At 43.4% G+C, this 576,716-nt stretch overlaps 7 protein-coding genes and 4 long non-coding RNA genes across 28 annotated transcripts in view; 4 read left to right on the top strand and 7 right to left on the bottom strand.

The window, feature by feature from the left end:
• The first annotated feature begins 8,040 nt into the window (after positions 1-8,040).
• On the top strand, positions 8,041-64,253 carry LAMC2 (laminin subunit gamma 2). Its single transcript, XM_059145198.1, has 24 exons — positions 8,041-8,282; positions 8,446-8,649; positions 26,773-26,961; positions 35,062-35,197; positions 38,450-38,548; positions 40,999-41,135; positions 42,131-42,253; positions 43,071-43,260; positions 44,309-44,421; positions 45,406-45,624; positions 46,244-46,426; positions 47,581-47,826; positions 49,897-50,042; positions 51,093-51,249; positions 51,511-51,716; positions 52,825-52,904; positions 54,006-54,152; positions 54,656-54,800; positions 55,509-55,658; positions 56,399-56,513; positions 57,684-57,883; positions 59,572-59,730; positions 59,823-59,922; positions 62,509-64,253. The coding sequence occupies exons 2-24, from the start codon at positions 8,571-8,573 to the stop codon at positions 62,760-62,762; spliced, it is 3,573 nt and encodes a 1,190-aa protein (XP_059001181.1). The 5' UTR covers positions 8,041-8,282; positions 8,446-8,570; the 3' UTR covers positions 62,763-64,253.
• On the bottom strand, positions 23,597-24,897 carry LOC131814366 (uncharacterized). The gene is made up of 2 exons (XR_009347289.1): positions 24,302-24,897; positions 23,597-24,192 (listed from the first exon to the last, which is right to left on the bottom strand). It is a non-coding gene; the product is annotated as an uncharacterized LOC131814366 (long non-coding RNA).
• A 5,818-nt stretch (positions 64,254-70,071) lies between the features above and the next one.
• Positions 70,072-220,251, bottom strand: NMNAT2 (nicotinamide nucleotide adenylyltransferase 2). Of its 2 annotated transcripts, none has more exons than XM_059145199.1 (12): positions 220,034-220,251; positions 100,327-100,415; positions 99,528-99,595; positions 97,392-97,470; positions 93,758-93,884; positions 92,239-92,319; positions 91,001-91,045; positions 86,753-86,829; positions 74,243-74,344; positions 74,028-74,095; positions 71,025-71,361; positions 70,072-70,609 (listed from the first exon to the last, which is right to left on the bottom strand). In XM_059145199.1, the coding sequence occupies exons 1-11, from the start codon at positions 220,116-220,118 to the stop codon at positions 71,259-71,261; spliced, it is 924 nt and encodes a 307-aa protein (XP_059001182.1). In that variant the 5' UTR covers positions 220,119-220,251; the 3' UTR covers positions 70,072-70,609; positions 71,025-71,258. The 2 variants fall into 2 exon arrangements, with proteins under 2 accessions (XP_059001182.1, XP_059001183.1); XM_059145200.1 differs by lacking the exon at positions 220,034-220,251 and adding an exon at positions 219,900-219,942.
• A 10,838-nt stretch (positions 220,252-231,089) lies between these two features.
• LOC131815169 (uncharacterized) lies at positions 231,090-259,317 on the bottom strand. Of its 2 annotated transcripts, none has more exons than XR_009347599.1 (4): positions 258,729-259,058; positions 257,900-258,077; positions 256,592-256,724; positions 231,090-231,174 (listed from the first exon to the last, which is right to left on the bottom strand). It is a non-coding gene; the product is annotated as an uncharacterized LOC131815169 (long non-coding RNA). The 2 variants fall into 2 exon arrangements; XR_009347598.1 differs by lacking the exon at positions 231,090-231,174 and adding an exon at positions 233,119-233,240 and having other exon boundaries at positions 258,729-259,317.
• SMG7 (SMG7 nonsense mediated mRNA decay factor) lies at positions 259,312-352,756 on the top strand. Of its 13 annotated transcripts, none has more exons than XM_059146837.1 (24): positions 259,312-259,690; positions 296,438-296,529; positions 312,594-312,625; positions 314,910-315,027; positions 316,728-316,860; positions 325,542-325,713; positions 326,891-326,962; positions 327,828-327,978; positions 328,357-328,492; positions 332,637-332,799; positions 333,489-333,645; positions 334,699-334,769; positions 336,428-336,488; positions 339,142-339,261; positions 340,079-340,505; positions 342,354-342,498; positions 342,993-343,372; positions 344,002-344,373; positions 345,147-345,296; positions 347,275-347,355; positions 347,819-347,978; positions 349,255-349,425; positions 349,541-349,686; positions 350,300-352,756. In XM_059146837.1, exons 2-24 carry the CDS (start codon positions 296,477-296,479, stop codon positions 350,411-350,413), a joined length of 3,585 nt encoding a protein of 1,194 aa, XP_059002820.1. In that variant the 5' UTR covers positions 259,312-259,690; positions 296,438-296,476; the 3' UTR covers positions 350,414-352,756. The 13 variants fall into 13 exon arrangements, with proteins under 13 accessions (XP_059002820.1, XP_059002825.1, XP_059002830.1 ...); XM_059146842.1 differs by having other exon boundaries at positions 340,079-340,367; XM_059146847.1 differs by having other exon boundaries at positions 340,079-340,367; positions 343,050-343,372.
• Positions 352,757-353,897: 1,141 nt separating this feature from the next.
• Positions 353,898-384,345, bottom strand: NCF2 (neutrophil cytosolic factor 2). Its single transcript, XM_059146852.1, has 15 exons — positions 383,967-384,345; positions 382,170-382,252; positions 374,974-375,082; positions 370,428-370,562; positions 369,678-369,785; positions 368,156-368,215; positions 366,773-366,816; positions 364,969-365,110; positions 364,675-364,743; positions 363,695-363,770; positions 361,953-361,978; positions 361,403-361,554; positions 361,174-361,285; positions 356,645-356,822; positions 353,898-354,378 (listed from the first exon to the last, which is right to left on the bottom strand). Exons 1-15 carry the CDS (start codon positions 384,138-384,140, stop codon positions 354,266-354,268), a joined length of 1,581 nt encoding a protein of 526 aa, XP_059002835.1. The 5' UTR covers positions 384,141-384,345; the 3' UTR covers positions 353,898-354,265.
• Positions 384,346-385,065: 720 nt separating this feature from the next.
• LOC131815165 (uncharacterized) lies at positions 385,066-391,316 on the top strand. The gene is made up of 3 exons (XR_009347597.1): positions 385,066-385,317; positions 389,009-389,090; positions 390,627-391,316. It is a non-coding gene; the product is annotated as an uncharacterized LOC131815165 (long non-coding RNA).
• A 16,940-nt stretch (positions 391,317-408,256) lies between these two features.
• LOC131814675 (uncharacterized) lies at positions 408,257-415,720 on the bottom strand. The gene is made up of 2 exons (XR_009347416.1): positions 415,065-415,720; positions 408,257-414,153 (listed from the first exon to the last, which is right to left on the bottom strand). It is a non-coding gene; the product is annotated as an uncharacterized LOC131814675 (long non-coding RNA).
• Positions 415,721-418,747: 3,027 nt separating this feature from the next.
• On the bottom strand, positions 418,748-426,634 carry ARPC5 (actin related protein 2/3 complex subunit 5). Its single transcript, XM_059145855.1, has 4 exons — positions 426,308-426,634; positions 423,889-423,960; positions 421,902-422,078; positions 418,748-420,123 (listed from the first exon to the last, which is right to left on the bottom strand). Exons 1-4 carry the CDS (start codon positions 426,449-426,451, stop codon positions 420,061-420,063), a joined length of 456 nt encoding a protein of 151 aa, XP_059001838.1. The 5' UTR covers positions 426,452-426,634; the 3' UTR covers positions 418,748-420,060.
• Positions 426,635-426,922: 288 nt separating this feature from the next.
• Positions 426,923-576,716, top strand: part of RGL1 (ral guanine nucleotide dissociation stimulator like 1) — a 258,932-nt gene continuing 109,138 nt past the window's right edge. The window contains exons 1-4 of one of the 4 annotated variants that reach the window (XM_059147082.1): positions 426,923-427,310; positions 453,166-453,316; positions 520,262-520,425; positions 557,976-558,086. In XM_059147082.1, coding sequence (XP_059003065.1) covers positions 520,294-520,425; positions 557,976-558,086 — 243 coding nt within the window. In that variant the 5' untranslated portion in view covers positions 426,923-427,310; positions 453,166-453,316; positions 520,262-520,293. Of the gene's footprint in view, positions 427,311-453,165; positions 453,317-520,261; positions 520,426-541,735; positions 541,793-556,743; positions 556,929-557,975; positions 558,087-576,716 lie in introns of those variants that run through there. The other 3 variants (XM_059147085.1, XM_059147083.1, XM_059147084.1) reach the window with 3 other exon arrangements.
• Positions 436,548-444,575, bottom strand: APOBEC4 (apolipoprotein B mRNA editing enzyme catalytic polypeptide like 4). The gene is made up of 3 exons (XM_059147086.1): positions 444,350-444,575; positions 443,467-443,761; positions 436,548-439,971 (listed from the first exon to the last, which is right to left on the bottom strand). The coding sequence occupies exon 3, from the start codon at positions 439,939-439,941 to the stop codon at positions 438,841-438,843; it is 1,101 nt and encodes a 366-aa protein (XP_059003069.1). The 5' UTR covers positions 439,942-439,971; positions 443,467-443,761; positions 444,350-444,575; the 3' UTR covers positions 436,548-438,840.

The raw sequence follows: 576,716 nt of genomic DNA on the forward strand, positions 1-576,716 counted from the left end.
GTCATAAGGGATTGGGGAATGGTTGAAATCTAGTCTTGTTTAGCAAATCCTATAGTATTAGAACCAGGGACAATTAAGAGGTCTTTTTAAGAAAATCAAGGAATGTCTGTCTTCTATAGCAGTTTAAAAACTTTTAGAAAAGACAGCTATTAAAAAAAAAAATTGGCTAATGTTATGTATAAAAATCCCTTAATGTGTTAATAAGAAAATCTGAAGATATTTTGGATTGTTTTCCTAAACATTTAAGTTAGTGTCATGGAAGCAACCTGTTTCCTGTGAGATACAGCTTGGTTCTGTGTAAGGGGACGGGATGGTGACTAGAATCAGCATGGCACTTGATAGGTTATCACTACTTTGGCTCTGTCTGTGGTCCAGCGGGAAAATCAACACTGTGCTTGACTGGTTAGACAAGATCTGGTTCTGAAAGGAAGCTCATTAAATTAATTTTTATTAGTATAAATTTATAAAGTTAAGAATTCTTCAGAAAATTTCAAGAGGAAAGATGCAGTCTGGGGATCACACTGAGACAGTGACTTCCAGGATGGGTTTTGTATCAGGCCCCAAAGGGCCAGAAGATTTAGAATTGCCCTTTTCTTAGAAAATACTGAATATAGGATTAAAACCTAACAAGCAAACCGACCAACAAAAGTCCCAAAATTTTACTCAAAGGCCTTTTTATGAAGTTGTGTTCATTTTAATTCCAGAATAGTTAACACACAGTATATTAGTGTCAAAATACGATGTAGTGATTCAACAATTCTATTCAAAAGATTTTTCTGTCTAGAGCTCAGGTAATATATATTCATGTCTGTGCACGTGTGTGTAGAATTTTTAATGTGTGTAGAATTTTTTTTTTAATGTGTGTAGAATTTTTAATGTAGGCACAATCCATGTTAAGTTTGCCAAAGGCACATAAAATGTATCTGTTGGGGACGCCCGGGTGGCTCAGTGGGTTAAGCCTCTGCCTCAGCTCAGGTCATGATCTCAGGGTCCTGGGATCGAGCCCCGCATCGGGCTCTCTGCTCAACAGGGACCCTCCTTCCCCCCCACCCTTCTCTCTCTCTGTCTGCTTCTCTGCCTACTTGTGATCTCTCTCTGTCCATGAATAAATAAAAATCTTTTTAAAAAAATGTATCCGTTGCTACATAAACAATTCTGCTGCTAAGCCAAGTAGCCATCCTCTGTTTTGGCTGAGATTTTCTAAATTACTTCCAAAGGTTTTATGAATAGAGGACCCCACGATAAGAAAGCAGCAAAGGCATCAGCAGCGTTGGCAATTAAAGTTTGTTTTGCTGAGTATTCCTATAATAAACAGCAGAACATCAAAACAATTGTCTAAATAATTCAGTGTATTATGTATAATATATAAAGTTTATTCACCTAACACGGACAGATCTTTGAGGGAATTGTGTCATTTTGGTTTAAGTTCTCTGCATCAGTGCATTAATTCTCCTCCTGGATCTAAGCAGACATATTGAGGCTGTGGGAAATTTTTAGGCTAGTGGGGGTTGTCTCCAGACTTCTCAGTGAGTATTGGTAGCTCTCTCCATGACTGCGATGGCCTGATGGTTCCACCTTGTAACCAAAGTTGCATCCAAACCACAGGGTTCCTGCAGAAGAACCACCCAGGAATGTTTGGGGATTTCTGTGTAGCCTGGAGAGACCCACTAAATTCCGGATCTCTTTCAGATTGTTCAGAGTCAGAGGAGGCCGAAAATAATTTCCAATTATTCTGAGGAGTTTAAGGACTAAGTTACTCAGTAAGAGAGATCTTCTACTGGATTAAAGTATCAGACCAAGAGGAAAGCATCAAGACCTGGGTGGATGATACAAAAGGATGTTGCGTAAGACTCTGAAGTCATTGTCCACTGATGAATTGCAAAAGGTAATGGGATCAGGAAATGCCCCCTAATACACCTGTCTGGCTGAGCTGCAGGGGAGGAGTCCTGTAGAATATAGTTTACGTTATAAGATGAGGCATTTTATTTTTTTTTTAAAGATCCAACTCACTTTTATTTTTTTTAAATGGAGAAGTGTGTGTTTATTCAGTGAGAGGTTTAATTTGTTTTTATCTTGTAACTGAATAATTACTCTAGAGAGCAGTATTGGCAAGGATTGTGAGGGAATTTGAGTAACCTCGGAATGAGGATAATAATAGCACCTGCTGCAGAGGCTGGTGGTGACGAGGGAGTTCCCTGCCCCCTGCGAGGCTCCCTGCGTGGAGCTGGACACGTGCTGAATGTCCAGTACAACCTCACTGCTGTATCCTGGTTGTCAAAATTATTATTAGATGTTTATGGGTTTTTATTTTTAAAGATTTGTTTATTTATTAGAGAGAGAGAGAACAGGAGGAGGGGGAGAGGTCGAGGGAGAGAAACTCAAGCAGACTCCCAGCTGAGCATGGAACCCGGTGCGGGGCTCCATGCCATGACCTTGAGATCATGACCTGAGCCTAAATCAAGAGGCAGTCACTTAACCAACTGCACCCCCCAGGCACCCCATATCAGATGTTTAAAATGTGTCCAGAGTTTCCTATCTAAAGAAAGAATTCGACCCTATATGCTATAGGGTTTTTCAGACTTTATAATTTACGTTATTCAAGGTGGAAAAGTTCCAGGTTGAAATTAAGAAGCATGTTTATGGATTCATTTCTCATGTTTCATGGACTCATTTCTTCCTTTGGGACGGCATATGGGTGAGGATCTCTGATCTCAGGGTGGCTGCCTCTCCCTTCCAGCCTGTCATGTCATGCCCGCAGCCCTGGACCCCCACCAGTGCGATCCAGGGGAGAATCTTCCCTGTGTGGGCTCCTTCACCTCTCATTCAACCCCAGATATCTGTAGATCAGGGATTAGTGTGGCCAAGGAACTGTGGGCAGCGCGTTTACTCTAAGAATCAGACATTTCACAGTTGGGTGGGTGACCACATTTCAGACTAAGGGAACACAGCAGCTAGCACCCCCCTAAGTGTACTGACGTTCCCGAAATTTTCACCCTGTCATTTCCTCTGTGTTCGGAGCATGTGTCCCCCTTCTCTCTGCTCTTCATCATCTGTCGTATCAGTAAACAAAGGCTAGATTAGAATGTTTCTGTCTTTAATAACTACACCCAAAAAAGAGGCCCATGAAGTCATGCTTTGTGTGGAGCTGTTCATTTCCTACTGCATTCCCTGCCCAGGTGTACCACCAGGCAGCCACAGGAAAAAAAGACCATCTGCCCTTAAAAATGAAAAGACATTCCTTGGGCTCTGGCCTGGCTTCTCCTGCTCCCTGGGAGCGAGCTTTGGGAATGCTATATATGTTTCTGCATAAAATGGAAGCCTGCCACTTCAGCCAGAGTGCTTGCTTCAGAGAACATTGTTTTCTGGAGTCTGGCCAACCTTCGAGAATTTACCCAGATGGCCCAGGAAACACTGAACTACTTCCATTTATGGACATTTTCCTTTAGCAATTAAGAACAAAGGGGAGTTGTTTTTTTAAGGGTTTTCCCCCCTTGAGTGCTGTATTTTACATTTAAAATTTATCTGCACATGCTGACATCATGAGAACTTTCTGGGAAGACACGGGGCAGGGAATCGAGCCCTACAGTCCCATCTGTTGCCGGCATGTGAACAGCTAGTGCTTCAGTTTTATCATAAGTGAGTTTGAAAGTGGGTGACATGCCAGACATTCCTTCGGAAAGTGAGCTAAGGTAATGATGGAACTCAAGGCAAAAATCAACATGTCACTTGCAATTCTCTTTGGGAGGTTGGGGCTGGAGACATGACGGTTCCATGAGGGATTTACAGAGCACTGTGAAAAGAAAAGTCCCCTGGGTGATGACTGAGCTGCAGATAAAACAATGGACCTGGGGACTTCCAGGGCCTCAGCCTTCCCAGCCACGCCCCCAGGAAGGGCCCCAGCACCTTCTCCAAGCTCTGCAGCTGGAGGCTTCTGGATGGACGGGCCCTTTGTTGGGGGGTAGGGGCGTGGGCAGAGGTGGCAAGACAAGGACAATCCAAGTGCTCACTTCCTAGAACAAAAGTCCAGCTGGGGGTTGAAATTTGTGCCCCCCAAGTAGACATTTCATTTTATCTCTTACGAAAGGTAAGAGATGCCCCAACCAGACAGGTTTCCAGCAAGAGGGGTCCCCCTGCACTCTAAGGTGGTGTTTCTGCCTGAAAGCTCTTTAGAGCTTATGAGAACCAGTGGGGTGTTAGGGCCGGACTCTGCTGAGACCTTGCCGCAACGTGTGCGGATAGTGGTGTGTTTCTAGTCCTGGGTCTGGGTTTGCACATTTGAACTGAATAGCATCTCACTTATCATATTGATTTTTTTGAGATTTTCTCTTATTGTTTTATACCAGTTTTATTGAGGTATAATTTATACACAGTCAGATTTGCCTATTTTAAGTGTACAGGTCGATTGCTTTTTTAAAAATTCGATTGCTTTTGACCATTATTGTATATCAGAATATTTCTTTCATCCCCCACAATGAGCCTCAGGCCCCATTGTGGTCAGTCTCCTGCCCCTGCCAACCACTGGTATGTTATTTCCTTGCAGTTTCACCTTTTCTAGGATTTCATATAAATGGAACTATTTAGAATTTGGTCCTTTGTTGTCTGGCTTCATTCACATAGCACAATGCCTTGAGACTCCTCCATGTTCTGTACATGTCAGCAGTTCTTTCTTTCTTTTTTTTTTTTTAATTTTATTTATTTATTTGACAGAGGGAGAGAGATCACAAGTAGGCAGAGAGGCAGGGGGAAGCAGGCTCCCTGCTGAGCAGAGAGCCCGATGTGAGGCTTGATCCCAGGACCCTGAGATCATGACCCAGGTGCCCCAACAGTTCTTTCTTTTTTTATTGCTGAGTAGTACCTAATGATTTTTGTCTGGATTTGGAAAAGAAAGATTTATTTGGGCCACATGGTAAAGCAAGTAGACTTTCCCTAACCTCTTCAAAAAGCATGTGTTCACTGAAATTAATAAGAAGAATTCTTTAAACCCATCTTACCCTTCCATTTTCCCTAAGATATAAGATCTTCCTACCCCATATTTAAAATGAAGTTCTAAATGCAAAAATCTTAAAACATTAGGCAGGAAGAGCTGAAGGTGAAGGAAATTTCAAGATATGTAGCAAAAATATAAATTAATTAACAACTTGCAAGTAAATGTTGGCAATTGGGACAGGAAACGGGATTTAGACCAAGAGTTTCATGGAAGTTTGAAATTATTATTGAATTGTCACGTAGTAGAAGGACTGAAGCAAAACCCCTCATCTTTCTCACATGGTATTTGTTAGTAATTATAATAAGGGAAAACCCATGGTGCTTAGTGACAACAGCAAGAACAACTATTATTATTATTATAGCTAACTCTCATAGTGCGTATTATAGATTTGGTACTTCCCCTGAGTACTAGCTAGGTTATTGATGCATTTAATTTTCCTAGCATCCCTACAGGGTAACTGTTCTATCCTTATTCCCATTTTATAGATGAAGAAACTGAGGGTTAGAGAAAACTAAATAAACTGCCTTGATGAAAGGGCAAGCCAGGATCTGGCTCTGGGAATTCAAGAACCTTCAAGAAGCTTGACTTTTGACCGGTAGAGCACTACAGAAAAATCCTCAAATCGGCAAAGGGGGTTGGTATTGTCCTTGAGCAAGGTAGAAGAGTAAGCCAGGGCTGGTTTCTCCAGCCTGAGCCAGACAGGTTGTTGAGAGGTGTAAAGAGACCCAGAGTAAGGTAATGAGAAGGGGAAGGAAAGGAGAAACACTGATGTGTAGCATTCCCATAAGAGGCTGCTGGTTGGCCTGGTGCCCCGGTCCCTGCTGCCTATTTTCTACCCCAGGTCCAGGTGACCTCTGGGGGGCCTTTCAGAGCTCACATGGTAGGAATATCCAAAATGCTTGTTCAGAGTCATTGTGACTTGGCTCTATCGATGTGGAGCAAGAGTCCACAATTTGGTTGCGTTGTTGTGAATGTTGATGAAAAACCACAGGCTGCATAATTGAATTCATTTAGTATTGTGAATTTGTCTTTTTATGGGGCTTTTTCATCTGACCTGTAATGTCTGGAACGATATTCCCGAGTTTTGAATCTTGGTTGCCGCTTACTAAGCAGTGCAGCTTTGAGCACGTTACTTGACCATTCCGTGCCTCTCTTTTCTCATCTTTGGAACGGGAAATTAATAGTACACCTATCCCGTAGCATTGTTTCAAAGATAAACATTTTGTTATGTATAAAGGATTTACAATAGCAGTTACAAATAGTAGGTCTGTATATGTGATCGCTTTTATTCCTATCACCATCCAAAAATGATGGCAGGTGAAAAATATGTATTTGTGTATCTGTATGATAAGCTATAATAAGCTGCACTAAAATGAAGTTTACATTCAAGACTTTATTTTGCAGGGATCTGTTCCTTGTTCTTGCAGAATTCTGCAGGACTGCACACCACTGATGGGTAGATGTGCAAGGCTCAGGGACCCAGAGACATGACTTCAGCCTTTACAATTACAACTACAATTATAATTACAGCCTCCACAACTCTACTAGTTACTAGATGGGAAAACTATAAATACCTGGTCTCCAGGAACTGAAACTGTAGCAGTAATTGAGTTTCGAGAGAGAAGAATTTTTATGTTATTTGTTTAAATCCTAAACAGAGTAGAAGAGAAGAGTGGAACCTTGGGATGAGAAAAACTGGAGTTTCCTTTCTAGTCCTCGTTTTTGTTGTTGCTGGAGATTTTAGAGTAGATGGTGCCAGTTTGCAGTACACTCCCCCCCACCCAACCACCCTGCAGTCCTTTGGTGCTGTATTCAGATCCTGATTATTCCTGAACACCTAGTTCATGGTCCACGTTTTGTACAAAACCCTCCCTAGCTAACCCAGCCAGCCCATACGGTTCTCAATTACATGCATAAACTGAAATCCTTACACCTTTTGATACATAATCATATACTATATTGTCTTGTTTCTTGCCTTTTATTATCATCTATGGAACTTCTAGAGAACATTCATTCCTTCAGTCAGTGAACAGCAATTTTTAAAAAATATTTTATTTATTTATTTGACAGACAGAGATCACAAGAAGGCAGAGAGGCAGGCAGAGAGGGGGGGAAGCAGGCTCCCTGCTGAGCAGAGAGCCCGATGCGGGGCTCCATCCCAGGACCCTGGGACCATGACCTGAGCCAAAGGCAGAGGCTTAACCTACTGAGCCACCCAGGCACCCCAGTGAACAGCAATTTATTGGGAGTCTTTGCAGACCTTGACGATGAAAAGTAGGAGGTGTTTTGGACAGATTGAGCATATGTACTGAGTACATATAAACCTCTGGTGATTTTTATTTAGTTAGTTAATTCATTTTTTAAAAGATTTTATTCATTTACTTATTTTAGAGAAAGAGAGAGACAGCATAAGCAAGGGAAAGAGCAGAAGCAGAGGGAGTTTCTGACCTGAGCTGAAATCAAGAGTTGTTACCTTAACCCACTGAGTCCCCCTCTGAGAATTCTTAAGTCTCCAGTAGGAACCAAAGCCTTCTGACAGAGGCCTCGCATTTGACCCCCAGCCTCCTTAGGGATGAAGACGATGTAGGATACAGCAAGTTTTGGTTTCCTGGAGATCACTCCCTTCACTTAGCACAATGGACTTGGATGACACTCAAGGTGAGCCGTGTCAAACATTTTCTGCGGGCCCACCGAGGGCTGTCTGAGAAGAACGCTCGGAAATGTAGAAGGAACATGAAATCTGGGTCTTCCTTTTTACTCTACTCAACAGAACATTGCCTGAGCACTGACCTGGCGCCGGCGACCGCACCTGGCCTTGGTAGGGAGGCCAACCCATGAGCAGGGGACTTCGTGCTTTGCAGGCCCAAGTGATCAGGAAATTAGGGGGTCCCAGGAGAGGAGCCCCCCCCCCCCCCCCCGCCTCGTGCAGCCTGGTGATGGGGAGGGAAGGAAAGACGTGTTAGCAGAGCAGGTGGGGTGGGGGAGGGCGCTGTACTTCCCAGGGTGGCGAAGGGCAGGCCAGAGGGTGGCGAGCTCCCTGTTAGGACTCCCCCACCGGCCTGTTCTCGCAGCCTTTCTGGCCAGAGCTGATCGGGGCCGCCGACTGGTTTCCGAGTTTGCGCACCTGCGGCTGGGGCTCCCAGTTGAGAAAGGGGCCGGCGGCCGCCTCCCCACCTCTGCGGATCGGGCCGCGGACCACCCCGGGAGAGAAGGAGGGCTGTGGGGGAAGCGGCACATTCCTCCGGGCAGGATCCCCGGGCCTCAGCCTCCGCACCACACCCTTGGCCCAGGCCAGGTGTGCCACCTTCGGGCGGCGCGAGGGGGGAGCCCGGCGGCTGCGGCGAGCGCCTGTGCGCCCGGTGTGCGCGGTGTGTGTGTGTGTGTCTGCCTGCGGAGGGCTGGGTCCTCCTTATTCACAGGTGAGTCACACCCTGAAACACAGGCTCTCTTCCTGTCAGGACTGAGTCAGGTAGAAGAGTCGATAAAACCACCTGATCCGGGGAAGGGAAGGCAGAGCGGAGCGCGGAGCGCGGACTCCCGGCGGCGCGTGGACTCCGCGGCGGACGGACGGCGCGGCCCGGCCATGCCCGCGCTCTGGCTGAGCGGCTGCCTCTGCCTGGCGCTCCTCCTGCCTGCAGCCCGGGCCACCTCCCGGAGGGAAGGTGAGTCGGCGTCCCCCTCCCTGGGAGGACCTTGCAGCCCGGGGCGGGTGACTGGCCTCGCTCTGCAGACTCTGATGGCCGAGCGCACCTCTGAGGATTCCCTCTGTGTTCCAGAACTTCTTGGGAGCTCCCTCCTCCTTCCACATCTGGGGCTTCTCGCCAGATCGGGTTTAACATAAGACTAAGATTATATACGGCTGTCTGAGTTTCAGATGGGAGGCCGGTAGGCTGTGCCAAGCCAGGATTTTCCTTCCTTTTAAAAATGCACCTTCTTGGTTGCGTTTTGGGTCAGTGGGCCCCTGTTTGATCAGGAATATCAGTAATAGGTTGGCATATAAGTTATTTTCCTATGGTGTGTTTTCGTGGATGGGATTTGGGTGGGAACGTTTTCTGTGACAATGAACACCACGAAGATGGAAGAGGAGCCTCTTTAATAATCCTTCTGGAACTCCTGGTTCGTCTTTGGGAGGGAAACTGAGTCTTAGAAGTCTTGGCCATGCTTTACTTCTGCATAATGTTACTTCTGAGGGTATGCTCACACAGTATTCATTCAACAGGCATTTATTGGGCACCTGTGTCATAGATCATTTGATCTTAGCTCTGTCATGTCGTGAGAAGTTCAAATCACTCACGTAAACAAAACTTGCTGAGAACCTAGCAACCGTTTGCTATAGGCATGTGTCACCTATGACAACACCTAACGGGTGTTTTCCTTGTCACTTAGTTTTACCGATGATATCTGCTTGTCTCATTACCCTGAATTTTCATATTTATATTGATTGCTTCCTGCACCTGATGGCATTTCAGTACTCATTGCAATAGGTCTAAGAGTCATTTTCACACAAGTGAGAGTGTGAACATGAGAAGTGTTCACGCAGGCACAGAATTATCTTGGACTTTGCCTACATGGCTGGCCTGAAATCTGTTTGAATGGCATGGATAGTTCAGCATGTGTTTGAATGCACTGATACAGTCCTCCCCCCGCCTCCCGGAATTAACCTCCAACCCATCATCCCTGACTACCCTGTTAAAAGTCATTTATGAAAATGGTCACGTGGTTAGATTTCCTTAGAGTTAACCAAGCAAGAACCATCAGTAAGGAGAGTCTGCTCCTAAAAGTAAGGGGAGTCTCCAAATATTAGAATTCAAAGAGACTACTTATGGATCAACTACCATATCCCTTGGCTTAAAATACGAGAACGCAGAAATGGATCTGCACAAAGCCACACACCAGCTATTGGCAGAGGTCCATCTTGCACTTGATCCGGGGATTGTGAGGCTGGAGCTTCTGGGACCACATTGTAAAAGCAATAAGGGAGTTTGTACATATATTTTACATAATGGGTAATTATTGAAGCAATTTTCCCATTGGCTATAGTTGAGTATAGGTATGTTGCATTAGCATTAGATAACGGAAATAAATAGGTAGGATTGGATCAATTGTTTAATGAATCCAGACTCAGGAGGGCAGAGCTTGGACTTGCACTTCGCCAGGATAGACAAGCTCTGAGTATTCCATCGAGACCAGTAAGTCAGAAGCTGTGTTCAGTCTCATTTCTAGACTTTGCCTTTCCTTGAAGATGGACTGCTTGAGATATTGGGCTCCTTCCTCAAAGGGCTTCATAGAGCACCCACGCTCTTCTGTTCACGGGATGCTGGGAGGCAGTGTAAGCTGGACTGAAGTTTGGGACTTGCTGCTTCCCAAAGTGACGGCCACTGGCACCTTGGGGGCTGCACCGATGAGAGCCTAAAGCAGTGACATTGCTTCCCACTTGTTCTCTCGAAGGTGAAATTCTGGTGGTAGATATCATCAGCGAGACTTGCCGGGCAGGTCTCAGCTAAAGCACAGGCTTTAGAGTCAGCCTGACCTGGCTTCAAATTTTGGCTGACCCACTTACTCATTTCTTCTTAGTAACCATTCAGGCTCCTCAGCTTCTTGGAATCATCTTCTTTGCCTGTTACCTGGGAGCTGTTGTACTGCGCAGCCTTGCAGAGTTGTTGAAAGGATGAGGAATTATTGTAAAGTGCCTTAAAAATGTCTGGAACCACATTTCTTTAAAAAGTCTGAAGCCAACAGTGCAGGTAGAAATAGTGAACGTGGATCAGCAGAGAGCACTAAGCAAGATAAGGACTTCCCTTCAGGAGCTCCCCACTAGTGTGATAGACTGTGGCACATAGCTCCATTGGTCTGGATCACAGTTCATATAGATCCCATGACTGGAGAAGGGGCAAGAAGTAGATAGGAATGAGACTAGAAATAGAGCCAAGAACCTGGTTGAGGAGCCTTATGTGCCTGGTAATGCAGTGAGGGTAGTGCCCCAGAGGTCAAGAAGAGTTGTGGATGGTTTATAGCCAGGGGTGGGCATGGTCAGATGGTCAGATTTCTTAGAAATGTCACTCACTGAAGGCCTTAGAGGATGGAGTTGAGCTAGGAGAGGGCTGCAGGTGGCCATTGCAATAATCCAATGAGAGGTGATGAAGGCTTTCATTGTGGTGGTGGAAACAGCAAAGTGGAAACATGACAGAACATTTAGAAGGTAACATTGAAAGAATCTGGTGATCTGATGAGCATAGGTTAAGGATACAAGTGAGGGGAAATCATGAGGAATAAAGAAGAGTCCAGGGTGTGTGTGAGGCTTCAGGCGAGTATGGCTGGTTACACAGTGAATGCCATGAAAAGAAATGAGAACTGTAAGGGGAAGACCAGTTTTGGGAGCAAGGTTGGGTCGTGGATGAAGAGGAAGGAGTGAGTTCCTGTGGGCATCTGTTGAATCAGAGACACAACTGGAGATGCCCCCACAGTCTTGGAGAAGTGCTGGAGCCATGATTTTGAAGTTTGGAACAGTTTGAAATATAAAATAAGGAGCCCAAGAGTGGAAAGCAAAGCCCTGACAACAGATGAGATTACTGGGACATCGAGCTAAGAGAAACCTCAACACTTACCAAGGAGATGAACGACAGTGAAGGAAAACAGGGAGGAATGAGCCTGGAGGTTAGAGGAGAACAGTATCCAAGAGGAGTGTCTGGCTGGCCCAAGGAAGAGCTGCAGCAATGTAGGTATAACAAATGGTATTTAGATATAGAAATGTGAATACACAAAGAATGAAGACTAAAATGTTACTGATGGGTTCAGCCATCAGGTGAGTTTTGACTCCATCATTCTAGAATGATGAGCTCAGTCTCCAGGATGATTACAGAACACAAATCTGGATTTCTCCCATGGCCTGACATGGGAAGAGAGATGCTGTAGACAGTGGAAGGGACCCCTGGAAAGGTTTAGACTCTCTCATGGATTCTGTTACTTAAACTGGGGAAATGGTACAGCATCATGCAAACACGTGCAGGCCTGGGTTCAAAGCCCAGCTCTGTCATTTCCCATTTGTGGAGTTTTGCAAGCTCCTTCCTCTGCCACGCGAGTTCCTGATCTCTAAGATGAGGAAAATAAATATTTTGCACAGTGCCTAGGAAGCACTCACTATGGGTTCAATATTATTGACATAACTAATTGCCTTGCCTTCTGAGTTTTAAGGGGTAAAATTTTTTCATTAGCCCAAGAAAGGTGATGAGGAGCCCTTCTGCTCAGGCTGAAATGAATCCCAGGTTTTACCCAATGAAACAAATAGAATTCCTGACAAGGACCCCAAGCAGATTGGAATTCCAAAATTAGATTTTATAGCATTTCTGTCCTTGCCTTTTGTCAACCGCCAGATCACGTCACATATAGATTCATCAAGTCAGTTGCTCTCAAGATCATACCCAGATACGAAAGGATCCCCACAGAAGCTGGTCTCTCGCTTCTCACTAGGGGAATCTCCCCTATGACCCACCAAAAGGAGGGTTGGTCAACCAAATTATGAAAACATTTAGCTGTGTAGATGCAGTGGTCACATGTCCTTTTATGCTTAATTTGGCATATTAATTCACAAACCCATTTAAAGTCACATAGTTTATAAAATAATAACTTACAAGCATTAATTTGTAAATCCATGAACTTGTAAATTTCACAAACTAACTACATTCAGATTCCACCTGTAGCATCGAATGCAATTTGAATACAGTTTCTTCTTTACTTCGGACCCGATGGCTTGAGATACAGCTCGATTTGAATCTGCTTTTGATGCTGTCTCTGGAAAGTATACCATTTTCAAAATGTCCAAAAGATTTAACATTATCCTTCGATGCACATTGTAATCTTCACAGCCTAATCATCATGAAAGACTTACTTGTGACAACTTTAGGTACTCTTTCTTACTGATAAGTATCCACAACATTGATTGATGTCGTGTCAAATTAGTGTGTCTTCCCCAAATAATATTTTAACAATAAAAGCAATTCAGAAAGTTCCCCATACTAGGAAAGATTTCGAAAAGACTTAAATGTGACCTCCTCCCACCCCTGCCCCAGAAAAATAAAAACCTCCACCTCGGGGCGCCTGGGTGGCTCAGTGGGTTGAAGCCTCTGCCTTCGGCTCGGTCATGATCTCAGGGTCCTGGGATCGAGCCCCGCATCGGGCTCTCTGCTCAGCGGGGAGCCTGCTTCCTTCTCTCTCTCTGCCTGCCTCTCTGCCTCCTTGTGGTCTCTGTCTGTCAAATAAATAAATAAAATCTTTATTAAAAAAAAAAACCTCCACCTTATTATATTCAAGTATGTGTAATAAATCAGGAGTACAGAGCTAGGTTGGAGTATATGCCGGAAATTCCTATGAAGGCTTAAATTCTGGTGTCCTGAGCTGGGGGCAGCCATTAGCTTAGCTCCACTGGTCCAAGGTGTTGAGGAAGAATGTTGGTTTGTGATCCATGTTGATGGGAAAGTCAGGAGCATGAAATTAAGTTGTTGAGGCAATCTTGGGAATATTTTTCCCGCATAAGTTCTTAGTGGTTCAACTATATAGACTTCTTTATTTTCCTAAAGAAATTTCCAACGGCAAGTCTTGAATAATCTGTTACAGACTCGTGTAGAAATAGGAGTGCCATAGGTTGTGGAAGACTCTAATTTAGTCACAAATTAGGCCTAGCGGATTACTGCATCATGACTGGGCTGTGTTCTAGTAGGATAACCCCCAGGTATGTGATGTAATATTTGAATCATATCCAAAGCCCAAAGCTATAAGTCTTCTCTGTTTCCGTGGGTGACTGTATGTCTGTTTATCTGCCTGCGCAACAAACATGCGCTTCCTTATGTCCCAATTCTGAACGAAGAAGAGCATGGTGCTTCCTCCAGCACTGATCAGTGGAGGGGCTCAAGTCTTTCCCTTCTGCTGTGTCAGAGGAGAGGTGCAGATCACCTGGCTAAAGGCATACGCATCCTGGCCTCCTTCGGCTGGTTGACCACTTCTAGAATTCCAGCTGCTGCTTTTCCAAATTTTATTTTATTTTTTTTAAGATTTTTTATTTATTTATTTGACAGAGATCACAAGTAGGCAGAGAGGCAGGCAGAGAGAGAGGAGGAAGCAGGCTCCCCACTGAGCAGAGAGCCCGATGCGGGGCTCAATCCCAGGACCCTGGGATCATGACCTGAGCCGAAGGCAGAGGCTTTAACCCACTGAGCCACCCAGGTGCCCTCCAGATTTTATTTGTGTTCATTGTTGTCAATATTCACCTTCTAGAAAAAATTAAATTGCAGCCCAGTCACTTCCCACACCAACTTAAACATTGGAAAAGTTACTTGTCTTTAGCTGCGTGTAAGTGGGACATTTCTTACACACTTCCCCACTTTTTTCCTCTCTCTACAGCATCGTGGTCCTAAATAAGAGTGGTCCTTTGAGGTTCTCGACACAAGCCTCTCATTTTGTAGGTGAGGACATGGCACCTGGGCTCCAGGTAGAGGAACGGTGCAGATTCTCACAGTGAGTTATCGCAGAGCTGGGCTCTAGCATGTGTCGTCCTCCTTTGCAGACGGGCCAGCTGAGGCACAGAACAGTGATTGCCTTGGCCGGATCCACGCACTTAGTAATAGGACCAGATTTCAGTTGCTAGTTTAATGTTCTTTAACAAAACAACTTCTTACCTTATTTCTAATTCTTTCTTTTTTTAAAAGATTTTATTTATCTATTTGACAGAGACGAGTAGGCAGAGGCAGGCAGAGAAAGGGGGAAGCAGGGTCTCTACTGAGCAGAGAGCCCGACGCAGGGCTCAATCCCAGGACCCGAAGATCATGACCTGGGCTGAAGGCAGAGGCTTAACCCACTGAGCCACCCAGGCACCCCCTTATTTCTAATTCTTATTAAAACTTTTCATTTAAGTTAATTTCTGGACTTGATGGGATTTTTTTTTTAACGTTTTATTTATTTATTTGACAGAGATCACAAGTAGGCAGAGGCAGGCAGAGAGAGGGGAGAAAGCAGGCTCCCCGCTGAGCAGAGAGCCCAATGCGGGGCTTGATCCCAGGATCTTGAAATCATGACCTGAGCCAAAGGCAGAGGCTTTAACCCACTGAGCCACCCAGGTGCCCCTGGGCTTGAAGGAATCTTGATCTAAGATGAGAACATCCTTGTGTCTCTGGTAGGGACTTCCGTGTCCCGTCTATTTAGGAGTTTCTGTTTGTATATGTGACTCACAATAGTGGCCTTTCCTTCAAAAATGTCGGGGGATCACAGGTTACAGCCAAACATAGTTCAGGTTTGTGGGAGCATTGACAAGAGAACAGATTTTGAATGACTAAGTTTTTTTTCTCTCTCTCTCTTTTCCTTTTTTTTTGTTCAACTTTGTTGTCAGATTTTCATGCAGCTTGGAATTGACCAGGGGGCTCAGTTAAAAAAATAAAATAAAAGGACAGTTGAGGGAGAGTGATACTTTGTTCTACTAGTCATTGTTCTCCAATAACTGTCAACATTTTGACTCCATACATGAATATTTACATATGCAAATAGGCTATTTTACTCTGCCTGTTGGAGACCATTGGTCTCTCCATGAGGTTTAGGGTCTTTCAAGATCCAAACAGTTCCATGGCCGGAGCACTGACCATGAACACTTTACACTTACTATTTCAAATCATCACCCATTTTGCTTTTGATAAAAGGGGATTCCGAATGTTAAAAGATCCTTTCCCATCACAGATAGACTGGTCCACTTTGCAGCGGCACCGGGTCCAGCAGTAACCCAAAGCTTCCGCTCTTGCCTCATGGGAGAGGGTGGTTCATGGTAGGAGGGACGTTCACATGCTGAGGTCCAGGGACAAAGAGGTGAGGCCACAGCTGACCTGGCGTGGGAGGGGCTGGTGGAGGGCAGGGTGTTTGTCCTGCTGAGATGCAAACACACGGCACCTGCTCCCTGGTGGATGCTTCGTGGCCCAATTTCTTCTTGGCACATTCGTTACATCTTTTTATGGATAAGTACACAATGGCTGGACCCTAAAAGACCCTTTGATTCATTCTTCTGACTTTAAGCAGTACAGTTTTAATCTACGATTTTCAAATGGATTTTCTTTCAGAAAAGAATCTCTAAGGAAGCTGCTATGAATGTGCACTCACATCTTCCCAACATTGTAAATGTACATGCATTACTATCGCTCTCTTGTCAGACCGAGAGCGATAAGTGGGCACAGGAAGCGCGCACAGCCCTGCACGGGAATATCTTTGTGAAGGGCTGCAGGGTTAGCAAAAAACCTATGGCTAATCTTATACAATAATATATTCTTCCTAAAAGCAATGCAAGGTTTAAAGAGGGAGTATTTATTTGGTAACTTTTTTTTTAAAGGAGCCAACAAAATATAAATGTAAATGATTGAAAAACTGTATACTCTGAAAACCGGTTCCATACAAATCAGAATTTCCTTTTTAGCTTTTCTTTACCCAGACTCCTTCTACACAGTTTCCCCTCCGCCTTTGGTCCTCATTGCTTTGTGTCACCTCTAGCTGTCCTGAACACTCTAATTTTCTTTATTTCAGCTGCTCTTAAAAGGGCATAGGATACCTTGTGTTGAGTCATGCGGAAAATGCTCAGTGAATACCATGCTCTTTGAAGTTAGTCAAATATGCTTTCTATATTGACATGCTTGTCTTTTATCGATTTCATAAAAATAGAGACCGCTCTTTGTGTGCTCAGAAGGATCTAGGGGTGTTGAATATTTGCATATAGAATCCTTACCATGCATACTCACTTACGGAGTCTCCATACTGTAACTGACACCAGCTATCTTGGAGCAGAGCCCTTGCAGGTGCCAGATATAAGAAAATGGAAGAGTCTTCTGTTTCTCATGTCCTAATCTCCTCTTCCCTTTCACCTTCGAACTCATTCGGACCGAGCCATCAGCCTCCTCCTTCACCGTGAAGTCCTTTGCTGGTTAGAGGACAACCCGTGTCCCCAATCTCCCTGTTGGCTGAGACTTTCTCTCCCTCTCCCTGCTGTCTGCCTGAGCCCTGATGAGGGGTTAGGGGAAGACATCTCCAGATGGGGTCTCTTGGCATAGGCCTTAGCAGGCCAAGTGAGCATCTGTAGTCCACATGGGCTATATCCAGGTCTAGGTTGTAATATAATGTGCTGTGAACTCTTAGTGAAACTAAAATGACTCCTTTTAAGCTATAATTAGTCAAAAGGAAAATGTGGGGATCTGAGTTCCATTGACTCTTGATGACTTTAGACCATTGAGAGTACAGGGAGCCCGGGTGGCCCAGTCTGTTAAGCATCTGCCTTCCACCCAGCTCAAGAGTGGAAGTCCTGGGGTCTTCCCAGGAAGATCGAGCCCTGAGCCGCGCTTGAGACTCCCTGCTTGACGGGGAGCCTGCTTCTCCCTCTGCCTCTGTCCCTCACCCCACTGCTTGTGCTCTCTCTCTCTCAAATAAATAGATCAAATCTTAAAAAAAAAAAAAAAAAAAAAAAAGACAGCTGTGAGAAATGTAAGAGAAAAACTGAATTCAGTTTAAAACCTCTTTAGTGAGGGAAGTGCCATTTCAGTTTTAAATTTTAATTAGGACACATGTTGTGGCATGCCTTAAAAAGAAGGATGAAGCTGGAGGCAGACATTCACACATTAAACCATAATATTTCACGATTAGTTTAAATGAAGAAATCTTCAGACTCTCAACCCAACCCGAGAGACGTATTAGATCTTGGAAAGAAAAATCTCATGAAGGAGGTTTTAAAACTAGAAAATACTTACGAGCATTTTCATCATCACATGTAAGTGTGATAAAATAAAAATACACCTCTTGTCATCTTGAGTATCTCAAGTTTGGAAGCTTCGATTTTGGCAGGTAGGATGATCGCTACCAATGCCTTTGGTATCGGCCTAACTGATAGATGTCAGGTGTATCTTGCTTTAGGCTTTGTGAGTAATGTGCAATTTGTGCATTTGGAAAAATAACAAAAAATACATTAGAATAGATTGCTACTTAAAGGACACTTTCAATAATTGCTTTTGTTCTGAAGATAACATTTGCCAGGTTTGGGGTTTTTAAAAAAATGTGAGTCTGTTATTCTCCACATTACTTTTATTCATCACTTTCAGTCTAATGCTATATATTTGGACTTCCCGTTGAGTCTTGTTACAACTGACTTCATGGAGGTGCTGGTCCCTATCTTCGAACGTAAAAAACGTTGTCCATTTACGGGAGGCCAGTTCTTTGACTCAGAGGTAGGGAATAATATTCAATAGGACAAATGAAGGTTGAATTCTTAACGTAATTGCTTTGAACAAGCAAAGGAAAGATGGCGGCTGCCATGTTAGCCCAAACCGCCTCTCCCCACCATGATGCTTTTCCTTTACAAAGCAAGAATTATAAGAAGCAGGGGAACTGAGGCATAAAATGAGGTATAAATGAAATGGGAGAGAGATGAAGATGTCCCATGGGGGAGTGTTATATGAAATTAGGCTGGAAAAGTAGGTAGGATTAGACTATGGAAGTCTTTGTAGCAATGTTAAGGAATTCTGGTCTTTATCCTAAAGGTAAAGAGCTGTAAGCACAGAGGTATTGGCAGAATTTGTATTTGGAAAGGTGTTCTGACTGCTGGATGGAGGCAAGAGAAGTTGTGGGGAATTCAGTTAGGAAGTCTTGTGAGCAAGAAGTGATGAGGTTTGTGCTAGAGGGCTATTTTGGACATAGACTTGGATGGGCTTGGGCTATGTAGTGGTTTACGTCAATAAAATTTGGCGTTGCATGGACTGTGGACAAGTGAGGATGGAGAACCTATAAGGATAGCTTCCAGCCTTTTCACTTGAAGGGATGACAACCATGAGCTTGGTTATAACATGTTCTGTGTAAAGAGCTTGAGAGGCCACCACTGGAAATGTAAACCCATGGCTGATCTGAAGTTGAGAATGAAGTCTGGCCCAGGAAGGACCTTGCTGCCCAGTCAGCATCTGTCTCTGTTATCCAAGCCCTTGGCTGGAGGGGAGAGTGAGGCGTCCTGGAGGTTCAGGACTGAGCCTGGAGCAACCCAGACATTTAGAGTTAGTGTGAGGACAGGAGCCACAGGGACTTGGGTGGGAATAGGGGACAAGGTCAGAAATGGCCTCACAGTGTTCCAAGGAAGACCATTTCAACAGGGAAGGACAGAAACAGATTAGGCTTCTCCAAAAGGGAACGAGGGGCACAAAATGCTGGCAAGGGCACACGCCTTTCCTCTAAGTAAGGAGGAGAACGGAGCGCCATCTCCACAGGCCATCACGGGGGACTTACTTCACTGTGTGTACCTGAATCAGCACAAGCGCGCCGAGCAGCAAAGGGAGGCGAGGGCGGCAGAGCTGTGGCTGAGGGCAGCGGGCACGCACCGCCAGGTTCCAACATGACGCCCGGATTCCTAGCCCCTGAGATCGTCCGGTGCAGCAGCCAAGTGCGCTGCCTGTCAAGGCTGCCCGACCCCTGCACGCTGATCTCACGGTCTCGGCCGGCCTCACCCTGGCCCCTCCGCCCGCCTCACTCTGGCCTCACCGCCCTCACTGTCAGCAGGCGCGCAGGCCGGGCGTCAGGGCAGCTCCGGGCCCCCGGACCACCACCGGTGTGCAGGCGGTCTGGACCCGGGAGTAGTTCGACTGGCGTGAGAGCAACCTGAAAGTCTCAGACGCTGCTTCTAACCTATGCTATCACCTTCTTCTCACAATTCTTTCTGTTTCCATCACACCGTGTTTTTATTTATTTAATTTTAGGTGGAAAGAGTAGTTTTTTAAATTTATGCTGAATGCCATATATGTAGACAATGAAAATTTGATGTATCGTGTTGGGAAAATTTCATACGGGGTCCCTGGACTCCTGGGAGACTTCAGGTGCCTTTTTGGCTTTTCTGAGAGTCCAGCTGCCTGCCCGCCTTGCATTCCCCCTGGGTCAGAGTCCCACGCCCTCTCTTAGAGACGGTGGGGATACCTACGTGGCAAAGGCTGGAGAGGAAGTCAGTCATGTAGGCAAATAGAGAAGGCACAGGACAGAAAGTGATAAATAATACCAGGCCGGAGGTGAGGACGGAGTCCTGTGGGCACTCAGAGGAGGGAGAAGCTGGGGAAGGGCCGTGAGCAGGGGCCCTGCGCCACCTCACTAAGGCTCTGAAAAAGATCACTGGGTGCCTTTAGGGAGGGTGGGCGCAGGTAGCGCTCCTGGCAAAGGAACTGGCAAGCCCAAAGGGAGGAAGGTGGTGCTTTCCAGAATTCCTGCAAGCGTCTGTGTGTTGGAGCCCAGAGAGAGACAAAGAGGAAGGAAAGTTGGAGAGGTCAGCAGCCCCCAAGCTGCAGGGTTTTGAAAGGAGCTTTGGATTTTTAAATTCGCCATTACTTGTTAGAGCCCTAAAAAGCCCTGTGATCCCATGAATTGTTAGGTCAGGCTGGTGAAAAGCAGAGCACGTTTTTAAGTTTAGAACAATAGAAAGAAGATGTGCTTAGACACAAATGATCTTATTAATGCCAAGTTGCTAAAACTTCTGGTAACTGCCTGCGGCGTTTCCTATGGGACATTTAAAATGCCGTCTCGATGAATGGCCGCCACCGAGGCTGATTAGTCCAAGACTTTGCGACAGCACAACCCTAGGAAGTTATTTTCGGTTTCCTTTCATTCTCCCCAGGACGCAGCTTGGAAACAGCCTTTGCCCTGTGCTTCCTGTCTCAGCCTGTCGGAGCTGTGTGTTGGAGTGAGGGTGGGAGTGTTGTAAGTGAGCCTGAGGGGCTCTGCACACCTTGCTGCATTGTTTGCAGAGGGCTGCCCGCCTCTGGGATCTGTGTCTGGGAGCCGGAGGGGGGGCAGGGGGTGGGTCAGCCTGTGTCTGGCTGCCCCGCCAGCTTCTCTAAGAAGCACTTGAGGGTCAGCGACGGTATGCTATTATAGTTATTATTATAATAAATACTTAAGTGCCAACGTTAGCAGCAACAGCACAGACACAAAAACCACCCACACGTTACTAGACTGAAAGCAGCATGTGCAAATCTGAGGAAAATGGCTTGGTTTCCTGTGTGTTTACACAGGGCTTGAGGTTAACCTGTTGAATCTCATTCCTTTAGCTGTGGAGAGAGCCCTGGCTGACACAGACCAGGATGCGGGGCAGCTGGAGGAGGGCACCGAGAGAGGACAGCACAAAAGCGTGCAGAGCTGGCCCTAGCTTAGAAAAGCACAGCGCAAAGGAATAGTCAAATAAAACAATGATGGGACCTGGCACCTGTGATACCGAGTTCACTGAAAGGGAGAAAAGAGTCCCCATCTTGATTCCGATGCCCTGTAAGGCTTTGGGTCTGTTAGGGTCCCAGAGTGACTCGGTTCTGGTTTTTTTTTTTCTGCTGCGGTGATAGGCGAGTGCCGCGTCCCAGACCTGCGCCTGTCCATGGTGAAATGAGGAAAAAATGTGGGTCAGGGGTTTGAGGAAGCCCAATATGTTTATTAAAAGTATACGCATTTAATCTCATATTTGACAAAATAAAACATTGGCCTCTCCCTTTTTTGAAATCACGCTGGCTCAGGGAGTCCCGGGATCCCAGCGCCCTCCCTGTCAGGCGGGACGTGGTGTTTATGAAATGAATGAAATCAGCGCACGTCTCCATGAGCAAGGGCGGAAGAAGGAAGGGAAAAGGAGTAAGAGTCAGTAAAGCAAAAAGCTGCCAGTGAGGTGCTTTGGAGAGAAAGGAGATTTGTCAGGAGGGGTGAAGAACACTTGTAACAAAACGGGAGGGGAATAATTTGGTGCATTTGTTAGGTAAATAATTCATAATTTTTAAGAAAAACATCACGTCTAGTAGATAAATGTATAAAGCTCATGGGCAGACCGGCATCAAAATAGAAATAAAATAGTAAACCAGGGGCGCCTGGGTGGCTCAGTCAGTAGAGCCTATGACTCTTGATCTCGGGGTTGTGGGTTCAAGCCCCACGTTGGGTGTAGAGATTACTTTAAAAAAATAAAATCTTAAAAAAATAGTCAACCAGGTGATGGCACTTTCAACTTTCCCCTCCTCCTCACTCCCCCTCCCCTTGCAACGTCCTTGAACGGACATCACTATCCCAGTATTCTCTCTGTAGTGCTTACCTTGTTTACTTTCCCCTGCCTCACATGAAGACTCCATGAGGGCTGGGACATTGATTAGCTTTGTTTACCGCTATATCCCCAGTGCCTGGAACAGTGCCTGGCACGTACTAGGTGCTCCGTACATATATGCTGAGTGAATGGGCCCTTGATAAATGCTTCCCAGGCAAATGGAGAAATGTCCCAGACCCCCATCTTTATACTCCCATCACTTGTCTTTGTGTCAAGATTCCCTGATGGAAACTAGACAGCCTATTTATGAAATTTGGGAGGATAGCAGGTAGATTATAAACTAAAAGTGGGAAGAAAATTCTAGACATAAAATTGAACAAGGCTAAATATAAAAGAAGGAAAATATAATAAACATTTTAAGAATTTCTTCCTGTGAGAAAATGTAGCCAAAGTTTATATTTAGGTCTAGTAAATAAAACATTGTATCATAAGGTACCAAGAAGGGTTGTTTTCTGGACTGTGTCTCTGTGGAGAAAAGCATCCTTTCGAGGAATAGGGAAGAGAGTGACTGCAGGTATTAGTATTTGTACTTTTAGGGCAGGTCCAGACATGCAGGGACACATGGAGTCCTTTCAATGGTAGAAATACACCTAGGGGTTTCCTGAAGTTCAAGAGAACAATCATTCATTTGTTCATTGAAGACATATCAAATAGGGCACCTGGGTGGCTCCATTGGTTAAACATCTGCCTTCGGCTCAGGTCATGATCCCCAGGTCCTGGGATCGAGTCCCACATCGGATTCCCTGGTCATCCGGGAGCCTGCTTCTCTCTTTCCTTCTGGCCCTCCCGACCCTCCATGTTCTCTTTATTTTTCTCTCTCAGATAAATAAATGAAACCTTAAAAAAAAAAACCCTAACAATAATAATAACAAAAAGCATTAGATACTCACTATGACCAGGCCACTGTGCAATAGACGAGGGCCCCATTTCTCCTTTTTGCAAAACGTGACAGTGTTTTCTGCCTGTTAGAAGAGCAGAGTCAAGTGCAAAGGTTTGCCCTTGGACACAGCTTTATTTCTTTTCTTCTTTTTTTTTTTTTTAAAGATTTTATTTATTTATTTGACAGACAGAGATCACAAGTAGGCAGAGAGGCAGGCAGAGAGAGAGAGGAAGGGAAACAGGCTCCCTGCCGAGCAGAGAGCCCAATGCGGGGCTCGAACCCAGGACCCTGAGACCATGACCTGAGCCAAAGGCAGAGGCTTAACCCACTGAGCCACCCAGGTGCCCCGGACACAGCTTTATTTCAAGCAGAAATTAAAAAAAAAATTTGGTCCTATTTTAAAAAATCAGTAGATGTCATATACAAAGCCAGATTTCTGTCTTCTTTAGAAGCCGACGTGGATGTGCAGACCGCAGTGGCTGCGTCAGGCGGCTTCCCCGCAATCCCTTCTGGCAGAGTCATCACTGCTCCCCACATCCTCGCTCCCAGCTTCGCGGTGCCCTTCTGTAGCCGCTGTGCCGGGGCCCCTGGCTAGGCAGAAATCGGTCACAGAAAAAAAAGGACCAGGTCCAAGCTGTAGGAGCTGCATTTTATTGAGCTGATGGCAAGAATATTCTGGAATTTAAAATAAAAAGATTCTTTTTCCCCCAGCAGTGAGCATGAACAATAATTTGTTTTAGGGAAGTGAGTCTGAATTCGGGCGATGATTTGAGAGCGATCATGCTTCAGGGGCATCAGGGACAAAGGGCTCACCCCACTGCAAAAGGAGCAAACTGTCCGCCCTCCTCCCCTGGGCATGAACGTTCCGAAAAGTCAGTATTAACAAAGGGCGGTTCTGCTAAGTGCTGAGCTCCCTGGAAACCTCAAAGCCCTGCAGGCGAGCCTGGGGAGTGTCCTCCCAAAGGGCTCACATCATGCAACCCCAGGAGGCCCATACACTCTGGGACACATGGCCTCGGCATCCCCAACTCCAGTCAGCACAACCCTGGGCTTTTGCAGAAACTCAGGTGACAGAGAAGGGAGATTCGGCCATGGGCGATTCCAGATTGGCGCTGTGGCTGCTGAGGTCCCTGGAAGTGTCCTGCCCCTCTGCAGAAGGCTGGGGGTTTGAAGGAAGAACACAGGCTGTGTGTTTGTTTGTTTGTTTGGTTTTCCGAGTAGAGCCTGAAATGAGCAAGGACAGAAGGGCGAGAGGTGGTAAAAGCTAGATGATAACCAGGCTGTCTATTTTTAAAAATATTTCATGAGCTCTCCTTATCCAGTTAACTCTTACCTGCAAAGAGTTTGGTCTGGGTGAAGAGAGGCACAACGCAGATGTCAGGATTGCTTGGAGATTGCCCTCGAAAGCCATCCAAGGCAGGAAAGGGCACTGGCTCGCTGTGCCATCCAGCTGGGTAACCTCTCAAGGGTTGTTGGCTCCTGGATTTAGCTCCTGTACGTGCCTGACGATGTACTTGGTGATTTCACAGCCCGTGACAGCTGCGTGGCACATCTGTTCTGGATCCAAAGTCAGTTACACAAGCATTCGTTGGGAAAGATTCATCTTGGCACCAGTTTGGCAAAAGAGATTTGGGAGTCTGAATTGAGTGCAAACTTAGTGTGCTGTAAGTTTAATGAAATGTTAAATTGCATCCCTGGAATTATAGTATCCAGTGGTGTTGCAAGCTGAGCTGTTCAAACCACACTTGGAGTGCTGTCATACGTTCTGGCCGTTTCAAGAATGGCCGTAGAAGTGAGAGTGTGTTCCCTGGAGGACAGTCGAGAAGAATCTAGAAATCATGACACAGGAAGTGGCCGAAAGATCTGGGGTGAGAGGTCTCCAGTGTGACCAGAAGGAGAGAAGGCTAAAGAGAGAGACACTGTTACTGTCTTCAGACGGTCAAAGGTTTGGCTGCTCCCGTGCTTGTAAAACAGTGTCTGAAATAAAATAAATGGAGAGGAGAGTAGGGGTGTGTGTGTGTGTGTGTGTGTGCGCGCGCACACACACGTGCGTGTGTGTATGTGTTTTCTCCACGGAAGAACAGAAACACATAGTAAACATTACAGGGAGGGAGACATATTTTAAAATTTTTAAAAACTTATAATTTATAACAAATTAATTTATAATAACCAGTGCTGTCTGTGGAGGGACAGGATTTGAGTAGGGGCTGAAGAAGCCTGTGTGAGGGGTTTCTAGAAGGAATGCCTCCACGCCAGTGGTAACCGGATTCTTGAGAAGCAGGGGTAGAATGGGAAGGTGAGGGTTTTGTGGTTGGACAGACCTGGGAGCAAATGATATGGTTGCCATTTAGCTGTGTGACTTGAAGCAAGATACCTATTCTCTCTGAGCATTCGTTCTTCCTCCAGTCAACGGGGATAGTCAAGTTTGTGTTGAAGTGTTAGGGACGCGTGTGAAATGCTAGAAATAGAGTGGGCTCTGGAGACGTGCTAGTTCCCTTTCCCCAGATGGGAGAGCGTGTGTAGGAAACGTGTGTGGTAAGGAAGTCGCTTAGGAAGCTCATGGGTTTACTTCATCACCTCTGGGCCTTCAGAGCCTGGCGAGGCCCACACAGGACAGCTGCTCAGGACGCCTTGTTGGCCAGTTTGTCAACTCTTTATCGGTGCGTTGGGTAAGTTGTGGCCGTAGGCTGTTCTAGAAACAGACTACCATTGAGGCCACACGGCAAACGGAGACAATGGGCCTGGTGAAAAGAAAGTGGGTTTTGGCATCAGACACAGGTTCAAACCCCAGCTGTCCGCTGGGTCGAATTACTTAACCTTTCTCAATGGCATTTTTCTCCTCGGAGGCAGCACCGGTCTCGTCACTCAGTTGTGTGAGTGAAGCAACAGATATGAAGGACCGGATGTTCTTTCCTCAGTGAGATCCTCTCACCGATGAGGGAGGCAGGCAACGTCTTCCGCATTTATGAGAGAGAAGTAAAGAGATTCAGAGAAGTGAAGGGATTTGCCCAAGAAAACAGCAGAACTGGTATTCACTAGATCCAATTCTTTCAACCTCAAGACTTAACATCCTTCTTTTCTCAGCTGTGACTGAAACATTTTTTGAGGGTCTGCCCTGCGCCAGGAACGATGCTGAGTATCTCTACCTGTTACCTCATTGGCTTTTAGGTCCCCCATGGAGATGTCACTCCAGGAGTGTCTCCAGAACATCAATGGGGGGAACTTTCCTAGACGCTTGGGAAAATGTATTATTCATAAAACTGTGGTTCTCTTTGACACCGGGCTCTGGAAGGGCCACCCAAGGCACAGTGAGGGGCAGAGAGAGATCCCTGCCTGGACACTCATCTTAGCTCCTCAGCCTTGACCATCCCAGAGGGATAGATGACACCATCAGCCTTTTGACCGTTGTGCCGGGGCACACATGCTGGCGGTCCTCAGGTCTTCTTTAGCCCGTAGACTTGTTCTAGGGAATTGCACAGGGTTTTAAAATTGAACACCTTGCAAATAGGTAAATCAGGAATTTTTACATAAAAATACATCATGTGAGATTGTTGGTGTCTCTAAAGGAATGGGACCTTCGGGCCACCCAGAACGCACGTTCTCTCTGACAGAAACCTCCCCTCTAATCCCAGTGGATCTCCTGCTTCCTTTAGGTGGGCCAAGGACTCTCGCAGCCCTCAATCGGCCCATGTCACCCTTAGCTTCCTCCAAGTTGTTTAGGACGCCGTGCATGGTTTATAGGAATCACAATAATATCGCCTCCGAGCTTTTTACCAGCGATGTCCCCCGCTTCCCACCCCCCAGTGTGTGACTGCAATGGCAAGTCCGGGCAGTGCGTGTTTGATCCCGAGCTCCGCAGACAGACGGGGAACGGATTCCGCTGCCTCAACTGCAACGACCACACGGATGGCCCTCGCTGCGAGCGGTGCCAGGACGGCTTCTACCGGCAGAGGGAGAGGGACCGCTGCCTGCCCTGCAACTGCCACACCAAAGGTAAGCGTGCGACGTCACGGCTGTGCCAAGAGGGTACGACGCTAAGTGGAGTAAGTCAGACCAGGAAAGACAAGTACGTGTCATTTTGCTCGTAAGTGGTACGACAAAAACAAACCCCACGAATGAAGAAACGTACAAAAAGCAGAATTGGGGCGCCTGTCTGGCTCCGCCAGAAGAGCATGGGACTCTTGATCCTGGGGTCATGAGTTTGAGCCCCGTGTTGGGTGTGGAGATGACTTAAATAAATAAGTAAACTTTTTTTTTTTTAAGATTTTATTTATTTATTTGAGAGAGAGAGAGCGAGAGCAGGAACACAAGCTGGAGGAGTGGGAGAGGGAGAAACAGGCTTCCTGCTGAGCAGGGAGCCCGATGCGGGACTTGATCCCAGGACCCTTAGACTGAGCCACCCAGGTGCCCCAATAAATAAGCTTCTAAAAAAAAAGCAGAATCAGACCTATAAATACAGAGAATAAATGGACCCTCACTGGAAGGGAGAGGCATGGGGGGGGGGCGACATGGGCAAAGGGGAGTGGGAGATACAGGCTTCCAGTTAGGGAATGAGTGAGTCACAGGAATAGACTCCGTGATAGCATTGTAGGGTGACAGACGGCAGCTACACTTGCGGGGGCACAGCATAACCTATGGGGATGTCGCATCACTATGTTGTACACCTGCAACTAATGTAACATTGTGTGTTGACTATACTAAAAAGAAAAAATTGGAGGAAAAGGACGATGAAGGGACAGGGGGAGGATGGGAAGTGGGGGAGGGAGGGAGAAGCCAGCAGGGCCAGAGAATGGTGTTCAACATCCGGCACAACAGAGAATCTGCTAGACACTGGTGGTGGTGGTGTCTTACTGATTTCAAGCAGAAAGGACTGTTTTTCTTGAGTTTGGGTTGTAGGAACCAGCTGGAGTCTTTAGGATTTGTTGGCTTGAGTTCTAGTCACGAGAGGGATGTGGTCACTTTTCCTGGCAGGTGACAGTTTGACCTAGGGACAAAAGAAGCTTGTCAGCTTCCAGTGATAGTTCCCCTTTTCTGCAACTATGCCTTTGACCAACCTCTCAAAAAATAAGGGATAGAAAGATCTGTTTCTGGTGCTGTGGTAGGTGCTAACAGTATAAGGAGGTACTGGTCCAAAAGACAGCCCGATTCATGGGCAGATTAAAGTCTTTCCCTCCCTGGGTTGTTAAGAGAAAAGAGAATCAATAAAGAGGAGGCACCTACAGGATGACTGGTTAATGCAGGGCTCTTTTTTGGTGTTTTGGTTTTGTCTTTTTAGGTATGTCACCCAATCTTACGTTCACACAACTGTTCTTACAACTGTGGGATTCATACGCACACAGACGCACGCGTTGTGCTGTGTTCATCATAGACAGTAAAGACAAGTTAGTGCATATAAAGAGGGAGAGACAAGTGGTTTTTAAATAAGCTGAGTTGTTTTTTTTTTTTAACTACCTTATTTGTGTATTCTCTTTTTTGGCAGTATGTTTCTCCTCTTTGTTAGAAAGTGTTTAATGGCGTAATATGATAAATATTAATCCACTTAAAGAGCGTAGCCAAAGCGCGTGGCCGTGACTCAGCGCTCCGTGGAACGAATTCACAGCTGCGCTGAACGCATGTAAAGATGGGCAGGTTTGGTCCAGCCATGGGCTGGGTGGAGGGTGTTGGAGAGCCTGGGGAGGACCCCACGGTGATAGAGACGCAAATCCCTTCAAGCACTTCCAGATTCACCAGGTGCTGTTACAGCGTGGTTTGAGTCAGATTGGCTCAGCTTTATGGCACAGAGTCAGCATCCAGAAATCTTTCGGATTTAGCAGCTGTCCCTGGAATTGAAGAGCTTCATAAAGGAAAATCAAAAGGCAAATGACTCCATCTCAGTGGGCTTTCTGTCCTCGCGAAGAGCGTGGACACCTACCTATCCCGGTAGGTTATATGCAGCCTCACTGTGAGTCACTGGACTTGGGTCACCCCGGCAAATGATCAGTGAGAATATAACGAGCAATTTAACTGGCTTAGCTAGAAAGCCTGGCCCCAAGACAAGGTTAATAGTCTTAGAGCAGACAAGGAACCTGCGACTTCTCAGAGAGATGGGAATGAAGGATTTGACACACTGTCTCTTCTTCTTCACTGTGTGGTCCTTGGCTCGCCCAGCACCCATGAGCCTGGTTTCTTCTTTTCTTTCGGGCCATAGACATCCCAGGCTCCTTGTGAACAGCTTGGTCGGAAGTGGTGGAGCCCAGCAATGATTTCCAGCTTATGAAATAATAGCTAACACGCATTACTCGCTTCCTCTGTGCCAGGCACTTTTCTGGATGCTTTCAGCCAGGAATGAACCTTCCCAGATCACCATGTGAAGGGGATGCTACTCTGAGTTCCGTTGTGCCAATGAGGTAGCAGAGGGTAAGCAAGGGGGAAGGAACCTGTCGAAGGCTGTAGAGCTCGGTGCTAGCACCAGGTGCCCTGACAGCCAAGGTCATAACATGGAGACTAGTGGCGAGTTTGGGAGCCACACAGTTTTTTCAAGCCTGGGCACTTCCACTACTGCTTCTGTGTCACTCTGGGCATGTCCCTTCGCCTCTTGCTGTCCCAGGGTCCCCATCAATAAAAGCGTCCCCATCCTCATGCTCTTGATATCACAAGTGAGCTTGGTCAAGCACATGGTGGACAACTCAGTAAATTGTAGTTGATGGAGTTGTCTTTCTTATTAGGACAGAGGTCAGTGTTGCAATTTCCTGGAACACCGGCCTTTAAAAAAAATCACATTCCAGTTTAGAAGGAAGCCTGTAGAGGCCATATCTTTGGTCTGAAACTGTTTATTAACATTTTATTTTTTGTATTAATATCCTGAAATTGGCAGTGAATTTTTCAAAAATTTTTTTTAAAGAGTGGGGGAATGGAGCCCTGGAGGAGTGGGTGGATGGCCTCCCGTCGTCACAGCGAGCCACACCTCCAGTCTTCACAAGAAGCCACCGCAAGGGCTGAAGTTGTAATCCCAGGTCCTGGGGGAGGACTGTTCCCTCTTATTCCTTCCACCTGAAGGAAAAAAGCATCAGAATGGTGCCTTTTTATCCCCAACAGCAGACAATTAGATGTCCGGGAAAAACTTCACGGATACTATTTCCTAAGATCCGGCTAATGCTTTCTGTTTTCCCAGAATATTTCCATATACTATGTCTTCTTCAGTACTCATAGCAACTTGACAACCTGTACGTGTTCACACGCCTCCCACCATTCTAGAGACGGAGAAAGGGAAGCTGAGCCCGAGCTCCCAGGCTGAGTGGTATGTCAGTGACAGAGGCTGTCCCCACCCTGTGCCGTCCCCCACTAGATGCTGGCTGCCCAGATTACTAGCCAGGTGGCTCAAGTTTAATTCCCCATGTGACTTCTCAGTCTCCCAATCAACCGGGAGATATTTGTCACTTTCAATGGAATCTATTGTATATGCAGTCTCAAATGCAGAAGATCACATCTTAACCAAAAAATGCAGTCAGTCCTTGTGTGGTAAGTGAAGCCAACAGCAGTAATAATCCCGAACGTGGTCACAGATTCTGGATTTCACATCAGTTTCTCATAGATCTAGCAGCCAGGCTTATTTTGAGAGGATGACTTTGGGGGTTCAGTGACAGGGGTGAGTTTCCTTTAACTCTTACAAGCACATGTGTAAGCCCGGAGAACCTTTTGCAAATATTTTGAAATTCACTGTGTATACTTGTGTGTTTTTTTCCTCCCAGGACGGACATCAATGATAACTGGGCTTGTTCTCTTAATTTTATTGTTATTCTTTACATATCTACGACCACGACAGTGAATTACTCAGACTATAACATTTGGGTTATTAAAAGTTCTTAAATAATAACTTACCATTATTAAATATAATTATACATTTATATTATATAATATTTTTATAAAAATATAATAATATTGTGTTTAAATACAAGCGTAGATATGTATTTAAAGGGTTCCCAAAAGGATAGACCCTCTTTTTGTTTTAATTTTTATTTATTTTATGTTAATTTTACTTAGGAATTTGAGAGAGAGGAAGGAGGGGGAAGGGCAGAGGAGGAAGGAGAAGGACAAGGGGCTCCGCGCTGAGCACAGACCCCGATGCAGGGCTCGATCTCAAAACCCTGAGATTACGACCTGAGCCGAGACCGAGAGTCTTGGATGCTTTAACCATCTGAGCCACCCAGGTGCCCCTGATTTTTAAATAGTACTCATTGTAGCACACCTTCCTGAGCCCTCAGATGCCCATAGACCGTATCTGTAGAACCCCTGAAAGAGCTTATGGGGACACAAAGCCGACACAGGGAGCTGTTTTCTGTTCTCTCAACCCCGTTGTCCACAATCCCTAAGAGTAGCTCACGAAGTAGGAGATGGGACACGTGTTTTTATTTCAATGAGAGAGTTTGAAAACCCAGTGCCATGACTTTGGACGTTTTGGAATGTGACACAAAGTGGTCATGCTTGTGGCAAGGACCCGTGCACGTCTCCACGTTTACTTTGCAAGGTTTGAAGGAGGCTGGCAGTCCCAGTGCAAACTACATTCTTTGAACGCCCATGACGTGTGAGACACTTGACGAGGCACTTTATATATTTTAGTCCCAAGTCTTGCAACAGCTCTGTAAGGCATAGGTGGTTACCGTCCCTTAGAAGAACTGATGAGTAAGGCGTTTGCCCAAGGACATGCAGCTAAGTGGAAGAGCTGGTTTTGAAGGGAGATTTGTTGGATTTCAAAGTGTGGGCTCTTTTTTTTTTTTTTTTTTAAGATTTTCTTTATTTATATGACACAGAGAGAGAGAGAGAGCATAAGTAGGCAGAGCAGCAGGCAGAAAGAGAAGCAGGCTCTCCGCTGAGCTGGGAGCCCGTTGTGGGGGTCAGTCCCAGGACCCTGGGATCATGACCTGAGCTGAAGGCAGATGCTTAACCGACTGAGCCACCCAGGCACCCCAAAGTCGGGGCTCTTGGACCCTCTGGCTTTTAGAGCAGGATTCTCTAGATAACATCCTGTAGAACACAGCGCTCCTCAAGATAATAATAGATGTGAACTGTAAGAATGTCAAATAATGTTTAGAAATACGAGCATTAAAATTTAAACAAGCTCCGTGTGTGCTGAAGGTACTATTACGTTGTAAATCTCAGAGGGATCAAGTGAGCACCATTTCCCAAACTTCTCTCGACACAGAACGCCTATTTTCATGAGGTGATTTTTGATTTCTCTCAATAAGCTGTTTCGCAGGGTAACCATTTTGATCTATGTGGGCCAAACCCAAGGCAAAGTGCAATCTTTTCCATTTTCTAAGAAGGATTCATTTCTGAAAAACTGTAGGGAGAATTTTCTTCAGTTGAAAGTGTAATTTCCATTAATGGGAACGGGGGGAAAATGGATTTCTGGGTCCCAGATAGAACCCATTTGTGTTGAAAAAAACCAACAACGAGTGAATTGATTGAAAGAGAGAAGTCTTCTGTTGAATGTTACTTATCAGAGCGTAATTCAGAACGTTTCCTTCTTGGCTCTGTTGGCTCCTGCCTACAGGGCAGGAGCATGGCGGTCCACGCACACCAGCCCCAGGAGGCCTCTGTTCACGAGCTCATCTCATCAAATACTCCCTTGCCTTAAGTCCTGCAACTCCCATCCTCATCCTCCCTCGAGTCTCAGGACTCTGCTCCCTTGGCTTCCAGGGTCCTGAGACTTCTTTCTGCTTTGATTATGAAAAGCCCCTTGATCCGTGGGGTTCCATCTGTGTCGGAGGCTCCTCCTTGTCCTCGCTCTGTCTGCCCCCTCCCAGGGTGGTCTTACGCCTGCTCTCCCTTCTGCTTGGCTGAAGACTCCTAGATCTCACCCCCAGCCTCTTTCTTGAGCTCCAGATGAAACATTTCCACCTTAATACGCCACCGGAAACTCAAGTTCACAATGTCCAGAACGAAACTCATGATCTTCCCTTGATGCTTTAACCTGAGATCTTGCTCCTTCTTTCCCCTTCTCTGTGGTAAAGAGCCTCCTTTTTGTCTCGTGGTGCACGTTGGGACATTGGTGTCCTCATGTGATCCCTACCTCCTCGTCGTCTAGCTCCTAGGAGGGGAAGGCTGATCATTCTGCCTCCACGTGGCTGTCTCGGCGATTCCCTCCTGCCCTTGTCACCCAGACGCCTCCAGTCCAGGTCATCCTGTCACAGCGGGATGCCTTTCCCAAGGAATGCTGTTCCCTTCCTGGAAGCAACCCGCAGATCGCCCTCAAGATGCCTTTCCGAATTGTGGGTCTGCAGTTCCTGAGCCTCTGATCTTTCCCTGCTACCCACAGATGGATCTGCCATTCTTCTGTCAGCTCTTACCTCACCAGGAGCTAGCATTTCCTCACATGTATCCAGAGTGCCGAACTCCGCGTCTCACGCGTGATCGATGCTCAAAAAATGTAGTGTATACCATTATCACTGAGGGCCCCTTCAAGCCTTGCAAAACTGACATGGCATCTGTCACCGGCTCTGTGAACATAGCTAATATAGTTCAGGTTCCACATGTGGCAAAAAAGCCTTTATATCGGCACAGAGCCAGTATCTTTATTGATTGGTATCGTATCTACTAGTGAGTCAAAAATTCACAGAATAATTGATCAGAAAGAAAGGAGCAACTGGCTAGCGTTCTCTTGGCTTTATCGATGCTGGGAGGCCTGCTTGTCACAGTTGGTTCCATACGTGGATTATTTGATAATTCTGCCAGCACAGGGCGACTGTGACGCAGGTGAGGCACCCCTCTCACCACCTTCCTGCTCATCTTTTGCTCCCCTGCCTCCCCCGACTCTTTCCCAACAACCCTGACCTCTTTCTTGGCATATGTGCATTCCTGCAACAGATTTCTGGGCATCCTCTTTGTGTTGGGTTCCACACTGGGGCCTTGGGGCCAGAGCAGGGACCGCAAGCTGAGGTCATCGTGAGTCAACAGGACTGCAAGAGCAGTGGGACAGCTATTTGAGATTTGGGAGTTCGAGGAGATTTCCGTAGAGAAGTCATATTAAATCAGGACCTGACAGCTGAGGTTGGGCCAATGAGGGGGAAGTTCTGGGGAAAGAGCCTTCCAGGCCGGGGGAGCAGCAAGTGCAGTTGACCAAAGGAGAGAAGTGGCCTGACACATGCTACAGACAGGCTGGGGGAGCTGGGAGCTGGAACAGAGGGCAGGAGAGCAGGCCACGTGGTAGGAGAGGTCGAGTTCTGTGCACCACGATACAGAGTGCGTTTTCTTCTGCTTGTAGTGGGGAGCCACCAGAGAGAGAGACAGCTGAGCCATGTGTCCTGAGTTCCAGTGTTCAAGCAGCATGGGAGGAGGGAGGGGAGGGGAGGATGGAGGCAGGGACGAGAGGGGGAGGCAGGGTCTGGGGAGAGAGGACAGACTTGAAGCAGGTCAGGGGAAGGGAGGGAGCCAGACAGCGGAGGCCGGGCTCCGGAGGGGCGCATTTGCTGCCCTGAGCATTTCTGGTCTCTCATCAACTCGCGATCCGAGGGGGCCCGCACACCAGTAAGAGCGCGGCTCTGCAGAATCAACCACTGGACTAGCGCTCTGTGCAGTACACCGGGTGAGATGCGCGGGGAAGGGGCGATGCCCCAAGGTCGAGAATGTCTGTCACTCCAGGTAGGGAGAGATATTTCCAGTTAGGAGGCCTTCCCATAGTAAAAATAAAATAAAATAGAATAAAAATAAATCACACTGGCTCTTAAAAGATGGCTTTTGGCTGCCAGAAATAAGGGAAGACGTTGGTCGCTGTGTCATACTCTCTTCGAGGAGGCTGATGTGCTCGTGCACACGCTGTCCCTCTCCTTGAGGTCTCAGGGACCCCACAAACTTCTTTTAAACAGCAGTGGTGGACATGCTACTTAATGCTTGCATCGGAGCAGGTAGAGAAGTACACATGCTTCCAGGAGCTCTTTCCGCTTCTCGGCGTGCAGAAGCCCTGCTCGGCGGTGAGCACCGGCCCCGGGCTGGATGCACTCAGAGATGGGACAGCTCGCTAGAGGCCACTGAGCTCCCATGGGGTTTCAGCGGCTTCCGAACGCCCTATAAACAGGATTTCCTTTTCTTCTTTCCTTCTCCCTACCCTGCGGGTTACAGGTTCTCTGAGCGCTCGCTGCGACAGTTCTGGCCGGTGCAGCTGCAAACCCGGTGTGACAGGAGACAGGTGTGACCGCTGTCTGCCCGGCTTCCACTCGCTCACCGACGCCGGCTGCACCCGAGACCAGAGGCTACTGTAAGCACCTCCGCCGCCGCAGCTTGTGCCGTGAGGGGTGACAATGACATTATCATCTGTGGTCACTTACTTCACTGAGCACCAGCTGTGTGCCAAGCGCTGCTGGAGGACTTGACATAAGCCTCAGCAGTTGGGATTAATGTCACACTCATGGGGGAAGTCAGAACTGTACACCCCAGGGGGTTAAGTTTACCCGATACTACTGGGGAGCGGGGACTTCATATTCAGGCCCCATGTCTGGGCTCTGAAACCCATGTTCTTCACCCCAGTGATTGCCCACCTTTAGACGAACAAGGATGGAAGTAAAGTGCCCTCCAGTTTCTCACCTGGGACCCACTTCGACCCAAATGATGTTGGACTAAAAAAACTTCTCTGCACAGTTGTATTCCCCTTTAGTTTGAAGCATTCTCCTCCCCTCCTCGTGTTCTTTCCTGGAAGAGGGGTGCCTGGGGGTCCCAGTCAGTTAAGCATCTGGCTCTTGATTTCGGCTCAGGTCGTGATCTCAGGGTCCTGAGATCGAGCCCCGTGCTGGGCTGGAGCTGAGTGTGAGTCTGCCCGAGTCTCTCTCCCTCTCCCTCTGCCCTCCCCCGACTCACGCACGTGCTCGCTCTCTCAAAAAAAAAAGAAAAAAAATCGTTCCTGGAAGAAGACGGGACATACATTATAAATCACATAAGCAGTCTCAGGGGTGCAGAACTGGCAGGGACTGGGTTGGCTTAGGAGAAAGGGAGCTCGGCAGGAAAGCGGTTAGCTACGAGGTGCCCTCAGAGGATCACTTCCCGTTGCCCCCTTTGCCAGCCCCTTGCCCACTTTGTGGGCCGGCCTGGCTGCCACTGTCCCAAGTTCTCTCTCCCTTAGGCCTCTGCACAGACTGTCTTCTTCCAGGCTTCCCTGCCCCCTTTCAGACTCTCCCCTTCCTTCGACCGCGTCTGCCTTTGAAAATGCCTCTAAAACTGAGTCAGACCATGTCCCCTCTCTGCCGCAGCCCTCCAGCAGCTCCCTGTCCTCTCAGAATGAGGCGGAGACTTCTTTTGCAGACCTGCAGGGCCTGCAAGGTCCTCTGCCCTCTGTTCCCTTATCAGTGGGCTTCCGCTGCGTTTCCCTTTCCCCCGACCCCCTGCCCTTGGCCCCACCAGCCCCCCTTCCCTTCCTCAAAGGAGCCAAGGCAAGGGACCTCCGCCGTGGCTTCGAGCACTCGTGCTTCCTACAGGGCCACGGAGAGCCTCACAGACGCCATCCCCACCTCAGCCACTCCTCACGGGGCCCTTCCCTGGCCAGTCCCCATCCCTCCGAGTTCTGACTGATGTTACTTCCCATCTCTTGTTTTCTATGTGTATTTGTTTGTCGGTCTCTCCCACCAGAGTGGAAGCCCCTTGTTGGCTTGGCCTTGTTCATACTCGGCATCCCCAGTGCCCAGTGGGGAGAGGCACACAGGCAGGCCCCCTGCTCAGTCCCAGCTGGCCTTAGGCTTTGCTGTCCTCATTGTTCATGTTTCTGCCCTGCCTGGAGACTCCTAGAGATCAGGATCTTATTTCTTAATGTCCTTGGTGCTTAGCAGCCAGTAGATGGTGCCTAATGTTTGTCAAAGGGTCCAGACCAGCCGTGTGGAGGGGCTAGGACAGGAGGAGAGCCTCCCAAGTGCGAGAAGAGGGCCGGGAAAGGGATCCTTCAGGGAGCCTGACAGGATGGGGCTCTGACTGGATGTGAAATGTGAGGGGGAGAAGGGAGCCCATTCGGGTCTGGGCAGGATTTGGATGGGGTCAAAGGGCAGTCAGAGGAAGAGCAAACAGGAGGGAGAGCACAGATTTGGTTTTAGACCCATGAGATAGATGAGATCCATGTGATCATGTGAGTGATACTAGTCATAAGCCGGAACACCAAGGGCTTGTGCCCAGACTAGATCATGGAAATACTGGTGGATTCCTTCATTGAGAAAGTCCTGCACCCAAAAAAAAAAAAGCAACCCCCCCCCCAAAAAAAAAACCCAGCTAAACTCAGCAATCCCACTCCTAGGAATATACTCAAGAAATATGAAAACATACATCTCTGATAGAAATATGTACACAAATGCTCGTAGCGGCATTACGCATAATACCTAAAAAGTGGAAATAACCCAGATGTCTGTCAGATGTTGAATGGATGAGCAAAATCTCACCTATCCATGGGATAGAATTTTATTCAGCCCTAAGGAGGTGAATTAATGATACTTGGATGAACTATAACATTGGATGAACCTTCGAAACATACTAAGTGAAAGAAGTCAAACCTGAAAGGCCACAGATTGTATGACTCCCTTTACAGAAAATGTTCGGAACAAGCAGCTCTATATAGACACGGCAAGTAGATTAGTGGTTGTCGAGGATGGGGGTTGGGGAAAGGGAAGGTGATTTCTGCGGGCACAGGGTTTCTTTTTGGAGTGATGAAAATGTTCTACAATTGATTGGGATGATTGAGAATATTTTAAACTCTACTAAATTCTGCTACTCTGAGAATCTGCTAAAAACCAGCAAATTGTACATTTTAAATGGGGGAATTGTTTGGTATGTGAATTGTGCCCTTTAAAATTTTTTAAATCTTTTTTTAAAGATTTGATTTATCTATTTGTGGGAATGAGCGAGCATGAGCTGTGGGGAGGGGCAAAGGGAGAAGCAGCATCCCTGCTGAGAGGGGAGCCAGAGGCAGGGCTCAGTCCCAGGACCCGGGGATTGTGACCTGAGCTGAAAGCAGACGCTTCATCAACTGAGCCATCCAGGCGTCCCTGAATTGTGTCTTGATAGAAGTGTTACCAAAAGAAAGCATTAAATGAAAATAGCAAGTAGATGGAATCCATCACAAGGAAAGCAGTCATCACTGAATTAAACAACAGAGAAGCAATGATAAATTAAAAAAAAACAACAAAAAACAAAAAACAGGCCATTGAACCAGACAGCCAACCAAACTAAACCAAACCAAACTGAATTGTTTAGTGATAGATTTGGTTCACATCCTGGCACAAGACCCTCTTCTCCTCAGGGGAGGGTAGCAGATGGTTTGTGGACCGGCTGTCACCCTCAGAGGAGCACAAGCCTGGACAAACCAGTCCTTAAAGGGCCCGTGAGAGGTGAGCGCGGACAAGGCTAGCGGAGAGGGGCCTCATTGAAGACGAAGGCTTTGCTCAGGCCGGTGACGTTGGTGTACGAGCTCTTGATCTTTATGTGGATAGCTGAAAAGCGTTTGGAGACACATCCCTAATTTTTTTTTCTTCTTTTGCAGAGACTCCAAGTGTGACTGTGACCCAGCTGGCACCTCGGGGCCCTGCGACGAGGGCCGCTGTGTCTGCAAGCCAGCTGTCACCGGAGAGCGCTGTGACAGGTCTGTGGGAACTGTGGCCCTGCAGACACAGCGGCCAGCATGAGAAGTCACTCTCTGAGTGCAGTTGTGGAAAAGGGACACTTAACAAATGTACACCACTTCTGTCCTGTCCTCTGTCCTCAAAAACTTAGCTCTTTAAAAAAGACAGCTGAGCCCCCCAAGTCTCCCTGGACCCCATGCTTTTGCTGGGGGCCCCCTTCCTTTGTTTACAAGAGGTGCAGGGCCCCAGGGAGTCTCCTGGCCAGTGGACTCCGAATCCCAGGTGCTCCCATACGGGGTGGCATGCGATAATGAGGTCACATGACTCAGCTTGGCCCCAGAAAAGTCCTGGTCTAATTAAGCATGTTGGGAAAATGCTAGTAAGAGGGAATGTGGCCATAAATAACCATCCTGTGCGGCAGAGGAACCGCCCAGGGATGGGACGGTGGTTGCATGCACACACATGAGCCGGGAGAAGATGCCATGTGGCCCCGAGCCATGTGGGGGCAGGTGGCCCCATAAACAGCCATCCGGCCTCTAGCGCTGCTTGTGGACCTTCCTTAAGGACACATGGCTCAGACTTCAAGCTCTTCCCGCCTCTGTGATTGCTGGCCCCAGAGGTAAAGGTGTTCCCCTCGTTTCCTTGAAAGTCAGAAAGCAGTCCGTGGGCAGCCTGACAACCACTTACGCCTGGGCAGAGAAAACACCAGATCCATTCCCAGCGTGTGTTTCTGGGGGTTCTTGGCTGCCGAGGGGGAGGAGGGGAAACACAGCTTACGTGTTAAAAGAGGAATCACTTTCTGGAAAGGTTTTTAATTTCACGATGTCACACAGAAACAGAAAACCACATAAAACTCATGTCAGCACCGCCCCTTCTAAGAAAGAGACCTTCACTAGGAATGTACCATCCCAGTGACAACAGCCTCCCTCCTTTTCGAGAAATGACCATCATTCTGGCGTCTGTGTCATCACACCCTTATTTTTCTTCATAATTTAGTGCCTGGTTCCATCCCTCAGCACTGTGCTTGAGTTGTGCCCGATTTCCCTCAGTCCCTCCCCTACGCTCTTTCTCCCTCCCCTCCCCTCCCCTCCCCTGCTGTGTCCCTCCTCCCTCTTTCTTTGCTTTTTAATCCCTTTTAATCTGCAGGTTTCTTCCAAAGAAACCATCATGATTTTTTTTAAGCCCTTGCTCTAGAGAGAAAAACCAAACCAGACCAATGTTTATTTATATACAACTTTTCTCCAAAGCATTTACTGTTTACCGTGAACCTGCTTTTCTGTGATTTTGCCCGATAAGCAGGCTCCTGTCATGGGGGACAGTGGACTAGACCACATGACTTAGAGGCAGATGTACCTAGTTTGAAAATCTTGTCTCAGTCACGTACCAGCTCTATGACCTCAAACAAATTTCTTAACCTCTCTCTGGCCTGGTGTCCTCATCTAAGAAAATGGGAAATTTGGCTCAGGTGGTTGAGCATCAAACTCTTGATTTTTGGCTCAGGTCATGATCTTGGGGTCCTGAAATCGAGCCCCTCCTCAGGCTCTGTGCTGGATTCTCTCTCTCCCTCTCCCCTTCCCCCTGCTCACTCTCTCTCTCATTCTCTAAAATAAATTAATTTAAAAAGAAAAAAAAAAAAAGAAATTTGGAAATAACAATTCCTATCTCCTGGGGTTGTACCAAGGATTAGATTGGAGAACACACATCAAGTGCCCGGCACAGCATCTGCCCTAAATAAATGATCAGTGAAACTATTATTATTTCATGAAGAAGGATGTAGTTAACTTGAACGGAGAGAAACAAGTCCTCCCCAGCTTCTCCTCCTTCTCTGTGACCCCAGCATCTGAGACCTGCCTGGTAGCTGTGGTCCTCAGAGATGTCACTGGCCGGTGGGCACCAGCCTACATTTTGCTTTTGTAGGGAGCCTCCAACCATCCATCCTTGTCATGTGGCCGCCTGTCCCTCTCCCCTCAGAGCAGAGCAGGGCTCTAAGGGGCGGGGACGGTGGGCAGCAGCTGGTGGTGGTGTGCGGGTCAGTACAGCTGAGCAGGGGCTGGGGCTGGGACACTTGCTTTCCCTCTCCTGGCTCCGCTCCCCCACTCGCTTGCCCCCATTAAACACTTGCTCTAAGACAGGACCACCTCTGCCTCCCCCTGCCCCAACTCTTTTTGTCCTGCTTATGGGACTTTCAGTTCCTCGCCAAGGATGGGGAAATCACTAAGGGCCCAGGCCACCGAGTCCTTTGTGACCACGCTCTAGCACAGGGACAGAAAGTGAACGTCCGTGCTCTCTCAGTGGGGCTGTGACTGTCCAGTGTGTCTCCGAGCAGGGCTGGTATGTGTGAGCTAGTATTTCCCAGTTCTGGGAATGATAGGGCCAGGTAGGAGAGATAGTAGGAAAGATCAGTCATCATGTTCTCTCTACGAAACAAATGACTTCTAACATCGTCCTGATCTCGAAAATGCCTCTGCAGGTGTCTACCGGGTTACTATCACCTGGATGGGGGAAACCCTGAGGGCTGTACCCAGTGTTTTTGCTACGGGCATTCAGCCAACTGCCGCAGCTCGGGAGACTATAGTGTCCATACAATCACCTCTACTTTCTATCAAGGTAAAGTGTTCTGTTTCTAGAAGTTTGTTTTTAACATTGTATCGTGCTTTATGCTTACAGACAGCTTCCTCCTCACCACAGCTTGGCTTGGCATGATCTTTAGCAACTCTCTTCTAGCTTTTAATGGGCATTATTTTGTCTGGGCAAGAAGGGGAGCCTAATATCTTGAAAAAGTCAGGGGCACACCTGACTCCTACCGGTATATGAGTAACTTAAAAGAATAACTAAAAAGAGACCAGATTTTCATCTCCTTGCACTTCACATCTCCATGTATTTTAAAACCACAAAAGACTCTTTCATTTGGTTGGGTGGGGGTTATGTGAGTCTTCCTGAAATTCTCATTCATTAATAATCCTGCTTTCCGGGGAGCCTGGCTGGTTCAGTCGGTTGAGCGTCCGGTTCTTGGTTTCAGCTCAGGTCGTGATCTCACGGGTCGTGGGATTGACCCCACATCTCTGCTTGAAAGACTCTCACTCTCTGCTCCTCCTCCCACTCACATGTGCCCTCTCTCTCTCCCTAAAATAAATAAATGAATCTTTTTAAAAAAATACTCTTTCCACATTCATTAAGTGAGTTAATGTATGTGAGATTAGTAACCAAGCTACAAAATCCTAGATTTTTAAAATCTAGGGGAGTGACATGATTTCAACTTCTAGTTTCTCTTTGAACTGGACCCTCTCCACTCACAAAGGCCAGACCCTGTTTCTGTAAATAAAATAAAAGTATGAGCTACAGGCAGATGAAATCATGCTCTCTTATTACGAGAATCAGACTCCTAGAAGTCAGAGCCACTATGGGGTGGGAGCCGCTGAAGTTGAGACCCAAGTAGAGAAGGGGCATAGAACATTTTGAGGGCTGCACATCAATGTGGAACTAGTAAGAAAACCCCACTAGCTGTTCACGTCTAGGAATTTTTGGCAATTAAGTCTTGCCTTATTTAGCTCAATAGATGATGAGCTTTGTCTGCATGCAGAGGGGTTTTCTTTGTGTTCCAGATGTTGATGGCTGGAAGGCTGTCCAAAGAAATGGGTCTCCTGCAAAGCTCCAGTGGTCCCAGCGTCACCGGGATGTGTTCAGCTCAGCACGACGATCAGACCCTGTGTATTTTGTCGCCCCTGGTATGTATGGTGTTTTTCTTATAGAAGAAGTCAGGAGAGAAAAATGAAGTTAGCAAATGTGAAAACACCTTACATGGCAGTCAGAAAAGCAGTGTCTCTGGAAGACAGAGCTTCAGCCCTATTGACCGATTCATGATACAATAGAACAGGACCGTGTATCCTCGCAGACGGACCCTGTTTGAGGTTCCTACTTTCATCAAAGGGGAAGTTTCTAGGTTTCCCATCAAGACAAGAAATAAAGACAGAGGTCACTTCTGTGGATCTACTGAGAAGCAAATGGAGAAGCGAAAATAAGGCATTCTCTGTTTTAACCACTTGTACATCAAAAACAAATGTATTAGAGTTCATTTCGTTAGCTCATATGTGATGTCCAGGTAAGTTGTCCTCTTAACCTTTCCAAATTTCAGTTCTCTCTGCTGACGACTGGGGTGATAATACCTCCAAGGATTGTTAACATCAAATGTCATGATGTCTGTGAACTAGAAAGCCTTATGATACTATTAGAAAGCAAATGATACTATTCCCAACATACCTGGACCTTTACACGCCAGTCTGTTGTCGGGGCCATGCTGTGAATCATCGCGTAGAGGGAATTGTCTTTCAACGTGGCCCTTCTAGCATGTCAGTCGCTAACTCTCCTTTGTAGCCAACAGCAATATGGCTGCCTCCATGAACGGGTTCTTCTGGAACAGTGGTTGTGGGCCAGGCTGATGACACGGAACTCCAGCAGAAATCACCAATATTAATGCAAACTTGCTAGCTCATTTTCTTCTCCAGTTTCACACTGATCTCAATCTTTTCGAATTCTCTTTCACAGCCAAATTTCTCGGGAATCAACAGGTGAGCTATGGGCAAACCCTGTCTTTTGACTACCGTGTGGACAGGGGAGGCAGACACCCATCCGCCCATGATGTCATCCTGGAAGGTGCTGGTCTACGGGTCTCAGCTCCCTTGATGCCCCCGGGCAAGACGCTGCCTTGTGGGCTCACCAAGACTTACACGTTCAGGTAAAAAGAGCGACTACAAGTGGGTCAGGTGACTCAAGTCCACTTCCTTTGTTCATGCATTCAATCATTTGTTCTTTTCATAAGCTTTTCCGAGCACCTTTCATCTACCAGATGCAGTAACGTGTATAGAAACGGGGCAGGCTAGTGGGAGAAAAAATAAAGAATATTATGGTGTGGCTTGTAAATGACAAGATACACAAGGTGGGCACAGGTATTTTGAACACACAGAGGAGGCACAAGTGACCCACATTGCAGTGATCAAGGGAAGCTTCCCAAGAAAACATGACAAGTGGGAAGAGTTTCCTAAGGATGGAAATGGGCGGAGAGGAAGGTTAGCAAAGCAGGGGAAATAATCATGCCTGAGGACATTTTGTACTTTGGGAAATTCTCAGTAGTGAAGCCTGAGCGAAGTGTGGAGTGGGAGAGGGGAAGAAAGAAGTGAGGTCAGTGAACTAGAGAAAGGAAGTTAGGTTGTTTCTGGAAGTACTCCAGTAAAAAAACAAAACAACTTTTGAAAGACTAGCACAGGGATGGTGATACGATGTGGTAAGAAGTTATAAATGCTGAATTCGGAAGTATTGGACATGTCCAATGTAGAACGTGAAAATGGACTTTTGAAAAGAGTAAATGAAATTGTGCTCAGTTTAACAAATCACGTAAACAACAAAACCAAAAATTAATGGTAGCTCTCTTGAGGGTCAGAACTCCTTGAACTCGGCCATGTTCCTGGGAGTGAGTTTTGTGTGGCCAGGAATAGAAGGTGGTTTCTGTGGACCTGGACCAGCACTGGATGCCATGACCCCTGGGGCTGGGCTTCTCACACTGGGACTCCCTCTGTCACTTCCTGTGGGGCTCGTGCTCCCCGCGCAGTGAGCAGACTCCAAGCTCCAGGCTATGACAGTGCGGTGACCCGTCCTTCATCCCGTCAGGCAGGGCCATGAAGGGGCTTAGCGTTTCCCACCTTCTTGGGCACAATTTATATCATGTATACAAATTATAAGACTTGATAAGAGCTGTATTGTTAAGCTTTGGGCTTTAAATCCTGCAGATTAAATGAACGTCCAAGCAGTAACTGGAGCCCCCAGCTGAGTTACTTCGAGTACCGGAGGTTACTGCGCAACCTCACGGCCCTGCGGATCCGAGCCACTTACGGAGAGTATAGTAAGTGACGGATATAGTAAGTGACAGAGGGAAGTGAGTTCCTCTCTTGGGTTTGAGTGTGTGTCTGCTTCCCGAGGCAGTGACAGTCTCCAAACAAGTAGGTAAACTGCTTGATGGTTTTGATGGAGGGTCTCCGATTAGGTCTAAATTCTTATTTCTCTTATTTTCTAGAAGTTTCTAGAAAGCCTAGAAGTTTCTAAATTCTTATTTTCTAAAAGTTGCTTTTCCTCTAAAAAGGGGCTAACACCAACAAAGAGCTAAGAGTCTTGCTAAGAGCCTCCAAATTTAAATGACGCTGATTATTTGAAGAAGATAATCTACAACAAATGGGCTTGTGCCTTTAGCTAGAAAATGGCGTCTTCGACTCAGCCCTGTAGTCCTTGAGTTGCTGCACCTTGGGGACTGTACTCATTGTTACCGTATTCAGACATCACCTGAACTCTGTTAACTCCTTTTGTTGAACTTCACATGGGGGAGGGGGGACACTCTGATCCCAATGGAATTCTGTACATGTGAGTTCCATGAGCTTTTTAGCACTTACGTGAACAGGAAGCATCGCTCACTGGCGTGCCTAATTTCCACATCACTAACGAAGCAAATCAAGCAGGATGTAGAAAAGGTGCTTATTAATGATTTTATTGAATCTTTCCTTTGAGCCAGGCACATTAGCATGTATGCATGGTCTTATTTTCATTTCACAACCAGCACAGGGGGTCCGTGCCCCTGTTACTTCTCTTCCACACTTGAGGAAACACCATGGTAGAAAGTTATGTGACTTGCCCGTTCACACAGCTAGCGAGAATGCAGCCAGAATTTCAACCCTGACTTTCCCGACACTGCAGCCTGTGTGTCCGTCGTGAGGACATAGTGAGCGAATGCCACCTGCCTTCCTTAGCGAGTTAAGAAAATAAAAGCCAAAGAGGCCTGCGTTTAGATCTGTCTACCTCCCCACTTGCTCCTTCTAATCTGATCTCCATGTGGCAGGCACCGGGTACCTCGACAATGTGACCCTGATCTCAGCCCGCCCCGTCTCTGGAGCCCCGGCGCCCTGGGTCGAGCAATGCGTATGTCCCGTTGGCTACAAGGGCCAGTTCTGCCAGGACTGTGCTTCCGGCTACAAAAGAGATTCGGCCAGACTGGGACCTTTCGGTGCCTGTATTCCATGTAACTGCCAGGGGGGAGGAGCCTGCGATCCAGACACAGGTGCGTGAAATGACACCTGGCCCAGGTGGCTGGGGGTGGTCAGGTGACGGGCATCATCCACGGAAGGGACAGAGCCGTGTAAGAAAGACGCCGCCTGAACTCATTTCGGAGATGGGGAAGGATTAGAGAGGTAGGGCTGGAGCCAGAGAAGACGGACATGGTGCTTTATTACACTCAATCCTTTTCATTATGGAAAATGCCGCAAGGTTGTGGGAAAGGTACCGGGTTACAGGAAACGGCTGTCATGGTTCAGTGCTGCGGGTGTCGGTGTCGAGTTTCAGGAATTGTCTGGAGAGATCAAAGGCAACCTCAGGGACTGAATGAATGTGGACAAATGGTGTCAGGCCACGGGGACCAGGGGAGCAGTGTTAGGTGATGGGTTGGAAAGGAAGCTAGGTCTGCTGAGTGTGGGAGAGCCACGTGAGGGTCAGGGTCGTGGCAGGTTTAGAGTTGGTACTAGGGCAAAGGTGAATGCCAGTGCTCTGACACTTTGGGGAAAGCTTTGGAAAGGAAGGTTCTGGTTACGGGAGCTCTGCCTCCACGCATCACCCCTGGTACAGGAAGTGGATCATTCTACCCTCCTCTCTTCTCTGCCCTCCCTGCTTCCTCTGCCTCCCAGGAGACTGTTACTCGGGGGATGAAAACCTTGACATTGAGTGCGCCGACTGCCCCATTGGTTTCTACAACGATCCACACGACCCCCGCAGCTGCAAGCCGTGTCCGTGCCACAATGGGTTCAGCTGCTCTGTCATGCCCGAGACAGAGGAGGTGGTGTGCAATAACTGTCCCCAGGGCGTCACCGGTAAGGCCCCCGGCCTACTGCCTCTGTGCCATGAATTCTCAGGAATGGCTGCTAGTCCACACAGTCTCTAGGAAATTCTGATGACTCCGGGTCACTGTAGATGGGCTCATTCGAAAGACGGGGATGCGCTGGAGAGGTGCATTGAGGAAAGACAGGGTGTGGCTCGTAGGGGATGTACAAATGGTTAACGCTGGTGTAGATTTGTAATTAGGAGATAAAGTTTTCAGCTAAGGGGTGCCTGGGTGGCTCAGTGGGTTAAAGCCTCTGCCTTTGGCTCAGGTCATGATCCCAGGGTCCTGGGATCGAGTCCCACATCTGGCTCTCTGCTCACAGGGAGCCTGCTTCCTCCTCTCTCTCTGCCTGCCTCCCTGCCTGCTTGTGATCTCTGTCAAATAAATAAATATTTTTTAAAAAAAGTTTTCAGATAAGATACATGGTTTATTTTATTTTATCTTATTTTTAAAAAGATTTTATTTATTTGAGGGATAAGCAGAGATAGTGAGAGAGACCTTGAGTAGGGACGAGAGGGAAAACAGTCTCCTGCCGAGCAGAGAGCCTGCTGCGGGACTGGATCCCAGGACCCTGGGATCATGACCTAAGCCGAAGGCAGACGATTCACTGACTGAGCTACCCAGGCGCCCCAAAATATGTGGTTTAACTAAGTTTTAGAAAATGATCCAAGGTATAGAAGGGAAACGTAGTGACATTTTAAATGTTACACCTCTCTCTTGGGGCGCCTGGCTGGGTGTCCGTAGGACATGCAACTCTGGGGCTTGGGGTTGTGGGTTTGAGCCCCACACTGGGTGTGGAGATTACTTTAAAAAAATAAAAAATTAAAAGAGTCAATGTCACATCTCGCTGCTGGTCAGTCTGAAAGAAGTTAATTCTTTAACACTAGCCTCAGTGGTACTGCTGCTATAAATCTGACTTTTCCCCGACTGTCTAGTTAACCGATAGGAAGCCTCTGAGTAGGGATGCTGTGTTCTAACATCTGGGGCCACCATGCAGTGAAAAGAGCCTAGCCCTTGCCCTGAGCACCTGCCCCTGAGGCTATTGTTCTGGAGCCCCGGGTGACCAGTGGGTGACCCGTGTCCCCATGCCGGCTCTTGCTGCCCGTGGGTGACCACTCAGGCTTGGGCATTTGTTCCTTCCAGGCGCCCGCTGTGAGCTCTGTGCCGACGGCTACTTTGGGGACCCCTTCGGGGAGCGTGGCCCGGTGAGGCCTTGTCAGCCCTGTCAGTGCAACAACAATGTGGACCCCGGGGCCTCCGGGAACTGCGACCGCCTGACCGGCAGGTGTCTCAAGTGCATCCACAACACAGCGGGTGTCCACTGTGACCGGTGCAAAGCAGGCTACTTCGGGGACCCGTTGGCTGCCAACCCAGAGGACAAGTGTCGAGGTAGGAGTGCTTCTCCAGACTGGTCGGACAGGTGGGGGGGGTGTGCGTGCACGTACATGTGAGCTTGCTAGTGTGCACACAGGGAAGAACACACCGGTCAGCGAGGCCAGCTGTGGGTGAGAGGAAGCCGCTTTGGTTTCTCCGACCAGTGGGCCCACGAACGGTCTGGACTTTCACCTGTCAAAGGCTTTAAGACCCCTTCAGCAGGATTCTGGAAGACAGAGCTGGAGGATGTTGGGCGGGTTAAAGCTGGGGGGCTGGGGGGGAGTGGAGAAGGTCAAGTTTACATCCTGAGCACAGGAGGAGATGAAACGGAGCCCGGCCATCCGCCTCCGTCGGGGGCTGGCAGGCAGGGACGCTGCTGAGCTTGTTAGAGGACAGCCGTGAACGGTGCAAGACTGAGTCTGAACAAAAGCGGGGGGCGTTGGAGGGGTGGGCGCCGTTTAAGAGACCCTCTCAGGAAGTCAGTGTAACTGAGGGCAACGAAGGTACCAGTTCCGAGTCCAACTAACGAGACTTGGCTTCAGAGCCACAGCTCTCCGGGCGCGTTCCTCCGGCTGCTTCAGATCAAAGCACGAATGTGCACATCGGTCCTCCTGCTCGACCCTTCTATCAAGCCTCTGTCCATGTTACATCCCGGAGGCAGGTTTAGCTCTAGGCAAGTTCACATTCAGTTCTAGGGCGCTGGCCTGCCCCACAAAATCATCCCCCGGTCACAAAGGTCCCAGACCAGCCCTGGTGCCCAGACCTCCACAGCTTGTTTATTATAACAGAGCCCGAGGGGGCCTCTGGGCACCCAGACAGGAGGGCTCCTGGTTCCCCAGGAGGTCCGCAGGGAGTCAGCATCTCCCACTCACCCCAGAATCCCCAGCCCTGGAAATGCCTCAGGACTTCCGTGCAACCTGAGGCTTCCACCCTGCAGCACGAATCCCCCCGCCCCAATCCCAACCTGTGGGTTAGCTCCGATGTGCTAGAAAGTGCCCCGTGACCGGAAGAGCCCACATGCTAGGAGCAGTACTGAGTTCCTGTCTAGCTTTTTACCACACCCGTCATATTGCACTGGTTATGCCGCTTCATCTCTCCGAGCTTTTTTCATAGGGATGAATAATATGTAACTCAAAGTGGTTGCAAATATAAAATAGCATCTGGGAAGTACACTGTCAAGAACACTAGCTCTAAGGTGCTGGTAATGGAGATCTCACTGGCTTTAGACCATACATTCCTTCACTTCACTATCTGTTGGCAAGCTCCTACCAGGGACCCCACGTGGGGCTACAGACTGAGGCTGTAAGTTAGTTCCAGCCCCCAGAGAGACTGTATGCTAATAAGGAAGACACACAAGTGTGAAAGCAATAATGACCGTATACTTCGACATGTGATCATATCACCGTGTGCCAAGTGTTTTATGAGCGCCGTAGAGCAGCCCAGAGGGTCACTGTCCACTGTACATCCTCAGCTCCTAGAACAGTGTGGCACATGGCAGGTATGCAATCAATATTAATGCATAAAGGCACTGCTCTTTTTCCTGTGTTTCCTACGTCAAAGGTAGCAGAGCAAGAGGAAAAGAGCAATGCCTCTTTCCAAGGTCTCATTCTGGCTTGCCATTGACTTGCTGTGTGACTCGGATAGATTGCTCCACCTCTCTGAGCTCATAGTCCTCATCTGTAAAATAAGGGGAGATGACATCCGGCATGTAAGAGGCCCAGAGGATATGTTGTTTCCCTTTGGAGCAAAGCTATAGAGTGCCTACAGAATATCCAACAGGCTCACAATTTAATGGGAGGAAAAAAAAAAAATAAGTGCTACCAGAAAGCGTGGACTGTCGGAAGAGCCCTTTATCCACAGCCACAGCAAACAAACTTCTAGATGATTCCTAAGATCTGTCTGTATTAGAAATGCGCTCGGAGACACAGGCAAGAGATGTACCTAGCCCAGTGTGAACTGACAAGGGCAAAGAAGGACTCTTCGCCATTGGGGATTTGAACTTCTTCCCTTTATCTTTGCTACATCTCCAGTTTCTAGAACTAGCTTGATAGGAATGCTTTCTGTTTGTCCGTCTTTTGTCTCTAGCTTGCAACTGCAATCCAGCGGGCTCCGAGCCTGGGGAGTGTAGAAATGATGGCAGCTGTGTTTGCAAGCCCGGATTTGGCGGCCTCAACTGTGAACACGCGGCACTAACCAGCTGTCCCGCTTGCTATAATCAAGTGAAGACTCAGGTGTGCCTTCTACCCAACCCTCAGCCCCATGAGTAAAATCGTTAGGTGTCTACTAGCTGCGTCCGTCACAAATCTGGGACCCTCCGAGTCTCCCAGGGATCAGGGTGGAGGTTACTATTTCTTTCTTTTAAAATTGCCGTATTAAAAAAAATTTCCGTGCAGTCATAATAATGCTACAGGTTTTGGGTCTTATATGCACCATCTTCAAGATCCCTTTTGCAGATACTGTCTCATTTGGTTCTCTTGAGGATTTAGTCAATTTGCGAGACAGTATTTTGATGTCACTCCCTGAGCAAAGCCGCTACAAACATTTGCAATTTTTCCATCACGTGGCCACGTGGAACCAAGAGTCCCACCCAGAATTCTCTGGTTCCACCTGGCCCCGTGACGGAAAAATTGCAAATGTTTGTGGAGACTGCTCAGCTCAGTACCCTTTCCACTTACAACATGCCACTTCCTAGCTGCATTTTTTCCAAGAGATTTCTAAAACAAATGAAGAAAAACATAAATACGGAGACGATATGAGGAGTCCAGAAGGTGTCAAGGCTGCTCAAACAAGACTAGCCTCCAGAAGTTTCTCATTCACGTTCCAGAGAAGAATGAAACTGATGTTGTTGTTAATTATTCTTTATTAGTTTGCTGGGGTGGAGGGTGGAGGAAGAAAAGGCCCAAACAGAACCCCAAAGGTAGAAAAAACTCAACTTGTTTGGTTTTTCTCATTTATCTCTTTAGCCTGCCCTCTGTCGTATTTTCTTCGTTCCGGACACTGTTCCAAGTACTATCCCAATACTAGCTCACTTTGTCCAAGTAATAACTATGAGATATTATGATTATCCCCATCTCATGGGTAATGAAAGTGACTTGCGTAAGGTCATGCTGATGGCTAATGAGTAGTGGGGCCAGGATTCAAACTCGGCGGATCTAGGCTCTCATGCCTTTAACGATTGTCATGTGCCAAGCATCTCTGGGTTTTAAGCTCTTCTCTCCTGAGTTCCTGCTATCAGACTGTGATCACCCTCTGTTCTGATCCTCTTTCCTATGTGGTTTCAGATGGACCAGTTTCTGCAGCAGCTCCAGAGCCTGGAGGCCCTGGTCTCCAGGGCTCAGGGTGGCGGCGGAGCGGTGCCCAGCCCAGAGCTGGAAGGCAGGATGCGACAGGCTGAGCAGGCCTTGCGGGACCTTCTGAGAGAAGCCCAGATCACAGAAGGTGATGAAAGGAATTTATAATCTTCTGTTGGGTATCAGTTCAGGGGGTGTCTTTGTCCAGCACTTGCAGAGATCAAAGGACCGTCTCTGACTCTCCTGGGACCCGTGTGATGGCGATAAGAGTGTGGCCGCCTGCATTCACTGACTGGGCTGTCACCCTTTTGCCATTAGCCAGTCGAAGTCACTCGTCCAACCCTCCCGCCTATCGATTCCCCGCGCTGGCTCGGAAAGGGCTCATCCTCCTTTTCCTTCTTGGTACCAGGGGCTAGTAAATCTCTCGGTCTCCAGCTGGCCAAGGCAAGGAGCCAAGGGAGCAGCTACCGGAACCGCCTCAACGACCTCAAGACGGCCGTGGAAAGAATCCGGGCCCTGGGCAGTCAGTATGAGAACCGAGTTCAGGATACGCGCAGCCTGCTCACGCAGACGCACCGGAGCCTGCAGGAGAGCGAGGCCTCCCTGAGAAACACCGTAGGTGCCCCCGGGTTCCGGGTACTGAGGAGCGCGGCCGCATCGGGAGACCCGCCTGCGGTCGCTGACCTTTCTCGGTCTCTCCGGTAGAGACTGGACTTCTCTTCCTTGAAACGTCTGTTCCGTCTCTCTCGTACCTGTTCTTCGTGTTCTTGGGTTTTCTGCAATTTCCCATTTTACTGCATTTCTGTTCTTCCCAGCGCGTTTCTTGCGAACCATAACCTCATGTTGGCCGCCTTTCCTCCCCCTTCCTGCTGCGTATCTCCTCGCTTCTGAGCTCCGAGCGGGCAGGATTTGGTTCTACTCATGTGTGTGTTCTCGGCTCCCAGCCTGGTATGTGGCTGTGACACGTGTTTGCTGCATGAGCGAAGGAACAGACCAACACATGCACAAATGAAGCGGGAGGGATGGTGGGAAGAGGAAGGAATCCAGTGAAGACAGGATTCTGAAAAGGGGAAAAAATTGCTGCCAGGCTGATTGTTCTTAATGATGTCATTCGTAGCGTGGTAGCAGGGCGAGATCTGAGTGAGCGCTCGTCTCTTTTTCAGTAAAGAAGCCGATGGCGACAGTAATGTGAGTGGGTGTGTAGAAGACAGATAAAGGAAACTGGAAGACAGTCAGATATTATGCTGATGAAATGAAGGATTGAAAGAATGTCCCTTATTACAAAAATAATGTTTGTTGTAGAGAACTTGGAAAATAAATAAAAATTCCCTGGGATCCCGTTATTAGGAAATAAACATCATCCAAACTTAGTCCATTTTGTTAGAATAGAATACATATGAATAGAATACATATGAATTCTTTAAATACATATGAAAATACTACTAGCGTGTATGTATTTTTAAATGACTATGTCTATTTACAGAAGCTTTTTAAAGTTGGATTTTTACCTTATTCTTTTTTTTTTAAAGATTTATTTATTTATTTGAGAGGGAGAGAGCTAGCAAGAGGAAGGGCTGAGGGAGACAGGGAAAGAATCTCAGGCAGACCCCCGCAGACTGGGGAGCCCCCCCATAGGCTCAGTCTCACAGCCCTGAGATCCTGACCTGAGATACCTACTCCGGGGCTGAGTGCAAAGCTTTAACCAAGTCTCCTCTTTCCGCAGAACATTCCTCCCCCAGAGCGCTACGTGGGGCCAAATGGTTTTAAAAGCCTGGCCCAGGAGGCCACAAGACTGGCAGATAGGTAAGTGGACCCCTGCTTCAGACTATCTCTGCAAGGCCAGACTTGAACAAGACCGTAGGGTATTCAGGACCTAAGCAGCATATCATTACCTCCAGGACCTTTGCAGCCATTTCCTTGCTTTGAAGCCTTTTTTTTTTTTTTTTTTTTTAACCTCTTGGCTTTTAGCCTATGTGAGTATGTGAGTGGCCACTGGGCATGGTCACTTGGCAAGTGTCTGGGGTGGGGGTGTTTTTTAACTCGGATTTTTCTATGACTCACAGTATGGCTCTGCTGTGTGTCAGATGGGATTTTTCGGGCCCTGTGAAATGAATCAGCCTCTGGAAAAGAACATTCTGCAGCTTTGAGGGACTCCCAGGCTCCAACATGGAGCCTGGGAACAAGTAGCAACCCGTTGTTTGCTAGCCTGTGGGGGCCAAGGCGGCAGAGAAGGAACCTCCTCCCCAAAACCGGCTCTGCAGAGCCCCAGTGGTAACTGGCAGCTCCCTAGTCCTTGCCTGACTGTAAATCCCACCATGGAGAAGAGGTTGGCTCCCAGCAGGGTGACGGGCTCTGCTAATCCCACATGGAATTCAGTCAGTGAAGGAGGCGGATTTGTGTTTCGTGGAATAAACTGCCTCCTGAGTTTGTTTTTGGTTGCTGTGTTGTTTTTTGTTTTTATCACTTCGTAAGCATTTGGGTGACCTTCATGGACAGGCTCTGTTCCCCCTGGTGGTGGACCCAATGTAGGGTTGCAGCAAAAGTGAAGGGGAGGCTGGGTCCTGGACGAAATAAGACCTAGGGGTTTCTCCCGGCACAAAAGACCTTATAAATGCAATACTTCGTCCCCCTGAGACTGCTCACACCCGTCTCCCCGCCCCACGTCCTGCTCCCTCGGGATACCCTATAGACCGAAAGTTCACGAGCTAGGATCTAAGACAAGAGCTCCATCTCCAGAACACCTCCTGCTTCCTGACAGCTCCTCTAATTCCGTCCAGTCTGGGTCAATTCTGTTTGGCCTTTCTTGGCAATCCAGTTCCCCGTACTCTCTCTTCCTTCTGACCAAAGACCTAAAGGAAGACCTTTGCTAAGAAAACTCAAATTCTTTGTTTTGAATCCTTTCAGCCATGTTGGGTCAGCCAGTGACATGGAGCGGCTGGTCAGGGAAACCCAGGATGACCTCAAACAGGCGCTGTCGCTGGCCCACAACGCCCTGCGGGAAGGAGGCAGAGGCAGCCTGGACGGCTCCGCGGTGCAAGGGCTCATGGGAAAGTATGTTTGACGGGTTCTCGCATGTGCCAAGCTAGTCCTCATCTGCCTGCAGAGCACAGGCCATGTCTGAGGGGCACCGTGCTTCCTTTAAAGAAATCAGTCCTAAGGGACGAGAGAACGAGATTGTTAATCTCGGGGAAGGGACATGTCTTTATGTCTGGAAGAAGGAAAGACTGAGTAAAACTTGGGTTTTGACCGAGAGATTGCAGTGCTTGGAGAAGTGGTGGTTGGAGGATGTGAGTAAATCCATCTGACAAAAGGAAGCATGTGGGAAGAATATATGATCAAGGATTATCTGCATCCTTCAGACCCAACCTGAATATACTTTAAGGCTTATGTTTAGCTTGTGGAGAGGGACGCATATCTGGCACAAAACCTCATTTCGGTTCTTCTGATAACTGCAGCGACATACTTTTTACCCAACAGGATGAATGCTTTTAATAATAATAATAATTTTTAAAAAACAGTCGTTCCTCCAAGTTCTCTTTTTGCCTGCCCTGCAGGTTGGAGAAGGCCAAGTCCCTGGCCCAGCGACTGTCGGGGGAGGCCACTCAAACTGACGTTGAAGCAGATAGGTCTTACCAGCACAGTCTTCGCCTTCTCAATGCCGTGTCTCAGCTGCCAGGAGTCAGTGATCAGTCTTTTCAGGTAAGGGCATGTAGTGATGCACTGGATGGACAGAAGAAGGGCCACATACCTGCTTCTCTGGGCGGGGGGGCGGGGAGGGTTCCATACTATGGTTCAGTCCTTTAGCTTTTCCTCCACGGGACCCTTTTATGTTAGATTAGGAAGAATATTCTTCTTGTTAACAATTTCCTTGTTCTGAAACTCCATTCTTTGCCTCCGAAAAAGCCTTAGCCCACATCCTGAACCTATTAGTGGATAACAATTTTATATCTCCTCCTTAGTTTTGGGGACTACTGAAACTTGTGGGAAATTATTCAAGCTAAAGCTTGGTATTTACATTTAGGTCCGAACTACAGTACATTTCTATGTACAGCCATTCGGAAGACTTCCGTTCTTCTCAGAAGTTTTACATTGTTTCTGAGGTTCATTTCTTTAACTATCAGAAACTTACTAGATTAAGAAGATGCAGCTTTCTAACCACACAAAAAGCACTCACAGTGATTCCCACAAAAATGTTTCCACGCATGTATAAGCCAACATGTAAAATTTTAAAAGAGAGAGAGACGCTTGGGGAAACTGCCGTCTGACTATCGATAGGCACTTTCTTTCATTTCTGTTAGGTTTTATGTTGGGATTGCTGTTTTCAAACAGTGACACCAGCTCCTAAGAAAGCTGGTGTGGCAACTGCTGGGCAGCAAGTCTGACTCCTGCATTTCTTTGGACTTACAGCTAGAAGTGAAGAAGTTCGAACAAAAAACTGGTGCTCTCTCAAGCCTGGTGACTCGGCATATGGATGAGTTCAAGCATGTGCAAAGCAGTCTGGGAAACTGGGAAGAAGAAACCCAGCAGCTCTTACAGAATGGAAAGAATGGGAGACAGGTATCCTTTTTTTAACTCACTCACTCCACAAACAGGGAGTGGATGCGTACCGTATGAATGAATATGGCAAGAGGCCATCAGTACACAACCATAGAAAACTCTCTGAAGGGCTCAGTACTCAGTGGAGTAACTGAGATGCGGACAGCTTGATCTAATAAGTTCTGGTCCCGCCCACTGAATCTGCCCTCAACCTAGGAATAGGACTCAGGCCTCTGGAGTTCAGTTGTGCTCCAGCTTCTTCTACTAGCTTGGCTTTAGGAAGTATACAGAGTATAAAATTATTTGCAGGGACTCCTGGGTGGCTCAGTGGGTTAAAGCCTCTGCCTTCGGCTCAGGTAGCGATCTCAGGATCCTGGGATTGAGCCCCGCATCGGGCTCTCTGCTCAGCAGGGAGCCTGCTTCCTCCTCTCTCTTTGCCAGCTTCTCTGCCTACTTGTGATCTCTGTCTGTCAAATAAATAAATAAAATCTTTAAAAAAAATTGTTTACAAAACTGCACTTGTCCTTGATAGTGGACTTGAGTTTGAGACTGTTCTGTATACAGGCTGTGCCGTTGGGTTATAGAGCTTGCTCCGTCCGGGATTGTGGAGGGCTTTGCGACAGCACCCCTAGACCGTCTGGGGAATCACAGCACTCTGTTGTCGCGAAGAGAAATGTGTCTGAGTCATTCTGCCAACTGGAATGGTCTTCCTGAGTATGTGTTACATTTACTCTAATCTTACTCTGTCTGCCTGTTTACAGACATCAGATCAGCTGCTTTCCCGGGCCAACCTTGCTAAAAGCAGGGCCCAAGAAGCACTAAGTATGGGCAATGCCACTTTTTATGAAGTTGAGAACATCCTGAAAAACCTCCGAGGTAAGCATTTCATGGTTCAGGTTGCTTAATATGTTAAAGGAATAACCACAACTTTATTTTGAATCTCTGTGTATTTCTTGAAATGATAGCTACATTGGGATAGTTACAGACACTTAATAAGTATCTTCCTAAAGAAAGAAATTGTATTAACATTTGATTGTATTAACATTTAGCTCGATGTCAGGAAGCTTGAGTTCTGATGGAACTTGGCTGGGCCGCATGACGGCTCTGAGCGCACTGTGTGACCTTAGGCCAGTCCCAGGCTTTCCAGACCCTAATGTCTTCTTCTTTAAAGAAAGAAGGTTGAGTTAAAGGATCTCTAAGGTCCTTCACAGATCCAGCATCCTACTACAGACAGTTTTCCTTTTCTCTGGTGGCCTGGTTGGTTCCAACGTAGAGTCAATGTGGTTTCTTTGTGGTGAAGATAGCGGAACTCTCAACAGCACCTGCATCCCAGGAAATGTGGGTCTGTGCCTTGCAGAGATTTGGTTACAATTTAGGTTTCTTCACTCAAGAACAAAAAAGAAGCATTTCTAAAGTCTTGGGATTTCTTACAGGAAGGTCCTCCCTACTATCCATTCTGTTCAACCTCCAGCTTCCATCACTGGCAGCTTTGGGTTCAAGGCTCTGGCTTGAAACTTTGGGCTTCAAAGAGTTTACCTATTTCTGATCTACTTTGGGGTCTTAGGTGGAGACCCAGGGCAGGCTGATTGTCAGTTTCTCTAAGCAACAATCTAATCATGGCCCTTTCAGTGCCTTCTTTAAGATGCTTTCTGCTAGGTGGCTCAGTCAACTAAGTGTCTGCCTTCAGCTCAGGTCATGATCCCAGGGTGCTGGGATCGAGTCCTGCATCTCCTGCATCAGGCTGTCTGCTCAGTGGGTTGGCTGCTTCTCCCTCTGCCTCTGCAGCATCCCTTGCTTGTGCTCTAGCTCACACACACTCTCTCTCTCTCTCCAACAAATAAATTATATATATATATATATAATATATATATATATATATTATATATATATATGGCAGTAACAGTCAAATCTTCTCACACTCTTGCCCCCAAGCAGTAATAACTCTCTTCCTGGGATTTTTCTTAAAAAGCCCCCATTCAATTTCATTCGTAAGTTTCATAAGTCACTTTGCATCTTCATGGCAACTTTTTCTTGTCTTCATTTCAGAGTTTGACCTGCAGGTCGAAGACAGAAAAGCAGAAGCAGAAGAGGCCATGAAGAGACTCCCCTACATCAGCCAGAAGGTCGAAGATGCCAGTGACAAGACCAAGCAAGCAGAGACAGCCCTGGGCGGTGCTGCCGCGGACGCCCAGAGGGCAAAGACCGCAGCCAGGGAGGCGCTGGAGATCACTGACAAGATAGAGCAGGTAAAGAGAAATTGAAATACAGGTTGGCACGAGCATCCACAAACGCAAGGGTCATATGGGAAAGGAGAGAGCTTCGGGGTTATTTTGACGCCTAGATCTCAGAATCCCGAGGAGTCCTCGGTCCATGGCAACACCAGAACCACTTACGTGCCCCTTTTGTGGGTTGATTCACGAGGCTGTCATGGACTGAGAGCTAGGGCCTTCATTTTCAGCTCCCTTTTTGGACAATACCAGGAGAGGAACCATCCAAGATTGTTTTTTTTTGTATCAACTCTTGCATGAGTTTCCTAGAGCACCTGTAACAAGGGACCACAGAGGAGATGGCTGGAAACAAGAGAAGTTTGTTCTCTCGCAGCTCTGGGGGCTAAAAGTCAGAAACCAAGATGTCAGCAGAGCCACAGCCCCTTGGAGGCTCTTGGATAGAAACCTTGCCTGCCTCTTCCTAGCTTCTGCTGGTGACGGTCACTCCTTAGTGCTCCTCGGTTTACAGCAGTGTCACTCCAATCTCTGCCTCTGTCATCACAGGGGGGTTTTCTCCCTGGGTATCTCTGACCCCTCTTGTGACAACACTGGTCATTTTGAATTAGGGGCTCCCTGGGCTCCAGTATAACCTTATCTTAAGTAATTGAATCTGCAACAACCTTACTTCCTAATCAGGTCATGTTCTGAAGTCCTGGGGTGTAGGACATCAGCATATCCTTTTGAGGACACCATTCAACCCCATAACAATAATCATCAGTGTTGGAGTCCAGATTATGAAATTCTGGAGTCCTGGTTCCCTTATGTCTATTTTCTATGTCTAAGCGTGGCGTGTTCATTTTTTCCCCTTCCACTACGTGCCAGCACTGTGCTTGGTGCTGGGAATATGAAGCTGAGAAAGACCCAGGCCTTCTCTTCAAGGAACACCCCGTGTAATGAGGGGAGGTAGACTAGATATCCTGCAACCCCCACGTGAAATGCTACAATACAGTCTGTGCTTCTCGGCTAGGAGAGAGCTTCGTAACTCTCATTTAGGCATGACTTCAAAATGCTTATGCAACTCTGGAAAGCCCGGAGGGAACTCTTTGTATCTGGACTATTTGACCTCACTCTTGGACCACGTAGTAATTTGCAAGAATGATTTCTAATTTTAAGTCCCTTGAGGGTAGAGACCAATTTCATGTGGCTCTCTTTATATAGCTTCTGGCACAGAGACACCTGCAATTTGATGTTTCGTAACAGCTTATGGGTGTAAAGGTATTGATAAACTTTGTCCTAATTAAAAGAAAAGTGACAGCTGTAGCCCATTCCTTCTCTGCACCTTGAACTCAGCTGTCTCTCAAGGATCCTAGAAAAGTTGCTTCAAAAGACTGTGGCAGCAAAGAACTACGACAGGAAGTGATGTGACTTTCTCACCCTCTGGGTTTTCCCAAATCGTTTTTATGGCATTCACTTTTTGATAAGCGTTGACCTGAGAGGAAATCAGCGTCTCACTGCTGATGCTCCTAGTCCCCACAGACATACCCCCACTTAATTCGTTGGAAGCAGAGCTTGGGCACGGGTGTGTCTCTGAGTCTGACTCTTGTTTGTCTAAATTACTGCATCGGGCTCTGGCTACAGCTGTTTATTTTTTCCTCTCTTTGTCCCTGGGATGTTTTTGTGCCTCACCCCTCGCTCTCCTCCCGTCCTGGCTCCCTTTCTTTTCCCAGGAGATAGGAAGTCTGAACTTGGAAGCCAATGTGACAGCAGATGGAGCCTTGGCCATGGAGAAGGGACTGGCCAGTCTGAAGGGTGAGGTGAGGGATGTGGACGGAGAGCTGGCGAGGAAGGAGCAAGAGTTTGACCTGGATACAGACGCAGTGCAGATGGTCAGTTCCCATCGTTCTCACGGGAGATTCTTTTAAACCTGCCAACATGAGAGACACCCTTTCAAGACTGCCTTGTATTTCTTTTTCTTTAGGTAATTACAGAAGCCCAAAGAGTTGACAACAGAGCCAAGAATGCTGGAGCTACGATCCAAGACACCCTCAACTCACTGGACAGCATCCTACACTTGATAAGTATGTGGGCTATGCCTAAGCTTCCAGCTGTGCTCCTAGCCCTGCTGAGCAGAAGCCATAGGGTACCCACAAGGGTATCGGAAATTTGCTTTATTTCTGGGCCAAGATGCTTCAGGCACACAACGTCACATTTTCTGGACTCGATTTTACCATCTAAAGATGGGTCACTGAGTACCTATTGCTCTTGGAGGTGAAGGTCTGTAGCTCAGAGATCTGGGTGCATTTAGGGAAGGTGCCTTGAAGCGCAAAGAGGTTGACCATGTCTCGCCCATCCCACAGCAGACTGTGGAGGAAGTATTCAACCTTCACAGCTCAAGAGAAGACGGGACAGTCTGACAGGCCTGCTAAGGGTTCTGACCTTGTTCCTGGGAAGCTCGTGGGCGGTTGTGGGCAGAGAAGTAACATCATCGCTGTAGTCTGCAGAAAGGCCACGAAGTGGAGGGTGGGAGTGAGTGGAGGAGCCTTGGTTAGGCAAAAGGTGGGGTGAAAGGGGGAAAGGTGGGAAGGAATGGAGGAGGCGGGTGACAGAGCCTGAGCCCTGAGGCGGTGGGGGTGGGGCGTGGGGGTGGGGGCAGATTCTCCCACAGCCTGTGAAGTCCAGAGTTACTTGCTGGTTCTGCTGTTTATCCCCAGCCAGCAGTTATACCTTGTTACAACCAGTTGTGGGAACTTGACCTGCCTGGTTAGGAGCCCAGAAGAAATGTAAAGGTTGTAGGTACCTGAGATACTGCAAAATTTTCAGACAAAATAGATTTGATGGCACAGGGCAGCCAGAATTCAGTTTTACAGAACCCCTCCCCTGGTGGGGGGGGGGAACGTGATGAGGATTAACAGGCTGGATGAGGGTTTGCCATCAGTTTTACCCATCCAGAAGACAGAGCTGAAGGCAGACGCTAAACAACTGAGCCCCCCAGGCACCGCCAGCTGAAGGACTTCAAAATCTGATTTTTCTGTGGAGTACCGTCCTCACTCACCTCGGGAGATAACACTGTTTTGTTAAACTGATGACTCTGCTTTGTGGTCCAATAAGCCCCAAAGAGTAAAGACCCTCTAAGGGTTAAAAACAACAACAACAACAACAAAAAAAAAAAAAAAAAAAAAAAAAAAAAAAAAAAAAAAAACCAAACCCTACTCCCCAGTGGAGATTTTAGCAGCGTTGTTTCAGTTCTGAAAAAAGTAATGAAACCAATAGGGCCTTTCAAGAGAAGCTGCGAGTGTGGGGAGTGGTTGGTGGGAATTGTGAAACATTTACCAGGCATCCGGGGCTCTGCCAGGTGTTCTCTGGTGTAATATCACTTACACCTTTGAAGGGTCTTTTGAGATGGGTTTTATTTATTTATTTTACTATTATTATTTTATCTCACGGAGCTGTCCACTGAGGCTCAGAGAGGTTGATCATGTCCCAGGAATCACATAGTAAACTGTGGAGGTGGGATTCGAAGTGAGATCCTTCGTGGCCAGTGCTCCTGCCCTTTCTGTGAGCAGCTTGGGCTGCCCCTCCGTGGACATGGTTGTTGTGTTCCCAAACTTCCTTAACTTTCTCGGCATGGCACAGACCGCCGCCTGCTGGTTCCGCCCTGCTCCTCGGAGAAGGACCAGTGCTCTGGATCTCCCTTTTTGTTATGCTGCTGTTCCTCCTATTGCACCCTGGAGTCCTGAGCCCGTCACCATGGCGTCACCCCAGGCTCCATAAAGCCGGGCGGGCCAGTGCGATCACTGCAGCTCAGATGTGGAGGCAGCCTGACCTTGAGTTTGAATTGACCAAAGGTCACACAGGCCCTATTCACATCATACAGGTCTGGCCAGGGGCCCTTCATGCTGACGTTAGTTTTAGATTGTGTGTGGGTAAAACATACCTGTACAAATACGACTGCATTTCATATGGGAAATAAACGAGCATCTAGCTGGATTCCCACGGACTCAGGCCAGAATGAAGTCTCGTGTCATTTCCAAACAGCTGGAATCTATCCTCCAAGTAGCAAAGCATACCTTGGCCTCTAGAAACCCAAAAGCCCAACCAGTCTCTAAAGGTCTTCTAATGGAAAATAGCAAGATATTTCCTAAGGGTAGTTCGGTAAACATAGTTGGGAGTTGGTCTTGATCTCAGGGTGAGCTGTATTGGGCAGACACCTTGGACGGTGTTCAGTCTCCTGTGACCTTCAGCCTTCATCCCTCAGAGCATGAACAGTGGGTACCAATGTGAAAGGAGAAATCCAAGCTTCCTGTTTCTTAACTATAGAGCTCAGAGGCTTGAACTGGGCTGTTCGTAACTTGTAACTAGGCTAGCACTCTCAGAATATTTTCTATATTATTCCCGATGCAAAATAAGTCTTTTTTATTTTATTTTATTTTAGATTGAAGTTTTTTATTTTAAGTAAACTCCACACCACCTTTGGGGCTTGAACTCACAACCCTGAGATCAACAGTCACATGCTTCACCACCTGAGCTAGGCAGATGCCCCTAGAAAAGCATGACATATGGTTTTCTCCGGGCCCACCACTTAAGGGTCTAGAGGGCCCACGCGTGTTCTAGGAGATCTAACCACAGCCCTTCTATGTTATCTCCTTTCTCATGCCCTCAAATAGGTCAGCCTGGCAGTGTGGATGAAGAGAAGTTGACCTTACTGGAGCAGAAGCTCTTCCGGGCCAAGGCTCAGATCAATAGCCAGCTGAGGCCGTTGATGGCAGAGCTGGAAGAGAGAGCCCGTCGGCAGCAGGGCCGCCTCCATGTGCTGGAGATGAGCATAGACGGGATTCTTGCTGACGTGAAGAACCTGGAGAACATCAGAGACAACCTTCCTCCGGGCTGCTACAACACGCAGGCTCTCGAGCAACAGTGAATCTGCTGTAGAGACTGCTCACGGAGGCTTTTGGGATACAGAACTCAAGAGCCACCTCCTGTGGCTAAGGGTGGGATGGAGAGACATTTGAGCATGTTGAATGGGCATGTTCAGGTCCACTGAACCTGACCCCATCCCCGAGAGCTTGGCCAGATCAACGTCTTCTTTCACCAGTGTGATACTGCTTGTTTCCTGATGCTGGGCAGTGGGCAGATAGCAATGGGTATGAGACTGGCCAAGGGCCTGGACCCTGAAGGGTGGACTGGATGGAAGGACAAGCCACACGGCCAGGTGTTTGCCTCAAGAGAGTCTCAGACTGAGTCCTGGAGTACGGACAGGTGCTGCTGGGCTCTAGTCGGCTTATTCTTCAGGTAATGTGACCAGAGGAAATTTTTTTTAACTTTGCCCACCCATACAATTCTTAATGTCTGAGCAGAGAGTGAAGCCCAGTCACACTGTGGCCAGTAAAATAATGTTGACTTATAGTGTCCAGTGCAAGCTTCTTGTTGACTGGAGTTCCTCCCACTTACCACCCAGTGTGTCAACATGTGTTCCACTTTCAAGCTGGAAGAAGTGACTAGTGATGGAGTGAGAGTCTATAAGGCTGGTCCAATTGGACCAATGGTGCCTGCTTGCGTCCTGCCACCTTTGAGTTCTTCTGGGACCTGGAAGTGACATCCTTTCTCTGATGATGCCATGACTCGTTAGAGACTACATTTTTATTAAAGCATTTCTGACCGGCTAAACAAACACTGGGAAGGTACTTACTTTTGGGTTTCAAAGTGATAGAGAAATTCAACTTGGGCATTGAAAGAAGTACAATTATATAGAAGAGTTATTAGTCCTAAATCAGTCCCACTTTTCAAACACTAAAAATTGTGTCTATGTGTTTTATTTTCTCACTCTCTCTCCCTATAGCAGAGAATGTTGCTATTCACACTGGAGCTGGGTAGACTCCATCCTCCTCCATCCATCCTTCCTTCCTTCCTTCCTTCCATCCATCCATCCATCCATCCATCCATCCTTGCAACATGTATTTATTGAGTACCTTCTGTGTGTCAGGCTGCGGTACAGTGGTGACGTAGTCTCTGCCCTCACAGAGTTGATTGCCTAGTAATGAAGACGAACACTAAAAAAATAAATTTAAACGTACAACTCTTGTTCAATAGAAGTGATTTTTATTGCAATAACCCCCTGGTTTGCAACCTCATTTCTCAACAGAACATATGTTGCAAGATACTCCCATGGGGGCAGTTGGGATTTGGCAAAGCCGGGATGGCTCTGGGTTGTGCACACTTCTCATTCCAGCTGTCCCTCCTCCCCTTTCCACACCTGATTGCAACAAACTGTTGAGTCATGACAATACCAATGGGAATTGCTGGAAAAACCAGAAATGATTCCATCCCGGGTTGGAAGATGTTGGTGCAGACTCGCCTTTGTACTTCCTTGGCTTTTCGTGGATTTGTTTTTGAATAAAGAATAATTCTTAGATGCCTGTGGTCAGTTTCTCATTTGTCAAACTTTAAGGTGGAGGTACCAAAGCATTGGAAACTAAAATGCCACAGAAACAGCAATGAGTCCTACCTAGAGTTCACATTTTTTGAACATCTTGCTTTGCCCTTTCCAACCATTAAAGCCTTTATGAGAGTTAATTGGTGCTATCTCCTAAGCATGAAGAAGGATTTATTTCTGTAACAACCTGAACAGGGTGGGGTTTTAATTAATATTTTTGTCGTTTTTTCTTTGGCTATGAAATTAAGGTGAAATCAGTAGTTTGTGGTACATTGTCATGTTTTTAAATAAATAAAAATCTAATAAATTAAGATCCTGAATTGGCCATCTAGCCAAGTGGCTGAGGAAAAGATTCCATTCCTGTCCACGTTAACCCCACAAATTCTGAGAGGTCTGATCCCTTTGCTTTACCTTCTGTAGAAGTGAATTTATAATCCTGTCTTGGCATACTAAATCATATATCCTATAAATCTCTCACCGTAATTAATGACTAGTGCCCAGGAAATGTGTATTTATTAATTAGGTTAGATTAACCGCTGTTACATAGACCTAAAAATGTACATCACTCAAACACAGTAGACATTTTTCTTGCTCTTGTGATGAATGGGGAGAAGGTCGGTAGGATGAACCTCCACATTCCAGAATGCTTCCATTTACAACGTGTGACTTCTAAGGTTGCCCTGGGAAACATTTCCATTCCAATGAGTGGGAAGGGAAGAAGACACAGAAGTGGGAGACACCTGGAAGATTTTCAGGGGCCAGGCCTGGGAGGAGATGCACGTCACTTTCTCTCACGTTCCATGATCCAGAACCCAGTTTTATGACCACATCCGACTTGCCAGGGGTCTGGGAGATATAGCCCCTTGGTAAGAAGCCATGTCTCAGGGGCAGTCTTACACTTTGAAAGGGAGAATGCGTTAGAATGCGTAACTAGTGATTGGCGTCTGTCTCTGCCAAGTATGAGATTAAGCAGTACATGTTCTAGGGAAGTTGGTGTGGGATTCCATTAGTTAATACCATGTGATCATAAAGGGATTCCTCAATGAGATAAATTGTTAAGGAGGTAATAGACCTTCTTCCCTGACAAATGGGAGATGATTTCTGAAAAGAGATGGGAATTGGAAAGTGACTCATGTGACTCCCTTGGTATAGACATGATTCCCTCATTTCTGAGGACCTTACAAATTATCCCTTAGAAGAGAGAAAGGGTGTGTGGCTGAAAACCCACCCAGGACTTGGCCTCTGTTGCTGGTCTTGTCCTGACCCTGTCAAGTTAAGGGAGCTGTCCTCCCTGGTTCTCATCCATATTTCTAATTGGTAGTGAAAACTCTCTGTACTTCTCCCCTGAGAGCTTTCTGATTAATTGTGCTGGTAAGTCATTATGGCTATCATCATCTACTTTGACTCATAGGGATTTCTGTTTGGGGGGAAGGGTAAGGGATGAAACTGCGCATAGGCTATGGCTTCTTAGCAGATGTATTTCTGATCTTATCCCAGGATGTGGTTTCTTGTCAGTAGTCTTGGGAGGCCAGAGGAAAGGGGAAGACGATACTCAGTAATATCCAATGTTTGGAATGAGGCTCAAGGACCGGGATATATTTATTATGTCTTCTTTCAATATTTTTGCAGGGTCATAGGAGCATTGTGGATTCTTGCTGTAATTCAATTTTGCCACCTGGAAAGTAGAGGTTAGATTTTTTTTTTTTCTGCTTCCTTTATGGGCTACATGGAGCTTCCTAAGAAACTCCAAGATCTGAAGCTTACTTTTATGGGTCATAAGAGAAGAAATGTGTATGTACATGAATATTAATTCATAGTTAGTACATATATTTTATAAGTTAATGTAAGTTAGCACTAAACCAGTGTTTATGCCCAATTTTAAACAAATTTTCAACATTACATACTCTCAGGACAGAGGAAAAAAGTGTTTAGGTTTGTGGCCAGTATAGCAAACATAAACACAAGTAATCAATTTACAAGGCATATCAAGCATCATTACGGTGGGCCACCAAACCCAGATGGACACACACGAAGCTAACTAATTCCAATCTTAAACAATAACAACAAAATACATAGTAAGAACCAAAATGATTTTTTTTAAAGCACAACTAATCTGACAATCAAGTGACTAAGCCCTAAATGAGGGGTCTACAGGGGAATTGCTATTTTACCTTCTGAATTGTAACTGATACTAGCTAACGACAATCACCATTTGGATCTATACCAGCACACAATGCATGTCACAACTACAAACGAGATAAGAGCAGAACTGAGAAATTAACAATTATTCTTTTTTTTTTTTTTTTTTTTTGCTTGTTTACACTGTCAAAACGGTGAGTTTAATGATTTTTCTTATTTAGGCTTTTTTATACCAAAAGTGAGTTATACAAGTTTAGTTTTTGCAAGTACATTTTTGTTTCATAAAGAACTAATTTCATTAGGGAGCCAAAGCGAATCAATAAGAAACCGAAGATTAGGTAGGTTCTAAGACTCATTTTTTTTTTTTCATTGAAAACTCAGGTGCGATTCACAAGTTTGCTAATTGTTCTTCCCTGCTTACAACCCTTGGGCGTGGCTGTATATGCTTTTATATCACACATGTGGCATCAGATAAGCCAGGCAGAAAATCTGCTCTAAGAACATTTTTGCAACTGTTGGCTCCCGTCAAGTAAGACTATGACAAAAAAGATGACTAATTCTGCAACTGGCAGAGAAGATTCTGGACAAAGACACAAGACTAGTAGCATTGTCTTATTTATTAATGTAATTCAAACATTTTGCTGATAAAACTTTTGTCCATGACTATCCTAGCAACAAAATTTTACTCATAATATTTCACTATGAAATGGTGTTGCAACTTCAGTGTAGTTTTTATGAATGGAGTGATTTTCATAAAGCAAATCTTACTCTTAAAATGGCAGATTCAGTGACCAAAAGTGATTAAAAAAAAAAAAAAAAAAAAAAAAGCTTCCCCCTCCCCATGCTAATCCATGAGACCGTTTGGATCAAACTGAGTTTTGGACCTGGGCAAGATTGAAGAAAAAGAGAGTAGCTCATTCCTAAGTACCTGGAACAGGCGAATAGGACACCCCAAACTGACACAACCAAGAAAGGCCATGAAGAATTGCATTCACCCAGAAGCTCTAGGAAGGTGTAGACTGGATGAATCTGACCGAAAGCGTGTGCTCCTTTACCACAGTGCTATTCCTCGGGTGTCCTAATTGCAGGAGCTACAAAATCAGTCCCTGTTTCTATCCTCCCCCATCTCACCTGTCGGCCTTCCTGTGGTAGCCTTGGGAGAGATCCTGAGCTTTTCGTAGTCTATGGATTTATGATGAATGGAATAAAATAACATGCTTTTCTCTCTTAGTCTCCCAAAGTGTGTTTATATCAGTTTGGGAGAGGAGATTGGGTTGTTAAAATACAGTCATGTCTTCCTAAAATTCTCTGCCTTTTGCTGCAGTTTGATGACTGAGTCTCACTTTCTACTTAATTAGAACAGCGAGTTCTTCTATTCTTTCTGAGAAGCTGAAGCACGAGACCAGAGAATGCTGGGGGAGGGTTCTCCACGCGGAGGTGGGAAGAAGAGCGACTCTAGAAGCTCTAGTTCTGGGTTTCAGGCACTTCAATAAGAGACTTTCCTCCCCTGTTCCTATGTACATTCAAGGAAAATGAAAGCAAGAAGGACCCAGAGACTGCCTGGGGGAGGGGATGGCGAATGAGGTACCAGGTAGCAGCACAGAGCTCCCCAGAGGGCCACTCCTCGAGGAGAGTCACTGGCACAAAGGGTTTCCCTCCTGCCTGTTTTTACCCATATCAGACACTTTCTGCAGAGCAGGAGAGATGTTTTTCACTGGTAGGCAGGAAATGAGGCTCCTGACCCCTCTTAACAAGATCATTGCAGCCCATGCCTTTCTCAGAGCCATTCCAGCCTTGAGTTGGCCTTTGGAGGAAGAAGGGGGACCCCAAAGGGGAAATCAGGGCTAGAGGGCATCCTCATGTCACCTGGGGCCCTACTTCAGACTCTGAATCTTTCTGGTGCTAGCCTTTGCAAGATCACAGGCACAGTGTCCTGCCCTGGACTGAGGGGGCCTCTGACCTCCCCCCAGCAAATGACGAATGGCACAGTTTGGGGAATGGATAATTCTACCCAAAAGAAAATTCACTTTTTCTTGGATTTAAGGAAAGCTATTTTAATACAATCCCTGTGATCCACCAAGATCAGATCTGCCCCCTTTCATTCCAGACATCTTCTACTGCCCCTGTTCTTTTCCTTCCTGTGCACCATCCTACCCCACACCAGCCACGCACAGCCAGTCCCACAGGTTCCCTCTCATGGGCTGTGGACTAAAGGGGGCCTGACCACAGAGCCCATAAGAATAATGGGGTGCATCAAACAGACAAAAGATGTTTGTTTTCTCTGTTCTGCTCATGTAGATCCTCATAACAAATTAAACCATAGATAAACTTCACATCCTTGAAAATGTTTTCTTTTCTTGGCTTAGGGCTGTTTTGCCCAAAGGCTCTTCTGTCTCTTTCTCTCTCTCTTCAGTGTCATCTTGAGCATTTGAGGTCTTTCCTAGCTTCCATAGAGCATCCTTTCTTGGATTCTGAGGGTCACTATTTTGGGATTTCCTCTAAACTGCTGAGATCTCTTGATTTCTGAGCTATAACCTTCCTCCCCATCACACCCCTCGTCCCTCAAGACTGGCATACGCTATGCGATATAGAGGAGCACCTGGGTGAGACATGATTTAAGAGAAAGATGCCTGGTAAAGGCTGAAAAGAATAGAAACCACTCATTACCTGGTCAGTATCATGGGGAATTGGGGGGACAGAGATCATGTGGTACAAAGTCCTAAGGGTCAAGGAAATAATACCCTTTTGCCAGGCTCTACACTTGCTGTATAAACTTGGACCAGCCATTTAATCCAGAAGATCTCTGCTCCCTCATCTTTTAAAGGAGAATGTTGAATCAACTAATCTCTGAAAGTTTTCTTTTTTTTCATTTAGCTTCCATGGTCCTTAACCAAACACTGAGACCCAAGAATAGGTTCTTCATTTCCTCCCCTGGAGATTATTTCCAAAATCCAAAAGGAATAATACCTTCCTGGATGCTACCTGAACATGTTGTTCTGTTGCATCCAGTTCCTTTCCCTGGAGGCTATGAAGACTGTCACAGACGTGAAATGGGTACTGAAGAATGGTGTCCCTGATGTCAGGTCTCAGCTCACCCCTCCGGGGCCATAACTGATACTAGATTTTGATTAAAGCATCCCGTTGCTTCATTCCATGAAGACAACCAAAATCCCAAGAGCCAGGGACTAGATGAGAGAGAGCATAAGAGGATAATTTCCTTTTGGCTCTCAAAACAGGGCATGAGCGAGACCTGAACAACTAGAACAGTCTGTCAGAACGTTTTGCAGGAGCAGCAGAGGAAGGTAAGAAGTTAGAAAAAGGATGAAACCATCTAGTGGCTCTTAATGCCCTCTCCCCCATGATCTCTGCTCTGTGAACCCACTCCCCTGTCAGACAGATTTCCTCAGGCAATGACTGTGGTTCTGGGCTCTGCAGGAGATACGACCAGCTCCAGAAACAAGGCCGAGGTACTGCGTCTCAAGAAGAAACTGACCTTGGGCACCACCTGGGCCACTGCAGGAAGAGAAGGTGAGAACCATCAATTCCCTTCAGGGCAACAGGCCTCTCTCTCCTTGGTCATCCTGGATTTGCATCATGACAGAAAATGTTCCCAGCCAAACAGGCAAAAAATAATTCCAATTAGCAAAGATCTCTAGGGTTGAGTGAATTCCTAGCATATTTTATTTCTGAAATGCCTGCATTGGTAGGATTTGGCCTTGAATAGGTGATTCTTCTCAGAGGCAGGAACGTGGCCAGGTAGGACCTCCAAGGGCTTAGTGGTGACGTGAAGGATTCTTGGGAACGCTGGGCTGGCAGGGAACCCACTCTGCCATCACTCACAGCCCGAAGGAGGAAGCGTACAGATGCCACCTGGATATAGGGATGGACTGGCTCTGTGTGATCACAGGGGCTGAGCATCGGACAATGGTCTTCTGAAACTAAGGAAATGGACACAAATTCTTCTGAGAAACCCTACTCTTCCCAGACCTGCCTTCCAGGTTTGGGAAACTGAAAGCCTCGGTCCTGAGCCTAGTCGGCAGCTGCTGTGTGTGGGGGGGTGTGGGGCGTGAGGGGGCAAGTGGGGGTGCCGGGAAGGTGGAGGTGGTTGGCCTTCTTCACCGGGTGCGGCTCTCACGCGGAGGCTGGCTACGGTGTCCCGCCCAAAGGGACGTTACCACCGCAGGAAGGCATCAAGACTACAAACATAAAGAACCACGGACACGGATTTCATCCAAATTCTATGAGGAGTGAACAACAACAAGAACAACAAAACAAAACAAAACAAAAAACAAGAGAAGAAAGGAAAAGAAAGAAAAGAAAGAACAAAATAGCCCTTCGTGGTAAAGGGCATGCTGGGAAGGCGAGAGCCAGAGCCGCCTCCCCAGAGCATGCTGGGAGGACGGGCCCGGAGCCGCGCTCTAGAGCATGCTGGGAGACAGACGCCAGAGCCGCCTCCCCAGAGCATGCTGGGAGGACGGGCCCGGAGCCGCGCTCTAGAGCATGCTGGGAGGACGGGCCCGGAGCCGCGCTCTAGAGCATGCTGGGAGGCAGACGCCAGCACGTCTCCGGCGACTGCACTTCCCCCCGCTCCCACCCCATTCCCTCACCCACCCCCAACCCGGAGACGAGAGGAGAGTCTGTCCGAAGATGACTGCTGAGGAGGGTGTGCGGTGGTTCTCTGCAGGTCCCCCACACTCTGGACGGTTGAGCCAGCAAGTGCGGGGAACAGTCAAGAGGAGGAGATGGAGAAACAGAGGCAGGAGAAGAACGGGGGGACTGACAGAGGTGGAGCGGCCGGTGTGTTGCCGGAGGACGAGGGGAGAGCGGAGCGGAGCGCGGGGGCTGCTAGCCCGAGGTGTTGATGTACAGCTGGCTCTTGAGAATGTAGTCGATGACCGGCTGGGACAGGTAGTCCACCACGTGGCCGTCCCCATGCTGCAGGGCCAGCCTGGGCGAGAAGACACAGGAGTCAGAGGACGCCTTCCCTGACCAAGGCGGAAGGACGCGCCCGCCTGCCCACTCTCCCAGGGAAGGGGTTTGCCCGACACCCCAGTCTCTGCCTTTGCTTAGGCTCCATGAATGGCTTCCCTCTTGGGACAAAGCTCGCCTGCCCCAGAATTCCTCCCCGCCCTGAGGACTCCCTACCACCCTGGCTCTGCCATTTCCCAGCAGAGGGACCTTAGGCAAGGTACTTAAGCCCATCTGTTCTTCAGTTTTTTCCTCTCTAAAAATGAGGCAAATATTTGGGCCCACCTCCTTCAGTTATTAAAAGGATTTAAAAAATAAAAATAAAAGGCTTAAAGGAGTCATGCAAAGCCTTTAGAACAGCCCAAGCACACAGCAGGTATTTGAATGTGTTGACTGTTATCTTATTCCTTCGTGTTTCTCCGCATCATGGTCTCACGACAAGGAATCTCCTGATGGACCACTTTTCCCTCCTGGGAGCCCTGACAGAGGTGATCTCCTCTGAGGGAGGGAGGAAGAAGGAAGGCACTGCCGGGTACGAAAGGTTCCAGTGAGGCACTTGGATTCTTCACAGTTGCGTGCGCCAGCCTTGGCCTGGCTGCTTCCCATTCTCTGCTCATATGATGGTCTTGGGAATGTCAGGCCCCAAGGAGCTATTTGTAAAAAACTGCCCATACTCCTCCAGAAATACAGATTCTGGAAGGCAGTGAGCCCTGCCCTGTGAGACCCCCTCAGAGGCTGGCTCATGGCCTCTTTGGTCTGTCTTGATCTTCCAAGCAAGCCAGGTCCCTACGTGCCTCCCTGCATGGTTCACAGGGAGACTTCTGGAGAAAGTGGCCTGTATTCTTGGTTTCCAAGTGCCAATCCCAACTTGATCAGAATCCCCCAGAGGGGCACCTGGGTGGCTCAGTGGGTTAAAGCCTCTGCCTTTGGCTCAGGTCCTGGGATCGAGCCCCACATTGGGCTCTCTGCTCAGCGGGGAGCCTGCTTCCCCCTCTCTCTCTGCCTGCCTCTCTGCCTACCTGTGATCTCTGTCTGTCAAATAAATAAATAAATCTTAAAAAAAAAAAAAAAAGACTCCCCCAGAAAGCCGACCCCTTGGCTCATCCACCACAGATTCTGATTCAGTGGGACTGAAGAGGACACAGGAATTTGTGTGTTTGTGTAAGTTTGTGGGGTAATTGTATCACGCAGCCATGTTTGGAAACAAATCCGTCCCCTCTCCCCCCGGTGGCCCTTGTCAGTTGGGCTCCGGCTTTCGCCTCACAGTTTGATGCTCCTCTTTGAGTTGTCTACGGAATCACCTTCCAGGGAGGAAGTCCAGCAGACCTTTAAAAATGCTGGGTCCACCTCATTTCTTGGAAATCCGTGACAGAGACGACAAGGCTCTCCATCTTCGCACCCTCTCTCGCCTTGGTTCTCGGGCCAGCGCCGCTGCTGGTCTGAAGGCTCCTGAGCCTTCTAAATGCTTCTCAGGGACTGCTTCTCCCTGGGAGGTCAGCCATACTCTTAATGTAGTTTACACTTCCGTGCTCAAGGCTTTCCATCCATTTCCACTCCCAGACCTCCATGTTCACAGATCTCCCCATTCCCCCGGACGTCTCCACTTGGAGTTGGTGGCGGAGCTGTTACCTGGCCCTCAGCATCCATTCTCTGTGCTTCTGTTCAGTAATAGAACCTCCCGAGTGTAAGCTGGGCACATCAAGTCCGTTTGCTGGCCTCCCTTGAAGCAAGGTGTGGCCACGCGACTGGGGCTGAGCCCGGGGGCACAGGGGGAACTGATGTGTGCAACCCCGAGCCACCTTTTTAAGGACAAAGCTCCTGCCCTTTCTAGCGGCCCCAGCAGCAGCTGTGGACCCACAGATAGAAGCTTCACATGGAAGAGGTCAGAGATTCAATCTCTTCTGACTTCAGTAAGAGGGAAATAAACACATCTTTTATTGAAACCATGACTATTTGGGCTCTTTTTTGTTAGGACAGCTTAGCCTATATGCTCATTAATACACTATTTCATAAACACCTCGAACTGAAGAGTCTCAAACTGAAAACATCCTCTTCCTCCCACGAACCAGCTAAAACCAGCTAACAACCCCCCCCACCCTTAAAAGAAAATGACTGAGGGGTGTCTGGGTGGCTCAGCTGAATGTCGGACTCTTGATTTTGGCTCAGAGCCCAATCTCAGGGTTGTGAGATCAAGCCCCATGTCAGGCTCTGTGCGGGTGTGGAGCCTGCTTCAGATTCTCTCTCTCCTGGGTGCCTGGTGGGCTCAGTTAAGCATCTGCCTTCGACTCAAGTCATGAGCCCAGGTGCTGGGGTAGAGTCCCACATTGGGCTCCTTGCTCAGCAGGGAGCCTGCTTCTCCCTCTGCCTGCTGCTCCCCCTGCTTGGGCTCTCTCTCTGACAAACAAATAAATAAAACCTAGGAAGGGGGAAAAAAGATTCTCTCTCTCTCTCTTCCTCTAACCACCACCCCACTCTTAAAAAAAAAAAAAGTAAATGATTGGGGACAAATACGCGAGGTCCCCAAAGAAGGCTGAATAACAGGCAGCAGGGTCAGCAGACATAAGGGTCCGCTTGAACCGAGGAAAGTTGTATTAACGCTTGTCGGCCCATTTGACCAAGGCCTCTCTGGCTGGGCATCAAACGTACCTGCTCTTGGTTGAGCTGACGACAGACATGGGATGGTTGATGTCATCCTTCACCACCATAATGTTGTTCTGGGGACAGAGCAGAGGAAGCAGGTTGCCCACCCCTCCCCCTTAAAGTCCTCAGGTGCCCTTCCTCCTCCTGCCCCCCTCCCCCTCCCCCGCAGCAGGCCCCTCGGGGAAGGAACAGGCCACAGAGCTAGGAGATGGAGAACTCACTTTGTATTTGCGGAGTATTGAGGAGTGATTCATGATTCGGTCTGTGTCCGCTGCGTCCCGGGGCACCACCACGATCCCGAAGTCCCCGACGATCACCTCCATCTGCGAACACAGAGAGCAACCTTGGGTGAGACCACGCCTCCAGCTCCTTAGTAGGTGGACTGGTCTGCCCTGTGGAAGGCCATGCTCTGGTCCTAAGCTTGCCTTCTCAGCCCTACCAGTCAGCTCTTTCGGGTAACAACCTGTCACCGTGTCACTGGAACGAGTGGGGACTTCGCCTGCCACCACAGAAGACGGTTCACAAATACCTCTGGACGGAAGAACAAAAGTGCTCCCGCGTGATCTCTCTGGGAGAGATCGCCAATTCCTGAGGCTCTGGCTGGGTCCACTGTGCCGAAGGAGAACAGGAATGACACACGGTCCTCACGTGGCGGACCCTCTCCCAGGCGACATGGGTCCGGCTACCCAGCAGGTGTACCCCAGTGCCCAGCCGGACGCCTAAGGAGGGCTGGATGCTCCCCGCCTAAGCCACGTCAGAGCTGCTGGGGACTCAAGTGTGACAAAGAGCACGGAAGGGCCTGGAACACCTGTGTGCCCACAGGCAGTGACTGGAAGAGGACTATGGGGTCACTTCTGAGATCAGCCTCTGCACCATGCTTGCTGCGCTAATGAGAAATGAAAACTTTCCATAAAGAAAAAAAAATTTTTTTTCTGGTTATACACAGAGTACAAGCTTGGGAAATTCAGGGGGAAAAAGAATCAATCACGATCATACAATCCAGATAAACTACTCTTAACGTGGTGCCTTCTGTCCACGGCTTCCCTTCCTTGTATATAACTACAAGTTTTCTCTGTATTTTTTATTTAGCATTTTTTATTAGCACTTATTTAGCATTTTTGTCATTGTCTGATTATTTCATTGTACTGTGATATACATGATATATTAAACCAATCTTACAGAATGTGTACAGTTACTTCTGATTTTTTGCAAGTATACATAACACTTTGTTGAAGATCTTTATGTATAAATCTTTTGCCACATCTTGGACTATTTCCTTAGGATAAGAAGTAAAATAATTAGATGAAATGATATACACTGAATGGATTTCAAAGTCTTAAGGCTTATTACCAAGTTGCTTTCTGGAAACTAGTGCCAATTTTTATTTTCAAAAAGCCTGAAAGTTATGGCATTTAATAGACTTGGATCTCGCCCAGGCATATTGCTGTTTAGATCTTGCCAATTAAGGATCCCAGATGGGGAGAGAAGGGAGGGGGAGACAGGTTACTTCTAAGCGGGAAGCTCATTGTGCAAGACCTGCTCCAGTGGCAAGGGACCCAGGTCTCTCCTCTATAATAAATGCCACAAAAACAGACATTAGGGAGCACTGGGGCCCCTTCATTTGTATCAGACAATTTCAATACGAACAGAATCCCACTTCTCAGTCTCATTCATTGATTGTGTTCACATACGTCTGTGTGTGCTCAGGCACGTGTACACATGCCCATGGGTGTTTCCAGCCACCTTTCCCCTACTTCTGCCACTGCTTACAAGCGGGGCTAGAGCGGCAGCGGGAGCGCTGACGTTGCCAACACAGAAAGCTGGTGGAAGGTGCCCTAGGAGGGAAGCTGCGGAGAGAAGTTAGAAGCTATGTAGAGAGTATCAGAGTCCCCACCGGATCGTGTCACTTATTAGGGACACAGCATTATAGGGCAAGCTGCAGCTGTCGGCCGTGCTCGGCTGGGGCAAACTGGCGCCAAGCATTTGTCCTGGAAACCAGGAATGTCAGGGAGAGGCAGGGCCAGGCGCTGGAGGTAGACCCAGCTCCTCCCTCCACAGCTTGAGAGTATTGCGCTGGGACCCACGGCTCAGAAGGTCACCAAGGCACTGGTTCCCAAACCTGGCGGAGCATTAGAATCCCCTGAGGAGCTTTCAACACTCTCGAAGCCCAGCCCACACCCAAGAACAGTGACATGAGAATCTCTGAGAGTGGGACCCAAGCAGCAATAGTTTTGTTTTTTGTTTTTTCACTTCCCAGGAGATTCCAGTATGCAACCAGCTTGAGGACCCGGGGTCTAAGTGCTGCTTAAAACTCCAGGGGAAGTGGTGGGGTGCAGAAACAGAAATGAAAAGGGAGAGGAGAGGGGGCAGTGAGGGGGGAGGGAGAAGGAGACGAGGGGAGGGAATCCAAGCTGGTAGACGCGAACATTCCTCAGCTGCCTGTCTCGCCAGAAGACTCAAGATGCCTGGTGCACATGGCCTCATGCAGGGTCTGCCTTTGGTTTGATTCCGAGAACTGGGCAGATGTTCCGCAAGCGATGAATGAAATACAGGGGCTAGTTAAAGGGAACCTTCTCGTTGAAAGCATGCAAACAATGGTTCAGACTGGAGTCTGGCCTCCCCGGGGAAGTCACCCTATGGGTGACACGAGTGCAGCTGGTGCTTCCCACGCAGGAACGAATGATCTGATTGTTCAATCAATAACAGTTCCAGGGGGTTCAGTGGGTGGCAAGCAGAGGGAGACCTTGTTGCCTACCTAAGGTGTTTTCTTTTTCCAGCAACAGGTGACAGACTTGCCCCCTGGGAATCGCAGATGGAGCGAGGGGGACAGGGTCTATAGGACAAGACATAGAGCTTAACCGCATCCGAGCTGCACGTCTGCGGGAGTTTGGGTTGGGGACAGCAGATCTTTTCTGCTCCTTTGCCTAGATCCTAGGACACCGGGCTTGATTTCCATGCTAGAAGGTATTTGGGTTGTGTGTGTGTGTGTCTTGGGGTGGGGAGAGATGCCATGTGCTAGATTGGTAAGGCGTGCCCTTGGTCCTACAGGTATCCGTCTCACGCAGGGACTTAGCTGTCCTTCCCACTCCCCCCGAAACCCCATCTCCTGCCTTCTCCTGGCCCCCAGGGACCAGTGTCTCCTGGTTTCCTCCTATCTCAGCACGTGCAATTTTTGCTGTCCTTGTGCTGCTTCTTTCTCATGTCCCTAACCTTGTGCTATTGGAGTCCCCCCCGACCCCCCACCCTCAGTCCTTGGACCCCTGGGGTGAGCAGATTCCACGCTGAGCAGAGCCAGACTCAGGGCTCGATCTTACGTCCTTGAGATCATGGCCTGAGCTGAAACCGAGAGTCAGAACCTTAACCGAACGAGCCATCCAGGCGCCCCTCTGTGACACCTTAAGCCACCGACCTGCAGCAACAGAAGATGAATTCATGCCCATCACCTCTCACTTAGATGGCCCTGGTCTCCTTGTTTTTCTCTTGCCCTTTTCAGTCTATTCCCAACAGCCAGACTGATAATATTAAAATAGATTGTGCTACTCCTGGTTCAAAAGTCTTCACTTAAATGTCACCTTCTCAGTGAGACCAGGCTGTTTCAAGTTGAGGGCCCGGCATGCAGACGCACTCGAGACTCGCACCTGCACAGCCCCTGCCCCTTCCTGGGTTTTGCACTCCTCCTTAGCGTTCATGTCTGTCCAATACCATACATATTTTCTTTGTCCAGCCTGACTTTTGTCTCTTTCTCTCTCTACTATAAAGGTAACCTCCATGAAGGCAGGGAGCTTTGTGTGTTTTGTTCACCGCTCTGTCCCCAGGGGACAAGGACCTGGTGGCTCTTATGTGCTTAATCGGTGCTGTTAACAAAGGAGATTTCTTCCGAGTCTCGTCTGGCAGCTGTTGTCGAGGCATTAGCTGACACACTCTCCCTGTCTCAGGACCTGGCAACAGGCCCACAGGACCTCATGGAAGCTCTGGGAGACCCAAAGACGTTACTCAAAAGATAGACTCTCAGGTCCCATGACGAGTAAGGGGGAAGCTTCCTCTGGCAGGTTCCCAGATTTGATCTGATTGGTGAGTGGAAGCATCTGGGGCAGCTCTAAAACCAGCAACAAAGGAGAGCCCCCAGACCTCCCCCCGAGGGATTTTGATCCGACATGTCTAGGATGGGCTGGAGCCTCTCTCTTTACAAAGCTCCCTAATCCTTCTGCTGGGCACCAGCCTCTGGGGAATTGTTGCTTTCAATCATGGGCAGTTGCCTAAGCTGCTAATTCTCTGGCTTGGTTTGGGATGAGGTCAAAATGAGATACTCGTAAGACAAGCCCCTTGGAGGATTCCAGCAAAAACAAGAACAAGGATGTCACCCTGTGCCCTGGGGAGTGGGGGTAGGGCATTGGGGTGGACATGTGACCCCAGGGAGTAGGGCGTTGGGGTGGACATGTGACCCCAGGAAACAAGAGGGTTACTCAGGCTCTCCCTGCCCATAGAGACTGCAGGAGTGTGCGCCCAGGCCCCTGGGACGGAGCTGTTATTCTGGTATGAGGGGTCCTCCTCTCCCGCGTGTTCATGAAGAGTTCTCCGCAGGTCCTGCCTCAGGGCTGGGGAGGGGGGTGAGTAGCCAAGGTAGCAGAGCTGTTCCGCTTGGCAAGTCCTTTTCCTGATGCTGACCAATATGAACCATACTGCTCTGCCACAATTAGCGCAATCAGAGTAGAGTTCCCCAACCCCTGCCCCCGCCACCGCCACCGCCCAGCAAACACTGGTCCTCTCGCTTGGGCTCTGGCCGGTCATGCCTGGGGTGGGGGTCTGTGACATTCATCCTGTTTCAGCTTCCTGCTCACAAGCACCATGTTTTGATCTTATCTTTTCATCCTCTGGTCAAAAGCTCCCCGCGGGAGGCAGGGGTGGGGATGGGAAGAGGAAGAGGGAGGGGGTGGACTCTGCTTCCCCAAATGTGGGGAATCTGAAGGAAGGATATGAGACATGTTGAGGGAGGAAGCAACTTGGCCTTGAGAACGAGAGAACACTGATGAGGACCCAAGCGGCAGATCGGGAAGGAACGGGAAGTTACCACCATCTTTCCAGGAGGCTGAATTTCAAGAACTGCACTGTGGGAATTGCGGGATGCTCTGGGCTGGGGATGCCCTGTGCTCTTAGCCAGGTACTTTCCTGGGCACCAGGGACAGAGGGTTGAGCAAGACAGAAGCGCTTCCTGTCTTGGATCAATCACTACCCAGGAGGAGGCATTAAACAAATGATTAATTACTTCAAGTGTGTCTGCTGCTGTGAAGGAGAAGGGCAGGTTACTATTAAGTAGCTGATACCTTGTCGTGGCTAATCCCTTACAAGTAACTGGTGAAAGTCTGGGCCACATTTCATGGTGTACTTAAACTCTCTGATGGGCTAAGCTCCTCCAACCAAGGAGGAGATACTCTTTCATCCCACAAACTCTCATGTCGTGTGTATGGCAAATGGGGCACTGTCCTGGTGCTGCCAGATAAGACGGGCAAACCTAGTGTACTCGTAGCGCTTACCTGCCAGGAGGGAGAGACCATAAACCAAAGTGTAAATAAGAATGCATGCGGGGGGCATCTGGCTGGCTCAGTGGGTTAAAGCCTCTGCCTTCAGCTCAGGTCATGATCCCAGGGTCCTGGAATCGAGCCCCACATCGGGCTCTCTCCTTGGCAGGGAGCCTGCTTCCCTTCCTCTCTCTGCCTGCCTCTCTGCCTACTGGTGCTCTCTGTCTGTTGAATAAATAAATAAAATCTTAAAAGGAAAAAAAGAATGCTGTGCTGGAATTAAATACAATATTGAATATAAAACACAATGACCTTCAAGTTGAAACCAAAATGACAAGAAGGGGCCAGACACAGGGATATCTGGGGTAAGAGCACTCCTAGTTAGGGCAGAGCTAGTACGAAGGCCCTGAGGTAGGAAAAACTACTAAAAAACAGAACAGAACAGAACAAAATAGGTAGGACTGAAGCACAGAGAAGGAAGAAAAATAGACAAGGACCAGCTCGAAGATGGGGTTCATTCCAGTTGTGAACGGAAGTCATCAGAGTGTTTTAAACAGAAGGTCTGACTTCCATTGACAGCCGGATCCAATATACACTGATTTACCCAGGTGAGCCTAAGTGGTGAGATCTTCTGTAAGATCATTCTGAAATCAGGATTCAGGATCCTGACCATGTCCCCCGGACCATGCTCTCTTCTCTAGTTGAGGATGTTCGGGAATGGACAAGGGACTATCAGTAAGGAGGGAAAGAAACAGGTATTAAGCCATCTGTTATGTGCCAAGCACAGTACTGGGAGCTTTCCTGATTATTACACTTAACCCTTAGGACAGTGGTCTTCTGAGATAATGGGCCTCGGTCCTCCCTTCACAGATGGGGACATCAAGACTCAGTGAGACAGACTAGCTAGTTAGTGATTTGAACCCACTCTGGTCTGCTTCAAAGGCTCTTTCTGCCATATCAAACCCCTTCGAGATCTGTTTCTTCAGATTCACATTTTAGTGACTTGAAACTTTTTTGGTTTGAAAGTATTTTCTTTTTTCTCCAGGTTTATCGTGGGCTTCCTCTGTTCATTACTCCACATCGCCCCCTGGAGGATATAATTTTGTCTATGTCCAGCTGGGTTGCAAAACGAGCGAGGAAAGGTGTCCAGCCGGAGCCACACAGTGGGTTAGGGGCTTCTGAAATATGCCCCACCCATTTCAGCAAAAAATCCCCCACCCTTGTTCTGGCCTCTGTCCCTCTCTGGAGGGAAAGCAAGGCAAGAGGTTAGTATGACCAGCATTGAGAAAGCGGGAAGGCATTTCCAGAATGGCTCTTGTAATTGCAAATAAATGATCCTTCAAAGGGGTTTCCCAGAGGAAATTACCCCCATTCCCATTTCCAGTTTGGGGGGGGTGTGAGAAGGCAAGAGATTCCAGACTCAGACAAAAGCTTGAAAACCAAACCAACAGTATCTTTCACACGAGAACCAGAATCTTCCATGATAGGAGCTAAGCCTCCTTCCCTAGAGCCTGTAAATTCGACATTGGTTTTATCAGTGTGGGGGCCTAATCCCCTGGGGTGGAAGTGTCCACTGGGCTTCCTGGCTGGGGCTGGACTGTCTGATAAAAACCATCTGAGCCTGAAAGACCAAATGTTTGTCTTTGCTCTATGAGCCCTGGAGCCCTGGGATTTCTTCTGGAGTGGCTAGTGCCCCAGGCTCTTCCTTTGTTTATTTTCTTTGGTGGTTTTCCCATAGCTGGTAGATGTAGGAAGCAGTTAGCCCATGGCTGGTTGGCTGGAAAGATGTAGGGTACAGCCAATTAGAGCCAGCTTGTGGAATGCTGGGTTTCAATAAGTACAAAAAGAAAGAAAAAGAAAACACAATTTCCTTACCCACCCATCTCTGGTGCCTCCAGTTCTGCCTTTAGATTTTCATTCCTTTGGGTTAATTATTGCCCCTTGCTCATTTGAAATGCAAATACCATTTGAAAGCAGCTAATACATTTAATCATTAAACTGGATGACTTTGCCTATTTGCTGAAAAGTCAAAAGGTTCTCAAATAAAGACCAAGATAAACTATCTATTTCCACCAGCCAGAACCATCTCTGCAGAACCTCTTACTCCCACTATTCCATCTTTCAAAGTCTTTTCTGGAACCAAAAAGCCCATCTTTCCATCCACTTACCCCAACCCTGCCCATTACTCAAAGCCCAGCTCAAGAGCTCCCCTCTTGCAACCTGCTATGAAATATATAAATTTCTCATTCTTCTGTCTTTTATGGATGAGATCTGAAGACTGGTGCCACCTCCACTTTCCCAGGAGTGTGCTAGGGGTTCACTGAGCTAATCCACGAACAACATCCAAGTCTTTACTATCTCTCTCCTCCACTAGAAAGCAAAGTGCACACAGTGGGAAGCTTTGTCTATTTTGTTCTCCCTACTCAGTCAGCCCTAGAACAATGTCTGGCACTTGGTAGGTATTCAACGATTATTTTAAAACCAATAGATGAATAAAGGCAACATTTTTGAGCGCTTATTAGTTTCGGGAACTCTTCTAAACCTTCCGCAATTTTATTTTATGCACTATAAAAAACTAATATTAAAAAAAAGATATTTTTAGATTGCAAGTGCCTTAAGGACAAACAACGTGCTTATATTCATCCTGGGCTCGAAAACTCAGAAAGTATTAGCTGAAAGATTGACTGAAGGAAAGAATGCTGGAATCAGAATTAATTTGCAAGACTGCCTTCCATTATAATATGATGGATAAAGCTAGCTGACAGCGTAATAGCCCTAGACCACTGATTTTATCTGTGGGAGGGGAGTGAGTGTAACAGCTTCCGGCTTCAGCAATGTGTGTCCATGGCCGACCCTTTCTCTTCTGGCCTTGACTTCCCACAGAGCCTGCTCCACGCTTGGATACGAGCTTTGGTGCCGGCGCCAGGATGACGCACAGCAAAGATCAGGTCCCCTAGGGGAGACGAACTCTAATAAAAACCCAGAGATGGTAAGGGCTGGCCCCTCGCCCCCAACCCCAGTTGCTGATCTCCAAAGCTAGCCCAGGAGCCTGGGTCTTGACTGCTCTCAGGAATCAAGAATGAAAAAACCAACTGCTTGGCCACACAAGCAGCTCTTTTGTATCCCCTGGAGAGAATCTTGATGAATATGTATGGAATTTTCTCCCCCTGGAATGTAAGGGGAAGGGTGTGTCATTGGTCAGAGGAGGTCAGAATTCATTGTGGGCTAATGGATCTTTGTGCCTAATAGGAAATGCCCAAGGGATGAGTTAGGAGGTGGGGTTGTTCCTTTGGCTGTGGTGTGAGACTTCCGGATGGAGAGCACTGATTCAGGAGTCCTGACTGCAAGACCTAGATGGACTCTGGGGAATTTGTGACCCGTTGGAGAAAGCCCACTGGGGGACAGACCAACTCAGCTGCTTCCTGGCCCACTTTGAGCTTTGTCTACAAAAGGGTGGAGAGACTCTTGTTTCTCTCCATACCTGTCTGAACTAGTGCGGCTTTTCTCCTTCCGTCAGAATCCTCCAGATTCTGAAGAACATGGGAGGCTGGGGTGCGGGTCCAGGGCATGTGGCCTTCCCAAGGAGCTTTGCTCTTCTCCCTACCTCCTGTCCCCAGTCGCAGGCAGATGCGGGGGTTTGGGCTCATGGTCACTAAACAGAGGACTGTGGCCAGCAATTATCCCGTGGGCCATCAGGTAATGAAGAAATCTGGGATAGAAATAGGTCTCGTATACCTCACCCCTGGTAATCTCATGGGCAAGAACTGAAAACCCTAAAATGGAACCTTGCCAGGCAAACTCCAGATGGTAGAATTTTCTGGTAGGATAAGCAGGACTCACCCTGTACCTAGTCTTTAAAGTCCAACCTTCCTTTTCCAGACCCCGAGAGATCCACCCATCCCCCAACAAGCACGGTGGAATCTCTGCCGAGTCACTAACTAGTCGTGCGCTCGCTACATCCCCCTCTGCTCAGCCCAAACCTATTTCTAGCAGAGAACCGGACCCTTCACCAGACCCTGCTCTCTAATTTTCAGGGCAGAAAATGATGCAGTCAGTGGCTTTAAACTCACTGAAGAGATTTCACTAGATGTTTACAATGAGAGAAAATAGGAAAGACACCTTTCGAAAAGAAAGAAGAGGTTCCATGTTCTCTGCCTCCCTCCCCCCACCTTATCCCCCCTCCACACACACACAACTTCCACACTAGGAGGAAGCTAGAGATCGGTGAAAACCACGCCTCTCCTTCCACCCCAGCAGCACCCTAGGGGTTAAAACCTCAGAAGAAGACGAGTCCTGGTGATCATGGGTGGGTGGGGCCCAGCGCTGGGCTTCCAGACTTGGCCAGGGGCCCAGCAACACCCCACCACCTCCAAGTGACCACGAATGTCCAGACAGAGACGGCGTCCGTGGGGACCCCAGTGAACTGATGTTCACGTTCAGGGCCCACAGAAGCCTTCCAGGTTCTGCTAGTCGGTAATACGATAATTGAGACTCACTTCCCGTCAGCCCTGTGGAATAGATTTGGACTTGAATTTTAATTTGATTTAAATAAATCGAAGGTGATATTTCTAGCACACCTCTTCTGTGGGTTGAGATTCACACTCGTTATGTAAGGAAAGAGATCCTTGATCCCCCCCCCCCACCTCAGGGGCCATGATTCTAAGGACCCACAGATTCGCTGTGGGTTAAATCAGGGGCCAGAGCAACTGACTGAGTGGGGATGGGGCAGCAGAGCCCTACCTACACTTCGGAGAGCCTTTTGGAGTGAGCTTTGAGCCTCTGCTCTACCCAAACCCCTGCTGCCTGTGCTGGGAACTGGAATTCTTACCCCCGACAGGAAAGTCCGACCCCCTTGGCGTGCTCCCTGAGGAGCCAGGCGGGGCGGTCTGGGTCTTCAGAGTAACCAACCAAGGGGGAGCACTCATGAGGTCTTGCTCTCCCTTCACTGTCAGTCCCAGTAAATCAACAGCTATTGGTTGCTCTAATTTTTTGTCTTAACCTGTGCTGTTGTTTCAACACCAGAGCCCAACAGGAAGAGGAGAGACCTGGGGCTCCTCTTCTTGGTCTTCAAAGGTCAGATCTGACAACAGCAAGAGCGGCCATTTTGGCGAGAAGTCGGAGGACCTGAGGTCGGCAATCTAACCGGGAGGAACAGAGAGGGACTGGCCGTGCTTCCAGGGCCCCAAATGCTCTAAGTTTCAGGCTCCAGAGAGCCTGGGTGGGCCCCTAAGAGGGGGCCCTAGGGATTCCCTGCTCCTGTGAGTGGCCCTCCAGGCTGCTGCCCCAGGGGCTGACTTCATCCTTCCTGGACTGTCTGGGCCTGTGAGTGGGATGTGTCCCCTCCCCGCCCCCAGCGGCCCCCATCCCCGATTTGCCTAGATTCTTGAAAGAGCTCTGCCGAGATCTGGAACACAACTTTGGCCGTCTTACTGTTTACATTCACAGCACTGTGTGAAGGAGAGAGGAAAGTAAAGGTTAATTAAGCCAATTCATCCAGAACTGAAAGGAGGTTTAGAATTTCACCTGCAAGAAAAGGTCCAGGGGTAGAGGTCAAAGGCCTACACAGTATAATTCACCTCTGGGGAACTCTCCCTCCCCTCCTGGTCCTCCCACAGCGTGTGAGCACTCACCTTCACCTAGAATATCTCTGTGTATGTCTGTGAGTCTGTTTAGGTAAATTCGCTTATGAACGTTTGTTGTATATAACTGTGTGTCAGGTACTAGGCTGGGCACTTCATATACACCATCTCATTTAATTTCCCCCACATCCTATGAGGTAGGCACTATTATTATACCCATTTTAGAGATGGGATAAACTGAGGCTCAAAATAGTTTTTGTCATGAGCTATGTTCGAATAGAGCTGGAATCTAGAATCTGATCCTGAAGGTTCTCTCTCTCTCTCTCCAGAAACGTACATACATGTACCTGAAAAAATTTCCTATGTACATGTCCTGCCGCCTGACACTTGGGGGACTGTATTGCCTATTTTTGTAAATGTCAGAATGTGATAGATAACATACTATAGATTTTTTAAAAGCACAACCAAGTTGTACTATGGGATGTTAACTAAACTTGTGATAATATTTTGCAATATATACAGATCTCAAATTATTGCAATGTACACCTTAAACGAATACCGGGTTACATATCAATTATATCTCAATAAACTGGAAATAAACTGAGGCCCAGACCATTGAGTGATTTGTTTGGGGTCTCACAGCAAGTTAATAAAAAAAAAAGTACTAGGTTTGGAATTACTTTCTTGAGAACCCAACTTGCATAGGACTGTGGAACTGGGGCGGTGGGTGGGGGGCCTGGGTGGCTCAGTTGGTTAAGCGTCTGCCTTTGGCGTGTGTCATGATCCCAGGGCCTGAGACAGAGCCCCACATCTGCCCCCCCCCCGCCCAGCTCAGCAGGGGGTCTGCTTCTTTCTCTGCCTCTCTCTTGCTCACTCTTTTGCTCAAATAAATAAAAATCTTTTTTAAAAGTGGGGGGCTATGGAATTGGGAACTAGCAATGGCGCAGGCTGGAATGAATGAGTGCAATGACTGAATTAATGAAAGAGCAAGAATGAACTTACAGACCAAGGGTGAGGAACTTGTGAATGAGCGGGTTTAAGACCATCACCACCAGATCTGGCAATAAAAGATGTCCACTGAGCTTCTAAGTGGTGTAAGTTTAACTTCCTGTTTCTATCCCCAGTCAATTGCTGGACGGATTGTACTGACCTTCTGCCACAAATGCCTCCCCTACTGACCCTTTGTTCTTGTTGAGGGAATTCTAGGGTGGTATTTACTACCTCTTCAAAAGGAATCAAAGGAAAACAAACCACAATCTCAAAAGGCCGCTGGGTTTTTTCTTAATCCCTCCCCTACCCACTGTCTCTGCCTCCACCACACACAATCATTCCAGGTACTACTCGGAGAAGGTATCCTCTGACTCAGATTGCTTTCTTCCCCAGGGGCTTTCCAGGAGCAAGCCCAAGGGGGAACTGAGTATAAAACTGCAGTCAGAGCCAAAGCTTGGGATCGGTGAGAATTTCTTCCATAGTCAAGGGGAACGGATTGTCCTCTCGGGAGCTCATAGGAGATGGGCCCCTTGGGTTGGGGAGGGGAGGTTGTGGGGGGAGGGGAGAGCAGAGGCCGAACCCAGGTGCCCCCTCCCCATCTTTCCCAGGCACCTGTGTGCAGTGCTGTAGGAGCCTTGTTACTCACATCCGCCTCGTTCCAGAGCCCGGGGATGCAGAAGGATTCCAGCAGGTCACTGCCACACAGCAGCAAGATCCGCAGCTCTGGGGAGGGGGACAGAGTTGGCACAGGGGTGAGTGGAAGCCTGGAAAACATTCAACTCTCAGCCTCGCCCCTGATAAATACAGAAGCCTCCCATTCCTGGGCCTCCAGCACCCAGCTCCACCAGGCTCCCCTGCACCGTGGTGTGTGCAGTGTAGACAACTTTGCCTTGCTGGGTCATCTACAGACCACTCTTATGCCCCTGTGGGAGGAGTTTCTCATGCAGGGCTGGGCGGGTCTTGGTTTGCCTGGTACTGAGGGTTTCCTGGGACAGAGGTCATTCCCTGCTAAGCCGGGAGGGCTGCTCATCCCGAGAGAGATGGAGCCGGCCATGTGGCTTGTCTAAGGTCTGTGGGGCTCTCTCTCCTGCTCCATATCAAGGTCAGGTGCTAACAGAGCTCGGCTCCTCTGTTGCCGTGCATTATCCACGCTTTGTCCTTTATGCGGACATGATGAAGGGTCTGGGGGGACACAGAGTGTCTCCATGCAGTCACTGAGTTCACTGGATGTCCTTTCTTTACCAGGCCACTGTCCTCAGCAAGGAGCCTGAGAAGCGGAGTTGAGCCCCCCCCCGCCCCCCTCCCAGGTGCATGTCCTGCTTGTCCTTTGTTTTCCTTCCCTCCCGAAGCCCACTCTGCATCACCCCAGAGAAGCCCCTTCAAAAAGGACTGACTGACTTACTAAACCGGAGCAGTGCGGGGGGGGGGGGGGGGGATCCTGGGATTCTCCAAACCACAGGGGGAGGGACACCTGCCAGGTGTGGAGCGTCTGGTTCCCAGGCATCCTGGGCCCTCCAGCGAGAGGCTGTGGCTGTGGGCATCTTTTCCAAAATGGGAGGGATGGCCCTGCCCCGAGACCACTTCCAGAGACCACTGCCACCCTGCACCAAGGCTGAGATGCGGCCGTTAGGTCGGCCTACCTGAGACGCCACAGTTCATTTGGGGAACCTGACCAGGATTCAGACGGTGACCTTGTCCCTGCTGTGGAACTCTTCAGATGGTTCAGAAAAGGCAGGCCACTGGGCTGACGACAGTGTCAGTATCTGTCCCACCCGTAGCCCGTCCTCAGGGAGCCCCGTGGAGCCCTGGGTCCTTTGCTCCTAAATATTCCTGCAGCCTCTCCCCCCCACCGCCCCAATGCCATTCTGTAGCCCAAACATCTGCTCAGGGGCAGGGACCTTAATTTAACCTTCTAGCCCCTGGCCTGGCAGAATGACCTGCACACAGTAGGTGCTCGGGACGTACCGAGTACGTGAACAACAGACAAGTTGCCCGCAGAGGCCATGCAGGAGAGTGGTCTAAGAGCCTTCTAGGCCATCTGGGATGGCTCTGCTGGGGCCATCATGGCCTTTCTGTTTGCAGTCTGGGGGGCCCTGGGGGAAGTGGTGTCTCCCTCCTTTCAAGTTACGCCATGGGACTTCTGTCCCAACTCCGCATCTGTGGGGAGAAACCAGTCTCCCTATGGCTGAGAGGAGCCACACTGGGCTCCCTCCTGGGATTCTACGGCTCCCCACCTCCCACCTGGAACCACCCAGGGCTCCAAGTGTCCTCGTTCTGTGGAAAGAGATTGCCTGTAACTCTGTACTATAACTCAGATTGCCTAAAATTTCGGTCAGGTGCCACTGTCCAGAGGCTGTGCTGGCCCTTGGATTTCTCTGTGTCGGCAGACCCTGAATTAGACAGTGCCTGGAGACATCTCTGGGTGCTAAGACCAGGGGGAGGGCATGTGCTCCTGGCATGCTGGGGAACGTCCTACGAGACACGTGGCAGCCTCCAAGACACAGAATTGTTTATTTCCAAATGTCAATAGCCCACAGTTGAGAAAGCCTGCTCGATAGCCATGAAAATAACTCTTTTCTATTCTTGAGTAAGGAACTCCCTTGAATACAGTGGGTTTTTTTTTTTTAAGCCAAAGCACAGAAAGTTAAAAAGTGGGGTGTCCGCCTTTTCTTACAGGACCAGAACTGAGGCATTTGTCACAGCCCAGAGGCCCCGGCAGAGCCTGGGATCCCATGCATGGCCGCTGGAGGGCAGCAGCGATCTCTCCTGGTTTGTTGCCGGAGACTAAGGCAAGCATTTCCAGCTCCCAGAGCCTTTGCTCGCTAGCAGCCCCCAAGAGTGGCTTGGTTTAAGAACATGGAAATGGAGCCATAGGCGCTAGCTAAGCTAGAACAAGGCGTTTTCCTTCTTGCAAGGTGCAAGGGGATTTCAAAAAGGGGACTAATGAGCCAGAGGGCCCCCTAGCACACAGTCGGGAAGCAAGGCAGCTTCCTTTCACCTCCTCTGCGCTCCACCTCCCACCCGGGTTCACCCTCTTCTGAGGATCCAGGGCCAGGAGGTAGAATCCACACTGTCCCACCACACACCCCTCCCAGGAAGCCAGGCTCTGTGAAGTCCAGGACCCCCGGGGCCATTTCCAGTTCCCACTGCCCTCTGAGGCCACACCACCAGGACCACACCAGGCCCGGAATGGATCCTGACAGCTTCCCTTTCTTGGAAAGAAGAGTAAGATGGGGTCAGGCTAGTGAGATAAGGAACTTGCTGCAAATTGTGCAAACACTCATTAGCTCGGCCTCCCTGTGGGCGGGGCGCTCCCGCAGGTACGGCCTCCCGCACTGGCCCAGTGAGCCAGGAAGGTAAACGAGCTTGCCACGGTGAATGCTTTTGGGAACAAGGAATGAGAGAAACACTCATTGAATACAGTTGCAAATGCAATTCCTGGCCAGGTGCAGAATTGCTGGAAGTGGGAGTTTAAGGCTTGCTTCTCCTCCCCCTTGGGGTGCTTGGGAATTGGGGAACCTGGACCCAAATACTTCTGCCCTGTTTTGGGGGAGCAACCAGGAAGCCACGCTGCTGCTTTCTGTGGCTTCCAGACGGTGAAGGGTGGGGAAATAAAGGACATTAAAATACAGGAAAGTGGGGCGCCTGGGTGGCTCAGTGGGGTAAGCCGCTGCCTTCGGCTCAGGTCATGATCTCAGGGTCCTGGGATCGAGTCCCGCATCGGGCTCTCTGCTCAGCGGGGACCCTGCTTCCTCCTCTCTCTCTCTCTGCCTGCCTCTCCGACTACTTGTGATTTCTCTCTGTCAAATAAATAAATAAAATCTTTAAAAAAAAAATACAGGAAAGTAACTCAGAAGCGAGTTTTGAGTACTCAGGATCTTTGTCGTTAATACAGTGAATTTAATTGTTGTTTAAAATGACTTAATTTTTAGTATTGGCTACATTTGACAACCAGTTTGCTTACTTCCTGAAAATCTTAGACAGGGTTCTGACAAACCAGTAGGAGTCAACTCGGTTACACCACTGCTCCTCAGATCAGAAGCCGGGACCCAGGGAGGCTCCTTGAATCGATGTCACATGTGCCGGGCCTCCTGGCAGAGGGGCTCCCGGCATCGTCCTATGCTCCAGGACCACAGCACCCACCCCCAGCCCTGGGGATGGCACCTTCGCAGCTGGGAAGGCAGACTGGGCGGGTCCACCGGACACCAGGCTGCCCCCCACACTACCGTTCCAAGCATGCCAGTTGTCACTGACCCTCCTTGTCACCTGGTACCGCGCCAACTCCAGGTCCACTCTGAGCCATCTGTCCCTTCCTCAGCTTCACACACTCCCATCTCTCACCCACCCTGGAACCTCAGTTTTCTGGTTTGCTCCCCAGGGTTCCACAGGACTGAGCTCATTTCCACAGGTGGGTCAGCTCCTTCCCATCCCACGACTGGTGGGTGGAGCCACGGTCCGTCCACCTCCTCCCACAGTCCCGGGATGCCTTAGCCTCCGCCCACCCCACGGCTGCCGGCTGCAGGGAGGTTGTGGAGGTGGCTTTCGGCTTCCTCTCCTCCTTGCCCTCCAGCCCAGAAGTAAGGAAGAAGATAAGGAAGACGGGGAAGCTTCTCGGCCTCACACAGTGTCTTGGGCCAAAGAAAGGTCTTGGGCTGCGGCAGAAGCTTAACTTCCACGTGTCTGGGATAAGAAAGACGAGGCTCTAACGGGAGCACTGCCAAGCCGGCCAGTCCTACCTCCCAGGAACTGGCCTGGTGGAGATATCGGAGAATCTGCTCTAGTCTGGAGCCGGTGTTCTGGGAGCCAGCACTGTTGCGAGCACAACACAGGGTCTCCAAGCCTCTCCCCCCGCCCAACTCTGCCCCCGCGTGTCCCCGCTTTTCCGGCCACTTACCGATCTCTTCGTACCGCATCACCGTGCCCAGATTGGCATTCTCATCTAGGGAGGAGAGAGGGAACGGAGAAGCGTGAGGGGACGGACTGACTGCCACCCGTGCACAATGTCGGCCAGGGGCCTTCTCAGGAGTGTGTGAGCAGGGGGGTGGGAACGCACGGGATGGGGGGGGGGGGGTCATTGCCTCCCTGCACAGAAGGCATCTGAGTAGTGATGGAGAGAAATCCGGCCTACAGTGCAAAGGACGTAGCCCCTCGTGCTGCACGGTGGGAATTCACATTTCTGGGCCTTTAAAGAATCGCACAGCTTCGCTGGGAAGCCGATGATGAACACACATGAACACACACACACACACACGCTCCTGCTAAGCACCTTCTGTTTCTGTCTGTATTTGTGGGAGGTAGTCCACAAAAGCAACGTCCTCTAAACACAGAGAAACGGCTCTCAGCATCACCAGGAGGCAGCCCCAGCCCCAGGGGGCTGCCTGGTTCAGAGAACTAGCATAGCGGAGCGCATTGAGATGGCAGGTACAGCAAGAGCCCGTGAAGGACGAGAGAGACAGAGGCTGGGACCGTGCTCTCGAGTGCTCCTCAGCAGTGCCGGCACGGGGGTTCACGGTGTGCACAAAACCACAGACCTGCCACCTTGGTCCCCTGTCTCCTTTCCTCCTCTGCTACCCCTCTTAGTTCCTTTTGGAAAACTGGAAATCTCAGAAGTGGCAGAAGTCAGCCCCAAAGCATCAAAGGAATGAGGTCTAGACCTTCAGCAGTTCTGCAGATTTGAACTGGGAGGCAGCGACTCGGACATTCTCATCCATAGAGTCCTCGAGGGAACAGCCAGAAACAGGGAATTAAGGAAGGAGCATGGGTGTTGGTAGCCTATCGGAGGGGTGCATACACTGCCAGAGCTGGGAGGACCTGAGGAAGGATTCTGGGCCCCTGAAAACTCTTAGGCATGTGACCTCATTCTGTGTGTGGGGGCGGGGTGGGCGGGGTGGGGGTGGGGAATCAGCACAGCAATGCTGCGGTCTAAGGTCTAGGCAGCTGCAGGCTAGGTGGGTCACACCCTCGGGACTCTTGCCCTGCAAGCCTGGGGACTTTCCTGTTTACTTTGTTTTCTCTCCACCTTGCTCTTTCAACTGTCATCCCACAGCAGGTGCTGGGAGGTGTTTGCGGAAGGAATGAAGGGAGGGGACAAGGAAGAGACGGGACCGGCAAAGAAGGTCGTTGCTTCCTTACCCACAAAGGTGAAGCGCTCCACTGGTGGGCGGACACAGCAGATCCGGCTTAGACTTTCTCCCACCTTCCCCAAGATCTTGGCTATGAGAGAGAGCAAGACAGACAGGGACAGAGGGAGAGAACCACTCACCACTTACAGCCGGGCCTGTGGGCCACTTAAACAATAGGGTTGCCCTGGAGCGGGCAGGGGTTGGGTAGTGGGAGGCAGGAGGGTAGAGAGAAAGAAGAGAAATGTGACAGCAAACATTCCTTCCCGTTCACAGTCCAAGGCGCAAGCATCGTGAGCCACAGACTGGAATCTGTTTTCTGCTTGTGTTTATTATACTGTCAAAAACCGGAAAATGTAGAAGAGGAAAATATATAAAAAGGAAAATAAAAAGCACCTGTAATCCCACCCCAGGAGACAACCACCACTAACACATGGGTGTACTATTTCTTTTCCTCCACTTAAAAAAATAGGCATTACGCAGGTTTGTTTGCACACCATAAGTTGGCTCATATTACGTGTTTAAAAGACATATGGGCTATTTGCTCCTTTTTAAATATGAGCCTTACCCTTCATTCCTTCCCATGAAGATGGATTTGATCATAATCAGACACCTACTTGGGCTGAGAGGGATCTGGTTTTTGATGTCCTCTCTGAGCTCTAACCCAGAAAATCTTTCTGAGCCCCCACATGTAGCTATATGAAAACTATGAAATTCTGGCTCCTTGTGAACTACCCTGTTTCGAACAGACTAATAATCTAATAGCTTATGGTCTCTAGGTTTGAAGAGTATGAACAGGATCCGCCTCTTGCAATGGGTTGGTAAAAAAATGTTGGAAAAAATATGGACCTTGGAATTGAATAGTCCTGAACATGACCTCTGACTCTTCCACTTTTGAGCTGTGTGACCTTAGGATAATCACTTGCCCTCTCTGAATTTCAGTTTTCTCCTTGTAAATGGGAACATAATATCTATATCACAGAATTACGGCATAAAATGCGAATCCATGTAAAGCACTGGGCATTGTATGGGCATACAGTACTCGGTGTTGGGTAAATGTTGGAGCCCTCACTTTCTGCCACTGAAGAGGCGGCTGAGAGTTTGGGATTCTGAATGCTGATGCCTGGGTTTGACTCCTAGTCCTGCTACGTCTTCACTGTGTGACCTTGGGCAAGACTGTCAACTCCCTTGGAAGAGGCAGAGAAAAATGCTGCCTTCCATATTTTTAATTCCCAGGAAGACAATTATAAATAGAATTTGTAAATATGATTTTTAATTATAAATTTATAATTATAAATATTAGAAAAATGCACACCATCAACCCCGTCTCTCTCTCACTGTGACTGCTTCTCTTTGATGCTCTATTTTAAGGACTAGAGCATCAGTGTCACCTTGTTAAAAGTGCAAATTTTCCTCCCCCTCCCAGACCTACTGAGTCACATTCTGGGGGAGGGCCCAGCAGTCTGGATTCTAACCAGCGTCCAGGTGATTCTGAGGTCTGAGAGCCGCAGCTCCCACCAGGGTCCCCCTACCTGCAGTGGGTTTGCTGGACACGTTGCTGTTCTGGTAAATGGGCTGGGGGGTCTCATTTTGGGGCTGTCCGATCACTGGCGTCATGGAAGGTGTGTTGACGTTGGAGAGGATACAGCCAGTCACCCGCTGGGGGAAGGGAGAAGTGCAAGGTCAGTGGTATTAGCCAAATAACTTATGAAGAGTATTCCTAGTTATCGTCAACCGCTCATCTGTTCACCCATCCCGGGGAGGCCACTGGGCGCTGAGCTGGTGGCAGGGGCGGGTTCTAGACCCAGCGGCGTGGCGTGGCTGTGTGAGGCCGGCAGGAGGCCAGATCGCTAGCTCAGTGCTGGGAAGACATGACATGTGGTATTGCCCTGGTTCAAGTCTGAGCTCTGCCCCACTCTGGCTGCGTGACCTTGGACAGTTACCGTCACTTGAACCTCAGCTCAGGAGTTTGACATGGACAGGCCTGGTGGCTGCCTTTCTGGGCTGTAGTCTGGCACCTGGCCGCCGATGTTGTAACCTCCCATGTGACGTGCATTCCTGCCCTCCCTGCCCGCCGCACGGGCCGCACACGAGGTCGTGTCTGCAGAAGGGCTGTGTACGCTTTGGAAAGGTCATACGAATACCAGGCACTATCACCACCTGTCGCGTCTCCAGGCCAGGGACGCCAACGGCAAGGCCAAGGCTGAGAGTGGGGCCAGGCCAGCGGGATGTGTTTGTGTGGCAGGAAGAGGCGGGGGGCTGGGCACTCTTTCGCCTGCTTGTCAGTGTGGACGCACATTCCAGAGCCAAACGGATATTCTCCGTGTATATTCTATTGTGCTGGATTATCTGGCCTGCTGCTTCCCTCGGGCCGCAGAACTCATGGAGCTGATAAGGCCACGTCCTGCCCCGCTGACCCAGATACCCACCCCCTTCCCTGCTGTGGGTGCGAGAGCTCCAGAATCCGTTCAGCTTTCCAAGGGCCGGTGCTTCTGCAGGTCCCTTTCCAGATAGTATCTCACCCCCATGCACCCCTCTTTCTGGATTTCTGAGTCCCGCTGCCAGAGAACCCCAAGCTGCGGGGCTGCTGTGGCCCTCGTGACCTCCGGAAGGTCTGTCTTCCACACAGAGGGCAGAGAGCGGCACTGATGCCTTCTGAGCCCCAGAGGACAGGCGTTTGTTCTGTGGAGTGACCTGTCCCCTCTGTCATGTTCTTGACGCAGGACGGTCCCAGCAGCAGCCAGCCCCATCTGGGAGCCTGCCGAGGCCCCCCAACAGGCTCTTCTCTGCCTGCTTGTGGCTGCTGGAGGGGAAGGGCCGGCCTGCCTCCTTTTTCATTATTTCACCTCCGGAAACAGAAGCGCCACATTCTCCTTTAGCTGAGGAAATGCTTCCTCCCGCTGCCTGCACGGCGGGTCCCAGGGGACTTGTTCTAGGTGGAGAAGAAAAGGGCTGGCTGTGTGCCCCACTCTGCCCTCGTCACCCCTCCGCGGGCTCTCACGTTCGCAGAGACCCTTCCAAGCATGGGCTCGGGTCACCTCTAAGTAAGCCCTGCCTCAGTCTCTCCAACAGGTCTGCCGTCCACGCTGGGAACACCGGCCTGATGGTAGAACAGGAGCGATGGTGTGTCCCCCACCGCCATTGTAGGCAGGGGTCCTGGGGACTCACATTCTCTACCGGCCTGTGTCACTGGAAGGGCTGAGCTCCTGGCTGTGCTGCTCTGGCCCAGACTCCCGCCTCCCGGCATGAGTAATCGAAGGAGGGTTCGGGAAGCCCAGGCGTTTGGAAGGAAAACAGTGGGCAGACTTCATGGCTGGTACAGGCAGAGCGCCAGCACGTCTGCAGGGTCCCAGATTCCTCCTTTCCATCACGGAGCCCGAGGCTGCCGTGTGATCAGAAGGCACACAGGCCCCCACGGACCCCCAGCTGATGTGTGGTGTGAGGCATAAACTGCTGTGAAGTCCCCAAGATTTTAAGGATGTTTGTTAACACAGCGTATCTTAGCCTCTTCTGACTGATACTGTAGGATAGGAGGGGATGCCTGCTATTACTGCAGGGGTTGAGACCAGCACAGGGAGCTGGTGAGTGCCCCTCAATGGCAGAGTCCCTTCAAGGGGATCAGAAAAGACTCCGGATGCCTGTAAAGGATTCTGAAGAGGGAAGGAAGGGAGGTTCGCTGTGTCAGTTCCAAGGGGGACAAACCTAGCAGATGAGGCAACAGCTCGCTAGAGCCCGCCCTCTTCCTCTTCCTCTTCTTCTGGACTTCCTGGAGGGTCAGGAGCCCAGAGCTGGCCCCGTTGGTGGAGTGTGATGCCGACGGCTCCCCAAGGAGCGGTTGCTGACACCCACTGATGCAAAACACAGAAGGGCAGCCGCGCCCCCTGTGTCGGAACAGTGCCGTCCAGACTGCCGCTTGCAGCTGACAAGGGCACCGTGACAGGGTCAGGGTGCTGACTCTGGTCTTGGGCAGTCAGGCTTCTTGCTACGGTGGCTCTGCTCTTCCTGCCGTCGCTGCCGAGACCGAGGGGCCGCTGTCAGTCTGGGAAGGATGCTTTCCTCACACTCTGGCCAGTGGGGCTGGGGGGCATGGCTCTTGTTATAACCTGGTCACCAGCTCTTCAGTGGCTGCAACCTGAGCACAAGCCACGGGCTCCCATCCAGGGGAGACACAAAACAATGGCTGTGTGTCCTCAGGTAGATTGGCTTACCTCTCTGGGATTCCTTTTTTTTAAAAAAGATTTTATTTATTTGACAGACAAAGATCACAAGTAGGCAGAGAGAGAGGGGTGGGGAGGCAGTCTTCCTGCTAAGCAGAGAGCCCAATATGGGGCTCGATCCCAGGACCCTGGCATCATGACCTGAGCCAAAGGCAGAGGCTTTAACCCACTGAGCCACCGAGGTACCCTTCTGGGCTTCCTTTTGTCCACTCATATAAAAAGGACCAGAACATTGCCTGCCTTGGAACTCATGAGAGGACCAATGAGAGTGAACAAAGGGACAGCGTCTGGCAGCGGTGAGGGGGTCTCGGCCACAGCACCTAGTGCTGGAGTGAGGGGACTGGCAAGTCCATTATAGATGGGGGTGGAGCCCCCGGATGCTCATCCCCTCACTCTCCCCAATGCTCCTCTGTGCTCCGCCTTCCCGGGCCAGGTCTCCTTCCCTCCCCACTTTCTTTTTTTTTTTTTTTTTTTTTTTTTTTTTTTTTTTTTAAAGATTTTATTTATTTACTTGAGAGAGAGACAGTGAGAGAGAGCATGAACGAGGAGAAGGTCAGAGAGAGAAGCAGACTCCCCATGGAGCTGGGAGCCCGATGCGGGACTCGATCCCGGGACTCCAGGATCATGACCTGAGCCGAAGGCAGTCGTCCAACCAACTGAGCCACCCAGGCGTCCCCCCTCCCCACTTTCTGAAGTCTGTTCTCACTCCCACCCTGGGTTTGCTGTCAGAAGTTGAAAACCAGCCCCTGTCAGATTGAGCAGGGGGGCAAGGTGGGGGGCAGGCTCTAGTCCGACTCCTTAACCGGCTGCTCTCCTTCCTGCTGGGGGACCTGGTCTCCCACCGCTGCCCGAGAAGCCGGAAACCAAACCAGGTCTGTAGGCCAGCAGCACTCTTACCGGGCCTGCCTGGTTTCGGGGGCACCCGCCCCCCTGCCGTGGCCCAGCTCACCTTCATGAGGTCCCGATGGTGCTCCAGCACGCTGCACGTGGTCTGCCAGGTGTCCTGATAGCACTCCCAGGGGTCCACCCTAACAGAACCAGAAAGAGGCTTCCCACGGTTTCCATTCTCACACTCATTCCTCACTGGTCATTTCCAGAGCCTGTAGCTCAGGGAGCTCAGCAGACTGGCCTCTGCCGCATACTCAGATCCCAAATCAGATCAAACGTGGGTGTGAAACACCTTCCTACCCCTCAGTTTCCTCCTCTGTAAAACGGGAGGAGTACGGGGCTTTGGGAAAGTGATGTTTTCTTCCTGTGCCACTTTTCCCACCTGTAAAAATGACGATGTGACTCTCTTGTGGGGTTATTAGAAGGGCTGGATGAGTTTCATAAACAAAGTGCTTAGTACAGAGCCTTACTCTGATGCTTCCCCACACAATGGAGATTTTCCTCTGGGCCCTCGAGGATTGGGGTAAGGATTCAAAGCCAGGCCCTCATCGAGTAGCGAGTAGCGGCTGCAGATACCTGAATTGGGGGATCCGCCCCTGTCTGCCTCCCTGTGCATGGGGGGGGGGGGGGGCGTGCCTGTCAGACTGAAGGGCACAGCCCCGCCCGCTGGCCAGCCCCTCCTGTGCAGGGGGATGTGAACCGAGCCCAGAGCTGGCCCAGACCAATGCCTTGCTCAGGCTTAACTGGCAACTTAATGAGCTGCTAAACTGGGAGATTTCTCAAACATTTTCTTAGCAGTTGAGCATTCCCTGCCCACCTCCCACCAGGCGCACACACCGAAGCTTCCCAGAGGTAAGAGCTCCTGGGCTGAAAACCTTGAGAGTCGGCTTGAGCGGCAGGCCCTCCCCCAACCTCTGACCACCACCCACCTGCCCGCAACAGGCTCCCCCAGGGCCGGAGGCCCCGCCCCTACCTCTAGAACCACCTGAGCTTCCCTAGTGACCTCAATTCTCGGAATTCTGACCTTGCCCAAGTGCTTGGAGCAGTGCAGAGTCAGCAGGAGGTGCTGGGGAAATATTTGTTGAATGAATGAAGCAATTCTTTCAGAATCTTCCAGTCACATCCAAGCAGGAACAACTCCTGCCCTGTGTCTTCCCCCACTGGTCCCCATTTTCCCCAGGAGATCCTAAGCCACAGTGTTACAAGGCCTTGTTTCTTTCCCTGACGGGACCGTGGACAGGCTGTTCACACTCAAACCCCTTGATTTCTCTGGGCCCGTTTCTCACCAGAGAAAAGGCAGCTGTGTCTCCCTGTATCTCAGGGGTTTGAGAAAGTCTGAGGTACAAGTGTTTCTCACACAAATCACTGCTCATGACCCGCAAAGATCCCAATGCGATTGCGGTGGTGGCTTCCCTTCCCCGCTCTCCTTCCCGCCCACCCCACTCCTCCCCTCACTGTGAGGTGAGCTTCCCTTCACATCCCTCCCTTCAGAGAAACCTCTAGGTGCTGCTTATTTTTCCGTGGGGGGAAATTACAGTACAAATGGTGTGCCATTATTTTTTTTTAAACGCCATTTTCTCATGCAAATTATAACTGTGGGAACTTGGGGGAATGTAATTAGCATAATTAGTGGAAGCTTGCTTTAATTACACGGCCAGCGCTGCACATAACGGTGTCTGCCATCTTCGGGCGGCCGGCGCCCAGAGTCTGCGGGACGGGCAGTGCCCGCTTGCTGGGAGCCCCTCGGTCCCACGCTCAGCCCGGAGCCCCAGGAAGCCCGAGTTCAGGAATGGGAAATAAGGAAACCCAGAGAATGGTTCCTAAAAGGAAGTTTGAGTTCACAGGAAGTAACGGGGGAGAAAAGTGGAGAGGCATTTCGGATTTCCTGGCCAGGCCTCACCCCAAATCCAATGATGTCCAGGAATACTCCTGGATCCAAATGTCCCAGAGCAGAGAAACACTGCGGCTTCCCTCTTGGGTCTGCTGGGCCCTATGGCCTGGTTATAAAACCAAGCGGGGTCACCTCCGAAGGTTTGCGTAATTATAGCCTGCCGGGGACTAATGCCTCTTCTGACCTCCCCACCCCTGTGGGATCCAGATGACTGAGGGGACCCCTCCTCTTCCTCCCCTCAGCCCCAGTGACTCCCAGGCCACGCCCCTCCGCCCCCCCCAGGGGCAAGGGCCAGGCCAGCCCTACCTGATCCAGTCGGAGTTCTGCACCGCCAGCTGACACATGATGAGGCGGTGCCGGCTGGACACAAGGCCCTGGGGAACAACAGAGCATCAGTGGGAGGCTCCCTGCAGCCTCCGGGGACCCCACCCCAAGCGGGCTTCTCATTCAAGGGCAGCCTTTCCTCAGCCACGCCGGGAAGGAGAGTGTGCCCCCCACCCCGCCGTGTGTGCACCTGTCACACTGACGCCCAGAGCGTAGAGGGGACGGAGGTCGGGATGGGCCACTCACGACAGGATCAGGAGATGGGCCCCTGGGAGGAAGCAGCCGACCCTTGCCCAGCACAGAGACTTAACCCTGCAAACGGGGCTTCGTCTCGAGGCTCGGGCTGCTGGGTGGGCGACTTCCTCGGAGGCCGCTGGGGATGGAGGGGAGATGGACAGCCCTTCCCTTTCGTGTGGCAGGGAGGGAGCCGCAAGGAAAGGAATTTTAAATCCGATCGTAAGAGGCATGGGCCTTTTCCTCCTGAAATCCGGGAAAGATCTGTAACCCGCCGCATGTGTGGCACCGGAGCTCGGCCGTCCGCGGGGGTGCGCGCTCGGGCTAATGAGCGCTGCGGGCGCAGCTGTTCCTCGCCGCTGCCGCCCGCACCCACCTGCGCAGGGCTGAGCCTGGTCCAGAGCCCGGAGCAGGACACCTGCTACCAGGCATGTGTGTTTCCAGGAAGTGTAGCCCAGACGGCCTTGGGGCAGCTGTGTGCCCTAGGAGCCATCCATGGGGTCAGAAAGGGAGGGTAAAGGAGCAGAGAGGCAAAGGACCAACCCACCTGTTTTCCGTAGGAGTCGTGGACAGGAGAGACAATCCCACCAATCACAATAAACCTTCCAGTTTTGTGCAGATAATCCCTGGCTCTTTCTAATTAAGAGAAGAAAACCAAACGTTATAAAGATTCGGAAAGGTGTGGATTAAAGGTGATTGATGAAATCAATACGTTCTGCTCTGCAAGGTTTATTGCCTTACAGCTCTCGCCATTTACATGGAAAGTGCCAACCTTCCAAGTTACCTTGGTGATTCAAAAGGTTATGGGATGAGATTCTGGCCCCCAGAGCAAAAGGATTTAGAACCAAGGGGATTAATCCAGTTTAAAAGGTCCTCTGCTGGACAAGTCAGCAGCTTAGAGGGATTTAGAACAAGCACCTCACTAGAAGCCGTTTGAGGGACAGACTGGAATTTACGCCTATGATCACATGCGGAAATTCTAAAATGGAGGAGTGACTTAAAAGGAAGAAAACAAGGAAGAAGAAGAAGCAGCCGCCACCTTCTTATAATATCAAAGGTGGGCTGATTGCCTCATCTCAGAAGAGAACCACCAAAACAAGTTTAAAGGCCTTCCATGTAATTAAGGAGAATTAACAGGAAAGCCATCGTTATGGTTGATTGAGAGAAGTTCAGTCACAGAAAAGCCTTTTTCCCTTTGGAAGGAATTCGTGAGGCTGCTTTTTCAAATTTACCAGACAAGCCCGATGTCTTTTCCAAGAGAAAATTTAGAAAACTAGGAAGGGGAGGAAAATTTTAGTTCTCATTTGAAGGGGTTCAGTGTCAAACCCAGCAGGGCCTGAGCTTGTACCGGGGAGGATATGTGGTATGGATTTATTTCGCAGGCGAGGGATTCTGTTCACGAAGGGGGTCTTGGGGAGCAAGGCTGGCTGTGTAGTTTACAAGCAAGTGCCCAGGACTTCCTTGCTCCTCTCTTAAAACTTAAAAATAATTCTCATCACATTTGCCTTTTTTTTTCTTTCAATGCGAAATCTCTCCATTTCTTAAAAAAATAATTAACACACTTTATTTTTGAGCATGGTTTTGGATTTAAGGAACAATGGAGCAGAGAGCGCACAGAGGTCTATACATCCAGCCCCCACCTTCCTATCTCCCCCCGCCCCCCACCGTTTTTCCTATTATTAATATCTTGCATTAGTACGGTTCATTTGTTACACTTGATGAGTCCATACTGACACATTACTATGGATTAACTATAGGCCATAGTTCCCACGAAGAGACACAGTGTTGTACAATCTGTGTGTTTTGACGAACGTATAATGTAGGCACTGTTGCAGTTACGTTGCAAACAGTTTCTCTACACAGAATCCACTGTGATCCCGCTGTTCATCCCTCTGCCTGGGTGCAGAGCTGCCGGTAACTAGGGATCTTCCTACCATTTCTCTGGTTTTGCCCTTTCCAAAACACCGAGTGAGTTGGGCTCATACACTACGTAGCTTCTTCAGACTGGCTTCTTTCACTTAACGGTATGCATTGTGGCTTGATAACTCAATTTGTAAATTGCCGAATAATTATCTGTTGTCTGGATATGTCACAATTTCTTTATCCATTTGTACTGTTTATCCATTCAGCAACTGAAGGGCGTCTCGGTTGCTTCCAGTTTTCACTGATGATGAATCAAACTGATAGAGCATTCATGTGCAGGTTTTTGCGTGGACCTAGTTTGCGACTCGGCTGTGTAAACATCTAGGAGGGCAGTGGCTGGGTCAGACGGTGAGAGGACATTTGATTTTGGAAGAAACTGCCAAATTGGCTTCCAACGTGATCATTCCATTTTACATTCCCACAAGCAACAGATGAGCGTTGCTGCTGCGCCACATCGTTGCCAGCATAGGGAATTACCAGGTTTTTTGGATTTTAGCCGTTCTAATAAGGTGTGTCACCTTTGCTTTTTTATTTTTTATAAGATTTTATATGTTTATCTAAGAGAGAGGGAGAGGGAGAGAGGGAGAAACAGGCTCCCCGCTGAGCAGAGTCCAATGCGGGGCTCGATCCTAGGACCCTGGGATCATGACCTGAGCTGAAGGCAGATGCTTAACAACTGAGCCACCCAGGCGCCCCTAACCTCTGCTTTTTTAAAGCATGATATTACTTTACTTGTTTTCAAAAAGTCTTATTTTGAGGCCAAGGACAAATTGAAATCCTTATTAAAACAAAACAAAACAGGGGTGCCTGGGTGGCTTAGAGGGTTGAGCCCCTGCCTTCGGCTCGGGTTGTGGTTTCGGGGTCCTGGGATCGAGTCCCATGTTGGGCTCTCTGCTCAGCAGGGAGCCTGCTTCCCCCTCTCTCCGCCAGCCTCTCTGCCTACTTGTGATCTCTCTTTCTGTGTCGAAAAAATAAATAAAATCATTAAAACAAAACGAAACAAAAACCCTTTTATTGGGACGCGTTCCATGCCACCCCTCTCTTCTCTTGGCCCTTCATACTCTAGTCTTCACTGAGATCATTTACATCTGGCCCTTAGCTGTCGCGGAGTCCCTGCTGTAGTAAGTCAGAGCCTCCTTCCTCCCCCATCCTACAAAAAAGTGGCCTCTCCTTATTCTGCACCCCCAAGCTTCTCACTGGAAGCCCCACTCTACCTCACCTCTACCTCGGTCCAGCCTGCCTGCGCTGTCCAGCAACCGCCTTGACTGCACTTACAGCTCTGCTAGGCCCCTGTGCATCAAGTTCAAGGGGCCTGGCCGGAAAATTGTTTCTGAAAGTGTATGCCTTCACTCCTCTTCTGCACTGAGTTCTTCAAAGCCAGAGATTTTGTTGTAGGAGGTCCCCAACTTACAGCTAACAGAGATGCGCAGTTAACATACATGTGAGAAGCAAGCTCGGTATAAGATGATTGGCCTTCAAACAACCTTGACTGGACACATTGCCATCTGAAACACCGCTGCCTTAAGAAAAAAAAGCTGTAATCCACATGTGGTCCAGTCGTCACCCATCCGAACACATCTTGGGTTCTTAAGAGCCTGCATAGTGACTCGTTAATTGACCAGTGGATGCTTAACACACGTTTGCCTAGAAGACTCATGTAACTATTTCCTCTGCTCTTGTCCTTCTAGAGTGTCCTTTCACTGGGCCATCTTAAGTCAGAGAGCCGCCCACTCCATTCCTCAGACTACACTCTAGACTCTCCATAGGAAATACATTGCCCCGAAGAACCTCATCACCTTACAAATGTTACCCTTTGCTTCTGGCCAACGTGAGGGGCCACTTCTTCTGGCAATTGATGAGGGAGCAGGAGGCTGGTTGAAGACAAAGCAAAAGCTGGCACCTTGCACCCCCTTTCCACCTGCTCCCCTCGGTAATGTGTGTAACATTCCTCCGGCACCTCTGACCTCCATAAACAAATAGTTAACTTGCAGAGATCACAATCCTGCAAGACAGTCTCCCTGGGTTTATGAATGTCCTAGAGATCTACAAAGAAGTAACCTTCTCAATAGCACAATTTCCAGAGGCAAATAACTCAGTTCCTCAAGCCCTAAATAAAGTTAAATTTCTTCTAAAACCAAATCTCAATAACAAAGACGCTTGATAGCAGGAATGTCATTGGCTTGCCAAAAGACAACATTGATCAAGCCTCAAGTCCTCTGGTATCCCAGCACCTTATAGGCCCTCGTTAGCATATGAAGCTCCGTTGAAACCTCCCTTGCCCTCACCTTCCCCCAACCACAAGGTACCTAACCTACCATCTCTCATAACCCGGGCAGCAGCTCTTCCTGCCCATGGGTCCTGTCCCTGTGCTTTAATAAACCACCATTTTGCACCAAAGATGTCTCAAGAATTCTTTCTTGGTCATCGGCTTCGGACCTCAGCCCACCAAACCTCACCTAGGTTCTAGAACTTCTTCAGCAATGCTCCAAGATTCACTATCTCACAAAGAGGCAAAATTTTTTTTTAAGATTGTATTTATTTATTTGAAAGAGAGAGCAAGAGATGGGGTAAGAGAGGGGCAGAGGGAGAGGGAGAAGCAGGCTTCCCTTGAGCAGGGAGCCTGACATGGGTCTCAATCCCGGGTACCAGAGATCATGACCTAAGTCAAAGGCAGATGCCTCACCGACTGAGCCACCCAAGCACTCCTCCAGAAGAGGCAATTTCTGAAAGGAATAACCCTAACCCTATACCCTAGAAGAGGATACTTGATCTGAAGTAGTTAAACCCAGAAGAGGCATGATTGTGATGATGTAATCAAATCAGTTCAGTTGTTGAGTACAAAATACCATGATCAATCCTGGAGGAATAAGAGGATAAAGGTGGCTTTATTCATTATTCCCCAAAGTTTCACAATAATGGAGATACAGAAAGCCATACTGATTGATCTAATGAGAGAGGAGTTCTACAGTGGCTTTCAGTGTTGCTGGAGTACAAGCCACAGTGAGAAACACAGTTCATGTCCCGACACAATACGCATCTATGTATACAGGTAATTAACTGAAACAAATGTATTACAATCCCCTTAACTACAGCAACGCACACTGATGGTTTCCATATATTCTATTCTAGGAATCATAAATTTAAATAAGAACCTGGTCAAAACCTACTATTGGGTGGCAACCTATAGTTTGAACAACGCTGTGCTAACATTGAAGTGCTAAGGGCAGGGGGAAAGGGACAGGAGAGATTAATTCTGCCTTTCTGAAGCGCGCTTGCCAACTGGTTTAGTCTTACCCACTGGGTTGGTCTGGAGGTCTGGAGGCCTGGTAGTGGTGAGGATGAGGGAGGGGTACTAGTCACTAAGCATGCTGGAATGGAACTTCTCAGGGCCTGAAAGCCAGGCCTGGGACTATGGTCTTTATACCAGAGATCAGTGTTTGGTCAATGTGTATTCTGTGGACGGCACTGGAATCACCAGGAGGAGGCTATTAAAACAGATTCCTAGGTCTCAGTCCAGAGTTACTGAGTCAAAATCTCTGGGGTTGGGATTTAAGACACTACATTTTCAGGTAATGTCTCTGGGTGATTCTTTTCTTCTCTGAAGTTTGAGAACCCTGGACGTACATAGACGACAACCATAGAGTTGAGAAGTAGAGACAATACAGAATCATTGAAGGCTATTAACAGGGAAACGACATGATCAGAGCTGGGGGGAGGGGAATCACAGAAGGGGGTGCACCTGGGTGACTCAGTGGGTTAAAGCCTCTGCCTTTGGTTCACATCATGATCCCACCGGGGTCATGGGATCGAGCTCCGTGCTGGGCTCTCTGCTCAGCAGGGAGCCTGCTTCCCTTCCTCTCTCTCTCTGCCTGCCTCTCTGCCTGCTTGTGATCTCTGTCTGTCAAAGGAATAAATAAAATCTTCAAAAAAAAAAAAAATCAAAGAAGGGATAGTGAGGGTGATGAAAAATCCTATCTTAAGTAAGCTAATCATTCCTGGTGGGAAATTTGGGGTCAGGTAATAAGGGATGGAGGAGAGAGATGACCCCTCCAAACTTCCCAGAGTATGTCCAGGGGCCACAAAATAATAGGATTTCCTTTTCTCTTGAGACGGTTTTGTTTGCTTTGCTTCTCAGGTTTTGCAGTTGGATGTGTCAATGCATGTGTCATCAATCTTTCGAACTGTACCTTCATCATGTACGAACAGTACTAGGTTTTATACTCAGTGATTCACTGGTTGCCTTGTTACCCTCTAACTTGAATGTGATGTCCAGCAAGAAAGAACTGGCACCCAGCTAAACAAAAGTGGCCAGGAACAGCTACAATTATTCTCTTCCTTGTTTCCCATAGAGATTCCAAAGGACTGAAGAGTCAGCCTAATGACATCTAACTCAGGAAGTGTGGTTTTGTGGACTGAACTTGGAATCAGAAGATGTCTAGATCTTGGGTAAGTCACTTCATTTCTCTGAGCCTTAAGTTTCCATACCTGTAAAATGCCTTCTTTGCAAGGTTGCTATGAGAATTGAATCAAATTCTGAATATTAAAGTGCATCACACCCACATGGTTTCACTGGGGAATTGTCCTAAACATTTAAAGAAGAATTAAAACTAAAGCCATGGATGGATCTAATGTAAAACATGGTGACTGTAGTTGATAACTGAAATGATTCTAACCCCCACTTCCAGTATGTGTGTGTATGTGTGTCTGTGTGTCTATTTCCCACACCACAAAGCAATTCTGAAGACACTAGCAGGCATCCTACAATCCAACTAAAGTCTGACACTACCTACCTAGAGATAGTATCCACTCCCACAGGTTAAGGATTCAGTCCTACAAGACTGCCTCCTCCCTTTCAGCTACCAAATTGCAAGGCCAGGTTGGAACCTGTACTTCTGGCCAAATGGCCACCTCTATTGGTTTGATTAATTTGTGACAGCAGCTCACAGATCTCAGGAAGTTCATTTACTCACTAGATTACCGATTTATTACAAAGGATATTAAAGACTACAGATCAACAGCCAGATAAAGAGATACCTAGGGCAAGGACCTAAACAAAGGAGCCTCTGCCTTTGTAGTTCTGGGGACTCATGGAGTTTGGGATCCAGAATGAAGGTATGTGGAAGCGTCTGTCTCCCCAAACCAGAAGCTCTCCAAATGTCTTCCTTTTGGGGTTTTTATGGAGGCTTCATTATATTGGTGTAATTGATTAACTCATTGACGGTTGGTGATTGATTCAATCTCCGGCCCTCTTACCTCCCCAGAAATCAGGAAGTAGACTGAAAGTTCCAACTCTCTATTTATAGATGGTTCCCCTGGCCACCAGCCTCTATCCTTAGGTGGTTTCCAAAAGTCACAACATTAACATAAACCTCTTTGTGGTGGAGAGGGCTTTGTTACGAATAACAAGACACCCATTTCACCTTTATAGCTCTGAAACATTTTTAGGAACTGAGAAAAAGAGACCAAATATTATAACAAAAGATGTTTTTCTCTTCTTGCTCAGGGAATTTCACAGGTTTTAGAAGTTGTGGGTCAGGAACTGTGGATGAAGGTCAGAATATATATTTTTTACAAATCACAATATTGCTATAACATTGTATAACTGAAATTTGCTAAAAGCGTAGAACTAAAATGTTCTCACACACAAAGGAAGAAAGACAGAAGAAGGAAAGAAAAAAAGACACAGAAGTAAATATGTGAAGTGGCCCATGTGGTTTATGAACTGGATGGGTAGAGCCCTTTCACAATGTACATGTTTATCAAATCACTGCACCGCACATTTTAAATATCTTACATTTTATATGTCAATTATACCTTGGTAAAGCTGATATTTTAAAAAGTGACACAATTCTAGGGTCTCTTGCAGAAGATTAAAAAAAAAAAGGGAACATTTTCCAATTTATTTCATGGAGCTGGTGTCACCCTGATACCAAAACCAGGTAAAGAGACTAGAAAATACGCAAAAACCAATAGCAAAATATTAGCAAATAGAATCCAGCTACACATAGAATAATACACCATGACCAACGGGCATGTATTGCAAGGATCCAAGGCTGTTTCAATATCTGAAAAATCTGGGTGCCTGGGTGGCTCAGTGGGTTAAGCCTCTGCCTTTGGCTCAAGTCATGATCCCAGGGTTCTGGGATAGAGCCCCGCTCCCTGCCGTGCAGAGAGCCTGCTTCCTCCTCTCTCTCTCTCTCTCTCTACCTGCCTCTCTGCCTACTTGTGATCTCTGTCTGTCAAATAAATAAATAAATAAATAAATCTTTTTTAAAAATCTGAAAAATCATTTAATGTGATCCCCCATATTAACAATCTGAAGAAGAAAGGCACATGATTCTATCCAAGGATTCAGAGAAAGCAGTAGACAAAATTCTACATGGATTCATGATAAAAACTCTGAAAACTAAGAATAGAAGGGAACTTCCTCAACATAAGGGACATCCTTAAAGACCTATAGCAAATATCACACTTAATGACAAAAGACAGAATGCTTTCTCTCTAAGATCAGGAACAACACAGGCCCATCTGCTCTCACCACTGCCATTCAATATGGCACTTGAAGTTTTAGCTAGCTCATAAGGCAAGAAAAAGTAAAGGCATAGAGATCAAAAAGATTAAAAAGAAAAACTATCTCTATTTGTATAAAAGTCTACTTAGAAATCCCAAGAAATCTACAAGGGAATTCCTAGTATTATTAAGTGGGTTCAGGGGGTGCCTGGGTGGCTCAGTCAGTTGAACGTCTGACTCTTGGTTTCAGCTCAGGTCATGATTTCATGGGTCATGATCTCAGGGGTGGTGAAATTGAGATCATGTGTGTGGGGGGAGGGGGTCTCTGGGGAGACCCCCACAATCTGTGGGGAGATTGCTTGAAGATTCTCTCTCTCTCTGCCTCTTTCCACATTCTCTCTCTCTTTCTCAAATAAATAAATACTTTAAAAAATGAGTTAAGTAAAATCATAAGATCAACATAAGAAAATTAATTGTATTTTTTAAAAAAAGATTTTATTTATATATTTGAGACTGAGAGAGAGCACTAGCAGAGGGAGAGGGAGAAGCAGCTCACCCACTGGGGTGGGAGCCTGGTGTGGGACTCCATCTCACTACCCCAAGATTAGGACTTGAGCCGACACCTAAGGCAGACACTTAACTAACTGAGCCATACAGGCACCCTTTATTAATTGTATTTTTATGTGCTAGCAACAAACATGTGGAAACTGAAATTGGACTACTTATAATGACTCAGAAAAAAATGAAATACTTAGGTATAAATATAATAAAACATATACAAAATTTGTGTTAAAAACTACAACGTGCTGATAAAAAGAAATCAAGGAAGATGTAAATAAATGTAGAAACACACCATGTTTATGAATTAGAAGACATAACAAAGAAGATATTAACGGTCTCCAAACCAATAAATAAATTTAATGCACTTCCTATCAAAATTCCAGCAAGTCATTTTTGGTGTAAATACTGACAAACTGGGCACCTGGGTGACTCAGTTGGTTAAGCGACTGCCTTTGGCTCAGGTCATGATCCTGGAGTCCCGTATCTGGCTCCCTGCTCAACAGGGAGTCTGCTTCTCCCTCTGACCCTCCCCCTTCTCATGCTCTCTCTCTCTCTCATTCTCTCTCTCAAACAAATAAATAAAAATTTAAAAAAGATACAGACAAACTATTTCTAAAATTTATACAGAAGGAAACAGAATGGTTAAAACCTTTTTTTAAAAAATAAGAAAGTGGGAAAAAAGAAAATAGGGAAATCAGCCTATCCAAATTTCAAGTCTTTTTATATAGCTATAGTAATCACGACTGTGAGGTATTGGCAGAGAGGCAGACACATAAATCAATGAAACAGAATAGAGCCTAGAAATAGCCCCACATACAAACGGCCAACTGCATTTTGACAAAAGTGCAAAAATAATTCAATAAAGGAAGGATAGTCTTTTCAACAAATGGCACTGGAGCAATTGGGTGGCTATAGACAAAAATAAACAACAATAAAAAAATCTAAATCAGGGGCACCTGGGTGGTTCAGTGGGTTAAACCTCTGCCTTCAGCTCAGGTCATGATCTCAGGGTCCTGGGATCCAGCCCCGCATTGGGCTCTCTGCTCAGCAGGGAGCCTGCTTCCCTCTCTCTGTCCACCTCTCTGCCTACTTGTGATTTCTCTCTCTGTGTGTCAAATAAATAAATAAAATCTTAAAAAAAAAAAAAACTAAATCAACCTAAATCTCTTATCCCATAGAAAATTAATTCAAAACGGATCATAGCTTTAACTTATGTAAAATATGAACTTTCAGATGAAACTATGGCAGAAAACTGGGCAGAGGGCTTGGTGAAGACTCTGATATGACACTAAAAACATGATGCCCAAAAGAAAAAAAAACCAATAAACAGGACATTCACAAAAGCTTTTGAAAGACCCTGTTAAGCCCATGAAAAAATGAGTTATGGATGGGGTGAAAATATCTGTGATCCACATATCTGAGGCCTCATATCTAGAATATAAAAAAGACCCTCGAAGCTCAACGGTAAAACAAAACAAAAAGAACAAAACCCCTAAAGATCCAATTAGAAAATGGGCATAAGACAGGAGGAGACATGCCACCAAAGAGGACAAACAAAGATGGCAAACAAGCGTAGGAAGCGATGTTCAACAGTACTAAGCATCACGGAAATGTAAATTAAGACCGTGAATTCACCAATCAAAATGACTAAAAGAAAAAATAATGACGACATCAATAGCTGACAAGGGTGTGGAGAAACCGGATTCCTTCTACACGGCTGGTGGGAATGTCAGACAGCAAGCGACCCTGAAAAAGAGTTTAGCAGTTTCTTTAAAAAACTAAACTTAGGGGCGCCTGGGTGGCTCAGTGGGTTGGGTCTCTCCCTTTGGCTTGGGTCACGATCTCGGGGTCCTGGGATGGAGCCCGCTTCAGGCTCTCTGCTCTGTGGGGAGACTACTTCCTCCTCTCTCTCTGCCTCCCTCTCTGCCTGCTTGTGATCTCTGTCTGTCAAATAAATAAATAAAATCTTTAAAAAAATAAAATAAAATATTTAAAAAAACACAACTAAACATAGGCTTTATCACATAACCCAGCAATGGTACTCCAGGGTGTTTTTCCAAGAGAAATAAAGACATGTCTGCGTAAAAACCTGTACATGATTACTCATATCCGCTTCATTTGTAGTATCCAAATGCAGGAAATAAATGAAACGTCCTGCTTTAGGCAAACTGTTAGACAAACAGTGGTATATCCCTACCCTGGAATACTGCTACTTAGCAATAAAAAGAACAAACTAACAATTCATGCAACAATTAAGATGATCTTCAGATCATCATGCCCCCGTGTGAAAACCAATCTCAAAAGGTTGACTATATGATTCCATTCACATAACCTTCTCCACAATGATATAGATAAGTGACGGCCGAGTGTTAGGGATGGGGGTGGGGACAGGGCAGGGAGGTGGTGTGACTCTCAAGCTATAGGGCTCCAGGGAGAGCCTTGCAGTGAGAGACCAGTTCTGTAGCTTCATTGTGCTGGTTATGTGAATCCACACGTGTGATGCAATGGCATATAACTATATATCCACTTTATACCAATGTCAATTTCCTCACTTCTGTATTGTATTGTCAATACATATCATGTAACCAATAGGGGAAACTGGGTTAAGTTCGGTACATGGGAACCCTCTGTACTATCTTCTCAACTTCCTATAAATCCATCATTATTTCAAAATGCAACATTTTTAAAAAAGCTTACAGTGTACTACAGGGCACTGTACAATTGTAAGGTGGCACTGTGCATATCCAGGCAAATGACAAGCACACTCGTGGGGCTGGATGCTTCTGGAATGTCTGGAATCTCTGCTCATCCTTTCCCATTCTTGTTGCTGTCTGGAGTCCAAGATTTGGGGTTGTGATGGCTTTGGGGGGACTGTCCGAAGCAGTGTTTCTCAAACTTTGATGTGCCCCTGAGTCTTCTGGGGATCTTGTTAGAGGCAGACGCTGATTTCCGTGGTCTGAGTGGGGTCTGAGATCAGGTCTGGGATTAGGGTGAGTTGAGAGGGGTAGGATCGTTCAAGTGTAGGGTCAGATCCTGTCTTCATTTCAAATCATTTTATTTTGTTCATCATAGATTTTTGGCATTAATTTTGCCTTTAAAAAATGTTATTTGTCTCCATTACTGAGTTCTGGGGGAACTTTTGCACCTGAGGGAGGGAGCTATCGTCTTTGGCCTCACACTACTCCCAGCCCCGCCCGAGAGTCAGCATTTCTAAACAGTTCCCAAATGAGACCAGTGCTACTGGTCTGCAGACTCTATTTTGAATAGCACGGGACTAAAGACAGGAGGGGCAGCCCCTGCAACATTAGGGTACCCACAAAAGCAGCTGTCTTCCCTCCCCAGCTCCACCATCACCTCCACTTAGCATGATGAGGGCATTTCTGGACACTGGCAGGTAGTTCGCTGGCAGAGCTTGGCTAGAGCCCTGGAATTTAATTTCATGCCAGGTTTCCCAAGATGTGATCTATTTTTGTCCCTCAGCTCTGCCCTAGGAACAGAGCCAAATCCCTCTAACATTTTCTACTCAGGTCCAACCCGCCCTCCATCTGGTCTACCTTCCTTGCTCCCGTACACACACAAGGAGGAGCCCAAGGCCATTGGTGGCATTGCCGTGTCTTGCCCTCAACACCCTGAGGACCCACCATGTCTCCCAACTCATTCCAGGCCACTTTGAACCAGGTAAATCTCTGCTCCTGACAACCTGTGATAGACATCCCCCCAGCCCCGGACAGACACAACCCAGATGATCTGTCCATTAATAATAATTCAGGAGACAGACATGTCTCGTCTGCCTCCTGGCCACTCAGTGAAACCAGCTGATGTGTGTAATCTACTCTCCTCTTCCAGAGAGTTAATGGAGGAAACACTGTGGTCAGGGCATCGATACTAACTCAATTTTTCCTTTTCAGCTGCAATTAGAAATAACCCTTTCTCAGTTGTATTCACAACTGGAGCTGCCTGAATTTTTCCTCATTTGTGCATTTCACAAAGGTGATCTCAGTTTGTAAACATTCTAAATTTTAGAACACTTATTGGATACTAAAGCAAGGAATCAAGTAGGGTTATTCCTGCCCAGGGCTTGAAAATGGTTCTTCTTTTACAGGAACCACCTCTGTGGCCTACCATACTGAACCCTGGGAATTCCTTAACACAAATTTAGTGAGAACTTACTGAGTTCAAGGCTCTGTGCCAGGTGCTGTGGGGCACATAGAGAAGTTAGACACAATCCCCACTTCCAAGGATCTTGGGGTTTTGATACAGGGACACAGGGTGCTCTGCTTAGATGACAGGTAAAAGCTGAACGAGCAGCACCAGTGAGGGCTATGGGACTTCAGGAGGAGGGAGTGGTCCCAGTGCGTGGCCTGGGAAGCTTTCCTAGAACTTGGGAGACTTGAGCTGTGTCCTGAGAGCAGAGAACAGGAAGTGTATTAACTGGGTCTTTTTACGTTTCTGTTTTCTGAGGCTCTGACATCTGGGGCCATGCTGATCCTGGAGGGGCCAGCCCTCCCTGAGTTAGCCAGTTTCTAGAAACTGGACACAGCTCACCCTAGAGCACGCCTTTCAAATACAAACTAACCAATTCAGAGCCCATACCCCCATGCTCAGGGCTATTACATACTTGCCCTCATCACCCCGAGGCCAGATACCAGACACCTAGGGACAGCTTCTATGTCACAGAGCCACCGAAATTAATCAAACTAGCCAATCAAAAGCCTGATGACTCTTCCTCTGCTTCTTCCCTGCAGTAACTACAATAAAGCTTCTGGCCCCTGTTTCCGGACTCCCTCAGCCTCCTGACCGGTGCTTCCCCGTGTGATCCCCCTGTAGCATGGACTGTCCTCTCCTGGGATCTGTGAGTATCACTATCTTTTCAGGGACGCTCATCTCCAGATCTGTTGGCTTTGCCACACCCAAATAACAGTAAAGCCCATATTTTAAAATAGAAGGAAGATGGGGCCCCTGGCTGTCTAGTCAGCAAGTATCTCGCTTCAGCTCAGGCATGATCCCAGGGGATCCTGGGTCTGAGCCCAATGTCAGGCTCCCTGCTCTGCAGGGAAGCCTGCTTCTCCCTCTCCCCACTGCTCATGCTCTCTTTCTCTCTCCCATCTCTTTCAAATAAATAAAATCTTAAAAAAACAAAAACAAACAAACAAAAAAACAACCAGAAGGAAGACACCCATTCTAGGGAATGGGAGCAGATGGACTGAGTCAGGCATGGAGCCTCCAGGCTCCGCTGAGCTCTATGGCTTGACTTTCTTTGCTTGAAAAGCAATGATACCATTTCCATGCCTTGTCACGAAGGGTGTCTCACCCTCCCGCCCATGACCGGAGCACCTTCCTGGATCTCCTCCTACTCCCAGACCCTCCAGTCCCAATGTGTTTGGGAAGCAGGGAGCTGGGTGATCATGTTCCCCTTGGTCGGTGAAACAGTCAGTCATACCAGGTCCTCTCTCTCTGAGATGTCCAGCCTAAGCCATGAGTGTTCAAGTGAGCAGCCTACTTGAACCTGAAGCAAGTATGAAAAGGAGTATGGTCCCTGACCTTGATCCATGAGTAAGACCATGGGAGCCCATCGGGTCATCCCTGGGTCACCACTGGCGGAGTAGGCTGCCATCTCCCTCTAATAAGTTCAGGCTGGTTATGGACTTAGTGTCCATAGGGGGCAAGTGGCTTAGCCCTTCCCGGAGTTGGCCAGCCCTGTCCCCAGCCAGCCCTGTCCCCAGCCAGCCATCTGCGAATGCTCACCATCATACCTCAGCAGAACTGGCCGGCGGAATGTACGTTCGCCAGCACAACGGCCCCTCCTCTCCTTCACACCCAGGACCCAGGACTCTTAACTATAAAAGAAGCAGTAAAATATGGAACCTCTTGGGATTATGAGAGCACAGCTTTTGTTCTTCGCCTGCTTCCTCCTGGTTCTCTGGCTCAGAAAGGCTACCTTTCCTAAGCCCCAGTCCGGCACGTTCTGCCCGGTGGCTGACCAGAAGAAGATGTGGGCTGCGTGTGGATGCATGCGAGGGTCAGACCGAGGCCCCTGACCAGATTCAGGTGCAGAGTAGCCCTGCAAATCCCAAGAAGCTCCCCTGGACACAGAGAATCCAGTTCTCTCCACCATCTATCCACTCCCACCATCTGCCCCTGACCACGGGGCACGCACCTCGGCCTGTCTTTACTCACCAGAGAAGGCAGTGCTTCCCAGAATCCCTCACCTACTGGGATTTCCTCTAGTCCTGGATTTTCATCCATTTGTCTGGCTTTTGCAGCTACTTGGACTTGCAAACCTGAGCCCTGTCAGGGAGTCACGCAGTGTGGCACAGTTCCTCCCTCATCCCTGCTTATCCTATTGGCTCCACGACCTCTAGCTGGGAGACCGGGTATCCCTTTGCCTTCCCCGCTAGGAAATGATTCACGAGCATCAGTTCCACAAGCATCACTTCGGACAGACCGTGCCGGGGCGAACCTCTCATGTGTCCCGGCTGCTTTGTGCCACCTCCGAGGTCTGGCCTCTTCATCCGACTCTCCGCTGGAAAATCTCCCCAGATCCCCATCCCTCACTCTTTCCAAACCACGCTTCTTGGAATTCACCTGTTATTGAAAACTATTTTTTTCTATTTATTTCTCCAGAAATAGAAAGCTAAATATATATATATAAAAATACAGCATGAACTGATTTCTCCTTCAGTGAGACTCATGAACACATGGGAGAATTGTTTTACAAACCCTCCACCTGTAATACTAAATAGAACTGGGGGGTGGGGGGGGTGAGGGTGGCAGAAAGAGGGGAAAGTGTGGGGGAAGGTAGAAAGAGAAAAGAGCACACATGATGTAACCCCCCCCCCAAAAAAAAACTACCACCGTGGCTTCCCATTAGTGATGAATCTGACATTCACAAGGAATCAGGCTCTAATTTTAACTACACGTCTGTGATTTCACACCGGACAAACCATTAACTTTTTTAAATACAATTTCACCATACAGGCTTCTTATTTAGGGGGAATTCAGCCTCTGAAGTAGAGTTTATCCAGGAAATTGCTTTGTCTTTATCTAGTAAAACAAGTGGAAAACATCAGGCAGAGAATCTCACTTTTGGAAAGATGCGGTCCCGCAGAGGTTCTGGTGCGGGGAGCACACGGGATGGAACGGGACGGCTTAAAGGTTAAAGGTGTTGCTTCCCCCCTCAGAATAGGACTGGGGAAACACTGCTCCGTCTCCAGCTTTCTTACCTGTGCTCATCCTTCCTCTCTACTTTCCCAAGAATCAGTAGAAATATCTTCCTGGATCAAGGGTGCCCCGGCTAGGGCCAACCAACTCTCCACGCTTGCCTAGAACTTTCCTACTTTCAACATGGAAGTTTCCACAACCTGGTAGGGTTCGTAGTCCCCCTCAAACTGAGATGATGGGTGTGGTGTGAGGAAAAACAGCCTTCCAAAGAAGTCCACGTCCTAATCCCTGAACCTGGAAATACGTCACCTGAACATGGCAAGAAGGACTTTGTAGGCGTGACTTAGATTAAAGTCCCTATCTCAAGATGAGAAGATGATCCTGGATGTTCCAGGTGGGTCTGATGTGATTACAGAGAGAACGCAGGAGGGTCAGACTCAGAGAAGATGTGACAATGGAAGCAGAGAGCAGTGACAGGTTTGAAGATGGAGGAAGGGACCACGAAACAAGGGAGGTACCTGTCCTCTGTAAAGCCAGGAGAGGAAAGGAAGCAGATCTCCCCTAGAGCTTCTAGGAAGAACTATTAAGATAATAGTTTAGGACTTGATAATAAATGTGTATTGCTTTGAACCAGTAAGTTTGTGGTAACTGATTGCAGCAGCAGCAGGAAGCTAATACTGTGGTCACCCTACCCGTCGCTTGAATCAGCCTGCCCAGGGAATGTGAGTCACTCCATCCTCTACTGCACGCACTGAACCAAAGAAGAGGTATCAATTCCTACAGAAGTGGAGAGGGGAAATAGGCTCAAAGAAAAGGTATCCTACATTGGACTTGTTCACGGTCGCAGAAAGGACACGGTTTTAAAGTCATTTCGTTGGTATTTTAGAATTTTCTCTTTGAAGAGACCTATAAGTAAAGAAATGTAAGATAACCTAGGAACTACCAAAATCAAGTCTTTGAAATTCCTGAAATTAAGTCAGAGAGCCCACCTCACCGGCCATAGAGCATAAGCTTATAGATCCTAGGTTCAAATCCTGTGCCAGGCATGACTAGCTGGGTGACCTTGGGTTAGTTACCCAACTGCTCTGGCTGCAGACACATCTTTAAGCTAGAGATAATATGATCCAACTCACAGGGTTATGGAGTAACAGGTGTGAAAAGCAGCGTAACATCAGCACCCAGGACACATTGGCCATGCTTTTCTTTCTCGGGGAAGTTCAAGAACTCCTTTGGGGAGGAAAGTTATGAGATAATGGAAAATAGATATATTGGTCTGTGCCCCTGGTTCCTGGCACAGAGCTCCTAAGACCCTTGTAGGCTGTGCCTACTGTTCTTGTATTTGCTCTTTGACCCCCATTCCTGACACACAATTCCAAAACCTCTTGGAACTTCCTGCGTGAGAGCAGCGTCTTTTGTTCTAAATGAGATGACTCTTGGTGTTCCTGGATGGGTGCTGGTCACCAGAAAGACCAAGCCATGATCAGAAGCCTGAAACTTTTAGCCCCTTATTCCCGGCCCCTGATCCTCTAGAGAGGGAAGAGGGGGCTGGAAATGGAGTTAATATTTGATCATACTGGTGCGAAGAATCCTTCATAAAATCCCAGTCTTAGGGGCTTCGCAGAGCTCTGAACACAACATGGGGAGGGTGACACACCTGGACTCCGTGGGGACAGAAGCTCCTAAGCTAGGGACCTTCCCAGACCTCACCCTGTGTCTCTCTTCATCTGGCTGTTCTGTATCCTTTACCATATCCTTTACTAAGCTGATAAATAGAGGTAATTTCCCCCTCAGTTCTGGGAGCCACTCTAGCAAGTTAATCAAACCCAAGGAGGGGTCTTTAGAACCTCAGATCTATAGCAGGTTGGTCAAAAACCCAGGTCGCAAACCTGGGCTTGCCCCTGGCTCCTCAGGTGTATGTGAGTAGTGGGAGAGGCGCCCCACTTGCAGGACTGAGCCCCGACCTGTGGGATCCAGTGCTATCTCCAGGCAGATACTTTCAGAATGGAGTTAAATTGTAGGACAACCAGCTGTTGTCACAGAGAATTGACTGTCTTGGGGGAAAAACCTCCACATGACAAGTGACCAGAAATGTCAGAAGCGTGAGCATTTTCTACAAGAAGTAAAGGAGATACCCGGGGAAGAGACTCCCAGTAGGAAAGAACTGAGTTTTTGTTTTTTTTTTACAAAAGCGAAGGTGGGATAGGAAAAATTGAAAAACTCTTAAAAAAAAAAAAAATGCAGCTTGCCATTGTGGGGGCATCAAGTATAAGAAGGCTTCCTCAGGTCCTAATGCTCTTGGTGTCCCTAGTGAGATGTTTTTTGTGGTGCTCACTGCCCCTTGTCCTGCCCTCCCGTAGAGAGAGGACATGTGGCCCTCTGGGCTTGAAAAGCCGTTTCTGGAGACTGGGTGATCTCCTCTCGTCCTCAAGTGCAACCAAACAAAGGGTTCTGAGTAATGCCAGAGAAGCCAAGATTGGGGGTGGGGGCCTGCAGCACCCAGGCAGATTTCGACTCTGTCCAGCCGGAGCTGTTTGGATGATGGATGGGGGAGAAAGCTGCATGCAGGAAATGTCAGGCTGGCTCACGGCTCTCCGGGCTATCGATCGCGCTCCGCTGGCGGCTGGACAGAGGGGCTTTCTGCCGGATGGAGGAGACCGCTTTCAAAGGTTTCATTGGTCTTCGGGAACTCTCAGAGCTCACAGACGGTTTCACTGCTTCTCCCGAAGCTGACCTGGAGGCAGGACTCCAAGGGACAGCAGCAGGAAACGATCCTAAAATGGGCTTCAGGCTCGTGGCATGAAATCAGATACCTTTGCTGCACATTCCTTAAGGCAACGTTTTTATAAAAAATAATACTAATTAGTGTCAGTAAGAATGAGGGGAAGTGTGCAGCCTAACACACCATTGGTGAGAGTTAAATTGATTGCCTTTTAGGAAAGGCAATAGATGGTAAGCATCTATGAAAATGACCAATGCGCATAACCGTTGACCTGGCAATTTCACTTCCAGGAATTTTTACTACAGAAAAAATCTGCGCATGCGCAAGGAGATGTGTCCAAAGGATGTTTCACTTCAGCGTTAACTGAAGTGAAGCCCATCAGACAAATTATGGTATATACACCTACAGACTATTATACAGCCATTAAAAAGAATGGAATAGTCATATTCAGTCTGATATGGGAAGATTTCTAACACAGTGTTAAAAAAAAAGTCAACAATGCATTTTGAAAAAAAAAATTAAATCACAGAACTCTACCTATAGTATGGTGACATTTGACTAAAGCTATATGACTGTAAAATCATTTCAGATAGTGATGATAAGAGCAGTGAAGAAAATAAGATGGGGAGAGAGGGTGGAGATTAGGTGGTTATGGGTGGGCTTCTCTGTGGAGGTGACGTGGAGGCAGAGAAGTGAATGACAGGGCATCAGCCACACAAGGGTCAGGAGGGAAAGTGTGGCAGACGCGGGGTGCGGTGCCTACAAAGTGCCGAAGGCAGAAAAGTCAGGCTGGTGCTACAGTCAGGGAGGTTGGAGGGAGACGCACTCGGAAGGGCCTTAGGAGCACGGAAGAAGTTTAGGATTTTATTTTAAGCCCTTGGAGGGTTGCAATGTTTGAAATTTTGACTATTTTGCAATTTTCAAAAATCTGAAAGCTCGTTTATCTGTTGGGTGGAGAATGAATGAATTGAGAGGGAGCAAGAGTAGGGGGAGTGAAACCACTCAGGGGATCCCGAGTCCAGGAGAGACATGACAGTCATGAACCTGCAAATGGCCAGGCCTCCCATTATTTACCTCTGAAGGAGCTACAGTAATCGATCAGCATCTTATGAAAGTGTTGGATAACTAGACATTATTTTAAAAAGTAGAAAGGCCTACATGAAGGAGAGAGAGATATTATAATAGAATTAAATTTTGTGATAACTGATTAATTACGAAGATTATTTTGTGAGGACCATGTTTGATCTGGTCAAATTCCTATGTTCCCCAGAGCATGCCTATGTATTCAACAAACTGATATTACATCGTTAGTTAATGAAATGAGTAACAGGTCTGTTCCTCCAAACCTAAGAGTTGAAAGGAGACCCCAAGAATTACGAAAACCTGCGCAAAATTCCTAAGGAAGCAGAAAGTCCCATACTCTCGAGCCTTTAGATGTATCATGCATGTGTTGAAGCATACTTATCTCTCTGGTTTTCTTCCTTTTTTTTTTTTTAGCTGAAGTTACAGTGCCCCCTAGAAGACCAGATTTGATATTCTCATTCTGATTTTAGGTCCAGTAAGTATTTTTTCTTGGATGAACCTCCTTCTCAGCACTTTCCTGAAAGTACCGGGTGGACACCTGAAGAAGACTCATGGAAATTCACCCAGGGTGGTCCACACAGCCGCTCTTGGAATGTGCAAGATGAGCTTTGTGACCTTCTACCGGGAGGGCTGTTCTGATTGCAAAGAGAGAGACTGCCAGCAGCAGGTAAATCAGCAGCCAACCCGGGAGGGGCCCAGACAGACGCTCCCAAACATTCTTAAGATGCCGTATTTCTACTTATTCAGAGACCTCAGCCAGGCAGTCTGGATCTTACTATCTCTGGGTCTGCTTCCCATACTGCCCTCATCCTGAGACCGCTCTCAAAAACTCCTGTGGCAACGGCCAGTGCAGAATACGACAGTCCTGTGTCCTTAGGTCTAGCACCCAGAGAAATACTGCAAAACACATCTTCCAGAATGTCTCACCTGTCAGGTCACAGCTGTTTCTCTTTGCCCCATCAGCCCAAGCTGAATCAAACGCCTTTAGCCTGTTCTGGTTTCCCAAGAAGACCAGGAAGACCCCATATGGGTAAGGCAGTTCTAGATCAGTTCACACGTGATCTGATTTTGCTCTCGGGGGGACACTCGGCAACGCCTGGGGACAATTTTGGTTGTTGTCATTGGAAGGGGGCTGCTACTAGCTTTTAGCCGGTAAAAGCCAGGATGCCTGCTTAACATCCTACAATGCTCAGGACAACTGCCACAACGAAGAATTATCTGGTCTATCAGAATTATCTGGTCTATCGGTGCCCAGATTGGGAAACTAGGTTCCAGATCAATGAAACAAGGCCTTCGTCTGAAAGGTAAAATGAAACGAATAAGGCTACTACAGGTGGAAGTATTGAAGCCCCAAGAGAAGAAACACCAGGGCATTGGGATTTCAGAGCCCACCTTTCCACTCCTTCTAGCACAAGGAACTGTTACTGGGAAAACTGACTAAGTCAAATACCATTGTGGCCAGAAGCCCCACAGGATGGAAGGATTGCCAAGAGACCCAGGAGGGTTGTAAGCAATGGATCCTACGGTTCCTGCTCGCGGAGGAAGAGGCTGCACGTGGAGGCGTCGCTCTGCTTGAGTGGAAGAGGGTGATCAGCACAAGCTCCTGCTTATAGCCCTTTTCTCTGCTATCTGCTCCCTTCCCTTTGCTTTTATAGCCTTGGAAGCCATGCATCTAAGCTTCAAAAATCCCCCTGAGCTGACAGAATGAATGGTTTCTGTGCACAGTAGTTAAAGCATACAGGATTTTGGAACGAGCAGACTGAGCGATTTAGGGAATCCTTGGCCGGAGATCAAGGGAGACCCTTTCTCCTGGCAGGCCCTAATTAATTCATACTCCTTGTGAAAAGCTGTGAGGGGATAATTCAGACAAGCAACAGCGAACGGCTTTCTCAGCGGTCTATTTTCTAGGCCCAAAGTAATATTATATAATAATCAGGTTAAAAAAAAACTGCACTGGTTTCTTGGCACTCTGCTGTAAAGATTTTTTTTTTCCTTCTGGAAGTTCAAATGGCAGGGACCTGTTTGCACGGTCTTGGCAGGAGTGGACAGAGAGGCTTGTCTCTAGCCAAGCTCCCTGGAAAGATCTGCCTCTGGCCTCTCGGGTCAGTGGATTGGAGGGTCTGTTTTATAACCCAGTGATTAAGAGCCATGAGATGTAGTTACTACGTTTCTCATGAAGAACTTGAGAAGTGGGCTGCTGCTCTGAACCGAGTATCACACTTCTGGACCCCTACACACACACACACACACACACCACGTCTTGGTGTATACCCAATTTAATCCAATAGATTTAGAAATTTGGAAGCATACTCTGAAATAAGAAAAGGCAGAGAATCACATTAGTCACAGATTTGTATTGTTTTTAAAAATAGTTTTATGTTTATATAATTTCAGACTTAAAAACAAGTTGCTGAACTCCCATATACCATACCATTCACCCAGATTCCCTCTTCCTTAATATCCTACCACATTTGCTTTATCATTTTTGCTTTCCCTATATTCACATTATTATTACTTTTTAAATTATTGGATAGTAAGTGGCCTCTTGGCTCCTAAATACTTCAGTGTGTGTTTTCCAACAAAAGGGCATATTAGTGACAGTTTATGAAACTCGTCTGGCAAAATGGTTTAAAAGTCTGGACCAGCAGAACAGGATTTCCCAAGGATCTCCCGGTATATCTGGGTTCAAATCTTGGCCTCACTACTTGCCAGCAGTGTGACTTTGGACACCTTCTCAGGTCCCAGTTTCTCCATCTGTAAATTGGGGGAAATGCTAGAATCTCTTTCATAGGTCTCTGGGAACAACCAAGTGAACCAAGTCACCAAATAAGTCTATGCAGGGACAAGTTTCACACATGTGTAAAGCAATATCCACTAATAATAGTCTTCATGTTGGCTGCTGTCCCCCCCTTTTTTAAAATATTTTATTTACTTATTTAATAGACAGAGATCACAAGTAGGCAGAGAGGCAGGCAGAGAGAGAGGAGGAAGCAGGCTCCCTGCTGAGCAGAGAGCCCGATGTGGGGCTCGATCCCTGGACCCTGGAATCTTGACCTGAGCTGAAGGCAGAGGTTTAACCCACTGAACCACCCAGGTGCCCTGCTGTCCCCCTTTCGTTTCACTTCTCATTTCCTTGTAATTTTATAGGATTATTATTCTCCAATACTTTTCCAGTCAGAGCCCTTTTCAATGAAGTCTGGTCCTCCTGTTTTCATTGGCAGAGCTGGCACCAAATGGGCCATCTCCCTAACTTCTTTCTCTCCCTGCCAGGTCCCCTCCCCACCCACCAACACCAGTCTGTTCAATTAAACCACGACAGACCTAGAGATCTACAAGCATATTACAAAATAGAAAAGAGCAAAACTTCATTTCTGTGCTTTAAACTAGGACAACACCAAGAGCCCAGGGTGCGTGAGATCACATCTCCTCCTAAGCAACGGGGCAGGGATTTGAGTATCTACCACTGGAGACAGGGAGATAGCTGGCTCCTGGGTATTTGGGTCAACCAGTTGTACTTTTTTCCCTAGGCATGGATAACTGGGTATCTTGTTAGGAAGAAAAAAAGAAAACTACTGTTTAAAATATTCTTACTATGTTGCCAGTGCTTTCACAAGATGTTTAGGTATTTCTACTTTCAAGCATTTCTTTGGAGAAATACACTATCTATTTATTTATAAAAATTTTATTTATTTTTATATTTTTTAAGGTTTTATTTATTTGACAGGAAGAGACACAGCGAGAGAGGGAACACAAGCACGGGGAGTGGGAGAGGGAGAAGCAGTCTTCCTGCAGAGCGGAGAGCCAGATCTGGGGCTCGATCCCTTGACCCCAGGATCATGACCTGAGCCGAAGGCAGACGCTTAGCGACTGAGTCACCCAGGCGCCCCAAGATTTTATTTATTTTGAGAGAGAGAGAAAGTGCAAGCAGTGGAAGGAGCAGAGGGAGAGAATCTCAAGCAGATTCCCCACTGAGCATGAAGCCCAACACAGGGCTTGATCTCATGACCCTGAGATGGTGACCTGAGCTGAAACCAAGAGTCAAACGGCTTAACCGACTGAACCACCGAGGCCCCAAGAAATATACCTTTTAAAATCCAATGACAACAGCACATATCAGTTAATCACTAACTACCATCCAGACGCAGCTCCCAAGGCAAAGGCTGGAAGCAGTGCCTTGAAGCAGAAAGCTGAGGTTTGGCCCTAGCTGTAGCTGGGTTTTCTCTCCAGGGACCTGCCAGGCATGTAGCTGCTGAACCACAAGCCTCAGGCCTGATGTTTAGTGGGTAGCCTCTGCCAGGAGCAGTTGCAGCTGAAAGACAAGCATGTGGTCCCATGTGGAATCTTCTGCTTGTCTCCAAGGGCACCTTTCAACCCTCCCCCATGCCTTTAAACCTTCCACAGCTCCTTGCCTAGAGGATAAGGCCCAGACTCCCAAGCTGACCTCTTTAATTCTGAACCCTGAGGCTCTCTCCTGGGCCCCGCCACAGCCTCAAGCTTGCCCTTTCCCCCCAGAGACAAGGATTCATGCACACTCCCCCAGGTGCCTTCACCCATGTGTTCCTTCTCCCTTGGATGCCCTTCCCCGGCTTGGTAACACCTGGAGAAGGACTGTGGTCTGCTCTTCTTTGCATCTCCAGTACCCGGTCCCTCCTTGTCACTTAGACATTGGGTAATATGCAACCAGCACTCTCGAAGCTTCCAGCTTTGTGCTGAATTACAGCACACGTATGCGTAAAAGTGCAGGTACCCTGAGAAATGACCAGTCTGGAGGGGGATTTTCCACATACAAATATAGTAACTTGTCAGTAAAAAAAACAAACAAACAAGTTTTGTGGATTTAATATCCTAACATAACCCCATACAGATTTCAAGAGATAAAATAATAACTAGGTCCAAAAAAGTCATATTAATACATCAACTGAGTATGCCAACCAATTTTTTTTTAAAGATTTATTTATTTATTTATTGGACAGAGAGATCACAAGTAGACAGAGAGGCAGGCAGAGAGAGAGAAGCAGACTCCCCGCTGAGCAGAGAGCCCGACGCGGGACTCGATCCCAGGACCCCGAGATCATGACCCGAGCCGAAGGCAGCGGCTTAACCCACTGAGCCACCCAGGCGCCCCTATTTTTTTCTCTTATTATCTAGAACATTGGTTTACCTCAACAAGAAGATGGTGATGATGATTTAAAAAAGAAGAAGAAGAAGAAGAAGGGCATATTCAATGGAACTACCCTTCATGCCATGATGGCGATCTGTACCTGATCCTAAAATCACATGGGGAAGACATACAGATCGAAATAAAATATTCCATACTTGCTTTCATTAATTTGTTTGCTTGTTTATTTAAGTGGGCTCCATGCTAGGTGTGGAGCCCAACATGGGGCTCAAGCTCATGACCCTGAGATCGAGACTCAGACTCTTAACCGACAAAGCCACCCAGGCACACTCCCTACCCCATACTCAGTTTTAAAAGGGTTCATGTATATCTCAACTGTTCCAACAAAATAAAGAATAAGTCCCAAAGTTTCCCAATGGCACAGCACTTCCACCTTGGTGAGCACAAAGGCACATCACACACGTTCGGTAACACACGTAGTCACTAGTCCAACACTCCTTTAGGGGGTACGGTCTGCCCAGAATGTGTGTCGTACGTGTGGGGCTGTATGCTTAATTCAACCCAAACTAGAGACAACATGTCCAAACTGCTTTTGAAAATGAGAGGACCCCACAGACTGAGCAAACCACCGAGTTCAGAGTAACCAGACTTTGATTTGTGATTCAAAGATGTTTTTTTTCTCCTTAATGACTACTGAAGTAAAACACCACCTTGTTGGGAAGGTTCAGCCTGTATTTCTCTTCTTGGGCTCAGTCTGTACCTATCCCAAGAGCATCTACAGACTGGGGTGCTTGAGGCAGTGAGGCAGGTTTCTTCAGAAATGGGGGGGAAGGGGCATCGGGGTGGGTTAGTCGGTTTATTTATTTATTTATTTATTTATTAAAGATTTTATTTATTTATTTGACAGACAGAGATCACAAGTAGGCAGAGAGGCAGGCAGAGAGAGAGAGAGAGAGAGGGAAGCAGGCCTGATGCGGGGCTCGACCCCAGGACCCTGAGATCATGACCCGAGCCGAAGGCAGCAGCCCAAACCACTGAGCCACCCAGGCGCCCCGGGTTAGTCGGTTTAATGTCTGACTTGTGGTTTCAGCTCAGGTCATGATCTCAGGGTTGTGAGATCCCAGTGCAGAGTCTACTTAAGGCTTTCTCTCCCTCCGCCCCTTCCCCACTCTCTTTCTCTAAAAAATAAATTCAAAATATCTTAAACAATAAAAAAGAAAGAAAGAAATGGTGGGGACATCATAGTTCCAGATTCCTTGCCCCCGCCCCCTCCCCATGCGCTTGCATTCTCAGGAAATTTCTCTCCTGGGATCTGGAATTTATTTTGAGACACGTCAGAGAGCCATGTGAACAATGAGGAAAGAGCCGGAGGCAGGACCCTGTGTCTGTGTCACCTGGGCAGGGGAGGGAGGGAATCTGTCTCTCTGACTCCTCCCTGCTAGCAGGGGCCCCTGGGGATGTGGATGGGGAGTGAAGGGGGAGGGGGCGGTTCCTCCCTCCCCTGCAGGCTCTCTGGCTTGAGAAGGGGAGGATTCATTCTCCACAGACACTCTTTCTGAACCATTTCTCTCTGTGTCTGAGAAGATCATGATGTGCCGAGCCAAACAACAATCTCAGATTTTCTCCCAGTCGGCAGGAGCCCCAGCCCCAGAGTCAGGGCCAGCCAGCCCCGGCCTCCCAGCTGGCCCGCGATGGGTTCCTGGTGGGCTGTCCAGGAGGGTTGACATTTCGTGTTCTGGAGGGCAGGGCTGTGTCCCACACAGCTTGCTGCCTTCCCCACTCCATCTCCAGCCCTTAGCGAGCATCTTGAATATTACTGCCACTCGACGGAACACTGAGTGAGGGAGTGACTGGAAGCAGGCCAATATTCACAGAAATATTGCATACTAGGCAAAATGTGTGGAAATAGGCCCTCATCTGACTCCCCTTCTTCCCACTTGTGGAAACTGAGGTCTTTGCCAGCAGCCCTGAGTCCTCCTGCTCAGCCCCTGTCCCGCATTTTGGAGCTCTCATTCAGCAGCTTTGACAGACTGCAGGGGTCCCAGGGGTCAGCCAGATGTTACTTAGTATCCTGACACCACTAATCACTGGACCTGTGTTTGTTTTATAAATGTTGCCTAGTCGGAGTCTAATACATATATTTCAATCCTCAGCCTGCCTCCCCAAAGGAATCACTTTAAAACGATCATTTCAGGGTTTCCGGTGGGGCTCAGTCGGTTCAGCGTCTGACTCTTGGTTTCAGCTCAGGTCATGGTCTGAGGGTCATGGAATGGAGACCAAGCAGAGATCCCCGCTTCTTCCTCCTGCTCCTGCTCGTGCACACACACACACACTCTCTCTCTCTCTCTAAAATAAATCAGTCTTTAAAAAAAAAAAAATCCCCGACTCTCCCCCTTCGGGTAGGCAGTGTAAATAAATAAATAAATGCATAAAATGCTCGCTTCAGCGGTCTCTGTTGAAGTAGGGTAGATCCCTCTAGATTGGAGCTCTCAGGTCGGACCTCAAAAGTGGCCGCCTTAGGGCACTGGGGCCAGGCTGGTCAGCCCTTCCACCCCAGAGGGGAGGCCCAGCTTTACCCCGTCTTATCTCAGACTCCCATCTCCTGCCCCTCCCTGGACGGGAACCCTGGTCCTCTAGGCTTTTCCTCACCTGGAGTCACGTCACCCCTTCCGTCTCTACAAGCAGAAAAGCCCTTTAGAGTTGACTCAGTTTCCCCCTCACTGTACTGACAGAGAGGAGAGGGCCCAGAGCCCGGCCAAGCTAACCTGTTGTGCTGGAAAGGGATTCACGACCCCCCACCCCCAGCCCAAGGCCATTAACTGCAGGGCTTTGCTCGCTGGTCAAGAGACAGGCCCCCACCCAGGCTGATGACAGGAGTCTCGAGTCCAAAGTTAAAAAAAAAAAATTTTAGTTCAGAGCAGCCGCGAGCTGGATCCTGTAACGAAGCCCCCCAGACGGCGATCAGGGTGAGGGAGACGCGGAAAGCGACAAGTGCTGCAGCGCCAAGCCTTGCGGTCACGGTCAGTCCGGAGTGCGTTTCCGTGCTGGACACCGCGCTGCGGACTTCCCGGGTCCGAGCTCTTCCACAGACAGAGGGAAGCTCCGAGTCCCACCGCAGGAGGCGGGAGGGCAGCCTCTGACCCCGGGGTACCGGGTGGGGATGCTCAGCCGCGTCTCTGCCTCACCTCCCCAGAGGACCCGGCATCCCAGCGGCAGAGCCTGAGCCCCCGGCTGCTCTCACTCTGGCTCCACGGGGCCTCTTCTGGGCCTCAGACCCGGAGCTCTCGGGGCCTGTGTAGGGGCCGTCGCCTGGTCTGTTGGAGACAAGCCCGGGCCAGATGGAGAAACAGGGCTCCGGGCTGGAGCGGGAGCGAGGATGGGGAGGGGATGCCCACAGGGAAGGAGGAACTGAGCGAGCGCTGTCCTTGGAAGCGGGGTCAACTCCGGAGGATTTATTCCCGCTCCGTCTTGGAATTCCGAAACCAGAGCCGGGTCGTCTCCCGAGCAAGGAAATCCCCCGGGGAGGGAGGTGGGGGAGCAGCTCGTGGGGTGGCTCGCGGGGACCTGCGCTGGGAGGGGAGGGGCCCAGAACACTGCACCACCCTGGGAAAGTCCTATGTCCTTTCCGCCTGGGGGGGGGGGGCGGGGAGCGGGAGGCCGTGGGCTCCGTCTGCGGACGCCTGCGGGCACACGCGACCCACGTGCCCCGAGCTGCTGACCTCCGCTCTGGCCTCGGCTGCCGGGGCAGACGGGGGCAGGGACGTGCGTGTCTACCGTCACCTTTTGTTGTTACTTTTCATTTAACCGTCGCGCCAGCTCTCCCGGGGGTGCGGTCTTTAATCCCAGTTGACAGATGCGGAGCTAAGGACTTGCTTAAGGGGGCAGAGTCCGGGATCACACCGGGTCTGGACTCAGAAGCCCCTGCACGGGGGACACACGCGTGTGCGCCGCCCCCGTGATGCACCCCGGGCTGCCGCGGTGGAAGCTTCCCTGAAGTAGAAGTCAGACTGGTAACTGAGAGAAACCACAGTGGAGGGTTGATTTCCTCCGAAAAGTAACTCCCTGAGTTGTTGTTGGAAGAGAAATAAACAGATCCTGAGTGAGATGAGAAGGGAAGAAGCATGCGGCATTCTGGGCTGGGGGACTTTTTGGGAGTGTGGAGGGAGCTGACAGTACTTGAGGTAGCTGTATTCAAAGCCTATGTGGGGAGAGAGAGCATTTTTTTAAAAGCCTTGCTCTATTTTAAGTAGAACACCCTTTTGGTCTTCTTTGAGAGCTTTTAGCAGAGATTAGAATTTCTTTGTGAATGACTTTTTGGCTATCCAAAGATTGTTTCTCTGAGGACATCACCGTTTTGGGACCGGGTTAGAGGCGCTAAGCTTTGTGTGGGTCACACCAACACTCCTGGAATTCCATCCAAAGTCACCTAACCCCTTCTTCTTCTTTTTTTTTTTTTTTTTTTTTGAAGATTTATTTATTTATTTGACGGAGATCACAAGTGGGGGTTGGCAGAGAGGGGTGCAGGCTCCCCGTTGAGCAGAGAGCCCATGAGGGCTGGATCCCAGGACCCTGGGATCATAACCAGAGCTGAAGGCAGAGGCTTTAACCCACTGAGCCACCCAGGTGCCCTTAACCCCTTCATTTTATTACAGAAAAAGAAACAGGTAGGAGCCAGACAGGCCCTAGTTCCTTGTTTCTCAACTAATTTCCTGTCCTGTCCTTGCTTCTGAAAGGGAATGAGGGGACATGGGGGGGGGGGGGATTGTGCAGGGGAGTGGGGGAGAGAGATCAAGAGAGATCATCTCCCTCCATTTCTCTCGGTGGCACACCCCCATCCCCGTCTCAGCCACCTTCATGCTGGCAAGAAGTTCCCGTCCTCTCCCTGCCTTTTAAGAATTACATGGCTCTGGGTGATCCAGCGTTTCCCCCTCTATAGCATCAGACTGATGAGAGCAGCTACTCCGCCAGGTTGTTGGGAAGCTGGAAGGAGAGCACGGAAGCGTCCATCGACCTGTTAGTGTGCGAGGAAACAAAAATGTCCATTCTTCCTTCCCACCAGAGAAAGTCGCGTCATTCCAACCTCCTTCCCTAAACCTCCTTCACTTTCAGAAAGGATGCATGCTCTCCTTCTGGGAGGGAGGCCGACACATCCATGATATCGGGCTGAGAGGGCAGCAGGGCACGGAGGGAGGCACCTGGAGAGGCTGGCATGGAAGAGGGTTTATTTACGAGGGAGGGAAAGCCGGGTTGGTCCATGGTGGTGCCTGAGCAGCTGTGGTGTGTAAATCACATGAAAAGAAAGAGAGAGATTTTAATTACCATTCCCGGGTCTATGCATGTGAGTGCCTTTAACATCCTTGACGGTAAAGATGGAATCATCTTTAAATTTCGAGTGAATGCTACGCTGACTTTCCGGAATATGACACCCTCTGAGACTATATTAAGTGGGTTTATGGGTTCAGAAGGGGTACACATATGAGGGATTATAGTATCATCTCTCCGTGAGAACCCTGAGGGAGAGAACATGTCCAGGCGTACGGTCCCAGGCTGTCCTTAGACCTGAGCACAGTGGGCCTTGAATTCTCCTTCTTTGCCATCCTGGGCAGCACCTTCCTGGAGCTCCAGGAATAATCGCAGGCACTTAGGGCAAGGACACCTAGACTAGAAATATTCTAGAAATATCCTGCCTCACCCACCCACCGCCCCATCCAGATGGCCAGACCTCTCCCTGCTCCCACCCTGACTCCTCACAAGCTGGGCCTGTCCCAACCTCTGTCCCCAGCTGGGAGCTCCCACATCTCACCAGACTAACGGAGCCTGCAGAGTTGAGTAGTAGCAGCTGTCAGGGGATCACGGATGCACCACCTGGCTCCCCAGGGCCCCTGGAACAGCCATCTGGAGCCTAGGCTCTTCTTACCCAAATCACGAGGTGAAATGCTCAGGACCGCACTACTGAGACTACTGAAGGTCCGCTCCCGTGGTTTTTAAATACCATCTGTCTGCGGACCACTCCCAAATTTCCATCACCTGGCAGACCTCTCCCCTGAGCTTTAGCCTCAGAAATCAAATGATCTGCTTGCCGTCTCTCCCTTGGGTGGCTCTCACAAAGATCTTACCCTTGATACATACAACACTAGATTCTTGACATCCATCCTCATATCTGTACCATCACCACACCCCACCTGCCTGGCCCCTCCGTGCAACAACACCACTATCCAGGACTCGGTTGCCGAAGCCAGCAACCGGGGAGTGTCTTGGTTTCCCCCTCCCATAACCTCCCCACCCCCATCTGACCCATGAACAGCCTCTACACCCCGCCAGCTTCTTTCCGTCTTCACTGCCACCACCATCCTCCAAGCGACACTCATCTCTTCTCTAGATGACCAGGGGGTGGAGCTTAGAGGCAAGAGGGACTGGAAAGAAAGCACGGTTCAACCGAGGCTGGAACCTCGCCCACTGCTGCCCTCCTCCCTCATGACGGTGGCATGAGGAAATTGGAAAACTGGAAAAGTTTGAGGATCTGAGAATGGAAAGAACTTGACTCCACTAACTGTCTGCAACTCTGAACAAAAATTTCAGCACCAGTAAGGGACGCACTGTTAATGGAAGTGAGCAGATTTCGGCAGAGAAAGGGACTGAGATGCTACCTTCCGGCCATCTTCCCCTGCCCTGCCCCGTTCTCTTTGCTTCCTGTAAGGTGGGGAGATTAGATCAACGCCCAGGTGCCAAAGTGGGACAAAGGTTAGCCTGGGGGCCTGATGGGAGATCGTCATAAAATGTGTAAAGCGTCCCAAAGTCAGAAGCTTCAGGGCGGGTGCTGGACCTGGGGACCTGAGAGGAGGCAGAGAAGTAAGGGCAGAGATGAAGGCAAAACCTGGACGGGGAGACTCCTAGAGAAGTTAATTCATGTTGCCCAGGGCAAGAGGACATATGCCAAGCTACATTAACACAGGAGATGCCAGCAGAGGACCAGCGTGGGTCAGGTGCCCTTTCCTTCAGCATCAGAAAGTTACATATGCCCCCTGGGAATTTTGACCAAATCCAGGGAGAAACAGAGAGGGAAAAGGGAGGGAGGAATTCGAAAGTGCTGAGACGGTATTAAAAAAGAGTACCAGAGCCTACCGTGTCACCTGCCCTGGCAAGGGCAAAAGGACTCTCCTTAGCTGAGTTTCATCAGAGGGAAATGTATAAAACTGTCTGTACACTGTACAGTTCAAGTGGGAAATCTCACACTGGTGACATGTAAACCCAGTCACACTATTCACCTCCTCAAAATCCAAATCCAAGCCTCTTACTTTGACCCAGAAGGCCCCGCGTGGTCCAGCTTCTACCCAGAAGGCCCCGCGTGGTCCAGCTTCTACCCAGAAGGCCCCGCGTGGTCCAGCTTCTACCTTCTTTACTACCTTTATTCCAAGCCTCTTCCTGGACCACTGCGTGCCAGCTTCCCTGGCTTCCCTTGAGTTCCTCCATCCTCTAAGCCTTTTCCTGCCTTTGAACAAGGTTTTCTTTCCACCTTTTTGATCCTTCAAATGAATGCCACCTTCTCTGGAAAGTCTTCTCTGGCCCCTTTCCCAGTGCTTTCCTGGGTCATCCTCCACCTCCGGCCCTTGCTTCCATCCTCTTAACAGGTCACATTGTACTTTTCATTTATTTATTGAATGACTGAATCTCTGGACGCCCCCAGAACCCACCCAGTAGAGTGTCAGTGTGGTTCCATGTGGACAGAGTAAATGTGGGTTCAATGACTTTGGCCCAACAAAGAAATCCTCGGGGTTTCCCAGGAGCCAGAAGTCACACTAAGGCCTCCCTCTGGATACGGAGAAGATGATTAGGGCTGCTTGCCCAGGGTCTCCCATTTCACCATCATCCCTCCATCCTGGCCTCTTGCCCCCTGTAGATCAGGACACCTAAGGGAGTCCAGTCCCTTGACTCTCCAAGGAAGAAACTTGAGGCGCCGGGAGATGTTACGACTTGGCAGTTACTTCGTGGTAGGACTGACCCCACCATCTGAGCTTCCCAAACCCTAGCCAGTGCTCTCTCCCGACCTCAGCCAGCTCCATTCTATCGATTTCTGCCCTCTCTTTCAGGTAAAGGATTTTATCCCCTCTCTTTCAACAATGCAAACACAGTTACCTTGTAAAAGGATTAAAATCCATAAATACTCTGGAGAGATACTCACATTTATCTGCATGAATAAAATGGAAAGATGAAAAGTGTCATGTTCTTTAAGAGACTCAGGGAAATCTTTATGGCTTTCCTTAAGCTAATTTAATGCTTGATGGTTTGGGGAAAGTGCATCAGAAGCCTCTAAAGAATATGTCTAAATAGGCCCAAAGTATGACAGCAGGGCTGGAGCTACTTTAAATAAAACCTTTCACCTTATATTATCCCCCCAGTGGAGCAAGCCAGATCAGTCTGTTGCTATTATTCTGGGTTTTTTAATGCAATTGCAGTGTGGACTAGATATTGAAAGAACCATTACCTTTCCCCTCCACTTATACTCAAATAGTTAATCATGTGTTATGACCGTCAGGTCTATGTGGGCAGTTTATTTTACTTCATCACTCTTGGCCCATCACATAGTACAATTTTTCACACATACCATAGATGCTCACCAAAGAAGTAAATAGATGTTTATTTTTTATAATGATTTTTATTTATTTATTTGACCGAGAGAGATCACAAGTAGGCCGAGAGGGAGGCAGAGAGAGAGGCAGGCAGAGAGAGAAGAAGGGAAGCAGGCTCCCTGCCGAGCAGAGAGCCTGATGCGGGGCTCGATCCCAGGACCCCGGGATCATGACCTGAGCCGAAGACAGAGGCTTAACCCACTGAGCCACCCAGTTGCCCCTAAATAGATATTTATTGAACACCTGCTCTATCTTGGGTACCCTGCCTGGGTGCTGTTGGTCAGAGGTGAACCAAAGGGATAGATCCAGGCCCTCATGGAGCTTATAACCTGAAGGAAGGAGACAGAGAAGACTTGTATTTATTTTGAAGTATACACATAAACGCATAAATGCAAACTGAGAAACAGGAACGGAATGAAATAACTAGGTAATGAACAGAATGGAGTGGTCAGGAACACACGGAATGGGGGAAGAGCGCTACTTGGCTAAGGGTTGTCAGGGAAGATAGGTTGGAAAGAATAATTTTCATCTGAGGTATGAATGAGGAGGAGGATCCAGGGGTAGAGACTTAAAGGCTTAGCATGCCAAGTGGAGGCAACAGCATGAGCCAAGACTCTAAGACAGGCTATAACGTTCAGTGTGTTCTAGAACATAAGAAGTCCAACATCACTGAGGGGTTCCGCAGGCAGCAGACCATGCTGGGTGTACCCTAAGGGGAAATCGATGTCATTGAGGGGATTTAAGAAAGTGGCATGGTCTCACTTTCGTTTTAGTAAAGCATTCTGGGTTGCAAGGGGAGCGGACGGAGGAGCTAGAGAACAACCGCCGCGGGAGAGGTGAAGGGTCGACAGCTGCCGCGGGAGAGGTGAAGGGTCGACAGCTGCCGCGGGAGAGGTGAAGGGTCGACAGCTGCCGCGGGAGAGGTGAAGGGTCGACAGCTGCCGCGGGAGAGGTGAAGGGTCGACAGCTGCCGCGGGAGAGGTGAAGCGTTGACAAGAGACAGGGAAAGAGGACAGATTCAAGATACACATTGGAGGACAGATTACCAGGGTAGCTGAGGGTTTGGCTCTGGGGGTTAGGGAGGGGCTTGGGGAGCCAGGTGGTTAGAAGAAGACTGGGGAAGAACCAAGATGAGGAGATGAGTGGAACGAGTCTCCAGTCATACCACACCCGAGCGAAAAGGCTTGGGACGGCTGCCACCATTCCCACTTCCCCGCCGTGCTCATGGTTTTGTTTTGTTTTATTTTGCTGTAATAGGAAAGTGGAAACAGAAATTGGTGAGATAGTTTATCTCCCCGTTCACACAGCAAATTATGGAAATGCGTTGGCATAAGAATCAACAATCCAGCGAGCCGAATGGGCCATATTTGCATGCAATCCCCCTCGTTACCTCGACAGCTCATGTGGACCAACGCCTCTTTCTGTCTGCATTCCAGCAACTCTTACCAGTTCAGAAATCGGCACACTGCACAGAGACTACATTCCCAGAATGGGTTTGCCATGGAGGGGGTGGTAGGGGTGAGTGGCTGGAGAGGGGAGGTTTATTCAGTAAGCACAGAGCTCTCTATACCCACATACCAGGTGATCGCTCTGTGCACAAGGACATTCATGAGTCACTCGGCACATCTCCTGGGAGTCGTGCCTGGAGAACTGGAAATAAAAATAGTCCTTTTGGCTGCTGGTTTTCTTCTTTTGCCCTGGGAGGCGATTGCTTTTCCTCCCAGCTCTTGCCTGCCCCTCTCTGCTCCCTCGCTCCCCAGAGTTTCAGGGTAGCTACCACTGAACACTGCCTTTTCTCACTTAACATCCTTTCCAAATTAGCAAGCAGCTCTCTTGCCAAATCTCTGCTTCGGCAGCTTCCATGGCAGACATGGCGGTTGCTGCTGCCAAAGCTTGGGGCCAGAGAGGGGAGAGGCAGGTGTCCTCTGAGGGGTTCATCATTTGGTCCTGGAACTGAAGACCACACAGCACTGCAGGCGGATCCCAGCCACTGAAGCAGACTGAGTGGACAGGTCCCCGAAAAAGGTAAGGGGTCAGACACCACAGCTTGGGATCCCCGCTTCCTGGCTTCCACTCCACCCAACTGTCCCACCGCTCGTACCTCCAAAGACTGTGGAGGGGCTATGCTTTCTTTGGATACAGCCTGGAGATGAAACCAGCAAATCTGGACCCTCAGAGAGCATTTTGGAGAGTGCCTCTGTGGTGCTAATCTGAAGGTCAATGAGCCTTTTTAGAAGGTCTCTTTCTTGTGATTTACCATCTCTGCCTCCCTGCCACTCCTCAGATGTTCTTGGACAACCATCCCTCTGTCCTTGAGTCCTTCCTGAGGGAGGCGGAGATCTGTACAAAGCCTTGGGCAGTCCCGAGTGAGCCAGCATGGCCATTGCTGATCTGCCCACTGGATTTGCCATCAGATCTGCAGTCCCGATTCTAGTCTTAGTGACTTGTCTCCTGGTGCCCAGCCTATGGTCCTTCTCAGCTCCAACGCATGGTGCCACTGGAATGATGTTCCACAGCAGTAAACTTCTGCCTCCTGTGGGGAGATCTTAAGGAATGTCTGTCCAATTTTAGAGTGTCTCCCTATACTGACCTGCAGAGACAGGAAGCGGGTGGCCATTTGGAAAATGTGGCCCTGTTCTCCACTCCACTCGCAGTTGATTGGACTAGAAGGACAAAGAGAAATTTCCCCCTGTTAGGACTGGAGGAGAAAGAGACAGAAAAACATGGAGATGGAAAAATTTGGTCTTTCTGTGAGGCTGTGGTTGGCCATCTTGTGCAGTGAATTTTGAGGTATAGAGGTCACAAGTCAGCAGAATGAGTGAATGATGAATGACACACATGGAAGAGGGAAAGATAAGAGATGACTATATTTTAAGGAATCCCCACAGTGTTCTGAATTTGAGTTTCTAGCCTCCCTGAGGCCCATTCTTGTCCACAGGGGTTCATGATCGTCAATAAAGTCCCTCTTCTTGCTGAAGTGATTTCTGTCCCCCACTACCAACATAGGCTAAAGCAACAATAATGCTATTATATTTCTTTTAATTTTAACACGCACCACGAGCATTTTATAATTTGTGTATATGTGTGTTTGTTGGGGGTAAGAAACACTACATTAAAAATAAATTTGTAGGGGCGCCTGGGTGGCTCAGTGGGTTAAGCCGCCGCCTTCGGCTCAGGTCATGATCTCAGGGTCCTGGGATCGAGTCCCACATCGGGCTCTCTGCTTAGCAGGGAGCCTGCTTCCTCCTCTCTCTCTCTCTCTCTGCCTGCCTCTCTGCCTACTTGTGATCTCTCTCTGTCAAATAAATAAAATCTTTAAAAAAAAAAATAAATAAATAAATAAATTTGTAGGGGCGCCTGGGTGGCTCAGTTGGTTAAATGACTGCATTTGGCTCAGGTCATGATCCCGGAGTCCCGGGATCGAGTCTTGCATCGGGCTCCCAGCTCCATGGGGAGTCTGCTTCTGCCTCTGACTTTCTTCCCTCTCCTGCTCTCTCTCACTCTCTCTCAAATAAATAAATAAAATCTTTTAAAAAAATAAAAACAAGTTTGTATGTATGACATTCCAATTTTAGAAACGTTCAACATGAAAAGCATGCATCTTACTTAACATTGAGGAAATAGGCTACTTCAATTTTCAACTCTCTGATCCTGACTCTTAATTAGGTAAAATGGTCCATTTAAATGCAATTAAAGTGTACATGGCTCCCAGTCATTAAGGAGTAGCTGAAATCTATCTGTTACTGCCTGCGTGGGAGATCTACTTGAGTTAGCCTTTGGCTGGTGGGGCATAGCCCTTGGCAGTTTCCTACTAACCCTGCCGTGAGGCCCATAACCATGGTCATCATCATGGGGATCATAATCATAAGAGGATCTTCCTGCTAAGATCATTACCCAAACCTTTACTATCCGCCTCACTGAGGGACACTGTTAGAAGCCTCATTAAGGTATCCATATTTCCAAAGGAGGCTGCCTGCCCTGCCCCCGCCACTGCCTTCCTGCCAAGTGTGTTTGCTTTCCTCCCTGCCTCCATCTTCCTCTGGGGAGCCCCAGGTGAGCCCCAGGAAGCTGCAGGGATGGCTTGGCCCAAGCAGAGCTGAGCGCTCTCTGAGAGCCTTGCAAGCCTTCAGGGGTAGGTAGAGAGCTGTAGAAGTCAGCTAGCTAAAGATGTGGAACTGGGGGGCAGAGAGCTCAGGCCACATGCCCAGGGACACTTGGCCAGATAGTGAATGAACCCAAACTAGTACCAGGCTTATTGACCTCCAAGCTGTCTTCTACTCACTCTACCCAACTCCTCTTCCCACCCAAAGCATGGGGGCTGGGCACGGAGCAGGGAGACAAAGGGAGCCGGCATAAGTGGCAGCATAACCGGAGACGAAGAGCATGAATCTGCTTCCAGAGGGCCCAGGTTCGAATCCCAGCTCCAACCTTCCCCAGCTGCACTGGCTCTGGCCAGCTGCTTAACAGCTCTATGCCTCAGCCGTTTCAGCTACAAAATGGGAGGTAAAAACAGTATCCGTCCATAGGTTTGCTTCAGCATTATTATAATTAACGTGAGTAAAGCACGTTGAACAGTGCTTGGCACGTGCGGTGTGTGCTAGGTGTGTGTCAGATACAATCAAGCAGCCTCTGGAGACTGGAAGTCTGATGAGGTGTCTGGGGGTAGAGCCAACTTGAGACGTCAGGTGGACAGAGCCCCTCACCACCAGGGGCTGGGTTACAAAAGCAGCGGGGCGGAGACCCACAGGAAGTGGGGTAGGAAGGTTGCTGGTTTGTGGCTTGGGCTACCTTAACATGTAGCCCATCACCTCGCCCACCACCTCCCTCCTCAGGAAAGTTCCGTATTCTTCCTAAGAGTGCTTTAGCTAGTGGTTCCCCTGAGAACATGGCTGGTGGCAGTGGGACTACCGGCTGGCTGGCCAAGTCCCTCCACCTCAGAACGCAGGACCTGGGTGGGAGGAGAGGGTTTCAGAGGCTCCTGCTAGAGGAGGCTGTGTGCGCTTCCTGAAGTCTGCGTCAGCTTGCCGCCTAGAGAGCTGGGGTGCAAAAGGCACTCTTAAACAAATGAGGCATTTCTTCCTCTCTCTCCCTCCCTCTCTCTCTTTCTTTCTTTCTTTCAAATTTTTATTTATTTATTTTTTATTATTTTACTTTATTTATTATTTATTATTATTTTATTATTATAACAGGATTGAGAGCAAGAGACATCACAGAGGGAGAGGGAGAAGCAGACCCCCCCACTGAGCAGGGAGTCCGACACGGGGCTCCATCCCAGAACCCTGAGATCGTGACCTGAGCTGAAGGCAGATGCTTAACCAACTGAGCCACCCAGGTGCCCCCAAATATTTCTTATTAACCCCCAAACATGTGGGGGGTGGGGTTTTTTGGCCAACCGGCATTTTTGAGGATAAATCCAGACAGCAACAGAGGTCTAGAGTAAAATATGCAGGGCTCAGAGCTCCCAGTCTCTGTCAAAAAGATCCCAGGATCTCCTTTGGGTCTCCATCCAACTTCTCAGAAATGTGGGACCCCTCTGTGAACCTTTCTAGGATGTTCTCTCTTTCCCTCTCTCTCTTCTCTTTCTTTTTCCCCTACCTCCCTCCCTCTCACTTCCCCAGCTTTGTTAGAGGTCCACCTGGATTTTCAGGCAGAGGCACAGCCCAAGACTCAGCGAGGGTCCCCTCCACCCTGAACCCCTCAGGGCAATTCCAGTGACAGGACAGAAGGGCACAGAACCAGTGCGGGGTTGGCAGGGGGCAGCGGCGCGCTCACACGGGAAAGAGGGCTGATGTAGATCACAGCTGCTGTCATAAAACGGGAGGGCCACCAGGGCAGGGGGCTGGGTGGAGGGCTGCCAGAGCCTGTTTGCAGCTCCAGCTGGGGAAGAGGGGGGCAGGAAGGCGACGGGCAAGGATGAAGGGGAGGAAAAGGGAGCTGGAGGGCGAGCTGCTGGCAGGGAACCCTGCTGCACAGATGAGATGAAAGGAAAGCAGATCCCCATGAGGCTGAGTGGCAGAGGGAAGCAGAGGAAGGCTAGGCCCAGGGCTGGGCCAACGGAATGGGGGGGACGGGGCCTGGAATGTGAACACCTTCTCCCCATCATGCAAAGCCATTAGGCTTTCTTTTCAAACCCCCCTCCTTGCTGGAGGGCTGCCCACTCTCCCTGCTGGGCCCTCCAGGCCTCAGCCTCTTCCGAGTGCTCCAAGCACATGGCTGACAATTCAGGGCTCCCCTTCCCAGGGCAGCACAGTCTGCCCCTCACTCTCCCAGGCAACTCTCTTGCCAGCAGCACGCCCCACTCTGCACCCCTTTTACAAACTCCAAATGGAACACGTGTTCTCTGAGAAGAGCTCTGCCCAAACATTGCCTGGGCCTCCCAACCAGGAGTCTGGCTTTCCTTTAGAGAATTTTATGGGAGGGGCGCCTGGGTTGCTCAGTAGTTAAGCGTCTGCCTTCGGCTTGGGTCATGATCCCAGGATCCTGGGATCCAGCCCTGCACTGGGCTCGCTCCTAGGCCGGAAGCCTGCTTCTCCCTCTCCCACTCCCCCTGCTTGTGTTCCCTCTCTTGCTCTGTCTCTCTCTGTCAAATAAATAAATAAAATCTTAAAAAAAAGAGAGAGAGAGAGAGAGAGAGAACTTTATGTGACTGCAAACTAAGGGCCAGTGGGCCTTTTCTAGAATTTGAGTGCAAGCCCAGATTCATAAAGTTAAGCCTACTCTGTTCTATATTATCTGATCTCACCGGTAGGGTTCCCGCCACCCTCTCCCCCGCCCCCAGACAACTTTATCTTATCTGTCTTTTGGGGACACCATAACCTGGAGGTACAGCAAAGTTAAATGACAAGAGGCAGGATATGGTATTAATCACTGAGAATGCTCAGTGTAAAAGGCACCCAGTACTGAATAATTTAAAGTGCTAGTCATGTGGGCTAGGACCAAAGGGAGGGGAAACTGAGGGCGACGACAATGGAGAAAAGACTTGAAATGAGCTCTGGGACCCGCATGAGCACGTAGGATGGAAGTGAAGTGCAGTCAGGTCCTGTCACCAGCCAGCCCTGCACCAGACTGGGAGAGACATTCAAAAAAGTCAAAAAGATCCTGGCCTTCCTTTGAGCCTGCCTGAAGCACATGCTAGCTAAGACCAGGAAGGCCACCCAGGGTTACTTTTAAGCTATGCTGGACCAGAAGGAAATTCCACGACTTCCTTGGATGTAACCATTTCTCTGGGGATCCACACTCACCCCGGAATTCCCAGGCTCACGCAGGTCTGGGCGCCTGCCCTCCCACCCTCCCTGCTGGCTTCATGGCCTTTGAAACCTCTGCATGTTTCCCCTCATTTTGTTTGCAACAGTGACGGCCATTAGCCTATCAGGAACCACAGGGTGATGGCAAATGAGATCATGATCCAGGGAGGTGGCCCTTGGTCTTATGGCTTATGTGATGTCCGTGTCACTAGGCAATGCTGGCACAGAGCTGGGATGCATTGGGCCCCCACTAAAAACCCCACAGAAAAAGACTGTGCCCAGCTGTTCAAAATTCTTTGGGAGGAAAGAACAGATCCTAGGAGGAGGCCAATGCCCAGAGAACCTTCCAGAGGATATTTAAAGCTAGTGAAAGTGAATACTCCATTACTCAGAGGTGTTACTGAACATCTTCAGATAGACCCAAAGATAGGCCCTTTGGCCCAAAGAATGTTCAAACTGGGAGTGGGTTGAGAAGGTCATCTCTTCCTTGATAGGCAGAATAATGGCTCCCCAAAGATGTCTACATCCTAATTGCCGGAACCCATGAATATGTCACCTCACATGGCCAAAAGGACTTTGCAGTGTCATTAAGTTAAGGATCTTGAGATGGAGAGATTACTCTGGAGAATTCGGGTAGACCTAAGGTAACATAAAAATCCTTACAAGAGGGAGGCAAGGGGATCAGAGTCAGGAAAGGTCATGTGATGAGGAAAGCAGAGGTTGAAGTAATGGGACACCATGAGCCAAAGGATGTGGTAGTTTCTAGAAGATGGAATGGACAGGGAAACAGATTCTTCCCTAGGGCCTCCAGAAGGGAAAGCAGCCTGCCTGACTGATTTTCGACTTCTGACCTCCAGAGTTGTAAGCTAATACCTTCATATTGTTTAAAACCATCAATTTGTGACAGTTTATTAGAGCAGTAATAGGAAACAAGTAGACGCACTAAGCTATTTGACTTCCCCACAACCCTAACTGTTTCTGGGGAAGCCTGAAGCATGGCACTCCTCTTGGCTTTCTTCACAGAGCATCTATGGCTTGTGCTTCCCTCTCCTGCCATTAATTCTGTCATTTCTGGCTGTGAATTTGTTCTCTCCAGCTATCTCAGGGATCTGCCAGTGCAGTCTAACTGTTCCCAGCAGTATGAGAGCTGGAAGGAGGAAATGACAAATGCGAGTCCAGAGGCTTTGAGAAACGTGCATGATGACTTTTCCTCACTGAAGGAAGAGGATGCCAGGAAGGATCCCCTCCAGCAGATGAGCTTATCAAAAGTTTCTTCCCACCACACTCAGAGCAATGCATTTCGTGACCATGCCACGCGGACTGGGGTTAGCCTTCACTCAATACCGTCCTGGGGATGTGCAGGGCCCAGAACCTCTCCTGGAGGGGTGCTAGAAAGACAAGTGGGTTATGTATCTCCGCCTACCCCATCCCCAACATCCCATGGGCAATCTGGTTAACAAATGTCAGGGAGACCTTCCTAGCCTTCACGCAGCCTCCTCAAGGGGAAGGTATTTGTCTCTATACCCCATGGCATGGCACATGTCAAGATTTGCTGAGCCCCAGTTGGAGCAAGCCTTTCTCTTCTGCTCTAACTTTGCCACCATAGGCAACAGCTCTCAGACCTTAGGGCCCCACAACAGAATTGCTTCCTGTTGCATTTCAACACACTCTGTGCTTTCCATGAAAGTCAACTGAGGCTGAAAGCAGCCTTTAACTACATTACTGTCAACACACCCCCCAAGAATGTATCTGGGCCTGCTCTTACCATAGACCTCAGAGTGGGCTGCAGAGGTGAGCACAAGAAAACTAGAACCTTAGGTCCTACTCAAACAGCCATGGAGACTGAGCACTTGTGTTTGGGAAGCTCCAGTGGAGAGGCTCTGGGCCCACTTCCTGTTTGCTCTAGTCAATGGGTGAGGAAGAGGTCACATGATATTGTCCTGAGTGGAGAGAATTCAGGAACAAGACCACAGGTTGGGATTAGGTTATCACAAAAGTGTGATTCAATCAGGTCTCCCAACTCCTTACCATATTGACGAATAATAGTTACCAATAGTTAGCCTAACTTACCAAGTACTTTACAGATGCTTTCTCATTTAATTCACTCTACTGTCACGTTTTTCTCATTTTACCAGGCTTCTGTGAAAGATCACCAAACAAACACAACTGATAAAACAACTACCAACACAACAGGTTTCCTCCTCCTTATTAGATCCCGTTTCTGTTAATAGCAGTATCATCCATCCAGATGTCCAAATAGCAATGTCTGATAGAAACCACATGGTCTTGGGGCACCTGGGTGGCTCAGTGGGTTAAAGCCTCTGCTTTCAGCTCGGGTCATGATCCCAGGGTCCCGGGATCGAGCCCCGCATCGGGCTCTTTGCTCAGCGGGGAGCCTGCTTCCCCCTCTCTGTGCCTGCCTCTCTGCTTACTTGTGATCTCTCTCTGTCAAATAAATAAATAAAATCTTAAAAAAAAATAAAAAAGAAAGAAAGAAACCACATGGTCTTATCTTACTCTACCCTTCTCCAGTTAATTCATCCCCATGTTCTGGGAAAATCTACATTTCTGGCTACTGATGCAGGTGGGAAGAAGATAGTCCTTTACACATTAATGTAAGACGTGAATGAGCCATCACCACAGTCATCACCTCCATGACCCCTTCTGTAGTGAGGCGCTTCAGGGTTGAAGGACTCTTTTTCTGGTCCATGGGTGTTTTTGCTGCACCAAGTTTGAAGATGTTTCTGATCAGGTCAACTTCAGTTACAGCACAGCTACATCTCCTTAGGATGGATGTTTCTCCAACCTGTATAATGTTTTCCTGAAGCTTGTGAAAAAAAATATAACTTCCCAGAAGAGACAACACATATGTTCTCTGGAAGCCTCTCCTTGTATTCCAAGATGAACTTGATCATACCTCTCTCTCTGTGCTCCCATGCTACCTCAAGCATGCCTCTTTCCGTAGTTAACCCTAAGTAAGATCATTTATTTCATTTTAGTATTTTTATGTTTTTTCAACTAGATTGTAGGATCTCAGAAATTAGGAGGGGGATCAACTTATTTTTTTAACCCCCAGCCTAGTCAGTGTCTGGCACATTACAGATACTTACTAATGTTTGTTGGATAAATAATCTGTGAATATAGGGGCGCCTGGGTGGCTCAGTGGGTTAAGTTCTGCCTTTGGCTCAGGTCATGATCTCAGGGTCCTGGGATCGAGGCCCGCATCGGGCTCTCTGCTCAGCAGTGAGCCTGCTTCCCCCTCTCTCTTCCTGCCTCTCTGCCTACTTGTGATCTCTCTCTCTGTCAAATAAATTAATAAAATCTTTAAAAAAAAAAATAATAATCTGTGATTATAAAAGTTGGACCGTCCTCTATGCACAGGATGTTCTTAAGAGATGAAGAGGTTTACAAGGACATAGGAGGCCGAGACCGCCATAGCTAAGCCCCTGAACTCTATGAAACCTGCTTCTGGGAAGAACTAAAGCCTAGTCAGAAATTATTCCCTGAATTTATGTGATTTCCTCTAATACCAACTTTATTCCCTGGCAACAGAATTTAATGCCTCCCTATATCGGTACAGGGAACTTCTGTTTATTGGTTTTTTAACCAGGATCAGCACTGTGGTGTTACTAGAGCAGTGCCATGATTAAATCTAAGCCTACTGGACTCGATTCAGAATCAAGCTGGGGGACTAGATTAAACATGGTAACTGTCAACACTATGAGTCATTGTCCCCTTCACTTTTCATTTAGTCCTTACAGCAGAATTCTGTTGCACATGGCTGACTGAACATACACATTTATTTCCATTCTCTTAAAACCCCACTAAAATGGCAACACCTGGGTGGCTCAGTTGGTTGAGCATCCTGACTCTAGATTTCACCTCAGGTCATGATCTCAGGGTCATGGAATCAAGCCCTGCATTGGGCTTTGCACTGGGTATGAAGCCTGCTTAAGATTCTCTCTCTTTCCCTCTTCCTCTGCCCCTTCTCCACTCACATGCTCTCTCTCTCTCTCTCAAAAACAAAACAAAACAAAACACAACCTATTAAAATAAAAGTAAAGGAATAAAAAAAAAAATAAACTGTTAAGGACAAAGAAAATGGGAGGGAAGGTAACACCAAACAAAAGATAGCCACATATTTTTGGAAGGTGAAAAACAGATGCATGAGTAGTAATTGACAAAGCAGAGTGGAGAAAGTAAAACATAAATGTCCAAAGCTAATTCGCATGATTAAATCTAAGACTGGGGATTTGAGGCAACATTACCTTAGAAAGCATGGAGCTGAACACAGAATAGGTAAAAATAAAGGACCATTAGACACCCGCCCCCCCCCCCCCACACACACACACTCTCTGACCTCTTCCCTGTAATGTGTTTGTTGCCCCTCTCTGATCCTGGCAGGAATTGGGAATATTTTCCTCTGGAGCAAATAACCCTAAGAGGTTCTGGACTCTGAAAATGAGCCAAAGTGAAGGGCAGAGGGGAAGTGCTTTCTGGAACACAAGGGGATTACATCAAAGTATCCATGCTAAACAGTGAGGTCCATAGCTTCCTTTCCCATGAGGCTCCCAAAACACTAACAGACTAGTTTATGTTCTTCAAGCAGAAGATAGAGGACTTCTCTTTGGGGAAGTTGAGTGGCTCAAGAGAAAACATGGGTGGATATTGGTGGAGCCACCCTGACATGTCCATAAAATCTGCTAGACAACAAGCTCCATCTCGGATTCAGCAAGGACCAGTTTGTGAATGAACAGTCCAGGATCACCAGTCACGTAGAAAGCATCCAACATAAAGGAGGGAAATGAAAACAAACAATGGGGGTCAGGAAAGAACACTCAGAGAAACAGAGGAAACGCAAAACATAGGGGAAGAAATTCAAAGATATTATAATATCCTCAGAGAGATGTAAGATTTTGCATCCATGAAATAAGAAGAAAATGCTATAACAGATCCCACTGTTAGTTCATCTGGTAGATATTTCCCGTGCCTAACTGTGCAAGATTCTAGAAACAGCAATAGCAATAGCACTAGTACAGAACATATTTAAACAACCCTGTCCTAGGGGAGCTTTCATTCTAGGGGAGAGAGATAGATAACAAACAAAAATAGGTTAACAATAGTATACCAGCTGGTGGTAAATTCTATGAAGAGAAAAAATAGCAGGTAAGGGAGTTAGGCAGAGCTGACAAGGAGGGATTACATAAATTTAAACATGATAACCAGAGAAACCTCACTGAGAAAATAACATTTGAACACAGAAATGAAGGAGTTGAGATAGCAAATATGAGAACACAAAAAGACTCTTGCCAATTGAAAATACTACAACCAGAAATTCTAAGAAAAGTTGGAAGATTAGATTGAAGAAATTACATAAAGTAAGCCATGAAGACAAAGAACAATAGGAGAGAAAAAGAAGGTAGAAGATGAATCCAGGAGATCCAATCTGACTAAAAGGTTTTCCAGAGACCTACACATGTATGGTCAATTGATTTGCAATAAAAATAGATCAATGGGGGAAAAAAGCCTTTTCAACAGTTGGTTCTGAAATGACTAGATAAATGTATGGGAACCCCCACCCCCCCGAACTTCAACTCCTACCCACAACATTCACAAATATTAATTTGAGATAAGCACAGCACATTTATCTAAATATAAATGCTGAAACCATAAAGCTTCTAGAAGAAATAGAAGATAATAAATTTGTGACCTTGGAATATAAGCAAAACTTTCTAAGGACAGAAAAAGTATTAACTATAAAAGAAAAAGTGATGAATTAACTTCCAACAGAATTTAGAAGTTGTGCTTATCAAAAGATACTTTATTTATTTCTAAGATTTTATTTGTTTATCTGAGAGAGAGAGAGAAAGAGAGAGCACCAGTGGGGCGAAGGGGGGTAGGGAGAGTGACAGAGGGAGAAGCAGACTCCCTGCTGAGTAGGAGCCCAGTATGGGTCTCGATCCCAGGGCCCTGAGATCATGACCTGAGGGAAGTCAGTGGCTCAACCCACTGAGCCACCCAGCCCCCCAAAAGATACTTTAAAGAAAATAAATAGGCAAGCAGCCAACTGCAGAAAATATTTGCAACATACGTAACTGAGAACTTACATCTAAAATATGTAAACAAAAAAAATAAAATAAAATACATAAACAACTCCTACCACTTGATAATAAGAACATGAACAACCAAATTAAAGGAAAATATATGAAAACTTGAACACACATTTCACAAAAGAAAATGAGCAACCGAAGCTGCATGAAGACGTATTCACCATCATTGGGAATCAGAGAAATGCAAAATAAAACTATAAGGAAATACTACTCCACACTTGTTTTTTGGGAAAAACAACAACAACAACATATTTTTAAACCTCTTTATTTTGAAAATAATTCTAGATTCACAGGAAGTTGCAAAGAAAGGGGGTCTCCTATATTCTTTCAACCAGTTTCTCTCATTGGTTATATTTTCCATTACTTTATACCAGTTTGAAGACCTACAGTTAAAAGGACTGACGAAGCCAAATGTTGCTGGGAATGTGGAAGAACCGGGGCTGGTGGGCTTGCAAGATGGCAGCCATTTTGAAAAACTATGAGGCAATTCTCTACAAAGTTAAACAGACATTTACTGTATGACTCAGCAGTTTTACTCCTAAATGCTTATCAAAGAGAAATGAAAGTGTATGTCCACAAAAGTACTTCTACAAGAAGGCTTTAGGCAACTATGTTCACAATAGCCCCAAACCAGAAACAGCCCAAACGTTCCTCAACAGATGGGGTAAACAAATTATGGTGGACTCTGTAGAATGCGAGACTACTTTGCAGTTTAAGAAGGATAAACTCTGTTACTCTCAAGAGTACAAATAAATCTCAGTAACATTATACTGAGCGAAGAAATCCAAATGCAAAGCAATGTAGAATAATGTTAATAATGTAATTCCATTTATGTGAAGTTCAAGAATGCAAAATTAATCGACAATGACAGAAATTGAGACAAGTTAGCTGTCTGGGAGGGGTAAGGGCTGCATGGACAGGGGGGCACGAGGACACTTTCTTGGTTGGGGGAAATGCTCTATATCTTCTCCGGGGAGTTGGTTACTTGGAGATATTTACTTATTGAAATTCACCAAATTGTACATTTAAGATTGGAGCTTGCCGCTCTGTATAGACTTTGCCTCAGTTTTCAAAACTGACAAGAATGGGGAAGAGAGCATTTCCACAATGACAGAGAGAATGAGAAAACGGTGGGAAGGAAATAAGGAAAAAATACTAATTATAATTTTTTTTACTTTAAAATCCTCACATCCCTATTTGATATGTTATTTAGTGTTATTATTATAACATAGATTTTTAGAAATAAAACCCTGAGATATAAAAAGCTTAAGTAATTTGTTAAAATGTAGGTCCTGAATTCAGTTTTCCCTACTACCCCTAATCTTAACCACCTCCTCTCTGCAGCAAAAAACACCATATATTTGAGAAGCATCTCTAATGGAGAATCACTAGCAGTTTGTGGGCTATTATAATTATTCCTTCAAGAGTAATGGACCGAGGATTCAGCTGAAGCTTCGTTCTGTTGGCAACAAACATTTCCTGCTCCATTTTTAAATTCTTAATCACTTAGATACCTTGAGCCATCAATACTCTCTCGATCCATTTGCACTATTATTGCCATTTTCCAGAGGTCTAAATGCCTCATAGATGATGCCAGAAGATGTTACAGACCAGGCTTCTTTATGGAGAGAGGCTGAGCTGCCCTCAGAGGTTTAATGTCCAAGTACGGGGCTGCTCAAGTGCGCACGTACACCCTGGCTGGGGGTTTCTTTCGTTATTAGCTAGTGCAGTCTGTAGGAATAAACTATAGAAATACTATAGGAATTACTATAGGAATAAACTAGTAATTCTCTTAGTATTGGTTGCAAATAGGTCCCCTCCCTGAAGAAAGTATATTCCATGAGCCAGGAGAACGGCAGTGTTACAGGATACATACAGCCAGCAGAGCGGGAACAGGCTGGAAAGATCACAACCCTGGTACAGGTATCATAAACGGAATAAGGGCGCATCAGAAAACTCAAAGACACTCGATTCTGTTTGAGTTAGAAGGGACCTCCGAGCTCGTTTATTGCACACTTTGAACTTCACGCATGAAACTCTGAAGTTCATGGTGTGGGTCCAGGGAGAAGGAAGAAAAGTGACAATAGGGACATACCATTGGGATTGCCACTGGGCTCTCGGCTTCATGTCCTGATTTTCACCTACGAGAGGCCCAGTCTCCATCAGGCTCTTAACCATACCTCAGGTTCTCTTCTGTAAAATGGAAATCAGAGAATCTGTCCTGATCGTGAATACGCAGTCTTAGGAGAATTAAATAAAACTGGGTTGGAGAGGCTGTTTTGTCGATGCCGTCTTAGTGTTCGTTATCACTATGGCCCAGGTTGGTAAATGGAAAAGCTCAATGTAGGACTTGGGTCCCCTGAGTGCACTCCACCCATCAGAGAAACTGCCTCTGGACTACTCAGCTGCCCTCAGGGGGCACTGTCTTATTCACTAGTGACCTAGGAAGCACCACGTGGCTTCAGGGGGCAGCTGCAGAGGAGAGAGCAGCTGACCATGGCAGTTCTACGAACACTGTGGCCTCGGGTTACGGTAAGAAGTAACTAGAAACTGTCCCACATCGGGGAATTTGGCCAGGCAACTTTTTTGTAGCTGGCCTTGCCAGTCCTAGGCTAACAATTGGGGTGAAGTGGGGCAGGGCTGGGAAGAGAGATGGAAATATCCCAGGGGATCAGAACCAAGCACCTCTATTTCACTGTTGGCTGAGTGCACAGCGTCCTGCTTGGAGCCCTTCTTCCCCTGGTGCCTACACCAGGGCCCGCCTGGGGAAACACATCTCATTATGGCAGACGCAGCAGGTCTGGTACCTGAGATCACAGTTTTAAGTCCTCAAGGACTGATGCCCAGAGTAAATGTTTGGACAACTCTGCTTTAGTCCTTTCCAGCATTTTTGGACAGAGTCAGGGTGGGAGGAAGCACGGCTCAGAGGAATCCCGAGTCCAAGTTCGGAGGACATCATTCACAGGCTGAAGCTGCCTGGGAAGAGAGCCATCTTTTCTGAGCTCCATTTCCTCCTGCTTAAAGTTGTGTTTGTAACAATACTTTTTCATAATGTATTGTGAGAAAGGTAATAACGATGACTAATATTAACTAAGCACTGTGTGTGTGTGCTGGGCACTGTTCTAAGGTTTCGACGTGGATTTTCTCAGTTGTCACACAATGCATTTTTGATAACTGCCCTGGCAACTGGAGAGGTACCCTGTGGACCAGGCAAGTGGCATTGCTTTCGAGACAGCACCTTTATCTCTGCCTTCTGGGTGGCCCAGTGAGGCTCTGACAGGGGCATGTCTGCTGGGGTTGGGGGTGGAGAGGAGGGTCGGAAGCATTCATTAATGCCCAGGACACAAAAGGAGGTGGGGCCATTACTGTTACTAAGGATCAGCATCCTGAAAACCCAAACATGTGAAAGAGGCACGGTTCATCAAAGAGCCAGTTTTGGGGGCGCCTGGATGGCTCAGTGGGTTAAAGCCTCTGTCTTCGGCTCAGGTCATGATCCCACGGTCCTGGGATCGAGCCCTGCATCGGGCTCTCTGCTCAGCAGGGAGCCTGCTTCCCCCTCTCTCTCTACCTGACTCTCTGCCTGCTTGTGATCTCTGTCTGTCAGATAAATAAATAAAATCTTAAAAAAAAAAAAAAAAAGGAGCCAGTTTTGACCATCAAAAGAGCCAGGTGGGCTGATCAGAATGATTACAATGAGCACAGAGCTTGGTCCCATCACCTTCCTTAAGGTTCATTGCCAACTAGCCTTGCAAGGGGCCTCAGGCCAGAGCATCAGACTCCCTGACTTCTCCCTTCCCAGACGCTGCCTCCCTGCAGGGGGCCAAACGATGAAGAGCAAAGCTCCTGGCTCCCCCAGGAGGCACATCGTCAAATATACATAGCTGGCTGGTACCCATGTCCATTTGGATCCCACTGTTTCCTCGGGCTAGCTGCTTCTCGTGGACAGCCAGCCTGGGGACTTTTCCCAGATACCTCCTTGACTTAGGTGTGACGATACCTGCCTGGATGTGGGGAGGTGTTTGTCCCTCCAGGCCTGCCAACCTGGGCTGAGGAAGCATAACCCAAGGACAATCTGCCACGTTGTTAGTTTCCTTGCAGCCTCTGGCAAGTGGCCCAGTGGCGGGGCAGCCACACCACTGTGACCCCACCTAACCACCTGGATTTTTACTGCAGGCCGGGAGTAGTTACTAGGATATCGTTTAGTGGGGGTAGGCTGTCGTTCACAGAGCCCCCCCCCCCCCTCCGTGTGTTATTTCATTAGATGCTGAGGACAAGCTGCGGGTGAAGGCAGAACTTGTCCTCATTTTACTGCTGAGAAAACAGGTTCTGTCTAAGTGACTTCCCCAAGGTCGCGCAGTTAATGGACAGCTGAGCTAGAAGGTGATCCTGGCTATGTTAACCCTGCACCCTTGGCCCTTTCCTCTCTGGCACACCGGACTGCTCAGGTTGCTAGAACTGAACGCTATGACTCAGAAGAAGGCATTTCACTGTGGTTCACGTCAAGATTTCAGGAATTCAGGGTCTCTGTTATGTACCCACCACTCAGTCGCCCTGATTCTGAAATGGCGACCATAATGTTTTCAAATGGGGTAAGTGAAGCGCTTTGGGACAAATGACCACACGTGGCAGGCACCCAGTAAACGTTGATTGCTGTTAAATATGATAAACTATTTCCTTCTGTTCAGATTACTTTTCAGACTCATGCATTTATGATTGATTTCCATCAAGAGTACACAAAGGAAAAAAGTCATCTCAGAAGTCCACTGGAAATTATACCAATATACTTATGTTCCCTCAATTTTGTTAAAGTACTTTTTGTCTGTACACACAGATACCAAATTAATTGATAAAAACCAAGCTCCATTTCTTTTGGGCGGTTTGAGTCAAAGACCATCTCTGAATTTGGGGGGGCCCCTCACAGACCAGTTGCATCTCTAGGATTGTTTTCTCTTCCTCTCCTCTCCTCTCTGCTGCCCTTGTGTCGCCCAGCACCCCTGCCCGCCCCTTCTGCTGTGGCCCAGACCTGCGAAAGCAGTGTGTCTGGTGGAGAAACCAGCCCCTCTGCCTGAAAATCTCACCAGCAACGGCTCCATCCTTCGCTTTACACTCACAGCCCCTGAGAACAGCTTCAGAAACTCCTTTCTGAAATAGGCTGGAGGAAGACTGCAACCACTCCGACACGTAGTACACATCCTAACTGGTGCGTTAACTCTCAGAGGGGCACATCTTTAAGACATTTCTTTTTCTTTTCTTCCTTCCTTTTTTTTTTTTTTTTTAAGATTTATTTATTTATTTGAGGGAGAGAGAGAGTGCACAAGTAGGAGAGAGAGAGAGGGAGAGAATCTTTAAGCAGACTCCCTGCTGAGCACAGAGTCCAAAGTGGGGCTTGATCCCATGACCCTGAGATCATGACCTGAGCCTAAATCAAGAGTCAGATGCGCAACTGGCTGCTCTACCCAGAAGCCCTTCCACTTGTGTCTTATTTGCTCTAGGTCTATTCCACTAGAAGGCAGTCTCTATGATATCAGAGATTTTGTCTTTTTCATCATGGTATTCCAATCACCAAGAACTTAATAAATGCTCAATAAAAGTTACCTGAATGAATGGAGATCATGTTTTGAGATAAGGCATTGTTGTATCTCCCTCCTGGGTTTTCGCAAAAGTCTCCTTATAGGTCTATTGGTTCCTTCTAATCTACCCTACGAACTTCAGAAAGAGTGAGTTATTCTTCCCATCTCCCAAGTCTGATCTTGTCACTCTCCCATTTTAAATACTCCAATGGTTCCTCACAATTAACTGTGCAAAAGCTGAGCTCCTTGGCACTGAATAATAGGTACTTCATGATGGGGCCTCATTTCCCTACGCAGCCTCTCACCTTAGTCCCAGCCAACACCCCTACTTTCTGTAAACTTCAGCAGTACTGAGCTATTTGTAGTTCTTCAAACAAGCCATGATATAATCTCTCTCAGGGTCTTTGCCCATGATGTTCTTTGTGTCCAAAATGCCTCTTGTTGCCTACCTAGAAAACGTCGACTCTTCCTTCAAGCCTCAGAGTAAATGCTACTCTGCGACGCTTTCCCCAGTCTTGAGGCAGGCAAACATCATCATCATTATCAGCAAGGGTGCTGTCTTCATCATTACCATTAGTTGCCCTTAATTGATCAATTATTATGTGTTAGCACTGGCCTAAATTCATTTAATCCTCACAGCACAATCAGGTCAGCATAATTATCTGTATTATAGGTGAGGAAACTGAGATTTATAGGGGTTCAGTAATTTGCCTCAGGTGATATAGTAAGAAATAGAACTAGTGATGTGGAAACAAAGCCAAAAGAAAAATTAAATCTCTTTATTACCTATTGCCTACTGGCAAGTCCCTGAAGCAAGCAGAGTGACATTCCTCTAGGAACTCAGCTGCCTCCATGTTAATTCTTCGCTCAGGGCCAAAGCTGATCTACGCCCAACACCCAGGATCCTGTGAGTCTACTTGAACATATAAAAATTCCTTTGGACAAACCATAAGTGACTCTTAATCTCACAAAACAAACTGAGGGTTGCTGGGGGGAGGGGGTTTGGGAGAAGGGGGTGGTATTATGGACATTGGGGAGGGTATGTGCTTTGGTGAGTGCTGTGAAGTGTGTAAACCTGGTGATTCACAGACCTGTACCCCTGGGGATAAAAATATATGTTTATAAAAAATAAAAAATTATATTAAAAACAAACAAACAAACAGTATTTTGAGTGCTGTTTCCAAATGAAGTTTACACTTTCACCCTTATCACTGTATTAAAGGTCATGTTGGAGGGAAAAAAAAAAAAAATTCCTTTGGAAACTTCCTTTATCTCTACACCCCCAAGATAGATGTCAGCAATCATCCCCCAAGCATATGACCCACCAATATACATCTGGAGCGTCTCATGACTCAGGTTTTTATTAGCTAGTAATAAACGATCTTTTCCTAACAATAGCTAGCCCCTTGAGGTCCTGGAAACCTTACTTCCAAAATTCCTCAGAGACTTACGCATCCCTAATGCCCTCCCAACATGAAAGTATACAGTGAGACACTCCTCATGACCCCGGTGCAGCTCTTTGTGCCCACGGGTCCTATCCCTGTGCTTTAATAAAACCATCTTTTTGCACTAAAGACACCTCAAGAATTCTTTCTTGGCTGTTGGGCCCAAACCCTAACATCTTTCCTATATCACTGGGACTCAAATCCAAGGCCGACCAACTCCAAAAAGACTGCTTTTCCAGAAGCCTGGGTGGCTTAGTTGGTTAAGCGTCTGCCTTCAGCTCAGGTCATGATCCCAGGGTCCTGGGATTGAGTCCCACTCAGGCTCTTTGTTCAGTGGGGAGCCTGTTTCTCCCTCTGCCTGTTGCTCCCCTCTGCCTGTGTGCATGTGTTCTCTCTGACATATAAGTAAATAAGATCTGAGAGGAAAAAGCAAAACAAAAAAGCCCCAAAGAGACTGCTTTTCAATCACTATGCTGGCTTGCTTTCTTATTGTTCTGGCTGGTCTTTGTATGTACCCCCATGATAACACACATCTTATTTCCATATCATTGTGCACTTCTGTCCCTCAAAATACTCGAGAGCACAAGTTTGCCTTTCATCTGTATACCCTCAGCTCTGTGCTTAGAGCTGGCTCTCAGTAGGTGCTTTATGAATAATAAGTAAATGCATTAATGTAAGCTTTCTCAGCCTCACAGTGTTGATACTTTGGACCAGAATGCTCTTCATTGTGGGGACTGCCCTGCGCATTGTAAGGTACATTAAAAAGAAACAAGAGACCCAAAATGGGGTCATCTTTGCTAAACTTTACCAAGACTTAATCCCTGACTCAACTGCACTTCCAGCCTCTCCCAGGAGTGGAATCTTACACCAGTTAGTCTAGAATCTCCTGATGGGCAGCAGTGAGGTCATCTGCATGGTAAGACCCCTTGCATGTTACCATCCTTTCTTTTCGTTTGCTGATAAGCTCCTTATCCTGCCCCAGTTTCTGCCTATAACATCCTTCCTTTCTGTACCACTGTCCATTAGAGGGGAGGTTGCCCGAATTATGAATTGTTGAATAAAGCTAATTGGATCTTTACATTTGTCAGCTGGTTTTTTTTTGTTTTTTGTTTTTGGTTTTTTGGTTTTTTTTTTTGACCAATGTTTAGCAGCATCTCTGGCCCCTACCCACAAGGGAAAAAGCCCAGGGTTCTCTGGGTGAACAATGGCCTTTGATGAAGGACCACCGTGTTAGGGTAGGTAGAAAATGAATGGCAGCCTAGAACCTAATCCTCATTAACTCACCTGACTCAGCAGCCTAAATTGTGAGCAATTCATGGTCTCAAGAGAGTCAGCTTCTGTGACTCGGACATCAAAATAGATCTCAGAGGTATACCTGGGTGGTTAAGCATCTGACTCGTGATTTTGGCTCGGGTCATGATCTCATGGATCCTGAGATTGAACCCGCTTCCCTGAATCCATGGCTCTGTGCTCAGCAGGGGGCCTGCTTGAGCTTCTCTCCCTCTACCCCTCCCCGCACTTGCTTAAATAAAAAAAATAGATTTCAGAGTTAATAGGTGATCCTCTCTTGACCTCCATACCAATCCTAATGGAAATGAAATAGATTTTCCATACTATCTGACTACTACCTACCCTTAATAAAACCAAACTGCGCTTTCATCTGGCCCTCCTGTCGCCAAAGATCTCCAGCATAGCAGAAGAAGGAATTCCTTTCACCCACTCCGATGCTACCTCCTCCGTGAAGCCTTCCTTGATCTACCTAGTTGGACCTTTCCTTCTTACAAACTACTCTAGCATATCCTTTGTAGCTTCTCCTCTGGCATTTTATCACTTTCTCCTGTGACTGTTTTGTCCTTGCTGTAGAGCACCAACTCCTGTTTCATAATCTATAAAATGAAATAATACCTCCCTCTTGGGACTGTTGAAAGGATTAAATTAAATCAATTATTATATGAAAAATGCTTGGGAAATTTCCTAATCCGTAGGAAAATACATTCCAAAAATGTTGTTATTAATTATAGTTTTACGTCTTTGAAGCCCTTAGCATGGTGCCATGGATGTCGGAATTTTCACAAATACATTTGAATCTACAGATGGCTGCCACAGCCCTGCTCTCTGAAGATCAATAAGACCGTGTGGCTATAGCAGGGGTTCCCAGTCCGTTGCGGATCTCTGAATGGAAACTATTTGTTCTTCAGTGCCGCTGTTCTCCACCTGTTAGGGGGGCCCCCAAACCTTCCTGCTCCTTTACATCAGCTGATCTCAACCTTTTCATTTTTATGCCGCCGCTCAGACAGATGCACACACACTCAGAAGCGTGGCTGGGTTCAACAGCGGCCCAGGGTGGGAGGAACGAATGAGAACACATTGAAAATCGTTCCCCAGAGAATACCTGCTCTACCTCCCTTCACCAGCCCTGCCCTGCTTTGAAAAGAGGCACTCACCTGCCTCTCTCGAAATGACGGGACCTGGAGATCAGATGCCCTCCTCCTTTATTTTCCCAACAGGGTGACACATTCTCTCCTTTTCAGTCCAGACTGAGGTTAGTAAAAACGGCGGCGACACAATAAAGCCGTCTTTTAGAGGTTTTTCGGTCCCTTGAAACAATAAGCCACGTGGTCTGCTTGGTCTTCATCTGCGTGTGTGCAAGCATGCACCGAGTCTAAGTGCCCACAGCGGCGGCGGGGGGATGGAAGTAATTTATTCTGGCAATGCTGAGTGAGTGAGGGCTGTTAAATCACTTCTATCTCTCTCACTAGAAGTGTCTATCCAGAGAAGCACCCTGGATGGAGCAGCACCAAGGGCAAAAAAATATTAGTTATGAAGACCATGTATGCTCTTCGCTGTTAAGACATGTATATTAATGTGAACGCCTGGAAAACAAAATCGAGAAGGACATGAAGGGAGAATGATAAAGAAAATGTCTATGTGTTGCCTAATGCACCAGACCAGCCTTATAGCCTGGACCACTTGGAGATTTGCTGGAACAAAGGGTCTTTCACCGTGCACTGCGTGAGAACGGGGCATCTCGGCAAGGTCCTTTTGCTTTAATGAAACAAAACCCGAAACTGTTCTCCTTTACTTGTTCTGGCCACACATTCCAGGCACAAGGAAGATACTATGCTTTCTGAGGCCGTGGGTTTTGGTGAGATGTGGATGCCAGACTCATCGCTATTTGAGTCCTGATCCTTACGTCAGCCAATGAGCACAACTTTTCCTCGATAAGACAGCCTCCCCAAAAGAGCAGGATGTGAATCATGGGACTTCATTACAGCTTCTCCTCATATCTGCTTAGGAAAGCCGATGACGCAGGTTAGTGAGGTCCTTGCCAGGAGAAAGGAGCCCCAGTGTGAATGCTGGGGAGGGGAGGACTCGTGCTGTGCTGTCCTGGGGACACCTGCTGTGAAGACCAAGGCAAGCAGTGAGAGCACACCCATGAGACCCCAGCCAGGTTTGGGTCCTGGCTTACTGCTTCCTGGTCTACACTGTCCTGGGCTCTGGTTTCTGGTATTCAGAAATAGCTCAAGTGAAACCTGTCGTGCAGATGACGCTTCCCCCAAAGGATAGAGTTCTGCTGGTTTGTGATCCTGAATCATCAACTTCTAACACCATTCTACATGGCAGAATGGAAAGCAGGCTTAGAAATGCTCACTGCCAAGGTTAGGTGCCCCTGCTCTTTCAGGCAGCCGGGGAGGAGACCTAGGAGGCACTGTCCACACTCGGGGCCAACAGCTCAAACCCTCTGCCTGCTCACAAAAGGACCAGTCATCCTTAAGTGGTCATCCAGACAGAGAAGGGGCAGGACAGCTCTCAGGCAGCTCTGAAGCAGAAGGCAAGCGAAGAGAAAGAAATGAAAAGACTTTAAAAGCATTCTCTTTCCAGCCCCCGCTGAGAATTTTAAACGCCTTCTCCTCTGACATTTTTGAAGTCTGCATTTTATTGTCTGTTTAACTTACCCAGCAAGTCTCTGGGGCAGGCAAGAGCTGTGTCATTGCATGTTTGTGTCTAGTGCTGAGTGTGCTGTTGGCACTCAGAGAAGCAGAAAATAACATGCCTAAAATCTGCAGCAGTGGGTGGCCTGGGCCCAGAATGTAAAAGCCAAGGGAGAAACTTCCTATCTGTGAAGAGGACATGACATGGGATTTCCGAAGTTGCAAACGTAAATGCTAGGGAAGGAAGGGAACATCCAATACTGACTGGGAGCCTGGGGTTGGATGAGGTGGGGTAGGGAGAACCGAGAGGCTTACTTCAGGGAAGAAGACACAGAAGCTATCCTAATGCTGAACTCGCCTGAAGATACAGATCTCAGTCCAAAATAGGAGGCCCTTGGGGCACCTGGGTGGCTCGGTCGGTTAAGCATCGGATTCTCAATTTTGGCTCAGGTCTGTGACCTCAAGCCCTGAGTTGGGCTCAGAGCTCAGCGGGAGTCTCCGCAGGACTCTCCGCAGGACTCTATCTCCTCCTCTCCCCCGCCCCTCCCCCTGCTCTCACTCTCTTTCTCCCAAATAAATAAACAAATCTTTAGGAGAAGAAAAAAAAAAAAAGGAGGTCCCAGTTGCTGCGATTGGCAGTTTTCCAGACTTGCCTTCTGAGCCCGGCCCATCAAGCCACAATCATACACACTCAGGCCTTCATTCGCTGAACGTTGATTGAATCCCTGCTCTGTGCCGGGCACTGTGCCAACACCTAACACATAAAAGTATCTGAGATACACAGAGTCTCACATGGAGCTCCCGTTCCAAGGGGCATAACTATAGAGGATGGTAAGTGCTATCAGTAGATAAACTGAACGACGCGATTGTTAGGGTCCTCCTTCCTTCCCCGTCCCGCACCCACCAAGCAAGAGTCATGGCCTAGAGCGTCCAGGAGAACGAGGCAGTCCCCTTTTCTCGCCAGCTGACACCAGGAAACTGTCCTGGTCAGCCTTGGTCAGTTTGGGAGGGAAAATTGAGATAAATCCACTCAAAGACATCCTGCAGCTCGAAGGTCTTGATGATAAAGGGAGGAGAGAAAGAAAGAGGAGCAGGAAGACAGACGGGAAGAATGGGACCCCCTTTTATTACCACAATTTTATAGCTCAAAGTCTCTAAGTTATCGTAGGAAGGAATATTCATGTCTGACTTCCCAAGACCAAAGCTAATTTGTTCAAATTCACTTTTGTTATTAGGTTTCATCGCAATTCAGTTCCTGGAATGAATGATTGTACATCTGGACAAGACTTTTGGAAGTGGAGTAGAAGGAATTCTTTATGGACACATCAGAAGGAGCTGCTACAGGAAGTAAGAGGAGAAATAATTATTTCCATTTACTGCATGTCTACCACATGCCACACATTACATGTAATTTCATTTAATCTTCCCCAGGCAGTCCTCCTGGGTGGGTATTATTTTCTCTTTTTTACAGCAGAGTGAACTAAGGCTCAGAAAAATTATGTACCATATATAAGGTCACAAAGCTATTAAGTGGTACAGCTGGGATTTGAACAGTAAGCTAGTTTACTGAGTTCAAGATAAATCTGGAGGGAAAATTCCCCAGTTCCAGAATTGGGTTGACAAAAAATAGCGATGAAATCTCACTGTGGAATCTTGGTTTGAGGGTTGGGGTAGGGATGCAGGTCCCCGGGAGCCATGTCCCATCACTGTGTGCAGCCAAACTCTCATCATTCAAAATTTCCATTTTCCCCTTTAGAAGTGTGCGCCATACTCCAAATCAGTGCTCCTGCACCTGGGTCCCATTTTGGAGGGAGGTGGGGGTCTTGTTCTATGCTCAGTCACTTACGTCATCATCTGTTACTGAATTCATATAAAATGATTTGCATTATAAAGGGAACCTTCTGGAGACAATGCTATAACTAAACAAGGGTCTAAAACTCTGATGGGAATTTCAGACACTCGGGACAATCCTCATGGGGACCTTAGTAGCAAGGCTACTCCCTTCATAAGCCCCAGGGTTCAGCTTTCTCCATCAAAATAGCAAACACCTGGAGTCCTGGATAGAAAGGAATAATTCCAAGTGATTGAATGACCTCCAAGGGTGACAAGGACACAAACTAATAAGTCTGTGCCTGTCTGGACCCTCCTTCTCTGGAACTTTGGAAACAGGCCAGCCATCCATTCCTGTTGTCATTTACTCTTCTCTTGTATCCCCAGAGGCACATTGAGAACAAACCTCATCCACAGGCAGGTGCTAGACACGCAGGACATGGACAGTATCTTCTCACTGATTCATCCTTTACAGCCTACGGTCTTCATTGAAAAACTAAGCCCTTAGAGGGTAGTGAGCTCTGCAATGCTGGCAGTATTCAAGTCAAGGTGGCCTGGGGATATGGCATTGGGAATTGGAGTGTCAACGACTTACTTATTTATTATTTGAGAGCGAGAAGGGGATGGAGAAAGGCAGAGGGAGAGAGAGAATCTCAAGCAGACCTCCCCGTTGAGTACAGAGCCCAATGCCCCGGGGCTCGATCTCACAACCCTGAGCTGAAATCACGAGTTGGATGCTTAACTGAGTCACCCAGGTGCCCCAGGGGAGTTTGTGTATTCAAGTGTTGGACTGGCAATAATGTTGGTCCTTCTACAGTCCAGAGGAGGCTCTAGTGGCCTCCCTATAAAAATATAGAAGTTGGGTACCCTTGGAAAGGGAAACTGCTCACAGTCAACCCATCCAAAGAGGACATCAATAAATCAGGAGACAAGGTGACCAGGGTGTGATTTGAGTGGACATAGTTGCAAATGGTTTTAGCATTGAGACAGTTGAAACCCAGAGAAATGTAATATGTTATTGACAGGGAACTGATCAGTATTTACTTTCCCAAGGCTGTCCTTGGAAGGGAACGGCAGGCTTAGGAGCATCTGAACATTCTCTATAACCCCAAGTGTGTGTTGTTGGGCAGGGATACTGCAGCAGGAGTTTCTGTCCCAGACGAAAGATCATTCAAGGTCATGCACGTCACTTTGCCCTAAAGCTTTAATCACTGAGTAAGCTCCTGATTATCAGTCCTTTCTCTTTCATCCACTCTGACACTGGGTAAGAGACCTGAGAAATCTGGTCTCTGATATGGGATATCCCCATTATAAAATTTATATAGAGACACTTGAGTTTATATGTTAATTTACGGCAAACCTGGTTATTATGAGTCAGTCTATGAAACCTGGACCTATAAAACAAATGGCTGGTCTCAGGAGCACAGTGACCACACCAAGGTGAGAGACCTCACCTGAACGAAGTCTTAAAGTCTCAACTAGTTCCATGCTCACCCCTTTCTGACTGAAGCCCTTTCCCACTTTGTTATATTCTGTGATTCAAGACTTGTCTGACTCATCCTGAGAAAGAGCCCGAGGGTGCCTGTATGGTCTGGGCTTGCAATCTGACCAGAAGAAGGGGGCTTGGAGAAGAGGCCTTCGCCATCTTTTTCCGAACAAAACCTCCTACGGAGACAGAAGAGCCAAAGCAAAGGTTCTCAGAGATCTTTAGGAAACAGCAGGATCTTTTCCATTCATCCTTCCCTTCTTGATATTTCTCAAAATCAGAAAAGTTGGAAAATGATGTAACGCCCTGAGAAAGACTGTTAAGCTAGTAAAAAACCTCATACCATTAGATCTTTAAAGTCCATTAATCCCTGGGGATGGTGCAATGGACAAGGGGAAAGGCGCATTATGAGATGGTGCTTCTAGGCTTCTAACCTAAGACCACATCGCCATGTGGAAAACCATTTGAAACTCTGTCAAATGCCTGTGAACCAAGTCATTACAGATATTTCCAATCTAAGACATGAAAGTAGAGAAATACAACAGGTTTTCAAAGTAGCAGTTGCCTCACCCCCATATTGCTAGGTTGCTGGTCTCAAAAAAGAGATGGTATTACCATTGCCATGGGAACCTCCACTTTGACTCACTGGTGTTCAAACCTCCAGCTGGAAACATCCTGTTCCTGTCCCTAATTGCAGCTCATGACCTACTTCTACTTGCTCGAGCAAGAGGCCCTGCTGAGATACCTGGGAGCCAGGAAGCCCCAAACCTTCACGCTGGAATTGGCTTCCTTCCCTCTCTGGCAGACAGCAAGGCATTTTGCTCCATGGTTCGGGGTTGCCCCAGTGAAATTAGGATGACAATATTAAGCTTTCTCTGATGAATGTTTTAGAGTTTTACGGAAGAGCTTGAAAGGGATACAGCAATTGTCTATGGGGACAACCCTTTCTCCCCGCTGTGTGTGTTAGATTGGGAACCAGTGCCCACAGATTTTGATCAAACTTACCAGAGCCCTTACCCTCATCTTCAGACAGCCTACTGCCACAGAAAATAGCTTCACTAGCCCAAAGAAATGGCAGATGGGTAGAGCGTGGCTTGATGGCACAAAGATGAGGGGAAAAGGGGAAGAAAGTTGGGAGGGAAGATAAATAAGGACTGTTAGTGGATGTGGACACAACATTTTCTTCACTTTCTTAAGAAGATCATCAGATCCATCCCGCTACTGTAATTTCTCCCTGCTTACCTGTACTCATCCTTAACTGTTTTCTTTTCCTCTCTCCTATATCCAAGCCATCATCAAATTTTAGCCATAGTACCTCCAACAATATCCCAGATTTACTTACTTCCTTCAGTCCCTACAGGTGCCATCGATATCCAAGCCACTTTTTTTTTTTTTTTTTTTTTTTAAATCTTGGCCTGGACTTCTGTAATAGTCTCACCAGTCTCCTCCTACCATTTTTTTACTTTTATGCAATCCATCTTTCATACAGTGGCAAGATGTTAAATCTTAAAACTATAAATCCAGAACATGTGACTTTTCTGCTCAACAGAGTCTTCCCACTGTGCTTAACACATAAAGCAGAGCCCTCCTGCTCATCTGCAAGATCCTGATGATCTGACTCTTGGCCCTTTGACTTTGTCTGAATGGCTGTTGTCCCACCCTCCATGGTCCTGCCACACTGGCCTCGCTTCTCGGGTTCACCATGCTCCCTTCCTCCTCAGAGCCCCCATGCTCTTTCCCCCACTCTTTTCCACCGGTTCAGATCTCGGTTTAAATGCCATTTCTTCAGGCAGGACTTCTAAGACTCTTCTGATCTGAGTTAGGATCCTCTGATACACTCTCCCAGAACCTTCCATATATGTGCCCCAGAGAACCTATCACAGTTTGTTATCCTACATTAGTGGTCCTCCAAGTGTGGTTCCTAGACCAACATCACCTGGAAATTCATTAAGAACGCACATGTTGGGCCCCACTCCAGACCTCTTGAATCAGAAACTGTTTTAACAAATCTTTCAGAGGATTCTGATGCCCACTAAGGTGTTTTTTTTTTTTTAAGATTTTATTTATTTATTCATTTATTTATTTGACACACACACACACACACACAGAGAATAAGCAGGGGGAGTAGCAGGCAGAGGGAGAGGGAGAAGCAGACTCCCTGTTGAGCAGGGAACCTGACCTGGGACTCGATCTCAGGACCCTGGGTTCATGACCTGAGCCAAAGGTAGACACGTAATGAACTGAGCCACCCAGGCATCCCGCACATTAAGGTTTGAGAATCAGTGCTATATTGCTATTCCTGTGGCAAACTGATTGACACCTGTCTTGCCGGCTTGAATGAAAGCTCCATGAGGTCAGTGGTTGTCATGGAGCAGGCACTAAATGAGATTTTGTTGAGTGACTGAATTAATAAATGTGCATTACCTGGGTTCATTGGGAGAGATGCTACTGTTGCCAAGATCAGAAACATAGCCCTTGCGTGGGCTCCTAAAGCTTGCTCTGCTCCCCAGACTTTGATGGCTAACCTAGACAGGTCCCAGCCCAGGTTCTGCTCACAGCATGTTTCTAGGCCATACAGGTTATGCTGCTATTCTAACCCACAGAACCCTGACATAGAAACAGCAGATCTGCCCCCTTCTCCCAGCCTTAGACGCTTGAGGAAAGGTGGTTTGTTTGTTTGTTTGTTTGTTTTTAACATTTTATTTATTTATTGGGGCAGGAGAAGCACAGAGGGAGAGTGAGAGAGAGAATCAAACTCCCTGCTGAGCAGGGAGCCTGATGCAGGACTCGATCCCAGGACCCCAAGATCATGACCTGAGCCGAAGGCAGATGCTTAACTGACTGAGCCCCCCAGGTGCCCCAAGAGAAAACGTTTTTGACACCTAGAGTTGCACCATTATTCTCTCCATCTTTTAAATCCTTCTGGAAATCCCAGGGTTGCACTGAGGGTAGAGTGGGTTCAGCTTCTGAGAGCAGCACTTCCTGCTTAAAAGCCAGAATTCACAAGAACTGTGGCCAGAGAGGCTGGTCCTCTATTACTAAGCATATGGGAAGAGTCAGCTCCCAACAGCTGGCAGGTACTGAGCACTGACTATGCGTCTGAAACCACAGAGAAATGCACGATTCCATATAATCCTCAAAACAATGCCATGAAGTGGGCTCTTTCCCCACGTATTTTTTAAAATAAGCCTTAAATAAAGAAGATGTGGTATATATATATACAATGGAATACGATGCAGCCATCAAAAGAAATGAAATCTTGCCATTTGCGACGACGTGGATGGAACTAGAGGGTATTATGCTTAGCAAAATAAATCAATCAGAGAAAGACAACTATCATATGATCTCCCTGATATGAGAAAGTGGAGATGCAGTGTGGGGGGTTTGGGGGCTAGGAAAAGAATAAATGAAACAAGATGGGATCAGGACAGAAACAAACCATAAGAGACTCTTAATGTCACAAAACAAACTGAGGGTTGCTGGGGGGAGGGGGTTTGGGAGAGGGGGTAGGGTTATGGACTTTGGGGAGGGTATGTGCTCTGGTGAGTGCTGTGAAGTGTGTAAACCTGGCGATTCACAGACCTGTACCCCTGGGGCTAATAAAACATTATCTGTTTATTAAAAATTTTTTTAATTATATATAAAAATAAGAATAAGTGAGTTGGAAGGAAAACATTTTTTCTTGAATAAATTAATGTGATTAAAAAAAATAAGCCTTAAAGAGATTAAGTATCTTACCTTCCATCACTCCTTTAGTAGTGGTTAAACCAGGACTTTAGTTCTGTCCAGACACGCCTGGTTCTTAACCATTACACTATATTAGTCCCCATTAGAGAAAGCTATGGAGTCCTAGAGCCACTTCTAGGGCAAACAGCCAGCTCATGGGCACCAAAGTTTTCCCACCTGGTGATGCCAAGGAGTGCCCTGCTGGGCCAGCAATCTGCTTGGCCAAGTGTGTAGTTTAGCACATACCTGCTACATTACAGAGTGCAAAAATGTAGCATCATCATCGTATTTATTGGTCCTGGATCTCAAATTCTTTGTTCAAACTTGTGCTCGGACCTGACTCCCATTAGCCTATGGACCCCATTCACACCAGGCCAGAGAGACAAGACCAACCAGATAAACCGTGGGCTTGAGTCAAGTGGTTGTGACTGTGTTCACAGTATATAAACAAGCAGAGCTAACTAGCAAGGAAGTGAGAAATGTTCACCTTTGAAAGGTGCTAAAATTCCTTTGGGCTGCCAGGGGCTATTTCTGGTAGTGGAAGATGGATTTTTCTAGATTAAACTGTATTTGTCAGAAAATGAGCCTCTAAAATCCAAACATTTCACTAACAGAATTAGGTCTACCGTTACAATTCACAGCCAATATTCTATTCAATTTTGGTACCCACAGTGGTCTGGGTCTGTGCCATGTGCTATGGATAATATAAAAATTAATAAGACACACATTCATCCTCAAAAAGCTTATAATTGACTACATGGGATAGCTATTGTGGGGAGGGGTCTGTTGAGTGTTTAGGATGTTAGTGAGGAGTGGAAGTGCAGCAAAATAATCTATGGCAGAAGCTCGGTACTAAAGCCAATAGCTCAGTGAAAAGAGGCATCAAATTCAATAGAATATTTCAGGGGTGCCCTCATGAAGACCAGGCCTTTCTGAGCTGGGCCATGGGGGGGGGGGGGAGGATAGAGGGAGGGCTTGAACAAAGGTACAAAGGTGAAAATGTTGAAAACACATTTGCAACATCTTTTTTTTTTTAAGGTTTTATTTATTTGTTTGACAGAGAGAGCGCACAAATAGACAGAGTACCAGGGAGGGGGAGAGGAACAAGCAGGCTCCCCGCCAGGCAAGAAGCCTGATGTGGGGCTCGATTCTCAGACTCTAAGATCATGACCTGAGCTAAAAGCAGTCGCTTAACTAACTAAGCCACCCAGGCACCCACTTGCAACATCTTGAGCTGAGTGACCAGGCTGAGGCCAAAGACTGGGAAACAAGCCCAAGCAGAAGGGGGAGTGGCAGCTCCCAGAGAGAACGGTGGGGTATACAGACCTCATCACTTACCCTCCCTCATCCCTTGGTCTGGGTGATTTCAGTTACTTCAACATGCTGAGTCTAAACCATTTCTAGAGTCTTCTGGCATGCCAAGAGTGTGCAGCTGTCCTCTTTTTCTGCCCTCTCATCTCTTCTCCTTCCTGGATGGCAGCACATTGAAAGGTGCAGGGCACACACTAAAGCTGGTTCATGCCCCCTTCCAGACCTCTCCTAATTCACTCAGGCTATGGAGTAGGAGGCAGAGGGAGAGGGAGAAGCAGGCTCTCCACTGAGCAAAGAGCCCAGGAAGGGACTCCATCCCAGGACTCTGGGATCATGACATGAGCCAAAGGCAGTTGCTTAACTGACTGAGCCACGTAGGTGCCCCTCCATTGTATCATTTGACTTCTCTTTGAAAGGATTCAATCCCTTCTCCCTGAAAGGAAGCATCACATAATCAAAACAAGATTTAATGGGACAGCATAAACAAAATGCTTAAGGATTGGGAGCAGAAGGGAGGAGCTTGAATTACTTAAATATAATAGTAACAGGTCAGTCCCTGACTGAAGCAGAGCAGGGATGTGCCTACCTCATATACAGAACTTGTGGTGTTCATGTGAACAATGCTAGCAGAGGACAGCTGGACAAAGACGGTACCATTAAAGTGTCACCATTTGTTGAGTTGTTCAAATATACTTCTAAAATGTTCTATCTTGATTTTTCTGATTTCATTATATAATTAAATTTATTGTGTAATTTTAATAATTCCATTACATTTCCAAAAGTGTCCTTTCGTTTTTGGAATGGGGGGTAAGGCATCTCCCGGTTCCTTCAGGCCTCCTCAGTGCCACACTATCAACAGATTATGTTAGGAAACACACATAGAGTACTGTCATTTAGGAAACTTTCCAGAAGGAGACAAAAGACTCTCTGGAAACAGAAATCCTCTCTTTCCCCTATGTCCCACCCAATAGAAGGTTAAGGGAAGAAAACATAGTGGTATGTGAACCACCAGATTCATATGGAATGAAAGCTCATCTTATCTTATACTGTCTGGTTGCTCTGCAATGAGAATGGAAGAACAGCCTTGGGAAGCTGATGCCAGTTGTCTTTGTTTCTGAATTTCCTGGATCACTTTGTATTTTCAACCATGTGAGTTCTGAACTCTGTCCTTCCTCTGTGTGATGCCTCACTGGGCAAATCTTTTTCCAAGTATGGGAGAACAGGACAGAGAGCATCTGAGTCATGTGTAAGGGATGGAGATGGAGTCAGCTCAAGGCTGGTGGGAACATGTCCCCTGGGGCTGTCTCCTTCCCATTGCCAAGATCTGGCTCGGCAGTGGGAGAGGGACAAAGAAGAGATGTGTAAGACAGAGTCCAGTAGAGATAGGATACAGGTGTGGCTTAAAGGCAGGAAGCACTGGAAGGCATTTATTCTGGGAACTTCAGCCTGGATAAAAATTTTTTCTAGTTATTCTTTCTGCAGAGAGACCTGCAAAATAATGACAGTGTTTTTGCTTACAACATTCAAGCAGCTTTTTTCCTGTATCCTTACTGTCTGTCCCAAGCACACCCTTATCCTTATGTAAAGTTAAGTGTAAAACATTGAAGTTTTGCTAGTTTGGGGCTGTTTCCTGATGGGCCATTAAGTTTAAATCCTCTAGTTACTCTTCCTGTAGAGAGACAAACCGGTGATGAGTCACTCCATTGTCCCCTGTCCTTATTTCTGCATCATTTCTGCTTTGCTCCCAGAAGCCTATATGATACATTTCAGGGCAAACCTAATCTGATTTCCAAAAACCCCTGGAAAACAGGAAATATGAAACCCATTTCACAAATGAGAAAGTCACATTTCAACCAAGGAAAAATATCCTGGTAGGGCTGACATGGAAAATTTGAGGCTAGGTAAGATGAAAGATGCAGAGCCAATCTTTGCTCCCTGGGGTGAGATGATGGACATTACTTGCCTTTTCACATCTGGGAAGATGGGAGTGCTCGCCTCTTCTTCTTCCTTCCTTTCCTGAGCCCCAGATCCCATCCACGACTGACATTCTCAGACTCCACATCAGCAGACAGGTCTCCCATCACCTTCTAATCTCCTAGAGGAAGGCCCTGCTGGTAGACTCCTGTAAATATCACCCATCCGGGGAGTACCTGGCAGGATGGAATCAGAGAGATGCCCCCTGCAGAGCTGAGGTCTAGAAACACCTGCCAGGTCATCTATCAAGATCAAATTACAGCAAATTTGCCCATAATGGAAAACAGGCTGAAGGAGCAAGGTAATGAATCTCTAAATTTGGCACTCTGCCTTTCACTGCAAAGACTCTAATCTGTGAGTTGCATATAGAAGACTACTTTCTGGGTTTCCCAAGAATCAAAATAAATACAGATGTCCCTGGGTTTTGTTTTGTATTTTGTTTTTGTGGGGTTTTTTACAAGTATTCTTTTATGAGTGAATGCATTATTAGCAGCATTTTTCTTTTGTTTTAAAAAGTAATGCATGATTGCAAAAAATTCAAAACAGACAAATAAGGGAGAGTAAGAACATCCTTCCTCTTTCTCCACACTCCCAGAGATAACCATTGTTTCAACTGTAAATCTGTGAGATAGTCCCTAACCTCAGAGCCATGACCATGTGTGTGTGCACAGCAGTGACAATAACAATAATAATAATAAGCAAATGCTCTGCACATTGGATGTTCACTATACGCCAAACACTGTTGTAAGCATTTTTGCATTCATAACTTATGAAAGCAGTACACCAAGCCCGTGAGATGGCAGAGGCAAGATTCGAACCCAGGCATTTGACTTCAGGGTCTGGGCTAGACATCACTCACTCCACCACCGTGCTCCTTCTCCCCAACATCGATATTGTCCATGGATGGCCAGCCACTGCTTGCTTGCTACTCTCCCATCCAATCCTCTAGCTCTTAGCTCTGGAGTCAGACCAATCCTGGGGCAAATTCTGTCTCTACTGCTCACTAGATATGTACCTTTGTGCAGTTTTCTTAATCCCTGTCTCAGTTTTCTCATCTGCAAAATGGGAGGCCAATACTTTATGAGAGGTCTATGAATATTAAACGTGATAAATTCTATCACAAATAATAAAGGACCTGATACATTCCAGATGTTGGATAAGTACTTTCTAATAAATGAACAAATGAAAGTAGCGATAGTGGTCCTAGCACTAGTTGACCTTTATTTTACTATTGTATTATAAACGATGGGCTAGGTCTCCTACTGGCTGTATACTCCTAGCACCTCAATCTCTGTGAGATATACCATTACTGTAATGAGTGACGTATCTCACACCAGAATCAAAAGGGACATTCCTTCACCTTTTTGGTTGTTTTTCAAGAACTTTATTTCCAAGGCTGTCACAGATAGACACTTCCTGCAAGCATTCTGTTGGTCATTTTATTGTTAAACCCTAAATCTTGGTAGCATGTGCCCAGTGAGTTAGTGTTTTTCCCAAGTGTGGTTACCTGACACCAGCTTAAACCAACCCTCTGGCCTCACATATATACTTATAACAGCTTTGTTGAGATTCAATTTACGTATGATAAAGTTTACCCTTATTTTTAAAGGGTACAGGCAAGGGGTTTTTAGTGTTTTCACAGAGTGGTGCACTCACCGTCACTATCTAATTCTAGAACCCTTTTATCATCTGAAGAGAAACCCCATACTTCCTAGCAGCCACTGGTCATTCCTCCCTCCTCCCAGCCGCTGGCGACCATTACCTCCTATCTTTGTGGATTTGCCTGTTCTGGACATTTCATATGAATGGAATTATACAGTATGTGGCCTTTTGTGACTGGTTTCTTTCACTTAGCATCCTGTTTTCAGGGTTGATTTATGTTGTAGTATGTGTCAGTATGATAAAATTCACCCTTATTTTTCAAGTGTATTTCATTTTTTTATGGCTGAATAATATTCTGTTATGTAGATATACCACAATTTATTTATGTATTTATCATTGGATGGACATTTAGAGTTGTTTCCACTTTTTGTCTATTACAAATAATGCTGCTATAAACACGCACGTACAAGTTGTTGGGTGGACATATGTTTTCTTTTTTCTTTTTTCTTTTTTTAAAGATTATTTATTTATTTATTTGACAGAGAGAGATCACAAGCAGACGGAGAGGCAGGCAGAGAGGGAGATAGAGGGAAGCAGGCTCCCCGCTAAGCAGAGAGCCCGATGCGGGACTCGATCCCAGGATCCTGAGATCATGACCTGAGCCGAAGGCAGCGGCTTAATCCACTGAGCCACCCAGGCGCCCCTATGTTTTCTTTTTTAAAAGATTTTATTTACTTGAGAGAGAGAGAGGAAGGGAGGGAGAGTTAGGAGGGGGGAGGGGCAGAGGGAAATGGAGAGAGAGAATCTCAAACAGACTCCCCACTGAGAGCAGACCTCGATGCCAGGCTGGATCCCCAACACTCACGACCTGAGCCGAAATCAAGAGGGGGATGCTTAACCGAATGAGCCACCCAGGTGCCCCTGGACATATGTTTTCAATTCTCTTGGGTAGATACCTAGGAGTCATATTGTTAGCATAATATGGTAACTCAATGTTTAATTTCTTCTTTTTTTTTTTTTTTTAGATTTTATTTATTTATTTAACAGACAGAGATCACAAGTAGGCAGAGAGGCAGGCAGAGGGGGAGGAGGAACCAGGCTCCCTGCTGAGCAGAGAGCCCAATGCGGGGCTCGATCCCAGGACCCTGAGACCACGACCTGAACCGAAGGCAGAGGCTTCAACCCCCTGAGCCACCCAGGCGCCCCTCAATGTTTAATTTCTTAAAGAACTAACAGACTGTTTTCCAGAACGGTGTGGCACCATTTTATAATCCCACCAGTGATGTACAAGAGTTTCAATTTCTCCATATCTTCACCAATACTTGTTACTGTTGGTCTTTTTAATTATAGCCATTCTAGTGAGTGTGAAATGGTACTTCATTGTGGTTTTAATTCACATTTCCCTAGTGACTAATAATGTTGAGTTTCTTTTCATGTGCTTATTGGACATTTGCATAACTTCTTTGAAAAAATGTCTGCTCAAGTCCTTGCCCCTTTTTAAAAATTGGGTTATTTGTTGGCCTCAGATATTTTTATAACAGTTGTTGAATGAATTATATGTTGGAAGGATCACAGGTCTACCTGTATTTGACCTGTATTTGATTCTAGCTCCACCACTTAGCTATGTGACCTCAAGCAAGACTATTTTATTTCTCTGAACCTTAGCTTTATCATCTGTGAAAAAGAGGTCAAAGAGGTTGTTAGGAGGAACAAATGAGATGCAAAAGCAAAAACCACAGATTAAAGTGCCCAACAGACCCTCAAAAATGTATTAGACTCTCTCATCACTCCATCCTTGGTGCAGACATCTTTCCCTTAAGAAGATGTATTTGACCCTGGTGGACCAATTACAACACAGCAAGTGGAATGGATTGAAGTCCAAAAGGCAAGGCCTTCAATTTGAAGAGGTCAGTGAGTTTATTATGAGGTCCCCTACACACACACACACACACACACACACACACACACACACCAATGCCTCTCCTTTTGGGTGAGGGGTAACATGGCCCGGCTAATCTCTGCATGAGATCATCAGAGCAAATATAAACCATTTCAGCAGCCTTGAAAAAAGGAGGGCAGGAACTGTTATAAAAGAGGGATTGTAACCCCTTTTTCTAGCACCAGTACTCTTTACAGTCTTAGCAGTTTTGAATAGCAAGACTCTAAGAATGGGTAGCTTGAGAGGACTCGGTAACATGGCATTCAGAGTCTGGCTTTCCATAAAAGCAAGTCTGGTTCTTGCTTATTAACAGTCTGGTAATGCACAAGGCCTGTCATTTGTTCCTTCTCTAATGAATGGATAGGCTGTTTAATTTCCTGATGAACAACCTAGTAAGTTTAGTCTCCTGCTCCCAGCCTTTGTCTGGCTTCTTCCATGTGCATAAAGACAACCTTCTTCCTGCTATCATGCGCTGTCTTTGCATTAAAGCTCAGCTTGAGGATCATTTAGTATCTAAGTACTATTCTTTATAAAAGGGGGAGTCAAAGCCCCAAATGAGTGGCCAGACTGTTAACTCCATTCAGCCATCATCCTGCAATCATTTATTGAGCACGTACTATGTGCAAGACATTGTGCTATAGTGGGAACACAAGAGATGACAGTCTATGCTTCCAAAGTGCTCATGATGTGGTGGATAAAATGGGTATATAAATGATATTTACCAATAACATTGTTTTTCAGTGACTGCCCTCAAGTGATTTTCATCATGGGAGTACACCGTGTAAAGCTTGCAAAAATATTAGACACTGAAGTTTTGCCCCTCTTTCGCGTATCTTATGGCAATCCCTCCCTTTGTATATATCCACTAGGAGGGAAGAGAAGAAAACATACACATGCTTTCGTTTTTCTATGTCAAGGCTTACTCTGGAGAAGGCAACCAGCAGAGAAGAACTGAAACGTGATAGATTCTTAAAGTTATTTTTCTAAATAGAATTTAAAGGTGCAATCACAGGGAAGAATTAAAATCAATTTACAGTGTAATTCTGTCACATAAGTAGAAGCTGCAGAGAGGAATCTGGGCAAAGGGAGAATGCTTTCTTTCTCTCGCGTCCCCTGACAAGGGTTTTCATCTAAACGGTGCCCCACAATAGGATCCTCAACCTTCTCTAGATTTCTGTTTGCTCATATTTAAAATGAGGACATTGAACCAGCAGGTCTTGAAGATGCCTTACAGTTCTGACAATCTGTCAGAGTGGGCAGTTTATTCATGTGTTTATTTTTAGCTGGGAGAAAGGAAGAAAACAGGAATAGCAGGGAAAATGGAGGTGTCTTGATGTTTATTTGGTTGTAGAGGGCAGCCAAGGAGGGAGAAGGACCCTTTTCACTGCTTTCCTTTCTCAATGGTCAGGGCAGAACCACAGACATGCAGCACCAGAGCACTCTGAACACAGAAGGGACGCTCAGGGAGGGTTAAGAACCGGGGGAGACAGCAAACAGGTCCGGCAGCACAATATTCCTAGAGTATAAAATGGCCGGTGAATAGTTTTGTGGTAACCAGGCTTCAGTGTGATAGAGGAGATGGGGGTATCAAGAATGAGTTTTTTAAATGAGCAACAGTGACAGGTGACCAGCAGCCCCCCGTCGATGCCCAGGACGCTGTGCTATAGAAACCCCCAGGAGAGGGCTCCCTGGGGAATGCTGGTCACGATGCTTGTGCAGCAAGGGCTGGATGAGGCAAGAGGCCAGCATCACTCTGCAGGCACAGACTGTAGATAAACCACCCTGACTCCTGCCTCCAGCTGAAATCAGACCTTGGAGAACCAGTTTCTCTTCCCTCTTCATCAAGAATGTTTTGTCCCCTTATTTGTCTTGATCACATATATCAAATTCTTATTTTCTCTGATGTGCTACTCTACCCTGGGTCAAACTACAACTGCCAAAACAAACATTTAGTGCCTCCTTGGAAAGAAACCCAAGAAATGGCTTCCGGCCTACCAACAGACTCACGGCATAACTCACCATTATGCAACTCAGCCCCTCTTTCTGGCCTTGGACATTTATTTTTCTCTTGTGTTTTCATTCATTCATTCATTCATTCAACATGGAGCCTCTATAAGCTGTGGCCCTTAGGCAAGATGCTTAACCTCTCTGTGCCTTCGTTCTTCATCTGTAGAAAGAATAATGGAATGATAGAGAAAGAATGACCTACCTCACAGGATGCTTGTTAGAATTAAGTGAAGTATGATCTGTGAAGTGCTTCGAACAGGGCCTGGCATATATCCAGCACCACGGTAGAATTAGGTCATCATCAGTTGTTAATCTCAGTACTAAGCAGCAGGCTCAGTATTCTGCTAGCTTGGAGATTCCAAGATCAGGAAGAGCACACAGTGGTGAAAAATAGTAGCCTTATAAAAAGTATTACCCTTACTAATATTGAAAGGAAATGCATTTGAGACATAGAAAGGAGACATAGAATTGAACAGATATGAACAAAAGAGATGCCAGAGGTGAGAGAGGGGAAGAGTATGATCGTGGTACAAGCAAGATGCTGATGCCGTTGGTACACTGAGTGTGAGCAGACAGAGGGACAGTAAAAAGATGAATATCCAAGTCTTAGGCTAAGAGGAGAGATCTGGAATGAGACATCAGTTTGGGAGTCACTGATATATAAACAATAGCAGGAGGGAATGAGAGCCAACAAGAGGACGCTACAAAACACAAGATGGGAACCCGAGTTGGAACCTTGGGAAAAGATCCTCATGAAGAGACAAGAGAAGAGAAGAGAAGAGAAGAGAAGCCAGCAAAGGAAACCGGGATGGAATGAGGAGTAGAGAGAAGGCAAATCAGAAGAGGGACACCAAAAAAATGGAAGGAGAGTAGAGTTTCAACAAGAAGCATGTGGTTAATAATGTCAGAAAGACTGAGGAGTCCGTGGGACTTAGCACCAAAGAAGCCATTGTGAGCCTTCTCGGGGGGTGGGGGGGAATGTGTCCAGTCTTCAGTGAGTATGTTTATGTGTGGAGGTGAAGTCGCTGCACAGAGGTATGGATATAAAGCCTGGCAGTCCAGGGAGGGAGAGAAGGGAGTAAGCATCTAGAGAGACATAGAGGACAGAGTAATTGTGTTGTTTCATTTTCAGCTGGAAGGAACATGGGCACCTCCTACTTCTCCTCCCTCCCCTCCTCGCAGCTTATGGTCCAGCCATAGTCAAGCACAGAAAATGCCATGTTCTGAATACACTGTGTCATCTGTTACTTTATGCCTTTTCTAAAAAATGGTGGTAAGAGATATAAAACATAAGATTCACCATTTTAACCATTTTTAAGTGTACCTTTCAGTGGCATTGAATACATTCACATTGTAGTCCAACCAAAACCACCACCCGTCTCCAGAAGTTTTTCATTTCCTTTTCCCGCAAATGGAACTCTGTACCCATTAAATAACTCCCCATTCCCTCTATCCCCCACCCCTAGTCACTCCATTCCACTCTCCATCTGTAATTTTGACTCTTCTGGGTACCTCATATAAGTGGAATCATACAATACGTACGATTTTATGACTGGCTTATTTCACTCAGCATGATGTGCTCCAGGTTTATCCACATGGCAGCACGTGTTAGGATTGCCTTTCTTTGTAAGGCTGCATAATAGTCCACATTTTGTTTATCCATTTGTCTATCAATGGATGCTCTGCCTGTTTCCACCTTTGGTTATTGTGAATAATGCTTCTATGAATATGGGTGTACAAATATCTGTTTCAGTTTCTGCTTTTGATTTCTTTGAGGTATAACCCCAGAAGCGGAACTGCTGCATCATACGGTAATTCTATGTTTAATTTTTGAGGAACCGCCATACTGTTTATAATAGTGGCCGCACCGTCTTACATTCCTCCCCACAGGGCAAGAGGGTTCCAATTCTACATCCTCGCCAACACTTGTCATCTTCTATTTTTTAAATAGCTATCCTCATGGGCATGCTGAACTCTATGCCTTTTTGCATGCTAATATGACCCAAAATGTCCCCTTCCCGCCAGCCACGCGTCGTCCCGCGGCCTGGTCACCCCTCACTATCTTCTCAGGTATCCGCTCTTCGGGGTGCTATCTGAGAACCATCCCCAGTGGAGTTATCCACTCTTCGTGCCTCAAGTTTGTTACCGATGCATGTTGACTCGATTGCACACCTTACACCGGAAGCAATTATTCATTTGTAAGGTCTCCGCCCTTAACTCGGATATGTACATCCTAAAGAAAGGGGACCAGTTCCTGGCCATGTTTACATTCCTGGATCCCAGGACACTGGTCGGAACCGCATGCATACTTTTCTCAACTTAATCAACTTAAATAAGGCATAGTTCCTGCCCTCAGAGAATTTATAATTTTAGGACAGGCATAAATATATGACACATTAAATAACAGAAGCCCTTGGGGTGCCTGGGTGGCCCAGTGGGTTAAAGCCTCTGCCTTCGGCTCAGGTCATGATCCCAGGGTCCTGGGATTGAGCCCCACGTTGTCGTGTTGTTGGGCTCTCTGCTCAGCAGGGAGCCTGCTTCCCTTCCTTTCTCTCTGCCTGTCAAATAAATAAATAAATCTTTTAAAATAAATAAATAAATAACAGAAGCCCAATGCAGGATAAGCAATGCCCCCAAAGTGGGATCTCAGTAATGGTCACACGAGTAGCTGAAGCGAGTAGACTTCAAGTGTCTTTGATCCCATAAATCAGCAAAAAGATTCTGGGTACAGCCTGCCTTTTTTTTTTTTTTCCTATAAAGCTGATGTGTCTTATTTTACAACTGTTATGTATGTTAAAAATATACACAAAAGTAAAAATCAGAAGATGGAATAAAAATATAAATAGGTTGGCAATATTTTTTCCTGTACCCCAAGGGATGGTCTTGGCACACCACTCGGGAGACCAGCGATTTAGAACAATGCCATTCAAAATCGGGGTCCCCCGACTAGGGTGGGGGCACAGGCATTTTGTTACTGATCTGTTCACGATAAGCACCAAAATGGAAAATAAGTATCTAGAAACTTTTACAGCAATTTGACTAGACAAATTCATGTCTGCTGGCTATAACAACTGTAAAAGTGGTCTTGTATTTTTTATCTCTTTCTTACTTCATTTTTCCAAATTACTTCTTCATTTATTTATTAAATTAGTTTAGTAATTTAACTGTACCTTATCTACCCACAATGGATTAGAAATTTTTTAAAAAGTGAATCAAAATACAAACCTGGTCTTTTACCATAGAGGGGCTACAAAGTGCTTCAAAAGACAGTAGTAGGGGCGCCTGGGTGGCTCAGTGGGTTGAGCCGCTGCCTTCGGCTCAGGTCATGATCTCAGGGTCCTGGGATCGAGTCCCGCATCGGGCTCTCTGCTCAGCGGAGAGCCTGCTTCCCTCTCTCTCTCTCTGCCTGCCTCTCCATCTACTTGTGATTTCTCTCTGTCAAATAAACAAATAAAATCTTTAAAAAAAAAAAAAAAAAAAGACAGTAGTAAGTCCTAGAGCCCTGAGCTAGAGGAGCATTGGAAAACGGAGCATGTGGCAGGGTCCTCTGGGTTCAAAATCTGGTGAGCCTAATGGCCGCAGTGAATTAGGAAGGGTCCTCTGGGACCCAAAGAAGGACTGCCCCCTGCCCTGGCCCAGGTTGTAGCAGCTTACTGAGTTCTATACACCTGATAATAAATGTTATTGCTCTGAACGGAGTTGCAGCGTCTGGGGAGAATTGCACGCAGGAAGTCTGAAGGAGCTCCTGTCCCAGATTTGACACAGGGGTGTTCAACTGTGTGTGTGTGTCTGCTCTCCCTCCTTGGTTCCATAACAACACCTCACTAACTATTTCTGGAGCTGAACTCTAAGAACTTTGCTTTCCCCACCTCCCTCCCATTTGACACACCATAAAGATTTGTGGGTAAGGCCACTGACAACGTTGAAACACCATTCTCTTCTCAGACATACTGTGTTGCGGCCATTTAATTGGATGTTGTCCTCAGTGGGTTCATAATTCTTTTGTTCTACCTTAACCACCAAATTCAGACGGACGTCAGAGCCAGCAACTCATGGCATATGTGCAAAATGGGGCAATTTAGCAAGCAGTGTTCCATTTATAACCTTGGTGCTCAGCACGGGCAGTGAGAGCTCTTCCATTAAAATGCACAGTCACCAGCCCATCCTGACAGCTGCCGAATTATGCACAGGGAGCTGCTCCAGACGCTGGCCGCGAGATCCCCTTCTCATACAACCCTGAGCCAAGAGACAGGTGTGTGCTACAGAGCTATACCCCTGGCTTCAAGGATCTCCCAGGAAAAGGCAAGTTTGGAGCCCAGAAGTGCTCTGTTTATGAAGCATTTACCATAGCTCTGTTCTAAATGCATTATCTCATTCAAGCTTTCCCCAAATCCTTTGAGGAAGATACTCTTTTTTTTTTTTAAATCCAAGCAATACACCTATCATGGGGATTGAATTCACGAACCCGAGATCAAGAGTCACATGTATTACTGTCAAGAGACATGTGCTCTACCAACTGAGCCAGCCAGGCAACTTTTTTTTTTTTTTTTTTACTATTTTGGTAAAACATACATAAAACTTACCACTGTAACCATTTTTAAGTGTACAGTTCTGTAACATTAAGGATACTCACATTGTTGTGTAACTATCACCACCATCCATTTTCATCTTCCCAAACTGGAAGTCTGTACCCATTAAACAATTAATTAATTCCCCATTCCATCCTTCCACTACTCCCTGGCAACCACCATCCTACTTTCTGTCTATGAATTTGACTACTCTAGAGATGCGGACAGTATTCTTATTATGACCTTCTTTGCAGAAGAAGAAACTGAAGCAGAGAGAGTTGAAGTACTTTGCCTAACATAACACAGCCAGCAAACAGGAGGGGGTTAGAACGCAGGCTCTGGAGCCCACAAAGCCATGGGAAAGAAAACAGAAGTCCTGCTGGGAGACAGCCAGAGACCTCGTGTCCTTAATGCCCCATCTGTCCAAGACACGCGGCTGCACTCTGAGCTGAAGCAGAAGACTGGCCAGCCTCTCCAGCTCCAAGACTCATGGTGGGAGAGAAAGAAACTGGGATGACCCAACTGCCCTGCTCACTTTGGTCTCTCCCTGCACCGCCCCTCACATGCGCACACCTGCACAGAGCCTGTGGCTGCGAGATTCCGGCTTTGGGATTCAGAGAGACCAGGGTTCCGGGCACAGTAAGTCAACAGGCAGGTGCAGTTCCTGACCCAGAGCAGAAACCCAGTCATCGTGAGTTCCCGACCCCTTCCTTTCCCACTTTACCTTCTGCAGAGAGAAAACAGAAAACCCTCCATGAACAAACACACGGGAGCCCTGCCAGTCTGGCTGCTCAAGTTTGCCAGTGTGCTGGGAAGAGGAGAACGAGGAAGAGGAGGTATGGTTGAGAGCAAGGAGTGGCTGGGACTTGTTAATCCTGGAGGAATGAAATAACATCCCCAGAAAAACAGGTGCCGCCTCTTACATCTCAAGTATTAGCAGGAAGACTAGAACAATGGGATGCTGGAGAGCTCACGACAATCCTGCTGCTGCTGCGAAAGGCCAAATCCCTGCCTGGACTTGCATCCCTCCTCCAGCAGGCAGGCTGGACAGCTCCTGCAGAGCCCAGGGTGCTCTGCACGGATGCCCAGAGCGTCAGTGGGGTGCGGGTGCACAGGCGGTGCCAGTACATACCGTCTGGATCCGCCGGTGAGCAAGTGCGTGGCACCTGACTGCAGTGCCTAGCACGTGTTTTTACTTAGGAAGAGCAAACGGTCTGGAAAAATATTTTAGGATTTCCCCCCATGCCTTCCACAGGGTGGAGGTGGGGGAGAATCAGAGGGTGGAGAGAGAGAAAGAGATTTTAAAAGTTTGATTGATGCATTCAGTCACCTGGAGCATGAGACAAACTTCCTGAAACTGTGAATCCAAGGAGCTGAATAGGCCTGAAACTCTGGGGTGCTCTGAGCTCTGCTGAGTTTGCTGGCGGCTGGAGGGCAAGGAAAGAGGGAGCTGGGCTCCCCCAATTTCTTCTCTCCTTTGCAAGGAATTGCGAGATTAACGAAACAAAAGGCGAACTAGGAATTCTCCACCTGCTTCTCCGGAGAAATAAGGGGCAGTTCCGGAGGACATCTGAAACAGATTACAGAACCATGCTTCTCAAGGAACCAGGCTGCTGGGCATTGGCTCGTGAAACAAATTAGGAGAGAGATGCTTAGGAAACCCGAAAAACAGAGATAAGGCAGAAGCAGCAACAGCGATGACTGAGAAATGAACTCCACATTATAGAAAGCCAGGGAAGAAAGTCAAAGGAGAGAAAGGAACAGCAAGGCCGGGGGCTGGACACTGATTGAGGGAATGACAGCAAGGCGTCCCGACAGAGCTGGAAGAGCCAGACAGAGAACAAGCCTTGGCCTTTGAATACAGAAAATGCAGGATCATCTATGTGGGGCCACCTGTGTCGAATGCCAGATGGAATGCCAGATCCTTCTTGTGCCTCCAAATAAAATAGACTTTTTAGTGAGACTGAAGTTCAGAACCTACTGCAAAATTGCTTGGTTCCTTGTCCTTTCCTTGAAATAGTTTGCTTCTGCAAACAAAACAGCCCCCTCCCTTTCATGTAAGGGCCAGGTAATTTCCAAGGAGATGTTGGACGTCAAAATCCAAAAGTGTCATCCTGGGAAATGACCAAGCTGAAGAGCTGGGTTTTAAGGGATGTTATTATAGGGACAAGAGACTCTGTGATATCAATAAAGAATTTGGCCCCGATGATGTCTGAACAACTCAGCCTGGCAGGGAGGCAGGAATGAGTCTTGAAAGTTAATTCCCCAGGTTAGTCCCAGAGGTAGAAAGACCCTCCATGGATCCTTCTTGTGAAGCAGAGGGCACAAATGTCTTTCACTGTCTGGATTCCGTACGGAAGGAGCAGCTCCTCTGGGGAGGTCAGAGAGTCCAGGCCCAGATGTCCTATCCCTGGAGCTGACAGACTCTAAACAGGGCTACTGGGCCTGAGCATCTGGGATGGTTGCTGAGGTACCTGGCCCTAGGTTGGGTAAGAAGGGCCCAGGCCTTCTTATTCCCTCCAGCTCAGAATAGCTTCTCTGCTCACCCCCATTGCATACTTCAAATTATCATTTCCTGGGACTCCTTGAAGGGACAAGGTCAGGTGACATTGCCCAAGCAAGCACCTGGCTCTCTTCTTCTTTCTTTCTTAAATCAGTACTCTCTATGTGAGGCAGGTACCTGATGTCTCATCTGTGGGTCTGATTGCAAAGGGACACTTGACATGGGCTTAATGCACCACCAGATTCTTCCCTCTTCTCCCTCCAGGGACCTAATGGGAAGCCTGAGTGAAGATCTCACAGGTTCTTTCTGTCTTGGAGCAGCCCCAGGGCTGACCAGCCCCCAGTGACCTCTTCTGCATTAACTGCTGAGCGAAAAGCTTTAGAACAGCCACGAAATTCCAGAGTCACCAAGAAAAGCACAAGTGTCTAGAATAAGGATCTGCGATTTCTTGAAGACTTCTACCTTCTCCTTCAAGATAGCTGAATTTGACTCTTTATTAATAATAAGAAAAAGCTATCTTTTGTTAAGTGCTCACTATGGTCCACTGTGCTAAATACATGTCATGGATTACATCATATAGCCCTCTGCAAATATGCAGGTGCTGCTAGGTGTTATTGACCCCAAATCATAGGGATGGAAACTGCAGTTCAGAGACTTTAAGTAACCCTTCCCAAGGTCACACAACTAGGGATGAGGGTCTGAACCAGTTCTCTATATGCTACAGACCACTGAAAATGTTACTGAGAAGCATTCACAAAATTAAAAAGAGGCACAAGTGATGGGTTCATCAAAAAGAAATGTAGACTCCGCATGGGTCTGTTTTTGCTCCCCTGGCTTCAGGCTACCTCACCTGGGCAATTCCACATCTGGCAGTTTGCCCACAAGAGGCCAAGGCCTGAGCACCTTCTACCCCACGGAGAAGAGCCTCTCCTCCCACACTTGCAGGGATCATCTGCTTAAATTAGGTCAGAGTCATAATCATTCATTCCAGAAGGGGCTGTGATTTACATCTGAGCTTTGGAAAATAGTGTTAGTTTAATTTAAAGGGGAGAAGAAAGAAAAATAAAGGTTCAGATGCTGACAGATTTTTTCCAGACCTTAATTTGCATTAGTTTTGCTTTCAGAGCATTTAATTTGTTTTTTTATTTTCAAACTGTGTTGTACCACATGTAAGGAAAATAGATTAACTTAATCTGAATCCTGTGATTTCATTGTTTATTGATGTCAATACCGAATAGATGAGGAGTGCTAAGAAAGGAACATCAGATGGCTTTCCATCTTCCCTCTAGGAGGCAAGAAAGGGAGAATCATCAAGCTTAGGACATTTAGAGGCTTGTACAGACTTCAAGACCAACAGTCATGCTACATCTCACCTCCCCAGATCCTCCCTGGGAGCCAGGCCAACCCTGACATAAATGCAACAAGGGGATCCTTAGTCCCCTCCCTGGGAATAGGATGTGTGTTGATGTTCCCAGTGTCTGTTTAAGCATACCCTGCATTTAACTTGAGCCCTACATTCATTGACCCATAAACATTTCAAAAGAGGGAAGCATTCCAGCCTAGCGTCTCACAGAGGCAGAGAATAGGCCTTCCAGGAGTGGGGGCAGAGAGGCCATTTAGGACAATCACCACAGTTTCCTAAATTTGGTCCCGCCCATGGTTGGCCTTGTCTGTCCTGTCCTCCACAGAGCTGCCATGATAATGTGATCATACCACTTCCCTATTTAAAATTCAACACCATTGGCTACTGCAATAAATAAGCAAACAAAAAAACAACAACCCATGCCATTCTCTTATCCAATCATTTGACAAGTATTCATTAAGCACCTGCTCCCTGCCAGCCACACTCTGATTCTGGCCAGCCTCTCCAATCCTACCCTCACTCCATACACCTTGTTCTCCCTGTTAAGACTTTATATTTCCTGATCCTGACCTATACTTGTCCTCTCCTATGCGTCTGCCCAGGCTGCTCCTGTGGGATCAACTCCCCTCCTCCATAACCAGACATCCAAGTTCTGTCCAGCCTCAAGGACAACTCGAGTGCCACTTCCGTTATGAAACATTTCCAGATTTCCCCAAGTCAGCATTAATCACTTCTCTGACCACCTGCCATTCCTTCATCCCCAGGAAGAATTAGCTGTTCCCCTCTCTGTGTTCCTTGCCCAACCATGCTCTGCCCACATCTGTTATTTCTTTATACCTTGGGACTATTATTTCATTGCAACCCTCCCTCAAATCAAAACTCGTGCTTTTTCTCCTTCCTCCACCTTAAGTCTAAAACAAAGTAACCACTCAGAGTATTTATGAGTAAAAGGGCACATGAACATTTTCTTCGCTGTTCCCATGGCCCTCTGTACTCATAATTAGTCCATTGATCACACTCTGCTTAGTATTTTAATAACCTCTGTACATAATAATTATAACCCACTTAAGAGCAAAACTCTTGTCTTGTTTATCCTTTTATCTCTTACAGCATCTTAAAAAAAAAAAACAACCTCCTTGCTCAAAGTGGGCACTCTCTAAATGTCATTAAGATGAAAAGAAATAAAAGTAAATATTGTATTCCTCCAGGTGGGTTTAGGGTTAGGCACTGGAAGAGGATCTAAGGAGTGCTAGAGAGGGCATGACAGGCTGTCAGTTCAGTTCAGCTAACATTTATTAGCAATGTATATACATACATGTATATGTATATTCACACACATACATTCTATATATGTATACACACATATATTAGGGTACTAATAAGTAATATCAATCATTATCTTTAGCTGAACACCTATTACATAGGCTACATTTGAGGGTCAAGTTAGAAAAACAAATGGGAATGTGACATGATTCTGCTTTCCAGGAGGTCCCAACAAAGATACAGAAACAAAGAAAACAGAGCTACATGAAAAGGCAGCTAAGCTCTGCAACAAGCCCATGAGCACTAGGCTGAGGGCTTGTACTGGTCCATAAACAAGCATCCATTGATCTATGATGATAAAGACAAAAAGTTAAGTTCACCATACTGAGTTTTTCAAAGGGTTAAATTCATCCCAAGTAAAGGATTGGTCACTATTCCAAGACTACATCGTTTGTAGCTTGAGGAAGGGAGTGGTATTAAATGTTCTTTCATACTGAAATGATGTGATAGCAGAATGAATGCTTTCTGGTCTGAAAAATAAAAAGCTGAGAACCTGACATTGATTCTCTAAATTTTTTGTTGTTGTTTTAATTTTACTGTCCCATGAAATCCAAACCTGGAATCCACTGTTGCCCATTTAGAATTTTATGATCTTGGGCGCCTGGGTGGCTCAGTGGGTTAGGCCGCTGCCTTCGGCTCAGGTCATGATCTCAGAGTCCTGGGATCGAGTCCCGCATCGGGCTCTCTGCTCGGTGGAGAGCCTGCTTCCCTCTCTCTCTCTCTGCCTGCCTCTCCATCTACGTGTGATTTCTCTCTGTCAAATAAATAAATAAAATCTTAAAAAAAAAAAAAAAGAATTTATGATCTTGAAGATGCATTTCATTGCATGGTGGCGAGAGTGAAGGTAAACCTTGGAAGATATTTGCTAATAGATATCATGGCCCTGTCTACAGGGGCCCTAGCAGCCCCTTCCTTCCATACTGAGGTAGAGTGGCAATCTCTATGGGTCTAAGAACTATTTGGAATCTTCAACTTTCATAAGAGTACTCAAATTTTGCTCAGTTGACTATCAAAAATAAGGTTTTCCTTATAAATTATTTTCTCTAGGAACCCCACCAAAGTCTTCCAAAGAAGATTAGGGAGAAAGCACCTCTCGTGGTGCTGTCTGAGGGAGAATAACAACCGCTGCTGATATTCTACGTCCCTCGTATTCTCCAAGGAAGAAAATATTGCAGGAAGTACAGCAAAATAATAGTCTCAGAGCACAGGTGGAAACTCACAAAAGTTGTAAGGAAATAGGGAGAAAGGGAACACGCTGCCTCTGGTAGAGGGGCAGAAATGCATGCTGGCAGCAGCATTGTATCTGGAGGGGGAGTAAGAACACTTGAGAAAGCTACTGCCTTGAGTCCCAGATGAAAAGTGCCTGCCTACAGCTGAAGCTTAATCAGGACATCAGAGAATGGCCTCCACATACCCATCTTCTCCACAGTAACAAGCATCAAGTTAAAACAAAACAACTGGAATATAGCTAGGAGAGCTACAAAAGGCAGATTTCTCTAGGTAGCAGTACAAAGGGAGACTCAAGGAGTACAAAGGGAGACTCCAAGCAAGATTAAAAGTCAAGCAGAGAACAGACATTGACCAAAAAACTCCATTCCATAAACCATACCATACCATAAACAGAAGTTATCATTAAAGGGATTTGAAGCCTTTGGTGCAATAAGAGTAACCACAGCAACAACAAACCCAGCTCAACTTCAAACCATGCCTAACTTCTGTGTATGTTAACATTAATTCCCTCCCCTACAGGTCAACCAAAAGGGAAGGTGTGTTCATCTTCAAGCATAAAAAAAATATGAACGCATCTCATTATCTACTGTATTATACAACAAATCTGACTTTCCACAAAAAATTACAAAGCACACAAAAAAGAAAAAAAAAGCCAAAAGAGAAAAAACAATCATTAGAATCAAATTCATAAATGATACAGATGTTGGAGATATCATATTAGGAATTTAAAATAACTATGATTCACATGTTAAAGGTTCTAATGGAAAAACCAAACAACATGGAAATTCAGATAACTTCATCAGAATTGAAAACTATAAGAAAAGAATCCAAAGAAAATACTCGAAATTAAAAAAAAAAAAACAAAAAACAGGAACAGAGATAAAGAATCTTATCAATGGGTTTATCAGTAGATTTGACATAGCTGAAGGAAGAATCAGTAAGTCAGTGAACTTGAAAATATATCAAGAGAAATTACCAATACTGAACCAAGGAAAAAGAATAAAAACAAAAACAAAAAAACAGATTAGAGAATCTGAGAGATGTGAGACAATATTAAATATACAGTATTAAATATATGTGTATTTGGAATCTAAGAAATAGAATGGACAAAAGAAACATTTGAAGAAATAATGGCCAAAAATTTTCCAAATGAGTGAGACACACCAAATCATAACAGATACAAAAAGTTCAAAGAGAAAATCCTGAAGGCAACCAGAGAAGAAGATACATTACCTCATTACCTACACAGGAACAATGCTAAGAGTTACAACACTCTTATTGTCAGAACCATTTAGGCAAGAAGACAATAGACTGCTATTTTGAAAGTGCTGAAAGCAAAGCAATTATAAAAATAGCAAAACCAAACCAAACAAACAAACAAACACCGACAACAAAAACCCAAGTCTTAATTCTATACCCAATAGAAATAGCTCTCAAAAGTGAGGGAGAAATACAGACTTCTTCAGATAAACAAAAGCTTAGGGAATTCACTATTAGCAGACCTACTCTATAAGAAATGTTAAAAGAAGTTCTTCAGGCAGAAGAAATATAGGTCAGAAATTTTATTCTACAGGGATGCCTGATGGGCTCAGTCAGTAGAGTGTGCAACTCTTGATCTTGGGAGTTGTTTAGCTCAAACCCTGCATTGGGTGTGGAGATTATTTAAAAGTAAAATCTAAAAAGAAGGAGGAGGAGGAGGAGGAAGAGAAGGAGCAGGGAGGAAGAAGAAGAATGGGAATTTGAATCAACATACAGAAATGAAAAAGGAAAACCAGATTTTTTTCTTATGTTTAATTGTCCTAAAAGATATCTGACTGTTTAAAGAAAAAAAAAGTAACAATGTGTTGTTACAATATTTTTAGCATAGGTAAAAGTGAAATATATAACAATAATGGCACAAAGAATGGGAAGGAGAAACTGGGAATATACTGTTATAAGGTCTTTATATTCCAATTGAAGTGGTATAATATTATTTTAAGGTAGACTTGGATTACTTTAAAATATGTATTATAAGTTCTATGACAATCAGTAGTATAAATAAGTCAAGAGAGGAAATGAAAATAGAATTTCAAAAAAATTCTAATTAAACCTAAAGAAGGTAGAAAAAAATATATAAGCAAAGAACAAGTAGAAATGAAGAGGAAAGATAGTAATTTGGTAATATTGTTTTAATCCAACCATATCAATAATCACCTTAAATGTGAGTGATATGAGGTACCTGCCTGGCTCAGTTATATAGCATGCAACTCTTGATCTCAGGGTTGTGAGTTTGAGCCCTACACCAGGTGTAGAGATTACTTAAAAATAAAATCTTAAAAAAGAAAAAGAAAATAAATGTGAGTGATGTAAATATAACAGTTAAAAGATATTATCAGATTGGATTTTTTAAAAGACCTAATTCTATACCATCTCCAAGAACTCCACTTAAAATATACTAAAATATAAAATATGTAATATAATATATATATATATATATATAAAATATAAAAACATAGGTTAAAAGTAAAAGGATAAAGAAGAATTATGTAAACACTAACTAAAAGAAAGTTGGAGTAGCTCTATCAACTTCACACAAAGTAGACTTCAGGCCAAGGAATATAATCAGGGATAAAAAGAAACATGACATAATGATATAAAGGCCAATTCAACACAAAGACATAACAACCATAAATGTATATGCAACCAACAACAGCACAGCTTTAAAAACAAAGGTCTATCCTTGATTGATAATAGAAATCACCAACTGTAGTTTTACCCTCTCTCAAATATTAACAAAAGATATATTCATGCTATATTCATATTAATTCAAAGGATTTCTTTAAGGATAAGCAATTCATCCATTTCTGTAGTTCTTTAAAAAAGTTTTTTTTAAGATTTTATTTATTCATTTGACAGACAGAGGTCACAAGTAGGCAGAGAGGCAGGCAGTCAGAGAAGAGGAAGCAGGCTCCTTGCTGAGCAGAGAGCCTAATGCGGGGCTCTATCCCAGGACCCTGGGATCATGATCTAAGCGAAAGGCAGAGGCTTTAACCCACTGAGCCACCCAGGCGCCCCGTAGTTATTTTAAATTTTATTTCTTAATCTAGCCAAACCATTAGAGAGCTGTGCACTTGAACTGCACTATTTTAATCCCTTATGGGACGGTTTTCTTAATTGCACTTTGCTGCTCTGCCAGCAACTTAAACTAAGAGATGTTATAAGAAACAGGGTTATTCTTGAGAAAGCTGTCCTTTAGATCACAGTGTTCTTTTCATAAGAAACCAGGAGAAAGATTTTGCTCAAGTTTCAGAACTAGGAAAATCTCTATTTCTCTAGTCATAATTCTCTATTTCCTGGGGCTGCTGGGAAATTTAATCGGAGGCAAATTTATAGCCCATGGAAATTTATGACATGCGTGTTTATACTAATTTTACCCCTAAATTTATTTTATGTTTCCATCCTTATTTTCCCTTCATCCTAACTTTCCCATGTGTTTATTTTTATTCTGCTTTACTTTCACTGTATTTTTCTTTTAAAATCAATTTTATTGAGGTATGCTTTGCATGCAATAAAATAAACCCATCTTAAGTGTACAAGTGAATGAGTTTTGACAAATATTTACCATGTCATTTTTGTTAGCCACCTGAAAACGGTTTTGAAATAAGTAAAGGTAAAAATGAATATCTCAAGCAAGTCTGTGCTAAGCATTATCATAGAGATATAAACAAATTACTGTGGTAGTATGAGAGAGGATAAAAAATTCTGACTGGGGGGGTAGTGGGTGAGGGATGTGGGATCTTGGGGGAAAATCTCATTTTATTTATTTACTTTTAAAATTTTCATTTTTTTAATTTTTAAATTTTTTTATAAACATATAATGTATTATTAGCCTCAGAGGTACAGGTTTCCACACTTCACGGCACTCACCATAGCACATACCCTCCCCAATGTCCATAACCCCACTACCCTCTCCCTATCCCTCTCCCCCTGGCAACCCTCAGTTTGTTTTGTGACATTAAGAGTCTCTTTTGGTTTGTCTCCCTTCCAATTCCATCTTGTTTCAGGAAAATCTCATTTTAAAAACTAATATCTCACCTTAAATTGTATTTATTATATATATATTTATTTATTTTTAAGATTTTATTTTTAGGGGGCGCCTGGGTGGCTCAGTGGGTTAAGCCGCTGCCTTTGGCTCAGGTCATGATCTCAGGGTCCTGGGATCGAGCCCCGCATCGGGCTCTCTGCTCAGCCGGGAGCCTGCTTCCTCCTCTCTCTCTCTCTGCCTGCCTCTCTGCCTACTTGTGATCTCTCTCTGTCAAATAAATAAATAAAATCTTTAAAAAAAAGATTTTATTTTATTTATAAAATAAATAAAGAGAGAAAGCACACAAGCAGGAGAAGCGGCAGTCAGAGGAAGAAGCAAGCAGAGGGAGACACAGGCTCCCGGCTGAGCAAGGAGCATGATGCAAAACCTGATCCCAGGACCCTGGGATCATGACCTGGGTCAAATGCAGATGCTTAACTGACCAAGCTACCCAGGCGTCCCTCATCTTGAGTTTTAAAGACGGAAATTCAATATATAGAAAGTAGCAGAAGTCATTTGGAAAAGGACATATCTTGAGTAAAAAAAGGAAGCAGAGATACAGGTACTGGCTCCTTCTGGCTGGAGTAGAAGGTGAGCAGAAAAGGAGCTTGAGGAAATGAGCCTATTATAGACATGTCATAGAGGGTTCTGAAAGCCAAATGGTGTCTTTTCACATGATTGTGCAGGTAATAGGGAGCCACTGAAGGCTTTTAGCAGAGAAGAAACATAATGAGACTTGTTTTAAAAGATCACTCTGGAAGCAGTTTAAGGATGGGATGGGAAAGTTGGAACTAGAGTCGGAGAAGATGGTGGGGAAGCCTCTTTAATGGTACAGGAGAGAGATAAAGAGAACCTGGGCCAGCCCTTAGGAAGAATGAGAGGGAGAGGAAACGGGATGCCCAGTGATAGGAAATCTCTACGAAAGGTCAAAGGATTAGTTGTAAGGATGATTGATAAAGAAATTGACTATGTAAATAACTAGGGGGACAGGCATCCACATGATTCCTGTTCTGGATGGAAGATTTACAGGCCCTGGTATTCCCTTCTCCAGCCTCTGCAAGCAGAGAAAGTACAAGTTACCAATGAAAGTTTAAGCCCTACTTTGCAGGGGAGGGGGCTGGGGAAGGATAACCCAATTTGGGCTGGTCATGTCAGTCAGTTCCTTTCCAGATGACCAGAGCCAGGATCATATATATAATAACAGCTACTATTTTAGCTCAATAAAAAATAAGTATATAAAATGACAGTAACTCACATTTAAAATTAATGGCTACTCTGCATAGGGTATTGTTCTAAGCCCCTCACAGAATTCTTAGGAGTACGGACTACTGTATACCCAGCCAACAATGGGAGAATGGAGACACAGAGAGAAGAATAAGAGTCTTGCTCTAGATCACATAGCTGGTCAATGGCAGAATCAATATTCAAACCAGGCATCTGATTCTGGAGTCTGGGCTCTATGCCATTATGCCCTAATGTTGATGCTCTGGACTCTGTAAGAATACCCTAAGTCACATCCCCACCCGGAGAGTGAGTGTCCCTCACTGCTTTGAGGTGGAAAGCACTGACATTCCTGGCTGAGAATAGCAGAAACGGGAAGGAAGGCGTTGGAGATGAATGTCTACGGTATGTGTTTGGTACTGTGACAACCATGAGGTCCGCCAGAGCAGAGCACCAGACAAGACATAGTATATAGACTGCGACCAAGACCACAGCAACATGAAATTGATGCAACAAAAATCCCATGAGAATCAAAGTCCCTGGGTATCTATGTGCGTGAGTGTGGCTGCGTGTGTGGAAACCATGAGCAGTGGTGGCGGAGGTTGGCTGATGCAATGGCCTACAACCCACGGATGGCAGAAATTCCTGAAAAACCATCCACCAACAACCTAACCATCTAAAAATACACCAAAGGAAGGCAACCTTAGAAGGAGGCGGGCGAAGGTCTAGTTGAGATAAAACAAACTCAAAGCAGATTACTGGTCTACAGATAGGGTGAATGGGCACATCTTCTGTGAAGACAGGGGTGTGGCCTGGCTCCAAACCAGCGCCCTGTGATATAAACAAACAGGCCAAGCCTGGATTTTTTTTTTTTTTTTCAGAGAAGCCTCTCCATTGAAGATGCAGGCCTTGCCTGTCCTCCTCCATCACCCCGTGTATGAGATTTGGCCACCCAGACATTTAGACGACAGATGGGAACTATCTGAATGTGTGTACATAGTTGGAATCAACAAACGTGAAAGTCTGCATATGGTATCATCTGAAATTTGAACCAACTCTCTAAGATGTTGGAATGATCCTTCATCATGGGAGGATGTGTGACACGTACTTATTCCTTCAGGCACTGTGCCAGGGACTGAGGTCGTGAAGAAGACAGTCTCTGCCCTCAAGACACCTAGTGGCTAGTTAGAGACCCAGACAAGTCAATGGGTGTATCTGAAGCCAATGATGGGGTCCTGGAGGCAAGTCCTGGGTACTGAGAGGACAGAGGGAGGGCACCGAGCCATTATGTCAGGGAAGCTCTGGGAAGGAAGACACATACCTGATGCCCAGTGTGAGAACTGCTCTAGAGAAAAGAAATTATTTGATTTTTGTTTGTTTAACTCTCTGTTGCAGTTTGCTTCCTAAAGGACTATCTTTTAAGCAAAAAACTATACCCACTTTCAAGAAAATCCATGAGCAAAGGGATCACAAGATGAGACATTATCAATGGGAAAAAAGAGACCACATATGCTCAAACATGTGGTATCCAAAAATATCCTTAGGAAAGAGAATGCTGGGGTACCTGGGTGGCTCAGTTAAGTGCCTTGCCTTCAGCTCAGGTCATGATCATAGGGTCCTGGGATCGAGTCCCGCACTGGGCTCCCTCCTCAACGGGGACCCTGCTTCTCCCACTCCCTCTGCCTCTCCCCTGGCTTATGCTCCCTCTCTCTCAAATAAATAAATAAAATCTTAAAAAAAAATGGAAAGAGAAAACTATCTTATGCATAGATCAATACAAAGTCTCTAGCATTTTGAGGCACCCCTTATTTTATCTTGAACAGCTATGTATTAGGGAAAGTTATTTCACCTAAAACAACCATAGTCTATGCTAAGTTTGGGTGTCTTCAGAAAACATTTGATGATACTGGTAAAAAGCAAGGCAAGGAAATTTTTTTTTTTTTTTAAAGATTTTATTTATTATTTATTTGACAGAGAGAGATTACAAGTAAGCAGAGAGGCAGGCAGACAGAGAGAGGAGGAAGCAGGCTCCCTGCTGAGCAGAGAGCCCGATGCGGGACTCGATCCCAGGACCCTGAGATCATGACCTGAGCCGAAGTCAGCGGCTTACCCCACTGAGCCACCCAGGCGCCCAAGGCAAGGAAATTTAATGCATGTCTAGTAATTAGGTCTGGGCTTATAACTTCATGATACCTGGGGTTGGATATTGTATATAAACTTTTAAAAAATTACTTCTTAAAAGAAATATAATTGTTTTGGTTTTTTTTTTTTCATAGCTGAGGTCATACTATATTTTTATAATTATGTATCCTTCCTTTTCCAGTAGACCTTATTGTGTCAAAATATTGCACTAAATTAAAAATTCTTTACCAATAAGAAAAGCAATACAGTATTAGCTATTTCATGGAAATCATGTGCAGCTAGCTAGAGGAAAAATGAAAAATCAAAACCACCCTTATGTTATGCAAATGGACACTTGTCGCTTAGGATAAAATTTTATTACACACAGATGCAAAAAGGGCTTTATATCAAATCACTTAGACAAACATGAAGATATTGTGTTCTGGAAAACTACTGGATGATTCTAAAATTCACTTAGGAGTGACAAAGACGTGGTGGCTGATGAGTTTGAATACCCATGATGAATTTGAATAAAACTGATGAAATATGCATGAAGACAGGTGATACTTATAAATGAATATACTATTTCATATGGTATATAATGTTAACTAATGCAAGAATAAATAGGTACATGAATTAAGTGTTTTAAATGTCATCTATAGCCCTAAGGGTTTGTGTATGGAAAAGCCTTATCTATTTTTTACAACTTTTTTTTTTTTAATGATTTTATTTATTTGAGAGAGAGTGAGAGAGAAAGATCAGGAGTGGGGTGGGCGGGGAAGTGTAGAGGGTGAAGCAGACTCCCCGCTGAGCAGGGAGCCCGATGCGGGTCTCCAACCCAGGATCCTGGGATCATGACCTGAGCCAAAGGCAGATGCTTACCCAACCGAGCCACCCAGGTGCCCCCATTTTTTACAACTTCTTACTGAGAAAATATGGAATACCCTTGATTTGCAATATATATTGTAGGTAATTAATTCACCCAGGTTTTCTTGACCAACCCCTGGGGAGCATCTAATAGATAAAACTAGTGAGGAGAAAATGAATAACTCAAAATATTACAGTAGCTTTGGGTTATTTAATGTTGGGGTGAACAGTCCTTATATCTACACACCTACCTTATAGCAGAGAATAAATGTGGCTTCCTAAAAATCCACAATAGTTCCCTGTTCGCCTGCAGGGTTAAGTCTAACACTAAGAACCTTAATGTTCACATGCCTCCACAATTTCTCTGCTAATATGTCCACACCTATCTCTTGGTCTTGACCTCACGCACTCAGTCTTCAGGGAAATCATCTCCCGCAGTGCATCACTGCTTCCCAATATGCCTGACTTCTGTTCTTTTGCTCATGGAGTTCTCTCTGACTAGGCTAAGGTTCCCCTCCCCTTCTCTGCCACTGCCAAACACCTACATCCTCCCCACCTCCAGGGTCCATCTCAAATACCACCGCATTGTCATTTCATCTGTCTCAAGGAAAAGTAGACCTCCCTTCTAAAAATCTCCAGCGCCAAGGGCTCAGTACTGGCAGCCTCTCTGCTCTGGGAGGTGCACAGTGGTCTTGAGGGGAAGCGAGGTCAGTTTACATAATAATAATAATTGAACACTTAGATAACACCGGAATAACGTTTGCTAAATCTAATTCAAAATTTGCTATGTGCCAGGCGCTCTTTTAATTCCTTTACATAAATTAATTCATTTGATCTTCAGGAGCACCCCACGAAGCAGGGGTGACGTTATCCATAGTTTACAGATAAGGACACTACGGCCTGGGGACACAGCTCTAAGTGTGACAAGCTGAGAACCATGCCCTCCATCATTATGCTTTTCCACCTTAACCAGAAGTACCAGAAAAAAGGAGACCAGATGTGGGCAGGGAGACAGGCCTGTAAACTGGGTGACACAGAGGCACACATGTTTATTTGGGTGAAGCAAAGGTCGAGCATTAAAAAGGTAGGGCTATAGCAGAGTGAAGGCCCAGAGTGGAAGGCTTTCTCCCACTCTCGGTCAATTTCAGGGTCCTAAAGAAATGCACTCCTGCCAACTGGACTGGAAAGTTTATAGCAATCAGGCTACCTCATCGCCTTTTAAATTACTTACAAACCCATCTCATCTCCCCTATTAACCAGATGCTCCTTGAGGATCCAAGTTCAGTCCACTTACCATCTAGAGCTGGACTTGGGGCATGGTAATTAATCAATACAACTTTGTTAAGCAAATGTCGTAGACCATTAGTTCTCGATTCTCAGGTCTCTCTTCATGAAGCAGACACGTGTTAAAAATATTTCAGGAAGATTTTTATCCAACACTTTAAGAATAATTCTCTGTTGTATTTTTTTTTCCTTATAGCACTTCCTCATTTGTTTTTTTTATTATCTGCCTCCCCCTACTAGTGCACAAGCTACATAAGGGCAGAGACTTCATTCTTGTTTTTGGCACCCTAAAACAAGCCTGGCTCAGAGAAGGAACTCAGTAAATATTCATGAAGTGAATATCTGAAGAAGAAGAGCCTTTGAGAATGTTCACCAGACCCTTGTGGGCTGCCTTTACCTGTGCCAGCCAACCCGGAGTTAGTGCATCAATAGGATTCCATTACCCTCGAAGCAACTGCATGTCCTGGAGCTCAAGGAAAAGAAAGTGTTTTGCTGGAGGGGGTTGGGAGATGGAGGAGAGAAGCAAGCTCACACGGAGCACAGCATTTTGCTGCTTCCTAAATTTCCACGGCGCATCTCTGGGCACAGCCAGCCCCCGGCCTGCTAGCCTGCCGTCCCTCTACCCTCGCACGCTGCCCCCGCCAGCACTGCAGGTCCCCAGCTGTCCTTCCTCCTGGATCTCTGTGCTCCCCTTGGCCCTGAACAATAAAGGGTCTGCAGGGTAGCTCCTCACACCTTGGCCCCTTGGATCCATGCTCCGCAGAAGGAAACATGGCAATTTAAAAAATCATTTTCCCGTTTTTCAAGTATCTTTATTACTTTTTTCTATCAGGGGCCAAGACCTGAATTTGAACCCAAGTCTTTTGATTCTATAGCTGTGCGACCTCGATCAAATTACATAACCTCTTTACCACCTGGGTCATCACATCTCGTAAACACGGGGATAAAACCAACTCTACAGGGTCACTGTAATTAAATGGGACAAAACAGAAAAAGCACCGGGTACAGAGTAGGTATTAAAGAAAATGTGACTTCTCTTTCTGTCCTTGAAGTAATTCTCAACTATCCAAAAGGACTCACAAACCAAGGAGAGATGAGGTTTTACAGAATCGTGCATAGAAACTCATCACTATTTAGAACATTGTTTCTGTGGTCCCAGGGACAGAGGGCACCTACCGCACAGGGTGGTTTCTGTGGGCAGTGGTGGTGAGAGAAGGTGGTGGCACATTGCTGCCTTCTCTGTGTGTGTTGCTTATAAATCAGAGGTGATGTACATCACTATGAAAACAGCTCCTCAAACATGCCCATGGTACCAGCCAGCACTGAGAGGGAGACGTGCAGGTTTCAATGACCAAAATGTCACAGGCCAAGGTCATCTTCCCACCCTGATCCTGTCAGCATTCCCTCGTCCTCAGTTTCCTTATTATGAGATGGCTGAGCCTGAGAAGGCATCCCGTCCTGCGTTTGTTGGCATATCGTTAATGCCAAGCATGGAAGGGCTATCATTGTGCATTGTGATTTCCCGGCTGGTACATCATAATTGCCTTACAAATACTTGTGAGCTGCTTGATTCTAATGGTAGTTATACAAATTATGCTTAAAGTCAAAACTGAAGAGGCTCTTGGCTGCTGTTGAAAAGGTAGTGATTCGAGGGAGCATTTAGAATTTTTAAAAAGATGAAATAACTCAGGCTAGGGATGCCCGGGCAGATCAACCAAAGTCACTTCGGCAGGGAAAAATGCAAAGGATAGCACATTTCTCTAAAACAAAAGAAATAAAGAATTCCTCTCCCAGGCCAGGATTGACTCCCTAACTAATGATGTGAAGGAAGAGTTAAGCCATGCATGCTGCATAAATTTGGAACAGTCTGAAGGTCAGCTTGGGTTGGAGTGTACCACTTTTCCTTTTTTCTTTTTATGACGTCCATTTTTTAAAAGACCACGACAATTCTGATATAGTTCCCACCACCTAGGATCATCTGAATGATACACAAGTGAGTTTTAATTTCAAAAATTGATAGAAACCTGACGATGAAATCTTGAAGGAGGGATAGGGACAGCAGCACTGAGCTCCTCTCACACAAGGGCAGGGCCAAAGCCCTTGGACAAACACCTGCCCCCCATCCTTCCTGTTCTGACTCTGCTCCTGCTGCATTTTTCTCTTCTCTCCTCAAACCCCGGGGCTTGCTCCCCCTCCTCACTCTCACCTGAAGATCTTTCTCCTGATTTCACTGAGAAAGTAGGAACTCTCAGAAGAGAATCTCTGCACACTTCCACCAGCAGATTTACCCACCTTCCTGCATGTGACTCCACATTCCCTGCTTTCTCTTCTCCTGTGAGTGAATTTGCAGCACCCCTCTGCAAGGCCAACTCTACCATTTTGCCTTGACCCAACATTCTCACCTAATCGAGACCCTTCTTCCAAGATTTCTCACCTTTCTTGTGTTATTGGTTTTTCCATAACCATTGGATGATTCTCAACAATATACAAGCATGACGTTAATAATAAAAAAAAAAAGACATTCCTTTGACTCGTGTCTCCCTCCAGCCATACCCTCTTTCTCTGCTCCCTTCTAAAGTAACACTCCTCAAAAGAATACCAAAATTTGCTCTCTCCAGTTATTCTCCTCTTTCTTTGTTATGGTCGCTCCAACCAGCTGCTGCCCCCACCACTCCCAACAAATCTGCTCTTGTCAGTCTTCAATGGCCTTTGCTTTGAGACACCAACAGTTAGTTCTCAGAGTTCATCTCTGATGATCTCTCATCAATGTTTGACATGGTTTATCTTGCCCCCTCTTGAAGTACTAGCTTGACTTGGCTTCCAGGACCTCATGGTGTCCTGATTTCCCTCTTCCTCTGTAAAGAGCAAAATGGAGTCACTCATGTCAAGCAGTGACTTATATCAGACCATGACATAAACAGTCAAGGGTACTACAGCAAAGACCAGATATCACCAGAACCAGTAGAGGCTGATGGTACCCAGGACTGATACCAGCAGAGCTGGAGGAGGCCTGCAAAAGCCCAAGGCTGGTTAAACTCCTTTAAAAGGGGAGAACTTCTGCAGCAAATGGTAGACTCTCTAGACATTGGCTCTCTCACATCTGACCACATCAAAATGCAACTGCTGCTAAATGCTCTGCCCAGTTGATCTCAGAACATCACTGAGATTCTCTACTGTTTGAATAAAACACGCTAAACATGTCAGGAGCTGACCTGGACTGTGGCCTTGTCCCAACTGTGTACTCAGGGACTGACGTCACATTTGGTTCATTAACTTCCTACCCTTTGTTGACTCTTGTTGGTTGTGTGACTTTGTATTGTGCTTTGCTTTGTGTGACGTGAATGAAGCTAAGTTAAATGCGTAGCGAAATGTCAATGTCAAGGAGTTTGGAATCCTGAACCTGCTTCAACCTTGCTTTTTGATTGAATAAAACTGACATTGTGGAAAGACACAACTCATGTGCGGGCCTTCATAGCATGCTTGCATCAGCTTCACTGACTTTTTTTTTTTTTTTTTTTTTGACACAGAGAGATCACAAGTAGGCAGAGAGACAGGCAGAGAGAGAGGAAGGGAAGCAGGCTCCCCGCTGAGCAGAGAGCCTTGAGAGACTTGATCCTAGGACCCTGAGATCATGACCTGAGCTGAAGGCAGAGGCTTAACCCACTGAGCCACCCAGGTGCCCCCTGACTGTCAATGTCACTGCCTCTTCCCCACGTACTGCCCCCCCACCATGTCCCCAGTCCCTACACACTGCAGTGCCACAGTACTCAGTCCTTGACCTCTGCCCTGGGGACACTCACTCCCTCAGGATTCTCAGCCAGTCTCATGGCTTTAAATACCAAGTATGTGCTGATGACTTTCGAGTTATTTATTTACTTGTATTTTGGGCTCCTGCGGATATATGCTTACTCACCATCTTCATTTGAATATGTAATCATCTTCTCAGAAGTAACATGCCCAAGGCTGGGCCCCTGATATTCCCAAACCTGCTCCTCCCAGAGTCACACCATATTAGTAAATGGCAGTTCCATTCTTCCAGTGGCTCCCACCAAACACCTTGGCTCACCCTTGATCCCTTTTTCTTTTTACCAAAACAGAACCATTAATAAATACCCATTAATAAATTCTATTGGAACTTCCTACAAAATACATCTAGACTCTTATTGCATCTTCCCACCTTTACCTCCTTGGTCCAAAATACCATCGGTTCTTTTCTAGATTAAATGGATTAAATATATAACTGGCTTTCCTGTTTCTGTTTTCATCCCTGATGGTTTAGTCTCATCCTTGCCATCAGAATAATTCAGGGAAAGTCAGATAATGTTCCACCTCTCTTCCAGACCTTCAAATGGCTCCCCTTCTCCCTTAGAGTAAATTCCAAAGTCCTGAAAATGTCTGTAATGACCCTATACAATCCGGCCCCCCAGTATCTTTCTAACCTCATCTATCACTCCATCTCTCCCCACTCCAGACACACTGATTTCCTTATTTTTCTCTTGGGCATCTGAGAGATGCACTCACCTTAGGACCTTTGGACTTGCTGTTCCCTCTGCTTGGAATGCTCTGTTCCCAGCATCCATATGGCTGAATCCCTCACCTCCTTCAAGTCTTTGCTTAAATGTCACCATCTAGTGAGATCTCCACTGACCACCCTTTAAAACTGCAACCCGCATCCCTGGTACTCCCTGTTTCTCTATTGTGCTTTTTTTTTTTTTTTCCTCTGTTGCACTCCATGGCACTTATCAACCTAACACACTACATAATTATTTATTTTGTTTATTGTCTCTCTGCCTCCTCTAGACTGTAAATGCCATAAAAGCAGGGATTCTTATCTGCTTTATTCTCTGATGTACCTCCAGCAACTGGACAAATGGTTTACACCTAGTAAACACTTAAATAAGTATTGGTAGTGAGGATAGCATGTTGCTATCATCCTAAGCAAAATCACAAAGAGCATCTCTAAAAATTAAATGATCCCTAGCTGCTCCAGAAATTAATTCATCTCAAAAGCGAGATAAATTCATTCTCAGACTCAATATACTTTGACTATATGGAGATTATACATATTCAATTATAATAATCATAACAGTAATAACTCATATTTACATTGGGCTTTCCAGTTTATAGAATTCTTTCTTGCATATAGTTGTATTTCATCCTCAGACAATTCTGAAATTGAACAAAGCAGAGAGTGTCCATCCTCTATACAGATAAGGAGGAGAAGCCCTAGAGCAGTTAAATATCAGCTTAAGGGTCCTGCAGCCAATGAATGCAAAACTGGGATGAACCCAAGTGCCCTGAGTCCAGGGTTAGGACTATTGTATCTGTAGCAGTCAGTCATGAAAGAGACAATTTGTCCTTCACCAGAGTGCTCAGATAAGTACTGAAAGGATCTGGGACCTTCACTATCTTCCCTTGGCTCTTGATTTAGTCCCACAAAGATTGAGTTCTTCCTATGTTCCAGCACTGTTCTAAACACTGGGCATACATTACAGGCCAATAGAGACCAGGACAAGGTTATGTTCTCATGGAGCCTCTATTCTTAGAGAAGAGATGTCAATAAGCAAATAAACAACTAAACACCCCCTAAAATACGTCAGGGGCTGATAGCTCTTAGAAAGGGAAAGGGATTGAGGTTGACGGGGAGCAGAGCAGGTAAGCTAATGTTAGAGATACCCAGCAATAACTCATTAACATGTTACCCATGAATTCTTCCTCTGGCCAACGGGTGGACTGTGCTTCAAACTGTTAGGTGAAGAGCCTACAAAATTATACATTTGAATTACAAAGATATGCAATTTTCCCAATCTAGATGTTAGGTAATTTGGGGTGCTCTTAAAGCTAACGGCAGTTTCAGAAGATAGCACCAGGACAAATAGCCCCAAGTTATAAGAACACCACTTTTGTTCAAGACAAAAGAGCTTTCTAATAAAAAAAGTTGCCAGCAATGAAACAGACTGGAAACAAGCTCTCTGCCACAGAAAGTATCCAATAAGTAACCGAATGACCTCTGAAGTCTCTTCCAACTGCAAATCTGATTATGTTCCATTCTCTCTACCCTCAGTCACCATTAGTTCCAGTAGGTGATGGGGTGAGGACAGGCGCAAAAATCTGGCCCCAAATCCTGGTTCTCTTGCCAGCCCTCCCAGAGGATGAGCAGTCACATGACTGTTGGCCTTAGATCTTTCCAGCAGCAGCAAAAGCTAACTGTTCTGCAGGGACATCAGGGGCGCAGATCCTCACCCTGCAGGATCTACCAAGGTCTCTCATCTAAACGAGGTGCTCTGCCCAGCAGGGACAGGCAGGATGCCTTCAGCGCTTGCTCTGTTCTCACTGACAGGTAAGCCACTAGTGATTACAAAAAGGAGAAGGGCAAATCGCGCTGGACAGGCGGCTGCCTCCCTGATGACTTCTGGATGCTCACTGGCAATGTCCACACTTCTGCAGGCCTCTCTTAAAATCTCAGCCCACTCACAGCATCCACGGATGTCAATCATCCACCCTCTTTTGCCTTTCTGTCATTTCCCAAATCCCCCACTAATACTGGCAAGCAGACCTCTGGGCAGACTGCGTGTTGGCCCAGGCAAGACATCACGGAAAGACACTGAAACAATTGCTAGTATTACCCACATTTATCCATCACTTACTGCGGGCCAGATAGTTTGTTAAAAACTCTGCATGTGACCGGATGGGCTATAATCTTTACACATGGTGTTGGGTCCCCCAATAATGGGTCCATGATTAAAGGAGCGAGACTGATACAAAGCAAAGGTCAAGCAAAGCTTTATTTCGCGCCAAGCGTCAAGAATCAAACCAAGTGTCAAACAGACTGGTGGGAGCCACCCCTTACAGAGAGGGCGACCCCTCTCTGTTTCACAGACTAACTTTTATAGAGCAAAGGCCATGTGGTTGGGCCTGGCCACACACAGGTGGCCAATGAGATTGTAACACACAGAGAAAGCTGCACAGTCATGCTAGGTGACCAACTGAATTACAATTTACCCTAGTAGACATTTGAACCAGCTTATCACCTTGGTCAGAATTGGCGCCTAAAAGGTGCCCAAAGGGCGGGGCCCATCTCCTTGGTAGCTAGGGAGACAGTATGTGTCCCCACTGATTGAATACCTCCACCTGGCCTGACCCACCCTGTACTTGGACTTTGTTACCTGGGACTTGTTTTTAAGTAAGTTCCCCTGTGGGTGGGGGTGGGCAGAGTGGATTGTTTTACTGCATAAACAACAAAATGGCAGTTCAACCGGGGTGCGGCTGCTCTGGCTGAATAGGCCCTTACAATGGCTGGGACCTGCTTGGAGCTGGGCAGAATCTGACAAGTAGCTTTTGTTTACTGTAGGGTAGTCAGGCTGGCCAAGGGATTGAGAGAGGTGGGAAAGATGACGGAGGGGGAGGGGCGGCTGAGCCAAGGAAGCTGAGAGCCGGATGGGCAGGGAGGAAACAAGGGCATTTTGTGGGAAGGACATGGGGAGGGCCGGGGTGGGGCAGGGGCAGCTGCTGGCAGAAGGGAGATGGATCTACTACCATAGGGGAAAAAACAAATTTCCTCTCCCTAGAACTTTGTGTGACATTTTAGAAATTGTTGGTGATTTACTGCAACTCTTCTATCTCTTTGTAAAATACAGAGTAAAATCTGTTACACTCAGTCCTTAGGGACTGGATTTGTGATTTTCCAAGGGCGAAATAGTGCACTGGGCCCCATAGTGAAAGCCAGGCAGTCAAAGAAGGTGGTCTTACAATATATTCATTTTATTTCATTTAATGCTCACTATTATAGCCCAATAAGATAGGTATTTTTATACTCATTTTATAATGCGTGAGGGGAGATAGGTTCCTGAATTATCTATGGACACTCTTGCCAACTTTCTATCTGTCCACTCTGACCCTGAACCTTTAAATTAGCAGAAAGATGAGTATGGCTATTTCACTCTGTTCATAATCATCACCTAGGGCCCTTCTTGAAGGCTCCCAGTCTTCTGTTTCCCTCTAGTGTCTCCGGATTCTAGGCTGAGCCCTTCTTTTTGCTCTTTTCACTGTCCTCTGGACTTGTCCATGGGTCTCCTTGGTGCTCTGCAGAATCTGCACTTGGCTGCCTTGGCCAGGATCCCCAGATCAACACCAGCCTCTCTGCACACGATCCCTGGCACTGGCCACTTGGTAGATGCAAGTGGCCGATGAGGCCTAGCTCAATTCTGCACTGTCACAGCCCCTAATACAGTGCTCAGCATCCCTTCTCACTCAACAAATAAGCAAGGCAGCATCTTGCAGCCCTTAAAACAGTGACCAGAGTCAGAGCTTCTGGGTCTACACATCTGCCCACTAGGTATTTGCTGTGTGGCTTGACACAAGTTACCTAACTTCTCTGATCATTAGCTGGATGGGAATGATAATAGGATGGTTGTAAAGGGGTGCTTGGGTGGCTCAGTTAGTTAAAACCCATCAGACTCTTGATTTCAGCTCAGGTCAAGATCTCAGATTCAGGAGGTGGAGCCCTGGGTGGGGCTCCACCCTCCTTGGGGAATCTGCTTGAGATTTTCTCTCTCCCTCTCCCACTGTCCCTCCGTACCTCCTGCCCTCACCCCTGCTTGCCAACGTGCACTTTCTCTCTCTCTCTCAAATAAATAAAGTCTTTAAAAAAAAAAATAGGATTGTTGTAAGGATTAAAGGAGATAAGACAAGAAGAGCATTAAAACAGTGCCCAGGACAAAGTAAGTGCTCAATAAACCAATAAATGTTAGCTGACGTTAGTTTATAGTGATAATTTCTTGGAGAGGATGAAGAGGGTCGGTCACAACATGGACCCATTAGAAAAATTCCCTGGGGTTAGACACATCATGCCACTGTTGCTCCCTGCTTCCCCAGGCCAGGGAGAATATCTGTAAGGGGATTCATTTCCCATGAAGGCCTTTGGTCATGAACCCTTTTGAACTAACCCTCTTAGTTCAAGCCTAAGGGGAAGGAAAGAAAGGAAGCTGAGAGATTACCTCATTGATAAGTTAGGTTTTCTTTTTTCTTCCCCATTCTTTTAATTTCCAAAGTTCGGAATGTACCCCAAAGCCACTGTCAGAGAGTAAAACAATTCCTCATCAACCATTCATTTCTTATTCCTTTTCCCCTTCCCAGCCTTTTTTCAAGGACAATGTGTTTCTACATTTCTTTAAACAAACAAACAAAAAATTTTTTATCACAATGGACTGAAATAAACTCATTTGCATCTAAAAGAAAAGCATATATGTAAATGACTGTGGGTTGTATTGAGTGGGGGATGGGAGCAAGTAAAGGGGAGCACTGCCAGAAAAGCATTAGAGTACCCTCATGGCCATATTTGAAAGGCCCCAATCCGGAAACTGTCTTTACCGGTTCCCCATCATTCCTTCTCTGTCCAAGGTCATAGCTCCATACAACCACAAGTGAAACCAGGAAGAACCAATCTTAACAAAAAGAGTGCAGGCCAGAGGAGCAAATACCATATGGAGAAGTCATTCAAGCCCTCTTTTATGAATATTCAGAGCTGCTTGATTTACTGGGCAAACTGGGATTTGGGGCTTCAACATTCCCCAAGGGATTCAGCTGGGAGTTCTTTATTCACTACATTTAAATGCAAATGGTAACAAAACTGCATGACAATACACTTTGAAAAGTTGATTTAAAACAGCAAGGGAAGGATTAAGGCACCAATAAGAAGGATTTTATTTTAATTTTCTACAAAGGTTAAAGGCAGGCCAAACAGAAGCCCAGAATTCAAATGCTATCCCAGGAGCAAAACTGTCAGAATTTGGTCAATTACTTTCCTCCTCTTATGAAGAAGTGGAAGAAAAAAAATTCCCCCTGCCTTTTTTTTTTTTTTTTCATCAATGACATCTGTAACTACCAAGCAGGACTCCTGATCAGTATGAGGCTTACCTCACCAAACTGGTAACACTATAAGCAAAAGCCCAAAAACTGGATGCTTAGCTTCTGCCATATTGAGGGTGAATATACATGCTTTCTGGAACCAGTTCCCAGACCTCTTTTCTGATTTATGAGAATCCCTGGTTGTTCAGAGCCCCCAAGGTTGGGGCCCACTGATGTAGGAACATCTCCTAACACAGACATTTACGGATTTGAATGACCAGGGATAAAAAAGTCTGAAAGTTGTATGTCATGGAAGAATGGCCCATTGTGTTCAGTGGGAACTCAACCCTGGAGGACAGCCTTCTGGGCCCCACATGATGTGAGAAAGATGGGAAAGGCCATAAATCCCTTGCTGTAAAGGCAATGCCAAAGATAAAGTGTCACTGACTGTTGACTGGGGTGGAAGGATTATTATGTCTGTTCAAAGATGGAAATTAGACATTGTCCCCCTACTTGCCCATCTGCCACTCGAACTGTCAAGCAAACATGAACCAGGGAGGAGAAAGATCCAATCAGTTAATGGAAGTCATATAGACAGAGATGCAATTATGTACTAGGTGAATAGATCTCACCTTGAAACAACAGGATGTCTGGGATTTGCTTCAAAAGAATATGGGTGGGAAGTGAGCTGGGATATCAATGAATCAAGACTGGCAAAGAATTGATAATTATTGAAGTTGGATGACAGGTACTTTGGGGATATCACTGTTTACTTTTGCATGTTTGGAAATTTCCAGAAGAAAAATGACCTTTTTATTATTTGTTTTTGAATTCCACCTGCCCAATTAAATGTGACACTGCCTACCTCTCTTGGGACAAAGTCACCATTACTGGGAACAAGAGCATTTCTACCACTCTTATGGGAGCCCTGGGAATAGGGCAGTGCCCATGGCATAACCATGAAGGGAAGAACTACGAGACAAGACAGGAAGAAAGTTCAGAGGCTAGTTCCTAAATCAGGACTTTTAAACATGGATGAGAGTTTATTTGGAACTCTCAACAGAAGCCATTAAAAAAATAACATACCCTGCAATGAAATGTCAAGAAACTTGATAATTCAAGAATTCAGAGACTTCTGGTCTCAGCCCTGTCTGGGAACCAGCAAAGTTTCTTATTCTAAAGCAGCTTGTTACTCCCAAGGTATGACTGACATCTCACACAGCTAAGCACGTGCACTGACCTGCAAAGTTCCAGAAGATACCACATCTTGACAATATGCCAGTCAGTTGTTTGTTTGTTTGTTTGTTTTTTAACCAGAAAGATCTTTAAATAAACTGGACTAGTTTAGCAGCTCAGTCCACCAAATCGATTAATTATTCAGGACACTTTAGCATGCAGGTAGCAATAGCTTGCCTTGCCTGATTTAATGAGAGAGAGAGACAAGAGTGCCATAAATAGAGGGAACGTCCAGGAAGCTAAGTACAATAATAGACTAGACAGTATGCATCAGGCAACATTAGAATGCTGCATCATGAACTGGATATAACACTTCAAGAGGACTAAGACAATGAAGTTATGACCAAAGAAGACAAGCCATGGTGGTATGAAGACTAGAAACAGTAATGGATGCCCAGCGGAAGGAACTAGAGCTTTCTAAGCCTAATGAGAAGTGTGGTGAGGAGGACAGAATTGCCGTCTTCAGTTATTCAATGTCTCACAAGTAGAAGAAGACAGATTAGACCTCTTCCATGAATCCCAGGGAAAAAAGATAGGAAAAGAACTGTCAACTTAGGAAAGTCTCAGGAAGGCCAATGTCAGCCTAAAAGAAGGAACAATCTTGAAAAAAAATAAAATAATAATAATGCCAAGCACTATTTGGCTGCTTTGGACAATAGTGTGTTCCCTGGCCCAGGAAGCTCTCAAACAGAGTTTGGGAAAACACCTGTGAAGATGTTTTTTTTTTTTTTTTTTTTAAAGATTTTATTTATGTATTTGACAGACAGAGATCACAAGCAGGCAGAGAGGCAGGCAGAGAGAGAGGGGGAAGCAGGCTCCCTGCTGAGCAGAGAGCCCGATATGGGGCTCGATCCCAGGACACTGGGATCATGACCTGAGCCGAAGGCAGAGGCTTTAACCCACTGAGCCACCCAGGCGCCCCTGTGAAGATGTTTTAAAGGGAGGATTTCAGTACTGAGTACCTGCATGATTTTTGAAATCTCCTTCAAATGGAGATTCTGTGATTTCTGAAGATGAAAACTTAACAATCAACAAACCAGGTTTTCTGTTCATTTTGTTGTTTGAAGTAAACAATATACAAATCTTCCTTTGCCAGGTGCCTTGTGCCTAAAATGTGTTTCAAACTGGGAATAAATAAAAATAAAACTTAACCCCTCTGACATCTTCCAACCCATTCACCTCACTGAGAAAACATTCCCAGAGGTACTGTGCATCTGATGAAAGCATCTAGGGGTCACCTTCATCCTTGACCCCACATTTTTCACTCCTGCCAAGCTACATACTTAATACCTCCCCAAAATGACCTGCAGGTTCCTACTGTAGAAATCTGGAAAAGCTATATGCTGGGGTAGGATTCCACGAGGACACATGAGCCTTCCCATCTGGGGACCACAACCATCTCGATTTAGAAGTCCCTAAGCATTTGTTATTTGCCCTGCTTCCTGACTCTGTCATACTTGAATTTGTTTTCCCATATTTGTTGGTTCCCAAATTCTTGTCTGATTTCTGATCACCTATTTTACCTAGAGAATTCTAAATATTCCCAACGGAATATCTTTCAGATATTTGGTAAATAGTTATAGTACCTTCCACGTGCCTAGAGCACTGTGCTAGGCACCCTAGCAAATACAAAACGCCATATGACCCTGGCAAAGACCTACATCTCAATCTGATAGAGAATATGAAACACGCACAGAAATAGCTATACCCCATGGCACGGTGTGCTAAGTGCTATTAAGAGTGGTAGGAAGCAAGTGCTGTCGGAGTTCACAGGGAGGTGAGATGCTGCAGAAAAACGAGATGTGACTTCAAGAGCGCTCTGCAAAGGCCTGATGCAATTGATGTGCTAATCTTCTAAAACCCTCAACTATAAAGTATGTAAAATATTAGGTTTAAAGAAGGATGTAACTGTGAATTGGGAAAAGGATGTTCTGGAAAACTACGTCTAATGTTCAACAGCAAATCAATGTCCCACGGTAGCCAGAGGGGTTAATCAATGTCCAGTGTAAACCACACACCAGAAAATCATCCCTACTGTGAACACAATCATTTACTCAGTCAGCTAGAAAAATTACAATTATGAAATTGAAACTACATTTACTGCTTAAACAAGTCTTTTTGGAGATGTAGTTTAGGTGAAAATTGTTCATTAGAGTTCCTTTGGGTAATGCACTTCAGTGGCACTTTATATTTTTGGAAACCTTTAGATTCTCTGCCGATTTCAAATCTCAGAAGTAGGGTATATCAGGGATAGGCAAATTTCTTCTATAAACAGCCAGATAGTAAACAGTTTTGGCTTTACAGCTCCTAAGTTTTCTATCGCAACTAACTGCTCCAGTCGGCTGCTGTAGTATGGAAGTAGCCATAGATAATACACACATGGATGAGTGTGGCTGGATGCCAATAAAATTTTATTCATAAATACTAAAATTTGAATTTTGTAAAATTTTCACGCATCACAAAGTATTACTCTTTTGCATTTTTTGCAACCATTTAAAAACATAAAAGCCATTCTTAGCTTGTAAGCCACATTTGGCCAGCAGGCTATAGCTTGCTGACCCCTGGGTTGTCCAATCACTCTATTTACAGAGGAAAAAACAAAGGCTAAAGGAGACTAAGTATATTCCCAAATCAATAGCAATTCAGTTTATTAATGTCCACATAGAGAGCAATAACGAAGCAAGAGGAAAAACTGAGACATTTACCCACTCTCTCTCAACATTATTCACAGCATGGGAAAATCACATGTTATCTATAAATTTTGATTCCCAGGGCATAACAAGTAAATAATTTTTAAACTGTCCTTAGGCAGATTGGTTCCTGGTAAATGGAGCAATTATGGCTTAAATTTATATATATATATATATATATATATATATATATATATATATACACCCTATTTTATTGTCTTTCTTAATTTATACTGGGTAGCAATCTCTAATTAACAACAACAAAAAACATTTGCCTAAAGATCTTGTAGTTCATGTGATGAACCACACACTGCTAAATATTTATGAGTACATAAATATTTCAAAAGAAATGTGAATAGTTATTGATGTTGTTTAATCTCAGGGCTGCATGGAATAAGTACTCCATGTCACTGTGGGTACCAAGATGAAGGGTTAGGAAAATGTTGAAGAATAAGGCATTGGGAAACCCAGCCCCCCACTGGAATGTCACTTACTTGAGGATTTAAAATGATAGAATACTAAATTTCAAAGTCATGGAAACCCATAGTTTTATAGCAAGAACAGAAATATAGTTGTTCAAGACCTCCTAAAAGGATATGAGCTAAAAAACAAGTGTCAAGGAAAAAGATCTCTATGGTCCTTACTCTTCTGACAATTAGGCCCGTGGAAAAGAGAACAATTACATGATCCAAATTCTACAAAATTATGGAAGATCAAACTAGGGTGAACTGAGTTTGCCAAATCTGAGAGTATTTGAACAATGAGAGGCCATCCCATTGACATACAGAAGACATACATTTAGAACGCAGGTGAGAACAACTTCCAATCAGGAAAGAGGTTGGTTGTTTGGTTGGGTTGTACAGTAGTAGTATTATTTTTCACTTATTTATTCCTTGAGTAGATATGGCTTGTGCAATAGACCATGGTTCCTTTTTGGAAAATAATAAATAAAATAAAAAGAAAATCCCTACTTATTTCCAAGAGTGATACAGAAATAACTTCAAAATATTTCGAAAAAAATCACAGTGACAAGGACATGGACATTTGGGAGGCAAGGCCCCACATGCAAAATGTATTCCCTTGCCTAGCACCCATCAGGGGCTCACTAAAAGTGCTGGGTAAAGTCTGAACCATTTGGAACTAGCCCCTCCACTCTCCACCCAACCCTGTGTTCTGGCGGTCTCATCTCCTGCCCTTCCCTGTCCCCACCCACATTCAGCCATCTAGCAGGCTCCTTGGGGGATTCCTCAGTGTGCCATGTTTTTAAAAGCCTTTACACAGGGATGCCTGGATGGCTCAGTCAGTTAAGCATCTGCCTTTGGCTCAGGTCAAGATCCCAGCATCCTGGGATGAAACAGAGCATCAGGCTCCCTGCTCCATGGGAAGACTTACTCTCCCTCTGCCTCTGCCTGCTGTTTCCCCTGCTGTGTTCTCTCTCTCTCTCTCTGAAAAATAAGTAAGTAAAATGCAAACAAATAAATAAATAAATGGCTTTACACATACCCTGTGCCCTGGGCAGCTCCTCCCGTCAAGCTCAGTCTTACTAACACCTGCTCTGAAGGTCTGTGCTCCCTCCTCTACCTCCTTTTTGCCTCTTTCATAGCACTTACGACTTGAATGCTCTGTTTAGTTTGTTTGTCTCCTGTATGGAAGATGATCTCTCCCAGGGCATGGGAAAGAGTGCCTTTATTTTCATATCCCTGAGGCCTAATGCAGTGCCTGAGGCACATCCATAACTCATTAAGCTGTTATCAAATGAATCCACCGCCCCTGAGTCCTCTCCTGACTCTGCCCTTCCGGCCACAAGACTGGAGGTGAGGATGAGAGGATGGCGGGTAATTCTGACATTTCATTCACTGACAGACATTTATTGAGCCTCTATTGTGTGCCAGGCAATCTTCTAGGAGCCTGAGATACATTAGTAAGCAGAGCAAATGAAGATCCCTGCCTTTGAAGATCTCACATTCTAGATGGGGACATGAAAAAACAAACATAACAAATAAGGAAATAACATGCTTTGTTAAAAGGTAGTAAGAGGTGGGGCGCCCGGGTGGCTCAGTGGGTTAAAGCCTCTGCCTTCAGCTTGGGTCATGATCCCAGGATCCTGGGATGGAGCCCTGCATCAGGCTCTCTGCTCGGCATGGAGCCTGCCTCCTCCTCTCTCTGCCTGCCTGCCTCTCTGCCTGCTTGTGATCTCTGTCTGTCAAATAAATAAACCAAATCTTAAAAAAAAAAAAAAAAAAAGGTAATAAGAGGTAAGGGGAAAAGATATAAGAAGAGCAGAATAAGGGGGACTGGGAGTGTGTGAGCTGCAATTTAAATTATGTGATCAGGGGAATAGGATATGCTAAGTAAATAATGAGAAAGTTACAGTTGGGCAAAAACTTTGAGGAGGGTGAATTAGACATGGGAATATGTGGGGGAAGGGCATTCTAGGCAGAGAGAACATTCAGCATGAAGTCTCTAGGGTTGAAGCAAGGAGTTCAGTAAGTCTCATTAAGAAGGAGGTGGAAAGAGCTGTGTAGCGGGGTGAAGGGGAAAGGTTGCCAATCATGGAGACCTTGCAGGTCATTTTAATGACATTGACCTTGAATGAGATAGAGAGCCATTGGAGGATTTTGAGCAAAGGAGCAACATGATCTGACTTAGATGTGGCTTACATTTAGAAAGGATTGCTTTGGCTATTTTTGTTGAGGACTGAGTATTGGGGCCCAGGGTAGAAGCAGGGAGATCAGTTAAGAAGCTATTGAAATAATGCAGGTCAGAGATACCAGTGGCTTATACCAGGATTGTAGATATGGAAAAGTGGTTGGTCCTACCTGTATTTTGAAGATAGAGAGATCCAAAATCATTTGCTGACATAGATGGGGGTGTCCAAAGAGAGAAGGATCAAGAAAGTTCACGGTTTAAGACCTAAGCAACTGGAACAAGAGCAAAACCATATGCATGTAGTCTTATCTAGGGGCTATACTTCCCTCACCCTCTTTTGACGGTTTGGTAAATATTAAAGGAGGTCGACATGTAGCAGCATGGCTATCCATGTGGAGGTATCATGATGCAAAGGTAAGCAGGAAAAAAGAGCTATTTAAGCTGTCACCCCGTCCATAGGTTAGCCTCTAAGTCTTGCTCTTTTCTACTTCTTCCTCCTACTCTCTTATCCCCAGAATTACAACAACCTTCCTGAATGGCTCACTTGTCCAGAACTAAAGAGAACTGTGTGATAAATTAAACAGAAAACAGTTTAATGGTAGTAGAGTTTACAGAAGCCCTGGATGAAGGTAGCTCCACTACCTTTAAACGATAATGTGGAAAATGATGATGCTGGTAGTGGTTATAATATTTGCTTTTGCTGCAGAGCTCATAGATCATGGAGATATTATCCAGTATAAGAGGTGGAGGGAAGATGCCAGTGTCAGGGGATGGCCTTGGTCAAACTATGTAACTTTTTTTTTTTTTTTTTTGGCTAAAATACTTCTGAGGCTATCTGCCAAACTGTATCCAAAAAAAGCAAATTTGTTCCTTGCAATGGAATGTTTATAATGGGAAAACCTCTGGCAATGGAAAACTTCGTTCCTTGTAAACTCATGCTGCATTTACATATGCTGAGATATGGAACATGTCCATAAATAAATTTATATAATTCTCTCAAATAAATTCCTATATCCCAGTTCTTAGCCTGTTACATCGAATCTTTAGGAATTCCTTTAAATGCCTTGTTTAATCAAAATTCTGTGTGTTTAATATTGTTTTTTAAAAGGTGGTATTAAAAAAAATTAAAAAGGTGGTGTTGAAAAAATATTTAATGCATTTCTTTGTGTCCTTAGGATCTTCTTGAGCAGTTCAGGATGATTTGAAAACTTAAAAAATGAACAAGAGGGGTGCCTGGTGGTTCAGTCAGTTAAGTGTCTGCCTTGGGCTCAGGTCATGATCTCAGGACCCTGGAATGGAGCCCCTCATCAGGCTCCTTGCTCAGTGCGGAGTCCGCGTCTTCCTCTCCCTCTGCTCCTCCCCCCATTTGTGTTTTCCCACTCTCTCTCTCAAATAAATTAAAAAAAAAAAAAACTTAACTAGAATGTGTATGTTTTACAGTGTCATTAAATATTCATTAAACACTGTATCTGTGGTGATATTGTAAAATTTACACTTGAATCTTTTTTTTTTTTTTAAAGATTTTATTTATTTATTTGACAGACAGAGATCACGAGCAGGCAAAGAGGCATTCAGAGAGAGGAGGAAGCAGGCTCCCCGCTGAGCAGAGAGCCCGATGCGGGGCTCGATCCCAGGACCCTGGGATCATGACCTGAGCCGAAAGCAGAGGCTTTAACCCACTGAGCCACCCAGGCGCCCAACACTTGAATCTTTTCTAAAGAAACAATTTATTTCTAAGATTTTATTTTTAAGTAATCTCTACATCCAGTGTAGGGCTTGAATTTACAACCTTGAGATTAAGAGTCATATGCTCTACTGACTGAGCCTGCCAGGTGCCTTTTAAAAAAGCGGGTATGGGGGGCGCCTGGGTGGCAGGTATGGGGGGGTGTCTGGGTGGCTCAGTGGGTCAAAGCCTCTGCCTTCAGCTCAGGTCATGACCCCAGCCCGCATTGCATCAGGCTCTCTGCTCAGCGGGGAGCCTGCTTCCTCCTCTCTCTCTCTGCCTGCCTCTCTCCTGCTTGTAATCTCTGTCTGTCAAATACATAAATAAATCTTAAAAAAAAAAAGCAGGTATGGGTATCCTGGGTGGCTCAGTTAGTTAAGCAATGCTTCGGCTCAGGTCACAATCTCTTAGATCCTGATATCAAGCCCTGTGTCATGGCTCCCTGCTCAGTGGGGAGTCTGCCTCTTTCTCCCTCTGCCTTTCCCCCACTACCCCACTTGTGCTGAATCTCTCTCATAAATAAATAGAATCTTTTTTTTCCCCAATCATCCATATACTACTTTCACAAATATTGCCTAACAATAGAAAAATAACAGAAAAGATAGATAATCCACCCAGTTTTGCATTCTCCTCTTATGTCTGAGAATATCTCTGAAACAGAGGAGTACAAACATGAGGGTCAGAAGGTTTTGTTTTTTTTCGTTTGCCTCCACACTTCTAGGCTGTTCACTAGCCTTGGTCTAACATTGGAAATGTGTATAGAAATGTTTCTCTTGAGATTCATAATATTTTTTAAAAAATTTAAAGACTTTTATTTATTAGAGAGAGAGAAGGAAAGGAGGGTCAGAGGGAGAAGGAGACTCCCCATTAAGCAGGGAGCCCGAAGCAGAACTTGATCCAGGGACAATGGGATCATAACCTGAGCTAAAGGCAGATGCTTAACCGACTGAGCCATCCAGACACCCGAGATTTGTAATATTTTAAAGGATGTTCCTACTAAGTAATAATTCAAGCTTCTTCCTAAAAGGCATATGAACGAACCCTCTATTTCTGGTAGTTCTAAGCATATCTTCTAATAAAAGGCTTAGACAAGTAGAATAAAATCAAGTAAAACAAAAAGAGGAAGAAACTGAAAATGAATATTTCTTCATTTCAAAACTGTTGGAACATCAACCCTCTTGGTTTTATCTTATTCCTTGGTTTCGGATGAGTAATAGATGGGATATTTGCCTCTCATAGCTAGCTTGTTCCATCTGAGGCTCAGTTAATCAATTCAGCAGGAGAAAGTAAATAAAACACCTGTTCATGTGAGCAAAAATGTCCAAATTTTCTTTTTCAGGCATTATTCTCATGTTATGAGCAGACAGAGCTCCTGCCAGTGAAACTACCGTGATTGACCCATGAGTTTCCATTAATGGACTTTTAACTTATCAATGAATTAGAATGCCCAAATCCACCTGAAAAATATATTACAGCCATTATCACAGTGGTGGGCATGTTCTAGAATGATCTTTTGGACTATTTTGGACTATTAACTATTCCAATTTCACAACCTTAATATTAAGAAAGAGTCAATTTTAGGACCTTGATTTTCTCCAAGTCCATACTTTTTAAAAAGGCAGTATACCCTTTCATATCTTTTTACTTCCATAATGTTAATGAATTTCAGTATCGTTCTCATAAGAAGAACTTTGAATAATCCAACTAGAACCTACTCGGAGCTTTTATTAGAAGATTAAGCTGTCCCAGCGACAAAGATACTTTGAATTTAAGTATTTTCTTTTTTTGCATCAGTGCTGGGTTAAAACACATATTTCCAAAATTTTAGTATAAGTACAAATCTTCACTTTCCCCACCAACCCTAAATCTACTTCTCTTCCAGTGTTCTTTATTCATCTACCTTGGACAGAAACCTGAGAGTTACTCTGGCCTGCTTTGCCACCAACCACCCATCAAGTCTCCAAATAATCATCCCTTTTACATTTAAGTGACAAGTGCACTCACTCTCCATCCCAAATACCACCGATCTGTGTGAGCTGACCATCTTCCCTTACATGACCTCTGTGTTGCTGAAATAGGTGCTTAGCTGGTCATTACATTTTTATCTTTGCCTTTCACCAATCTATATTCAAAATTTGATTAATTCATAACTTTGGAGATATGATGATGACATTCCTTCACTTTAAAAACTATGCAATGTTTTGTCATTGCCATAGGGATAAAATTTAAATTCCTTAAGATGACTTACAAGCCTTCATAATCGATCAGACTTCCATCTACCTTTCTAGTATTATCTCTTACTCCCCTTCTCCTTAAACCATCCTTTGTTCTAATATGTCATGGTTTTCTGTCTCACTACTCTAGCTTTTGTGCATGGTTGATTCAACTACCTGGAACAAGATTTTGTAGACTCATTTATTTTTTATTTACTCAACAACTGTGATGGAGCAAAGACTTGCAACTTGCAACTGTTATTTATATTATACTATTACAGAAAACCTATTCCATGCTAGGTACTAGGAAATAAATCAATAATGAAACCAGGCATGGTTTCTGTTCTAACGGAACTTAAGGTCTAGCATGGAAAACAGTCATTAAGCACATAATGAGATGAGAGTTATGTCATGGAAAGTACAAGGAAATATGGGATCAAATGCCAGGGTAACCATACTTAATTTATAAGTCAGTGGAGGTTCCCTGAGGAAGTACCATTGAAGCTAAAATCTGAAGGATTAGTAGACATTAGTTGGGATAACAGAAGAGTGGGGAAGAAGGAGGAATTAGGGAGTGGTAGAAAAAAATGTTCCAGCAACACAATTATATGGGAAATATTTAAGTACTATGAAATAGCTTTTCCTTGTTAGGTATAAGATGTTGGGAACAGATACCTTTGTTGAATATATTTTGTTGGTTGCCCGTGTTACCAAGAACAAAAATTCACAAAGTTCTCATTACCCTTTGTTAATAACTAAGTTCAGGTGATTCTTCCTTTCATAAGATTATTGCAATTAAAGGAATAAAGAGGAATTCTGGATGAGAGAGAGTCTAGATATCAGAAAACTAGTTCTATCTTGACTTTTGCATACGACCTTGACCAAATGACTTACATCTGTACCTCTCCTTTGTCATTTGTAAAAGGGAGACGATATTATCCAGTTTAACTTGCAGGGTAGGATCAAATAGAATAATGGTGCCAAAAGTATAAAGTACCACTTTGTGCTTAATGTTCTTTTTCTACAGGCATTTCAAGCATATTAAACAGTTTCTTGATTTCTGACAGTTCTCTATATCAGTAGCAGCTCAAATTCATTTTTCTTACAATTTCCAGTTGTAGCAATAGGGGCTGCGTTTCTAATTCCACAATAAATTAAAAGCCCTCTTCATCAACCTTCAAGAGGGACAGAATTGGATCATATTTCTTTTCAAAAGACCCATTTGTTCAAAGTAAAAATATTTTGAAGTAGAGAAACTGAAAAATCCTGTTATTTTGCAATCATCAAAAAAATACATTTCTGGGGCGCCTGGGTGGCTCAGTGGGTTAAGCCGCTGCCTTCGGCTCAGGTCATGATCTCAGGGTCCTGGGATCGAGTCCCGCATCGGGCTCTCTGCTCAGCAGGGAGCCTGCTTCCTTCTCTCTCTCTCTGCCTGCCTCTCAGTGTACTTGTAATTTCTCTCTGTCAAATAAATAAATAAAATCTTTAAAAAAAATAAAAAAAAATACATTTCTGCTGTGATCAAGTTCTTCAATTCCTTTATGGCAAAACTTATCTGATCAGTCCCTTTTTACTTTTCTATTTAAACTTTTTATCTTATTTCCCAGGGGTGAATTTATTGACAAACACAGCAATATAAATGCAAAGAAAGTTATATATAGATATAAGATATAATCTCTACAGAAAGATATAGTCTCTACATACTCAATAAGATCTTGTGAGTTAGAAAAAAAAAAAAAAAAGACTTCTAGTGTCTTGTTAGTCTCTTAGGTAATAAGGCAGACCCACAAAATAAAACACTGCTAGTTTATGAATTTATTTTGCCAAATATTCACTTATCCCTGAAAACATTTTAGCTAGAGTTAAGTATATAAGTGTCAAATACCTCCATCACAAACATTAAATTTTTCTATGTGTTTCTACAGCCACAATTAGGAATATCAACTTCCCTTTCCTCAAAGTAAAAGGAAAAGCTCATTCTAAAATATTTTACAAATACTGAGAACTGTGTAAGTATTACTTTTCAGAGATGAAGAATGAATTATTAGTTTTTATTAATTTTTTAAAATTTATTTGACAGAGAGAGAGAGAGAGATCACAAGTAGGCAGATCACAGGGAGAGAGAGGAGGAAGCAGGCTTCCCGTTGAGGAGAGAGCTTGATGTGGGGCTCAATCCCAGGACCCTAAGATCATGACCTAAGCTGAAGGCAGGGGCCTAACCCACTGAGCCACCCAGGTGCCCTGAATTATTTCGTTTTGAACAACACATTTCTTTTTGTTTATAGTCTTTCTCTTTTTTCTTTGGTAAGCAGTTGGATTTTAAAATACAGGAACTTGGGGCACCTGGGTGGCTGAGTGGTTTGGGCTGCTGCCTTTGGCTCGGGTCATGATCTCAGGGTCCTGGGATCGAGCCCCGCATCAGGCTCCCTGCTCCGCAGGAAGCCTGCTTCCCTCTCTCTCTCTCTCTCTGCCTGCCTCTCTGCCTACTTGTGATCTCTGTCTGTCAAATAAATAAATAAAATCTTTAAAATAAATAAATAAATAAAATACAGGAACTTTGTTAAAGATGTCTAATTTCAAAGTCCTGTTCCTGTCCTTAAAAAAAATTCAGTTACAAATATCAGGCACCTTAAAGAAAGCTTGATAACTTTATCGAATTAATTATTTCTGTACTATTGTGGAGGAGATTTTAAAAGCCATTTAAAAAGAGAAAATAGTTCACGGATAACTGATTTTGTTAGAGATGGAAAAAAGCTCTTAAAATGCATATTCAAGAATCTCATTTAGTTGATGACCAATTTAATTCTAATCTCTGTTAGTTTATGTTTGAAGGAAATGGAGTTCATGGAATTATGCAGCCAGATCAGTGAGCACTTGTTCCTGCATTTGGTCCCGGGCAAAGGCCTCTGCAAGAGGAATCAAGAATGTGGGCTTTAAGTCTCCACACGGCCACCCACTCTTCATTTCACCTAAGCCTCTTAAGAAAGTCACTTCACCTCTGAACATCAGCTTCTTATTTGTAAAATGGAGATAATGATGCCTTTTGGGTGAGCTTGTTTATTAGGAGTAAGTGAGATGAAAAGACTTTGCAAACCAGAAACTACAGAAGTAAATCACAAAACTTATTGTGAGCTCAAAGATTCTCATAAGAGATTCTACAAAGAATAGTTTTAATATGTATTTTGTGTTCTTGTTCTTGTTTTCTTTTCATATGTATATATGCTAAATCCTTCATTAGGTTATAAGCTCCTTAAAGCTATCCTGAACATCCCATATCGGCTTTCCATGTTGCTCTTTGGATTACACATAAGTAATGGACGATCATAAAGCTTTGTGGACAGATAGTCTCTCTTATTCCTCAGTTTCAATACCAAGAAAATAGTCACAACTGTCAGAAAGTCTTCTTCTACCTGTTCTATGTCTAAACCTGCTTGCTGTAATCCATGACTATTTCCACATATTCTACCGTCTAAACTCCTGGGGAATTGGTGGGTCAACACCGATTTAACAAAAGCCTTTATACTGTTAGCAAACTCTTTTCAGCTGCAAGACAGAATCCTCAGCTCTTGATTTAAATCCACCCCTTTTTGCAATCTAAAACAAGTGGAGTTAACTACTTTAGCCCCAGGAAAAAAGGAGTAGCTCCCCGCTCACTAAAGATTTCTAGTGCCAAGGAGTTCCAGAGGAAAGCCCAATCCTGCCCTGTCAACAGAGAGGAATAAAGTAGAGCGACAAAAAATGGGTAGAGGAAATATGGACAGGGAAGAAAAGCAGGACTCTGGTAAAGACCTCTGTGAAAGTAGAGTGTTCCTAGGGCACTGATACTCCCTTAGATGAATGAAGAGATGCTTTGGTCTATTCTGATGCTTAAACAAAAGTCTTTATTTAGTAGGTTGGTTAGCTCCTAGTAAGACACTTTTAAAAGTTAAAGGGATGGTGAGGAAGGGATGGCTACCTCTCCGTCTCCCTCCTTGGATCCTATTAAAGTGCCTATTTGAATCTGCCCTCAGCTCAAAGTAGTTCGATATTCTTTTCATGAGGTTTTTAATAAGCGGGCCCAGTTCAACGCACCTTTTAGGTTTAACAGAAGAGTATTTTTAGTCAAAGCCACCTCGCCCACTCTTTACCGGTATGATGTGACTTTCATTAAACAGCCCTAGGAGGGCTCACGCAATCCTCCGGCTCAGGGTAAACACGTGTGTCCAAAGCCAGCTCCGGCGCGCCCTGAGCTTCAGCACCGCCGCCTCTGGATAGCGCCGCGCTGGCCGGCTGGCGCAGGGCCTCCCCGGTCTCTCATCCATCTCCAGCCCACTCTCTCTCCTCTCTTCTCCTTTCCTTCAGCGCCAGAAAAAAAGCACCCCCCCACCTTCCAACCTCTACTCTATGCCTGCTTCTAAAGTGACCTCCGCGTCCCTCCCTCGGTGTCCAAACGCGCACGCCCCCGTGCCGTTGGGTCCTACCGGAGCAGCAGAGAAGCCGCGTTCACCGGTGGCGCGACATCTCCAACAGGCATCGATCACATTTCCCTTGCCCCTGCTGAATCCCAAACCAGCAGCCGGGAGCCACCGCTCGCTCCCTTTCTCTCCACGCCCCAAAGCCTCCAAGAAACAAACGCTCAGAGATGCGCGCTTCCCCCGGCCCCAACTCGCGCGCGCGCGCGCACACACACACTCACACATTCACACTCATACACACTCTGGCACGCCGCAAGCCTTCCGGGTGCCATCGCCGCCTCAGAGCCTCAGCCAACTTGGGCCCGGATCCATCAACACCGGCTTGAAAAGGGCTACCCGCAGAGGCCGCCCCGCCCCCCCCCTCCCCCGCAGCGGGTCCCGGCAGCCAAGCCCAGGCTGGCCCAGTCCCCCAGCCCCTTCACTCAGCCATCCACCTCGCGCGGGCAATACACGGTTCACAACCCTCAAACGTTCGCCCCTGGGCCGCCCTGAACCATTAGTCAAAACCTAAATTAATCTCTTCGAAGCCCCAGCCCTGCTAGTGTGTGAGTGTGTTTGTGCCTCCAAGGCATATACATCATTTAACTCCTTCGAGCTTTCCACCCATCCTAAACAAACAGCACGTTATCTCCAACCCCCTCTTGCCTTCTCCGCGACCCAACCTCTAACCCCACCCCGATCCTCAACAGCCAAGTGGCCAAACTACCACACCACCGCACCCCAGTTCTGGAATCTCGACCTCCCACCCGGTCTTAACCCACAGTCACCTCGGGCCCCTCCCCTCCCCCACCCCTCGGCCCCCAGTGAGCCGGGTCTGGCCGGAGCAAGTGACGCCTGGGAAGCGCAGTCAACGTCCCTTCCCAGGAGCCGGGAATAGAGGGGCTGACCTCCCACCAGTGGGATGAGCCGGCGCATCCCTCCAGAGGGGCACACGCCTTACTGTTCTGTCGCCCTGGAAAATACAGGTGCCCGGGAAGGAATGAGGCGGAAGCAGCCTCCGGGGGTGGGCGGGAGGACTCACCGAACATCTGAATGTGCCCTTTGGTGATGGGATTGAAGCTGCCGCAGGCAAGCAAGATTACGTGGGTCTTGGTGGTCTCGGTCATCGTGCGGGTGGGTCCCTCGCGCTGGTCCGGGGGTCGCCTCTTTTTTTGTGTCTCGATAGGTCTGCAGAGGGAGAAAGGAAGGCGAGGCTCCGGCGGTGGATGCTGTGGACTCCAAGGAGCCGCTCCAGACGCAAACCGCGTCACTCCCCGCCTCCCCTTAACGCTTGCAGCTCCGGCAAGATCCGAGGCTGCTTTTGTGTGGCTCCGCTCCGTCCTTTTTTTTAGCATTTTTCGCGTCTCTAGTCCAGGTCTCCCACTCCTCCCTTTTTTCGCCCCCACCCACCTCACTCCATCACGCCCTTCCTTAGTGTTTATGTACAAGGCAAGACATGGTACCCAAGCCCAGAACCATGATACTCAGCATGGTGTGAGCTCTTTCTCTTACCTCCTTCTGACTTCTCCTCCCACACGCTAACATTTTTCTGTCCACATCTACTTTCTCTAACATTTTCGACTCCGAAAGTGTTTGATCTTAAGAATTGTGGGTTGTTTTTTTTTTTCTTCCTCAAAATTTTGAGTAAGAAATGACAATGGTTCATGTCAGGAATACTAATTTGTCTTTCTTTTCCCCCTAATCTAATGATGGTGAACTGTTGAACTGAGTCTAGATCTTCACCTAGTGGTTGCCAAGAGATAGGGGGAATCTGAATCCCTCATCTGGAATCATGGACCTTTTTGTAGGGTGAGGCAATGCCGAGAACATGTATGCGGCAGAGTTACTCAAGTTGTATTAGGAAACTATGTGATCCTGTCAAATAAGCTGTCAAAATTGAGACAAAGGTTTACCCACTCAACAAGTGTTTCTTGAGTGCTCACTAAGTGTGAGGCCCTGTTATAAACCCTGCTGGTAAAGCAAAGTCCTCGTCTTCATGGAGCTTACATTCTAGGGGAGGGAGATGGGTGTGATAAGCAGAGGAGGAAAATACCAGAAGGCAACTGTGCAGTGCACTATCAGTGGATGGCATTCATTCTCTGGCAGAGCAAAAGTTGAACTGGGGCAGGGCGGGGGGCACTTTAAATCAGGAAGTCAGGGAAGGCCTCTCCAGGGAGGTGAAATTCAAACTGCAACAAAATGACAAGGAACTGCTAGTACACATATTTTGGGAAAGGGAAGGGCGTGTTGTGCTCATAGACGTGAAAGGCCAGCGTGACGGAGAGTGCATGAATAAGGGGAAAACACTAGGAGACAAGATTGGGCTGTCCTGCAGGTCAGAATGGAGCAGGGCTTGGAGGCTAGGAAAGGATTGGGATGTTTTTCTAAGTGGAATAATTTAGAGAGGAATAACAAAAGGAAACCACTGAAGCTTTAAGCAGGGGAATGATGAGTAATTTACATTTTTATAAGATCACTCAGTTGGTAGGCAAAAAGTGGAAGGGCAAGGCAGCATTTAGGGAATTATTTTATTTTATTTTATTTATTTGAGAGAGTGAACAAGCGGAGGGGAGAGGGAGAGGCAGAAGCAGGGCCCACACATTGAGCCAGATGCAGGGCTCAATCCCAGGGATCCAGGGATCCAGGACCACGATCTGACCTAAAGGCAGACACTTAATTGAGGGAGCCACCCAGGTTCCCGAAGCACTTAGGAAATTTTGCTGGTAGCCTAGGCTAAGTGGAATTGTCCTTGGACTAGGATTTATAAAGGTAAAGTTGATGAGAAGCAGATGGTCTCAGGGCAAATTTGGTAGATAGAATTTATTGTTTTTGCACAAGGATTGGACATGTAAGGTGAGGTAAAGAGAAATCTAAGAAAATGTCTAGAAATTTGGCTTAGGCAAAGAAGTGGGCTTGATTGAGGGTCAAAGATTGAGAAAATGGGGGAAAGAAAGTTTGAGGGATAACCAGGTGTTCTATTGTGATACCTATTAATTCTTATTTTTTAATGGCCTTAAAAAAGTTGAGGTATAATGTATTAATTTTAGGTGTACATAATAATTCTGAACTTAGAGATCCACAAATACAAATATTTACCTTTCCCGGGCTTTGAGATTCTTGAATAAATTGCTACCCTATATTAGTGGGTTGGTTGGTGTTTCTTATCCAAGATCACATAAATATTTGTGCAGTAAATATTTGCTAAATTATGCTGAATAGCAAATCAACCCTAATGTGCATAAGATCTCCAGTTGAGATACAAAAATCCTATGAATTGATGTACACTTACAATGGGGTTTATGTCTTTCCTGGCATGGGATGCAGGTTAGTGGGGTAGAAAGAGCAAGAGATACTGAAGGGAAACTGACTTGGGTATGAAACTCTTGACACTAGCTGGGCAATTAGCATAATTATACTTAATCAATAAATATTTATGGGGTGTCTGCCATGCGCCAGGCACTTGCTTTAGGGACTGTGAATAAAACAAAGTCCCTACTTCAATGGAGCTCACACACTAGAGGAGAAAACAGACCATAGAAAAATGAATAAGCATAATGGCGATAGATACCCAGTGAAAAATAAAGCAGGGTAAGAAGAAAAGGAAAGGAAAATACTCCTTTCTGTAAGGTGGTTAGGGATGGCATCTCTGCTAAGATGGTATTTGAGCAGGGGCCTGAAGCAAGTGAAGGCATATAGCGCTTGCATGGGGAAGAGTATACACGCAGAGGAGCAAGAGTGTCAGGGAATGTTCAAGAAGCACATGTCACGTTATTGCTGGAGAAAAGACAGACAGTGAAAAGTGGTAGGAGGCGGATTACAAAAGTAGGACAGAGACATAGGGCCTCGTAGGCCCTGCTAGGGCTTTGACTTTTCCAGAGAGAGAAAGGAAGTTGCTGGAGGGTTCTGAGTGGAGAGGGGACGTGAGCTGACTTACACTTCAAAAGTATCAGTTTGGCAGGAGATATGAATTCTGGAGTCATCAGTATAGTTTATATTTAAAACCATAGGATTAAATGAGGTCATCTAGGGAGTAACAGATATATAAAGAAGAAAAGAGTCCCTCAGATTTAGTCCTGGGGTACACCAAATTTAAAATGGTAGCTAAGGTTCATTGAGTACCACTAGAAGCCCTGGAACTATAAGCTGTTTACAGATGTTAATTCATTTAATACAATAACCTAATTGTGAGTTCATATAACTCTACTAAGTTCATGTAATTTGTCCCATTTTAGAGATGGGCTTAAAGGAGAACAGAGAAATGGCATCAGTGATCCAAGTTCAGAAAACTAGCTCGTATGGAGCCAGATTCAAACTCTGGTAGTTTTTGATTGAAGGACCTGCTGTTGATCCAAGGCTACTATCTCAGTGTTTCACTGCTATGCTATACTAACCACATCCATAAAAGTAAAGGTAACTATACCCTCTAAACTACAGAGATGTGGAGATTACCGATAATGGATGTAGAATATAGTAGATAGTCATTAAGTGATACCCATTTTATAAATGAGAGAATGGAAATTTTTTTTTAAAGATTTTATTCATTTATTTGAGAGAGAGAGAGGTCAGCAGGAGAAGCAGAATCCCTGCCCAGCAGGGAGCCCGGACCTGGGACTCAATCCAGGGACTCCAGGATCATGACCTGAGCCGAAGGCAGTCACTTAACCAACCGAACCACCCAGGTACCACAGGTGAATGGAACTTCTTAGCAGAGACATGAAGAACAGACTGAGAATTGTCTTACCACATCTTCAGGTTTTCCCTTCCTTATCCAGGAGAAATGGGAAGATGGAGCAAAATTCAACGTTAACTTGCTGCAATGAAGGGACACTCACTCAGTGCTACAAGTTAATTTTACTAAAAAAAGAAAGAGTCAACTCAGTGGTCAGTGACTATTTACTGATGAATTAAGATGAAAAATCTTTTTACCAGTCCAGTGCCCAGAGGGTAACAATGAAACATGAATGTGTATTTTCAGTCTTGTAGGTTATGTCTTAAGTGATTGTTTAAATTCCATTGATTAATTGATTGTGATTCTAATTGTCTCTTCTAATTTTCCTTATGTTTATATCTAATTTCTGCATCCACAAAGAGGGCTCTGGAATTGGGCTAGAAAAACATGGAGAGGGGTGCCTGGATGGCTCAGTCAGTAGAGTATGTGACCCTTGACATGAGTGGTCATGAGTTCAAGCCCCACGTTGGGCAGAGAGCCCACTTAAAAATAAACAAACAAACAAAGTAAATAAATAAGAAGTAAAAAACAAAACATGGAGTGCAAGCCCTTGTTCTGTCACCTGCTAATTATTTGGCTTTGGGCAAGTCATTTATTGCTGATTCCATAGTCAATGTGTCCAACTTAATTTGAGGGCTGCTATATGGATCAAATAACACCACGTGTGAGTCACTGACTTTTTAAAATGCATAGTGTACTTTTTAAAATGCATAGTGTCAGCTTTTGGTCAAACTCCATAGTTGTTACCTACAAGACACCTATTGTTTTTTAAGTGTTTAGTTGTTTCTATTGACGGCTTTGTCAGGAAGATTTTTGGAAGTGCTAATCGTAAAGGGTAAAGAACTTGGGAAATGTGCTAGTAATGTATATATTAACCAACAAAAACAGATAGCCAAAAAGATACTAACAACGAATTTATTTTCAGGGAAGATTCCAAGGCTGGTTCATGAGATATAGAAATGGGAATGTCAACTCTTATGTAATACAGGTACCTTAATATATGTAGTGATCTATTCTCAGGAGTGCTTATTTTAACTTAGGTAATATAATTTGATCCAATATTTCAATTTTCCAACAGCTGGGTAATTGCTTTAGGCTGAAAAGGAACCAGAGTCATTCTCCCATGGCCTACATCTTGCAATCTGCTCTAGCCAGTTTGGTTTCCAAATGGCTCAAGACAGTCCGTCCAACCCAGAACTTTCCCTGCTGTAAATATCTGTTCTGATGGGTAAGCATTAGTGTCTATTGGGTCTGATTTGAAATGTGCACATGTAAAGTCTAGCATAGTAGGTATACATTTTCCTTTCTCTTCCTAATCACCTAGTCCAATTTAATCACTCATTTATATCACAGGTTGGGGGAAACCATTCCATGTTTATAAAGCTGGTTCCAAAGTATTAGGGGCCATCCTTTATAGGAAGAGTAAAAAGGTACACACATAGGTGTGGCTCCTTTAGTGCTTGTCATAAAGTCAAAGAGTGAATATTTATTTTATGTTTGTAAAAATATTATTCTGAGTAAACCATGACTCTTTGGGATTCTCTGTAGGCCTCAACATCTGTACAATTCTCTTTTCTTTGCTTTTTCTACTTTTCTTCAAGATAAGCATCTTCAGGGATACAGCTGCAATGACTGGCATTACTCTCCCCATCTTCACCACCAGCAAGTATTTTACATCTGTGAAGTAAAAATGTCCCTAGATCAAGATTCCCCTTCCTCTAGCTCTAAATCCCCAAAACCTCACTCTGACTTATAATTTCTCTAATCATTCAAATCATATTTCACAAGTGAAAAGTGTTTCTAAAATATAAAGCCTGGTTATCAATTACAAACATAGTAATACTGCTGGCACCCCAGGTCTTTATAATCAATAAGCATTGGATACATTTAACAATAAATTTCTTCAGCCAGCTCAGATATTTGCTGATTTATTCATCATGGTTTCTTTCAGATGGGAGGGGGGAAGGAGAAGCATATAAATCATTATTTTCATCTTGAGATTCAAGATCTCACAACTTATCATAAAGTTTTCCCCAGAGCAGCAATAGGAGAAGAAAAATCAGTTCTAGATTTAGATTTAGAAAGAAGTATCCTTAAGAAGGATAAGTATTGGGTCACTTGGGTGGCTCATTAGGTTGAGCATCCGACTCTTGGTTTTGGCTCAGGTCATGATCTCCAGGTCCTGAGATCGAGCCCTGCATCAGGCTCTGTGCTGAGCTTAGAGTCTGTGTGAGATTCTCTCTTTCCTTGTCCCTCTGCCCCTCCCCCCACTCATGCTTTCTCTCTATAAATAAATAAAGGATAAGTATTCCCTGAAATGACATCTGAGAATATCTCTACTTCTCTCCTTTACATCACTCAAATGGAAAACACATTTGGCTCAAGGGAATGTTAAATAAAGGATAGGCAATTGAAAATACAAAATATTTTTTCCCATTATGTCAATACCTCACAGTTTGGTTCAGTCAGATCGACCTAGAATTTCAGTACCATGAACCAAATGTGTCTGGATTAGTTTTCCTATCAAAGTCAGGCTCTTTGTTGGGCACTTTGCTATCTCTTAAGAATTGGCTAGCTCAGGGTAGAGTAGTCTCTCTCCCCCAAAAGAGAAGGTTTTTTAAGATATCAAAATATCAGAATATATCATCCACATAATAGAAACCTGAAGAATAGACCTAGCTTTGAGGAAAGCTGTATCCAAGTTTTTGAATAATATCATCAAGACTCCATTTTTTTCTCTTATCATCTCTGTTTATTTTCCTTTGTGACTGCTTTCTTTCAGAAGGGGGCTCTTCACATCAAAGCTAGGTGGCTGCTGGCAACCTCAAATGACATTGTCCTTACAAATCATAATCCCACTGAAAGAGGGCACATCCTTCCCAGCAATGCCAGTAAAGTCAGTGAAGTCCTAAGGAAGACTCTGATTATCTGGCACTGAAAGAGAAGTATTCCAACTGGCCAAACCTGGGTCATTTACCCATGCTGGGTTCAAAGGGGAAAGGAAAGAGGAAGGAGGCCAACTCCATTCAACCTGCTTGGCTGGGCAGGATTGTTCTAGAGAACTGTAAAGAAACTTGGCAAAATTACATCTCCAACATTGCTATAAGAAGAAAACACATAGGGTAGATCTGAAAGTCGATAATCTAATTGAACCCAGGAACATGTCTTGTTAATATTCAGAACTCCAGTTTCTTGCAGGGAGTGAGCTGAGACTTACTGATTGGTGGGAAGGTAGAAGCTGGTGGGAAAGGAGCAGAGCATGCCAAGGTAAACATAATCCTAGATGAATCCAGGATGTTTGTGCTGGAGTTTCAAGGATTGAAGAGAGTGATGGAAATACTCTTTTGAGGATGAGAACTAAATACTCTCTAAGATGTTCTTGCCTGGCAACTAGAAGCTCTAAATTCCTTCAGTCTCTCTCCCTCTCTCCTCCTCTTCTCCCCCACCTCCCTGCTCCACGCCGCACCCCCACCTTGCCTGTGCCATGCATCGACATCATCCTTTTCTCCGTACACCAGGTTCTCTGAAAGCTTCTTGGTTACTGCTGCTCTGTAAGAATGATCTGAATTTTCATGGGCCAAACTATGGTTTGACTTCCAATTCCCAATATCCACTACCTCAGTTTCTGTGTCTCGGTACAAACCGTAGAGATAGAATTCTATTAGCTCAGCTTGAGTTATGTAACTATCTTAGTCCACTCAACAGGGGCCAAAAAATAGGTCTGCATTTGCCCATTTATTCAGTTGGAGCTGTAAGGAGGCACTGGCCTGCTTCTACTACCCCAAAAACACCAAAGCAAAAACCAGATGCAAATATAGTCCCTGTTACATTTTTTTTTCCCATATGACCTGAAATTTACGATATGAACATCTGTACTATGTTAACTAATATGGGGCATGCTTCTAAGGGCCACTATGACAGCACTGATCTGTTACTTAAGAAGATAAATTAGTTAAAGGATTTTAGTTTCCTCATGGAAATTTATAAAGAAAGCCAAGGAAGGAGGAGAATGGTGGGGGAAAAGTGCGTACCTTACTTTCTAGCCAATTGCTTCTTAAATATCTCCAGAACTGTTACATTTTTCTTTATCTTTCTGCTACTTCCCCAGTTTGGACCACCTTTCCCTCTCTATTTAACTAATCCAAAAAATTCTGGACTTCCTGCCAGTAATCTTTCCCTCCTCTAAACCACTGTCTATATTCCAGCTAAAGGGATTTATCAATCAAGTCGTATCACTCTGCTTTGAATCCTTCAAACAATTTCCTGGTGCCCTCAGATGAAATTCAAATTTTTTTTAAAAAAGATTTTACTTATTTATTTGAAAGACAGAGAGAGAGCATGAGCTGGGGGGAGGGGGCAGAAACAGAGGGAGAGGGAGAAGCAGATACCCTGCTGAGCAGGGAGCCCCACACCCAGGTTCAATCCTAGAGATCATGACCTGAGGTGAAGGCAGCTACTTAACTGACTGAGCCTTCCACATGCCCCAAAATTCAAACTCTTAAAAATCTTACAAGTCCCCTCATGATCTGGTTAACTGCCTTCAAACCTCACTCCACTCCCTCTGCTCCAGCCACAGTGAACTTCCTTTAGTCATCAAATGTAGAATGCTCTCTCCTAGCCAGCAAATGCTAACCCAGAATTTATTTCCTGAGGCTTTGGTGAGACCCCTAGGTCTGAGTTAATGCCTCTCTTCATACGGGCTCTTTTTCTTGTATCTTTGCATTATTACAGTGTCCTGTACTATAACTGCCTTTTGATTTGCTTATACCCTTCACCCACATTTACTCAGACCCTACAACAATGTACCAGGCAGTATGCTTAGCACTCTACATGCGTTATCTCATTTTATTTTTACTATATCTCAATTAAGTACGTTCTTTGATTATATCTGGCTTACACATGAGTAAACTGCAACTTGGAGAAGTTGTTCAAGCCAGACAGCTAGTAAGTGGCGGAGGTAGGCTTTGAACCTGGGCAGTCAACCAGACACTTCTAATATCCTATCTCTCAACAGGAATAGCTTCTGTCTTGTTCACCATTCTGTCCCCACTTAACTACCACAGCGTGGCATTTAGCAAATGTGGAATCATTTTTGCTTACAGCTGACTCCACTCTTCATGCATAATTTTTATTCTTTTTTTTTTTTTTAAGATTTTATTTATTTGAGAGAACGACACACAGAGAGAGGGAACACAAGCAGGGGGAGTGGGAGAGGGAGAAGCAGGCTTCCCGCTGAGCAGGGAGCCCGATGTAGAGCTCAGTCCCAGGACCCTGGGATCATGACCTGAGCTGAAGGCAGACGCTTAACGACTGAGCCACCCAGGCATCCCATAATTTTTTATTCTTAATCTGAGTTACATGACTTAAAAACCAAGAGGCCTGCCTGCCCCAAATAAATCCCCACCAGTATTTGTAAAGGCTGCAACTATAAGATCTGAGCCCCTTTTCTTCCCTCCTCCCCTCAAACTCTCTTTTAGGCCATCATGGTGGTGTTTACTCTGTAAGGAGTTTGAAGTCACTGTCTTGAGCAGGTTATTGTCAGATAAAAGCAGATATTCATTCCCAAAGCCCTGTAGGCACATTCCTGAACTTTTGGCCCTCGGAAGTCAGAAATGACACTTCTTAGACTCCTTTGCAACTATTTCTGGACAGTAATTAAATTCTCCTGGGGCAACACGCTTGCCTGAGATTTGGAGGGCAGCAGTGAGGCGAAGGCCACCTTGCTATTTCTCTTGCGGCCAAGTAATACTCCATGTGAGTTTGAAGCCAGAGCCCACATACCAGTAGTCCCCAGATTCTAGTCACAGAAGTCCTGGGCATTGAGAGGCAGTTTGGCAGCTGACCTCTGGACTACGGCTACTGTGGTGTGCCCTTAAAAATCTAGACCCCAGTGGTGGCCCGTAACTTCCCCTTGTTTAGCTCTTCCTGCGAATTTCATAAGCACCGAATTCCTTGTTTTTAATCCCTTTCTGCTTAAAATACCTACAGTTGTTTCTGTTTCCTGAATTGAAATCGACACACCCCCTTAAATGCCGTATCTAGCTGTACCCACTTTTCTGTGCGGGCAAGAGAAAATTATATGTAAATGCAGTTATTTTGGAAATGTAAATATGCAATGAAAAAGAAACTGATTGACAGGAGTTAGAATAATGGGTGAAAGAATTATAGGTTTTGTGCATGTGTATTTCATGAGTAGGGGAAGGGAGAACGTGGGAGGGATGAATCAAGCAGAATGACAGATAATAACTGGGGAAACAAAGATGAGCAGAGGACCCCAGGGCTCTACAAGGGGCTAACAGAGCACAATTGTAATTACTATGTTATTATTATGATGAAAAATTTGATCCAATAATTGCTTACATGTGTAGGGCCATCTAGTACACACAGTGCTCTCACATATGTTATTCTGTTGGATCCTTACAATGAATGATTCTGTGAGCTAAAGCGTTTACAGGCCCTGTTCTGAATTTTTCATCTGTGGAAAGAAAGCAAGTTTCAGGAAGTTTAAGTGACTTCCTCAAGGCTGTAGCTAGTGGAAGTGACTTCTTCAAGGTTGTGTCCAGATCAGAACCTCAAGGGTGCTGGATACAGAAATTAGTTTGGCTTGAGAATGAGGGAGAATTGAAGATTTCACACCATCAAGGAGGACAGACATTCTATTTTAAATCTGAACACAAAGGCTGCAGAGCCTACTTGTAAATATCCTTGCCTTTCTCAAGACTAGAAGGTGCCTCTTTCTTCTTTCTTAGCCACTAGTTCCTGGGAGGTGGAACCTGAACAGCCTGGCAGTGGGACCGAGGAGCAAAGTGGAGTCAGTCTGTCTATTGCGTAGGTAAAGTTCGGTATTCCGTAGGTGGTCTTTGACTTGATGCTCCCATATTGCAGTAAAGTCATTCTTGCACTTAAAAGTCTGACTGAATTCTGATTACTCATCATGGAAAAAGGCACTAGGGTGAAGTTAGAGACTTAGTTTTGGCTGTAGGTAATATGTAAGAGAGAACACTGTTGGAGCGCTTGGCTAGCTTAGTAGGTAGAACATGTGACTCTTGATCTCAGGGTCATGACTTCAAGCCCCACACTGGGCATGGAGTCTACTTAACAAATAAATAAAATTGGGCAGCAGCTCTTTCTGCCCACAGGTCCTGCCCCTGTGCTTTAATAAACCACCATTTTGTTAAATAAATAAATAAATAAATAAATAAAATTATTTAAAAAAAAAAATCAAAAAAGGACAGAATACCATTTGGTTGCCCCTATCAGAGCTTATGGTAAAGGGAACACAGAGGGCCCCTGGTGTTTGCATACACCTCCCACTCATTTCCCCTTCCGCTCTCACACTTTCTGTCACATGAGTCAAGCCTACCTTAAGATGCAGATAAGCAAGGGGTCCTGCTAGGAGACAGAGCTATTTCCATGAGGGCAGTAGGATACATATAGAGCTGCTCAGAAGTGGCCTGGGAGAGGGAAGAATGAAGAAACAGTCATCCAGGGGAACCTAAAGGAGTTGGCGCCATGATTTACTTCTTCTATCTGGAGGACGCTTTAGTATCTGGTGAAAGGAAGATAGATCTGCATCCTGGGGTAGACTGGCACCACGATAAAACACAGATGCTTCTGATCCTGACCTTGGAATTTGTGGAGAAAAGGAAACACTGTCTTAGGAAGACTACAGAGCTTCCCCCACTTTTGCCAGGTCTGACGGCATTTGCCCTAAACTAGCCCCTGTCTCAGCAAGTAGAGGCAAAAGTCACTCTAGGGTTAGCTGGGCCTCTAACTGCCTTGGGTAGAAGAGAAAATGAAAGCAGGAAGGGAGGAACTCACCTTCTCTGTAACTGTCTGTCAGGAAGGAGGACCCAAAGGGGGCTCAACGAAGGAGAAGGGGAGTCTGAGACTGAGAGCTACCGTACGTGGATACGAGTAGGTAGACATTTTTTAAAATTACAGGTAGACACACTCTAGAAAGCCAAGTGCAAGGACATTATAGATCATTAGGAGTCCATAAAAATATACTATCAGCCTTCCCCCACCAAGCTTTGTTGAGATAGAATTAACAAATAAAATTGTGTATATTCTAGGTTAACAACATGATTTGATATATGTACACAGTGTAAAATGATTACCACAACCAAGTTAATGAAGACATTCAGTTCACCCTCAGTTTTAATGCTGACAGATGGCCATGTAGCTCTTTGAACCAAAGGTGGAAAGATGCATTTAGAGGTCCCAAGCTCTGGAAGGTCTGTGATTTCACTTTGCAAAGGTGGGGAGGGTGAATTCTATGATGCATCTTTATGGCTGCTTGTGGTTAATGTTCTCTAGAACTGCCCTTGTGCACATGTCTATCAGCCTACGCAGGCTACAAATTTTTCTCCTGCCATCCCTCTGGATGGGGAGCTCTTCTCACTCTCCACACCTTTTATTTTTAAGTGAAGGGAAGAAAGGAAATTTTGAAGTGAGTTTGAAAGTCATGTTTTCTGACTTTTTACTCTAAACCTGGGTGTGTGGAGGGGGTTAGAGGTTGGCAGAGACTATGATCACAATTTTCCAAATGAGAAAAGAGTCATGGGAATCAAATGATTTGCCCAAGATCATTCTTTCATGATCATGGCATGGCCAGGATTTGAACCAGTGCTGTCAGAGTCCAGGGTCCACTCTCGTTTCAAGGCTTCAAGCTGCCTTTTTGAAGGGAGACTGTCGGTGGGGGTACACACCTTTCTTGGTCAACTGCAGGACAGTGAAGTAGGTAAGGGTCTTTTGGCTCTCAAACATGATATCTAGGACTAGAAAAAGATGGAAGGCTATGCCAGCCGACTATGCCAGCCCAGTGACATTTCTAGCTAAAGGCTGAGCACACTAACCTATCCAGAAGCAACTGCCAGCCAGAGTCCCCAGAGCTGGAATTCCAGTGATACATGGGGTAGGTAAGACAGTACTCACTGCTGATAATCACCAGCACCTTTGCTCTGCTTCCTCCCACACCAGCCCTCCTCCGCTGAGGCCTCCCTTCCCCTTCAGCTGGGAGACTTTCAAAGTGTTCTGGCTCACCTGGTCTTTGAAAGCTCTCCTACTTAGAGGATCTCTTAATCTCAGGGGACAGCTCTTTTAAGGAAGACTTCCTGACAGAAGGAAACCACCGGCTGATTTTGGTAAAAATGCTTTAAAATCTTCCTATAGACCCATGACTCAAGGCTATCCATGCGTTGAGGTGGTCTCCAAGAGGATGTGAGCAAATTCATCCCGTAGAGGAACTGTTACTTGTGAATAGTAAAGGATTCTTCTCCTCAACTAAATGGCACCAAAAGGGTTCTCTGAAGTAATCAAACTTTGTATAATTAGAAAGGATGGGTCTTTCACTTTCTTAGCCTCTCTGGAAAAATGCAGGAGCCATAATGTGGATTAAAATGATGTATGCTATTGAAAAGGAGGCAGTTTCACAACACAATGAATAAGAAACTGCCTTCGAGGCTGCAACGTTGTTTTCTGTTCTCTTACCATTGTGCTCCTCAGCAAACCCAGGACACTGAAAGAAAAGAAAGCACTTTTCACAAGAGAATGACCTAAATCAGCTTTAATTTCTCAATCTTGGGAACAGAAATCAGAGGGGGGAAGAATGAAGGTTGCTCACGCCTTTTCCTAACAGCACCTCTAAGGAAAAAATAAGCAAGTTCGGACAAGATGGGCCTTTTTCTTTTCTTCCTTTCTTTCTTAAGATGGAATTTTTCTAAGTTTAAGGCGGGGTTTGGTATATTTGTTTGAGGTATGTGTGTGGGGACAGGGAAGTGTCTTGCTTGGGGAGCATAAAAACAAGAGTTTCCATAAAAACTTTTGTTATGAGAGATGTGAATACTATTGAGAATAATATAACTTAAAGCTTAATATGTATAAATCCATGTTTACATGTAATTAGGCAGTAGTTATTTGACTATTGACGGATTTCTTGTCTTAGAGTCGCAAATAGGATTTCTCTAAATACCAAGATTCCTCATAATTTAGGAAATTAAATTGAAAAGCCAATATTGTATTAATTTGCCTATGTTTCCTTTAGTTGCTCCCTTGATCGACCACTCCTCCATCCTGTGTACACAAAAAATACACATGCTAAAGAAGGTTGCAGAAAGAAATGTTTATGAAGCTTGGTAGATCCATTGTATACAAAGAATGTTCATTCCTTACAGCTTGTCTGAATGATTCATTCTTGACCTTGGCCAGCTAGCCCAATTTTTCCTGAGAAGATGTGATTTAAAGTGATAGACATTCAAGTTACTAAAATTATTCTATAACTATTTTTATTTCAAACTAACTAAGACTTACCTTCTTTCTACTTAGTCTGAATGAATGTGATAGTATAAAGATTATAAAGCGATTCAAGAAAAATTCCAGTCAAAGAGAAGGGTGGTTGATTGAGATGCTTTTTACTTACTAGATTTGGACCTTCCCTTTGAAACAGAAAGTAAAAAAGAGCCTTTTCTTTTATGGGTGTGGTAGACACTGTTGGTTGCCAATTCTCTTCCTTTTTTCAGGCAGTCATTCCCACCTCTCTTCAAAGCCAGTGTAGCTATGTGACCCAGTTCGGGCCAATAATACATGAGGGGAAATTGGCTCAGGTGGGAGGATGGATTTACTTCTGCCAATAATTTTTATTTCTGATTAAAACAGAGGTGGGGGTTTGATAAAATTGTATGAAGATGTGGTCTTAGAGTTGTAGCAGCAATTTTGTTACCATCAGATGACCATCCAAAGATAAACATTCAACACTCAAGGATGTCAGAGTGGAAAGATTTTTTAATGGCATCATCGAGACCCTTCCCAACCCTGGAACCATTTATCTCCAGATAAATGTACTCTTGGTCACACGCTCTCTGACTTGCAGCTGTATGTATCCTGACTAATACAACAAACTTAGCAAAGGAAAGGATTCTTCAGCTAGGGCGCCATTTACCCCATCTGACATCTCTGTGTAAATTAGAAAGATATTTCTTCCTCTAGATGAATTTTAGGTCCCACTTCCTTTGCCAGGTGCCCTGGTCCCATTATCGATCTTGCCCCCTTATGAGATACATGGGAGGGCTGCTTCTGCTCAAAGGACTCGGGTTGACGTTGCCAATTCCAAATAAGGAAGAGAGGGCAATGAGAGTTCCTTCTGTTTTCTGCCACTTGTTGACTTAATTTGATTTTTAACTGAGTGGCTAAATTTCAGGCTGTTGTTATTGCTATTACTTTCCATTTTAAACAATGAATTTGTTTGTAACTCCAAATCCAACATTAAACTGTCCATTATTCAAAAATACAATTCTGGGAAAAATACTAGTTAATATAAAATTATTTTTTAAGTTCATACTATCATACTTCGGCTAATAATCTGTTAAAATTGGGTTGACAAAGACAATATTGAAGCAGTATATCACTTGCAGTATGAAACTGTGATGGTGCAGATTAACTCTCCTATTCCTCTATTTAAACTACTAGAGGCACTTCTTTTGCATGAGAAAGAGAGGTAGCATGACATAATTTAACTTTCACTTGATGCAAATAAGAAATTTACATACTAGGTCAGCTACTACGCTTTAGCTGGCACTAAGTCATCATCATCATTTTTACCCCAAAATTCAAGTTATTAAACAACTTAAGTCAAATTATTTTTCTATGACAATATCTTTCCAGCTATTATTATCATTGCAAAAGCTTAGTTTTGTCTACATAACTGGTAAAATTATTTAACATAACTACAACAGTAGTTATGCAGGAAAATTATTGCTGTTTTGACTTTAAGACATGCAAATTTACAGGAGTGTGACATGCTTTTCCACTCATTAAATATTATACACTGTTAATTTAGATATTCACTGGTACAAACTCAGCTAGAAACAAACATTAGGACTAACACCGTATGACAAGATCCAGAATAATCTCATATTAGATGATCATAAAATATAGACACAAGATTTTTAAAATCCTTTTTGAACTTACAGATGCATTTGAAAACTCTGAGATAACGCATTTAAAATGTCTAGGTTGGGTGCCTGGGTGGCTCAGTGGGTTAAGCCGCTGCCTTCAGCTCAGGTCATGATCTCAGGGTCCCGGGATCGAGTCCCGCATCGGGCTCTCTGCTCAGCAGGGAGCCTGCTTCCTCCTCTCTCTTTCTACCTGCCTCTCTGCCTATTTGTGATCTCTCTCTGTCAAATAAATAAATAAAATCTTTAAAAAAAAAATGTCTAGGTTGGCAGCTGAATGGACAAAGCCCTCATCATAAGTAAACTCAGATATGACAGAGATGTCAAAACTAGACCAGGGAATAATATATATGATACATAATATATGTAAACATATTTACTTATATATATCATCCATATATTTTACAGATAAGTATACATTTGTATGTTTATAGTTATATATTATATATAAAATATGTAAATAAATATAAACAAAAATAAATATATGTATAAATATATATTTATATATAAGTATATATACAGAGAGAGGAGTCATACAACTCAACTTAAGATTTACTATAAAGTTCTAATAATCAAAATAGTATGGAATTGGCAAGAGGAGAGACACATAGATCAATGAAGCAGAAAAACCCTGAAACAGATTCATCAATATATAGTCAACTGATTTTTGACACGGCGCAAAGTCAGTTCAATGGAGAGAGTATGATCTTTCCAACAAATGCTGCTAAAACATTTCAACATAAATATACAGGAAAATAAGGAAAAAAATAACTTTAACACATGTTTCACAACTTAGGCAAAAATCAACTCAAACTGGATCATATACCTGAATATAAAATATAGAACTATCAAGCTTTCAAAAGAAAATACAGAAATTTGCCTCCCCTTGGGTTTGGTAATTAGTTTTTAGATATTTAGATATGATACCACAAGCACAATCCATAAAAGGAAAAAAAATGAATAAATTGGATTTACTGAAGTGAAAAACTTTGGTTTTGCAAAAAAAAAAAAAAAAAGGTTAAAAGAATGACAAACTATAGAGGTAGAGAAAATATTTGCAAATCACATGTCCAGTAAAGGACTTGTAGCCAGGGGCGCCTGGGTGGCTCAGTGGATTAAGCCGCTGCCTTTGGCTCAGGTCATGATCTCAGGGTCCTGGGATCGAGTCCCACGTCGGGCTCTCTGCTCAGCAGGGAGCCTGCTTCCTCCTCTCTCTCTGCCTGCCTCTCTGCCTACTTGTGATCTCTGTCTGTCAAATAAATAAGTAAAATCTTTAAAAAAAAAAAAAAAAAGTATTTAAAAAAAAAAAAAAAAAAAGGACTTGTAGCCAGAATATAGAGAACTCTTATAACACAGCAAAGCATAAATAACCCAATTTAAAAAAAAAAAAAAAAAAGATGAGATACTTTTCCAAAGAAAACAATACAAATGGAGAAAAGCATATAGAAAGATGGACTAAGTCATTAATCATTAGGGAAATGCAAATGAAAACCACAATAGATACCTTCATTACAATGGCTAAAAAAATTTTTTTTAACTGACAATTCCAAATGCTGGTCAATACATGGTGCACGACCACTGTCAGTCATTGCTCATGGAAATACAAAATAGTACAGCTAGTTTGGCAGTTTCTCAACAAAGTTAAACATACATTTTTCACATGGGTCAGCAATCTGAGTCCCAGGTAATTATGAAAGTGAACTGAAAACTTGTATATACAGAAAGCTATAAATGAATATTTGTAGAAGTTTTATTCATAATTACCAAAAACTAGAAGCCACTCAGATGTCCTCGGGAGGTGAACAGATTAACAAGTTGCAATATGTCTATGCAGTGGAATATTATTCGGCAATTTTAAAAAATATGAACTTTGGATTCACACAACAACAAAGATGAATCTTAAATGCATTTGCTACGTGAAAGTAACCAAACTGAAAAGACACACTCTACGATTCTATTTATGCAGCATTCTGCAAAAGGCAATACTATAGAGACAGAAAACCCAGATTGGTGGTTGCCAGGAGCTGGGAAGGGTTTGACTGTAAAGAGGTGCACAGTTTAGATTTTAGGTGATGAAGGTATTCTGTGTGGTACTGTGGTGGTGGATACACGACCACCTGCATTTGCCAACACCCACAGAATGGTACACTTATTCTAACAAGGTGTAATTTACTATAAAACTAAAAGTGAAATATACTATATGCAAATTTTAAAAATGCAGGAGGATGTGGGGGAATCCCAGGATAGAATGCAGACTAAGAAATCTACCTGTATTACAAATAGCCTACCTATCTGAAACGGGTGGGGGGAAAGGAGCTGACCTAAGTAACTTTGGAAATGTGTTTGGACTAAAGCAAAAGCTGCTTTACTATAAGGGGTGTAAATTGGTGAATTTGTTCTCACAGGGGTAAAAGTCAGCAATTCTGAAACTACTTTGCATGTATACTAGGGTTGAACAAATAAGTCAATAAATTTTAGCTAATGGAAGCTAGGTTTCTCACTGTCAAAGAAAAAAAAAGAAATTACAAATAAGCAGAGAAGGCTAGAATGAATTCTCGGGTTCTAGATTAAATCTGGTGATTACCAGTATGAATTCACTATGAGTGTGTTGTCACAAGTAGAAAGACATAGAAATAAGTATTAATTTGTGCGTATATATATGGGTCGGCAAACATACATTTCCTTGTCTATTTGCCAAAGGGCCTAGAAGCAATGATACACATTAGCCATGAGTGCCCAGACCTTGTTTTCTAAGTATCAAACTCCAATAAAAGAAACAAAGGCTCCTTGAAGAAATGGCTGATTCTGTGACTAGGACAAGGAAAATATGTAAGTTGGAAACTTCTTGTAGTGCCATAAAGAAAGGAAGTGCTCATGAATGGAGGGAGGGAGAGATGGGAGGGGGAGGGAGGGATAGGGTATATTTGGAGGTATCCAAGACTACTAACAAATGTGGTGCCATGCTAGTAACTCACAGGAATTACTTGCACTAATGGCTAAAATCTGTTACAATGACACAGTAAAGTTACACAGTGAACCATTAAGGGGGATTAGGCAGAATCTAGAGAAATCCATCCTTCCAGCCCAAGATGGGGCAAGCCAGGTGTGCCTCCTTTTTTGGTTGTGACCATGCAGTGGCATGCATTGAAACGTTTCTCCTCGGGAAGCCCATTTGAGATTCGAGATTAGCTTGGGAATTTTATTTGGGACAAGTTGGCATCCTTTGCCTGGCAACTACCAAAATCCCAGTTTCTCAGAAGGAAGCGGGTGTTCAGTGCCTTAAGTGGACAAAACAACCTCAGCAGTATAGAGAACTTTTCTTATCAGGGTGGGGAACCTTTCACAGGGCAAGCTCCCAGATGCCATCCAAGGACGACCTTGCAGGCAGACCCTTCTAAACACAGCAGCTTCTAACCTATATTAACTCTTTCTTGTACAGGGCATATGAAAAGGACACAGGAGCCAACCTAAAATTACTCCCAAGGCTGAAATTGGAACAATCCAAACAACAAAATAAGTAGTTATAGCATTGGATTATAATTCAAAGAATAAAATAAACGCCGATGAGGTTATACTGATATAAATAAGTAAGGAAAATAAACAAATAAATTAGTTGTGGTAGGCGTGTGTAGCTTTCTTTTGTGTGTGTGTGTGTGTGTGTGTGTAGCTTTCTTACAGAAGAATTTTAGATAATAAATGTAGAAGGAATCAGGGATATTGAAAATAACCATCAGCACACCACAGTGATAACTGCTGCAGTCAAGATCCCTTAAAATTAGAAACAGAATATATGCACAGCCTCAAAATATCTCACCAAAAGATATTTATTAGTTACTGTAATGGTTGAAACGTTTATGTGCCCACAAATTCTTTGATAATTGTCTTTCTTGGAGGTGAAGCTTAATTCCCTTTTCCTAAAATGAGGATTGGACTTACTGATTTATTCTAACAAACAGCATGGAAAGAGAAAAACAGTAACTTTACAGTAGAGAAGCCTGACAGACACCGTTTTAACCAAATGACCAAAGTTAACATCATCAGTAGTAAGTCATATTGATATCATGTACCCCTCCCTCATGGGATGTGATGAAAAGAGCAGTTCGCCTCTGTGATGTCATTTCCTCAAATCCATAGCTCAGTCTAGTCATGAGAAAATAACAGAAAAACCTCAATTCAGGGATGTTCTACCAAATACCTGACCAATATTCTTTAAAATTATCAAGGTCATGAACAACAAGGAAAGACAGAGAAACTATCCTGGATTGAAGGGGACTTAAATGCAATGACTAAATGTAACACAGACTGGATCTGAGAACCAAAAAAAAAAAAAAAAAAAGAAAAAAAAAAGGTCATTGATGGAAAAACTGGCGAAATCAGAGTGAAGTCTGTAGTTTATAGTATTGTACCAATGTTAGTTTCAGTGTCTGTCTTGTACTGTGGTTACATGACCGGTTGACATTGGGGAAAGCAGAATGAAGGATATCCACGAGCTCTCTGTATATCTCCAACTGTTCTGTAAATCTGAAGTTATTTAAAAAATAAAAATTTCTAATCATTTTGGCTAGCACACACTAGCTGTTAGCTTCTGTTAGTTAATTTACTTAGTAATCATCCCCAGAGGGTGCTAGTGTTAGGAAATCTCTCATTGTCTTTAAGTAAAGTGTGTTTTTTAGGATGAGTGATTTTAGTGGCATTCGTAAGCTTGGGAAATTTCATTGCCCTTTAAATGAACAATATCATGATGGAAAGTGACTAGGCAGACAGTTCTAAAAATTACTATTTGGTCAATTTTTGAGTTGCTGGGATACTTTGGTTTTATCGTACAATCTGTGGAAACTGGTTTCTAGAATGCCAGCCTGCATGGGCAAGAACTGGATGTGGGCTGTGACCCCCGAGGCAAGATGAGCTAGCTACACAGCCCCCAAGCAGGCTGTCACCCTCCTGTCCCGCTACCCATGCTTGTGTTCTTGTGGCTGTTTGGAAGTCAATGACCTGGGATGCAGGAATCAAATCAACACTAAAGCCAGAAATATCTAAAAATGGGACAGTATGAAAGTGCGACGAGTGTGGGCCTTACTGCTGGTCCTGAAGTCTCTAGATATTACTTCAACAGTAGTCAAGTGAGAAGCTGCCCAAGAGTAAAAGGGTAGCCTTGGAATATGGACTTACTATAAGCTGTATTATATTCCTACCTGTGCTTCATCCTACAGTAAAATGCTTGTTTTTCTCTAAAAGAGCTTTATAGTTTTACCCTGGCTAAACTCCTTGCTTCAAGGCTTTTGTAAAGCTCCAGTGAAGTAGTTTTTGCTTATTAGTTATGTTTTTACCTACTTCCAGAAGGGATCTAAGATGGCTTATTCACCAAACAATTTTGCTAACCCTAGGCCTCCATTCTTTTCCAGACCATCTGTTCCTCTTCACCGTGAAGTCACAGTACTAAATTTGTGACAGTACAATAATTTCCATGGTAACAGGATGTGGTCTTCACCACTGAATCCTGATTTTACTCTAACCAAGATCAAGCAGCAGGAGGATTGGGGAGTATATGCTGACATTTTCTATTCTTTTTCAAGTTTAGTTTCTCTGAAATTCTTACTTCTGATTCTAAAATCTTAAATTCAGCCTGGATATGTGTTTTTGTATAGTTTACATATGAAGCATTTGTCCAGGAAATGATCAGATATACAAGTCAAAAAATAATAAGCTGAGAAGTATCACACAAACCTACACACACACAGGATGTATAAACTTGCTCAAAGGTGGGATGGTTAGCAAAGTCCTGGTTTGTAGAGAAGAAAAGAGAACACGGAATCCATTTAAAAGACATGAAACTTCTAAGCTAAGAGATAGCTCTGATGACTGTGATAAGCAGTGGGAGGCAGATGACCTAGCTCCTACTCAACGGTTTATCTTGCTTAGCACAAGGAAGACATAAAATGGTCTTTCCATGTGAGCTCAGACCTTCCAGCAGGTGATAGATAGGCAGCTTTATTCTTATGAATGACCTATATCGGAATAGTTTGTCCATTTGTTTTAATCTTACACAGCTCAGTTACACAATTTTTCAAGAACTTCTTGGAACATTTGCTCTGCTGTGGAACTGAGTAAAGGGCAAGAACTTTTAAGAGAACTAGTCATTGGAAATCACCAAAAAAATACCTCAGTGGTGCATTGATCTAGCAATTTTACAGGGCAGGCTGTAACGGGCAAGTACTGTTATATTAAGGCTTTGCTGGACATATTATATATATGAGATACATATGTTACATATTATTTATTAGATAGTATATAATAGAGTAAGAGTGTTAACATGTAAGAATATTCCTCCACTTTGGTTCTCTCCCAGCTTCCTTGTTGAGTTCATGGGGTAAGTGGGAGAAAGTAATGGGGAAAAAGGGTGATAAGGGAATAGAAAGAACTAGAGAAGCTAAAGTGATTTACACTAATTTTTAAAAAGATAAGAAATCACCCACAGTAGAGAAGCTATGGAAGGAAGAGGAAGAGGACACAGGAAGTAGGGTAATGAGAGAGGAGGGAAATGACTGAAAAGCAAAGAAGGGCTATTTGGACAGCAGCTGCTCTGTGGTGTGGGGCTTTGGGGAAATAAATAAGGATTTTAATTAAGTTCTAGTTATGTGGTGTGATTTACTACTTTGCTACTTCTTTAAGACTAGGGTGAAGATAAATGATCTTTCAAAGCTCTTTAAAGATAGGTTTGAGATTATTCTTTTGAATGAGATGAAATGTTTTGATGAACATTACAGATGGAGTAACCCCTAGTTTGGCTTTACTAATATATAATCAGGCTGTCTTGATGAACACAATCAGTGGTGCCACCACTTACTGTTGTCTCCTACCCTTGGAGAATATGTTGGCCAGGGATGGGTAGCATTCTAATGGCCTGGTTTCTAACTCTAATGAAATTTAATTTTAGCTTTAAAGAATTTGGAATTCAGTTAAGTCAAACATGGAAAGGTAGAAAAGTCACTATCATTGCTTCAGCGAGGCCTAAGGCCAAGGCTGAGACCCAATTTTTGAGGCCTAAGGGAAGGCGAGACTGGATTACAGAGAGCATGATGACAACTGAAGGGCAGGATTACACGGACAGGGAGACACTGCATTCAGGTCTGCTCCTATTTGGCACAGACCTCTGTGAGTCTTGCTACAGACTGCAATTGCCTCAGAAAATGCAGAACCTCCTGCTAGTACTCACATCTAGGGATACGCTAATAACAAGTGGTAAGGAAGACCTTGCATGAAAGTCATCATTGCTTTTGATGTCATCATCATTTTCCAAGTATGAACATCATAATGCCAGGATGTGTAATGATTCAGGGAAGGGTCAGGTTACATAAGATGAAGGTGATTATCACAATAGGAACAGAGACCACGAGAAAAGTAGAAAGGATCAGCTCTTCCCAAGTGTCCTATATAACTTTAGTCTATAATGTGTGCTGTGATTTTAAAACTGGGTTCTGTGGGAAGATAATTTTGAGCACATTGCATAATATATATATTTTTTCTTTTGGGGAAATATAAACTTGCATGTTATAGGCTCTGAGAAGTCTCACCAAGAAAAAGAAAATCCCGCTTAAACTACTGTTGCTAAAACTTTTTAATCACGAAATACATTATGTTAACAACATCTATAAAGATCCAAAGAGGCTAGCATTATTCAGGACATACATTGATTAATATTGGGGTAAGATGATGTATAGGAAACCATCTTATAACAGATTATATTACTCTTATAGCTCAAAAAAGAAAAACACTGAGGCATGTAAGTATTGTCAACCTATATTCAATTACTGTGACTTTTTAAAAATTAATTACTGTGACTTTTGATCTTCCTGTAATTTCTGTGTACAGCATCATCCTACCATATAGCCAGATGTTTCATAAAAACTAGGTGAGGTTTGTATTTGGTACTCCATCAAGATGCATGCTTTTCTCAATTTCTCCCAAAAGCTCAGTTCTTTCATTATGCCTGTTACTATGCAGGAACTCTCATGTGGCAAATCTCAAGGGTGTGATCTTTTGGAGGATTGCATGCATCAGAGTTTTTTAACTCCCTCCCACCAAAACCAACCTGTTTCCTCAGTTAACTTTCTGCTAAAGAGAACCTGTGAATAAACCCATCTTGTCACCAGGCTAGCCAGGTTACATACGTGCAGCATTAACGGGGCTTGTTGAAAATACACCTTTACCCTAGAAAAAAAAGTTCAAGGTAGGGGTTTTCAGAACTGGAGCAAGATCGCAGGAGGAAATGTTTTGGGTTAGATGGATCTTTAAAGATTCACAGACTGTACCATTGAGAGTCATTCATGGTCTTTACATGAAGGGGACTCAATCTGTAATCTGATGCTCTACTTGAAGGAGTCATACTGGGGGCACCTGAGTGGCTCAGTTGATTAGGTGTCTGACTCAATCTCAGCTCAGGTCTTGATCTCAGGGTCCTGAGTTCAGGTGCTGGGTGTGCAGCCTACTTAAAATAAATTAAGAAGCCATGCTTGACTGTGTGGTGTATTTCTTTTCAAAAGTCCTAGAATTGCTGGTGCAGTGTTTCATTTGTAACATCAAGCATGGGGCAGTATCTTTTTACATTTAATGAATAAATAAATGGCTGTCTGCATGGCTGGGGATTTCTATTTTTATTTTTACTATTTTTTTATTTTAAAGATTTTTAAAAAAATTTATTTGACAGAGAGGGAGAGAAAGAGAGATCACAAGTGAGCAGAGAGGCAGGCAGAGGGAGAGAGAGAAGCAGGCTCCTTGCTGAGCAGAGATCCCGATGTGGGGCTCATCCCAGGACCCTGAGATCATGACCTGAGCTGAAGGCAGAGGCTTAACCCACTGAGCCACCCTCTAATTTTTATTTTTTATTAGATAATACATTCACATGATATAAAGTGCAAAGGGCACAAAAGAGTTTAACATTAAAAGCATATTTCTGTCCTTTTTACATCCCTCAGTGATCCCATTTTCTTCAATAAAGGCAATCACTATTATTAATCTCTTAAACATCCTTCCATGATATTCTATGTATTTACAAATATATACAGACATCCATTTTTTCACACAGATATAAGATGGCTACTACAATGTGAGGAAACCTAAATCACACAGAGAAGTCGTGTGTAGGTACTCTAACCTGCAGTTCCAGAAGAGTCCAGCCTTTGTCACTGTAGCCTAGACACAGCAGTGGAGAAAAACAAAACAAAAGCCCTAGTCACTCACATGACTACCACTGTCCAAATCTTTTCCTCTGACACACTGAACATCATGAAGCTGAGTCATGCTATCCCTGAATTCCCATCATACAGAATCTGTAAGTAAAATAAAATGGTCAATGTTTCATGCCACTACGTTTTAGAGTGATTTGTTACACAGCAACACACAGACAGAATACATTAAGAATGCACCTAATTAGCAAAGTCAGAAAGAGAGAATAGAAGGAATGGTGGAAGATATATTTGGGGAGATGATACTGAGAATTTCCTAAAGTTCTTGAAATGAAAGTGCATATTTGGTGCAAAACAATGAAAATAAAATTCATACCTAGATGTGCTATAGTGAAGATGCCTCACATTAAGGATGAAGAGAAAATTTCAAAAGCCACCAAAGAGAAAACATAGATTACTCATAAAAGAATGCCAATTAGATGCCAGAATTCTCATCAATAACAATAAATACTAGAAGCCACTGTAGTAATATCCCAAAGCATTGAAGGGAGAACAACTGGCATCATAGTTTTCTAACCTAGCTACGCTATTATGTAAGAATAATGATGAAATAGAGAACTTTTCCTTCAAAGTCGAATTTACTAACCACAAATTATTATTGAATGAATAAAGCATGTATATCAGCGAAGAGTGAATTCAAAATGAAAGTGTGATATTAAACAAATGTTAAGTATAAAAATTGAGAAATTAGATCAATAAATCCAATCACACATTGATTGTGTGGTACCTGTTTTTTTTTTCTTCTTCTTCTTCAAAGATTTTCTTTATTTGAGAGACAGAAAGTGAGAGAGAGAGCATGAAAGGGAGGACCAGCAGAGGGAGAGGGAGAAGCTGACTCCCGCTGAGCAGGGAGCCTGAGACACAAGGCTCTATCTTAGGACTCCAAGATCATGACCTGGGCCAAAGGCAGACATTCAACTGACTGAGCCACCTAAGCACCCCTATATAGTGCCTGTTTTATGTTATGCTCTAATATATATGGAACTAAAATTTTGATACCAATAACTGCCCAATACATTTAGTAGCTAAAATACAGTCTTGTTTATACAGTAAGATAGTTGTATTTAAAAAACTATAAATTGTTAGGAAAATAAATGGTTACATGTTCATTAAGAATTTAAGAGTAGCTGCTTATAGCACAGATAAAATATAATCTGTAGTTTCCAAATCAGCAGAGGTAAAAGAAAAGGAATAAAAATAGTTTCCTATCTAACAAAGGCAGGAAAAGCAAACAAACAAACAAAAAACCAAGGAGAAAGCATTGTTAACAAAAAATCAAAAGTACTTGGTAGGAATGACTGAGAATTTCAAGTAGATCATACTCATACAAATTCAACTTCCCAGTTAATAAAGAGACTGTCAGGTTTAAAAAACAAAAACCCAGGTGCATGCTGTTTACAATAAATCTGCCAATAATAAAGTAACAGAAAGGTTGCTAATAAAGAAAATGGGGGCACCTGGGTGACTCAGTGGGTTAAGCTTCTGCGTTCTGTTCAGGTCATGATCTCAGGGTCCTGGGATCGAGCTCCGCATCAGGCTCTCTGCTGAGCAGGGAGCCTGCTTCCCCCCTTCTCTCTGCCTGCCTCTCTGTCTACTTGTGATCTCTGTCTGTCAAATAAATACAATCTTAAAAAAAGAAAAGAAGTGTGTGAATGTTAACCCAAAAGAAAGTTGGAGTGGAATATCAGTATCAAACAGAATAGTTTAAAGCAAATAAATATTAACAAAGAGACATCACATAATGATTAAAAAAAAATTATAGGGGCACCTGGGTGACTCAGTGGGTTAAAGTCTCTGCCTTCGGCTCAGGTCATGATCCCAGGGTCCTGGAATCGAGCCCCACATTGGGCTCTGCTCAGCAGGGAGCCTGGTTCCTCCTCTCTCTCTGTGCCTGCCTCTCTGCCTACTTGTGATCTCTGTCTGTCAAATAAATAAATAAAATCTTTAAAAAAAATACATCATATTAAAAATGAAAAAAATTGGGGTGTCTGGACGTCTCAGTGGGTTAAGCCTCTGCCTTCGGCTCAGGTCATGGTCTCAGGGTCCTGGGATAGAGCCCCGCATCGGACTCTCTGCTCAGCAGGGAGCCTGCTTCCCTCTCTCTCTCTCTGCCTGCCTCTCTGCCTACCTGTGATCTCTGTCTGTCGAATAAATAAAGAAAAATCCTTATTAAAAAAATGAAAATAATTTAAAAAGGTAAAAAATCACCAAGAAGTTCTATCTAGCTAACCCTGTAACTATGAAAGTTTTTAAAAGCAACAGAATTACAGGAAAAAATAAGAAGATCATCAAGTATATTGGGAACTTTAAATATATCTTTATTAGAAATAGATCAATTAAACAAAAATTAAGTTGAAGGGTGCACTATGTTTTTGGTATTAATTTGCCTTAGTGTGCAAACTGTAATTTGCAGCTCATCTTAAGTGGTAGCTTTCTTTCTATCTACTCCACATCAAGTAGTGTAGCCCCCATGGAGATCCCAAGACTTCCAGCCCCTACCCCCAGTCCAGCACTAGGTGTCTCAGGGCTCCTGTTCTTCAGGGATATTGCGGAAGAGAGCAGGAAGGCAGACTGGCACAAGTCTTGACTTCTCTGCTTCCTTCCACTACCGGGGATAAGCAGCAGGTGGTACATTTATTCATTTGCTCATTTTCTTTTTTAAACTCTAGCTCAGGGTGCAAGTCATAGCTCTTCCTAAATCCCAGTTCCACTGTGAGTCTAACTTAAAGGGCCATACGATGTATGGGTGCCATTGCTCTCCATTACTCCAAAGGATTCAAAGTCCCAGCCAATTCCTACCTGCTTTTCAGACCCACATCAGGGCCACAGTTCTATCCTCACTAACCCAGCTGTGTAGCTCATTCAATACGGATATCCAGAGAAAATTATCTTGTTAATGAACCCAGAGATGTCTTTAATTAAAAAAAAAAATGTTTTTATGATTGAAGTTTTTGGAGAAGATGTAGGAATTCAAAGCATGAGTTCATAATACTGTTAATTATTTTCCTGTGCCATTGTGGTCTTGCTACTTTCTTTGGCTTTATATAGCAATGGGGATTGAGGTTTTTATTCTATTCTCAAATGCCAGAAAACGATTTAGAATATCTATAAATCTCCTCAGGGTTTCTGGTTTCAGGTGGGAGGCAGAGTACAAAGTCTCCTTGTTTTTTGCTCTTCTCTCTGATTTTCTGTATGCAATTAGAGGAATTTTTAAATATATTCTGGTGCTGAAAGCCTTACTCTTAAATCATCAGTCTTTGTCCTAGATTTTTCATCTACGTGATTTTGTAACCTGAAGTTTTGAAATCTACAGGGGCATGAGATAAGAGAGAGAGGGGTGAGAGTAATGGGAGGGAAACCCCACAATTACAATTTCATTATTATTCTACTAGAAAAAAGATTTCCCCTTCCTGCCCTTGTGTCCTGAAAATCTGTCTTTTCCGGTTTCCTCAGAAGCCATGCTCCTGTCTGCTTGGCCTCTCTTATCTCTTAGTTTTCAATCCTGGATCCTTTCTTGCTGAAGTCTTTCACCTCTTTATAAGACAAAGCCTGTCCTAACTCTCTCATTTTCACAGGCAAGTTTTCTGAAGCCCCTCAAGTAACTCCAATTATCATCTGCATCCTGGTAATTTCTAATCTACAATTCTGGCTTCAATTTCTTGTATTCTCCAGATCCACAAAACTTTTTCAACCCCAGACAACTGAAGTTCAATATGTCTAAAACAAATTCTAACCTTCACATCTACACATCTCTCCAACTGATGTCTTATATTTTCTATTTCCATTCAGTTTCCCAAGCAGAAACCTGGGATTCTCCTCGATTTCTTCCCCTCCCTCCCTCACATTCAATAAGTGGCCAGGTCTTGTCATTATGTTTCCATTTAAGGAATGTTTATAGCCAATCATTATTAGTATCACTAGAGCTATAACAATATAATGAATCAAAGATGAGGTAGGCAATAAAATTTTTAAAAATTTATCATTAGATTCAAGGTAAAAAAATAGTTTCAGCAAAGAAAATATGACTCATATTGCCCAATGGAACATAAAATTCGAAAGAATAAAAACTTACAAGAAATTGTTAGATTTAGTTAAAAGGTTCCTTTTGATCTCAGTTACCTGAGATGTAAAAAAGGAATTTCTTCAGAGTATATAGTAGTTTAATAACTGTCTGAACTCTAATGTTTTGTTGTTTTATTTATTCTAATGTAATTTTTAAAAAGATTTTATTTATTTATTTGAGAGAAAAAGTGTGCTCCTGGGGGAGAGGGAAAGAGGGAGAGAGAGACAGAGAATCTCAAGCAGACTCTGTGCTGAGCACAGAACCTGATGCAGGGCTCCATCTCATGACCCTGAGATCATCACCTGAGCCAAAATCAAGAGTCAGATGCTTAAATGACCAAGCTACCCAGGCTCCCCTGTATTGTTGTTTTAAATGTTGTTTTCACTCTTCCCTAAATGGGTGAGAGTAGGGTGACATTCCACGTTGCACGAACAGGCCAAATTCAGATGATACTTTTTGTTTTGGAAAATATCAGTCTTTAAAATGCCAATACACAATTTCTTAAAGCATATACCACCTTCCTTGACTTGGATCATTATATGGAATCCTGCCCAACTGTCACAGGTTATAGGCAGCAAGACCAGACCTGTCCCACTCAGCAAGACGAGATTGTTGAGTCTGGAAGTACAGTCTAGAGATCACCAAGTCCCTTTCCTGTGTTTAACACAGGCTGGGAATCTAATCCCTTCTTAATTATCTCTCGTGGAAAGTAGATTCTCATAGGAAGGTGTCTAAGAACTATTACTACCACTAGGCTGTGTACTTCCTTGCTCACCCATCAATTCTTCCTCCTCCTCCAGACTTTATGGTCTTCTTTTTTCTTTTTCTCTTTCCCTACTCTTGCTTCTTTCTCAATTCAGTTTTCCTGCCTCTCTTTTTCTCACCCATGAATAGAGAAGGAAAAAAAGAAGAAAAAAAAAGGAAAAAAAAAGCACAAATGTTGAGATTCCTGACTGGTGACATTCCAGAGAAATGAGGAAATGTGGTTGTTACATAACTGGGAGGGGTCAGAGGTGTGACCTGACAGTTGAGGGAGGAGAAGAGTAATCTAAAGGTAAAAGAAGGCAGAGGGTTAAGCAAAGGTTTAATTTTTGATTCTTATTACTTAAAATGATTTTTCTGTGAGTCCCATCTAGGGCATTCCATCTTTCTCAGGCAGTGATGGTTCCCATGAGACCCCAAATTACTGAAGCTGGTCAGCAATGATACAATCAAAGACCATCATCCCCATCAGTTTTTGTTTGTATGAAAGTATCAGCACCTGAGAGTGCATAAGGGTGAGCCTTAGGAAATGCCTAAGGAATTGTGGATAATAAGATCTTTTTTCAAATCACCAGGATGTGAGAAGCTATTACATTTATCTTTCATCTATCTCCTTTTCAATTTCCAATGTCACTTTTGAACTACTGTAATGTGGTGGATAGCTCAGCCATTCTTTAAAAACAATGATGAAAAATGAAACTCCTAACAATAATCACAACAACCACCACCTAATCTACTTTACTCTTTGGTTGGTGGGAGATGTTGAAAAATTACAAGAAATAAAGCCACCCATAAACAGTTCATCTCACAGAAGCAATTGCTATTAGTATTTTACTGTATTTCTGAGCATTTTTCTATGCAACTCTATTCTGTGGTTATACTTCATATATACAGTTTTGTATCTTTCAGATATACTTTGGTCTCAAATGCTTTTGGCTATAGTTTTCCATTACTTTTCCGGACAGTTGAATTATATGTATTACTTTTCCTGCTAAGTAATAGAATTTGAAACAGTAAACTCTGCAAAATCTCATTCTGAGGGTCTTTGTAGTTGACAGGGACACTTATGTGGATTCTCGGCTTGTATGCCTACACTTGATCTTATGGTGGAATGGCTCCAAAGACCTCTACCACACATTCATCTATAATATAACTGCTCTTTTCCTTAACTGTCTTCTGAACTTCAAACTCTGACCGCAAGACTATTGTTCTCCAGCTCTATCCCAGTGATGAGCGTATGATCCAACACACAGAAAATTCTCAATATGGTGGGGTTTTTTTTTTTTTCTTATTTGAGAGAAAGACAGAGAGAGAGAGCTCACAAGCAAGGGGAGAGGCAGCGGGAGAAGCAGATACCCTGCTGAACAGGAAGCCTGACATGCGGTTCAATCCCAGGACCCTGAGATCATGACCTGAGGTGAAGGCAGACACTTAAGTGACTGAGCCACCTAGAAGTCCCATCAATATGTTTCTGAAGATTTAATGAATGAAAGAATAAATAACTAAACACTAAAATTCTAGAGGAGCCATAACATAACAAACTGTCTCCTTAGTATCTGGATATATCCAGATTAAGGTTTCCAGAAGTGAAGTACTGGTTTAGATTCAGGTTTGTCTTGAAAGAACAGTGAAAGATAAGAACTGATCATCAGCTGAACATTCCTCATAGACCCGAAACTCATAACTCTACCTAAGATTCCCATTTTGCTTTAATGCTAAAATCTGGCTGTCCCACAAATACTCACAAAATTAATTTTGACTTCTTGCTATAGCTAATAACTTCCTGTAACATCTAGGCCACTGCTGCTTACATTTTAGAAATAGTGCATTCTAATATTTGGCTGCACTATAGGCCTGATTCCACCACAGGACCATTGTTAAAACACGAAAACGATGCATGTCCTCTTGGACAAAGGAATGGATCTCTTGGGGGAGGAGAGGTATATAACAGAAAGCTTACAGCCAATGGTTGAGAGAGTGAGAGAGTGAGCCAGAGAGCCTTTCCAAAGATGTCCGTTTGAAAGAGGGCTGGGGAAAGCATAAGCAGTTGGTTTTGCTCCTTATTAGCCTCCTTATCCTCTTCAGCTTTGGCAGATCTTGGATCTCATCTCATTCCAACATAAAACTGCTAATGAACTGAGACATCCTCTGTAAGTAGATGAAAGCTGTTTTCCCTGTTGGCAATTTATACTTGGTCATATGATACAACTGGTCATATGATTTCGAGGCAGTGTGCTAGTTCGTTTCTCTCTACAAATGTGATTCTACTTTTTTTTTTTTTTTAATGAGTCTAACCCACATAAATTAGAGTATGAAGTTGAGTGAGTAACAGCAGCACCACCTGCTGAGTGCCTACAAGGTGCCGGGGACTGCTAGGTAGGATACATACACTATCTAACTGAACTTGGAGAATCTGCCTCCAGAAACAATTTAAATCTACCATTTACTGTGAAATTGCGTGTGGCCCTTTCCATAACAAACTTACATTCAATTTATTTAGCCCTATCCCATCACAGGAGGAAAACCAAACCAAACCAAAACAGTAATGCCCAAAATCTATAGATACTTTTCTGGTGAGAGACACAAAGGGCACTGAGTTTTCCATGCTATACACCGATTCCATTTTCTTTCTGAATTTTTAGATCTAATTTTTCTATCCTATTTACCAATTGGTTAATAGCTTCTTCTCTCTCCTGCCATCCAGCAGTGTTTTTTTTTTTAATTTTGTCTCACAACGAAAGGGTTGGCTGTTTTCCCTATTCTCAAATCAGACAAAAGTTAAATAAAAATGATTTGGATATTGAAGACTTTTTTCCTATGTTGAAGTATGAGTGGCCGAGATAATTGATGAATTTTCCATAATCATGTAAGTGTGCTCTTTACTCATTGCCCAAGTAAATTTCATTTAATTAAAACTTTCATCTTGTTAAATATCATAGCGGATTTCAATTCCGCAGATGGGTTGAAGTTCTTTTCTTATTGCTTAGGGATTGCTTTTATATTCCATAGTCAGGAACATAAGTCATGGTCCAGATTTCTATTTTTCTATTTTTTTGTTTCTATTTTTTACCCAAGATTAACTGATTCAACAAACATTTATTGAGCCCCCCTCCCCCCCCTTGTATCAGGCACCCTATTAGGGGAGTGAGCAAAGCCGTCCCTGTGTCTGCCCTTACAGAGTTTACAGCCAATTGGAGGTAACACTGAACAAAAAGAATTAGAAATATGACAAATGCCATGAAGAAGGGAAGGGTACCAGGGGAATATGTAATAGATATAGCTAATCTAGCTTGATTGGGGTTGGGGGTGGGTAGAGATGATTTCTCCAAAGAAGATGAAATTTAGGCTTGAAGCAAGAGAAGGGAGAAGAGTGGTCCAGGAGAAATAAGGGAACAGCTGTGTCAAGTCTGTGTAGAAAGGAAGGCTACCTACTGAAGAACCTAAGAGGAGGTCAATGTGGCAAGAGTGGTGTTGCCAGGAAACGTTAGAGAAGAGGCAGGCAAGGACCAGATCATATACGTCATCCTAAGGATTGGAAACTTTATTCGAAGGGTAATGAAAAACCAATGGAGAATTTAAGCCAGGAAATAAAAGTTCTTAAAAAGCTTAATATGACTAAAATGTAGAATATAAAAATATATTAACTTACTGTTTAATTTGTTCTGGAATGTGCTCTTATATCTAGTAATCCAATGATATTAAGAAATTTTTTTATTACTACAGGACAAACTTATTATATTTCTGATATGTAGAATTTTTCTAAGAATGGAAAAGACCCTAGAATAGTTAAGCAAAGTGGAACAGCGCTTGGGTGGGTATATATCCTTAGTATATCTTTTTTTTTTTTTTTTAAGATTATTTATTTATTTATTTGACAGACAGAGACCACAAGTAGGCAGAGAGGCAGGCAGAGAGAGGAAGAGAAGTAGGTTCCCTGCTGAGCAGAGAGCCCGATGCAGGGCTCGATCCCAGGACCCTGGGATCATGACCTGAGACGAAGGCGTCCCTATCCTTATATCTTCAAGTGATGAACTTACAACCTGAGTTTCTTTGCTTTACATCTATATCATATCTTAATTTGAATTGCAGATAGAGGTGGTAAAATACTAAAGACAGGAAGAGGAAGAAGGTGTGCGTGTGCATTTGTGTGCACATGTAGTTTCCCAGGGTTCTGAAGAAGAGCAAATGACAATATTGTTTCACATTCTCTGTTCTCAATATTAGTCTTATATAAATTAGGAAATTAGGAAAGTGCAGACTATAAAATATATAAATATAAGTTAGGAAAGTGCAGACTATAAAATATTAATTTTTTTTTCTTTTAGTTGGGTGTTCTAAGAAAAAAAATGGCAGCTTCTGGGTAATACAAAAGATTTTGATATGAAACACATTGATTTCATACAGGGACACCAAGATGGTGTCAGAAGTATTGTCCTTTGAGTAGTAAAGATATTCATGAACAGTAAGGCCCGTGGACAATATAGACTGTTAAGAGACTAAGGTTTTAATTTTCCTTTTTTTTTTTTTTTTAATACTCCTCAATTTTCCCTATGAGCATTTCTTGTTTTCTCCAGATGGTCTATGTCCATTAAATTAGCAGTTAAGATTTTAAGGTGTGATTCTTTCCCAAAGGCATTTTCTAATTGGGAATTGGGAAAAATTCTTGAAGATTAATAAGGTTTCCCTTAGGGTGCCTGGATGGCTCAGAGGGTTAACCCTCTGCCTTCAGCTCAGGTCATGATCCCAGGATCCTGGGATTGAGCCCTGCATCGGGCTCTCTGCTCAGCGGGGAGCCTGCTTTCCCTTTTCTCTCTCTGCCTGCCTCTCTGCCTACTTGTGATCTCTCCCTCTCTCTCTCTCTCTGTCAAATTTAAAAAAAAAAAAGTTTCCCTTAGTAAATATTAGGAGTGGAAAAGGAGAATGAGCTCTGACCACCATTCTCTGTTACCTCACTGCCTTCCAAACCACAAGTTTCTTCTCTAGGATCTTGGGCTATAAGACTTCCTGACTGTTCTTCAGGCTCAACGACTCCTGCTCAGGAGTGAATGAATATATACTTGGCAAACTGAGAAAGGCTGCTGACCCTTGGCCTAAGAAATCTTGAGCAATAGGAGACCTGAGTTTAAATGTCAATTTGTATCTGACTCATTATTTGAAGAGAATGAATCATTCTTTTGGTTAAATCATTCGGCTCCATGGCCTGAGGTATGTTACTGAAGACAGTACCAACTGGCTTCACATACACTGTATACTTGAATACTGCAGTTGATAAATCACTCTACTCATCAAAATAGAAACACATGTATTAAGTACCTAATTGTGCACCTGATTTGGACACATTCAGAATATGTAGGCTAAATATTAAAATAAATTAGTGTTTGTTATGATTTCATGGGTCAGATGAGATGTCTGTTATTATAAAAAAGGGAGGAGGCTTCCTATGTATTAATTATCAGGTTACCAAAGCTCTGGGTAAATTTGGTAGGAATGTTAATAGCAGCTTCTCAGCAAGTACTTGCTGTGTGGTTGAAAGTTGGGATACTTTGTTTACTTGGGCCAAAATGCAGTTACATAAGGCTTTTTTTTTTTTTTAAAGATTTTATTTATTTGACAGAATGAGAGAGGGGGGGAGCACAAGCAGGGGGAGTGGAGGAGGGAGAAGCAGGCTTCCTGGGGAGCAGAGAGCCCAATGATGGGCTCAATCCCAGGACTTTGGGATCACAACCTGAGCCAAAGGCAGACGCTGAACCAACTAAGCCATCTAGGTGCCCCATATTAGGCTATTTTTAGTGATAAAAAGTTATTTAAAACTTGCAACCCTCCAGAATCTGACCTACAATGTCCTGATATTGTATTCTTTTTGTTGTTGTTTTTGTTAAAGATTTTATTTGAGAGAGAGAGAGTGCATGTGAGTGCACAAGCAGGGGTAGTGGCAGAGGGAGAGGGAGCAGCAGGATCCCTATATGGGGTTTGATCCTAGGACCCCAGGACCATGACCTGAACTGAGGGCAAATGCTTAACTGACTGAGCCACCCAGGTGCCCCCTGGTATTGTATTCTTTTCTGTGGTCAAAGTCATGGATAAGGAAATCTTTTTTCTAGCACTGAATAAGAATAGATTTGGGTGTGTGGTCAGAACTATGAGTATTACAAAGAATAGATAAGCTACCATTTTAAAACAACAATTTTAAGACACTGTAGTTCTATTCCTTTTAGCTTGATATAAAAGAGTAAGAGGGCAAAAGGAAAATGAACACTTATCAAGTACCAGTGTTATATGTCAGTTATACTTAGTCATATACATCATCATTAAAGTTCACAGGAAGCCTGAAAAGGTAATGTTTCGCTATTGGTCAAGGAAGAAGCTGAAGATTAGAGACTGGGAGGGCAGAGCTGGAATGCACACTCAGGTCTGCTGGCTCATAATCTTTCCACAAAATCACTTAGCCACAAACAAAAAAACCTTTAAAATCAGGTAGGATTAGACAAAGTAAGAGTTTCTCTTTAAAAAAATTTTTTTTTCCGTTTAGATGTAATTTATATCTGCAGGGGAAAAAAAGTGAGTAAAAGCGATTGCATAAGGATGCTTGTATTCTACAAGTCTTTTGATGGGGAGGCAGTAGAAAGAGGTGAGAATGGTAAATGTACATTAAGCAATAAGTAAATTCTGGGTATTCTGAGTTTTACTGATTTTCCAAAAGTTATCTTCAGGATTGGCATTGATGTTACTCTTCTACCTAGTTTGTAGGGACACGGTGAAACTATTGACAAATTCTATACAATTCTTAGGGAAGACTGCTATAAAATATAAAGATTATTTGTATTTTTGTGTACCTAAAGTACTTTGTTCTTACCTTAATTACTGCACCCACCATACAGCATTCTTATCACTTCTCTGCTCTTTGCTCTCTCTACAAGAATGTGGGTTTCTCCAAGACAGGGATCATGTTTTCTTCACCATGGTATCCATAGTAACCTGGACAGTGCCTGAAATATAATGTTTAGTAAATGTTTATAGAAAAAAACAACGAAAGGATTCATCTTTCTGATCCCAGTTTCCTCGTTTCCGAAATGAGAAGATAGTAAATTCTCCTAGATCCCTTGCCAGGAGTGTCATGACATTTGCTCCAATACTGTCTATTGGAGTTGTAAGCCACAGACAGAAAAGGTGTTATTGTGATGATTACTAAGGGAGTAATTTTTTTTTTAACCTAACATAAAATTTGTATTCTGGCTAAAATCTTTTTAAAAGATCTAATACATTTCAGGAAAGAGATTCAGGGTATTTTAGGAACTAGGTGGCAGTCATCTCCATCCTTGGGCTCGAGTTGAAGGAAAAGAAGTATCCACACCAGAGATGAGAACAATCTTTCGCTAGGTGGCTCTCTTTTCCGTGAGTGGGTGGCGCGTCGGTGCAGGGAGGGATGACAGGGGGCATTGTACAGCTGCAATCACCACGCTTCACACCACATCACAGGAGGCTATGGCAGCAGGAGGGACAGGGCATAGTTCCGGTTCTGTGTCATTAATGATAATCTTCTTGGGATTTATTTCAGAGTAGCCTGTCCTTTCGTCTTCCTCCAAACCTGTATACGTGAGGTTCCAAACAGACATTGGTCTAGTCTTGTAACAGGTGTGGTCTCACGGAAGGATCTGGAAAGTGCCTCTTTCTAGCATGGAAGACAGCAGGAAGCAGTTTCCCAAACCCAGCCAAACCAGAACAGCCCATTAAAATGCTGATTTTTTTTTTAAAGATTTTTTAATTTATTTATTTGACAGCTCACAAGTAGGCAGAGAGGCAGGCAAAGAGAGAGGAGGAAGCAGGCTCTCCGCGGAGCAGAGAGCCCGATGTGGGGCTCGATCCCAGGACCCTGGGATCATGACCTGAGCCGAAGGCAGAGGCTTTAACCCACTGAGCCACCCAGGTGCCCCTAAAATGCTGATTTTAACTGTCTAGTGTGGGCTGCGTTCCGCGGGTCGGGTGGGGGTTATGCGGTTATACATCCTGAAGTGCTTGGGTACACAGATCGAAAATAGGATTTGTAAACTGTCCAATAAGTCCTTTAAGCCATGCGAATGACCACCACTTCTCACACTCCACAGTATTATTGACCCTATTCTTTATTTCTGCTTTTTAGCCCCAAACCTGACACAAAACACACCTAATGCTTTCAAAAAGATGGGTTTGAAGAATGAAAATCCTTTTCCTCAATGTCTTTCCTCGGAAGCTCCCGTCAGCCTCTAGGTTCTCGTTGATACTATTTTACCCCACGTTTTTCTCTCGGACCCAGGAGATACAGAGTGACGAGTTCCGAAACGCTGCGGACCCATCAGAGAAGTCTGCAGAGGGAGGAACCGGGAGGTCGGCCTCGGGTAACCCAGTGGGACCCCCACTGCGGGGTGCCTCCGAGAGGGACGGCAGTCGTGGGCGTTTCACCACGTCCCTGGCTCTAAATGCTGGAAAACCTCGTCAAGTGTGCTAGGATGTGCTCCCACACTCACTCGCGCAGCCTCCCCGCAGCAGGAGGTGGCGCGGTCGCCGAGGGCGAGCGGGCGGCGGTTCGGAGGATTTCGGCAAGGGGTCGACCCGCCGGCAAAAGTCCGAGGTCTCTCCCGGCAGGAGAGGAATCTGGGTCGTTGTGTGCCGTTCTCCTCCCTCAGGGACCCCGTCCTGGCGGGATCCCGCCTCTCCCAGCCCGAGGCAGTCCTGGGGAAACCCCTCGCCCGCCTCGCCGCTTCGCGCCGCGGCCTCGCCCCGCCGCCTCGCCCTCGGCGCTCCGGTCCGCAGCTCGCGGGCCTTCAGGCCGGGCGTCTTCCTCGAAGGCCCGCCCCTCTTCACGCCCCGCGCTGAGAGGAAACTGGAGGTGGTTCCCGCCCGCAGGCGGGTGGAAAAGCCCACGGTGAATGCCTCGGGGGCCCCCATTGTTGCGGGAAGGGGAAAGGGAAGAGGAAATGAACTTCACCGCCCAGGAGATCACCCGGATTCCCAACCTGGGGGAGGCTTTCAGACGGAAGGGAAGCCAAGGGGGAACCCTGGGCACTTTCCCGGGAATCCGTTCGCCAAGGGAGGGTCACCCGGTCCGCACACAGTGGTTACTATGACAATACAACCACAGCCTCCAGTTGCCATGGCAGCTGCTGATCCAATCCGATTGGTTTCCTTTCTCTTCCTCCCCGGGCTCCACCCCATCCCCTTCAACAGTCTCCAGGCGTGCTGGAGGTGGGGCCCCCAGAAAAGGGGCGGGGGTCCTTAGCTTCACTCTCTGGGCCGCGAGGGAAGACTAGAGTTGAGGGACTGGCGGGCGGAACTGTAGGAGGAAGGGGCAGCGTTTCCGGTAGGGAAAAGTGGAGGAGTGGAAAAAGGAAGAGAGAAATCGGGTGGAGTGGAAAGACGGGGGAAGACTTTGAGTGTAACTCCTGGTTCATTTGGGCTCGATGTTCCCGGTGAGGCTGGGGTTGCCCCCTGGCGCGGGAGAGGGGTGGATTGGCCGGAAGCCGCCGAACGCCTCCAGCAGGCCGCTCAGCAGCCGCACAGGGGCCTCACAGCTAGCCGATCCCAAAAGGGAGCGCTACAGAGAGGCAGAAGTCACCCGGAGGGACGGGCGCCACTGAAATCTCGCGAGAGGGACCTCCACTTCCTTCCTCTGCTTCTCCCTCCTCTTTCCCCCCGCCCCCTTCCCTTCTCCCTCCCCCTCCCCCCTCCCGGGTCGGAGTGTCCCTGCGCCCCACGGGCCAGAGCAGCGGCGAGAGCAGTTTTCCCCGCTCCCTCCCCCTCGCCTCACTCACCCCCACCCCCCCGCCGAGCGAGGAGGAGCCGGAGGAGAGGAAGATGGCGGCGGCCGCCAGCACCCGCGGTGCCGCGGGGCCGCTTCGAGGAGCCTGAGAGACCCACAGAGGCTTCGCGGGAAGACGCGGCGGCGGAGGATGAGCCTGCAGAGCGCGCAGTATCTCCGGTGAGTGCAGAGGTCGGCCCCGTACGTGGGGGGGGACTGGTCGAGGGTTGGGGCACGGAGCAACAGCCACAGAGGTGGTGTGTCGGGGTGGCGGGGGAGTTGCTGTGTCCTCTCCTTCCCCGGCGGGGAGGCGGGGGCTGCGAGGGGGTCCGCGGGAGGGGGCGGGGCGGGCACACTCTCGGGTGCCTAGCCCCCTCCTGCCGGGCTGAGTTCCAGCGTAGCCTGCTAGTCCTGGTGCCGGGAAGGAGGTTAGGGAAGCGTGAGAATGTGTGTGTGCGCGCGCCCCCAGGGTCGCAGGCTCGCTGGCGGGGGACGTGGGTGGGGGAGGGGGGAGAAGGTGGCGGCGACCCCGAGTGGAGGTGGGCGTGGAGTCTGATCCCGGTGGTGGGGGTAACATTGTGTGGTGTAGGGTGTGGGATTGGTTGGGGCGATGCATGGGGAGAGGACGAGGTGGAAGTCTGCATACCTGGGGGGGGTGTCAAGGAGGGAGGGCTAGGGGAGAGGGAGACCGCTGGAAACCCGAGTTTGTTCTCTGTTCTCGAATTGAAAGTGCTGAGGAATAATGTCCTCTGTAGTTAGTTGGCGAGGTGGGGGTGGGAGATAAAAGAGGGATGGAGAATGGATGAGGAAGTGAGGAAAGAGGGAGGTGCTATGGACGGTGTTGGGCTCCCCAGAAGAAACTGAGTTAGAATTAGTGTAGTCGGAAGATACCATTCTGAGTCGTGTGCATTCATTAAGAGTGGTGTAAGGAACTTGTATGTCGGAGGTACAGTGACGCATGGGTACAGCGTGTGCGAGTATGTGATGTGTGTCTGGGGTGGTGTAAAGGGAGCGACTGATAAACATTTTAGGAAGCGAAACACATACATTGGAACCAGGTATGCGATGATGAGCAAATTGAATGGAAAGACACCAGCGATTGTGCAGCCAGGAAGGTTCCATGGAAGCAGAATAAGAGCTTGGAGGTAGAAAAAGAGGGTCAAAATCTTGATGGCAGAGAAATACAAGGTTGTTGGAGCCTGAGATTAATTGGAGAGTTACTACTTCTTAGAAAAGGGGAAGGAAGGCCTTAAAACGGATCCTTTTTGTTTTTCAGGAGCAGAACTAAGGCAGGCTTATGGGAAGATCTTAAAAAAAAATTGGTTTCTTACCTTGTAGAGGAGGGACTTGCATGGGGTAGAAGTCTGAAATGAGCAGAAAAGTCACTTTATCTGTTTAGTGAAGTGAAAGCATTGGTGATTGGCTTTCTGTATGCATATTACAAGAGAAGGTAGGTAGTAAGTGATATAGGAGAGTGGTTATTCTGCTTACGAAAGTAGTAATAGTTTCATTAAGCAGAGTGTGGAAAGGAGAGAGTGATGAGATCTTTGAATTATGGTTGAATGCCTGAGTTTAATAGTGACAGGATCCACACAACATATGTGCTCAATGACTGTAGGATAGTTGGAATGTTATCTTTCTATCACAGTTCTCCACTATTATCCTTTCATTTATTTAACATGTCAGATGAACTTAATAAATAACTGTGGGAAAGCTCTATAGTAGATGTTATAGAAGGGAGATTATGGGAACCATTAGGATAGTACTTAATTTTAAGGAATTTGCTGTTTAGTTTATTAGGCAAGTAAATTAATAATAGCACAGAGTAAACTGTGACAAGTATCAAAAGATGCCAAGTATTATAAGAGTCCAAAGACAGAAGGTTACCTGAGCAATTGGGGGAAATATGGAAAAGCTTCCTTTGTTCATTTGCTCATTCATACACTCATCATTCGTCAGTCATTTTGTCGATCATCTATTTGGGGAGGCATTGGCCCAGTGGTGAGAATAGAAAAGAACTCTACCCTCTTCTTACTGAGTTTACAGTTTGTTAGGGTTCAAGGAGAAAATACCATTCAAAATGGACCTTTAAGGATAAGCAAAATTCTGGCACGTGTGGACTGAGAATGGGGAATCCAATGGAAGGAAACTGAGCAGAGATACTAAGTAAGATAAAAAGGTTGGGGACCAGGGAAGGTTTTTAGTCTAGTTAAACAGGAATATAGGGTGATGCACCTGGAAAAAGTTACATGGATTTTTTTTTTTTATAGATGAAGTTCGACCCCCTTTTTTTAACAGATGAGGAAATTATAGCACAGGGAAGTAAAAGTTATTGAGGACCATATAGCTGGTATGTGGAAGCTCTGTAGGTCTTCTAACTCCTTATCAGCCATACTGTGTGACATGTCTGGGTTCATCCATTCTTTCCACAAATATGTTTTGGGAGCTGCATATATACCAGTCACTCTTGTAGATGCTGAGGAGACAGTGGTGAACAAAAGAGAAAACATAGGAAGACATTCTTGGTAGAATTATGCAATCAATAAACATATGAACTGGTAAGTTTGTTAGGTGGTGACAAGAATTAGGAGGAAAAAGCAAGATATGGATATCTTGTTTTGTAAAGACAGGGTGATCAAGGAAAGCCTATTAGGTAAGGTGCCTATATTTGAGAGGATCTTGAATCATGATCAGTAGTTTATAGTTAAAGTGCATGAACAGTAGAGAATCTGAGATGCTTTGTTTAGAAGAGCATTCACATGTCCATAGATAGGTATTATCGATGATTCTGTATAGCATAATAATGGGCAGTTAGCACCAGAAATAAGGTGGTGGAATAGAAAGATATGAAAGCAAACTGGGAGAGTGGTGATAATTTTAATGAGAAGATTGGCTGGTTTTTTTTTTTTTTTTTTTTAAAGATTTTATTTATTTATTTGACAGAGAGAAATCACAAGTAGGTAGAAAGGCAGGCAGAGAGAGAGAGGAGGAGGAAACAGGCTCCCCGCCAAGCAGAGAGCCCGACGTGGGACTCGATCCCAGGACCCTGAGATCACGACCCGAGCCGAAGGCAGCGGCTTAACCCACTGAGCCACCCAGGCGCCCCGAAGATTGGCTGGTTTTGAGAGGCTTCTGTGTTAATCTGTTTTATATTTTGTGAAATTAACATGTTAGGGAAGATGTATCCTTAGATTGTGGAATCACTGGTAGACCACTTGAGATGATTTGAGTTCTTTGAAGAAGGGAGAAAAGAATAAGAACGAACACCATGTTTAAGTAACTTACATTTTCTAGCTAAAGTTGGTAAGCAGAATTGAACAGGCATAGGACCGGGAGTCCCTTAACGATGCCTGGGAGCCAGTCTTTCCTCAGTCTTGCATGTCTGTTCTAAAGTAAATAAAGCGAGTCTTTGGGCTAATAGTAGTATGGGACTTAGAGGGGAAGGAGTAATAAGGACTTGGACCAGCCCAAATTTCCCTTTTCTTCTTCAGGTAATCATTTATTTAAATCATCTATTTAAAGTTAGTGGCGAAGAGGCTAGAGAATGTCTTCAGGGAAGCATCATGTTCACTTTCTTTTCTTTGTTGGAAACTGAACCTTTAGTTTTTAGACAACTCGGGAAGGATGCTCGGTATTGCTGAACAAGTGTGGTTGGGGTAGAGCAATTATTCTTTGTGACCTTGACTTTAGGGAGAGTTTTGTTGCCTACCTTTCTCAGTGGTATAAGACCATGACTGGGCAATTTTTAAACTGCATAGCTACAGATCTTTCCTTCTGTAGATGAAAATTAGCTTTGTATCAGCTGAATGAATTTGCTGGAGGAAATGGACTAGGGTTTTTGGAATTGAATTGGTGGGGTGGTGGCAAACCAGGGAGTAAGATGGCAGTTTTGGAAGAGTGAGATAGAGGTTATGAAGTACAGAGCATCACTAAGATGAAGACAGGGAGGGAATTCAAAATTAAATGGACTGAATTAGTCTTGAATTGTAGGAATAGAGGAGAGATGAAAGGAAAGAAAACCTGTCTTCTGTGTGGGAAAGAAGGTGATGTTCTAGGCAAGATAGGATGTTGGACATTTTTTTGTTGTTGTTGGAAGAGAAGTGTCTTTCTAATTTTTTTTTTTTTGAGAAGTGTCATTTTTTTGAAATAGCAGATTGACAAGACTCTTATCCAAATGCATAAACTAAGAATACTTCCTACATTTTATAAAAATAAGAGGGGTGCCTGGGTGGCTCAGTGGGTTAAACTTCTACCTTCAGCTCAGGTCATGATCTCAGGGTCCTGGGATCAAGTCCTGCATCAGGCTCTCTTCTCAGCAGGGAGCCTGCTTCCCTCTCTCTCTGCCTGCCTCTCTGCCTACTTGTGATCTTTCTCCCTCTGTCAAATAAATAGATAAAATATTTTAAAAATAAGAAATGGTCTTAAATATGAGGGTGCTAGACTGAATATTGTTGGAAATTTATTACTCAAATTGAAAAATTCAGTGTTTTCTCTTTCGATTTAAGACAGAATGGAAAGATTTTGAAGACTTTGACACCTCGAGTAGAAGAAAAGGGTGTATTGAATATTGTTTATTTAATAAGGGTGGAAGAAGGATAAGGATAATCCACGGATGAAATAGTAGGGGATGTATATCATGCTTTAAAGCAATGATATTTTAGGGAATAGAAATAGGGGAATTAACATATCAAAGTTAGGAAAGCAGGCGTGGGGAAAGTATTGAAGTACCATACAGGGAAGACATAATCAAAGTTGTTTGGAAATTTGAAAAAATATAATAATCCTAGCCAGAGGGAATATCAGTCAGATAGGTCAAATTCTGTTACAAAAGGTGCTATGCCACTGAATTACATCTGCTGCTGTTGTGGGAGGCAGCAGTTGGTACTCTGTACTCCCCTCATACCTTTTTGCTTCAGTTTCATCCTATGCCATAGGTTTTTCTGGAAGATCCACTGAAAGTTGATCCCTGATATTATACCCTTTATAAGAAACATCTACAAATTGATTTGTTAGGATTTTTTTGCATCCTACTTCTGTTAACAGAGAGGCTGCATTCCAGCGGCAGACTTCTTTGTCAGAAACTTTGTTGCAAGAGATAGAAACAATGTAACTGCCACAGGGTTGTTTTCTGAGACAGTGGAAAAATGGTTATCATTTATATACTAATTAAAATAGTCCAGTAAATTTTTTTTTAACATTTTATTTATTTGTTTGACAGAAAGAGAGAGAGAGAAAGACCACAAGTAGGCAGAGAGGCAGGCAGAGAGAGAGTGGGGGAAGCAGGCTCCCTGCCGAACAGAGAGCCCAATGTGGGGCTCCATCCTAGGACCCTGAGATCATGACCCGAGCCGAAAGCAGAGGCTTAACCTACTGAGCCACGCAGGTGTCCAGTCCAGTAAATTGTTAAGATAAAATGTGTCACTGTAAATCTTGGGACACAGGGAAATAAAAGGTGGAGATGAGACTGAGACTGAATAAAGTGGTAAGCAGAGCCATTTATCCTAGCCTAGGGAGAGGAGCAGGGAAGTTAGTGGGAGGAATACATATACTAAATAGGTTCCGGAAGATTCTGGTAATTCTGGGCTGGGCATTCATTGTCTCTAGAAGCTTCAAGTTTCCTACAGTGTAATAGGAAATCATATATATTAAAAAAAAAAAAAAAATCCTGTAGTGCATACACACACCCAGGAATCCTGCAGCATGTGCTGATTCTTAGTCATGTGGTCAAGAAGTGTCCCCCTGCCCCTGCCCCTTCCCAGGATTTAAAATAAAATAGCTTTGGTCCCAGAAAATTAGCCAGATGTGACTGATTTACCAAACATGGTAAAATTGTTGGGAAAAAAAATTACTCTCTCTTGAGGCTTATAACTCTGGGGTTTGTTGCTGTTGTTATAATGGTTTTAATAACATTTTACCTGCTTGAATATTGACCTGCTAAATTATTTTGACAGTTACTTTCTGCTTCCCTTGTGGTTTCAGTTGGATTCAAAATGTATACTTCCTGTCCTAGACTATATTTCATTGCTTTCTAACAGCTGTTGTGTTCTACCTTCCTGGTAGATGAAACAACTGCTGAGCTTTTGTTTTGTTTTTAAGGTGCTCTAGTAAGATCTGGACACACTAGTGTAGCAAGTTTCTGGAGGCAGTTTTGGGGTAGAGGGTGGCTCAGACTTTAAAAGAGCTAGTTTGTTTTATAGTGGATTAATATTGTTTGCAGTCTCTAGTTAGAGTCTAGCCTTTCAGATTTTTGATTCTAGTGGCATGAATGAGTACCTGAAAGTTTAGGTGGGTTCATTTACCTGATCTTGTTCAGAGAATAAATAAATTATTGAGCACCTGTCTTTTGCATAGTGGGTTGGTCATCCGTAGGTGCGTATTTTGGCAGGTGGTCATCACATGCCATTTAAGTTTTACAGTCAAGCTGTAATTTAATTTAGTTAATGAATTGTTGGGAATGGATTTATCAGCAGTCTAGATTATAACTAAGAAGGGCCAATCAGCAGTAACAGGAATATACAGGAATGGAGTTTTGGCAAACATGTCACAAGGTAAGTGAGAACTTGTAACCAACTCCTTTCTTGTTAACATGTAAGTGGAGCTCCTTAAGAAGGTGGTTTTCACCTCCTTAGACCCAAATTTAGTCAATAGGAAGAATAGATGTTTAAGCAGTTGTTTAAGAAAACTTTAGGAATCTCAAGTAGAGTAGGTAGCAATTTTGTTTCAGTTTTTTCCTCCTTTGCTTCATTTAGAACTGGGTTTCTTAGCCTTGGCACTTACTGACATGACAGGTTACTGACATGTTGAGTCTGATGGTTCTATTGTGGGAAGCAGTCCTGAGCACCACAGGACGTTTAGTAGCATCTTCGGCCTCTACCCTTTAAATGACAGTATCATACACCTCCATTTGTGACAACCAAAGATATTTCCACACATTGCCAAATGTTCCTTGTGAGTGCATATCCACTCTCAGTTGAGAACCACTGGCTTAGAAAATATGTGTAAGAAGGTTATACATGCACAGCATAAATTCTTTTTCTTGTTTTCTTCTTCAAGCCATAGATTACTTCTTAGGCTTCTCTTAACTGTTTTCTCTTAGGTGTAGTAGACTAGTTACCATGTTTAGACTTGGTAAGAATTTTGTACATATTTTAAATGTATTTTTTAAAGTCTCTTTCATTTTATTGGCAGTTAATACTATGTGTAGAGCACAATTATAGGGGCTTTCCATGTGCGAAACCCAAAGATATTGGAGAAAGACATTTAAGTAACTATAATAGCAGATAAACTAGAAAGTGCTATGATAGAGAAGCTGAGTACTATAAATATAAGGAAGAAGAACCTTATTCCATCAGAGGTGGAGGTGGGGTGAAGAAGGTATCTTGAAGGAGGTAAGATTTGATCTGGGTTTTGAAAAATAGATGGGATTTTTAAAAGTGGATATTAGGAAAATTGACATCTCAGGCAGGAGGAACATATCATAGTTCTTTTACTCCAAATAATTTTTAAACATTTCATTTACTTTCATTTAATACATGACAGTATTCTAGCCAGGGCTTTCTAAATTCTTCTTAGGTAAGATAGGTAAGGACCTAGAAATAGAGATGGAGAAGTGGTGGTTCTGAACCCATGATGGCGGGGGTAGCCGGCAGAAGGGAAGAGCCAGTTTGGTTAGAGTCCTGAAAGACCCCTTCTCCTGCGCACTTGATCACATGCCATTTCACTAGAACTGCGTTTCACTTCTTTTGTCTCTCTCCTCTTTTAGTTAGTTTATTACTTTAGTCTATTTAAATATCCCCCCTAATCATCTTTTGTGGACCCCTCTTCATTTTCTCTTAAAAATCCTTTCCTGTTCTGTTTTCCCTTTAGATTCTGTCTTTGTTTACCGGAATTTCTTATAGCTAACAATTTCAAGTTTGCCCTATAGTTTTTACTCTTATTTACCATCTGCTTTTTCTTAATCCTTTATAATCCAACTGTTTTTCCTTAGCGGCTTACTGGAATTAGTATTTCCAGTGGTGGCCAAGAACTTAAGGCGGAATTCATCCACTGATTGTTTGTCTTTCTCACTTACACTGACACTTCTGTTTTCCTTTTTCTGTGCGCCCCTCTCATATGCATCCATCCATCCCTCCCACAAGTAAACATTCAGTTTGGGCCAAGGTATATATCCCAGGTCCCTGGGAATAAAAAGAGGAGCTATTGTCAAGTAGTTTTACCAGGGCCTATAAGCAAGTATATAATTATCCCATAGTTCATAGATGCTATGGCTTATACGCAGGGGCCTTAGGGAAGTTGTTGACGTCTGTTGTTTTTAGCACTGAGATTCCATGATTTTGAATATTCTCCCTTTTATTTTATTTTGTTTTCCTGGTTTGCCTTGCCCCGTCAGTGGCAAAATGAAATGCATAGCCCTATTCCTCTTTTTTCTCTTCTTTCAATGCTTCTTTTCCTCAGATAACAACACATCCACTTGCTGTCACCACATCATCGTTTAAAATCTGTCAGATGTTTACTTAGTATAAATCATGGTGTTAAGTCCTAGGGAGACACATGTATTAGATATCATGTCTCCATTCAGAGAGTTTATAAGCTTTTTAATGAAATAGCATAAACAGGGGCACCTGGGTGGCTCAGTGGGTTAAGCCTCTGCTTTCGGCTCAGGTCATGATCTCAGGGTCCTGGGATCGAGCCCCGCATCAGACTCTCTGCTTGGCAGGGAGTCTGCTTCCTCCTCTCTCTCTGCCTGCCTCTCTGACTACTTGTGATCTCTGTCTGTCAAATAAATAAATAAAATCTTAAAAAAAAAAAAAAAGAAAGAAAGAAATAGGCATAAACATAAAATAATACAAAACAAAGAACAATTGAGTATGGTAGTTTAGAGCTGGTCTCTGGGGCAGAACTGCCTGGATTCAAATCACAGGTCTACCACTTACTGGCTGTGTGACCTTGGACAAGCTTCTTAAGCTTGCTGTGCCATAGTTTCCAGATCTGAAAAGTGGTGATGATAATAATAATTTTATCTCATAGAGTTATAATGATCAAGCGAGTTAACTTGCAAAGTATTTGGTGTGGTTCTGGCACATAGTAAGCACTATGTAGGCTTTAGTTATAGATAGTGCCTGAAAATTAGCCTCTGGCACTGACTAATCTGGTAATTTTGCATATCTACCCTCTGGACCTTCCTAATTTTAGAAGCCTTTTTGTCATAGCAAACTCAGCACTCTGAAAGGTAAACTGGTAATCTTTTTTTTTTTTTTTTTTTTTTTAGATTTTATTTATTTATTTGACAGAGAAATCACAAGTAGGCCGAGAGACAGGCAGAGAGAGAGGAAAAGAAGCAGGCTCCCTGCCTAGCAGAGAGCCCGGTGTGGGGCTCGATCCCAGGACTCTGGGATCATGACCTGAGTTGAAGGCAGAGGCTTTAACCCACTGAGCCACCCAGGTGCCCCTAAACTGGTAATTCTTACTCTTCTCTTCTCATCCTATCCCTCGTATTTCCTCATTTTGCTCTTTGGTGTTACCACTCCTCATCCTCCCATCCAGGTTTAAAGCCTTGCAGTCCTCTTTGATTTCGTCTCCCAGTGTCTTCAGACTATTCCACACCTAAACTGCTTTTGGAAATGATGCCTTCCTGTTGCCTCTTCTTTTTCATGCCTGGCACTGTCAGCTTTATGGCCCTGCTGTTGAAATAAGTCTTCTTCCTAATACCTTGGCTACCCTCTGGCAAGTAGCAAGAAGAAAGTTTTGACTTTGGATTTTTAAACATCACCCATTAGTCTGTTTTTGAAGTCACAACATTTCTGGGTCTTGATTTCTTTCTTGTTAAAATGGAATATTGATCTCATAAAATTGTTGTCAGTGTTAAACAAAATAATAAAGGTTTACGTATGTTTTGCAAATTTTGGTTCTCGATCACGCTCCACTGTCGCCCTGCCAGTTGACCTTCACATTGCTCCTGCATTAATATTCCTGCAAAGCACTATATGTCGATTTACCTTGCTTAACCTCCTCAGCCTGGCATTCTAGGTCCTCCATAAAATGACCCTTATCTACCTGTGCCACATGATATCTTGTTACGTTTTCTAAGAACTCAAAGTGCCAGTCAGAGTAATTTACTTACTGCCTTCTAAACAAGGTTTATCCATTCCTGCTTAAATCTCTATTCCTAGGCCCTTTTCCTTACAGGAAGTACTGTCCTGCACTATCTTGTTTCACCTTCTCTGTGAAGACTACTCTGGTGATGTCTGCATTCTTTGAATTTTGTAGTAGTTCTTGTCTCTTAGTCATTTGGTGTGTACACTTTCTTAAATTTGTAATAATCTTTTTTTTTTTTTTTTTTTTTTTTTTTTTTTTTTTAAAGATTTTATTTATTTATTTGACACAAAGAGAGACATCACAAGTAGGCAGAGCGGCAGGCAGAGAGAGAGGGGGAAGCAGGCTCCTCGCTGAGCAGAGAGCCCGATGCGGGGCTTGATCCCAGAACCCTGAGATCGTGACCTGAGCCGAAGGCAGAGGCTTAACCCACTGAGCCACCCAGGCGCCCCTCTTTTTTTTTTTTTAATATAAGTAAATTATCTCTACAGCTAGGCTGAGTGTGACAGAAACCATGTCTCAGCCTTTTTAAATACACAATGTACATAATGAGTGTTCAGCCAAGTTTTCATGCTTTTTTGTTTTGTTTTTGCAAAACATTTATGGACTACTTAGGGATGACAGTGCTAGGCCCTGAGAATGTAAGAAGGAATGAACTGATTTTTCTTCCTTAGGATAGTGGTCTCCCAGTGGAGATGGATGTTACACAAATATTTCCATATAATGTGGTAAATACTGTGTTAAAAATTTTCAAGGCTGGGGTGCCTGGGTGGCTCAATGGGTTAAAGCCTCTGCCTTGGGCTCAGGTTCCGATCAGGTCATGATCTCAGGGTCCTGGGATTGAGCCCCGCATCGCATCGGGCTCTCTGCTCAGCAGGGAGCCTGCTTCCACCTGTCTCTCTGCCTGCCTCTCTGCCTACTTGTGATCTTTGCCTGTCAAATAAATAAATAAAATCTTAAAAAAAAAATAAAGAATATTTTCAAGGATGCCAGAGTATACTGAGGGAAGTGAAACTTTTATTGCTGGGGCAGTTCAAAAGAAAACTTCCAGACTTGAATCCCTGAGCTCAGTCTTAAAGGATGAGTAGGATTAATGAGGCGAAGAAAGAAGGGAAAGATGTAGTAGGCAGAGAAACACAATGAGTAAATAAATGCCTGGGGCAATGTGTTTGAGAACTCTAAAAAGTTTGGTATTAGAAGTGTTTGAGGCTTTGGTTGATGTATATACAGCATGGTCAGATCAGACTGTCAGTCAGGTTATGGTGTGTAACTTACAGAGATTGCAATTAGTCCTGTCTCATTCAGCTTTTGTTTGGGAGCCCAAGGTTCTTTTTCAACAAATCTGGTCATTAATCTTATGGGAGCAACTTATATTTGAATGGCTCATGTTTGTTGTACACATTCCTATTAGAATAGGGAGACAGAAGAAAAAGATATAATGCCTATATAATGCCTACAGTCCTTCCTTTGAGATACATAAAGATTTAAATTTCCCTTCCTTAGCTTTGAAAGTAACTTCATCTTAGGTAAAAATTAGTTATTTGGAACATTATTAAATTATTATTTAAGAGACGGAAGTATTAGTGAATATGTATAATTCTGAAAATAACTGGGTTGATAGGACTGATGTTTTAGAATCTTCACCTCTTGAGTCCAGACATGGAATAGGGTTGGAGGTGAGGGAAGAAAGGGGAGAAAACCAGAACCTTAAATTAGTGAAGTCTCTTTGGATTAACTTTTTCAAGTCTTTCATAAAACAAAGCATTTGAAATCCTTTTTGATGATTAATACTTTTTTCCCCATAGTTCTTAATGACATTTTTCTTTCTTTAATGTCTGTCTTAAGTGAGAAGATGGTTCTAAAATCTATTGTATTTTAAGAGCTGCTGTATTTAATGTGTTAATATCCTCAGTCTGTTTCTTAAAACTCCGTGGGTTCACTGAACACATAAGTTGAGTACTTTTTCCTTCCTTCCTCTTTCCAGAAGCCTAGCATTTCAGTGGTGTTAGTTGGGACACAGTATATTAGAATGTGTTTTACTAATGCTATCTCTTAGAAAGTTCATGAATTATTACTTAGTTTTTTTAATGGGTGAAGTACTATGCTGTAATGAGATATCGGTAGAAAGATAATCAGAGTAAAATACAATTAGAAGATGATATTCAAAGAAGAAATGGGTTAAAATGTATGCTTATTTGAAACTTTTTTTATTGCTTGTGGGAAAAGATAAAAAGCATAGTGTTAAAAGAACCATCACAGGATGAATTTGAATATAAAAAGGGTATCCACAAAATTTTGTGCATGTGCACACATATAGTTTGTGTAAAGTAATTTAAAGTGAAATTTTTGTATTTTAATACCTAATTCTTTAAAATTGTATTTCTTAAACTGCTTATTTTAAATAATTAAGATAATATTTGTTTGAAATAATCATTACTTTTGCTGTTTGTTTGTTTGTTTGTTTGTTTATTTGACAGAGAGAAATTACAAGTACACTGAGAGGCAGGCAGAGAGAGAGAGAAGGAAGCAGGCTCCCTGCTGAGCAGAGAGCCCGATGCGGGACTCGATCCCAGGACCCTGAGATCATGACCTGAGCCGAAGGCAGCGGCTTAACCCACTGAGCCACCCAGGCGCCCCAGTGTGTTTTGTTTTTTAATGGAAAAAGGTCAACATTTTAAGAAGCATAACTCAAATTTAAGGCATGTTGGTCATAAATTTTGGTTTATAATAGGAAAGGAAAAGCAAATGTTAATAGATTAATTGCTTTCTAATTTGAAAAAATATATTGATTAAATTGTAACTCATACTCAGGCATCTTTTTGGTATCCTAAGAATGCAGGGTGGTGTTGAATGAGCAAAGCCTTTAAATTAAGACTAGCCAGGGCACCTGGGTGGCTCAGTCAATTAAGCATCTGCCTTGACTCAGGTCATGATCTCAGGGTCCTGGGGTTGAGCTCCCCATCGGGCTCCCTGCTCAGTAGGGAGTCTGCTTTTCCTCCTGCCTCTCTGCTCTCTCTCTCTCTCTGTCAAATAAATAAAGTCTTTTTTTTTTTAATTAATTAATTAAGACTAGCCTAATTTGTGTTTAGATTGTCATGAGTTCAGATCCCAGCTCTGCACATGGCAGTGTAACCTTGAACCTCTCTAGTTTTACTTTTCTACTCTATATTTTCCTTTCTATTAAATGACAGTGATAGAATTCTTAGAATTACTTAGAATTACATGAGAAAATGTGTATATAAAGCAGCATAGTAAAGAGCTTAATTTATGCATTGTATTCATTTTCTGCACTTCTGGATATATCAGTATTTTACTTATTAACTTGCTAAGGTAGTTTTTGAATTGGGCAGGAGCAGATTGTGTCTTACTGGCTATAGGGTGGTCTAGTGATCTTTACCGCAAAGAGGGCTACTATATTCCTCAAGGGTACTGTCTTAAATTTTATTAGTGCTTTATATTTTCCAAAATACTTTTATTTAAATGTATTTTTAAACCACTGTATACAGTAACTTTGTATAACTCGCTCGATTGGCATATTGTAGAGAAGGAAAACGATACTGAAGGTAACTGATTAGTGGCAGAGTTGGGATTGGCCTTTGCTCCCTCTTTGTCCACTGCACATACTTGGGCGGTGCTCTTAAAAATGAAGTTTCTCTTCTGGTGTCTGTGTTTGCCAGCGATGCTATCAAATGGTGCAGTGTGTGTTATTTAGATGGTTCACAATTAGTGGTTGCAAATTCATATATTAAAAAGCGTACTTCCTAAGTTACTTTAATTTTGTAAAATTTCAAATGGTGATATAGATTAGATTCTTGCCACTTTTAGCATCCAGAAGAGTACTTGTTTGAAATGGAACAAAACAAACCCCAGAAAATTGTAAGAATGATCCTATGACCATGAAAGAGAGTGCAAATCATTGCTGGGACAGTGGGCATAAATCTGGAATGTCCCAGGCACACAGGAATATATGGTTATCCGACCATCCAGAGTTGTGTTGCTTTCCCGTTATTTTTTGTATGTATGATAACATACTCACATACTCATATATTTGTATATATGTATATTCTTTAATAACTGGGATTGGACTGTATTCTGTTTTTGTGACCTGGCTTTTTTTTTTTTTTTTTCATTTAACATTTTATTAAAGACAGGTTTGTAATTATATATCTGCAGCATCATTGGAAACATTAGCATACTGTTCTGTTCTTTGGGAATACCACAGCTTTCTAAACTGATTTCCTAAGAGTAAAAATTTGTGTTATTTCCAGTATTTTATTATTATTTTAAAAAGTGCTATGATGAACATCCTTGTACACACGTATCCTGTGTGCACTTATTTGAGTGACAGGGTATGTATGCACATTAAAAATAATTTGTTAGGTGTAGGCAGAATAACACCCCGACCTCCCCCCCCAATTCAAACCCCAGAATATATCTACATCCTGATCCCTGGAGCCTGTGAATTTGTTACCTTAACATGGCAGGGGGGAATTAAGATTTCTAAACAGCTGAGTTTAAAATGAAGAGATTATCATGGATTATTTGGTGGGCGCAGCGTAATCACAAGAATCCTATAAGTATGGAAGAGGGAGAATTGAACGATCTACTGGAGAGCGCATTCTGCTGGAATGGAGGGGATCACACGCTGAGGAACACAGGCAGCCTTGAGAACTAAGTAAAGCCAAAACCCTAGAGTCTCCAGAAAGCAACACCGTTGTGTCGGCACCTTGACTTTAAACTACTAGGACTCGTTTAGGCTTCTTTCAGACCTGTGAGATAATGTTTTGTGTCGTTTTAAGGTGCTGTATTTGTGGTAATTTGTTACAACCACAAAAGGGAACTAACAATACATAGTAGGTACTACCAGGAAGTTCATGCTATTTATTCCCACCCTAACAGTGTTTGAAGGTACCTGTTTTCTCATATCCTTACCAGTACTGAAGGTCTCCTGTATCTCTCTCTCTTTTTTTATGAAGCAGACTCTTTGATGTCTTTATTTGTGTTACATGTGAGCAAATCTATCCAGTACTCTAGTGTTTCCAGAGTGCATTCCACTGAAAATGAATTGTGTGCAAAATTCATAGGTGTTAGGATTCTCAATGTTTCTAAGGCAAAATAAATTCAGAAATACTGCGGTACACTGGATTCTTTATATGGAAAAGTTATCTCATGGGACTTACCTAAACAGTGGGTTACTTGGTTGGCTCAGTGGGTTGAAGCCTCTGCCTTCCGCTCAGGTTGTGATCCTGGGGTCCTGGGATTGAGTTCCGCATCGGTCTCTCTGCTTGGCAGGGAGCCTGCTTCCTCCTCTCTCTGCCTACCTCTCTGCCTACCTGTGATCTCTGTCTGTCAAATGAATAAATAAAATCTTAAAAAAAAAAAAAGTAGCACTATGTTATCAGAAAGTTAGCGTGATACTCCAGATAAAGTATTGGCCAGATATAGCACTGAAAAGTGAAGAGCATGGCTTTTGTTTTCTGACAGCCCTGGATTTAAATTGGATGTATGATCTTGACTAAGTTACCTGACCTTTTTAATTCCAGTGTTGTCAGTAGTAAAATGGAGGTATGTTTCTTATGGTTTGACAAGGAATAAATGAGGTAAAAGAATAAAAATCGATAACGTGCTACCTTATTCCTAGTTTTTTAAAAAAGCAATAAGCGCAGTTATTATTATTAATATTAGTAGTAGGAGTGTATTATTTGGTATTTAAAAACCTCACATTCTTATGGAGCAGTTGTATGTTATTGTTAATGGATTTCTTCAATTTTTTTCTTTATTTGAACTTACTGTATATCCCAAATTTTGGGACTATGATAGGAGCACTGGGTCAGGTACAACCCTGTGAATACATATGCATTTGACTTATGGCCTTTTTACTTTTAATCGTCTCAGAGAACTAGGAATAGAACTTACTGTAGTAATTTAGATGATTGCTTTTAAGGAAATTGGGATATGAGGTTGCCATAATGGGTGTTGTAAACTGCCTTAGGGAATCAGTCCCAAGAACCTTAAAATATATTCTCTCTGTCACATCATTTCCAATACAGGGAGAGAGACATCGTGATTTACGTTAAGGGTATGTGTGGAGATGGCAGGACATAGCTAAAGAGGTGGTCAGGTGAAAGTTTTCAAACTCAGTGCAATTTGAATTTGAGGCAAGTCATAGGAAGATGGTAGAATGGTAGAATCAGAGGGAGAAAGACCACACTCGTGAGTTGGAAGAAATGATTAGGAGGGTCCAGGTGAGAAATGGGACCAGCCAGACTGAATATCATACTTATTTTATCTTCATACAAGATCCTGTCGAAATAGATGCTTTTCTTGATAAGATGGGAGTTACTTTTCTTTGTGGACATAACTCTTTCTTTCTTTCTTTCTTTTTTAAACAGTTGATTTATTTGGCAGACAGAGGTCACAAGTAGGCAGAGAGGCAGGCAGAGAGTAAGAGGGAAGCAGGCTCCCCACTGAGCAGAGAGCCCAACACAGGGCTCCATCCCGGGACCCGGAGATCGTGTCCTGAGCTGAAGGCAGAGGCTTTAACCTACTGAGCCACCCAGGTGCCCTGACATAATTCTTTCTTTATGCTGCATGGTTCAGATCCCCAGATTCCTAAGTGAGGTAAGATGAAAATGAGAGAACAGTTTAGAACCTGGGAATGGTGGCCATGTAAAGTGAGGCTGAAAATGATATAGTGTGATACCAAGCTAATAAACCTTCAAGTTTTCTACTTTACTATGTGTTACCTCCACTGTTTCTTCATATACGAAATGACAGTCTTTCCACTGTTTTTGGCAGCTGTTTTGTATTTTTGGCAACTATTTTGGCATATTTTGGTATGAAGTTGCAAGTGATGGCAGTGCTCAAAAATGTGTCCCATGATTGAGCCCCGCATCAGGCTCTCTGCTCAGCCGGGGGCCTCCTTCCCCCCCCCCCCCTCTCTGCCTGCCTCTCTGCCTGCTTGTGATCTCTCTCTTTCTGTCAAATAAATAAATAAATAAAAATCTTAAAAGAAAAAAAAAAGACATCACCATGAGTAATTTTCTCTCATTTTTAATGCACACTGCTTTCTTTTGTGTGAGGCTTTCTTTGTTTTTGTGTTGCATTTGGGATATGTGTGATATACTCTGATTTTTGTGGCCATACAAGTATACTTTTTAGTATAAATCTTTGTGAAACTTTGATAGGGAATCTTGAGTCAATAGTCTTTCTTTTAAATTGTTTTGGTGTGCTATGATTTTATTTTTTATTTTATGATTTTATTAAAAATATTTTTAGGAATAATTTGTTTATTGTTTCAGCGGCTTCTTAATGTTTATGCTCTAGACCCTCTCCTGTATGGGTCCCTGATTAGGACTGCAGTTTGGCAATGCTAACCTAACTTTTTTTTTTTTTTTTTTTTTTTTTTTTTCAGTGCTAACATGGAGGCTTGCATAGAGTAGCAGTATCATACCAGTGAGGTATGATAACTTCAAGGAGAGAGGGTGCTGGTTTGTGTATTTGACATGATTAATAAGACTAAAGCAACAATTTCATTTTGTGCCAGACCCTGTTCCAAATGTTGTATATTTGATGGATCCTCCCAGTACCCCTGTGAGGGGTGTACTGTTGACTTCGTTATAGAAGAGTAAAGAAGCAGAATATAGTTAAGCCTGGTGCCATGCATAAAGTAGCTGAACCAGGAGTTGGGCTCTAGAATGCTTTTAACCATATATCATATGGACTCTACCTCTATAGTCTTATATTTTTATTTGCTTAGGATTGTAGGATTCTAAAATCTTATTTTTGTTTTGTTTATATATTTGTTATTAGGTAATATATTTCTGTAAAACACTGAAAATGCATATAAGTATATATGTAGTGTGTATGATTTGAACAAACTTTTTTCATCAGTCTTAAGCTTCCTAATGCATTTATTTTTTGTGGAATAATAAGGGAGAGGGCAGGGTAGTTTTGCCAGGAAACTTAAGGGAAAGAGAAGGGGAGATTGTTTTTCTTTTATATCTGTAATAAATTAACTTAGACTGCTTTGAACTTACTGACTAGTTGGCCTGCTGTTCTTCTCTCATAGCTGTTCTTCTGCAGTTTTTGTCTTCAGTATTGATACTTAAATACAGTATATTTCCCAAAACCTTGAGGATATCAAGAACTAGCTACTATGGGGAAAAACCGTTCTGATCCACCTGGTCTAATAGGACAGTGGAGGATGACTTGCCAGTTTTATAATTTAAGTACAGAAGATTAAGACTGCTTTTTCCTTATTGTCATAGTTGACTTATTACACAAAGGTGTTCAGGTATCAGCTTCTGACCTTAAAAGAAATAGAATTTTACATGTGTGAAATTAAAATTTTAAGTAATAAGTTGCTTCAGAAGGAAAATTCAGTGACTTTTTAAAAGAAACAAATTACTAAAGCTTTCATATGTGGCCTGACATCTTTGAATTTACCATTTTTCTACTTAAACACATAGCTGATTCTGAGAGAATGAGACTGTGGTTAACTCTAGAAAAGAGACAACCTTCCTGGACTTATCTCACAGTCTTGGCTTCTTTTCATATTACTGTACATTGTCCTTGAAAAGTTCCTTCTTCCAGAAAGTCTTTCTTTGAATCATCTTAGAATTTTGTTAGATAAATAACCAGATGTTTCTCTTTTTTTCTCAGTTCTCTTTCACCGGTTACATTATTTTGTGTTTGTTCACCATTTTATTCCCATGTTAGGATTTGAGGGGAGGGGTTTCTCAATTATTGTCATACAACTTTATTTTATTTATTTTTTAGGTTTTATTTATTTCAGACAGAGAGAGTGACACATGTGCACCAGCAGGGGGAGAGGGCAGAGGGAGAAGCAGACTCCCTGCTGAGCAGGGAGCCAGACATGGGGCTCCATCCCAGGACCCTGGGACCATGACCTGAGCCGAAGTCAGACGCTTAACCAACTGAGCCACCTAGGTGCCCCTTTCTTGGTACAACTTAGAACAATACTGACAGTCAGTAAATGTTGACCAGTAATGTCTATTTATTGCGAACATTTTGAAATATATTGATTTCTCAGTCAGAATGCTTGACATATCTCAGTCTTCAGGAGATGGTAAAGTCTGAATAGTATTATTTTCCTTTGTGATGTAAACAAAACTAGGCACGCCTGACTTAGGCAATGAAAAAAAGCAAAAACTGTATCATTGTCTTTTTAAAAAATGCAAAGAAGACATCCAAATGGATGTCACATGAAAAAGTGCTCAGCATCACTTGGCATCAGGGAAATAACAGATCAAAACTACAGTGAGATACCACCTCACACCAGTCGGAATGGCTAAAATTAACAAGTCAGGAAATGGCAGATGTTGGTGAGGGTGCATGGAAAGGGGAACCCTCTTACACTGTTGGTGGGAATGCAAGCTGGTACAGCCATTCTGGAAAACAGTATGGAGGTTCCTTAAAAAGCTGAAAATAGAGCTTCTCTATGACCCAGCAATCGCATTACTGGGTATTTACCCCAAAGATGGAAATTAGTGATCTGAAGGGGCATGTGCACTCAGATGTTTATAGCAGCAGTGTCCACAACAGCCAGACTGTGGAAAGAACCTAGATGTCCTTCAACAGATGAATGGATAAAGATGTGGTGTGTGTATATGTGTGTATATACACACACACACATATACATAGAATGGAATACTATGCAGCCATCAAAAATCCAAAATCTTGCCATTTGCAAAGACATGGATAGAACTAGAGGGTGTTAGGCTAACTGAAAGAAGTCAGTCAGAGAAAGACAGTTATCATATGGTCTCTCTGATACAAGGAATTTGAGAGGCAGGGCGGGGGGTCATGGGGGGTAGAGAGGGAAAACATGAAACAAGATGGGACCAGGGAGGGAGACAAATCATTAGAGACTCTTAATCTCAGGAAACAAACTGAGGGTTGCTGGGGGGTGGGAGGGGAGGGATAAGGTGGCTGGGTTATGGACATTGGGGAGAGTATGTGCTATGGTGAGTGCTGTGAATTATATAAGACTGATGATTCACAGATGTGTATCCCTGAAGCAAATAATACATTATATGTTAATTAAAAAATGCTAATGGGGGCACGGGGGTGGCTTAGTGTCCAGCTCTTGATTTCAGCTCAAGTCATGATCTCAGGGTGGTGAGATCAAGGCCCTTATTGGGCTCCGTGCTCAGTTGTCTTGAGATTCTCTGCCTTTCTCTCTTTGCCTCTCCCCCACTGCCCCTTCCCCACTTGTGTGTGTGTGCCCTCTCACTCTCTCACTCACTCAAATAAATCTTAAAGGAAATGGTAGTAGATTGTATAGACTTAGGGGGGGAGAATTAGGGGAGTATATCAGCTATGTGAGGAAGAGGAACAGCTGGTTCATTTAAGCATAAAAGAGCTAGAGACCCAGCTTCTACAGCTGCTGTAACAAATTACCATAGACTTGGTGACTTAAAACAACACAAATTATTACTTTATTGTTCTAGAGGTCAGAAATTTGAAATGGGCCCCACTAGGCTAAACTTTAGGTGTCCTTCCTTCTGAAGGTTATAGGAGAGAATCCATTTCCTTGCCTTTTCTAGGAAAAGAGGCTGCTTACATTCTTTGGTTTATGGCCTCCTTCCAGCTTCGAAATCAGTAATCCTATCACTTTATTCTTTGCTTCTTTCATCACATCTCTTCTAACTCTCCTGCTTCTTCCCTCTTTTACTTGTAAGAACCCTTGTAATTATACTGGACACACCCAGGTAATCCAGAATAATCTCTCCTCAAAATCCTTAATCACATCTGATTTAAAGTAAGTCCCTTTTTGTTAGGTAACATATTCACAGCTTGTGGGGATTAGGATATGGGATTTATTGTCATGATTCTGACTCCCACAATAGCTGTGTAACCTGGAGTATACAACTTTACTTTTTTAAGGTTTTATTTATTTATTTGAGAGAGAGACAGTGAGAGAGAGCATGAGAGGGGAGGTCAGAGGGAGCAGACTCCCCATGGAACAGGGAGCCTGATGCAGGACTCGATCCCAGGACTCCGGGATCATGACCTGAGCTGAAGGCAGTCACTTAACCAACTGAGCCACCCAGGCGCCTGTATACAACTTTAAAATTCAGCCTATGAAGATACTCTGGTGTAAGACCATGATCTCTCCATAATTTATATCCCTGACCCACACTTGATATGCAGGACCACTGATACTGGGAATTTGATTTAGTTGCTCTCGTCGAAGGTGGATTTGCCGCAATACCTCTTCTCTCACTAGCTGTCATTTAAATGTGGTGTTGGGGGGTGCCTGGGTGGCTCAGTGGATTAAGCCTCTGCCTTCAGCTCAGGTTATGATCTCTGGGTTTTGGGATTGAGCCCCATATCGGGCTCTCTGCACAGCAGGAAGCCTGCTTCCCCTTCTCTCTTTGCCTGCCTCTCTGCCTACTTGTCATCTCTCTCTCTCTCTCTCTCTCTCTCAAATAAATAAATAAAATCCTTTAAAAAAAAAATGTGATGTTAGTGTGCTCATTGTAAGTCTGATTGATCTCTTTGCACCCTAGCTGCAAGGGAAGCTGGTGAATCTATAGCGGAAATTGCTTCTGCCTTTTAAGTTGGGAGATTTCTTAAAAATAGGAGGGGAGATTAAGATGCTGGGTTTCAGGGCTCTCTGCTCAGCAGGGAGCCTGCTTCCTCCTCTCTCTCTGCCTGCCTCTCTGCCTACTTGTTATTTCTGTTAAATAAGTAAATAAAATCTTAAAAAAAAAAAAAAAGATGCTGGGCTTCAAAGAAGAATGCCAACCAGAGAGAGGATGTAAGTATAGTGGAAAGTCATGGGTAATAGGATTCTGTTTTGATAAACTCTGTATCAGAGATGCGAAGATGAGTAAGAGTCGTGTCTGTTGCTGTTCTCATGGCAGCCAGAGCAGGAATGGAAAGCGATGTGCATGTGCTAGTACCCTAACATAAATCAGTGCCATTTTTCTCATACCTTACCTGATAGGAAGCCAACTCTGTTCTGTGAAAGCTTTTCATTTTCATTTCCATTTCACTGTCTTACATGCTTATCAGAAATTGCTGTCAGCTGTACCTTTGCCTTTTGAACGGTTACATGGAGGAAGGTAGGCAGGTTTTGAGGCTTTCTTCTTTCATTCCAGTAGATTAATCAGTAACAGTGGTTTTGATGTATACCTGTGCTGTCCAGAATGGTAGACACTAGGCATGTGTAGCTGTTCAATTTTAATTTCATTTAAATGAAATAAAATAAAAAATTTTGTCAGTTATCCTAATTAGATGTCAAATGCTCATGTGGCTAGTGGCTACTGAATTAGACAGCCCAGGTCTATCCCAGTGGTGTGACATGTTTATTGTATGAGGGTCAATCAGGAAAAAAAATCAGGGACAGCAAAGCAAGGTTTATTGAGTGAAAGCAAAGTGATAGTACAAAACTCCCAAGAAGGGAGGGGACCCGAAGGGGTTGCCCAAAATGAAATGTTGAATAAGCTCTTTTTTAATACCCCTAGTAAGTTTTTCCTTTTCATATAATGCTTTAGAGTTCGCAGCATCCATTCATATGTAGTATATGTTTTCCTGATAATGCAGACTGTAAAATAAGCATAATTAACTCTTAACTTTTCATATAGGAAGTTGAAGCTCAGAGAGACCAGAGGGTCAAACAGCAAAGTTAGAAGGGGTTATATTATTCTTTTGGGTGTGTGTGTGTAATATATAATTCTGTTCAGTGCAACATAAAGTGCATAGGGTACTAAGTATTATGTTGAATATTAGGATACTAAAAAAGCTAGGTGTTCTGCCCTGGTCTGGGCCTTGTTGTCTTATTCTTGTTGCGTTTTTCAGCTTGAGCTGGTAAAGAATGGCAAATGGAACATTGTAGGGAAGGGGCCTCACACTTGTATGAGTGGATCTAACTTTTCTCGGGGAGCCTTCCCCAAACTGATCCCTAGTCAGTTTCACACTGTAACCCCAATAGATAATATATGGATTTGCTTTTTGTCTCCTCCCACAAACCCTAATATAAAATGTAAATTCCTTGATAGCAGGAACCTTGTGTACTTTCTTCACTGCTGTATCCCAGCTCCTAGAATAGTGTCTAGGATATAGCAAGCCCGAGATACTAAGAAATTATTGGTATAAATTGTTTTACATTTGCTTCTATTATTAAGCAAAGTGGTTGCTCTGGAGGGTTTCTCCCCTGCTAAAATCTTAATGGTTTTAGGAGTTAAAATGGTTTTAGGAGTCTTTTGTGATATTTCTCTTTCATATTGCTGAAATTATTGATCCTCTTAGAAGTGGTTTATACCTGCAAGGCCCTGTAGAGTAACTGCTAGCCACCTGTGGTCATTGAGCACTGGAAATGTGGCGGGTGTGACTGAGGAGCTGTATTATAATTCAGGTTTTTTGTTTTTTTTTTTTTAATGGGAAGAGGCCGGGGAGGGCCAGCAGGGGGATTAAAGAGAGAATCTTAAGCGGACTCTATGCCCAGCGCGAGTGTTGGGCTCAGTCTCAGGACCCTTAGATGATGACTTGAGCCAAAATCAAGAGTCAGACAATTGACTCAGTCACCCAGGCACCCCTGTAAGTAAAAGTTTTTTTTTTTTTTAATTAATTTAAGTTTTAAGAATTTATGCTTGATTGAGTTGTCAGAACAATTTGGGTCTGTGAATCTACCTTCAGCAGTACATTTTAAGGAATCTAAATACAGATCGAATATTTCTGATGAAAAAGTAGCTGCTTAATTGATAGGTGCTGTAATTGTGAAACAGTTTGACAACTTAGCATGAGAAAGAATTTGAAATCTTCAATAATTTTCATATTGACTACATGTTGAAATGCTAATGTTTTAGATATGTTAGATTAAAATACATTGTTTTCTGCTTTTTACTTTTGTAAGTTAAAAGAAATAGGTTACATATAGTAAATATGTGACTAATATTAGATTTCCTTCTATTGACCATAAGGAGTTTCTATCAAAAGATTTTTACTGTGAATTTTTTTGTGTGTGTGGAATCATATTTGTAGCCTTGAGGTTTTTATTTAATATATATTTTAAAAATATACAAATAATTATCTTGTTAACTGCACTCATTCAACGTATTTATTCAGGGAAGACTAGATAATAAGGTACTCTTCAAGGCAGTTTTGGGGTTATAGTATAAATCAGAGATTAATTGAAGAAATAACATGTTAGAATGTAGTACGTGCCATAATGGATATGAATTGAAGGGTTGACCTCATAGAAATGTCTTAAGAGGTTTTATGAAGGGTATATCATCTCCCTAAGATAGAAGAATTTTGTGATGAACTGGAGGAGGATATTCCAGGCAGAGGAAAAAAAAATACATATATATGTAGAGAGAGAAAGAGACCGACAGACAGACATAGGAGGAATCAGAAGCATTTGGAGCATACTTCATGAAGGGAGAGGTTTAAGGAGATAAGGTTGGAAGCTAAGTTGGGGGATACTGATAGGCTGCTTAGTTTGAACTTTATGGATAAATGGAAATTAATGTTTTCAATCTGGACATTGATGTGTTTAGAATTATTTGATACCGTATATTTGGGAAGTTCATGCAAGTAAAGTCATGGGAATGATTTGAGAAAACTGCCAAAAATCCATGTAAAAGACAGTGAAAGTCTGAATCAGGATACTGAGAAGCATCTATGAGAGAAAATACGTGAATGTAATCAGTGGGATTTTGGCTACTGATTAGGTATGAAGGGAGAGAGGAAGAGTCATATTGAAGTTGGTCGTGGGGAAATGGTAGCACTTCTCATGGAAATAGGTAATAAAGTCATGGGTGTTGAAGGGAATATTTAATAAATATCCATGCAGAGATGCCAGATAGCTGTTGGAATGGGGACATAGTGTGAGCTGGGTTGGAAATGATTGATTTCATAGTTGTCTTCAGTAATGGTGACACTTAAATCCACAAGCTGGAAAGTAGTGATACAGGTGTATCGGTATCGGTGAGATCATTAGGGAACAGATAGATACCAGATGATAATAAGGTCTTATTCTTCCTCCCACCTACCTCCCCTCTGGTGACAATCAATTATGTTCTTTATAGTTGAGTCTTTTTTGGTTTCTTTCTTTTTTTCTTTGTTCACTTGTTTTGTTTCTTAAATTCCACAAAAGGACGAAATCATATGGTGTTTGTCTTTCTCTGACTTATTTTATTTAGCATTATACTCTCTAGATCCATCCATGTTGTTTTAACAGTCAAGGTTCCAATCTTTTTTATGGCTGAGTAATATTCCATTGCAGTGTGAGTGTGTGTGTGTGTGTGTGTGTGTACATACACCATATCTTTCTCCATTCATAGACCCTTAGACTATTTCCATAATTTGGCTACTGTAAATAATACTGCAGTAAACATAGAGATGCATATATCTTTTTGATTTAGTGTTTTAATGTTCTTTGGGTAAATGCCCAATAATGGAATCACTGGATTGTGTGGTAATTCTATTTTTAATTTTTTGAGGAACCTCCATACTGTTTTCCACAGTAGCTGCACCAGTTTGCATTCCTACCAACAGTGCATGAGAGTCCTTTTTTCTCCACATCCTCATCAGTACTTCTTGTTTCTTGTGTTTTTGATTTCAGCCATTCTGACAGGTGTGAGGTAATAGCTCGTTGTGGTTTTGATTTGCATTTCCCTGATGATTAGGTGTTTCTTTTCTTCTTCTTTTTTTTTTTTTTTATTTTTTAAAGATTTTATTTATTTCACAGCGAGAGAGGGAACACAAGCAGGGGGAGTGGGAGAGGGAGAAGCAGCCTTCCCTCCGAGTAGGGAGCCCCATGCAGGGCTTGATCCCAGGAATCAGGACCTGAGCTGAAGGCAGACACATAACGACTGAGCCACCCAGGTGCCCCATGGAAAGTTTTAAAGTTTAATAAAGGGGTGTTTTAATGCACTCGTTTTCAAAAGTGTGGTCCCCAGACCAATAGCATCAGTATCACCTGGGAACTTGTTAGAAATCCAAAATCTTGTGTCCCATCTTAGACCTGCTGAATCAGAAACTGTGGGGATCAAGTTCAGTGACCATTTTCAGAGGCTTTCAAAAAGATTTTGATACGGTTTGAAGTTTGAGTAAGGGCCAATACACTATAGTTCAGGAAGTATGAAGACTGAGAAAAAGCTAAGTTTGGGCAATCATTGTTAACTCTTGAGAAAATTTGTAGTATTAAATTGCCATCAGTACTGTTCATGCTCCTCAGGTTTTTTTTTAAATGAATATAGAATGTGCATTTTATGCAATGTGTAGATAATGCATTTTAATCAGATTATGATCATAGGGCATATACTTTTAAATCACACTAGTTGTGTGTAAGCCTGGCGATTCACAGACCTGTACCCCTGGGGATAAAAATATATGTTTATAAAAAAAAAAAAAAAGAAATACCACTTTGAGGGCACCTGGGTGGCTCAGTTTGTTAAGTGTCTGCCTTCGGCTCAGGTCATGATCCCAGGGTCATGGGATTGAGCACCCCCTTCAGGAACCCTGGTTTGTGGGGAGCCTGCTTCTCCCTCTTCCTATGCCTACTGCTCTGTCTGCTTGTATTCTCTGTCTGTAGGACACCTTCTCTGTCAAATAAATAAAATCTTTTAAAAATACTTAAAAAAAAATAAATCACATTAGTTGAGGTAATCAAAATGCATTCATTTTAACTCTACAGTTACTGAACTTTATGAAAATACACCCTCTAACCACCACCCTGATCAAGATATAGAATACTTGCAAATCTCCCAAAATACTGTCTAGACTCCTCTGCAGTATGTCCTAACTCTCTATATGCGTCAGGCAGTTGTTCTGATTTGTATCACTATAAATTACTTTTGCTTGTTCTAGAACTTGGTATTGGTAGTCCTTTGAGTTTCATCATTCTGGTGAGTATGAATTGGTATTTTATTGTAGAGTCACATTTCTAGATGACAGAAGATGTTGAGCTTCTTTTCATGTGCTTAATGGGCCATTTGTGTATCTTCTTTTAGTGTTTAAATCATTAGTCCATTTTAAAAATTGGAATGCTTTATTGTTGAGTTCTCTTTATATTTTTTCAGTGTAAATCCTTTGTGTTTGTATACATACACATATATCCCAGTCTGGCTTGCCTTTTCACTTTTCTTAATTATTTTGAGGAGCAGGAGTTTTAAATTTTAATGAATCCAATTTATCGGTTTACTTTTTTCTTTTATTGACTCTTGCCTGTATGGAATTCTTTATTTCCCTGGGCTAGTGAAAAATTTCTCCTAGAAATTTTATAGATTTAGGTCTGTGATCCATTTTGAATTAATTTTTGTGTGTGCTGTGATGTATCACTTAAAGTTAATTTTTTCTAGTTTTTAAATTTTTATCTACCATTGAAAACATTTTTTCCCTGTTAAAGTGCCTTGACACTTTTGTTAACATTATTTGGCTGTATACACAGACACAGTGATACACATGTACCTACGTACATGAGTAGATGAGTCCATTTCTGTACTCTGGTCTGTTCCATTGATCTGTATGTTTATTCTTATACCAATACTATACTGTTTTGATTATTACCGCATAAAAGTTTGAAATCTGGTAGTGTAAGTTCTCCCACATTTATTGTTTTGGAACATTGTTTTGTTTATTCTCAGTTTTTCCATTTCCAGATAAATTTTAAAGCCAACCTGTCCGTTAGTTTCTACCAAAAACAGCCTCCTAATGTTTTGATTGGAATTGTATTCTAACTATAGATTAGTTTGAGGGGAATTATGTTGATCTTTTTGAAGTGAGCTTTTATTTGTTTTCTGGTTTTTGTTTTCTGCTTTTCGTTATTTTCTTCTACTTAATTTTGGTTTAATATACTTTTATAGTTTAAGGTAGATTAATGCCTTAAGACCTTTTTTATTTTCATTTAGGCATTTAAAGTTATAAAGAGCTGTCTGAGCACTGCCTTGTTGCGTCCTACACATTATGTTTCCATTTTCATTTGGTTTCAGATATTTTCCCATTTCCTCTGTGATTTCTTCTTTTGCTCCATGATTATTAAGAAATGTATTATTTCATTTCCAAATAGGTGAGGAATTTTCCAGCTTTCTGTATTGATTGGTAGTTCTGTGGTTTTGATTCTTTTAAATTTCTGAAGATTTATTTTGTGATCCACATATGGTCTTTCTTGCTGGATGGATGTGCACTTGAAAAATACGTGTATTCTTCTGTTGGGTAAAGTGTTTTAGAAATGCTAGTTAGATGTTTGGTTGATAGTATTGGTTCCAATTCTGCCAATTTTCTGCCCACTTTCTGCCTAGTTGTCTGTTATTGAGAGAGGAGTTTTGAACTCTCCAAATAATTATAGATTTATCTATTTTTCTTTTCTGTCTCTTTTTATTTTATTTCTCCTGTTTATTAGGTATCCTCTAATAATCCTCTTTTGGTTTCTCTGGGGTTTATAATACGTATTTTTATATATTCCACTTTAAGTATAATATAAAATCTTAAGTGGTGTAATTATATCTCCCTCTCCTTCTGTTTGTACTGTTACATTTTCATTTTTATTTTGTTGGTTTGTTTTTTTTGGGGGGGAGGGGCAGAGATGGAGGGAGAGAGAGAATCTTAAGTAGACTCCATGCCTAGTGCAGGGTCTGGTGCAGGCTTTGATCTCACAATCCTGAGATCATGACCTCAGCCAAAGTCAAGAGTCAGATGCTTAACCTGCTGAGCCACCCAGGTGCCCTCTTTTTTGTTTTAAAGTCATTTATTTTTTATTTAGTTTTTTTTAAGTAATCTCTACACAGCGTGGGGCTTGAATTCAAGATCCTGATATCAAGAGTTGCATGCTCTTCCAAGTGGGCCAGCTGGGCACCCCCCTTGTTTTCCCCTTTATTTGTTTTAAACCCTAAACTACATGTTATTTTTGTTTTTTGCTTAAGATTTTATGTATTTATTAGACTGCAAGAGAGGGAACACAAGCCAGGGGGGAGGGGAAAGGGAGAAGCACGCTTCCTGCTGAGCAGGGAGCCCTATGACGAACTTGATCCCAGGACCCTGGGATCATGACCTGAGCCGAAGGCAGATGCTTAACAACTGAGCCACCCAGTACCCCAAAAGTTAGTTAACTTTTAAGGAAATTAAAAAACAAGGAGAAAAACATTATTTTATATTTACTTACATATTTTTCATTTCTGGCATTTATTATCTTTTTGTGTAGTTCCAGGTTTCTGTGTGGTATCTTTCTTTCTAGCCTCAAGAACTTCCTTTTTAAAATATTCCTTATGGTATTGATCTTCTGGCATCAAATTTCCTCAGCTTCTGTGTTTCTGAAATTGTCCTTATTTCACCTTCAGTTTTAAAGGCTATTTTTGCTGGACATCTAATTATAGGTTTGATAAGGGCTTATCCTTCTCCCCCTCCCAATATTTTGAAGTTTTACTTCATTATTTTTTGGCTTACATTTTTTTCTGAGAATATGGGCATTAGTCTTATTTTTATTCCTCCTTATATAATGGATCCTTTTTCTCTCCCTGCTCTGAAAATTTTCTTTTTATCATTGAATTTCAGCCATTTGATTACAGTGTCTTTGTATGGTCTTTTTTTGTGTTTAAATGCTCAAGTTTTGTTGAGCATCTTAGATCTCTGGGTTTGTAACTCATCAAATTTGAAAGCTATTCTGTCATTTCTTCACATATGTTTTATATAATTGATATGAGCCAGATTTGATATGAACTCTTAACTTCTTGGGGTCTGTTGTCCAGTGAACTGGTAATTTGATTTTTTAATATGATACAGAGTTGTAAATGAAATTTTTAAAAATAAGGCAGTGAAGGGGCACCTGGGTGGCTCAGTCAGTTGAGCGTCTGCCTTCAGCCCAGGTCCTAATCCCAGTATCCTAGAATTGAGCCCTTCATCAGGCCTCCCGCTCTGTAGGAAGCCTGCTTCTCCCTCTTCCTCTGCTTACTGCTCCCCTGCTTGTGCTCTCTCTCTGCCAAATAGATAAAATCTTAAAAAAAAAAAAAAATTAAGGCTGTGAAGTTGACCACATCAACTGACTCCTTCCCAGATGAGTTATCTGTGGCATGCAGTGCTGTTTGATGGCATTTTATCTATAGTAGAACTTCTTCCAAAATTGGAGTCAGTCCTCTCAAACCCTACAGTTTCTTTATCAGCTAAGTTTATGTAATATTCTAAATCCTTTTTTTTGTCATTTCAACAGTCTTCAAAGCATCTTCACCAGGAGTAGAGTCCATCTCAAGAAACTACTTTCTTTGCTCACCCGTAAGAAGAAACTCCTCATCCATTCAAGCTTTATCAGTGGATTATAGCAATTCACTCACATCTTCAGGCTCCATGTAATTTTCATTCTCTTTCCCCCACTTCTGCAGTCACTTCCTCCACTGAAGTCTTGAGCTCCTCAGAGTCATCCATGAGGATTGGAATCAGCTTCTTCCCAAATGCTGTTAATGTTGATATTTTGACCTCTTCAGATTAACCTTGAATGCTCTTAATGGCATCAAGAATTGGGAATCCTTTCCAGAAGGTTTTCAGTTGCCTTTGCCCAGATGCATCAGAGGAATCACGATCAATGGCAGCTATAGCGTTACAAAAAAATTTTTTTTTATTTATTTTTAAGATTTTATTTATTTATTTGGCAGAGTGTGAGATAGTACAAGCAGTGGGAGAAGTAGACTCCCGGCTTAATCCCAGGACCCTGGGATCATGACCTGAATAAAGGCAGACACTTAACCAGCTGAGCCACCCAGGTGACCCTGAAATGTATTTTTTAAATGCAAAGTCTTGAAAATCTAAATTACTTTTTGATCCATGGACTACAGAAAAGATGGTTGTGTCAGCAGGCATGAAAACAATGTTAATCTTGTCCATCTCCATTGAAGTTCTTAGGTGACCAGGTATATTATTATTATTGTGCAGTAATATTTTGAGAGGACTCTTTTTTTCTAAGCAGTAGGTCTCAGTGGTGGTTTAAAATATCAGTAAACCGTGTTGAAAACAGATATGCTGTCATACAGGCTTTGGTGTTTCGTTCATAGAGCACACAGGCAGAGGAGATTTAGCATAGTTTTAAGGACCCTAGGGTTTTGGGAATGGGAAATGAGTATTGGCTTCAACTTAAAGTTGCCAGCTGCATTATCCCTTAACAAGAGAGTCAGCCTGTACTTTGAAGTTATGAAACCAGGCACTAACTTATCCTCTCTAGCTATGAAGTCCAGGATGGTATCTTCTCCTGATACAAGGTTGTTTTGTCTACACAGAAAGTCTGTTGTTTAGCCACCTCCATGAATTATCTTAGCTACGTCTTCTGGATAACTCAGTGTAGCTTCTGTATCAACACTTGCTCCTTCACCTCATATTTCTATTTTATGGAGATGGCTTCTCTCCTGAAACCTCATGAACCAACCTCTGCTAGCTTTCAGGTTTTTCGTATGCAGTTCCTCACCTCTCTCAGTTTGCGTAGAATTGAAGAGAGTTAAGGCCTTGCTCTGGGTTAGGCTTTGGTTTAATGGAAGGTTGTGGCCAGCTCGATATGCTTAGACCACTCAGACTTTTTCCAAATCAGTGGTAAGGCTTCTTTTATCTCTTGTGTCTTTGCTGGAGCACAACTTTTCATTTCCTTCAAGAACTTTTAGCTTTGAGAGTAAAAGTTGGCTGTTTTGTGCAAGAGTCCTGTCTAGACTTTCATTGTGCCTTCCTCACTAAGCTTAATCATTTCTAGCTTTTGATTTAAAAAGAGACATGTGACTCTTTTCACTTGAACACTTAGGGGGCCATAGTAGAGTTATTAATAGGCATAATTTCAGTACTGTGTCTCAGGTAATAAGGAAGCCCAAGGAAAGGAAGAGAGATGGGGGAGTGGCTGATTGGTGGAGCAGTCAGAACGCACACAACATTCATTAAGTTCGCTATCTTATATGGGAATGGTTTGTGGTGCCCCCAAACAGTTGCAATAATGTCAAAAATCACTGATCACAGAATATCATAACAAGTATAATAATAATATTATTAAACAATTTGAAATATTGTGAGAATTACAAAATGTGACACAGAGACATGAAGTGAGCAAATGCTATTGGAAAAAGGGTACCAGTAGACTTCTTGGACACAGGGTTGCCACAGACCTTCTATTGTTAACAACTTCAGCATCTGTGAAGCACAGTAAAGCAAAGCACAATAAAACAAGTATGCCTGTATACTGATGACTCCCAAATGAATATCTGCAGTCCATACCTTTCCTTTAAACCCCAGACTCTAACTACCTGTCAGTTCATTCTGTTGGATGTATAATAACCATCTCAGAATTACCATTGTTATCAAGCACAATAGCAAGAGCTTATGTAATATCATGTGCCAAGCACTATTATCCCCAAATGGACTCTTCTCCATATACCTACTTGTATCATCTTCCTTTTGTTAGTAAATGGCTAATCCACCCTTCTAGCTGGCCAGGAATCATTTTTTTATCCCCACCCCTTTTCCCTTCACTTAGTAAAACGTTGTTGGTCAAAGTCTGATGATAGCTGTCTATATTGCTGTCTACTGGACCAAGCCAGTTAATTCTGTTGGATGACTCAGTCAGCCAGTGGCTCAGCCTGACCTGAATGGCCCAAGACAACCTCACTCAACTGTTTGGACCCTCAGCTGAGATGACTGTGATAGGTGGGAAAACTGGGTCTCCTTGTTCCAAGTGGTATGTTGTCCTTGGCTTTATAACATGATGATGGTGTTAGCAAAAGGGCAGGCTCAAATGCACAAGTGCTTATCAACCTCTTTCTGTTACATTTGGTGAAGTCCAATTGGCCAAAGTAAGTCATGTGTTCAGCCTGTGGTCAGTATGTGAAGAGATTAATTTTTTTTTTAAAGATTTTATTTACTTATTTGACAGACAGAGATCACAAGTAGGCAAAGAGGCAGGCAGAGAGAGAGAGGAGGAAACAGGCTTCCTGCCCGATGTGGGGCTCGATCCCAGGACCCTGGGATCATGACCTGAGCTGAAGGCAGAGGCTTTAACCCACTGAGCCACCCAGGCGCCATGTGAAGAGATTAATAAGGGTACAGATGCCAGGTGGTGTGTGATTCATTGGGGGCCATTAATATAACAATCTTCCATATGCCTTCCATGATCTGTATCTAGTTAAATTACTTGATTTTAATATACCACCCCTTTCTGAAGATAGGAAAATAATAAGGAACATGACTAGCTAAAACTGATGTCTGGAAATATAGGCTAAATAATGTTTTTTTGGTAGAAAAATCAGTTTTGACTTCTGTATATCTTTTTTTTTTTTTAATTTTAGAGACCATGTAGAAGTAGAGAGTACTATATGTACTATAATTATAGATTTTTTTTTAAGATTTTATTTATTTGTCAGAGAGAGAGCACAAGTAGGGGGAGCAGCAGGCAAAAGGAGAAGCAGGTTTCCTGCTGAGCAAGGAGCCAGATCTGGGATTTTTTTCTAGGGCCCAAGATCATGACCCTAGCCAAAGGCAGACATTCAACCGACTGAGCCACCCAGGCACGCCTAGATTCTTTGATTTAGTTAAGTCAGATGGTATCTTGTTGCTAGCTGAGTTAATTAACGTGTCCATTTTGTGTATCATCCCCATTCCACATCAGGAAGTAGTATTTTACTTTTGTTTAACTAGTATGGTGTTTTACATTATTTTGGCTGTTTGCTCTTTTTTATTTTTTAAATCTAATTTTTGTTTCATGTCACTTCTTAAAGCATGTAGTCACATACTTGTTTACTTCAGATCAACTCTGTACTTTGTCTTGGGTTGCCCTGATGTAATTTTTTTCTCTCATTGTCCTTTCCAATGAATCTAATCTGTTACTACATTAATATGTATTTTGATTCTAGTGTCTACTCATATTTTAGCTTTTGTTTTTCTGTCTTTGGTATTCTGTTAACCTTCTCTTACCATTATAAGTATATGCAAGCATTTACTTTATTATGTCTTCAAAAGTAGTCTTACCTGATCTTTTATATTTTTAGATGCTAATTTTATTAAAAATTGCTTTCCTTTTGGGCACTTGAGTGTCTCAGTCCATTGAACATCCTGCTCTCAGTTTCAGCTCAGGTCATGATCTCAGCGTTCTCAGATGAAACCCTGCATCGGGTTCTGTGCTTGGTGTTGAGGTTCTGTCTCCTTCCTCTGCCCCTCCCACTCATGCTCTCTCTGTCTCTCAAATAAATAAATAAATTTTTTAAAAAAATGCTTTCCTTTATTTTTCCTTTTTTTTTTTTTTACCTTAAAAGGCATTTAGTTTTCACTTTTTCTGTGTTAAATAAGAAATATAATATTATCTTGTGTTTTATTTCCATAAGGTACAGCGTTGTTACATAGAATGCATTGGGTTTGGTAGAGTCGAAAACCATTGTTTTGGCATATCTCATCTAATGTAGAAATTGAGATGAGGGGGAAATAGTCATCCAGTTGTTGATGGTTTACTCTAAATTTTTTTTCTTTTTATAAATTTAAATTCTGTTAGCCTTAACCTTAATTTCTTGTTCAGCGCACTTGGGTTATTGACTTTATCCATATCCTATGGAGGTTTCAAATTTTATCTTTTTTTTTTCCTTTAAGATTTATTTATTTGAGAGAGAGCACATGTGTGCAACTAGCAAGTGAGGGGGCAGAGGGAGAAGCATACTCCCCTTGAGCATGGAGCCAGATTTCAGTTTGATCCCAGGACCCTGAGATCATGACCTGAGCCAAGGCAGATGCTTAACTGACTAAGCCACCCAGGCCTCTCTCAGATTTTGTATTTCTATATAGATATATACTGTATTGTCTGTACTATATAGATTCTAGTGTGTGGAAAACAATCTGAATATCAGATAGCCAAGAAAATGATCATGGATTTTTCTAACAGACTGTATAAAATAATAGATTTTCTGAACCTAGAAGGAAGTACGTTATTCCTGGTTATCAGGTGAAAAAAACCTTAGAAGTTGTTTTCCTGGAAGACTTTTGAGACTACTGTCAGTTTTGAGAAACTGAATTTTTAGTGTCTTAGCCTTTTGAGAGACCATGTAGCCCAAATTAACATATATTTGCTTTATACACTTTAGTTTGGCAGGCATAACTAGGCACCAGGTATACAGAGTTGTGCAGAATAGTCTTTAGTGGAGGAAATAACCTCCTCGTAGCGCTGGGTGCTAAGATAGAAGTGGGCGTTAAGATGCACTGGGAGTGCTTGGCCAAGCCAAAGGCATTGTGTAGAAGTCGCTGAGTTTTAAATAAGAGAAGGCGTTAACCAGGTGAGGAGGGAAGGAGGATGGCGTTCCAGGCTGAGTGAAGGAGCATGAGTAGAGATACTGAGGAACAAAGTAGCTAAGAACTAAAAATAATTTAGTTTTATTAGGTCATAAAGTATAAAGCGGGGACCTGTGGGACCTCACATGCTATGCTAAGGAGCTTGGGTTTTATCATGTATTTTCTCAGTCTTCCACTAAAGTACAACTAAAGTCACTGGAGGTTGAATATCTGCTTCCGAAGTGAGGGGACGAAGTCCACACGGATCTCCTGCATGTTTGAAATTTCTCTTAGGACTTGTGTTCTGTTGTTAAATATTGTGAATAACCTTGTCTTTTAATCTAGAATTGATTAGTGTAGTTCTTAGCTTCAGTTTCCTAATTTATAGAATGAGAATAATAATAGCACTTACATCTTAGGATTGTTGGGAAGACGAATAACTATAACGATAACAATGACAAAAATACCTAATATTTTTTGAGGGCTTACAAGGAACAGTCCTAAGTGCTTTATTTCTGTTACCTCATTTAATCCTCAAAACTTCTCAATGAGGTAGGTACATTTATTTATCTCCTTCTTAACTTCTAACAAAACTAGGGCATAGAGAAGTGATTTTCCTAAGGTTACACAGCTAGTTGTTGGCAGAGCTTGGTTTGAATGCACAGTCTGAATATAAGACTATACTTAACTATTATTACATTATACTTCCATTCTTTGAGATCATGTGTGTAGAACATTTAGCACAGAATCTGCCACATAGTAATTGTATGTGTAAGCAGGTATCAGCAGCCAATAATATTTACTTAACTTTGTTCATTTCTTTGAGTTAAATTGATGTCCCTAAGAAATTTTGCTATGTTTTTCTGTGGCTTGACTTATTCCCAGCATGCCATTAAATGCAAACTGTGTGACACACACCCATGCTTTTAATCACTACCCTTTATTGCCTCCTCCTTCCTTGTGGATCTATGTCCACTTTATATTTTAAATCCATGGAAGGCACCATATTTGTTTTTTTCATCATTGTATACCCAGTCCTTCACACTGTATCTAGTACATAGACATGACCAAATCGTTGTTCAGTGAGTGAATAAAGATCTAAAAGCCTGATTTTTTTAGTTGACCTTACAATTTAAACATCATTCATACCACCTATAATTGTGATTTAATTGCTTTACATGTTTTTCCATTGGTAAACAGTATAGTTCACACCAGCCATTCTGCTTCTGTGTTCCGCAGGACACTCTCACCTTGGAACTACAAAAACCCTGCTGGGTAACTGGTATTTGTTTGCCTTATAGAGATCAGTCAGCTTTCAGAGAGAGAAGGAGATTAGATAATACTTAGATATAAATCTAGAATATTAGAAGTATACAAACCAGCATATTAAAATGTGTATTTCAAGAAACGTAATACAGAAAGAAAAAAGTATTTTTTCATTTGACTTTGACATTAAATCATTTCAAATAAAGAGAAAATAATTTAATTTTTTTTCAAAGGAGTTCTCTGTTATTGTGGGTTAACTCATATTTTCCTCCTCTCCTCTGTCTAGAATGTCTTAAACCATTCTTCCTTATGAGAAATTGGATGTTCTTGCAGATAGTCATTGTGGGAGAAAACGTTTCATTTAAGTCCCAGATGAGGACCGGAAACTTGAAATCAGAGGAGCATCTGAAATCAAGTAATATTAGGTAGGATAAAAATTACAAGGGATTTCTACATGTTTGTACTCCTTTTAGAGATGTACGTTATATAGTATGCTTATTCTGTGAGCACTAATGGAAGAGTTAGAGACTTGGCGAAGCATTTGCTATAGGCTAGGATGGGAGATGGGAATGTTAAGATTTTTTATTTTTATTTTTATTTTTATTTTTTTAATTTATGTGACTTCATGAGACCTTTGGCATATGTTTACTTTGTCATGAGCATTTATATCTTGTAGTTGAAGGAAATTTTTTAAACATTTACTGACATAAATCTAAGACATTTTTATGTTTATATATGAGGCTCTCTGAATATTCATGATAAGCATTGGGTCATTAGGGTCATGTGATCCATCTTACAGATTGTCCTTTAGTATGTTAATTCCTGTGTTTTGGGTTTCATATATAACAGTTCATTTGAGTACAGGGAGCATCAGCTCTTACTTAGTTCTCTCTGTCTCCATGGCTACAGTCCAGCCTCCCAGAGGCCTGTGGAGATAGGTCTATGATTGCATGCTGGTGAGTTAGAAACTGTTGTCACAGCAGCTTGCAGTGACACTTATAATGACAGAATGTGTGAAGGTGTCTGATCTCAGAGATGTAGCTTTTAAATAAGAAGTGGTTTTTGCCCCTAGAAGTTGATAACCATGACAAAGACACCTGTAGCCAGTCCATTCCAGAAGAACTTGCTTTGTTTTGCAGTGCTTAAGAACTCTGGAAACAGTTTATAGGTAGAACCTAACTAAGCTCTGCCACTTTCTAGTTGTGTGACTTTGGGCAAGTTATTTAACCATTCTGTGCCCCTGTTTCCTTGTCCATTATGGGGATAAACTCAGGACTTATCTGATAGATTTCTGTGAATTAAAAATTTAATAAAATACGAAAGCATGTAAACAGCACCTAGCAAATACTAAATGATTGAACTCTTTATTATTAAGCTATTAGTTAATTCTTTTTTTTTTTTTTTTAAGATTTTATTTATTTATTTGACAGAGAGGTATCACAAGTAGGCAGAGAGGCAGGCAGAGAGAGAGGAGGAAGCAGGCTCCCCGCTGAGCAGAGAGCCCGATGCCATTCGGGGCTCGATCCCAGGACCTGGGATCATGACCTTAGCCAAAGGCAGAAGCTTTAACCCACTGAGCCACCCAGGTGCCCCTTTTAAGTTAATTCTTAACAGAGGAGTTTAGAGTCTATAATCCGTTATCATAACATTGCTGTATTTTATCATTTGCTTGATCTATTATCAGGTCCAATATTTAAAATGTACTGTTTAAGTTATGTAATCAAAACTACTGTTTGGAAAAAAGCAAAAACAAAACAAAAATAAAAACTGTTTTGTAACTTGGATCTATCTCCCTCTGGTTTCATTTTTTGTACATACTAAGAACTTGGTCATCGTGATATATAAACAGTTTCTCTTTCTATTGGCCTAAATTTAGCATTATATGGTAGATGACAGGATTTTTGTCCCCGCATCTTGGAATGTTTTCATCTTCAACCCCCTGTTCTGCTTCAGAAAGAATCCTGTGTCAGAAACCAGATAAGCAAAAGTAATTTGGTATTCACCGAAGAAGTGTTGGCATTATAATCAGATTATAGTCCTCCCTCTTGGAGTTTTCAGTTAGGTTCTTCTGTGGAACTTACTGGTTGTCTTATTTATTTCTCATAGCAACTCTGAAAGGGAGTTTGTTTCCCTGCTCTACAGATGAGGAAATTGAAGTTTCTTGGAAAGAATCTCCAGCATACCACTACTAATATTTAGGAAACCCACATTCAGACTTTTTAAATTCTGTATCACTTTTCATTGCAGAAAATTGCCTCTTGTATGATGCACATTTTACCATTCATTAATTCAACAAAATTTTAGTGAATAGCTCTAGGTGTTAGGGATACAGCCCTGAACACTGTCTACTCCCTCATTCCCATGGGCTCTTCTCTTTTTCTAGTTGAACTGTAAGCATGTTATCTTTATCCTTGTACTCAGCCATAGCGTATTTGAAGTCATCTGTATGTCTTTTATCTTCCACCTTATCTTGAGTTCCTTACAAGTAAGTAGGACCTGCCATCATTAAGGCTAGCTATATTTTCATATTAATTTTTCTATTGTGTCTAATGCATGTTGCTTGCAGAACTATTTCTCAATTATTTTCTTTGCCTTTGGTAAGGTTTCCTTTCCTATTGATTTTGAAATTATCCCAGATATTCACCATTCTCTTCAGTTTATCTACCTCTTATGTTCAGACACTGATCTGATCTCCTACTTTATCTCTGAAAGTGATGTAATGAGTGCATCTGTGAATTCTCTTGATACCTCTTCACCCCACACTACTCCAGATTCTTTTAGCACATTTCCATCTAACCTTAACTCTCTCCAATTACATTCTGCTTCTTTTTCAAAGGCAGTCTTGCCTCCTGTCCTATTAATCACATTCTCATTTCCTTCCATATCTTCCAGAACCATGCCCGTCAGTTTTGGGCTCACTTTCTGAAGTCTTCAAACTATTCCATTCTCCTGGCTTTATTTCTTCATTTTAAACGTGTTTAAGGCTCTACCATTATAAAATAGAAACTTCTCTTTGCGACGACCCTCTTCCTTTTTCCTCACTGGCTAGCATTTTAATTGACCTTAAGTTCTCTCTCTTTTTCTTTTTTCTTTTCTTTTTTTTTGGGGGGGGAGGTGGTAGAGAGCCCAAGTGAGGAGTAGAACGAGGGGCAGAGGGAGAGAGAACTTCTTAAGCAGGCTCCACACTTAGCCTGGAGCCTGACTTGGGGCTTAATCTCATGACTCTGAGATCATCACTTGAGCCAAGATTAAGAGTGGAACACTTAAACAACTGAGCCACCCAGGTACCCCTAAACTTCTCTTTCTTATTTGTTTCCTAGACCTCTGCAGTTTGACTGTCTTTTTTCTGCAGGGCTATTGTTGACCCTTATTTCACCAAATCCAACCCGCTTTCCAGTCCTCATAGTTATCTGCCCCTTAGAAATGAATATAGGTCTTTCTCTCTCTGACTTCACTTAGCATGCTGTACTCTGGGTCCGTCCATGTTGTTGCCAACAACAAGGTCTCATCCTTTTTTATGATATGATATAAATATACTGCATGATATTTCATTGTGTATACATGCCACATCTTTATCCATTCCTCTGTGGATGGATACTTGGGTTGCTTCTTGGCTATTGTAAATAATGCTGCAGTAAACATGGGGTGCATATATTTTTTTGAATTAGTGTTTTAGTTATCTTTGGGTACATACTCTGTAGAAATTTCTGTTTTCAGTTTTTGAGGAACCAAGGAACCATGTGATTTCACCTATATGTGGAATCAAAACAAAACAAATGAATAAACAAAAAACAGAATCAGGCCTGTAAATAGATGGTTTCCAGAAGAAAGGAGGTTGGGGGAACAGGCAAAATAGATGAAGGGGAGAGAGAGATACAGGCTTCCAGTAATGAAATGAATAAGCCACAGGAATAAAAGGTACAACGTAGGGAATCTGGCCAGTGGTATTGTAATAGTGTTGTATAGTGACAGATAGTAGGTACACTTGTGGTGAGCATAGCATAACATAGAGTTGTTGAATCACCGTGTTGTACACCTGAAACTAATGTAACATTGTGTGTCAGCTATACTCAAAAAAAAAAAAAAAAAAAAGAACATCAAAAGCTAGCTTTTCCCTTTTCCCATCTGGGAAATTACATTTTCTCTTATGGTTTTAACTATCATCAGTGTCCTGGTCACGCCAGCACTATATCCCTAGTCTTGATGGCTTCTCTGTGGTTGATACTGATCTCTAATTTCCTGCTTATACACCTGTATTTTCTCATATATCCAGCTGTCCAAGCTTACAAACTAGGAATGATTTGGACTTTTTTCTCTGCTTTAGCTTTCCTTCTACTGATTTTACTTCCAGGCATTTCTTGAATCTAGATTTTTCTCTCCATCTGTATTGTCACTTCCTCCCTTCTAGTCTCGCCCTTTAAAAATCCATCTTTCGGGGCATCTGGGTGGCTCAGTGAGTTAAGCCTCTGCCTTCGGCTCAGGTCATGATCTCCGGGTCCTGGGATCGAGTCGCATCGGGCTCTCTGCTCGCCAGGAAGCCTGTCTCTCCTCTATCTCTGCCTGCTACTCTGCCTACTTGTGATCTCTCTCTCCATGTCAAATAAATAAATAAAATCTTTAAAAAAAAAATAAATAAAATGAAATCCATCTTTCAGGCATGTTGTTGTAATCTTTTAAAAATGAAATTCCGACAATGCTGTGCGCCTGCTTAAAACTCAGCACTGGTTTCCTATTACTTAAAAGATAGAATCTGATCTCTCTAACGTGTCATGCAGGCTCTCAGAATCTGCTTTCTGCCTTGGTTCTCCAGCTCATCTCCTGTGGCTTTCTACCTTATATTTTATGTTCCAGTCTCCCACCTTCATGATTTAGCCTAACTTTTATTATTATGTCACTTCTCTGCCTGGAAAAAGAATTCCTTCTTGCCTTTGATATTTCCAGACAAGGGCTATCACTTAATAAAACTAGATACACATTTTCAAAGAACATTTTCAAATAACAGAAACTGTAGAATAAATGTTTAGTACTGGATAATGTCAGGAGACTTGAAACTTCATGACAAACTATAAAGTGCCATGGAGAGAAAGCAGATCAGTGTTTTTGTTACCTCTTACTGAGAAGAGCTCCTCCAGCAGCATCTTCCCTGGGTGTTCTTTTCGAAGTGAAATTCAACAGTAGAGTGATGGGATTTTTCTTTTTTTTTTTTTATAAATACCATGAGACTTGGTGATATCTTAGAGATCTATGTAGATTGTGTGTTTCGTGCATGCATGGGTAGGCTTATACTCAGCTTTAGTATGTGGCCTACTGTTTTGCACAGATGAATATGATTAGGTTATTATATTTATAATTATAATTGATGAATACTTTTATTATCCCAAGTACTTCTAAGTACTCTATGAAAATAAGTAAACAAATTAACTTAAAATAAAATCTGCTGTGGCTTTTATTTAAATTTCAGAAAAAGAAGTATATTCTAGCTTACCACCCAAAACAAAAGAAGCTGATTCACCTTTCTTTAGCAGCTGTGAGTTTAGAAGATGTTGATTTATTTTCCTTTGTTCTGCTCATAGAAGAAACAGGTTTAGAAGTTCAGGTAGAAAGAATCTTCTACCGTGTCTACCTGTTTTGGAGCTATCTTGTATTTTATTTTATTTATTTAATTTTTAAAAAGATTTATTTACTTTAGAGAGAAGGAGCACATTGGGGGGAGGGACAGAGGAAGAGGGAGAGAGAGAGAATCTCAAGCAAGACTCCCTGCAGGGCTTGATCCTAGGACCCTGAGATCATGACCTGAGCTGAAATCAAGAGTTGGATGCTGAACTGACTGAGCTACCTGGGCAACCTTGGAGATATCTTGTATTTTAAACCACAAACCTTAATGTGCGTTCTTAAGAAAGATCACTCTGTATATGTTACCTTGCATTGTTATGTAAGTGCTGTGTATAATCAAGATACTTGTTAAAGAAGATAAATATTAATTTTAGTATTTTTTTCTCTAATTGCATTATAAAAATCATTGCAAAATGTTTAAATATTGAAAGCCCTAGTTCTGTGGGTTATTACCATTAAATGTTCTAGTTGTTTTTTCTTGCTGTCTTGTATAAGAGGAACTGTGATGTAGTGGTTAGGAGTTAGGCTCTGGAACCAAACTGTTGAGGAGTTCAAATGCTGCCTTTACTACTTATTAACTTGATGACCTTATTTCCATGGGTTTCTTCATCTATGAACTGGGTGTAATAATAGTTCATAATATGGAATAAATAATTTATATAAAGCCTTTAGAACAGTGTCTGACAGTAGTAAGTGCTGTATTGAGTATTGGCTATTTCAGTACCTGGTACATTAAATACATTGGGTATATTTATAGATTTTGATGATTATGTTGTCTCCAAGAATATTGTTTCACGTTGTTAGCTTTCAGTGCATTGTTTATCACTGAATGTTTCAAATTTTATCCTGCCTTTTTTTTTTAAAATATTTTATTTATTTATTTGACAGACAGAGATCACAAGTAGGCAGAGAGGCAGGCAGAGAGAGAGGAGGAAGCAGGCCCCCTGCTGAGCAGAGAGCCCGATGTGGGGCTTGATCTCAGGACCCTGGCTGGGATCATGACCTGAGCCAAAGGCAGATGCCTTAACCCACTGAGCCCCCCAGGCGCCCCTTTATCCTGCTTTTTAATGACTTTTTTATTGCTTGATAGAAGTGCTTAATTTCTCTTATAAAGAAGTGACACGATGTGTTTAATAGTTTGAAAGCTCTGTATTTCTTAACTATTTAATAATGCTATTTTATTATTGAAGACATGATGATTTTTCATTTTTGAATTCTTGGTTCATTCATTGTTTTCATTAATTCCTTCAGCTTAAAGTAAGAATAAAGAGGAACTTATATTGCCAAAATCTTTTACCAAGAGAAAACATTTAAAAACTCTCTCTCTTTATATAGGCATTGGCTATAAACTAGAAGATTAAACTTTAACATTATTGGTCTTAAACAAAATCAGTAGGTCAGTCGAGGTGTAGTAGTTTTTCTTTATGAAATAATCAAGATAGCCAATTATGTACTAATATTTATGAAAGCAGTTACTATAAGACTACACATCTGTTGATTTGATTTCCTGTTTATTATACACTATTTTAAAAAAGTAAATTGTGGGGCACCTAGTGGTCATTCAGTTAAGCGTCCTATTGATTTCAGCTCAGGTCATGATCTCAGGGTTGTGGGATTGAACCCTGTCACTCAGGCTTGGAGCCTACTTAAGATTTCTCTCTCCCCTCCTGCCTGCCCCTCACCCTTCTAACAAGAAAAAAAGAAAAAGAAAAAGAAAATTGTGTAGTGGTGGGGGATAGGGATTTGTCTTCTTGCGAGATGATAATTCTCAGTTTAACCCTCTCACCTGTCTAAATGGATATTTTTGGTACACAGGAAAAAGGAAGGGTTAGTAGGTAATAGTGTATAACCCTAACAAGGTTTTAAATGGTTTATAGATTAAGTCCATCAAAAAATAGCATGGCCTGCGCATAGTAATTTTACTGTTTGTTATGTGACACTGTTTTTTTTTTAATATAGTTCTCTTTGTGATAGGATTACTACATTAATAAAAACATCATTTCTCTGAGGAAACTGTTATTGATGGTTCCCCATATGGGAAAACTATTTGGTTTGGGAACTTGTAGATACTTTACTTCTCATTTTTTGATCAAGTACTCCCTAGAGCAGGAGAGGCAAAGTTTACTGTAAAGGAGCCATATAATAAATATTGGAGGCTTGGTGGGCCATGTGGTCATTGTCTCAACTATTCAGTTCTGCCTTTGTAGCAGAAAGCAGCCATAGACAGTATAAAAATGAAGGGGCTTGACTGTGTTCTAGTAAAATTTATTTATGAAAATGGATTCAGAGTGGAGGAAGGAATTTCACCCACAGGCTGACCACTGTACTAGAATATGAATTTTACTTCGTGTGGTCTTTTTATTAAAAATCTCAGGTAGAATTTATTTTCTAGTTTTAAACAAATCTTTTAATTTAGGCTAGATGACTTAAATGTTAGTGTTTAATTGACAGAATCTGTGTTAGCTTTTTAAGTCATATATTTTTTTTTTTCTAGTTTGAAAGAAGTAGAAATGATTGGACTTTGGAGTCAGGAAGCACTAAGTTTGTACTTAATTGTACCTAATTGCTTTGTGGCTGTGGACACATTACTTCACATTGAAGAACTTAAATTTCCTTGTTTATAGAAGAGGAATAATACTAGATAGATATCTTTAGGTTATTGTGTTTTCCATTTAGCTCTCTTTTCATCAATTCAATTTAGTAAGATTATTTTTGTCATTAATGTGTGCCTTTCAAACTTCAGGAGAGAATTAACAGTGTAGAGATTGAGCATCTCTACTCTTGTCATACTGAGGAATCAAAACTTCTTGAATTTCAGAATGCTTTAACATTTATGTCAAATTGTTTTGTTACATTTTTGTACTTTTGTTAGTCCTTGAATTTTTAGTTTTTCTAAACATTCTTAGATTATGGTATGTAAAAATATAAAGTAAAATTTTGATCTTTGTTTATCAATGGAAGCCTGTCACAGAATTGGCAAGACATGAGACATTATTAGACTTACATTATCTTCTTTTACTGACAGCCTATAGCAGAAGCAGATTATTTGTAAATGGTTCCTATTGTATACTCAATAAAATTTTTTTACAGGAAGTTAGTATCCTCATTAGGCAGATGTTAGCATACTAAAATGATATTTATTCATTTTTATAAGCAAATCTTGCTTGGAATAAGAAAACAACCTTTACACATATGATTGTAAGTATAAGATATCTTGTATATACTTATATGAATTTTTTTCAAAGATTTTATTTATTAATTTGACAGAGATCACAAGTAGGTGGAGAGGCAGGCAGAGAGAGGAGGAAGCAGGCCCCCCCGCTGAGCAGAGAGCGCAACATGGGGCTCAATCCCAGGACCCTAGGATCATGACCTGAGCCAAACGCAGAAGCTTTAACTCACTGAGCCACTCGGTTGCCCCGAAGACAGAGGCTTTAATCCACTGAACCTCCCAGGCGCCCCTACTTATATGAATTTTTTAACCAATATGTGGGAGCACAGTAAATACATTATTTGTAACTTTGCAACTCAGGGACACAATGAAAATGTTGAATCTAGTGAAGGTGCATAATTAGCACTGGCTTTCTCAGTATAAGGTTCATAAATAATACTCCAGGAGGAATTTTGTTTTCTTGGAGGGGTGTGTTGTCTTGACACAGGTAGGATAGAATATATGGCTTTTTATTTTAAGTTTTTATTTTAATCTTAGTTAACATGGGTATATTTAACATGGGTTCAACACTTCTGTACATTATTCAGTGCTCATCATAAGTGTATTCTTAACCACTATCACCCATTATACCCATCCCCCCATCCACCCCCATTCTGATGACTATCAGTTCTCTATAGTTAACATTCTCTTTCTTGGTTTGTCTTGCTCTTTTTCTTTTTTTCTTTGCTCATTTGTTTTGTTTCTTAAATTCTACATGGAAGTGAAATCATATGATATTTGTCTTTCTGTGACTGACTTAGTTTTCATAGGATTGTACTCTCTAGTTCCATCATGTTGTTGCAAATGGTAAGCCTTCATCCTTTTTTATGGTTGAATGATATCCCATTACATATTATATTATACCACATCTTCTTTCTCTACTCACCTATCAGTGGACACCTGGACTACTTCCATAATTTGGCTTTCATAAATAATACTGTAATAAACAGAGAGGTACATGTATCCCTGTGAGTTAGCATTTTTGTATTTTTTGGATAAATACCCAGTAGTGTGATTATTGGATTATAGGGTAGTTCTTTTTTTTAAACTTCTTGAGGAACCTCCATATTGTTTTCCACAGTGAAAATTTTTACATTAAGTTTACGTTACTACTAACAGTGCAGGAGGGCTTCTTTTTCTCCACATTGTTGGCAGCACTTGTTATTTCTTGTATTTTTTATTTTAGTCATTCTGAAACATGTGAAGTAATATCTCATTGTGGTTTTGATTTGCATTTCCCTGAAGAAGCCTAATATTGAGCATCTTTTCATGTGTCTGATGGCCATTTGTATGTCTTCTTTGAAGAAATGTCTGTTCATATATTCTGCCCATTTTTTAATAGGATGATTTGTTTTTTGGGTATTGAGTTGTGTAAGTTCTCTATATATTTTAAATACTAACCCTGTATTAGATATGACATTTGCAAATATCTTCTTCCATTTAGTAGGTTGTCTTTTAGTTTTGTTGATCGTTTGCTTTGCTGTGCAGAAACTTTATTTTGATGGTAGTACCTGTCATTTATTTTTGCTTTTATTTCCCTTGCCTCAGGAGCTATATCTAGATAAACATTGCTGTGGCTGTCAGAGAAACTACTGCCTGTGCCATCTTCTAGGATTTTTATGATTTTAGGTCTTTAATCTGTTTTGAATTCATTTTTGTGTATGGTGTAAGGAAGTGGCCCAGCTTCATTGGTGTTGGTGTTTCCCAACACCATTTGTTGAAGAGAGACTGTCTTTTTCCCATTGTGTGTTCTTTCCTCCTTTGTTGAAGATTAATTGACTGTGATTAATTAATTGTGGGTTTATTTCTTGGTTTTCTATTCTGTTGATTTGTGTCTGTTTTTGTGCCAGTACCATACTATTTTGATTATGGCACCTTTTTAAATCTGGGGTTTTGATAACCTCCAGTCTCGTTTTTCTTTTTCAAGATTTCTTTGGCTATTTGGTGTCTTTTGTGGTTCCATACAAATTTTAGGATTGTTTTAGTTTTATGAAAAATACTGTTGGAATTTGATAGGGATTGCATTAAATCTGTAGAATGCTTTGGGTAATACTTACATTTTAGCAATATTTTTTCTTCCAACCCATGAGCATGAAATGTCTTCCCATTTCTTTGTGTCATCTTCAGTTTCTTTCATTAATGTTTGATAGTTTTCAGAGGACGGGTTTTTCACTGCTTTGGTTAAGTTTATTTGCAGGTATTTTATTATTTTTGGTACAGTTGTAAATGCGATTATTTCCTTAATTTCTCTTTTTGCTGCGTCATTATTAGTGTATAGAGATAAAACAGATTTCCATATATTGATTTTGTATCCTGTATTCTGGGACTTTAATGAGTTCAGTTCTAGTAGTTTTTTGGTGGAGTCTTTAGGGTTTCCTATAAATGGTATCCTGTCATCTGCAAACAATGCAGAAAGTTTTAACTTCTTCCTTACCAATTTGGATGCCTTTTATTTCTTTTTGTTGTCTGATTGCTGTTGGTTGGGACTTTCAGTGCTGTGTTGAATAACAGTGGTGAGAGTGGATATCCTTGTCTTGTTCCTGACCTTAGGGGAAAGGCTCTCATTTTTCCCCCATTGAATATATTGTTCACTGTGGGTTTTTACTTTATGGCCTTTCCTGGTATTGAGATATGTTCCCTCTCAACCTACTTTGTTGAGGGTTTTTATCATGAATGGATGTTGTACTTGTCAGATGCTTTTTCTGCACCTGTTGAAATGATCATATGGTATTTATCCTTTTTCTTATTGATGTGCTGTATCACATTAATTGATTTGTGAATATTGAACCACCCTTGCATCCCAAGAATAAATCTCACTCAATTGTGATGAATGATTTTTTTAATGTGTTGTTGAAAGTGGTTTCGCTAGTATTTTGTTGGCGGATTGTTGCATCTATATTTATGAAAGATACTGGCCTATAGTTCTCTTTTTTTATGTGCCTTTATCTAGTTTTGGTATCAAGAATGAATAGAATGAATGAATTTGGAGGTTTCAAATAGTACAGATTTGGGGAGTTTTCCTTCTTGTATTTTTTGGAATAGTTTGAAAAAAAGATACTAACTTTTCAAACGTTTGGTAGAATTCCCCTGTGAAGCTATTTGGTCCTAGACTTTTGTTTGTTGGGAGTTTTTTTGTTTTTATTATTATTCTTGATTCAGTTTCTTTGCTGGTAATCTCCGTCTGTTTAAAGTTTCTGTTTCTCCCTGCTTCAGTTTTGGTAGGCTATGTGTTTCCAGGAATTACTAAGCATTACTTCTAGGTTCAGTTTTGGCATATAATTTTCCATAATATCTCTTAAAATTGTTTGTATTTCTTTTTTTTTTTTTTTTTTTTTTTTTTTAAAGATGTTTTTTATTTATTTGACAGAGAGAGAGAAATCACAAGCAGGCAGAGAGGCAGGCAGAGAGAGAAAGAGAGGAGGAAGCAGGCTCCCTGCTGAGCAGAGAGCCCGATGCGGGACTCGATCCCAGGACCCTGAGATCATGACCTGAGCCGAAGGCAGCGGCTTAACCACTGAGCCACCCAGGCGCCCAAATTGTTTGTATTTCTGTGGTGTTGGTTGTTACTTCTCTTCTTTCATTAGTGATTTTGTTTGTATGAGTTCTCTCTTTTTTGATGCATCTAGCTAGAGGTTTATCAATTTTATTGATATTCTCAAAGAACCACCTTCTGGTTTTATTGGTCTGTTCTATTGAAGTTTTTAAAATTTCTATATATATTCATTTCTGCTTTAATCTTCATTACTTCCTTCCTTCTGCTGGTTTTGAGTTTTGTTGTTCTTCTAGATCTTGTAAGTGTAAAGTTCGGTTGTTTATTTGAGATTTTTCTTGTTTCTTGAAGTAGGCCTGTATTACTGTAAACGTCCCTCTTAGGACTGCTTTTGCTACAGCCCAAAGATTTTGGACCATTGTATTTTCATTTTTATTTGGCTCCAGGTAATTTTTTAATTTCTTCTTTGATTTCTTGATTGACCCATTCATTGTTTAGTAACATGTTATCTAACTTCCATTTATTTGTGCTCTTTCCAGATTTTTTTCTTATGGTTGTTTTCTAGTTCCATAGCATTGTGGTCAGAAAAGATGCATGGTATGACTTCGATCTTTTTTAATTTGTTGAGATTTGTTTTATCACCTGATACGTGATCTGTTTTAGAAGATGTTCATGTGCACTCGAAAAGAATCTATATTCTGCAATTTTAGGGTGAACTTTTCTGAATATATGTTAAATTCATCTAATCCAGTGGGTCATTCAGAACACTCTTTCCTTGTTGATTTTTTTGGTTGGATGATTTGTCATGTATCAGTGTAAGTGTTAAAGCCCTCTACTATTTTTGTATTACAATTGATTAATTCCTTTATGCTTGCTATTAACTGTTATTGCTATGTATGAGGGTGCTCCCATGTTGGGTGTATAAATAATACACAACTTTGATATCTTGTTGGATTTTCCCTTTTATTATTATATAGTGTCATTATTGTCTGTTGTTACAGTCTTTATTTTAAAAGTCTCTTTTGTCTGATACAAGTATTGCTACCCCGGCTTTCTTTTGACATCCATCTGTATGATAATGTTTCTCCATCCCTGTACTTCCAATCTGCAGGTGTCTTTACGTCTGAAATTAGTCTCTTTCATAGGTGGCATATAGATGGATCTTGTTTCTTTATTTACTCTGTTACCTTGTGTCTTTTGATTGGAGTATTTATTTATATTCAAAGTAGTTACTGATATTTATTGTTGCCATTTTACTTGGTTTTTGGTTGTTGTTGTAATTTTTCTGTGATCCTTCTCTTGCTCTCTTTCATGGTTTACTGGCCTTTTTTTAGTGATATACTTGGATTTTGGATATTACTGGTTTTAGATTTGTGGTTGCTCTTAGGTTTGTATGTAACATCTTCTGCAGGGTATATGATATTCTTTATTAAATTCTATGATCTTAAGAGGTTTTAATGGTATAAGCCAACAAACTTTGTGAAAGTTGTTTGTTTTAATGGCAAAAGTTTAACACCCAAAGCAAACAGTGAAGCTGGGTTATATTGAATAATGGGATTTGAAATGATGTCTTGGTTGAGGATAAAGTATAGGTGTTTATTTATATTGTTTATTTATACTGGCAGTTATCATAACATGCTATTCTCTTGTTTGAAAGCTTAATTTTAAAAATATATTTTTTAAAAGTTAAGAAATGAAAAATTTCACCTTATGTTTTGATGAAACAAATTCACAACTGATACTAGTTAAGTACATACATTTACAGTAAAATTTTAGAATCCCTGAATATTCTCTAGCTTTTATGTCATATTTTGTTTTTAGACATGAAAATCTTGGGATGCCTGGGTGGCTCAGTTGGTTAAGCGTCTGACTTTGGCTCAGCTCATTATTCCAGAGTCCTGGAATGGAGTCCCACTTTGGGCTTCCTGCTCATTGGGGAGTCTGCTTCTCCCTCTGCTCCTCCCCCTGCTCTTGCTCACTATCTCAAATAAATAAAATCTTTAAAAAAGACATGGAGGGGCACCTGGGTGGCTCAGTGGGTTAAGCTTCTGTCTTCAGCCCAGGTCATGATCTCAGGGATCTCAGGGTCCTGGGATCGAGCCCCACATCGGGCGCTCTGCTCAGTGGGGAGCCTCCTTTCTTTTCTCTCTCTGCTAACTGCTCTGCCTGCTTGTGATCTCTCTCCCTCTGTCAAATAAATAAATAAAATCTTAAAAAAAAAAAAGACATGGAAATCTCATAAGTTTATATACATAATCTTTTTATAGTATATGAACATGATGTATCCTCTTTCCTTTCTTCACTTAAAAGATATTTATTGAATGCCTACTCTGTGCTAGGCACATGTACTAATAGGTTGTGATGGTGAGCATTCTTCAAATCTGTGATACGTACTATGTTGAAAGAAATGAGTGCTTTAAGAACAGAAAGTAAGGGGCACCTGGGTGGCTCAGTTGGTTAAGCAACTGCCTTCGGCTTGGGTCATGATCCTGGAGTCCCAGGATTGAGTCCCACATCAGGCCCTCTGCTCATCAGGGACTCGACTTCTCCTTCTGCTCCTCGCCCCTTTCATGTGCTCTCGCTCTCTCGCTCTCTCTCTCTCTCAAATAAATAAAAAATAACAAAAAAATTTTTTAAAAGAACAGAAAGTAAGAGAATCCATCATCTATCAAGTGATTTTTTTTTGAGAAAATAATGTGTCTGACTCAGACCAAGGATGAGTAGTAATTAACCAAAGAGGGCAGGACTCTTCTTTACAAAGACCCTGAATGTGAAGGGAGCAAAGCATTTGCAGAGACCAGAAGTCTAGTAACTGGAGAAGAGAGTAATGGTAGAAGGAGAGTGCAGACTCTAATTTTTAGAGCGCAGGGAACCTTGTAGGACGCTTTAGTAAAGATTATAGTTTTTACCCTAAGAGCAATGGGAAATCATTAAAGTGTCTTATTTGAGCAGTTGGTAAGATCAGATTTGTATTTTTTTTTTCATTAGAGGTGGGGGAAGGGCAGGGGCCGAGCAAGAATCTGAAACAGTCTCTACACCTAGCACAGAGCACAAGGCAGGGCTTGATCCTGTATGACCCTGAGATCATGAACGATTAACCAACTGATCCACCCTGAAGCCCCTCAGATTTATATAAAAGATCCCTCAGATAGCAGCAGACAGAGCAGTATGAAACAGGACAAGAGTAAAATAGAGAAAACAATTTTGGTGGCTTTGCATTAGTCCAGGAAAGAGTTCAGAACTTGAGTGAGAGTAGATGAAGAAGGAGTAAAGGGAAATCAACAGATTCAAGATATATTTAGTGGGTAGAATTCTCTGAAGTTGATAGATTACCAGGGGATTGGAAGAACGTTGTCATGGTGACATCCAGGTGTCTGCCTCTCACAGTGGGAAAGCAGTGATAGATTTGGTAAGGTAGAAACACCAGAAAGAGATCCCATTCCCGCAGGTGGATCAGAAGTTCACTTTGGGAGCTCTTGAAGAATGTGAGAGAAAAGAAGCGGCAGCGAGAGGAGGATAATCTAGGACAGACAGACAGGGGATTTTGAAAAACTTGTGGAAAACTTGGGCATGTTTAAAATACTAAGGGATCACCTAGACAGGGAAGTTTTCAAAATTATTGAAAGAGAGAGGAGATAATTAAAGAAGCAGAAGTCCTTAATAAAGGCCAGAAAGAGCCTACTAAGTGGAATTACTGATCTTAAATAAGAGATGGAGTGCCTCTAGTGTTTGCACTGGAGAAAGGAAGAAGAGGGCTCTGTGGGTTTAGCAGCTGGGCTAGCCTTATGAAGACACCAGAAGTCAATATCTGAGGAGAGTGGGAAATTTGAAATAAGTACAGTGATTAGTGAATTGAGAAACATAGGATTTCCTAGCTGCTTTGAGGGAAATTTTTGTGTTTAATGAATGTCATTTAATGTTATCTTAAAATCAGATTTGGAGGAAAACAGCAAGAATGTGAGCTCCACTCATAGAATTCATGTATACTTTTAAGTAATGGCATCATTGGCCAAGACCTAGGCTACCCTGGATACTAAAGCAGAGACCCTCACATATGGAGGTGCTATACCTCTTTATGTAGTATATGATTTGATTTAACTTTTAACTTTCAGGGTTATTTATGTTGAATAGGCCTAGTTTGTTTCTAATCAATGTTTTTCCCCCCCCTTTTTTAGGCAGGCAGAAGTCCTGAAGGCTGACATGACAGGTATTGGCTCACTCATTTGTTTTTCACACTTATTTTATACCATTAAATTGAGGGAAAGGTGTCATCTTCCCTGTATTACTTGTTGCACTGTCCTAGTTGCCAGAGGAATGATAACTTACTGTTTGCTTTTAATAATTACTGTTTTTGAACTTTGAATTCTTACTTAGATCATCAAGAATTTTGAATAATCTGTGCTATACTGAATTAAATATTAACTAACTTAATGCATATAATCATTTAATTTTTATGAACTGCTTATCATCAATTTAAGACATTAAAAAATGCATATATCATATTAAAAACATCTTAGGGTATTGGGTTCATGTCTTCCTGTTTATATTCCCCAATCTTGAATAGTAATTAGACCTTGAGAAAAAATATTTGTAGGAAAACTACTAAAAGTTCTTGAAATTGAGTGAGCTGCTTTGCCACCTTTCTTTTTTCCCTTGTCTTTTTTGTTTTGAATAAATAACCAAGGTGATTTTGAAAGAATAGCTGGAAGTCACTAGAAGGAGCAGATGATTTTAACTTTCCAAAATTGGGAAATATATGACAATGACTATGTAGTGATCATTGTGCTCTCTGTAGCAGCATATGGTGTCCTAAAATGTAAACATGTGCAAATGGATCTCATTCTTATTTTTGAGAACTTTAGTTCTAAAGTGAAATCCACAAAGAAGAGTTAAACTTTTACAACAGTATTCTGGCCAAAATTTACAATCAAGAAGGGATAGGCTCTAGATGTCTTTTTCTCAACATTGCAGTCTAATGTTAATGTTAATGTTGATCCTATTGTTTTAAGAATTCGTGGTTAATATCATTATCTTCTTGTTCAAGGAAAAGAGGGAAGAAAGCTAAAAGCACTTTTAACAGGTTTACTTAATGTAGTACCTCAGTTCCTCCCATTATTAACATGACTGCCATCGTCTTCCGTACTATGGGTATTAGTGTCAGCTCTAAGCTACTGTATTATGCTTTTGTATTGTCCTGTTAGGCACAATATGCATTATGTGACAAAAATTAGACTTGGAGCAATTTTCAGCTAGCTATACCTTTTACTTTTTCTTAAGTATTGAATACCCTCAGTAAGTAGGCTTAGAGTTTGGCTTTTATAAGGAACATTTGACTGCCCAAGAACATTAACTTGGATATTAAGTAATTTAAATGATAGTCTGTCTGATAGATCAGAGTTAATGATCCCTTATTATCCTTCCCCTGCCATAGTTGAATTGAAACAAGATTGAATAAATCCATAAATCTGTTTATTTAGTCATTAAAAAACTAATTAGGGACCAAGAAGCTGATACTACACCCAGCTTTTTTGTAGCCAGCAAACTCTTTTGAGGATTAATTAAAAAACCGGTTTTATTTGTAGGCTTAAAGAAGAGTAAAAACTGTGTCATTGTGCTGTTGCAAAATATTAAATGTAACCAGAAGCCTAATTGAAATATCTGTTACTAGGTTCTTCTATTGATGCAGCTAACTATCAGTTACTGCACTCCTAAGCCTAGTAACCGGAAAAGCTGAAGTGTCTTGCAGGACTCTGGCAGACAGTATGGCCCAAGCTGGGTATTTCATTTAGTCCTAGCCTGACTTCCTTTCCTCTTGCACCCACTCTCATTTGGCCTCTTGAGCAGTTCAGGCAGTGTCTGCTATGAATTCTTATTTACATGAAAGGGCAAGTATGAATTGCTCACAGAATTTCTTGGCAAGCAATTTACCAATCATTAAAATAACCCTCACTGTTTTGGCTTTATTGGGTTGATACATAGAGAATAGGAATGACAGCAGAGTGTGTAAACAGCTGCTGGATTATGAGCAGAGATGAAGATTCTGTAAGGACAGTTGTGAGAATGATTCAAAATAGAAAAGCTGCTTTGGAGAAAGAAATACAGTTCTGAGAGTAAACAGACCATCTTAGCGGCCCATCATTTTAAATGGGGTGACTTCTGAGGCATATGACTTCCTCTGATATGAATACATAGAAGTCTAAACTAAAGCAAAGAGTACACCATTCATTTTTTTTGCCTTACTCATGTCATGATGTTATTTCAAAGCCAAAAGGCAAATTCAGAAACATTTCGAACCAGATTTAGTCATTAGCCAAAAGGTGAAAGTTATTTGAAAATATAGTAGTATAAAACTTCCGCAACAGTCTGTGGTATCTACCTAAAGCAGATGTTTGCTTTGGGAAATGGAGAGGAAAGGAGTCATTGGTGTGGTATAATGTTAACTATCTCTTTTTTTTTTCTGTCTCTGTTGTTTTGTCTGTTTTGTTACTCAGATTCTAAGCTGGGTCCAGCTGAGGTCTGGACATCCAGACAGGCTCTGCAGGACCTGTACCAGAAAATGCTAGTTACTGATTTGGAATACGCGTTAGACAAGAAAGTAGAACAGGATCTGTAAGTATCATCATTTGGGATGTCCCTGTAAGATCAAGAGTATTACCAAGACTTTAGGATAGAAAGGAACGATTTGGTTATTTTTTCTTAACCTATCAGAGTAAGCGCTTTCAGTGAAAGAAGAAATTCTAATACCTGTAATACTTGTGGGTTTTTGAACCAAATATTTAACCGTTCGTATTACTTCATATAGTCTTGGGTGACAGGAGAAGTGCTTGGATTTGAATGTTTTTAATGTCTTTAGGGCATATCATAAAAACAAATCTCTATATATGTATTTCAGATACTAAGAGACAGTGTTTGGATTCTCTGTGTGTGTTCAGTCCTGCATTTAAGCCATTTAAGCCAGTCCTGCATTTTAAGTCATGGCTTGAAAAATTCAGTAGTGAGCTTTAGATAAATCTCTGGTAAATGTGATTCTATAAATTTCTCCCGAAGAAAAATGTGTTTGCATTGTAAGGGAAGTTCTTCTTTTTATAAAATAAGTAGGTGTTTCCTTTTTTATTTTTTCTTCCCCTAATAAGACTAAAGAAAGATTTTGTATATTTAGGCTATTCCACTTGTTCTTTCTATGAGAGGTGAAATGGCGATGACCAGATTCCCAAGTGAGTAAATAAATGCCTGTTGTGGAAGGCCTTGCCTTATAAATTGGAGCAGGGATATTAGGCTGATGGAAAATTAAAAATCAGTTTAGAATATTTCTATTCAGAAATGGCTATTACCCTAAGTTGTGGTGAAAGTTAGTTTTTCCTATCGTTTATACTTTTCTTAGATATTTTATATTTTTAGGAGTTCTAGTAATAAGAGAGCTTAATCACAGCCACTCAAAATCCATTTCCATGATATTAGAGTCAAGGATAAAATATCATCAGAAATGCTAAGGGAGTGATTGTCCTCATAAACCATTAAAAATACCCAGTGCTCTTGAGTCTCAAAGTTGAGGTTAATAGACCAGGTAGGTTGTAGACCTTTTATCTGTGTTTGCTTCCTTTAATCAAAGCAATTCTAGCTCCATCCTAGTTCCTTTTTTCCCTCCTGTGGTTTCCAAGTTAAGGAATGACTGTATTTCCCCATAACTGAATATAAAATGATTCTCTATATAGCTTGATTAATGAAAGACATTTTATAATGGGATTTTGGCATGCCATATGTCAACATTGTGTTTTTTCCTATTTTAAATAGCCAGAATTGAAATGTCAAAAAATGAACTTATATTTCAAGCTCTCAAGAAAATATTAACCCCAAGAGAAATAAAAGTCTTAAATAGAATTAGAACAGAGTGCTGTGGGAAATAGATTTTATGGAAATAAGAGATAGGACTTAGTATTTTCTAGAAGAATTTTCAAAAAGAATTATTTCTTCACATAATGTATGGCAATTCGTTAATAGCTTACTTTTACTTTGGTCTTGCCACTGTAGTTCTGATTTTGTACTAACTCTAGTAGCTCTAAAAGATTAATAACTGAAGCCACAGTGTGATTATTCGAACATGGGTAAGTGTTTACTAAGGTCAGTTGGATTCTGCTGCATCTGTAGTCTTGCTCAAAGAGGAGCATAAAGTTATTTAAGTAAGTGAATAACTTTAATGCAGGTTTACTGTCTAGTGTGTTATAACAAACAGTTCTTTCTTGTTCTCAGGGGGACCAGTGTCTGCCCAGTGAGTCACTGCTATACCAAATAGAATTACATTTTGTTTTCAGCTGGAATCATGCCTTTAAGAATCAGATCACAACACTACAAGGCCAGGCAAAGAATCGAGCAAACCCGAATCGGAGTGAAGTTCAGGCAAACCTTTCTCTGTTCCTAGAGGCAGCTAGTGGCTTCTATACTCAGGTGAGTTCTGCATTTATACCAATTCTTCTAGAAAAATTGTGAATGTGCTTCGTACATGTCTTGTTGTTCGTATAAACACTTTTTGTTAATACTATGTGGGCCATCCAGGAGTTGATCACCTGTAATCTGACATGAATAAACATATCCCAAATTGTTTACCATAAGACTTTTCAAACAATAAACTTTTGACCAAAAGTTGGTGTTTTGGCTTAAAGATTGGAGGTATAATTGTGTGCGTAGAAAATGGATAATGAGTAGGAACAAACCATGCCTTAGTGATAACAGTAAAGTAATCAGTTATAAGTGGTATTAGAGCAAATGTGAATTTATGAGTATGGGTATAGTCATTATGAAAGTAACAGCTGTGTTGTACCAGGCAAGAAATCATCAAAATTTGTGATACCAAGTGAGTTTTCATAGTATTATGTGTTCAGTAGAATTTATCTGGGGCTTTAAATGCTATTAAACTACTTAAGAAATGGAGTAGATTTTGCTCCATTTTAATAATAAGCCATTATTTATCATCCTCAGAGACTTACCTTGTCCTTGGTTACATCCTGCTATAACTTCTAAGACAGGCAAGGTGAAAGAATAAATTAATCTTCGGGGCACCTCAATGGCTCAGTCAGTTAAGTGTCTGCCTTCAACTCAGGTCATGATCTCAGGGTGTCCCAGCATCGAGCCCGGCATAGGATTCCTGTTCAGAGGGGAGTCTACTTCTCACTGCCTCTCCCCTTCCCCATCATTCATTCTCTCTCAAATAAATAAATAAAATCTTTTTTTAAAAAAGAATAGATCTTCCTGAACGGTGATTTTTCTTTAAGCAGAATCTTGTAGAAACTTCATCTCATCCATTTGCAGTAGCATTCATATTTTATTTAATAAAATGTGTATAAACTCTCATCTTAGAATGATGAGCTGAGGTTTTAAAGATCTTGGACTCATCTTTGGCCATTCTCTCTATGTTGCTTCTTGACCATTGCTACCTGTATTTTGGCTTCATTTTGGTTGTATCATTTCTTTGAAAGAAGGAGAAGAAAAGACTTTGTGTTGGAAATTGTCCCATAGTTAGCCATCATCTTAGGGAGACTATTTGTTTTACTTAGACTAAAACATTCTTCACAGTTCATTATTGAAAGAACTCAAGTATGGTTCTTATTCTCGAAATTTATTTTCAAATTTATGCCAGCTTCTAACAGTAAAAGTCAATGTTTCTGGAGAGAGGGCTTGTAGTATGCTGCTAACTAGTCCTTAAAGTAGATGTTAAAGATAATTCATTCCACAAGTAGCTTTTATTTTATTTTTTTCAGTGGCTGATTTTGAGTTTTTGTTTTGTTTTATTTTGTTTTTATTTTTTATTTTTTTATTAACATATAATATATTATTAGCCCCTGGGGTACAGGTCTGTGAATCGCCAGGTTTACACACTTCACAGCACTCACTATAGCACATACCCTTCCCAATGTCCATAACCCCACCACCCTCTCCCTAGACCCCTCCCCCTGGCAACCCGCAGGTTTGTTTTGTGAGATTAAGAGTCTCTTATGATTTGTCTACCTCCCGATCCCATCTTGTTTCATTTATTCTTTTCCTACTCCCAAACCCCCCATGTTGAATCTCCACTTCCTCATATCAGCGAGATCATATGATAATTGTCTTTCTCTGATTGACTTAACTTTGCTAAGCATAATACCCTCTAGTTCCATCCACGTCGTCGCAAATGGCAAGATTTCATTTCTTTTGATGGCTGCATAGTATTCTGTTGTATATATACCACATCTTCTTTATCCATTCATCTGTTGATGGACATCTAGGTTCTTTCCATAGTTTGGCTATTCCACAAGTAGCTTTTAAAAGCCTACTATTTGTAAAGCACAATACAGATACTGGGGATATGGAGGGGAAAGAGTCTTCCTTTAAGGGAACATAGAGTCTGAATCAAGAGGTGGATACATTAATAGATACTCTTTTTGCTTTCTGATTATAAAAATAATGCATACTTATTTCAAGAAATTTGGAAATTACACAAAAATAAAATTTTTAAAAATTAATTTTCCCATTCAGGATAGATTACTATTTTAGTATATATATCCTTCTGGTGTTTTAGTAATTTTGAACATACAAGACATATAAGACAAATAGCCTTATATCTATCTGCTTTATAAACAATGTAAATTTCCCCTTGTGTTGTTAAATAGTTTGATAAACATCTTTGAGTATAAAGCATTTTCTCTAATATTGGATTATTTCATGATAACCAATTCTTCACTGGATGGTGAATGAAATCACTGGATGAATGAAATTTTAAAACTGTTGATACATGTTGGTTTCCTGTATTTCTGTCAGCAGTGTATTCACAGTGTCTGTCTTGATGAGTGTTGCCAGCGTTGTGTTTTCAGTAAAAGTAAAAGAATGATTAAATGAATAACGCATATTTAATAAATGGAAAATGACTTTTCATTTAAAATTTAACATCTGAATTGCTAGTGTTGAACTGGATTCATATTTTATTAGATATTTGTATTTTATATAAATCATCAATTTACTTACCCTGTTCATTGTTTGGACCCTATTTTTTCCAGAGCTCTTTATACATGAGAGATATTAATTTTTTATTGGTTTTTGGCAAATATTTCCAGTTTCTCCTTTTGTTTTTCATTTTATTTAGAGCCTCCTAACATTACCTGATTTTTTTTTTGTAACGTAGTCTTTTCTTTGTCCATAGATCAGTGAATATTTAATAAGGACAATGATATTTCTATGTAAAGGAACAAATAGATATTATAACTTAAATCATTAAATTTGAAAATAACACAGTGTCTTAAAATAGAGTAATGATTAAATTATGGCGTATCTGTAAAATGGGAATTTATGAAACTATTATAAGTGATATTTATGATTTTTTTTAATGATGGAAAAATTATGGCATTATTGAGTGGAAAATCATACAAAATTATGTATACAGTTTGACTCATATGTAAATTGAGGCGTCTCAGCTCAGAGTATTAACAAAAATGTTATCTCTTTCTCCTTCTCTCCATCACTACTTTCAGCTGTGCTTTGTTGAGTTCCAGATTTCCGTCATAACTTCTTAGAAAGATTCTGTAATGTTCTGGTTGACTTTACGTTTTTGAAACATAGTCTGTTTTTTAAACTCCAGTCTCGTTTCTGATTTAGATCTATTTTCCTTTCCTTCCCTATGCAGTAGAAACTGGAATTGTGAATGAGCACAGCTGAAGTAGAGACTCTAAGCAGCTGGCCCTGGTGGAGGGAGAAGGAAAGCATTCCATGTTGCAATATGTTTTTACAATAGCCATTGTACAGATTGGTTTGTCATCTTGAAACATGATTCTTGACCTTTTTTAAGGTACTATATATGTAATACATTTCCAAAGCTTTAATTGCACATTGATGAAACATCTGCAAGGAAGGAAAGCAAGAATCATCGTTTTTATTGAGGGAGCATGATATTTGTTAAAAAGAAAAGAAAAGAAAAGAAAAATTGGGGCAGGTGAATAATAAAATCGTGCTCAAATTATCTGATAACGAATATACATGAGTGATCTAATTTTGAAATTTATTTTTTCAATTTTTATAGTCATTGATTTTCTCTACTTGCTTTCCTTAGGCAGTGGTTGAGGAAATACAATAATTGTAGAATGAACGTCAATAAACTTTTTCAGATATTAGCATTAATAGAACTTTTTACTTCCATTTTTATGTTGTCTTGGTTTGGTCATTGAAACAGTTAATGGTGTTGCTAACAGTAATGTTTTATACATTTTTCTTGATTACATGCAGTGCAGATTAAGCCACCAGATTGAAGGAATAGACCGAGTCCAGGTCATTGTACAACCTTACAGGACAAGATGAGTTTTGAATTTAGTCTTTAAGTATAGTTGCAAGCCATTGGAAAGGAGGCCAGGGAGTAACATGATAAAGTTTGCATTTTTAGAAGATTATCCTGGCTGTTGTATGGAGGATAAATGGAAAGAAATTGATGGATTTTTTGAAGAATAGCCAATAGACTTGCTGATGGATCAGATTGGATATGTGGAATCAGGGTAGGGGAAGAATTATCAGGTGACTTGAGGTATCAGATTGAGCAGCTAGATTACTGCTTGTACCATTTACTGAGATGGGGAGTACTATAGAGAAAGCAGCTATGCTTGTGTTAAATGAGATAGCCTATTGTGCAGGTGTCAAATAGGAAATTAGATAAACTTGGAGCTCAGTAAAAAGGTCAAGGTTGGAGTAAATTTTATGATTACAATAAAAAACCCTGACTTAGCCTGACATTAGTATTTGGTATTTAAAAATCACAGGACTAACAAAGAGTGATTTGAAGGGGCACATGGCACCCAAATGTCTCTAGAAGGATTGTCCACAATAGCCACAATATGGAAAGAGCCCAGATGTCCATTGACAGATGAATGGGTAAAGAAGATGTGTGCACGCGCACGTGTGTGTGTATGTGTATAAATAAAATGGAATATTTCAGCCATCAAAAGAATGAAATCTTGACATTTGCAACGATGTAGATAGAACTAGAGGGTATTATGCTAAGTGAAATAAGTCAGAGACAGATACCATATAATTTCACTTATGTGGAATTTAAGAAACAAAGCAGATGAACATAAGGGAAGGGAAGGAAAAATAAAATAAGATGAAAATTGAGAAGAAGTCAAACCGTAATAGACGCTGAACTCTAGGAAACAAACAGGGTTGCTGGTGGGGTGAGGGATCGGGGGTGGGGTAATTGGGTGATGAGCATTAAGGAGGACATGTGATGTAATGAGCGCTGGGTATTATGTGCAGACTGATGAGTCACTAAATTCTACCTCCAAGACAAACTAAATAAATAAATTTTTAAAACCACAGGACTAGGTGAGAACAGGTTAGCACAAGTGGAGCCACCATTGCAGTAGTAGAAAATCAGATACAGGCGACTTAGAAGCCAAGAGAAAAGCATTTCAATAAGGAGTGAGAGTGATCAACTCTGTTGAGTGCTTGCTGAGAAGTCAAGTAATGGGATTAAAAAGTGACCAATTAGATTTGACTACATGGAAGTCACTGGTGACATTAACAAATACTGTATTTCTTCATTTCTAAACTATTTTTTCATATTTTAGCATCTCTAAAACAGGGATAAGTTCAAAGAAGATTGTCAGTCACTGTTTAATGGGCAGTATTTTTTTTTCTCAGTGTGATAAGTAATAGTTTATTTTATAATTTGTGGTATCTTGGATTTGATGCATTGTGACTTTGGTAAAGTGGTGGGGATAGAAATCTAACTGAAGGGAATTGAGAAGAAATTGATACCTGTCATCCTCAGCTACAATTTCTGTGAAGATGGTCATTTTGTAAGCCATTGAAAGCATGGTACTTCAAGCCAGAAGGAAATTCTCAAAGTAAAGATGTAACATTCCGCTGTAGGTTTTTTGAAAACATCAAAGAACTGAACAGATAGTTGTTACTCTAAGAAAGTGGGAGCCAAAAGGAAAGTATCACTAAGTTTCTGTAGTAATTTGAAAGGTGATGTTCTGTACCTTCATCATTAGTTCTCCATTCTTAACATAGGGCGAAGAGCTAAGGAGCAGTGGAATAGTTCAATACAGAGTTTTCACAGAATAATTGCCAAATATAGATCTGTTTCTCTTCTTCATTGCCACCGTACTTCTGCATCTAAACCCACTAGAGATCTCTCACCCAGAACCTCTGAGTCCACAGGAACTTTTCTGGTATCTTCCTCTGCAGCCCCTGGGTTCAGACAAAGATTTTATTAGAGGAGGCATTCCACATGATGTTCCAGCCATGTTTGATTTACCTTTCGTGAACGTCCTTTTTTCTTCTTGGTAGATGTTCCACCTTGCCTAATTTTCTAGTCTGTTCTTTCAGTACTTACCGAACTCCATTCTCCACCACCTGTCATGTTTCTTCGTGTCCTCTTCTGCAGTCATCTGGTTTTGTTGCGTTTTTTTCACCCCATTTTTTTGTTCCATTCTATACTTCTTGCCTTTAATGTTTCCTCATTCTAACCATTGTGGGCTTTAACTTGTTTACCTAATTTTATGCCAGCAAATTTATTGCCTATAACAAGTATATAGGTATAAGTAAAGCTGAAGGAGATAATTTCTTTGCTTAGTAAGAAAGGGTACACAGAACTTGTATTCGGTTCTGAAAGTGGTTTTTAACTTAGGAAAAATGTGGGACATTTCAAATCCTGAGTGGGGTCCTCAGGATGTCTTACTTTATATTTTGAGTTCTGCACGTGTTAGAAAGAGTGATGATAGAATAAAGCTATTTCTAATTCTGTAACTTGAGTCAAATCACTTGGTATTTCTGTTGCTTTCATATCCTCATCTGAAAAAGTAGAGCTTTATAACTACATATACTGTATTGTTAGTAGTTTATCACAAGGATAAGTGAGACAAATGTATCAAATAACCTAGGGAATAATGTTGACTATAAATGTAGATTATTCTCTTGGCTTATGCTCACAGTCATGTTTGATATCCCTTGCTATTCACTGCCCCTTCCCTTCCCCACTCCCACTTTATTTACCTGTCTCGGTCATTTAGTCGTGAGCTCTTTAAGAAGGTAGGTTTTCTTGCTCATCTCTGTCGCTTACCGTGTTGTCTAATACAGTACCAGATGTGTGAATGAAGCTATTTGTAAATAAATATTTGAATAAATTGGAGTAGAATGCAACGAGTTCTCTGGGGGCCAAGAATGAAACCCTTGGGGAGCAAGGTAGGGGGAGAAAAGTCTTTGGATAAAGGGGACTGAAAAGGAATGGTTGGTAAGACAAAACAACAGCTACAAAGCAACACAACAGCTAGCAAAACTCAGTGATGAGTCATAAGGTCGACTGTTCTAAATGCAACAAAGAGATCCAATAAGATGATGACTGAAAGTGTCCATTGTATTTGCTTATTAGATAACTGGTTGTCGTATGGACAGCAGTTTCAGTGGAGAGGTGATGGGGTGGCAAGAGGGTTTGTGTGGAAGGCAGATCATAATGCAATAAGGAGCGACTAGGAATTCAGAAAGCAGATAGCACATATGTAGATTCCTCTGAAGGAGTTTGGTAAGAAAAAGAGACATTAAAAGGTTGCTGGAGAAGGAATCGAAGGTCAAGGAGGAGAGTGTTTTGGTTTGGGGTTTTTTTTATTATTGTTTTCTATAGGTGACACTTGATATTCGTAGGTTACAGCAAAGAAGCATGGGAAGTTGGAAGTAGACATAAGAGAGAGGGGATGATAGGCAGGAGGCAGACAAGAATGAAATAGGTATGCTTAGGCAGAGGAGTTAGTTCTGACCAGGAGGAGGTTCCTTTAATAGTGAGATTAATGGAAAAAGGAAAAAAATGGGTGGTTTATATAATGTCAAAAGTCCCTTCCAGATCTGTAATACCATCAGATCTGTTATATATGCAAAGATATGAACTGACCTAGGGGTTAAGAATGTAAATCTCAAGGGGGAACCTGGGTGGCTTAGTGGGTTAAGCGGTGGACTCTTAATCTTAGCCCAGGTCTTAATATCAGCATCGCGAGTTTAAGCCCGTGTTGGGCTCCATGCTGGGTGTGGAACTTACTTAAAAAATCAGTCGGTCTTCTATCTCAGGGAACTCCTAAAGTCTGACAAATATGTTGGCTTGTATTTAAGCCCTATTTGTAATCACCCAATCATTAATGTTATTTTGTATGTGTTTCTTTCTTTTTTTTTTTCTTTTATTATGATTATTTGAGGGAGAGATAGAGGGAAAGTGGGTAAGCATAAGCGGGAGGAGTAGGGAGAGGGAGAGAGTCTCTCTAGCAGACTTTTCACTGAACGAGGAACCTGAGGCGGGTTGATCTCATGACCCTGAGATCAAGACCTCAGCTGAAACCAAGAGTTGGTCTCTTAACCAACTGCACCACCCAGGAGCCCTGGTTTTTATGTTTCTAAGAGGAATAGTAGATAATTTCTTGGACTAGCTTGCTAAATGTGAATGAATACGCTATTTAGGTAAAGTCTTTTTTAATAATGTTTCTGTTCCTTTTGTTTATTTTTTAAAAAGATTTATTTATACATTATTTTGGGGTGGGGGACAGTGTGTGTGAGAGAGAGAATCCCAGGGAGACTCCCCTGTTAGGGCAGGGCCTGCCAGTGGGCCCATCTCAGGAGCACTGAAATCACTACCTGAGTAAAAACCAAGAGCCAGATACTTAACTGACTGAGCCACCAAGGTGTTCTGCTTTTCCTTCTATTTATTTATTTATATTATTTTAAAGATCTTATTTATTTATTTATTTGAGAGAAAGAGGGAGGGACAGAGGGAGAGAAGCAGACTCCCTGCTGTGTGTGGAGCCCAACTCTTGGGCTTGATCCCAAGACCCTGAGATCATGACTGGAGCCAAAATCAAGTCAGATGCTTAACCGACTGAGCCACCCAGGCGTCCCCACTCTGTTCCTTTTAGAGGCACATCCTAGATGGCTCTAATATTTGAGAATTTAAAAGATAAGATTTATAATAAATGTTAAGTGTTATCGTATCCTATTTTCTTCAGTCTTTGCTCAGGTTTCAGTAGTATATGATATTAGGTACACATGTTAAAGTATATAAACTTTACTGTTAGAACACTTCTGACTTACCGATTCTGGCTTATCACTAAGTCTTATTCATGTTTTCCTTGTAGTTATTACAAGAACTATGTACAGTGTTTAATGTAGATTTACCATGCCGTGTGAAGTCTTCCCAATTGGGAATTATCAGCAATAAACAGACGCATACCAGCGCCATAGTGAAGCCACAGTCTAGCTCCTGTTCCTATATCTGCCAGCACTGCCTCGTCCACCTTGGAGACATTGGTGAGCCTTTGGTGTGAAGGAATTGCTAATACATTCATCCTTTTCTTTGGCATAGTCACAGAAGGAAATTCCTTTCCTTCAAACTAAGGATTGCACACAATTTAGATGGTCATTATGGAAACTAAAATGTAAATTAACTTAAATTTTCTTAATATTTCGGAATTGGCAATGGATCTTGAAGGTGTCAACTTTCATATTAAGATTTAAGTTTCCTTCAGACTCATGCAGATGTAGGCAAATGAATAAAAAGTGTAATCAAAGCTAAATTTTTCAAAGTGGTGCCATGTCTTCTAAATTCAAAATATCCTCTTGGAATTGTAGGGTTTGTAAGTTACTTCTTCTGAAGCTAGCTTGTCTTTCCTTCCTATCAGTTTATTAAAACCTCTTTTTAAAGTGTTTCCTTTTTACAGTTAAATTTTATTAATATTTTATATATTTTATCTGCGAGTGTTCTGTAACTTATCCTTAAGGTTAACCTAAAAAGGTTGTAAAACAAATTAACTATGGGATTATGTTTCAACTGTCCTCAAATAATAAGGAATGGAGAACATTACTGCTTTAAGTTCAAAGATTTTTAGATTTCTTGATATCATAAATCACTGACCTCCATGCACAGTCACATCAGAGTAAGCACCAAGTTCTGCGCGGAGAACCAGTGAGTAGTGTATTTAGGTTGTTTTTGCTTTTGGTGTATTCTGTGCACATACATGCTTAATATTGCAGTAGGTATGAGGCATTTTCCAAAATCACTGTATAAGATATTGAAGAAATACATAATTTTCAGATCATATTGTATAGTGTTTTTTATTTTGTTTTGTTTTTAAGTGCCATATAACTCACCCCTTCTTGTGGGCCGGCTCCAGGTCACCAGCATAGTCCATAATGGGAGCTGGTGATGCATGACACTGGAGGACCTGAAAATGGGGGCTAGGTAAGCTTTAAAATTGGTTACATGATGAATGTCCCAAATAGGGAAGACCAGATGGACACTTTACGCATAATCCTATAGTTAATTTGTTTTAACATATCTTCGGTCTTTAATGATCTTAAATTAATTTTAATGTGTTTATTATCTTTAGAATTGAAAACTATAGTTGCTTTGGAAATATTACCCTACTGGTTTTCTATTCATTTGTTTGCTTGTTTTTAAACTAAGCGTTCATTTTTCTCCTTTCAGCTCGATACAGAAACCAGACCAGCCAGGCAGAGTCCTACTACAGGCATGCAGCTCAGCTTGTCCCCTCTAATGGTGAGTGGGCCTCCTACCTCAACTTGTGGATGACTGTGAAACTTTATAACAATACGGAAAATAGCTCAAGGCTCATCTCGTGTCGTCATCTTTTGTGAAAGCAAAAGATTCCAAGTTTTGGTATTGTGTTTTGGGGATTTGGTATTGATTGATTTGGAGTTTTGGTCATATTTTTTCTTTTAATTGTATATTCTGTATAACCAGAAATGAATATCTTAATAAGATTATTGTTCTCAGTAAACCAGTATAAATAGAATATCTCCCAGTGTGATCTAAAATTATTTCAACAAGTTAACTTTGGCTTCCTTAATTACTTATAAAATAATTATTCCTTAATACCACCATTTCCTCACTAGAAAAATTACATTTTATTACCTAAAAGACAGGGCTTTTGTCTTTTGATAACCTTGGGATCGGAATTAGCAGTGGTTCTTGTTTGGTGATCCATGTCATTCTTGTTAAGCCATGTTGAAATTTTTGATTCTCAGAGAAGCCCCTTTGAAGCAGGGGGTGGCAGTGTGCACCTGGTTTCCTACTTGACTGTGGCTGCTTTCCTGCTACAGTGGCCATAGAGACTCTTAAGCCCCTAAAGCCAAGAAGATTTGCTGTCTAGCCCTTTCTAAAGTCTTGTTTAAACGTAATAGTACTCTCTCCCTTTATTGTGTACTTCTTAACCTAAACGTGGTATGTGCTGTTGTGGGAGTATGCTGTTTTAAATTATGCCCATTTGTAATGAGGTAGTCAGGAGATTTACTTTATAAAAAACTCTGCATTATTAACTTAAAGGTTTAAAAACTGATCATCTATATTCTGATAGCAAGACTGTGCATCTTGGTTACTATAGAATCTTCACTTTTTCCTCTAGGTCAGCCTTATAATCAGTTGGCTATCTTAGCTTCTTCCAAAGGAGACCATCTGACCACAATTTTCTACTACTGCAGAAGCATCGCTGTGAAGTTCCCTTTCCCAGCTGCCTCCACTAATCTACAAAAAGCACTTTCTAAAGCACTGGAAAGGTAGGGTTGACTTTTCCAACAGGAGTTGGTATAATCTGGTGGCCTTCACCTGTCAAATTTGGGCATGCAAGAACTGATAGTTACCTGTGTTGCTCTTCTGTTTGCCTAATTTTAAAAAACACATATATTTTAATAGATTTGCATGTAGTCGTTGCTGAGTTTCAAGGAGTCTGCATCTTATTTGTTCCTAGTAGAGGAATACAGGCTTCCCGATACCGAGGACCCCTCTGAGTCTGTTGCAGATGAAAAGTTAGATGCAGATTCCACTCCTTATGTATCAGGCGCTCAAATAATGTGTTTCTGCAGACTGAAACCTCTGTGAGGAGCTGTTAGCCATTTTGCTGCTTAAGACTCATGGAAATTTTTCTTTCATTTCAGCCGGGATGAGGTGAAAACCAAATGGGGTGTTTCTGACTTCATCAAGGCCTTTATTAAATTCCACGGTCATGTGTACCTGAGTAAGAGCTTGGAAAAGTTGAGCCCTCTTCGAGAGAAATTGGAAGAACAGTTTAAGGTTAGATTTTAAAAATATAGAGTGTTTTATCTTGTCTAACAGGAAACATAAAATTTAGAGAAGCTGACTTCCAGTTTTTATGTCATTACTTAACTATGAATTGTTGGTAAAAATTAAATTTGAAGCATATGGAATACTTGCATACAACATCCCCTCACGTTAAACAAAGATACCATCTATAGAGAAGCATAGCGGCAGTGTTTGCAGTAAATAGCTGTGGTTGGGCAGAGAGTACTAAAGTGAGGAAAAAACAACTTCCTCCTTCCTTCCTTCCTTCTCAGATCAGGCACCTTTCTTTCTTGGTTTTGAAAGTACCCTTTTGATGGTTTTATATTCTAGGTAGGGTTCTGGTACCTACTTTATAATACTTCATTCTGCAAACCTAGTTCTTTATTCTCACAGTGCTTTGATCCATTGGGATTTGTGGTAGTTTTAAGGAAAGGAATGAGAATTTCACTCAACAGGACTATATTTTACCAATTTATGTAAGGAGATAAAATTAAATAACCTTTGTTCTTATGAAAATGATCTTCTATTAGTATATTAAATTAGCAGTTTATATGTAGTATAGTATATGAAATATGGGAGGAGTCAAGATTAAACATTAACTTTGTTTTCAAATTATTTATTCAACGAATACTTGATTGCCCGTCAGTCACTGTTTTAGTCATGAGGATCAACAGCAAACAGGACAGTCTAAAGAACATTTTCTATTTCTTGGTTACTTCTGGGTATCTAAACACTTGGGGAATTATCTATAACTGCCTTACAGTTTCATAAGTATTAAAAAAGTAATATATTCCAGAAATTGTAGTTTAGATACTTAAGAGACATAATTAGCCAAATATAGTCAATGCGAAGTAGTTTTTACAGATAATCATTTTGTAGTTGACACTTCTTATGTACAAGAGATTGTACTAAATAACTATAATAGAAATAGTTTGTTTTAAAATAAGCTTCTAGAGTCCCCTGCTGTTTTCCGCTCCTTTTGGTGGCCTATTTAAACTTAACCCATGATTTATAGAGTCAGGTGCATGAAAGGAACAGCTAATTTTTATGCCCTAAGCTGTTCTGTCTGGACAGAACAAACAAGACTGAAAAGTTTCATTTTAAGTGTTCAGATAGATGAAGGATTATTTTAAAATAATTTATCTTTGTCTGTTTTTGAGGTCAGAACTGAAATTAAATCTTAAATCTTAAAAAAGGGATCTGTAGGGGGTTGCTGGTGATTCTCTCTTTTGAGAGTTTTTAAGTCAGGTTGACAGCCATCTTTCATGGATGGTTTAGGTACAGTTCTATAAAATAGCAGGGGATTGGACCAGATTGGACCAGATGACCTCTGTGTCTATGAAAGATATATTCCCTAAGTGGAGAGAGAGGGGGAAATGAAATCTTCTCTATGTAAGTTATTCTGGTCTAGAATCTAGTCATTTGCATTGGATGCAACCTCAGACACTGATATTCTCTTGAAGTTTAAATGTATAAAGATTTTGTTTGTTTATTTATTTATTTGAGAGATAGCATGTACACACAAGCTGGGGGAAGGGGCAGGGACGAATGGCTCTGTCCTGAGCAACTGAGGGTAGAGCCTAGTTTGGGGCTCAGTCATAGGACCCCGAGATCATGATCTGAGCCAAAACTAAGAGTCCGACATTTTAACTGACTGAGCCACTAAGGCACCCCTCAAGTACATATTTCTTACATATTTCTTCCTTCCTTTCTTTCTTTCTTTCTTTCGTTAAGATTTTTATTTGTTTATTTGACGAGATCACAAGCACGCAGGGAGGAAGGTGGGGTGGGGGGGGAAGCAGGCTTCCTGCTGAGCAGAGAGCCTGATGCGGGGCTCGATCCTAGGATCCTGGGATCATAACCTGAGTTGAAGGCAGAGGCTTTAACCCACTGAGCCCCCGCCAGGCACCCCTCCGGTATACATTTCTGTATATAAAGTTGTGGGGGGATATGTGGGCAATTGTAAATATACTTTGAAGAATCGTTCCAACGCTTTGAAGTTAAACATAGTATGAGGCAGATCTATTTTAAACTTTACTCATTTCTGAAACATCAGAAGAACATTGTTGGAGTGAAATTTTAGTGTAGTTGAGTAAATATGCAAAAGTGTTTCTAAAGCATATGTAGATCATTAGTATCATCTACATGTAAACTTCAGTGTGTCTGTGTAACTAGCAATCTTTAGCTCCTAAGTTGAGGTTTATTGAAAGGCTTAAGGCCTGGGGTTTAGGAAATGAGACACGAGGCTTTTTATATATGTTCACTATGTACTGTTTTTTCCGAACTGCTCTTGAAGACATCTTTGAGTAACACTGTGTCAGCTCCGATCTGATTTTGTTCCTGATGAGGCGCTTTACTTACTACAGTGTAATCTAAATTTTATGAAGTTACAACGAAACAGTTTCACATTTCCTTACAAAGGTGTGGGTTGTGCCTTCACTAAATACTTATGGAGTACCTCCTGTGTACCATACACTTCTCTGGGCTCTTGGGGACAGAAGGGAGACCAAGACAAAGTCTGTGCTTTCTTGAAATTTTACATTATCATTTACATTACTTAGGATGCACTCATATGATTAATGTTTCTGTACATACACTAGAAAATCCCTTAAAGGGCTGTGTTTGTCTTCTGTTGGGTATTGCCATCTAAAATAAAATGCCAGTGGATTAATAGATACATTTTTCCACAAGGAAAAATGTTTTTTGAAAAATAGAAGCTATAATTCTCATTTTATTCCAGTACGCTATATTTGTGTAAATGGTCAATTTAAAAGGTTGTATGTAGAGATTAAAGGAGAACTTCTGTGGGAGAAGTCTGAAGAAGAGATAGAATTTCAGAATGTTTTGAAGAAAGGAAAGAAAAATGCTTGATGCCTTTGGAAAAGGAAGAAGCATTCTTGATGTATGTACTGGAATGGCAGATGGCAAGGAGGCAGAGAAAGGAGTTTAAGTGGAATTGAATTGTACTTTTCTGCCATGATAATGTAAAAGACCTTGCTAATAGAATCATTAAACTTACTCTGGATATTTCAGGTTCTTTCTGTAAATAGGAAAAAAAATCTTTGGAGCTGGATAAAGGCAGCTGTAAATTTCTCAAGATGGTAGGCTCTCTTGTCATTGCTGGTAGAACTGTAAATAAGGTTATCACCATAAACCAAGTGACAGTGAATTCCCACTTGTATCCATTTCCTAAGAGGGAGGCAGGTTGACTCTTCCCTAGGTTAAGCATATGGTGAAGCGAGGATATCATCTCTAGTAGCTATCAGCTTTTAGGAACTTGTGTTTGAAATATATTTTATGTGGAAATAAACTAAAAGTACTGCAGGTGCTAAGGTAAAAGGGTGACTAAGTTGAGGCTGCCGGCTGAGAGCATGGTCAGTGATTTCTTTCTCATAATAACCTGGTTAGCAGGTTGCTGTGAACAACACACAGTTATTAAGTAAAAGGAATTTGATGATGAAGATCATAGATGTGCTTTCCTAAGATGTAGAAGTTACCTATAATACATTATTTATTGTCTTAGTAGATCATTACCCCATGTTCCAAAGTAGGTTCTTGTTATCTACCCCATTTATAAGTAAGTTTCTTTAAATTTGTCAAGCCTCTGAAAGAGTAAATTTTATGACAAATTTTGGAAGTCATTCTTTATGTATAACTTATATACGTATGACCAACAGTTCAAAATATTTTTCAGTCTTTTAGTTTGAAATTTCCTTTTTACTGTGTACATTTACTTTCTAGTCATTGGTTCCAACTTAATATTTTACTATGTATGCATTTCTTACAAAACTGCTTCTAATGGATTAAGATGTATATGTTTATTGACTGACTCCCAAAACTTTTTTCTCATCATATTAAAAAACACACAGTTTACAAAAGGGAAAAAAAGTATTGTGAAAAACAGCTCAAAGAGCCCTGTGGTGTCTGGGCTAATTCCTTTGAAGGCAGAGAGTCAGCCGGAGAAACATCAAACCACATCAGATTTCGTTAAAATCCTGGGATTAAGGGTGGAGACATTTACTTATCTGTATCTGTTAGTCATGTGACTTTAAATGCAGACCGCCAGTTTAATTCTTGTGAGGAAGGTGGCTCCTGTTCTTGATAATATATGCAGTATTTCTGTCATCTTTTACAGAGGCTGCTATTCCAGAAAGCTTTCAACTCTCAGCAGTTAGTTCACGTCACTGTCATTAACCTGTTTCAACTTCATCACCTTCGTGACTTTAGCAATGAAACGGAGCAGCATAGTTATAGCCAAGATGAGCAGCTGTGTTGGACACAGTTGCTGGCCCTCTTTAGTAAGTATTAAATCATTTAATTTTCTGTGCTGTCTTCTTTGGAAAGCATAATGTTAGGCATTTTCATTATCGTAACAGAGTACTAGTGACATACGAAAATGTGTCCTATATTTCCCAATATTGAATTTGGAGGCCTAAACCCTAAGTTCTATCCTTTTATCTACCCCTATTTCCCTCACCAACTATATCTGTAACTCTTTTTTTAAGATTTTATTTATTTGACACAGAGTGAGCACACAAGCAGGGGGAGCAGCAGAGGGAGAGAGAGAGAGAGAGAAGCAGGAGGGACCCCAATGTGGGGCTCAGTCCCATGACCCTGGGATTATGACCTGATCTGAAGGCAGTCGTTTAACTGACTGAGCCATCCAGGTGCCCTTGTAACATTTTTTTTTTTTTTTAAGATTTTATTTTTAAGTAATTTCTACACCCAGCATGAAGCTCATCCTCACAACCCTGAGATCAAGACTCACATGCTGTAATGACTGAGCCAGCTGGGCACCCTTGTAACATTTTTATCATGTTATCCCTGTAACATTTTTAACATGGGGGGAAAAAATGCCTTTTTAGAAAAAAGCTGTGAGGTATTTGTGTTAAGTAGGATATAGCAGAAGGCTCATAATGGTAGTTTAATTTGGACTGGTACATAGTTTCAAATATCTTATGCTTTCTGAATACATTTTTCCTTTAAGTGTCTTTTCTTGGCATCCTGTGCAAGTGTCCTCTCCAGAACAAGTCTCAGGAGGAATCCTACAATGCCTATCCCCTTCCTGCAGTCAAGGTCTCCATGGACTGGCTGAGACTCAGACCCAGGGTCTTTCAGGAAGCAGTGGTGGATGAAAGACAGTAGTAAGTATCTTAGAATTTCATGTTAGCTTGTGTGCTTTTTTTGTTTGATAGTCCTAGATATGTAGAAACCGCCTCCTAAAACACAACATTTGAACAGTGAAATGCTTGTATTTCCTACCTACTCTCTGAAAATTGAACCAAAGACCTCTTTGTGTGCTTTTTATTTATTTGTTTGAATTTCTCGTGTGAGGCACAATCTTAAGGATTTCTGGCTCTCTGTGGGTTACCCCCCATTCCTGGCTGCCATCGTGGGGAAGAAGCGTTTTTCACGTTCAAAATGAAATTGAAGTAAAACCAGTTTACTTCTTACCTATTACAGTATGCTCCAATTCTCTGTTTAGAAGTTGAAGAGAAGTGATTTTTTTTTTTTTTACTTTTTCCATTATTTTCTGTTTGCCTTAGAGTAATACCCAGTTTAAGTTATGTTTGCTTGTTTTGAGCATAGAAGATTGGAAATTATTTTGGTTCTCACCATTTTCTCTGTAATCTCTACTCAAAATAATTGTGATGTTTCTTAGAAGCTTTTGATTTTATGGTGACAAATGAAAGCTTTCAGTTTACCTTGATATTTTTACAGAATGTGGACTTTTTTGTATCATAAAGAAAAGGCATACTCATCACCCTTGAACAGAGAATGTAATTTGTCTGTGGTGTACCCTACCCTGTCACAGATTAAGAACTAGCAATGGGTTCCATAACTGATAATGTATATGACAGCTTTGAAAACATACTATGTTGTTTCTCTAGACAGTGTGTTCTTAGTGAATATCCATTATCAGTGCTTAACAATTTATTTTCACTAATTATTAAATTAGGAGCCTGGGAAATGCTTTGCCATAATAGGTCTCTGTTATACATCTTTGACCCTTTTTTTGTATCTCTTATCTAGACATCTTTGAAAATAGGTTTTAGGAAATCATATAGCCTTTAAAATGCTGAAGCAAGGGGAAAAAAATACATAAAGTCCAGGCCCTATAAATAACATTGTGATGGCTTATTAGTGTTTTGGTTTCTCTATTTTAAAAAAGTCTGAAATGTCTCTTTAATTTACAGCATTTGGCCCTGGCTAATTTCTCTCCTAAATAGTTTCCATCCCCATGAAGAGGATCTTTCAAGTACTAATGGTAAGGGCTATCTTAATCTTATGTTGTTGACATTGTTCTAAATCACCAATACTAGGCTTAAGGCCAGAGAAAAAACAGGCTCTTGTTGTTAAGTGTTTAACTTAGTGACTTTAAGTTCAGTATCTCAGAAGTGACTTTGAACTCTCTACTCATCATGATTAAGAGGATGGAATTAGAGAGAATGTTCTTAACATTTCTCCCAGTAGCATATTCTCCTATTTAGCTACTTTTGAATAGGAGTCCAAAGAGAACAATACCCTTAAATTCTTTCTTCTTCTTTCCTCCTCATTGTTACTATTTTTTTTTTTAAAGGTGCTAATGGGAACAGTATTATTCCATTAAAGTAATACCTGTTTATTATAGAACATCTGGGACATTGACATATTAAGAACAGGAGTCACCCATGCCTTTCTCATACAAAGATACTTTGTACTTATTCATGTGATAGTGTATTTCTTGGGACATTTTTCTTACATGTATATACACCTGGCCTGTGATTGCTTTCAGATACAGCTTTGCACCGGTTTTTTTTTTTTTTTTTTTTTAAGATTTTATTTATTTATTTGACAGAGATCACAGGTAGGCAGAGAGGCAGGCAGAGAGAGAGGAGGAAGGCGGCTCCCCACTGAGCAGAGAGCCTGATGTAGGGCTCAATCCCAGGACCCTGGGATCACGACCCGAGCCAAAGGCAGAGGCTTTAACCCACTGAGCCACCCAGGTGCCCCTGCACTTGCTTTTTAAAGTTAACATTATATTGTTAGCATTTTCCTTTGCCATTTAAACATGTTTAAAACATGATTTTTACTGGCTGCATAATATTCTGCTCTGTGAATATGCCATCATGATTTTTTTAAATTTTTATTTATTTTTAAGATTTTATTTATCTATTTGAGAGAGAGAGAGCATGAGAGGGAAAAAGGTCAGAGGGAAAAGCAGACTCCCCCTGGAGCTAGGAGCCTAATGTGGGACTCGATCCTGGGACTCCAGGATCATGAACTGAGCCGAAGGCAGTTGCTTAACCAACTGAGCCACCTAGGTAGTCTAGACCATCATGTGGCCTCATTGTCTATTTCCTTTAAAATTTTCCCCCATTATAAATAATTCTGCACTGAACAATCTGTAGGTGACTCCTTTCTGATTATTTTACTCCTGTCAGATCAGTGCTTCTCAAGTGTTAATTTGCAATGAATCACCTGGGATTTTGTTAAAAATGCGGTTTATGATGAATCATAAACTGGTAGGTTTGGGATAGTGCCTAAGTTTCTACATTTCTAGCTCTTGGGTGATGTTGGTGTTGTTTTTCAAAACTGTGAGCAAAACAAGGAGATAATCTAAACAATGAGATTACTGGATCTGAGGCTGTAAAGTGTTAAGGCTGCTAGGGAAGAAAGGTCCCATTGTCTCCATTCCCTTAGGCTTGAGTAGTGGGTAAGGAATAGGGGACAGTGTCAAGGACCCAGAGACGACCTGCAGGGATTTGATACATGAATTCTGCTCTCAGGATTACTATAGAGAAGAGCAGAGAACTCTGAGGATTATAGATAGCATTTTTTTCTGTATAGAAGATTGTCATTTTCTTGATTTAATGAACAACACTGTGCTGAGTAACAGTTCTTAAATTAAAATGTTTACAAATCTTGCTTTCTACCTTTCTGTAGCTACACCACTTCCAGAGGAGTTTGAGTTACAAGGATTCTTGGCTTTGAGACCTTCTTTCAGGTGAGTGGCAGCTCAAGGAGTTTTATTTCAAAACCAGTGATTATAGCATTAAAATGAGAAATCAGGCTTGGGTATAAAAGAACCTTAACCTTTGGTCTATCCCAACTTTGTCTTATTTTCCTAACAGCAACTAAAAGCTTAAGTTTTTTGATACGGAATGGATTTGTATATGTCATGTTTTTACCTGCTGCATAATACACAACTAAGTGCTTTTCCAAATATGGGGGAAAGGAAAGGAAAAGAAAATTGCTTCTCCCGGCAATATTTATACACTGGATTTTTTTTATACTTTATTGAAATTAGAGAAGTCTCAAAAATGGGAACTAAATGTAAACCAAAGGATACTGCTCGACATCTTTCATACCAATAAAGATGGTAAAGCAGTTTGTTTTTATAGTCATTCTCGTCTCTTTTCCTCTGTGTCCATGATCCCATCCCTTCCTGCCTGCTCACCTGTCACCCTCTCTCTGTGTTGTGTTTCTCGTATCTTTTTTTTTTTTTTAAACAACTGGTTACTTTTAGCCTAGTAACATTCAGGTATACGTTGTTCTTTTTCTTTTCTTTTCTTTTTTTTTTTAAGATTTTATTTATTTATTTGTCAGAGAGAGAGAGGGAGAGAAAGCGCGCACAAGCAGGGGGAGCAGCAGGCAGAGCAGGCAGAGGGAGAAGCAGGCTTCCTGCTAAGCAAGGAGCCCGATGCGGGACTCGATCCCAGGACCCTGGATCATGACCTGAGCCAAAGGCAGCTGTTTAACCGACTGAGCCACCCAGGCCTCCCTACCTTGTTCTTTTAAAAAGTAAAATTCACCACCCCATCTTTCTCTGATGTTTCCCTTTGTCTTCATCGTGAGACTTTTTAGAAGGACAGTTAACTGACCCTGCTTCACTCCCAGCCATTTCTCTGCTTCCTGCAACTCTAACTAATAGCGCCTTCCTGGTTACCAGACTCCACTGACTTTAAAATTTTCATCCTATTCAGTTTTCTCTAGCATTGAGTCTGTTTATCCCATTCCTTCATGAAGCCTCCTTTTTCTTAGCTCTACTATCATATTCCATCTCTTTCACTTTCTTCTGTACCACATGCCTCAGAGTAGTATTGTCCAGACTTTTCCCCGCCCCTGCCCTCCCCACCCTCTGCCTTCTTTCTGATGGTCAGATCCATCCTTTTGTCTTGAGCTTTCATCTCTTGGCTAGTAAGTCCAAAATTTTCAGTTCTTTTTTTTGGAGTTTGGACTTCTGTTTTAACAATCTGATCTCCCATATACATTTCAAAGTTTAATATGACCCAAAACGACTCTTGTTTTTCCTATCTGGTCAGCAAAACTTGATCTTTCTATATTTATCTGTGTGCCATTATCCACCTACGTGAACTCTTAAAAAAAAGAAAATCCTATTTCCATTAACCTTTCTCACCAAGTCTTTGTGATTCTGTGTTTAAAATGCCTTTTAGATCCAGCTCCTCCCATTTACTTCCCTTTGGTTCAGGCTTTTATCACTATTAACCTGGAGTATAAAAAGCTTCCCATTCAACCTCCCTACTAAGAGTCCCTCTCCTTCTATAAGTCATTTCTGGCATGCTTCTGTAATTATATTTTAAATATAGACCTGTTAATGTCCCATTACTAATACGAAGACTTCAATTCACTCACCCCCAGTGGTTCCAGTATGTTTTTTAGCTTCATGTGCAAGTGCTAGATATTTCTCAGCCATATTTCCTGCCATCTCCACCCTCCTTTCCCCTAATACGAACATTCTCTACATTCCCTGTGTCCTATTTTTGAGTAATTCTGTTTTTATTCCTACAAGACTTTGTTTATGCTATGCCTGGAAGACTCCATTTTCCTCCTCTGTCCTTCCCTTACCTACCTGTGTGCACTTGCCATTCCTGTCAAAGTCCAACTCCAGTAACACGCCATGAAAGCTTTTCAGAGCTGATCAGAAGGAAGAAGCCCCCCTATTGCCATGCTTATTCTTTGCATCATTTTTATTGTGACACTCATCAAATTGATTCACAGTCTCCTATTTCATCCTTATGACAGAGACGATTTCTCTTTCTCATTTATCTTTGTGTATTCAGCATCTAGCCGACTATCTGGCAGTGCTTAGATGCTTTAAAAAAAAAACAGACTGCCCTTAATGAAGAGAAATCTGAAAAATCCTTATTTTTTTCAGGTTGATTTACCTTCCAAATGTCAATGAGGTTATACTCTATGATACGTATACATTTGCCTGGTTTAGGGTCACCTAAATGCATAATTAACAGTTTGTTAGAATAGGCATGCTCTCGGATCCCTAGCATTTGCAGTGTTCATTTCAAACAGATGACATAGAATGCAACATAAGTGTTAATGAAAACTTTTACAGAAAAAGTATCTTTCCAAATAAAAGATTGTGATTTGTTTGAGCTCCTCATTTAGAAAGTAAAATCTAAATTAAAAGTATGTTAATGTAATGAATTTGCATGTTACCTTTTTTGCTTTGTTTCATTGTCCATAAAATCCTTGGGAGCTCGTATTCAAATGCAGTGGATTACATCAGGTAGCTAGTCTGTATGCAAAAATCTGAAACCATTGCAGTTAAGTGGGTGAACTTGGTTGCCTGGCAAATCTCTTTAGAAATTTAATTTTGTATAATTTGCTTATATCAATTTTAGGAACTTGGATTTTTCTAAAGGCCACCAGGGTATCACAGGAGACAAGGAAGGTCAGCAACGACAAATACGGCAGCAGCGCTTGATCTCTATAGGCAAATGGATTGCCGATAATCAGCCAAGGTATTTCTTACCAGATGCACTTACATACCCTGCATGTGTTTCCCGCTCTGTTTAATGCTACTATAAACTCTTAAGTCAGAATGTTGTTAACACATAAGATTTTGACCCTGTTGATCCTGAGTGTATTCCATTTAATCTCTGTTCTCCCCGTCAAACTGCCTTGTGTAGAGGAATAGGCTTTGTTTCCCCTTGAATCATGAGCTTCTGCTCTAGTTTACAAACATCTGTGTAAATTTAACCAACTGGTAGGTTCATAGGTGGTTTGTGTTGGTGGGGGCAGGGTGGTCAGTGTCGGTCAGGACAGCTCAGAGTCCGATAAGTTTCTAGTACTGTGTGTGTCCTTGGGATCTTCCCAGTTGATTATCACCTTTTTCAAAGTCAGCAACTGTTTCATATTCATTTCTGTCTTCAGGCTCTTGTCACACTGCAGCATTTAAATGGTTGCATGTTTGAATGAACTTAGTCCTTTTGAACTCTAGTTTTTATACCTATAAAATAGGAATTAGGGATTGTCACTGCAAGGGCCTAGTCTAGTGCTTCGTACTTAAGACATGCTCAGTCAATGTAACTGTAATCAGTAGAATACATTAAAAGAGCATGGGAATGTTATGGGAATGCTAAGCGATATTGAGAATCCAAATTTTTCTGAAACTACTTTTTATGTTATATAAAAAGAGTTATGTTATACTGTGATACCCCACTGTCTCCAAGTCTTTGGGACTGAGGATGTACTGACTGTTGGGGCCATATGCAGTTGCAGTGTTAGTGGTTTTTAGGTTTATGGTTTTCATATATGGATTTATTTTTACTTTTTTAGGCTGATTCAGTGTGAAAATGAGGTAGGGAAATTGTTGTTTATCACAGAAATCCCAGAGTTAATACTGGAAGACCCCAGTGAAGCCAAAGAGAACCTCATTCTGCAAGAACCATCCATGGTAGAGTCCCTGGCTGCGGACGGGAACCCAGGACTGAAATCAGTGCTGTCCACGGGCCGTAATCTAAGCAACAACTGTGACCCAGGAGAGAAGCCAATGGTCACCTTCAAAGAGAACATTAAGCCGCGAGAAGTGAACAGAGACCAAGGAAGAAGTTTTCCTCCCAAAGAGGTGAGAAGGGACTATAGCAAAGGAATTACTTTAACTAAGAATGATGGAAAGAAGGACAACAGCAAGAGGAAAACAGAAACCAAGAAATGCACCTTAGAAAAGTTACAGGAAACAGGAAAGCAGAGTGTGGCAGTGCAGGTAAGCTGTATTTGAACTATAACGCAGGTAGAGGAAGACTCACAACAAAAGGCAAGATTTTTCATTTTGTTCCTAAAGCCTTGAGAATTGGCTCTTCTGGAAGCGTGAATGCATTCTTTGAATGCCGAATAGTAAGGTCACGTAAGAGCTATGGTAGGTGGTTACTCCATCAACTCTTCAAAATTGTAATGTGAGTGGAAAAAAAAATCTCAACTTGATGTAACATTTTTGTCAATCCTCTCCAGTTTAAGTGGTTTGAAATGACCAGTTGCAGACCTATTAACCATATGAAGAATTCTATTTTCTTTGGAAAGTGTAACTGCCATTTGTTAATGTTATATGGGGGAAATTTGGGGGTCTTTTAGGCATCCAGTAGAACCAAGGATATATTAAGGCTTATAGTGGTTTTTTTTTTCTCCTTAATTCACTAAGAAATAAAAGATATTCTTGGAAAAAGGTGAGGCTCTTTTTCTTGGCCTTTATACCTGTCCCAGCCAGTAGCATTATGTCATTTCAGCGTCACGCTGACTCATGGGAATTTATAAAGCAAGAATTTAAGTCTCTTGCTGGGGAGAGGTAAACACTGCTCAGTTATTTGTGACTCTGTTTTTCTTAAACCTTTCCAAAGAGATACAGACTATACTACATGTAAACCAAAGGTCTTTGCTCTGTGGTTTCATTAACACCATTAATGTTTGAACAAAGACCTAAGTAGCCATTTGATTTGTTAGCACATTTTGACAAATGTATTTGTTTGCAGTAGGCCTGAGGACCCTTACATTACTGAAGGCTGCTTGCAAATTAATAGTGCCTTCAGTGCAGTGTATTTCACCTCTAGAGTCTTTTTGGGAAACAGAGAAATAACATAATAGTTACATTTTGAGATTAGTAGTAGAGGGAGAAACAGAGAGAAACCTGGTAGAAATCGAGAAAAGGCATGTTGGGAGAGAGGTGCTGGGGAAAAGTGAAGAACAAACCAATGAACGATGAAGCCAAAGGACCAGTGCTGAGACCAGGGATAGACCAGGGATGAAGCCAGTATTTCGTGCCTGCTCTGCCTCGTCCTCTGCAGCCGCCTCCCTACGAGAGCCGGACTGAAACCTCCTTTTTGGCCTCCCTTCCCTCTTAAATCTGCTTCTGATGATTAAAGAAAGCCTGACAGGAGTCAGTGTATCACCACTCTCCGTACCTCATCCGAAGGTCTTCACGAATGTCACCTGCTTTCCTTCATTTTACTCATTCTGAGCAACACGTATGACATCGTATTCTCTGTAGCTCCTTGTGTAGGACCTCAGGGCCTGTTCCTTACTGCTGAAAGTAGTTCTAAAGGGGTGTCCGCATGGAGGGTGGGGTGCCTGACTGGTATGCTTAAGGCTGTCCAGAAGAAATTAAACTGAGGCCCAAAGTATGTCCCCTGTGGGTTGATAGTCATCGTTATTAAGTCATAATTTATATATGTTGTTGAATGAATTCAAGTGCAGAGGTCCCTAGGGCCCATAATAGGTGGCTTGAGATTATAGGCAAGTTTTTACCCTGCTGGCAAGACATTTCTCATTTGTAAAACAAATGAGTTCTCAGGTCCTTTCCGTGTTTCGTATTTTTATGATTTTGTGAAAGGAAAATAATTAGACTAGTAAAACTAAGCCTTATATCTTTTATTGACAAATAACCTATTTTGATTTTTCCCATTTTTAACTTAGGTGAATTTAAATACCTTCATAGGCTTCTTTTTTTTTTTTTTTTTTTTTTTTTGGACATAGTGGGTTTTGAATACTTTCTTAGAGTGGGTGCTTCTTTCTGACACATTTGTGTTTCAGATTATTATAATGTTGCTTCTATTGGTCATAGGTAAAATCCCAGACAGAACTAAGAAAGACTCCAGTGTCTGAAGCCAGGAAAACACCTGTAACTCAAACCCCAAGTCAAGCAAGTAACTCCCAGTTCATCCCCATTCATCACCCTGGAGCCTTCCCTCCTCTTCCCAGCCGGCCAGGTAAATACACATTTTATACTTTGTTCTACTTAATCTCATCTGTGTGTGAGTTTCTGCTCATTAATCAAGTAATTCATACTCTACTGGAGTTAGAATTACTAAACCATAATGTTAAAAGGTAGAAGGAAGTTCTCCTTTCTCTAATGCTTATGAAGTTATTTTTGAGCCATTTCTCTAGTTTATTTACAAGTGCATGATTTTACCATGAAAGAATTCCCATCACTAACTCTAGCATTTAGGAGACCACCTTTAAAGTACTCCAGTTGCCTCAGTGGGTAGAAGTAGCAGCCCCCACTACTCTAATTTAATTCTTGAAATCAAGTTAAAGATTGATGTTTGATCAGTCTCACTTGCTGGTCGATCCTTGTTCTTGTATAATTTATTAGAGGACCTCTTCTCTACCCTACCCCATGTCCCCTTCAGATGACTTATTTTTGCGTTTCTTTTGCTAAATGCCTTTAGAACTAAAGCTGCTGTGTTCTTCTATTTTGAAGGGTTCCCGCCCCCCACATATGTTATTCCCCCTCCTGTGGCATTTTCTATGGGCTCAGGTTACACCTTCCCAGCTGGTGTTTCTGTCCCAGGAACCTTTCTTCAGCCTACAGCTCACTCTCCAGCAGGAAACCAGGTGCAAGCTGGGAAACAGTCCCACATTCCTTACAGCCAGCAACGGCCCTCTGGACCAGGGCCAATGAACCAGGGACCTCAACAACCACAGCCACCTTCCCAGCAACCCCTTACATCTCTACCAGCTCAGCCAACAGCACAGTCTACAAACCAGTTGCAGGTTCAAGCTCTAGCTCAGCAACAATCCCCCACAAAAGCTGTGCCGGCTTTGGGGAAAAGCCCTCCTCACCACTCTGGATTCCAGCAGGTAAGTTAGAGTGGCGGGTACTGTGCAGCTGAAATAAGGAGGGAAGACTGAAGTTATACAGTGTTCGGTTAATTAGAAATACTGGTTAAGCTTTCAGATGTTTTTGCTGTGTAAGGATTACGGAAATGCAAAAATATTCCTCTTGCTGTTTAGGAAAGTTCAAATGTTTTCCTTTCTCTTGTAAAGGAGACTAGATCTTAAGTACCGTTCTTTGCTGCTACTTGTCAGCTTTGTAGAAAAGGACTTTGTGTAAATAATTCTCTCCTATTTGAACAAAAACTGCAGAAGGGAAATAGAATTGTAATCTTGGTGAGGTGTTAAGGATAGGATGCCATTCTTAAAAATGGCAGCTTGAGGCAGGAAGGGGGAAAACACACACACACACACACACACACACACACACACACACTCATTTGTTCATTAACATCATGAGTGATTGAATTGAAAGAGAACATGAGTTCAGTGCCCCACATGTGTTCCCAGAAAGCTCTGTGTATTGAAAAACCTAAAGGGTAAAGGACTGCTGAGTTTTGTTGGTTGTAAGACCCCTCATGTTGATTCTGTGATGTCCTGAGTACTGAATGTAACATTGCATTTTATCCTCTTGATGACAAGCATCTCTTTTTCAGTATCAACAGGCAGATGCCTCCAAACAGCTGTGGAATCCCCCTCAGGTTCAAGGCCCATTAGGGAAAATCATGCCTGTGAAACAGTCCTACTACCTTCAGTCCCAAGACCCCATAAAACTGTTTGAGCCGTCATTGCAACCTCCTGTAATGCAGCAGCAGCCTCTAGAGAAAAAAATGAAGCCTTTTCCCATGGAGCCATATAACCATAATCCCTCAGAAGTCAAGGTCCCAGAATTCTACTGGGATTCTTCTTACAGCATGGCTGATAACAGAGCTGTAATGGCCCAGCAAGCAAATATGGACCGCAGGGGCAAACGGTCACCAGGAGTCTTCCGTCCCGAGCAGGATCCTGTGCCCAGGATGCCGTTTGAGGTGTGTGTCCTTTCCTGTCGCCAGACACAACAGAACTAGGTCTGGGGCTGCATATTTTGACTTTCTCAAGTAGGCATTTATAAAGGCCGCTCTGATTCATGAGCGCTCTAGCGAGCTGCTGAGTAACTGCTGTGGCTCTTGGTCACCCCCTCACAATTGCACAGTGATTTGATCTGGGGGAGTGGAAGAATTCCGTTACTGTTGTGGACCTGTGATGGTCTGGCAGAGAGATGGTGCAGAAGTCTCTAACACAGCACGTTAGAGAATTCTGAAACAAAGCTCCTCTCAGTTGGGCTGAATCATCTAAGTTTAAAAATAGGTTTACTGCGTATTTAAACAAATTGCTTTCTGAGAGGAACAAAGTCAGCCAGTTATCTTTGATAGTGGAGTTCCCCTTCCTTTCTCTCTTAATTCATGAGAAACAGGTGTGTTTGTAATTTTCAAGAGAGAATGTAATTTTCAAAAGAGCTGTTTCTCTGTTAGCCCAAGATAGGCTAATCCCCTTGCTCCGCCGCATTGGTTTACTCACAAGTCTCGTTAACCTTTTATGTTCTCCGTGTTTGGCCGTGATTTATGCTTCTTTTGTCTTGATCTTTTGCACCGTGCTCCTTGTGTCACTGTACTTTTACTTCAGAGCCTTTTCTTCCTTGCATAGTACTGTCTGCTGTAATTCTCCTTGACCTGAGTTGCTTCTGTGCCCTAAACCATGCTACTACTCCTTTGTGCTTTTGTCATCCCTTACTGCATCTCACTGTGATCCTTTCTGTCACTAGGACCCCAAGGGCTCCCCTCTGCTTCCTCCGGACCTGTTAAAGAGTCTGGCTGCCTTGGAGGAAGAGGAAGAGCTGATTTTTTCTAACCCTCCTGATCTTTACCCAGCTTTGCTGGGGCCTCTCGCCTCTCTTCCTGGACGGAGCCTCTTTGTATGTATTTGACGTAATTCTCCTTGCTCTAACCCCAGCTTCTTTCCTGAGATTTTGGAGTCCTTGGAATAGATGCTTTCTTTTTTTCTGGAGCTTTTCTTTTTTTACCAAATTGTACCATTTGTTTCCTTACTGCCCAGACTAACCTTCAAACAGTAGTAGAACATGGGAAAACATCTTGGACTCCATAGCTGTAAATTTCAGAGTCACAGCTTTGTCGTATGTGTTATCCAGAAGCATCCTTCAGGGCAGGTCACACAGGGTGCAGTGCTGGCAAATTAACTTACTTTTTAGGTGGCACTTCCATCTAAACCCAGGAATTTCAAGGGTCATTTGATACTGCTTAGGAGCAGGGAGATTTTTCCTCATGTACTCAAAATATGAAATGAAATATGTTCTAGATTTTTTAGTGACATTATTGAATGGTATGTGGCTCTTTTCTGTTTGGTTAACTGAGAGCCCTGATCTAAATTCAGAGCAAGATTCATAAACAGAATGAGTAAAAATGAAGAGAATTCTATTTATAAACATTGTTGGAGTGACATAGATATGTTAATACAGAGATAAATAACTAGAATGGTATGAAATAAAGTCTGAAGTATTGATTAGTGGTATCTTAAAAATAGCCCTCTAGAAATTACTCTGCATTTCGAAGAATGGCATTCTATATTGTCAATATTTATATTCTATTTTGCTGAGCTGGGGGAATATGAGAAGCATATGCTATGAAGTTTTCCCCTCCCTTTACTCCATCTTAACAAAACATGAAGCAGTTCTGACTACTACTTTTTTGCTGTTTTTTGTGAGGCAAGAAAACAGTCGTAAGATTAAAATATTAATTTTAGTATTAGGAGAAATACAATTGTATGGCTCTCATAACAGAAGCTGCCATCCCTGGCACTTGAAGTTCCTGTAAGAATTTGCCTGGGTGAGTGGCCAGAGAGACCTCCTACTTTTCCCCCCAAGTTAGAGAAATAAAAGATCCCTTAGAAACTTCATCACCTACAAGAGTACAGTGTCAGCACCTCAGGGTTGTGGAAAGCCTAACTGCGAAACTGTTGGCTCCATGTGTTTGCCTTTCTTGATGTTTCTCTGCTGGTGTGGCTTGAGGGCCGGGGGCAGTGCCTCTCTCCAGTCCTTTCCTACCCCCTTACTTCCTACTCCGCTTGTCCCTCCACCACTCAGCGTGGAGCTGATGGTGGAACAAGTGTGCCTGGAGGGGTAGTGTTTTAGAGTTTGGGGTTTTTTTTCATGTTCACACACACACACACACACACAAACCTTAACTATAATCCTTTCTGTATTTAACATCATTAATGATATAATGTGTGTGAAAGTGCCTTGCATGTACGAGGTGTATAGTAAATGCTTTGTTGATCAACTGTTCAGTGACAGTGAGCATCAGAGATTCAGCTTTTTTTCCTGGTAATTTTCTTAGGGCCAGTAAATGTATATTCAACTTCAGGAACTATTTTAATATGTACCACAAATAGATCTGCTTAGGAACCATGTTGACAAACCCAGTTCAGTTGTCAAAATGTATTTGAAAGGCTTTAAGTCATTACTGTGAGTGTTTTAAAATTGGGGGATGGGGGGGACACAGACTGCCAGCTCAACTCAGCATCTTGTTTTGAGAGTATTTTAAATGCAACTCTTGATAAGTGTATTCCCGAAGGTTCCTGCTAATAAACACTCAGAACTAGCATTTTGCCGGGTCCCTGGTCCCTGCCTGGGTATCTGTGCTAGATGAGAAGTGTTCATCCAGGAGCATTGTGTCCGACTTGCCTGTGGCACCTGCAGTTAGCTGGTGTCGTGGTATTAGTGTAGTTCACGTCTTTGAAGCCTTACATTTGTACATGATGGGTACGTACAAGTATGCTTAAATGGTGGTCTTCTGCTAGATTGTTTAGTACCTTAAGATTAATATTAAGCAAATGGAAGGCATAATTTAACTACCTTTTTTTCCGGGACTGTGAAGAAATCCTTGTTGGAGAAGCCCTCGGAGCTCATGTCCCATTCCTCTTCTTTCTTGTCCCTCACCGGATTTTCTCTCAATCAGGTGGGTAGATGGTGCTTTTATAGTAGGCTAGTTTATCCTTTCCCATTCTATTTCTGTCCCCCTATTTTTCTCTTCCTTTCTCTTCCATGTTTTGGAGTCTTCCAGACATTTTATTTTATCCTCTGTCCCTCCCATTTGGGTATATGAGATACTTGTATGTTTTCAGTTTGAACCCTTGAACTTCTCATTAATCCAGAAATCCTTAGGGCTCTTTTGTCCAGCCAAGTGAACTTTTCATACTTTAAATCTGGGTGGTTTACATAGATTGAGGGAAAGCAAATTAGGGGAAAATGAATTTAACAGGAAAACCAGAAGCAGCGGAGATAAAAGCCTTCAAGATTTGTCTTGTTAAGAAAAGCTCAATCCACTTAAGATGCTTAAGCATCCGAGAACATAAACATGACATTTTCTGAAATCTGTTTCATTGGAGTGAGTTTATAACTTGGTTGTCATTGTCTTCCAGGAAAGATACCCAAATAACAGCGTGTTCAATGAGGTATATGGGAAAAACCTGACAACCAGCTCCAAAACAGAACTTAATCCTTCGCTGGCCCCCCAGGAGACATCACTGTACTCCCTCTTCGAAGGGACCCCCTGGTCTCCATCACTTCCTGCCAGTTCAGGTATTGACTGGTCTTTAAATTGCAGGCCTTGCATTTCCTATTCACTGTGATTGATGATAACTTAGTATGATTTTGTGATTATAAATGTTAGGGGTTTTTTTAGTTTCTGAAAGAAAATAGGAAAAAAGCTTAATGAGCCAGTTCACATAATAAGTGCCACTGAAAAAGCTTTTTTATATCCTCAGTAACCAGCACAGTTGTAAGAGAGAAAAATATGGGTTCTATCTTAAGATTTCCAGCTGTTTTTTAGTTTAGTTTAGTTTTTGTTTTTTTTTAAGATTTTATTTATTTATTTGACAGAGATCACAAGTAAGCAGAGAGGCAGGCAGAGAGAGAGAGGGGGAAGCAGGCTTCCTGCCAAGCAGAGCCCAATGCAGGGCTCCATGATCCCCTGGGATCATGACCTGAGCCGAAGGCAGAGGCTTTAACCCACTGAGCCACCCAGGTGCCCCTGTTCTTTAGTTTTTGTTTATAGATATTCATTCTTTGCAGGAAAAATTGGATTTTAAAATGGATTTTTTTGAATCTCTATTTAATAATTGGAGTTTGATTCAGTAATCATTCTTAAGATCAGGCAATTCTGTTTCTGGTAGAGAGGACTGGTAGATATTTACTTGAAACAGGCATGCCAGAATAGTGCATGCATAAAATTGTTTGGTTCCGTTTTTCATCTTATTTATTTATTTATTTTTAAAGATTTTATTTATTTATTTATTTATTTATTTGACAGACAGAGATCACAAGTAGGTGGAAAGACAGGCAGAGAGAGATGGGGAGGCAGGCTCCCTGCGGAGCAGAGAGCCTGATGCGGGGCTGGATCCCAGGACTCTGAGATCTTTAACCCACTGAGCACCCAGGCTCCCCTTGCTTTTTTTTTTTTTTTTAAAAGCAAGGACCATGCCTTAGATATGTGTAGTAGGACAAACTAGCACAGCCGGCAGAGTCCCTTTGGAGGCCCTGATTCTGCCTTTCTCCCAAAGCCCCGTAGTTATCTTTTTTTTTTCAAATTTATTTGACAGACAGAGATCACAAGTAGGCAAAGAGAGAGGTAAGAAAGCAGGCTCCCTGCTGAGCAGAGAGCCCGATGCGGGGCTCGATCCCAGGACCCTGGGATCATGACCTGAGCCGAAAGCAGAGGCTTTAACCCACTGAGCCACCCAGGCACCCCCTGTAGTTATCTTTAGTAGAATTGAAGTGAGCAGATCTATAGGAAACTTTAGTTCTTGACTTGTTTGTGAAACATCTATTAATGTCTTGTGTTGTTGTGATTTAATAGATCATTCAACACCAGCCAGCCAATCTCCTCATTCCTCTAACCCAAGCAGCCTGCCAAGCTCCCCTCCAACACACAACCATAATTCTGTTCCATTCTCCAACTTTGGACCCATTGGAACTCCAGATAACAGAGATAGAAGAACTGCAGATCGGTGGAAAACTGATAAGCCAGGTGAGATCCAGACTTTATTACCTACTGAAAGTGAATCACTTACTCTGCCCTTCTCTAGTGTTTGGTATTTGGTGATGACAGAACATCTTGAATTCTTCTCTCTTTGCATCCTTAGCCATGGGTGGGTTTGGCATTGACTATCTCTCAGCGACATCATCCTCTGAGAGCAGTTGGCATCAGGCCAGCACTCCAAGTGGCACCTGGGCAGGCCATGGCCCCTCCATGGAGGATTCCTCTGCTGTCCTCATGGAAAGCCTAAAGGTGAGTGAGTTTTGGGAACAAGAACCATGAGAGATGTGGTTCTGCTTTTGTTCCTGTAGATAGCCAGGCTTAGTCCTTAAACCCTTAGAGTTGATCAGTTCATAGCATGTATCTAGCAAAGTCCTAGAGAAACATATGGTCTACATTACAAGGTTCTTGAAAAGGAGTGTTGTTTTTTAATTTGTGAACTCACTGGTGATAAAGAGTTTTGTTTTCAAGGGGAGCAGAAAAAAGGTTTTAGTTGCATTGCAAGGTTAAGACGATTCTGATTCATTTAGGAATGTTTGATTTAAGCCTTTTGTGAACCCATGAAAGAAGGTACCTAATTTTAGAGATGTTTTGTTTGCCTAAAATCTTTATTGTAAATATTCTGAGGTCCCACGTGGCACTGAGTTTTAATAAAAAGTATTTCACCTTTTCTGGTTTAAAATCTTAGTGGAAACTAACTGGTCTTGAAGACAGTCTTACAACAGCTTTGTCTAATAGCTGGATGCTTTAGGGGCAGGGATCTTGGGACACATATGCCTTTATATTTGGCGAGGATTGAGAAACAAACCCCTTTCAGACGTCCGGGCATTTGACCTCTGCTGACAAGCTCTGGGCTGTTTTTCAGTCTATCTGGTCCAGTTCCATGATGCATCCTGGACCTTCCGCTCTGGAGCAGCTGTTAATGCAGCAGAAGCAGAAACAGCAGCGGGGACAAGGCACCATGAACCCTCCACACTGAGGCCAAAGTGGCAACCCTGGGAATGAAGGCTCCATAAACCATGGCATGTTGGGTTTGCAGGACTGGCCCATACAGTCCCCTGCAGGTGGCAGCCCTCTTTTCTGTTTCTTGCTGTTAAGAGGGTGTAAGCGTTCCACCGGCACGCTGAGTGTGCACGAAATGTCCGCAGTGCAACAAAAAGAAAAAATCATCGGGAACTCTCCGTCCCCCTGGGGCCTTCCGGAGGGAGAGAGGAGCTGCTGTCTGTCTCACTCAGTTACCTGATATCACCGCCTCTCACCTTCTCCATCGTGCATGTCCCCAGCCACAAGGGAAGTGAAAGCTGAGAAGGGGAGGCAGATGGGAGAAGCCAATGGGAACTTCTCAGTCCTTTTTTCCTCTTTGGGGAATAAAATAGGAATCCATTAATGATTGCTTTGCTGACTGAGAATGTAGTTGAAATTATTCCTGAACATCTTTTATTATTGTTATTACTCTCAGTAGTAAAATATCACACTGAATTCTTCCACACACAGATGTGCTTCTTCTAGTCAGTGTGTAGCAAGGAAAGCCCCGTCCACTGCTCCTGTGAGAGGTTGGTGGTGACAGGATGGGGAAGCTGACCTCTTAGCCAGCGGAAGTATTCCGTGAGGGAGCGTCCAAGGCCTCAACCTTCACTCAGAAGGTTCTGGCAGGCCCCCTTCTGGCCTGGAGACTGCAGCAGGAGATGCCCTTCACTCTGTAGGTGCTCGAGCCCCAATCGAGGACACAGTGTGGGTGGTGGTGCTGGGCTGGACTGGCAGATGACTGCTGTAGGACTTTTAAATTAATGTTTTTGATTCCTGTACATTTTACAGTAGCGTAGCAAGCAGTCTCACAGAAGGCAGGCTAGTCCATTCGCGGCCCGACCCATTTTAATAGGTAGAAGCTTTCAGTGTGGTTATTTTTTGTTTGATTGGTTTTCGTGACCCCCATCCTGCTCACCACCCACCTCCTCTTGTCCCTACCTCCATCCCTTTCCTACCCCGTGCTGTCTGCTAGTAATTGTTTCTGTTCCTAATGTGTACAACATCTCGCCAAGAAGCAACAGCATGGGGTCCAGCAGTTGGGGCCCAAAGGACAGTCTGCGGAGGAAGGAAGCAGTGGCGTCTGCACAGCGCACAACGGGCCAGGCCCCTGCCCAGCTGCGTCTCCCGACCTCCACTTTCAGAGTGAAATTCAAGGCAACAAGGACACGTGTGCGGCACGCACAGAAGAGAACACAACGAAGTCCATTCTGGAAAAGGCGAAAGAAAGGAAGATAAACTTTTATTTGGTATTTATTAGAAGGAAAGAGGACTGAAAATTTTCTTGTGTAGAAACAGAAGGACAGCATTTCTGTTAGTTGCTGGAAAAGTAATATTTTAAGGGGAAATTATGGAAACAATCTAAATGTCCAATTGCTGTGCTAGTGGTAAGGTCTATTTCTGGGAGGTCTCTCTCGTGTGTGTGTGTGTGTGTGTGTGTGTGTGTGTGTTTTTGCGCGCGTGCGCGTACACACTCAGCTGCTCTCCCTGGGAGAGGGGGAGTGTGTGTGAGTGTGTGGAGTCAGTGTGGGACTTACAAACTGGAAGACAGCTGCAGAGCAAAGCACATCCAGGAGCCCCAGTTGTCATTCAAGTCTGGGCAACCCCAGCAATGGAAGGGGTGAGATTAATGCTCGTTGCTCTTCAGAGAGAGTGGTTGGAGCCCCGTATGCTTACATTATTGCTCTTTAAGTTTGACATGGTGTTTGGGGTTTTTTTGTTTTCATTTTGTTTTGGTTTTTTTTTTTTTTTCCGTTCTTGTTTTGAAAGGTCTGAAAGGGTGAAGCCCCCCCACCCAAAGGCAATATGAAACCCTTTGTGCTTCTCTCCAGCCCCCTTCCCCGTGTCTGCCTCTCTTCCTTCCCCTCCCTTCAAGCCTCCCTCCCCACTGCCTTGACCCACTTTGTGTGTTTGAGCTCTGCATTCAGGCAGCTGCGACATTCCAGTGTTTGAGCTGTCCCTGATTCTTGCACCCTAGATGAGCTAGCCAGATTCACTGTCTCACCCCTGGTACTGCCCACATCCCATACAGCCCTGTTTCTGCATGAGAATTTGGTGTTTGGAATGATTTCTGACTCCTGGGGCGGGGTTTCTCGCCTTACCATCCTCAGTGTGGAGTAATGAGGCGGGAGAGGAGAATCTTCATCAGAAACTGGTTTTGTGTAGTAAACTTTCTCTTGTGTTTGTTTTTTTGTTTTGTTTTGTTTTGTTTTTTGTTTTGTTTTGGTCTGTCTGTGCAAGACCTGCAGCTGCTGAAATCAGCTTTGCCTTTAATTAAACCATGTTCTCTCCAACCAGATCTGTGTGTACGTTGTTTCTTTTCTAACTTTGAAGAATATCCTACTTTATCACAGACCTGTACCCCTGAAGCAAACAATACATTATATGTTAATAAAAACAAAAACAAAAAGCCAAGTATATAAACTACTTATATAAGTCATCTAGGAGAAAGCAGAGATGGTCAGAAATTGAATAAGCTTCAGGGTTATTTGTGCTTTTAATAGCATTCCAAACCACTGGGCATTTTTATGGAAAGGGATGGGTAGGAAGAAACTGATTGTCAAAATTCTCTTATCTAATAAATAAAGATTGGCTTATGCAAGGAAGTTAACAACCCTCCGTATGTCTCCCTAGTTTTACTGTCAGTGGGACACTGCAGAGATAGTTTCTCTTTCTGGTCTAAAAATCACAAAGTCTGGTTAACCCCAACAGTAATTAGTGTTCTTAGCTGCGAGGCTGCATTTCTTATAGTTCTGTCCAAAGTTTCCGGTAGTGGCCTGCCGGGCGTGCGGCGGCTGGTTGGAGGTCAGTGCCACGGCCTGCCAGTTTGTGTGTTCACACTGGTCAGCGAGCCCCTCATACCGTGTCGATTCCCTCTACACTTCTTTCCTGACTGCTCTCCACAAGCACCCGCACACTTGAATGGTCGCAGCCACACGTACTGTGCCAGGAGGGAGGGAGGGGAAGGAAGGCTGGTTCTAAAGTCTAGTATTTGTTAACCCCAAGTTAACCCTAAAAATTAAGCCCTTTGGTTAAATGATGACCAAAATAAAACCATAGCATTCTGTCACGTGTATCAGTCCATCTTATAAAATGTTAACCAGCAGGATAGTCCTGACCAAGTGGCTTCCTGGCTGTGGCTTCTTTGCGTCACTCAGGTAGTAGTGGCCCATGTTCAGTATCGAACTCTTAACAGATGTCCCTCCCGGAGAAGGTGGGATTGGAAGGGATCCCGGGGTTGCAGTTCTCTATGGAATTGAAGACTAAGTCTAAATTCAGTTCAAACAGTAAGACTTTGAGTAAAGGAAAGTTAATTTTGCGTGCATCTGCCATCTGAATGACCCGTAGATTTACTTCAGGCTCTAGGAGGAGTCTGCAACTGTTGAGGTACAGGAATAGGGGCATTTATACTTCGGCCTTGGGCCTACACTCTGCATGTCTTGTTTTTTCTAAGTTTTTTATTGAGGTATCACATACAGAAAGGCACCAATAATCCATATACAGCTCAGTGAACTTTTACAAAGTGAACACATTTGGGTAGCCAGCACTCCAAGCAAGAAACATCAGCACCCTAGAAGACCCCTCATGCCCTTCCAGACATTTCCACCCACTCAGCCCACCCCACCCGCCAGGGTCATCATCATGATAAGTCTTCACATCATTGTGTAGTAGGTTAAATTTTCAGTGGGAAAAGTAGATTAGTTAACACTTCCGCACAGCGATGTCTCCCTACAGCGTACTGCAGGTGCGTGCCAAACCTCGAGTGATTATAGTAACTTTTCTCCCACTTTGTAGGTTCTGGAACATCCTAGACTCCTCTAGGAGAGCTTTCCAAATCTGTAGCTGCATGTTCTTCAACAAACGCTTTGGGGAAAATGCCAGTCTTCCCTTTGCACTCTCCTTCCAGCCAGTCTTCATTCACTGATAGAAGGAAATGAATACATCAATTTCTAAAACCAGTGCGGGAGAATTAAGGTCACCTGGATATTCCACACAGAGCTTCGGCAGTCCTTCACCCCCAACTGTGCTAACAGGGAAGAAAGTGAACATAGGACTTCCACCGTCTTACTGGTTTCTGTCTTACCATGGAGGAGTAAAATACAGAAAATCAATTAGATGTTTCAAAAAGTTGTCAGAAAAATAAGATAAAAGAAATTAAAATAAAATAAAAATACATTTTGAGATAGGATATTTTTTAATAACAAGAGTTTTATCTGACCTATGTTAGGAATCTTTATTCTGATTACATGCAGAGGACATGCCATTAATTAGATACAGTTCATCTTTGGGGCACATGGGTGGCTCAGTCAGTTAAGCATCCAACTCTTGATTTCGGCTCTGGTCATAATCTCAGGGTTGTGAGATTGAGTCCTGCATCAGGCTCTGCCCTGAGTGTGGAATCTGCTGAAGATTCTCTCCCTCCAGGACACCTGGGTGGCTAAATCCCTTAAGCATTTGCCTTTGGCTCAAGGTCATGATCCCAGGACCCTGGAATCAAGTCCTGCCTGGGGATCCCCCTGCTTGTTCTCCCAAGCTCACTCTCTCTGGCAAATAAATACAATCTTTAAAAAAAAAAAAAAAATTCCCTCCCTCCCTCCTCTCTCCTCTCCCTCTGCCCTACCCCTGTTCATGCTCTCTCAAAAAAAATTAATTAAAAAAAAAATAGTTGATCTTTGAACAATAAAAGTTTGAACTGTGAGGGTCCACTTATACACAGATTTTTTGATACAGCACTGTGCTACAACAGTATTTTCCTTACGATTTATTTTCTTTTTAAGATTGATTTATTTTAGAGAGAGAGCATGGCGGAGATGGGCAGAGGGAGAGAAAACTAGGAGACTCCCCGCAGAGCATGGAGCCCAAGACAGGGCTCGATCCCAGGACCCCGAGATCATGACCTAAGCTGAAAGGAAGAGTCCGACACAGTAAGGAATATGCCACCTTTTTTTTCTCTCTCATCTACCCAGGTTTTTCTGTGATCTCCTCCCATCCTCACTCCCCACCCCAACACTGGACAGTGTAGCTGGCTAGTTGATACTGACTCTTAAAAAAACGGTGCTGGGAGTTACTAAGTCTTACTGTCCCCTGTTAGAAGACAGTCACAGCCAAGGCAGCCTGCTTTATTTACTTCATTACTCATATTTTGAGTTGATTGCCACGCAATTGTATACTCTTTACACCATTAACTTTTAAATCTGATTTCTTAATCTGTTGGATTTTCTGTCATAATTGGTAATGGTGTTTGTTTCCACTACTATGCATTGCTAATGCATATTTCTGCTGTTTTGAACAAAGCTTTTGATGGGACTCTTGAAGTAGAGAAATACGGATTATGTCAAACTGTGAGTTAGAATGGTGCTTCTCACCCTTGGGAGATCAGCATCACACTGGAAGCTGTTAGAAATGCAAATTTGTGGGCCCCACCCCAGACCTGAATCAGAATCTGGTTGCTGGGCCAGGAATTTTATTTAACTCTCAAAAGGGTGCTTGGGCATTCTGAAGTTGGGAGAAGAGCTAAATTAGAACTCTCTACTTAATACTGTTTCAGCTTTTAGTGTGTTTGATTCCTAACAGGATCAGGAAAGTCACCAGAGACACGAAGCAATGTTGAGTAGCTTCTTGTTCAGGCAAAACTACCCACTTCTTCTCTCATCTTTAGAAAGTACATCAATTCAAAGAACTGCGGTTTACAGAAAAGTATCCTATGGCTTGGTGCAAAGACAAAATGATTCCAGCCACTGTCCAATCGGTTCACTCTGGGAATGAGAAAGCATGGCTTCCAAAACAGCCATTTTTTTTTTTTTTTTAAGATTTTATTTATTTACTCAAGAGACAGTGAGAGAGAGAGCACAAAGGGCCAGGCGGCTGGGAGAGAGACCCCAGGATCATGACCTGAGCCGAAGGCAGACAGTTAACACACTGAGCCACCAAGGGCCCGCCTGAAACCGCCATCTTTAACAATCAAAATGTCAGCGGAGTCTGTCATCTGTTGCTTCCCTCCCCACTGGAGCAACAGATGGAAAGGCTGAGCGCTCCGTTCTGCTCCCTCCCGCTGAAAGCGAGGAAGGACATTGAAACCACTGGCTAAAGTTTGGCTTGTAAGTTATTAATGTTTCTTCCTCTCTTCCCTTGGACTTATTGCTGCTCACATGGAAATTAGTTTCTGTGATCCAGGAGTAGTACCTACCCATTGATATAATCCGGATTATGTCTCCTTCCTGGAACTCCAGGTCTTCTGGCTGGGTGGCCTCGTAACTGAAGAGTGCTACCACTTGGCCTCCTTCCTTAAACTCTGGTTCTGTTGTCTGGTTATTAGCTTCAGATTTTTCACTTTCCTTGAGTTCATCTGGAAAGCCTTGGTCACCCTGAAATAATAAAAGGGCCTGTTAGTTTTCTCAACTTCTCAGCCAGTGAACATTGAACATCACTAAAGGAATCCGTGAAACGTTAGTGTAGCACCTGGGATATAAACTCATGAAGGCCAAGCGTGTGATCAGTCCCTAGCACAGACCCAACATGTACTTTAGGAACACAGGATGGTTGGATAAATGAACCCAAAAGGTCTGCAGGACCATAGGTGGTCTTAAAAATCTTACAAAAACCTACAGGAATCCTAAAAAAAAGAACAGGTACTACTGCTATTTCATCGCAGACGGAAAAACAAGAGATGGAGTCACAAGTAACCGACAGAACCCAAGGTCAAACCCGGGTTTCTAACTCTGAATCTAACCCCCTCTCCCCAGCATCCACAACGCTAGGGACCTTGTTAGAAATGTAAATTTCTGGCCCCATCCCAAACCCGTTAAATCCTAAACCCACTGCATGTGGGGCCCAGCAATCTGCATTTTAACAAGCCCTCTAGGTGAGTCTCATACTTGCTAAAGTTTGAGAAACCTTGCAGAGCGTCATGTTGTCTTTCTCAGGCCATGAATAAAGGCGTTGCTTTCTGATACATGTTTTAAGTACACACCTTAGTTATCATTGTGGTTTTTGATCCACAAATGTTGAAGAGAAAAAGGGTGCAGTTTTCTAGAGAAGTGAATCATAGGATTTAACGAACCCGTAATAGAAACCCTGTGAGGTTCAGTGCTGTACTGAGTGTTCAGAGTTCTTACTTTCTAATGTCATGTGTTCCCTGGCAGGTCCCTTTTACTGGAAGGCAGTATAGTGGGGTGGAAATAGCTCCACTGCTCACCGTCTGTGTGTTTTTGAGCAAGTGGTGAAACCTCTCTGAACTTGTTTTCTCGCCTGAAACAGAGGCTAGAAGAATGAAATATGATGTAGAATAGTAATAGCTGACAATTACTTTTTTAAAGATTTTATTTATTTGAGAGAGAACACACATGTGCGTGTGTGAGCAGGGGCGGGGCAGAGGGAAGGGGGAGGCAGAGAATCCTAAGCAGGCTCGGGGCAGGGAGCCTGATACGGGGCTCTGTATCAGGAGCCTTCCAGCTTGTGTCTTTGTGTCTGTCACCACTGCCACCCTGAGATCACGACTTGAGCAGAAACCAAGAGTCAGACGCTCAGCTGCACCTCCCAGGCGTCCCTGGCTCACAATTCTTAAACTCTCTGTGAGAGTCCTAGTCTCAATATATACATATTTATATTTAAACTTGATTAATGTAAGTGTTTCTGCATAGAGTAGATACTTCATAAATGATGGTCCCTTTTCCTGCTCTTCTAGCAACTGAATGAGAACATCCTGACTTGCTGCCTCCAGGACTAAGGGGTAGTGATAAAAGAATGCCTGCCAATGACCTCTGAAGCCGGACTGCATCCCGAGAAGACTGTGTTGGGAATTTGGGGAGGGCTAGTTACATACAGCCACTAGTTATACTGAAGCGCTCTTCAAAGAACAAAAATCAACCATAATTAAAAACAATAAAGAAAATACTTCCCTTTTAAGGGAAGTAACACGTTTAGAGCGGAAGGGCCAGGCAGAATCCTTTCAAGACAATACTGAAAGGATCCCTCCTGACAGAGACCGTCGAAAACCTCAGGATGACCTTTCAGACTTCCAAAGGACCCCCTGTACTGCTACCTGTTCTCCGCCGTCCTGCACCTATGGTCCTGGGCGCCAGTGAGTCCAGGGGCCATACTTCCTGAACAAAATTTTCTGAACCCTTAAACACCACCGACCTGGGGCTTACCGCTGGGCCTTCCGCTGGGCCCAACCTCTTTACTGCCTCTCCCACTCATTTTTCTTTCCCAACTAACACGTATCTGATTTCAGTGAGAACCTGCCAGAGACCCTTCCCCAGCTGAGCAGAAGCCCCTGTCCAGCTGTGGGGTTGAGGGTTTAGAAGAGGGACTCTGCCCCCACAGAGCCCACTGCCCCAAGCCCAGATGGTCTGGAAGAGCTTGGCCTATGCGCTCATTTCCATGGTTTCAAAATCCATTCAGAGGTAAAAAATAGTAGCTCTCCAAAGGGTTCACGTAGGACCTGTCGAATGTCATACCCCTTACTGATGGAACTGCAGATGCCACCATCTAAACATGCTAAAGCAGGAAACCGGGGAGAACAGAGGGACCCCAGCTGACAGCGGCTTTGGTCGGTGGAAGCTACGATCTCCTCAATTATGCGTTGGGACCCCTCAGTGTCAGGACTGTGGATGGGAAGCTGAGCACTCAAAGAAAGCCTGCGGGCTGGCCTGCCTCCCAGAGCACCCGCTCCCTTGCTCCTAGGTTCCTGAATCATCCGTCCCAAGCCATCATTCCTCCTATTTTTCTACCCTGCTCACAACCCCATCCGAGTGCCACAGTATGCAAGACTTTCCATGATGCAGCCTTCCAGCTTGTGTCTTTGTGTCTGTCACCACTGCCAACTCTTTGGGTCTTCCCTCTGCTCTTCCATCTAGAGACGGCCTCTTCACCTCCTCCACCTTGCTAGTTCTTTTACCGCTGGGCTATGCTTCAAGACAATTTCAGCATTATTCTCTCTAGGAAGGCTATTGACTATTGACTTGTCCCAAATTCCTTTAGCATTTTGGGGTGAGACACCCTCCCTTGCGCTTAGGAAACACAGCACACCATCCGTCTCCATCAGTTCACCTAACACACGCTCTGTAATCCTGTCCGCCCCCGTCTTTCCCCCAAGAAGAGCCTGTGTTTTGTTAGTGTTTGTATCTCCAGGAATATACAAGAGAGCAGTAAGTGCTCAGCAAATGTTTGTTGAAGAATAAATGTCGCCAAACACTGGAAACAATCCAAATGTCTACCAACAGGTCAATCAATAAACAAACTACTATTCATTTAGTGATACCATTAGTGATCAAAAGAAATGGACTATTATACCACAAAAGTATATATAAAGACAGAAAAGTAGGGAATGCCTGGATGGCTCAGTGGGTTAAGCCTCTGCCTTCAGCTCAGGTCATGATCTCAGGGTCCTGGGATCGAGCCCCACATTGGGCTGTCTGCTCAGCAGGGAGCCTGCTTCCCCCTCTCCTCTGCCTGCCTCTCTGCCTACTTGTGATCTCTGTCAAATAAATAAAATCTTTAAAAATTTTTTTTAAAAAAAAGGAAAAGAATATATTGAAATGTACTATTAAAAGCTTATATATTATTGTATGATCCCTTTATTACGAAACTGATGGACTATTGAAAGTTCGTATGTATAGTATATATAGTGACATATATATAACAGAGATTTTATACATAAATATATTATAATGTATAATATTTACATTATATATGTAAAAATATATACCATGCCTATAACTTTTAATAGTCCATCAATTTCATATAAATGGATCGTGTGAATTTATGTGCATATATATACTATACAATCCATTTATATGCTCCACTTATATGAAATTACATAAAAGGCAAAAAAATGTACGTCGAAATGTTCATAGAACATGGATGGTTTTTAGGAGCCACGGCTGTAGGAGGGAATTAACCTCAACAAAAAAAGAAATTTTCTTTTCCCTTGGAGACAAAGGGACAAAGTCAAGAGTGTTAGTGCGTAGCTACTACTCCTAGCCTCTAACTTTGCCCCCAATGCCCTTTACTCTTACTGGGCAGTGAGTTACCTCTGTTCTAGGCCCTGCGGTCTAGAAAGGGGTTCAACAGTACAGACTCTGGAGTCAAAATTCTCACTGGGCCGCGGTTCCACTACCGACCCGCTGTGTCATCTTGGTCAAGTCGACCTCTCTTTGTCTTACCTAAATTGCGAAACGGGCTAACAATACCTCACGGAGTTGTGGGGCCCCTGAGAATGCACATGCAGCGGGCACTTAGCGTGGCGTCTGGCACCTGGGAGACGTTCAATAGATTCTGGCTATTGCTGGGAGGTTGTAATCCAAATCATCTCTCTGTGACATAAATGCAAACTATTATCCTCCACTCCCAAGTGTTCTTCCGCATGGAAACGGACAGTGAAGAATGGCGAGGAGCTCAGCCTCAAGCTAGGATTTCATTCTGACCTTGCTTGACAGCGCTGGGTCTAACCTTGGAACCGCTGGGTGGGGCAGCAGCTAGAAGGGACTCGGAGGCTTTCTGTGCATTGTGGGGCCTCCTCTTCCCTTGCAGGGAACCCGCTCCAGGCTGCCACCGGGGTGCCAGGGAAAGGGAGGCAGAGGTGTGGCTCGTGACTCACCATATCCTCAACACCAAGCACAGTGCCAGACTTGTGGCCGGGGCTCGGTACGTGCTGTTGAGGAAGGGGCCCAAAAGACAGAGGACGCTGGGTGGCCCTGGGCTCCCTGCACTCACCACTGTGTTCTCACACCACAGAGTCAGGCTGAAGTTCTTCACTTGCCCCCAGGCGGCCTTCATGTTCTCTTCTGAAAGGGGCACCAGCTCATTGCTGTCCAGAGGCCGATAGCTGGGCAGAGGTGAGTAAGAACCAAGTTGGAGAACATCAGCACAAAAACCATTGTCTTCTCTCCTCCAGGCCAGCACCAGGTCCCCAGATGGAGCCCCGCTACCTTCATGGGCTCACCTCAGCTTCGTGTGTTCTGGCAAGAGCTCCAGTTTCTTAGACACCATGTCCCGGACTTGGCTGTAGGGGAGCCCGGGCTGCGTCTCCATGACCACCGTGTACTTGTAGTGCACCTTGAGTGTGTAGGGCATGGGAACGCTGAGCTTTTCCTCCTGAGGGGAGAGGAAGCAGAGGGAGCTCATGAGGGTCTGTGGCCTCCTCTCAGCCCATCCTGGATCACGGGGAGTGTTCTGTGCAGCAAGGAGAGGCCAATAGCTAGCCGGCTTCACGGGAAGGGGCTTTCAGAGGGCCCACAGCCCCACTCTTGCCTGGATAGGAATTCCTACAGAGCTGGAAGAGCTGGCCCACGCACTCCAGGCCAGTAGGAAATGTGTGCACGGGGTGGGGAAAGTCATTATGGGGCCCTCCACCCTGTCGACCGTGTGTATGGTAGTAGCTGGCCCACCCTTCCTCGGGGACTCCTTCTGTAACCCAGGGACACCTGCTCACGGCGGAGAGCCTCAGCTTTTCCTTTCTCTTCCACTTGAAAGAGTACAAGGAAAAAGCTTACCTTGGGCTCTTCTTTTCCTTTTTGACCTAAATGGAGAAGATGAATAAAAAGAAGATGTTGAATAAACACTCCTGGCTAGTCCCTGCCTTCCATAGAATGAAACCTTTTAGAATAGGACACCCAACTTCTTACCTTTAAATCTCTGGGGTGATTCTTAACCTTAAACTGTAGGGAAAATCGCACTTGGGGGAAATGTGCAAGGCAAAGCACAAACACACAGAGAAACCCAGTCCCTGCCTCTGGGGAACGTACAGGCGAATATCAAAGGACCATCCCACCCCAGCAATGCATGGGGTGAGCAGGGACCCCAAAGTCCAGTTACACCAGTGGGCGCTGAGCAATGAAAGCAGGGAGTGCAAGAAGAACCAGGGACCACAGCAGCAACGTTAGAACCACTCGTTTCCCCCTTGTCCTCTGTTTTTGTGCCTGTTTCTAATATGTATATGAATATGGCCATAAGCACATAATTTATATGAGAAGTCTGCATAAAGATAATCACTATAGAGGGTGCACAATGGAAAAAAAGACCATTGATCTCATACCCAGCTAATCATTAGAGTCACTTGAAAGGTTTTTTGTTTTTTGTTTTATTTTTTCCCTAGAAACACAGATTCTAAAGCCCAATTCCAATCCTGAAGAATCGGAATCAAATGTCTAGGAATCTACAGTCATAAAATTTTCCTAGGCTAATATGTGATCCTTGATGGGCCCCTAGAGAGAAAAGGTAAAAACCAAAAAAAAAAAAAAAAAAAAAAAAAAAAAGCTATCAAGGATGTTTTGAGGGGTCACTGGAGAAATAGGAGTATGAAATATACACTCTATAATATTATAATAACCTTCAATGTCCTAGATGTATCAATTGTGGTTATGCAGGAGGATAGGAGATAATACTCAAGTGCAGGGTGAAGGCCATGAATCTGCGACTTCCTTTCAAGTGGCTGGGGGTGGGGAGGGGAGTGGGCAAGAATGTGATACAAAATGTTAACAGTTGGTGAATTTAGGTGAAACGTATTCTGGAGTCTATTGTTCTACACTTTCAATTTTCAGTCTGTAGGTTCGACAGTTTTCAAAATAAATATGGAGGTGTGGGGAGCATCCCAAGGGGTTCTGGTGATCTGGGGGTGCCTAACTATCATGGATCTAGGATTTGGACAAACCGCCTCTTGAATGAATCTCTACTGAGCACTTATCCAGAATCAGCTGAAATGGCATTCGTGACCAAATTCCCCTTACCTCCCAAGGCCGCCCTCTCCAGACAGCAGGACAACGTCCTTTTCTCATTGGCCCTTGGTTCATGGTCTATCCCTCGGGGCTCTGCAGAGCAGTTTCTTTTCCAGATAGAGCTCCGGGACTTTCGAAAAGAGCCACTCCATCCCCCTCTGAGGTAAACGTATGCACTGACTTCAACCTTTCCGGGACATGGTTTCTGTACCTCATGATGGAGGGGTCTGGTGACCACTTAAGTCGAGACACTCACTGCCCCCTGAAACCAGCTACATTTACCTGCTCCCTGTGGGTGTTCTGGAGTAGATAGGGGCAAAGGGTGTCTTATTTCCTATGTTTTGGGTGGGTGGGTGGTGCAGGAGAGAAGAGCCCTGGGGCTATGGGTTCATAAGCTGAGCGGCATGCAGGGAGGAGAAGAAACCAGAATGTCCTAGAAGGCTGGGAGAGCAATGCTCTGCGAGGAAGCAGCCAGGAGCATTCCTATACCCAGGCCAAGGGTGTTTTCCAGGGACACCAACCGGGTGGCAAGTGGGGTCTTCCAGGAGCGCTGGAACTGGGAGGAGCTGGGATATCAGACTCTGGGGAGGCTTCCTCCTGGAGGTGACAGAGATGGTGAGAGACGAAGTCCTTAGGTAGGAGTTTGGGGGGGGGGGGCAAGGAAAGGCAAACGGCTTCCTAAAAGTTGGAGCAGTGGTGACATTCGGGGGAGACTAAGGAAAGTGCTGGTTAGAGAGGAGGCGGGTTGACCTGGTGGGAAGAAATCACAGTAGAAACAAGAACCTTAAGCCCCACCTAAAAGGCCCCTGCTGCCTGCCCCTTTCAGCAGCACTGGAAGTCTCTGGAGGTGAGGGAGGACCTGAGTCTTGCCTCAGCTCCCCTCTGGCTCCACATCCCGCCCCTTAAGGAAAAATCCATCCCTCATCGGTACAGCATTTAAAACACTTCCAGTTATCTGAGTACAGTAACTCGGACCGGGGAGGGCCAAGCGCACAGAGGACAGCTGGTTGCAGTGTGTCCAGAGAGACACATGAGACACCGTCGGTCATCTACACGGCAGTTCAGGTCCAGTGAAGACCACCGGCGGAAGGGCAGGCCTTCAAGCAGGGAGGGAGGAGCCGTGGCAGGCAAGGCCCACTCCGACTCTGTGCTCTAAAACGGACTTCTCTTTGTTACCGGCCTGTCACCAGCCAACACACAGACGGTTCTTCTAGGTGAGGAGGACATTTCCGGGAAGATCTAACCTTCCTGTACTACAGGCTTTGGATCCCAAGTCACCCCTGACCGGGAGGAATCCGAGAGGTGGGGTGGGCCCAACAGGTCCCTCAGACCCTCCCTCAGCACATCTGGGGGCTTTCCTTGCTCCCCAGGTTCCACTCTGGGCGGCTGGAGTTAGGACTGGGAGTGGAAGGACCTTCCCAGCGCCTCTTCCACACAGCCCTGTCCCCCTCCGGGGAGGCTGTGGTGGGAAGGGGCTCAGCCTAGCAAGGCACGTTGTTACCTGGGGCTGCTGCTGACCGGGGATCCGCAGCTCGACGGGTTCTAGGTAGTTGCAGGGAACGAGCCCCTTCTGTGGCAGCATCGCGTGATCGGAAAGGGGAGAACAAGTTGGCTCCTCAGTGCCCTGTGGACCCTGACCACCCAACAGCCCAGGGATGTGGGGGAGCAATGGGGGTGCAGACGAAGGCGGGCAGCCGGGCTGTGAACGAGGCAGCAGATACTGCTCGCCAGAACGCGCCGCCGTCTGCTGCCAGGATCCCGTGGCCGACACACCCACCCCTGGTCCTCCGAATACCTGCCCGTTGAATATGACCGTCGCCCAGTTGTCGTTGCCCTTCTTCAGGACAAAGACGATGTTCCCCGGCATGACCTGCAGCTCCTCTGACGTCTCGGGCACAAACCCAAACAGCACCCGGTGAGCTTCCCCTTCCAGAGCCCTGCGGGGGACAGACGCGAGACTCCGTCCTCTGTCCAGTGTGGACTGCGTCCTGCGCATGGCACCATGGCATGCACGACAGTGGCCCTGGGGCCGGGACATGTGCTCCAGACACCCTCTAGCTCAGCACTGAGTTGCCCCTAGGACCTGAGCAGGACCGGGCAGGAAAGTGCCCGTGAACACGCACCATAACCACATAGGCCGCGGGACGAGAATGAAAGACAAAACAACACGAGACCCCCAGGCCGTGCCCTCCTCGCCTTCCCCTCTCCTCGGAGGAGGCAGCTTCCGGCTGTGCTGGACCAGCTTTCCAGTCTGGGCTGCGGTGGGCTGGGCTTGTGGGACAAGATGAACACACACGGTGGAGGGCGGGGGAGAGCCAACTGGCTGAGAAAGGGGGTGGGGGGCCAAGTCACCTGGAGGCCCCGCCAGCCAGTGAGCACACGGGGTGGGGGGGTAAGGGGGTGAAGAGCAAGAGGCCAGCTATGGGCAGTGGCCGGATGTATAAAGGGGGCCTGAGGCCAGCCAGCTATGCGCTAAGCAATGTCATTGTCCTTTTACTGTTTCTTCAAGACCTCCTTTGCCCTTGGAGGCTTTGGCTGTACAGTCTGGGCCTCCTTGGAATGTGTGAGTGTGGGGCTGGCCCCTGCTCTGGTGGGGGGCTCCCTCTCACCTCCGCTCTGTCCCCTTCCCCTCAGCCCTGCTCTCTGTTTCCAAACAACAGGCTATTTGCGTGGGAGAGACAGACTCCTCCAGCAGGCAGAGCTAGTAATGAGCTCATCAGCCCCCTCATTTTTATAGTTGCTGTGGTGCTTTTTTCATTTAAAAAAAAAAAAAAAAAAAAAACGGGATGCCTGGGTAGCTCAGTAGGTTAAGCCTCTGCCTTCGGCTCGGATTGTGATTCCGGGGTCTGGGATTGAATCCTGCATCGGGATCTCTGCTCAGTGGGGAGCTTGCTTCCTCCTCTCTCTCTGCCTGCCCCTCTCTGCCTACTTGTGATCTCGCTCTCTGTGTCAAATAAATAAGTAAATTCTTAAAAAAATAAAAATAAATAAAATTAAAAATTAAAAATTAAAAAAAAAAACCCTCTTTATGGGCGAGGGGATCGGGCTTGCTTCTTTGCTAGAAGAATTCTTCAGAAAGCTATAAGTTGTGTCATTCTTGGCTTCTTGTCTTATAGAAGAGCGGCTTCTTTTGCCTGAGTTATTCCTCTTACTTCTCCAGAGACCATGTGTCCAGAAGGAGTGAAAAATGCCCACTCAGGAAAGGACACACCGTCCAGCTTCCCACTTTGCTCCCCCGACTCCATAAAGCTCTGGCCTCCCCCTTTTCTGAAGTGCCTACAGTCAGGACAAAACTGCTCTAGCCTCTGCACAGGGGGGCTCTGTTCCACAGACACCTGCTGCCCTCCAGTAGGGACCCCCACGTGTGGGTGGCTGTGCGTGGGGACCTGGGGACCCCTGTAGTCCATCCTACCAGAGTCAAGGCTCCCATCCCCCCACATCACTCCATTCTAGCCTTGAAAACAGGGAGAGCCCACACACGAGGCTACACTCCCCAGGACTCAGTCCCTGACCCCAGCTTCATCTTCTTCGCCCCCATGGTTGCCAGAATTCAGGCTTGGAGCTCGGAGATTCTGCATCCTGCTCTAAACCGAACTTACCTGAAGATCTCTGGGGTTTTGGGTCTGGGTGGAGGTTCAGCGGCCTAGTGAACATTCAGGAGGAATGAAGGGAAGGAGTGGGGGAGAGAACAGACCGTTAGTGGTGATGTGAGCCTTCTCCCGAACCCAAAAATCAAACGACGCATTTCAAGCTCTGTGGGAACACTGTCAAGGGAGAGGGCGAGGGAGAGGGCGCCATGGACCTTGACCACACACTGGAAAATTAACCCTTCCCACCAGCTCCCCAGGGTCCAGGTGTCCCTAGCAGAGCAATTCGTCTTCAGCCAGTCCTGGTTTCCAGAGAATTTTCGCCATCACAGAGCAACATGGCCTCACAAGGGCGCTTTTGACCTTGAGCGCTGTCCTTTCCTAGGACAGTTTCCAAAAGCTCTGTTCTATAATTAATGTCTGCTGTATCATGTGACACTTGTGGGTATTTAAAACCCACTCAACGTCCCCTGACCAGGCAGAAATCTCCTTTCAGTGTGCTCTCTGCTCTACACCAGATATCGTGGAGTCCATTGATTGGGGCTTCTTCAGCCTTTTGGAGTCTCTCTGGCTGTTCTGTGGACCGGGGGTCCTCCACAAGGGTTTTCTTCAGCTTCATTGTCAAGACATGAATCAAAGGATCCTGAATCTATCCATCCTCCTTGGCTCACTCACCCTCCAGAGCCCCGGTGTCGGTCCAATTCTGGGCTAGCAGCCGTCACTCTGCCCCAGGCTGTGGGCACCGTTGTCGGGAGTGACCAGGTGTGTGCAGCCTGGAGGGGGAGGTGCCCCACTCAGAAGCCCCTCCCCAGCGCGTGTGCAATGGCGGTCAGATGTCCCTCAGCCTGTCTTACCTTCTTTCCCTCACAAGGAGGGAAAGGCCTTCACGTTTCTAGACCTATTGTCACCCAGTCTGCTTGGAAGCATCTCTGAGCCCGGACCGGGCAGAGCAATGGCTCACTGGGGGCACCCATCGTGTTCTCAAGGGGATCCCCCACACAAGGGCAGGCCCCATGGAGGCCCCTACTCGCCACTGTGTCTGAGAAGAGGCCTCATCAAAGAGCCTGCCGTCGCTGTGTTCCCATTTCCTGGGAGCCTAGTCCAGGCTTCGGGAGAGATGGTCAACAGAAACCCTCTTCGACAGCAGAGGCATGACAACTGGCATTTTGGGGGGGTTGGTTTCTGGGAACTTGAGGCTAAGCCTAAAACTGCCTTATTCTCCCAAGAGTCGTGGAACCTGTGACCCACAATGGCCAGCAGACACCGCCGGCAACACCAAGAGGTCAGCTTATGGAGCCCTCTAATGAGGCAGCTCGGCACAAACACTGCCTCAGCTGGCTGTTTCCAGAGAGCTCTGGAGACCTGGGTCCGGGAAGGAAGACGGGACGGCCTCACCTGTGGCTGCAGAGGAGCAAACCCCGAGAAACTGTCTTGATCCACCACAGACGCCACCACCTGAAACGGAGAGAGGAGCGCGGGAGGCTCCGAAGCACAGATCTCCCACGCTGCCTGGCTTTCCCCACGATTCCCTCCTTTCTCTCCGTGCTCCCGCGAGCCCACCCCCAGAGGCAGACAGGGGCGAAGGCATGGATTGCTGACCCTCTGGGTTACAAGCTCCAGCAACTGAAGAAACTAGTACCTGCCCAGCCCTGCTAACCCAGCAGGCTCTCTCCGCTCTCTCTTTCTGTCCTTTTTTTAAATTGAGGTGGAATTCACATAATACAAAATTAACCATTTTAAAGTGAACAATGCAGTAACATCGAGGACGTTCACAATCCTGTGCAGCCACTGCCTCTATCTAGTTCCAAGACTTTTCCTCACCCCCAAAAAGACACGCCACACCCTCTCCTCCCAGCACCCGGCGTTCACCAATTTGCTTTCTATTTGTGTGCATTTACCCATTCTAGATAGTTCATGTGAAAGGGATTATGTAGCATGTGGCTTTCATGTCTGGCTTCTTTCACCTAGCATGACGTCTTCAAGGTTCACCCATGCTGTTACTTGTATCAACACTTTATTCCTTTTTTTTTTTTTTTTTTTTAAGAGAAGGGGACAGATGCGGGGAGGGGCAGAGGGGGAGAGGGAGACATTAGCAGGCTCCAAGTTCATGCCCAGTACATGCCCCGGCACAGGGCTCGACCCTACAGCCCCGAGATCAGAACCTGAGCTGAAATCAAGAGTTGGATGTTTAACAGACTGAGCCACCCTGGTGCCCCGTACTTCACTGCTTCTTATGGCCATTCTGCTGCATCACACGTTTATCCACTCATCCACTGACAGGCCTTGGGGTGTTTCCACTGACCCAGGCGCTCCTGAACTCTGCAGCTCTGAGAGAACCAGCTGCCCAGGCAGTAGGAACCCATTAGCCCTAAGGATATGTCAAAGTCAAGTGCAGCTATGGCAAGGGGCCGCAGGCTCACTCTGAATCACCTCTGGGAGGATTTAAGACCTGGATTTAAAGGAGTCCAGTTTATAAAGGCGTCTCCTCAGAGGGCTGCGGAAGCGGGACTAGGAAGAGCATGAAGCCAGGAGAATGCTGAGCTTGTCCGTTTCTCTCACATGCTTTCTCTCCATTTGCTGAGGTGACTGTAGCTGCACTTTCTCCCCGTTCTCCTCCCTGGCTCAGTCCCCCAGACTCAGCTACCAGTGACTAAGATGACTAACCCCGTGGCTCCCCGAGGCTCTCCCGCAGGGTCAGGCAGGAAGGGAGGAATGAGAGGAGCCAGAAACGATAAGCTAGAAGCGTTTGCCCACCTTTCAGCGAGAGCCCCACGCTGCCAACAGTCTCTGGCTGCCGTCCCAGGGAAGCATCATGGGGGGGGGTGCCCTCCTCCCCGGAGTCTGTCCCCACCCCCACCCTGGTCCTCACAGGGCGCACACCATAGGAGCCTCCGGGGAAGCTGAGGGAGTCACTTACTGTCGCCTTGCCTAGGTAATCCTTCTTGGCCAGCTGAGCCACTTGCCTCTCATTGGGTCGAAACAGCCGGCCCACAGGGATCACCATGGGCTCATACAGCTTCTGTTTCTAGAACACAGAGAGCACAGTGTTTTCTCACCTGCAATACGGGGCTCATGATGCTTGCCCTGCCTCCCTCACTCAATGGATGCAAAGGTTCACCAAGATAACCTCACAAAAGCAGTTTTTCTACATGTGTAAAGCCTGCCTTTGTGACAATTTCTGAATGTCAAAGGTGAGAACAGTTGGTTTCAATATCGCTTTGTCCTGAGAGGCTATATGGACTTTTGTCCGTGTTATGCCCTGGGGAAGGAAGGAGGGGGGCTGCCCCTTCCCCACTCCACAGACTCAACACAGGTGGCATTGCAACCACGAGGTGGCCAGGGTCCACGCAAGGCCCATGCCATGACCATCCTGGGGCTGCCAGCAAGGACTCAGGGGTGGGCAAGCAGGCACGGCCTCTGCCCCTGTGCTGGGATCCAGCCTTGTGTTCCTTGTTCCCCCCAACCCAGAGCTACCACACAGCCTCCTGGACTTAACACTGCCAGATTCACGATCCAAAACATGGGACCCCACCCTGGGATCGGTGTTACCCAGAGCTCAGAGAGGGTACAAGCACCACGTCCACGACTTCTCAACCCGCGCGTCCACCGAAGCAGAGAGAACTCCAGTGAGAACCCTCCAGCCACCCGGTGTCATCAGTACGCTTACCCAAACACATTCCATGGCTTTGTCGATTTTAGTATGCCTCTGCTCAGACTTCATGCTCATCGCCAAAGCTAAATGTTCTTCTGCCTGCTTCCACTCCTCCTTCTTGGCGTGCATGAGAGCAACATTATATAACACCTAGAAAAGCACAGGCCACAACACAGAACTTGAGGCGGCTCCAGATCGAGGCAGCAGAGAAGAGCTGGCCTGTCTGCTCCTGGGACGTTGCCGGCTGACATCCCTGCCTTCCTCAGCTTTCCCGGGGGTATCTCCAATACAACACCATCAATTATGCGGCCAGGTGATGTCCAGCACGAGGACGGTGTTAAGAAAACGTCATATGGTGCATAAATCCAACACTAAGTGCGTTATTCTTTCAACAACCAAACAGATCAGGAGGGGACAAAAGCTCTTGTGTTGGTGCCACCGAGCCCAGGCCAGAAGACTGGACAGGTGAAGAGTGGGGACAGAGCGGGCTCCAGACGTATCATCCTGTACCAGCAGCTGCAGAACTCCGCCTGGGGCATGGTAATGAGTAATAGGACTGTGGTATGGTTTCAGGGTAGGAGGAAACTCTGCGGGCAGAAGGGCAGTGAAGCCAGAAAGAGACTCGGCACAAACCCAGACCAGCGCTTCCCCGGGGACATGCAGGAATAGCACGTTCTCGGAGAATCATGATTTCCCAGGTCTCGGGTTGGGTGGTAGGATCACGAGCATCCGATCTATCACTACGCCTTACAACTTACACAGAGAATCCAATAATCTTTTGGATGCGTCGGCAAGATAAAAAACGACTAAGGGGAGTGAGAAGATTCTCGAGCAAAGATGGGAAGCAACAGAGAGCGGAAGAGGATCAGGCGGACAGCTAACAAAGAGAGCTAACTTTCCTTCTTTCTCGCGAGAGTGCAGTGGAGTCCCCCAGTGCCCCAGCACCCTGAGCGGACCATGAGCTAGACAGCCAGGAGCTGCTGCGAGGTTTTCTCAGGTGTAACCAGGAGTCACAGCCTGCTGCCCCGGGTTGGTGGGGCTGGTTCTCTGGAGCCCCAGAGAAGAGATAGAGTTGGTCAACTGAGGCCTAGTGGGGAAGGGAGAGGTTGGCCTTCTCTCCCCCACGGAGGACTTGCAGGGGACAGGTGAAGGCACAGGGGCCCCAGGCCTATGTCTAATAGGTGGCCTCAGCTTCACTCTCAAATTGTGGCAGTAACATTGCCTGCTTCCAGATTGTTCTGAGAAATAAATGAAATAATTCGTATCAAGCACCAAGTTGGGGTTGCTGACACAGGATGCGTATTCAACATGTATTTACTACTACCACGACTGTTGTTTGCTGTACCGTGTTGGGCCTTGCAGGGCGGCTGAGCAGAGAAGGGCTTTTGTCCCGCTAGAGTTGCCTGTGTGGTTTTGGGGAAGGCGACAGGGCTGAGTTTTGCAGACAGATGCCATCTGGGGACACCTGCTGTTTATAATCAAAAGGCTAAAATTACGAAGGATGGTGCTCTCCTGGAAATCAGTGCTGCCTTTGGAGGCGGTGTCGCTGCCGTTCTCCTTGTCATCCTCATCCTGGTCCTCACCGAGGCCGCCCACGGACCGCCTAATACAGGCCACTTTATCTGCCTGATCTCTAATCCCACCAGGTGAGCAGAGGCGTCGCTTCTGTGCTTGCATAGTGTTTCCACTGCAATCCTCTTGTCCTGACCTTACGATCTCACATTACACGTGACCATGAGCTTCTGGGAGCTGCCACTTTGTCTGTGGAGCTGCCTGGCATTATAAAATCCATGGGGTGAGACACCTGGGTGGCTCAGTGGGTTAAGCCTCTGCCTTCAGCTCAGGTCATGATCTCAGGGTCCTGGGATCGAGTCCCGCATCAGGCTCTCTGCTCGGCGAGGAGACTGTTTCCTTTTCTCTCTCTCTCTCTCTCTCTCTCTCCGCTCGCCTCTCTGCCTACCTGTGATCTCTCTCTGTCAAATAAATAAAATATTTTTTAAAAAATAAAATAAAATATGGGGCTATTAATGAGTGTGTATGAGGTAAGCACTCAGCCCTTTACAGATGGTGAGGAGCCTAAGGCTCAAAATTGACACGTCACTCACCTAGGATCACACAACAGCTAAGCATTTGCCCAGGATTAGATCTTCATCTGCCTGATTCCAAAGTCTTTGCCATTGTGGTAGCTAGCTTCCAAGATCACTCCCAAAGATTCTCACTTCTTGGTCCTCACCCTTCTGTTCCCTCCCACATCCAATGGAGCTGACGTGGACAGCCAATAGGATATTATGGAAATGAGGGGGTGCGGCATTGAGGCTGAGTTATGAAAGACTTTGGTCTTCGATATTGCTTTCTCTTGGATCATTACACTCTCTGGGGAAGCCAGCTGCCATGTCCTGACAAGACTCAGACAGTGTCACAGAGAACTTCAGGTGGCAAAGAATGGAGGCCTCCTGCCAACAAGTAACACTACCTTGCCAGACCCGTAAATCATCGTAGAAGTAGACCCTCCCCCGGCCTCAGTCAAGCTTTCAGAGGATGGCAGCCCTGGTCGACATCTTGACGGCCAGCCCTTGAGAGCCTGTGAGCCAGAATTCCCCAACTAAGCCTCTTTTGGATTTCTGACCCAAGAAAATGTGAGATATAAATGGTATTGTTTTAAGCGACTGCATCTCAGAGTAATCTGCTATTCAACAACAGATCACCGATGCACTTCTCTGTTCTGACAGTCTGCCACCAACATCAACAATTTGGTTCAGGGCCCCAGCCAGACAAAATGAACAGTTTATCAAGGCAAGTACAGACATGTGGTGGGACTACGTTTTCGCAGAGTGAGTGAGTGGTGTTGCTGGGTGACGGCACCGGGAGCAAGCCCAGAACTAGAGGTCTGCATTTCCTTCCCAGGCTATTTCTGGGCCTCAGTGAGCTGTCGTCCTCTGCAGGCATGTTTGACTGGTGCGGCCCAGCCTGGCCATGAGTACAGGAAGGAGAACTCAGGTCCTTAAACATTCCTATTAGGTTCTCTGCTCCCTTCTCTTAAGACCTTCTCTGCTCCCTTCTCTTAAGACCTTCTCCCACAACAGGCTTTTGTGACTCCATGACTAGAAAAGCCTAAAGGTCTTCAAAAAGGACGCTGTGATTTCTCAGAAATGAGGGTCAGACCGTGGTGAGAAGAGAGGGGTGGCATTATATGTACAAAAATGACTGAGGGTCTCATGGGGAGACCATGGAAACTCCAGGTTCACTTGCAGAAAGGACTATAAAACCAGTATTTCCTGACCCCAGGTCAGTTCAACTCGAACACCAGGGAAGCATTTCTCCCATGGGATTCTGCCTGGATGCCCCCATTTTATGATCCTTTTTCTATAGCTAATCAGTCCCCCAACCCTTTAGTCTGCATAAGTGGTTCTCACTGAGGGGGTGGGGGCGACTGGCAATGTCTGGAGATATTTTAGGTTGTCATGTGGAGGGGTAGGGGAGGGGCTAGAGGCATCTGATGGGTGCACAGAACAGTCCCCTACAATAAAAATTTATCTGGTCCAGCAAATCAGTAGTGGTGGCATGGTTGAGAAACCTCTCTCTAGAAGGTTGGCCAAATGCCAACCAATTTCCTGAAATTCCCAAAGCCCCATTTCTCTGGCCGGTGAGAAGTGAAGTGAGTGGCAAGCTCGCCACCGCCGGGCTGGATGGGGGCACTTGTCCCCAGGGGCCTGGGCAGCTGTGGACTCTATTATTAGCCCTGAGCAACCCTGGGAACGCTTGGCTTTCTCCTGCCTGAGAAACTAAAGCAAGGGGATTTTTTTTTTTTTTTTATCAGCGATTCTTCTAAATAAAGATCTATGATATTTGCAGGCCTTTTCGTTTTTCAAGCTAGTGGTGTATATTTGGAATTTAGGAGGGGGGCTGGGGGGGTTGGTTGGAAAAAGCATGCGAGCCTGTGAAGTCAGAGCTGGTCATGTCTCTCCCTTTTGGTAATAGAGAAAGTCAGTTATCCTTCTATGGAAACCTTCCCTAAATGTGTACTTTGATTTGTTCTGTGAGCTGGGGAGGACAGATTTGTGCCAAATTATCCTTGCTATTTCTCTGGGGATCAACCAAGCACACAAAGCCAGAGCCATGAATAGCAAAGAGCATGGTCTGGAACTCAGGAGCTCAGGAGGGTTATGGCACGGATAGTGAACCCATGATTTTGGATGTGTTGGTATAATGCTGAGCAAATAGCTTGTCAGCTGGAATTATGCAAATTTTTATGCAAATTGTTATGAATACTTTCATAGGCCAGCACAGGCGGGCCCCATCCCTTCAGAGAACCCAGCAAGCTCCTTTCCAAAGGGTACTTTGAGCCTTATGTCAATATATTGCATGCCCTCAGTAACTGGAGACTCCAGGGTGAGCCTGTAGTTATTGATCTGAGCCTTTTCTTAAGGGGAACTCTGAGTCCTGAGGCCCAGAAGCCTTCTCCAAGCTCCCAGAGGTTTCAGCAGATCGCTGGGCATCCAAACTGTCTGCTGTTCCCTCAGCCTTTGTGTGCTCCTGCCCGGATTGGGCCCTTCCTCCTTACCTCACAGGCAAACAGCTTGAACTGGAGCCCCAGGATCTTGTAGTCTATCAGCTGGTTCCCTCGAAGCTGAGTCAAGGCCTCTTTAAGGTCTTTAATAGCTGCGTCATATCTGCGGGACAGAGGGAGATGAGACCACAGCCCAGGGCAGAGAGGAGCAAATGCAGGTAGAACACGCACTGGCTTCCCTTCCCCGGCCTGTCTCACTGGGGCAAGAAGACTTTCCAATCCCTTTTGTTCTGCTTTAGCTCTTTGCCAAGGCTGAGCCCCAGTATTCCACATTACTTCGTGTGAGTGGCATCCCGGGACAGTGTGCATCCCAGCACCCCTGGGGATCCCCCCAGATTCAGGCCATCATGGGTACTTTCTTCTCTGTTCACAGGATCCAACTCCTACCTTTCTGACTTCACTTCCCAGCAGAGCCCTCATCCTCTCCCAGCAGCGCCAGCACCTGCCGGCCCCAAGGCCCCATGCAGCGATCTGGAGCCCTGCTCACTCCTCATAACACCCCCAACCCCTGCTCCATCCCCCCGACCCCACCCCTCAACGCCAGGCCAGGCTAGCTTGACCTGGCTCGGCTCAGAGACTCTCCAGAGCCAACGACATTGCTCTCCTTCCCAGAGCCTTCTCCTCCCAATTCTTTTGAGTCCAACTCAGCTTTTGGTTTCATGGCTTTCTTAGCCTCCTCCCTCTCCACACACTTTGGAAAACAGAAGAAAGAAACCACCAGTTAAGCCAGATGGCGTTTCCAACCCTACTCTTGGCACTGGCCATTTGCTTTGTTGGATTGCCATTGTGCTGGCTGGCTCAAGGTGTACAGGGCTGCTGTCACTGGCTTTGTGACAGACAGTGGGGCTGACCACATCAGTAATGCCCACCGGGATGTGGGCAGGACCTGGACTAGGTCTCTCAGGCCTGCCCTTAACTTCTGCAGAGTCCCTGGGAAGAGGGAGCTGCAATCAGGCTGCAGTGGGTAGGAGACGTGAAAATCAAGCTGCCCCCACCTCCTCAACTCACTGGCCCTGCAGGAACAAAGGTCGCTGCCCAGTCATGGTTCCACCTGGGCAACGGAAACAAAGGTGCCTGAAATTCGGACACGGGCTGGTGATGCGTGCCTGCACCTTGGGACGGGCGCTGAGAGAAGGGGACCAGATCCACCAACTCTGCTCTTATCCGGGAGACCCTGGCAGAGCACATTCCTGGCCTCAGGTTCCATGTCAGTAACATGAGTGTATCCCGTAAAAGGAGTGTATTGCATTTGAGGAGCCTGTAATAGGAGGCTGTTGCTAGTATGTGGTCCCAGATCCAAAACGCCTTGGACCTGAGTCCTAGCTTTGCCACATACAATCTGGTGACAGAGAGGAAGTTACTGAATTTGTCTGAGTCTGTTTCCTCCTCTTTATAGTTAGAGAGTAAATGGTCACATGTGCCTCCCAGGGCTGTAGGAACAATGATGAAGCACCCAGGAGCTCAGGACCTGGGCAGTTTGTCCCCAGGGGCCTGGCAGCCATAGACTTTGTTTGTTTGTTTTTTAAGATTTAATTAATTAATTAATTTGACAGGGAGATCACAAGTAGGCAGAGAGGCAGGCAGAGAGAGGAAGAGAGAGAGGAGGAAGCAGGCTCCCCACCAAGCAGAGAGCCCAATGCAGGGCTTGATCGAAGGACCCTGGGATCATGACCTGAGCCAAAGGCAGAGGCTTTAATCCACTGAGCCACCCAGGCACCCCATGTAGACTCTATTATTAGCCTTGAGCAACTCTGGGAATACTTAGCACACACAGTAATTTACTTTTATTATTATTATTATTATTATTAGTTATTATTGTTATTAGCATAGCTCTAAAATTCTGGCAATAACATTCATATGCCAATCATCTATTACATGCATAACACTCTACAGTGAATTAGGTGTTATCTGGAGATAAACTCCACGGTCTCAGCCGGTGGAAGCATGATCTCAACGGGCCGACCCAACCATCCTAAGGAACGTGTGCCCAGGGCAGCTGGGGCAGAAACTACCTATGCTGTCACCGTTGCTTCGGGGTCACTCACACTGCACCTGTGGCTTTAGCAGTAGTGAAAGAAGACAGGCGGGATCTGAAGGAGAGTGGCTTTCTCTAACACAGCCTTGTTGTTTAGGTAGATGACTGTCAAACGTGCTAAGAGCCTGCAGGACACTCCTTAAGGAGCAAGAAAGGTCATTGACCTGTTCTTACAGACACTGCCAAGAAGGGGGAGAGACTAGGCATCCCTGTTGCTCCTTTCTAAGCTGGGAGATTGGGTGACTGGTTCGTCGGGCGGATGCAGTTTCCACCGGGTTCCACAGCCTGCCTGGGAGGCAGCTGAAGGACCTCGGAACACACTTGGAGTGCGGTCAGCATTCACCCTGTCATGTGACCTGCCCCTGGGCCAGCTGGCTGAGCAGGAGAACTGCAGCTGTGAAGTTACATTGACTACCTGGAAACAAGTGAGCCCAACAAAGTCCTCAGAATTCTCCCTCTCATCAGGTTCTAAAGAACTGCACCCCCAGGGGAGGTGGTAGAGAAAGTGCTGGGGAATTATTCAGAGTGCTCACTTTGTGTTGAGAAACGGGGGTGGAGGCCCCCTGCTAAATGTCGGATTTAAAGCATCGCCCTGACCGCCTGCCACCCCCCCTCGTTGACCTGGAGCTGCACGGGCTTTGACACTCAGCTCTGCTCCCCATTGTACAGGCTCTGCATAAGCTCAGTGTGAGACTCCCAAGTCTCATTCAGCCAGCCCCCACCACCCTCCAGCCATTCGGAGCCTACAGTGTTCCCAAGGAGGCCAGGATGCTGGCATCCTCCTGTCAGGTTCTGCGGGGCACGGGTGGGAGTACTTTCCTCCCACGCTGTCCCTACCAACGACACTCCCCCACCCCAGCCCTGCTCTGGACCCAGAGCCCCCATTCCTCCAGGTAGGGGTTCACCAGCACACCACCAACCTCTAGGGGCTTTCCATAGCTCTGAGCCCAAGAGGGTATATACTCCCCATCTTGGCAGTCCTCTCTGTAGAGGTTTCTCAGTAACCACCGCCGTTCCTCACTGTTCCCATCCCACAAAGTCCCCTGCAGTCCAGAATCCTGCCCCTCACGCACCTGTGTCCAGGACGCTGGAGAGTTCTAGCGAGCTGGAGGACGTCAAAATGTCAGAGCCCTCCAAGGCGGAGCTTGGGCTCAGACCCTTTCCCACTGCAAAGACACCATGGAGAGGCTCTGCTGTGTTGCCTCCGTGGGCCGGCTCCGTCTACAGGGTTTGCTGTTCCTAACCTGGCCCTGAGATTCCTAAGGCCCAGAATTGGAACCGCCACCACGTAGAGCTCCTTTCCCCTTTCAAAGGGCAAGGTTGGGTCAGACAGGTGAGGGTCTGTCATTGTTGGCACCCAGGCCCCACCTGCTTCTCAGAAATGCACCCAAATTTTGTCCTGTGGAACTTCATAATGACGGGAGGGCCGCACAGCAACACGAGAAGGGCGGGGACTGGAGTGGGAGCTGAGAGGAAAAGCGCACATCCCATTGTCACCCTAAACAACCCCCATTGCAATCTAGAGGGATCCCTAGCCCCCTCATTAAGAAGTAATCTTCCTATGTGCCTAGGGCACTTATTTCAAAATTCTCTCTCATAGCACTTGCCCCTTTCCACCTTGCATGATAGCTCCTAGCGTTTGTGACCTGTTTCCGCTTTTAATTTGAAGGTTCCTTAAACTGAAAGTTTCTTTAAGGAAACCTCTTTAAGCAACCTTTCGCTTCCTTTTGTTTAATTAATTCAATAAGTATTTATTATTGGATTAGACACAGAAATATGAGTGAATAAGATTTCATCTCTCAAGAAAGAGAGTCGTCAAGGAGACAAATATACAAGCCAACCCCTGTCACCGAGTGGAAAGATACTATTTTTTTGTTTTGTTTTGTTTTCTGGACAGGTACTATTTTAGAAGGCGCAGAAGAGAGTGGTAGCCACGCCAGGGCAAACTGGTGGAGGACAAGTGGGAGCATAGGCAGCTGCTGGACCACGTAGGAGCAGCCCAGGGAACTTCATCCTGTAGGACTGGGATCCACTGGAAGTTATTAAGCGGATCACATTTATTTTTTTAAAGATTTTTTTTTTTAATTTGACAGAGACATAGAGAGTCCAAGTAGACAGTGAGGCAGGCAGAAGGACAGGGAAAGGCTCCCTCTCCAAGCAGGGAGCCCGACTCGGGGCTCGATCCTAGGTCATGGGATCATGACCTGAACTGAAAGTAGCCACTCAACCAACTGAGCCACCAGGTGCCCCACATTTGTTATTTTTGGTGTTTTTGTTGTTGTTGTTGTTGTTGTTTTAAAAGAGGATCGCTCTGGAATAAGACTAGGGGTTGGAAAAGCAGTTTGGAAGTGATTTCAGTTGTCCTGGTGAAAATGAGGGTCTAAATCAGGGTGGTGCTGGTGGAGAAAAATGGGTGTATTGAAGAACTTGAGAGGTCAACTTGACAAAGTTTGGAGAAGAGACAGGTTGATCCCAGGGAGAGATTTAGCAGCTGATTGACTACAGGTGAGGGTCAATGCTATGGGAGAGGGTGAGATCCCTTAGGGTTCACGTATGGATTTTTAGGGGACACTGAACCCCCTGATATTGTACATAGAAGGATGTGTGTGCTCTTCTGGAAAGACAAGCCATACATTTTGCCATTAAACAACCACCTCCGGGGTGCCTGGGTGGCTCAACTGGTGAAGTGTCCAACTCCTCTCTCTCTCTCTCTTTTTTTAAAAAGATTTATTTATTTATTTATTTATTTGACAGAGAGAGAGAGAGATCACAAGTAGGCAGAGAGGCAGGCAGAGAGAGAGGGGGAAGCAGGCTCTCTGCTGAGCAGAGAGCCCGATGTGGGGCTCCATCCTGGGACCCTGAGATCATGACCTGAGCTGACGACAGAGGCCTAACCCACTGACCCACCCAGGTGCCCTCCCCCCGTGACTCTTCTCTTGATTTTGGCTCAGGGCATGATCCTAGGGTCCTGGGATCAAGCCCTGAGTCGAGCTCTGCACTGAGTGGGGCGTCTGCTTGCGATCCTCTCTCCCTTTGCCCTCCCCTGTGCTCTTGCACGTGTACTCACTCTCTCTCTCTCTGAAATAAATAAGTATGAAAAAAAAACCCAACCACTGCTGTTGGGATAAAAGGGGAAAGGGTCAAGAGCAGAGCCTGGGAGGTGGGGACACCAATGGGAACAGATGAGCAAAAGAAAAGCAGGCAGTTCAGAGTCCAGTATAGTGCCTCGTTTACATTGTTTCCTCAGTAGACCGTTGCTGAATTGAAGATGAACCTCAGTAGATTTTTCTCTCAGATTTAACTATTATCAACCACAGACGAACTGAATCCTCGGTCTCATTCCTAGATCTAAGATCTGTCTGCTTCGCTTAAAATCTGAACCTTGCAGGTTCTGGGGCTCGTGGACATTTTTGTGTAAAAATTTCTTGTGGGAGCCTTCCCTCTTTGTCAGTTCTCTCCCCTCAGTACAGGCTGTTAGAGCTAATTAAAGGATGGCTTTAGAGTTTGTCTTTTGAGATTTAAGATCAGCTGGAGGGTTGGTGCTCTGGCCTCCCTGGGAATTCCATCCATCTGGAGAATATAAGGATGAGGAAGGGGAACGAGGAAGAATCATGCTAAGAAGGGAGACAGAGGAAGGACGCCACCAAAAGGCAAATGCTTGTACATAGCTTCCCTCGGTCCCCAGCTTTCTCTCCCTAGATAGCCTCTGTGTCTGTGGGTTTCCTCTGGGAAGGGAAGTCTTCCCACTGCCCTTCCCCCTTCAGGTGGTCGCATCTTGCAAGTCCTCTGAGCTTCTTGTGGTTGCCCCTGGCAACAGCTGAGCACAGCAGTTTTCCAGACTGTTTCTGACTAGACCCTGAGATCCAAGCCTTTCAAGATTGCCCCGGACGAGAGTTCCATCGCTCCCCAATCCCCGGATGTTCTTTGCCATCTCCCCTCCATCCCATCAAGCCCCACCTCACCTGCTGCTCCTGCGCTCTCGCTCTCTCTCTCTCTCTCTCACGCGCGCGCACACACACACACACACACACACCATGCCACCCACATCACGCCACCCACACCATGCCCCCACCACCATTTTCACTGTTCGAAAGTTCTTCCTTAGGCTGAGCCAAATTCTCCTTCCCTAGAACTTGTGCCCACTAACGAAACAATTCCTACAAAGGGAAGTTTGCCATCCCCTAACACATTTTAAGTGAATGCTTAGAATATTTTTCCTTTGTTATTTGTATGTCTCTTTTGGGGGTATCCTGGGGGCAAGTAGTGGGAATTGAGATCAACTTTCATTTTCTAATTCTTTGGTTTTTTATTAATAATTCCATGTTGACTGTATAGTCAACATGGAATTACATGACAGAAAATACAGACAGGCTAGACGAAGGAAAATTGAAATCCCTATAATGTCACCACCCAGAAAGAACTGCTGGCAATGTTTTGGCCTATGGCCTTCCAGACCATTCTGTCAAACAGAAATGGGATACATGTTACACATACTGTTTTGGGGGGAAAAAAAAAGTACATACTCTTTTGAAATCTGTGTTTTAAATTTAACATCTGCTATGAATTTTTTCCCATATTAATATAAATGCCACTTATTTATCTGTATTAGTATATCCTTATATATAGAATGTTAATAGGTTACATTCTCATTCTGGTAGCTACATGGTATTTCACTGAATGGATTAAACCAGCCTTTTGAAAACACATCCTGTAGGAATGAAGGAAGGTCTCAATGTGGTTTCACGCAAATCCTCACTGTGTGACAGCTCACTGCCTCCTAGTAGAAGACCATCATGGGTGTTCCCTTGATGGCCAAAATACTACCAACCAGTGCTGCCCAAGCTATGACCCATCAGGGATGCCAGGGAGGGGTCACACCAGCTGGAGGGAAGGCCTGTGGTGGTTACGTGAGGTCCCTGTACGCTGTGAGTTTGCTGATTGCTAACTGGACGGCAGGCATGCACTCCCTCCCTCCTTCCCTGGGGAAGGCTTCTGCCTCACGCTGACCTATTGCATAACCTGTCCAGAGACGGTCAGTCACACTTCCCAACAGAAGCTGGAAGGATACTTCACAAACACAAAGTCTAGCAGTGCCAAAACCATGTCCTGGCTTCTCTGAAAACTTCCCCAGCTTGCGCAACACTGGACCACTTACTTCTCCATGTGGTAATAGAGCATCCCTCTTTGGAAGTACGCCACTGCCAAGTGTTTGTCTCGGTTAATGCTTTTGGTGAAGGCCTGTGGAGAGAAGAAGGGTCCAGACCTGATCCAGGAGCTAGGCAGTGAGGAAGGAGAGATGAGCCCAGAGGGAGAGGCAAAAAAGGGTATGAGAAGGGTCGATGTCTTGAAGGTAACAAGAAACTTAGAGGTCAGGTGTTTCTATAAGATGGAGATGTTAATCTTTGCCTTTTGAGATTATTGACCGGATTAAAATAATAAAAGTAATGAAATAGGAGAACAATTAAACTGTTATATACAGTATTATGTTGATTAAGTAAATAAATATCATGCAATCAAAATAATAACCAGAATGCATTATAAAATGCTGGGATAGGGCCTGACCCAGAGAATCAAAGAAAGGTACAGCGACTGAGCACCAGTAGCAGAAGCATGTGAGGACAGATCTCGTGCGGGGGAGGGGGATCTGGCAGGGGGCAAGCAGGCAGGTGATGGCATAGCTGTGTCCAGACACATGGACATGCTTGGCCCAACTCTCTCCCCAACCGTGTGCACTCTGCCTCCAGCAGCCCCTGGAATCTGGGGTGCTATTCGCTCAGCTTCTGTGGGGAGTTGGGGAGTTGGGGAGTACAGGCCTCTTCCCACCAGATGTGAGACCCTTGCCGGCTTCCGTCTGCCCACCCTGGGGTCTGATGTGGACTGTGTGCTTGGATTGTATTCCAAGTGGCTGCTCTCTTCTGTCTTTGCTCACTGGCTGGTCATGGCCATGGCCAGGATGGTTGTGGGAGGAACTGAGTCTCTAAAGACGCTGGGGAGTCAGTCACCTGTCCACACCCCCTTGCAAAGACTGGCAGTCAAGGGGGGGAGAATAAGAGCTAACATTTACACAATGGTGTGAAGTTACACAGCATCTACTAGTAGTTGGTGCCTCACTTCATCCTCAAAATGTCTGCCCCTCTCAGGAAGTCTTCATGACTTGCCAGAACCCCAGGTCCAGAAATAGGCAGAGGTGGGATTCGATCCTAGATCTTCTGCTCCCACACTCCAAACCCTCTCCAGCTTTCCCTGACCCACCCAAACAGTGATCACTGAGAGGGCTCAACCCCACAATGGGGAATATGACAGAGAAAAAACAGTTGAGGAGACACCCCACAGCGTGCCCTCTGCAGACATCATTAATCAACATGGTATGATTCGTGCCAGCCTCTCCTTAAAAAAGTGCCCCTTATAACTGATGAGAATTGTCACGTGACAGGACACCTATTTTTCTTAAGCGTCTCCCCTTGCTCTCTAGGGCAGGCAAAGCTCACACATATGAAATTCCTGGAAAGCCCAAAGAGGAGTTTTCTAATAGGTGTGCAGCAGCAAGATGAGGATCCAGGAGCCAGCACGAGTTCGTAGAAGAAAGCATAACTAGGGGAGTCTTCATAAAGGTGTGAAAGAACAATTCCAGAATGATTTGAAGTGAATAGATGGAGAAGAAAGGAGCGCACAACCCATAGCCCATGGTTCCCAGCCAGTCAGTGCCCAGCAGAACCACTTGGGGGGGGAAGGAGAAAAAAAGAAAGAAAGGAAAAGAAAAGAAAAAAAAATACACAGGAGCTGGTCAGGCTGCTCCCCAAGCCCATTTAATCAGGATCCCCTGGGGATGGGGCTTGGTCAGCTTTTGTTCTTTGAAAGCTCCCGAGAGGTTTCTGAGGTGCAGCCTGGGAGGAGAACCACTAATGACAAAGGCACGAAGGAGGAGGCTCCCTGGAGAGGTGCCTCCACTCACCTTCTCCGCCTCAGGCATGTTTTCCAGGATGGTGTGCACGCACCCGATGTTGAAGCAAATCCTGGAGTGGGGGTCCTGGACGGCAGTGAAGGCATCCAGGGCTCCCTTCCAGTCTTTCTTGTCGGCTGCCAGTACCCCTTCATTCCAGAGGCTGATGGCCTCGGCCAGGGACATGGTCAGGCACAAGCCTGGGGCCCGGGAGGCTGCCAGGACCCAGAGAGAGGGTGAGCAGGGGTCTCCCGCTCCAGGGTGGCACTTGCCAGGCGCAGCACTCCGAATGGGGTCCAACAACGTCTCAGTGTTGCAAAGGCTCAGGAAATGTCCCCACCTTTCGGCAACTGACGCACAACCCTACCATGAGAGAGAAAAGGAAAGAGCTAGAGAGGGCGGGCAGCCCGGGGGGTGGGGTGGAGTGTGGGGGAGAGGAAGTACATCAGATACTGCCTGCCACGGGTCACTTCCCCAAAATGCTTCTGCTCTGTCACCCAGCAGCCCTCTGCCTTCCACTGCCGCTTTGGGGCGGCTTTCGGTCAGGTCTCTGGCCCCAGGCTCAGGGCAACCTCGGCAGGTGGAAGCGCCTTCCTGGGCCTCCCCTTCCACACCTTCCTTAAATGAGGGCGTTGGAGGAGAGGCTGGTTCTTTTCAGTCCTGGATGAATTCCTTGCTCCCGTTCTCATTACCTCATTGACTATCTGGATAGAGGTGGTTTTTGTTTTGTTTTTTAATCTGCAGCTAAAATTGATAAGGGGGAAAACTGTAGTCTAAGGTGGCCGACCAAACCAGCGAGGGAATTGCAGTCCCTGTCTCAAAGCCCTTCCCGGCTCTTCCCTACCCTGTTTCCCGTGTGCACCAGAAGTACCATACGGAAGTAGAAGGGTATAAATTCCCCTCCCTGCTAGTGCTCGGGGCTAGCACCTTTGGAGAACGGTTTCTTCTGAGCCCGCCGGTATTAAATAAACCTCCCATCCTCCCAGGTCTCCGAGACAGCTTGGCTCTTCGGTCAGGACCCAGTGCACGTTCCCTAACACATGGTTCCCGGCCCGGGAAACCCTTTTGCGGCATCGGCGGGGCAGGGAGCGAGCGAGGTCGTAAAGGAGAAGGGCGCGGCCTGATTTCCGGCAGTCTCCCTCCCGCCTGGTCGCCTCAGGCCGACCACGCCCCGCTGTCCCCAACCGGACTCAAAGGAGACCTGGCAGGTGACGACCTGGTCCCCACGTCGGATTCCGGCGAAGCCTGGGACCCCAGGACCCAGTCAGGCCCACGCGTCGGGGTGGAAGGGGAGACTGACCACCTCCCAGAGACCTCTTAGAAGTCTCACAGGTCGGGCCTTCCGGGGCGCAGCATCCCTCAGGTCAGCAATGCCCCGAAGGGGGGTGGTCAGGAAGGAATTTCCAAAAGGAAGGGAAATCCGCAGATCAGGGCCTCCGGGAGTGTGGGGCGGGGTGGGGGAGGAACTGTAAGAACATGTGGAGTGAATGCAGGAGTGAATGTGCAGTTCGACCTGGCTTGTCTGGCGGACTGAGTCTGTGGCTTCACGGGTGGGCACCCTTAGTGTCCCCAGAAGCTTATGGAGTCTGAGTGGGCCCTAACTTGTTTCCGTGGTGACCTCATGGGGTCAATGGCGAGCCCTACGGGCACCAGTCTGGGTTTATACGGACTCATTTTGGCTAAGAGGCACCCAGGTGTCCTCCAGGAGGGCGGACAGGTGAGCATCTGACTGGTCTCTCCTCTGGAGGGACACCCACCCTTTGTCTGTCTTCAGGCCAGCGGCACCGGGAGGGAACACACAGGGTGGACAAGAGAGCCCCTGGTCATCATGGGTGGAAGCTCTTCCAAACCTACGGCCTTAGACTGTATGCTTGAAAGTTTTGAGAAGTCTCTCAGGAGACTATGGGGTCAAAACGTCTCCTGGAAAATTAAGCTCATTTTGTGAACCGGAATGGGCCACCTTCGGGGTCGACTGGCCCTCCGAGGGTGCCCTGAGCCCTACCCACTGTCCAGGTCATTTACACAGTCATGTCGGGACTCCCGGACACCCTGCCCAGTTCCCGTTTATCGATTCTTGGCTTCAGGTAGCCCAAACTCTGCCCCCACACGTCCGATTCTGTGCTAATAGGAAGGACCAAAGTCAGATATTTCTAACACAAGTAAACGAGCCCAAAGGCTGTGAGGAAGCAAAGCTTACCAGGGAGGCCCTGCCCGAGGGCATCGGCAGCAGCAACAGGGATGAGCTCTGGACAAGGATGAGCCAGTCAAGAAGCATGGGGACGACCGTCCTCCTCTGACCCAGGGCCTGAAGCTGAGCTGCAGTAACACGGTGCTCCTGCTGCTTCTCAGTGGCATGTGTGGGGAGAACCTGATTTAGCAGCTCGGACAGCCCACAGGAAAACTGATCCAGACAGAAACAGGATGTAAAATAACAGGAGCTCTCATCCTTACGTTGGTGGGGGGGCACCTCTGGGTGGCTCAGTCAGTTAAGCATCTGCCTTCCACTCGGGTCATGATCCCAGGCATCCTTCAGCCAGGGACTTTAAGGAATATTCCCAAACAGCTGCTGAAACTCCCTTTATTTCTGGGAAATTCACTGTCTGGCCTGACATGGACTGCCTTCTCCCCCTTGTTGGCGGGAAAATATGGCGTCTGCTTCTCTGGAGCTGATGAGCTCCTGAAGCGGAAACCGTTTCCCTGCCCTCTAGCAGCACTTTGTCTTTCCTGCCTCCCCATCCCCCTTCTCCCACTTCTGTACCACCTTGGGTGCAGCCTGCATTACTGGCTTCTAGACCATCCTCGGTGCCTCAGGCACCATGGCTCCTCCCTTCACTGTCAAGGAGCAAGAACAACCCCTGGACCTAACACCCCCCACTCCAGATTTCCCCACGTGTCTCAGGTGAAAATTGACCCTATAGGAACATAATGAAAATCAACCAGGTGGAACATAATTCAGTATTTAAACTAAGTTTGTTGGTTTAATTAAGCTAGACGTGTCTTTTAAGTTATCAGCAGTAAACGTGAAACTTTTGTTCTCAAGGTTTACTGAAGGTCAAATAACCTCATGTTACCTCTGTTGCAATTTGTTAACAAAAAGATGACTACAGGGGCGCCTGGGTGGCTCAGTGGGTTAAGCCGCTGCCTTCGGCTCAGGTCATGATCTCAGGGTCCTGGGATCGAGTCCCGCATCGGGCTCTCTGCTCAGCAGGGAGCCTGCTTCCCTCTCTCTCTCTCTGCCTGCCTCTCCATCTACTTGTGATTTCTCTCTGTCAAATAAATAAATAAAATCTTTAAAAAAAAAAAAAAAAAAAAAAAAAAAAAAAAAAAGATGACTACAGGGATGGTTAACTGTCTCAAAGTTTTCTTGGGTAATTGTTAAGATAGCTTTCAAAGTCTTTGGTAACCTAAAACTTTAAAGTTTTGCTTGGATGATAAATGGAACTGAATACATTGGACATCTAGCTCTTTTCCAAATAGGATAAAGTGCTAAGTCATTAATTACTGGACACAAGTTTGTGCTTTTGACTTCTTACTGCAAAGAAACCAAGGATATTTAAATCTGATGGTAAACATGTTTTGTGCTTAACTGATTCACAAATTTGCCATTTAAAGAATTCTGGTGTTATAGTTCACAATTGGTTACTCCTTAGTCTTCACTGGAGATTAAGGTTTCTAGAGAGTGCAAAATTCTGCTAATTGTAACTAAGACTAATGGAAATAAGGGAAACAACTCTGTATGTGGAAAAGTAGGAGATATGTAAGAAAGATAAGGAATTGGAATGCATTTTCGTTGAAGGTAAAAGAAGGTAATTTTGTCCTAAATGAGATGGTTGTTTGGAAAGAAATGACTTGGGATAAAAATCTGAATGAATAGGAAAGTTGTAGAAGGTTTATGGAGGGAAACTTTGGAACGGAATTTTTAGATGTGGTCGGGACAGACCAAGGTTGAAATGAATGGATTTTAGAGTACATTGGTATAAGATTGAAAGTCTGCTTTCTCTCTGTTCAAAAAGGCAAAGTATTCTCTAATTGTTGGGCCGCTCTTCATAAGAAAATGCAAATAGTTGTTTTCTCTCTGCCTGCTTAGAAAAACCAGTTTCTGTGTCTTGCCTTTATCAGGTCTTTAACATCCCTAATCCTATTTAGGCTCGTGCTTTAAAACTTTCTAAGGTTTTAACAAACATCCCCAAGATTTAGATCGTGAACAAAGTCTTGTTGACTAATTACGCTTGCTTGTTCGGTATGTAATGTTCTGGTTCGGGCTATTGAAATGTTATGTATCACAGAATAACTGAGTTTCTTTGTCAATCATATCATAGTGAACTATCAGATCATTAACCATGTCCATTTCTGAGTTTTTGTCATTTATAATTGTCCTTATTGTCTTGCAAAATGAGGTTCATCTTCAAGGAGGTTCATATAAAGGACTCTTAGGACAATGCAGGTATTCAGTATCTTTAAGATCAGAACTGAAATGAATAAGAACTTCCAGAACTAAGTAAAAACTGCATTCAAACTGAACCAGAATTAATAACATGGGACTAAATGAACTAAAAAGACAATTATAGTTCTGTGATCCTTGTCTGAAAAACATTGCCGGTTTCTTAATGTTCACTCTTCCTGGTTGAAGATACTTAAGATTTATATGACTTACAGAATTAAAATAATTTACAGATTAAAATAATCATTTGTAAGCAAATTAAAGCATTCAGCTTTTCTCTCTATCTGAACCCTCTGAAACTCTAAAGGTCTGAGTAAGTATACCCTCTTCTATGGTAAGCCTAGTCATTTGCATAAGTTCAATAAGAATCTGTTCTCCTTGTAACAGGACACCATTGGAAACATTGGTCATTTTACCAAGGCTTTGACTGGAATGTCATATTTCAGAAAGACATGCATAGATTCAGATATGACCCAACAGCTTTAAGGAGTGAAGGTTGGCTTTATAAAACCTGGAGCCATAAAGCCCGTTGGAAATGTTGGCCCGGTACTTTGCTTACAGAGTTCCCAGCAGCCTCACCAAGTGAGTAGTAAAGAATGTCACTTTCTGGCAGGTGTAGGGACCCTCTGGATATTTTGGAGACCTCATGAAGAGGAATCTGCCCAAATCTACCGGTATTGCAGGTATGTCTGATGGTAAGTACTTGGTTTGGCTTCTGGCTTGGAGAGGCTACTAGAAGTTCAACGTAGAGTTTCCTTATAAAGTTCCAGTAAAGCAGATCTAAAAGATTTATATGATCACTCACTGTTCTTGCTGAGCTTATGTAAGTAATTAGGCCAAGTTCGTTAAAACTGATCTTGTTTTTCAAATAAATTAGTCCTGATTTGGCTATCTCTGGAAACGAGGGTTATTTTAGAGAGAAAAATTACATTTAAATAACCAACTTTTGTGGATGTTAAATTCTAGATTTGATTGTCTTTAAATGTTTGTTGTTTACCTAAGCTAGACAACCTGAGGTAAACTTCAGAGAAGTTGCACAATAGCTCGTTTAGACAATCTTCTTGTTTTTTATTCTGTGGAGATAATAACAGTCTCCTATAGCTCATGATTAAACAATTGGCAAATGGGATTGATTCCCCCAAAATTGTATAACTTATCACCTTGGCCAATTCTATGTGGCTGGGATAATGAAATCATTCCCTGAAAGCCAGAGCATACCCCACTCCATAGGGTTAACTATAGACTTGTGGAGATAATGGATGACCCCACTTTATGATTGGATTGGATAATGTACTTGGGAATGCCCTTAACCTCTTGATAAGTCCTCCCCCACTTGCCAGTGATTCCTTGTAGGTAGGATATTAAGGCTTTACCCTAAAGATGTCTTTCTTAATTGTTTCATCCCTCACAGTCATATTTATCCTAGAAGCCATCTCTGTTGAGGTACAATTGCAAACAAAGGCTTTAGTTAAGCATACAACTCCCCTCCTGATAAAAGGAGCCTCAAAGCTCACTGTGGAATAGTCCCTGACTGTAATGATTTCACATCAGGTCCAGAGTGTCTTAGAAACCAAAGGCCACCAATGGATGATGGAGGCCAACTTATTAAATACCAAGCTACACTTATAGATATGCCTTAAATAATACCTAAAACCTGTCAAATTTTAAACCCACCTACCCTTATGCCTGGACCTGAACATTGTACCTTCTATAGATCATAGCTGTTGGAGGTCTTGTTTATTCTAGTCAGCTGGATTTTAAATATTTCTATAGCTAGGGGCACCTGGGTGGCTGTCATTAAGTGTCTGCCTTTGGCTCAGGTCACGATCCCAGGGTTCTGGGATCAAGTCCCACATCAGGTTCCCTGCTCAGTGGGAAGCCTGCTTCTCCATCTCCCATCCCCTTGCTTGTGTTCCCTCTCTCATTGTCTCTCTTTTTTTCTCTCTGTTAAATAAATAAATAAATAAAATCTTAAAAAAAAAAAAAAAAAGATTTCCGTAGCTATAATTCACCTCAAAGGCTCTATGGCAGGCCACTCCGCACCGCCTCCCGCTAATAAGCACGCTCAGAGGAGACCTCAAACAGATTGGAAACTTAGAAGTGTCCCAACACCTCCAAGTCTTGTGAAGAACTCCCAGGCACATCTCCCGAGAAGCTTTAAAAAGGACTCCCTCAAACCACAGTGGACAGGGCCCCACACTGTTGTTCTGACCACCCCTACTGTCCTCAAGGTCTTAGGTAAATAATGGGTCCACCACTCTGGAGTAAAGAAGGCTCACCAGTCGGACAAATCACACCAATGGAAAGCCCAGCCAAACCTATGGACACACTCCAGCTCCACCTTCAGTGAGACCCCACCAACTGATGGACATCTGTTTGCCATGGTCCCTGGCTATCATCGGCGTGATAGCCCTCACCTCAGGAGTCGGACTTTATGCTGCTGCCCCTTCTGATTGGACTTTCCTCCAGAAACTTGTTATTGTTATTGCTTATTCAGCAACTTTAGGATGGATTGCTAAGTTCATAGAAAACACTAAGTTTTCTATGAACTTAGGATGGATTGCTAAGTTCACTTAGTGTTTTCTATGAACTTAGCAATCCATCCTAAAGTTAGCGGCTGCGCAGATACTAGACTTGCAGGGCTATCAGCCCATAGTAGATGATAATGATACCCTCTAAACCAGGTGTTTAAAGAGGCATCAAAGGAGGGCATGATAAGGGAAAAATGAAAAGATGGCCAACCAAACCAGCAAGGGAATTCCAGTCCCTGTCTCAAAGCCCTTCCAGGCTCTTCTTTCCTACCCTATTTCCCACATGCGCCAAAAGTACCAAGTATGCAGAAGTAGAAGGGTATAAATTCCCCTCCTTGTGCTCAGATCTTTGGAGAATGGTCTCCTCTGAGCCCGCTGGGGTTAAATAAACTTCCCATCCTCCAAAGTCTTCCAGTGCTGCTTGGTTCTTCTGTCAGGATCCCGTCCAGGTTCTGAACAAAATGTAACAAAATGAGCAATTAACAAATTTCTGAGACAGGATGGTCTTGCATCTCTACCTGAATCTGAGATAACTTTTATGAACACTTAGGAAGCTCAGGGCTGACCAGTTTCTTGAAATTGTCAAAATTAGGAGGCAGCTCTGACGGTGAATTATGACTTCTCCCATCCTTCTGGGAGATACTGAAGATAGGAAGCATCTCATGATAGCTAATGCATGTCCTAGTCTCCACAGAAATGGATTTAAGGTTCCTTTCCTTGCTGCCCTGGTAAAGGAAGAATCCTTGAAACCTCCCTGATGAGTAATGGAAAGCAGAGGGTGTCACCAATTTGATTTACTCAAATCCTCAAATCACTAGAAAGTGACATTATGACTCCATCCAGTGCGTAATCAGAACTTGATTAGCATGCTGATTATTCCTAGGAAAACCAAGTGGTTTTGTAGTTAAGCTAGATTTTATTTAAACCATTGTTCTTGTTGTTCCTTAATTTTTTTATTTTATCATCTTAGTGGGTCACACAGGACGTTCCTGAGCTGACCCCCATGGATTTTCTAGCCTTATTTTCTGGATTGTCCCTTCCCAAAGCCCTGCAAACTCTGCTACCTATTCCTCTCCCTCTAAGTCTGCATTTTCTCCCCCTTTGCTTTGGCCCAAGCTGCTTCCTCTCTCTGGGCTGCCCTTTCCATGTCTGCACCTTCAAATCCACCTTGCACAATGCCTGCTCAAAGATCACTCACCTCCAGAAGCCGCTGGGAAATCAGACTCACCTGAAAGCCCCCAAACTGTGATCTTGCCTTCTTTTCCCACATGGTACTTGATCATTCTCCCCCAAAGTAGAATTCTGTGTGTGCATCTTAGCCCCTTGAACAGATCTACTGTACACTTCTGTGGGGAGGTCCTGGGACTCCCGCATCCTTGTAGACCCAGAACCCCAGCAACGTTGTCCATACTCAGCTCTTTTTTTCCTCTACCCTCCTATTGCCAAGCCACTGTCACTCCTCACCTTGCCTTATCCCCTCTATCCATTCTGCATCCTGCAGCCAGACTGGCATTTTAAAATACAAGTCGGATCATGCCCCTGTATTGAAACCTTCAGATGCCATCTCGTTGCTGTTACAATACAAAGCCAACTCTGTCTCATGCTACAGACAGGACTCTGCTTGCTGCCCCATGCCCTTTCTGGGCCATTTCCCCTCCTCCAGTCCTCTTCCCCAGCCCAATTTCCTTCCTGGGTTCTTCAATGAGCTGGGCCTGTTCCCTCTGCCTGGAATGTTCTTCCCCCAACCCTCTGCCTGCTGGTTCCTACTCATCTTTCTCTTCCTCTGAATGGCCTTTCATGACCATGACCTCAATATGAGCATCCTGTGATGTCTCACAGCCATTGGTTCTCTCTGGTCACAGTGTGGTTTTGTTTTTGTTTCTTTGTTTTTTAAGTAAGGTCTGCACCCAATGTGGGGTCTGAACTTACAACCCTGAGATCAAGAGTTGCATGTTCTACCAACTGAGCCAGCTGGGTACCCCTGGTCATGGTGTTTGTCCCAATTTGTAATTGCATAGCATCTGTGAGATTGTTTCTGTGGCCCAATCCAGAGACAATCATTACTACCTTTAATTACAACAGTTATTGATACTATTGATACTATTGATACTATTACTTCAGCCACTCTTCATTCCCCTTCCTCCTTTTGGTAGAATCCTACTTTTGTTCAAGTCTCTGCTCTCCTGAGGCCCTGTGCTTCAGTGAAGTTAAGCCCCCATCACTGCCCCAGGGAGTGGTTTAGACACAAGCCTGAGATACAGTTATGGTTAATAAGACATTAGGGGAAGTCTATGAAGGATTTCTAGGAAAGATTTTCTTCCCCCTCACTAATAATAATAATAAAAGACATATGGGAAAAAATAGTAGTTATCTCTCCCCTAGACAGTGCTGTGAAGATGTGCCTAGAACAGTGGCAGCTTTCTTGTGATCATGAGGAAAGCCAGCTAAGATTGTACAAGCCAGAGCCTTGAGGAAAAGGAGATGGAAAACTAAAACAAAACAAAACAAAATCTGGATCTTCAATGATGTCGGCGAGCTCCTAAATTAACCCATTTTGGAGCTGACCTACCTCAGGAATTCTTGTTCAATGAGGTAATTAATATATTTATTGTTTAAGTCACTTATATGGGGTTTTCTGTTACTGTTTTAAACATTCTGACAGAGGGGCACCTGGCTGACTCTGTCAGAGGAGCGTGTGGCTCTCAATCTTAGGGTCATGAGTTCAAGCCTCACATTGGGTATAGAGATTATTTAAATAAATAAATAAAAACTTAAAAAAAAATCTTTCTGACAGTTATACCACTGTATTCTCATTCCCAGGACAAGACTCAAAATAGTAGATGTTTAGCTAACATTATTTCTTGAGTAAATTTTGCTGAGACATTGTTTAGATAACAAACAAAGCTCACTACCTTTGAAATTATTCTAAATTCTGAATAAACAGGATTTACACATGAGTAGCTAATGGGTCACAGAACTCCTGTTGCATTTATTCAGTTAACTGGAAGCTAAGAATATTCCAGTGTTTTCCTTTTTCTCTGAGGGAAGAGCCTGTGAAATCTAACTCATAATTTCCATTATTCCTTAGCACTCAGTGGCTACCTCCTCATACCCACGTTTAGCATTTAGTGTTTAATTGTTCTTTAACATTTTTAACTACATGAGGCTTCTCAGTCTCCTCAAATGGTAGAACCATGTCTCTGTCTTTCTTCACACTTGGCATAGCTCTAGGCACATGCCAGGTGCTATATAGATTTTTGCTAATTGGGTAAATGAATAAAACACTAAGAAAACCACATCCTATTTGACAAATATAATTTTACAGAATTTTTCAGAATCATCTTATTTATATAAAGTGAGGTACGTTTATAACAATAAGAAAAAAATTTTTCTTTCTGTGGCCTCAACTCTAACATCAAATGGATATTTACATCGAGTACCAGATAGGAAACTCTCAGGAAGTGGGTCCAGAGTCCTCGTATTATGTATAAACTTTGCCTGTATTTCACAGAGAGCAAACAGAATACCCAGCATGGATCCCATTGTCCAGAAATGCTAGTTGAAGGCCTCAGTGTGAAAAGTCTTCCTTCTCCAAGAACACATCATAAGATAGTCCTGTCTAATCTGCCATTGTAATAGTTTCCTACTGCTGTATAACAAATTACTACAAATGTAGTGGCTTGAAATAACACACATTAACTCTCTCACAATTTTCATGGGTGTACAGGGTGGGCACGACTTAGCTGGGTCCTCTGCTCAGGATCTCACAAGGCTGAGATCAGGATGTGGGCCAGACTGCATTCTCATCTGAAGGCTTGACTGGAGAAGAATCTTCTTTTAAACTCCCTCATGTTATTGGCAGGGTTGCAGCTATAGAACACATGATCCTTTCTTCAAGATAGAAATGGAGAGTGTCTACTTCATTGAGTCTCTGAACATTAGACTCCCATTTAAGGACCTGTCTGATTAGGTCAGGCCCAACTGAATGCAGTTGGCCTTTTCAATCCTGTGTCTTTTCCCCATAGTGCCCACCCAGTAAATGTGATCTAACCACAAAGCCAGAGATTCAGTTTGTGTTTTCCTTGGACTGGCTTAATACTACAGGGCCTTTCTCTCTAGGAAAGTCAAGTGTCTGGAAAATTCATTTTGTGTTTCTTCAACATATTTATCCCAAGTATGCAGATTCCAAGTCAGTGAGTATCCAAGGGAAAATGCTGCTCTAAAAAGATAGTTATTGATATAGAAGGAGTAGAAATGGATCATGTCATAATACATAAAAGGGGGATGTACAGAAGAGTTAGAAACGTACCTTGCATTTAGTAGAGTAGAATTTTCAAGATTCTCTTGCTTCTCCTGTAGTGTCCCTAACAACTAAAACAGTGTCTGGACATATGAATATTTGCTGAGTGAATGATTTAGTCAGGAGTAGACACTTAACTAGCTTGTGTTCCTCTCCCTGTTCTCTAGGAACTGCCCCCATCAAATCCATAATAGGAGAGTGGCCCTGCGGCTCAAGTGGCCACACTTGAACAGCATGATTTCTGGCTGGTTGGATTGTGGTGGGTGTCTGACAAGCTGGACCAGTTAGGTTCCATCTCCTGTGAATTAAAATTTAGGACAGAAGGACAACAGGCTTATCTCTTTGGGGAGCTAGACACATGATATGTGAACTTAGGAGCTGTGGGTCTATGGTGTTCTGCCATAAGGTCCAGGAAAGCAGAGAAAAACAGTCTGCATAGAGAGAGAATGAAGCAGATGCCTAATGAGAATCAGAGACAAGAGATAGTGAAACCCAGGACTTTCCAGCCACTGATTCCAAGAGCCCACTCAAATTCTTGCCCTTAGCCCCTAGGAGACATTGATAGGCCCTTTTAATAAATGTCAGTGTTTGCTTAGGTTTGCTCTGGTTAGTTTTGCTGTATGTCAAAAAAAGAGAGACTGGGCAAATAAAAAATGAAAAATAGATGCGCACCCATGGCCCAAGACTCTAAAACAATCAATTGTAATGAGAGATGAGAGATTCTCAGAAACAAACACAACCACATAGTAATCAGGCATCCCAGTGATGAGAGAAATGGAGAGGCCCTGGGACTCCACTGGGGAACTCTCTCGGAGGCTAGACATGCACAGCTGGTGGGGGACATGGCTCTTGGCCAAGGACAAATCCAAATGCTGTGCAGAGAGATCAAAGGCAGAGTAGAGGGGAAGCTGAAACCCAGAGTGAGCTGAGGCTGCAAAAAATACTAGGGACAACACAAAGAGCTCCTTGGTGTCTGAGGAAGAGCAGGGAGGTCACTCCTTGGTGCAAATGTCATCACATTAGCAGAAGTCAAAGAGAAAACAGAGCTCCTCAGCACTTACTTTGTTTCTGAGTTAACACAGAGAATGAAGACCCAGTGAGAAAGGACAGTGAGAAAGCTGATGGCTGCTTGAAAGAAATTCAGTTATCAAGTCCAGATTCACTAAATCCCAGTAAACAAAAGATTTTGCAAGTATCATCCCTAAAACTTTGTCACTAACTGAAACATGGCAAAGACCAGGGTAGATGCTAGAAAGCCAGGGTAGATGGTTTAGTGTAGTTCTAGATTTCCAAAAGGCATGAATTCTAAAAACATCCAAGATTTACCAGCTGATCCCTGGAAAGAATTCTAAAATATAGATAATTAAACAGAGGCATTTAAGAACAAAAAGAAAGCTGGGACCTTTAAGAACTAGCTTGAGCTCACAAAGAACAAGTCAGGTGAAATCAACTTTTCTTTTTTTGAGACTTTCCTAATCAGTGGAAAAGTCCCATAGATAAATATCAGAAATATATTTGACCAAAGTATTCCTAAGACAAAACAACTTACATGATTTAGTTGGCTAAATATACTCTTAAAGCCTTCTTGAAGTATCACTGTCAACTTGTTTCTTTAACCTTTTAATAAAAAAATTGGATCAGATTTGCAAGTGACTAAAAGCTTGGAGAGAGAGAGAGAGCGCTAACATTTAAAATAACAGAATCAGAATTAAAATATTGCCTGACTTAAACTGATTTACAAAAGCTCCAAGTTGAAATTTGATAGGAAGAAACGTAAAGATTTATTCTTGAGTTCAAGAAGTCAACTGTCCAGAAGTGACTGCATGGCTCAGTCGGTTAGGTGACCAATTCTTGACTCTAGCTCAGGTCATGATCTCAGGGTTGTGGGATCAAGCCCTGTGTTCAGCAGGGAATCTGCTTGCGATTCTCTACCTCTCACTCTGTCCCATCCCCCGCATGCACTCTCTCTCTCAAATAAATAAATAAATAAATGTTTAAAAAAGAAAGAACTCAATTGTCCAAAGATGGGTATAAGACAACACTTAAGAGCAGTGTCTTGGAAGAAGTCTAACCATTTGGGTTGACTTTAAGCTCAAGATGAGTCAACAGAATCATGCGGTTGTCAAAACAGCTAATGCAATCATAGGCTGCATTAACAGAAGTGCAACCAACTCTTGTGTCAGATGGTTCCTGACTTAACGATTCACAGAGAGATCTGACTAATGTCTCTGTTGACCATGGCAGGAGATTGGCACCAACTTTATAACTCAGAACATACTTGCACACATCCTCTTCTATCTTCTATTGTCTGTCATCCAGGTTTCCCATCCTGACCTGGCTGGTGTTCACATGTCTTCTCCTAGCACTCTTGGCTGAGATGAGAAGACACGGAAAGGTCCTTATTTCAGTCCTTTTTTTCATCAGGTCACACCTCAGCTGCCAAAGAAGACATAGCTCATACATTCTTCACAAAAGGACATAGACCCTTTTCTCAGGGGCTCAGATTCTTTTCTGGGCTTCAGGGCAGTCAGCAGCTGGACTCCATGAGCAAATAATAAGTCTAAAGAGCCTTTCTTAATGATAGGGTTCTTCCACTTCCTTCTTTGCACTAGGGTTGGCCTACCTTACCCAGGACTTTCACCTGCTTGACAGTGCACACCCATGCATATGAGTACCTGGGTGCAGAGTTGAATCCATCAGATCAGCGTTTCACCAAGTAATAAGAATACCACCATTGGCTCACAAGACGATTTTAGGCAGTATGTAGATGAGCAGTTATATCATAATAACTGTTGTATTATTTTAATTCATTTCATTTTTTTTGTATAAATAAAATATTCACATGGTTCAAAATTAACAAATGCGGTGAGAGCACCTAGGTGGCTCATTTGGTTAAGTGTCTGACTCGTCTCTTTCTTTCTTTTTTTTTTTTTTTTTAAGATTTTTATTTATTTATTTGACAGACAGAGATCACAAGTAGGCAGAGAGGCAGGCAGAGAGAGAGAAGGGGAAGCAGGCTCCCCGCTGAGCAGAGAGCCTGATTCAGGGCTCAATCCCAGGACCCTGAGATCATGACCAGAGCCGAAGGCAGAGTCTTTAACCCACTGAGCCACCCAGGCGCTCTGTGACTCATCTCTTGAATTCAGCTCATGTCATTATCTCAGGGACATGGGATCAAACCTCATGTTGGGTTCCATGCTTAGCTTGGAGTCTGCTTGTCCCTCTCCCTCTGCTCTTCTCTCTCTCTCTCAAATAGATAAATAAAAAATGAAAAAAAAATTTTTTTAAATTAACAAATGTGGACGATTTTCTTCCCATTATGGTCAAACCCAATAGGAACCATTTGCATTAGTGTATTGACATTCTTTTCTCAGAAGAGATTTTAGGCATATGCAAATGTAGATCCCCTCCCCTATTATGCACATACCATTTGGTATACAGTTCTGCACCTTGCCCTTTCTCTAACAATAATTCTTTATCTGGGCATAGAAAGCTTCCTCCTCCTTTGTGGCCATATAGTAGATTTTCTTCACATAACCAGTTTTCTGTTGAAGGACAGGTTGTTTCCAATTATGCTATCATAATAATGTCACAATGAATGTTCTTGCATATATGTCCCTTGACACTTCTGTGAACATATTCATAAGATAAATTATAGAAGTGGAATAGGTGGAATGGAGTGTTTTTGTTTTCATGCGTATTTGAAAAAATGTATAGCTAGCACACCAAACACAATTTCATAGTTATTATATTTTATAATGAAACTAAACATTTTTAAGTGAATTAATGAAAGAAAAATACTAAGTAAATTGAATTGAAGGTGAATTGAAAATATCACTAAAAATTTGAAAGTGATATATACACAGGGCCAGAGTTTGGGAAATACTCATCTGGTATGGAACTTCCATCTTCCCTACTTGAAGCTGCTAAGATCTCCATTTTATGCAGGGTTTGAAGGTGGAGAAAATGTGCAGAAGAAGGGAAAGCTTCAGAGTCCAAAAACCTGGGTTTGAATGTTGACTTTCCTCTCACTGGCTGTGGGTCTTACAGCCTCTTGCAACCTCATATTGCCCATGTGGGAAAGTAGGAATAATAATACAGTCATTTGCTTGAATATAGGACCTATTTGTTGCATGGTGGCTGCTATAATTCAGCTATTTGGAATGAACTGGGGGAAGATAGAGAAGTCAGAATCTTGGTTCTGCCTAGCACTTCTCCCTTTCAACACTCTCCTCTAGACACACACACACACACACACACACACACACACACACACACACATTATATGGCATCTAGAAGTCCTAGGCTTAGAAGTTCTCCATGCTTGGTTTCGCTCCCCTCTGTCATCATTTTGAAATTCTTAATAATTCTGAACAAGAGACCACATTTTCAGAGGATTCTGCAAACTCTGTAACCCATCCCGTAAATAATGTCAGGCATGAATGGTCTCCTCCCTCCTACTGCTATCTCAACAGACTGTCCCCTATTACTCCTGAAAGCCCACTCCCTTGGGCCCACTCCCATCTATGAGGCTAACCGGGCCACCTGTACTGTGGTCTGGGGCCCTTCTGCTGACCCTTTCTGTCATAGTCCTACATCTATCACAGATGTAGCATCACTCTAGGGGTGAGCCTTTGGGAGGCTGGGTCCAAGTTCTGCTTGGTTTTCCAGGGAGCCTTAACTGGTCAGAGCCAGCATTTGGAGGTGGCTCAATGACTTCTGTCCCCGTGCATACCCCTGAGTTCCGTGGAACCACTCCAGGTTTCAACCTGTGTTTCAACCAAAAAAATATTGTGGGGTCAGAAATCCTGGATTCAAATCCTGGGTCTGTCAGGTCTGATTTAAGAAAACTTTCATAAATCGCCCCAGTTCTCAAGAGCTTCTTTTCCTCCTCTGCAAAATGGTTCTAAGAACAGTGCCTGACTTGCTGGTTTGTCCCGAGTCTGAAATGGAATGCCTTATAGAAGTGCCAAGCAGCAGCTAACATGCAGTGATGTTCTTTCGGCTTCCAAATTCATGAGAAAAGAATGAAAAGTCTGTTTACTTCGTGGGGTGCTGATCCTCTGTCCTGGCATTCCCACCGCCCACTCCAGGCCAATTGGAGCAGTAGTCTCAGAGCACACTGGGCACTACCTCCCCACTGGGACCCTTGAATACTCAGTTCCACTTCTGTCCAAGCTCTGAGCAAATTTCTCTTAGCTCTTGATTTGCCTGCTCTCGGCTCTGTAGCCATTTTCCCCTCAGAATTCTTAGCACGTAAAAACTTGAAGAATGGTTTATTACAGTGAGATGCAATTAAATCCATAACAGGCATGACCTTCTGTCCAGAGTTATTGCTATGGAAGTTCCCTTTTACACAAAATACTGGACTTCCTGCTTGAGAACCTATTGAGATTTTCCACAAAACAGAGTTTTTCATACTTCCTTCTCTACCTTTTTGGATTGTCCACTTAGAAGCTATAAGTGAGGCATCTATTCCTTATGGCCAAGGGTCTTTCAGACGCTCTCTTGCCCTCTCCTTACATCCCTACCCACTGGGGCATTAGAATTATGGAAGGAAGACCGGGAAATAAGGTGTTTTGAAGGCTGGAGAAGTGGTTCCTAGTAGGGCAAGGAAGCATATTAAGACATATTAAGAAGTTACTGCAGTGTTTCAGGCAAGGAATAATAACATTGAGGCAGCTGCCAGAAGACAGGAAGGGTGTGAAGCAACGCCAAAGACATGATGATCTTGCGCGTGGAGAAAAAGGAGAGGAGGGATCAAAGATAAAGGATCCCCTAGTGTTTCCAGCTGGAGAGGCTGGGAGGCTGCCACAGGAGGTGGAGGAAATGGGGTGGCAATCCCTGCACTTCCAAGGCTTTATACAAATCACTCTCAGATGATGCTTCTGATTGTTTTGTCTCTCCAGAGCCTAGGCTGAGATGGGCCGATATGGCCTTATGAAAACCAAGATTGACGGGGGGTGGGGGGCAATGCGCCTGGGTGGCTCAGTTGTTTGGGCATCTGCCTTCAGTTCAGGTCCTGATCTCGATGTCCTGGGTTCAGGCCCTGTGTCAGGCTCTCTGCTTGGCAGGGGAGTCTACTTCTCCCTCTTACTCTCCCTTGTGTGCTTTTCCTCTCTCTCTCAAATGAATAAATGAAAAAAAATTTTTTGACAGAGAGGTAGGGAGAGGGGGAGAGATGGAGAGACAGGAAGAAAACAAGCACAGGCAGGGGAGAAGCAGGCTCCCTGCTCAGCAAGGAGCCCCATGTGGGGCTAGATTCCAGGACCCTGGAATCACGACTTGAGATGAAAGCAGTGGCTTAACCAACTGAGCCACCCAGGCACCCCTGAATAAATGAAATCTTAAAAAAAAAAAAATACTGAACTTTAGGGAATTCCTAGCTAAGGCAGGTGGAGCTGAGGAAGGTCGGTAAGAACATGTTCAGAGAGACCAGGGAGAGCAAAGGTGATGCTGACACACGTCAGGAGATGTGGAGCGGTGGAGACAGGAGGCCAAGGCAGGGGCATCAGCAGAGCTGGGAGTGCATAGGGGAGGCAGAAGTCAGGTCGTGAGGAGCTGAGGGGTCAGTGGGAAGTGAGGGAATAAAGAGGGAGCCTCTGAAAAGGAAGAAGGGGGGCCCCACCTGTAGTGGGTGTGATATTCTGAACAGGTAGGGGAGGGACGGGGGAAGGGAGAGTGTCCTTGGGCTGTGGCCCTCACCCTTTCACCTCTGTGTCTTCCTTTCACTGGTCTCGGACCCCCTGGGGGTTCAGCAGTCTTTCTGAAATCTTGGTCAGTCTGTAGTAACTCCTTTCCACTGATGAAATGCTTTTCTTCTCCTTTCTGCATAAACTCTAGCAGCCTTCTTCCTGAGCAAAACTGAGCAGCTACATTAGGCTACTGCTCAACTCATTTCCACCAAGTTCACCAGCTGAGACAAAGAAACGGCTAGGGTCCTGGAGAAGAGGTCGGCGTCTGGTAGCAGAGACTCAGGTCTTCTCCAGGGGTTGCCAAGGGTTGAGATCTGAGGCAAATGGTTTCCAGACCTTTTCCCCAGGCACTTCCCCTCCTCCAGACACAAAGTTTAAAGGACAGACATGTCTCAAAGGATGCAGAAGGAAGGGAAGTAATGACTACTGCCAACCAACACGACTCCTCCCCTAGTAAGTGTATGTTTAGTAAGGAGTACAGGGGATCTCCCGGGGTTCCCACGTTATCTTCGAGAAGGTTAGGGAACAGGGCTGAAGCCAGTGACCCACAGGGAGTAGAGAGTCCTCAGACAATCATCAAAAATTAGCAGAACCGCCCAGCCTCTCTTCTTTCAGCCTCTTCCCCTAAAGCCTTCCTACCTATTTGCTATCAAGGTGCTTTGAAGATGAGTGCAAGCCCATACTTGTAAGCTTCCCCCCTCGAGGACCAGTATGTATCCAATGGCCGTAGTTGCAAAGGCTGGAGATCCTTGAGGGACTAGAAGGAGGGCTGGCAACTAACACAATCACATCAGTGCATCTCTGAGGAGCCCTGACTGTCTGCCAGGCAAGCTTTCAACACTGGATGTGCCTCATTTCATTTACTCCTTACACGTGCCCATTGATAGTGACAGAAGCAGAGTCTTCGCTTAAGCGACATGTTCAAGGTTACAGAGCTCATAAATGATCTGGATCACACCTAGGGTCTGTCCTGACCTTATGGAGCAAACGTATGCTCCATAAGGAAGAGGAAACAGGAAGCTGACACGTCAGAGGCATTTCACCTGTTCTGGTTATGCTTTGGCAAATTTTTGCTTGCCCAGGATCCAAAGTGTCTCAAAGATATCTCAGCTGTAAGTTTTTTGTTTTTGTTTTTGTTGTTTTTGTTTTGTTGTTTTTAAGATTTATTTATTTCTTTAGAGAGATCTTGTACAAGTAGGGGAAGGGGCAGAGGGAGAGAAACTCAGGCAGAGTCCCCGCTGAGCGTGGAACCCAACACAGAGCTCAGTCCCACAACCAAGAGATTGTGACCTGAGCTGAAATCAAGAGTCAGATGCTCAGTCAACTGAGGCATCCAGGCGTCCCTGGAAACCTTTTAAATTAAAAAACAAATCAAAACAGGGACCTTTGGTTTTAGGGATCGTGCTCTCCTCTGCTTTGAGGCAGAGAATGATTTGACCTTTCGAGTTCTCCTGAAATTCTGGCCCATGGTCTTTTTAAATTTTTTTTTAAAGATTTTATTTATTTATTTGACAGAGAGATCACAAGTAAGCAGAGTGGCAGGCAGAGACAGAAGGGGAAGCAGGCTCCCCACTGAGCAGAGAGCACAATGCGGGGCTCGATCCAAGGACCCTGAGACCATGACCTAAGCTGAAGGCAGAGGCTTAACCCACTGAGCCACCCAGGTGCCCCATGGTCTGATAGACTCAAGCCCTTCACTGCCACGAATACAAAAGCTGCCATTTCCTGCTCTAAAATCACTGGTCTTGGACCCGTCATCCATCAGAAATGGAGTCCCCTCATATGGAACTGATTATGGGAGAAGCAAGCTGTGTAAGAAACAGCTGGGCCCTTGGGGTCCAAGGGCAGAGGGGAGTAAGGCGGGACCTCTGCAGTGGTGGCAGAGGAGGCTGGGGGAGGTAGGGGCTTCCACCAGCACAAGGCTGGGCTAGGACACCCTGCAGCATGGCTTTGCCGTCCTGACTTTTGGAAAGCTTAAATATACTAGACCTCTTTCCTCCCCCTGTGACCTCAAACAAATTTCTATCAAAGTAAATACATATCAAAATACATACAAAAGCAGACAGCACTGTAAAAAAGACATCTGAGATAGTTGGCATCTGGAACCCCTGGCCTAGTGCTGTGTTGTTCTTCTGTCAGGGGTGGTGCGAGAGCCTGAAGCTCAGCCTGGAGCGTGTTTGAGCTGAAGGGAGTGAGCCTGCAGTCCCGCCATCCCCTTCATCATGGCCCCCGGCCCAGGTAACTTCTAGAATCCCACAGGGCCACCCAAGCAGTCCCAGAATTCTTGTTTGCCTCAGGCTGAGGCACCTCGACAGAAAGGGGAGCAGGGAGGGCAGGGCTCCAGCCAGTGGGATCCGGGTTTGACGGACCCTAGCTTTCCTGGGCCTGTTTGCAGAGCTACAAAGGAAGGACAGCTAAGGGCATTTGCCAATGTCACAAGGCAACCGCGCTCATGAACAACCAGATTTTCTCTGCCTGGGGAACAAGCAGGTAAATCTTTGCTCCCTGGGGCTTTCATTTTAGTCCTGGAAAAATTCATGTTTGTCTGCTGAGGCTCCCAGTGAGCTCTTTTTCAGCTTCAAGCTGAGACTCCTCTGACAACTCTGAATCCTGCTCCTGGGATCTCTATAGCAACCAGGGTGCCAGTCGGAAGACCCAGGAAACCGGCAGGGCCCTGCTTACCACGCCTGAGGCAGAGCACCCAACAGTCCACAAACAGGAAGTGTCATTTTGCAGAGGGCTTTTTTTTTTTTTTTTTTAAACCCCAAGACAGTGTTCTGAGGAATAAGAAATGTGTTTAGTTGACCATGAAGTAGCTTTAAAAATCAGGTGCTTTCTGCTCCATTCTAGGAAAATGATTAAAACAAATTGGCTCTTTGCTATTGTCATTTGTTATTGTCAAATGTGCACATTTTAAATTTAGCTATTCAGGGTCCAACAATTCCCTTTCATTCTGTTCAGGCAGCATCACAGTGCTGTATCTCCAAACTCACTGTCTTCTAAACTACGTGATGATGGTGTTCTTATCAGTCTTCGTACTTGTTGTCTTAACCAAGAAAAAGAAAAGAACTGAAATCCAGGGTTGATGTCAGGCTTAATTAAGTCATCCTCACATAATTACAAAGCCCTTAGTCTACATACTCTGGGGGCCCTGCAAACAGAGGCAAGGTCAAGGTCCTTGCCCTGAAAACACTTCTGTGCAGTTGGAGACATGCTGGGTAAGATGATCAGGGCCAATACCGGGCCAAAGGAAAATCAGCTGTCCGTTGTGTGGGCCAGACATCATTTCCAGAAGGTGAAAAAGACTTATGCTTACATTCTTAGGACTTTGAACATATATATGCAAATGAATTCTGCCTTCTTCCCAAATTAAAGTGTTCCAGCATATTGGCAATCCCGATGCACTATCTTCGGAGAACTGAAGGGATTCCTTTCCCTTTTTTTGGCTGTCTTTCAGCCGTCTGGCTTTCGGTAAGATTTTCAGTGTTTCTTGCAGTGTGTGAAACTACAACACCTGTCTAGACCTTAAACCGCTCTTCTGGGTCCGGTTTGCTAAATCCGGAGCCAGAATTTGATTGGTTATTGTTATTGCTCTTGCTTTAGAAACGATTTCCCAACCATCTAAGCACCCACGTTGGGGTTTCTGCACTTCAGCTGATTACTCCATGCTTCCGTTCACTAAGCACCCATTTGGGGAGCTAAAAGCAGAGCATCTTAGATTCATTTGCTCTCTGGAAACTTAAAAAAAAAAAAACACAAAACCCCACCTGTTACCTTTGGTCAACTGATCCCAGGGCTCAGCTGTTAGAACTGAACCACGCATGCCCAGTGTGAACAAGGGGGCCATTTCTCTCCCCTTCTGGGGGAGGCCAAAGGGGCTGAGAATGGGGAGGGGAGGGAGGGAAGTGGTCCAGGTGTCCAGGTCGTGGATCCGGGCTGGAGGAAGCCTTTGTTCAAAGCATCTCTTTCTGCTTGTGCCGTAGCTGACCATCAGGTTGTAGTGGTTAAAGAAACTGGACCCTCCCTCCCTCACCCAGCCCCTGGGTATCTGCTGAGTCACATGCAGGGGTGGGGAAGTACAAATGGGTGTGAAATTAGCCTCATCATGTGGTTTTCTTTTCCTAATTTGGGAAACAAATTAGGGCAGGCCTGGGCACAGGGGCCTGGGAAAGAGTTTTCTTTCTTGGCAAAGGGAGAGGGGGAAATCTAATACCTTCTCTTTTCCCATTCAGTGTCTGAGCTGACACTCGGGATGAAAATCTCTAGATGACAAGAGCTGAGCCATAACTTTCTCTTTCTCTCTCTTTTTTTCTTCTCTTGGCTGTCCCAGTTAGGTCACAGATGTGATTTCTAGACTTGGAAAAGGCATCTCTGTGATAAGAGTGATACGGAATACAAGCAGAAACATCCCCTCCAGAGAATTGTGCTTTTGTGGCAAATGTGCATTTTCCCACTAATACAGATATGCAAAATAAATAAATAAATAAATCTACATTTTTCCCCAACTCTTTATTTTTAGTTCCTTTTTCCTTCTGGTGGCAGAAAACAATCTTATTCCGTTCCAAGCATACTCAGACACCTCGGATTTAAACCCACTCAAGTTCTCTTACTCTGAAATTCCCAAACTTTTCTAGGGGGCCTGTTGTTTTCTCCTCTGAAGCTGATGACTTCTGAGAGGCCATGGCCTTCAGGAAGTTCCCCATTCATCCTGACTCTCCCTTGTCTGTCTTCTCAGGGGTGGGGAGGGGGCAGCTGGGAAGGGGGCAGTTGGAAGAAGGAAGATGGAGAGTGCAGGAGTCTGGCTTGGCCAACATTCTCCAACCCTCCATCTACCTTTCAGTGTTACCTAGGAGGACTCCTTTTGAATTTAGAAGCCAACAATCTGCTCTCTTCTCTGGCTCTCCCAGAACAAGCCTCCTCCGGGATAAAGGGGAGCTTCCTGCTTCTCCACAGGAATGGGGGAAAGGTCACCGAGGCAAAGGGAGAGTGAGGAGAGGAATCACCCATGAATACTGCATAGTGTTATGTCACCAAACGCCATTATTGTGCAGATGCTCTTTCTCAGTTATTCCATCTCTTGTACTATTGACTAGTTACAATGGATGCAACATTGTTGAGCAAAGGGCTTGGGGCCAACACGAGTGGCTCACTTGGTACAGGCTGGAACACAGGGCAGAAGGTCCACAGGTCCTTTGTTCTCTCAGCCTCCTGGGAAGAGGTGTGTTTGGGTGGGGACAGAACACACTGTGACAGAACCCTGTCCCCTCCTGCCCCTCCTTTTCCTTCTCTTCCCTTTTTTTTCTTTCTTTTATGATCCCTCCCTCCCTTCTTGCTTTTGAAGTATAATTTACATGTAGTAAAATGCATACGTCTTAAGTACACGACTCTGTGAATTATTAGCTGTGTTACACACGAATGTCATCACTCCTAGAGAGCTTCCATTTTATAGGAGATCACAAGAGCAGTCTTAGAACGAGGACAGATAGAGCCTGACTTTGCACACAAAATGGCCTGCCTTTGGGTGCTGGTTGTTTACAGGAGTTTGTGGCTTTTGAATTCCTCAGTTCCTCCCGCCCCAGCTCAAGTTGCTGGATCAGAAAGGCTCTATCATGGGACCTTCCCTGCCCAGAGGCCCAGCAGGGTCCCCCCTGTCACCAGTTGTCCTCTACAACTGGTGGGAGTGTGGTCGACCCATCAGTCATGTGAATGTCTGCTCCAGATGACGAACTGGGTCTTGTGGGGGCGTCTCAGAGTCACACTGCATGCGATGTGGGCTCAGCCCACACAGCCTCATTTCTTGGTCAACTACTAGCGCAGACATGAAGCAGCGTCAGAACCAGAGTCAGCTGAGAATTAATCTGAGTTTGGTTGTTGTTGTGACAGCCCTGGCCTTGGACAGAGGAATTCTGCCTCTACTGCTTTTTAGCTGTCCTCATAATTAACAGGGCCTTGGATCCCCTTGAAAGGCAATAGACCTGTTCATCCAGGGACTTTACTCTGACAAGTACCTTCAGTTCTGGAAAAGTTGCAATTGGGACAACCTCTCTGGACAACACTTTGTAATATACTTGTAATACCCTTTGATTCAGCTTTCTGCTCCTAGAAACCTGTTCTGCACACATATATGCGCACTGCAGCAATGTTTATAACAGGTAATAATTTTTTTAAAAATCTAAGTGACTGCCAATAAGGGAATGATTAAATGGATCATTTTGTGTGTGTATAGGAACGGAATGCTATAGATACATTTTCTGATACTGAAAGATGGCCAAGCTACCCTGTTAAATAAAACAACACAAAGCAAAACAAAAACCTAAAGAAGGGTTTGATACCTCTTTTTAAAAAAAGATTTTATTTATTTATTTATTTGTCAGAGAGCGAGAGCGCAAGCAGAGACAGAGAGAGAAGCAGGCTCCCCGCTGAGCAAGGAGCCCTGGGATCATGACCTGAGCCAAAGGCAGCAGCTTAACCGACTGAGCCACCCAGGCATCCCACGTTTGATAACTTTTTGATAAATTAATAAGAATATGATATTAGCACATGTAATGGAAAAAGGGATGGACGTGTATAGCACAGTATTAACATTGCTAAGTTATCTCTGAGATGTGGGAGGAAAGCTAGGGAACTTTTATTTATAGTTTTATATTTCAGTATTGTCAGAATCTTAAAATGAGCTTGTGTTGCTTTAAAAAAATTTTTTTTTAATTTTTTATTTTAAGTAAACTCCACACCACATGTGGTGTTCGAACTCATAACCCCAAGATCAAGATTGGCATGTTCCACCGACTGAGAAAGCTAGGCACTGCAAGTTTGTCTCACTTTTGAAATCAGAAAAACTGTAGGGTTTTGTTTTGTTTTTCTTAAAAAAGAGATGAATTCTTGAAATTGGTGAGAATATAGAGAATTTTTCCCATGACTGCTTCCAGAAACCCGAGGTTAGGCTATCTATAGAGTGGGTTGGGATGGGCAGTGGAAGTCTCTGCTAAGCAGAGAGACACTCCCCTAACTCCGGGATGTTACTGGGGGTGGTAGGCAGCCACGGGGTCTCAATGACCCCAGCTTCATAGTATTTACACGCTTGCGTGAGCCCCTGTCCTTGAATGCGGACTGGATCTACTGCCTTGTGTCTAATGAAGAGAATACAGCAAATTAAAAAAAATAGCAATAAAAAAATAAGCTACAAACACTTTTTAAAAAAAGAGAGAGAGTGGGGATGTTACTTCAAAAGTAATGGGATGTTACTTCCAAGATTAGGTAACAAAAGGCTGTGATTTCTGTCTTACTAGCATTCTCTCACTTCCTCTCCCTTGCTCATTTTGATGACACCAGCTGCTGTGTTGTGAGCTACACTACTGAGCAGCCATGTGGCCAAGAGCCTCTGGGGAACAGCAGTTGAGAAACTGAGGCCCTTAGTCTAAGCAGGGTGCAGAAGGGATCCAGCCTTAGCTGAACCTTGAGATGTGTATGGCTCCTGCCCCACACTGTGATCACAGCCTAAGAGAGACCCTGGGCCAGAAGGCACAGCTCAGTTATGCCCAAATTCTTGACCCATAGTAAGAGTGAGATGATAAATGTGTGTTTTAAGCCTCTAAGTTTTGTGGTAATTTGTTCTGAAGCAGTATGTAAGTGATAGAATAGGAAAATGAATGTGACCTCCTAGTTACTTGAATGGGTCAGAGGCTTTGAGAAACAGTAACTTATTAATTAATTGTGTATAAGAAAGTTATTTTTTGAGACTTTCACTGGAGTTTCTGAATTTAGAAACCCAGTATAATTCCCAGGGAGGTAGAGGTGCCTCAGGGAAGAATGCTCTGCTTTCTTTGTACAAATGTTTTCCATACATCAAGGGTATGAAGATACAAGAGTTAAACAGAGTCCTTTATGGTAACCCATCCCCAAGATGGCTTCCAGTCAACCATGCCTGCTGGTTTTCATGTCTTTGTGTAGTCCTACCAAGAATCAGAGCTGACCTGTGTGACCATAAGATTACTGTACATATGACTGTCTGTGCCTTCCAATGTTAAGCCATAAAATTGCAGACTTGGATAGTTTTCCCTGGTAGAAGCCAGCTGCCATGTCTTGAGGATGCTCAAGAAACTCCATGGAGAGGCCTAGGTGGAGAAGAACTGAGGCTTCTTCCCAAGAGCCAGTGAAACTTCCAGGCTCTTGGGAAGATCTCCAGCCTCAAACAAGCCTTCAGATGACTGTAGCCCCCACTGACTTCCGACTACAACCTCATGAAAGATTCAAAGCAAAAGATACTCAGGAAGTCACCTCCAAATTCCTGAACTTCAGAAACTCTGAGAGGTAATAAACGATTCTTATTGTTCAAAACTACTATGTTTTAGAGTTGTACAGCTCTAAACAGTATAATTTAGAGCTCTCTGTACAGTTGGTTGTACAGCAATAAGAAATAAGTTTTTGGTTATTTTTATTGTACAACATACATTTCTTCAATATTTTCTGTACCTCTGCAGTACATCATCTCACTGTGCTAGTCATGGGAGAAGTGTGGTGAGCAAAAGGAGACACAGCGCCTGTTTTCATGGAGTGGACCATTTATTTAGTAGTGATACAGGTAATCAAATGATCAGATAAATAAATGTAAGTTACCAGAGTGCCAAGTGCTGCACAGAAAAAGGACTATAGCTACTCTCGGCTATGAGGGGGACCTAATTTAGATCAAATAAGATGTGGAAAGATTTTCCTGAGGAAGCACACTAAATGAGGAGTTAGGTGACAGGGAGGGAGAGGGGAAGAGCATCTGGGCAGGGGAAGCAGTGTGTACAAACGCCCTGTGCTGAGGGAGCATGGTGGAGGCACTGAGGGGAGGCCCCTGTGGCTAAGGCTGAGAGACTGAGGAGACATAGAGTTTTGTGGCCATACTAAGGACTTTGGGTGTCATACTAAAAGCAATGGGAGGAATTTGAAGCATTTTAAGAAGTAGAGAACTATAATAGGATTTTGATTTTCAAATCTTTGATTTGGAAAAAAATTTTGGCTGTGTAGAGATGGAATGGAGAGTGTCTGTGTGGCACCAGTTGAAGGCTGTTTCAGTAATCCAGGCATTGTCACCATCAAATGGTATGCTTACATTTCCTAAGCACAGTTGGCCTTCTTGGTATTCTTTAAAAAGAGTAAGTTGTATAGACATAATGCTTGGTCTCTCAGAGTCTACCTGCTAACAAAATAAACCATGGTAGAGTCAAATAGGATGGCACGCAGACGTAAAAGATGGCTGGAAAATTAAGAAACAACTCCAAAAAAGACAGTTAGTACAAAAAGGAACTCTAATTAATATTTCTCGAAAATCTGATATGCCAGACATTTGACATTCTTTACGGGTTTATGCTTCATAACAACTTTGTGCTGTAGATGACATCGTTGTCACTTTGCTGAAGAATATACAGGCTCAGAAAAGGTAAAGCAACTTGACAAAGACTAAAGAGCGTGCTGGGTCTGTTTGTTCCAAAGCAAAAGCTTATTTGATTATGCCATATCACCTACATCTCTTTTAAGACTCCATTTGTACTCCTTCATGTAGTGGAAAAAGTCTTGTTTATAACCAGACACTGAAATTCTAGTTGATCCTATAATGTCTATATTTCTTCAGGCAATATAATTAACTGAGCTAACCTTATTAAAATGGAGACAATAGGGCCACTTGGGTGGCTTAGTCAGTTAAGCATCTGCCTTCCACTCAGGGCATGATCCCAGGGTCCTGGGATCAAGTCCCACATTGGGCTCCTTGCTCGACAGTTGATAGGGAGCCTGCTTCTCTCTCCCCGTCCCTGGTTCATGCTCTCCTTTGTGTACTCTCTCTCTCTGACAAATAAATAAAATCTTTAAAAAATAATAAAAAATGTAAAAAATGGAGATAATAATACATATATTCATTCATCATTCAGCAAAAAGTACCTGGTCCTTCAGTGAAATATATGAAGGACCCAATTACATACAAGTTTTATAAGCTGATCAAACATAAGTAATCCATGGATCCTGCCCTGGAAGAACCTGTATATGAAATAGACATTTATTAGTTTGTGACATAAGAATCTCCTGTTTCTAAGAACTTGAGTTACAACAAGTTTCCGTATTAGTAAAGCATGATCCTTCCTACTCTTCACAGCTGATTGGTCTAGAGGTTGATTCTTGACTCAAGCTGGACCAATTAGAATCCTTCTCTGGGACTTTGGAAGTGGAACTGAAAACGAGAAGTCAGTTTTTGTCTGGGTGTCTGAACTTCAAGATGGAAAACAATAGGGGGCTTCTGATGAACACGGAGAGGAGTCTGGTTGGTAATAAAGCCAAGAATAGTGCAGACCTACAGAGAAATGCAGGCATGTGTTTTAGGGGGTTAGCATGTCAAGTTAAGCAGAACTTTAGTTACTGTCATGTTGTATGGCACCAAGGGGCACCATTTACACAGTTCCTATGAGTGGCCCCCCTGAGAACATGACTGCATGGCATGAATGGGGACCCTTGGAGTTGTGCTATGAGACAGTCCTAGTTTCAGTTGGTAGACAGAGGTCAGGGGCAAATAACTTAGGGTGTTGAATGCAATTGAGTAGCATGTGTGCCATCATTCTACCCCTCCAAAACCCACTGCAAACATCACTAATTACCATGGTCTGCCTTCCTGCTGGTGCCCGACATGTCCTACTCAGCACAGCACTCCAGAGTGACCATTAGTCAGCATGTGCCCTGTGTATATATTTCTTGGACCAACAGCTGTACCATGTCTTTTATAAGTGGCTTTGTCTCCACAGCAGATGTTTTCCCTCTGGCTAGAATCAACACTGGGAATGACATAGAAGTTAAGGAAATCTTTTGCTTTCTATCTGAGGACCAAGAAAATTTGGAACCAGTACTCAAATCACTTGGTGGTACAATGGTATCAGTTAATTAACTTGACTCAATACCAAGAATGAACAAGATTCTGGAATGGTAATTGGGTGGTTTCTGATACTGTACTGTTCCCTCTGCCTGGCATTCCTTTCTGCTCTTGTCTATCTGGCAAACTCTTATACAGCCTGCAAGCCTGGTGAAAAGGTTATATTCTTGCAGCTTTTCCCTGTCATACACTCTTGGAGAGGTAATTGCTCCCCATTCAGTATTCAACATGACTTTATTCCTTTCTGTATTCTAGCTTGTTTCCTATAGAATTGCAGGCTGCTTATGGTGTCCATTCCCTAGAATGAAGCTTCTGAAAGATAATGATTGTGTCTTAAATATTCTAAGGAACCCATAAGTAGAGTCAAGAAAGGTGGCGTAATAATTTTTAGTGATTTGTTGTAGCATTGTTGGTAGCATTGTTTTGTAGATTGTTTGTAATTGCCAAAGATCAGAAACCACCTTTCTTTACCTTTAAGGGAAATAAGTGTTGGGACACGTCTGGGACCTTCAAGGATGCCACAGAATAATGAAAGCTGTTCCATGTAAACTTCCTGGATGCCACTACTGGCCAGACGTGAGCTCGAATTCTGTCCCTCAGCCACTGTCTCTGGTGACTTGCGAACCCGCACACTACCCAGACCACTCATGCTCCCCATCGTGGCTCTAATTTCTGCCTAAGGCTGACAAATTTTTGGCCTACATGGCCACACTGAAGCCAACTGAAATTGTGCTTGGATCTAGGCTATTTGAATCCAAGGAGGATTATTTAACTCTTTTCATAGTTCTCCATTTGTGCTTCAAATATATTATCCTATCCAGGCACCCCAGGACCTGTGCTAGAACTCAGGATATCTTATCAGGATATCTGCCTGGGTGTCTCGGTGGGTTAAGCACCTACCTTTGGCTCAGGTCATGTCTCCCCTGCAGTAGTAGTTTCGAGCCCCACATTGGGCTTCCCGCTCAACGAGGAGCCTGCTTGTCCCTCTGTCCCTCACCTCGCTCATGCTCTTTCTCTCTCACAAATAAATAAATAAATAAATAAATAAAATCCTAATTAAAAAAGTAAGTCAGGATACTTTCTATGACTCTGCTCAACCAATATGATGCAAACAATAGATATTTGGTGAGCATCGACTATGTCAGGGGGTTGCGGGGAGTAAGACATAGCTGTGACCTCAGAAAGGTTGCACCTTCCGGTGGAAAGTTCAAGAGGTTGGTTGCTCTAGAGCAGGAGCTAGATGCTGGGCTGAAAAATACGGGAGACTTAAAACGTGGGGCAGGAGCCGGATAGTCTTCAGTTCGTCTTTCATGCAGACAGCCTTTAGGGAACGGTTTCCTAGAGAAGAGATGTAAACATAGATAATTTATGTTTATTACTTAAACATCCAAGTAACATCAATGAAGGAAAACAAACGTTGAGAGGGGAAGCTCGAGCCCACGTGGCCTGTGGTTGGCTCATCACCGCGGGGAAGTAGCGCCCCCTTGCGGCCGATGCTGTGTGGTACCTCTGTGGGTCCCAGCCTGGCTCGAGAAGCACCTGCATTTTAGCGCTCCGGACTTTTGGAAACTGGGGTTTTCACATATTTCTCCATCAGTGATACCGGGCTGAAGTGGAGATGGGGTTAGGGAAGATCCCCGGCAGGATTACGGACAGAAGCAGCCTTATTGTAGGGCACCCCTGTCGGAAATGTTCAGAGCCAAATCAATTTCTTTATTGGGTTCGTCTTCCCATTCCCAGTCACCTTGGTGCTCTTTTTTGTACCTTTTTTGGTTTCTAAGGTTAAGTTATTTGTAAATCTAAAGGGGAAAAATGTACTTAGAAATCAAGTTTGAGATTTTGGGTTATTTGCTCAATTTCTGTCCAAAGCAAACCATGGAAATAAACCCCAGCATTTTTGTGGTTTAGAAAGAAAGGGTTTTTAAACACTTCGAGTCAGATGGAGAATTGGGGTAGGGCCTTACTTGAACGAATCTGTCTGAGAGCCACATACATGATCAGCAGCAATGAGTCTGAGTGCGGGTGCATGGAGGAATCAAGGCCGCAGGAGTAGAGAGAAGAAAGAGAGTGGGAAGGCAGCAGCAGCAGGAATGAACAGCGAAAATAATTCGGGAAAGGAAAGCAGAGCAGGAAAATGCCAACAAGGAGTGGAAACAGTACAGGTAGACAATAGCAGTTAGAGTCTCTCCAGATCCATACGAACCCACCCACATGTGTGAGGGTCACACGCAAAGAACACGGCGGAGTACCTGTTGTTGGCGTCGTGCCTGGCGAGCCGAGCCTTGGTTCCTTATCCACACAGGTCTATGATTTTGATTCGGATTTCCTCAAGCCCAGTTATCTCAAAGATGTCCTATCTCCTAGGATTTCTTCTGCAAAAACTCGAATCCTTCACTGGCTTTGAAATCAAAATGAGGGCACGCCAAGATCGTCCTCCAAGACAAGCTGCTAATTTGGGGTACCTCCAAAACAGGGGACTGGACAATTACAGTGCAGGTGACCAAAGTGACTCTTACCAATTCAATTAGGCAATTAATTTTTAGTTATGACCAACAATATATTGAGCTTGGCTAATGAAATCAGAGATTGAGGCTCCGGTTCTTGCTAAATGGAATTAGGACAAAACTAATTAAAATAGAAGTTTATTAGTTAAAATACAGCATCTGTGAGAACATGGAAAACGGAGAACATATTGAAAATACTGCATGAAGAGTGGGGTGCCTGGGTGGCTCAGTCAGTTAAGTGTCCAGCTGGATTTCGGTTCAGGTCATGTTCTCAGGGTCCTGAGATGGAGCCTCACCTTTCCTAGGGCTCTGTGCTGAGTGTGCAGCCTGCTTAAGACCCTCTCTCCCTCTCCCTCTGCCCACCCGCCCCACTCTCTCTCCCTCTAAACCCCACCCCCCAAACCAAAAAACTGCATGAAGAATGACACACAGGGATGCCTGAGTGGCTCAGTTGGTTAAGCGGCTGCCTTCGGCTCCGGTCATGATCCCAGGGTACTGGAATCGAGTCCCACATTGGGCTCCTTGCTCAGCAGGAAGCCTGCTTCTCCCTCTGCCTCTGCCTGCCACTCTGTCTGCCTGTGCTCACTCTCTCTGATAAAAAAAAAAAAAAAAAAGAATGACACACAGAGAAATTACAAGCTTTGAGGAGCCCTAGGCCACTTTTCTCTTTTCTAGTGGAGTTAGGCATGTTATGAGTGTTGAACTCTAACCTCACAGCTTTATTTTTTTTTTTTCTCAGGCTGAACCTCTTTATTAAGCGCCGCGGCCGGGGCGCGCCGAGCCCTGCGGTGCCGGCTGTAGTGTGGCGGCGGCTCAGGGCCCGTGCTCCGCCGCGTGCGAGGCGCAGTAGTACTTCTTGTGCGCGATGAAGGTGGACAGGCTGCTGAAGCGGATGTTGCACAGGCGGCAGTACCGCTGGCCGCCCGGCGCCGCCTTGCCCGGGGTCTGCACGCCCTTGTCCGCGCGGGGCGGCGGCGGCGTCGGCGGGCGCGGCGGCCCCGCGTCGGGGCCCGGGGAGGGCGGCGGCGGCGGGCCGGGCCGGGGGCTGCCGTCGGGCGCGCCGGGGCCCGGCTCCCGGGGTTCCCGGCCGTTGAGGCCGTCGCGGGGGGCGGCGGGCGTAACCTCACAGCTTTAAAAGTTATTGAAAAGCAAGTTAAACTCACAGTGAAGAAATAGCTATGCTCTGTGTGCTGCTGGGTATGTCATTGTAGTTCCTTTTCGAATCTTCTTCTGACCTCAGCACCTGTCTACTCTCCTCACCTCTCTGAAGGGCTTCCGAGTGGATTTTTCCTCTCAACAGTAGCCCCCATGCATCCAGGGTTGAGATTTCTAGAGGAAACCCCAATCCTCTTCTCTCCTGGAAGTATCTGTATTCCCCAAGTTCCAGACTTGAGGGAAAAGTGTGGTATAATCTTAGAGTCAGGCAGAAAGAATTGGAATTTCTGTTCTGGCCCCTACAAACCATGGGATCTTCTATATGTTCTCCAAGCTTCAGTTTTGAAGATACATCATAAATACTCAACAAAGGGTATAATGTGCCCATTATGATGGACACATCATAAATACTCAACAAAGGGTAGTTTTTCTATCTTAATCCACATACTCTCACTCAGAACCTTGCTTTGGAAATTAAAAGCCGTGATATGCTGGGGGTACTATGCCTCTGATCTCTTGTTACTTGTGTTCTATCTTGGTTAGGGTTTTTTCTTTTATAAAGCTCATGTAAGGGGCATCTGGGTGGCTCAGAGGTTAAGCCTCTGCCTTCAGCTCAGGTCATGATTTCAGAGTCCTGAGATTGGGCCCTGCATCGGGCTCTCTGCTCAGTGGGGAGCCTGTTTCCCCACTCTCTCTGCCTGCCTCTCTGCCTACTTGTGATCTCTGTCAAATAAATAAAAAAATCTTAAAAAAAAAAAAAGGATTCTATCCTATCATGTTTTTTAAAAAAATAGCTCATGTACCTCTGGACCACATGGACCCAGGCGGAATTACTGATGTTCAACTGGCATTTTAAGAAAGGTTCAACTGGCATTTTAAGAAATGCTCGAATATATTTAGAGGATAAAATTATTGATACCTGTTTAAGTGAAGTTATTACTGACAAACATACTTATTACTAGCGTACTATTACTTTTCTATTATGTTCTTCATGATCCTTGGTAACACAGTAAATGCTTAAAAAATAACAAATTGCGGGGCACCTGGGTGGCTCAGTGGGTTAAAGCCTCAGCCTTCGGCTTCAGATCCCAGGGTCCTGGGATCGAGCCCCGCATCGGGCTCTCTGCTCAGCAGGGAGCCTGCTTCCTCCTCTCTCTCTCTGTCTGCCTCTCTGCCTGCTTGAGATCTCTGTCAAATAAATAAATAAATAAATCTTAAAAAAAAAAACAATTTGCTAATTTGTAGCACCTATAGATTGATTGCACATACATGCTACTGAGTTTCCTTACGACATCAGCACACTTACTATCAAGTATGACTGTTGCCTACATGGTGTGGTCACCTAATTACCAAGAGGGGATGTGTGCCATTTTGCCCCCTTTAAAAATGGCAAGGGCAAAACAAAGAAAAATGGCTACAATAAAACAAAAAACCCTAGAGACTCAAGTAGAAGGGAATGGAAGGGAAAGAACTACTTTTGTGTCCAAAGTGCCCCTTAGGATTTGTATTGGTTTTCTGCAATCACCCTAACCCCCTAAGCTGGTCTGGCAGTGTAGTCACCACCCCCTAGGCTCAGTCAGCCCAGAGGAATCGGGTGAGCCAGTGGTCTCCAGCCAGCATCCACTCTGAATCAGTCCCTGTGCTGCCCTAATTGTTAAATTTTTTACTCTCTCCCTGAGTGAAGTGGATACGCTGGCAGATTTAGGAAACACCCATTTGGGGAACTATAAAATACGGAACTCCAGAATATTCTCCAATAACATTGACAGTCATGAAAATGACGTTAAGAAGTATTTTACAAAGAAGTATTGCAATACCACTTCGGTTTTCATTTTCAAGTTTGTAAGGGGTTATGCTGTACCTACTTGACTATTTTTTCGCTTAACTCCCAGCCTTCTGAGTTGCCCTTTCGGTTTCTAGAGCTTTAGAGCAAGCATCTAATCAGGGCCAGTGTGGACACAAGAGAGGCTGTGGAGTGAGAAAGGGTGTACAGGCTAGGAGCTGCTAGGCTACCTGGCACATTCTAGTTTTGGTCTTTGGGCAGTGATACTTGGGGGCTCAGCTGGCATCCAGATGGCTATGGAATCATTCCCAAGGCTCCAGCGGTACCCTGCCTTCATCAATGACTCTCTCCTTTACATGTGAGTAAAGGAGATTTAGAAATCTTCTGTACCAAATTACTTCTTGTCGAAAATACCATAACCTACTGGGAAAAGAGGAAATCTTCCCCCTTAATTAACCCCACATTCATAAGTATTAAAATAAGAGAAAAATAAATTATTCAACACTGACATTTTATTTCCTGAACTTTATCATTTTTACAAAACAAAACAAAAAGCAGGTATCAAAAACAGCAAAGAGGTTATAGAATTTCTCCACCAGTTCTCACATAAGACAGTGATTACAAAACTGGTGTCCAATGTAAATACTAAACACAGGCTGATTTCCCTCTTGGTCATGTGCATTCAGGTGGTTTGTTTTGGAGATACTGAATGATAACGTTTTATAAGCACCGGTCATTTTTTGAGAACCGATTTGGTTTGTCCAACAAAGTAAACACTTTTTGCTATGTGGCATTTTCCTTTTTTAAAAACCACTGAGCTAAAATACAGACTGTTAATGTGTCTGGATCTGAACCAAATCTTTTAAGATCCTAATTACCCTGAAGAACACTGAAGACATTTATAGGGCATATTAAACACTAGTTATATACCTCATAATGTCTAAGGCAGCTATTATATTTCTAAAGAAAAGAGCGTTTCATTCAGAGGCTGCCCAGAGTTTGAACTTCATCATTGTTTCCACGTCTTTTCTCATTTGGAGTAGTTTCCCCACATTGGGTCATATTATTAGAACAAAGTTTTATGCTCGTGCTAAACTGGCTCTGGCATTTCCTAGATACATTTTTGTAGAGCAAGACTCCTTGCTCTGGACCCTGGAGACCACAAAGAAATCGAGAGGCCATGATTATCGGATGCAGAGAGGAGGAGGTGTACTTAAGCTCATGTGATCTGGAGATAAACAGAAACAAAGCTGCAACTTGGAGTGGTGTTCACCCACCACTCATTCCAGAAACACATTTTGCTTAAATAAGGGAATTCTGGTCCAGTTTTGCAATGTTAATAGCTGCCAGTTTCTCAACTGTATTTTTTATAAAGATCATTTCCTGGCTAGCAATGAGTTAGGAAACTGGCCTCAAATTCTGATCAAATTTCTCACTATTAGTCAAAAACAAAACAAAACACCTTAAAAAATGCAAAACAAAACAAAACCCCACCAAGCCAATAGGGGTTAAAATTGCACAATTAAACTTGAAGGCAAATTGTACTATATACAGACAGGTATACACTGAAATCGTTTTTGAGCATGGAATACTCCTGTTCATAAACATTTCCTCTGTATTATCCCAATTTTCATGAAAGGAAAACTGATATGTGATTTTCTTCTTTACAGATATGAAAAAAGGAAGCAAGAAGGCAAAGCTGAGAGAAACAGATGCTGCCTGAAGGGCAGCGGTGGCATTTGGTTGTTTTGGTCTTTGTACCAGCGACTCCCACACACCCACAGGCTATCCAGTTCCTGCCGACTACACGGTTTTCCTTGCAGTCAGGACTCGCACAATGGATCCGACTCCTCCAGCAGCAAGTGCCTAAGAAGAAACCAAAATGTAAGTGCTGATGGGATCAGAAAGGGTCAATTCTCATACCAACTAAAACATTTTTCTTAAAGAAGGAATGTGTCCAGCTATCGGCTTTGGATTCATTAATTTTCACACGGATTTCTTGCACACCCATTGTGGGCCAGGCACTGTTCTCAGCACACAGAGATCCACACCACCTTCGGAGTCTCTGCCTCGTGCACCCACATGCCATTGAGACAGTAGCTGATATTCTACTATGTTGTTTTCGCGTAACAGGATGTTCTTACAGCATGTGCTTGCCTAAAACAAGCGCTTACATATAAATTAGGAATGCATATTGCTCTCTTAGCTCTGTCAGGAAGAAATTCAAACTGGGATCAATTGCCCTAAGTTCCATTTAGATTAGCCAGTCTGTCAGATTCTTTTTATTCCCCCAAGCTAAGAATGTTATTATTCAATAGCTAAGAACTTGGGAAGTTTAATTTTGACTTTACCTTCAAAAACTGCAAGTCTAGAGTATCAGGAATTGAAAGTTCTGGCTTACTTCCTGAATACTTCTGTGTACTGGGTACCGTGGTGGATGCTAGGGACAGAGCTTCTTCTGGTCTACCAGGAAGGGACAGATATGTAAGGAGAACATGCTAGTATAATGTATGCAGTGACAAAGGTGTGCCCTCCATGAGGAGGCACTCAGGCACAGAGAAAATCCTGAGCAAAGGTCGAGGAGTGTGAAACAGTACAGTGTATTCTGGGAAAGCACACGATTATGCTGCTCACTGCTGGAGCACGGGGGGAAGGACAACATAGCAGAGGAGTGGCTAGACTTGGGAACTTGGGCTTCATTCTGCAAGTGGCTGACAGGGTAGATCTGGATTGGAGAGACCGCATTCTGGCAACCGGGTGGAGAACAGATTTGAGGGAGGCAGAACTGGTAGCTGGAGGCCCAGATAGGAAGTTACAGCAACAGACGGAGACAGGCTGCAAAGAGCTGCACTAGGGAGGTATCCGAGTGCATGGCTGGAGAATTACTTAGTAGACAGAATGGCAAAAAACTGGTGACTGATGTCAGGAAGCAATCAAGGCTTAACGTGGGCCTCAGTTTCTCCATCCACCTAAACAGGTATGACAACAAGCTTTCTCTCCTAGTATTTTTATGAGGATTAATGGCGTTAATATTTGTGAAGTGCTTGGGAGAGTGCTTGGAATACAGTAAGTGCTCCACCAATGGCTGCTATGATCCTGACACTGGACAAGAACCACGTGGCTTAGGTTTTTAAGTGGGCTCTTCATCTCTAAACTGAGGATGACAAAGATGTTTATATACCTTGTAGGGTCACTGTAAGGTTTAAATGAAACATCAACTAATGGTACAGTGACCATATACATTACTCTCCAATTGGTACACTGGAGACTGAAAGGGAACTAGTCATAATTATGTTGGGAGAACAGGTATAAACTGGGGCCATCTTGGGAAAATCCTGGTTACCCCATCCATAAAAGTTAGCTCTCTTTATCTGGTCACAGATGAGCCATCAAATGACTTGACAAAGACAAGTTTTACAATCTCTTTAGTGTGTGTTTTCATCACTGAATGTGTTGTAAATGAGAATCTCTTAAAACCAAGGTCAGTAAGCATAAATCTAAACTTGCATTTTCATGCATTTATTTGTAAAAACAAAGATGTACAGCCGAGAAGTCAAAATAATAATTTAGGTGGTAGAAGGTGTGTCATGGTTACTTTCTATTATAAAGGAGCCAGTCATAGTGACTTAGAATTTGTAACTTACCTTTTCATGCCACTGCAATAACACAGCACTGCTATTGTCAGAGGGGCTCTCGAAGCCTTTATAAATATACTTCATTAGAAGATCCACACCATTCTTGTCCAGGGATTGAACTGCCTTTTCAATATCATTTGCTTTAAAAGAGATGAGCACCTTCAAAACAATGCTGCCTGCTCGATCCTGGGGATAAATAAAGAACAGAACATTTATTTTTATCTATCAATTTATTTATTTTTAATTAATGTCTTTTAAAAAAAGATTTTATTTTATTTATTTGACAGAGAGAGAATCACAAGTAGGCAGAGCAGCAGGCAGAGAGAGAGGGGTAAGCAGGCTCCCCGCTGAGCAGAGAGCTCGATGTGGGGCTTGATCCCAGGACCCTGAGATCACAACCTAAGCTGAAGGCAGAGGCATAACCCTCTGAGCCACCCAGGCGCCCCAGAACAGAACATTTAGACGTGCGTGTGAAGTGGCTGTTCCAGAAAGGCTCTACTGAGGTGACATTAAAACCTGATGGGACTTAAAGAAGCATCCTTGGGTATATCTGAGAAAACCATTTCAGACAGAGGAAAGAACAAATGCTGTTATTGTGTGTCCAAGGTGTTCAGAAAGCTCCCTGGAGGCCAGAGCGATATGGCAGAATAGTAGGACAGGAAGTCAGAGAGGCAGCGGGAAGACAGACCACATAAGCCCTGCAGGCCACTGTGAGGATTCTGGGTTTAAGAGAAATGAGAAGATGTTGGAAGGTTTTGAGAAGAGCAGTGATAAACTGACTTGTATTTTAACAGGATCCGTTTGGCTGCCATGCAGAGAATAAGCTGATGCCGTGCTGGTGGTGGGGGGGGGCAGGGAACGAGGCAGAGCTGGCAGAGACCAGTTTGGAAGGGACTGCGATAATATAGGCTGGCTTGGGCTCGCATCGGAGCAGTGGAAGGGGACAGACTCTTGACATGTCTGAAGGAGAGCTGAAAGGATTTGCTTACAAACACATATGATAACTTGCCCATTTTATTAAATCTGTATTTAAATTTTACTTCTTGACCTCAAAAAAACCCCGAGGACAAAGAAAAAAATGAACTACAATTCTATATTGAACCATCCTTCAATAATAATAAATAAAAATAAGCTTTTAAGAACACTCATTTTAAGTTTCATATCTACAATCAAGATATAAGATATAGTGATCTTCATTTTACGATTTTTTTTTCTTTGATAAAAGGCTGCTCCAAGAGCAAAGTCATTTTTTCACCCATGAAGGAAGCAGAGAACACTTAATTTACCCTTTCAACAATTTCACCTCGCCTATTCAAGAGTGGTATCTTTGGCATTCCTCATGTTCAGGAGTTTACAGAATGTTTCTACCACCTATCGTTGTCTTCAGTTTAAAGACTATGCAATTACCCAATTTAGAAAAATATTCTTAACCACCACAGCTATAACTTCCCACCCGCAAACTGTGATAAAAACTCACCTATGTAAAAGCAGAAGGTGGTAAAAATGGAATTTCAATGACCTCTCTCATCATTTTCAAAAACCAAAGAAAATGTTTCCTCTCATTGTTGGCGAGGTAATTATTAATACATCTACTTAAATTATTACTTGTATTCAGTTAAAGGGATCCTTAGGGCTCCTATAGACAATGGGGTCAGAACTCTGGGCTTCATTTTAAACAATCAGTAAGTAAGTTCTCCAGAATTTCCAGAAAGATCGCTGCTGGGGATGCTAAGTCATGTTTTTCTGGCAATATCTACCACCTGTACCAAAAGCCTTAAAAAATGTGCATTCTAAAAACCCAGCTCTCATTCTCATAATTGGATTGCTGTTTTTCACATATAAACTTTTACCTATCAAACTACAGAGTAAGCTCTTCCACATCAAAGACAATAAAGACAATAAATGGTTAAAATATTTGTTGACTTCACGACACTTCAGAGGATTCTAGTAAGAAAGCTTCAGTATCAGCAGAGATCACTGTGTGTCTGGGACTTACCTTCACTGCCTGACTCTTGGTGTTGATAGGGGGATTTTTCAGAGCTGCCTGGAGGGCGGCAGTCATATTTCCTGTGATGCAGGTTAAGGGGATAGCACCAAAGGGCAGCCCCCAGGAAAGCACTGTAAATATCATTGGTTCTTAAGACCTGACTTTATGAAAGAAAAATTACCACGGTCACTCTGTTGAATATTGGAAAACTCAGCATGTTGGTTTCAAGGATGTCAATCAAATGTAAAATATTGAAGATATAAGAGAAAGTAATAAGGCAAAGACCAGTTCTTGTCTGGCTCTAACTACTAAATGAACACTTTGGTGATAGCCTTTTCTTTTCCAGTAAGACACAGATGCAAACATTACCCAGTTACATTTCTAAAAAATTATACGTATCTCAGAATTATCAGGTCCCAAAATGAAACAGCATATTCTCAACCAAGATTTCTTTTTATGTGATTCTGACTGGAAAAATAAAGACCAAATGTTTGCTAGAATCATATTCTATATGAATTGAAATGCGGGTAGAAAATGCTGGTGATTATTGCAGCACTCTAAATTATATACCTCAGCAATCTCTCAATATTAATGAAAAGAGGCACTACAAAAGATCTAGTAATTCAAGGACCTTTAGGTAGTAGCTTAATTTTTGTTTTGTGTTATTTTCTCTTATATTTCATAAAGGTTATTGAAACTGTTTTAGGTCATACCTATTAAATTTAGTCTTTGAAAGCACCAGTGAGTTAGCAAGTATGAGACACGGAAGGCCAATCAGACTGTCAGAATATACAGTCATTCCCCTAAAAGGAAAACCACAGAGTTCACTTGTTCCTCCATCTGTAGTGCCTGGCTCAGAGCTTGTCTCTTCTGGTTGCAACAAGAGAAGAGACAGTATCTTTTTATTTTACTATAATGATTAAAAAGCAGATCCATTATATGGATACAGCGGTACCAGTTAAGACTCATCACCCATCAACCTATAGTTAGTTCACAAAACATCATTTATCCATCACAAAGAGTGTTTTCAGACAGAGTCATGTCCACTGCTTCTGTCTGGGAGAAAGAAAGAAAAAAAAGTCTGACCAAAAAAAGCCCCAAAACCAAAAAAACCCCTCTGGGTGGCGGTCAGCTGTTATTTTCAAGGGTTAACGGAACTTCTAGAAAAGCACGTCTTTTGCAGACTGGCTCATTTTTAAGACCTAAAGCATTTAAGTATTTAAGTAATGCAGAATAGCAACAGCTGACTGTGAAAGTTGTGGAAATCAAAAAAAACATCTGTATGTTGATAAATGTTTAGTGCTGTATTTTAGGTGCCTTTAAGACTAGATATAGTTACAACCAATATTTTCACTCATATTTCTCCATTATACTTTATTTAATAGGACACTGATGAGGAAAGGGTTTAGAGTCTTCCCTATCTTATAATACATTCAAGAATAATTAGAAATGAGTGAATTCAGTAATTGAGATTCTCTAAAATTACAGCATTAGTTGTTGCAACATTTACATTCTTCTAAAAAAGATGTGATGCAAATGTGCAAATTTATGAATATTCAAATATGCAAAAACAAAACCCAGGAACTGACAGCCGCATTTTAACTGAAATGGAAACGATTTCAGGGTTACAAAAATGATCCTGCTTTGAACAAATGACTCATCGTCTATTTTATTCACTGGGGTTTATTTTAAATATTTCCAGGGATTCTCCATATGCAATCCCTCTTTCCATTGTCCCTCATTTATCAGGTAAAAAGCCTCCAACCTTCCTTCTCGGGAGTTGGTTGTTTCGTACTCTTTCCCTTCCTCCCGGTTAACAAATTCTGTACCTTGCAATCTTTATCTTGCCAAATTCCTTTCTCTTTACATAATAATGCTTTTAAAAAACGCCCAGGGGCTAAAAGGACCGAGGGCCTCCATTCTGCAAACCGCCCCATCCCTCCCAGCAAGGAATAAACTCTCCCAACGCTGCCAAAACCAAACCACCCAACAGAAGCAGCAGCCTGCTAACTCCCAATCACAAATTTCTGGAGCCCAGGTGACTCCGGCCAGCACCGTCCTGGGGAGGACAACGTGAGCGCCCCCCGAGAGCCAGAGGGCAGCCCCAGATGCCTCCCCCCGCGCCGCGGCGAGGGCGCGGCCGGCCCCGCCAGTTCCCGGAGGCAGGAACTCCGGCCGCAACCTGAGGAATCGGGGCGGGCAGGGCGCCCCGGGAAGGGCGAGTTTCCGAGGCGGGTCCCCGGGGTCTCGGGGCGACTCGGGCAGAAATGGGAGTGTCCCCTGCCCTCTCAGAGCGGAGGCCCCCAGAGAGACAGATTTAAGTCATGGGCCGCTGGGGGCAGCTCCGCGCCCCTGGCCCGGGGGGCTGCGGGGTCCCGGGAGAGGGGCGGGGCGGGACGGGGAAGGGAGGCCAGCAGACGCAAGGATATTGCCGCAGGCAGGAGTCCACCTCGCCTTCGTCGGGCCCGGCCTGCCCGTCGCCCCCGTCTTCCTCGTCCACGAACTTGTTCTCGTCGTACTCATCCACGTCCACCTTCCGGAACCGGGCCGACGACACCGTGTTCTTCGACATCCCCGATCCGGACCGGCGGCGAGAGCCTCCTCTGGGTTGCTGCCTCTACCTCGGTAAGCGAAGCTCACCAGGAACCCGCTGCCTGGCGCCTTCACTTCCCTCTTCCGCTCTGGGGCGTCGCCGGCAGTCCGGGCTCGCGCGCTTCTGGGCCTGCGCGCTGGCGGCTCTCCTTCCTCCTCAGCTTCATGCTCTTCTCTAGCCTCCTACGCCGCCCCCCGCTCTTCCCCGGGGAGCGCGCGCGAGGGAGGGAGCGCGCTGAACGCAGCGCGCAGGCGCGGGCTCTCTGCAGGAAAGGGGCGGGGCTGGGAGAAGGAGGCGGGGGCGGAGGGGGCGGGGCCGGGGGAGGGCCGAAAGCGGGGCCGCGGGCTGAGGGAAGAGGCAATTGGTCGTCTGGTGCCGTCATGTGATCCTCAGAGGGTTTCCATAGCAACGCTTCTCTGCGGTCCAGTCGGGGCGGGGGGGTGGGGGGGGTCCTTAGTTTGGTGGCTATGGGCACTGGGGGCGGGTGGCTTTTGCTGCCGCCGCCGCTGCCGGCGACCTGTCATCTGGGTCCTGCGTGAGGTCCGGCTGGCCCGGACTTGCCTGTGAGGTGGGATGGACTGGTCGCCGGGCCGCGTCCCCTGCAGTTGGCAGGAGTCTGGGGCGGAGTGATGCGCGCCCGGGCGCCCGGCGTCGTTTTAGTTGTCAGAGACATCACTTCGGACCGTGCACTGCCGGTGGCTGCGCTCCTGAGCCGGGAGCCCCTTTCCCCGGGTTGGAACTACGCTGTGCAGCCAGCGGGAGGTCCCCAAGGACGGAGTCGAAAGGTCATATCTTATCCGTCAGTGCTGTGTGACAGCATCCCGACGGCACCTGCAGAGTAGGTATCATATCCGTCGGGAGGGAGGGGAGGGTTCTGGGCAGGGGCCGGGGTGGCAAAACTGGGGCGAACCTGTGGAATTTGGGGTAGGGTCAGTCACGGACATCTTAAAATAAGTGGCTGTTTGGAGCAAAATTGTTAGAAAAGGATAGGGGCGAGTTACGCTCTCTGGCGATGTGGGGAAACAAAACGTGTGAGAATTAGTGAAAACCAGATCTTTAAGATTTATATTTGTGACTTAAGATTTGTATGATCCTGCTAGGCCAGCTTTTCCTTACATTTCACATCCTCGTTTCTGAGAGCAAAGCTCTTATAAGAAGATAGAGGCACTAGCACTAAAGAAATGGTAGTTGTGCTCTGTGTATAACACTGAAATACAGATATTTGCAGAATAAAATAAAATTATTTTGGACATTCAACTGGACGCTGCTCAGATAGCTTTATGTTTTCCTGACATCCTGTCAGGTCTAGCTCAATTCCATCTCAAGCTGAAAGCCGGTTGTTGCCCTGTTAACACCCCCAATCCTTGGTTTCCTGTGCTGTATTGAAAAGAGCACTGGACTCAGAGTCGGAAAACCCTGGCTCAGGTCTTTTCCACTCGTAATCCATTTGATTGAGGCATTCCACTTAAAATTCTGAATTTCAGGTTCCTCGTCGCTGAAGTGGAGCTAATAATGTGTACTTCACGAGTCTGTTCTGATGATTAAGTACAGGAAAATGTTCCGAAGCTCTAAAATTCTATGTACATGTAAAATACATGTTACCTGTACCATTGATTTTGGCACTAGTCTTATGAATTATTTAATGACAGATCATGTTTTATTTCGTTCCTGGAAGAGATCAAAAGATTCTGGAGGGCAAAGACTTGTCTTATATTTATTTTGTATCTTATTTACATCTGATATAATGCTTGGCATGCAGGCAGAACTCAATACATTTAGGTACTCAGTTATTCATTGATGAATGCATAAATGTTTGAAAGTCAGAGTGAACATAATGCATCAGTAAGGAAAGGAAGAGAGATCTCAAAATCAACCATTTGTTGGACAGATACGCATACATATGTATATATGTGTATCTATATCTACATTGACATGTATACATATATATATATGTGGAGATATATACATATATATGTGTATGTATATGTATATATGGAGAGAGACAGAGGGAGTTCTCAGGAATGGAATGCATCCTTTCTTGGAAGGAAGAAGCAATATGGCATTTTTCTCTTCTCAATTAAATCACTCTTATAGAAAAATATATCATTTAGGTGGTGGAAGTGACATTTCTTTAAGATTCAAGTTATGAGGGGCACCTGGGTGGCTCAGTGGTTTAGGCCTCTGCCTTCGGCTCAGGTCATGATCTCAGGTTCCTGGGATCGAGCCCCACATTGGGCTCTCTGCTCAGCGGGGAGCCTGCTTCCCCCGCTCTCTCTCTGCCTGCCTCTCTGCCTACTTGTGATCTCTCTCTGTCTATCAAATAAATAAATAAAAATCTTTTAAAAAAATTAAAAAAAAGATTCAAGTTATGAGCAAACACATGATAAAGAACTCCTCCATGCTCTGTTTTCAGAGAGCAGAGGAAATTTTTCTTCCTGTTGGTAATATTTATTTTAAAAGGTCATATGCCAGGGGCGCCTGGGTGGCTCAGTGGGTTAGAAGCCTCTGCCTTCGGCTCAGGTCGTGATTCTGGGGTCCTGGGATCGAGCCCCGCATCAGGCTCTCTGCTCAGCAGGGAGCCTGCTTCCCTTCCTCTCTCTCTGCCTGCCTCTCTGCCTACTTACGATCTCTGTCAAATAAATAAATAGAATCTTTAAAAAAAAAGTCATATGCCAATGTATCAGACCATTACTATGGTGAGTGGCATTATATAATTTACAATAAAGATTTGTTTTACTATTTCCTGCTCAGTTTCAATCTTTTGCTAACTTTGGTAAGAGCTCAACAGTATACTTGTTTTGATGTGAAAGATGATTGTACTCTTTTGTTCTTCTAAATCAAGATTTTCTTTGAAGAGAAAATTGAACATTAGAAGCGCTATTGAGAGCAAACAGAAACAAGGATTTAAGACTAATATATCCCTTCTCTTAATTTCTCTTCTTTTGTATTAGGTCTTATTTAGGAAATGTCTCTGTTCTCTTATTTTAGAACTGGGAGGAATTCTGGGGTAGAAATCAACTTAAGGGAATAGTGAGAGGAATTTAAAAAATTGAGTTGCTCAAGGGTATAATTGATTTGATTACTCAGAATTTTGCTCTATATGTTGAATGTGTTAAATATAACTAATTCTCAGTTGCATAATGCATAATACATTTGAGATGTAATAATGTCAAAAGGTCCTTTTCCAATGTGGTATTTTTTATTGTCTTGCAATGATAAGTACCTAGTATAATAGATATGAAACATATTTGTACCCAATGAATAATCTAACAATTTTGCAATCATTTTTAGAGAGTGAGTATTTCTTAATGGATACATTAATTTCCTCCCTACCCTAATCAGCTAACAGTCAAATCTATAAAGCTTTAGGGAAGTGTGTGTGTGTGTGTGTGTGTGTGTGTGTAGAAACCTGTCCTTAATTATGTTTTAATTAGATAATACACATTATTCCACTTTCTTGCAAATTACAACTTTTTATGTTAACCATGGTACTTAATTCATTTTATGTAATATTATTCTCCCTATTTTATTTTCCAAATGAGTGTGTATCCCTGAAATAACAGATCTGTAGGTTTTAAGACATTTTATTTACTGTGCAAATAACCTGGTTTAGTTGAATACTAAAGTATTCAGACTAAATCTGAATTTTCTCAAGGTTAATGCTGCGTGATAGTATGTAGCTCCTTTTTATTATCTGTGATAATGCAAAGAGTGAAGAATCTTTTTAATTAGAAAGGATTTTGATAAAACTATTTTATAATAGGTCTTTCTTTTCAGATATTTTAAACTGAGTGCTCTACTACCATGTGCTTGTTTTCCCCAGCCTTGACACTAAATACTTAACAAACGAAGACACTGAATCCCACAGCAATGAGATGGAAGTGAGGCCAGTGTTAATCAAACACATCAAACATGTGTTATAAATATAAAATAAATAAGTGAAGTTCAGTTCTGGTAATGGTGATGTAATACCACTGTTCTCTAGAAACATAATTAGTACAATATAAGAAGATTTTTTTTTAAAGATTTTATTGATTTATTTGACAGAGAAAGAGGCCCAAGTAGGCAGAGAGGCAGGCAGAGAGAGAGGGGGAAGCAGGTTCCCCGCTGAGCAGAGAGCCCGATGTGGGGCTCAATCCCAGGACCCCGAGACCATGACCTGAGCTGAAGGCAGAGGCTTAACCCACTGAGCCATCCAGGCACCCCTATAAAAAGATTTTTTAGCATGTTACCTAGACTATAGTTGGTCTAATGCTTGTACATAATATCCAAATGAACTAGTTCTGTGTTGAACCACTAGCCTTCCATTCCATTTTTGCTTTGTGATTTATTTTAGCTTTATATAACTTTATGATTATACATTAGGATGGGATAGATAGGGTGAACTATTTTATAATGGGGCCTTTATTTATATGTTAGTACTTATAAGATTAAAAATTTTAATCTGTTCTCTTGTCTCAGGAAAAACTTTTAGTGCTAAATCAAACAAAAATAAATCTTATTTGTTAAACATTGTTTTGAATTGGACTCTCTGTTTAATTTTTTTACCTGCTTATAATAATATTAAGAGAAGCTATGGATTTAAAAATTTATTTATTCTGTATTCTTTCCCACTGCTGGGATCTCTTATTAATGCTAACAGTTGTTTTAGGGTTGCATTTCTTGTCATAGTATATAATCATAATATTTAAGATAAGGATAACTAACATTTTCTTTTCTAATATTTATATCACTTTCATTTATTTTTTTTTTAATCTTATTGCATTAGTCGTACTCGCAAAAGCAGTGTTGAAAAACTGGGTGATATTAGGGATCTCTTCCTTGTTTCTCTTTTAATGGAAATGATGTTGGTATTTTACCAGTTTATATTTCCTGTTGTTTTAGGATATTTAGGAATGACTGCTGGAATTATCAAATGCTTTTTTTGAGGGGCCTAGTAACAAAAACAGTATTACTTTTTATCTTTTAATTAAATATATATACATATATTAAAAATATATTTAATTAAATATATATACATATATTCATATATGTGTGTATACATATATACTATATATATATATATATTTTTTTTTAAGATTTTATTTGAGAGAGAGAGAGAGAGCAAGCATGGGGGAGAGTTGGGGAGGGGCAGGGGGAGAGGGAGAAGTAGACTCCCTGCAAGGAGCCTAATGCAGGTTCTCCATATAGGCTTGATCCCAGGACCCTGAGATCATGACCTGAGCAGAAGGCAGACGCTTAACTGACTGATCACCCAGGTGCCCCTATCTATTTATATTTTTTTGCACTGAACCATTCCCGCATTTCTAGGAATAGATTGTGGTTATTTACTTGATAGTTGTGGTTAATTACTTGATAGTTTCGATTAGTTTATATTTTGTTTACGTGATTTCAGAATCAATACATGTAAGTGAGATTGCCCCATAGTATTCTTTGCCATCTCTATTCAATTTTGATATTAGAATTAGTATAGCTTTGTAAGATGAGTTGAGAAGATTTCTGCCTTCTCTTCTATGCTCTGGAAAAATATGATTAGAAAATTACTATGCTCTTTTTTCTTTGAGAGTTCTAAAATAGGCTTGCAAAATTATCTGGACTTGCTCATATTTTTAGGGTTAGATCTTTGATCATCTCTCTCTTCTGTGGTTATTGACTTGTTTGGTTTTTCTCTCTTTTTGAGTCAATTTTATAATTTATATTTTCATAATATATCATGCATTCTATCTAGATTGCCAGTTTTTTTTGCAAAAAGTTGCACAAAATATTTTCTTACAATTATTTTAATATCTTGCATGACCATGGACTTATTGCTTCTCTTGTTGCTTTAAGCAAAATATTAAAATCAAACTTTTTTCCTTCCCCTAACATGATTGTTACAAATCCTAGTAATATATTGTTACTTCTTATAGAAAATAAAATTTATGGTTTTGATAGAATTTGAAAGATCCTGCAATTCCTACTTTTTCTACTGTCTATCCTTGTTCTATTAATATTTTATTAATAGTGACTGCTTGATGTTTGTTTTGTGTTAGACATGGTAAACAATCTATTTATTTAATTATCAGAGTAGCTCTAGGACTTAGAAGTTAGTGTGTCCATTTTATGGATCAAAAATCTAAGACTGAGAGAGGTTATGTCAGATTCCAAATCTTGTGCTTTTAATCACCACAAGTCTTTCTCACTATTCCCAACTGTGCTGCTTACCTTTGTGTTAAAAATAAGGATATAACTAGGTATCAAGGTCCCAATAAACCTACACCAAGGTTTCAATAGCTTGAAATGAACTCTAAACTGTGAACTTAAAAAATCTTAAAAAATCTTATTATTGTAATGATTTTTTAAAAGACATGTGTTTTTCAGGTTTTGTCCAACCTTATCTCAGTACTTTGAGACTAGACATAGAGCCTGTTACCTAATATTTAGTCTGTCACAAAAGATGTCACTTTTTTTGGTATAGGAAGAGATCAGTACGTGTTGATGAATAATTCCACTTAATTTTTTTCAAGTTGTAGCAAAATACACATAACAATTTACTGTCTTACCATTTTTAAGTGTACCTCTAAGTAATATTAATTATGTTCACATTATTGTACAACCATTACCACTATCCGTATCAAGACCTTTTTTATCTTACAGATCTGGACCCTGTACCCATTAAACAATAACTCCCCATTCCCCACTCCTCCCCCCAGCTCTGAACGATAGCCATCTTACCGTCTCTATAAATTTGATAGCTCTAGGGATCTCATATTAGTGGATTCATACAGTACTTTGTTCGTTTCTGTGGCTGGCTTATTTCACTTAATTTGATTTCCTCAAGATTCATTCACAACTGTAGCATGTGTCAGGACGTCATTCCTTTTCAAGGCTGAGTAGTATTCCATTGTATGTATATTCGACATTCTCTCTATCCATTCATCTATTGAGGGACACTTGGATTACTTATGGCTCTTATGAATAATGCTGCTATGAATATGGTTATATAAATACCTGAGACCCCATTTTCAATTCTTTTGGTTATGTACTCAGAAGAAGAATTGCTGGATTACATAATTCTCTTTTTAATTTTTTGAGGCACCAATTCCATTTAATTAACTAAATAGGGTAATAAAACGATGTTCCATTGCCTTAGGTCTCTCTGATTTGCTACATCCCTGAGAGTCAGAGACATCAAGTAAAGGTAATCTTAGGGTGTATATTTGGTATGAGGCTCCAGCTAAAACAAGAGTTGGGGATGGGGAGGGTGCTCAGACCGTGGGATCTAGAGCTCCTGAAGTTCTCCAGCCCAGCCCACCCAGCCTCCCTAGCTCCCATAGTCTACAGGATGCCTATTGATACAGTAGTCTGAGCAGAACTACAGAAAGGCCTCAGTGCAGGTAAAAATGGATATTGATCCCAGGCTTCGTACTGAGTCCATTTTGTTGCTATTTTGAGAGCCATTAAAGCGTAGTGATTAAGAACGGGGATTCTGGAGTTAGAGCTCCTGGGTTTGCCCTTAGCTCAGCCTTTACTCCATGAGCTTTCTGTGGTGCAATTTTCTTATATGAAAATAGATATTTTAGGGGCGCCTGGGTGGCTCAGTGGGTTAAAGCCTCTGCCTTCGGCTCAGGTCGTGATCCTGGGGTCCTGGGATGGAGTCCCACATTGGGCTCTCTGCTCAGCCGGGAGCCTGCTTCTCACCCCCCCACCCCCACCTGCTTCTCTGCCTTCTTGTTATCTTTGTCTGTCAAATAAATAAATAAAATCTAAAAAGAAAAAAATCTTTAAAAAAAGAAAATAGATATTTTAGTAATACCTACCTCATGGGATTATTGGGAGAGTTAAATGAGTTAATACATGTAACTGTTTAGAAAAGCGCCTGACATACAGTTCTCACTAAATGTTAGGCAGTAATAATATTATTCTTAATTAGTGTAAGTCACCATGCAGCTTTCTTTAAAACCTTTGGAAATAAGATGCATAACATGATATTGTTTGAGCTAAATTTTTTGGATTTCATGTGCTTTGAATCAAAAAACTACTGTTACACGGTAACAGATAGGATTTGCTCCCAAGCCAACAGGATTAGATGGTAGCTTGATAAAACATTAACATCTGTAGAGAATCTGTACTAGTCATGACAGGAGTTGGTTATAACGGTTTCTGTGGTCTCTTACAGTCTCGGCCCCCTTCAACACTGTCTGGGGGTTGGAGTCCTTGGGCAGAGCCCACCGTTTTAGGCACAGTGTCTCTGGTAAGCAGCTGGTAAGCAGTGATGGCACTAAACATTTGATTCAAATAATGAACTCCCCTAATCCACAAAGCAACCTTAAAAAAAAATAATAACTTGGCTTCTCAGGTAGCATCTCTGCATGGAGAGGTTGTATAGACAAGACTGTTTGAATTATCTGGTTGCATATCCCGTTGTTAAGTCTCACTGGAAATCAGTACGTTAGCCTTCTGTTTTTACATGTCTATCTTGGGAGCTTAACTAATCAAGGTCTTCCTGATTCATTACAGATAGATACAGATAGATAGATTCACTCTCTGTACTGACTAAGCAGGTAGCTGAGCCTACAGACTAAGAGCCAAACCTGTAGCATGGTAGATCCACAAAGGTAATGTTCCCCTTTTTCATAAGTTTCTTGGGATATAGCCCCCTTCCTCCTTTAAGTCACCCACCACTAGCTGCGTAATTTATTGGCTTGTGTTTTCTTTATTGGAGTTTCCCTAAGTGTGGGAGCAGTGAAAATTCTTCACTATCAGTAACGCCAGTGTGCTGAAGAGAGGTGGAGCGTTCCCACTTTGACGCTTCCCTAAGTCCCCGGGCCAGCCAGATGTGACCAGGAATCCGTTATGTGGTGATTAAGAAGTGTAACCACTGCACTGTGAACACTTGCTCTGTGAATCTATTCTTCTGATCTAAGCCATCTTAGTATGGGTAGAGCTGAAAGGACATTATGTATGAGCTCGTTGGTATCTCTTGTTTTACCGAAGGGGAGAGAGAGGCTACATGCCTAGGGCCCTATATATTTATGCTCTCTTAATAGTCTCTTGAAGGCTTGACTATACTGGCCAGGACTCATGACCTGTCAGTGACATTCTTCCTAGCACCAGATATCTAACTAGTACAAAAATTTAACTGCCAAAAGAGACTTTCCTGTCCTATAGTTCAGGCAACACTTCTCCCTTTGTTATATACTATTGAAATACAAATTCATCTCAGATTTCAGACTATGTTTTTTTTCTTAAATGTTTCTTCTAAAGATTTATTTATTTTTTTAGGGAGAGTGGGAGAGAGTGTGAGTGGGAGGAAGGTCAGAGGGGGGAGAGAGAGAGAGAGAGAGAGAGAATCCAAGTAGATGGCCGCCTGGGTGGCTCAGTGGGTTAAGCCGCTGCCTTCGGCTCAGGTCATGATCTCAGGGTCCTGGGATCGAGTCCTGCATCGGGCTCTCTGCTCAGCAGGGAGCCTGCTTCCCTATATTTCTCTCCATCTACTTGTGATCTCTCTCTGTCAAATAAATAAATAAAATCTTAAAAAAAAAAAAAAAAAGAATCCAAGTAGACTCTGTGCTGAGTATGGAGCCCAGCTTGGGGCTCAGTCTCAGAACCCTGAAATCATGGCCTGAGCTGAGATCACAAGTTGGATCTTAGCTGACTGAGCCACCCAAGCTCCTCTTCAGACTTGGTTTTTAACTGAATGCTTTGTAGCCCGATTGTTATGTCTTTTGACCACTTTGTAGATAGAGTTCATGGTAACTATTTGAATCTACTTTTTCCCTTTTTTTTGAGAGGCCTGTAAGGTGGGCAGGTCCTTCCCAACTGCTGCAGGACATCACCAGCCAGCCTGGCAAGAGGCTTCAGAGCCAGTTCCCCAAACCTTCAGATTTGCCAATGTTCTTAGCTCAGTTGCCCACCTGGATAGAGATCCTGAATTTGTCACATTGGGTCTTTTTTTTTTTTTTTTTTGACTCTACATCCCAAATTGTAAACAGATGGTTTCATAATCTTATAATAAACTTCAGTACTTTATAAAATAATAATTACTATATACTACAACATAATTATATTCCAATAATTCTATAAAAATTTTCACATTAACAAGAGAATATTCTTTAAAAAAATTTTAATGATGTTTATTTTAATCACAATAGAAATTTCTATTCTAAACATTTTTATTTTCTTTTCCTTCTCCTCCTCCACTTCCTCCTTTGACATGGAGTACTACTATGTGCTTTAAGCTTTTAATTTATTTTTATTTTTTTTTAAAGATTTTATTTATTTATTTCACAGAGAGAGAGATCACAAGTAGGCAGAGAGGCAGGCAGAGAGAGGAGGAAGCAGGCTCCCTGCTGAGCAGAGAGCCCGATGCAGGGCTCGATCCCAGAACCCTGAGATCATGACCCAAGCTGAAGGCAGAGGCTTAACCCACTGAGCCACCCAAACACCCCTATTATTATGTTTAAAAATTAAAAACAAAGTTTTCCTTTTTAAAATTTAAATTCAATTAAGTAACATATAATGTATTATTGGCTTCAGGGGTACAGGTCTGTGATTCATCAGTCTTATACAATGTCCAGTTCTCATTATAACATATACCTTCCCCAATGCCCTTCACTCAGTTACCCCATCTGCTTTAAGCTTTTTTTAATGGCAAAAGTATCTTATTAACTTAGCATTATTTTTACATACTTAAGAAAAAATTTGGGGTGCCTGGGTGGCTCTGTTGGTTGAGTGTCTGACTCTTGATTTTAGCTCAGGTCATGATCTCCGGGTGAGGTGGAGCCCACATTGGGTGGGGGGCGGGAGGGCCATGCTCAGTGGGGAGTCTGTTTGAGAGTCTCCCTCCCTCTGCCCCTTCCCACCATGCATGCTCTCTCTCTCTAAAAATAGGCAAATCTTTTTTTTTAAAAAAAGAAAAAATTTGGTAGCCAGTTACAAATGGATATACATTTTTCTCGGAATATGTTTTTACATATTTAGAAATATGTAAAAAAAGTGAGGCCGCATTAATGAGTGAATTAAACAGAAAGTGTTTTAATGTACATGCTCAAATGGTTATTCAAGGAGCACTTCCTAGAAGTGTGTTTCGAGCAAGATTTTAAGAGACGGTATAGATATACACTGCTGAAAAGAGAAGAGGTTAGAGAAAAGGGAAGTAAAACAAATTATGCATTGTGGCGCTATATCAGGAAAAGGGGGAATGGGTGCTAACAAAAAAATGATGTCCAGGGGTGCCTGATGGCTCAGTGGGTTAAGCCTCTGCCTTCGGCTCGGGTCATGATCTTAGGGTCCTGGGATCAAGCCCCGCATTGGAGACTCTGCTCAGCGGGGAGCCTGCTTCCTCCTCTCTCTCTGCCTGCCTCTCTGCTTACTTGTGATCTCTCTCTGTCAAATAAATAAATAAAATCTTAAAAAAGAAATGATGTCCATTGCAGGATGGTTAAGCAAGCTCTTTGTTGGAATGAGTATGGAGTGTTGGAAAGCAGTGATTGGTAACATTATTGAGATGTAGATTCACAACCTTGCAACCTGCATTATGCCTGGATACTTGGCTAGATTCTAAGGGAAAACCATAGAGGGAGAGGGAGGTGCCTGACCAGTAGGAATTTACAATCTTGCGATGAGATTGGGCAGCTGGAAGGTAGAGAAGGAGCCTTCACAGCCCGGAAGAGCAGCTTGGATTTTACATGGTGTGTGATGGAAGGAGCCTTTGCAGGGTCTCATGTATCATCCTGCCTCTGTTGTCTGATCAGGAAGGAGAGATCTGTTCTGGGAAAAATCAACATTGAGCAGGTGACTAGGTTTCAAAAATCAATTTTTGCAGCTATATATGATCAATTAGCAAAAGAGTTGTTTTTTGTTTTTTGTTTTTTTTTTTTTTAACATAAAAAACTATTTTGAATCACTTTAGGAAAAAAATGGACTGCCTAAGGTCTTCTGTTCATGATTAACAATTAATGGAAAATCACTGATTTGCTTTTGCAGACAGTACTTAATGTCAGTAACTTCAGGCTGTTTTCCAATTTTACAGTAAATTTTTATACTAAAACCAATTTAGGAAGCTGTTTAGTCCATGGCCTTTTTCGATGGAAAGATGGGTGGGTAGACTAGAATAATGACGTTTTCTTTTCCACACCAAAGTATTAATAAGGTACTAATGATACTGTCGCTTTCAAAATAAAGGAGAGAGGTCAAGTTGCTTATGAAAACATCTTGGATTATGGTAAAAGTTGGGTAGCTTTATAGCAGTTGAGATAGCAAATATTTCAGGTTTTGCTTTTAGTGTATCAGTTCATCTCCCATCTTGGATCAGACCCAAGATTTTTCTTTGCTATTGAATTTGTCCTCTCGTAATTGTTTGGTCTCATGTTGTAGAAATATAGATTTTATTTTTTCCCTTTCTTCTTCTTTTCATCTGCTTCTTTGGTACTTGCAACCTGCTCCGTGATTGCCACTCTCTCCACTGGCGTTCCCATGGGAGGCCTTCTGGGGTCCTTGGTGTCCAGGAATGACATTTGAGGCATATTTAAGTGCCTCACAATAATCCTGGGTTTGTGTGCATTTTGATGCACATGGATTGGTGGTAGGTCTCTGAAAGGCACCAACACAAAAACGACAGGAACTCTGAGGTCTGGGGTCAGATTGGGTTGCGGTTGTCCACGTGTCACTTGAAGATTCTGCCCAGGAAAGACCTTGTTGAAGGGGTAGCTCTCTAAAGCCGCCTGAGCTTTTATGTTCTGATTCTCTTTTGTCTGGGGAAGAACATCAGTGAAATAAGGTTTCACTCCTGTTATCCTGTTGATTTCATATGCGTTGTGCCTATCAGCCAGTGCTCTCCTGGTTAAAATGGGCTGGAAAACAGTGGGTCCTGAGACACCACTCACAAAGCTGTTGAGGAGAGAATGCCAAATTCCACCACTTATTGGGCTCAAGGTGACCTGTGGCCATAAACTGGCCAGGCTCCGGAGAGCTTCCCGGTTCCACGCCGAGGCAGGAAATTCGGCCTCAGTATGATAGAGCTGAGAAAAGTAAATGCTGAGAGTAACATCTGGATACATTATTAAGAAATTGTACATTTTGCTGATGCAGCAGTGGTTGGCTTCATTACAAGGAGAGTTGTTGGAATACAGAATGATATGCCTGATAGCATTGTTTTTGTGTCGGGCTGCGTCAAAATAACCATTCATCTCGAATAGCATCGATTCTGGATGGGTATTGTTTTCAGTGCAACTGCTAGCGTGGCCCTTTTGCACCAGGCTTCCAGAAGAAGTTTTTAGCTCATAAAACGTGAGGTGCTTTGTTTGAGGATACACTGGCCCATAAGGGAATCCAAAAATCTGATGAAATTCTGTATAGGGAACTCTTGCTTCTTCTCCTGTCCGAATATGGTAAGGACAGTTCGAACAGTCTAGAGAGAAGCTCAGCCAGTAATAAGGTTTTACTATTGTTCCACGATTTGCTAGGTATTCTTCATATATAGGTTCCATTGCTAGATTTATGGTCTTCTAGCTGCAACCCTAAACAAGGAAAAGAAATTATACATAAAACCAGTGTAGGAAAAACTAAAGAAAATGCACTGATTTATTGAGCCATACTTTTCTTTAAAGAAGGTAGCACAATAGGTATAGCATCTTTTATTTATTTTTTTAAAGATTTTATTTATTTATTTGACAGAGAACACTCGTAGGCAGAGGCAGGCAGAGAGAGAGAGAGGGAGGCAGGCTCCCTGTTGAGCAGGGAACCGGTTGTGGGGCTCGATCCCAGGACCCTGGGATCATGACCTGAGTCGAAAGCAGAGGCTTCAACCCACTGAGCCACCCAGGCGCCCCAGCATCTTTGATTTTTTTTTAAAATAAAGTTATTTATTTATGTATTTATTTATTTGACAGAGAAAGATCACAAGTAGGCAGAGAGAGACAGAGAAGCAGGCTTCCTGCTGAGCAGAGAGCCAGATGCGGGACCGATTCCAGGACTCTGGGATCATGACCTGAGCCGAAAGCAGAGGCTTTAACCCACTGAGCCACCCAGGTGCCCAGCGTCTTTGATTTTAAAAGATAGTTATATATAGGCATAGATGAGGAAGCTCAAGATTCATCTTTGTTCATTGAGATTCTTGGGGTGTGGGGAGGAGATGAAAAAGAAAGGCATAATGCAGCTTTACCTGTTTCACAGATTGTGAGACGACACAGCAAATGGGTTAACAGTGCAAGTTCTGGAAACAGACTGCCTTGTTTCAAATCTGGGCTCTGCCCCTTACTGGCTCAGTGACTTTCTGCAAGTTGTTTAAAGTCTGGGAGTCACAGCTTTATACACAAGAGTCTATAAAGTGAGGATGAGAATTGTACCCACCTCTCAGTAAAAGGTTATCTGGAGGGTTGAATAATAGAATACATATAAAATGCTTTATTATGTGCCTGACTCATGTTAAGGACTCACTAAAGATTAGCTCTTAATAGTGATAGTACAAATCCCGGGATTATCTAAACAATTCTTGTTTTTGAAAGCCTAAACAAGCGGGGGTTTTGCAGTTTTGTTTGTAATGTTCTTCCTTTGTCCCTTTCTTGAATGATATTATCTAATTATCTGCATAGGTTTTGAATGTGCTTGCATTTAAAATCAGCTGTTTCTTCAGATCAGTGGCAGTAAATTGAAGCTAATTATCCTTTTGGGGAAAGGATCATGGTTACTGGTGGAGACTTCTCGTGGGAATGCCATTTGAGTATTCTTTGGGAAGTGAACACTTTGCTATTTGAGGGTTTTATTTCCAGTGGGTGGGTCTTGTTAGAACATTTTGGAAACTTTACCATTCTGGAAAGCACATATGGTTCTTTAGGATATTTCAAGTGAATAGTTTCTGGGATGTTAAACCACAAAAGTTGAGGTCTGTAAGTAATGATTTTTTTCCTTTAAACAAAAATTACTCAGTTACATTGTTCCCACGCAGCAACCTAGGGCATTCTAATATAGTTTCAAGAACATTTTTCAATAACTTTGTATTATTCAAGTATTATGTATTTCTTGTAGGATATTTTTAAAAATGCTAATATATACAGGGAAAAATAAAAACTCATACTGATTTATCTCAGTTTATGTTTCCTAACTGTTAACATGTCTTTTCCCTCCAGTCTTTTTGCTACGTGTTTGTTATTCACAACAGAAATAAAATCATGTTTTATACTTCGCTTCTCACTTAGTATAGGTCATGAGTACTTCCCCATGTTATTAAAAAGTTTTCAAAAAGCAATATTCATGGCTAATTAGTATTTTATTATGCAACAAATATGTAATCAAATATTCTGGTTCTTGCCTCTTTTTATTATTATAAATAACACTTCAATGAGCATTTCTGGAAATAAAGTTGTGTTTTTCTTTTCTTTTAATATAGATTACTAAAGTTGTATTATTAGCTCAGACTTTGTCAGATTGCTTCTTAGGATGGTGTCCCAATTCTATCTCATCCTCCTTTGCCCATTTGAGGAGTGAGCATCCGTATCCCTTTTTGGCTATAATTTGGACCTTTTCAATTCCTCATGAGGTTGAACACATTTTCACATGCTTATTGGTCTGTAGTATTTATCCTTCTGTGAAATATCTCTGATCCGCCCCCCCCCCCCCCAAGCGCTTTGTGGAGGATTTCCTTACTGATTTGCAAGAACTCTCTTTGGTTTGTTTTGTTTTTGTTTTTTAAAGATTTTATTTATTTATTTGACAGACAGAGATCACAAGAAGGCAGAGAGGCAGGCAGAGAGAGAGGGAGAAGAGGGCTCCCTGCTGAGCAGAGAGCCTGATGCAGGGCTCGATCCCAGGACCCTGAGATCATGACCAGAGCTGAAGGCAGAGGCTTTAACCCACTGAGCCACCCAGGCACCCCGCAGGAACTCTTTTTGTATTAAGAATATTAGCTGACATAATTTTTGCAAGTATTTTACCTGGTTTATGGAGCCATTGATTATGCTGATGGCATTTTTAATTATACCAATTTTTACATTTTTCTATGGTCTTATCTTTGCCCTTAAGATTTTTTACTGTTGTATTTGGAAAAGACTTCCCCATCAAAGAGGAGTTAAGTATTCCCCATATTTTTTTTCTAGTATGTATGGTTTTATCTTTTACATTTAACTCTTTGTCCAGGCAACAGCACAGATAAAGCAGAAAATTAAAGAGAGATAAACTGACCATTACAAAACAAAAGAAAATATATTTCTCACTTTCCAAAATCGAATTTGTCATTTTGGGAGTATTTATTACAGTTTTCATATGGAAGCACTTGGATCAACTTCTTTCTTCCTCAACCCCAGTCAGCTCCGTCCCTGCTGTATTTGGTACCACTGAAACCTGCAGCGCCCCTTTGCCAACCTGTCCTGGGCAGAAAATGGTTTAGGAGTCTCAGTCCTGCTGTCGAGGGAGTGTGATTTACTCATGCCACCATTTTCCTAATGGCTGATGTCTTTGCAGTAATTCCGGATGCCACAAACCCATCAAATTCCAGGTTTCTCCTAATCTCTGTCCTGTCAATTTAGTCCATAGGGTCAGACATTTACCTCAGTGTCCTCCTCAGTTCTGCACTTTCCTGGCGTGACTGAATTCGTGCCCCGAGGCCTCCCAGCCCTTGCCTATCTTTTCCTCTGGGTCCCGGACTTTCTTTTCTTCCCCTTTTGGCAACGATTGCATGACCTGGAGCCTCACACCATCTTGGGTTGATCCTGGGCACTGTTTTCTCCCTGGATTTCCTCCTCTTTCAGCCTTACCCATCAGACCAGATAGATGTCTCTGAATATCAAAACTTATTGAAACCAAGCCCAGAGTCCCACTTGCTTTTGAATCTGGGGCCTTGGATGTGGTCTGCTGTTGGGTGGCACAGCCTATATCCAAGGGACTACTCAGACTGCAGTTTTAAGTCCCCCATGATTCGACTGGAATGTTCCGGAAACAGTAACATGAGGCCTTTGTCTGCCTGTTTTAGGGTGGATGGGATGGGTGGAGTTAACTACACTTAATCATCCCACACTTACCCTTATGGGAAGCAGAAGTCTTTGTATCTTTCAAAATAAAGGCAGTATGGGAAGTCCCAGCTGTTTTTCTAAGTACTCTTCTCTTTGTACTCCGTCTGCTGTTTTAGCTGGGAAGGATGCATCCTTCCTGTCTTTAAGGAGATCTTAAGGACTGGTGGCCTCCATAGGGCACAGGGGTGGGCGAACTCTGGAGGTTCATTCTTGCTTTTCACTGTCAGTCAGCTGTGGTTCCCCATGGGTGGAGCCTCCACTTTTTCAGAGGGTCTTTCAAAGACTTTTCTTGGATCACCTTCATCTGAGAGGGAAGCAGAAAAGACCTCCGTCAGCTTTGAACTCTTAGAGAATTGGTGATTTGTATCATCAGTTGGCCAATGATCACAGACTCTTTTGTATCATTCACTTCTGCTTATCCGCCCATTCACTCTGCCTCTACCCAGGCAGGGGCATACCCTGTTGAGCCCAGGACCAGATTCAGGGAATCTTAGTTGGTTCATAGGCCAGGTTGGCTGAGACTTGTCTCCCCAGCATCCTCTGTCCCTACTACCTCGTCCTTTCCCCCTCCACCTTTGGCCGTGCTTGGGAAAGGCATGATGCCTTCGGTAGAGCAGGTCTACTAGTAAGAAGCAGAGATCTATAGAACCCAGCGCCTTGCTACTGGTTGTGAGTGGCCCCTGGACTGCAGCCTTGGGACAACAGCCTTCCTTCCTTTAACATAAATGAGGCATACATGAGGACAATCTGCTCTCTCTTCACCCCCAGCTAGGATTAGTGAGTACTGGTAAAGCACAGTTTGCACTGGCGTAGTGGGAGAATGGAGTTTGCCCTTCCCAATCTGTGCACAATCTGTTAGCAGCTAAAAACAAATGCTAGCAGTTATAATTACCATCATTTTGTCTCCAGGCTTGGATAACATTCCAGGTGTTCTAGAAGATGGTCCGCTCCCTTTTTTCCTCCTTTCAGTACCATGCCCTGTTTCGAGGGGCTCCGGAGGCTGGTCGTGCTGGCGAGCTTCACCTCCCCAATCGGTTCGGGACTCTTTTGCAGTTTGTGTCTGTTAGTTCCTTTGAACTTTGCTGTCCCAAGTTAGAAAAACCTTGCTGAGGTGTGGCTGCCTCTAAGAACAGTGTTGAATTGGTGCCATGGTAACGTTTGCAAAGTAGCTACTGCTAGGATACGGCTCTGACACTTATTACTTTATTTGCATTTCAAACCACCTGTTCCGAAGATGAAAATATACATGAATGCATATTCCAGTCTGCATGAAAGCACACTTGCTGACGATTGCAGGGAACATCTTGGGGGTTTTCTCCCTCTGGCTGTAAGAATCAAGCTCTGAGGTCCTGCTCCTCAGCATCTTTGTCCTGATCTAGATCAGGTGCCGGGCCTGGTGGTGTGTGGACACAATTCACTGGTTCCGTTGCATGTAGATACACCAGGGCCCTTTCTTAGGAAGTTTGTGTTTTGGTGAGAGGGAGCAGAGACTCGATCTCCCCAAAGGGAGGCACTTACTACTAATAGGTCCACAGCCTCTGAAGGGAGAGCTCTTCAGTGTGTCCAGATCTGGGCCAGCAGTCTCTCTCTTCTTACAGATTCCCTGGGAGACTCTTGCAGTTGGTATGTATCTGTTTCCCTCCAGTTTAAGGCAAACCCGCCCCCTGGATCGTGGTGGCTCCTTGTTCATAGCCAACGGAAGAGCCACTCGGCCTGCTCTGTTCTGTTCCCTTGCCCCGCCTCCTACGTCTTCTCCTAGGACACTGGACATGTCGATGGTCATGACTCACTGTGCTCACTACCAATTATTCCCTCTTTCCTCTTCCTCAGGCCACTTGAAGGAACAAGTGATGATCACTACTGTGTATTTCCATTAGTTACCACCTCAAAGTTTTTTTAAAAATTATTTTTGTTAACATATAATGTATTATTTGTCCCAGGGGTACAGGTCTGTGGGTCATGAGGCTTACACATTTCACAGCCCTCACCATAGCCCATACCCTCCCCAGTGTCACCCCAAAGTTCTTCAACACATTTCCTGTGCTGAAAATAGCGCAGCAGGGACAATGGAAGCACCTAGAAGGCTTCCTGCAAGCAGCCTTAACCACTCTTAGCTAGTTTCTCAGTCAAACTCCCAGTCTCCCCAACAGCATCTGTCCTTTCTCCTTGAGGCTTGAGGGGACTCCTTCTGGTTTAGATGTTTTATGTTGATCTTTGCCTTTTAAGGGTCTCACCTAACTATTTTTCGGTTACATATTCTTTCATGCTTGCTTCCGGGACAACTCGCTATTGGTCCCTTCGCCGCCGTGGCCACTGAGCATGCCTCCGTTGTGCTCCCTTCCTGCCTCCGTCTTCCTGGCATCTCCTAGCTCGATGAACTTGTAAATTTAAGATCAAGATTCCATCTTTATTTAACATTAATAAATGACATCCCATTTAAAAATGTTCCCTGAAGGGGCGCCTGAGTGGCTCAGTTGGTTAAGCGTCCGACTCTGGACATATGCTCAGGTCATGAACTCTGGGCTGAGCCCTGTGTCAGGCTCTGTGCTGAGTATGGCGTCTGATCAAGATTCTCTCTCTCAAATAAATAAATAAATCTTAAAAAAAAATCCCCTTAAAAATGAGTTTCTATCCACTGACATATTTACCAATTGGATTTTAGGTTAATTTCAGGTTTAGGCAATCCCACATAGCCACCAGTTTTAAAAACAGCTCTATTGAGTTTTAATTGACAAATAAAAATTGTGTATATTTAGGGTGTACAGCTTGATCTTTTGATAAGCTTATACACTGTGAAATGGTTACAGCAATCAAGATAATTAACATATCTATAACCACATAGAGTTATCTTTTTGGGGGGTTTGCATGAGAACATGTAAGATCTGCCCTCTTAGCAAATTTCAAGTAAACAATATTGTATTGTTAACTGTAGTTGCCATGCTGTGCATTAGATCTCCAGAACTTAGTCATCTTACATAGCTGAAACTTTATACCTATTGACCAACATTACTCCAGTTCCCCCTTGCCCCAAACCCTGACAACATTTTACTCTATGCTTCTACGAGTGTATTTTAGATTCCACCTATAAAAATGGCATTATGCAATATGTGTCTTTCTGTTTCTGGCTTATTTCACATAACATAATATCCTTCAGTTTCATCCATGTTATGGCAGATGCTAGGATTTCTTTTTATTTTATTTTTTTTAGATTTTATTTATTTATTTGACAGACAGAGATTACAGGTAGGCAGAGAAGCAGTGAGAGAGAGAGGAGGAAGCAGGCTATCCACTGAGCCGAGAGTCTGATGCGGGGCTTGATCCCAGGACCCTGGGATTATGACCTGAGCTGAAGGTGGAGGCTTAACCCACTGAGCCACCCAGGCGCCCCACTAGGATTTCTTTTTTTTTTTTTTTTTTTTTTTTTTTTTTTAAAGATTTTATTTATTTATTTGACAGAGAGAAATCACAAGTAGGTAGAGAGGCAGGCAGAGAGAGAGAGGAGGAAGCAGGCTCCCTGCCGAGCAGAGAGCCCGATGCGGGACTCGATCCCAGGACCCTGAGATCATGACCTGAGCCGAAGGCAGCGGCTTAACCACTGAGCCACCCAGGCGCCCCTAGGATTTCTTTTTAAAGGGTGAATAATATATCATTTTATGGGTGTACCACATCTTCTTTATTCATTCATCTGTTTGTGGACATTTAGGTTGTTTCCGTACCTTGACTATGGTGAGTAATACTGCAGTGAGCATGGGAGTGCAGATATCATATCTTTGAGATACTGATTCCATTTCTTTTGGATAAATACCCAGAAATGGGATTGCCAGATCTCGTGGTAGTTTTATTTTTAATTTCTTGAGGAATTGCCATATTGTTTTCCATCATGGCTCTATCATTTTATATTCCAACTAACAGCTCCCTTTTCTGTGTCATCACCAACCCTTGTTTTCTTTTGTGTTTTTGATAATAGCCATCCAAACAGGTGTGAGGTGGTTTGGGTGTGAGCCACCCAGGCGCCCTCCTTTGGCATTTTTAAAATCAGATTGTTTGGGGCACCTGGGTGGCTCAGTTTGTTAAGCGACTGCCTTTGGCTCAGGTCATGATCCTGGAGTCCCACATCAGGCTTCCAGCTCCACAGGGAGTCTGCTTCTCCCCCAACCTTCTCCCCGTCTCATTCTCTCTTTCTTTCAAATAAATAAATAAAATCTTTTAAAAAATCAAATTATTTTGTTTCTTTTTGCTATTACACACATTCCTTATATATTTTGGATATTAGTCCCTCATCGGGGTTAGCAAATATTAGCAAATTTGTTAGCAAGTGTCTCCCACCATCTGTAGGTTGCCTTTATACCTTGTTGATTAAGTTTCTTCAGATGTGCAGAAGCTTTTTAGCATCATGTAGTCCTACTTGTCTATTTTTGATTTTTAAAAAAGATTTTATTTTTTTTAAAAAAGATTTTATTTATTTATCTGGGAGAGAGAAAGAAATGAGCGCAAGTGAGGTGTGGGGAGGGGCAGAGGGAGTGGGAGGAGCAGGCTCCCCAGGGAGCAAGGAGCCTCTGTGGGGCCGGATCCCAGGACCCTGGGATAATGACCTGAGCTGAAGGCAGATGCTTAACCAAGTGAGCCACAAGCACCCCTAGTTTTGCTTTTTTAAAGAAAATTAATTTCTTATTTAGAGGGAGAGAGAACAAGCGAGCAAGAGAGCAGGGAGAAGGGCCAATGGAGAAGGAGAGGCAGAGAATCTTGAGCAGACTGGTGCTGAGACTTGGGGCTCAGTCCCATGACTCTGAGATCAGGACCTGAGCTGAAAGCAAGAGTCAGATGCTTAACCGATTAAGCCACCCAGGCACCCTTATTTTTGCTTTTGATGTCATATTAAAAAATTCATCACCAAGACCAATGTCAAGAACACTTTTCCTATGTTTTCTTTTAGTAGTTTTATAGTTTCACCATTTACATTTGTCTTTAATTTTGTGTTGGTTTTTTTATATGGTGTGGGATAAACATCCAGTTTTATTGTTTCGCATGAGCCACCATTTTTTGCATCTCTTAGGTGTAGGAAAATTCCAAAGGAAGATCAGCTTCACAAAGCTTCATTAAGGTTGCACAAATGATTTTTTAAAATTTTATTTATTTTGTTTGTATGTGGGGGTAGTGAACCCATGAGCAGGGGGAGGGGCAGAGGGAGACAGAGCAGACTCCCCAAATGAGCAGAGCAGGGCTCGTCCCAGGACCCTTAGATCATGACCTGAGAGCCAAGGCAGATACTCAACTGGTTGAGTCACCCAGGTGCCCACACAAAAATGATTTTTAAAATTGAGTCTAGGGGTGCCTGGGTGGGTCATTGGGTTAAGCCGCTGCCTTGGGCTCAGGTCATGATCTCAGGGTCATGGTATCAAGTCCCGCATCAGGCTCTCTGCTCAGCAGGGAGCCTGCTTCCCTCCCTCTCTCTCTCTCTGCCTGCCTCTCCGTTTACTTGTGATCTCTGTCTGTCGAATAAATAAATAAAATCTTTAAAAAAAAAGACTTTATTAAAAAATAAATAAATAAAATAAAATTGAGTCTAGCCACAAGGAAACGAAGGACTTTGATCATGGGGTTTCTGCTCACAATTCTTACTGCTAAATTGATATGTACAGGAAGGGAGAACTTTGAAGAAACATCTATTTCCCCAAACAGACTCCTTTCCTCTGTCTTCCTTTGTTACCTTGCCATCCTTCATCTTCAGTCAGATGAGTTACAGTGAATATTATCTGTAGCAAAGTAATAGGAGATTATAATGAAAAAGCTTTGCAAAGGCCAAACTCTCTCATACTGATATATATATATTTAAAAGACCTTTATTCAGGTTAACACTCTAAAAATTGTTTCTAATCTGTGTTCTGGCTTCCCAATGTGAGGTGTATCTAAGGAGGCTTGTGTGTTGCTAGTTGCTACCTCTAAGGTGACTTGGATAACTTATATTTTATTGCCTCTTTTTTTTTTTTTTTTTTTACTTTTATATGAAGGCATATAGCCAGTTGTTATATAAGTCACTGCTTTCATAGTGGTTTGGTAGACACTGAATAATAATGCCCACTTTTATGTAGCAGTAAGATGCTACCTACACTGAAGAAAAGAAGGAGAGGAGAGAATTCAGTAGATTTCATGGGGCTCACTGAGAGTTAGGTAGGACAAATGGGACAAGATAAGTGTTAGGGTTAGAGAGGAAAAGAAGACAAAAAAAAAAAAAAAAAAAAAAAAAAGAGCAAAGGATGGATGTCCTTGCTTGGGATTATAAATGGAAAGGCCACAGGGTGGCAGCACAGTCTTACCAGCAGGAAACTTTCTGTTGGACCACAGTTCATTTGCTAAATTCACAGATTTGCAGAATTCCTCCATGTCGGTTTCCTCCGATGTCCCAGGTAAATACCAGCAAATGCTTAGAATGAGAGGTAACTCCTAAAATTTAGGAAACTTTAGGTAACTCCTAAAACTGGAGCAAAGTGCGGGGTGAAGCCACCATCTTTACTCCCAGAATCTGTACAGATGCTCTAAAAAAGGTTTCAGACTGTCTGTGGGGAAGGACCAGTTTCAGTTTACCAACCATCGTACACTGATCATTTTGTAAAATTCAATGAAAGTGATTTTATAGAAAAATGAACAAAAAAGACATAGACATCATAAGCTCATTTTACAAATAATTAAAAGACATAAACAGATCAAAAGTTATGAAAGTTTTAAATCACATTTCAATAAATGCAAATGGAACACCCGTCTATTTTTGCTTTTGTTGCTCATGCTTTTGATGTCATATTCAAGAAATCATTGATCAAACCAGTGTTACAAAGATTTCCCCATGTGTTTTCTTCTAGGAGTTTTATGGTTCCAGGTCTTATGTTTAACTCTTTAATCCATTTTGGGGTTTTTCTGGTGTATGTGCATGGTGTAGGGTAAGGGTCCAATTTCATTTTTTTTTAAAAAGATTTTATTTGTTTATTTGACAGAGAAATCACAAGTAGGCAGAGAGCAGCAGAGAGAGAGGGAGAAGCAGGCTCCCCGCTGAGCAGAGAGCCTGCTGTGGGGCTCGATCCCAGGACCCTGAGATCATGACCTGAGCCGAAGGCAGAGGCTTAACCCACTGAACCACCCAGGTGCCCCCCAATTTCATTCTTTTGCATATGGATATCCAGTTTTCCTAACACCATTTGTTGAAAAGCTGTCCTTTCCCCATTGCATATTCTTGGCACCTTGGCACTACCAAAGATCATTTGACCGTATGTGTGTGGGTTTGTGTTATTTTTGTCCCATTTGTCTATATGTCTGTCTTTATGTAAATATAAACAGAACAAACATAACACAGAAAAAAAGAAAAAAAGAATTACCAAAACCATATGTGTTGTTTATTTAAAGTGTTATGTATAGATGACTAGAGTAGAGAATCACTGTTATTATTATTATATTCAACAATTATATTAAACAAAAAGCTTTTGAAGGATATAGCAATGTTCAGTGTCCTAAATATGCAGTTTGTGAACATCAGTATATTGACTTATAAAATTTTTATTGTGACCAATCAACTTGCTTCTTGCTTGTTACTCCATCTAATCTAGGTCCAACTGATGGACAACACTATTTGCAGGATATAATCATATCTAGACTGATTCTGTGTTTATTTTGGTAGCATTAGAATAGGGAAAGCCAGTTGTAAGAGGTATGCTAATTGGAATAGAAGAAGAGGCTTTAAAGCAATTTCACAAGCTCAAGGTATTCATTTTTAACAATTTTAAAAAATAAAGCAAGTGATACTATATTTTCAAAATTCATCAGTAGCCACTTCCAATATTTTATCCTGTAGTTGTATTAAATTTAAGTTATCTTTTGATGAAAGGACTAGTTTATGGTTCCACGAATTCCCTATACATAGATTGTCTATCAAAATTATTATCTATAGCATTGATAATAGTTGTTAAAATTATGAAACATGACATAACCATCTCTGGAAACTCTGTTTTTCCACACTTCTCATCTTTATTTTGACTTTTCAGTCATCTGCTATTGAAAAACATGTTGAATTTTTTCCATGTTTGGAAATACTAAGGTTATTAACATAACAAAGATTACAGACAAATAGGCAAATCTGAATGTCTAATATACTTTTTCTTTAAAAACTTGGGCCCAAACTGGTTTCTTACCCAGCAGTAATTCTGAGCATTTATTCAGCAGTTCCAACATTCTCTACAGAACTTTTCCCCTACGTGACCATCATAAGCCAGTATGTAAAGCTGTTGTTTGTGATCAACTTCCATATTATCACATAAGCAGAATAATTTCAAATGTAATGCATTAGCATTTATGTAATTTGTAGTGTTTTTTAAATGATTCATTTCATCTTTTTTTTTTTTTTTAAGATTTATAAAAAATTTATTTGTCAGAGAGATAGGGAGCACAAGTAGGGGAGAAGCAGGCAGAGGGGTGGGAGAAGCAGGCTCTCCACTGAGCAGGGATCCTGATGCAGGGCTCGATCCCAGGACCCTGGGATCATGACCCGAGCTGAAGGCAGCTGCTTAACTGACTAAGCCACCCAGGCGCCCCTTTGTAATTCATAGTTTTTAATGTGTCACTAAGCACAGTGATTAGCTTGGCTGACTTTTTTCCCTAGTAAGGTTTTCTCAATGAAGGAAATAGTGTGTGGTTTTGCATTCCGGCTCGAGTTCCTTAATCTGAGCAATTATCCTAGAACGTTCTCCCATGCAAGATTTAAACTCTAAATCACTTTTCCTGATGTAAATCATACAGGGTCATATCAAATTTCTATAAAAGTTTCTAAGTACTTTCGATTTCTGTACTTACCTTGTCGACATTGTGACAGTCTATGGGTGGGCCCTGGTTCATAGGCAGCTTTGAGTGACATTGTTTTTGTGTACTTATTCCATTTCACTTAAGTCACTATTAGGTAGTGATTCTGCTTAACTAAGTGCACTAAATTTTATTTAATTCCTCTGGCTATCTTATAATATAAATGCTAAAGAATTTGAATGAAAATACCATTCGTTGAACACAGAGGAACACTTACTGAATGCCTCCTTTGTGCCAAAAAGTTTACATGCCTGACATCCCTAAGAGGTGCGTATTATTACAATTTCCGTTTTACAAATAATAAAACCAAGGTTCAAAGTGGCTAATGCTAAGATAAGATAGCTAGTAACTGGTAGAGCTGGGATTTGAACCCAGAGCCCTCTGACACTCTTCTTTTTTTTTCTTTTTTTTTTTTTAAAGATTTTTATTTGTTTATTTGACAGACAAAGATCACAAGTAGGTAGAGAGGCAGGCAGAGAGAGAGAGGAGGAAGCAGGCTCCCCCCTGAGCAGAGAGCCCAATGTGGGGCTCGATCCCAGGACCCTGAGATCATGACCTGAGCTGAAGGCAGAGGCTTTAACCCACTGAGCCACCCAGGTGCCCCTGAAACTCTTTTCTTGTTACCATTATCGCTCCATCACATCCTACATTTTGAGCAAAAAGAAAATAATTTCAAATTTATGGCCTAGTCTTAAGATAAATGGAAAAAATTAAATTTCAGAAGTGAGGAACTGAAGTTAAGAAAGTCAAGCAGGCTAGGAAAAGTGTCATGGTGAGAAGGTAAGTGTGGGAAAACAGCTGAAAATGTGAAAATGTTTCTGTCAGAGGAAAGAAAGTTTAAAAAAAATTTTTTTTTAAAAATATTTTTAGATCTTTATTTGCGAGAGAGAGAGAGCACCAGCAGGGGGAGCAGCAGGCAGCCGGAGAGGGTGAAGCAGGCCCACACCGAGCAGAGAGCCCGACGTGGGGATCGATCCCAGGACCCCAGGACCACAACCCGAGCTGAACCAACTTCACTGAGGTAAAATTTATATAATAAAATGTACCCATTGTGTGTTCAGTTATATGAGTTTTGACATATGGATATACTCATGTTACCACCATCGCAATAAAAATATAAAACATTCCCATCAACCCCAAATTTTCCCTGGGTCCCTTCCTTCCCCATCAGTCACCTTCCTTCATGGCTCTAGGGAAGTATTATCTTTTTGCTGTTACTATAGATTAGATATTATTTTTCCCCAAGTTTCACATACATGGAATCATAAAGGATGAATTTTGGCGTCTTTCACGTGTTGCTCAATGTTCATCCATGTGATTGTGTATATCAGTAGCTTGTTACTTTTTTAATACTGAGTAATATTCCATTGTATATATGGAATATATACGCTATAATTTATCTATTCATCTGTTGATGGACATTTGTGTTGTTTCTAGTTCGGCGCTCTTATGAAAAAGGTACTCTGAACATGCTTGTCCAAGTCTTTGTGTGGATGTAGGTTTCTATTCCTCTTGGACAAATGCTTAAGAGTGAAATTGCTGGGTTGTATGGTACATGTGTCTCAACTTTCTAAAAACTGTCAAACTTTTTTATCAAAGTAGTTATTATTTTATATACCCACGGGCAACATATGAACATTTCAGTTACTCTGCATTCTTGCCAACGCTTGGCTATTGTCAACATAAACAAGTATTTGACATAGCAATTCAGAAAGACTAGTTTCTCTTACGCTTGTCATTTGACGGAATGGGAGTAAACAGTGGGTGGGATTCTGTAGTTCTTCTGTTTCTTCCTTTGCATAACCAACCCCCAATAAATCTCCAAAGAGCACCATGCTTATCAAGAAATTTGATAATTAGCTTCTTAATTGCTTCCAACTCCTCTTATGGAAGAGACTTCTTCCAAACGAAATCACTGATAGGGCTGAGCTGAGCTCAGTCCAGTCTCATCCTTCAGTTAGGACAAGAGTATGTGGAAGCTCAGAGAAAATATTATGGCCATGGACTCAGTATGGGGAGGATATAGTGAGCTCTGACAATCCTCTAAGTGCTTGCTATCAAGAAGGCTGTTGTCAGTCTCATCGTTTCACTGTAAGTGTTGCCTTTTCTTTTATTCTTGCCTTTCATGTTTTATAGTTTTAACATGATGTGTTTAGGTGTGGATTCAGTTTTCTTTCTCCTGCCGGAAATCCAAATTTGGTGATTCTTATTTTTCATTAACTCTGGAAAATACTCAGAAGTATTTGAACACTTAAAATATTAGAAATATTTGTATCCTCTGTTTTTTCTTTTCTCTTCTTCTAGAATATCGATTAGGTATATATTGAACCTTCTTACATGACTCTAAGTTTTCAGCTGTCATTCCTACTGCTCATCTGTCACTGCTGCATTCCAGACACCTCTTCCAAATCAGTCCTCTGGCTCTCCATTTTTCTCTACACGTCTGACAATTTGCTGTTTAATCCACTTACTGAGTTGTTTTTTTAAGTCACTGAATATATATATTTAGTGTCTGTATTTTTCTCCATTTTCATATTTTTGATCTTTTTAATCTTTAATTATTTTAAATGTTATTGCTATGTAGTCTGTAACAAGTAATTCTATTACCTAGTGTTCTTGGGAATTTAACTGTGCTTTTTGTTATTTCTGCCTACCCTTGCTTATGGTGAATTGTACCTTTGGGTGTTGTAAACTTTGTTTTTTAAGTCACGCTTGATGGGAATCCTGTGTGGTCTGTGCTAAAGATACGTGCCACAGCAGTGGTTCTCAATCTTTGCTGCATGCCTCTTAGAATCACCTGGTGAGCCTTTAAAAGTTAGAATGACAGCTGGAACCCCAGACCAGGTAACTCAGATACTATGAGTATGAGACTTACACATTAGTGTTTTTCAAGCTCCATGGTCATTAAAGGAGAAACGAAAGAAAGAAAGAAAACAAAAAATACCCTCTCCCCAGTTATGGTTGAGAACCAGTGCTCCAGAAGAATTTGCTTTTAATTTTTATACATATTAGAAGTTGTGTTTCCAGCATATTTCTAATATCAATTAGAATTTAATATCAATTTCTTATCTCTGGGCTTTAATATCAATTTTAGTATCAGTATCAATTTCTCATCTCTGGGCTCCTGAACTATATAGGTAGTATAAAAATTTTCTAACAGTAGAAAAACATTTTAAATACAGAGTGTCAACAAAGCCAATTTGATTATTTGTATTATTTGCTTAAAGACTGTCCCTCCAATTTTTTTTTTTTAAAGATTTTTTATTTATTTGACAGAGAGAAATCACAAGTAGATGGAGAGGCAGGCAGAGAGAGAGAGGGAAGCAGGCTCCCCGCCGAGCAGAGAGCCTGATGCGGGACTCGATCCCAGGACCCCGAGACCATGACCCGAGCCGAAGGCAGCGGCTTAACCCACTGAGCCACCCAGGCGCCCCTGTCCCTCCAATTTTTTAATTGACATATATGATTGTATGTATTTAAAGCATAAAATGTGATGATTTTATACATATATGCATTGTGAAATGATTAGCAAGGCATTCATCAACTAACAGTTAATTCTGGGATTTTGTTTATTTGGATTTATGGTGAGAATGCTTATGGCCTACCTTCAGCAGCTTTCAAGAATATAAGTATCCAAATTAACTATAGTAACCATGCCGTGCCCTACATTAGATCCTCAGAACTTACTCATCTTATAAGTCAAAGTTTGTGTCCTTTGACCTGCATCTTCCCGTTTACCCCTCGCCCAATCCTTGGTAACCACCATTTCATTCTGTTTCTGTGAAACCAAGTTTTTCTTTATTTTCTTTTCTATTCTTTTTAAAAAGAATAGAAAAGCATAATGCCATCAGGGTTCATCCATATTGTTGCAGATGGCAGGATTTCCTTTTTTAAATGGCTGAATAATATACCATTAAATATACTCCATCTTTTTAAAAAGATTTTATTTATTTATTTTCACGGACAGAGATCACAGGTAGGCAGAGAGGCAGGCAGAGAGAGAGAGAGAGGAAGGGAAGCAGGCTCCCTGCTGAGCAGAGAGCCCGATGTGGGGCTTGATCCCAGGACCCTGAGATCATGACCTGAGCTGAAGGCAGAGGCTTTAACCCATTGAGCCACCCAGGCGCCCCTATACTCTATATTTTATTAAATCTGTTTATCTCTTGATGGACATTAAGTAGTTTCCGTTATCTTGGCTGTTGTAAATAATGCTGCAGTGAAGCTGGGAGTGCAGATACCTCTTCAAGATACTGAATTCCGGATTTATTTGTTTTGATAGATGCCCAGGAATGGGATCGCTGGATCATGTGGTGGTTCTGTTTTTAATTTCTTGAGGAACTACTATTCTGTTTTCCATAAAGACTGCACCAATTTGCATTCCTACCAATACATTCCCATCATACACACCAATTAACATTTCCACCAACAGTGCTTAAGGATTCCTTTTTCTCCACATCTTTATCAACATTTTTTGTCTTTTGTCTTTTTGATAATGGCTATCTTGACAGGTATGAGATCATATCTTATTGTGGTTTTGATTTGCATTTCCCTGATGATTAGTGGTGTTGAACACCTTTTCATGTACTTATTAGTCATTTGTTTTTGGAAAAAATGTCTCTTCAGATTTTTTGTTCATTTTTAAAAGTCAGATTATATGCTTCTGTGCTCTAGAATGCTATGTGTTCTTATATATTTTGGATATTAACTCTTTGTCAAGTATATGGTTTGTGAATACTATCTCCCATTCTGTAGGTAGCTTTTTAATTTATTGATTGTTGCTTTTGCTGTACAAAAGCTTTTTAGTTTGATGTAGTCCCACTTACTTATTTTAGCTTTTTTTTGCCTGTGCTTTTGGTGTCTTATCCAAAAAAATCATTGTTAAGGCCAATGTCAAGGAGTTTTTCCCTATTTTTTTTAGGGGTTTAATGGTTTCAGGCTTACATTTAAGTCTTGAATCCATCTCAAGTTAACTTTTATGAGTAGAGTAAGACAGGGGTCCTGTTTCATGTCTGTCTAGTTTTCCCAACACCCTTTGTTGAAGAGACTGTTGTTCCCGTTGTGTGTTTTGGTGCCCTTGGCAAAGATTACCTGACTGTATATGCATAGGCCAACTTTCAGGCTTTTTATTCTGTTCCATTGGTCTCTGTGCCAGTACCATACTCTTCTGATTACTATAGCTTTGTAATTTAGGTCAAAATCAAGAAGCGTGATGCTTCCAGCTTTAGTCTTCTTTCACAAGATTGCTTTGGTTATTCAGAGTCTTTGTGATTCTATGAATTTTAGAAATATTTTTTTTCTCTTTCTGTGAAAAATGCCATTGGAATTTTGATAGGGATTGCATTGAATTTATAGATCACTTTGGGTAGTTTGGACACTTTAACAATAGTAATTTTTCCAATGCAAGAATGTGGAGGATCACTTTTTTGGTTAAATTTACTCCTAAGTAGGACCACTTAGGTACCTTAGTTGGTTAAGCATCTGCATACTGATTTCAGCTCAGGTCTTGATCTTAGAGTTGTGAGTACAAGCCCCACATTGGGTTCCATGCTGGGTTTGGAGTCTACTTAAAAATAAATTAATAGGGGTGCCTGGGTGGCTCAGTGGGTTAAAGCCTCTACTTTTGGCTACTGTCATGATCCTTGGGTCCTGGGATTGAGCCCCGCATCGGGCTCTCTGCTCGGCGGGGAGCCTGCTTCCCCCTTTCTCTCTGCCTGCCTCTCTGCCTACTTGTGATCTCTCTCTGTCAAATAAATAAATAAAATCTTAAAAAAATAAATTAATAAATTTATTTTTAAGTATTTTATTTTATTTTATTTTATTTTTTTTTAAATATATATATTTTTTTAATATTTTATCTATTTATTTGACAGAGAGAAATCACAAGTAGGCAGAGAGGCAGGCAGAGAGAGAGAGGAAAGCAGGCTCTCTGCTCAGCAGAGAGCCCCATGTGGGACTCGATCCCAGGACCCTGGGATCACGACCCGAGCCGAAGGCAGCGGCTTAACCCACTGAGCCACCCAGGCGCCCCTAAGTATTTTATTTTTTTGATGCTATTGTAAATGGGGTTGCATTCCTAATTTTATTCAGGTAGCTTATAGTTATAGTTCTAACAGTTTTTTTTCTTTCTTTCTTTCTTTCTTTTTTTTTTTTTTTGGTGGAATCTTTAGGGTTTTTTGCATATAACATTATGTCATCTGCAAAGAGATAATTTTACCTCTTTGTTTCTTTGTTTCTTTGTTTTAAAAGATTTTATTTGTTTATTTAACAGAGAGATACACAGCGAGAGAAGGAATACAGCTGGGGGAGTGGGAGAGGGAGAAGCAAGCTTCCTGCTGAGCAGGGAGCCCAACTCGGGGCTCCACCCAAGGACCCTGGGATCAAAGGCAGATGCTCAACAACTGAGCCATCCAGGCACCCTTCACCTCTCCATTCTAATCTAGATGCATTTTGTTTCTCTTTCTTGCTCAATTGTTGCGGCTAGGATTTGCAGCACTCTGGTGGATAGAAGTGGTAAGAGTGGACAAGCTTGTCTTCTTTCTGATCTTAGAGGAAAGGCTTTTCCTTCACCACAGAGTATGATGTTAGCTATGGATTTGTCACATGTGGACTTTATTTTGTTGAGGTGTATTCCTTCTTTACTAACCCTGAATCATGAAAAGATGTTGAATTTTGTCATAGGCCTTTCTGCATCTGTTGAAATGATCATGTAATTTTTATTCTTTTTTTAAAAATGATACTATTTATTTACTTGTCAGAGAGAGAGAGAGTGTGTGTGTACAAGAGTGGGAGTGGCAGGCCGAGGGAGAAACAGACTCCCCGCTGAGCAAGGAGCCAGAGGAGGGACTCGATCCTAGAACGCTGGGATCATGACCTGAGGGGAAGGCAGACGCTCAACCAACTAAGCCACCCAGACATCCCAATTTTTATTTTTTTTTAAAAAAGATTTTGTTTATTTATTTATTTATTTGATAGAGAGAGAAAGAGCACAAATAGGCAGAGTGGCAGGCTGAGGGAGAGGGGAAGCAGGTTCCGACTGGGCAGAGAGTCTGATGTGGGGCTCAATCAATCCCAGGACCTTGGGATCATGACCTGTGCTGAAGCAGACACTTAACCAATTGAGCCACCCAGGTGCCCCTAATTTTTATTCTTTATTCTGTTAATGTGGTGTACCACACTGATCTATGTATGCTGAAGTATTTACGTTCCAGGGATATATTCCACTTGATCACGGTGTATGACCCTTTTAATGTGCTCTTGAATTCAATTTGCTAGTCTTTTGTTATGAATATTCAGATCTGTTCATCAGGAATATTGGCCTGTAATTTTTTCGTAGTTTGCTTGTTTGGCTTTGGTATCAGGTAGTGCTGGCCTCATAACATGAGTTTGAAAGTGTTTCTTCCTCGGATGCCTGGGTGGCTCCTTCTGTTAAGTGTCTGCCTTTGACTCAGGTCATGATCCCAAGGTCCTGGGATTAAGCCCTGTTTTGGGCTCCCTGCTCCATGGGGAGCCTGCCTCAGTTAGGTAAATAAATTTGAACTTTGTGTTTGGGGATGCTGGGGAGTCTATGCTGAGATAGATTCCTTGTCATCTCAATAATTTTATTAAGAAAGTAGCCCTTTGAGGACTTATGGGGGGTAGGGAGGGACTCCGTCCCACTGCTCCACATTAAGCAAACCCAAGGCTTTATCATCTATTTCTGTATAGCTATAAAGCCCCAAACTTCTTGCTTATCAGTATCAACAAATAGTCTCAGGACAATCCATGTAATATATCTGTATTGATGTACTTCTCTTGTTCAGTGCTATAATTTCCCTTACGTTAGACTTCCTTGTGCATTTAAAATCTTTGTTTTATTTTATCCAACAATTCCAGATTTTTCTGTGTACTTAGGCCACAATATTGCTAGAAACAGAAGTTTTGCTATGTTTGTGAGTCTATACCTTCATGGCCATGCCCTGTCCTTAAGTTCATTCTCCCGTTCATAGTGTCTGCCTGAATCAAGAGGGCATTTGCTGTGTCTTTGGACATGATATATTGCACATGCAGTGTCCTCCTGGAGACAAACCTCTGGAGCTTGTATGTGTTTCCCTAGACTGTGCCTGGCCTGGTTTGGGCTTCGTCTTGCTCCAGCTGGCCTGTGTTGCCAGGGTCCCAGCATGATTTGAATTCCAGCCTACCTGAATTATGTCCACCACTGTTCTTTTTCTTCTGTTTCCAAGTCCCTGTCTTCACTGACTTGCCAATCTAAAATCTGGCTTCAGTTTATTTCCTGGACTTGTCTTTCTACAAAGGACTCTATTCCTGATCTGAGAGTTTGTAGCATAGTTTATAGCAATGTGGGAATGGGTCCAATTTAGGATTCAGATTTCTAAGATGTCCAGATGGTCTTAACAAAAACTAACTTTCCACTTCATTTTTAAAAGAGAGTCCCAAAGACTTTCTCTTACATGTTGATAATATACGTACCCATGGTATTAATTGAAGATAAATACTGAATTACTCATTCTGTCAGAAGGAGGAGTTTACAGTTGAGGTTACCCTTTGATTTAATTTTATTTGTTTAATTCACGAGGAGCCATCTCCGTGTATACTAAACACACCCACTGCGGTTGGATTGTGGCTGTTCTAGACCATGTACTCTTTTGCTTTGAAACCTTGTAAGGAAATTGAGTCTGGCAGAAAGCATCCAGAGAACTCCTGGCAGTATTGGATGGATCGCTTACCCCAGTTTGGGCTTTCTTATTTCTTTTAGGGAGCCCTGGCAAGTTCACTACCAAGACATCCGTCTTACTCTGAGAACAACCCTAGCTCTGTGCCAGTGGTGTTAGCATTTGATTATGGAAAATGGCTTTGAAGATTAAACAAGGGATCTGGTGGCAAGAGTGCTCATAACAAGTCCACGGAAATTATGAGTTGAATGGTTGGTCAGTAGTCTAGTAGAATTTTTAATCTTTATTAGTCGTATCCATTGGGCTTCATGTTGGTGTCCTTTCCATCATTTCATCCTTATTTAGATTTCTCTTCATACTTTCTCTCTTGCTTTTCTTGGCAGCATCTTCAAAAGGAGTTTGGAGGCTCTTCCAGAAGTTGCCTTTGAAGATTGTTGCAATGTGTATACTTGTCAAAAAGGATTGACCAAACCTCGTGGAAAGCTATTTCACATGTTAGGTCCTGAGCCAGTCTCACTCTTCTGTCCTGATCTGATCATCCAGAATGATCCAAAAGAAAACCATCAGAGCTAATTATAGAGCCTAGAGTGATTTTCAGATGCCTTTTTATTCCTTTTTCTGATGCAGGGTACTCAGGAATCTTGTACTCTGGGTGAACCCAATTTACATTCTTGTTGGAATTGGGAAAGAAGGGGTTTAGAATTCATTTTGAAGGCAAACTTGAAATTTATGTAGTAACACTTAAATTCTATATGGTTTTCTTTGTTTCCTTTTTTCTTTTTTCTCGATCCTCCTTCCCTGTCTCCTCCCCCCCCCCCCCCCGGCTCTGCTTCTTTCTTTTTCTTCCCTCCCATCTTCCTTCTTTCCTTATGTCTTGGTAGCTTGGATTTTGTTGAAGGGAAAATATTATTTTTATTACAAAAATGTGAATTAGAATAATGAGATCTTGGGTTTGGAAAAAAAAACTTCATGTTCTTCTATTTCAGCCATTTAACTAATATTTGAATCCTTTCTATTCTACCCACAGTCTATGATGGGATAGATACTTTCATTACCTACAGTGAGATACAACGCCCTCTGTTCCAAAGTAGCCCATTGCAGTTCTGAACAATGCCGACGGTTACTTAGCTGTTGTTTTGTTGACTTGAAATGTACTTTTCTGTACCATCTTCCTACCGCTTTTTAGTTTCTCTTCTTGGAAGCTTGTAAAGCAGCATTTTTCAAATTTTAGGCTAAAATCCAGGGGTTGTGGAATAATTTTCGTTGGATATGACCAGCATTAAAAGAAAATAAGAAAAAGAAGACAAAGAAATAGGTAGAATAGAAGTAGCATAGAATAGAAAAGAAAATATCAGAGTGTATTATAAGTAGTAGGGTGTCCATGAAACCTTTGTCTTGATCTCTTAGTTAAGTTATTTAATCATATAATTAACTATGTAGGTAAACTGAATCTCAGTGATGAAAAAAAAGTTTGAAAGCTGCTGAATAGAGTCTGACTTTTCCTCCCCATGGCCATCCTGTATTTGAGCTGTTCTCATGCCACACCAAGTCTCTTCTCCTCTAAGTTGAACAGTTCTTTTTGCTCATCCGTATACTGGTATTACGGTCTCATATCTCTCCTTGCCTTTTTAAATACACCCTAGCTTACCTAGTTGGTATGAACAATGTGGACCTCGAATCAAAACCATGTTTCTGGCTGTACTCTGATTGAAACAGAGGAAATGCAGACTATTCTTTCTTGGCCTGGTTAGCAGAATGCAATTCAATGCATTTCATTGCTGCCCGAGGCTGTATGTTATGATGGTTAAATGCACAGACTCAGGCGACTGGTTTTGGAGTCTGTCCGTTCAGTTAGCGTTAGCCTTGGAGTAGGCTGACTAGTAACTTGGGGCAAGTTACTTAAACTCTCCGTGCCTCCCGTTTTTTTCACGGTAGGTAGGATAACAATACTTCAGAATACTTTTGTGATTATCAAATGAGCTAATACATGAAAAGGATTTCAAATAGTGCCAGGCATATGGTAAACAATTAATGAATATATTTCTAATCCAGGTACAGCAAATTGTTGATCCACTTAATTTTTCATCAACTCAGATGTCTAGAGCTTTTGGTGTGTCCTATAAGTAGTGTGATCATGTGTCTCCGTTTGCTGAGGGGAACCCCACTTTGCACCCGTTTTCCTTGAGTAATTTACAGTGTCTCCTTTTACTCTCAAACGTGGCCCAGATAGAAACTCATGTTTGATTATTCTGAACTATATTTTTGTAGTAGGAATTTCTCCAGTTAAATGCCCCCCTCCCCCCTAGGTAAAAACTGTATCTTCTCTAAGTATTTGATCAATTTTGGATTTACATGGAGGATCTTACTTTTTTCCCCCCTCTGGAAACTTCACCTCAATTCTCTGCCTACAAACTCTTGACAAGTGGCAGAATCAAGACTGAAAACGGAGTCTAGCTGACTCTCAAGGCTAGGGTTTCCTCACTCTGGGAAATTACCTGTGTTTCATTTGACCCATTATTCTGTTCTGTGAGGAACTTCTGGATTTTGATTAAATTATTCAGAGTAATTATTCATCCTCTCAACCTTATATTATTTACACATTTTTAGTTCATTCAACAAGTATTTTATGAACTTTCATGGGATGCCGGGTCCTGTTCTAGGAGACAGGATGGAGCAGAGGCCAGCCAAGTTCCTTCTGCTGGGAACTGATGTTCTTTGAAGGTTGCTCTGGGTCTTAATCCAAGTAAATTGGGGTTGCCCAAAGAGGATTTATATAAAGCCCAGGGACTGGTAACTAGATACTTCCTTCTGGATTAAAAATATGTATCCCTTAAAAGTAGCATTTGGCAATCATTTAATATAATGAATCTGTTTATATTATCACTCAACCTGTATTTTTTCTTCTTGTGCAAAGGATAGTATAAACCTATTGCCAAAGGCCTTTTTCTTGCTACAGAATACCTCTGATATTTTCTAGATTTATTAGTCTGCTGTGAGAGCAAGGAAATGGTTTAGACTAACTAATTCCTAGTGGAAGCCCCATAGTATTCTTTATTACTATTTTTTAAATAATTGCACTTTATTTTATTTAAAAAAATTTAAATTAACATACAATGTATTATTAGCCCCAGGGGTACAGGTCTGTGAATCGCCAGGTTTACACTTCACAGCACTCACCAGAGCACATACCTTCTGCCATAGCGTTCTTTAAATGACCATATATTTTAATGGTCTATTCTAGAGTGCTGTTGTGGCCAGCAGTTCTGTAGTTTGCAGAACTTGCATTCTGTTATTTTGGAGGTTGAGACTTTCCTTCATTTGACCAGCTTCCTCTCAACTGCTTAGATTCCTTAAAGATGCCCTCTGTTGGCCCAGTCATCTCATTTGCTTAATTCTTTCCATATCCTACAATGTAGTTTGGTCAAGCTAGGAAATTAAAGCTTCTTTAGAGAAGCTAGATGCTTTCTTATAGTCTGAGTCATCTTTGGTTTCAGATCCTTCTAATGAATATATTAATGAAATTCTTCACTGAAATTTGGATGTTGTAACAGTGACTATATATGACTATATATCAAGTACTTAACTAGGCACAAAGCATAGTAAGCATTTTACAGGTATATCTCCCTTAGTCATGTAGTACCACCACCTCATAACTATCATCTCCATTTGAGAGATGAGGAAAGCAAAGTACACAGGTAATGAGGTATAGAGCAGGGACTAGAACCTGGTCTGCAGTGTCAGGATAACTGGAGACTGGGGTACCTTCATGACTAAATTTGGACAGAGGTTCTTGATCAAATAGCCTTCTACAATGGAAGACTTTCTCCTCCCCCACCCCCGCTCCTCCTCCTCCTCCTCCTCCTTCTTCTTCTTCCTTCTAAGAGGGAAGAGAGAGGGGAAAGGGGCAGAAGGAGAGGGAGAGAGAGTCTTTAAGCAGATTCCTTGCTGAGTGTGGAGCCTAAGAGGGGGCTTGGTTTGAGAGACTCTCAGGCAGGCTCCATGCCCAGCACAAAGCCCAAGGCAGGTCTTGATCTGACCCTGAAATCATGGTCTGACTGAGCCACCCAGGAGCCCCTGGAAGATTTTCTTCTAATGTGATAAAATTAAGTTTGCATTTGTAAATTATAACTTTGTTGATGATTCATAGTTCTTGGCTAAGATATTTTACTTCCACAAAGATGAAGCTATTAAAGCAGATGCAGATGAGGTGGAAATTTGCAGGGTGGGGGGAGAGGAGAAATAATCTAAGGAAAACTGTCCAAGCATCCACAATGTCTATTCATTTGCTTTTCTTCATAAAAATGAATAAAAATGAATATGCAGCTATGAGTGACCTCCCAGGCAGTGAAACACAGTTTGCTTTCTGTGAAATAGACCAGGATGCCAAAGATCAAAATAAGTTCTTTTGAATTATTTTCTCACTCTCCATTGATTCAGTCTTCCCTGCCGTGATACCATGACCAGTGAGTTTAATTTTCATTAGCTCATATCAGGCTTATTTTCTAGAAGACTTTGGGGTGATTGGCGTATTAGTGATATTAAAATAATTATTTCTATATTACTGACATCATCTCTGTTACTACTGAACAGGAGGCTCTTAAAGACAGGGATCCAACTCTTTTCTGTTCACTGCCACATTATTTGCTCTGAGTACCATTCATGGCACATTGCCACATTAATTGAGTAAATGAATGAATTGGTGAGGGGCAGTCTCCATGTTAGCTCTAAGAAATTTTCTCTATCACTTGTATTTATTTGGTTAGTGGTAGGTTGAGAAGCTCCTTTGTATCTCTTCTTAAAAGAGCAACATTCTTTTTAAAAAATGTCATGTTTGAAAGAACAAGATTACTTTTTAAGACTTTCCATTTTGGAAAACTTTTGTTAGCTTGGTGAATTTCAGTGGCGCTGGCTGTTTGTGTGACCCACAGGAGGAACAGAGCAGAACATTTGCAAGGGTGAGGCAAGGGACCTTTCAGTGTCGCTGTCAGCCCCCCTTTATAAGCCCAAATAGTCACAGAACCTGCTGGGGGTGGGGCACTTGCCATATTGACACATCTGGTTTTTAGGTGGAAAGACTGGGAGACTTCAGTCTCAAAGTGGACAGAAGAGCCTTTATTAGTGAGTACTAAGCACACCATAGAGGTGAAGTCCCAGACCCATAATTTGTTTGCTTCTTGCCCGTCCTGCCCTTAGGATGTTAGTGGCAAGTTGCTTGAGCAGAGCCGAAGACAGTTTTTCCTTTGGAGACCCTTACTTCTTTCCACTTAAATTATAATTATCATCTGAAAGTACACCAATGTTTGACTTCAGTATTTTTGTATTTATAGGTAGTTATATATTTAAAAACCTCATGTAGAGAACTCAATTTAGAGTAACAGGCAATTAAGGAAAGGTATAATAGCATCAAGAAGAGAATACCCTAAATTGGCTTAGAGGTCTCTTTTTTCATTTGAAATGTTTAAAATTTCTTCAGTTACTCAAGAAGTTTAACTTTGTTAACAACAAAGATTTTCAAGTTCAGCCTAAAACCTGGAAAAGCAATCAGTTGCCTGGTTATGAATCAACAGTGTCATCTGGTGCTTGCTACCTTGAATTACAACTGGAAGCACCAGCAGGGGACATGAGAGACTAACTTCTACTGTATGTTGAATGACTTACAGAGAGTTGTAAAACCTATTTCTCCCCAGGTTGAGATTTTAGCTTTACATAATCAGAAGGGGTTTTCCATTTAGTTCAAACAAGGCAATGACCACGGTTTCTTCCAAGGTCTCCTTAGTGTTAAAATTTTTTAAACATGTAGTAACATTAAAAACAGTAGTTATAATTTCATAAAGACTATATGAAATCTTTTCTGCAGCAACTCTGTAGGTATTCTAATAAAGCCTTGGATAATAGGTTAAGTTGGCTAAATCGATAAGGTACAAGGGTAATTAGATAAAATAAGCAAAAATGTGGCAAGAAAATGATCAGATAATAATCTTGCTTCCTCTCTTCTTACTGTATGGCACTATAGTAGTTTTGTGATCCTTAATTTGTCTGCTGCTTTTTAAAATCCTTTCCAATAGTTCACACATGTTGATGCTTTCAATCCAAAGAAAAGGTCTACCTTTTAAGTTTATAATAGGCTAGGCAAATGTATGGGATCTTTGAAATTTCTAGAATAATTACACTTTAAAACCTCAACAACTTTGTAACCTCACCAACGCTCATTACAGTTTAGCAAGAACATTATCCAGATCAGTCTATCAGTCATTTGGTGATTCCAAGTGCCACATTGGAGCTTCTAGAAAATAGTCCACGAGTTGCTTTTTTTTTCCCCTCTTGGTTATATATGTCATGACAAATCAGCATGATTTTCAGAAATCATAATTCTTTATTATATCACCCTTTCGTGTGACTTTCTTTTTCTAATTATGAGAGTAATGATAAAATTCTAAGAATTAATCAGCCCCTGGAAGTAGTCACTATTAAATATTTACTATAAAAATATTCACAGCATACTATTTTCAGTTGCTACATTTGTTAATGAAAATCTTTTCTCTGCCCAGTGGGCCAGAGGTAGGAATACCCTATATTTATTTTCCTCAGTGGCATTTTCCCTATCAGGAGATTTGTTGGCAATTGGTTTTGCTCCTCTGCTAAGGTAACTGGTCACTTATTACCATGGTCAGGAAATTTACATTTTCAATTTCTGGTTTTGCTGTTTCTGTCTTTCTATGGTGTTAATTTCTTGGGAGCTTGACGACAACATGTATTTGTGTACTGGTATGCAGATTTCCTAGCACGTTCAGATACATATTTATCCTGCATAGAAAGGCTGTAGAAAGGTTAAAGACTTTGCCCAAGTTAGGTAACAATTTGAACCCCTTCTGATTACACATGTCCTGAGATGAACTCATCTGGTCCCATGACTTTAAATACTATCTGAATTCTGTTGAATCTCAAATTTGTATTTCTTTCTTTCTTTCTTTTCTTTTCTTTCTTTTTTTTTAAAGATTTCTTGTTTATTTATTTGACAGAGATCACAAGTAGGCAGAGAGGCAAGGGGTTGGGGAGGGGGAAGCAGGTTCCCTGCTGAGCAGAGAGCCCAGTGCGGGGGCTCGATCCCAGGACCCTGGGATCATGACCTGAGCCGAAGGCAGAGGCTTAACCCACTGAGCCACCCAGGCACCCTCAAATTTGTATTTCTAACCCTAAGTTCTCCCCTGAGCTTTAGACTTGTATACTCAACTTTTTTTAAAAAAGACTTTATTTATTTATTTACTTACTTGGGAGAGAGAGAGAGAGAAGAGCAGAGGGAGAAGGGAGAGAGACAAGCAGACTCCGTACTAAGCACAGAGCCTGTTGCAAGGCTCTGTCTCACGTCACCAAGATCATGACCTGAACTGAAATAAACAGACAGACAGACATTTAACCCACTGAGCCACCCAGGCGCCCCTCAACTGTCTTTTTATTTTTTTAATAAGATCTTCACTTTGACGGCACCTCCAACTTGACTTAGCAATATAGAGGATCCTTGATGTTCCTACCCCTGTCCTGTTTCTCTCAAGGTCTTTTCCGTCTTAGCCAAGGTACCCCTGGTGAGCCACACGCTTACTCAGGCAGAAATCTTAGAATAATCCTCGATTTCTCTCTTCCTCAAGCTTGACATCAAATCTATTGGCAAGTGTTAAACTGAACTATTTTTCATCAGCCTACTTTCATCTGTTTCCTGGGCTTCCGTCATCACTTCTCAGCTGCTTTCCCTGCTTCTGCTCTGTTCCCCATGATCTTGTTTTATTTTTTCATTATACTTAACAATATATAATATTATTTGTTTGTGGGTTTGTTGTCTTTCCTACTACCTCTAGAATGTAAGCTCTACAAGGGAGAAAGTTGGCTGCTTCCCACTAAAACCCTGGGGCCTAGAGCACCCTGGCAATACAGAACTCCATGTTGAATTAATGCATGAGTGACCCAACCAGTGAATGAATGAATGAAATGAAGAATCTGCTCTTCTTTTCAGTAGTTGTGGATTCAGAAAAAAATTACTCCTTGACTGATTTTCTTAGGGCTCTTTTGTAAAGTGCTGAAAGAACTGAAAGACTTTTGCTTCATAATGTGTTTCTGAAGTTGATATTAGAGTCTTATACTCTTTTTTTTTTTTTTTTAAGATTTTATTCATTCATTGGACAGAGAGAGAGATCACAAGTAGGCAGAGAGGCAGGCAGAGAGAGAGGAGGAAGCAGGCTCCCCGCTGAGGAGAGAGCCCGATGCAGGGCTCAATCCCAGGACCCTGAGATCATGACCTGAGCAGAAGGCAGAGGCTTAACCCACTGAGCCACCCAGGCGCCCCTAGAGTCTTATACTCTTAAATATATGGTATCATTTGGCCTTGTTGCTTGCATCCTGTGGTCCCTGCAATCTTTCTGAGAGGTCTTCTGTGGAAACAAATTAATGGTGTTTTCTGGGAGAGAGGCCTGGCCCAATAAATAAATGGGAAGAAATTTTACTGGTTGAGGGAAGCATTCAGTATGCCCTCCAGCAGTGATATAAAAGAGGAAAAAGGAAGTGAATGCAGAACATCGTTATTTGCTTTGGACTGCCCATCGTCCAGTAAGGCTAACTGTGAATAAAGAGGAATTGGATATTGGGCTGATTAATACATTTTTAAAACTGGAAACTCAAGATGAAGGTCTCAGGATCCTGAAATACTATATTTAAAACCAACCAATGAGTCTATTACGAAATGCAAAACAAAATGAGCGAAAGATGGAGAAAATGTTTGGTTGGTTGTTCTGTATCTGGTGTGATGGAAAAGATTATTTTGTACCAGCAAGATGTGGGCTTTGATTCCACTTTTGCATTATGTCCTTGAGCATGACACTTCTGGAACCTAGGTTTATCATCTCTGTTGGAGGTTTAGGATGATCACATGAGGTGAATCTAGGGCAAGAATGCTAATAAGTATAAAGTATGAGACAAATATAATGTGTCATCCCGATCGTCATGATGGAGGTAATCAGCCTTCTTGTATGAGATTCTGGGTCTTCATTCTCTTATGGTTTTCAACTTTGGGGTCCTAGAGCTTTAATGGCAGTGGAGAGCCAATGAAGATCTGAACTCAGTTTTGTAAAACAATGCAAAATAATTTTAAGAGACTTTCTAGGAAATTTCTGCTTGCTTAGTTAGTTGATTGTTTATTGTGTATCTGAGATTAGTAACAGGGATAAAGGCACCTTGAGTGTAACACCATCAGTGAGGCTTTGTGTCTTTATTATAAATTTGTGTGCATTCTTTAGGATCTCAGATATGAAGCCTGCTTTGGATATTTTGGGGGAGAGAGAATGAAGGCTCTCGTGTCTTTAAAAACATTTATAGGCTCAGGTCTCTGAAAAAGTAGTATGTGCCAGGAATGGCACCGCTGCAACCATTTCTTCTTGACTTTATTCTTTCCAGCTTTTTTTTTTTAAAGCCAGACTATTGATGCATTTTAATATCATTAGTATTTTTTAAATAAAATTAGTTTAGCAGTGTTAATAATCTTTCTTTTTAGAGTACAAGGCAGGAAAGTGAGCCCAAAGCAGTTTATTGCCTGTGTTATTAAGTGAGTCCTATTTCCAGATATTGGAAGGCATGTTTTTAAGTGTTCTGGAGAAAAGTAATTTTTTTTTTTAAAGTTCAAGCAGATTGTTTTGTTTTAGAAATACTGAAGATGCAATATGTGAATCATATTTGGATTTTTAAAGCAGGATATTAAACTTCACAGTAAAAGTGATTCCATGGTTGTTAATGCCCAAAGAGAGGTTTATAAAGCCAGCAGACAGAGAAGCTGAAACGTACTTGGAGAAGTAAATGATACAGGAATGGAAAAGTTGAATAAATACTTTAAAACCATTTCTTTCTTGATGTTATTTTATCCCTTGAAGGCAGACAGAGCTTTACAATTAAAATTGTATTAAAAATCCTCTCTGTATAAAAATATGTAACCTCATAAAATGAATGTTGAGTCAGTCACATGTGTGTCATTCCAAATCCATAATTTGGACTGAGACTGGATTTCCAAATCCAAAATACTAAATTTACTTAGCATTGTGAAATTCGTATTTGCTAGGCAGTGCACCTTAGTCCATTAAAAAAAAAAATAAATCCCTGTTCAGGCAAAGAATCCAGAAGGCGAGATGAGTCGGCCTTCGTGAAATGTGGACGCATTCTGAAAGGGAGGACAAGATTAAAGAGACAAATTTTATTTCCATACTTTGGGCCTTTGCATTTGTTGTTACGTCTGGTATGTCTTTCCCATCGTAGTTCATCAGGCAAATTCCTGCTGATTCTTCCAACATCCATTTCAAGCATTCTGTTCTCAATGAGAGCTTTACTAACCTCTCTGCACAGATGCTCGCCTACTCCTCCTTCACTGGTGCCTTCTGCTCCCGTTCCTGCATGTAGGACACCATAGTTCATCTGCTTGCATTCTGTCACTTCTGTATGTCCAGGACCTCGCTTCGTGACTGACCCATAGTGGGAACTTCATAAATGATTGCTAAGTGATGAGCAAAATAGTGTAGTGTGATAGCCCCTGAGCTCTGCATAACCTAGATTTTGCTCAAAAAGATGTGGGTCTCGCGCATCTGGGTGACTGAGTCAGTTAAGTGTCCAACTCTTGATTTCAGCTCTGGTCGTGATCTTGGCATCATGAGATCAAACCCCACAGCAGGCTCCGCCCAGCAGGGAGTCTCACTGAGCTCTCTCTCCTTCTCCCTCTCCCCGGGCCCCTCCCAACAATCTCTCTCTCTCTCTCTCTCTCTCGCTCACTAAAATAAGTAAAATGAATCTTGAAAAAAAAAAAAGTGGGTCTTGGCCTCATCCTTCTCCTTGGGCAAAGTAGCGGTGATGGGACAGAACTACCTAGGGAGTAGGTTAGATGAATGCATTGATCATTCAGTAAATACTCACTGGCACCATGCCAAGGGCTGTAGGTAGAGTTGCAGAGATGTAAGGTGTATCTGTTTTCAGGGATTTGCCAATTAGATTTTGATGTATAGCTTACCTGTATGAATTATTTAGAGGGAAAGTGAATGCTAAGTTTTAAGACTTGACTCTGTGGGTGACAGGAAGCCTAGAAAGACAGAAAGTGGGGTTGGACGGAAGGAATCAGGGAAGGCTTTGTAGGAGACACACAAGTTAATTTGGACTCAGCAGTACTGAGCCAAAGGAAAGGACTGAGGAGGTAGCAAGCCTTGAGCCAGGGCAGAGTTGAATGGATGACTTGTGAGCGTCAACTTGGAGCAGGGTTTACTCTGACGATGGCAGATTCTCTGTGCACCCAAGGATAGGCTTCAGAGTAACTTTGAAACCCGGGATTATTTGCAAACTGGTTTTATATGTATATGGACAGTTTTCTATGGATGGGGCTTGGCTTTTAAAGGGGTAGATGTAGAATTTTAAAAGAATTCTGAATTTTATCATTTTAATAAAAAATAGGTCGCACTTTAACCATTTGTCTTTTCAGGAGGCCTTAAAGAGAGAGCAAAAGGAAGAATTCAAGGACTGGGAAGGGAAAGGAAAGAGAGGAAGGAGATTCAGGCTAATCCTTGAAAAGTCAAAATAATGGTATAGGTATCAATATTAATGATCTTCCCCTGAAAGTGTATCAGTAATCATGATGCATCCTTAATTTATTGCCAAAAGAGATCATCTAAGCAATGAAGGCCAAAATTCTGGAGCCAATACCCCTGATTTCAGAGAAAGAAAACGCAGTTGACCCTTGAACAACATGGGTTTGAGTTGCATAGGTCCATTTATATTGGGAATTTTTATAGTACAGTGCTGGAAATGTATTTTCTCTCCCTCGTGATTTTCCTTTTTCTATGATTTTTAAAATTTTGTTATGGTAGTCACCATACAGTACATCAGATCAGGAACATGACAAGGATGCCCACTGTCACCACTATTGTTCAACATAGTGCTGGAAGTCCTAGCCACAGCGATCAGACAACAGAAAGAAATAAAAGGTATTCAGATTGGCAAAGAAGAAGTCAATCTCTCTTCACAGATGACATGATACTTTATGTGGAAACCCCAAAAGACTCCATCCCCAAATTACTAGAACTCATACAGCAATTCAGTAATGTGGCAGGATACAAAATCAATGCACAGATCAGTTGCTTTTCTATCCACTAACAATGTATCTGAAGAAAGAAATTAGGGAATTGATCCCATTTACAATAGCACCAAAAACCTTAAGATACCTTGGAATAAACCTAAACAAAAAGGTAAGGGATCTATACTCTAGAAACTATAGAACACTTATGAAGGAAATTGAAGACACAAAAAGTTGGAAAAACATCCCATGCTCATGGATCGGAAGAATAGACATTGTTAAAATGTCTCCCTTATGATTTTCTTAACAACGTATACTTTTCTCTAGCTTACTTTCTTGTAGGAATACAGTATATAATACATATAACCTCCAAGACATGTGTGAACTGACTATGTTATTGGTAAGGCTTCTGGTCAACAGTCGGCTAAGAGTGCTTAAGTCTGGGCAGAATCGGAAGTTATGTACAGATTTTTGGCTGAGCAGGGGTCCGCATCCCAATCGCCACATTGTCCAAGCTTCAGCTGCACTTACCTAGACGTGAGTGAAAATTTGGGGGCACCTGGGTAGCTCAGTCGGTTAAGCATCTGCCTTCAGCTCAGGTCATGATCCTGAAGTCCTGGGATTGAGCCTTGCCTCAGGCTCCCTGCTAAGCAGAGAATCTGCTTCTCCCTCTTACCCTTCTCCCTCTTGTACTCTCCCCCTCTCATTCTCAAATAGATAAAATCTTTAAAAAAGAAAAGAAAAGAAAATTTATCCCATTGGTATCCAAATGAAAAAATACTACATTGCAAGGCAGACAGTTCTATAGGACTTGGGATTTATTTTCTTTTATTCGTTAGTATCTTTAATCAAATAAACTTGTTTGTTTTTAAGGATTATCCTATTTAACCTTTTGAATTTAAGGAGTTATATCTAAAGATCAGTAATTTGTTCTAAAAATTGAACATAATGAACTTGACTTGGTTATTTGCCACAGATGCTGTTTCTTTTAATATTAGGTGCTCAATGTAAATAGAAAATTTTCATATTGAAATTCTTTATCGGCCCATTGCCAACTGGAGGTTAACATACTAACACTTCACCAACAGGAATGATGTACTTCCATTCTGGTTTAGTGAGCATTTCATTGTTAGGAACATGCTTTGAACTCTATATGCTGTTTAAGTGTGAGTTGATGGGGAAGAGAAGAGACAGATGAGAAAAATAAGTCTGTTCATTTGTTTTTTGGCTTGTTCCAAAACGATTGCAATGAAGAAATATTTCATATCATTGGTTTATGGGATTGATAAGAGCTTAGTAAATGAGGAGCAAAGAAGCTGTACAACAAGTAATGCCACAGGGGATGTTTACACAATTCTTTTTTTTAAGGAATTAATTTAATGATTCTTAAAGAAGATAGTAATGTTGAGAGAGGGTATGGACATATAAACCTCAGTTATACCAACATCAGTAAGCCATATTTTAAAAATATATATATATATTTTTTTTTTTTTTAAATTTTTTTTCAGCATAACAGAATTCATTGTTTTTGCACCACACCCAGTGCTCCATGTAATACGTGCCGTCCTCAATACTCACCACCTGGCTCCCCCAACCACCCATCCCCCACCCCTTCAAAACCCTCAGATTGTTTTTCAGAGTCCACAGTCTCTCATGGTTCACCTCCCCCTCCAATTTCCCTCAACTCCCTTCTCCTCTCCATCTCCCCTTGTCCTCCATGTTATTTGTTATGCTCCACAAATAAGTGAAACCGTATGATAATTGACTCTCTCTGCTTGACTTATTTCACTCAGCATAATCTCTTCCAGTCCTGTCCATGTTGCTACAAAAGTTGGTTATTCATCCTTTCTGATGGAGGCATCATACTCCATAGTGTATATGGACCACATCTTCCTTATCCATTTGTCTGTTGAAGGGCATCTTGGTTCTTTCCACAGTTTGGCGATCGTGGACATTGCTGCTATAAACATTGGGGTACAGATGGCCCTTCTTTTCACGACATCTGTATCTTTGGGGTAAATACCCAGTAGTGCAATTGCGGGGTCATAGGGAAGCTCTATTTTTAATTTCTTGAGGAATCTCCACACTGTTCTCCTAAGTAGTAAGCCATATTTTTATATAGAATTCAGTTTAATTGGAAGAGCTGAGCAATTTGATGATGCTGGAAACTTGTTGGTTTAGGTGTATAAACCTAAAAAATGTTAACTTAATAATGTTATATTTTAATAGCTTTAAAGTCAAGTATTAAGAAAGATATTATGTAAATTCTCAGGTCATACAATTTTATAAGAGATAGAGTGTTCAACCCATTAAGATTCAACATTAAATGCCACTTTAGCAGATGTTCAAAATGTATTGTCATTCCTATATGGTCTAATCTCATTTTTTTGAATTTGATAATTATATGTATATATAAGCATATATATATATATATACACACCCACATATGTATATACACACATATATACAATGTTACAGAATCATAATATATATTTAATATGGTATTCTATGTTACAGTATATATAATATTACAACATATATTAAAAATATATTGTATTATTGTATATATTGTAATTATATATAGTATATATTGTATATATTATAATACTATATATACAATATTATGTAATATATGTATTATATATTGTAATATATAATATACTTTAGTTCTTAATATCTCATACTTAAAAAAAAAGTCATATACATGGCACATTTGTATATGCAACATTTCAGATGACTGTACTACAAGCTGGAGACTGTAGTGTCTTCAGAACGTGCCCCTTGCTCATTGACGAGGTTGGACCAAGAGAGTGTGTTGGCCTCGTGAGCCATTTGTGGGACTCGCGCTGGAAGGTGGGAGGTCGGCCCAGGTAACGTAATTAGAGAATCCAGAAGTGCACACTGTGTGTGAGTCCAAGGGGGAGCAATGGGTCAGAACTAGATCAACCAGACACACTGTCAGTTCTGAGTCGAGGCTGAGTAAAGGGCAGTTGAGAGCAGTTGTGAAGGAAGGTTCCCCCGGGAGCGAGAGAAGCTCCAGGCCTCTGTGAACTCTGAACGGGGTAGGTTTTCTGTACTGTCTGTTCCCAGGTTGATGTTGACTAGAATTAAAGGTGCAGTTTCAGATGGTTCACCTTTTTAAGTTTCATGCTTATTAACATAAATTTATATTTTATCTTGAATAAATTTTGATATGAGTTAAAATAACTGCCATATCAAGATGCTTAACTTTCAAGCTTTAAACAATGGCATTTCTAGTTTGGGAATGTGGAACAAAGAAATCTATCTATTTATTTATTTATTTTTGAGAGAGAGAGAGATGGAGAGCATGTGTGCAAGTGGTGGGGAGCGGGGGCAGAGGGGGAGAGAGAATCTTAAGCAGGCTCCAGGTGCAGTGGCGATCCCCACAGAGCCCAACGTGGGGCTCAATTTCACAATTCTGAGATCAAGACCTGAGCTGAAATCAAGAGTCAGACTCCTAACTGAGCCACCCAGGAACTGTGGAACAAAGTAACTATTAACGATCTATTTGTGAAGAACAGATCAGTGGTTGCTGAGGTTAGGAGTGGGGAGATAGTCTTACTCCAAAGGGATAGGCCCAGGAAGTCTTCTGGGGTCATCTTTCTGTTCCATATCCTGATGGTGGTGGTGTTTACACAAATCTGTATTTGTGTAAATTCATAGAACTGTATACCACAAAAAGTCCATTTTACTGCATGATAATTTGAAAAATACAAAAGAGAACACAAAATGCCTACAAGGACATACAAAACTCTTTTCTTAAGTAAGAGCCAAATGATGGAGAAATGTACACTGAAATAGTCCCAGAAGGCCATGGGCAAGCAGGGGTCCTAAATGTGTAGGATTTGCATGTTTCTTAACTCTTTAGGTTGGAGAAGTGCACCCTTCAGATTGTTCTATGGAAGTTGAAAATTACTTGATTTCCCAAGCTTTCTTTTCTCTCTCTCTCTCTCTCTTTTTAAATAGATCGTTCCTGCTCCCTTCTTCCTTCCCTCCCTCCCTCCCTTCTCTCTGGAGTGAAATTCTGACTTGGTGAAGTGGCGTCCTAAATTACATGGAAGGAGCGTGAAATGAGGGAGGATGAGAAGCTGGTCTGTCCAGTTCTGCTCCAATCCTGAGCTGAGCCAAAATACAACCAAAACGAGAACCGTGCTGCTGTTCAGAACACACTTGTGGTATCTGACCTAACCTGTGGGCCTCCCTCATTCAGACAACATTAAATGTTGTTCTGGAGCTGAGTCAGGCTCCAGAATCTGGGCACAAGCCAGAAGTGACCAGAGGGCCTTTGGAGTAGCCGTCAGGTGATCTTGACCTTTTAGTGTTCTTTGGGCTGGACATCCCAGGGTGATTCGTGTCCGAAGTTAGCTCTCTGTCCCTTTGAAAGAATAACTTTGTGTCTCGGGCCTGGACCAACTTTGAAGCAGTCTTCTACAGATTCTGGAGGGCTGTGAAGGCAAGACTTAGACCACGTGGCCTCTTCCTTCAGTTCTGTCTCTTTAGCATCTCAATTCCTTGGCAACCCGATTTCTGGTTTTCTGAATGGGTGTTCCTCTGGCCATTTGCCCAGGAAACAGCCCTGGACAAGGGACCAAAGGAGAAAGTTTTTTATCCCTTGGGAAGGGGAAGGTTAACGTTTCTTTCCAAGAGCACAGGCTGCATGAATTCTTGGATACAGGAGTTCCCAGGAGAGTGTGGTGTGCATATCGCTCCACACAGGCAGGAGGGGGCTGGGCGGTGCTGTGTAGGACAGCCTCCTGAGTCCGCTAAGTACAGACTGAGTCAATAAAAGATTAGTTTGAAGTTCTCAATTCATATTCTTTACATGAACCTTTGGTGATCTCTTTTCCTTTCCATCTTTCCCTAAGTCGTTCTGGATTTTAAAATGCTAGCTGTGAGATAACAGCCAGTGCGATTCTTGACTTTTGCCAACCCTAGCCATACGCCTTGCTTAAGATCATTTCAAAATAAAGCATTTGTCTTTTAGCTAGTCTGAAAATATATTGTTTGTGTTCCTGGTAATAGATTTCTTGGAGTTGAATCTCTGGGTATAAGGTTTGTGGTTTGCACTCACCATCTGATTTATACATCCCTGTTCCAGTAGTAACTCAGATTTGCAAATTGGGGTATCGCTAGGACTGTGGGGCTATTGTACCTGACTTAACTGCATATTTAAATGTAAGCCTAGAGCTAAAGTTAAAAAAGCAGATGGGTTTAGAAGAGGAGCTTGTCCTGTTTTGAGGTCATGTGGAAAGCCAAGAAATTGCTGGAGCAGTTTTGACAAGGATTTCAGGAAAATAGGCTGGTAATATATTTCCATTTCTCTCAGCTTGCAGTCTGGCTGGAAATGCAGTAAGATCAGCCTCTTTCCCAAAGGTCTGGGTATTTCTGCAGCTGTTTTCAGAAAGCCTGTAAAACAAAAAGCAAAGTAATCCACAGAATCTCAAGTCTCCATGCCACCATCACCAAAGTTTTCAGATGATCTAAGTGGGAGACAGTTGAAGCCACATTAAGGTAGGTGTGCGTGACATGGTGTATGGGTAGAGGCTGCCCTTTCAGATATGACGTCCTGCCAACGGCACCCCTACATCCCCACCACAGGGAGCACCGGCTCAACAGCAAGCTCGCCAGAGAGGCCTTTTTCAGGAGCTCTGTGGGTTCTAGTTCTACTTTCTATTATTTTAGGTCCTTTTTGTTCCATTCACTTGAGTCAGCTGAGGCATCTGTCTAGGTGAGGAAATGTCCCAAGCTTCTCAGTTGGTCGAGTTAGCTCAGTCTTAATGTGTCATGTGCTCTCACTACTGAGAAACTGTGTTAAAGCCTTTTGAATGAGTGCTTCCAGAATTATCATTCTGGGCCTCCAGGAAAAGAAATGAGGGTTCAGAGGATTTATGTGACTTGTGCAAATCATAGAAACAGACCACTGGATTGTAAGAACTATAAGGTAGTAAATTTTATACTGTTAGCTGCCAGCTTTCAAGTGGTTGAAGCTCTCCATGTATGTAATATGTTTTTAAGGAAGTTTAAAACAATAAGAATGTTTGGATTGCACTGGATTCTTAAATATTTTTGGCAAATGGAATTTATGTGAAAGCCCATTATGTTAAGCCATAGCTCCTATTTTTAGCATGAATTTATAAGTGCAGTTTTCTAATTATTATCCATTTTCTAGTTAACCAGTAACACACCAACAGACTAGTTATGATGAACACAAACCTTTATGTAGTCAGTTGGAGCCTCACTACCTGGATATATTTTTAAGTTTTGTTGATTGCCCAACATTGAAAAAAATTCCAAGAGATAAATTCTTGCCATTGGGTATAATTTTCTTAACAGAAGGTGACTCAGAATAATCTCTAATCCGATTGAGCCAGAAGTTTGAAAGATCATTGATAGGAAGTTTCTGGTCCAGTTTTAGTCACCATATAACTCTGACAAAGAAGGCTCACTCTTTCTTTCTCTCTTAAACCCAGTACGATGCATTCTATTGAAATGGCACTTGTCCAGGTTCCTAGACCTCCATGTCTGTCCGAAAGTTCTCAGAGCCCCCCTCAGGGGACCCATCAGCTGCATCCTCTCCCCACTCCTTCACTTAGCTCTCAGGTCTCCTCTCTCTCCTGGCTTTGTTCCAATTCACCGGCCACTTGTTTAGTTTTCTTTCTGCTCCCTCCTCATTGCCCTGACTAGTTTGGAGTCCCCAGTCAGCCTTTCCCAACCATGGTTTCTCATCTGAACCACACAACACACCTAACAGTTTGAAAGACTATTTTCTCAATTTTTCCAAGATAAATAATGAGTGCCCTTCTAGAAGCATAGGAAGGATGTTTATTTGTTATGTACAATGGGTGTCTTAAGGAGTGGCCTTAAGTTTCTCACAGACTCTCCGTTGAGAACGGTCGCCAGGCTCAGTCCACAGATTTTAGGGATCAGATCCACTTTCATGGCTTTAAATTCTCTCTGTATGTGGACAACTCCCTGATACCTCCAGTCCAGAGCTCTACTGGATAGAACACAAGGTAGACTTTTCTATCCAACATCTATTCAGTGCCTGTCTTAAATTTCTAACTGACATCCAGACTGAGCATGTTTAAATACAAAAGTTGATCCTTCTCCCCAGAGCTGGTCCATCTGCCAGCCTCTGCATTTGAGAGTCATCGCTGACCTTCTCTCTTTCTGTGACACCTTCCATCCAGTCTTCTGCAAATTTCATTGTATCTCCCTTCCCCACTCTGCTCTGCGTTGCTGGTGGGGGCCTCCTCCTTGGGCATCCTTCTGTCTGGGTTGGGCCAAGAGGAGCCACTAGTGGATGATGGAGGGAAGCGGGTGGGAGAAGCTAGCATCTTTCCTTCTCCCTCTCTGCTTCTATGAACTCCGGGGGCAGTGGTAGCTGAGTCCACTGCCCTGGGGGCAGCTCCCAGCCTGTGAGTCCTGCATGGTGCTTTGCAGGAGCCAGTGCATACCAGCTCACGAGGGACAATGCTGTTCCTTTTTTCCCTACTTCCTGTTTACTGATACCACGTTGATGACTTAAGATAAGCCCCATAGGGGCTAATGGGCTTTCTCGCATTAGCCATTGTTAAACATTTCCCAGGGCACTCTGTTAGCCCAGCTGCTGGGTTCTAGTAAGCTCTATCTTCGCCTTTTCTCTCTCTAGTCTGGGAGTCATAGAGGCTTCCAGCTCTTGCTTCTGGCTGGATTCTACTCCCGTGTCAGGGACTGTGGAGGACTCAGTTCCTTGATCAAGTGTGTGAGGAATTCCCTGGGCTAAATTGTTTCCTTTGCAGAAGGAAGAAATTATTTCTGCTTTCCTGGAAAGTGATTGATCCAGTCCACGTGCTAGGGCAGCAGTGCTATATTTGAATGAACTCAGACAATCTTTAGTAGCAACACACACACAAATTGGTCTTACCTGAAATACCTGTACTGTTGCCTTGCTTGAGAATGTGAAGAAATACAGCATCAATTCCTTATTTGGTTGAATTGTACAGATTTTAGCCTTTTCATTATGTACGTTGTGTGCCCATTTTTGGATACTGTGAGCTATGGTATCTGGCCAGTGGTACCAATATTTCTGAGGTAAAGTGGCCGGGACATCTAATACACTCACTGCAAGGTAGCCCAGAATTTAATAGGTTCACTCAGTGTGTTTCCCTCACATGTGTTGGTATGATTTGCCCTGAATGATAGTTTAAAATTCATTTTCACTATTGGAGTGCCATGGCTCCAGACTGGTTAAGATCCTTGAAACTATATTGTACCCTCACCTAGGTACTGCGTCTCAGGTCTGTTTCAAAATGGCTCCAGGCCATGGACTTGAACTACAATTCCATATTTTATCTCAATGCCCACCTTACAGAGTCCCTAAGGAGTATTCTGGAGAGCCCATCTTTCTCTGTTGATCGAAATATTTTGTTCTGAGGGGAGCAAGGAGGGGACATAACAAGAAAAGTTCACTGATATTAACACTGTTCCGTCCTCTCGATATTCTCCTCAAGTCTGACGGAAGTCGTGTCAGGCCCAACCCGGTTTTTCCTGTGCAGGGCTCCTCCTCTCCCCAGACGGAGCCGCTAGACTCCATGTGCAGACCTTACCTGGCTTCATGTCCCTCCCTGCAGATGGCCTGCCTCCGCCCTTTAGCTCTTGTCTGAATGTCTGAATGTTTGCTTCGTTCTCACATGGAATCCCTGTACTTTATTTGTTATAACCGGCCTTCTTAGTTCCTCCATCTTGGTTCCAGTTTACCTGCTTATTCATCTGTTCCCTCCTTGTTCTTAATGACCCATTTCTCAGAGCCTAAAGATCTGTCCCAAATTACCAGCTGAAGCCTGGGCTCTACCGTCTGTTGAGAGACTGATGCGAAGCCTATGGTCCGTATCCTGCACTTTCTCTGGAATGTCTGCCTCCGTCCCTCTGACATTGTGTTGTGCCTGCCTGTTGAGGCAGTGCCACCTTGTTGTGTTTGCCTTTGTCCCTGGCCATTTGGACCAGTGTAGATTGACTGTGGTGCTTTGCCTGCCAGACTGAACCTGTTTATTCTCAGGATGATACCAATTCTCTTAGTGGCTGTGGCCAGGTTAATTCTGTGTTCTACTCCCTCTCCTCACTCCCACCCCCAACCCGCTCAGACCTGGACAAAGAATACGATATTACCCACCCAGTTAATAATTCCCATAATAAACAGACTCCAGGACTTACCACTGGCCTTTTCAATCACGAAGAACAGCCATATGGGAAGAAGGTCATTGCAAGCCTATGGTGGTGGCTTTGTCAAGTTAGTAACACTGGTCTGGTCCTCAAGGGGTGGATTCTGTCCAGATTTCAGCTTTGTAGTACTAAATTGGGGACATCTGTATAATACTATTAACATAGGTCTCATAGGAAGTCTTTCCACGTCCCAGGAAAATGGACAGAAAGCAGGTTTCAAGGATCTTGGGTCACAGATGGGGAAATGGAGATTTGGATGAATTCCGTGTTGCCCCTGACTCACACAGGGATTTGTTGGACAGATTCCAAGCTTTAGTTTTGGGGACTGCCAATCCACTAATAAAATCAGAGGTTTCCAACCTTTTGATGAAGAAAGGATGATTTTCAGTTTTCTGAGGCCTTGAAGTAATTTAATATAAGAGCTGGCCCAGAACTGAACTTGGAGGTCACCTGGTTATTCGTGTAAACCTTCTATTTTGAGGGGCTGCTGAAGTTCACGAAAGAAAGGAGGGTGAGCTCCATATCCCTGCATTGCTTGCTCACCCAGTGCCATATGACTGGGAGAGATGGATGGGGCGTGGTCTGTCAGGAGAGGCCTCAGGGCCTACCTTAACCTACTGTGCAACCATGTTTATTAAACGGACACGATTCAATGGGAATTGAGGCAGGGCCAGTTTCCTATCCCTCCCGACGCCCGCTGCATTCAATAACGTGCTCTTCCACTTCATTTTTCCACTTCCTCTTTTTCTGGGTCTTTTCTAGGATCAGTGGTGGAGGTGGACAATTAGAAGGAAAGGGACAAAATTATTATTGTGTATCTGGATGCCGCTTATCCATCTCTCTCTTGGTCCTTGCTGTTCTCTCTGTGTGGCGCGCTTACGTGCATCATCTCTCTGTGGGCCACTCTCCTGGGTTCCTTGGAGGACTTTCATTGGGGACGACTCTGCTTCATTCTTCTTTGACTCCCTCCTGTGCTCCTGCTCCTGGAGGTTTACCCCATACAATCTATTACTAGGTCAGCCCTTTTAGAAGGAGGTCTGTTCCATATGTCTCAAGCCTGGGCACACTTTGCAATGTGCACTTGGATCCTAGGAAACTCCACCGTCTTCATGGTGAGAGCGTAGCCTGCCGCCCTCTCTCTGCACTCTTCTTTGGTAGTTTGGCTCCAGTCGACCTCTTCAGTGGGAAGCAGGCCCAGGCTCTGTGTCCACAGACACCCATATTCCAGGAAATAGCCATCAGTTTCTCCCTGGAACCATCCTTGGATGGAGTTCAGTGAACATTGTCCTCTGGGTAGGCGGTCACTCCCAGCCTCAATGAGCAGTTTCTGGGAGCCCTCCAGCTGCTCTCATCCCCCACTGCACTTAATGGGCGTGTAGGGGGTGTGTGTAGGAATGACAGAGCAAAACCACAGAGAGGAGTGAAATGTTACAGACCCTTCTTGCTGGGTCTCTCCAGCCCCCTCATAAGGTTACTAAGGCCTAATGGTGGAAGTCTAGGGGCTCCTTAGACTTCCCCTTGGCAAGCCTTGGAAGGGAATCCATTGCACGTTCTTTTACAATGATCTGGGGAATCCTGCTCTACATTCTGTTGAGCCTGTGATGCTCAGTGGATTCAACAACCATCTTGAGCTTTGCCCTGGGGGGCTCTCCAGGTCATTCATTAGGTATCGCTCCAGTATCCACGGTGTTCCAGAACTCTGAGATTGAGTGGAGGAGGGAGATGGGAGCAGAGGAGAAGCAGAAGACTTTCATAATTGACATCTCTGATAGCAAATAGCTACTGTTACAGGCCACTTTATCCACAAGCTAAATGGTTAGTCAGAGATGTTAAATGCTGCTTGGTCTTGTGTCTTTTGGTTTTCCCATCTCTAAAGGCAAGAGTATCAGTTCAGATTTACTTGGCAGGGCTTTTCTGAGCATTAAAGTCTCCTAAGTCATGTAATTAAAATGATCATCAAGTGTTTTTCCAAATATGAAGAGCTGTGGAAATGAGAAAAAGTACTTCCCAAGAGACTGAGTGCAGAGCTATGCCTGGGCTGTCGGCCTCTCCTTGGGCAGCAGTCATTTCCTGGCAGGAACCGGCCCAGGAGGGGCTTTGCACAGAGCTAGTTTACGAAGGCCTGATTGACACATACTTATTATTTTATCTTTGTAAAGCTGCAGTGTGAGGCCTGAGACAGCGGGAGGAGGCCATGAGGTAGTCACTTGACAGCCTGCCATTGTCGACTCTTACGGGTGGGAGATGTCAGTGCCTGGAAGGACCGCCTTGGGTTGAAAGTGGTTCTTTTTTTTTTTTTAGTTTAGCTGCAGCAACTCCTGCTGGTGATCTGATACCGTGATTTTGGAACTCCCCACGTGTGCTTGAGTGGGTGGGTGTGTGCGTGCACGCGCATGCATTCTTGTGAATGATGCCTACTTACTCACTCTGTGATTGCCAGTGGGCCACCGTCTTCACTGGTTTCTGAGGCTTGGTATAAAACACATTTTATGAGGATGACCTGGTGTTTTGGACAAGGAGGCCAACACAAGAAGTCTTGTCCTTGTTTAGTTTATGTCTTACTGTTGGGGGTGTTGGCTGGTGCAAGGCCAATGTGGTCTGATGTTATCTGAATCCTAGTTCCTAAGGCAGAATAACATGTGGAAATCAAGTTTTCTCGTGCTATCACAAAGAAATGTTTTGTAGAATTCTTACAAAAGGAACAGTTTGGGAAATCCCTGTTGAACCTTGATTTTGTGACTGCAAATTATGATAGATCCCGGGTTCCAGGCATTAGAGAGATTTGTCCCTGCCAAGCAGACCAGCGAGGAGAAGGTCATTTTTATCAGTTGACATAAACAGTCGGCCCCACAGTGGTGACCTGCATGGCCTTCCTTTACCTTTGATGATTGGATGCCAGTGGGATGCTAGAGGTTTTTAAAAGACACCTTACTGCTTTTTTTTTTTTTTTTTTTTAAATCTAGAAGCATAGTGTTCCATTTTTAAATGACCCTTTTGACTGAAGCATTATCTTACACATTCCAGGACCAGAGGTAAATTAGTCACTAAATGAATGCAGAGATTTTGTACATTTTATTCACCAGTGGATCCTCAGGTCCTGGCCCTGAGCCTGGTGCTCAATAAATGTTTGTTTAATGAATGAATCAATCAGAAAAGGAGTATGGCCCACCACTGGGGGTGACTTCTGGGTTGTGGTTAGTCCTTGCCCTTGGGGGTTCCCTGCGTGGGTGTCATAAGTGCAAACATCTTAGGCCACAAGAAATAGGGCGTTTGTTTCCACTGCAGTGATTTTCTATGAAAACGCTACCCAAAGTTCCTCTCTCCCTTTCTGTAAATATTTCTTTAATGAATGCATATCAGGGGTGAGGGATTTTTCCTCTTTTGGGGCATACATTCATTTCTATCCTTGCTTCATTTATTATTTCATACAGATGTCTGTGTGATGTTTAACTTAACCTAGCTACCAGGTTTTTCTCTTCTTTTCTTTCTTTCTTTTTCTTTTTTTCTTTTCTTTCTTCTTTTTTTTTGGTATCTGAGTCACATTCAATCCCGTGCCAGAGAATAATACAGTTCAGCTCTCTGATGGCCATGTACCATGTCTGAAAGGTGGTTTACCTTACTCTTTTTCAAGTTGAGGACCACCTTAGTGTAAAAGATCAGATAAACAACCCATTCTCTATCTCCTCCTGCTTTGCTGGCCTGCACGGAAACAGTGGTGCCAAATCACAGGGCCAAGAACTACACTCAGAGTTAAGGCAAGATGAAGCATTTGATTAGACATCAATGAACAAACAAAATTTTAGAATCAGTAATAATCTTAGCCTATTATGTAATTTATCACCCCCCACCCTGGGTTTCCACCTGAGGAAGCCAAAGCACAGAGCAGGGACCTATAGGAACCAGGGTTGAGATGGAAGCCCTAAAGGGCACAATGTTTATTCTGCGACACTGCTGCAGTAAGCCGCAGGGAACCAATGTCTCTTATAATTTTTAAATAATATATTATATCAAATGATTGATTAAAGCCAGAAACAAGACTACAGATGCTAACAGTTTTTATCTTTGTGCTACCCAGCCCCCTGGCCACCTGGAAGAGCCTCACGGGCCTCAGTGAGTCTGGGAAAGCACTAGAAGAACCTCTGCTGAAAGGCTGGGGATTGGAAGTTGGAGGCAGTCTGGTGGGGTGTGGTAGGGACCGAATTGGGGCGGTGTGAGGAAGGTTGGGTTGGGACTCTGGTTTTGCTGCAGGGAAGAAACCAACATTTATGGGGCCACTGCTATGCTAGACACTTTTTATCTCATTTAATCCTAATTACCGCCTTTGTTAGGGGGACATGGTTATTCTTAAGAAGGAGGAAACTGAGGCTTAGAAAGGTTAGGAAGCCCACCTAAATTGAAGTCATATAGCCAAGGATCGGCCGAGATTCATTTGAACCCTGGTCTGCAGAGTACTACCTGAAAGTGACGGCTCACTTTCTCCTCCCGGATCTCACTGGGAAGAGGAAATATTTGGGCAACCTCTGAGAGTCCTCCTGGGTCCCCAGTTCTGGAGATTGATACCTGCTTCCCATCCCCTCTTGCCCCTGTCCCCCCTCGACTGTGAACTGATACAGAGATTTTTGCAAATGGGGCTCTCAGGAGATGGTAGTGGGGGTTGGGAGGGATCCACTGAAGACTGCAAAACTCGCCTTCCTTGAGCGGTAAGCCTTGTTTCTCAGGCTGCTCTGATATCACTAGCATCTTAGGTGATTAGGGGCTGAGTGCAATTAACACTTTATTTGTATATTTCACCACCATAAAGCTAAGAATTGCCACTATTTTACCAGTTCATGCAACTTTTAGCCCATGGACCAAACTGTTACCTCCATATACTAGAACTTTTACATTCTTACATTCTAAGATAGGTTGAAATTACTCATCAGACCAAAGGAAAGGAAGGGTGGAATGCTATATAAAACCTTGTGTAGGCTGCTATAACAAATGGATTCCAAAATGTATAATGGCACAAGCATAACAGAAGTTTATTTCTTGTTCCTAAGGAAGTACTGGGGAAATTAACAAGTCAGCAGGGACCCCAGTTCAAAGAGGCTCTTTCATCTGCAATATTCAGCTCCTGAGGTCAACCTACGGGTTGCTTCCACTGCAGCCAATTGGAAGAGAAAAGAGCTTGGGAAAGTGCCACATGGGGGGATTTTATGAGCTGGACTAGGAAGGCACACAGCGTTTTCTTCAAATTCCTTTGCCAGGGTCTCAGTCACGTGGCAGCCCCTAACCGCTAGGGGTCTGGGAAATGTAGTCTCTGGCGAGAGACCCCACATAATAGACAGAGGGACATACAATTCTAGAAGACAGCTAGCCTTCTGTCACACCCTGTACCAAAATCAGAAGATCTATATTCTAGTACTGGCATTCCTGGTAACTGACTGGTAATTTTTTCTTATCCATAATGAGGGAGTTAAACAGTTGACATCCAAGGCATCTTTTTTTTTTATTCTCTCTCTCTTTTTTTTTTTTTTTTTGGTTAAAAAAAGCAGTCTTCTTCCATGGGAAGTCAGCTAGTTCTTTGGCTGGATGCAGTGAAGTCCTGGGCTGATGCAACAGAACTTCTCTCACGTTGAACTTCCATCCTGACCAAGCTGGCAGCCAAGTGGAGGGGCTCATTTGATCCTGTACTGGGATACGCTTCAGGTCTTCATGGAGCAGAGTTAGCACTGATCTGTGGGAGGCAGTTCACTGTAGCACAGGGGTCTTCTTCTTCTTTATTTTTAAAGATTCTATTTACTTATTTGACAGACAGAGATCACAAGTAGGCAGAGAAGCAGGCAGAGAGAGAGGAGGAATCAGGCTCCCCAATGAGCAGAGAGCCCGATGTGGGGGTCGATCCCAGGACCCTGAGACCATGACCTGAGCTGAAGACAGAGGTTTTAACCCACTGAGCCACCCAGGTGCCCCCCACAGGGATCTTCTAAGTGGGCTGTGTGCGTCCCCACCATGCATGAAGATTTCCCAAGGGGTGAGGTCCTACAGAGTTTTAAGGGAACCAGTTATCTATAGCTTTTAATGTTCATATGTTTCTTAAAACTGATCAAAGAATATCCATGGTTAAGGCATCTTATCAGTCCTCCCTCTTTCCCCACTGCTTACCCGTGCTGACTCTTGCGTAACTCACTGTTTCAAGTGGAAAAACCTTGAGGGCACCAAAGTGGTTTTTTGGCCTTACTTATATTCAAGGTATTAAACATGCTTCCTCCATCTATCTCATTAAGAGATACATCTCTAGTAAAAATTTTACTTTATATGTTTATTAAAAATGTGCATGAATTTATGTTGTTTTGATCAATAATGTACTATTAGTCATCATAAATACAACTAAGAACATATTATTTAACTTACAACCTTATAGTCACAGAAATAAAATTTATATATATATATTTTAAAATATTTTATTTATTTGATAGACAGAGATCACAAGTAGGCAGAGAGACAGGCAGAGAGAGAGGGAAGAAGCAGGCTCCCTGCCGAGCAGAGAGCCCGATGTGGGGCTCGATCCCAGGACCCCGAGATCACGACCCGAGCCGAAGGCAGAAGCTTTAACCCACTGAGCCACCCAGGCGCCCCTAAAATTTATATTTTATTTATATATAAAATAATTTGGAATTTAAAACTATTTTACATGAAGATAAAACTCTATAGCAAAGGTGAAACAAATACAATTTCAAGGAGATAAAGGAACAATTATCTGCTTGGGGTGTAGTTATAATTGAGACAAACTCTGCTTTCATGGATGAATCCACCCGGGGGGGCGACAGAATGTAAATGAATACCTTCGCAGATGTGCAAAATAATTTTAGGTCATGGTAGGTACTATGAAGAAATAAACAGGGTGGGCCACCCAGGAAAGCTTCTCAGAGGAGGTGACATTTGGTACATGTGCAGAAGATGTGGTCTCTGTGTTTGAACAGGTGTATCTTCCAGTTGCAGGGAAGGAGCCGGTGAGAAGGAGAGCATGGCTCCTTTCCATTAAAGAAGAGCTTGTGCGTATGTATTTTAAATGCCTGCTGCAAAGGATCCCATTACTGCGGTATTTACATTCCACTGGATCATTTGAAAGAGTGATCTCAGTTTTATTTTAAAATACTTCAAATATTTCTAAGCTTACCACGTACCAGATATTTCATCATTTGAAACTATTTAAACTTATAATGAAATACTTTTATATCCACTTAAAACGTGTAAGTGGTAGGGTGCTTGGGCCGTTCACTTAAAGCCTCTGCCTTTGGCTCAGGTCATGATCCCAGGGTCCTGGGATCAAGCCCTTTGTCCTGGTCTCTGCTCAGTGGGGTGTCTGCTTCTCCCTCTGCTCCTGCTTGTGTGCTCTCTCTTTCTCTTGCTCACTCTCTCTCAAATAAATAAACAAGTAAAATCTTTAAAAACGTAAAATGTATAAGTGACAAAATAGTTGGTCAAGATTTTTTGAGGGATACTTGAGCAAAGAATTTGAAGACCTTTGAGTCGTGGCTTAGAATATGGGCTTTGAGGTTAGGCCACTGGGGTTGGAATTGTGGATCCACTGTTTCGGTTATATAAACAAAGTCAGTTCCGTGAGCCATAGTGTCTGCATCTATAAAACAATACCTTCCTGGGTGGGTCATTCGGTTGAGCGTCCAACTCTTTGGTTTTGGCTCTGGTCATGATCTCAGGGTTGGGGGATTGAGCCGCACTTCAGACTCTGTGCTCAGCGTTGGAATCAGCTTGTCCCTCTCCCTCTGCTCTTCCTCCACATGCTCTCTCTCTCAAATAAATAAAATCATTAAAACCAAAACCCAAAAACAAAACAGTATCTTTCTTGCATAGAGGAAAACTTAAAAGTTTAAGTAAATCATGCATGTAAAATGCTTAGCTCAGAGCAAGAACTCAATATATATTATCTACATGACCAATATTGTAGCTTTACTATCAGCCAAGTAGTGCCAGTCCAGCTCTGTTGTCTCCTATGGTTGCAGAGTGAGCTGAAAGGCACATCGTCACATCTAGTTCTTGGCTGAACCGGGGTAGCAGCTCCTGGAGGCAAACCCTACCATTCATGTAGTTCTTTCCTAATTGCTTCATGCATCACAATCCAGTGCAAATTCCTGTTTTTCCTGTTTTACTGATAGTGGAGGCTGATGCTCAAAGGGTTGAATAACGTATCAAAATTGGCTCAGCTGGAGAAGGTTGGGCTTGTAGGAGCTGCGATTATAACCAAGTCTTGATCCTTCTAAAATACATTCTTTTTATGGCATACTTTTATGGCATACTATACCGCCTCTGTGATGTGTGGTTCTCTGCTTTCCCCCGAGTTCTGAGCTCAAGGACCATGTTTGGTCCTATTCTAAACGCTGGTGCTCCTGGCCCAGCAGTCAGTATTTGTTGCCGAATGGTCCCAGCAGAACATACGTTGAGACACTTAGTGAGAAGCCCGCACGTCTGCTGATTTTGATCCGACTACCTGTGGTCTCTGCTCCTCGTCAGTGAGGAGAGAAGTCCAAGGAAATCAGATTTCTCCTTCTCTCTTCTTCAGTGTCCATGTATCCCTCTCTAGGGCAAAGTGAGATACAATCACTGGGAGAGTAGCCTCTCCCTGAGGAGAAGCTGATGGCTTTATCTCCTGCTTCCCTGGGGTGGCTTTATCTTTTGTTCTGTTTGTCTCTCTCTTTCTTTTTTAAGATTTTATTTATTTATTTGACAGAGAGAGACAGGACAAGCAGCGGGAGTGACAGTCAGAGGGAGAGGGAGAAGTAGGCTCCTCGCTGAGCAGGGAGCCCGATTTGGGGCTGGATCCCAGGACCCTGGGATCATGACCTGAGCTGAAGGTAGATACTTAACTGACTGTGCTACCCAAGTGAACCTGTTTTTCTCTTTTAAGGCCAGTGGGGCAGCGGGCTTAGGGGTAGCCTTATGCGACACACCCGAGGTTATTAGGGAAGAAGTAAATGTTTGCAAAGGGAAGCAAGCTCACAGGGTCTGGCAGGGTGGAGAGAAGAGAAACTGAATGAAGATGGTGTTAGAACAGAGGATTTAGAATGGCCTCGGGGAAGGGGTAAGAAAAGAAACTGGAGGATGACTATAAAGTATGGTAGAAAAATTCACCTTGAAAAAATAGAGTCTACCAAAAGCAAAAGGAAAGAGTCAATGAGATCTATAAAGCAGGAGGAAAAATCTGAAATGAAGGGAAAAATAAATCTGATAAATCAATAGGGAAATATAGCAAGGCCCTTAAAAATCATTAATGGAAAATTTAATACCAAAATATTAGAGTAAAAAAAAAATACTTGCAAGTACAGAGCTTGCCTGTGTGTATGGCTCATTAAAAAAATGCCCTAGAAAAACCAACTCCTTTACCTCTGACAGCCGCACAAACACGTGTGCCCTGAAATGAAACCTTTCATGCCACCCTAGTACCTCCCACTTCAAACACAAACTTTGTTGCTATTCTTCTATTTCATTCCCACTGGCCCCAGACCATACATGCGCCATGAGAACTGACCCAAAGGTACTGCCAACATGCCTGGATTGTATCCTGGGGTTGCGTCCTTCTGGCAGAGGATCAGTTTGCTACAGCTGTCCATTTCCCCCGTCATACTGCTGACTTGTCCGTATTACAGGTGTTTAATTGGCGATCTCCCTTCAGTCATTTGAAGGCCCTTCGAGTCAGGGACTGTGGCTGTTTTGCTTATGTAATATTCCCAGGACCTAGTGTGTGGAGAATGGATTGGATAGGGAGAAAGCAGGAGTTTACGTTGCGATACTAAGGAAGAAACAGTGTTGGTAAGAGTGAAAGGTGGCTTGCTTTGGGAGGAGGAAGCGCCAGCATAGGAGATTGTTGGAGACTTTCAAGAGATAGGTTGCAATCAATCAGTGATTGATTGGATGCGGGTCCTCAGCAAGGCGGAAGTGTCAAAGATGATCTGGACAGAGCTCTGGATGGGTGGTGGTGTAATTGTCTGTAAGAGAGGGCACAAGAGGAGGAGGAAGCTTAGGAAGGAAATTAAAAAAGCTGAGATGGTTAAGTACAGAGACTGAGTTGGCTGTCGAATTGGACATCAGATTGGTGTCCCCTTACCCCAGTTCTCTAGACCTGACTTCTTTCCTGATTCCGCATCGCTATTCGCAGCTGCTCACTGAACATTTCCACCTGGAAGAGATAAGGCTGCTCACACTCAGCATGTCCAAATTCAGTTTATCATCTTCCTCTAAAGTCTGGTTCTTTTTCGTATAATCCCAGTCATTCAGCAGGAATTACCTTTTCCTGCTTCCTCTGTCTATTTCTGACCGGCAAATCCAAAACACCCATGCTGTGTCAATCTCTTTGATTTGTGTAGTTCTTGGTTTTCTTCTCTCATTTCCATTTCCACTGCGTTAGAAATGCTCATTTACGCCTGCCCATTTTAATAGCTTCAGGTATGGCTCCCTGACACTAAATAAGCAAACATTTCAGACTCCATCGTATGTCAGCCAGTGTCCTTTCCCTTCCAGCCTCTGCATTATCTGCATACACCAATCTCATCTTCTCCCCTCTACCACTCAGCAGCCCAGCCTTGGAGCAGTATACTGTTATCCAAATGTGTGATCCTCTCTAATTTGTGCTCAATTTTCCCAGCTTTCTCAGCTTGTCCCTCCCAGCCCACTTTTTGGTCAGTTTAATGTTACCTTTTCTTTTTTTTTTTTTTTTTTTTTTTTTTAATGTTACCTTTTCAAAGAAACCTCCATTGCGCCTGTTGTTTAGTTTAGCTCCTCTGTGGTTACTCTCAAAGAGCTGTTTTCTTTTTCTTCAAGGCACTTTTCACTGTGGTGATGGTATTGCTTATGTGATCATTAATTTAGTGACTGTCTCTCTTACTAGATCACAAGCCCCATAGAGGTAGGTCTGTGAACATCTTGTTTACCACTGTGTTCCAGCATCCATGGTAGCTGCTGAAAGAATGGCTTTAGATGGACTCTTTCAGAGAGAGAATTTAGAGTGAGAAAAGACAGCCAAGGCATGAACACTGGGGAACACCAGTATTTAAGGGGCCAGACATGCAAGCAGATCCCATGAAGAAGTCTGAGAAAAAGCACCATAGAAAAGTAAGAAACCAGGGCAGAACGGTGTGATGATGAAAATTTCATGGAGGCAGTAATATAGGATAGGACAAAATGCTGCAGAAATCCACACATGTAATACTCAAGGGTATCCATTAGATTTGTCATCTTTGTCATTGGAGATCAAAAATGGAAGTAATTTTCTTGGAGTGTTGGGCCGGAAGTCAGATTTCTGGGAATTGAGTTCATGAGAGGTCCTAAGTAGAGAAATGAACACATGTTGTTGTTTATAAACACTTATTTCTGAATTGAAGGAGAAAGATTCACAGAGGTGAGCATAAAAGAAAAATACGTTTGTAAACTATAGGAAGGACTCTGTGAAGAAGTTTGTGTTTAATATATGAGCAAGAGATAGGCTAATCATCGGAAAGGGTCCCAAACATTATGGAGGACTTAGAGCAACATGTACAGAAATAAACTTTGATTAAGAGGAGAAACATCTTTGCTTATGAGGGTCGGATATGCCATAAATAAATTAAAAAATTCAAACATAAGAATAGTGTGCATGTAGATGTATTTGTAGGTTAGGAAGCAGATCTGATTCAAGGGAATTTTTTTAAATTTATTTTTTATTTATTTTCAGCATAACAGTATTCATTGTTTTTGTACCACACCCAGTGCTTCATGCAATCTGTGCCCTCTCTAATACCCACCACCTGGTTCCCCCAACCCCCACCCCCCACTTAAAACCCCTCCGATTGTTTCTTTCTTTTTTTTTTTTTTTTTAAAGATTTTGTTTATTTATTTGACAGACAGAGATCACAGGTAGGCAGAGAGGCAGGCAGAGAGAGAGGAAGGGAAGCAGGCTCCCTGCTGAGCAGAGATCCCAATTCGAGGCTCGATCCCAGGACCCTGGGATCATGACCTGAGCCGAAGGCAGAGGCTTTAACCCACTGAGCCACCCAGGGGCCCCTGATCCAAGGGCATTTCTGCATTGTGATTCTTATAACTTCACGAAGGAAGGAATGCTCAACCATTCTTTGTATAGAAAGATGATGGTATTGTGATCAAGTGAGACTATACCAAGGAAGCAAGATGCTTCAACACCTACACACCAATCAAGATGATACATGACATTAAGGAAATTAGGGCTTAAAATCATACAATCGTCTCAATAGATGCAGAAAAAGTGTTTGACAAAATTCAACATCCATTTATGATGAAAACTGCCAACAAAGTGAGTATAGAGAGAACATACCTTGACATAATAAAGGCAATATATGACAAGCCCACAGCTAATATCATGCTCAATTATGAAAAGCTGAAAGTATTTCTTCTAAAATCAGGAACAAGATAAAAATACCCAATCTTATCACTTCTACCTAACATAGTATAGGAAGTCCTAGTCAGAACAATTAGGCATAAGGAAATAAAAGACATCCAAATCATAAAGGAAGAAAATAAAATTATCATTATTTGCAGATGACCTAATATTATACATAAAAATCCTAAAGACTTTACCAAAAAGATTGTGAGAGCTAATAAACAAATTCAGTAAGGTCACAGAATCCAAAGTCGACATACAAAAATCTGTTATGTTTTTATACACTAATAATAAACTATTAGAGAAATTAAGAGAACAAGTCCATATACAGTTGTATCAACAAGAATAAAATAGGAGATGAAAGACCTTTATGGCATCTATAAGATGTTATAGGTATCCATAAGATATTAATGAAAGGACTCAAAGAAGATACAAATAAATAGAAAGGTATTCTGCTCATGGATTGGAAGAACTAATATCCTTAAAATGTTCACACTATCTACCCAAAGCAATCTACAGATTCCCTGTAATCCCTATCAAAATTCTAGTGGCTATTTTCATAGAAATAGAATAAACAATCCTAAATTTTATATGGAAATACAAAAGACCTCAAATAGGTAAAATGATCTTGGGAAAGAACAAAGTTGGAGGACTCACACTCCCTGATTTCAAACTGTATTATCTATACTAATCCAAACAGTATCTTAATGGTATTAAAACAGACCCAGATCAATGAAATAGAATAGAGAGCCCAGAAATAAACACACACACACACATATGGTCAGTTAATTTATGATAAAGGAAGGAAAGGATGGTCTCTTCAATAAATGGTGTTGGGAAAACTGGACAAGCACATGCACAAGAGTGAAATGGGATCACTATCGTTCCCATACACAAAAGTGAGCTCAAATTAATTAAAGACTTGAATGTAAGACCTGAAGCTGTGAAACTCCTAGAAGAAAACATAGGTGGTGAACTCCTTAACACTGGTCCTGGTGGTGATTTTTTGGATCTGAAACCAAAAGGGAGGCAAGAAAAGCAAAAATAAGGAAATGGGATTACATAAAACTAAAAAACTTCTGCACAGCAAAGGAAACCATCAATGAAATGAAAAGATAATATACTGAATGGGAGATAGTATTTTCAAATCATATATCTGGTAAAAGATTAATATAAAATTCATAAAGAACTCATACAACTCAATAGCAAAAAAAAAAAAAATCTGATTTAAAAATGGGCATAGAATCTAAATAGACATTTTCCCAAAGAAGACATACAGCACATGAAAAGATACTCAGCATCACTAATCACGAGGGAAATGCAGATCAAAACTACGATGAGATAACACTTCATACCTGTTACAATAGCTATTATCAAAAGGACAAGAAATAACAAGTGCTGGTGAGGATGTGGAGAAAGGGGAACCCTCTTATACTGTCGGTGGGAACGTAAATTGGTGCAGCCACTGTGGAAAACCATGTGGAGGTTCCCTAAACAATTAAAAATAGAACCTCTGGGCATTTATCTGAAGAAAATGAAAACACTAACTTAAAAAAAATATATGCACCCCATGTCCTTTGTAGCATTATTTACAGTAGTCAGCATATGGAAACAACATAAGTGTCCATCATTGCTGGGTGAATAAATAGTGTTTATATGTGTGTGTGTGTGTGTGTGTGTGTGTGAGAGAGAGAGAGAGAGAGAATGGAATATCATTTCATCATAAAAAGAAGGAAATCTTGCCATTTGTAACAATAGACCTTGAGGACATTATACTTATAAGTGAAATAAGTCAAACAGAGAAAAACAAATACCATATGATTCCACTTATATGTGGGATCTAAATACATTGATACAGAATCGTGGTTGTGAGAAGCATGGACCTGGGGTGGATGAAATGGGTGAAGGAAGGCAAAAATTACAAAGGTCCAGTTATAAAATAAATAAGTCATGGGGTTGTAGTGCACAGCATGATGACTGTATTTAATAATACTGTATTTTATATTTGAAAGTTGCTAAGAGAGTTGATCTTAAAAATCCACAGCACAAGGAAAACTGTGCATGGTGACGGATGTTAATTAGACTTCTTTTGAAGATCATTTTGAAATAGATACAAATATTGTACACCTGAAAATAGTATAATGTTATATGTCATTTATATCTCAAATAAATAAAAGAAGAAAGACGATGATATTATGAAACCAGAATGAACTTCAAGTGGCAGGATTAGTTTTATGCCTGGTTTACCCAGTCTTTCACCCATTCTTTTTTGAGAGTTTAAATTTAACTTGAAAGGATCGTGGATGTTGGAGAGTTCTGTGAAAAGCCCAATTTGGACTTAGCGAACTAACCCTGTGATTAAGAACACATGTCTGGCTGTCATATGAACCGGGGCTTGAATTTTGGTTCTGTCACTACAACCTGTTATGTGGCCTTGGGTACTGTAGTTAGTCTTTCTAAAGTTTACTTTCCGTAATGAAAAGAGGGAGTACAAATACCCACTTTGCAGATTTGTGAAGATTATATGAGGCAACACATGTTCAATACTCAATAATGAGATTTTTGAATTAGAAACATGACAAGGATTTCTTCCCCCTTATGATACCCGATTATTCTGGCAGGGGATTTCTTTTAGTTTCTGAGACAACAGTAATAAAAAAGCTCTGCATCCTCAGGGCAATCAGATGCTCGGCACCAGTGAGCCTGTAACACTGCATGAAGTTTGTTGAGTATGGCAGGGGTATTGAGTAGAATCAGTGGAAAATTTGGCTTGTGTTTTGCCCTTCACCCAACTATGGAACAGTTGCCTAGAAATGTGCTGAGATGCCACTTTTAATCCAATCTTTAGTACCAAATGCAGGTCTACAATGGTCTTTATGCTCATGATGCAGCACCTCAATATTTGTGGCAAACAGAGGACAGGTGGTATGGAATCCACAGTCATTAAGTTGTGCTAAGAACATTCTTAGCTATTTTCTCTTTGAAAAAGATTTCTCCCTGAGTTGGTGTGGATCCTGCACAGAATTTCTAACAAATAATAAAGCACCTCAGAAAGTCTCTAACACATTGGAAAAATGCATTTCAAGTTCTAATCAACCAGTGTTATTAAAAAGTTTGTATATTAACCTCTGTGCAGGCTGGGATTAGTTGTATAGTAGAGAAAGTGATGGTCTTGTTGAAAGAGTGTAGGGCATCACAGATTAGAAGAATCTCCATCTCCAATAAAAATAAAGACAATATAGAATATTTTTTTCTTGATTATTATGAGCCTTAAAGGAAGAGTCTGTTTTCTAGAAAGACATCTAGTGTTATAAGAGATCTTCTATTTAGTACCCTTGTATGAAAACCATCTCTACATTTCAGAAAAGTGGAAACAGCCAAAAAGAGAAAAGACATGGTACAAGGAGAAAAGACCAGCATTGATGATGAAATATTAGGGAAATTGGGGCTGATGGTCAGAAATATTTCCCAAGAGTGAAAAAACACTAGGTAGTTGAATATTATTGGATGAAATGTTGACAAAAACTACCAAACAGAACTCTGCATTTTGCAGGATTGAGAAGACAGAGATTAGATTTTACGTGGATTGAGACAGGCAGAATTTATGAGAGAATACTGGAGGAGGGGGGAGCTATGCTAGGAAAGAGCACCAGAAATCTGCATATGGCTCCCCTTGAGTCTTTGACTAAATAGAAATCTGTACGAGAGGAGAGTGAACCTTCTGGCAAAGAAAAAAAAAAAATTTAGGTATATGTAAGGTGAACAATTCTAAAGGCCAAACAGGACCAAGAATAATTTGAATTTTTACCAACAGGAGAGAGAGAGGGAGAGGGAGAGGGAGAGATCTCATTCCACATGTAGAACATTTAATAGAGATCTTGTAAGACTTGAATGTTAGTTGGGGGGCTAAAATAACCCTAGAGTAAAGAGTAACCTAGACCCACACCTAAAATCGTAAAAATAAGCATGAGGATAATCAAACTAATCCAAAAGAGATTTAATTTCCTGTTAGAGCAGTGTCCCAACATTTTTTAAAGGGATTGAACAAAACCTAGCACTTAACGATACAAGATTTACAATGTTTAGCATCTAAGAAAAAATTATAAGACATGCAAAAAAGCAGGAAGATGTGACTCAAAGCCAGGAGAAAAAAATCAGTCGATATAAAAAAGCTGAAAGATGACAGAGGTAATAAACCTAGCAAGTAAAAACATGAAAACAGGTATTATAAATACACTCCATAGGACCAATTATTAAACTGAAAATATGGGTAGGATGAGGTGAGAAAAGGAAAACATTCAAAGAAACTAAAGGGGAGTTTTTATCTAAAATGAAAATTTTACTTGATAAAGAGATTAATAGTAGAACAGACATGATATTTTAAAAAAAGATAATGAAAATTGAAGATAAAGTGATAGAACCTTTTGACAACATAGCAATAGAACCTATCCAAAATGAAGCTTACACAAAGAGACAAAAGAATTAAGAAAAATAGACCTTTGGGGAAATATCAAATTGAGTAATATGTAAACTGGAATCTTTAGAAGTAGGAGAGAGAGAAAAAGGGAACAAAAATGATGTCTAAAGAAATAATGAACAAAGATTTTCCAAATTTTGTGAAAAATATAAACTCACAGATTGAGGGAACTCAGCAGACATACATAAGCAAAATACATTCTACAAAAACCACACACCAAGAGCCTCATAATCAAGCCACAACAAGCTACTGTTTCTGAGAAAAATCTTAAAGGTAGATAGAGGGAAAAAAGGGTGGACATTATGTGCAGAAGAACAAAAGATAAGAATTACATAGACTTTTCTTCAGAAACCATGCAAGTCAGAAGATAGTAGTGTATTCGTAAAGTACTGGACAAAAGTTTGTCAATCTCGAATTCTATACCCAGTGAAAATACCTTTATAACATGAAGATAAAATAAAAGCTTTTTTCAGACAAAAAAAGCTATAGGGGTTTGTGACCAGCAGACCTGCACTACAAGATCTATAGTTCTTCAGGTAGAAAGAAAATGACACCTGCAGAAAATGTGCATCTACATAAAGGAATAAGGAGCTTTGAAAATACAGAGGTAAATATTAAGAAGTTTTCTCATTATTTTAAAATTCCTTAAAAGATAATTGACTGCTTAAAGCAATAGTAATAATATATTGAGGGATTTATAACACATGAAAAAGCAAAATGTATGACAACAATATCATAAAGGACAAGATAGGAAATTGAAGGTATATTATTCCAGTATTCTTATATTATATGTGAGGCAGTATATAAAATAAAAATGCAAGGTGTTGTAAACCCTAGGTAAATCCTTAGAAAATAAAGAGATATAGTTAAGCAAACCAATGATGGTGATAAAATGGAATTTTAAAATACTCAGTTAATCAAAAAGAAAACAGGAAAATGGGGAAAAAAAACAAAGAATAGATGAGTTAAATAGTTAAACAATAGCAAGATGGTAAGTTTAAACACAACCCTGTCAGTAATTTCATCAAATGTAAATGGTCTAAACTCTGCACCAAAAATCCAGAGATTGTTAGATTAGATTGTAAAAACCCCAATTTTATGTGATCTGTAAAAATTTCTATCTATATATAAAGACACCAATTAAAAGGGAAAGCTTGGGAAAAGATAAAGGTGTTTTAACTAAAATAACAGAAAAAATAGACTTCAGAATAGGAATATTACCAGAAATAAACATGGATATTTCACAATGATAAACGGGTCAAAAAATCAAGAAAGCACAACAGTTCTAAATATGTATGCACCTATTAACTGACTTCAAAATGCTTGAAGCACTGACAGATCTGAAAAGAGAAAGAGAAATCTACAACTATAGTCGCAGTTTTCAACACTCTTTTCAGTAATTGATAGAACAAGCAGACAGAAAATAAACAGGGATATGGAAGATTTAAGTGACATTTCAACAGCATGGACTAGTTGACATTTATAAATGGAATATTCCCCACAACAAATGCAAAGTACAGATGCTTTTCTAATACCTATAGGACATCTACCAACATAGACCACGTGCTCAGACATTAAAAAGCCTCCAGGAATTTTAAATGTTTGAAATCATATGTAGTATGTTCTCTGATCACAACAAATTAAATTAGAAATAAGTAATAGAAAGACATCCAAATATCCCAAAACATTTGGAAATAACGCAGCATAGTTCTAAATAATGCATAGTTCAAAGCAGAAATTACACAAAAATTGGAAATGTTTTGTTCTGAATGCAAAGAAAATTTGCATTATCAAAATTTGTGAAGTGCAACTTAAAGAGAAATGTGTAGGTTTAAAGCTTATATTACAAAAGGATAAATCTCTACATGTATCAGTCTAAGCTTCAACCTTAAGCTAGAAATATAGGAGAAAACTAAACCTCAAATCAGTAAGAAACAAATAATAAATCAATGAAATAGAAAACAGAAAAATAATAAAGAACATCAATGAAATTGAAGGCTGATTCTTTGAAAAGATCAGAGTAGTAAATAAACTTCTAATTGATTTGATCAAGAAACAAAAAGGATACATATATTACTAATATCAGTAATGAAAAGGGGCTATCCCTAAGATTCTTCACACTTTGAAAGGGTAACCAAGAATGTTATAAACAACTTGGTGCCAGTGAACTCCACAACCAGTACAAAATGATTAAATTCTTTGAAAGAATTTCTATTCTATTCTATTTCAGAAATCAATAGGAAATCTAAATATCAACTAAAAATATTAATTCACAATTAGAAACCTTCCCTCAAAGAAATTTGTGGGCCCAGATGCCTTAACTGGTGAATTGCATCAAATACTCAAGGAAGACAGGAGCCTGAGTGGTACATACAGTCAGTTAAGCATCTGACTCTTGGTTGCTCTCTCTCTCTCAAACAAATAAATCTTTTATTTTTTTAATTTATTTTCAGAAAAACAGTATTCATTATTTTTTCACCACACCCAGTGCTCCATGCAATCCATGCCCTCTATAATACCCACCACCTGGTACCCCAACCTCCCACCCCCCACCACTTCAAACCCCTCAGATTGTTTTTCAGAGTCCATAGTCTCTCATGATTCACCTTTTCTTCCAATTTACCCCAACTCCCTTCTCCTCTCTAACAAATAAATCTTTTAAAAGAACCACTCAAGGTAGAAAAACTACCAAGCTTACATAAACTTGTTTTGAGAATATAGCAGGAGAAACACTTCTCATCTCATTTTATGAGGGCTATACTATCCTGATATCAATGCGAGACAAAAAAAATTACAAGAAAACCACAGACCAACATCCTCATGAGAATGAATCACAAGGGGCACCTGGGTGGCTCAGTCAGCTGAGTGTCTGCGCTGGCTCAGGTCATGACCCCAGGATCAAGACCCACATCAGGCTCCCTGCTCAGTGGAGAGTCTGTTTCTCTCTCTCCCTCTGCCACTTTCTCTCTCAAATAAATAAATAAAATCTTTTTTTTAAAAAAAGGAAAATGAATAAATGAATCATAAATCTTTAGCAAAATATTAGCAAACCAAAAATGAAATATATAAAAAGCACAATACATCATGATTAAATAATGCTTGTCCCAAGAATACAAGGTTGATTAACAAAAAAAATTAATGTAGTTCATCTTATTACTACAATAGACGAGAAAAACTATATGGCCATTTTGATTGATGCAGGAAAAGCATTAAAAAAAATCAACATTCATTAACAATAATAATCTCCCATTAAACCAGGAATAGAAGGGAACCTCCACAATCCAATAAAAGGCTGATGATTGCACACCTCTATGAATATACTAAAGCCACTGGATTGTGTACTTTCAGTGGTTGAATTTTTTGACATGTGAATTATATCTCAATAAAGCTGTTTTTTAAAAAAAAGTACAAGTTATTACTAATGTATCACTGGTGGACCTGAATGATTTTGCCCTAAGCTCAAGAAGAAGACAAGGATGTTCATTCACTATCTTCACTTCTAGTCAGCATTCTACTGGACATTTTTACCAGTGCAGTAAGACAAGGAAAAGAAATAAAGGGTATACAAATTAGAAAGCTACAAATAAAACCATCTCTATTTGCAGATGACACAATCAAACATGCTGCAAATAATCAACAAAAAACCCTGCTAGAACTAATAATATTTTTAGCAAGATCTCAGGATACAAAATCAATTTGCAAAAATCAGTTGTATATCTGTATACTAGTGATAAACAAATAGAAATCTGAATAAAAAACAAGACAATATCATTTGCAGTAGCATCCCAAAACATGAAATATATGTAATCTCTACCCTGAGTGCTAGAGATATTTCCACGAGAATTGAGAAAACCTAAGTGAATTGATTTACTGTGTTTATAGCTGACAAGACTTAGTGTTGTTAGAATTTCAATTCTCTCCAAATTGATTTCTAGATTCAATGAAATCCCAATAAAGTCAGTATTGCTATTGAGTCAGTATTATTAAAATGTCACTTCTCTCTGAGTTGAGTTATAGATTCAATGAAATCTCAATAAGAATTCTAGCAAGCTTTCTTGTAGAAATTTCCAGGCTGGTTCTAAAACTTATATGAAAATTTAAATGCCTAGAATAACCAAACAGTTTTGCAAAAGAATAGATTTAGAGGATTTACACTTACTGATTTTGACAGTTACTACAAAGCTATAGTTAATCAAGATAAGTGTGTTATTGGTGTAAGTTCAGGCATATAGATCAGTGAAACACAATAGAGAGCTTAAAAATAGACCCATGTGAGTATGGTCAACTGATTCTCAACAAAGATGCCAAGGTAATTCAATACAGAGAGGATTACTTTTTCAACAAATAGTCTGGAACCAACTTATTATCTACATTAAAAAAAAAAAAAAAGAACCTCAACTCTTACTTTATCACACACAAAGATTAACTTGAACTGGATCATAAGTGTAAATGCTAAAACCATAAGACTTCCAGAAGAAACTTTGTAACCTTCATGTAGGCAAAGAGTTCTTAGGACCCAAAAAACTTAAACATAAAATGTTTGAATTGGGCGACATGAAAATGGAAAACTTTTGCTGCTCATAAGACAGGGTAAGAAAATGCAAAGGAAACCTCAGACTGGGAGGAAATATTATCAGTACATATATCTGACAAAAGACTGCTTTCCAGAATATATAAAGAACTCTTATAATTTGCTAATAGAATCAATAAAAAGTCTCTAAAAATGGACAAATTTGAACAAACTCTTTACCAAAGAAGATATACAGACAGCCAGTATGTGCATGAAAAGATGCTCAATATCACTTATCATTAGGGAAAGAAAATCGAAATCACCAATGTGGTATTACTATACATCCACTAGAACATTAGAGTGGGATCACCTGGGTGGTATAATTGGTTGAGTGTGTTGACTCTTGGTTTTGGCTTGGTTGTGATCTCAGGGTTGTGGGATTGTGCCCCTTGTTAGGCTCTACACTCAATGTGGAGTCTGCTTAAGACTCTCTCTCTCTCTCTCTCTCAAAAAAAAAAAAAGAAAAAAGAAAGAAAGAATATTAGAGTGAATAAAATTAAAATGACAATACCAATTGTTGGTGAGATTATGAGGTAACTGGAACTCTCATACACTGCTGATGGGAATATAAAATTTTATAACCTTTTTGGAAACTTGTTTTGACAATTTCTCATAAAGTTAAACACATGCTTACCCCATGATCAAGCAATCCCACATTTAGGTATTTAAGAGACATGTAGGCATATGACCACATAATGATTATACACAAATGTTCCTCGACTTTTATCTAAAGTAACCCAAACTGGAAACAACACAAATGTCCACCGACAAGTAAATGTATAAATAAAATATTGAACAATGGGATACTATTCAGCAGTATAAGTGAAGGAACTACTTAGACTGCAACAACGTGGTTCAATCTCAGAATAGGTATGTTAAGGGACAGAAGTCAGATAAAAAGGTGTACATATTATATGATATTCAGTGACATGAAACTCCAAAGGAAAAATGTACCATGTATTTATATAAAGCAGATTTGCGATTGCCTGGGTACAGTGATGGGGTGAGATCAACTTGGAAGAGACCTAAAGGAATGACCTTTCGTGGTGAGGGGAATGTTCTATATTTTGATTTTAGTGTTGTTAACATGGGCATAAACATTTGTCAGAAGTCAGAGGGTACATCTTTAACATGAGACATGTAAACTATACCTTATTAAAACTGTCCTTGTGTATAGTGGTCGCTCTGTTGTATTTTTTTTAATTTTTTACTTTTTTTTATAAACATAATAATGTATGATTAGCCCCAGGGGTACAAGTCTGTGAATTGCCAGGTTTACACACTTCACAGCACTCACCATATCACATACCCTCCCCAATGCCCATAACCCCACCACCCTCTCCCTACCCTCCCCCTCCCCATCACCCTCAGTTTGTTTTGTGACAGTGAGAGTCTCTTACGGTTTTGTCTCCCTCCCAATCCCATCTTGTTTCATTTATTCTTTTCCTACCCCCCCCCTCATCCCCCACACTGCATCCCTACTTCCTCATATCAGGGAGATCATATGATAATTGTCTTTCTCCGATTGACTTACTTTGCTCAGCATAACACCCTTTAGTTCCATCCACATCATTGCAAATAGCAAGATTTCATTTCTTTTGATGGCTGCATAGTATTCCATTGTGTGTGTGTGCGTGTGTGTGTACATATACATAGTATTCCATTGTGTATATATATATATGCATATATATACATATTTGTGTGTGTGTGTGTATATATATATATACATATACATCTTCTTTATTTGTGTGTGTGTATATATATATATATATATATGTATGTATATACATCTTCTTTATCCATTCATCTGTTGATGGATATCTAGGTTCTTTCCATAGTTTGGCTATTGTGGACATTGCTGCTATAAACATTCGGGTGCACATGCCCCTTCGGATCACTACGTTTGTATCTTTAGGGTAAATACCCAGGGTAAATACCCAGTAGTGCAATTGCTGGGTCGTAAGGTAGCTGTATTTTCAACTTTTTGAGGAACCTCCATGCTGTTTCCAGAGTGTCTGCACCAGCTTGCATTCCCACCAGCGGTGTAGGAGGGTTCCCCTTTCTCCTCATCCTCTCCAACATCTGATGTTTCCTGATTTGTTAATTTTAGCCATTCTAACTGGTGTGAGGTGGTATCTCATTGTGGTTTTGATTTGTATTTGCCTGATGCCGAGTGATGTGGAGCACTTTTTCATGTGTCTGTTGGCCATCTAGGTATCTTTTTGGCAGAAATGTCTGTTCATGTCCTCTGCCCATTTCTTGATTGGATTATTTGTTCTTTGGGTGTTGAGTTTGATAAGCTCTTTATAGATTTTGGATACTAGCCCTTTATCTCATATGTCATTTGCAAATCTTTTCTCCCATTCTGTCAGTTGTCTTTTGGTTTTGTTAACTGTTTCCTTTGCTGTGCAAAAGCTTTTGATCTTGATGAAGTCCCAATAGTTCATTTTTGCCCTTGCTTCCCTTGCCTTTGGCAATGTTTCTAGGAAGAAGTTGCTGCGGCTGAGGTCAAAGAGGTTGCTGCCTGTGTTATCCTCAAGCATTTTGATGGATTCCTTTCTCACATTGAGGTCCTTCATCCATTTTGAGTCTATTTTCATGTGTGGTGTCATTTTTCTGCATGTGGCTGTCCAATTTTCCCAACACCATTTGTTTAAGAGGCTGTCTTTTTTCCATTGAACATTCTTTCCTGCTTTGTCCAAGAGTTGAGGGTCTATTTCTGAGCTCTCTATTCTCTATTCTGTTCCATTGATCTATGTGTCTGTTTTTGTGCCAGTACCATACTGCCTTGATGATGACAGCTTTGTAACAGAGCTTGAAGTCTGGAATTGTGATGCCACCAACTTTGGCTTTCTTTTTCAATATTCCTTTGGCTATTCGAGGTCTTTTCTGGTTCCATATAAATTTTAGGATTATTTGTTCCATTTCTTTGAAAAAAAAAATGGATGGGATTTTGATAGGGATTGCATTAAATGTGTAGATTGCTTTGGATAGCATAGACATTTTCACAATATTTGTTCTTCCAATCCATGAGCATGGAACATTTTTCCATTTCTTTGTGTCTTTCTCAATTTCTTTCATGAGTACTTTATAGTTTTCTGAGTATAGATTCTTTGCCTCTTTGGTTAGGTTTATTCCTAGGTATCTTATGACTTTGGATGCAATGGTCTCTCTGTTTTTGAGGGCAAGTTCTTGTAGGGAAACTTTGTCATGGTGTTGACAGTTTCATTATTGTATAAAGCCTTTTTCTGTATTGAGTACTGTGTCAGACATTCCTGTGACTTTTGTGCTTATATTTAAGCTGTGATGGGGCATAGTGAATTGAGGGGGAAAGGTAAGGATTGAGGAGGGACCAAAGATGTGTAAGTTGATTTATTCAACAAATATTTATTGAGCACCTTATATGTGCCAGCATGCACTAGATACCCAACATATGCAGGGGAGTACAAATAGTCCTTGACCTCTAAGAACTTGGTCTCCGAGGGTGCAAATTAAAGTACAGTGTTGTAAGTGCTGTGATAAAACTGTGAACAACTTACACAGGGGGAGTCATTAACTCTTCCCAGTGGGTTTGGGACTGAGGGGGTGATATTTATATTTGCTTTAAATTTAATGCCCAATGGTTAAAATCATATACCTTAGAACAAGAGAGATAGAGATTGGAATTATGGCTCTGCTACCTACTCTCTGTATCAAATGAGAAGCAAAACAGGGTGCCATGAATAATGTATCACAGTATCAGGCATGTGTATGCCAAAGAAGTAAAAGTATTGTATTAGGAGGATATAGACTCAGCTGCTGTTACAGAGACAAAGAGGAGATGGGGTAGGGGGGTGAAATATTCTGAGTTGAAGTAACAACATAACAAAGGTATCAAAGGGCCCTATTTGGAGAACAGTGAGTTCAGTGATGCGAGAGAGTAGGGAACTGGCTCAGGCCAAGGTGAATATATGACTTGAAGGTCAGGATCATGACAAACTGGAATAGGAGCCTTGAACTCTTTCCTATGGGTGCATTCCTACTGCAAGTTCCTAAGCAAGGCAATTTCCTAAAAAAAGATTTTTAGGAAAACTACTCTGGTGACAGTATGGAGAATGACCAGGAAGAGTCAAGTGCAGAGAGTCTAGTAACTTGGCTCTTGCACTGGTTCAACCCAGATATGGGTTGAATTCTGGTTCAACCCAGAGATAATGGAAGTATATGTCAAGGGCGGTTGCTAGCATACAGAGGAGGCTCTAGCCTGAGATGCCTCAAAGAAGTTGTCAGTAGAGGACCCCTTGGATATAGAGCATTTGAAGATGACTCTGGGATAGCTAGTTTGGGTTTTTGGGTGGATGGTACTGCCATAGGTAGAAACAGGAGCTTCATGAGGAAGAGAAAGTTTCTGTAGGGAGTTAAGAGGCATGAACGTGGGGGTCGCCTGGGTGGCTCAGTGGGTTAAAGCCTCTGCCTTCGGCTCAGGTCATGATCCCTGGGTCCTGGGATCGAGCCCCTCATCGGGCTCTCTGCTCAGCAGGGAGCCTGCTTCCCCCTCTCTCTCTGCCTGCCTCTCTGCCTGCTTGTCATCTCTGTCTGTCAAATAAATAAATAAAATCTTAAAAAAAAAAGAGGCATGAACGTGGATGCTTTATTTGTGGAAGGCAGTGATTTTGAAAACGTTTTGGTAGAGTACTCTACTCATTACAATATTTTTGAGTATCCTTCGTTAGATACACAATTACTTGTAAATTGCATACATGCACTGTTACTCCAACATTTATATATGTTATAAGACATATACAAAATGGGGAAAAAGATGAGATGAGATAAACATATAAATCAAAGTTGTCATTTTTTTCCTGCATACCAGTCCATTGTCTTGGGTAACAAGTGGGGTGTGTTCATTCTGCTTCGGACTCACTGGAGTATGACACCAATTGTTGGACCTGCCTGTAGCATTGTGGAGTAGAGAAATGGTGTCTCTTTCTCCCCTTGGGGGACTCTCACTGACCCATCTTTTCTTCTTTCTTTCTGGATTTTTTTTTTTTTTTGGAACAGGTATACAAGTTATTACCCTCTAGGAGCGACATGTGTGAAATTTTCTTAACACCTCTGGTGCATAGCCTGAGAAGGTCATTATAATTCAAGCGAAGCAAGATTTTAACTGTTTGACCTGTGATACAAAGTAACTTCCCCCTTACAAACTGGCTAAGACCAAGTGACAGGGGCTCTGCACCAGAAGTCCCAAGCTGGACCCAGAGGAAAGTGTGCGCGGTCAGGCCCAGCAGAGAGGATTGTGAGGAAGTTTATTTACTTCATTACCCCTCCTCCCTAAGATCAAGGTGGAGAAAAGGAGGGTGTGTTAGATTGGCTCAGTGGCTCAGACCAGAGCATCCGGGACTCTTATATTTAAAATTGATGTCCCTGCGAATGTGCTGCTTGAGTGTATGCAAAGTCCTGCCTTTCTATTTCAATTTCCTTTTTGGTTACGTGAGACCAGCTATGACAGCCCACTGTACATGGAAGGTTAGCGTTGCCAGCTTTTAATTTGGAGAATACACCACTTATTCTTGATGAATTGGTCCACTAGGACTTGGAGTAGAATCTAAAACAACTCTGGAGGTCTGTGGCAAGGAGACAGAAGGAGAGAGAGAGAGTTAATCAACCTTCACCCAGGCAGCCTGTTGACAGATTTCTAGGCAGACTTAATCAATGCACTTAGTTCTTAAGGAAGACCTGAAAATTATCTGGACTGGTTTCACCATATTTCATCCTTCTCGTGATGTTATAGCTATAAAGTAACTAGCTCGGGATTCCTTTTTAGGGCACACAGAAGAAGAGAAGAAAACCCCGTATTTTCTTGTGGTCCAGATTGAAGTGAAAAAAAAGGAATGAGTGTATATAAGTTGAGATTCTGAGCCAGCTTAAGCTTCACTAGCATGTAAATCATTTTTCAGTCTACGATAAAGTTAACAATTAAAATCTCTCTGGTATCCAGAATCAACGTTAACCACAATAGAATTGGGGCAGTGAACCAAGAACTGCATTCACTTGAGCTGTAAATCATAAACCCATCACCCTCCAGAGCAGAAGCAAAAGTGAAGAAGTCAGTGAGTACTGTAATAGGTTCCATATGTTGTTTTAAAAGAGCCTTTGAGAAAAAAAAAAAACAAAGAAGAAAAGAAAAGAAAACCCATAGACTACAGATCAGCATACTTTTGAGCAGAGATTTACATATGTGAATGAGAAGTGAAAGAACTAACAATGTCAATTTTTTGCTTCTGTTTTCTGCCACTTTTTAAAAATAAGGAAATAATTGTTTAAGTCTGGAAGGGTAGGGCTGGGGAAGCATGATTGGAACCCCAGCAAGTAGAAGAAGCGCAGAGGGGACTTGAAAGGAGGGAGGAAGAAGCTGACTGTCAGCTTTGGTAGATAAGGAAGCATAGATTAGGAAACACAAATTCTAATAACCCTCTTGGCTTTTCCCCTGTGACATGAGTGCAAGGAACTGGTGTTTCTCTTTAAGCATTAAAGTTACAAAGCCAAAAATTAACATGGCCACATTTCTGTGAAATTTTGGAAACGCCACGACAAGAATGGAAAGGGCAGCCGTGTTCAGAGTCAGACAGATCTGTTTTCAAATTTGCATTCTGCTGTGTGATCCTGGGCAATTCACTTACCTGCACTGGTCTTCGGTGTTATCTAATGGGGAATTAATACCTCACTCTCAGAGCTCTCACTGTAATGCTCTTGCTCGTATCTAACATTCACCGATCATTTTGAAACGTATCTGTGAAGTGTATCCTATCCTTTTGAAATCTTTCCTTTTCTCTTCCTGTGATTAAGGACTTCGCAGTGATTTGGATTCAGAAACCCTAGCATGTAAGCCAGTGAAAGAAGTACCTGTGTTTATTGATCTTTTGTGCCCCTGCCTCATACACACCTGGCACAATGACTAGGCTGTAGCCAAATAAAATGTTAGGGACTTCCCTTCCCTCAGTGCTGAGCAGGGCTGAAGCAGCCTGCCCATCCTGTTCCCTGGAAGTCGCCGCTTGCTGTGCTAAGTCACGCCTGCCCATCGACCCCTCAGCGAGGAAGTCAGGGATGTGGAGTAGTATATTTGCACAGTTGCTATCATGCTAAGAGGTCTGAGTCCAAGATACCATGTCATTCACTTTCTACTTTGGTTTGTTGGAAATAGCAAGGTCAAACTGTGGTCATTGCAAACACCGGAGGAAGTGGAAAGTCCTTTGAAAGTTTAAGAAGGGAAAAATCAAGGAAAGAGAAAAGAACCTACAGCCCAGTTGAAACGGAATGGTGACACAGAAGGAAATGACCCTATTTTTCCCCAGACAGATGCCTTGGTGGATTTCACAGTGGCTCTGAGACTAAAACCACACTGAACGGGGGTCTTGAGCCCCACATTCCATCCACCCCTCATTGGTTGCAATCAGAATGAAGCCATTTCACAAATGTGGCTCTCAAATACTGTTTGTGTCCGTAAAATGGAAGATAAAATTGGCGAATCAGACCACAACCACATCTGTCAAAGCTCTAACCCTTGGCCTTCGTGAAAACGTAACCTAGGACCAAACACAGAAACCCAGCAGAGGTACGCAAGGCATTTCATGCAGCCTTTGAAAAGTCGGTGACGGATGGATGATGCTGTTCTGAAGGCCTGATGAGAAATCCAGGCTTGGCTGTGCTCGGAATGGTTGCAATTTTAAAGAAAAAGTAGGTTCAAAGTCAGTACCTATTTAATCTGTCCTGGCAAGGCCTTCCCCACCAGAGTGGGGAAAACACTCCTGATTCTCGCTATGCAAAGCCGTTTTCAAATATGTTTTGGAAACTTCTTTAGGATTTGGGAGTAGAATTTGGTTTTTAGTTGTCTCATTTAGGCTTCATATCCTTTGGTTCACTCCAAAGTAAAGTGAGGATTCTATCCTTAGTGACCATGGAGGGTAAGTTCAATAGCAGCTTCTCAGCCAATACACATACCCACGAATGTGGGACCACTCGTCTATGGCACACACGTGCAGAGCTTGACATGAGACAAAACAAATACAGAAGGAACAGGAAGTTGAGCATCCTCACCGAGTTTGCTAAGACTGTTTGAAAACAGCTGAACATATTGAAGAAAAATATTTGAAAATAATGATTGCGTCTTTTCCAATGTACGTGAAACATGACCAACATCACTGCCTTTCCTGATAGAAATGTCACGATGCTGCAGCAGCCTCAAGCCGATGGGAAGGTTTCTTAGAATTCCAGAGGATATGGCTTTGACTTTCGGTTGTGTTCGCTCAGGACACACAGATCACCAGGAGACAAGCTCGCTAGATCTATGCAAGAGTCAAGAGTCAAGAAGCAGCATCTCTAGTGATTTCTCCTCCATTTGATTGTCTCTTTAATGTATCTGTGTCCATCTGGGTCATCTTGAGTTTTTGATCCCACATGGGTTGTTTACCATGTTACATCGTGAGTGCAGACCAAAAAGCTGAGAAGAAAGTAGAAAATGTGACCCAGTGGGAGAACTCTCCCTAACACAAGGCACAGAGATCCCTCCCTCTCCCATGCTCGATGAATATTGGATCCGTTCTTTTGGCCTTGGCCTCTCTTACAGGCATTTATGCCTATTTTAAAGGTCAAGATCAGGGAAGGCACAACATAGTTAGGTAAAAATGAAGATGCTGCCCTGATTATAAAGCTTCCTGTACTTAGTTAGCCCAGCAAATTGGTGTCTGGTATTTAGCACTACCAAGGAGATTTAATCATTACTATGTGAAACTCATCAGAGTTGTCCAAGTGGGACAAGATGTTATCTGATATAATGAAAAAAGAGTTTAATTAAGAATATATGGTGAAAAAATGAATATATGGTATATGGAAAAACCATGGTGTCCTTGCTGCTTGGAGATTGAGAAAGAATAAGGAGTGGCCTAGTGCCAGGTCACTGTCCATGCTTCTTCCGGAAGTGTTTTCTTTCCTTTTCTTTTTTAAAAAAAAATATTTATTTATTTATTTGACAGACAGAAATCACAAGGAGGCAGAGAGGCAGGCAGAGAGAGAGGAGGAAGCAGGCTCCCCGCTGAGCAGAGAGCCCAAAGCGGGGCTCGATCCCAGGACCCTGGGATCATGACCTGAGCCGAAGGCAGAGGCCTTAACCCACTGAGCCACCCAGGCGCCCCTGGAAGTGTTTTCTTAAAAGAGATCTTCCCCCATAGGGACCTGTTGTTATCCTATAGCCTAGTAAAGTGACTATAATTAAGTAGATTAGACTTCTGTTTTTAGTCAAGTAAAAGATTGAGAACAGACTGCCCTTTAACCCGAGATGTGGAAAGGCCAGTCTACTTGGAAGTTAGTTAAAAATGATGTTGTGTGTTAACTGATAACCTCGACAGACTTTATTCCCTGAATATAATATTTTCAGCTTTTTGCATTGCTCTTATGAGAAGCCCACCTCCAGATCTTTTCAAGGGCTTAGATTCCTGCAAATTCAGATTTTCCACCATTGACACGATGCTATTTTATAAGTGGAACACAGGTGATTACAGTGTGGCAGCATGTTTCCCAGGAAGGTCGCAGTTCTGGAGTCTGGAGGGCTCAACAGAAACCCCAGGCTTGTTCCCTCATCTGTCTTGATCTGAGCTTTTCCCAGGCTGCTGTGGGTGCACTGAGGCTCATGATGGGCAAGTCTAGCGCCTGGCACGGTGAACGCTACCTCACCACTGAATTCCTACAGCCATTGTTGCTACCAAAAGAATGACTCCGACCTGAGTCAGCTTGACTTCCTTCAACTCGAAGATAAAGATTAGCCTGTGACCATTGATTGAACTGTGTGATGCTCCCCTGATGGTTTTTGCATTTTGCCCTCATTCAGCAAGTTAAAGCTGGAATCCACAGAATTGTGAAACATTTGAGCCTGGGATGGTCATGTGATTTACAGTTTCATCTCATTCTTTTCAAGCAACAGAATCGCTGAGCCTTTTATTGTAATAAAAATGCAGGCCATAAAAAATTCAGTCCCTTTGAATTCTTTCTTTCTTATAACGCCGAGGGATTTTTCCTGATCTCGGTCTCTGTTCTGTTTAGGTAACCCCCCTCTCCCTCCCCCACGTCTGTCTGCTTTTGCAGATCTGTTTCCAGACTGCCCGCACTGAACGGGGGGACCAGGAAGGGAGCCCAGCTGTTTTCCTTGTGTTGGCTTTCTTAGCTGAGCAGGAATTGCTGAGCAAAGAGCAACATTTTCTCCAGGGAGGTTCACAAGGGGTAGTACAAACCCAGTCTGGGTTTTTCTTTTTTGGAGTTATTATTAAAAACTGCCAAGTACTATCAGTGGGAGGGGGAGGGGCTGGTAGCACATAAAGTCTGAAGTGCACATGGACCAGCCTTAAAAATCTATCAACTTGTTGGGACGCCTGGGTGGCTCAGTGGGTTAAGCCTCTGCCTTCGGCTCAGGTCATGGGATCGAGCTCTGCGTCACACTCTCTGCTCGGCAGGGAGCCTGCTTCCTCCTCCCTCTCTGCCTGCCTCTCTGCCTACTTGTGATCTCTCTGTCTGTCAAATAAATAAATAAAATCTTAAAAAAAAAATCTATCAACTCGAGTGAAGCAGGAATGTCTTGCACTTCTTCAATGTTCCTGTTTAACAGGAGACAGTTGCTGTCAGAGAAAGTCCCTTATGGTTCTGTAGACTCTATTGTGCAACCTTGCTCTGTGCTCAGTAAGACAGGACATAATTAAAATTCCTTTGAAAATGGTTTCCCAATGATTGACATTTGTTCCAAAATACATCATGATAGTAAATGTTTAAACTGTTATTCCAGTGAAGTTTTTTTTTTTTTCTTTTAGTGGAAGGAAAATAAAATGATTTTTTATAAAAGGGTGATTAAGCTTTTTAAAAAAAAAAAAAATCAAGGAATAGGATACATTTAGTTTCAGTCTCTCAAAGAGCTGTCAATCCAGCAGGGGAGTCTGGAGTAAATCGAGAAGAGCAAAAGAAACCAATATGCAGAATATAAGTGTGTTGCCTTATAGAGACTAGAATGCTGTTGGGTTTCCAAGGAGGAGGAGATAATGATGATCTCTTTTGCTCCTAACACGTTGACATCAACTGTCACTTCAAACACACCCAACTTTTCAGTATTGCTCTGAAGCAGTCTGACCCCTGCTTTCCCAGGAAGAAAGCTGCTCAGTGCTAGAAATCTATGCCATGACTCCCTGTAGTTCTTCCTGTCTGGTGTCTGTCCGCACTCCAGTCTCCGTTTCCACGCAGAGATTCTAGATTCCAGACAGCTGCTTCTGTCTCTATTTTCAGAAGGAAGAGACCACTAGGATGCACCCCAGTACCGGGAAGGCTGTATCTTAAGACCTCCTTGGTTGCCCAGTTGATGAATACTGCAGTAGCAATTATGATTAGAGATGTCTACCTGAACCAGGATTTGGACTCTAAGGATCATTGAGCTCACCCAAACACCAGGCTTACAAAGCCTGGGTAAATTTACAGTTGACCACGCATTAGAGAATTTTGAGTTGCTCCTGAAATCACAACTCAGGTGTTCAATCTGTGAATGCCACGGCGCTGTGATAATATCCTACTGTTAGATTTTTGAGTCGTGAATGCGTGCATCCTGTGGGAATAAGTACAATTTGTGAGGGACCTATAAAAATTACAGCATTTCACCGTTGTGTTTGGTAGTATAAATCCCTCCATTCTACTGGGAAAATACTTTAGTGCACAGTAGTTTTGCTTTCTACATTTAGGGGGATGAGGGGAGTACTTTATTTTATATCTGTAGGGGGCCTCAGCGGGGTTATGGTCTCTTTATTCACATTAAAGATGAGGAGCCGGGGGCTGAGAATAGTGAAATGGTTTGCCCAAGCGTTACACAGAGAACTTACTGCAATCTTAGGGTTTTAGCCCAGGTCTTTTCCAGCGCTCTCCGTGCTGTGCCGTTCTGAACCCTGTAAATAGATGCAAAGACTGTTCTTGGCACATAGACACTCAGATGAAAGACTTGACAGTAATCAGAGGTAAGGCCTTAAGTCTGTCTCATCTGCACAGAACCTGAGCTCATTAGGAGGCAGAATGAGGATGAGAGAGGGTAGGAGGAAATAAATGGCAGAAACACTAGTAATCGTGGGAACAGACTGAAACAGGGCAAATACCAGCATTTTCAAGATGAGAAGAAATCTGAGTTGAGGTAAAAAAAATATCAAGAGATGTTTTGGTTTTTGTTTTTTAGGCAGAAGCAAGAGAGCATGTGTGTAAGGGAATCAAGTGGAAATGCCGTATAATCAACGCATAGGACAGAATCTGCAGGGGCAGGAGAGAAACATGGTTCTACTGGACAAAGACTAGAAACACCAAACCATTCCAGTAAGGTTCTGAATATTAAGTAGGTTCTGAATATTCCCTTCCAAAAAAAAATGGTAGGGGAACAGGAAGGGAAAAAAAAAAGATAATGATTTAGAAGAATGTCTCATATGTTATTTACTAAGATAGAAGGGAAAGTCAAATTCAAAAAAGTCAGGACTGATTTATCAAACCAAGTCCAACATAGGGATTAATAAAATAAATGCAGATTTCAATGAAATTGTTCCCTAGCACTGACTTTTAAAGCCATGCTTCAAAAAGGTTGTATCTGTGAGAATTATAGATATTTTTTTACCAGATCACAAGAATTGTTACTAGTAATGGCAAATGTTTATGTTCTTAGATCATCACTTGATATTTAACTTTTTAAAAAAGATTTTATTTATTTATTTGACAGACAGAGATCACAAGTAGGCAAAGAGGCAGGTAGAGAGAGGGGGAAGCAGGCTCCCCGCTGAGCAGAGAGCCCAATGTGGGGCTCGATCCCAGGACCCTGAGATCATGACCTGAGCCGAAGGCAGAGGCTTTAAACCACTGAGCCACCCAGGTGCCCCAATACTTAACATTTTTAAGATTAGCCCCTAGGTTGCCTGAGAGGCTGAGTCAGTTAAGCCTCTGACTCTTGATTTCGGCTCATGCCGCATCAGGCTGCATGCTGGGCGTGGAGCCTGCTTATGATTCTCTCCCTCCCTCTGCCCCTCTCCCACCATCCCACTCACGCACATGCTCTCTCTCTCCCTCTTAAAAAAAATATATATATGATCTTTGGATTTAACCAAATTGAAGAAAAACAAAACACAACTTTAAAATTTGGTGGGAATGTTAGGGCTCTAGGATTTGAAGCAAACTCATCTTCAGAACCCTTACTTGGCTTTTATCATCTGCAGGTTGTTCTCAGGGTCAAGCAGGGTAGAGAAAAGAAGCTGTTTGTATAGAAAAGCAAATACCTGATCACAGATACCTGATACCTGATCACAGAGAACACAAAAGCAAAATTAAGTGCAAAGTTGTAAACAAAATTGCTGGAGAAATGCCTTTTCTAACTGTAAAAGGGCTATGACTGTACACTGTCTCTACTTCATGAAATGGAAAAGAAAAGTAAGAACAGGGGAGATAAGTTTGGTGGAATGAAAGCATCTGAATTCCCTGGTCAGAAGCCGAGATGGGCTGGGGCACCTGGCTGGCTCCGTCGGTGGAGCATGGACTTTTGAGGGTTGTGAATTCAAGCTCCACATTGAGTGTAGAGCTAACTTAGAAAAAAAAAAAAAAAGAAAGAAGAAAGAAAAAAAAGAAAAAAAAAGTTGAGATGAGGGTAAAAAGGAAAAGGAATGATCTAGTTTTCTAGGATCTGTATCAATCCCACTCTTCCCTCATTGACTCATCGGATGCACCACCTCTCAAGTGGGCACTACTGGGCCAGTGAACTAAGACAGTGACACTTTAACTCTAATCCGTGGGGGAAAGAGCAGGAGAGGGTGGTCTCATTCTACCAGTGACGGGGTCGGGGATGGGGGTTGAGGTTTTGCTGACCTGACCTAGGAGAGAAAGCACCTGGGGCCTCTACAACTTTCCAGCAGTGTATTAAACTTACTTAGCTGCCTTGCGTAGAATTTGTCCTAGCTGTAAAATGGGGACGTCTACCTTGCTGGGTTATTGTATGGTGTAGAGATAATGTGAAAAATCCCAACATGGGGGCTGGTATGCCATGGGAGCTCACTATATGTTGCATATTTGGTCTTTTTTTTTGAGTGAGGAGAGGTCCTGAAGATGGGTAATAAGACCTCAAATTTCAGATGGGGTGGAGGATCTTGAAGGGCTTGAGGGGCGTCCTAAAGAACTTGCTGCCTTTCTGCTTCCATGCCTAGTTCCCAAGGACCTCATAATGGTCTAAAACTCATTTAGTTGCATCTTCTCCCCAAACAGGGCAAGGAACAATCTGTGGGAAGCCAGGACATAGTAGAGTTCAGTCTCCAATACTGACAATTTGCCAACTCTCACCCACACGGCAGCGATGAGAAAGCAGCTGTGGGCAGCGGTGGAGTGGGGTCACCGTGGGGTCACCTGGATACATTACACTTACAGATGTTCCATTGTTTGCCCTGAGATTTTGTAGTTCGTCTATTTCATCCAGTTAGGTTTCCATGATCCGCGGAGGATAGAGCCCAAACCATCTTCTGTAGTTTTTCCACTTTGTTTTGATTTATTATTTGTTGTTTACAGTATTATCTCCAATAACAATGATGGAATTTCCTTCTCTACCAATCTGGCCTGTTTCCACTGTGCCTGTTTATTTTAATTTCCTTTTTTTGGACTGAAACCTCCACATGACTCTGCTCTGTTTATTTCCTTGGCTGTAAGTGTCGGCATCATTTATTAGCATATCCTCTCCCGTGAATTTGTTCATTAATTATGAAGGTTTTGTTTCCTGCTTCCTAGTAGGATTGTGTTCTGTGTTGCGCGTGTGGAAGGGCTACGGGTGGTTTTGGTTAGCAACTTCCTCATCATGCCTCTCTGCAAGCAGACGGTTTGCTCTCCACGGTTTCCAGATGGACCGCGTGAGGCAGAGAAGGGAGTCAGCTGCCAAAGAAGCTTTTCTCAAATCCTCTGACCAACCACCCCTGCTCGGCTTATCAATACTCACTGTTGTCTACTTTTATTTGGGCTGTAGGTTAAGTGAGCAAGACCTGCTTTTTTGCAGACAGGCTCCGATCCTTGAAGCCATTTCCATGAAAACTAGTCCGTTAACTAATGAGCAGTGAGCTGCTTGGGGATGCGTGATGAACGTTAGACTTGGCTCTTCCTCTTGAAGACCCTGCAGCCCACTAAAGAAATCAATCAAAAGGTGAAAGAGAAGACGTAATTTGGCTTTTACATCTGTTATTTGAAAATATTGGCTCTGCTGCCCGATTTTCACCGGATTCTCCTGATGTCCTGAGTTAACTAATTCCTCAAACGTTTGTTTAGTACTTACTCTGTGTATGACACCATCTCTAGTGTCAAGATGCTTAAAAGACCAGAAGGTGGAAATAGAGCTGAAAGCAAATAAACGTAATAAAGTGTTAGAGGTGGTCCAATAGACACCTTTCCAGAGTATATAGAGGGAGTAGCAGAGGAGGAGGGGGGCTTTATTCCCTTGGAGTGAGGGGTGGGAGCAGATGTCCCGAAGAAAGCCTGAAGCTACGGGATACATTTGAGATGCACGCGTACCTTCCGAAGGCAGAAACGGTGGCCGAGGAGGCAGCCTGGTATGGTGGAGGAAAGGAGGGCCTGGTTGCCATTTTGAGGAGTTAGGGTTTCATTCCCTAGGGAAAGTTTTAGGTAGGTGGGACGTCATTACCAGATTTACTTTAAAAAAAAAAAAAAAAAAAGAAAGAAAAGTTACCCTGAGAAGCATAGATTCAGGGGGACTTGAATGGAGGCGAGGAGATTCCTTAGGACAAGATGGCACGGAGCCGGCACCATGTGATTCCAGACAAGCCAGTGGCGGATGGAAAGATGTCAAGGAAGCAAACTTTATAGAATTGGTATCATTTTTTAAGTATTGGCTTTACAGCAACTGCTGATGAAACTAAGGCTCAGAAAAGTAATGCAGCCGATAAATATCAAAGGGAATATGTCTCTGTGCTTCCAGTGCAGTTTGAAAAAAAATGATGTTATGGCATTGATCACACAGTGCCGTAATATACCATATTGTGATTACTTGTTTATAAGCCTTTCTGCCCTGAGACATTACCCTTCTTAAGGTTAAGAGCCAAGCTACCAAACGATTTGTGTATGCCTAGCATGGAACCTTGTATAAACAAGTACCCGATAGATGTTTGAAGAGGAACACGCCCCTCCCAGTACTTTTTCCACGTGCAACACACAGCATGGACATACAAAGACATTTCTCTCGGGCTTCTCTTACATCCACCTGAGGGGGCCAGAGCAAAGAGGCAAATTGGGATAATAGGCAGATGATGCTTCTTCCTTTGCTCTAAAATTCCCATCACCTTATCAGAATGCACCCCTGCCTCCAGAAGCCTGCATTAAAATAGCAATAATGAATATTTAAAATATAAAAAGGGGCCATGAAGGTTGATGTCTATTGTGACACCATCCTCAGTGGTCTCATTATCCACAAATCAAGCACGAGAATTTGCTTTCATATCTTTTTTTAATGGTAATTAATGTTTTAACCTGAATCACACTTTATTCTTCCTCTCAGGTCCGTAATGCCTCCTGCCTGGCTCTTTCAAGATGGAGGACAAACCTATGGGAGAGCCTACTCAAGTGGCGTCTAAATTCAAACTTTCCAACAAGGTCGAGAGCACAGGACACTGGCTGGTAGACGATCATGCTCGGATATGGGAAGTTTTAAAGACAGAGGAGGTAGGACAACTCTAAATCACTGAGTTTGTACAATAATAGATTTTCTTTGACTTGAGACTCCCAGTTCTTAGTACGGTCAGCACCACAGACAAGCTCGGCAGATTTTTATTCAGAGGCCACCCATGAATGGAGAACAGTAAGTTAGGAGTGTGTTTCTTGGGTATTCATAGTGCCACGGTGATTTAGCCAACAGAGGTGGCACTGACAGTATTTAAAATACACAGGTAGACATTCTCCTTCTAGAATCCTTCCAGTCCTAAGTGGGAAATCAAATCATGGTGAGAAAGTTGATTCCTAAAGATCAATCATAACAAGTGGAATTATATAGATTCATTGTTCGACAGGATGAGCCTCAGTGTATCATTAGGGCTCTTTGGTTGCAAGCAACAGAAATGGACCCTGACGAATTTAAGCAAAATGGGAAATTATAGGAGGATATTGGGAGGCTCATAGAATTGATGAGAAGCTTTGAAAACTTGGATTAGAAAGAAGACAAGAGTCAAGTCAATAAGAACTGTTCAGGGCACTACCCCTGGTATAAATTCCAATCTTTCCCCATCCTCTCTTCATTCTCACATGTATGTATCTGCTCCAGATGCAAAGCCGTGGAAGAGAGGGGCTCACTGCCAAGCTCAGTTACATGTCTTTTTTTCTGGTTCTTCTGTAAAGAGAAGAAGAATCTTCCATGAGAGACCATTATAGCAACTCCTCACAGCACTTGTGTTTGGAGTCCAAGTGTCCCGTATCCACATGTTGTGACCATTACAGTTCAAGAAAGTAACTTGACAAGTGCAGTCTTAAACTGCCCGAGCAAAAATGTGAACCCTCTCTGTAGGGATACTTACCCAACAGATTTTTTTCTTTTTAAAGGAATAAATCTACACACAGAGTAGTTGAAGTCTTTACAAAACCTACCTAATAGGACCAAGACTCGGGTCAGTTGAGTGAGGTGCCAAGGGCACAACATTTAAGGAAGCACTCTCTCGTAGGTTTGTGTCCTGCACTTGCATGAACTTGGGAGTCAACACATCTTTATATTTTGAAGTGCCTTGCTTGCCTCACCCTCTTGCTGGCTCTGCCACCTGGTTTTATTCTTCTGTATCCTCTAGGTAATCCTTTCCCCAGATTAGGCATTTGCCATTCTTATGCATATTTCAGTATATATGGTACATACCTGTTATCCACATATCGAATATATAATATTGATTTACATCTTATCAATTTTGTGTAAGTTATATACTCTATATCTACTTCTATAGCTTGCTTTTTTTTTTTTTTTTTACTTAACATTTGGTTTCCACTTTATCTGTTTTCTGTGCTTGAAACAAGTAGTTCTAGCTTACTCACATTTTACTTTTCTTTATATTCTCTTGATTGAATTACATTTGTTTATCTGTTCTCTTATTAATACCAGGTTTTTTTTCAATACAAGGTAGTGTAGTACATTTCTTTAGCATAGACACCTGTAGATGGCCTGCTGGATTATAAAGTATGAAAACCTTCAATTTTACTAGTTATTACCAGATTGATTAACAAGATGAAGATATGAGTTTATATCCCCACTAGCAGCATATGAGAATTCTCCCCGCTCCGCATCTTCACCAGTTGCTGATCTTATCAGACCTTTAAATACTGGCTGATCTGATTGTTTTGAAATGGGATCTTGTTGTTTTAACATGAATTTTCCCATATGACTAGTCAATTATCCCAGCACCATTTTTGAATGTCCATAATTTCTTCTTAAGTTGGTGATGTTCTCATGTATCATATTTCTTTATGTACACCTTCCGATAGTGTGATGCTTCCTTGACTGTTTTAATTTTAAAGGAAACATGGATATCTAATTGGGTATGTCCCACTGAAATATTGCTCTTCAAAATTGTTTTGGCTGTTTTTGGAACTTACATTTTTGATATGAATTTAGGATGAGCTTGTTAGGTTCTGTGAATATGAAGAAAAAGCAAAGTCTGCTGGAAATTTGACTAGGGTTGAAATAAGTTTGTTGATTAGTTTGGGGGATTGTCTATCATTATGATAATCAGTGAATATCTTGTCTAATTATTGACTTTAATGGGCATGCTTCAATAGTTGACCCTCACTATTTCACCAACATTTTATCCTATACCCCTTTGCTGTAAGATTTTTACTTCTAAAATTAAGCAAGTTTTCTCTTCTCCTTTTCTTTTTTTGTTAAATGTTAATTTTCTTTACATTGTAATATTTGATATCTACAAAATAATATACATCTAAGTTATAGAACATAATATTAAACAGACACTTGTGAATTCATTATGAACTTAAGAACTACAACTTTACCAATTTGTTGAATACATATGTGGACTCTTCGTATCCTATTTCCTTGATTCCTTTCCCTGCAAAGTTAACCATTTTCTTGAAGGCTGTGTTTGATCATTCTTCATGTTTTTAAAATATATAGGTATCCCCAAACAACATTGTTTAGTTAAACAAACTAGTTATTTGGTCATATATATATATGATATAGGTCTTATTTCTTTGGTGACTCACTTCTTTCACTGTTTATAAGATATTTAGTAGTAATTCATTAATTTTTACTGTTGAATAATATGCTGTTATGTGGTTATGCTATGATTTGTTTATTCATATGTTCATGGACATTTTAATTATTTATTTTTTTGCCATTATGAACAATCTGCTAAGAATATCGTTATGCATGTCTGTGCCCTGGTGTAAGAGTACTCCATGCATAAGAATTTTTCTAGGTTAATACCTATTAGGTGAATTTTTAGTTGGGTACATCCAAGTTATTGCTATATTGCTTTCTAAAACAGTACCAATTTACACTCTCACTAGCAGTGCATAACATTTTTCTTATTCTACATCCTTGCCAACTTTTTAATTGTCAGATTTCTTAATTTTTTGGACCTCATTGTTATAAAATAGAATCTCATCCTTTACTCATCAATTCTTGATATATATCACTCCATCGTAGATACTTTTTTCTTTCTCTCTCTCTCTCTCTCTTTTTTTTAAGAATTTACTTTTCTGAGGGTCTAACTAGAGCAAGAGTCTTTTTTTTTCCTTTTTGTCTGAAGATGCCTTTATTTTGAGCCTGCTCTTAGAATGATAGTTTAGATGGGTATAGAATTCCAGGTTACTTTCTTTCAGTACATTAAAAACATCCCATTGTCCTCTGCCTTCCATTGTTTCTGTTGTAAACTAGCTAAAAGACTAATTTTTTTATTCCTTTGGATATAATGTCTTTTCTAACTTGCTAGATCTTCTCTACATTTTTGCTGTTTTGTAGTTTCATTCTTCTGTGTTAAGGTGTGGGTTTCTTTTTATTTAACTTCTTGGGTTAAATAAAACCCATAGGGCTTCCCAAATATATGAATGCTCTCTTCCATCAGTCTGGAAACATCTCTGTAATTTTCTTTTCAAATAATTGCTTTTGCTTCATTTTACTTATGTTACTCCCACAAGATTTATATCTGATTTTCACACTCTTTGCATATGTCCCTTAACCTCTCTTTTGGAGTTGCTATCTTTTTTCTCTCTGTCTTATATTCTGATTAGTTTTAGATCTATTTTACAATTCATTAATTCTTTCTTCAGTTCTATCTAATCTGCTTTTTAACCCAACCAATGAGTTTTAAATTTCAGTTATTCTATTTTTACTTCTAGAAGTTCTGCTTTGTTCTTTCTAAAATTTTATAGTCATTTTTTAGTGTCTTCATTTATATTCCTGTTTTTAATTAGAAGACTATTTGTCAAGAACTGTGAAGGTTATGAGATCTTACGCTATTTGCAAGTTTTCTTGCCAAGGTAATAGATACTGAAAGAAGACATGAGACTTCTCTGTCTCAGAGACAGAAGAAACAGTAACCAGAGTGTCAGCATGTTTTTATTGGCTCCTATGCTGTAGTTCTTCCAGGGCCTAGATACCTGCCTGCACAAGAAAGGATCACTGACTTTGGGAAACTTTCCAGTTTATAGTAGACAATTAGTAAGCCTGCACTTTCTCCTAGTAGGAGATGTTACCTTATCCTTTAAGGTTAACAATGGGCTACAAACACAGGCCTGAAAAATGATCTAGGTAAGGATCAGCCAGGCCTTGATCATTTGGCATAGAAATCAAGACATACAGAAACAAGAGAGATTCATGGAGGAGTGTTTCTCCTCCATTATATTTAAATATAATAGTCTTATATTCTGAGTTGGCAATTCTAATAGCTATGGATCTTATTTTGCTATCTGTTCTTTCTGTTGTCTTTTGCACATGATGTTTTTTTTTTTTTGTGGTTTTACGATTTTTGACTGTGGGTTCATTTTTCTTGGAATAAAGGGAGCTTTCTCTGTTGAGAATTTGCAGTTACTTCTGGGTGTACTACCAACTGGAAGTCACTTTAAAGGAAATTCTTACCTTGAAGTTTTCAGACTACTCGATATGAATATAGGCTAAAAGCCTGTGGGTGGGTGTATTTATGATAATTAGTTCCAAGGGGAATTGATTCCTCCTTTCCCAGCCCATCCCTGCTCATATTCAGTGCCATGTTTTAAGATAAGCAACTTTCCTGGTATTGCTGTGGAGGGCATGTCATTCTTGGTTCATCTGAATGCAGAGGGAATAGCATTTTGGGGTCCTAGTTTGATGCAGTGGGGATTCCCTGTAGATTCTCTCTCTTGAGCCATTCCTGGGTTTTGTTTGTTAGTCTTGGGTTCATTTAAAGGAATAAAACCTATATTAGTTAAAGTAACTCTAATGCTTTCTCAAACATTGTCAAAAATTTAAGTGGCTTAATACAATAAGAGTTGATGTCTTAATCACATAATAGCCTAACACTTGAGTTCATTTTTAAAGGAAAAGCATACATGAGCCCAGCATGGGCTTCTTTCAGAAGAAGAATGAGAGAAAATATTCCTGGAAGAGTGAAAACTGTGTAAGGGGTAGTATTTAGAGAGAATATCCTGCAGTTTGGAGCATTTGTAGCAGAAAAGGGATGGCAAGAGATGAAGCTGAGAGGAACCAAGTAATGAAAAGTCTTATGTGCTCCACCCAGAATTTCAGAAATTCTCCTGTGGGCTTTGGGGAGTCAATGAAGGGTGTTAGGCAGGGCTAGTGACATGGTTGGATTTGTTTTTTAGAAATGTTACTTTGTCAGACATGTGAAGGACAGCCTCGAGCACTTCAAAACCTCACCCACTTAGGTCTCTTTCTTTTCCATCTACATTGTGCTAGTCAGTGCTCAGTGTGGAATTATTTGGGATTGTTCTTTTTTTCAGGATGGGAATTCTCTCTCTCAGCTAGATCCTTTGTCCTTGAGATCATTTCCTTAGTTTTAATTCTATTACACTATAAACCCAAAGCATGAGGATATAAACCTGATGACTGATTGACAAAACATTTTCATAGTCTTTATGTAATCATATAATCATTATTTTACACTAATACATTGTTTCTCTAAATTGTTACATCCACCAAAATATTGCCAGCTGTGGGTACAAAGGCAATTCATTGGATTCACCATAAGATAGCACTTAGTGGTGATGACATTTTGTTTTTTTGCTCATTGCTGATTGAATTTGCATTGAGTCATCTGCTGTGCCACTGGGCTTATCTGTGTTCAGTGTTTTACATTTGTGAGAAGGCTGCCAAGATAAGCAACATTGTCTTGTGGCTATGGAACAGAGATGTTCTCTGTGCGAAATTAAACCAGTGAATGCCTGTATGGAGATTGGACATATGACCTCTTCTTCTCTATCTGGACCGGGACTGGGACCCCACATTGTAACATCACATTCTTGGAGGAAGAAATAGTAATGTGGTCATTATGCATGCTTTGGAGATTAAATCACACTCATCATGGAATGAGTAAAGTAGATGTATCATCAGAAGTGAGAAATGGAATTTTATATATTCAGTTGTGGCCTGTAAGCGAGGGAAAATACCATTGATCGAGCACTTTCTCTGGGTCAAGAACTGTATTTAGTTGGCACTTTCATATTTATCAGTATATCTGTCACAGCTAAAGATATTTTTTCATCAGGATTTTGAAGGTTGGAGGTTAAGGCACATACTCAAAGACACATAGCTGGTAAGTGGCAGAGTAATGTTCAAACTCAGGTTTGTCTCTCTTCATTTTTCTTTCTTTCTTTCTTTCTTTTTTTTTTTTTTTAAAGATTTTATTTACTTTGCAGAGAGAGAGAGAGATCATAAGTAGGCAGAGAGGCAGGCAGAGAGAGGGGGAAACAGGCTCCCCGCTGAGCTGAGCAGAGAGCCCGATGTGGGGCTTGATCCCAGGACCCTGAGATCTTGACCTGAGCTGAAGGCAGAGGCTTTAACCCACTGAGCCACGCAGGTACCCCTCTCTTCATTTTTCTATGCTTATTTTCTCACAAAGTTGTCTACCAAAATTATTTAAGTCAATATGATTCTACATTTAGTTTCCTTGCCCAGACTTTAACTAATCCTGGCCAGGGCAGGACCCTCAGCTCAATAGATGGTACCAGTCTTGCTTTCAGAGGGCGTGGCTCTGCAGTGTCTGGTATGAGTAAACACCAGTGTGCCCACTGAGTCCTGACTTTCTTCCACTCCTCAAAGCACTGGCCCGGTGTGTGTGGCTGGAATTCCATCGCTCTCTCTCATACAGTATACCAGTATCTCATGGAGAATTGCACCCTGCCCTTAACACTGTTCTATTTAAATGGGTCCCTAAAACTCTGCTACATTCTTGGTAGCTCTCTTTTCTGCACAGCTGAGCTCTAAGTCACATCCCCCAAGCTGTTGATTGGGGTCCAGCTGTGAACAGTCTGATTGTTTGGAACCTGGATATTTTTATCCATTTCCTGAGCACTTGTCACTTCCTTGGACATTAAAACCTGCCAGAATCACATCAGTGTTTTCCTGTGCCCATGAAACACTGTTCACCAGTCTGTTGTTACCATGGGGCACACCCTTGTCATCAGGAAGTCTCTCCAGTTCCAATCGACCAACTTTATATCTTCTGATTTTTTTCATTGGCTCTTGTCACCAGAGTCCCAAGTTGCCCGGTGTAAGATCATGTTACGGTAAGACCAGGGCATAACATTTTTAATAAGTTTCACAGTCTAAACCAAAAGGGGGTCTTTTGCATATCAGATCTTAGTTCTGGTTACATTTCAGCCTTGGTATGAAAAGGTGCTTGCGTACCACCTCTTCAAGGAAGACCTCCTTGACTCCTCTGGTCCGGGTTAGTGACCACATTGTGTGGTCTCATAATACGTCTGCTTATCGATCTTATAAAACTCATCACGTGAGTGGGACTCATATGTTTATGTATTGCTTTCTCCTAAATTAGAATGTAAGCTCCTCAAGGCCTCTGTCCTATTCATCTGTATATGTCCAATAATATTCATGGTGTTTGGCACATAGTAAGTACTTGATAAAAATTTACTGAATACAGAGAACATACAGAGTGCCTAAGAGCATGGACTCTGTAACCAGACTTGCTGTGTGAATTTGTCAAATTTCTTAACCTCTCTGTACTTCTGTTTCCTCTTCTATAAAAATGATATACTTATAGGGTTGTTATGAGAATTTTTTGAGTTCTAATATGTAAAGTGCTCAGAACAGTGCCTGCTACATAATAAGCAATAGAGGCAGACTTTTATTATTGTTGAACAAATCTGTGATGAGGGAAGAGTACAAAATGTTACACCATATCGGCTTCTCCGTTGGATAGCAGCTGCTTTTAATCCCTGCTATCTGGATTTAGGATTTCCCCTACCATCTGGAAGGCCCCACACTCCAGGATCCTTTCTATGATTTTAAGTGACTGTAGAATTGGCACTGATGGTCACAACTGCCTGACTGTAATGAGACTTCCCTCATTTTAAAAAAATTTTATTATTTTATTTGACAGAGAGATCACAAGCAGGCAGAGAGGCAGGCAGAGAGAAGGGAGGAAGCAGGCTCCCTGCTGAGTAGAGAGCCTTAAGCGGGCTCGATCCCAGGACCCTGGGATCATGACCTGAGCGGAAGGCAGAAGCTTAACCCACTGAACCACCCAGGTTCCCCTCATTAAAGTTCCTACAGAGCGATCCCTCAGGCAGGAAGACAGTCAAGCCCAACTAAACAGCACTGTGTTGAGATACACAAATATCCGTGGTGTAGTGACCAGATAGGGGCTTTTCAGAACCACTCAACTCGACTGCCCCCTTCCCTGTGTGTGAGGTGGGGTGACAGGTTAGCAGCGTGCGTACTCGCTCCTCAGGGCCGTGTTCGGGGATCAGAGTGCACGGGCGGTGTTCTAAACCTCGTGGTATGCTGGCTGCTGATTCAGGTGGCGCAGGTGATGATTTGAATGGGACGGCAAACCCTTCTAGAGGGTAAAATTAGACAGGATTGAGAGGAAGAGAACTTTCTCCTATAGAAAGCTCTTTTGTAGTAATCAATTTAGTAGCAGTTGTGATCAATTTATCCTGCTCTGTTTGGGTCCGAGTTCTAGAATGAACCCTGCCTTTACCATACCAGACATGAACATTTCTTCATATTTTAATAGAGAGAGTAAAGGAGACTGCAGGTAAACTTAGGCAAAAAGGAAGGAAGGGAAGGGGAGGGAAGAAAAGAAAAAGGAAGGAACGAAGGAAGGAAGGAAGGAAGGAAAGGAGGGAGGGAAAAGAAAGACAAGTTTCTCGAGGTCCGGGAAGTCATTCCTTCATGGGGCTTGCATTCATGGGCATCGTAAATCTCCAGGAAAAAGTTAGCAAAGCAGTTCTGTTTCAGCCCATTGTTTTCCACAGTGTGTTCACTGTAAACCTCCGAATCTTGTTGTTCCCTTGAAACCCCCATGATGTCAGGAAAAGCTTGGCATGAGGCAGTCAAGAGGCGGGGGGGGGGGGAGAGGAGTTTACAGATGGAAATCTTTCCCATGAAAGGGAAAGGAAGTGTCTTCAGTCCTTTTTAAGCGGGTTTCCCCTTGAAGGGGGCACACATGAGGAAGAAATGACATTATTTACATTTGTTCGTGGGTTACAAATGCAGGGTGTGTGGGAGAGTTTGCATGTCTTCTCACAGCAGTGAGTAGCTATTTTAAAAGCCCATCCTTTCTCAGGGACCCAGGAGAGGAAATAGTTGAAAATCTTCACTACAAACTCTCTTCCTTTGTGACCCGGCATCTGAGCAATTCACCTGATCTACGTAATGGGAAACCCTGATCTAGGAATCCCAGGAAACTTTATAGATGAAGAAAATATCAGTGAGGTAAAGACTGGTGGAGGGTTGGGCTTTGCTGTTTGGAAAGGGTTAGCATTCTTTTTTTTCACTTCCTTGAGAGAGAGAGAGAGAAAGAGAGCTCGAGTGCTCGAGTAGGGGAGGGGCAGAGGGACAAAGTCCTAAGCAGACACCCCGAAGTGCAGAGCCCTACGTGGGGCTCAGTCTCATGAGCCGTGAGACCATGACCTGAACTGAAACACTGAGTTGGAGGCTCAACTAGCTGAGCTACCCCGGTGCCCTAAGGGTTAGCATTCTTTAAAAAAATGCATTCCGATGTCAATAACCCCAGTGTCTTTGCACATCACACTGTTCTCTCTGTTTAGAATGCCCTTCCTTCTCCTTCCTTAGCTAACGTCTACTCACCACTCACACTCTGGGAATCTTCCTTGTTCTCCACACACTGTGTTACGTGCCCTTGTCATTTTCCCCTAACTTTTTTTTTGAAAAGCACTTTGTGCCTTTTTTATGTATATTTATCACATTATATTGTAAATGCTTATTTTATCATCTTTTCCACTGTATTGTGAGCTCCTAACAGGAGGAACTATGGTTTTTTTCTTTTTCAATGGAATATAAAACTATTTATTGACCACTGTTTACCAGTATTTACAATAAAATAAATAATATACAGTTGGATAACATTCTGACTACAAAGTTATTGTTTTTCCTGGTTTCTGCTGAGCTAGTAACTCAAATACTGGAAAGATTGAGCCTACATGTCAAGAATGGGTGACGGTTAAGAATTTGGATTATAGAAGCCTATAATCTACCCATTTATTCCAGCAGGTGCTATGTCTGTCTTGTTCAAAGTTACATCACTACACTGTTGAGGTGTTTCTTGAATGAATGAATGAATGAATGAACAAAGGAAGGGACAGATAAACAACCATTTTCATATGTTGATACAAACACCTGAGAACACCCAAGTGACAGAATTGGCGGCGGCTTGTGGGGGGATGGGGTTGGGTTAGTGGTGGTTTCTCTGACATCGTAAAAGGGCAGACTCAAGATCCAGAACTGTATGTTTTATTCTGTGGCATGTACTTGCCACTAAGAGGAACCATTACAATTTTATTGGAATTCTGAGAAATCAACACCATATGTGTATAGTCAACATACAGCGACAATAAAAACAAATTGCCTGATGAAAAGAGTCCTCAGTAAGCACATAACCCCTCCACCCACTCTTGTTTACCCTTATGGTCAAATCATGCTTGTAAACCAACTCATTGTTGCCTCAAAACTTTCATTTTAAGTAGGATGGGGGCACCTGGGTGGCTCAGTGGGTTAAGCCGCTGCCTTCGGCTCAGGTCATGATCTCAGGGTCCTGGGATCAAGTCCCGCATCGGGCTCTCTGCTCAGCGGGGAGCCTGCTTCCTCCTCTCTCTCTGCCTGCCTGTCTGCCTACTTGTGATCTCTCTCTGTCAAATAAATAAATAAAATCTTTAAAAAAAAAATAAAATTTAAGTAGGATGAATACAGGGCGAAAACAAATCTGAATTGTTTCAAAGTAAAAATGTTGATCAAGGGAGCTAAAAATGGCAGAGATTGAAACATTGTGTTGGAAGGATCCTGCCTATCCAGGTGGGAGGAGAAGTTATTTTTAAGGAATAATTGAGAGTAGGGGATCTCTGAAAGCAACACAGAGCTAGGATCTCAAACTGGAGTCCCAGAAGTCGTATAATTTACTAAGTGAAATGCAGATCGCTGACAATAGCATCACAGAAAGTGAGTGATTTCCAAACAGCAGGACTTCTCGTAAGAAATGTAGCAAGCTCGTCGATACAAAGTATACATATAAGGACACACCATCCCTTTAGGACAGCGATCAAGGTGTCACCCTTTTTCTGAAAGGAGGCAGGAACCACAAGGAAGAGGATGCAGAGGTTAACTAGATCAAACTTGGGACTTGAGAGCCACACAGATGGGACCATTAAGCAACCATCAGATTTTGAACTGAGAGCTGAGTTCTATGGAGAAAAGAGCCAAATTATTCATCCCTTGGTTTCATTTCTTTTTAATTATGAAAACAAAACCACAGGACACTATAGAAGTCATAAGTGACAGGCCGTTTTTCAGTATGACTCTTAAATATCTAGTCACCTTGTAAAAGCTTTTCATATACAATTGCAACATTGTAGTCATTGTAGGACCAGGAGAAACGTTCAGGGGCCAGTCCCGTCAGAATGTAGCTTGTCTGTTTGTCATCCCTAGTCCCCTTGGGGTCTCTGCAGTCTTTTGATGCTATTTTCTCATTACTCCCATGGTTGCATATTTCTTTTTTTTTTTTTTTTTTTTTTTAGATTTTATTTATTTATTTGACAGAGAGAGATCACAAGTAGGCAGACAGGCAGGCAGAGAGAGAGGAGGAAGCAGGTTCCCTGCTGAGCAGAGAGCCCGATGTGGGACTCGATCCCAGGACCCTGAGATCATGACCTGAGCCGAAGGCAGTGGCTTAACACACTGAGCCACCCAGGCGCCCCTGGTTGCATATTTCTTGTGCGGTGGAGAAACATCCATGGCATTGGCCCACCACTTAATTCTTATTCTTTAGCTAAATTAACCAGAATGCTTATGAATGCAGTGCCCTGGTTAACTTAATTTTCTGCGCATTTGTGAGCTAGCAGACATGACATAGTAAGCCCTTAATTGCCGTTTCTAAATGATTGGATATATAACATATGTGAAAGTACATTTCTCACTCAAAAAGTGCAAGTTGTGGGGCACCTGTGTGGCTCAGTTGTTAAGCGGCTGCCTTCGCCTTGGGTTATGATCCGAGGATCCTGGGATTGAGCCCTGCATGGGGCTCCCTGCTTAGTGGGAAGCCTGCTTCTCTCTTTCTGACTCCCTCTGCTTGTGTTCCCTTTCTCGCTTTGTTTCTCTCTGTCAAATAAACAGATACAATCTTAAAATAAAAAAGTGCAAGTTCCTTCCAAGCATGATAGGATTTGAGGTTGTAGGCCATAAAGGGGAAAGCCTCATGGAGTTTTGGATTCAGCTAGAATTTGGTTTGAGCATAGATACATCCAATATTTATTGGATGTATTATTCTGGGAAGTAGTTAATCCTCTTAGCTTCAGTTTCTTGGTCTGCAAAGTGTGGATGATAATATTCTTTTGGGGAAGGTTGAGTATACAATGAATGTGAACCATCCAGGACAATGACTGGCCCATAGCAAGTGCTTGATTAATATTATTTCCATTTTTCTGTCTCTAGTTAACTCAGGATTGATCACAAAACCGTTGAGTTTGGGCCCTTTGAAAAGTCTTGAATAGAGTGAAAGTAACATACAAAACTATTAACATTTGTCAATTATAGATAGTGGTAATAATGAACATGATTATATATGTTTATGTTTCTGTGCATGTTTTACAATTCTAAAAATTAAACATGTCAATGGGGCACCTCGGTGGCTCAGTGGTTTCAAGCCCTGAATCAGGCTCTCTGCTCAGCAGGGAGCCTGCTTCCTCTTCTCTCTCTCTCTCTGCCTGCCTCTCTGCCTACTTGTGATCTCCATCTGTCAAATAAGTAAATAAAAAAATCTTAAAAAAATTAAACATGTCAAAAGTGAATAAATAAAACTAAATCAAGTGGCAGATATCATTACATGAGCCATCTAAAATAAATCAATTTCTACTATAGTAAATATGGAATAGTGGACTTGAGTCATTTTGCAATCAGTATTTGTTGAGTAACTACTAGGAACAGGATTGATAAAACCCCTGCCTCATGGAGCTTACAGTCCAACGAGGAATACAGATTAAAACTAACAAACATAAAGCCATCACACATGGGATCAGGTCAGTTAAAGGAAAGACAAAGGTTGTAAGGCAGCACAGAGGAGTCACATTTTACCTGATTTTGGGGAGGTGAGGAAAAGCTAAGGATGACTATTGATGTGTAGGGGGCATGATGTATAAGACCTTTTTAACATGTCATTGGAGAATGAACAGGGTGAATGACATCAAGAGATGCAGGTGCGGAAGGAAGTCCTTGGCACATGCAGAGGGAAAAGCATGTGCCCAGGTGTAGTGCCTAGAGGGATGGAGAAGGAAGAGTAGTTCAATGGGGTGGAAGATGGGCTTCAAAGTGGAAGGTGTAGGGGGAGATGAGTCTTGAAAAGGGCCGATCATGAAGGGCCAGAGAAGTTTCATGCTTCTTGGGGAGGGTTCACCCACCAAAATATCAAGACCATTGTCTGCCCCTGTTGGTGGGGTCTCCATTTTTGTACCACTACTGTTGGTGCTCAGGAACTGATAATTCAGTCTTCAAGTCTGATGGAATGCTGTGTTTTCTGGGAGAGGCTGAAATCATGTCACTTGCTATTTTTAAGTGGACAGAAACATACTCTAACTAATTCCGGGGAATAAAATGAGTATGGAAGTTCTGTTTTTTACATATTGTTTTTCCTACATATTTTAAATGTAGAAACTTTCACTGATGGACTGAGGCTGTCCTGAGCTGCAGCCCATTTCTGCCTGCCATCAACAGATTACGGGCAGTGGCTTGTTTAATGTCCTCTTGGACTTAACAGAAAAACAGACTTGAAGATAGCCTTTGGGAACCTAACTTGTAAGTAGATGAGCTTTGTAATAAAATGTTAACTCTATCACATTTTTCCTAGCCTGCTGGTATCCTCTCGAATCATATGGATCAATGTTTGTGTCCCCGGTCTTGAGGTTAACTAGAGTTTTTGAAGTCAATACAAAATCTTACAACCTGCTAGACTTTTCTTTAACAAAAGCAAAAGCATTTGTCCATTATCCTCTGGAGCTGGGACAAATAGCATTTGGTTTGAAGAATCTGAAACACCGTTGCACTGGGACAGAGATGAAGAAGGGTGATTACATTCTAATGACAGTCATTCACAATATCTGATCATGTTCAAACACAGGACCATTACACATGGTTTCATAATGGAAAATAAACGGGCCAGACGATTCAGTATACACAAACCATCTGGTGACCTTGCCCGTGACTCCTCGGGGAGAGAGTTGATAGGAAAACTGATGATCTGATCTGAGATTGTGATTTGCCCAAAGTTAGAGAATAACATCATTATCCTCTGATTCCCAATGGTTGCTCCCTGCACTTGGTTTTCTACAATTGTGTGAGTCTCAAACATCCTTCTCGCAAACTCCAGTTACATGATAAATTTCCTGGCTACTCTATTTTAATTTGGGAGTATACTTTCTATTGTCACTTGGATTCTTCATGATGACACTCTTCCTTTCCTTCACTCTCTGCCCTGACCTACCTTCCCCCTCATTAATATTGAGAGAATTAACATTAAATCTAGAACTGGGATGTTTGAAAGAGTAGATCATCTTTATAGTTGGTTCTATGTGTCCAAGAAAAGTCTTTAAGCTACAACTCTGGGTAGCATTTTTCTTTCCTCCAGTTGCATTTTTTTTTTTTTTTCTTATTTAATGTGATCAGTAGTTCAAAGCAGAAACTATTCTTTTTTTTTTTTTTTTTTTTTTTTAAAGATTTTATTTGACAGGCAGAGAGAGAGAGAGAGAGAGAGAGGGAAGCAGGCTCCCTGCTGAGCAGAGAGCCCGATGCGGGACTCGATCCCAGGACCCTGAGATCATGACCTGAGCCGAAGGCAGCGGCCCAACCCACTGAGCCACCCAGGCGCCCCAGCAGAAACTATTCTTGGCTCAGTTTCCTCCCCACTAGTTATGACTTTTAGATGTATATGTGGAATCTTGTTCTCAGAGGAAGATCTAAGGAGACCCTGTTATAAGTATGGGGTTAGCCACCATAAGGCACAGCTGGTACAAATCAGCATGATACAGCAATAGCTCAGGGTTATTGGCAGAGCCTGTGTTTAGGATTTAATAGTAAAGAAAAGGGGCTCTGTACTGTGGGACCGAGAAGAAGGGAAAAGCTAGGGAGGGAGGAAGGGAGGATATCAAAGATAAACAGAAGAGGGAAGACATTAGAAGACTGGGGGGGGACCGTATAGTATATAAAGTTTATTAAATAAAATGATATTCATATATAATCCTTCCTGGTTTAGAGAGATTTGGGGGCACCTTATTTTATATACTATATTCCAGTCCTTTAGGAGGGTAAACGGAGGAACTGTGGGGTAACTGGATAGCCCATGAAGAACTGGGAGAGATTTTTTTTTTAAAGATTTAATTATTTATTTACTTACTTATTCATTTGATAGGGAGAGAGAGAGGGCACACACACAAGCAGAGGGAACGGCAGGCCAAGGGAGAGGGAGAAGCAGGCTCCCCACTGAGCAGGGAGCCTGATGGGAGACTGGATCCCAGGACCCTGGGACCATGGCTTGAGCCAAAGGCAGACGCCCTGAACCGTTCAGGAGCCCCGAACTGGAGAGATTCTTGAAAGAAATTGGGAAGAACAGAAATTCTAAAATGAGAAGAGAGTATAGATTCAACAGAGTATGGATTCTCCGTCCACAGTCTGATTTGATGTATGTCGTCCCTAGTTCAGTCATGTCTCAGATTTTGAATAAAGATATACATGGTCAGCATAAATCTCTCTGAGTAGGGTGACATACTTTTTTAGATCATTAAGAATAGACTCAGGCTCCAGAGAATTAGCTGTATCCTTCCCTAAGGCCTGGCTTCAGTGCCTTTGAAGGCAATTGAGCAGTGATAGGAGGAGAAGTTTTTGAAACAGCAGGTCCTCCTGTTCCATCCCCCTGGCAGAATTATACACCTCGCCCTGTGGATCCGAGAGCCTCTTGTAGATTCTTTTCTCGGTCTTTCAGGGGATACCTGTAGGTGGCTGAGAGGAACAGAGAAGGCAAGACTCCCTCCTCCCCTAGCAGACAGACAGTAAGGGGGCAGTGTAGCTGCCCATTTTCTGGAATAAGGGATTCAAAGTGGAGATTCTTATTGGTGGTGCTGCAAACTTTAATTATCTTGAGATCAGAGAGCTTCCAGGTGCAGATGTGGTCACATATCAAGGTATGTCAGATGGCCCCCAGGGCTAATTCCGGGTCAACACGAGTGTTCGAGATAGTCCCCAAGGCTAATTCTGGGTCTTCATGTGACTGGATTCCACTGGAAACTTCAAAAACAAGGAGATAGATAGAAGCGTGAGGAAAGATCATTTGTAAGTTTGTTTCTTTTTATGAATGCTGAAAAGGTATCACTGCTGGGTTCTGTGACCTAGCTGAAAAAAAAAAAAAAAAAAAAGAAAAGAAGGTATTTTATGGTCTAGTATGTGGGCGAAAGAACATATCTGTGAGGGGAGGACTGGGGTAATTTGAAGAACTATCAATTTATAGAAGAAAAGAATCAGTATCTAATTAGCATGAAAAATGCTCAGATCAAATAGTGACTAGAATGTTCATCCGGTTTAGTTTTTACACAAAATACTCCGTGAGTTATAAAGGTCTAGAATTTGGTTCTAATTTCCTCTCTTTGGGAATCCCTGTAAACAGGTAGTGTATTCTTAACATGGTAAAATAAATAATTTCCTTCCTTCCTTCCTTCTTTCTCTCTCTTTCTTTTTTCCTTCAAGATTTTATTTATCTATTTGAGAGAGAAAGAGAAAGCATGTGCTTGGGGGATGGGAAGAGGGAGAGGGAGAAGCACTCTCCACTGAGTGGGGAACCCAACTGCAGGGCTCCATCCCAGAACCCTGAGATCATGACATGAGCCGAAGTCGGACACTTCCAGGTGAGCCACCCAGGTGTCCCAAGAAATAATTTTCTTTAAAGAATTATCTTAGTGGAAGATGAGTTCATAGTAGGGTAGCCTTCTTAAGAAGATATGGGATCTCTCTGAAGATGTAGCTCTTTTCTGTATGATGACCAGTCTAACAGTTTTGTGGATCATTGAAGTTGGCTTGGTGTTATTAATCTTGATCTCTTTGGAACAAATACTAGGTAATGTCATTTTAATGTTTTTAATATGTTTTGTGTTGTTTTTTCCCAGAGCATGATAAATTTGAACTAACACATCTATTTTATTTTGGACCAGTACCCTTTGCTATCAAGGGCATCCATTTTTGAAGCAGCTGTTTGGGTTGAGGGATACAGAATGTGGCCATGAAACAGATCAAAGCTGATTGGCCCTCAGGGTAAATAAGCTCATGACCTTGGCCTCATTAGCCCTGTGCTGTAACTAGCTGTAACTGCCCTGAGGGGAGGTTCACTTCCCTGAAGAAGCTCCAGCATTTGGAAATTATCCAAGAAGGCTTATAATGTTGTTGACCCACTCTTTTCTGCCCTAAGGATGAATGACTGGCCGGTTGAGGGAGAGATGGGGAAATTCTGTGCTTACCCTGGGACTGATGGTCCTGGGATCACCACCAGATAGAAAATAATGCTAGAGTTGGGCTATTTCGTAGGATTTGTATATGGCCAGTGCCAATGGATATTTTACTCAGCTAAATGTTGATGAACTTGCTCCAGAATGAAAACCACTGAGGTGGGTTTTGACCAATAGAAAACCTCCACGTGTGTCACAAACGTTGTGTGACAGGTGAGGCTTTCTGTGCAGGAGACTCTCTTGAGTCTTAGCCTTGCCTTATCTCTTCACACCACTGGGATGAACAATTGTGTGTGCACCAATGGGATGTGGAATGGATTGATAAGTACAACCTCCAAACTGTGTGCAGAAGCCAGAGGTTTTCCCAGGCCCAGGAATACAAAGGAGTCATGTTGTTCAGTAGCAACAGCAGCTCTTAAAGTTCTGTCTCTGAGGCTGGTTTATATTCCTCATCCTTTAAGGCCTATTGCTAAGTAGCTTTGTCAATATTCCCTCCTAAAACCCCCCTTCTAGCCTTCTGATTGGCCAGTGGGGTGGGGACGGGGGATAAGAGTGCTCCTTCTGACTTCTTTCTGGAGAGCTGGGACAACATTGTGGTCCCTCATATTTGTGGTCTCAGGCAAGGTCTAGTTCCTTGTAACCGAAGTCCTTTTCTAAAGCACAATAAGAAAAAATGAAATTCAATAAAAAATTCAGATGGAGCAATGATTACCCTTCTTCTTTCCACTTCCCCTCCACTCTGACACCCAGCGAACACGTTCTGCAGAGGCCAGCTTCCTCCTTAGTGTGGGCTAGAGAGCTTCCTCTTCAGGTCAGCTGGCTGGGGTATTATCGATCGCTCTGTGGACAATCTCTTTTTTCTGTCCTCATTAGCCACATAACCAGTTGCTGTTGAAGACGCTAATTTAGAAACCCTGTAAAATAATAATTGTTATATTTTTTTAATAGTGGGGGGTACAAATAAGAAACCCAAACTGGTCCCTGATCTCTCCCCCAGATGGTCCCTATCCTGGGAAGCCATCTTTTCACCCCATCTCAGAGACTTTTCCCAAGTTAGCCCCTGCTAACCATTTGAGAGTCTTTCACACACATTCCTGTATGTAACTATGTGCCCATCTCTGCAAATGTGTGAGTATTTTCATACAGAAGGGCTCACGCTATACACACTGTTCTATAGCTGGCTTTTTCTCCTTAATGATATATCTTAGAAATCTTTCCATATTGGCACACACGATCCATCCCAATTTTTTAACCAGTCCCTAGTAATCTGTTATATGGATGTGGCCCCCCCCCCTTTTTTAAATCTAACCAGTCCTTGTACTGGTGGACATTTTGATGTATTTTTAAAACCATGAGAAATAACACTTTGGTGGCCAGCCTTGTACATATGTTTTGTTGAAATATTCCTTGAATATCCACAGATAAATTCCTAGCAGTGACATTCCTTGTTCAAAGGGAATGAATGTTCTTAATATTGACAAGTATTGCCAAATTGTGCTCTAAAACGGTTATGCCTGCTCATACTCTTAAGATGTCAAATATCTATTTTGGGTAGAAAGAAAAATCACATTTTCTCAGACTTATGTAGCTGGTTTCTGTTTATGTTCTTAAAGTGCCCTCTATGTTTCAGCCTCTGGACATCTGCTACACAAAGCAGGGATGCCCCCGTCATCTCCCTTCACCACCACTCCCCTGGAGGACCCACCCCACTCTGAAGCCATCAGTAGAATAATTCTTGTCCTATATCTTAAGAATGTGCTGGGCCAGAAAAGGATGTGAGTTCTAATTATAAGGACTGCCCATTGATGGTACTACATCCAAGTACCTGCCACAAGGACACCAGGGCTTCAATTCCAGCGAAGCATCTGGAAGATAAGGCTTAGCCATGTCATGTCAACCCAGGCACACAGCATTTTGAGAGGTTATCACCAGCTCTGCTCCCCATCAAGTCTGTGAGGCAAGAGAGAATCTTCTTTGACGCTTCTAAAGGAAACTTAGGACCTATAGCTTCATCAGGGGAATGGAACTCCTCACCCAGTCGGGGAAGCAGGGAGGAATGATTAAGCACTTGAAAGCACTTTGAAGAGTGTTTAATCACAGTTAAATGCTTCTTCATAAAAGCTGATATTTTGATGTCTGGCTAACATCACGAGACTCCTGACCACGGCCTAGGATTGGACACTTTGCATTTTTACAGTGGAACAAGAAAATAAGACATGGAAGCCACTAAGATGTCTAATACTAGAGAATAATGGAGGTAGTACAGACGTCGCGGTGGGTGGATTATAATTACCTTATTTTTGTTGGTAATGTGCTCTGATTGCATACAGGGATTTGGCGAGATTGTTGTCATATTTTCTTTTTTTAAAAAAAATTATTTATTTATTTATTTATTTATTGAAAACATATAATGTATTTTTATCCCCAGGGGGTACAGGTCTGTGAATCGCCAGGTTTTCACACTTCATAGCACTCACCATAGCACATACCCTCCCCAATGTCCATAATGTTGTCATATTTTCTAAAGCGCCTGGAGTTCTGAGGAGGAAAACTGGAAAATGAGTACAAATAATGATGCTCAATCCGCTTAAGTCATCCCCATCACCCTGTGGCATAGACCTTGGCAAAATAAGAAGGCCGTAGGATTTCCATGTCGAGATGTACTGCTATACAGGGAACCAGAGCCTGAGTTTTCTACAGGGTGCAAGAAACCACTTTGACCACTTTAATCAGAAACAGAAACACCCACTGGTCAGTCTGGTTTTCCTACCAGTGCCTTCTCCACTACCATGGAATGTTTAAAAGACAACCAGGGGAGGGTGCAGCTGTGTTCCCTGGTCCTCGAGTTGCCTTGTGTCAGTAGGGAAACTGCTGGGCCTCCTTAATCACACCTGTGGACCCAGTTGTTGCCCGAAGGAAGGACTGAAGGGATTGGAACTGGTGATTGAATGTATTCCATCTGTTTTGGGAAGCCATGGAAATTTGGGGTTGGGGGAGGGGGAGAGAGAGAGAAAGAAAGAGGGAAGGAGAGACAGAGGGGAGATGGAGAGTCGTACGTCCAAGAAGAGAGCTAAGGGAGTGTCAGTGAATTTCCTTCAAGTCTGTAGGGACAGGGGTCCTTATCCCCTCGGTTTCAGGAATGATTTGATTCAGGATGCTAAGCAGACACTTGAAAATGTGAACTGGTTCAGCGTTGATCCTGGATGGACCATGACTCATTTTGCAAAATTAAGCCAAATCTCTCTTTCCCTGCTCCCCTGTCTCCTAACAGTTTTGCTTTGCTAAGTAATCAGACATGGATCTTATTCCCAAGATGTGTATATATAGCCTTAGAGAGATAAGACATTTAAAACAATGCAATAAAATCCGTAATCAAAGTCCAGATACTGAGCCACAGGAGTTCAGAGGGGGAAGATGTCATTTCCAGTCAGGGTGGGCAGGAGATTATGATATTCATATTTTGGGGCTTAATATTTATTAAGAATTCCTCAGTAAATGGGGATGTGATGGGAGAAGGCCCCCTCCAGGCTGAGCGGTTGGCAGGAATATATCAGGGAGGTACTGTAAGTGGGAGGCATGAGTAACAAAGGCAATTAGATTGTTTTGACCGGAGGAAAGGGCACACAAGGGTAGCGAGAAGGATGTTTCCATGGCAAGGCGTTGAATGTCCATTGTGACAGCTCACAACCATGTTAGAAATAGCCTGGTTCACTGCAAAGGATGGTGAACTGGCAGGGGCTGGCTCTGCCCCCAGTGCTGGGGCAGGAGTGGAGAGCAGTATAGGACGACAGGCGCAACATCGGAAGGGAGAGGCCTGGCGATATGGAGACAGATGACGCGTAGTCGCCTAGGCAAGGAGAGCTGGTATGGCAGGGTAGGTGACAGATCTCTCGGGAGGCGCTGGGACTGAGAAACAGAGGCGCAGGTGGCACTGGGAAATGTAATCTGGAGTGAGGGAATAAGAAAGTGTGTCAGCAGTTAGAAGGCTCCAGCTGCCGCGCTCAGGTTTATGGGCAGACTTCCAAGCTCTGGAAGGAGGAAAGAGGGGAATGGAAAGCAAGAAGCAGGGCCCCCACCCTAGAGGGACCGGGCAGATTTCCAAGCCAGGAGTCAGACCTGGAACGGGGGGCCTGCCTCGCGGTGGGAGTGGCTCGTTGCTCCGTTCCAGAGTGCTGAGCAGAGGGCTTCTCATTCCTTCTGCATAAGGTTATGACTGCTCTGCGACGTGGGGTGTGCAGGGGGGCGCGAGGAGGCCCCGCCGTGGGGAGGGGAGGGTCCAGATGCTGGGCCGCTGCTGGCTACGGAGCTGGGGCTTTCCTTGGTAGGCAAAAGGGGAAGAACGGAGAAATGAAAACAAGTGGCGATCTCAAACAGAGCTGTATTTCAGGAAGATTCATTTGAGGCTAGTGCGTAAATGAATTTAATGAGTCCTTACTGTCTCAAATTTCTTCTCTTCCCAAATACTTCTCCAGTGTGTTCACGTCTCTCCACACCTCTTTCTAATGCTGTAGGTTAAATAAACCATGGTGTTAAAATTAGCATATTAAGTTAATTAATACGATATTCATTTCACCTGTTTATTTTTACATTTTTAATGTGGCTTCTAGAAAACTTGAAGTTATATAAGTAGCTGACATTATATTTCTTTCTTTTTTTTTTTAATATTTTATTTATTTATTTGACAGAGAGAGATCACAAGCAGGCAGAGAGAGAGGAAGGGAAGCAGGCTCCCTGCTGAGCAGAGAGCCTGATGTGGGGCTCAATCCCAAGACCCTGAGATCATGACCTGAGCCGAAGGCAGAGGCCTCAACCCACTGAGCCACCCAGGCGCCCCTATTTCTTTCTTTTTATAAAAAAGATTTTATTTATTTATTTGACAGAGATGACAAGTAGGCAGAGAGGCAGACAGAGAGAGAGAGGGAAACAGGCTCCCTGCTGAGCAGAGAGCCCAACGCAGGGCTCGATCCCAAGACCCTGAGATCATGACCCGAGCTGAAGGCAGAGGCTTAACCCTCTGAGCCACCCGGGTGCCCCTAACATCATACTTCTATGGGAGAAGTGTCCCTTGAATCCTCTCTCCGTATCACAGTCAGATCTTTTGAAAATACAAGTCTTCTCCCGTAACTGTGCTGTGTGGAGGCTTTCGATGGTCTCCAGTGCCCCCAGGATTGAGTCCAGACTCTTCAACATGGCTCGCAAGCTCTTGTCATCTGATGAGGTCCTCATCTCTCAACTACCCCTCCTCATTGCACTCATCCTTGGGGCAGATCAAACCATACAGAGCTCTGTCTGTGAAGTCACTCAGCATTCATGCCAGTTGACTTCCTGAACTGACCATTTCTCCCCCTTCTCATTGGCTAACTTTTGCTTCCTTCCCATTAAAGTCCCCGACTCTTCAACTCTAGAATATGTGCCTTTCCTTGATGCTAGGGGGGCCCCGCCATGTGCCTGCTGCCTTGTAGCCTTCTCACATTCTCAGTAAGGTCTTATTTACCTGCTTCTATCCTCCCTAGAATGTATCTTTGAAAGCAGGAACTCTCTGTTGATCCCCGCCTCACGCCCAACACTTAGCACAGTACCTGAGTCACAGCAGCTACCTGCATGACTGTGTGAATGAAGAAATGGGGCCATGATGCCAGCAGTGGGGTCCTGAGCCAGATAGTGCTACCAGGAATGAAAAGGATGAGATGCTCGGGAAAAAGCCAGTAAGGACGTAATTCTTGAGTGCAGGCCACTATGTGATGCGCCTCTGATTACTAATGTGTATGAACAACTGATGAACTTCATCAGGTGCCAGAAGGTCCTATATCATATAAGCAACAGCAAAGAAACAAACAAATGTTCTAAGAACAAGAGTGTATTCTTACTATATTTTTTTTAAATTTTAATTCCAGTGTAGTTAACATATGATGTTACATTAGTTTCAGGTGTACAATATAGTGCTTTAGTAATTCTGTACATTACTCAGTGCTCATCATGGTAAGTGCAAAAGTGTATTCTTTTATTTATTTATTTATTTATTTATAAACATGTAATGTATTTTTATCCCCAGGGGTACAGGTCTGTGAATCGCCAGGTTTACACACTTCACAGCACTCACCATATGTTCATAGTCCCACCCCCCTCTACTAGCCCCCCTCCCCCCAGCAGCCTTCAGTTTGTTTTGTGAGATTAAGAGTCAAAAGTGTATTCTTTTAAAAGTAGCATGGTTTTGGGAGCCAAAAGACTTGGGCTCAAGACTTGGCTCTTGGATTTACATTGTCTCTGTGGTCTTGACATTTCATTTTCTTAGGTTATAAAATGGAGCTAGTACCTCTGCTTTGGGGGTTGTGGTGAAGATTAAGGAGACTAAGACACGTAAAATCACTTTGTCAACTGCAGTGACAGAAAGCATTAGCCAGTTACCAATGCAAAAACACTTATGCCTTCAAGTAGGTGATATTCATGCGATGGTGACTAAATTGTACATAATCTTGACCTACCCCAAGGCATGTAAACCTCAAGAAAAGCGCCCTGGTACAGAGGAACTTAGGTAGTCTGCACCACGTGAAGTGCCCCATTTCCATTAGTATGACTCAGGGAGTGCTCTGGGGAGGGAGTGAGCCGGGTGGTGCTGCGGGCGCTGGCACCTGGGTGGTGTGGCTGGGCCAGGCGGCCTCCTGCTCTCTGCCTGGTCTTTGACGAACTCCCGTTTGACCTATGGGCTTGGGCTCATGCCTTTCCCTCTGCTTGGACTGCTCTCTTCTCCTCATGGGCCCGCTTCTCGAAACCCCTTCCCCATCATCTGGAAATTCTATTCCTACTTCAAGTCTGCAGGAGGCTGACAGTCTTTAGTATCTAAAGTTGCCTTCCCCTCCCCCCCCCCCAAAAGAGAGCCCACTATTTGGTCTTCTCTCCCATTCCCTGGTTGGGTATAGCACTGGGCAGTCTCAAGAAGCCCTTCCACCAAGCCTGTATTCTTGCCCCCAGAAACATGCCCAGCTCTTACATGGGGCGTGCCGGGATGGTTGTTCTTAGTGGGACAACCTGCAACACTAGCATTCTGACTTGGAATTTAGTCTGAGTGGTTCCATGCCGGGCCGGGGTCACACCCTTCCCTCCTGCCTGCTTTGTTCTTCTGCGTGTTGGCCTCCCTTACTTTGGATCCATGGCCAGTGTGTGTAATTCAGTGCTTTACACATAGTATATGCTCTGGTAAAGTCATTAAAATAGTTATTTATTTACCTGACCCTTCATAGAGGATTATGTGAGGGATTATGGGATTACATAAACTAAAACAAAAGCTTGCCTTTTGTTTCCAGGGGACATACATTCAGTTGGTACAGTATACTATTACGATGAATTAGTGCTCACAAAGTGAAGATACAGCACTACTTCTTTTTTAGGAAAAATGAACAGCCCACTTGGCACGTTTTGTGAACTAAGGGCCATGCCTAGGATTCTGTCTGATCTGTGATTCCTCTTTTGGGGCCTTCCCTTACTCTGTTCCCTCTGCCTGGATGGCTCTCTCCTCCTCGCCCCACCCCCTTTTTTTTACTACTTCTAAATCCATCTCGACTTCCAGGTCTTACCTTAGAGCCCATTTTCTCTAGGGATAACTCCCTCAATCTTATAGACACAGCCTGTACTGCCCAATGGCAATCTTTCTGTTGGCATTTATCATTCTGTAATGTACATGCTTTGTCTATTTCTCCCTTCAATCCATTAGCACCCCGAGGAGGGTACTGCAACTGTCTTGATGAAAGCTATTTCTGCAATGCCTACCTAGCACAGTGCCTGATAAATAGTAGGTGCTTTATAAATATTCGTTGCATGAATGAGTTAATAAATAGCTAAAGGAATCCCTTTTAGAGCCGAGAGCAGTATTTGAATCAGAGTATATCAGAGTAATCTTAGAATGCTATATTTTAGCCTCTAGAGAAATGACTCTCTTACCTTTACTGATTTCTGTTCTGTTTCATGGGATATAGGTTGGGCTGCTTATAACAGAAAGCCAAATTTATAACACTTGAAACAAGAGGGAATTCTATTTCTCTCTTACAAAACAGTCCAGAGACAGGCAGTCCAGGACTGGTCTGGCCACTTTGTTCCATGAGATAACAGAGCCAGGCTTTTTCCATCTTGCTGCTCCCCCACCTGGGATGACAGCCTTGTCCACATGGTTCCCTGTGATGACCTCATCCTGGGAGGTCCGCTTTTGTCCTGGAATCCTCAGATTCTGTACCCATAGTGAACTTAATCGCTTTTCAGTACCTGGAACTGATTCTAGGGCCTTCTGTACCCTATTGGGGCAGCTTGAATCTGGTATAGATTTATAGAACTAACCCAATTGAGGAATTTCTCACTACTTGCCCAGTCCCCACTTTCAGGTGGGGAAGACCAGGTTGGGCCAAGAATGCCAGCTGGTCTTCATGCTAAGATCGTGCAGCCTTCAAGCAAGGCTGGTGTGGTTTCCTGTGGCACAGGGTGTGCTCATTTCAGAGGACGGCATCCTGGCCAGTTACAGGAGAGAAATTCCTTTGAATAATGTAAAATATATGACCTATTTGGCTATAAGGAAAAAGTATATTATTTATGTAGTTATAAGGTTGCCACGTAACTTGCAGTTGCTCTATCTTTTCCTTACAGTGGCTTTACGTTATTTTGGAGCCGTCATTATCTTATATGATTAGGGTTCAAGATGAAGGCCACCTTATAGATTCTCCTTCCCCATGTGCACACATGTGCTCATGGGCGTGCACGTGCACACACACACACACACACACACACACCAATGTTCCACCTTGCACTATGTCCAAGCCAAATTCCTCATACAACACACACACACACACACACACACACACACATTATCTTTGAAGGAAAAGGAGGAAGGGCAGTATGCAGCTTTCTAGAGCAGTAGCTATTCACCTATCTAAAAGATCCTGGATAAACCCAGGTAATGACTCCACCCCATCTCCTGCCCCAAATTAAACACATTTTCATCCTATAAACCTTATTTCATTCATGTCTTAGACACAAGAGGATCAGTATGGGTTAGCATGAGTTGATTCTGCCAGTGTAATAGGCAAATAATAAGAACCAAAGATCTGCTAAATTTGTTCCTGGCAAAGGCAATATATGAGATATTTTCTGGTTTTTAAAAAGACATTAGATAATTGATATGCAACCCACAATCAGCTCTCCAAAGTGGTAAAATTCACTTTTCTTTGTGTTCTTCTGTGTTTCTGTGGGAGGAGTTCCCCTGTTGCAGCATACTGGTTAATTATTGTTAAAGTGATACTTCCATTATATATGTTTTTCTTTTCTTTCCACCTTCTCAAAAGTTTTCCTTTAAGGCAGAAACTTTCCATTCTCAATTTCATCCAAAAGACAAATATTTCTGGGAAAACACTGCATTTAAGCTATTCAGCAGTTCTAGTGTTATGTAACTGACCACACTAAGACTCTCAATTAACTTTGGTTACATTTTATTGAAGAGTGTCACAGAACAGAATAGTCAGTGATAATTTAAAAAAAAAATTATATATTTTTAAACAGGAAAAATCCTCTTAAAATATGCCTAGCATCTTGTGATAAGGACAGGAGAAAAACCGCTTGTCATTTGAAGTATTCTAAAGTCTACTTGACTGTATTCCAAGACTGACTTGAATGTATTTGAGAATTTTTAATCACAGTGAGCTTTCCTGCAGCATTAGTTTCCGTAACTCAAACTCTCCTTCTCTTGCTCTCCACTCTGGTTATTTTGTTTGGTGTCCAGTTGTGGTTGCATCTTGAGACTTGTTTATATTCTGCTTCTCTTCCACTCAGGAGGAATCATGTGAATTCGTGGTTTCAAACAACTTCCTGTATACATAGTAACTTACAAGTACTTTCTTCTAGTCTTTATCTTTCCTTCCTATCCCTCTTCAGTATCTTTTTCTTGCTCCCCAGAACTGAGCTGATGATATCTTCCCGAAAGCAGAAAGTCCTTCCCATTTTCTCTTTATTTCCACATCCCCTCGACAATCCCAGGCTTAAAACCTTGCAGGGTTTTTCTTTCCCCTCTCATTTACTGGCAACATGCTGCCTATCATTAAGTTGCAACATTTACTTTTCCAAAATGTCACCCTGATTCCTTCCTTTAGTTCAAAACCCTGTCGCAGCCTACGTGGTAATTGTTTGGCACGTTCTGTATTGTTTCCTATCAGGTCACTCTAACTCTTTGCGGTCCCCCTCTGACTAACCTCTGGACTTATAATCGTTTTGTTCACCCTCTGTTTTATCATTTCGATCTCGTCTTAAGAAAAATTCCAGACTCTCTGCCCTTGAACTTCATGTCCCTTGCCTGAGCTTCTTCTCCAAAATACCATCCTTTGACCTGCTACCTCTCCTGCTGGAAGTCCATCTTTTCTTCCTCCTAGTCCGTGTTTCTCTTTCTTCTCAAAGGTCGTGGTCGACACAATCTCCATAAAAACTCCAATGATCTGCAAGTCCTTTAGAAATGCGTGCCTCCTGTTGGAGGTGGCCGTGTCCTCTCAGTGGCACGTTGCTCTGTTGGTCCTGTTTGTCTTCACCTGGACTTGCTGACCTGTGGCTTTTTGAAGTCACTTTCCAGTTTCTCCCCTGATGTCCTTTCCTGGCTTCTAGAGTACAAACAACCTTAAGGTAGAGACAACATCTAAGATTTATTTAGATCACTCAACAGCCATTACAAAGCACTTACTGAGTGTACAGCATGGCTTTAGCTGTGTGCCTGTACCTATCAATCGATCATACTTACTTACTGAGTATCTCCCAGAAATGCTAGAGAACCATGAAGAGGAAAAAAAAAAATTAAATTGCTTCTGCCCTCATAGAGTTTGGGGAAAACAGAGATTTATCAAATAAGCATACAATGATGGGGCGCCTCGGTGGCTCAGTGGGTTAAAGGCTCTGCCTTCGGCTCAGGTCATGATCCCAGGGTCCTGGGATCGAGGCCCAAATTGGGCTCTCTGCTCAGCACAGATTCTGCCTCTCTGCCTACTTGTGACCGCTGTCTGTCAAATAAATAAATAAAATCTTAAAAAAAAAATAAGCATACAATGAAATGTAAAATTATGGCTGTGGTAGAGTTACAAAGAGAAGGTCATGGTGCCAGGAGAGCACATAATAGGGGGATTTAACCCAACTGAGAGAGGAGAAGAGGAAGGGATGTCCCAAGAAGGAGCATTTTAATGGACACGGGCCAAATGTAGGGAAGACATTGAAAGCAGACCAAGGTTTCTGAAGCCCAGAGAATGTATGTGGAATGGGGTAGAAGGAGGCTGGAGAGGCAGGCAGGGGCCAACCTGGGCAAGACCCGGTGGAACGTGAAAAGAATTTAGGTCTTTATCCTTCGCAGTGGCGAGCTGTTGGAGGGATTTAAGAATCGGAGGGGATACTGTGGTGATTTGAAACTATCACTCTGGTCACTGTATGGAGGTGGAATGAGGTGGGCAAGAATACCAGGCACCGCATCTTTCTGTGCTACGTAGCAACTCAGTAAATGTTGCTCATTGACTCAGCAGTCTGTGGGGCTTACAGTTCTTTCTGGGTTCACTGCATCATGAATTTTTGGCTTCAAGCTGCAAAATCTTGAGTTACTTGATATAGATGTCTGTGTTTCAATATAGGTGGTCTCCTTTAGCTTTTGAAAATTGTTGAACTGACCAAAAACCACAAGAGACAACATCTGCTGAGAATTTACCTTGGTGCTGGATGCTGTGCTAATGCCTTGATGTGTATCATTTCATTTAATTCTCAGTGTGGGCCAGTGAGGAAGGAAGGTGTTTGTACTCCTATTTTGTGTGGGTTTAGGGATGTGAAAGTTCTTGGTTCAGAGAGGAGTGAGGGATCTGGGACTCCCATCTAGGTATTTGTGACAGCAGCCATCAGCCTTAGCCACAACGTTCTAACAACTGTGGTTCATTCAAGCTTTCAGTACAATTTCAGTACCATTATAATAGAAAAAGGATGTTCCTTTAGCCCAGAAACAAGATATGATGTGGCTAATTGCCCCACAGTTCCTCCCAGAATCTTGGTCAAAGCCCTTCATGGCATCAGGTCACCCATCCTTCCTTTTGCAGAAGGTTTAATTATAAATCCCACATACCTGGCATCATGTCTGAGATGACTATTGGATGTTTTGATCTTTTCAACCACCTGAATAAATCTGTCCTTTTTTCTTTTACAGAAATCTATAATTAGATGAGGTAATAATGCTCATTAGCCCAAGTTACAAATAGTATTCCAATAACCAACTGTTTCCTCAGGCAAGGATCATCTGCATCAATTAAGAGTCACTGCCAGCAATTGGTAAACTATTAGTTGAAAAATGTTTGCCATCATGGCCAGAGGAGTACTTCCCCTTTGGCCTGCCATCTGTCTGGTGCTTTTTGTTTATGTTTCTTCTGTCTTCATTTTCTATCTCCTGTGGCCGGCTCTTCTTTAGCTCTAATAGGTCCATCTAAAATTGGCTTGTAAGTCGCTTGCCTAAATAAGAGAATCTCATAACAGAGCATTGGGAATTTTTAATTTGTAGTATCTCTATGATAATTAATAAAAGCACTGTGGGCCCTCAGAAAATGGAAGCAAGTCATCTTTGACCAACCCTGACTGGTCTTTACCCTTTGCAAAGACAGAGCTGAGAATCCAAGCAAAGAGGAGGTGAATGGGGCATTGCTGGTCAGCAGAGCTGGGAGCAACCTTAGTGGGATGCCCAGCTGATTGTGGGAGGCCGAATATGGAAAGTTCGTTGAGGAATCACCCCGCCTGCAAGACTGGAAAATAGGAAGAAGTGTCTTGTGGGGACGCTGAAAGGATTCAGCCATTTGCAGTTTGACAGTACATTCATATTGTTGGAGGGAAGGAGTCTAGAATTAGCAGATTTATTTGCTTCTGCCCTTCACCCAAAAGCTGTAGGAAACTACAAGTTGCTGAAGATGTAACTTATGGATAAAGTATTGCAAAAGGAGCATTGTTGATTTCACTCAAATTGGGAAAGATTTTCAAACTCATCTGTTCAGGTAAGGGCTGTGGGCAAGGAGGGTGGTGTGTGTTCCGCACTGCTAATGTGTGGAAGGAGAATCCTGACCTCTGTCTGGCTTTTTAGTTTTTTTCACATATTTGTTGTTGTTGTTGTTATTCTTACTGCTCTCTTAAGACTGTTTTCCTCTAAAGTTTTGACTGGGCCTAAGACATTATAGTCCAACATTGAGTTTGAGGTCAAAACCAAGGCCTTCCCCTCATTTCACGCCGATGTTGCCATTTTCCAGACAAGTCTGTAAGGACTTATTTCCAAGCACAATGGCCCTTATACCTGCACTGTCCTTATTTTTCTGTCATGATTATCCAAGCAAACAACCAAACATGCAAAGAACATGCTGGGAAAGAGTGTGGTGGGTAGGGAGGGGAAGGAGATATATTTTTATTCAAGGCCTCTTATGTTCTAAGAATTCGATTTGGTGCTTTATATAATAGTTTATTTAACACTCCTGATAAGCTTGAAGAGGAGATGAGGACACTCATCTGTGATGGTCAGCAGTGACGGTCAGAACCTTGGGTGGAAGGCTTCTAGAACTGAGATTCAAAGTCTGGCTCTCAGATGCCAGAGGTCCCCTCATTCACCGGGCACATAAGCATTACTCTATGTCATTCTGCCTATGTAAGTACTCTCTATCATAGTTTTATATTTTTCACTTTTTCTTGCAGTCAGAGAGGTAGAATAAAATCTAGGAAGGTGTAGTGTCAGAGAAGTCAGTGACTAGATAAATGAATGAAGAATATGGAAACTACGTATTTCCTCTCGTAGGTAGATTCTCTTAAAGAATCACCTGCTTATGTCTGCTCTTAACCAACTAGCTCTTTATTGGCTCTGATGAAACTGTCAAGTAAGAAAGTTTTTCCCTCCAGTTTGGGGTTCTTCCATGTATCTGTCCTCTTTCCTTTGAAATCCTAAGATCCTTATTGCGTATTGACTTATCAGTGACCACCAATTATGGCAACATGAAACGATTCCTAGCAATATCCTATGCTTTCAGGCTAAGATCTTTTCTTCCCTCCCCACATCAGATTTGTAAGTGAACAGCACATAATGTTAACTACAGTGTTGTACGATAGATCTCCAGAACCTTTTCATCTTGAATAACTGAAACTTTATACACAGTGAACAGCAGCTCTCTGTTTCACCCTTCCCCCAGCCCCTGACGACCACCACTCTACCTTCTTTCTTTCTTTTATTTTTTTTTTTTAAGATTTTATTTATTTATTTGTCAGAATAAGAGAGAGAGAGCACAAGCATGGGGAGCTGGAGGCAGAGGCAGAGGGAGAAGCTGGCTTCCCACTGAGCAGGGAGCTGGATGTGGACTGGATCCCAGGACCTTGTGATCATGACCTGTGCCGAAGGCAGATGCTTAACTCACTGAGCCACCCAGGTGCCCCGTGTACCTTCTGTTTCTATAAGTTGGACGACAGTAGATAACTCGCCTCAGTGAAATCACGCAGTGTTTGTCCTTCTGTGACTGGCTTATTTCACTTAGCATTATGCTTTCGAGGTCCATCCGGATAGTACGCATGTGACAGGATTTCCTTCTTTTTTAAAGGTGAATAATATTCCATTTTAGGTGTGTCCATATCACATTTCCTTTATTTGTTCATCCGTTGATGTTCCGCTGTGATCATGGAAATGCAGGGAGCTCTTTGAGATCCCTGTTTCAGTTGTTTTGGATGAATGCGCAGAGGTGGGGTTGCTGGCTCATGAGGTAGTTCTATTTTTAGTTTATCAAGGAAACTTGGAACTCTTTTCCGTAGTGACTCTGCCAATTTATATTCCTACCACCCGTGTACAAGGTTTCCCTTCCCTCCATATCCTAGCTAACATTTTTTTCTTCGTTTGTTTATAATGGCCATCCTACAGTTGTGACGTGATATCTTATTGCGGTTTTGATTTCCATCTCCCTGATGATCAAGCACAATAAGCATCTCTTCATGTACCTCTTGGCCATTTGTATCTCTTCTTTGGAGAAATGTTTATTCATTCTGTGCCCATTTTTTAAATTGGGTTGTTTTATTTTTTTGCTTGGTGTGTTCTTTCTTTTCTGTTGAGTTGTAGAAATTCCTTATATGTTATGGATATTAACTCCTATCTGATATGTTGTTTGCAGATATTTTCTCCCTTTTGGTATGTTGCCTTTTAACTCTCTTGATTGTTTTCCTTTGCTGTGTAGAAGCTTTTGAACTTGATCTTGTCTTGCTCGGCTATTTGTGCTTTTGTTGCCTATACTTGCAATGTCATAGTCATGAACTCAATGCCATGACCAATGTCAAGAAGGTATCCCCCTATGTATTCTTTTTTTTGTTTTTTTTAAGATTTTATTTATTTATTTGACAGACAGAGGTCACAAGCCGGCAGAGAGAGAGAGGAGGAAGCAGGGTTCCCGCTGAGCAGAGAGCCCAATGTGGGGCTCAATCCCAGGATCCTGGGAGCGTGACCTAAGCCAAAGGCAGAGGCTTTAGCCCACTGAGCCATCCAGGCGCCCTCCCCCTATGTATTCTAGAAATTTGGTGGATATCCAGTTTTCCCAGTACCATCTTTGAAGAGACCGTCCCTTCCCAAACTGTTTATTCTTGGCACCCTTGTCAAAGAGCAGTTGACTGTATAGTTTGAGTTTATTTCTGGGTGTTTAGGTTCCATTGTTTTATTTTTTGTCTGTCAGTATGCCAGTTGCATGCTATTCTAATTACTATAGCCTAGTAATATATTTTGAAGTTAGAAACTGGGACACTTCCAACTTTGTTCTTTTTCAAGATTGATTGGCTCTTCAGTATCCTTTGCGGTTCCATATGAATCTAGGATTTTTTTTTTTCTATTTCTGTAAGAAATGCTATTGTAGTTTTGTTAGGAATTGCATTGAATCTGTAGATTGCTTGGGGTAAGCATGGATATTTTAACAGTATTAAGCCTTCAAATCCATGAAAACAAAGTGTCTTTCAGCATTTATTTATGTCCTCAAGTAAATTGTTAGAACTAATAAAGTTTATTAAAGTTGCAGGATGCAAAACTCAATATAAAAAATCGATTGCATTTCTATACCCTAACAATGGACAGTCCAAAAGTGAAATTAAGAAATCAATCATATTTACAATAGCATCAAAAAGAATAAAAACTTAGGAATAAACTAAACCAAAGAGATGAAAGACTTGTACACTGAAAATTACAAAACATTGCTGATCTCCTTTTAACAAAACTTGACCTGTCCTCTTAGGACCATGCTAGGTCATAGGCAAGGTAATCTGGTAAATAAATTAAAACTTAATTATAAATGGCTTACTGGTTTAGCCTTCCCACATATTGGCCAGGAGTATTTTAACCCAAAGGTATGTGTAACAAGGTCATACTGTCTGAGCTGCCTACAGGTGAAATATTTTTAAATGAATATTTTTAAAATTGTAAAATACAACACTTGATTGCACTATCTGGTATAACTAGATCTGAGTGAGTGTGTGTGTGATTGTGTGGTTCAGCATTGAGCAAAGTCACATGCACATTATCAAGTATGAATACAAACAGTTATTCTTGGAAAACCTCTCTGAAATTATAATGTAATTTAGTAAGAAGACATGATTTCAGAGTTCCCCACATTGCATACATACACAACTTTTCAGTGAGTTTGGGAAAATACAGCTTGGGAGGAGTGCAATGATATGGGAATGGAACTTTTTTGATCACTTACCATGTGATAATTTGCCTACATTTTTCATTTACTCCTTCTTCAAACTTATGAGATAGATGTTTGTCCCATTTTACAGATGAGGAAACTAAGGCTCAGGGAGATAGCAGCCAAGTTCACTCTTAAAAAAAAAAAAAAAGATTTATTTATTTATTTGAAGAGAGAGAGAGCGAGAGAGAGCACAGGGAGTTGGGGAGAGGAGAGAGAAAATCCCAAGCAGACTCCAGGTTGAGCACAGAACCAGATGCGGGCTCGATCCCAAGACCCTGAGACTACTGCCAGAGTGGAAGGCAAGAGTTAGATGCCCAGCTGACTGGGCTGTCCCGGGCGCCCCACGCCCGACTTCAGTCTTAATCTAAGTGTGGATTTGAAGCTGGATCCACTTGCCTTGAAGCCTGTGTTTCCCCTTTATACACCAGGTGGCCAGCCAGGGAGTTGGTAGAGTAGAAGAGAGGGTGATGAGACCTGAAACCCGAGTCAGGCCTTGTGAGCTGTAAGCTGCTCTGTCTGGGAAGGCTTCCTGTGAGGGGAGGGGCTGAGAAACTACCTGATACCCCTGAGGTGAAAAATTTTCAGTAGTCTCCAAATTTACAGCCCCAATTTGGGTTAGAGTAGTGGTGAGGTTAATCTTGAGAGTTGCTTAACTGTCCTCAGGTGCATCTTGTGGTCTTTGAGATCACTGACTAGGCAGGTCCTCTAGGGGTGGACCAGGGGACCTGGTGGATGGCTTAAGGAGGGGGAGGGTAGGGCCGCCACGTGATTTTCCTCTAGGCACTGGGGACACTCTCTCCTGGTGATCACAGGAGGATCTAGTCTATGTGCTTTTACTTTTTAAGTTATAGAAACAACCACTTTGGTTTTATAAAAAAAAAAATATGCACTCTCTCCACAGTTACTGAGTAGGGTAGTTCTGGTTGTCTGAGGGAAACTTGGCCGAGTTACTTCAGGATGGTCTCAAGTGTCCAGAATCCTTTTGCCTCTCCTCGATGTGCCCTCGCTGTCGTTTAGTCTGCTCTTCTGGGACGAGGAGTACACAGGATTCTCTAGCTTTTCAGCTCATGATCTGTTTATCAAGAACCAAATCCTAGCCTTATGCCTTAGCATGGCAATTAGTGAGAGGTCTTTAAAGACAAATTTGAAGGTGATTGAGGCCAATTAGGGGGGATAGTATTACAGACATGAACTCTAAAGTTTCTTGTAACTGGTGTGGAATTCTGTCCTGTGCCGAAGTGTGAGTACATTATCATCTGGTGCCGTGCTGTTGGTTTATTAAGATGGGTTCTAGAAGATGTTATAAACTTTGGTCCTGGTGGCAGATCGATCTGTTATGACAAAACTCCCTCGGACAATCTCTTCATGAAGGGCTCTTTCCTTGCTGTTGTTATCCCGCTGTGTCCCCTCAGTAGGAAAACTCAACCCGTGGCTGTCTCACTGAGATTCACACAACCTCTGGGGCCAGTGATGGCCCACTTTTCAGGCTGTTAGTCCCAGCAAAACCCTTTCTTGCTTCGCCCCTTCCCACCCACAGTGGCCGGTTACTAGGGACGAGCTTTATCATAATGGGTGGCAGAAAAAAGTCCAGAGCAATTTCCTGTTGGCAGCATGCTGATGCAGGAGCGGGGACGGCCGCTGGGCATGGGTTTTGGAATATCTTCCGACCACTTCTTTTTTGTCCTAATGAAAAACTTCCTGGCTTGGAGGACTGCTCTGATTTCATCTAAATTCAGGAGGCAACAAAAGTTTTCCCGACCCTCTCCTCCCATCCTTTTGGCACTGCCCCCTCCCCCTTTATCCCTTAGCAAAGGAAGAAGACACACACTTGGATCCTCCCCAACCCCATACCGCACCCGGTCCCTTTTCGGCACCTGGTGACCATGCAGGAAACCCGAGCACCTTGAAAGGGTTGTGTCCCCATCGCCTTCGGAGCTGGAGAAACTATTGCTCACTTGATGCACGGGATCTGTGCAAAGGAGAGTGTGCTCCGAGCACAAACAGGAAAGCCTGACATCACGGAGCCGCGGAGCGGCGCGGGGAGGAGTCTGCGGCGCCCTCGCTCGCCGCGCTCCCTTTGTGGCCCGAGTCGCGCGCACCAGCGGCGGCGGCGGCGGCGGGGGCAGCGCGCGGGTCTGTGCTCGCTCCGGGCGCGGCGGCCGCGCGGGCGGTGGGCTGGGGGCGCCGCGGCCGCGCCGGCCGACACTGCGTGGGCACCGGGAGCAGGGCGCACCATGCCGCGGCCGCGGACCGGAGAGAAAACTGAGAATGAAATTGCTTTGGCAAGCTAAAATGGTAACGAGAGCCCTGCCTTCTCCCGAGGCTTCTCTGCCGGGGAATCTTCTCCCGCTTTCTCGGGGCGCGTTTGGACTCCTCGGAGCGGACGGAGCCGCCCGACCCCTGCTCGGGAGCCGCGGCGCTCTCGCTCGGCTTTGTATGCCTTCCTCTCCGCGTTGTCTCCTCCCTTTCATCCACACTGACTCTCTCGCCAGGAGCCTTTGGTGTGTCTGGGGCAGATGTTTGCGGGGAAGAGAAAACTTTTCAGGACGGGGAGCTTTTAGGCGGGGCGGCCCCGGGAGCGCCTCTGCGTCCCAGCGGCTCTTTAACACGACTTCAGGTTTCGCTGCGGACGTGGACATCCCGGCGCTCGCCGCACGCGTTTTCCGTGCAGTTGCGTGATGCTGTGTTGCCTTTTTTCTTTTTTTTCCTCCTTTAACTTCACTTGCCAGATTATTTTACGGAAATAGAAACTTTTTAACCCCCCGACCGCGCTAGTAACTCTTTGGGTCTCAACGCAGCAAGAGGAGAAGAAGACACGGGAAGCGTTTCACTTCCAAAGGAGAGAGGACTCTTGGCATTTTAAACACTTGTTTGTGCCTGAGTATGAAATGTAGTGTGCTCCAGTGACTGAGCCATTATAAAAGTAGTACCGACTCTTGCTACCAGCGAATGATTTTTTTCTTCAATTTATGTGGGGCTGGGGGAGGGGTGGGGAGAGTTAACCAGGAGTAAATCACAGTGTCTTAAGGAGTGGGGGGGAGAAAGACTTAAAAAAACAAAAACAAAAACCCAACCCCTAAGATACGTGAGTGAGTCAAGGAAAAAGAACTACATGGAAAAGTCCAGGGATCCTGATACCACAGGAAAGGACGGGGAGCCAAGAACATTTCAGCATTCCCTCTATCGCAATGTGTCTTGTGTTGCTCTGATTGTAGTTATTTTGAACAGCCCATCTTGTGCCCCGAGTGCTGGTGTAAGCAGGAAAGCCGCTGGGATAGATTGTGGTTAGTGGAGAGGAAAAAAAATACTCTTTTTCTTTCTCTTTATCCCATCCCCTGGCAGAGCTCGATTCAGGACTGGGGTGAAGAGGTAGAGGAAGGCGCTGTTTACCATGTCACCCTCAAAAGAGTCCAGATTCAACAGGCTGCCAATAAAGGAGCAAGATGGCTAGGGGTGAGTAAAGCCGGAGAGACTGTGAACTTTGGAGTTGGAGTGTCTGTTGTTCTGTGAATGTCATCATTATTTAGCAGAGGCAGGCTTTTCTTTGCCTTCTCCTTCTCCTTCTTCTCCTCTTTTGGCCTTAAAAAGGAAACTGCCAATAGCCGAGTGTTTGCACTAGCTGTACAGGTCTGTTCTTGTACTTAATGTTTTCCAAAGCATCTTCCCTCGGTTTGTCAATAATTCAGAACCTCTTAGAAACATCTTGAGGTCTTTGGCAAACCGTGGGGGTGGCGTGGCAGAAAGTGACACGCGGTAACAGGACCAGAAAGCAGCACTCTCTCTGTTAGACAAGAGCCATAAGCACTTTGGCCCAGATGGCACCCTTTTCTCTCTCCGTCCTCCCCCTACTGATGCTGACAGCCCCTCTGCTGCTGTACCTTCACCAAGTACCCAGAATGCTCAGGGGACAGACCATTCGGGATCTGCTTATCTTCTTTCGGCCGGGTGGAGGGGGTGGCAGATTTCCCATTTCTACGTCCTCTCTGCAGCCGGTGAGGAGACATATGCATGTATTGTGCCCACGATTTCATGTGTAGTGGACACAGAATGTTGGGTCTTTCGAGAAACACTGCTTCCATAAACAGGACTTTTTCTACTGAGGTTCTAAAATCTTGGTTGGGATCATGTGACTTATCTGTTATCACCTAGTGGCTCCTGCAACACATCCTGGGGAGAAGTGGAAAGCTTAGTGACAGGATCACTCCTTGGGCAGATACCCACGTGTGGAAGAACGAAGGGATTCTCGATCTGGAGATAGAAGGAATCCTCAGCAGTGAGAGGTGACACAGAGAGCCTTGAGAAAGAAAATCGGGGTGGGCTGAAGAGAGGGGATGGACTGTGGTTTCACCTGGCCTCATTCGAGCCACGCTCAGGCTTCATAGGGGATGGACTGGAAGGCGGTGATGATTTCACACTTGTATTCAGTCTTCACTGGCTTTGCCTCTCCCAGAATTCAGTGCTTGAGCAGATTCAAAGGGAGGGTGTGAAGGCGGACAGGAAACAAAACTGCCCAGGGCCTCACATGGAGACTAGAGGCAACATGTGACGTGTAAGTCCTGAGTTTCAGGTAGGATGGCTTGCAGTGGGGGCCGCTGCTGGGTCCACTGTTCTGCTGACACAGGCCTTCGCTGCTCTGGGCTTATCCAGCTGCCTCAACTCAGGCGTTTCCTTCTCTGTACTTTGGGCCGAGGTACCACCCATGAGGGCTGTCACCTGTTGGTGACATCTGCAGGTGTGGCCTGGAAGGGCAGGGATCTTTCCTTTGAAAACCGGAGCCCTTCACTTATCAACCAGGTCCCTTCCTCAGAGGAGGACTTTCAAATGCATCATGTGCATCCCCAGCAGACCTGATAGGGAACGAAGGCAGATCCAGAATTCTGACGAGTCATCCCTTTGTTTTGGGCGGCTGTGTATATGCATTTTATTTGACTGTGGTGTTGATGTGGTTTGGCCTGTCTTGGTGTTTCACAATGATTCACAAGTTCTAAACCAGCTGCCTCGGGAAGGGTCATTACGTTCCCTGATGCTGAGTTGTTCCTCTCTTTCTAAGGACACTGGTGTTGCTTGGGTGACAGTTTTAGTTTTTAGCCAACACAGCAGCCATGAATGGAGAAGTCATGGGGAAACGGAGGGGTTAACTCTGTAGGCCCCAAACCACAAAGTGTGGCTCTTTGAGATGTTCACAGTTATTTCGTGATTCTCACTGGCTGTTCTATTTGCTGGACTCGGCCTCTTTTCTCTCCCCGCTCTCGGTGTTCGCAGATTTATACAGAGTTCAGAGTTGGTTCACCTGGGCTTAGCAGTAGAGCTGAGATATTGAGAGGGAGGACAGCGTGTAAAGATTTCTTCTGGTTGGTGGAAGAATCTGTCTCTTCCCTTCTAGTACCACAAAGTGTGATTTGTGGCCACCGCCCCAGTCCTTAAGAGCATGTTCTTAGGAACTTTCCAACTCTAATCCTACTTGTTTTCTTGTCATAGGTGTCCTGTCGGGAAGCTCTGTTTTTTGTCCTTGGAAATTCCAGACTTAATTAAATGTGACTCAACCAATTGAGCCATAGTAATTACAAAAACCCTTCTTTTTAGGACTGAGTGGCTTCTCCATATTTGTTTTCCTACATTCCAGTAGCCCTTTCAAAATTCTCCAAAGCAACTGGTTTTAGTGTGAATTAGAGATTGAGGGGAGGTGAGGGTATTACTGAAATATGTCAGTAATCCTATAAGGAAGGTGGTGTTGTGATTATCCTCCCCCCCACCCCATAAAGAAACTAATGCCTAGAGAGGTTCAATTGCTTGCCAGTTTTACACAGCTAGGAGGTGGTAGTGGTTGGATTCAAACCCAGTTGGTTAGTGCCTTGCTGTCAGGAACTGCCTGGAACCTTCTAGCTGTTTCCATGAGAGTGGAAGAGAGCATTGGCTCAGAAGACCAGGGATGCAGGGGGCATACTTTTTGCCTAGATGCAACACCTGCCACGGGACTTGAGTGGTGGGGCTTTCTCTTTTTGACGCCCTGAATGATAGTTTGACCCACAAATTGAGACATTTGTTGTGAAGATCTGTATTTTAGCTAGAGAGTCTCTATTTTGGGTGTGTCAGGTGTGGAGCCCCAAAGAAATGTATGAGGTTATGCAGTGCACGAGGGTGGACATAGCTCTCATTACAGGTCCGTAAGGCTTTTTCAAAACGCCTTAAAGCCTGTGTAGTACAAGTTTTGAATTTTCTGCTACTGAAATCTCAACATGTAATGAAGATTCAGTTTGGAAAGGATAGTAAAAATAATTACACATCCTTGGACGGGCAGTATCATACAATCCAAAACATTTAGAACATTCTTCTTCTTTTTTTTTTTTTTTTTTTACTATTTGCTTGCTAAATTTTGTGTTTCATTGATCTTTTGAAGTAAAACCCTCCACCTTTGGTTGTAAAATATACAACTGAGTATGGCCCAGGCTGCATTTCCTTCTCTGTGCAGCTGTGGCCTTACCTGTTAACAGTGAGGTTATGTTGGGCAAAGTTTGAAAAGCCAAATATTATTGAAATACTGACCCGATTCTCCCTTTACAATAACTTCTTAGACTGGGACAACTTTTCCTAGCCCTCAAGGAGAAATGACTGTGGTTATGTCATAGGATCATGAAGTCCCCACATTGGAAGGGGCATTAACAAGTAATTCCATCCAACCATTCAGTCAGCTTATAGAATGGTCAGTGATTTCTGGAAGGGCAAATGGTCAAAGCTTGTTATTTTTCTTTGGTCTCAGTGTTGGGTTTTATGTTGACAGTGATATATAGAGATGATTTAAGAAAACATCCATATTCTCTGGACTCATGAAATGTACCATTTTAGGAAGAATACTCAAATGGACAGAGGTTGAAGATCCAACTGTTAGGGAAGGGGCTTTGGGGTCAGGAGCCCGGTCTGCTGTCTTCGGACTATAACAGATGCAGGGTACAGAGAAATGTGTCCAACCTAAGATAAATTCAAAGTGGGGACATTTGTTTCACAAGGAGCGTTGGTAAGCGCTAGTGCAACGCTGCAAGGTTTGTGGGGAGTGGCTACGTGGCTTCTCTCAGTTTTATGCTTCTATGGTTATGTGGTCTTTGAGGTGGGGCCCCTGTTCCTCCCTTCCTTGTGTCTTCTACCTATCATTCTGTCTCCCACATAGGCCTTGGTTGGGTTGAGTTGAAATGCTTGATAGTTGGGAGGCTGGTAAAGATAGTGAACCAGGACAGGAAAAAGCAGAATATATTTAGAAATAAAGAGAACTGGAATCCCGTTACAGAACCTAGTGTTTGGGATGAATTGTGGCCAGTCCGTGAGTTGTATGGGTACAGTGACAACGTGACTACTTGTCCCATCTGGATGGAGAAGTTGACTCTCACTGGATACACTATGTGGATTGGCTCCATCCAGTGTTTTGGTGGCGTTGCTATCATATTACCTTCAAATAGTCTACGGTTCCTCAAGTTTTCAGCTAACTTCACTTATGGGAAGCTTCTCTGATCTCCCAAGTCTGGAGGAGATGCCTCTTCTCCAGGTTCCATAAGCATTCTCTATTTCTCTGTCATACGTTTAGCTCACTCTGTTGTAATTATCTGGTTATTTGCTTCTATCCCTCACGAGACTGCTAACTTGGTGAAGTGGGAACGGTGGCCATCTAGTTGGCAGAAACTCAGTGTGTGTTGAATGAATGGATCCAGCTTCCTTCCTTTCTGGGACACTAATATTGTCTTGATACATATGAATGTGTGGTTGCTCCGCGTTTAAAACACAATCAGCATGAAGATGTTAGCTTATAAAGAAGAGGAGGGGTGTGTGGGAGCGAGAAAAATCAATTAGGTGATGATTATAGCTATCTTGCATTCTCTCCGGAACAAAGCGGGGCACAAACAAAGGTAGTGATTATTCGTTTTAAGAAAAAAATTCACAGCAGTGAATTAACGAGACTCTTCCCCAGTACCTTTCAAAAGCAAGAGACCCTATTGTACTTGTCTCGCTGCTGAATGTTGAAGAAAGAAAGGCAATGCATGAGTTAAAAAGTGTTGGCAAGCATTATAAATATGTGTGGTTGGAAATGGTAAGGAACTAAGCCCTAGAGGAGCCGTTAGTTTACAGTTGGTCATCCTTGTTTTCATCTAGGAAATCAGGCCTTTGGGTTGCATTATTCCTGTCTATCAGAATGTTGAATTTAGGCTTTAGAAAGTCAGTTTCAAAATTATCAGCCATTGGTAGCCAAATCAACTGATCTTTTTCTTTTTGACCTTGGGAACATGTTTCTGAAATAATCTGCTAATATGGTAGCTTGCACCAGTAGAGAAGATGTCAGTTTCAAGTGCCCAAGATATCCTTACGGTGTTGGATCCTTTCATTTCTTGTAAAATCCGTTGTGATCTGAGTCAGGGATATTCAGTCTGTAATTAAGAATATCCAGTTCAGTTCAGCAATTTGGGGACTACTCAGCTGAATTCCAAATACGTGTCTACCCTTGTCACATACATGATAGTACAAATGTAAGAGTACGTTGACTCTGTATGCTTAAAGTATACATTCTGTTAAATCAGTCTCATAAACACATCTTACTCTTATTTCCGTGAAATTATAAAGAGAAAGTTTAGTGATGTTTTCAGTTTAGAAAGAAAAGGAGGGCAATACAGTCAATACTATGCTTTTCTCCTTGAGTGCCTCGCTGGGATTTGTCCCTGCCCTATCCTGCTTGTTTGTTTCCTTTGTCCATGGCATATATTCCTTTTACACCTCCCCCTTCTAAATAATTAAAATCTTGTACTGACTATCTTACACATTTTAAGTTAAAATACACAATAATAAGCTGAATTGAGTAAGACATTAACATTTCTACCATGGTATATCTCATGATATGAAAAAAAAAAAGATTTCTGTAAATAGAGCAAGGAAAGTTCTGGTTAAATGGGGGAAGATACCAAATGCGGCTTCACTCCACTGGAAAGGCTCTGCTAGCTCATGTCTTTTGCTGATGGGTGTGGCTATCTCCAGAGTTGATTTGGAGTCTGGAGTTTTTGGCAGTTTCTGGGTCCTTTGCTAGTAAACACATCCAGTATGAACTTCCTCACGGCTGCTCCTTGTCTGTTTGTGGGATTCTGTCATCTGTGTTTGAGTCAGCTAACGTTGCCTTCAATAACATTCCTTTATTCATCCAAAACCGACATTATGCCAAGCACCATGTTAAGTCTTGGGAATTCAAGGTAAAATGAAAGACAAGTGGTTCTGAAGGAACCTACAGGGAGTAGGGGAGACAGAAATGTAAACTGATTATAGTATATTGAGGTGAGTATGATCAGTGCCATGTGAGAAATCTGTGTGTTAGGGGAGCCCCAGAGGAGGGCACGTTAGGTGGTAGGTGGTAAGTGCGGAGTGGATACTCCAGGAAGGCTGCCTGGAAGAGAGGGCTCTTTAGTGAAGAGTTGAGTTGACAGATGAGTAGGAGTTAAAGGAGGTGTGGGCGCTGGAGGCAGGCTTTCCAGTCAGTACAGGTGGGAGAAAGCATGGAGGCCGGAGGTGAGAGCACTGTGAGGGCTCAGTGTAGGGAAGAGGGAAGGACACCTGGTGGGAAGGTGACAGGAAAGAGGCTAGAGAGAAGGGTTCAGTCATGTCCCTGGGAGTCCGGAATGCTAAGCTATGGGTTTTGCTCTGTCCTGAATGCTGGGTAGTCACGGAAGGGCTTCAGGCAGAATGGCATGGCCAGATCTGCATTTTAGAAGATGACTGACCCCTGAGGGGTGGACGTGGGAGGGGGCGGAGGCTAACATGGAGGTGACGTGAGGAAAGGGACAAGGACCTGAAGGGCAGCAGAACAGAGGGTGGGGTGGGGGGATGGCAGTCAAGGAGGGAGGAGGGGGGGAGTGGGGGAGGGAGGCCTGGCAGGCGAGAAGTCCCATCCAGAGACCCGACCTCAGGCTCTCCATGAGCTAGGCCGCGGGCTGTGAGTGGTTCTCAGATTCCAGAGAACTTTGAAGAGCTGGTGGTTTCTTTCTCTCTCTCTCTCTCTCTCTTTCTTTCTAAGTCTTCTGTTTCCCTACAAACTAAACAAATTAAATCTGTAGGCCACAGAGAGAGACAGTAAATATGGGACCCACAGGACTATGATTATAGAGCTGTATTTTAGACAACAGCAGTTAAACTTCTAATTGTCATGTTAGAGACACAAGAAATTTTATGGTTGGGTGTCTTGGCCTTTTTCCTCTCCTCCTTCGCTGTCTTTAACCCCTCTCTGACACTGTTTGTCTTGGTTCCCTGCATTTCTGGTCTTGGAGGCTCAGTCTGATTGCGAATTCCACTCATGTAAAAGAAAAAAATCTTTCTCTCTTATACACACACACACACACACACACACACGGCCTGCATTAAGATGTCTTTTCACATTTTATTTTTTAGGATTTCCCACATCTTTGGAATGTCACTCCGTGGCCTCTTCTGTATAATTATTCAAAGCCTGACTTTGTCATGATTTGCTTGTTTTCCCTTAATTGTGTCATTTTTGGGATGAATTCGCACTGTCTAGGAACCGTCTTCGGTTTAAAAAAGAGTAAAAACGGAGAGGGAGGAAGGAATAAAGGGAGGGCAGGCTTCCAACATGAGGAAGAAGACTCCGCCTTGGAGAATCTCAGTCAGTCTTGTGAAGAGAGAGGCTCACGTCATTTATTGCTGATCCTTTTGCAGAAATACCTGCGCCTTTCCACAGATGTGGCTGTGTATGGTGTTCTGAGGTTAGGGTTCCTGCCTAGTTTGCTCCCACCGGGCCATCTCCTTCATGTCCTGTAGTGTGGGACTTCTAAGGGTAATAACAGTGGTACCTGGGGGTGGATCGTGGGTTGTCGGTTGTTCTGTATATTTTTCCCTCCTCACAGACTCATTACCCTACATTTTCCAGTATTTAATTGCTTGTGCCATCTGTAGGCCGTTCATTTGAATTCGTTTCCACACAGTTAATCTTGTCCCATGTAAATTTTCCCAGACGTTTTCTGTTTGTTTGCTCCTTTCAGCAAATAATTGAGCAATTCAACTTTTTCCTTTATTTCGTTTCCTGCTGATTTAAATATCCATTCTCCTCGCTTATAAAAGCGAAGCCAAGGCTGAGTCCTTCCAGTTTCATAATTCTAGAGAAAACTGGAAAAACCAAAACCAAACCTTTTCTGCTAAAAGTAGAACGTCTTTGGTCAGAAGCGTCAACTGGGGCCCTTCACAAGCTTCTTGCTAACACTTTCCCTACTTACGTGCCCTTCTCGTGCCCATAGCTTCTGCCACTGCCGGTGAGGAGGCTAGAATAATGGAGACAGTTGTCATCTAACGAAAGAACATTGAATGGATATAAATAAAAAAATCAAAACTGGATTAGATATTGGCTTAAAATGCTTAATAGTCATGACTTTTCCAATTAACATTGCAACACTCGAAATTATTTTCTGAGATAATGGGCACTCCTAACTAGAAAACTCGGGAAATTGGAAGCATTGCGTTAGTTTGTGAAGCACACAGAAGGCATTTGCTATCTTCTGACCCCACTTTGCCTCCTCCCAATGGCACAACACCATGAGAATATCTATTTTAAAAATGACTTCCACAAGTATTGACAAGGCCCGGCGCCATCAGGGCCGGGCTGGGGAATTAGCACATGGTTCTTCCTCCTCAGTTGGAGCCTTGGCAAGGGGCTGACATCTTCTGGTTGCTCTTCCTTCTCACGAGCTCGGTTGAGGGAGGTCCTAGGGCACTGGTGAAGAGCCCCTCGTCAGTCGTATTGTAAACTCTGTATGGGGACAGACGACCACTACACTTTTTTTGTGGTGAGCATTTTCGAACTGTACAGAATTGCCAAATCACGGTACTGGACACCTGAAGCTAATGCAATATCGCATGTTGGCTGTCCTTCAGTTAATGATAGAAAAAGAGAGAGGCTGGGCTTTGGAGCCAGGCAGACCTGAATTCAGAACCCGTCTCTGCCACGTGTTAGGGGTGTGGGCTTGAGCTGTGACGCTACAAAACTTGCATTTGGAGAGAGGATTCTAGTAGTTCCGTCTGATGGAAAGACTGGGGGTGGGGGGAGTGAATGAATTATGTATATAATATGCTTGGCACAATGCCTGGGATATGGGACGCCCTCTGAGTGTGGGGCTCTCCTCAGGACCATACTGTCAGGGCCCTCTCTTGAACTTGGCCGTGGAACCTTGTGGAACCTTGTGGAAGCGTGGGTGCCTTTTTACCTGAGTCCCCCAAGCCTGGGGTAAACCGGATTGTGTAAGAAACAGCTTTAGCAAGGCTTTAAGGCATGTTCCTGACATCACTTTCTCCTTTTGCACATCTGGGAGGAAGGAGCAGGGCAGTGTTTAGTAACCCTTGCTTATTAGAAGCAGCATCTGTTGTGTTCTCTCCGTCTGGCTGCCTATACAGTGAAGGGCATTATTGCTTGGGCTCCAACATTTCGCATTTTCAGTTCCTCCAGTTTTCCTGTAGAGTTAATTCGTTGCTGTGCTCATTTTAATGCCTTAAAAATATTTTACTGCGTAAAAATTATGTTTGGTATTTCTAACTGAAAAACAGGAGGGTAGGAAACCACATCTCTATGGTGGTAAGCATTATGCTAATCATTCTTTGTCGGGCGTAACTTAGGATGTCAGGCTGCTGTGCTTGCCCCATAAATTTCACATTCTGGACTAAACTTCATAAGTTCAGATGAAGATAAAAATTTCTCACTGTACCTCACGTCAATTAGCTAATGTAGTACTTGAACCCCAAACTAGGAATGAGCTGACTTGCTCCTGAGGTTGTAACTTTCAGACTGTCTCATGACTTTTTAAATCTTGGCTTTCCTTACAGGTGATGTAGGGCAAATACCTGCTTTTCCTTATGCTTGTAGGTTTTGTGAGGATCATCTGAGTTAATGTATGAAAGTACTTTTTAATATGTGAATACAAAGGGTATTCTTCCTGTTATTTAACCTAAAGTCTTTTCTTCTTTCCTCTCTTTTTCCTCCCCACCTAAGTGCTTGATGGGCATATGGTCTGTTCATTAGTCCTCCCTTTCTTCTTCTATGCAAGAGAGAATCTTTTCTGTATTTTTTTCTCCCCACCTGCTGTTTACCTAATGATACCTTCATGTTCAGCAAGGAGTAGTGCTTCCTCTGCCACCACCATTGATATTCCTAATTTGTAGGTGCATTGAAAATGCAGGCAGGGCTTCTCTTTGTAGATTGGATGTGGGGAAAAAAATACCCCGTATTCATAGAAGTCTAAAGACAAATGCAGTAAATATCTTATAGATGAGGGGCGCCTGGGTGGCTCAGTGGGTTAAAGCCTCTGCCTTCAGCTCGGGTCATGATCCCAGGATCCTGGGATCGAGCCCCACGTTGGGCTCTCTGCTCAGCGAGGAGCCTGCTTCTCCCTCTCTCTCTGCCTGCCTCTCTGCCTACTTGTGATCTCTGTCTGTCAAATAAATAAATAAATAGATAAATAAATCTTTAAAAAAAAAAAATCTTACAGATGAAAACTTTCTTCTTTCTCTTTCTTTCCTTATTCTCTCCAGTATGATTTTTTTTTTTTTTTTTTTTTTTTTAGATCGTGGCTGTTGGTTTTCTTTGATTCACCCTTTCTGGTACTTTTAATGGTACTTTTAATTTGATGCAGAGCAGGGTGGTAAAGTTAATGCGCCAAGGAATGGAAAGTGCTTCCAGCCTTCCAGAGCTGTTGGAAAATCAAAGCTTGGTTTGGGGCCAAATCCTGATGTGGGACTTGAACTCATGACCTAATGCCAGAGGCAAGAATGTTACCAGCCGACCCATACTGACCCTCATAAGATGTAGGCATTTAAAATACTTCCTCTGAGTAGTCCTATTGTTACTTTCTGTTTTTTCTCCTCTTTCAGCCTTTTCCTACAGTGTTCCTGGCTTCTCTGTTAGGAATACAATTTTAGTTTTCAGATCTTTTTTTCTCACTTCCTTTCCATTTGCTTGTTACTGTTACTTCCTTCTTGCTTTCCATTTCTCCCGGGTGAGTTCCTTTTTTGTTGTTGTTGTTCCTGTTCCTTCCTGTCCTTCTTCTGAATTAAAAATAGTCTTCAGGGTCTCTGGCTGCTTGCCCATGAAGCTGGCCTTCCTTCTATTCATATAGGGTTCCCCCTGAGCCTCTGAAGATCCTTTCCTATTCTCTCAAGATACTCGCTAGCACCTATCCTCAGCGGACTTATGGGCTAACTGACCCTTGTCCTCAGAGCTGTAAATGAAAACGAAATCTCTTGTACAGAGATGCAAGCGGGTGCTTTGCTCATGTTAAGTGTCACTGACGGACGCTGACTTCCGCCCGCACCTGCTGACTCTGTGTGTGGTGCTAAAGGAGGAAGGAACTCTTGGGCACGGACTTGGGCACCGACTTGAGGAGCACATTTCATGTTCATCTACATGCAGAGCCGTGGCTCCACGGTCAGCTGCGGCCCAGGAAGCAGCTTTCCTTCAGCTTGCTGCTGTGGGCATCCCGGAGGGACCGGCGGTCCTTGTGCTCCCTCAGAAGTGTTTCTCAGGGACTTAAAATTGATGCAGATGTTTCTTCATGAACATTGTTTGGTTAGAGTTGGAAGGTTATAATATTCTTTACAAGAAATGACTTTATACCCAATGTTGACCTAGACTGTCCACAAATGAGTGTCTGCTTGAGGTTTTTTTTTTTTTTAAAGATTTTATTTATTTATTTGACAGAGAGAAATTACAAGTAGATGGAGAGGCAGGCAGAGAGAGAGGGAAGCAGGCTCTCTGCTGAGCAGAGAGCCCGATGCGGGACTCGATCCCAGGACTCTGAGATCATGACCTGAGCTGAAGGCAGCGGCTTAACCCACTGAGCCACCCAGGCGCCCGACTGCTTGAGGTTTTATCCCGTGTGCAACTTCGGGATGGCTGGGCCAGCGAGTGCCTATGGGTCCCAGCTCTGATTTCAGCCCCCAGCCCCAGCCAGAACTCCATGTTGCGCTGAGAGTTCCAGCAACAGGCTTGATGAAGGGTTAAAAGCATTCCTTCCATCTGTCCCCCAAGCTCCCTGTGTGGTTATGTCTTCAACAAGAGAACTAGCCATATCCTTCCTGGAGAATCCAGGGTTGGTGGTTTCATTATCCCTAGTGATGTCCACGTTTCTGCGTAGCTCTGTCACCCGCCTGTCACTGCCTATGCCACCGAATAAGCTTGTAGTGCTTTTCTCTTCCCTGATTGACTGATGAACTCCCACTTACCTTTCAAGTCCCAGCTCAGATGTCATCTTAACTCTTCTACCCTTCCTGATCCCTCTTCTGGAATAATTACCCTTTCATCTGTGTCTCCTTAGCACTTTACCGAAAGCTCAATTACAGCGCTCATCACAACATATCCTTTTATTTTTTATTTTTTTTTTCTCTTTGCCCTGTTCCTTTGTGTGCTTCGGGGGTGGGGACCCCATTGAATCAATCTTTGTACTCCATGTCTGAGCCCCATGTGGTACCTAGTAAGCACCTTATAAATGGTTTGGCCTTATCGCTATTATAAAACATGTATTTTTATGACTTTTTTTTTTGCCATTTGGTAATATTATGAATCCCATTTTTGAAACAAAAAGGAAAATATTGAATAAGTAAGCTAGATTTAATTAATTAATTATTTTTAAAAAGATTTTATTTATTTGACGGAGAGAGAGACAGCAAGAGAGGGAACACGAGCAGGGGGAGGGGCAGAGGGAGAAGCAGGCCTCTCGCTGAGCCCAACACCGGGCTGGATCCTGACCCCAGGACCACGAGCTTAGATGAAGGCAGATGCCTAACGACCAAGCCACCCAGGCGCCTCTAGATTTAATTTCTATTTTGTATGTCAGCGAATGACACAATGAAGAAGGAAGATGTTGCTTTTGCTGAATTTTTGTTATTTATTTGATCGACATATTTCACGATCTCAGAAAACTTGACTTAACTGTGATGGTGACCTCTATAGATGGAAAGACATGGTATTTAGAGTTCATCCATAGGCTTTGTGGTGACATACAGGTTTGAGTCACAGGTCAAAGACAGACTTTTGGGAACCTAATTTCTGCTTTGAATTTCAAAGTTATCTTACCTAGGGTTTTCACGTATCTTTTCATATCTTAATCCGATGGTTCCAATTTGCTTTAAGCTTGCATTGACCCAGTGTCAAGCCAATTTGGCTGTGCTCTGTGCAACACATTCTTGTAAAAGGATCTGACACCCTCCATATGCACATGACCACTCGGGTTATGCACATCCGTGAAGGCTCTTGGAGACCTCCGTGGCAGGCCTGTGGTGTAGGGCCGGCCCTCTCTCAGGATGTGCTGTTCCTCACTAGGATTCACTGGCAAATGGGGAAAAATATGTGATGTAAATTATATGTTATTATATAAACATATTATTTGTATATATTTCAGTTTTCACAAGTAAAACTCAACTCCCTTTGCTCTCTTACCCTTGCCAATGTTCCTCTTCTCTATGGTCCTTCATTCTTAACTCTTAAATTTCTACTTCAAGCAAAATGCAAAGCCCGTGCTGGAAGTTTTCAGGATTCCAGCTGTTGTTAGGTGCTTTCATTCAGACCGTCCCGATGTCTTTGGTTCTGGCAAGAGCAGTTTTCTGTGTCTGATCTTTCTTGCCTTTTTATGGAATGTGCTTTCTTCACCTTTTTTTTTTTTTTTTTTTTTGAAGATTTTATTTATTTATTTGACACAGAGAGAGATCACAGATAGGCAGAGAGGCAGGCAAACAGAGAGCCTGATGTGGGGCTTGATCCCAGGACCCTGAGATCATGATCTGAGCTGGAGGCAGAGGCTTAACCCACTGAGCCACTCAGGCATCCTTTTCTTCACTTTTTCTATGTGTAGGGATTCGATGGCATCTGTATTTGCTTTGGATAGAAGGAAACACCTTTTTAAGCAGTTCTTAGAGTTATTCTTCAAAAAGCGATGCAACAACATTATCCATATATATATATTTTTAAAGAATCCCCATCCTGCCGCTGCAACACAGTTGTTTATACATTGGTTCTTTATCTTCTCGTCTTTGTCCACATAGTTGCTGTCTTGCTATTTGTTCAGTTTTATAATCAGCAAGATATATTTTTCAGAACAAATTCTCTAGAAGTTACTTTCTAGTTTGAATCTTTTGTGACATTTGTTGTATTTCTCATGTCATAAAAGACTGCATTTGGACTTTGAGTTGGAGGAGTTTCAAGGTCATAGTGCCTGTTACTGGCTAATGAGCTTCATTTCTGTCCTTTTTCCTGTGAAATCTCCTATCCTTTATCAGGGCTGTGGAACTTTTATGGGGAGCCTGATAGTACAGTGAGGTGAGGGCATGTGAGGAGTGGAACACACGCCTTTCTTCTCTGGGGTGTGGGACCAGAACTCTCTAGGGCTGCGCTGTTCAATATGGTAGGTACTAGCCACATGTGCCCATTGAGCATTTGGACATGTGACTAGTCCAAATTGACATGATATGCAAACCCATTGTGTGAAATAGCTCAGTGAGTTTCTGTGGTGAGCACATGTTGAAATGGTAATAGTTTGATATAATGCATTAAATAAAATATATTGTTAAAAATTCATTTCATCTGTTTCTTTTCACTTTTTTTAAAAAATGTGACTATTAGCAAATTTGAAATTACATATTGTGACTGACATTTTTCTGTTGGTCAAAGGCAGGGTGTAGTTATTAGTGGGTTCTGAAATCAGTTCAGTGGGTCAAAATTGGTATTTTAAGATCGGAACAGAATGGGAATAGAAAATATCAGAATGGTATTATTGTTTTAAAAACGTGCATGTGTGTACTGAATCACTTGTAAAATACATCTTTTCTTTTTGCTATGAATTGTCATGGAAAAGATTGAAAATCATTGTTGTAGGGGTGGTCCAGCTTAATTTAAAGCATGACCAGGAGGCCTGGTCTGCTCTGTAAGAGGACAGGTTGGTACTATGAATACCGTGTAGATTTCAGGTCTGGGTGGTGGAAGCTCTTCCAGAACTCTTCAGCTAAACCAGCCCCTGCATCAAAGTAAAGGCCTGAGCACCAGGGCTCATCCTAAAAGCAGTATCTACTCAGGACCAGCTGAGAAGGAAGGGCCCACTAAGGACACTGCAGATCTGCCATCTGAGGTCAGGACCCGTGTTGCCCAGCACTGAAATGTCCCCGGAGCTGGAAGTGACTTTGTCTGATTAGTTTGTTCTAGAAGCTTCCTCAAAATGGTCTCCTGGGTGGGTGGTGGTACTTTCTAAGAAGCAGGGTGGTTTCTTAATTATCTTGGAGTCAAGCTGGGTTGGACAAGTTTCCTTTGACCCTTAGGTCTTCTACCCACCATGTCCTATTGAAATCAGAAGAGGCTGTACTCTAATCTAGGACCACACCAGTCCTTTTCCCTTCTGAGAGAAAACATGTCCTTATGGTACACAAGTCCCTAGGGTGCTGCCTGTGACTAGCTTCTAAATAAAGGGCCCCGAAAGTCACAGAGAGAGGGGTGGGGGAAAGGCTCCAAAAATGAAGTTTATGGGGTTGCATGGGCCTTGTATTTATTCTGAAAGTTGTAAAAATTCTTTGGGGCTGACCCATTTTTCCTTTCTTAATTAAAAAAAAAAAATTTGGCAAGCATGAAGAAGAAATGTAAGACACGTGACTAATGCTTCAGCGTTTTCTCCTGGAGCCATATTCTTTAAAATTATACCTTACCCATGCTTAGTGTTTTAAAAACAATTGCCCACAAAAGCCACCAAACATTTGTTTCTGAAACTTGTAGACTTAGATGGCATCACTTCCAGGAAAGAGTCCAAAAGCACAATATTTAGGAGTTACTGAACCGAAATCTTCTTTGGAGATTTTTGCCCTGGTGAATTAGATTACCGTAGGAACTGGCAGAAGGCCAGGCAGCCTTTTGCCTTTATTTTGCTTGAGTATTTCCAGTCCTGTTGCTAGTCACCCAGAAATTTTGAGGGAGTTAGACGAAATGACCTTCAAGATGGAAAGTACTGTGATTCCAACAATGGACTGAGTTGGTGGTAAGGAACAGTGTTTATGTCAAACTCCTGTTCTGTACTTTTCACCATTCATTCATTCATTCGTTCATTCATTCAGTTTTTCATTTAAATTTGAGCCCATACTAGGTGCCAAATATTTTCTCTTGGCCTTTGTGCCAAACTCACAGGATTTTAGAGCACTGGTCATGGTGCATTGCAGGGCCTTTAAGGTCCAGTTCCACCCCCCTAACATTATTTCCTGCGTCCCACCTTTGCGTGCTCCCCACTTTAACCTAACGAGGCTACTTCCCTTCCCTGGGGTCTTTTCTCCCCATTGCTGCCTGTGTCTGAAATGCCTTCCTTTCCGCAAATACTCCTCTGTTTGAATCCCAGCCATCTCTCAGATTCCAGCCCCCACCCCCACCCCCCGCACTGCTCCAGTCTCCCGAATGGCGGCAAATTATCCTTTTCTGAACCTCAGCAAACTCAGCTCTGCTCTTGTGAAATCACATGTCATCTTGGATTAGGTCAGACCAGATGAGATTGCCATATTTATAAGTTTAAAATTGTGGAATACTGACATCTTTTTGTGGTTCTTTTTAACCTTAGGGCTGTTTTCTAAGTCCCTCCAGTTAGATCTCTGCAGGTGTATTATCCTCAGGACTTACATTGAGCTAAGATTCAGCGAAGAATGCTTGATCTTTTTAGTTTTGTCATGTTAATTGCTGTTAAACTACGTCTCCTTTAACCTGTACTTGGAGAGTTGATTTAAGAAAATCTAAATGTTGGGCTGCCTGGGTGGTGCAGTGGGTTTAGCCTCTGCCTTTGGCTCAGATTATGATCTCAGGGGGATCCAGTTGGGCCTCTTGCTCAGTGGGGGGCCTGCTTCCCCCTCCCTCTGCCTGCCTCTCTGCCTACTTGTCCAATAAGTAAGTTTAAAAAAATCTTTAATTAAAAAAAATCTAAATGTAAAAAATACTTATTTTTGTGAAACACAATTTTGTTAGTTGTTTTTTTCTAGCTTTTTAAAAATCTTCTAAAATTCTGATTTGGTAAGGCAGTGTATCCGTTATAACTTTCAATTCATTTTAATAAGGTTTTATATAATTATCTATGTCACTTGTTAACGTGATTTAATCAACATGGCCAAAGACAAAACTGTGTTCTCTTTCTGGAAACAGTCTCCCGTCCTAGCAGTACCCCAGAGTTCACGTTGCTTCACCAGTTAGCATCCCATGACTATCTGGTTTGGATACACTTCTAGCCAACTCTCCATCTGTTCAACTCACAGAGCGCCACCGTTTCTATAAAGATCTAAGGGGAGAGTTGGTGGAATGGTGTTTTGAGTCTGTGAACAAGTCTGGAGCATTCCATGGTACTTGCCTAGGACCTGAACAAGATGGGAAGTTAGTTTGATATGATTTTTTCCTCATGGTTTATGTTTGCTCCTAGTGATCACGGCTTGTAAACCATCTGGGATATTGGCAACAATGGTTGGCAGGCCAACCGGTCCACTGTTTGTAGTCTACCTTAACTCCTCTCTGAAAATTGGTGTGTTTTCTTATTGCCAGTCTTTAGACACTTCTGTGAGTCTCTGCTACTGCGAATATTCCACTCATTAATATTATAATACCTGCTGGTTCTTTCAGCGCCCTTTTAGGACACTTACTGGCTCTGGAGACACAAAGTTTCTTAAAGGGCTAACCGAGTGCTTTCTTAGTATCACCTTTTCTATCTTGGACTCTAGTTTCCTCTTTACTATGTAGATCCTACCCTTTCCAGTTTGAAGATTATTTTCCTTGATAGCAAACATAGAAGCATATGAAGAGTGAAATAGTTCTCTTTTCTCCGTTATCAGTTAGCATTATCCGCCCTCCCCCCATCAAGCAATGAGGCTCCTCCCTTCCTCATTCTTGCTCCCAATACAGCTGAAAAAAGCTCTTTTACTTGACCTTACCCTTTTCACAAGACTCAGCTTATTATGACTGTTATCTTTTCCTGTGGCCATGCTTTTCGATCTGTGCTACCCTAAGTAGACAGGGTTAAGCCCAATGCCTTCTTTCTACGTCCAGTCACTTGGAAATCCTTGACCTATTTAGTTGCTTGCTTTCTTCTATTTCATATTTGGAATATTTGTCCTACCTTTCTTGAATCCTCTTCCCTGGTAGAGAAGGTTTATGCTAGCTTTGAAAAAGCATTCTTTTCCTAACACCTGGCCAGCTGTCTGACATTTCTAGAACAGGATCCCTTTCTCCCAAGGTTTCTGTGCATTCTGCGGCGATCACTTTTCATTAGCGATCATGATCTTGTCCAGAGTAATAGGTGTTTTGACTTCCTTTAGCAGGGCAGATACAAACCTTGGGGAAAGCATCACTAGCCGTGGTGCCTGCTTGTACAGCAAGAAGGGGGAGTCAAAGGCGGTTCTGAGAGAATCATTGCATCATCAGCAGAAATAGGGATGCTGGGAAGAAGAACTTATTTGGGGTACTGGTGGGGCACACTGATTCCAAGTTCAGACATGGCATGCTTGGGCAGTTTTCTGATAAGAAGAGATTCGGGATCACAGGGATGTGTTTGGACACCACTCACCTGTATGTGAGTGAAGCAGTATGAAAGAAAACAGAAGGAGGCTGAGGGCCAAGCCTACCGTCACACTCAGGAGGCAAGAAGGTGGAGAGCAGTTAGTCCAGCAGGCAAAGAGGTAAGGGGTCAAGCAGGCTGGTTGGTTACCCTAGGAGAAAGGGGAGGCCAACGTTTTCAGATGTTTAGAGGCCTGTGCACCCTAAGAAACAAGAGTAACACCTGCTCGCTTTTGGTTATTTCAGCTTTCCAGAGCATATTTGAAAAACTGAAAGTTCATGAAAAAGTTCTTAGAGTAACCCAGATGGCACACTATGGAGGGAAGGCCACCATTCTTAATACATACCATGTTAATTTCTTAACAAAATTGGCTATTTATGTATCGTCATAATGAAGGTTTTTGTTTACAGTTGGGTAGATGTAGCGCATTTGAAGAGAGGGAGGCAGACGTGGTCATAAGATGAAAACTGACTATCCCAGTGGTAGGTTGTGTTCCAATGTCACCTCTCAGCGAGGCCTT

The sequence above is a fragment of the Mustela lutreola genome, chromosome 14, assembly GCF_030435805.1.
Source record: "Mustela lutreola isolate mMusLut2 chromosome 14, mMusLut2.pri, whole genome shotgun sequence".
Classification (NCBI taxonomy): Eukaryota; Metazoa; Chordata; class Mammalia; order Carnivora; family Mustelidae; genus Mustela; species Mustela lutreola.

Coding starts and splice junctions, on each gene's coding strand:
- LAMC2 (XM_059145198.1), top strand. CDS start 8,571: ATGCCCGCGCTCTGGCTGAGCGGCTGCCTCTGCCTGGCGCTCCTCCTG. Junction 47,827..49,896: donor CCCAGAGGACAAGTGTCGAG/GTAGGAGTGCTT, acceptor TTTTGTCTCTAG/CTTGCAACTGCAATCCAGCG. Junction 55,659..56,398: donor ATGGAAAGAATGGGAGACAG/GTATCCTTTTTT, acceptor GCCTGTTTACAG/ACATCAGATCAGCTGCTTTC.
- NMNAT2 (XM_059145199.1), bottom strand. CDS start 220,118: ATGACCGAGACCACCAAGACCCACGTAATCTTGCTTGCCTGCGGCAGC. Junction 100,416..220,033: donor AGGGCACATTCAGATGTTCG/GTGAGTCCTCCC, acceptor TCTCTTAATTAG/AAAGAGCCAGGGATTATCTG. Junction 74,096..74,242: donor CAATACTCCGCAAATACAAA/GTGAGTTCTCCA, acceptor CTCTGTCCCCAG/AACAACATTATGGTGGTGAA.
- SMG7 (XM_059146838.1), top strand. CDS start 296,414: ATGAGAAATTGGATGTTCTTGCAGATAGTCATTGTGGGAGAAAACGTT. Junction 339,262..340,078: donor ATTGCCGATAATCAGCCAAG/GTATTTCTTACC, acceptor TTACTTTTTTAG/GCTGATTCAGTGTGAAAATG. Junction 344,374..345,146: donor TGCCCAGGATGCCGTTTGAG/GTGTGTGTCCTT, acceptor TTCTGTCACTAG/GACCCCAAGGGCTCCCCTCT.
- NCF2 (XM_059146852.1), bottom strand. CDS start 384,140: ATGTCCCTGGCCGAGGCCATCAGCCTCTGGAATGAAGGGGTACTGGCA. Junction 368,216..369,677: donor ATTACCTAGGCAAGGCGACA/GTAAGTGACTCC, acceptor TCTCCGTTTCAG/GTGGTGGCGTCTGTGGTGGA. Junction 356,823..361,173: donor TGTGGTGTGAGAACACAGTG/GTGAGTGCAGGG, acceptor TTATTATTTCAG/GGTGACCAAGGCTTTCCAGA.
- ARPC5 (XM_059145855.1), bottom strand. CDS start 426,451: ATGTCGAAGAACACGGTGTCGTCGGCCCGGTTCCGGAAGGTGGACGTG. Junction 422,079..423,888: donor CCAAGAGTCAGGCAGTGAAG/GTAAGTCCCAGA, acceptor ATTTATCCCCAG/GATCGAGCAGGCAGCATTGT. Junction 420,124..421,901: donor TATTGCAGTGGCATGAAAAG/GTAAGTTACAAA, acceptor GTTTCTTCTTAG/GCACTTGCTGCTGGAGGAGT.
- APOBEC4 (XM_059147086.1), bottom strand. CDS start 439,941: ATGGAACCTATATATGAAGAATACCTAGCAAATCGTGGAACAATAGTA.